Source organism: Artemia franciscana, chromosome 18, assembly GCF_032884065.1.
Source record: "Artemia franciscana chromosome 18, ASM3288406v1, whole genome shotgun sequence".
Lineage (NCBI taxonomy): Eukaryota > Metazoa > Arthropoda > Branchiopoda > Anostraca > Artemiidae > Artemia > Artemia franciscana.
Genome location: NC_088880.1, coordinates 32,195,463 through 32,769,626, shown reverse-complemented (window position 1 = coordinate 32,769,626; position 574,164 = coordinate 32,195,463). Strand labels below are relative to the sequence as shown.

The window sequence follows — 574,164 nt, the reverse complement described above, 5'->3', positions numbered from 1 at the left end:
CTTCACCTAGTCAATTTCAAAGTTGCAAAGTACGGATGAGAGAACGTATTCCTGTCTGACATCGTGGTCTATGAGGAACATCGTGGAGAGCTCTCCATTAGCCTGGGTTTGGACGCTTATATTATCGTAATACGCTTTCATCAGTCTCGCCATCTTATCCAAAACCGGTTTTTTACAGTAATAAGTCTACCGTTCCCATCCTGTTTGATAATGTCTTAAGTTTTCTCTCAGCTCCTTTTTCTTCCTTAAGAAGCTCTAATCTTGGCCCAAGTTCTATATTATGAATAAAAAAAAAGTCTCGTTGATCATACAATGAAATATAATAAAAAAGAAATGACGCTTTAATAAACATTAAGAAATATGGTTAGATTAAGCATATTTTTTGCTTAAACTTATCCAAACAGCTAAAAACATATGAAAAAAGAAATATATATATATATATATATATATATATATATATATATATATATATATATATATATACAAAAAGACAACTAATAAAACCCATCAAAAACATACACATTAGGTAGAGATTTTCAAGGTTATTTGTATCATGCAACAAAAAATTGGACTCACATTTTCTACAATTGAAGGTTATAAATATTTAGCGACAATTAACATATTTTCACTATTGCAACAGGCATTACACTCATGTTTAATGGGTTTCGGGCTACTTGAGTTTCTTTAAGAAATAAATTTGCATGCTAACATTTATTGATTCCATGGTGGGTGGAAGACTATTGAGAATCTTGTAAATTGACGTTTTATGGAACTGGCAGATTAAAGTTTAACTATTTATGAAATTTTGTCCTAGGAAATTTAGTGAGATTTTAGAAAACTGGTGGAGTTTAACAGAATTTTATATGTATAATTAATATAATTTATTGAAGCTTTGGTAATCTTTATTGTAATTACTACCACAATACTGCAAAGTGTTTAACTTCCCACAGGGTCGTATCCAGGAGTAGGGGTGCCCAGTTCCCCCCACTAAATAAAAGTTGTCCGACTCATACAAAAAATAATAAAAATGCATAAATGGGACCAACAGTTCCATTTTTTTGCTATATGGCATTTACAGATGGCACAATTTATTAAAAGCACTTGGATATGAGCAGTAGCTTTTAAGTGAGCCATTAAATATATCTTTACGATATTGTGCTAGTAGGGTCTTATCCAGGATTGTTTGGTGGGGGGGGGGTAACTTTGAAAAAACGTATCAAAAGCATGTTTTGATGCATTTTTATCACGGTTTTAGTATTCAGACAAACATCTCGGATGTTGGGGTACAAACCCTCTAGTCCATCCCCTGAATACAGCCTTGTGTTGTAGCCTGTCTGCTCTGCTAATATCGTAGTAGCCTACTGGCCAGCAGATGATTAAAGAAAATTACTAAGAGGGTTGGGAGGGGGAGTATACGGTAGGGGTAATTATAAACATCCATTTAAGGATTTTAGACAATATGTATTACAATGATACCCCTCTTGTACTTCCAAGCTTTTCCACTTGAAAAATGGCACCAAGTGTCATTTTTAGTGCCATGCTGCACTTGCGGATGGTAGAATTTATAGAAACCCCTTAGATAGGAGTAATAGCTTTTAAACGAGCCATTAAACAGCTATATGATGTTCTGGTAATCTGCAAGTCCTGGTAGATATAAAGATACATCAGCACTATCCATGCAAAAAAGTCTGACTTTTTGTTCTGATTCTTAAGGGACGTTTTGAATTGACGTTTGACGTCATGTGCGTCAAAAGGGATGTTATGACGTTCTGTAAATTTTGTACGAGAAGTATTTAAAGAAAGAAAACTTTGACTATAGCGTAAAAAGTAGGAGGTCAAAAAGAGAAATAAAGAAGGAAATGTTTATTTCAGACCCCTCACATACAGGATAATACTTTTTCGTTTTATTGTTGCTCCTTACTTTCAGTTGAAGAAAACTTGTTTTTTTATTTATTTAATACTTTTAAGATTAACTGAAAATATAGTTACCATTCCTGAATCAGTGTCAGAAGGCAATTTTTTCTCATTAGGCAGTTTTGTTCAAAATGTGTTTTCAACTTTTGGTTACTATCGGCTGTAATTCGCTCTTTACTAGATTGCAGCTACTGATTTTGACACGTCCAAAATTTTCGTTTGACTCGTAAAACATTAAGAAATGCATATAAACAAATTTTTTAAGCATTTTTAAAGTTTTTGTTTTTACATCTCTAACATAATCTCCTTATTATCCTCCATAAAGGGGAAGGGGTGGGTGAAATACTGATAATGGCCATCCATGACTTGCCAATGCCGGAATAGCACATAAATAGCCATACTAAAGAAGTATCATCTGCGTTAAAAAACCTTCTATTTTTTGGACATCTACTGTCCCCTTCCCCCTCCTCTATCTGTAAATGCCTTCTGAGTCAGTCACGTTTTATTGAAATCTATCACATAAAAAAACAAGTTTTTTTCAACTGAGAGCAAGGAGCAACATTAAAACTTAAAACGAACAGAAATTATTACGTATCCTACATGAGGGGGGCGTAAATAAGAAGGTGTTGTGGATGAGTAACCCCTCATATACGTAATAATTTCTGCCGTTTTAAGTTTAAATGTTGCTCTTACTTTCAGTTGAAAAAACTTATTTTTCTATTTAATTTCTGATCGTTTTTTATGGCACTTGGTATCTACCAAGTGACATATAGCCATCGCAAATTCTGTCGGTCGGTCGGTCTGTCTGTCCCGCTTTTGCTAGTTTAGGCAGTTCCAAGTAAGCTAGGACAATGAAATTTGGCAGGCGTATCAGGAACCAGACAAGATTAAATTAGAAATTGTTTCCTCGATTCGATCATCTGGGGGGGGGGAGTGAGGGGGATGGTTAAATCGGAAAAATTAGAAAAACTGAGGTATTTTTAACCTACGAACGGGATCGGATCTTGATGAAATTCGATGTTTGGAAGGATATCGTGTCTCAGAGCTCTTATTTTAAATTCGACCGGATCTGGTGACATTGGGGGGAGTTGGGGGGACCTAAAATCTTGGAAGACGCTTAGAGTGGAGGTATCGGGATGAAACTTGGTGGGAAAAATAAACACAAGTCCTAGATACGTGATTGACATAACCGGAGCGGATCCGCTCTCTTTGGGGGAGGATTAATTCTGAAAAATTAGAAAAAAAACGAGGTATTTTTAACTTAAGAAGGAATGATCAGATCTTAATGAAATTTCATATTTGGAAGGACCTCGTAACTCAGATCTCTTATTTTAAATCCCGACAGGATCCAATGTCATTGGGGGGGGGGGGCAAACGGGAAAACGCTTAAAGTGGAGAGATCAGGATGAAACTTGATGGGAAGAATCAGCACAAGTCCAAGATACGCGAATGAAATAACAGGGCTGCATCCGCTCTCTTTGGAGGAGTTGGTGGGGGGGGGGGGTAATTCGGAAAAAAAACGAAGTATTTGTAACTTACGAACGGGTGATCAGATTTTAATGAAATTTGATATTTAGAAGGATCTTGTGCTTTAGGACTCTCACTTCAAATCCTGACCAGATCCGGTGACACTGGGGGGAGTTGGAGGGGGGAACCGGAATTCTAGGAAAACGTGAAAATCGACGGGATGAAAATCACCAATCTTACGAATGGGTGATCGGATCTTAATGAAACTTGATATATAGACGAATCGTATGTCTTAGATGCTCCATTTTCAATTGGAATCGGCGGGGACATAGAGGGCTGGAGGGGGGGAAACAGAAATCTTGGAAAGCGGAAATGTTCGAAACCGCTTAGAGTGGAGAGATCGGGATGAAACTTGTTAGGAATAATAAGCATAAGTTATAGATACGTGATTGACATAATTAGAACAGATCCGTTCTCTTTGGGGGGCTGGGGGTTGTTAATTTGGAAAAATTGAGGTATTTTTAACTTAAGAACGGGTGACCGGATTTTAATGAAATTTGATATTTAGAAGAAAATCATGTCTCAGAACTCTTATCCCAAATCCCGACCAGATCTGTTGACATTGGGGGGAGTTGTAGGGAGAAACTGGAAATCTTGGAAAACGCTTAGAGTGGAGAGATCGGGATGAAACGTGGTGGGTAGAATAAGCAAATGTCGTAGATACGTGATTGACGTAAACGAACTGTATTCGCTCTCTTTGGGGGAGTTAGATGGTGGGGTTCAGTGCTTTGGCGAGTTTGGTGCTGCTTGACGTGTAAGGACGATGAAAATTGGTAGGCGTGTCAGGGAGCTGCACAAATTGACTTGATAAAGTCGTTTTCCCCGATTCGACCATCTGGGGGGCTGACGAGAGAGGAAAAATTGAGGTATTTTTAACTTACGAGTGGGTGATCGTATCTTAATGAATTTTGATATTCAGAAGGATCTCGTGACTCAGAGCTCTTATTTTAAATCCCGACCGGCACTAAGCCTCTGATTTTCCTCAAAGCAATCTATTGATTCTTATAATTTTGCTAGAGCTTATACTATATGAACTCTTGGCTCTTCCGACCTCGTCACAAGTGCCATTTGAGCTTTTAGCTCTTGTCTAATAACGCCAGGAAATCTGGCCACTCTTCCACGGAAAAATCCCTCCTACCCAAGGATTTATTCTCTAGACAATTCAATCCTGGTGAAAATTTACCCCGGACAACTACCCATAACACTTCCAAGCTTTAAATTGAGACAGAAAAGAGAAATCAAGACATAAGAAGAATTTCATATAATCATTCTGACAAATTCCCCCAGTGTAAAATCTCCTCTAGAAAGTTCGCCCCCTGGAAACTTCTCTCCCTCTGGAAAATTGTCCCGAGGGAACTCCCCTCCCCCCTCTGAATAATGTATGTATACTTCCCAATAACAAATACTATACGTAAACGATAGGCAAATTTTGTAACTTAAAGACCTATCCCCAGGGCTATGGGTGGGTCATGATATCCTCAACGGTATAGTTATTCAGCCTTTCAACTATGCTGAACAAAAAAGATATCTCAAAATTTTGATGCGTTGATTTTAAGTAAAATAAGGGCGGGGGAGGGGGCCTAGTAGCCCTCTAATTTTTTGGTCACTTGAAAGGGGAACTAGAACTTTAATTTCCATTCAAATGATACCTCTCACATATTCTAGAACCATTGGTTCGATACGATCACCCATGAAAAAAAATTAAAAAAAAAAACAAATAAACAAAACACTCATCTTTCTCCTGGTAGAATATTCACAATTTCAAATTTTTTCAGATAGGCGCTTGAAACTTCTACAATGAGGATATCTGATACGCTGGATCTGATGATGTAATTTCCATTAAAATTCTATGACTTTTAAGGGTGTTTCGTTCCTTATTCAAAAATCGGGTAAATTTTCTTAGGCTCGTAACCTCTGATGGATAAGAATAAACTTGGTGAAACTTATATATTTGAAACCAGCATAAGACCACAATTCTTTTAATAAATCAATTGGTACCAGAATTTCGTTTTTTAGAGCTTCGGGTACTGTTTAGCCGGGTCGCTCCTTACTTACGGTTTGTTACCACGAACTGTTTGATGTCTTGAACAATCCTTGGAAAGAACTAATAAACTTAAGTGGGGAAAAAAGCAAAGCTTCCGCATAAACAGAAATCGAGAAACTAATTTTTTGAGTTCGGTATTGGATCCTGCCTTGTTGAATTTTATTTCAAAATCTCCAAACAACCCAGACATTGTCTACTGCAAAATATGCTGCAAAGATTTGTGTGGAAGTGTAACTACTACTAACAACACACTGCAGCACCAAGGCGCCTGAGGCAAACACAGCTACGCACGCTCCTCCTCCATACCAATCTTTTCAAAGCCTCCCTCTTTACACCATCCCAGAAAGCTCTTATTTTCTTTAAATCTTCTTTATGACATCCTCCCACCCCGATAGCGGACGGCCTGCTTTCCGTTTAACCCTAGACGGTTAGCCGAGAAGGACCATCTTCGGCGATCTGTCATACTTCATCCCCAGAACGTGCCTTTGTCATCTCAACCTTTCTATCATTATAGCCTAGAAAACGGGATTGGACCACACTTTACGTAAAGCATACTGTTTGAAATACGGTCAGTTAGCCAGGTCCCCAGAACAATCCTTAGACAATTTTTCTGTAAAACATCTAGCAAATCTTCATCTTCTTTTCGGAGTGCCCATGCTTCAGAGCCATATTTGACCACTGTCATCACTCTAGATTCCAATATTCTATTCTCGGTTTGCAGACTTATTTTCCTATTCATCCCAACCAAGTTCTGAAATGCCGAATCTGTTATTGACGCGAGGATGAAGTTGACAGGATGCATAGTGACTGAAGAAATTGCGAATAAGATTGATAGCGTGATTCCGGTGCTAAAATCAGCATTTCCAGAAAGTGCTGTGTGCGACGACCGTACCGGGTGCTGTGTCCAGTGCTGCGAATCAAGATCACAATAAAACAAATGGGATTATCCGTTAATTTTTTGCACCGACTGAAAGGGATGTACTAGTGAGAGAACTAAAAAAGGCTTATTATTCGTCCATCATGGATGAATCGACTGACAAGTGTTGTCAGAAAGCTTATTACTCGTTGTTAAACATTAGATGTCAGGCCATTTGGTTTGTGGTATATGAGATTGCTTCTAATTCACCTAAGGAATCTAGGTGTGCCACTGAAGAACTTAATCAATATTTGTTTTGATAATGCCAATATTAACACTGGCCAGCAAGAAGGACGTGCTTCTAAGTGAAGTAATCCTGGACTTATTATTACTTGGTTGTATGAGTCACTCTCTTGCAGTGTGCTGTGCAGCCAAGAAAATTCCCTACAATCTGGATTCTCATTATATTACAAATAGCCCGAAAAGCTAAAAGTACACCAGTTTTACCGTATTGAAAGCCAAACATTGCTGCAGGTTACTAAAGAAGGTGGCTGTTGTTAAAAGCAGCTATTCAGAGAATTTTGGAGCAGTGGAATTCCCTTTTGCTATTTTTGACTGGCCATGTGAAGGGGACTCACCTGGCGACAAAACTGCAAGAGATAATGCCTTGAAAATACAAAAATCGATGGATGACCATTGCACAAAGGCATATTTGAATTTTCTACTGTTTACTCTTGAAAAATTGAATACTACAAAAGGGTAGGAGAGACTGATTTCTCAATCACCCATCGAACCCTTTTAAAGAACTCAAGCTTGCCTCTGAAAACCATCAGTCTGACTCAACTTTCCCGTTTGCCCGGCGTAAGTACCCTAAAACTTTGAACCCTGAAAACATAAAAAAAATATTTCAGTCTTTTTGCTGAAAAGTTGACGGTGGGAAGAAGATGATGTTAAAGGGACCACATGTCCTCTTTGTGCCTCCAATCATTAACTGAACCTTTTCCCTGAAAATCTCAGGAACAGAAACCAGTGTTCCATTTTAAAAACAAAAAAACATAAAAAAAGAAAAATAATCGTTCTACGTGTATTTGTTCATTGAAAGATGGCTGGACTAAAAAAGCACTTTTTCCATTTAAAATCATCAGTATCAGAATTGAGATCAATCATTTTTATTCTTCTTCAAGAGCTGAACGAGGCTGTGCTGGAACAGGCATAACACGGACAGTCCTACGTCTTGGTGCACCTGGAGTGGTTTTCGGAGCGCGAATTGTCAACTCGCCGTCTGGCGTGAAGGTTGAAGATATTTCCATAGGATCGATTGTTTTGGGAAGAGAGAGACGCCTTCTGATCCTAATTCAGTGAAAAAAGATGATTAATAATAATTTCGACATGAAAAATAAAAGTCGATTAAGATAATGAAATAGCTCTTTTGTTTCCTTCTACCAAAACTACACTGACCTAAAAAATATTGAGAACACGCCTCATGTTCTTTTTAAGTACCAAGGACATTAAAATAAAAAACATTTTTCTCCCCCCTGGGCCCATCCTTGGTCTTTTCATGCCTAGAAAAATAGAGACTTGAATCAACACAAAGTTGAAAAAAAATTTTGCATGCACCTGTTCAAAATATTTACACAATGTATTTTTTATGTCCCTCGAGAATGTCTTTAATGCAAAAAAAAACAAAAAAAAACAACGAAAACATATATTTTCTTAATACTACTATTACTAAAACTCACTGTAATATCAATCCGCCTGAGACGAGACTCTGTAAGCTTAGCCAGAGTCGACCTAGCTCTAAATGGGTACCTGGAGAAATCTGGGGAAGGTAAACAGGAAGGGTGTGCGAAAGCACAGGATGACTGGCCCCCAACCCCCCATTGCACTTCCTGGCTGAAGGGCCAAGAAACGGAGATCAGCGCCGCCGGTACGGACTGTAAAGTCTAATGCCGTATCCTTTACCTTTTTTTTTTAACCTTTTAATCCGCCTGAGACCAGAGATAAGCACGCTCCTCCTCCATCCCAATCTATTCCAGTTTTTTTTTTCTATCCTCCCAAGAAGTTCCAATTTTCTTTAAATCCTTCCTTATAATCTCTTTCCAACTCATTCAGGGACGTTCTTTTCATTCGGCCACTAATAGATACCGAAAACGAAGAATCCCTGGCAATTTTCCATCCTTTATCAGTAAAATGTGTCCTAGCCTTTTCAACTATTCTACCACAAAAGCCCTAAAAAGCGGGACACATTATCGATTAGGTTTCACCAGACATATCACTCTTGGCAAAATACATATACCGAAGTATTATTCAATTACATTAACTATCTAACAAAACTCGCCCTCTCACGCAGTGTCATTGGATTTTATAACTGCTCTGCTCACGCTTAGATTGGATAACGCTCCACCCGCGCAATTATTATTTCATATCATCAATCCTTGGGAATCTAAATCATTTAATATGATCGCTTTTGAAGTTTGCAAAACCATTAAAGTGAGAAATCTGTAAGGGCTTTAATAATTTATGGTAGAACTACGTTTTTTTTTGTAGAACCTGTTTATCCATAAGCAATTTCTCTCGAAAAGATTTAACAAATCTTTCTCTACCTTCAGAGGTGGCAAAGTTTCAGACCAATACTTGACCAGTGTCATTACCCTAGCTTCCAATATTCTAGCATTGGTGTCCCAGATTTATCGTCCGATTCTTCCAAACTTTTTTCAACTGTAAAAAAAAAGAAAAAAAAAGCTGGGCCTTGACAACATTATTTTTACATCTTCACTTCATCCATCAACTTTACTAATAAGTTGATATTACTAGGTCTACTACCTAGGTGAGTAAAACTATAATCTTGATCGGTTTCTTTACCCAACATCACCTATTCACCCTCTCTTATTCTTGGTCTAAGTCTTCTTAATATCAATTTTTCAAACCTATTTTTGCACACTGAACCCCTAAAACTTCTAAAAATTCACACATTTTGCTAAAAATTTTATCTAGAACATTCAATTGACCTGCAGGGGTTAAAGGCCTTAGTTTTTCGATATAGATCACTACGAAGTCTCGAATTCCGATGAAGAGCATAGCTGGGTTTGTTTGGAAGGTATTCGTTTGCTATACTCTGCTGGACATTAGAGACTTGTGCAAGTGTGAGGGGGTCACTAAGACTCCCCATCTCACCAGCATTTGCATAGATACGTTTTAGAGTTTCATCCATTTTGCAAGTAAATATGTACTACCACCTCATCTACCGCTGCCATTTTATGTACTAACAGAGGTAGTGGTGGTGAAAAGACTTTTTCATACCCTGTAAAGTTGAATTGTTGGCGATACTGTTGTTGTTGTAATTTGATTTAGGCGTACTTGTTTTTAAAATCCCTGCTTTCATTCAAATAATTTAACAATCTTCTGCTCGCGATAGGAAACTGGTAATAAATCTAATATTGTTGATTTTTTTTTACATTCCAGTGGTGATAATAACGACAATGACAACACACAGCACTGATGGGTTTAATTTGATATGGTTTTTGTTTATCAACACGACCAAGCACCATTTGAAAAATTAAATTTCGGATCATCAGGTATGCTACTATAAATAAGGAAATCTATAAGATCACCCTCAAAAGTTTGCAGTGGAGATAGAACCTCATCAATTGCAGTAAATTTACATGGGTTAGCCATATTTTCAATTATTATGATTGAGATGCAGGAAGAAGATTGCTAAAAAGATCAAAATTGTTGGCAACAAAACTGTGAAAAAACCATCCCCAGCCTGAATTGAATGTTTTTTTTTCTGTTTTTGACCGTGTTTCCAGTTGGACAGGGCATGAACAATGGATTGATATCGTTTAGTCTGCTTCTTAATATTATCTGGTAGTTCAACGTTGCCTGCAGTTAAATTGAAACACAACTCAGAAATGACTAATAGATCCCCGATATACATTGTTCAGTATGGCCTTCCTAAGTCGTGGTTTTGAACTACTTAAAACAGAGAACAAGTATCTATTGTTATGTAACTTCTCCAACCTCATAGTTTCAACTAATAACTTTTCCTATCACCCACCGGCAGATATACTGTTATTTCAAGATCAAATATATTACTAACTAAACGTAGTTGTTCTGGTGTATTTTGAATAAGGTCAATATACCCATATGGTTTCCTTGTAGCCTGATTGAAAGCTGAAAGCAGGAATTTACGCTGACCCAAATAAATTTGTTGGTTTAAACTTACGAGGGAACTTGAGTCACGAACAACTTTGTACACAATGTAATGAGTACAGTTCAATGCTAGAGTTTGCATACATTTACTCTGATGAAAGAGGTTGTGTTGGACAACGGTCCAACACATTTTTTTGTAGGTATAACAATCTAGTTATAACCAATACAGTGTTTGGTCATAAAATAGCCCATAAGTTAGCATGGTATTCACGTGAGGTAAGATAGCAAACCTTGTAGATTATTGTATATTAAACCGAAGACTGTCAGGATCAATACAAGATACTAGGGTATATAGGAGTGCTGCTATTGATGTTAAAAGTAAAGATCACCATCTAGTAGCGTATAGGTTCAATTTAAACCTGAAATTTTGGAAGGATAGCTACCTCTCAGGAAGCTATGATGTTGTTAGACTCCAGGATGAGAAGTTGAGAGAAAATTTCCAGGAACAGTTGAATACTAAACTTGAGAGTTTAAAATTTGACAACGCGGAAGATGGTTGGAATAATTTTAGAAAAAACAATTTGTGAAGTTGCTGATGGTATCTTAGGGAACAAACTTAAGACTGAAGCTAGGAATATTAGTGAAAAAGCTTCATGTTTAATAGAGAGGAGAAGACGCGACAAACAAAAGAAATGTAGAGTTCACTGATTAGTTTCCTTGTGAGACAAATACCTTTTTAGAGTTTACTCGAAATTACTTCACGGTCTAGATGTGTATGAATCGGTTATTTCACGACTAGAATTTATCTCAGTTTTCTTTTTAGCACATTAAAAAGAAACTCAAATATTGATCTTTCAAAAAACGCTACACATGAACTTTTTTTTAAACTAATTTCAGCTTTTGTGAAGGTGAAGTATCATAATTATTAACTCCAAATAACTTTCCAGTAACTTTCCAGTATGCTCCATTCGAGCTTTTAAACAAAATCTCCCCAAACACCGCTATAACTGGAGGTCAACTTTGAAGACGATTCGTCATTGCTAAAGCCAATTTCAGCTTTGGTTATCGGTTTTTGACATCTTCTGAGGTTCTAGATACTTCTGAGGTTCTAGATTTGCGATTGAAAAAAAGATGTTAAGCCGCGAAACTTCATAAAAAGGCTATAACATTTGAATCAGTATAATGATTTGCGATTGAACAATAGATGTTAAGCCGCGAAACTTCAAAAAGAGGCTATAACATTTTGAATCAGCATAATTTGAATCAGTTAAGTCAATGAATAGCGAGTATGGATAACAAGCCACGTTATCAAACAGTTCGTGGTAACGAACTGAGCGACCCGGCTCAATAGTAACCAAAACTCTAAAAAAATTGAATTTTGATATCAATAGCTATATCAAAAGGATCGCATTTTAATGCTGATTTTAAATATATGGATTACAAGATCCATCTGTATTCGAAAGCTCATTCATTTCCCCCTTACTATTCCCATCACTGCTTTTATAGACATTTTGTGTCTCTTTTGACTTATAATCCCCCATTCAGTATTTAGGGAACTTGTTTTCAACGATCAAAGGTTAATCCATGAAAGTAGTTTACTTTTAGTTTACTTTTAAGGTTTACTTTTTAAGTTTACGCTTTTTGCAGTTTACTTGTTAAGATTACAGCTTCACTGACTTAGATCAAATCACACTAAGTGTGATTTCAGAAATAGCGCTTAATTTCAATAAAATTTCACATTTGAGGGTCTCGAACCAAGTAGCTAAAGCTCTAAAAATAATATTACAGTAGCCTATAGAAGTAAAATGTGAAAACATATTTAGTATATACTCCAGAAATGGTATTAGGTTCTCACTAAATGTGGCATTTAAGGATTTCTCATATTTTTATTAAGAAATCTAAGATAAATCCAAGGTTTTCAGACTAAACTGTTCTGGAACTAATTTTTATGAAGTATTATATGAAAGAGGAAAATAAAAAGAAACATTTCTTACTCTCGAGAAACATATCCCTCGTCACCTTCGAATTCTGGACGTTCTTTGTGTACAGCATGCACAATAATTTCCTTTTCGGTACTTCTCACTGTTATTTCACTTGCCCGAAAGCCAGGCAAGTCAACTCGGACTATCCAATCCTTATCATCTTCTTTGGTCATAACATCTTTTCCAGCCTTCTGAAAAACCCCTGGAATCGTCCTAATTCTTCTTCTTGCATGATGATGACGGCGTCTTCGAGGTACCCCGTAAGGTCTACAAGAAATCAATGAAAAATCTGACCAGTCTGTTAATTTGAAGACTTCTTAAGCACACACCTTAGGACGGAAAACAGATAAGAAAAAACTTGTTTTTTTAAACCTTGTTAAAAAAATGTATTCAACGCCACTCAACAAAATCATAGTTAATTGGGAAATTTAAGTATCTTTTTCATAATCACTGCATTTACTTTTGCTTCAGAGTAGGCAAAACAGAAAAAAAATTGAAAAGGGCACAATCAAGTATATTAGGGAATAAGCTTGCTCCACTAGCCTATATTAGTTAACTTAGCCTTAATTGTTCGGATGTGATAATTAAAAGGCTGACACATGCTATTTTGGTAGAAGATGAGTTATGTATGTATCGTGGGTAAACGTAGCACAAGGAATCGAATAATGCAGTTATTTCGTGTCGTTACGAAGATAAAAGAAGACATACGCGGCCACTAAGCAGCTTATTTCACTTATTATCAGGTCTTGCTGCAATTCAGAAAGACAGAACAGGATTATCTTATGGAAATATAACATGGGGACCTGGAATTAGTCTTTTTTTTGTCGAGGAAAAAGGAGACATACGCCATTAATTGGAATAGTTTTGAATTTGCTCAGAATACACGAATTTAATTTGTCCCATTGAGAAGAGCATTAAACGTTGGTTTAGAATACGTTCCCTTTATCTCCATTTGCTTCATCCTTATCGCTTGACTTATGGGAGTGTTTTCCTCCTTTTTCAAAAATTAGGCAAATTCTCCCCGACTCGTAGCTTTTAATGGGTAACAATAAACTTAATGAATTTTATAAATCCGGGATCAGCAAAAAAGTCAATTTGTTTGACACATTAATTTGGATGTAATAAATAAAAGGACAACATATGCTATTTTGATCATAAATTAATTATGTATATGTCTTGGGTAAAATAAGCAAGAACAATAAAATGGTGCAGTCAGAATTGTCCTATCTTGTACCGTTGCGAAGATAAAGAGACATATGGCTATAAGTGGCATATATACCTTTTTTTGTTATCAAGTCTTGTTGCAATTCAGAATGACAGAATAAGGTAAAATTCTAGTTAATTGACTTCTTGCTATCTCAGAAATGGTTTAGGTTAGGAAAATGAAACTTTCGGTAAAGCATAGCATATATTAAATACAGCAATGGTTAGTTTATGTATTTAATATATGCTCTGCTTTACCCCCACCCCCCTGATGTGCAAATATATAGTCCCAATTTGTTTCTAAACTATTACAGATTCGCGATTTCAAATATCCGATCAACGAAAACGGAAATGATTGCAATTCTATATGTGTAAATGTAAATACAGGATATTTGGGCCGGAATAACTCCATAACGGTGAGTTTGCGGTAGTTTTGCAAGAGAAAAAAAATGTTCCAAAAGTCAAAATGCATCTATTAACAATAGTTTCATGACCTTAAACAATTGTTTAGGCAATAGGAACATTGACCAAACTTTTTTCCATTTGTTGGCTCTCCTGAAAAGTTAAAATGATTTGTCGCCCTTTTAATTATCACAGCCGCATTGCACGGTATACCCAGTCATATAATATATCGTACAGTCATATAATATCGTCACAGTCATATAATATCGAAATGTTGACTAAGTCACGTGAGACAAAAGGGATAGGTGAAATAACATCTTCTATGGTCCGTCAAAAAGGTACGAACACATGGCTGGAAATCGAAGGACCTGCTTCATATTCATGGTCTTGCGTCTAGTTACCTTTGATTTGTATTAATGAATATGTTGCGACTGTGATTTGAATATGTTATCGTACAGTCATATAATATCGTAAAATCGAAAAAGTCCAGAAACTTTCATAAAGTGGACTCCAACAAATCAAGTTCAAGCGTAAAAGAATGCTATGAAACACTTCGTGGTAACGAACTGTCAGACAGTTCGTGGCAACGAACTGTAATAAGGAGCGACCCGGCTCAATAGTAACCAAAACTCTAAAAAACGGAATTTTGATACCAATAGCTACATCAAAAGAATTGCATTTTAAGGTTGATTTTAAATATATAAGTTTTGTCAAGTTTAGTCTACTAATCAAAAGTCACGAGCCTGAGAAAATTTGCCTTATTTTAGAAAATAGGGGAAAACACCAGAGCTAAGAGCTCATATGGCACTTGTGACGAGACCAGAAGAGCTAAGAGCCAAGAGCTCATATGGTATGAGCTCCAAAAATTCTAAGAATCAATAAATTGATTGAAAAGGAAGATCAGAGCTTAATACCGGTCAGGATTTAAAATAAGAGTTCTGAGTCACGATGTCCTTCTAAATATCAAAAATCATTAAGATCCGATCACCCACTCGTAAGTTATAAATACCTCATTTTTTCTAATTTTTCCTCTCCCTTTAGCCCCCCAGAAGGTCGAATTTGGGAAAATGACTTTATCAAGTCAATTTGTGTAGCTCCCTGACACGCCTACCAATTTTCATCGTCCTAGCACGTCCAGAAGCACCAAACTCGCCAATCACTGAACCCCTCTCCCCAACTCCCTCAAAGAGAGCGAATCCAGTACGGTTATGACAATCACGTATCAAGGACATTGGCTCATTCTATCCACCAAGCTTCAGCCCAATTCCTCCACTCCAAGCATTTTCCAAGGTTTCTCCCTCCAACTCCCCCCAATGTCAACAGATCTGGTCGGGATTTGAAATAAGATCTCTGAGTCATGAATTCCTTCTAAATATAAAATTTCATTAAGATCCGGTCACCCGTTCTTAAGTTACAAATACCTCAATTTTTCTAATTTTTCCAAATTAACACCCCCCAGCTCCTCCAAAGAGAATGAATCCATTTCAATTATGTCAATCACGTATCTAGAAATTGTGCTTATTCTTCCCATCAAGTTTCATCCCGATCTCTCCACTCTATGCGTTTTCCAAGATTTCTGTTTCCCTCCTCCAACCCCTTATGTCCCCGAATCCAATTCGAGTCGAAAATGGAGCATCTGAGACATAAGATCCTTCTATATATATCAAGTTTCATTAAGATCCGATCACCTATTCGTAAGATAAAAATACCCCAATTTTCACAGTTTTCCACGAATTCCGGTATCCCCCTCCTACTCCCCCCAATGTCACAAGATCTGGTCGGAATTTAAAGTTACAGCTTTAAAGCACAAGATCCTTCTAAATATCAAATTTCATTAAGATCTGGTGACCCGTTCGTAAGTTACAAATACCTCATTTTTCCGGATTACCCCCCCCCCCCAACTCGACCAAAGAGAGCAGGTTCGGTCCGGTTATGTCAGCCACGTATCTTAGACCATTTTTTATTCTACCCATCCAGTTTCATCCTGATCTCTCCTCTTTCAATATTTTCTAAGATTTCAGGTCCCCCCAACTGCCCCCCCCCCAATGACGCTGGATCCAGTTGAGATTTAAAATAAGAGATCTGAGTTACGAGGTGCTTCTAAATATGAAGTTTCATGAAGATCCGATCACTCCTTCGTAAGTTAAAAATACGTCATTTTGTCTAATTTTTCAGAATTAACCCCCCCCCCCAATAGAGCGGATCCGTTCCAATTATGTCAATCATGTATCTAAGACTTCTGCTTGAATTAACACCCCCCCAAACTACCACAAAGAGAGCGGATCCGTTCCGGTTAGGTCAATCCTGTATATAGGACTTGTGCTTATTTTTCCCACAAAGTTTCATCCCGATCCCTTCACTCTAAGTGTTTTCCAAGATTTTAGGCTTCCCCCTCCCAACTCCCCCCAATGTCACCAGATCCGGTCCGGATTTAAAATAATAGCTCTGAGACATGATATCCTTCCAAACATCAAATTTCATTAAGATCTGATCAACCGTTCGTAAGTTAAAAATACTTCATTTTTTCCATTTTTTTCGAATTAACCGGCCCCCCACTCCCCCACAGATGGTCAAATCGGGTAAACAACTATTTCTAATTTAATCTGGTCCGGTCCCTGATACGCCTGCCAAATTTCATCGTCCTAGCTTTCCTGGAAGGGCCTAAAGTAGCAAAATCGGGACCGACAGACCGACAGACAGACCAACAGAATTAGCGATTGCTATATGGCACTTGGTTAATACCAAGTGCCATAAAAAGCCATCAGCTGGTTTCTTGTAGTATTAAGTATAGATTCATAGATTGGATTCCCAAGATTCATAATGCATGGTCCAATAGCTTAGGAGTGCATTGAACATATATGCCCACATATGACCTTATATTGGACGGGTGGCACTTTCCTTTTTTGGATAGCCAAACCAAAATTACTAAAATAATGAATCTATTATTTAATCTTGAATTGAGCATATGAGAAAATACAGTAAAATAGATGATAGATTTTTGCTATCTTGGAAGATATTTGAGTAGGTCTATGAATCTTTTAGGAATGGATGTGAAGCCTAAATGACGCCCCAAGAAGATCAAGCTTTTATCTCCGTTACTTATATACATCTAAGACATAAAAGATAACACATCACAATTTTACTATTTGTCTTTTGGCAGGGTTTGTCCTTTGGTGTAACGCTTTTTTTGTATAAAATATCACAGTAGCAACGTTTAGTTGTTCGTGATAGAAAGGCAGTGTGGTCTTGGAAAAAAAATACTTAATTTAAGGTATTACGTCAAAAATACGTCGTATATATGGGTAAATGTGACCAATCAAGTATATAAATATAAATTCAACATCATTTCTTTGCAATTAGAAGAAGAGGAAGATTTTGCCAGCTTCATTAGAAATTCAACTTACATTTAGGCAATATTAAAAAAGAAAATTAACAACTCAAGACTTTGGATAAAGTTATTCTTTTGTTCTGTATAAAAATGTTAGTTTTATTTTTAAAGCTTTAGTATTTCTGTGTGATGACGATGGTTTTATATGTGATCAAAGTATCCAAACTTTTGTATCTGTTTTCACTGTCTAATAAATAGACTTGTCCCCGTTTGAACGTTAATTTATTCGTAATTAGAAAGTAATCGTCACAAAAGACAAAAGTCCAAGATGGAGAAACCCCGTTTGCAGCCTTTAAAATAAAAGGGCACCCCAGGAAATTTTTTCACGTGGACAAAAACTGAAACAATTCTCCTTCTCTTGAGCAAGTATCCACCGAGCATATGAATTCAATATGTAGATAATATTTGAAATGCTTCCACGGTAAATGCGGAGCTTCCACCCCATTCCACTTGATTAGCTTTGTGACATTATTTTCTATAACCTTATCAGTGAGGTTACGTAAAATTCGATCGTTTATCAGTAAAGCATAAATCATTCTCTGGTCTGTAGAATGTTTAGGGAGGGGGTTAGTAACTCTGATCTTATTTGTGTAGTTTTTTGTTGGTATTAAGTTTGGTATGATTATCAATTTTAGTTTTTGTTCGTTTGAGGATTCGTGTATTCATTTATAGCAGCAATATCTTTGATGTAATAATTCATTTCAATTTGTGTTCATGTTGGGTATATGTATTTATTCAATATATTTTCTGTTCGTTTTCAGTTTGAACTATTATATGACTGTATTTCTACTCGGTTTTAAGCTTTTAAATATGGCTGTTTACTTTTATTTCAAAAACAACTTTTTGGAATTGTTTTTTTTTTTTTTTTTAATTGATGCAAAAAAAAAAATCCACAAGCATAGAGACAAAACAAATGCGTGAATAATCTTTATAAATTACCATTACCATTACCATTACCATTACGCAATTTTAAGAAATCTTAATATATCATTTTAAAGGATCTTCACGCATCTTTTTTTCATAGATAGGTTGCAGAACTACATCTACTGCAGATTTAAATAAAATGCCATTCAGCCTTAACGACATGTCCTAAGCTTTGTAATTGGTATACCCACAAGAAATCTGACTTGTCTCGTAATTCCTAGTGAATTTCTCTATGATTTAACGGATGGACGTAATGTAATATATTACATTGTGGTCACTATAATATATTGTAGTGACTTGGGTCCTTTAATATTGTGTCTAATATCGAAAGCTGGCATTCCTTAGAATTTTCCCCGTGGACTTTGGGATCTTTGGAAAAACATGTAGCAGGAAAATTCCCCGCAATAGCATATTAAATATAAATATTATTGTTTTAAAATATTTTGGGATTTTTTCAAAATTTGAGTTTTCATATATAAATCACTAGCAGATTATTGAAGGCTCAGCGCCGGGTTTACCATTTTTTTTATATTTCTATTACGGGTAGACTACATTTCCCCACTATTAAGACTCCAAAACTGAAAAATAAAGACTAATACTTGTTTTGCCTTAGCGTCCCACTGTACAATACTCATCTCGTTTATATAGTTTGAAGTAAAAGTCAGTAGACAAACTTACTTATAATACAGGTCCTCTGAATAAGGATCAGTCCATGGATCTACCCAGCGATCAGTCCAGGGATCAGCAAGTGAGTAATCCCATGGCTCAGTCCAGCGGTTACCCCAAGGTTCAACTGTCATATTGGGAATCTATACAAGAGAAATAATTATGAAATAGAACAGAAAGTGCATTCACTACAATAGTTTTAAGTTAACAAGAGTATGTTAACATTAAAAGGGGAAACTACAGAAAATAGTAGCCATAAAAAACCCCAGCAAAGAGGAAAATTCATAGTAACAAGGGCCGGTAATTGTTTAGTTTCGTCACAAGCTGTCTAAAGTGGAAACAATGCTGCGAAGCAGAATAGTTTCCATACTATAGCACTTAGAAATGCTAGTTCTAGAGCGCATCCATTTCTGGTTGACCCTCCTCCTCCATGGGGCAAACTAAAAATGCGTAAAGTGAGCAGGGTTTTGAAGCCGAGGGAAAAGTTGGGTTGTATAATATGAATGAACCCATATTTTAAAAACTGATTCCTAATGTCCAAGATGGTTCACTTTCACTTTTCAGTTTAAACTAGCCAGTTGTTCCTGAAATAAACAAACGTCCGATTTTGTCTACAAGTAACATTATCTACAGAGCGAAGTGTACTAGTCTGTGAGCCCCGCTGCCTGCGGGGCTCATGGACTAATACGCATCGCTCTATAGGTAATGTTATCTGTATGCAAGCCCACTTTACGCAATTTTAGTTTGCCCCATGGAGGGGGAGGGTCAACCAGAAATGGGTGCGCTTCTAGAATTAGCAATTCTAAGTTCTGTAGTATGGAAACTATGCTGCTTCGTAGAGTAGTTTCTAGTTTAGACAGCATGTGACAAAACTAAACAATTACCCAAGGATCTTTTCAAGGTCAAAACGAATTTCCACCAGAGCAAATTATACGAAAATAAAGTTATTATTTGAAAAACGCTCGTGCTCAGTCCTAGCGATTCTAAAATGATTTTGCTATATTGTTAAGTGAGAAATTGTTAAGTTAATTTTAAGTTATTGTTAAGTTAATTGTTAATTGTTATTGTTAAGTTAAGTGAGAAATATTCAGATGTCTGCGAGCCGATAGTATACAGTGTCTTAGGATAGTCGTTAAGGAGTGTTTCCACTGTTTAGCACTAAATTTAGCTGTTTCCACTGTTTAGCACAAACAGTGTTTCCACTGTTTAGCTCAAATTCTTTTTACAAGAAGCAACAACCTTCCCTTTTTTTCTGTTTTTTTATTCTGCTGAGTAATAGCTTATGGAAAAGAACAGTATTTTTAACAAGAGCTAAGAGCTGATGTGGCACTTGTGACGAGGTTGGAACAGCCAAGAGCTCATATGCTAGGAGCTCTAGCGAAATTCTAAGAATCAATAGATTGCTTTAAAAGGAAAGTCAGAGGCTTAATGCCGGTCGGGATTTAAAATAAGAGCTCTGATTCACGAGGTCCTTCTAAATATCAAAACTCATTAAGATCCGATCACCCAACCGTAAGTTAAAAATACCTCAATTTTTATAATTTTTCCTCTCCCTTCAGCCCCCCAGATAGTCAAATCAGGGAAAACGACTTTATCAAGTTAATTTGTACAGCTCCCTGACACGCCTACCAATTTTCATCGTCCTAGTACGTCCAGAAGCACCAAACTTGCCAAAGCACTCAGCCCCACCACCTAAGTCCCCCAAAGAGAGCGGATCCAGTCCGGTTACGTCAATCACGTATCTACAACATTTAGAACCGTTTTCCAAGATTTCCGGTTTCCCCTTCCAACTCCTCCCAATGTCAACAGATCTGGTCAGGATTTGAAATAAAAGCTCTGAGACATGAGTTCCTTCTAAACATCAAATTTCATTAAGATCCGGTCACCCGCTCTTAAGTTGAAAATAGCCAAATTTTTCAAATTTTACCAAATTTAACAGCCCCCAGCTCCCTCAAAGAGAACGGATCCGTACCAATCATGTCAATCTCGTATCCATAACTTGTGCTTATTCTTCCCATCAAGTTTCATCCCAATCTCTCCACTCTAAGCGTTTTCAAGATTTCCGGTTTCCAAGATTTCTCTTTCCCCCCTCCAACTCTTTTTGTCCCCAGATCCGATTCGAATTGAAAATGGAGCATCTGAGACATAAGATTCTTCTATATATCAAGTTTCATTAAGATCCGATAACTCATTCGTAAGATACCTCGATTTTCACGTTTTCTAAGAATTCCGATTTCCGCCTCCAACTCCCTTCAATGTCACCAGATCTGGTCGGGATTTAAAATAAGTGTTCTAAAGCACAAGATCTTTCTAGATATCAAATTTCATTAAGATCTGATGACCTGTTCTTAAGTTACAAATATCTCATTTTTTCTAATTTTGCCAAATTACTCCCCCCCCCCCAACGCCACCAAAGAGAGTGGATCTGGTCCGGTTATGTCAGTCACGTATCTTGGACTTATGCTTATTCTTTCTGCCAAGTTTGATCCTGATCTCTCCGCTCTAAGCATTTTCTAAGATCCCCCCCCCAATGACACTGGATCTGGTCAGGATTTAAAGTAAGAGATCTGAGTTTCGAGGTCCTTCTAAATATAAAATTTCATTAAGATACGATCACTCTTTCGTAAGTTAAAAATACCTCATCTTTTCTATTTTTTTAGAATTAGACCCCCCTCCCCAACTGCCCCAAAGAGAGCCAATCCGTTCCAGTTATGTCAATCCCATATCTAGGACTTGTGCTTATTTTTACCACCAAGTTTCATCCCGATCCCTCCACTCTAAGCATTTTCCAATATTTTAGGTTCCCCCCAACTTCTCCTTCACCGGATCCGGTCAGGATTTAAAATAAGAGCTTTGAGACATGATATCCTTCCAAACATCTAATTTCCAAACATCTAATTTCCAAACATCAAAACATAAAATTTCATTAAGATGAAGGAATCCGATCATTCCTTCGTAAGTTAAAAATACCTCATTTTTCTAATTTTTCAAAACTAACCATCCCCCCAACTCCCCTAAAGAGAGCGGATCCGTTCCGGTTATGTCAATCACGTATCTAGGACTTCTGCTTACTCTACTCTAAGCTTTTTCCAAGATTTTAAGTTCCCCCCTCAATTCCCCCCAATGTCAACGGATCCAGAGGGGATTTGAAATAAGACCTCTGAGACACGATATCCTTCCAAACTTCAAATTTCATTAAGACCCGATCACTCTTTCGTAAGTTAAAAATACCTCATTTTTGCTAATTTTTCAGAATTAACCCTCCCCCCAACTCCCCCAAACAGAGCACCATCCGTTCCGGTTATGTCAATTAACATATCTAGGAGTTCTGCTTATTTTTCCCACCAAGTTTCATCCCGATCCCTCCACTCTAAGCGTTTTCCAAGATTTTAGGTCCCCCGTCCAACTCCCCCCCCCCAATGTCACCGGATCTGATCGGGATTTAAAATAAGAGCTCTGAGACACGATATCCTCCCAAACATCAAATCTCATTAAGGTCCCATCACCCGTTCGTAAGTTAAAAATACTTCATTTTTCTATTTTTCCGAATTAACCGCCCCCCCCCCCAGATTGTCAAATCCGGAAAACAACTATTTCTTATTTAATCTGGTTCGATCTCTGATACGCCTGCCAAATTTCATCGTCGTAGCTTACCTGGAAGTGCCTAAAGTAGCAAAACCAGGACAGACTGACAGACAGACAGACAGACCGGCAGAATTTGTGGTCGCTATATGTCACTTGGTTAATACCAACTGCCATAAAAAACTTTCAAACAATAGCTGAGACCCAATTATTATCAGTTTGAGGTTAGTTGAGTAGGCCAATAGAATTGCTAGTCCAAACTATCAAACAATAGTAACAATAATCTTTCATTTTTGGACCAGTGGGACTGGGATGAAATAGCGTGGACAACGCTGGAGTACAAACTCGTCCGTTTTTTATTTATTTATTTCAATACAAGGCTCGAGACTGCTATAGGCTCGTAGAGGGAAGCTCTGATTTCTCCTAATCGTTTCATATCTACAGATGATAATATTAAAGGAGAGGGAGAATGGGTCTCATTTTGTCCTACAAACCTATATGAATAGAGACAAGATGAAATTATCTCTACATTTAAAGTTTTGAACCCTATATTCTTTAATGACCTTCAAAACACCAATTACAACTTACAAGCTGTCTAATCAGTTACTAATGTATCAAAATAACTAGTATAATAATGTACTTCTATTACTATGAAGTTGCTGCACTGTCAAGCTGCCTAAAACCAGCCACCTACTCGCCCTCTCCCACTAATTCAAGGTTTTCGCTCCACAGATAAACAAAGAAAATATTCTAAAGTTATCATAAGAAGGTCCAAAACAGGTACCCAAAAACTTGTAATGGGTGGGAGGGAGCTCAAAGAAGTCTTTCAAGCGTTGCTTTGAATGTTTGAGAATCAAAAATGCTAATATTTTAGCATCGGCTGATCTTTATGCTTAAATTTAATTTTTTCTGGACATGCAACGCAAGACTTTGAGGATATTTGAAGTTCTGAAAGCATTGTTCACAGCAGATTGAAGAAAAATTAAAAAAAAAGGCATGAGAAGTAACATCAGAAATCATCAATCATTTTTTATCATTCATAATCATCATCATTATCATTATCCTTATAAATCATTTCCTGTCAAAAGAAAATAATAGATATATACGTGGTTAAACCTATACCTTGCTTCTAAAACTTCTGCTATTCCTATTTTTATCCTATTTTCTAAACGAATACATTACGCTATCCTGCGTGAATGCTTACATTTTGCAGCCAAAACCAACGTTAGAGCCGGGTTGATTTCTTGGAACCAAATATGTATTTTGTGTGAAAGTAAGACAGGAACAAAAGAAATATTTTCGGTGGGGTGCTTTGTATAAGTACGTGACATAATGCAGACCACTTTATATAATTTAGGAAGCAAAATTTCAGCTTACTGACTTGTAATGAGTCGAGAAAATTGGACTCTCTTAGTTTTGAGAAAAAATTAGTTGTTTCCAATCTTCGGAACTATAAAAAATGCATGTTTTTCCATGTGAAGGAAAATAGTGACGTTACAATAAAAATGTTTTGCGCATGAGGGGGAAGAGAGGACAATACCCTAAACCAACATACTTTATATTAAAGGTTAATCAGGGCTTCCCTGAAACTTGTAGAATTTCACACCAATAGCTACTTGGTACTTGCAATTTATTTACAAGACTGACTTTAAAACAAAGGAACTGTAAAATATGTTCTTTAAGAAAAATACAAGTACATTAGCCTATACTCAAGGTTAATGACACTCTAGACCTCAGGGGGTATGAAGGAACATTCCACCCGCTCATATCTTTTTTGCTTGTCTGTTTCTTTTATGTTTGCTTTTTTCATTTAAATGTCGAGCTCCTAGGACAATTTGAACTTTATTGGGGAATAAGTTCCACAGTAACATGCATCGGTCTGCAGTGAGTCGGTCTGCGAGTAGCCTTTCAGTGAGTCGGAAAAATATTATATAGCCCATGCCCATTGACTCTCCAGATGTGGATCCCTATTGCCCCCCCACCCCCAATGACAATGCTGGAGCTACGCCCCTGTCGGTCTCTCATGGGAGTTTTGATCATGCATGCGTTTTCCGCCGGGGTGATCAAGCCAAAATAAGGCAGAGGTATTTTTAGCCCAGAAAAGGATTGACTTTACATTCTTACCAACAAAGTTAGAAGGGGCTGGAGGGCACCCCAAGAAGCAAAATGTGTTTGTTGAGCCTTGAATAATTAGATCATGAATTAAAAAATGATTCGATGTACTTAAGGTCCCTAGCTTCGGGAACAAAACAAAGCTTCCGGAACAAAAGCTAGCTTCCGGAACAAAACTGCCATTTTCAGGGAATGATTTCTTTGTCAAAGCATTATTATGTAAAAGCTAGGTTTTACCGCAAAGAGGAAGGAGCTAATACAATCAAAGCCCCTCTACTATTTAGGATAACCTTGGATGGGATAAAACAAACAGAAATAAAATAAAAGCAAACAATTGTCTTAAACTGAAAGTAAACATTGATTTCTAATATGAATATAAATTATCTTAAATATAAGGGAGCTACTATCCCATAAAACCTCCCACTCTATACTAAGGTGTAGCTTATGCCTTGTTTAGTGTAGTTAATCTTTGTAACATGTTAAAAATTGTAGCTTAAAAAGGGGGAGACTCAAGGTGTTGTGACCTCTCTCAAAATTTACGTTTGGCTCGAATTTTACTGTCATTTCTTTAATTCATTTGAAAACAAGCATTTTTAATATTTACAATTTGGAAAAAATTTAATGTGAGTTGACATTAGTGTCTAGCTGCTGCTGTTTGCAGCAGCAAACAGCTGTTGCAAATGTTGGGATATGTATGTATTGGAACCTATTTTTGTCGTTTCACCGACAACATGAATAATTATGCAATAACAGATGTGATGCAACGGTGGGAAACGTATGTATTGGGACCCGTTGTGCTATTTCATCGACAATATGAATGATTACATCATACCAGATGCTCGACAAAACCAAATGAAAATGGATACCAGATGGAATTTGTGTAAGGGATACTACTAATACCATTGTTATTAGCACCAAGTGGAGTAAGGCTAACGCCCCCTGTGCTTTCTAAAGACCACAATATAATTTTACTTACTGACTGAGTCAAAAATAACGAAGTTACAATAAATAACCGAGTCAAAGTCAAAACGAGCAGAAATTAAGATGAGTAAGGCTGACACCCCCCATGCTTTCCGAAGATCAGACTATAACTTGTACTTTACTGAAAACAAAGTACAGGAAAAAACTGAAAAATTGCTTCTGACTCTTAAAAGGGCCGTACAAATTTTAATTTCCAATCGAATGAAGGGTCATCAGTAGGGCTCAGTTGAATGGGATTGAGTTAAACGGAGGTTCAGTTCCATGATGGTTCAGTTAATCGACGGTTCAGTTGCACGGGGTTTGAGTTACATAGGTGTTCAGTTAAACGGGGGTTCAATTGTACCTGGGGTCAGAATTGCTAGGGTTCAGTTACATGGATTTAGCTGCACGGGGTTTATTTACACGATTGGTTCAATGCACGGGGTTTGAGTTACATGGGCATGCAGTTTAACGGTGGTTCAGTTGTATCTGGGGTCTGACGCACTAGGGTTTAGTTACATGGATTCAGCTCTGTGGGGTTTAGTTACACGTGAGTTCAGTTGCACCCAAACCCATCTTATTTGATTTACGGGGCTTAGCGAAACCTAAGAATGACGCACGGTAACAGCTACGGTTTTTTCGACGAGAAAGAACAATTTTTATGCATAGCCAAAAAGGGATCGTTTACGGAGGAATCGGGTAAACAGACGAAATCAAGGGAAATTTTACACACGTAGTGATAAATGCTAAAGAGGAAGGAGACATAATAAAGCAAAGTAGCCTCGTTGGAAGTGTGTAATTGATGTAAACAAGTGAAAAAAGCCGACTTTTTAGTTTAATCTTCATATTTTGATTATTTGTTTAGAATTCGCCGTGCATTGTCGAGGAAGGAAGGTGTAAAGCGTGTCCTTCGCTTGATTGTTGAGAGGGGTATGAAGCTTGCTATTCTGTTGTAATTTGCTTGCTTTGTGACTTCGCTATCCGTTTCCAGTGAGGTGTGAAGCCTGTCCCTTAGAGGTAAATTGCTAGTTCAGGAGTTACAAATCCGGCAGTCTTAGTAAAAATCTGCTGGTTCAGGCTGAAAAATTGAGATGTTTAGCCCAGATAGTGAATTGGCAAACAGGGAAATTTTACCTTGGGTACTTCATAGTTGTGCTTATTCATTAAACAGATTTTCATTACATCCTAATAAATGTATGCCTGCTTTTCTTCTGTAATCTAATATCCGCTGAGATTTGATGAGATTTATTTCACATTTCAAAAGATTTATTGAGGTGATATAAATTGAGATTAGCTACGTTCATATTTCTGATAACTCGCAATAGTATACTACTTGTTATTTTCGTTATGTGATAATCATTGAGTATACTGAGATTTACATGATTTCAATATTTTCAGATTTGGGTGAGATTTTTATTGTATTGAGTGACGGAGATATTGCTAGTTGAGTAGGAAAATATGTAATTTACGAAATCATAGCCACCACGTAGCTCTAGGAGTGGTAGCTCACACTGAAACACGTTGTCTTTCGGAAATCTAGCTTGGAATAGTTTTTGCTGGAATTGGAAAAAGTGATCCCATTCGCAGGGAGGTAGATTACAGGGCATATATGAAAGACATCATGGCCAATAGGGAAACATACAAGAGGGTAAGAGAACCCATTAGGGAGGCTGATGAAAAAAATTGCTATGATTTAACGAAAACCGTGGAAGGACTAGTAAAAGCTCATTGGGGAATTTTGGTGACTGATATTTTATCAATGCAACTTGCAGGCCGCTCGCCAGATCACCAGGATAATTTCTTGAGGATAACCTATCTCTAAAGAATAAGATGCATCAAACCTTAAGCTCTAAGGCCAAAAAAGATGTGACTTTATGACAAGGGGAGTGGGAATAGAACTATTTAGGAGAGTATGGGATTTGAAAATGGCCTGGCAGCCCGTTTAAGGACAGAAACACATGCGACTTTGGTGACAAGGTGTTTAGTTGTACTAACCCGTAGATGAAATGGGGAGGTAAGCCACCTTATCTAGAAATCTAGACACGGTACATTCTGGTTTTTCTTTAAAATGTTTCTGAATTATATGATTTTCCATGTCACCTCCCAGTAAATAATAAATTTCAGACCTTATATTCCTAAGATGAGGTACTTAGTTTGCTAGGCAATGGCAACGAATCTGGAGTACGTGGGGTCTCTCTAAAAGTTCTAGATATTAGAGTATAATATGGAAAATTAAATCCGGGAATCCAATTTAGATTACATGAATTCTCTCTAAAAGTTCAATAAATTTAGAGTGTAGTATGAAAAGCCAAATCCGGGAATCGAATTCCCAGTAAGTAACGATTTATTCATATTATGGTAAAAGTAAAGAAAACTAAGAGAGAGAAAAGATCCGAAACAAAACCACAATGTAAAAGATCAGTCTGAGATGGCTGACACAAGAGTCCAATTCACATTTAATGGCGATTATTTATTTTTTCAGCAGAAGTAAAGAGAACTGATTTAGAGAGTGATTGATTGAGTAGTGACATTAGCAGATACAAATAGTCACGGTCACAGTCACAAGTAGTCGCAGCTCGCAAAATTGTACATTTCAGTATTGTTTGCAAGTAATTTTTATTGCTAATAACCATTATTATTAATAGTAATAATGGCAGATTCTGAAATATCCAGTAAGCAAAAATATGGGAGCATTTACGCTAACGTGCACATAGGGCTAAAGCTAAATAGTAATAGCGTAGATAAGAATAAAGTTTCGAAAGGGATCAAAGGACAGCACTGTTTGGGAATTTCCATTTTTGAAAAGAAACTGTTTTGGGAACAATCTTTATTTTGAGGAATGCGTTTTTAATTCTCATAACTAAAAAAAAAATCACCACCATAACCAAGATTGCTGAAAAAACGAATGTAAATTAAGAGTTTAATACATACCGACATTCACTTCTGAAGGTTTTACTTAACGTTATAAACGAGAAATCGTTCAAAACGCATTTTTTTGGGGAGTAAAGTGCAAATTATGTTCTGGTCCTTAGAAATACAGGAGACATTAGTCCTACTTCTCTTTATTGTAATCTTGGCTGTTTTTGAATTTGACTTCGTTTTGGGTTTCATTTCTTTATTGATAGTAATTTATGGTATTTTTACACTTTGAAATTGTTTAACTCTATTTTTTTATCATCTTTGGTTGAATATAGCTCTTTACTTTGAAAAACATCGTCCGTGGAAAGTTAACGGAAATTAATTTCCGTTTGTTTTTAATTGGCACAATATTTTCCGTTGATTAACTAAGGAATATTTTAAATCTGTTCAATTTTTCTGTAAGAATCCAGATTTTAGCTTGCTATTTATATATGGCGAACATTTTGTAGCGATTTTTATAAATAGTTATACTATAATGCTTTGGATTGACGAGCACAGGGGAAAATATTCAAACATATGGATTGAAAATCGGCATAATCCTTATGGTTCTTTAGGCACGACGGAATTCTAACTGCCATCATGTTACAATCTTGAGTATAGTCAAATATTAATTAAGTATCCTGCTCCTGCTCGATTTGCCACGACAGTTTGAACTTAATTTCCCTACCCTTAATTGCAAATAGTGATAGTGTGACAAGTATTTAAAGTCACTGTGTCAAGTATTTGCCATCACAGCTGCAAGGAGTTGCATTTGCAATCGTAAGTGCTTGCAGACGCATATAGTTGTTGTAGTCAAAGTGGTACGTACTTCAAATCAAGTATTTGCCATCACAGCTGCAAGGAGTTGCATTTGCAATCGTAAGTGCTTGCAGACGCATATAGTTGTTGTAGTCAAAGTGGTACGTACTTCAAATCAAGTATTTGCCATCACAGCTGCAAGGAGTTGCATTTGCAATCGTAAGTGCTTGCAGACGCATATGGTTGTTGTAGTCAAAGTGGTACGTACTTCAAATCAAGTATTTGCCATCACAGCTGCAAGGAGTTGCATTTGCAATCGTAAGTGCTTGCAGACGCATATGGTTGTTGTAGTCAAAGTGGTACGTACTTCAAATCAAGTATTTACCATCACAGCTGCAAGGAGTTGCATTTGCAATCGTAAGTGCTTGCAGACGCATATGGTTGTTGTAGTCAAAGTGGTACGTACTTCAAATCAAGTATTTGCCATCACAGCTGCAAGGAGTTGCATTTGCAATCGTAAGTGCTTGCAGACGCATATGGTTGTTGTAGTCAAAGTGGTACGTACTTCAAATCAAGTATTTGCCATCACAGCTGCAAGGAGTTGCATTTGCAATCGTAAGTGCTTGCAGACGCATACAGTTGTTGTAGTCAAAGTGGTACGTACTTCAAATCAAGTATTTGCCATCACAGCTGCAAGGAGTTGCATTTGCAATCGTAAGTGCTTGCAGACGCATACAGTTGTTGTAGTCAAAGTGGTACGTACTTCAAATCAAGTATTTGCCATCACAGCTGCAAGGAGTTGCATTTGCAATCGTAAGTGCTTGCAGACGCATACAGTTGTTGTAGTCAAAGTGGTACGTACTTCAAATCAAGTATTTGCCATCACAGCTGCAAGGAGTTGCATTTGCAATCGTAAGTGCTTGCAGACGCCTATGGTTGTTGTAGTCAAAGTGGTACGTACTTCAAATCAAGTATTTGCCATCACAGCTGCAAGGAGTTGTATTTGCAATCGTAAGTGCTTGCAGACGCATATGGTTGTTGTAGTCAAAGTGGTACGTACTTCAAATCAAGTATTTGCCATCACAGCTGCAAGGAGTTGCATTTGCAATCGTAAGTGCTTGCAGACGCATATGGTTGTTGTAGTCAAAGTGGTACGTACTTCAAATCAAGTATTTGCCATCACAGCTGCAAGGAGTTGCATTTGCAATCGTAAGTGCTTGCAGACGGATATGGTTGTTGTAGTCAAAGTGGTACGTACTTCAAATCAAGTATTTGCCATCACAGCTGCAAGGAGTTGCATTTGCAATCGTAAGTGCTTGCAGACGCATACAGTTGTTGTAGTCAAAGTGGTACGTACTTCAAATCAAGTATTTGCCATCACAGCTGCAAGGAGTTGCATTTGCAATCGTAAGTGCTTGCAGACGCATATGGTTGTTGTAGTCAAAGTGGTACGTACTTCAAATCAAGTATTTGCCATCACAGCTGCAAGGAGTTGCATTTGCAATCGTATGTGCTTGCAGACGCATATGGTTGTTGTAGTCAAAGTGGTACGTACTTCAAATCAAGTATTTGCCATCACAGCTGCAAGGAGTTGCATTTGCAATCGTAAGTGCTTGCAGACGCATATGGTTGTTGTAGTCAAAGTGGTACGTACTTCAAATCAAGTATTTGCCATCACAGCTGCAAGGAGTTGCATTTGCAATCGTAAGTGCTTGCAGACGCATACAGTTGTTGTAGTCAAAGTGGTACGTACTTCAAATCAAGTATTTGCCATCACAGCTGCAAGAAGTTGCATTTGCAATCGTAAGTGCTTGCAGACGCATATGGTTGTTGTAGGCAAAGTGGTACGTACTTCAAATCAAGTATTTGCCATCACAGCTGCAAGGAGTTGCATTTGCAATCGTAAGTGCTTGCAGACGCATATGGTTGTTGTAGTCAAAGTGGTACGTACTTCAAATCAAGTATTTGCCATCACAGCTGCAAGGAGTTGCATTTGCAATCGTAAGTGCTTGCAGACGCATATGGTTGTTGTAGTCAAAGTGGTACGTACTTCAAATCAAGTATTTGCCATCACAGCTGCAAGGAGTTGCATTTGCAATCGTAAGTGCTTGCAGACGCATATGGTTGTTGTAGTCAAAGTGGTACGTACTTCAAATTAAGTATTTGCCATCACAGCTGCAAGGAGTTGCATTTGCAATCGTAAGTGCTTGCAGACGCATATGGTTGTTGTAGTCAAAGTGGTACGTACTTCAAATCAAGTATTTGCCATCACAGCTGCAAGGAGTTGCATTTGCAATTGTAAGTGCTTGCAGACGCATACAGTTGTTGTAGTCAAAGTGGTACGTACTTCAAATCAAGTATTTGCCATCACAGCTGCAAGGAGTTGCATTTGCAATCGTAAGTGCTTGCAGACGCATATGGTTGTTGTAGTCAAAGTGGTACGTACTTCAAATCAAGTATTTGCCATCACAGCTACAAGGAGTTGCATTTGCAATCGTAAGTGCTTGCAGACGCATATGGTTGTTGTAGTCAAAGTGGTACGTACTTCAAATCAAGTATTTGCCATCACAGCTGCAAGGAGTTGCATTTGCAATCGTAAGTGCTTGCAGACGCATATGGTTGTTGTAGTCAAAGTGGTACGTACTTCAAATCAAGTATTTGCCATCACAGCTGCAAGGAGTTGCATTTGCAATCGTAAGTGCTTGCAGACGCATACAGTTGTTGTAGTCAAAGTGGTACGTACTTCAAATCAAGTATTTGCCATCACAGCTGCAAGGAGTTGCATTTGCAATCGTAAGTGCTTGCAGACGCATATGGTTGTTGTAGTCAAAGTGGTACGTACTTCAAATCAAGTATTTGCCATCACAGCTGCAAGGAGTTGCATTTGCAATCGTAAGTGCTTGCAGACGCATATAGTTGTTGTAGTCAAAGTGGTACGTACTTCAAATCAAGTATTTGCCATCACAGCTGCAAGGAGTTGCATTTGCAATCGTAAGTGCTTGCAGACGCATATAGTTGTTGTAGTCAAAGTGGTACGTACTTCAAATCAAGTATTTGCCATCACAGCTGCAAGGAGTTGCATTTGCAATCGTAAGTGCTTGCAGACGCATACAGTTGTTGTAGTCAAAGTGGTACGTACTTCAAATCAAGTATTTGCCATCACAGCTGCAAGGAGTTGCATTTGCAATCGTAAGTGCTTGCAGACGCATATGGTTGTTGTAGTCAAAGTGGTACGTACTTCAAATCAAGTATTTGCCATCACAGCTGCAAGGAGTTGCATTTGCAATCGTAAGTGCTTGCAGACGCATATAGTTGTTGTAGTCAAAGTGGTACGTACTTCAAATCAAGTATTTGCCATCACAGCTGCAAGGAGTTGCATTTGCAATCGTAAGTGCTTGCAGACGCATACAGTTGTTGTAGTCAAAGTGGTACGTACTTCAAATCAAGTATTTGCCATCAGAGCTGCAAGGAGTTGCATTTGCAATCGTAAGTGCTTGCAGACGCATATGGTTGTTGTAGTCAAAGTGGTACGTACTTCAAATCAAGTATTTGCCATCACAGCTGCAAGGAGTTGCATTTGCAATCGTAAGTGCTTGCAGACGCATATGGTTGTTGTAGTCAAAGTGGTACGTACTTCAAATCAAGTATTTGCCATCACAGCTGCAAGGAGTTGCATTTGCAATCGTAAGTGCTTGCAGACGCATATAGTTGTTGTAGTCAAAGTGGTACGTACTTCAAATCAAGTATTTGCCATCACAGCTGCAAGGAGTTGCATTTGCAATCGTAAGTGCTTGCAGACGCATACAGTTGTTGTAGTCAAAGTGGTACGTACTTCAAATCAAGTATTTGCCATCACAGCTGCAAGGAGTTGCATTTGCAATCGTAAGTGCTTGCAGACGCATATGGTTGTTGTAGTCAAAGTGGTACGTACTTCAAATCAAGTATTTGCCATCACAGCTGCAAGGAGTTGCATTTGCAATCGTAAGTGCTTGCAGACGCATACAGTTGTTGTAGTCAAAGTGGTACGTACTTCAAATCAAGTATTTGCCATCACAGCTGCAAGGAGTTGCATTTGCAATCGTAAGTGCTTGCAGACGCATATGGTTGTTGCAGTCAAAGTGGTACGTACTTCAAATCAAGTATTTGCCATCACAGCTGCAAGGAGTTGCATTTGCAATCGTAAGTGCTTGCAGACGCATACAGTTGTTGTAGTCAAAGTGGTACGTACTTCAAATCAAGTATTTGCCATCACAGCTGCAAGGAGTTGCATTTGCAATCGTAAGTGCTTGCAGACGCATATGGTTGTTGTAGTCAAAGTGGTACGTACTTCAAATCAAGTATTTGCCATCACAGCTGCAAGGAGTTGCATTTGCAATCGTAAGTGCTTGCAGACGCATATAGTTGTTGTAGTCAAAGTGGTACGTACTTCAAATCGGAGTTCTGAGTAGTCACAGTCGCACACACAGGTAGTTGGAGTCGCGGTTGCCAGTGTTTGTAGTCACAAACACAAGCAGTCATAGTCGCAAATAGCAGTAGTAGTAGTAGCAGCAGCATAAGTAGTAGTTGCAGTAGTAGTAGCAGTTGTAGCTGCCTTGAAAGGTTGAATTAAATGTCCTCAGCTGTTCCAGATATATTGCGGATACGTCCTTTTGACAACCTGCACGCATGTAGTGCGTTTTCATTTAGTTTCTAAACGTTTTCTGTTAGTTGTAGCTGAATACCCTTGTCCTCAGTGGCAGTAGTAGTCTCAATAGTAGTAGCGGTAGCATTCGCATGGTGCCTTATCGTCAGTTCAACTTCATCCTCAACGGGCCCTGAAAGTCTTTACTGAATACTCTAAGTCTTTTGGTTAATTAAACTTACCCCATAGCGTTCCCTGGAAATGTCGTCTTGATACCCTTAACCTTGATAGAAGTAATGGACTATCAATAAAAGTAGTAGTAGCAGTAGCAATCACATAATGTCATTTTGTTTGTTAAACATCTCTCTCAACATATCCTGAAAGTTTCAACTTAAATTCTAAGGCACCCTCCAAGTACTGCTCATTAGTTTAAACTTCACCTAAGAAATCCCTGAAGTTTTCACCTTAATACTGTTATGGATGCAGTGATCATAGTATGCACATAGTGCCTTTTGGTTTGTTCAACATCCCCCTCAACACTCCCTGAAAGTTTGAACTTTATGCTCAAAACTGTTCTTGAGACAATGCTAATGCGTCTTTTTTACAATCTACGTTCACACAGGGTGTTTTAACTATTTCAACATCCCCCTTAGCATCTCCCAAAAGCTTCACCTGATTGCTCTTAGCCTCAAAAGCAATAATAGTCGCGGTAGTAATAGCACTAGTGGCAGTATTAATAGCAGTGTGCACATTGTGCTTTTCGGTTTTCTCTTTTCAATATCCTGCTCAGCATACCCTGGAAGTTTCAACTGAACGCCCTAAGACAATACTAGGACATTGCTGAGTTTTCTTTCGGCAACCTGCTTGTGCATAGTGAGCTTTGATTTAGTTCAACGTCCCCTCAATATTTCCTAAAATTTCACCTTAACACCATTAGCTGTCGGGTTAATAGTAATAGTAGTAGAAGTAGTCTTAAAGTAGTAGTAGTAGTAGCATGCCAATATTGCCTTTTGCTTAGTTAAAAAGCCTTCAAAATATACTCTGTAATTTTCAGCTAAATATTCCGCGTTCCAAAGATATTAAGGATACACCTTTTTGACAGCCTGCATACCCATAGAGGGTATTGATTTAGGTCAACTTCTCCTTCATTATTTCCTGAAATTATCACCCTAATACCTTTAGCGTTAGAAATAGTAGTCGTCGCAACAGTTGTAATAATAATAATAGTAGTAGTCACTACTTATTGGTCAGTTGAACATTCCTTTCATCTTACCCCGAAAATTTCTACTTAATTACTCTAAGCCGTTCCTAAGACGATACTGACATAGCCTTTTGACAGCCTGTATGCTCGTAGTGAGCTTTGATATATTTCAAACCCCCCTGAATATTCCCTGAAATTCTAACCTTATTACTTTTAGCCTTAGTAGCAGTAGAAGTAGGAATAATAATAGTATATCACTAATTTTTAACAAGTTGAACACCTCCCACCTTATCATGTCCTCAAAGTTTCATTTAATAATCAAAGCTGTTCTTAAGATGTTGCTGACATGCCCTTCAATAGCCTGTATGCACATAGTGTTTTGATATGGTTCGAAAACCCCTGTATATTCCCTGAAATTTTCACCTTAGTGTCCTTTGCCTTAATAGTAGCAGTCGCAGTATACTATTGGTCAGTTGAACAACCCCCTCATCATGCCCTGAAAGTTTCAGTTTAACAACCTAAGCCGTTCCTGAGACACACCCTTCCAGCAAGATGCAAGCATGTAGTGTGTTTTTATTTAGTTCAACAGTCCCCTCAGCATCCCTGAAAGCTTTACCTTAATACCCTTAGCCTTTTTAGAAACCAAGCGCCAAACATAACCACCTTTCCAATAACAAAAAAAGAAATATTCATATAGAATCAGGTTTTTGACCAAAAAATATGCACAAACAACAAAAATAAAGCATGAGATTGGGTAGAAATAAAAAAAATAAAAAAAGAAAAGAAAAAAGAAGTAAACACACTACATCTCAGATCATTCGAGTTTTTTTTTGTGCCGTTTGCGTTAATTTTGGCCAAAAACTGGATTATATTTCGCATATTTTACAATAAAAATTTGACAGTATCATATAAAAAGCCATGAGACATTCATTTCTTCAAGGTCATAGGTTCGCAAGATTCCAAAATTACGGCCATTCTTCTTCATTCTCACCCTCAAATCTAGATCCAATTGGAGCCGGCATGATCTGAATCCTTCTTTGCCTTGGCTCCCCAGGGATTGCTTTTGGAGCATGAATTCGAAGTTCTCCATCCGACGAAAATGTGGAGCTTAACTCGCCAGGATTGATCGTTTTTGGGGGGACAAAACGTCGTCTTATCCTAATTGAATTGAAAAATATTAATAAAACAAATGAGCCAATTTAAAGTATGCAGGAGTCAAGACGAAACACTGACGCTTACCAATCCAGACACGAACGCAGAAATATCGACAGGAATAATGGTTTGGAGGGTTGAGCACAATTTACAATATTAATCAAAGCAAGTCAATCGTATGGAAGTATAATAACAAGGTTAACAAATTATTGATTCCTTTCAGTTTCAAGGAAGGAAAAGGGTGCCCCCCTTACTACGCACATGATTTGTAGGCGTGAGTAGAATTTACAGTATTAAGAATACACAATATAGTCGAAGTAGATATAGAGTAGAGAAGAGTAGAATACGATATGGAGTACAATACACAATATAGTCATATGGAAATATAATCACAAGGTTAACAAGTTATTAATTCCTTCCAGTTTCAGGGAAGGAAAAGGGTGCCCCTCCCCCCAATGCGCACATGATTTGTAGGCGTGGGTAAAATTTACAATATTAATCGAAGCAAGTCAGTCGTATGAAAATGTAATAACAAGGCTAGCAAGTTATTAATTCCTTCCAGTTTCAGGGAAGGAAAAGGGTGCCCCTCCCAAATACGCACATGGTTTGGAGGTATGGGTGCAATTTATGATATTAATCAAAGCAAGTCAATCGTATGGAAATATAATAAAATTAACGAAGCATTAATTCTTTCCAGCTTCAAGGAAGGAAAAGGGTGCCCCCCCCTAGCCATATAATTCGTTGGTGCGAGACAATTTAAAATATTAATCGTAACAAGCCAGTCGCATCGAAATATAATAATAGACTAACAAATTATTAATTCATTCCAGTTTCAGGGAACCAACAGGGTCCCCCCCCCCTCTACACACACGCCTGTCCTGAATAATAAAGTTTCATCGAGCTATGACTTATTTTTTAGACAAAATGCTGTCTGAATGGTATTTAGTTGGGTGCTATTTTGTTCGTTTTTTTCAATAACTGCCAATTTGAGCCACTAAGTCATCACAGATGAAATCTATAATAAAACACGGACAAAGGGCCAAGGAAAAAGGACAAAGAAAATAATATACTGGTTTAATTATGGTGCTAAAGCCATCTAGTTAAAAGATTACCATCCCCCCTTCATCCAGACAAAGTTTGAGCACGTTATTGACTGCGTAGTTTTATTTTCTTTAAATTTTATTCTGGGTTTATTCAAATTGGCTTTATGCAGCAATTCTTTATACTTACTGGCTGAATTGTCTTTTTTACGGTTTATGACATTAATTCTTCAATCTTCATATTTTTTTCGTCAGTCTCGTGCATTGCAAGTAAATTGGATAGGACAACCCCTTTTAATTGCTTAGTCAGGCATCTGGGCTGGGGATAATCTATCCCGGGGAAGATCTCTGGACCTATCCCCTAAAACCATGTTTTAATTTCTTATATTCATCTTACTTTTTAGGTAATTGTAATTCGTTATGTTTTTTAGATGATTTGTTCTTTGTTTGCGGTTGTTAAGTTGGGCCCATCCCTGACATGCCTCCAAAAGAAATTCTTGCATATTCACCCATCCTTAGCATTCACACTAATCATTTATTTTAAGCTATTATCAGTATCAATTATTTTCTACTAAGTATTTGTTAAAATCAAGAAATTTATCGAAGGTGTTTCTTTTTTATTATTTTCAAGTTTTTTACAAATTCACTCCCAAGAAGTGTGCGAAAAAAAGGGACCATACAATTAAAAACAAAGTGCATTTTACTCAACACTGAAAGGTGTGTTTTACTCAACACTAAAATACTGAAGACTAGGGACCAAACAATCAAAAACAAAGTGCATTTTACTCAACACTGAAAGGTGTGTTTTACTCAACACTAAAATACTGACGACTAGGGACCAAACAATCAAAAACAAAGTGCATTTTACTCAACACTGAAAGGTGTGTTTTACTCAACACTAAAATACTGACGACTAGGGACCAAACAATCAAAAACAAAGTGCATTTTACTCAACACTGAAAGGTGTGTTTTACTCAACACTAAAATACTGACGACTAGGGACCAAACAATCAAAAACAAAGTGCATTTTACTCAACACTGAAAGGTGTGTTTTACTCAACACTAAAATACTGAAGACTAGGGACCAAACAATCAAAAACAAAGTGCATTTTACTCAACACTGAAAGGTGTGTTTTACTCAACACTAAAATACTGAAGACTAGGGACCAAACAATCAAAAACAAAGTGCATTTTACTCAACACTGAAAGGTGTGTTTTACTCAACACTAAAATACTGAAGACTAGGGACCAAACAATCAAAAACAAAGTGCATTTTACAAAACACTTAAAGGTGTGTTTTACTCAACACTAAAATACTGACGACTAGGGACCAAACAATCAAAAACAAAGTGCATTTTACTCAACACTGAAAGGTGTGTTTTACTCAACACTAAAATACTGACGACTAGGGACCAAACAATCAAAAACAAAGTGCATTTTACTCAACACTGAGAGGTGTGTTTTACTCAACACTAAAATACTGACGACTAGGGACCAAACAATCAAAAACAAAGTGCATTTTACTCAACACTGAAAGGTGTGTTTTACTCAACACTAAAATACTGACGACTAGGGACCAAACAATCAAAAACAAAGTGCATTTTACTCAACACTGAAAGGTGTGTTTTACTCAACACTAAAATACTGAAGACTAGGGACCAAACAATCAAAAACAAAGTGCATTTTACTCAACACTGAAAGGTGTGTTTTACTCAACGCTAAAATACTGACGACTAGGGACCAAACAATCAAAAACAAAGTGCATTTTACTCAACACTGAAAGGTGTGTTTTACTCAACACTAAAATACTGACGACTAGGGACCAAACAATCAAAAACAAAGTGCATTTTACTCAACACTGAAAGGTGTGTTTTACTCAACACTAAAATACTGAAGACTAGGGACCAAACAATCAAAAACAAAGTGCATTTTACTCAACACTGAAAGGTGTGTTTTACTCAACACTAAAATACTGAAGACTAGGGACCAAACAATCAAAAACAAAGTGCATTTTACTCAACACTGAAAGGTGTGTTTTACTCAACACTAAAATACTGAAGACTAGGGACCAAACAATCAAAAACAAAGTGCATTTTACTCAACACTGAAAGGTGTTTTCTACTCAACACTAAAATACTGACGACTAGGGACCATACAATTAAAAACAAAGTGCATTTTACTCAACACTGAAAGGTGTGTTTTACTCAACACTAAAATACTGACGACTAGGGACCAAACAATCAAAAACAAAGTGCATTTTACTCAACACTGAAAGGTGTGTTCTACTCAACACTAAAATACTGACGACTAGGGACCAAACAATCAAAAACAAAGTGCATTTTACTCAACACTGAAAGGTGTGTTTTACTCAACACTAAAATACTGAAGACTAGGGACCAAACAATCAAAAACAAAGTGCATTTTACTCAACACTGAAAGGTGTGTTTTACTCAACACTAAAATACTGAAGACTAGGGACCAAATAATCAAAAACAAAGTGCATTTTACTCAACACTGAAAGGTGTTTTCTACTCAACACTAAAATACTGAAGACTAGGGACCAAACAATCAAAAACAAAGTGCATTTTACTCAACACTGAAAGGTGTGTTTTACTCAACACTAAAATACTGAAGACTAGGGACCAAACAATCAAAAACGAAGTGTTTTACTCAACACTGAATCTTAATGTAAATGATACCATCAGATTCAGTGTATCATAAAGCTCTACTGCAGAGGTTTTCAGCTTCTATCTCCAAAAATGTGGAATTTTGTATGAATTTTGCGGGATTTTAAACTAAACAAAAGACAATATGTGTATAGTACTAATCAGTGGTACTACTTGCAACTTCTATTGCTGCTTGTGATTCCTATTCGCGACAACCACCACTATTTGGGACTGCTTCTACCTCTTACGACTGCTTTTACTACTTGTAACTACTACTGCTTCTTGCTACTACTATTGCAACTTGTGACTACTACAACTCACGACTACTAATATTACTACTTGCGACCACAACTACTTTTCATTACTGCTAATACTTGCGACTTCTATGAATACCTTTGAGTGTTACTACCACTTGTGAGGGCAAGTGGCGTTCTGTTTTTTAGAAGGCTGAAGAATCCATAGCCCTACTCGTGTTTCTGGTAATTTTTGTTCGTTTTAAGTCTGGGTTGATTATTAACATTTCTGTTCGTCTGGGTTTTATTTACTTATTAATAGTCATTATATGTTCGTTATGCGCTTGGATTATTATTTGACTTTATTTCTGCTTGTCTTTGGCTTAAGGTAGCTCTTTTTCAAAAACTTCTTTTGAGAATTTTTTTTTAATTAATTTTAAAAAATGACATGTGACTTTGACAGCTCAACAACTTTGGGTCCAATGAATAGCTCCTCCACCTTACCCAATATAAACCTTTTTGCAGATGTCCTGATGTCAAAATTGCTGACTACTTATTCAGTATTGTCTGTATAAACCGTCATAGGAGACAGATACTGATGTCTTATACATTTACTAACGGCTTACTTTCTAGCATGAATTTCCTGTAAACTAAACAGTTAATGCCCCAATACAGAAAAAGAGTGGCGACAAAGTTGAGCTTATCAGAATCAACGCTTTAGCATTGACTTAGTGAAGAGCAAATTATGCTCCATGTATTTTTCTCCGGCTCCTTCACATTGAAGGGGTTTTCATATAAACTTAGGAGGGGGCTCATTAGAAGGACGTCTCACCGACGGTGCCACCCAAAGGGGATATTGCCTTTGAGGTTGCAGGAGGCTTCTAGGAGGCAAGCTCCGTTGGACGGTTTTTAGGGGCAGGTATTCAAGGTCAAGCTTTTCTTTGGAGCAACTTTATCTGGAGCAAGCTGAGTGTGAGTTTCTCAGGGCAAGTAAACTCGTTGTAATGTGTAAATATTAAGGGCAAGAATCGAAGCAGTAAGTTTTCTGGACAGTTTTCAAGTGGTTAGAGTTACTTGCGGTTGGTTTTCCAAAAAAGTTCTTTGGAGGTGAGTTCTCTAGGGCTAAGTTTCTGCGGACAATATTTCTTGGGGACAGGTTTTCCAGAGAGATCTTACCGGGGTAAATTTTTCGGATGAGTTTTCTTGTTACGAATACAGATAGGTTCTAATAACATCTTCGTTTGGTGCAAATAACTTGTTAACGTATGTCTACTATTGTCCATTCTAAAGTCAGATGCGTATAATATGACATCATTTATATTACAAAGACAAAACCATAGGACTGGAGACTATAGTAGGAAAATATGGACTGGGAAAGATACTTACTCTCTAGAAACATAACCTTCTTCACCTTCATAATCTGGACGCTCTTTATGCACGCCATGGACAATTATCTCCTTGTCTGTGCTGTTCACTGTAATGTCGCTTGGGAGAAAGCCTGGTAGCTGCATGGTGATTTCCCATTCCTTATCATCCTCCCTTGTCCGAACATCTGTGCCTCTCCTTGAAAAACCCTTTGAACGGTTCTAACCCTCCTTCTCCTCCTTCTTCTATGAAGATGGGTACGCGACAATCCATATGGTCTAAAAAAACAACAATAGTATCATAATCAATACAACAGCTTTATATTTATTAAAAATTAACTCTTTTACCGTGTGTTACTTTTCTCCAAGATTCATCATGGTTGCACCAGTAGATACAACCAATAAAGGTACGACCCAGAATTCCTAGTAACCGAACTTTAAAAAATAAATTTTAAATGAGTGTCTGATGGCATAATTTCCCATAAAATATTATTTTGAAAATAGTAATTTTATTTAGATATCACTGAACAACAATCTTTAATATTTGAGAAGTTCATATATCAGAGGTAACGCTCTAGCGTTACCTCTGATTAGATTTTAACGATTCTGATCAGAGTCAATCAGACTTCAACGTATCATTTTTTACCTATGGCGACTTCATATAGAATGGGTGACCGGGTGAACTTCAGAGGGGGCTCACACGACTGGAAGTGGAAGTTCTAGTGCCCTTTTAAGAGCCGAATATAATCAGAGGGCCGCCAGACCTTTCCCATGATCTTTTTCCCCCAAATACATCTGAAAAAATTTCAACTGGCTATTTTGTTCAAAATAGTCCAAAGGTCAAATAGCTATGCCTCTGGAGTGTACTAAAAATCCCATGTCAGAGGGGCAAGGGTTGTACGTTCTGCAAGTTGCCCATTGCTAACATATAAGGGTTTTTATTAGAAAAAGGGGGAAGTTTGAGCCTGGGTTTCCAAAAAGGCTTAGGGTATTAAGATGAAACTTTGAAAAAATGTTGAAAGCGACGTTGAACAAAATCAAAATTCGCTATGTGCATGACGACTTTCGAAAGTGTATCAGCAACACCTAAGAAACAGCTGACAGCACTGAATTTAAACTTTCAGGGCGTGTTAAAGATAAATTGGAGGGCAGCCATCCCCCTTGATCTTTTTTTGACACCCCCTCCTCTTAACACTGAACAAAACTCTGAAAAGAGACAATCGTTGAAAATAGTCGAAAGGTTAAGCAACTATGCCTCCGGGGACGCCATACCCCCCCACAGTCCCGGTCGTGGATTATAAATTATGCAATTTGTCTATTTTTTACATGCAGGATTTATCATTACAAAAAGGGAGAATGTTTGATTCTGTGTATGTGTTTGGAATGGCTAAGGGTATTAAGGTGAAACTTCGGAGGATGCATCCAATTTATCAAAAAGGCGTACCTCCAATATTTTGAGAACAGCTTAGGGTATTAAGTTTAAACTTTCAAGGGTTTAAACTTTCAGTTTAAACCCTTCCATGCTCTTTTTAACTGCCCACCCCAAAGATATCTGATCAAAACTAAAAACAAGAGCCAAGAGCTCATATGGTACTTGTGACGAGGTTGGAAGAGCCAAGAGCTTCTTCTCACTAAGTTTCATTACGTTCTCTCCACTCTACGCGTTTTCCAAGATTTATGGTTTCCCCCTCCAACTCCTCCCAATGTCCCCAGATCTGGTCGCTATTTAAAATAAGAGCTCTGAGACACGAGGTCCTTGTAAATATGTAATTTCATTAAGATCCAATAACCCGTTCATAAGTTAAAAATACCTCATTTTTTTCTAATTTTTCCAAATTAACCGTCCTTCCACTCCCCCCAGATGGTCAAATCGGGGAAGCGACTATTTCTAATTTAATCTGGTTGGATGCCTGATATGCCTGCCAACTTTCAGCGATTCCTATATTAATCACGTATCTAGTTTCAGATCTTCTTCATGTAAATCCCAAAGAGAGCGGATCCGGTCAGTTTATGTCAATAACGTATCTAAGATATGTGCTCATTCTTCCCACCAAGTTTCATCCCGATCTCTACACTCTAAACGTTTTCCAAGATTTCCGGTTTCCCCCTCCAACTCCCCCCAATGACACCGTATCCGGTCAGGATTTAAAAGAAGAGCTCTGAGACACGAGGTTCTTCTAAATAACAAATTTCATGAAGATCCGATCACCCGTTCATAAGTTAAAAACACCTAATTTTTTCTATTTTTTTCCGAATTAACCGTCCCCTGCTCCCCCCAGATGGTCAAATCAGGGAAATGACAATTTCTAATTTAATCTTAATTTGGTCCCTGATACGGGTGCCAAATTTCATCGACCTAGCTTATCTGGAAGTGCCTAAACTAGCAAAACCGGCACAGACAGACCGACAGAATTTGCGATCACTATATGTCACTTGGTAAATACCAAGTACCATAAAGACTATCTTGTTCAAAATAGTCAAAAGGTTAAATAACTATGCCTTCGGGGATGATCTAGCCCACTGTACTCCATGGGGTAAGTTTGTAAGCTATATAAAGTCCCATTGTTTATATGTAAAGCTTGATCCTGAATCTTCAGAAAGGATAAGTGCATTAAGGTGAAACTAGTAGAAAATGTTGCGGGGATGTCAAACAATATCAAAACAGACTACATGCAGGATGGTTGTCAAAAGGGTGCAACAACAATATCTAAGTAAGGGTTAAGGGTAGTAAGCTGAAATTTTCAAGGCATGTTGAGGGCCACCAGCTTCTTACCCCTCTGGCTCTTTTAGATACCCCCCATTATGCTGATATAAATTTTGGAAACAAATTTTATTCGAAAAAGTCAAAAAGTCAAACTGTTATGCCACCCGGGTTGCCATGCCCCCATAGTCAATTTTCCAGTCTGTTCAAGACACAAAGTTTCATTACAAACAAGGGTTTGGCTACTGCCCCCTTCCCTAACTGTAAAATTAACGCCTACTGCGTACTTGACGCTTTTGTAGTTATCACAACATTAAAAATAAAAATAAATATCACACTGAAATGAAATTATGAACTGTTCGCCTTTTACTAGGCTGCAGCTATCGCTACAACCATGATCAACATATAAGGGTTAGATATTCCCAAACGGTGCCTGAATCACTGAGAATGACTTTTGGCCGATTGAAATATATTTCAGTAGCCTACGATAAGTAAATATACTTACTTGTAGACATCAGTTGAAAAAGGATCACGCCAACGCCCTGTAAATGTCTCTACCGGTAGGTCAGCAAAGGGGTCCTCCCATGGATCTGTCCATTGATCAGTCCAAGGTGCTAGGGTAGTCATTTTTTTTAGCTTGATCTAGAAAAAAAAACTAAAAATATTAGAGTAAGATAATAGTAATTGTCAGGGAAAAATTTCTCTCTTAGTATAGGTGGTAAAATGACGCTTTAGAATCTAGTTACCCTTAAATTAAGCAGAGTCTCCCACTCCACCAACTGATGCTCATATCGGAGCGCTACTTGTCTCTGCGCACGACATGCTTCCACAATACGTGGAAACAACAAAGCTACACGCCGAATTTTAAAAAATACATTTTAAAATATGTTTGTTGCTTATTTTCTTCTTTTTCTTTTCATTCTAAGCTAAAAAGGTGTCCTGATGGATCAGCAGGAAAGGATAATGTAAATCTAAGGGAAAGAAAGTAACTTTGACCGAGGTTTCGGTTACTTTCAACTGAAAGTAAGGAGCTCCATTGAAATTTAGAACTAACAGAAAATATTCCGTATATGAAGGGGGCTGCCCCTTCCTCAACCCCCGCTCTTATGTTAGGTCTTGAAATTCTTTAAGCAAAATTCGTTAAGTCTTGAAATTCTTTAAGCACTTCTTCGTGAAGAATTGTGATAAAAGACAAACTTTAGCGTAAACAGCAAGGGCTAAGGAAGGGGAATCCCCCTCATGTGCAGAATATTATCTGTTTGTCTGAGTCTTACTGTTACTTAACATTTTCAGTTGAAAAAAAATCTGTGTTTTTGTCAAATTTCTTACCATTTTTCAAATCATACCAGGAACATCATTCCCTCCCATGTAGTTTCTCCTGGAGATTTCTCCCCGGAAACTTTTCCTTCCCATGGAAACTCTCCTTCCCCCTCCCCCAAAAAATCTGTATTTCCCAACAACAAATACTCTGTGCGAACAATGGGAAAATCTCGTACCTTACGGTCCTTTCCACAGGGACTATATGGGTTATATTGTCCCCAAAAGTATAATTATAGGACCTTCCAATTATGCTGAATCAAATGTATATCCAAAAATTGTGATCCGTGTCCTTGGGGAAAAATGGGGCGTCGGGGGTCTATTTGTCCTCCAGTATTTTTGGTCACTTAGAAAGGGCACCAGAACTTTCGATTTCTGTTCAAGCGATCCTTTTGCCGATTTTTTTTTACGACCATCGGTTTGATACACTTACCCCTGGGAAAAAAAAAAAAAAAAAACACGCACCCGGGATCATTCTTCTGGCGAAAAATACAGAATCCCAAGTCTACGAAATTTTATATATGGAAATTCAGATATGGAAGATTCATTTATGAAAATTCGTACACAAGAAATATAGAAATATCATATACGACACTTCATGCATGGAGAAACATGATACATGAAAAATCATGCCTGGAGTAAAATCCTATATGAACAAGAGCTAAGAGCTCATATGGCACTTGTTACGAGGTCGGAAGAGCCAAGAGCTTATATGGTATGAGCTCTAGCAAAATTCTAAGAATCAATAGATTGCTTTAAAAGGAAAATCAGAGGCTTAATGCCGGTCGGGATTTAAAATGAGAGCTCTGAGTCACGAGGTCCTTCTAAATTTCAAAATTCATTAAGATCCGATCACCCACTCGAAAGAAAAAAAACACCTCAATTTTTCTAATTTTTCCTCTCCCTTCAGCCCCCCAGATGTTTGAATCGGGGAAAACGACTTCATTAAGTAAATTTGTACAACTTCCTAACACACCTACCAATTTTCATCGTCTTAGCATGTCCAGAAGCACCGAACTCGCCAAAGCACTGAACCCCACCACCTAACTCCCCCAAAGAGAGCAGATCCAGTTCGGTTACGCCAGTCACGTATCTACGACATTTATAAGCATTTTCCAAGATTTCTGGTTTCCACCTCCAAATCCCTCCAATGTCAACAGATCTGGCCGAGATTCAAAATAAGAGCTCCGAGACACGAGTTCCTTCTAAATATCAAATTTTATTAAGATCCTGTCACCCGTTCTTAAGTTAAAAATACCCCAATTTTTCTAATTTTTCCAAATTAACAACCCCCAGCTCCCCCAAAGCGAACGGATCCGTACAAATTATGTCAATCTCGTATCTATAATTTGTGCTAATTCTTCCCATCAAGTTTCATCCCGATATCTCTACTGTAAGCGTTTTCCAAGATTTCCGGTTTCCAATATTTCTTTACCCCCCTCCAACCCTCCATGTCCCCGGATCCAATTTGAATTGAAAATGGAGCATCTGAGACATAAGATTCTTCTATATATCAAGATTTTCACGTTTCTCAAGAATTCAGGCTTCCCCCTCCAACTCCCTTCAATGTCACCTGATCTGTCGGGCTTCAAAATGAGTTTTAAAGCACAAGATCCTTCTAGATATCAAATTTCATTAAGATCTGATCACCCGTTCGTAAGTTACAAATACCTCATTTTTTCAAACTTTTCCGAATTACTCCCCCCCCCCCCTAACTCCACCAAAGAGTGGATCCGGTCTGTCATTCACCTATCTTGGACTTGTGCTTATTCTTTCCACCAAGTTTCATCCTGATCTCTCCGCTTTAAGCGTTTTCCAAGATTGTCGATCGCCCCCCCCCCTAATGACACTGGACCAGGTCGAGACAAAAAATAAGAGATCTGACTTTAGAGGTCCTTCTAAATATGAAATTTCATTAAGATACGATCACTCTTTCGCAAGTTAAAAATACCTAATTTTTTCTAATTTTTTAGAATTAACCCTCCCCCACTTCCCAATAGAGAGCGGATACGTCTCGGTTATATCAATCACGTATCTAGGACTTGTGTTTATTTTTCCCACCAAGTTTCATCCCGATTCCTCCACTCTAAGCGTTATCCAATATTTTAGGTTCCACCCTCAATTCCCCCCAATGTCACCGGATCCAGTCGAGATTTAAAATAAGAGCTCTGAGATACGATATCCTTCCAAACTTCAAATTTGATTAAGATCCGATCACTCCTTCGTAAGTTAAAAATACCTCATTTTCCTAATTTGTTCATAATTAATCCCCCCCCCAAACTCCCCCAAAGAGAGAGGATCCGTTCTGGTTATGTCAATCACGTATCTAGGACTTGTGCTTATTTTTCCCACCAAGTTTCATCCCGATCCCTCTACTCTAAGTGTTTTCCAAGATTTTAGGCTCACCCCTCAATCCCCCCCAATGTCACCAGATCCAGTCGGGATTTAAAATAATAGCTCTGAGACATGATATCCTTCCAAGCTTCAAATTTCATTATGATCCGATCAATCCTTCGTAAGTAAAAAATACCACATTTTTTCTAATTTTTTAGAATCAACACCCCCCCCCCCCAAATCCCCCAAACAGAGTAGATCCGTTGCGGTTATGTCAATAACGTATCTAGGACTTCTGCTTATTTTTCCCACAAAGTTTCATCCTAATCCCTCCACTCTAAGCGTTTTCCATGATTTTAGGTTCCCCCCTCCAACTCCCCCAATGTCACCGGACCAGGTCGGGATTTCAAATAAAAGCTCAAAGACATGATATCTTTCCAAACATCAAATTTCATTAAGATCCCATCACCCATTCGTAATTTAAAGATACTTCATTTTTTCAATTTTTCCAAATTAACTGGCCCGCTATGTCACTTGGTTAATACCAAGTGCCATAAAACCATTATCTATTTATCAATGTTAAACTTTTTGAGCCTTAACGATCAAATAGCTTTAAGGCAGCCTACCTGTTTATGTCAAAGGCTAGGAATAATACACAAACATCACTATACAATACACAGCCAGAATGCATGCATATCGGATTAAGACTTCCCAAGACAGATTAAGTTATTTTCCAGACACTGTCATCACCATATTTTTTATTCTTCCATCTGCCAGACAGTATCTAAACATTTTCTAAGCCGATTATCTTCTAAAATTGTTCTATTATTTTTAATTTTTTTTCCACAAATTTTCTATCATGTCACTTAATTTCAAACAACTTGTGATAACGAACTATAAGTAAGGATCGACCTGGCTCAATAGTAACCGAAACTCTAAAAAACGAACCAAAACTTTAAAAAACGGAGCTTTGATGCCAGTAGAAATACCAAAAGAATCGAATTCTTATGTTGATTTTAAGCATGTCAATTTCATTAAGTTTAGTCTTACCCATCAAAGGTTACGAGCCTCAGAAAGTCATAGAATCTTAATGAAAATCACACCACCAGATTCAGTGTATCAGGGAACCCAAATGTAGAGGTTTCAAGCTCCTATCTAAAAAGTGGAATTTTATATTTTTGCCAGAAGAGAGATCACGGATGCATGTTTATTTTTTTTCCTAGGGGTAATCATATTTATCCGGTGGTTCTAGATTATCATGAGAAGGCTCATTTGAACGGAAATTAAAAGGTCTAGTGTCCTTTTTACTGACCAAAAATCGGAGGGCAGCTCGGCCCCCTCTTACGCCCATTCTTTCTCAAATGGTTCGATCAAAATTTTGAGACAGCTATTTTTTCAGCATAGTTGAAAAACCGAATAACTATGTCTTTGGAGATATCATGACCCACCACAGCCCGTGAGAAAGGTATTTTACGTTACAAAATTTGCCCATTGTTGACGAATAGTATTTGTTATTGGGAAGTATGCCTACATTTTTCATGAGGGATTTTCTGCTGGTGGATTTTCCATGGGGATAATTTTCCATGAGAAGGGTAGTTTTCAGGGGGTAATTTTTCAGGGGAAATTTTATAGTAGGGGAATTTGCCAGAAGCCCTATACAAAATTCTTCTTATGTATTGCTTTCTCAGTGCCGACTCAATTTGGACGTAGAGATGTTAAGGGTAATTTTCTTGGGTAAATTTTTACCAGGATTGAATTGTCTAGAGAATAAATCTGTGGGGAGAAGGGATTTATCTGTGGAGGTGTGGCCAGATTTCCTGGTATTACTTAAAAAACGATCAGAAATTAAATAAAAAACAAGTTTTTTCAACCGAAAGTAAGGAGCAACATTAAAATTAAAAACGAACAGAGATTATTTCGTATACTATATGAGGAGGGTTGCTCCTCCTCAACCCCTCGCTCTTTACGCTAAAGTTTGAATTCTGTCCCAATTCCTTAAAAACGACTCCCGAAACAATGTTTGTTTAATTAGAATAAGAAGCTTTTTTTTAAGTACCAAAAAACTGCAGCGTAAAGAGCGAGGTATTGAGGAGTAACTCCCCTCATTTATGTAATAATTTCTGTTCGTTTTAAGTTTTAATGTTGCTCCCTACTTTCAGTTCAAAAAACTTACTTTTTTTATTTAATTGTTAAAAGCAACCAAGTCAAAGGCCATCTTATTCACGATGGATTCAAATATATTTTGTAAAAACATGGAACAATTTTAAATAATTGGTTATGTGTGGAGGCCCAAAAGTTTAAGTGCAAAGGTCAAGGACACATGGATTGGTGCTAGCCGACGTAGACGATGGCGTGACCCTCGATATGAAATAAAATCGTGGAATTGCTTTCATAGAGTCAATCAGGGCATTGCGAGGACAAACAATTACGCTGACGAATGGCATAGTGGGCTTCATTCCAACTTTGGAGCCGAGCATCCATCCATTTGGAAGTTAATTGATAATCTAAAACTGGACCAATCATTTAATGAAGTCTGAATTTCCCAGTATCTGGTGGATCAACAGGATTTACAGACAAAATCTTATCGGGACAATGCTCAGCGTTTAAAGAATGTCGTGGAGGAATGTGGAACTTTACCCACCACGAACTATCTTCGCTCCGTTACCAACATTTGCACATGTAATTAAATTAAGATATCATTTAATTGAAAATTATGTTTTATATTTTTACAAATTGCTTGAATATCCGTGTACAAATTTTCACATATTAAATCGCAATTACGATTTTTCTTATATCAAATTTCTCTGTATGACGTTTTGCGAATATTAAACTTCATGCATGAATATTCTGTGTATGAATTTTCATATACGAAATTTCGCACTTTCCAAAATTCCACGCTTTTAGAGATAGGAACTTGAGACGTCTTCAATAGGGTTGAGATATAATTAATCTGACGGTGTAGTTTTCATTAAGATGGCTTTGATTCGGATAATTTTTCTAAGACGTGAAGTTTTTGATGAGTAACATATTAAATTTAATTGAATTTTATATATTTAGAATCAAGGTGAAAACTCAAATTCTTTTGATGTATCTACTGTTACCATAATTCCATTTTATATCGTTTCGATTGTTATTCGGTTAAGCTGCTGCTTTCTAACAGTTTATTACTATGAACTGTTTGATAAATTAGTAACCTTATAATCAACCAATGAGAAACCATACTTTAAATAACATAATAGGATTTTTGCCGACAATCTTGGTTTGTATTTGTTTTGAGCTGTAAACCTAAGAGTCTTAGGATTATTTACATCTTCTAAACAAAAGTAAAAATGAGTCAAAACTTTGGTGGGGGGGGCATCTAAATTTGAATTTACGGTAAAATTCTGGTTAATTGACTTCTTGTTATCTTGGAAAGGGTTTAAGTTAGGAAAATGAAACTTTCAGGGATGGGTCTACAGCCTAAAGTATGTCCTGGGAAGGTATTTTGAAGTACCTACCTCTACTTCTTCTCTCTCTAGAGGACCCTGACCTTTGATGACCTTTAAAAATATGTATGTTACAAAAATGAAACTTTGCACAATAGATCTTCTGCTTAATTGAAGTAGAAACAAAAATTGTTTTCAGCTTCATAACTTTGCTCAATCTCATTTTATAAAGTTTTAAAGATATGCAAATACATTTCCTAAATTTAGAAAAAAAAAACATTGATTGGGCTCAAAATTATACTCAAATAACAGGAATTTCATAACTAAAGGCAGCAAAAAAGCAACTAGTAACTGAAAATTAAGGTAAAATGGGTAAAACTCTAGTTAATTGACTTCTTGGTATCTCAGAAAGGGTTTAGGTTAAGAAAATGAAACTTTCAGGGATGAATCTATGTCCTGGGAAGGTATTTTGAAGCAACTACCTCCACTCCTTCTCCCTCTAGAGGGCCCTGACCTTTGATGACCTTTAAAAATATGTGTGCTATAAAAGTGAAATCTTGCAAAATAGATCTCCGGCTTAATTGAAGTACAACAAAATTGTTTTCAGCTTCATAACTTTGCTCAATTCCATTTTGTAAGATTTTTAAGATATGCAAATACATTTCCTAAATTTTGAAAAAAAAAACATTCGCAGGGCTCAAAATCTACTCAAATAACAGGAATTGCATTTTTAGAACTAAAGGCAGAGAAAAAGCAACTAGTAACTGAAAATTAAGGTAAAATGTTGTTTTGTCAAAATTTCAATAGGTATAGACCTGTCATGTAGGCAAATTTCAGGGCCCTCTAGAGGGAGAATAAGTGGAGGTGGATACTTTAAAATACCTTTCCGGGACATACTTTAGCCTGTAGACCCATCCCCGAAAGTTTCATTTTCCTAACCTAAACCTTTTCCGAGATAGCAAGAAGTCAATTAACTAGAATTTTACCGTAAAATGTTGTTTTTTTCAAAATTCCAATAGGTATAGACCCGTCATGTATGCAAATTTCAGGGCCCTCTTGAGGGAGAAGGAGTGAAGGAGGGCAGGGTACTTCAAAATACCTTACCGGGACATACTTTAGCCTACCCATCCCTGAAAGTTTCATTTTCCTAACCTAAACCCTTTCCAAGATAGCAAGAAGTCAATTAACTAGAATTTTACCGAATTTACAAAGCCAAACATCTCTTAAAATAATGTAGTCGGAACTAATGGAATGTGTGATCCACAAAAGCTTCAAACCTTTAAAAACTACCTAGCAAGTGCGTAAGCAATTAGTGTGTCAACTATTCTAATTTATTCCGATTTTGACAGTAATCAGGAAAATGACAAAAACTTAAAAATAACCATAAAATACTGTCATAAACTAAAATAATGACTCACAAATCTAGTTGCAAAATATCGCTTTTATTCCTTAATGTGCCTTTCACTTATGAAATTCTGAACGAAAACGAATTCAACGTTTGAACTGTGTCGGGATTCTCAGAACCAGTTATACTGGTTATTAAGCAAATGACCCTCTTGCTCACTATAACCAGTGTCGTTAATTTAGGAAAATTTAAGATGGGGGGGGGGCTAAATATTTTTCAAAAATAAGGGACATGAGTTTTTTTTTACATCTTTTCGATGAAAATTCCGAATAAGGCATTTCCTATGAAAATACTGAGAAAATGTTTTGAATCTAGGAGGGACATAATTTTTTTTTCACAGAGGCACTTTATGTGGAAGGACTTGCCGTATGAACTTCACAGAAGGCTCATTCGATTGGAAATTGAAAGTTCTAGTGCACTTTTTAAGAGTCAAAAGAGATCGGAGGGGAACTTCCTCCCCCTCCCCACACCCTTTTCCCCCCCAAAACCATCTGATAAAAATTTAGAGATAGCCATTTCGTCAAAAATAGTTCAACCATCAAATAATAAAAACCCCTGGGTCGACACAACCCCCAGGGGTCCACAGGCAGGCGTCTTAAGTTATACCTTGGGGGCAGATATAGTTTTTATAGGAAGGATGCTCGTATAAAGGGCTCATTTACTTCAAAAAAATTTACTTCAGCATAATTCAAAAATGGCTCATATGATTGGAAATTGAAAGTTCTAGTTCACTTTAAAAGAGTCAAAAGAGATCAAAGGGCAGCTATCCTCCCACGCCCTTCTTCTCCCAAACCCATCCTATAATAATTTTGACATTGCCATTTCGCTAGAATAGTTTAAAAATCAGATAATAAAAACTCCAGGGTCGATACAAACCCCCCAGAGCCCGGGGCCAAGTGTTTTAAATTATGCCCAGGGGGCATATAAAGTTTTATTGTAGGGGGGGGGGGTCGTATGAGCTTCACGGGTGGCTCATTTGATTAGAAATTGAAAATCCTAGTTACCTTTTTTGAGTCAAAAGAGCATCTAGCACACCCCCCGGCAACCCTCTTTTCCTCAAATGTGTCTGATCGAATTTCTTATGCTGTAGAAGTTCTCTCACCGTAAAAGTCTACAATCTACTGCGTCATTGGTGATTTACTGAAAACAAATTACGACAAAAGTATTTTTTTTGTACTTCTTACAACATTGAAAATAAACATAAAAATTTCAGTAAAATTAAATTTGGAACTGATGAGCTTTCAACAATAAAATATCATCATATATTAAATATTCAGTTTAATTGTATGAGTTCTTTCCAAGACTATCCACGAAAAACATAGCTTCAAACAAACAAGATTTTAGAAACTGTCCCCTTATGGAGCTGTATAAGTCTGAAGGATACTATATCATTAGCACTTCACTGAAAACGAACTATATTACAAATATTTTCTTTTCCAGTTATTGAAGCTTTGAAGATGAAAAAAAAAAAATCCAATGAAATAAAATCTTCAACGGATGATCTTTCAACAATTAATATCATGCTATATACCAAATATTCAGTTTGATTTTATTTGTAATTTCCAATACTGTTCAAGACACATATAGTTTTCAGTAAAGCGCTGATGACGCAGTAGGTTGTAAACTTTTACAGTGAGAGAATGAAGCAATACTGAAACTCTTTTTTGAAGTGATTTTTGTTTGTTTTAAGCCTGATCTGCATATTCAACTTAAGTTTCACTGGTTTTAAGATCTATCTATTCATTTACACTATTACCTATTGTATGTTTGGTTGTTCATTTTTGTTCAAATTAAGCTTTATTTGCATGTTCAATTTAAGGTCTACTCGTTTCAAGATCTATTTTTTTCCTTTATATTACTGTCTCTTGTATGTTTGTTTGCTATGATTGCTTATTTAATTTCTGTTCGTTTTGGATTTCATTTATTTTTTAATACTAATTTCTGGTCTTTTTGAGTTTGAATTTTAATATTTATTTGTATCTACTGATCTTAAGTTTAATATGGCCTTTACTTTTCTTTGAAAAACCTCTTTTTAGAAAGTTTTTTAGTTAGTTAAAAAAAAAAATCAAAATTCCAGCACAGGTATTTTCAAAATGGAGGGGACAATTACTCCTCTAATCTGGTTATGTCAGATTCTGTCATTATTAACTACTGGCATTAATTTTTTTAACTACTGGCATTAATTAGTAACATAACTTATTAACCAGCAATGCTGGAAAAAAAAATTAGTAAGGTACCTCAAGGAACAATTCAATAAACTAATTTGAATGATTTCTTAAACCACACTGCCTTTCCACTTACTAAAAACTAAGAGAAAAAAACGGGTTTGATTTAAATAAAGCAGTGTAACGAAAAAAACAAACAACTAACCATTATATAATAAAACGAATCCGAATATTTCGGCTCTAAGTCCAAGAGCCTTTCTCAATGAAAAAAAAAACTCTAAAAAAAATAGCCTTCTGAAATAAAACCACCTATAAAACGAGAAACTAAACACACAGGAGAAAGAAAGAAAAACGACAACTAAAAAACAAAACAAACAAATTTTCCTGTGTGTTTTCTTTCTTTCGTGTTTAGTTTGTCGCTTTTAAGATGGTTTTATTTAAAAAAAAATGTTTTTTTTTCCGTTGAGAAAGGCTCCAGGATGTGGAATCAAAATATACGGATTTTGCATTATTAATTGATGTTTCTTTGTTTTTTATTATTTTGTTTTCTTTCCACTGCTTTATATAAGTTAAACCCATTTTCTCTCTTAATTTTTCGTAAATGGATTGATGAAATTCACTCAAATGTATCAAATTCACTTAAAGGACCCAAAAGAACAATTTTGGTATTTGAAATTATAGTTTCAGGAAAAGGGGTTAAATACCCTCAAAACAAATTGTGAACATCATAGAAAACATATTCGAATATCATAGAAAACATTAGTGTCATAGATAAACATATCTATGAGTTCAAAGTGTCAACATCTAAATTGGATATTGCATGGACATTATTAATTCAGTAAGTTTTATGTGAAGAAACTCAAAATTTCGCAATAGGGATTATAGTGACGCATAATCCCTACTATACTTATTGACCTACATAAAGGATTCTATTGCATTATAAGCTTAATGGAGCGCTAAAGGCGATTTTATTTTTTTGGCCTTGCTTATTTAACCCCAGACCTAAGGAGTGAGAAATGTCAATATTTATTTGTCCTGGTTGTGGTCGATCTTGTGGCAAGGGGATTACCCTGCAATGCACAAAATGTCTCGAGATGTTTCACCCACAGTGTGCAGGCATTTCCCCAATTGAGCGTAAAGAAAAACCGAATTGGATTTGCTTAATCTGTTCAAATAACGATGAAGTACATGAATCTTGCATCTCTAATAATAATCCCTGTATATCCCCGATAATCAGCAGTCAAAAATCCATTCCCGCTAATACTAATTCTGTAGCTGAAAATTCATGCAGTCGAAGCGTGGACTTGTCAATCCAGTCTATTTCAAGACCAAATAAACATTCCACTGAGATAATTGCAAGTGACAATATATCTGACGTCACAAGCCAGCCAGTCAATGCATGCGATTTTGATAAGACTTTTGTGTCAGACAGGAATTTCGCATGTCGTAGTTAATTCGATATTATTCTTCGCTCTTGATTCGTTGAAAGCAGGAATAAGTGTTGATGAAATATCTAACGCAATGGCAGGATTCTATCGTTTAGAGGAGTTGAATGTAGCAAAAACGCTGCTCGCATGTCTGTGTCGTAAAGCTGGTAGATTGCAAGAAAGGAGAGGAAAAACAGCTGAAAAGACTACTGCCTCAGACATAATGCGTGTTATCATAGAACTTGATTCGAAACAGTTCATATGGCCTGTAATCGTCCCACGGAGCTTTAATGAATGTCCAGTATTAAAGCCTGACATCAGCGTCCGGCTTGATAAACTTGTTTATGACTATTCCCGAAAGCTTGAAAAAACACTTTCTTCTATTGAGCGTATCGAATCTAATTTAGAGAAAAAAATAACGCCTGGCAATGATCTTGATCTCAATCCCCCCACTGTGCCCCACCATGAATGGCCGCCTCTCCCACTAAAGACTGTCCCATTAGAGACCATAGTGATAAAAAACCCACCCACTCTCCTACTGAAGGATCCTGTCTGCCGCAAGAAAGAATTTGATAAGACAGGGTGTGCAAATATTCGTTATGTTAAAGCAACTAAGGATAGTGTTATGGTATCGGTACCATGTCAAGATGCATCGAAGCTCAGTTGTGATCTAAAGGTTAATTTTCCTGAAAGCATAATAACTTCCAAGCCTCGGCGATTTTTTGGAATTATCAGGAGTGTGGACATTGATTTTGATGTTAGTGCCTACGCATTGGACTTTCCGGGTATAATCGAGTTTAACCGGCTAGGAAAATCGCAAACTGTAAGAGTTATTTTTCAAACAGAAGAATACCTGCATTTTTACATCAAACATGGCATCAAATTCGGTTATGAGATTTTCCGAGTGGAACGTGATCGTATTCAGCCTAGGCGTTGTTTTAAATGTCAAAGTTTTAACCATGTTCAAAATCAGTGTAAATCTGAATGTTTCGAATGTGCCCGATGTAGCGGTAATCACATTTCGACTAAAGACTCCCCATGTCAAGCGCCAGTTAAATGCGCCAGTTGTGGCTCGAATGATCATCCAGTTTACAGCTTTAGGTGTCCGATTTTAAAGAAATTTTGTAAATGAATGTATTACTTTGTATTACGTCCTTTAATTCAAATGGTGTGTTAGGGAAATTACCTGTACTTCATAGTTTTTTGAATGAAAAATCATCGTTATTATGTCTTCAGGAACACCACCTCCTTGATCATTCGTTGAATCTGCTTTCTAGTCTGTCCACTGAGCATGACATTTTTGCTGTTCCCGCTACACCGACTGGTGGACGTCCCTCCGGTGGTTTAGCTACTATTTTACCCAAGTCTCTTAATGCAGCTATTCTAGCAATTGATACAAATTTTTTAGCTTGTAGTTTTTCAAACGTAGTTTTAATTAATTGTTATTTTCCGACTGATTACCATGATGATATTTCTTTTGATGCGTTTACTCAATGCTGTTTTAATATTAGTCGTTTTGTCTCTAGTTTACAGTCAAATTTGCGTACTTATATTTTAGGTGATTTTAACTGTGATCCAAATATAGCAAATGAAAGGGGTACAATTTTATCTTCTTGTCTTCCTAATTTTTCTGTTTTACCGAAGTCCCAGGATTTTACTTATATTCATTGGAGTGGTAGTACAACTAATATTGATCATGTTTTTTCTTCTAACCCAAGTGATCCTTTGCCTGTGGTTACTGTAATCGAAGATTTCCCCGTTAGTGACCACATGCCGCTTCAGTTCCTTATACCCCCTTTGGCTTCTCGTCCTTCCCCAGTTCGTTTTTCTGGTAATAAGCTTCCTAAATTTTTTGATCGGGTTGATTGGAATCCAAATTTTAGACCGCTTTACCAAGAAAGAGTTGGGACTTTAATTGATAAAGTCTATATCCCTGATAGTTTGGATTCAATGGATAGTAATCCCTCTTTGACTATTAATTGTCTTTATTTTGAATTAATCCATTGCTTAAAGTATGGTGCTGCGGCAGTTTTTCCTACTAATAGGATAAGATTGGGCGCGCAGAAACCTTTTTGGAGCCTCAATCCTTTTCTGGTAAATTCTAATAAGGCGGCTAAACAAGCGTATTGGGAATGGCGGGCCCTCGGTAAGCCAAGAGACTCGCATCCAGTTTTTTTGCTAATGAAAAAGAGAAAGGATGAATTCCAAGCAGAGCTCCGTCGTCATAATAACCTGATCATAGAAGAAGCTTCTTCAAACATTGATAACGACAAGGACAAAAATCTCCTTTGGAATGTTCTCCGAGGCAATAGGCGGATTAACATGCCTGATACTAATTCCACACCGTCGCTAAAAGAGTGGGAAAATTATTTTTCTAAGTTGTCGACTTCGTACGATTCTAACAGTGTTGTGTTGCAATTAGATGAAAGGTTGAAGAATTTTTCAACTGATTACAGGATTTCTGAGGATATGTTACGTGGAGCAATCAAAACGTTAAAGGCGCAGTCGGCTAAGGATCATGATGGCTTATTTGCTAATCACCTCAAACTTGCTCCTTCTTCTTTTCTTATTACTCTACTGGCATTTTTCAACCTTTTACTTACTACTGGTTTAGTACCATCGTCATTCTATATTGGCATAGTTACGCCTATTCCTAAGAGCGGGAAAAAAGACTTGTCATCTTGTAGCTCCTGGAGGCCAATTACTAGGGGTTCTATGATTGGGAAAGTGTTTGAGTTGTGTTTGAAGGATCTTCTTGAAATTCTTGACACTGGTTCTAATCAAGTTGGTTTCAAGAGAGGTTTGGGATGTGACCATGCCCATGCATCTTTCAGCAAAGTTATTGAAGAAGCGAGAATCTCTGGTCAACCGCTATACGCCCTCTTGATTGATATCAAAGGGGCCTTTGATAACATTTCTCATGCATCCGCTCTGCTCACTTTAATCCATGCTGGATTGCCCCTAGCTGTCATACGAGTCCTTCGCTCTTGGTATTCTGGTTTAAAGATCCGTATCTGTCCGAGTTCGTCTTCATCTCAGTCCAAATTAATTCAAGTGGGTAGAGGAATTAGACAAGGAGGAATTATTTCTCCTTATATATTCAATTCGTGTTTAGCTACTGCCCTTAATTCTCTTTCCTGCTCGTTTGTTTCATTATCTCGAAATCTGTCTTACATTGCATATGCTGATGACATTATCCTTCTAAGCCGGTCCAAGTCTAGTCTTGTTTCTAATTTTAATATTTTAATTAATTGTTTAAAAGGTTTGGGCCTTTCTATCAGTTTTGAAAAATGTCAATTTTTTGTTGTAAATTGTTTAGAGGATAATGTCAGGGCGACTCTCGATTGCGGCAATGGTGTTATTTTTCAGTTGTCGCCAATAGTCACTTATTTGGGAATACCTTATGCTGCTTCGAAAAGAGATTTCAAACCAGTCCTGGTTCAGCATGTTCAGATGAAACTACGCAAGGCATTTGGTCTTTTAATTCGTTTTCGGGGTCTTTACCGTCGGGACGTCCTTGGTCGTATGTATAGCGCTGTTGCTCTGCCTCACGTATTGTTTCCATCCCTCCTCTTCCGAAATTTCAGACCTTCTGATCTTTCGCCCACTAAGTTGCTTATTTTAAATTTTGTAAATTTTTATTTGGTTTCCCCCTTTCTTTTAGTAACACTGAGATTGTTTTAAAGCTTAATGTGAAGGATCCTGTAGTCTGTATAAAGAAAAAATATAAAACATTTGAAGATAGGGTGAAAATTAGCCTTTTAGGCCACAATTTATTTCCGTTTTTTAGTAACAGTTCTGGCTCTTCATGATTTATAGGCTAATCTATTTAGCAAGTTTTTTTTTTTTTTTTTTTTTTTTTTTTTTTTTTTTTTTTTTTTTTTTTTTTTTAAGTGTTCGATCAATATTTGATACGTTTTGATTGTAAGTGTTATCAGTTGTTTTTTCTTTATATTATATTGTAGCGTACTCCTCATTTTTTGAGGGAAATAAAGAAAATAAATAAATAAATAAATAAAAAATATTTGAGGTTTTGAGAGTAGAGAATGGAAGAATGGATTTTGAAATTAATGTTAGAAAGGTTAAGTTGCTTAGAGAAGGTTGTCTAAGAAAGTGGGTAGATTCGCTTACCTAGTTAGTATTATTAGTAAAGATAGTGGATGCCTTGAAGATATTGGTTTACAGAATAGCCAAGGAACAGGGTACTTTTGGTACTTGAAACTTTTTGGAAGAATATTGAAAATTTTCGGAAGAAGTTGAAATTTTTCTTCGTATTGAATTCTTGTAAATTCGGTTAACTATCATCTTTAGTGTATTAAATTCGGTACAGTCATCATCAAATAGGAGGAAGAAAAATACAAATGACCAATCTAATGAGTATTAATACATCAACACTTGTATTTTTCATATTTTACGCATTAAATCTTGCTACATCTGATAAAATTTTTTATTTATGCATGCATACCCAGACATAAATCTTAGTAGTAGTTACATTTTGCTGTCAAATATACTCACATCCTGGTTGTAGCGTTGGCTACACCCTAGTAAGAGATGAACACGTCCCATAGTAAAAACAAGAAGCCCGAAACCCCTAAAAATGGTGCCAGGTGGAAACACAAAGTAACCATTAGAACCGACTTGTCTGAAAACCCCATAAAGGATAAAGGAAAACCCCATAAAGGAAACGTATAGTCCCTTCGCTTGAAAAAAGGAAAAAGGCTGCAGCCACAATATTTTGCATTGAAAGCATATTTTTTTCCTGTTTTTCCTCTACTGTTAGCAGCCCACAGGAACATCATAGAGAGCTGTTTAATAGCCCATTTTGTCGTTGTTTTTTCTATATTTTGTTTTCGTTCCACTGCTCATAATCTATAGAATTAAGGACCTACCCTTTCTAAAACCGTATTGTTCTTCTCTTATTACTTTGTCTACAGCGTCGCTCATTCTAAAAAGCATCATATTACTAAGTAATTTGCTACCTACAGAGGCCATACTAATGCCTCAATAATTGCCACATTCACTCTTATCACCTTTCTTACACAGCGGTTTAATCAAGGTTTTCCTAAAATCGCTAGGTACTTCCTTTTTTTTAAAACCGTGCTTCTAAATCTTCAGTAGCTTATTTCTAAACTCAGAGCCACCATATTTAAGAAACCCGTTTACAACAATATCAACACCTGGAGCCTTATTGTTTTATTAAATAAACAAGAGCTAAGAGCTCATATGGGACTTCTGACAAGGCCGGAAGAGCCAAGAGCTCATACGACATGAGCTCTAGCAAAATTCTAAGAATAAATAGATTAATTTAAAAGGAAAATCAGAGGCTTAATGCCAGTCGGGATTTATAATAAGAGCTCTGAGACACGAGCTCTGATACTTCTAATAATCGAAATTCATTAAGATCCGATCACCCACTCGTAAGTTAAAAATACCTCATTTTTCTAATTTTTCCTCTCATTTCACCCTCCCCCCAGATGGTCTAATCAGGAAAAAGACTTTATCAAGTCAATTTGTGCCGGTCCCTGACACGCCTACCAATTTTCATCGTCCTGGCACGTCTAGAAGCACCAAACTCACCAAAGCACTGGACCCCCTCCTAACTCTTCCAAAGAGAGCGGATCCAGTCCAGTTACGTCAATCATGTATCTACAACATTTGCTCATTCTACCCATCTCTTTCATCCCAATCTCTCCACTCTAAGCGTTTTCCAACATTTCCGGTATACCCCTCCAACTCCACCCAATGTCACCAGATCCAGTCAGAATTTAAAATAAGAGCTCTGAGACATGAGTTCCTTCTAAATATCAAATTTCATTTAGACCCGGTCACCGGATCTAAATCAATAAAATAAGAGCTCTGAAGCACAAGATCCTTCTAAATATCAAATGTACCTCATTTTTTCTAATTTTTTCGAATTATCCCCCCCCCAACTGCCCCAAAGAGAGCGGATCCAGTCCGATTATATCAGCCATGTATCTTGGACTTGTGCTTATTCTTCCCACCAAGTTTCATCCTGATCTCTCCACTCTAAGTCTTTTCCGAGATTTTCGGTTCCCCCGCCCCAACTCCCCACAATAACACTGGATCCGGTCAGGATTTAAAATAAGAGATCTGAGTTACGAGGTCTTTCTAAATATGGAATTTCATTAAGATCTGGTCACTCCTTCGTAAGTTAAAAATACCTAATTTTTCTAATTTTTAGAATTAACCCTCCCCCCCAAAGAGAGCGGATCCGTTCCGATTATGTCAATCTCTTATCTAGGACTTATGCTTATTTTTCCCACCAAGTTTCTTCCCGATCCCTCCATTCCAAGCGTTTTCCAAGATTTTAGGTTTCCCCATCCAACTCCTCCCAATGTCACCGGATCCGGTCGGACCTGTAAAATAAAAGCTCTGAGATACAATATCCTTCTATATATCAAATTTCATTTGGATCCGATCACTTGTTCGTAAGTTAAAAATACCTCATTTTTCTAATTTTTCCAAATTAACCGTCCCCCCCCCCGATGGTCGAATCGGGGAAACGATTCGACCATCTATTTCTAATTTAATACTGTCTGATCTCTGATACGCCTGAAAAATTTCATCGTCCTAGCTTATCTGGAAGTGCCTAAAGTAGCAAAACCGGGATAGATAGACAGACCGACCGACAGACCAACAGAATTTGCGATCACTATATGTCAAATGGTTAATACAAAGTGCAATAAAAAAACCAGTTATTTTTACTGAAAGTAAGGAGCGACATTAAAACTTAAAACGAACAGAAATTATTTCCCTATATGAAAGGGTCTGTCCCCTCCTCAACACCTCGCTCTTTACGCTAAAGTTTGTTATTGTTTTAAAAATTAGAGCTGTGAGAAAGAGTCAAACTTTAGCGTAAAGAGCGAGGCGCTGAGGAGGGGACAGTCCCTTTCATATCTGGAATAACTTCTGGTCGTTATAAGTTTTAATGTCACTCCTTACTTTCAGTATAAAAAACTGTTTTTTTCTAATTTAATTTCTGATCGTCTTTTAAATAATACCAGGAACCTGAACCCACCTTCACGGAGAAACCCCCTCACCATGGAAAAATCCTCTAAACACCTCAATCCCGGTGAAAATTTACCCAGGACAATTACTCTTGACCTCTCTGCGCGTTAAATTGAGACGGAAAACAGAAAGCAAGACATATAAAAGAATTTTGTATAAGAATTCTAGCAAATCCCCGCAATTTATAATTTCCCCTGACAAGTTCCCTCCTTGGAAACTTCCCTTCCCAATGGAAAATTCTCCCTTGGAAAACCCCCAGCAGAAAATTTGCCCCGCCCCCGCCCAAAAATGTATGCATGCATCCCAATGTTATGCGTAAACAATGAGCAAATTGTATAACTTAAAGACCTTTGCCCCTGGGATGGGGAGGGGAGGGTCATGTAATACCCAAAGGCATAGTTATTGGGCCTCTTAACTATGATGAAGATTGTGGCTATCTCAAAATTTTGATCGGACGATTTTGAGAAAAAAAGAGGCGGAGGAGATGGCCTAGTTGCCCTCCGATTTTAATGGTCACTTAAAAAGAACACTAGAACTTTTAATTTTGATTCGAATGAACCTTCTTCTGATATTCTAGTACCGCTTGGTTGATACGATCACCCCAGGGAAAAAAACAACAAATAAACACGCATCCGTGATCTTTCTTCTGGCAAAAATACAAAATTCCACATTTTTGCAGATAGGAGCTTAAAACCTGTTCCTTGGGGTTCTCTGAGACGCTGAACCTGATGGTGTGATTTTCATTAAGATCACATGACTTTTAGGGGATGCTTCTCCCTTCTTTGAAAATCATGAAAATTTTCTCAGGTCCGTAGCCTTTGATGGGTAAGACTAAACTTAATGAAATTTATATACCTGAAAAAAAAGTTAAAAAAAAACTTTTTCTGAGTTTCGGTTACTATTGAGCCGTGTCGCTCCTTACTTACAGTTCGTTACCACCAACTATTTGAACCGCAGTTTTCTCAGATTTTTTTTGGTTGTTATTACGTATATGTGGGACTTGTCCCCTCCTCAGTACCTCGCTCTTTACGCTAAATGTTAGTGAATTTGAAAAAAGCTTATTATTCTAATTAGACGGTCCTTGTGTGTCAGGAGTAATTCTTAATTAATTAGAACAAAAAGTCAAACATTAGCGTAAAGAGTGAGGTATCGAGAAGGAGGCAACCCCCTCATACACGTAATAGTTTCTGTTTGTTTTAAGTTTTAATGTTGTTCCTTACTTTCGGTTGAAAAAATGTGTTTTTTTTATTTAATAACAACCACATCCCGAAAAGATACGATATCTTTGGTTTATTATCACATAAAAACATAGTTAAGAAGCTGCTTAAGATAATATTAAATGCTAAGGATTGGCCAAAAAATAACACAAATAAATTATTGTTTATATAGGCCATTATTTAACAAAATTCTAACTTTAGCGTAAAGAGCGAGGTACTGACGAGGGGAAGAAACTCCCTTATATTCGTAATAAGAAGAGGATTGCCCCCTCATCAATACCTCGCTCTTTACGCTAAAGTTCGATTTTGTTCCAATTCTTTACGAATGCCTGTATCCCAAAAGCCGTTTAATTACTGTAAATAGCTCTTTGACATTACTAAAAATGCTTTAGCGTAAATACGCCGAGAAATTGACGAGGGGGAGAACCCCTCATATACGTAATAATTTCTGTTCATTTTAAGTTTTAATATTGTTGCTTACTTTCAGTTGTAAAAACTTTTTTTTTAAATTTAATTTCTGATTGTTTTTTTAAATAATGCTGAGAAATCCAGCACACCCTTCATGAAAATTCTCTTCCCCATGAAAAATTTCTCCGTGGAAAGATTCTCCCACGTAACCCTCGAAGCCCCTCGAACCCCCACCAGAAAAAAACCCCCCTCCCGAAAATGTCTGTATACTTCCAATAACCAATACTATATGCAAACAATGACCAAAGTTAATAGCTTGCAGCCCTTCCCCTGGGGAGGACTTTGGACGATCAAGTCGTCCTCAAAGACATAGCTATTAGAATTTTTGACTATGTTCATCCGGTGACTTTGGGAAAAAATGGAGCGTGGAAGGGGGCTTAATTGCCCTCCAATTTTTAGTCACTTAAAAAGGACATTAGAACTTATAATTTCCATTCAAACGAGCCCTCTCACAACATTTTTGCACCACTGGGTCGATATAATCACCCTTGGGAAAAAACAAAAAACAAAAAAAAACAAAAAAAAGACCAATTAAACACGCATCTTTCTTCTGGCAAAAAAATACAAAATTCCACATTTTGCCGATACGAGCTTGAAGCCTCTACAGTACGGTTCTCTAATACGTTGAATCTGATTTTCATTAAATCAGAAATGAAATCTTAATGAAAATCTTAATTTTCATTAAGTTCCTATGACTTTTAAGGGGTTTCCCCCCTTTTTTGCGAAAATAAAGCAAATTTTCTCTTGTAACTTTTGATGGGTAGGTAACTTTAGTAACTAAACTTGATGAAACTTATATATTTAAAATCAGCATAAATATCCGACTCTCTTACTGCATCTATTTGTATCAAAATTGTGCTTCTTAGAGTTTCGGCTACTATTGAGCCGAGTCGCTCCTTGCTTACAGTTCGTCCCCACGAACTGTTTGATAATACCATCATAACTGCCCGGGAGGTAGTTACCCTTCCAAAATTTCAGCTTTAAATAAGCCCTAGACACAACTATATAGATCTTTATTTACAACATCAATAACAACACTCGTATGTACCCTAATATCTTGTACTGGTCCTGCCAGTTTTCGGTTTGCAAATGACATAATAAGGTTTGCTGTCTTACCATCATGTAAATACCATGTTAACTTATGGGCCATTTTATGACCAGACACCGTATTGTTTACAACTATATTGTTATACCTACAAAATTGCAGTACTTGGTAGCCATTACTATTTTATTTTCTTATACCAAATACACCTAGGCTAGGATACCATCTATCTCTTTCTCCCGAACTGGGTGTTAAAATCTCCCTAGTAAAAGACCGTATATCTACCTGGGATCCTGTCTGCTCCTGTAACTATAATTGAAATTCATCTTAGTCACTAGTATCTCCGTCAGTCGGTTCAACAGGGGCATATACTACTATAGCCAGTACCCTGTACTTTTAGTCTTAAAATGAGTGATTTAGTATTTTATTATTAATATCTTTCCAGCCTAAACGAGACTTAGTAACCTCCTTAGTCATCAAGAGTTCTACTCCTTGTCTATTTACCCCATCATTCATGCCCGAGTAAATAAATTTTATACCACCTAATTTCATGCTTCCAACCCCTGGGATGAGTTTTTGAATTCCTAATAAGTCCAGTTCAAACCGTCAGAATCCGTGAGTCAAAATATCATATTGTTTAACAATGGGTTTTTTTTTTAACGTCGTAACATTCTAAGTTACAATTTTCAAATTCTTTAAATCATTGAAATTATTTTGGCCTCAGGAATAACAATGGCTCGGATACCAGTGCAGGACGGGACCGATACATCTTCTGAAGTCTACACCGAAGTACTTAAGCCGGCTTAGAACCGGACAGCAAGAAGTCCGTGGGATCTACAGTATAAATGGAGGTTTATTTACCTAAAAACTTTGGTTCCAATCATGAGATTTGGTAGTTTCTAAAATCTTCAGTGCAACTACAAGGGTCAAGAATAGTGGAATCACGTGGTTTTTCATCCTAGCTAATCAGACAACCAAACCCCAAAATGGCTGACCTTTCTATTAAAAAACTATCTGAGCAATAGGTCGTTTACACAATAAAGCACCACTGCCTTTGGAGCTTTGGGGGTGATGTCAGAAGTGGATACAGAATCAATGTTTGGGAGGGGGCACCGATAGAAAATCTGCTGCCCCATTGGTCAAAGGAGCCCACTCCGAAGCCAATTCGATTGAAACAATCGAAATTTTTAGATCACCCCTTCCATACGAAGGGGCAGGGAGAAACAATATACTGACTTGATTTTTCGTTCTGAGCATGTATTTGTTCTGTTCAAAATTCGGAAGTCACTAAATCGTCAAATTTGGTTCAAATAGATTTAGGCTATGCGGCTTAAAAAAAGGAAAAGGTTTCAAATTGTTTTTTTTAGCCCAGTGAAGTGAATTTATTTAGTAGCTTCTAGGCAAATCGGTGGATTATTTCTTGTTGCTGAACACACCAGTTGACGATGTGCTTCCGAAGTGAGACACCAGCTTAAGTAAGGTGCGTGCATAAAGAGAATATTGTTTGGTAAGCGAAGGGAACAATCTTCAATTGCCTCGTATACAGATTTATTGACAAAAAAATAAAGGTACAAAGAAAAAAGACCGGAAGATTCATTGAATATATATTGAATGCAGATTAAGCTGCACCTCCTGATCTTGTTGTTCTTGCTGGAGTTGAACTAGCTGTACTGCCTGTAGTAGTACCTGTAGTTCCCCCTTCAATCCTTCCAACAGCTGGCGCTGGTGTGATGGGTACGATACGTTCTGTTGGTGAGCTTAAAGCAGTTTTCGGAGCATGGATAGTTAAGACACCATCTGATGACAAAGTAGATGACACAGATTCTGGTTTGACATGTTCTGGGAGTCTGTATCGTCGTCGAAATCTGCAAAATAATGTATAATAAATGTAAAAAAGTAGGGCTTGGACCAACAGTCATGAATTTTTTAGCATAAGTCATCACCATGATCCATTCGCGTTGGCTACAAGCCAAATAATCCACAAGCCAAACATATGTTGCACCTATTTTAATTCTTATTACTTATTTTTCTTTAAATGGTGTGAGGGGGTAAATTTAACAAGTTTAAGCTTAATCTTCCTAAGTGTTTCATAGAGGTTCTCTGCTTTGCTTAACAAGATGTTGGAAATTCGATATTTTTATATCCAAATCAGTTTTCCTATCTTAAGAATGATATATTTCAGTGTCGGAGGACGCAGATCATTCCGTGAATGACCGGAAGCCTCACAATATGGGCCAAATTAGTCAGCCTGTCCTACATATCAATATGGACATAGTCAGCCGGTCCCACATAGCAAGACAGATTTACCCCTAACCTCCCGTTATTTGGAGGAGTTGTTTTCAAGAAGAGCGCAATATGGATGTTGATATTCTATGATATAAAAGGTTGCATTCGGATCCTTACTTTGTTAAATTAAAGTTTTTTAACTGACCTTAAGTTTTTTCAACCAAAAGTAAGGAGCGACATTAAAGCTTAAAACGAACAGAAATTACTCCGTATACGAAAGGGGTTGTTCCCTCCTCAACACCCCGCTCTTTACGCTAAATTTTTTACTATTTTAAAAAGTGGAGTCAAGAGTCAAAATCAGAATTAAAATGTTTATCTTTTGATGTAACTATGGGTATCAAAATTTTGTTTTTTAGTGTCGGTTACTTTTGGGCCTGGCCGCTCCTTACTAGTTCCTTACCACGAACTATTTGATAAAAGTGGAAGGAGCAGGGAATCCCATAACGTGTCAGATGAGTTGAAATTAATGTCTTATTTTAGCTTCATTTGCACTAAGCCTAATATGGGTGTTGCTGGGAGACAAGTTCTTTAACTTTTTTTAGCATTAAAAGATTACATTCATGTGCTTACCGTCCCAAAAATGGAGAACTGCAAAAGTAGTCATAATTTGCACCGGAGAATATCCCAGGAGTAAGGAGACAGAAAATTCGCTGTCATGGACATTTTAATGGACATAATGAATATTTATATATTCCATCCACCAAGCTTCATCCCGATTCCTCCACTCCGCTTCATCCCGATTCCTCCACTCCGCTTCATCCCGATTCCTCCACTCCGCTTCATCCCGATTCCTCCACTCCGCTTCATCCCGATTCCCCCTCTAGATCCCCCCAATGTCAAAAGATCTGGTCGGAATTAGAAATAAAGAGCTCTGAGACATGAATTCCTTCTAAATATCAAATTTCGTTAAGATCCGATCACCTATTCGTAAAATAAAAATGCCCAAATTTTCACGTTTTTCAAGAATTCCGGTTTCCCCCTCCAACTCCCCCCAATGTCACAGGATCTGGTTGGAATGTAAAATTAGAGCTTGAAAGCTCAAGATCCTACTAAATATCAAATTTCATTAAGATCTGGTCACCCTTTCGTAAGTTACATACCTCAATTTTCAAAATTACTCCCCCCCCAAACTCCACGAAAGAGCAGATCCGATCCGGTTATGTCAGTCGCGTATCTTAGACAGGTTTCTATTCTTCCCATCCAGTTTCATCCTGATATCACCGCTTTAAGTATTTTCTAAGATTTCGGGTTCCCCTCAACTGCCCCCCTCTTCATTACGCTGGATCCGTTTGAGATTTAAAATGAGAAATCTGAGTCACGAGGTCCTTCTAAATATGAAATTTCATTATGTATTTCATTATGAAATTTCATAAGATCCGATCACTCCTTCGTAAGTTAAAAATACGTCATTTTTTCTAATTTTTCTGAATTAACCCCCCCCCCCCAATAGAGCGGATCCGTTCCAATTATGTAAATCACGTATCTAATGCTTCTGCTTATTTTTCTCACCAATTTTTATCCCGATCCCTCCAATCTAAGCGTTTTCCATGATTTTAGGTTCCCCCACCCCAAACTCCCCCCAATGTCACCAGATCCGGTTGGGATTTAAAATAAGAGCTCTGAGACACGATATCCTTCTAAATATCAAATTTCATTGAGATCCGATCACCCGTTCGTAATTTAAAAATACATCATTTTTTCTAATATTTCACAAATAACCCCCCTCCCAACTACCCCAAAGAGAGCAGACCCGTTCCGTTTATGTCAATCATGTATCTAGGACTTGTGTTTATTTTTCCCACCAAGTTTCATCCCGATCCCTCCACTCTGTTTTCCAAGTTTTAGGTTTCCCCCTCCCAACCCCCCCCCCCCAATGTCACCAGATCCAGTCGGGATTTAAAATGAGAGCTCTAAGACACGATATCCTTCTACATATCAAATTTCATTTGGATCCGATCACTTGTTCGTAAGTTAAAAATACCTCATTTTTCTAATTTTTCCAAATTAACCGCCCCCCCCCCGATGGTCGAATCGGGGAAAGGATTCGACCATCTATTTCTAATTTAATACTGTCTGATCTCTGATACGCCTGAAAAATTTCATCGTCCTAGCTTATCTGGAAGTGCCTAAAGTAGCAAAACCGGGATAGATAGACAGACCGACCGAAAGACCAACAGAATTTGCAATCACTATATGTCATTCAATATATACCTCTATACAATAATAGAATTTGCGATCACTATATACCTCATTTTTTCTAATTTTTCAGAATTACTCCCCCCTCCCAACTACCCCAAAGAGAGCGAATCCGTCCCGATTATGTCAATCATGTATCTGGGACTTGTGCTTATTTTTCCCACCAAGTTTCATCCCAATCCCTTCACTCTGTGTTTTCTAAGATTTTTTTTTAATTTGACCTTGTCTGGTCCCTGATACGCTTGCCAAATTTCATCGTCCTAGCTTACCTGGTCCTAAAGTCCCTAAAGTAGCAAAACCGGGACCGACAGACAGACAGACCAACAGACAGACCGACAGAATTTGCGATTGCTATTGTCACTTGGTTAATACCAAGTGCCATAAAAAAGATCAGACCGTTTCAAGTAGTATTTCTACCAGCCTCTGGCGTCATTTACGTCTTTTGAAGCGATTCGGATAAATAATCAGGCTTCTCAGATAAGTAATCTTAGAGTACTCGAGCACACGATCTACAGCTAAGTATTAAGAGAAAAAAAAGAAAGGAGAAAAAAGATAAGACTCACTCTCTTTGGACGTGTCCATATTCATCAGACCGCTCGTCATGTTTGCCATGGACAAGAATATCATCGTCGGTTGTCTTGACTGTAATTTCGTTTGGTAAAAAGTGGCCAACATCTAGCTGAACTTGAAATTCATCAGCTGTGTCCCTCAAAGACCCAGGAGTAGCTAACTCCTTTAAAGCCCTGCTGGTATCTGGACCTCTTCTCATCATTCTTCTCCGGAAGGGCCTGCAAATATAACCATTTCTAATATTCTGTTTTGGCGGTTAAACAACAAGCCTTTTCATACATTGGAAGAACCAACGAACATAAAACTGTAGTCGAAATGTGTTCCCCCTTGTTCTTAGCATTTTTCAAACAGTTCGTGGTAACGAACTGTAGTAAGGAGCGACCCGGCTCAATAGAAACCAAAACTCTAAAAAATGGAATTTAATGCTGATTTTAAATATATAAGTTTCATCAAGTTTAGGTCTTACCCATCAAAAGTTACCGAGTCTGAGAAAATTTGCGTTTTTTAGAAAATAAGGGGAAACACCCCCTAAAAGTAATAGAATGTTTTAAAAAGAAGAATTTTAAAAAGAAGAAGTTTTAAAAAGAAGAGAGAGTCAAACTTTAGCGTAAAGAGCGGGGCGTTGATGAGGAAGCAGCCCCTTCCATACACGAAGTAATTTCTGTTCGTTTTAATGTCGCTCCTTACTTTCAGTTAAAAAAACTTTTTTTTATTTAATTTCCATCTGAAGCACCCCAATTAAGCAATTCTTTCTGAGAAATTATTGAGTTATCCTTTCTCAAATAACGGGGTTGCACAGCACATGGCATGATCACACGGTGGAGGCCTATCTTCACGATGTAGCCTATTTGTTTTTAAATTACTAGTTTTTCTACGTTAATTTCAAAATTACCTGTCCTAGAAATGACAGTGCCCTCTGAAAAAAATGACTATGCTAAAAAAATTGCTCATGTCAAATTTCGATTCAACATGTTGAGGAAATAATGGGTGGGGGAGGGGCTGATAACCCTCTAATCATTTTTACTTTTAAAAAAGGCAAGTTTATTTTCAATTAAATTAGCCACTTCTTAAGCTTCTGCGATAACTCCTTCTATAAACAGGGCCTGGGTGAAAAAATATGATGTAATGGTTCTATGGGTCTATAACTTTACTGGAAAACATGCTCGTATGGGGACCAGTTCAAAATTCCAAACAGAAAACCTTCACAAAATATTTTTGAAAAAATAATGTTAAACAGAAAATGTCTCGAAAGACTATAGATAATATAATCGTGTTTAAAAATCGCTAAAACCTTAGTCTCCCACATCAACGCCTCAAGGGGAGTTTCCCTTGAAAAAATTTATTCGAACTTAAGAAATCAGCTCAATTCCAAATCTAATACAACACGGACGAAATGTTTACAACTAGTGCTGTTTTCCACTAATTTGACGGTAAATTCTGAAGGAGTACCCACTTTCTGCCACATTATGTACGTTACAGACACCAAGTGCATCGCAGTTCAACAACGCTTGGCGTAGCTTCCAGCAAGATCGTCATAGATTGTGATGTGTCAGTTCCTGTTATTGGCACAATTCCCACCGCCTGGTAAACGTGACTTGACAGTAGGGACCCCCTCAAAACACTTCAAACAGATCTTTAAAAACCAAGATCTGTTTACACCCCTAAATTTTTTAATCCATTTTAAACATGTTATAAATGTGCCATGCATGGTGATGAGACCGTGCAGTGGAAGTTGCCTATGCATGTCACACGGTAAAGTGGGCGATCTCTGGCTACAGACTAAATAAGAAATAGCCCCCCTGCATTTAAGACAAGCATTTCCGTGCCAACTCACATACCTTATTGGATTAGAACTTAGAAATGATACTTGCCTGTCAATATCAAGGTCCATGCCACCTCCGAAGCCACCAAATCCAAATGGATCAGACCATGGGTCAGTCATACCACCAAATCCTCCGTACCATGGGTTAAGTGCCATTTTGATCTAAAAGAAATATCAATACATTGGATAGCCCTGTTCTCAATAATTGAAAAAATCCGAAAAATTAAAACGATAAATAATTATCCCTTATGAGGGGGATCCCCCTTCCTTAACCTTCACTCTTGCTAGTCTTAAGTTCATTAAAAATATTTCCCATTTAAATTTAATGACCCTCGTGTTTCAAGAGTTCTTTAAAAAAAAAAAAAAAATGGAAAAAAGTCAAACTTAGTGTAGAGTGAGGGATGAGAAAAGGGCAGCCCCTCTTATATACTGAATAATTTCTAGTCGTTAGTTTTTATTTTGCGTCTGGTAAAATTCTAGTTGACTTCTTGCTATTTCAAAAAGGGTTTAGGTTAGGAAAATGAGTTTCAGGGATGGGTCTACAGGCTGAAGTTTGTCCTGGGAAAGTATTTTGAAGTACCCACCTCCACTCCTTCTCCCTCTAGAGGGCCCTGAGCTTTGATGACCTTTAAAAATGTGTTATAAAAGTGAAACCTTGCAAAATACATCTTCTGCTTAATTAAAGTACAACAAAATTGTTTTCATCTTCAACATTGCTCAATTCCATTTTGTAAGGTTTTAAAGATATGCAAACACATTTCCTAAATTTTGAAAAACATTGATTGGGCTCAAAATTATACTCAAATAACAGGAATTGCATTTTCAGAACTAAAGGCAGAGAAAAAGCAAGTAGTAACTAAAAATTAAGGTAAAATGTTTTGTCAAAATTTCAGTAGGTAGACCTGTCATGTAGGCAAATTTCAGGGCCCTCTAGAGGGAGAAAGAGTGGAGGTGGGTACTTTAAATACCTTCCCGGGACATAGTTTAGCCTGTAAACCCATCCCTGAGTTTCATTTTCCTAACCTAAACCCTTTCCGAGGTAGCAAGAAGTCAATTAACTAGAATCTTACCCATTTTTGTAGCTGGGTAGAAAATTCAGAGTATTTTAGATCTACGAGCAGGCAAAGAAAAGTGCGATCTCACAAACAACCCTGGCCCTAACTTACTCATTTCTAGAAGCTTCATTATCTTTGTTTTAAAAAATTTTCGAGGTAGTGAAAAGCTGCATAGCTGAAGTTTTCAACAATACTTCACAAGGGTTCAGAAGGGTATTTCCCAAATCTGACTTTCCAAATATTACAGAATTTCCATTTCATTTATTTTTGGTTCTCCAGGACGACAAAATTTACTTCGTATGACTCAACTCCTACTGGTAAACATAGGTCATAATTTGGAATTACTGACTTACATTATAAAACAAATGAATCCCAAACAGAAAAAAACAAGAACTTACAATGTTAATATGAGTCTGTCCCTGTCAATCGAGTTCAAACTTATGGTTGATCAACGTTTTTACTTGGTTATATATTTGCAGAGACCGTGCAGTGGCGAGACCATATCTTCAGTTTAAACCAGGCTAAAACAGGCCTTAACAAAAGCTACGGTTTCTGTGAAATAGGGCTAGATCAAAATGTTGTTATAGAATTGGAATCCCGGATGTCTGAAAATTCAGCTGCTTATTTTTCTATTTGTGTTACAAACCAAAAACAAGGTTTGATATGCCCTGCATTCAATAAGCTTATCACAAATAATTTTTGTTATTTGTGGCGTTATATAGTCAGTTTTAATAGTTCAATTGGGTTCAAAAGCACTTATTAAGAACTATCATAAAGATACAAATTCTTTGAATATTTATTTATTAGTATAAGCCATTTGGTTACTCTCAAAGATTCCATAGGTTTACAAGACATTTTGTTAAGAAATTCATTTTGATGCCCAATTCACATTTAATAAACTGAAGCTTTTAGGTTTATTCAATAATTTATTACTGATTCGATGAGTTCTGTTAAAAGCGGGGATGAATTCAAATTTTGATTTATAACACAAGATATTTACGTAAACATCACGAAACCTTAAATATGCACATGAATCTGTAATGGGGGAGATGATATAATTGTCATATAAGTAAATAAAATGCTGATCGTGGTTGCAGTGGTAGATGCAACCTAGTAAAGAGCAAACCACAGCCCATAGTAACCAAAAGTTAAAAAACGCATTTTGAAAAAAATGCCTAGTGAAAAAAATTGCCATCTGACACTAACTCAGGAATGGTAACTATTATTTCAGTTCGTCTTAAAAGTTTATTGCGAAAGAAATTTATCTGAAAAAAAAGCCTGAAACCCTTCGAAAATGGCGTCAGATCAAAATGAAGTCTACCATTGGAATCAGTGCGGTCGAAAACCTCTTACAAGGAAATTATGGTTCCCCTCCTTGAACAAAAAGGAAAATCCCTTTTGCATCGCTAGCACGGATACATCTCCCGTTTTTTTTTTTAGTAGGCCTAGACGGCTACCGGAACATCATAGAGAGATGCTTAATGGCTCATCCAAAAGCTATTTCTCATATCTACGTTTTTTTGTATAAATTCTGCCACCTGCAAGTGCTATATGGCATTAAAATGGTACTTTTTGTGCCATTTCCTAAGGGATGGCACTAGCAGGCTACCAGAACACCGTATACAAATCTTTTATTGCTCATATAAAAGATATTACTAATATCTACGTTATTCCTACAAATTTTACCATCTGCAAATTCCAAATGACACTAAAAACGGCACTTTTGGTACAATGTTTCGAGTGGAAAAGCTGGGGTTATTGGGCTAGCAGAACTTATAAGAGTGATGTTTAATGGTCTATTTGAAAGCTATTGCTCGTGTCTATATGCTTCTTTTTTTTATATCAATTCTACCATTCGTAAGCTATAGAACTGAATACAACAGTATTCAGTTATATACAACAATATAGAACTGAATACAACAATATAGAACTGATTCAGTTGAATACAACAATATAGAACTGAAACAACAGTTTTTATGCCACTTCTTAAGTGAAAAAGCTCTGAAGTACAAAACAGGTACTATTGTAATAGTTATGTTCCAGAGCCCTTATCTGGAGGGTTACAAAAACCCCTCCCGTAAACTCCACGTCCCTGCCTCCTTAGCAAGTTCCACAAGTCGTCTGCTCATCAGTAAGCTACTGAAACATTAGGAGGCTACCTCACTACCGTAGACAGGTGTTTAATGGCTCAATTAAAAGCTATTGCTTATATTTACTTGGTTTTTACAAATTCTTCCATCTATTAGATTTCGCAGATTTCAATGTTAGCCAGTTTCTCGGGATAATTTGTAATGAACTCTTTATAATGGTTGAAGCAGTCCGTTTTCCTTCTTTTTAGAGGCATGACGTGCTACTAGAACATCAAAGAGGTGCTTAAAAGCTAATTCAATAGCTATTTCTCGTATGTATGTGGTTTGTATGAATTCCGCCATCTTCAAGTGCCATATGGCACGAAAAGCGGCAATTTTTTTGCCGTTTCTCAAGGGGTAGGGGTAGTGGGCTAACAGAACATCTTATATAGATTTTTGATAGCTCATATAACAAATATTCTTGATATATACGTTCTTCCTATGAATTCCACCATTTGCAAGTTTCAAAAGACACTACAAACGGCACTTTAGGTGCCATGTCTCAAGTGGAAAAGCTGGGGCTGGTGGGCTACCAGAGCTTTTTGGAGTGATGTTTAATGGATCATTTGAAAACTTTTGCTCATATATGCTTGCTTTTTATCAATTTTACTATTCGTAAGTGAAATATAGTACTGAAAATAACACTTTTGGTGCCACTTTTCAAGTTGAAAATTTTGGAAGTATAAAACGGTATCATTGTAATAATTATGGTCCAAAACCTTGAATTGGGGGTTTGCAAGAACATCTCCCACATGTTACTCCTCCAGGCCCCCTTAATAGGCTTCGCAATCAAAGTCCTACAAACACCAGTATGTTAAATTACATTATTGGAGGCGTGGTTCTGTTAGTGCAGCGGTGGACTTCAAATTATATTATCATGCGTTCAGTTCCTGCTTGGACTTTTTTTCATTCTTGGTTTGCAAGAATGCACACATTTTTTAAAACATATCCTGGGAAGGTTCATTTTAAACATATTGCTCATATCTACGTGCTTTCAATCAATTTTCCATCTATAAGGGTCATATAGCACTAAAAACGACTTTTTTGGTGCCACTTCTTAAGTGGAAGAGTTTGGAAGCATAAAACGGTAACTGCGATAATTGTGGTCCAAAGCCCTTAATTGGAAATTTACAAGAACCCCTCATATATTTTTACATAAATTGTTTACTCATCTTAAAGTAAAAGATTATTGCGAAAACAAATTAGCTACAACTAAAAAAATTTTCAACTAAAAATATACGAAAAACAAAGCTTGAACGATCAATAGTCTTGAATTGAACGTTCAAACTTCACTCTGCGACGAAGCCTGTGTGCTAGTTCTAATGGCGGTAACTGAGGAGAAGGGGCGTCCTTGCCCCCTTGTTTCGTTGCCCCAGACTAGTTTATTGTTGTATGGCTACATACTCACTTTTGACTCTCAAATTAATATTCCCATTTCTTATGCTTGATTTTCGTGTTTTCACTAAAGTGCTAGTTTTCTATAATCCTAGAAGTATGGGGAAACATAACTAGTTGGTTTATTTGCACTAGTTTTATTGATATATATTAGATTAAATAAAAAACAAGTTTTTTCAACTGAAAGTAAGGAGCGACATTAAAACTTAAAACGAACAGAAATTACTTCGTATATGAAAGCCGCTGCTTCCTCATCAACACCCCGCTCTTTACGCTAAAGTTTGACTCTTTCTCTCAACTCTTCTTTTTAAAACAGTAAAAAACTTTAGCGTAAAGAGCGGGGCCTTGTTTAGGAAGCAGCCCCTTTTAATTTCCTTAGAATGAACCCTCTCGCGACATTCTAAGACCACTCATTCGATACGATCACTCCTGGGAAAAAAACAAAAAAACAAAGAAACAAATAAAAAAAACAACAAAACAAACTAACAGACACGCATCCGTGATCTGCCTTCTGGCAAAAATACAAATTCCGCATTTTTGTAGATAGGAGTTTGAAACTTTTACAGTAGGGTTCTCTGATACGCTGATTCTGATGGTGTAATTTTCGTTAAGATTCTATGACTTTTAGGGGGCGTTTCCCCCTATTTTCTAAAATAACGCAAATTTTCTCAGGCTCGTAACTTTTGATTGGCACGACTAAACTTGATGGAACTTAAATATTTAAAATCAGCATTAAAATGCGATTCTTTTGATGTAGCTATTGGTATCAAAATTCCATTTATTAGAATTTTGGTTACTATTGAGCCGGGTCGCTCCTTACTACAATTCGTTACCACGAACTGTTTGATAGGCTGTGAAGTAATAATTTTTGTCCGTTTTAAGTTTCAACCTCGCTCTTTCCTTCGCTTGGAAATACTTTGTTTTTTTTTTCTAAGTTAATTTATGAAAATCACGATAACTATTGTTATTTGTTCCAGCAGGGGAAAGATCCAGATGCTCTGTATCTATTTGCAGGGGCTTAGTTCCAGCATTTTTATTAGGTAGCGAGAGGGGTCGCCGTCTGGAGATTAAAGGGGCATGGGCAATATAATTTTTCTCTAGATTATTGGGGGCAACTGTCCCCTTGCCCCCCTCTCCCCCAAATGATGTTCCTGTCTTTTTGTCTGCATTCAATCGTGTTTGTTATTTTTGGGGTTTGGTGAGCATAGGAGCAGGCAATTAGCTAAAAAGCTGGGGAATATACTGAGACGAATTTGAAATCGTGGTATTTTGATACCCAGGAAATCTGTCTGATCCTCGACATTTTTGAACATTATCAAAGACGGACGTAGTTTTTTTCTCTCATTTATAATTCCAAAACTAATACAATATCTGTTTGAGTAAAGATAGGCTTGATAATTAGATAGATAATATATATTACGAATGTTGAAGGGAAGGGTCTGAAGAGCCTATTTTTTGTATATGAAAATCATGCAAGTTTTACCTACACCTTTTTTTAGTTACGTAAATTTCGGGAGGGGCAGGGGTGTGTAGGCGCCCCCTGTAAATGTTGCCCCCTCCTAAGTTCTAGGCAATACATTTTAAGGATATTTTGGAATTTTCATTGAAGAAGCAACAAATATACCCCCTGGACATTGGGAAAAACATTCGTCGTTATATATTTGTTGAATTGTCACCACTACCAATGCTATTCTGTTTTAACACATTTACTCCCTGAAAATCAAAGTTTGAGGGCGTGCCTATACCCAAGCACCACGCAAAGAGTACTGATGAAATACAGGAACGAGTCCTCGACAGGAGAATTCAAAAAGTTGAGTTTAGACAGAAGAACCTTTTGGGGAGAGGGAGGATATAACGCGCAATTAGTCAGAAAATTCACAATTTATCAGTTAGTCAGTATACAGTTATTCTGTTAGTCAGTACACAATTAGTCAGTAGAATAAGAAATTTTGAATAATGGAAAAGTAGTCTTGCCCTCTTCACACTAGTTACGAGAAATCTAGAAAACCACAGCAACAACAACAAAAAAGGCAAAATAGATGCGGTATTTTCTCTGGTCGAAATTAGAAGCATCGACAAATATGAATTTTTTTTTTTACTATAACGAACATTATTTTATCTAATGCTACAATATTCGTCTGGTTCTATTCAAGCAGCTGATCCTATCTAGAATTTTAAAGTTGCTACATGCGATAAAAGGGGGTTTCCCGCTTTAATACAATAACTGGTTTCTGCCGAACGGCAAAACTAGGTCCTTAACCAATTTTAAAACAGCTGGTGGCCACGATCATTGGCTTGCTTTATTCAGGTAGTTGATCCAGACGTTTTAGATTACTAAATGCGGCAGAAAAGGGGGTTTCCCGCTTCAATGCTAAAACTGGTTTGGTAACTTTACGCCGAGCAGCAAAGCCAGGTTGTTCACTCTGACATTCTGACAAGAAATTCCAGGTCATTCTGACAAGAAATTCTAATAAAATTAGAAAATCAGAAGAAATTCAAACACCATGGCCTGTCAGTACACAAATACAAGGTATCCACACCTAGTGATTTATCACTATTTCTAGCAATTTTTATACTGCCTAAGCAAAAAAAAATCCCTAAATCGGCACATAAATCACTAGTTTATTGAAGAAAATCACTAAAACAACCCAAAAACCACTAAATCTAGTGATTTTTCCATCAGATGGTAATCCTGTGCACATTGACATCATTGAGGGGGAGGTAGTTGCCCCCCCCAATAGTTTGAAAGAAATCTATAATTTTTTAAGTACCTTTTAAACTCTTACTCGTTTTAGGTGTCAAATTTGCTCTTTACTTTGAGCAGATAATTTTTTCTTAATTAATCCGTGCTCGTTTTTAGCATAAGGAAAACGACAAAAATAGGGGGTCCATTACACTTCCTAATATGTTCGATATTGATATTTTTTCCAAATATACTGCCTTTGAAACCTTATCATCAAGTAAAATGTGAGCCTAGTTAATGGCAAAATTGAAAAAAATGCTCTATGCTTAATGTTTATCCACATTTGCTCAGGTCAATTTTCCCCCTGATATTTAAGGTGCTTTTACTTTCTAAAATATATCGATTCAAGATTAGATTGACTTGTTTTAAACTCTTCAAAAGTGGAAATGAACATACCCTCTACATCTGCTAACAGGACAAAAAATAGAATCATTGAAGAACAAGAATGTAGATCTACAGTGAATAGTTTCCTGAATGAAAACAAAATCGTTGAAAAAGAAAATAAGACTTGGTGCTTTTTACAAAGAAAAAAATAAAATATGAGAAGTTGTTTCTACTGAAAGTGAGGAGCAGCATTCAAACTTAAAACGAGGAGAAATTATTGCGCATATGAGGGGTTTACCTCCTCGTAATACCTCGCTCTTTACGCGAAAGTATTTTTAGTAATTTCAGCTATTTATTCTACGGCCTTTGTGATTCAAGGGTCATTCTTAAGGAATTGGGACAGAATTTAAGCTTTAGTGTAAGGAGCGAGGTATCGACGAAGGCTGAACTCCCTCATATACGCAATAAAAATATACGAACATAGAAGTTGGTTACGTAAGTTAATTCGTAAATTACGAATATTTTTTACTAATGAAAATGTTCGTAAAACAATTAAAAGTTCTAGTTGCCTTTTTAAGTAATCAAAAAATTAGAGGGCAGCTAGGCCTCCTCCCTCTCTCCTTTTTTCTCAAAATCATCCGATTAAAACTATGAGAAAGCCATTTAGCCAAAAAGAAAATTAATATGCAAATTTCATTTTAATTATTTATGTGCGGAAAGCCAAGATCAAAACATGCATGAATTAAAAAACGTCCAGAAATTAAATAAAAAAAACAAGTTTTTTTAAATGAAAGTAAGGAGCGGCATTAAAACTTACAACGAACAGAAATTACTCCGTATATGAAAGGGGCTTTTCTTCCTCAACGCCTCCCTCTGTACGCTAAAGTTTGACTCTTTCTCTTAGCTCTATTTTTTAAAAAAGGAAAAAACTTTAGCGTAAAGAGCGGGGCGTTGAGGAAGAAAAGCCCCTTTCATATACGGAGTAATTTCTGTTCGTTTTAAGTTTTAATGTCGCTCCTTACTTTCATTTAAAAAAACTTGTTTTTTTATTTAATTTCTGGACGTTTTTTAATTCATGCATGTTTTGATCTTGGCTCTCCGCACATAAATAATTAAAATGAAATTTCCATATTAATTTTCTTTTTGGCTAAATGGCTTTCTCATAGTTTTAATCGGATGATTTTGAGAAAAAAGGAGAGAGGGAGGAAGCCTAGCTGCCCTCTACTTTTTTGATTACTTAAAAAGGCAACTAGAACTTTTAATTGTTTTACGAACATTTTCATTAGTAAAAAATATTCGTAATTTACGAATTAACTTACGTAACCAACTTCTATGTTCGTATATTTTTATTGCGTATATGAGGGAGTTCAGCCTTCGTCGATACCTCGCTCCTTACACTAAAGCTTAAATTCTGTCCCAATTCCTTAAGAATGACCCTTGAATCACCAAGGCCGTAGAATAAATAGCTGAAATTACTAAAAATACTTTCGCGTAAAGAGTGAGATATTACGAGGAGGTAAACCCCTCATATGCGCAATAATTTTTCCTCGTTTTAAGTTTGAATGCTGCTCCTCACTTTCAGTAGAAAAAACTTCTCATATTTTATTTTTTATTTTACTTTTTCCTTGTTTTTTAAATAATGCAAAAAAATCCTGCGCCCCCTTCATTGAAAGTCTCTTCCCCCATGAGAAGTTTTTCTATGGAAAGATCCTCCCGCGTAACCCCCCCTCCCCCACATCAACTCTCCCTCCAAACCAAAAAAATCCCCCTGAAAACGTCCGTACATTTCCCAGTAACCATTAATATATGTAAACACAGGTCAAAGTCTGTAACTTGCAACCCCTCCCAGGGAGACTGCGGGGTAGTAAGTCGTCCCTAAAGACATAGTTATTAGGTTTTTTGACTATGGTGAAAAAAATGGCTATCTTTGAATTTTGATCCGGTGACTTTTGGAAAAAAATGAGCGTGGGAGGGGGCCTAGGTGCCCTCCAATTATTTTGGTCACTTAAAAAGGGCACTAGAAATTTTAATTTCCGTTAGAATGAGCCCTCTCGCGACATTCTAGGACGACTGGGTTGATACGATCACCCCTGGGAAAAAAAAACAAAAAAAAAAAAAAAAAAAAAAAAATAAACACGCATCCGTGATTTGTCTTCTGGCAAAAAATAGGAAATTCCACATTTTTGTAGATAGGCGCTTGAAAGTTCTACAACAAGGTTCTCTGATACGCTCAATCTGATGGTGTGATTTTCGTTAAGATTGTATGACTTTTAGGGGGTGTTTTCCCCTATTTTCTAAAATGAGGCAAATTTTCTCAGGCTCGTAACTTTTGATAGGTCAGACTAATCTCGATGAAAGTTATATATTTGAAATCAGCATTAAAATGCGATTTTTTTGCTGTAGCTATTGGTATCAAAATTCCCTTTTTTAGGGTTTTGGTTACTATTGAGCCGGGTCGCTCCTTACTACAGTTCGTTACCACGAACTGTTTGATTTTCGTACTATAACTAGGTGAGTCGAATCGGTTGTCGTTTGGTTATGAAATAGGAATCATTTAATTTAATTTTCATTTCCAGTATTTAATTGTAACTCTAGTTCTCTTATTTGTCATTGAAATGCCCAATAAGAGCTGATAACATCATAAACCCATAAATGTAGAACTGCATCTATGTAATACCATGCTGACTTCTTGCTATTTTCACTTTACTAAATATTTCTTTTAACAAGCTCCAAAAAAATGATTAACATAATTGGAGTGAAATCAGTTGCATTTTTACACAATGTCAGCGCTACTTGTGTGACATTTATCTCTCCGTTTGTATGCTGTACAAAATATCTGCTTGAGAAGAGAATACAGTGAATTTAAACATAACATGTATATTTTTTCTAACGATTTGTAAATTTTGCTTGCATTTATAAGTGGTACCAACCCATTCTATTTTTCTATTGTTATCAGTTTGATCGTGCAGCACTAGATTACCGAGCTTTGCCTATAAAAGGAATTATAGACACAAAAATGGTATTCTGTGTTACCCCTCCACCCCAAAAAAAACTTGTGAGTAATTTTATTAAAATTCATTTTTTCAAACAAAAATACAAAGGGGAAGGTGATTTTCAAACTCTAGGAGTCAATTTTCCTTTCCAATTGGTATCCCTGGCAATTTTTAATTAATTTAAAGTTTTTGTCGCAATGATGCCAAGAATTGTTAAGATTTTCTGGGTGAATTCACCTTATTTTCGAAGAAAGCGTCAACAACACTCTTTAAAAGTCATAGGATCTGAATGAAAATCACTCCATCAGATTCAGGGTATCAGAGAACCCTTCTTTAGAATTTTCAAGCTCCTATCTACAAAAATGTCGAATTTTGTATTTTTTTTTTGCCAGAAGAAAGATCACAGATGCGTGTTATTTTGTTTGTTTTTCTTCAGAGGTGATTGTATCGACCCAGTGGTCCTGAAATGTCGTGAGAGGGCTCATTCGAATGAAAGGTAGAAGTTTTAGTGCCCTTTTTAAATGACAAAAAAATTGAACGGCAACTAGGCTCCCTCCCACACTCATTTTTCCCAAAGTCACCAGATCAAAGTTTTGAGATAGCCATTTTGTTCAGCATGGTCGAAAGATCTAATAACTGTCTTTGAGGACGACTTAATCTCCCACAGTCCCGGAGGAAGGGCTGCTAGTTATGAACTTTGTCCATTGTTTACATATAGTATTGGTTATTGGAAGCATACAAACGCTTTCAGGGGGTTACTTCTTCTTATGGGGAGGCTGGGAGTAAGATATAACGTGGGAGAACCTTTCCATGGAGGAATTTTTCAAGGGGGAAGAGAATTTCCATGAAGGGGGCGCTGGATTTTCCAGCATTAATTAAAAACAATGAGAAACTAAATAAAAAACAAGTTTTTTCAAGTAAAAGTAAGAAGTAACATCAAAAATTAAAACGAACAGAAATTATTACGCATATGAGGGGGTTCTTCCCCTCCTTAATGCCTTGCTTTTTACGCAAAAGTATTTTTAATTATTTCAAAAGAGCTATTATTCTAATGAAACGACCTTTGTGATTCAGGGCTCATTCTTAAAGAATTGGAACAAAATTAAAGATTTAGCGTAAAGAGGGAGGTATTGATGAGGGGGTGAACTCTCTCATATACGTAATAAAAAAATACGAAAATAGAAGATCGTTACGTAAGTTAATTCGTAAGTTACGCATATCAATTACTAATAACAAGGCTAAGAGCTCATTTGGCACTTGTGACGAGGTCGGAAAAGCCAAGAGCCAAGAGCTCATATGGCATCAGCTCTAGCAAAATTCTAAGAATCAATAGATTGATTTAAAAGGAAAACCAGGGGCTTAATACGGGTCGAGATTTAAAATAAGAGCTCTGAAACACGAGGTTCTTCTGAATATCAAAATTTATCGAGATCCGATTACCCACTCGTAAGTTAAAACTAACTCATTTTTTCTAATTTTTCCTCTCCCTTCAGCCCCCAGGTGGTCGAATAAGGGAAAACAAGTTTATCAAGTCAATTTGTGCAGGTCCCTACCACGCCTACCAATTTTCACCGTCCTAGCACGTCCAGAAGCACCGAACTCGCCAAAGCACTTGACCCCCCTAAATCGCCCAAAGAGAGCAGAGCTAATCCGGTTACTTCAGTCAAGTATCTACGACATTTGCTTATTCTATCCACCAAGTTTCATCCCGATCTCTTCACTCTAGTCGTTTTCCAAGATTTACGGTTTCTCCCCCCAACTTCTTCCAATGTCACCAGATTTAGTCAGGATTTATAATAAGAGCCCCAAGACATGAGTTCTTTCTAAATATCAAATTTCATTAAGATCTGTCGGGATCCAGTCGGGATTTAAAATAAGAGCTATGAGACACGATATCCTTCTAAATATCAAATTTCATGAAGATACGATCACCTGTTCGTAAGTTAAAAATACCTAATTTTTTCTAATTTTTACGAATTAACAGTCCCCCCCCCAGATGGTCAAATAGGGGAAACGACTATTTCAAATTTAATCTGGTCTGGTATCTAATACGCCTTCCCAATTTCATCATCCCAGTTTATCTGGAAAAGCCTAAACTAGCAAAACCAGGACAGACCGACAGACCGACAGAATTTGTGATCGCTATATGTCACTTGGTAAATACAAAGTGCCATAAAAACGTTCATAAATAAAATTAATGGTTCTAGTGGCCTTTCCAAGGACCCAAAACATTAGAGGGCAACTAGGCCTCCAATTTTGTCCAAAATCAAAATTTTGAGAAAACCATTTAGCCCAAAAAAATTATAAATTAGTGTGTAAATTTTGTTTTGATTATTCATGTACGACGAGCCAAAATCAAAACCTACATTAACTGAAAAGTGTTCAGAAATTAAATAGAAAAACAACTTCTTTTTAATTAAAAAAATATATGAAAGGGGCTGTCCCCTCCTCAACGCTCTGCTCTTTACTCTAAAGTTTGACTCTTTCTCACAACTCTACTTTGTAAAGTAATAAAAAAACTTTATCGTAAAGAGCGGGGCGTTGAGGAGGGGACAGCGCCTTTCGTATAGGGAATAATTTTTGTTCGGTTTTCGTTCCTTACTTTTAGTTAGAAAAACTTGCTTTTTATGGCACTTGGTATTAACCAAGTGACATATAGCAATCGCAAATTCTGTCGGTCTGTCGGTCTGTAGGTCCCGGTTCTGCTACTTTAGGCACTTCCAGGTAAGCTAGGAGGATGAAATTTGGCAGGTGTATCAGGGACCGGACCAAATTAAATTAGAAATAGTCGTTCCCTCAATTCGACCACCTTGGGGGGAGTGGAGGGGCCCGTTAATTCGGAAAAAATAGAAAAATTGAAGTATTTTTAACTTGAACGGTTGATCAGCTCTTAATGAAATTTGATGTTTGGAAGGATATCGTGTCTCAGAGCTGTTATTTTAAATCCCGACCGGATCTGGTGATATTGGGGGGGGAGTTGGGAGGGGGAAACCTAAAACTTGGAAAACACTTAGAGTGGAGGGATCGGGATGAAACTTGGTGGGAAAAATAATCACAAGTCCTAGATACATGATTGACATAACCGGAACGGATCCGCTCTCTTTGGGGTAGTTGGGGGGGGGGGGTAATTCCGAAAAATTAGAAAAAATGAGGTATTTTTAACTTACGAACGGGTGATCGGATCTCAATGAAATTTGATATTTAGTAGGATATCGTGTCTCAAACCTCTTATTTTAAATCCCGACCGGATCTGGTGACATTTGGGGGGAGGGAGTCGGGAGGGGGAAACCTAAAACTTGGAAAACACTTAGAGTGGAGGGATCGGGATGAAACTTGGTGGGAAAAATAAGCACAAGTCCTAGATACATGATTGACATAACCGGAAAGGATCCGCTCTCTTTGGGGTAGTTGGGGGGGGATTAATTCTGAAAAATTAGAAAAATGAGGTATTTTTAACTTACGAACGGGTGATCGGATCTCAATGAAATTTGATATTTAGAAGGATATCGTGTCTCAAAGCTCTTATTTTAAGTTCCGACCGGATCTGGTGACATTGGGGGAAGTTTGGGGTGGGGGAACCTAAAATGAAGGAAAACGCTTAGATTGGAGGAATCGGGATGAAACTTGGCGGGAAAAATAAGCAGAAGTCTTGGATACGTGATATACATAATTCGAACGGATCCGATCTATTGGGGGGGGGGTTTAATTCTGAAAAATTAGAAAAAATGACGTATTTTTAACTTACGAAGGAGTGATCGGATCTTCATGAAACTTCATATTTAGAAGGACCTCGTAACTCAGATCTATTATTTTAAATCTCAACCGGATTCAGCGTAATTGGGGGGGGGCAGTTGGGGGGAACCAGAAATCTTAGAAAATACTTAAAGCGGTGAGATCAGGATGAAACTGGATGGGAAGAATAAAAACCTGTCTAAGATACCTGACAGGTATCACCAGATCCGGTCGGGATTTAAAATAACAGCTCTGAGACACGATATCCTTCCAAACATCAAATTTCATTAAGAGCTGATCAACCGTTCAAGTTAAAAATACTTCAATTTTTCTATTTTTTCCGAATTAACGGGCCCCTCCACTCCCCCCAAGGTGGTCGAATTGAGGGAACGACTATTTCTAATTTAATCTGGTCCGGTCCCTGATACGCCTGCCAAATTTCATCCTCCTAGCTTACCTGGAAGTGCCTAAAGTAGCAGAACCGGGACCGACAGACCGACAGACCGACAGAATTTGCGATTGCTATATGTCACTTGGTTAATACCAAGTGCCATAAAAAGCAAGTTTTTCTAACTAAAAGTAAGGAACGAAAACCGAACAGAAATTATTCCCTATACGAAAGGTGCTGTCCCCTCCTCAACGCCCCGCTCTTTACGATAAAGTTTTTTTTATTACTTTACAAAGTAGAGTTGTGAGAAAGAGTCAAACTTTAGAGTAAAGAGCAGAGCGTTGAGGAGGGGACAGCCCCTTTCATATATTTTTTTAATTAAAAAGAAGTTGTTTTTCTATTTAATTTCTGAACGCTTTTCAGTTAATGTAGGTTTTGATTTTGGCTCGTCGTACATGAATAATCAAAACAAAATTTACACACTAATTTATAATTTTTTTGGGCTAAATGGTTTTCTCAAAATTTTGATTTTGGACAAAATTGGAGGCCTAGTTGCCCTCTAATGTTTTGGGTCCTTGGAAAGGCCACTAGAACCATTAATTTTATTTATGAACGTTTTTATGGCACTTTGTATTTACCAAGTGACATATAGCGATCACAAATTCTGTCGGTCTGTCCTGGTTTTGCTAGTTTAGGCTTTTCCAGATAAACTGGGACGATGAGATTGGGAAGGCGTATTAGATACCAGACCAGATTAAATTTGAAATAGTCGTTTCCCCTATTTGACCATCTGGGGGGGGGACTGTTAATTCGTAAAAATTAGAAAAAATTAGGTATTTTTAACTTACGAACAGGTGATCGTATCTTAATGAAATTTGATATTTAGAAGGATATCGTGTCTCATAGCTCTTATTTTAAATCCCGACTGGATCCCGACAGATCTTAATGAAATTTGATATTTAGAAAGAAGTCATGTCTTGGGGCTCTTATTATAAATCCTGACTAAATCTGGTGGCATTGGGAGAAGTTAGGGGGAGAAACCGTAAATCTTGGAAAACGACTAGAGTGAAGAGATCGGGATGAAACTTGGTGGATAGAATAAGCAAATGTCGTAGAGACTTGACTGAAGTAACCGGATTAGCTCTGCTCTCTTTGGGCGATTTAGGGGGGTCAAGTGCTTTGGCGAGTTCGGTGCTTCTGGACGTGCTAGGACGATGAAAATTGGTAGGCGTGGTAGGGACCTGCACAAATTGACTTGATAAACTTGTTTTCCCTTATTCGACCACCTGGGGGCTGAAGGGTGAGGAAAAATTAGAAAAAATGAGTTAGTTTTAACTTACGAGTGGGTAATCGGATCTCGATGAATTTTGATATTTAGAAGAACCTCGTGTTTCGGAGCTCTTATTTTAAATCTCGACCCGTATTAAGCCCCTGGTTTTCCTTTTAAATCAATCTATTGATTCTTAGAATTTTGCTAGAGCTGATGCCATATGAGCTCTTGGCTCTTGGCTTTTCCGACCTCGTCACAAGTGCCAAATGAGCTCTTAGCCTTGTTATTAGTAATAGATATGCGTAACTTACGAATTAACTTACGTAACGAACTTCTATTTTCGTATTTTTTTATTACGTATATGAGAGAGTTCACCCCCTCATCAATACCTCCCTCTTTACGCTAAATCTTTAATTTTGTTCCAATTCTTTAAGAATGAGCCCTGAATCACAAAGGTCGTTTCATTAGAATAATAGCTCTTTTGAAATAATTAAAAATACTTTTGCGTAAAAAGCAAGGCATTGAGGAGGGGAAGAACCCCCTCATATGCGTAATAATTTCTGTTCGTTTTAATTTTTGATGTTACTTCTTACTTTTACTTGAAAAAACTTGTTTTTTATTTAGTTTCTCATTGTTTTTAATTAATGCTGGAAAATCCAGCGCCCCCTTCAAGGAAATTCTCTTCCCCCTCGAAAAATTCCTCCATGGAAAGGTCCTCCCACGTTATATCTTACTCCCAGCCTCCCCATAAGAAGAAATAATCCCCTGAAAGCGTTTGTATGCTTCCAATAACCAATACTATATGTAAACAATGGACAAAGTTCATAACTAGCAGCCCTTCCTCCGGGACTGTGGGAGATTAAGTCGTCCTCAAAGACAGTTATTAGATCTTTCGACCATGCTGAACAAAATGGCTATCTCAAAACTTTGATCTGGTGACTTTGGGAAAAATGAGTGTGGGAGGGAGCCTAGTTGCCGTTCAATTTTTTCGTCATTTAAAAAGGGCACTAAAACTTATAACCTCTGAAGAAAAACAAACAAAATAACACGCATCCGTGATCTTTCTTCTGGCAAAAAAAAAAATACAAAATTCGACATTTTTGTAGATAGGAGCTTGAAAATTCTAAAGAAGGGTTCTCTGATACCCTGAATCTGATGGAGTGATTTTCATTCAGATCCTATGACTTTTAAGGAGTGTTGCCGACGCTTTCTTCGAAAATAAGGTGAATTCACCCAGAAAATCTTAACAATTCTTGGCATCATTGCGACAAAAACTTTAAATTAATTAAAAATTGCCAGGGATACCAATTGGAAAGGAAAATTGACTCCTAGAGTTTGAAAATCACCTTCCCCTTTGTATTTTTGTTTGAAAAAATGAATTTTATTAAAATTACTCACAAGTTTTTTTTGGGGTGGAGGGGTAACACAGAATACCATTTTTGTGTCTATAATTCCCTTTATAGGCAAAGCTCGGTAATCTAGTGCTGCACGATCAAACTGATAACAATAGAAAAATAGAATGGGTTGGTACCACTTATAAATGCAAGCAAAATTTACAAATCGTTAGAAAAAATATACATGTTATGTTTAAATTCACTGTATTCTCTTCTCAAGCAGATATTTTGTGCAGCATACAAACGGAGAGATAAATGTCACACAAGTAGCGCTGACATTGTGTAAAAATGCAACTGATTTCACTCCAATTATGTTAATCATTTTTTTGGAGCTTGTTAAAAGAAATATTTAGTAAAGTGAAAATAGCAAGTCAGCATGGTATTACATAGATGCAGTTCTACATTTATGGGTTTATGATGTTATCAGCTCTTATTGGGCGTTTCAATGACAAATAAGAGAATTAGAGTTACAATTAAATACTGGAAATGAAAATTAAATTAAATGATTCCTATTTCATAACCAAACGACAACCGATTCGACTCACCTAGTTATAGTACGAAAATCAAACAGTTCGTGGTAACGAACTGTAGTATGGAGCGACCCGGCTCAATAGTAACCAAAACCCTAAAAAAGGGAATTTTGATACCAATAGCTACAGCAAAAAAATTGCATTTTAATGCTGATTTCAAATATATAACTTTCATCGAGATTAGTCTGACCTATCAAAAGTTACGAGCCTGAGAAAATTTGCCTCATTTTAGAAAATAGGGGAAAACACCCCCTAAAAGTCGTACAATCTTAACGAAAATCACACCATCAGATTCAGCGTATCAGAGAACCTTATTGTAGAAGTTTCAAGCTCCTATCTACAAAAATGTGGAATTTCCTATTTTTTGCCAGAAGACAAATCACGGATGCGTGTTTATTATTTTTTTTGTTTTTTTTTGTTTTTTTTTTCCCAGGGGTGATTGTATCAACCCAGTCGTCCTAGAATGTCGCGAGAGGGCTCATTCTAACGGAAATTAAAAGTTCTAGTGCCCTTTTTAAGTGACCAAAATAATTGGAGGGCACCTAGGCCCCCTCCCACGCTCATTTTTTTCCAAACGTCACCGGATCAAAATTCAAAGATAGCCATTTTATTCACCATAGTAAAAAAACCTAATAACTATGTCTTTAGGGACGACTTACTACCCCGCAGTCTCCCTGGGAGGGGTTGAAAGTTACAGACTTTGACCTGTGTTTACATATATTAATGGTTACTGGGAAATGTAAAGTGTCCATGTATCATAAATAGTGCCGAGTGGGAATGCTGAAATCGGAGGGGATGAAGAACAACTTGAAGGGTTCACCGGTGATGGTAAGTCTGGGCTCACTGGTGATGGTAAGTCTGGAGTTGTAAATAAGTATGGTAATTTTTCTCTAATATTGGTTTGAAATTGTAAAATAGTGTAAAAACTAGATGTCAACATGTTCAAGAACGCATTATATGTTATAATACAGGTGATATTTTTGAACTAGCCTTTGATCCGTTTACCAGTGATGAACAGCTTAAATTAATAAAATTTCTGAATCAAATTCTGCGGGAGCTGATGGCTCATATCTTCGAACGTTGAAGGCAATAATGCATTATATTTTACCGTGTCTGCTTTTTATTATAAACCTGTCACTTGAAAAGGGCATTTTCCTTATCATCTAAAAGTTACGAAATTGTTACCACTTCATAAAGATGGCCCTAAAAGGGAAATTGAGAATTGGAGGCCGATTTCGATTCTTCCATTGTTTTTGAAATTATGAGAAAAGTTGTTCATAAACGGCAATACCTACAGTCTAATGGTTTGCTGAGTGAGAACCAGTTTGGATTTCACAAAGGGCACTCGATGGCGAATGCTTTACAACAGCTTATGGAATCAATTGATAGTGGTATGGACAGAAGTGAAACATCTTTGTATATATTTATAGATATTCGCAAAGCATTTGATACAGTTGATTTTCTAACGCTGCTAAGTCGGATGAAGTCGTTAGGTATCTGCTGAAAGTGGTTAAAGTGGTTTGAAATTTGAGTCACAGGGAGATCCCTCAAAGTAGTGTTGAATGATGTGAGCTCATCAGCATTTCCAATGACGTGCGGAGTACCACAAGGGTCAGCGTAGGGTCCGCTGCGTTACCTCATCTATGTTGACCTTTTGCGTCTTTATTTGAAAGACATGTGTCTTATCCCGTTTTCTGATTATAGTATTTAAACTGTGTTTGCCTCATCTGTGAAGGACCTGGTGAGAAAAGTGAATCTTGCATTGAAAACCTGGAGATTTTCACAGTTATTTTTCTATTCAAAATAAACCAGTTAAGCACATTTAGATCAGTTAAACACGTTTGGGCTTGTATATTTTCTCTCGTAGGGTCGTCTGAAATTTGCTTTCGAAATTGTTTCTATTATAGGATCGTCTAAAGTCTCGCATCAAATCGGTTCTAGCATAGGACCGTCTCAAATAAACAATCAAGTCGTTTCTCCCATAGGGCTGTCCAAAATATTCCCTCCAATTAGTTTCTACCATAGCGCCGTGTGAAATCACCTCCCCTCCTCAAATATATTCCAGCATATCACCTTCTGAAATAACCATCGCTCCGGTTTCAGCTTTTAACTTTTAGTCAGGAATGCCTATTCTTTATTCAAGAAATTGGTCATCTCCATTAAAAGCTCCTTAAATACTACTTGGGATGATATTTCATTGACTTCTGCAACGAAATTATTAAAAATATGAAGAAAATAATTCTCCATGATTATACATGATGAAAGGTGTATCTTTCAATGAGGAAACTAGTATTAGAATTCAAAATATACCAGTTAAGAACATTTGAACCACTTAAACACGTGTTGGCTTGTATTATTTCTCCCACAGGGGAGATATGAAATAAGGAGAATTGTTTTAGCAAAGGACCAACTAAAATAACGTATCAAATCGCTTCTAGCTTAGGACCGTCTGAAATAACCCTCCAAATCGGTTCTATCATAGAGCAAGCTGAAATACCCCCTCCTTAAATAAGTTCTAGCATAGGAACGTCTGAAAAAACTTTCGCTCCGCTTTCGGTTTCCATCTTTCAATCAAGAATGCCTAGTCTTTTTCTTCAACAACACGCACATAGTTTTTATTTTGTAACGACAATTCACTTAAGATGACTTATTAGTTATTATGTTTTTTTTTAGTGCAATGTAAAAGTTTTTTTTTTCTTTGACAACGCTCACCTAATGTCTTTCTTTATAACGACAATTCAGCTAACATGAAACATTAGTCTTTTTCGTTTTCAGTGCAACGGAATATGTACTTTTTTTTAACAACACTCACGTAATTTATTTTTTATAATAACAACTCACATAAGATGAAACAGGTCAAAAGTTAAAGGTCGACGCAAAACTAGTTTTTTTTTCCTTTTCCTGTCAATTTTTTCTGTTAAAAAAAGGAACTATCGGTAAATGTTTATGTTTTTGTATATAATAAGTATATGATTGTTTTTCTGTATGTCCTAAGTGCTTTATTTTGTAAAATTTTTATCAGTTCACAATTATATGCAAAAGTAGTCTTTTTTTTCAGCGCAATGGAAAAGTTTTTTTTTCTTTGACATCACTCACCTATTGTTTTTCTTTGTAACGACAATTCACCCAAGACAAAACATTAGTCTTTATTTCTTTTCAGTGCCATGGTAAAAGTGCTTTTTCTCTACCAATACTGATGTAATTTATTTTTTGTAATGACAATTCACATAAGATGAAACATTAGTCATTTTTCTGTGAAACATTAGTCTTTTTCTGTGAAAAGGGAAAGGTATTTTTTGTTTAATCATACTAACGTATTGTTTTTCTTTAATGACAATTCACTTAAGATGAAATATTATTCATTTTTTTTTAGTGCAATGGAAAATCGTTTCTTTATCAACAATCGTCTAACGACAATTCACGTAAGATGAAACATTAGTAATTTTGATTTTTTTTTCAGTGCAAGGGAAGAAGTTTTTTTCATTTAACACCACTCGTCTATTGTTTTTTTATTATTCTCTTTTTCATTACAATGGAAAAGGGTTTTTTCTTTAACAATTTTCACATATTTTTTTGTAATGATAATTCACGCGAGAAGAAAACTAATTCATCTTAAGTGAATTGTTATTACAAAAAATTACGTGACTTTTGCTAAAGAAAAAATAATTAATGTCTTTTCTTCCGTCAATTGTCATTACAAAGCAATACGTGAATATTGTTAAAGAAAAAACCTTTTCCATTGCACTAAAAAAAAAAAAAAAAAACTAATAATAAAAACAGTACGTGAGTGTTGTTAAAGAAAAAAACCTCCTCCCTTGCACTGGAAAAGAAAATCCAAATGACTAATGTTTCATCTTACGTGAATTGTCGTTAGAAAAAAATATTACGCGATTGTTGTTGAAGGAAAAAATTTCCTTTGCACTGGAACAAATGAAAGAAAAAAAATACGTGAATTGTAATTAAAAAAAACAAACAATTTCCAAGTCTCGTTAAAGAAAAATTCTTTACCTTTGTACAGAAAAAGAAAAAACAAAGTAAATGATGTTTCATCTAACGTGAATTGCCATTTTAAAAAAATGAAAAAAATAAGTGACCGTTGTTAAAGCCAAAAATGACTAAAGTTTCATCATATGTGAATTATCATTACAAAAAAAAAATTACGTGAGTATTGGTAGAGAAAAAGTACTTTTACCATGGCACAGAAAAGAAATAAAGACTAATGTTCCGTCTTGGATGAATTGTCATTACAAAAGAAAAATATTAGGTGAGTTATATGAAAGAAAAAAAAAACTTTTCCATTGCACTGAAAAAAAGACTACTTTTGCATATATTTGTAAACCGATAAAAATGAAACAAAATAAAGCACTTAGGATTTTTTTTTTATTATTATAGATCTTTCAGCTTTAGTAAGACACCTATAAAGGTTTTCCAATATATATTCTACAAATCAGGGTCATCTGATTTTTTTTTTCGTCGTATTTGCCATGCATTTGCTTTTAATCAGCTTCCATTGAGATATTTAGAATTTTATGTTCAAATTCGCAACACCATAATTACCCCGCATCTCATATATCATATATTTATGTATTTCTATATATTTTGCATATTCTATATTATATTATTATTTTTATTATTATTATTTATATATTATTATTTCTATATTATTTATATATTTATATAAATATCATATATCATATTTATATATTTTATCGTAATTGCGACCCACATCTATGGCCAGTTTCAGCATTTTCCACATGGGACCAAAAATATGGAACTCTTTACTATTACCAATTCTTTGAGTGCCCTGGTAAGGCTCAGTTTTTTTAATTTATTAAAAAAACACGTTCTGACTTCGTAGTGTTGGGTTGTTTGGTTTTTCTTGTTTTGTTTTGGGAAGAAGTAGAAGTTAAAATTAATAAATAATGTAGTCTGTAGGATGATTTTTCAATGTCCTTGTAATAGTTAATGCGCTTAACTATGCCATGAGGTATTTGCGTTTTCGTTAATTAACCTGACATTCACACAGGTGCGTTGTGGAAAACGCAATGCGGTGCGCATTTTGCATCGCATCGCCACAACGGCGAAACCGTACACTCTGCTCACATTAAAAGTTGCATTACTTAGCTATCACATTGGGGTCTTATATTCCAAATTCACAAGAATATTTGCAGTTGGTCACTTTTTCTGCATCTGAATCACTAAATTCACTTCTTTTTTTTTAACAATTTTCCCTTGCATAAGCCCTAACATAGGAGATCGTATCTTCCCCATGACTGTGGCCCAGCTACAATTCATATTTTAAATCTAAATAGCCTAGGCTGGGCATATTATAGCAAAATTACCAAATCAACAGTTGTATTTGTCAAAAAAAATGTGGGAACACAGATATCTCCCCCATTCCTTTTAGTGGATTTGATAATACTGTGGTAATACCTTAGTGGATAGCTCGCTGTTAAAACAGTCCAGTGCTCTGTTCATCACATCGTGGCTGGCAAATTCGTCTCTTTCGATATCTCCTCCTAAGCCTTCTGAGCTAAATTGGATCTTTAATGCTCAGGATTCCTTTGCACTAAATGATTACTTAAAAAAATTAACAGCATAATTCCTTTGCACTTGGATGTTTACCTAAAAAGAGAACATGCTTTTAGATGCTATTGTACTTCTGATATCTAGTACATTGATAATAGCCACAACCTATTGCTATAGTAGTTGTTGGAGTATGGAAAGTTCCTCGTAATTGCCTATGTGAGATGACTGCAATTGGTATTAGTGTTGAAGATGTACCATAATTGTGTGGAACGTAGCATAATTAGGAAACAAAAACGTCCAAGCATAGTCTTTCTTACTACTACTACTACTACTACTACTACTACTACTACTACTACTACTACTGCTACTACTACTACTACTACTATTACTACTACTACTACTACTACTACTAACAACAACTCGCCGCAGCACCAAGGCACCTGAGGCCAACACAGATAAATACGCTCCTCCTCTATCCTAATCCATTCAAAGCCTCCCTCTTTACACCCCCCAGGTAGTTCTCATTTCCTTTAAATCTTTCTTTATGGCATCCTACCACCCCAGACGTAGACATCCTGCTTTCTGTTTATCCCTAAGTGGTTGGCCGAAAAAGATAGTCTTGGGCAATCTGTCATCCTTAATCCGCAGAACGTGCCCTAACCATTCAACCTTTCTTTCATTATAGCTCTAGAAAGCGGGATTGAACCACATTTTTCGTAGAGCCTACTGTTTGAAATAAGGTCAGTCAGTCAGATACCCAGAACAATCCGTAAGCAATTTCTCCGGAAAACATCTGGTAAATCTTCATCCTCTTTTCGGAGCGCCATATTCAGAGCCTTATTTGGCCACCGTTATCACTTACCTTCCAATATTCTAATCTTGGTTTGCACACTTATCTTCCTATTCATTCAAACTGTTTTTTTAACTGCGAAAAAATACCCTGAGCCTTGACTATATTACTTTTAACACCTTCACTGCTCACCTGTTTTTACTAATACTACCAAGGTAAGTGAAGCTGCCCACCTGATCAATCTTTTTGGTGCCCAACGTCACCTTTTCATCTTCACTTATCCTAGCCTCAGTGACATATTCTTCTTAACATTAATTCTCAAACCTATTCTAACACTCTAAACTCGCAAAACCTCTAAAAACTTATTTATTTTGCTCACACTTTTATCTAGGATGCTTAAACCATCAGCATAATCTAAGAGCAGAAAAGTTTTTCCTCTTCGTTTGATTCCATGGTCTCCCATTGCCTTCCCTGTGCTCCTTAAGACAAAGTCTATCAAAATGATCCATATAAAGTGGTAGAACACAACCCTGCTTAGCTCCTGATTAAACACAAAACCTAACCGCCTACCCTTAATCGCAGCAGTTTTATTTTCGTTCATACCACTAATCACTTTAATGTATTTGTCGGGTATATTATACAAGGACAAGACCTATGCTAAAGTTATTCTATCAACAGAATTGAGCGTTTGCTCATAATCTATTAAACTGAGAGCCAAAGGTGTTTAACAACTAAGGCACCTCAATTATTAGCCTAAGTGTGAAAATTTAGTCGACACATCCTCTACCTTTTCTAAAACCGCACTGTTCTTCTGTTCAATTTTGTCTATAGTATCTCTCAGTCTAAAAAGTATTCCCTTAAATTACCTTAAATCACAGCTTGGAGTGAAATAAGGACTTTGATCCTGTTGAATCACTCCTTATGATGACAGTTGCATACATGGTTGATTAGATTCTGGTGGAAGATTCTGGTGCATCCCAGTCAAATCTCCACGGTTTGTCACTCCACTCAGCATCCAGACGGTGTTTGAATACATCTGTTGATTCAGCAGAAACAATGTTCTCCTTGAGGTTGTTCCTGAGGTTCACAATCCGGTTCGAGAAGAAGCTGCATCTTGCTCCAGTCTTTGCATGAAGTTTACGGATTTGTTTTGGGTGTCCTCGTGTTATGTGGGAGGGGTCAATCTCCAGGAGCTCAATTTCTTGATTGGTAGAGAGGATTTTGTGTGCCAGGATCATATCCCCACGTTTCTGCCTGTAGACTAAAGAGGGGAGGTCGAGTTCCCTCAGCTGTTCACTGTAGGGCTTGTTTTCCATACCGGCAATCAGCTTAGTGGCCCTTCGTTGGATTTGCTCAAGCACTACCTTGTCCTTTTTGAATCGAGGGGTGGCCAGGATGGTCCCCACCTCCAAACACGGTCTCACCAGTCCTTTGTAGAGCTTAGTGATTACATGTCTACTTCTGCTGGTAATGCTGCATTTAATGATGCCTAGGGCTCTGCTAGCATTGGCTGAGATCTTCTGTGAGTGGGAGCTGAATTTCAACTGGGAGTCTACAATAACACCAAGGTCTCTCTCCTCCTGAACTTGCTCCAGTATGTGGTGACTCCCAGGGTTTTGGGTCATTAGGTATTGTTGCGAGGGGTTATTGTGTCCAAAGTGTATGACCTTGCATTTTTCAGCGTTGAATTCCAGCAAACATCTTTTTACCTAGGAGCACATGTGGTTGAGATCAGTTTGGAGGGATTGGTGGGCAGAAGGGGTATTGGCAGGACCTATGAGTTTTGGATCATCCACATATAGAGTGGTTTTATTACTGGTGATAAGGGCTAGCTCATTTACGTATATATTGAACAGGGTAGGGCCCAGGACACTGCCCTGGGGGACCCCGCTGATGACTTTGACTTCATCAGAGAGTGCGTGACTGTTTGGTCCAGTGGTAACTTTCACTTGCTGCGTTCTGTCCCTCAGAAAATCCTCGATCCAACTGATCACTTTTGGACTAAGAGACAGGGTGCATGGCCTGTGAATGAGGTAGCGGTGACAAACTTTGTCAAAAGCTTTGGCTAGATCCCGCAGAATTATATCCACTGGTACTCCTTTTTCTAGTAGGTCAGTTACAAGACTATAAGACTCAAGATGGATTGTATCCATTGATTTCTTAGAACGAAAACCATTCTGTGAATGTTAGTCATCAATACTTGTTAGTTTATCAAGGTTCACTTTGTCACTATTTACATTACGTACAGGGCTAGCAAACGGAGCAACTAACATTCCATGGTCTGGTGAAAGTATCCCCCACATGGGCGCACATAGTTTTTTGAGACGATCTTTCCACGGTTGATAGCTAAGTTCGGCTCTCCTAGTTCAGTTCGGCGTCTGAGTTCAGCGGCTAAGACTTTTCTTTTCTCCCGGTCTTCCCACGAGGCATCTGCCCTAAACTGAATTTCTTGACCAAGCTCGTAAGATCTTTGTAGAATGCATTTTTTCATTTTTAGATTTTGGACAGAGAAAAGAATGGGAGGGGGTGGGTCGATTCTTGATAGCTTGCTCCTGCTTATCTGATGGGTTGCTGAGTGGCCCCAACCTTGTTGACAGGCGGCGATTGGCTTATAATGCGTCTTACATTAGTAATGTTTGCGTTCGGAATTTTTTATTGCTCTGTAAGATATTTCTCAATGAACGCCTTGTCGCTGTTTATTCCTAGCTGCAGGGGTACGCCATAGGCAACTAGGTTAAGTTTCCTGCTATCTCTGAATTTTTCCTGTCTAAACAGTCTGCGGATTTCGTCTTCGAGGTGGGAATCGATGGCCTGTTTGATCTTGGATGTTTCCTGCAGCATTGCTGCTTTGACATGCTGTTTAACTTCTAGGATAGCACATTTTTCCGTCATGTTTTCTCAAGGTCATCAACACGCTCTTTGACTTCATCTATGCTTTCGTTGATATCACGTTTAAGCTCCTCTACCACTCCTTTAACTATGTCAGCGATAGCCAAAGCACTTGGGACCTTGGACGTTATAAGGCTCGATATTTCAGCTAATGAAGGAGGGTTTGTTGATGTACCGGAGTGCTTTCAAACCGGACAGAACCACTGCATATCTCTAATGGTTGACATCTTTGTAAAGAGTTCATACTCTGGGATGGACATGCTTATGCATTCTATACACAGCCATTTTTCACATCTATCGCATAATACGGCTTTAGATTCTGGCTCAAGACCTTGTTTGCAGCCTGCACAGAAATCTAGAGACTTTTTTGGACTGGATAATTTCCGCTTGTGATCTCGTTTAGGAGCCATGTCTGTCACGCAACTTTTTGGATTCAAGCTCTTGTCCGTACTTTTTTTTTATTTCTTTCTTATTCTTTGGCTGGCGTAAAAAAAAAATCGCAGCACGAATGAAGATGCAGCGCATATGAAAAATGCAGTGCGAATTAAAAAAGATAAATAATCGCCGTCTTTAAATAATTACTGGATTGGACCAGTGGGAAGTGCATATACCCGAATTGCCTATCCCCAGCAGTTTAAGGACAAATATGCAGCCGGTACCAATACGGCCCTTGGTGTTCGTTATCGCTCTCTTCTGCACAGGTTTATCCAAATGAAGAAAATCAGCGGCTCAATTTACGTAATCAATAGTTTTTTGAAAGAAACAAATACTTCGCAACCGCAGATCGGCAACACTGTATCGTTTAAGCGGTGAAGAAGAAAAAGAGGCACAAAAATGGATCAATTGACAATTGAACTAGAAGTCTAAGTATATAAAGTCCAACACTGTGGTAGGTCCCTTAAATTAACACCTAGGGTACCACAAGAATAGGAATAATGATAATAATAAGAAAAAAAATATCACCTTTCATATACATATCTCACCTTTCTTATACATTGGCTGGTAAAATTCTAGTCCATTGACTTCTTGCTATCTTGGAAAGTTGTTGGGCTAGAGAATTGAAACTTTCAGGGATGTGTCTACAGGCTAAAGTATATCCTGGGAAGTTATTTTGAGATCCCTAACTATACCCCTTCCCCCTCCTCTATATAACACAGTTTTTTGTGCATTACAGCTTATATTTTGGTCAAATTTGATCCTTTATTACTATTAAAAGTGTAAATCCTTGCTTACCTTAGAAAGATTCAACTTTTCACTGTTTTTTAAGCTACTATATTCCATAATTAGTTCACTGGCACTGAAAAACAATTATTACCTTTTATGTATAGGCATAAATTAAATAAAAAAAAACAAGTGTTTTTAACTGAAAGTAAGGAGCAACATTAAAACTTAAAATGAACAGAAATCACTCTGCATATGAAAGGGCCTTTTCCTCCTCAGCACCCCGCTCTTTATGCTAAAGTTTTTACTGTTTTAAAAAGTAAAGTTAACAGAAAGTGTCAAACTTTAATGTAAAAAGCAGGGCATTGAGGAGGAAAAACCCCTTTCATATACAGAGTAATTTCTGTATAAGCATCTAGGCCTATATTAAGCATCTCAGACATATGATCTTTCTATATAACAAGTTTCATTAAGATCTGACCACCCATTTTGAAGATAAAGATACCTCAATTTTCCTGTCTTCCAAGATTTCTGGTTTCCCCATCCAACTCCCCTCAATGTCACTGGATCTGGTTGGGATTTAAAAAAAGAGCTCTGAAGCACAAGATCCTTCTAAATATCAAACTTCATTAAGATCTGATCACCCATTTGTAAGTTACAAATACATCTTTCTAATTTTTTTCAAATTAACCCCCCCCCAAAAAAAAACTCACCCAAAGAGAATGTATCCATTTCAGTTATGTCAATCATATATTTAGGACTTGTGCTTATTTTTCCCACTAAATTTCTGTTTTGCCTCTCTTCAGGTTTCTAAGAATCATTATTGGGCCTTCTTGAAGAAATTGACTTTCTCTATGCTGTTATGATTTACAAAATAAATTTTATTGACACACATATAACATAAACCTTACCCAATTGTAGCAACGAATCATAATTTTGAGTGAGAAGCCCCTTAAAAGTTCAAAGTCTTATCTGTATTACCCTGTCAAAAGCCCTTTAAAGATAAGTGTTTCAAACAGGGGATGCATTTAAATGCCTGCATTCCATTTTGAACTATACCATAAAAGGTAATAATTGTTTTTCAATGCAGGTGAACTAATTATGGAATATAGTAGCTTAAAAAACAGTGAAAAGTTAAATTTTTCTAAGGTAAGCAAGGATTTACACTTTGAATAGTAATATAGGATCAAATTTGACCAAAATATAAGCTGTAATGCACAAAAAACTGCGTTATATAGAGGAGGGGGGAAGGGGTATAATTAGGGATCTCAAAATAACTTCCTGGGATATACTTAGCCTGTAGACACATCCCTGAAAGTTTCAATTCTCTAGCCCAATTTCCAAGATAGCAAGAAGTCAATGGACTAGAATTAAACCCCCTTTCCTTCTCACTAATTGTGGCCTTGTTCTTACCTTTAACTAGGACAGGTCTGGATTGACAACTCCCTCTCAACTTATTAACGTGCCAGTACAATATTTTATTATTATGCCATCTAGCTGCATCTTCCTAACCCTTGACAGTTTTATCCATGGCCTCAATTTTGTTCACATTGCAACTCCTTTGTTCATATTTTAATGCTTTATCCACTTTCTTTACGTTCCTTTTGTTTTCACACTATCTATCACTCAGATAATTCTTGTACAAGCCCCTTCTTCTCTCTATTAAACCTAAGCTTTTTCACTAATATTCCTAGCTGCAGTCTTGACTTTCTTTGCTAAGAAACCACCAGCAACTTCACAAATTGTTTTTGTAAAATTTTTTCAACAATCTTCCAAATTGTCAAAATTTAAACTTTCAAGTTTAGTGTTCAATTATTCCTGGAAAGTTTCTCTCAAATTCTACTAGGTGGTGATCTTTACTTTTATCATCAATAACAGCACTCCTATCTACCCTAATATCTTGTATTGATCCTACCAGTCTTCAGCTTACTATAATATAATCAATAAGGCCTGCTGTCTTACTATTACATGAAAAACAAATCAATTTATGGGCCAATTTATGACCACCATATTGGTTTTACAGCTAGATTGTAATACCTACAAAATTGCAGAAGTCTGTAGCTGTTGCTGTTTTCTTTGCTATACCAAATTTACCTAGGATAGGATACCATGTATCCCTATTTCTACTGGCCTGGGCATTAAATCTCCCAGTAAAAACACCAAATTTCTAGCTGGGACCCTGTCCATTTGCTCCTGTTACTGTAAGTAAAATTCATTTGAGTCACTAGTATCTCTGTCAGTTGGTTCAACAGGGACTTATACTACTATAACTGATACCCTGAACTTTTTAGTTGTAAAATGAGCAAATAATATTCTGTTACTAATATCTTCTCAACCAAAACGAGACTTAGCAGCTTCCTTATTCATCATTAGCCCTACTCCCTGTCTATTGACCCAATTATTCCTGCCTGAGTAAACAAATTCTCTATCAGGAGTTTCAGTTTCTGAAACTCCTGTTTGAACTGCAAGTCCAGTTTGAACTGTTTGAATTCTTCAGTCAAAATGTTGATATGATAATTGTTTTTTAATGTTGTAATATTCTAAGTCCAAATTTTCATGTTCTTTAAATCATTGAAATTATGTTGGCCTCAGGGAAAGCAATGATCCCAGATACCAGTGCAGGACAGGGATCAGCATATCTTCTCAAGTCTACACCAAAGCACTAAAGCCAGCTTAGAACCAGACAGCAAGAAGTCCCTGGGACTTCCAGTATGAATGGAGACTTTGTACAATCCTGGATCCATCTTGGTCACAACATGGTTTTCAGCAATTGGTGATGCTCTTCTATCAACAAGAGTCAAAATCCTACACAGACAGTCCCAAGCCTATTACCTCTGACTCATTATATTTCTATGCCCACAGATATGATGCTACTATGGTGAGGCAACCCATAGTAAATAAATTAACTAGGAAGAGATCTTTGAGCCCAAAAACACCAGTCAAAACTGACTAAGCCCAGAAGAATTATTCATTAATCAGAACCCCATGTGAAAGCTGCATAGTTTACTAGGCTATAATTTCCCCAATGGACACAAACTCCTCAAGTGGGAATAGAGTGAACCACAAGGTCCCCATTCTTCCAGGTACCCTAAAGGCTCAAGGCAGCCTTTTGCAGAGGCAGTTGCCCATGGATCTGGATTTTATGCCCTGCTGCAGTTGTCCTCCTATAAAGGATCCTGTCACAATGCAATTTAAACCATTACTGGGAAAAGGCTCACACACCTCATGAGATGCATGGACACATCCTTGGGCCCTATTGAGTGTCTATTTGAGGGGCCTTTTTCTTCCTTGACCCGTATTTATGGGTCTGGGCAAGAATACCCCAGTTTCAATTATTGACCCCCAGGGATAAGATCCCTCCTTGGTCCATGCTTATTATGAACTTACTCTACATATCTGTAGGACGTTTCTTTATATACACCTGGGAACACGCTGACTGGCTGGGGAGGCCCACAGAGAGCAATAGACTCAAAACAGCATAAGTAGGTAGAACTCAGTACTAGAAAATACCTTTCTGGGTCCTACTTTGGAGTATGGGATGTTCCCAACAAGCACACATGCACAGTTCAGGTTCCTATTGCCTGAACTTTGACTGGTAATTCTAATCCATGTTGATCTTGCTTGAGTTGGGCAAAATGCAAGGCTAATTTGCAATGTGAATAGCATAATTGTATCACATGATATCCTTAGATTGTTGAAGAATTTGTGAGGATGGTGATCATTTTTGAAGTCCCTTCAGTTTTTAAATGTCAAGATAGCTCCAGGAACCAAAAGAAAAAGTATTCCATCTCTTTGTGTAACAGAGAACGGATTTCCAAGTCTCATGGAAAAACTAGTAGATACTGAATCCCAGAGGCACAAGCTGTCATATGTTTTTAGTGCCTCCAAAAAGGAAAATTTGGTCAAAACGACTACACATTGGAAACAAGAAACTTCACTGACGAAAGAGTTATTTTTCAGATATGCAAAACGTTTTTATCATGTATTTAGTTATTACGTGTGTAGTTTTCATTTCATTTGTTTATTCTGTGCTTTTGCTTCCTTAATGAGTTAGAAATAGATTAATATTATTATCAGATTAAATTCTATTTAAACCCTTTATGAAGATAAGACAGAGTCAGATTTGTCTTTCATCAAAGTAAATGCCAACATATAAATGATCAACTTTTTCATGAATTTGGGGAAAATAACAAAAAGGATAGAAAAATTCTGTCTAAAAAGCATAATTTTGAACTCAAGAAAACACAGTCCTCTCTCCAGTCTGGCAACACTGAGTGGTATTCCCTACATTTCCCTGGCTTGTTTAGCAGGACTCCCAAACTCAACTCTTTTAATTTAGGGGCAATTTTTCAAGATTTGGGGAATTTTTGGGAATAAGTCTTCAAAATTTTGAGAATTTTCGGGAAAAAACCGAAATGGATTTTTTTGTGAAAATCTGGGGACCCAAATTGGTTTTAGCTTCGTTTTCAGGCTAAAGCAGGGCTTGGATCTGCGTATTGAATCAAGCCTTTTATAGAGTAGATTTTAGAGCCAAAGCACGGGATTTGAACTCATAGCTGAAAACACTTACTGCTGATATTACAGTAAAACTTTAAAATTATCTTGAAAGTTGAAAAAAGAAAGTAGCTGAAATATACCCTGGCCCTCTGTTGCCTTAGCTTTTTACTTTATCTTTTTTTCTATATTCTTTTAGCCCAAAAACGAGGCTTTTATGTCACTTATTTTCATATTGTTGGTAAAAAAAAGTTTTCTTCACCTAAATTAAACCTAATTGCACGCTGCATTAAAACCTAAAACGAACAGAAATTATAACATATATGAGGGGTTAGCAACTTTTTCAACACCCGGCTCTTCATGCTAAAGCTTTTTAGTGCTTTCAAAAAGGCTTCTTGTTGTTCTAATTAAACAACCCTTGTGTTTTGGGTGGTTCCATTCCAACTGAATCACCATGTAACTGAACCCCAAGGAACTCAACCACTGTAATTGATCCAACATGCAACTGAACCTCTATGCAACTGAATCCCTGTGCAACTGACCTCTATTAAATTGAGCCCTTGTGCAACTCAACCCCATTTAATTAAAACCTTGTGTAGGTGAGTCCCCGTGCAACTGGATCACGGTGCAAGTAAACCACCATGGAACTGAACAACAGTGAAACTGAGCCACCATGCACCTGAACCCTTGTATAAGTGAACTCATGTGCAACTCAAACACTGTGCTAACATTGGGTAAAATACAAGTTAGAATCTTTACACGTTCAACCTTGTTGGAATTGTTTGCTTTTTAAAGTCATATTATAAATGACTATGATAATTAACAAAATGCTTTGTTTTGTTGTCACAAAAACAAAGAAAATTGGATATCACAAACTCTTAAAGCCAGATTTATTTCTCCTGTTTTATATCTGTTAATTGGGTTTCTTTTTGCCATGTCACTGTCTACAGCCCTAGGCGTTTATCCTTCCCCCTCTCCCAAGGAAATCCCTCCCCTGGAAAATGTCCCCCTTGCAGAAAATATGGTTTTCCAAATTAGAACATTTTACTTGGGTTGGGTTTTTGTTAGTGTAGCTGAGAAGTGATAGGGAAAGTGGAAAAGAGGAATGTAAGTCTTGCCTGCCATCTCCGTGCAAAAATTTTCTTCTCATGGAAAATCCTCCAAAAAATCTCCCCCCTTCAGAAAACTCTCATGTGAAAAATTAAAAAAAAAACTTAAAAAAGGTACTTAAACTTCTGCAATGGGGTTCTCTGATTGGTTTTATAGCTATATAGAGAGAGAGAGGGAGATACCTCAAAGGGCGCATTTTAATGCCAAAACATCTCAATTCTCATAGAGCCTTCGGACAAACAGAATTAGCACTAGGGGAGATACTAGAGGAGGAAGAAATTAGTTATAATCCACAGGCAGCTCTAGTCTTTTTATTTTATAAGTTGTGACTAGATACCAGCCAACCGCAAGGGGTATTTTTAGGTGGGAAATTTTTCACGGGGAGGCATCTTCCAGGGGAGGGGGGTATTTTCTACGAGGTGGTATTGTCCGGTGGTATTTTTCACAGGAGTTTTTTTCTTAGAGTTGGGGGGGCTGGTTGTCCTCCAATCACTTTTTACTTTTAAAAAGGGCAAAAAACGTTCAATTTCCAATGGAACAATAAAACATGGTTAATAAACTTGATTAATAAAAACCCCACAGTCCTCGCGGCAAGGGATGTAGGCTATTGCAAGTTACCCATTGTTAAAACTTAAGGATTTTATAGAAGGGATGGTAGTACAAACTTTGGAGAAGGCTCAACCAATTCAAATTGAAAATTTTCGTGATCAATCTTGAAAAACCAGAGGTAACCAGAAGACTATCAGCCTCTCCCTCTTAACCACCATTCCCTCCCCCCCCAAATGAATCCGAAAAAAAAAGTTTCTTCAAAACGGTCTTAAGGTCAATTAACCCTGTCTCTGGGGTTAACAACCCCACCAGCAGCTCCTGGAGCAAGGGCTCTAAGTTAAGCTAGTTACTTGAGTTTAGCAAACAAGGTTTTCATAGAAAACTTTTTTGTATGGGCTTGGGGGGGTACTCATTCGATTAGAAATCAACAGTTCCAGTAAACTTTTTAAGAGTTAAAAGTGATTGAGGGCTTTTTTCCCCAAATAAATCTGATAGATAACTTTAAGATGACCATTTTATTTAAAACAGATGAAAATTTAAATGACTATGCCTTCAGGGTTCAAAACCCCTAGCCATGGGTGCAAGGGCTGTAAGTTGTGTAAGTTTCCTATTGTTAACATACAAGGTGTTTTTTTTTTTAATAAAAAAAAGAGGACATGTATGATCCTGTAAACAAAAAAAAGGGATGGAGCATTAAGGTCAAACCTTAGGGAAATGCCATCACAATCAAAATTCGTTTTTTCCTTTATTAGATGTGAAAAGGAAATACCAGTAATATCTACAATGGCTAATGATATCAGTCATCGCATCGTTCGGAAAATGCTTAGGAGCATCTTCAACTAAATCAAGAGGTACTTGTGTATCCAGTTTTACAAGGCGACGTATCTGCAATGTGTCAAGAACGGCTGAGGGTATAAACCTGAGGGTATCAAGTTTAAACTTTCTAGGCATGTTGAAAGAACGTTGAAAAAAAGGCTGGCGTGCAATCAATCCCCCTCCCATATCCTTTTTAGCTTCTATCTCCTCAAAGACATCTCATCAAAATTTATTATCTAGATTGAGGTCAAATATTTTAAGCACATATGTTTATTACTTAACGTCAAGAAAGGTCTGATTCATCTGAAAAAAAGAAATAAAATCAGCTTTATTGGTTTGTGATATTGGATCTTCTTTTTTTGCACAAACAAAACAAAGCTTTTTATGAATGATCTTGACAAGTGGTTATACTATGACTTTAAGAAACAAAGAATTCCGACAAGGTTGAACATGTAAACATTCTAACTTATGTTTTACCGAATTATATTGCTTTAAAGCCGTCCTGGCCGAGTGGGTTGGTGCGCTGGATTCGGGATCCCTTGTCTGAGAGGACGCGGGTTCGAATCCCAGTGTACCCAATTCTTCAGTTTGGGACGGGGGTCAGTGGCGTGACTCTGTAAGCTTAGCCAGAGTCGACCCAGCTCTAAATGGGTACCTGGAGAACTCTGGGGAAGGTAAACAGGAAGGGTGTGTGAAAGCACAGGATGGCTGGCCCCCAACCCCCCATTGTACTTCCTGGCTAAAGGGCCAATAAATGGAGATCTGCACCGCCGGTACGGACTGTAAAGTCTAATGCCGTATCCTTTACCTTTTTTTTATATTGCCTCAGACTTTTAGAATACTGAACTCAGTGGTTCAGTGGCAAGATTGTTCAGTTACGCAAGGATTTAGTTGCAAAGTGGTTCAGTTGCACAGTGGATCAGTTGAACGGGGGTTCATTTACGGGGGGTCAGTTAAATTGGGTTAGGTTGGACCATGGTTTCATCACATGAGGGTTTAGTTAAATGGGGTTTAGTTGTCTGGTGGCTCAGTTACATGAGGTTCTGTTGCACAGGGGTTCGGTTATACAGCGGTTCAGTTGCACGGTGGTCAAGTTACACGGTGGTTAAATTACACGGTTGTTAAGTTAAACGGTGGTTCAGTTACACGCTGGTTCAGTTGCTTGTGGTTAAGCAACTGAACCCCTGTTCAGTTACAGACCACTGTGGGGTTCTGAACCCCTGTGGTCGTTCTGTGGTGGTTCTGAACTGGTTCCCAGTGGTCCTGAACCCCTGTTCAGAACCACTGTGGTTCAGTTACACGGTGGTTCAGTTACACGCACACCGTTTCGGCTGTTGTTCTTACAAATATTTTTACCTGGTTGTTGTTTTCTGTAGAATGTTTCTGGAGGAGGGATATTTTCACCGCATAAACTCTACATGAGGGAGTTTTCCACGAGATATAATTTCCCAGGGAGAATTTTCTGCATGAGCAACTTTCCACTAGGAGCGGGGTATTTACGGGAAACATTTGGCATCGAGGAGAGGATTCCTGGCATGATTTTAAAAATAATCAAAAATTAAAGTCTTTTTCAAAAAAAAGTGTGCCAAGAAAAATTGTTCACCCAGAATCATCTGCAAAAAAATTTCGCTGAAGGAGGGGGGGGGGCTCATCAATAATTGAATTACCTGAAAGAGATTTTCTTGGTGTGGGGGGCTACTTTACGGGAGAGTAAAATTCCATAGAGCGGTTTTCCTTGAGCGGAAGGAACTTTATAGAGAGGGAAAGCCAGATTTCCAGCATTATTTGAAAACGGTCAAAAATTAGATGAAAAAGACGAGGTTTTTCAACTGAAAGTAAGGACCAGCATCAAAAATTAAAAAAAAAAGTATTACATATATGGGGGAGGGGGCTCACCCTCCTCAATACCTTTTTCTTCAAGAACGACCAAAGAATCACTAGGGCCATTTCTTTTGAATAATAAGCTTTTTTAATGTTCTAAAAACAATTTAGCATAAAGAGGGAGGTATTGGAGCTATATCGCTCATAAAAGTTATAATATCTTTTCGCTTTAAATTTTGATGTTGCTCCTTCTTTTCAGCTGAAAAATCTCTTTTTTTCCATTTCATTGTCGACAAAAATCGCTATTCACCTATCATTCATTACTATGAAGAACTCAATATTTTGTTTTCAGAAACCAAATCATACACGAACAAATATAATTATGGAAAACTGGAAAAGGGCCATTCAGTCACAAATTAGAATCCGTAGAGCCTCTATTAAGAGTCAAAACCTATTGGCAGACAGCCAATCTAGGGCCGGCATAGCCTGCATTTGTTGCATGGTTTGTTCCTACTATGCTTTCTTTTCTTTTGGCTACCTCATAATTACTATATAATGCCAAATCAACCCACTACTCCTCATCATTCCTGTGGCCAGCCAAGTTCCAAATATAGTAATTATTGCAGCCAATTTTATACCAGCCCATCTAATGCCTAATGACATGGCTATAGGCTACGAATCGTACAAAAGTCGCTTATTCTTTTTCTTTAAAATAACATTATTTGACATTATTAGCCAAAGGCTCTTTAGAAATAAGTCCGAATAAATACTCACAAGAAAACAATATGAGCCTAACAGCCAAATTTCCACTTTAAGCTATCATATGCAATTTTTCTATGAGTCATATTTTTGGGACCACTTCCATTTTAATCATATATTCCTCAGACTTGTACAAACTTAGTAGCTAAATTTTGCCTCAATAGGAGGGTTAGGAGGGGGGGGGTTTAATTCTTAGGTAAATATTTTGCAGTTCATATAATTGACTTACCAATAAAGTAAACATACCACTCGATGCCTTTTTTATGTTCTTTACGAATATAATAATTGCTACTATTGCAAATTCCAATTTAAGCACTTTTGAGCTCTTAAAAATGACGAATCTTTAATTAAAGTACGAGTTATCCGTCGTTTTCGACAAAATAATACTACGTTTTCTCAGTGCCAAAATTATTTATAGTTAAGTTAGGTTAGTTAGGTCAAAAAGTGCTTAAATTTGAATTTGCGATAGAAGTGAGCTGGTTAGAATTTAGCAGCAGAACACTGTGATGTATTTTCATGCGAAAAACATTTTAGATGAATCTCATGTGAAATTAATGAGGATTTGTATTTTTAGATTTCTTTATTGATTTTTCTGAAGTTTAGTTGCCTTGGTGTTATCATCATCATTACCTAATTTGAAAAAGACTTGAGAGAAATATAGTAAGGGTGCTGGGTTAGAAAACAAATTTCTCTGAAGTTGTGACCTATCTAGATCATTTTTTTCACACCTGAAAATGTTAGTATGCTAATTTTGACAAAAAATAGTTTGTTTAAAGATATACAATTCAACTATGTGACTAATTTTGTTCTCACATTCAGCTTCATTGTTTTTTGAATTAAAGTTTATTTATTGCTCAACATGGTGATGGTGAAAATCGCTTATTTAAAAGACGAAGTAGCACAAATACTTCACTTAGGGACTGGATCAGTAGCTAGTTACTAAAGTGAAATATTTCTATAGTCTCGCCATTTCCTTGGGGAAGAGGTTGCCTCCTCCCCCATAAGCGTCTAATTACAAATGTCAAGTGTGAATATCCTGGACTAGGGGCTTAGGCTGATTTTCATTTAAGGGGCAACATTTTGCCAAAATATTCTAAATACAGGAACTAGAATTAAAAAAAAAAAAAAAAAACTGATCCAATCTGTTCACAATTTGTACTTTACCTTTTAAGATTTTCATTTGATAGCTGTAAGCTTTTTCAGGAACTGAAAATATGCAATGGATTGTTCCAGGAAATACCAACAAAATTATATTTACCATACAACTATTTTTTTTGCAATTGGTCAACACAAATTTAGAAATGACAACAAATTAGTCTTTAATGTTGGTGTGTGTCTGATTTATATTCTTTTTTCTTGTATCTTCTATCTATTTTCTAGATTTTGCACCCCATCCTCTCTTTTGAAGACATGTAAGTCAGATATCTGAAGGGGAGCTAACTGTGTTACTCAACTGATGAAACATGGAAACTTCTGTTTTCTTTGGTGTCACTGCTGTTAAGCAAGGTAATTGTTATTACCTTGGTAATTATGGTAATGTATGGTAATTATTGGTAATTGTTATTACCTTGGTATTACCTTGGTAATTGGGAGATTCCACCAATTTGATGCTTATTTGTGCTTTTTTGATGTTCTTCATTTTATTTTCTATTTTCTTTTTCTATTTTTTTCCATTTCTATTTTGTCTTCAACTCTATTTTGCTCAAAATTAGAATGATCACTAAACTAATTATTTTTGCTACTTTTACTTTTCAAATTGAACAAACTATAAAACCTGTCTATGATTAATTAAAAATAAAATTTCCAACAAACTTTTACAAATCAATGTCTTACTACTCCTTCCTTTTTATTGCCTTTGTGTAATTTTTTAAGCTATTGGCCTCAATTTAATGAATAAATCATTTATTTGAATAAGATAATCTTCTCTTCAAAAAGTTGTAACAAATCTTAAATGGTTTTTTATGTCCTCAGATAACCAAAAATATGTAAAAGTAAGGCATCCATCTATGTAAAAAATCCATCTAAGTAAGGCATCTCTATCTAGATCAGAGGATAAATACCTCTGTACTAGAGGTTTTGTAAAAACTATTTTTCTGTCTTTATGATAAATCTGAATTACTTATGCTTCGTGTTAATATCATGTATCACCAAACTGATAAACTCACTTTTTCCAGAATATCTCTTATTGGAAAATTACATATATAACTGGCTGGTTGTGAACAAAGCTCCAAAGCTGCCAATAGTAGAATTCGACAGAATTCCAAAAGCTACTGACACTTTAGCAGGACAACTTGTGTTTTGACAGCTTTTCTTTGAGCAAAAAGTATTTTTATAAGTAAAAATGGTATTTTCTGAAAAAATCTGCCAACAAATTTGAAATTTGCCAAGTAGCATTGCTACTTTGCTACCCCACTTTTTCCATGAGGGCTAACTGGCAGTGTAAAATAGCATGGTTTGTTTTCTTGCCTCTATCATCATGTCAAATTATCTTGCATCAGTGAACATTAAAGAAATAGTAAAATCTACTATTACTAAAATCTATATCACGTAAAATCTACTGGCATCTGTTGGGGCATAATATTGTTTTTGTATATTTTTAATTTGAATTAATAAATATTGATTGACTGAAAAAAAATCAGTGAAAACAAAGAAATATCTTGTTTTGGTTTTCTTGCTTGAAAAAATAAATGTTTTTAAAATTTTTTAATACAATTTTGTGAGAAATACATAAAGCGAAATATATAAAATTACAAGTGTGGTTAGTTTGTTGCATTCTAAAATATTAGAATTATATTTGAAGAGCAGCAGGTACTGAGTAGATGCTGAAATTGCAGAAATGATTTTAAAGAAAGCACAAACTTTAAAGAGCATGCCCAGTACCTCTGCTTGGAGTCTCTTATCATATTCCATATCTAATAAGGAAATTTCTCTGTGGAAAGGAGGGTGGGGGGTCAGATCCATCTTATGTAACATTCATTTTTTTACTATATTTGGATTTAAAATTTGGTCATTCTTAATACGAAAGGTTTTTTTCAAATAAAATTTATAAAAGTGACAGATTTATTCTCCTGCTTTCAACCCTATCCCATAATAATTTAACCTTTGTTTTACAGTTTTCCTAAATTTGGAATCATTTTTTTCAGTTTGTTACAAAGGGGAGTGGGGCTCCAAATGCAAAAATTATTTTTCTTGCTGTGATGTTGAAATAGCTAAATTAAAGGGCCAGACACCCAAATAGATTTCAGAGCTGTTTGAAAAATGTTTCTCTTTGGTCTTGCTCTAAATCTTTGGATCTATGAAGGTTAAACATATGGGTTCTGATTCGTAATTGTTGCCAAACTTTTGTCTTTGTTTGTCTTGTTTACCCTCGGGAAGAGTTGGTTTCTGCTTTAACAGAAGTTATTTACCATAAACTGTTGAGTTGTCAGCCAATCTTGTCAATGAACGCAAAAATAGTCAGCAAATCTTGCAATGAAATTATGTTTCTTTTTTTTAATCATTTCACTTGTGACTAAGTAAAAGATCTGAGATTTTTTAAAAACTTTTTTTTAGAGAGTTTTCTTTTAGAAGGGAAAAATTTTCTTTTCAAACATTTTTACCCATTACTAAATCATTATTCCAAAATCTCTTAATAAATTAGCTTTGCATTTTTTTAGAACTTGAAGACACACTACCAAATAATGGTGAAAGTTGTTTTGGAAGTACTGATCCTTTTTTGTTACCTAAAGAAGTTTTCCAAGAGAAGACTTTTCCTAAAGACACATCTGCAAAGCTTGAACCTGATAGCCACCCTCTGAAATTCGAGCCAAATATTATTGTCGACAATGGTAGGTTTTTTCTTGTATATTTGGGTTCCAAGATAGAATATTGAATTTTCAACTCCTTGAGAAAATATGGCAGAAACTGAAATATTTTATTAATGGATAGTCTACAAGCAAAAGACTGAAAAACGTAAATTTCTCTCTAAACTCTCATCCAAAATTCTGAAAAAGTGTTATAATCTATTGTTGTCTTATTTACAGATTCAACAATATAAATGGCACCAGCAATATTGATGGTATAGGTTTTAAACTTCTGCCAGACTTGCTCTTATGATTGACAGTTGAGGGAAGCCTAATATTGATGTTATATATAACAGTTATTGATTTCGTCATGTTTAATACTATATTTAAAATGAATTTAGTTTGGTGTGTTGATTGATGCTAGATAAGTACGTGAGCTATAGGTTAACAACAAAGAAAAGATGCAGAAACAAGCTTAGCTTTTTTCAATGAAGGCATGGCGAGTGTCAGACCTTTTGTTTTTAGTTTCTCCTTGTTTTGAGTTTGATTCGGTTAGTTATTTGTTTGATTCGATTGTTTTGTTTGTATACTGATGGTGGATTTGTTGTAGTTTCACACTTGGAGTATTCCTCAACTTCATTTCTGTTAATTTCTGGCTTGATGTATGTTTCTAGTTAAAAAAAAAAACTAATTTAGTGGAAAAGGGTTATTGAATAACTTCAAAACAAGAGCTCATATGGGACTTGTGACGAAGTCGGAAGAGCCAAGAGCTTCTTCCCACCAAGTTCCATTATGATCTCTCCACTCAAAGCGTTTTCCAAGATTTCCGGTTTTCCCCTCTAACTCCCCCCAATGTCACCGGATACAGTCAGGATTCAAAGAGCTCTGAGACATGATATCCTTCTAAATATCAAATTTCATTAAAATCCGATCGCCCGTTCGTAAGTTAAAAATGCCTCATTTTTTCTAATTTTTCCAAATCAACCGCCCCGCCACTCCCCATCCCAGATGGTCAAATCGGGGAAACGACTATTTCTAATTTGATCTGGTCTGGCCCCTGATATGCCTGCCAAATTTCATCGTCCTAGCTTATCTGGAAGTGCCCAAACTAGCAAAACCAGGACTGACCAACATAAATTGTGATAGCTTGGTAAATATCAAGTACCATAAAAATGATTGACGTCAAACTTAAAAGAATTAATAAAACAACTAATAATTCTTATAGGACTAGTGAATCTTTTTGTCCTTTTATTTGTTCTACCCACCTAACCATTGCTGGTCACCTCATCAGTGTATTAAAATATCGAACTCTGACTCATTGTTACCCTTGGCCTTACCATCCTTCACCTGTGTCTTTAGATAAAAAAACAAAATAGAAATTGTGGCTTTCGTCTTGTTTACTATGCATTGTCAAGACCTGTCTAGGGAGTTGGGTATTTCAAACCTACATTTAGCAATGTCTCTTTTTAGATAAGAGGATGAATGCCTCTGGGCTAGAGGGATTCCAAAATGTATTCTCCTTTTTATTTATGATAATTTTGTATTACTTTTCCTTGATAACAGTAATCTATATTCGTTCCCATTATGACGCTGCGATAACATAGGTATCGTCAAACAAAAGCACAAAAAGAGACAACACCAAAAAAAAAACATTTGATGAGCCATCACCCCGACTTCAGGACTCTCTTGTTGTAACACCTGACGTAGTAGGGTACGAAGGAGTTTAAAAATCTTGTCTCGAGTGTGTAGCCGGGCATTCTAACAGTTTTTTTTCCCTCTTTCAGAGTTGCCAATCTTGGTTTGTGTATGTGGGTCTCTGAAGTAAATAGAGGCAGGATATCTCGGTGTGTTGAGGATTTCAGGATGTCAGCTCCAAACCTCATCAGCATTTCATGTCTTCTTTCATCCAGGGTTGAGAGCTTGAGTTCACTCAAGCTTTGTTAATAGTTTTTGTAATTTGGGCTATTTGCGATGGATTGTGAAAAACAGCTGCTTTTGCTGTGATTTGGCTGATGTGATCTTCTAACGAGAGATCGTCTTTTTCGAAGCTTAGCTGGAGCTTCACTTGATCAGTTTGATGTTGAAGCTCTACAACCAGGGGTATGAGCTGACTGGGTGTTTGTGACAGGAAGTGCAACTGGCTAAGCGAAAGATCGTCTGCAAATTTATACCTCTGTTTGTGTTGCCTCATCAGTCAGTTGATGACTAACGCGAATAAGATGGGAAATAACTTGCTTCCTTGGTTGCTCCACGCGTGATGTCTTTGAAGTTGGATGTTACCCTGTTTTTGTGTTGTATGCACTGTTGACGACCAGAAAAGACACTTGCAATGGTAGATAAGAGAAACTGCGAGACTTCCAGGGCAAGGGCTTCGTTGATTACAGTCTCATGATCAAGCAGATCAAAAACTTTTCCAAAATCAGAAATGATTATTTCAGCAAGGACCTCAGGATTTTCTTGGTGTTCTAGTTGATCGTGAAGTAATCTGACCAGATAATGTGTTGCGCTGTGTCCTCAACGAAAACTGAACTGCATAAGATCGATTTTATGTTCTACTTCGGCGAGTAGCTACTGTAAAATAACATCTTCGAAGACTTTTGAAATGATTGGTGTCTTTGAAATTGACCTGAAATCGGATGGTGAGATTGATGACGCTTTCTTTGGAATTAGTGTGATAAATGCCTTTTTAAACTTATCTGGGAAAATGCCTTTCAGTAGGCACTAGAAATACACCGTAGCCAATGCGTGTAGCCAGTAAGACAGAGCATGCACGTATCAGCCTTATAGGAATTTCACCATGGTACGAAGCTTTCCTAATGTCTCTGTTTTCAATTTTTTCTTAAACCTGAGAACTGTAATGATAGGGATGATTTCGATTGGAACATTCTGTGGCAAAGTCTCGAGGGATGCTGTTGATGGCAAACATTTGAAAAGTGTGTATTAATTTTTTCTGCGGTTTTATTCTCTCCTTGCTGGTCCCTCAAGGTGGATTTAGACTTCTGCTGTCCCATTAGTCTCCGTACACTTGTACTCCGTGCAACTGGCTAAGCGAAAGATCGTCTGTAAATTTTAGCCAGTAAGACAGAGCATGCACGTATCAGCCTTATAGGAATTTCACCATGGTACGAAGCTTTCCTAATGTCTCTGTTTTCAATTTTTTCTTAAACCTGAGAACTGTAATGATATTGATGGTTTCGATTGGAACATTCCGTGGCAAAGTCTCGAGGGATGCTGTTGATGGCAAAAATTTGAAAAGTGTGTATTAATTTTTTCTGCGGTTTTGTTCTCTCCTTGCTGATCCCTCAAGGTGGATTTAGACTTCTGCTGTCCCATTAGTCTCCGTACACTTGTACTCCGTGCAACTGGCTAAGCGAAAGATCGTCTGCAAATTTTAGCCAGTAAGACAGAGCATGCACGTATCAGCCTTATAGGAATTTCACCATGGTACGAAGCTTTCCTAATGTCTCTGTTTTCAATTTTTTCTTAAACCTGAGAACTGTAATGATAGGGATGGTTTCGATTGGAACATTCCGTGGCAAAGTCTCGAGGGATACTGTTGATGGCAAACATTTGAAAAGTGTGTATTAATTTTTTCTGCGGTTTTATTCTCTCGTTGCTGGTCCCTCAAGGTGGATTTAGACTTCTGCTGTCCCATTAGTCTCCGTACACTTGTACTCCGTTCAACTGGCTAAGCGAAAGATCGTCTGCAAATTTTAGCCAGTAAGACAGAGCATGCACGTATCAGCCTTATAGGAATTTCACCATGGTACGAAGCTTTCCTAATGTCTCTGTTTTCAATTTTTTCTTAAACCTGAGAACTGTAATGATAGGGATGGTTTCGATTGGAACATTCCGTGGCAAAGTCTCGAGGGATACTGTTGATGGCAAACATTTGAAAAGTGTGTATTAATTTTTTCTGCGGTTTTATTCTCTCCTTGCTGGTCCCTCAAGGTGGATTTAGACTTCTGCTGTCCCATTAGTCTCCGTACAGTTGTGTCAAACTTCCTTGGGTCACTGGCTGACAACTTAGCGAAAATTTGGGGTCCATACAGAAACCTAGTTTTCTTTAGAAGTCTGACTACTATGTTTCTCTTCCGCCAGATCGTGGATATTCGCCAGAATATTCGCCAGAGTGTGGCGGTTCAAAGTGTTCTCTGTCAGGAAGAGGTAGGGGGATCATATGTAATATTAGTTTATTTGCTGTACTTTAGTTATGTTTTGTACTTAAAAAAATTAATAACTAGTTTCTCCAAATAATTAATAAAAGTGGCGGATTCATTTCCCAGTCTTAGCCCTTGACTTATCATTTAACCTTTGTTTTACAAATTTTCTAAATTCGTAATACTTTTTTTTATTTTCTTTAAGAGGCGACGGGTGCTTGATATGCAAAAAGAATTTTTTCCCCCATGATTTCGGAATAGCTAGATTGAGCGGCAGCCACTCCAATAGCACCCCACGGCTATTTCGGCGAATACCTTATCCCTAATCCGCATGCCAAAATTTCTTATCCTCGCAAATCTATTATCCCTTGCAAATTCCTAGTAGCCTTGCTAATTTTTAATTCCTTCATTTTTAAAATCACATCTTTTCAAACCCTACTCTCATCCATGAATTTGCCATATAAAAATTGTGTGACATTCTAAATATTTTATAAGAATCAACCTTATTTTTCTTCTATAGTTTTTTATGTGATTTTTACTGTATTTTAGCAACAGAACATATATACGAATACATGTCAAAATATATATCATTTGCTGTTTTTTTTTTCTAAAATGCCAAATAAAAATAAAAGCCCTAAGCTTAGCTTGGTAGTATAAATAGCCCTTTTAATGTGTTATAGTTTGAAAAGCTTTAAGATTGCTTACTTAACCGGTCAGTTTGAAATTAAAATAACACAAATATTTGTAAACTTTTTGCCAAGTATTTTTCCTAATTCATCCTTTTTAATTGTGTTAGATTCTTTGTGGTCTCCAAGTCAGAGATGATATTTCACAAAAATATTATGAAAACAAGTATTTTTAGCAGGGTAGATGAGGTTTCTGAAGCTACAAAACGTCTCAAAAAAAAATTCTGTCACATAGATTCATAAACACTAATCACTAATCTCCTCAGATGATAATATACTATCAATATATTATCATATTATTGCCAAACCTATATTATCAATGAAACATAAAGCCAATCTTTTTGTTATTTCTTTTTCTATGCTTGTAGATTGTAAACCTAATTCTCATCATCGTGAAGCTTAGTTGCACCATGGTGGGGACATAGGTATGCTTCACATATATTTACCTTTTCAAAATGAAAAGATGTAACTTAGACTTTCGTTGAACTTTCGGCGGGGTCTGATGGATATGTTTTTATTGTATCTGAGTAAAATGACTAACTAATAAGAGTGATACTTAGTTGTTAAGAGTCCCGGATGATTTCAGTGATTAGGACTTTTGATTCTGTACTCTAATGAAATCCATGAACAAAAGGACAAACTTTATTTGACTTGGAACTCTTATTTTTCTTAGAATTGGTTTCGTTTTTGATTTTACTGCAATTTTTGAGTAAGCAGAACATACATCCTCAAATGATGATGTAGTATCAAAATGTTATTATATTACTACTGCTGCTAATCCTCCTCTATCCCAATCTATTCAAAGCCTCCCTCTTTACTCACTCCCAAGAAGTTTCCATTTCCCATAAATACTACCTCACTACATCCTCTCAGCCCATTCTAGTGCGATCTGCTTTTCACTTAGCCCTAAACGGCTGCCCGACAAGTGCGATCTTGGGCTGTCTATCATCCGCTAAACGTATCCTAGCCATCTCAACTTTTCTCTCATTATAGCCATAGGACTTAAGACTGACCCACAATATTCGTGCAGCTTACTGTTTGAGTAATTACCACAATCCCTCTTATCACCTCTGTTATATAGGGATCTAATTAGGGTTTTCCTGAAATCGCTAGGTATTTCCCCTTTTTCAAAAATTGTATTCGTAATCTTCAGTAGCTTATTTCTAACCTCATAGCCACCACATTTAGGAAAGTCATTGACCACATTATCTGCACCTGGTGCCTCATTTTTGCCCCCGTTCTTATCTTTAACTGGGACAAGTCCAGATTGACTACTCTCTCTCAATTTATTAACATGCCAGGACAATATTCGACTGTTATGCCGTCTAGCTGCATCTTCCAGATAATCGGCGATTTTGTCTACGGTCTCCGTTTCACGCCTCCTTAGCTCATATTTTAAATGCTTTCTCCACTTCTTTTTACATTCCTCTTATTTTCATATAATTTGTCACTCAGATAATGCTTGTACAAGCCCCCTTTCCTCTTTATTAAACATAAAGCATTTTCACTAGTATTCCTAGCTATGTTCCTACATTTCTTCCCTACGACACCGTCACCAACTGCACAAATTATTTCCTAAAATTATTCCATCCATCTTCTACACAGTAAAATTTTAAACTCTCCACTTTAGTATGCAACTGTTCCTGGAAGATTTCTCTCAATTTCTCATCATGGAGTTTACCAACGTCATAGCTTCCGAAATTACAGATTTGAATTAACACTAGTACCTAATAGATGGTGATCCTTGCTTTTAACATGAATAACAACACTCCTGTATAGTCGGTTCTACTATCTCCGTCAGTCGGGTGTACGAGGGCATATACTACTATGACTGATACCCTGCACTTTTTGGTCATAAATTGAGCAGTTGGTACTCTATTATTAATACCTTCCCAACATAAACAGGACTTCGCAGCTTCCTTATTCATCATGAGCCCGGCTCCCTGTCTATATACCCCATCCTCCCTGCCTGAATAAACCAATTCTACATCATCTTATTTCATGTTTCCTATACTTGGAATATGAGTTTCTAAAAATCGTAATAAGTTCAGTTAGAAGCATTGGAATCTGTAAGTCAAAATGTCGATGCGATAGTTATTTTTTAACGTCGTAACATTCCAAGTTGCAATTTTCATGATCTCTAAATCATTGGAATCGTTTTGGCCTCAGGAAAAGCAGTGGTCCCAGAACCAGTGAAGGACGGGGACAACACATCTTCTCACGTCTACACTGAATTGCTTAAGCCAGCTTAGACCCAAAGAGCAACAAGTCCCTTGGACTTCTAGTTTAATGGAGGCTTTGAGCAATCTTGAGTTTATTTTGGTCACAGCATGGTTTTCAACACTTGTTCAAACTCTCCTATTAACAAGAATCGAAATCCTGAACAGACAATCTCAAGCCTATTATCTCCGACTCATTATATATTCATGTCTACAAGTATTATGCTACTAGCAGAAGACAACCTATAGTACATACATAAGCTAGAAAGGGGATTCCTAGCCCGAAAACGCCCGCTTAAACAGACCAAGTCGAGGATGGATTATCCATTAATTAGAATCCCGTGGAAATGCTGTGTTGTTTACTAGGCTTTAATTTTGTCGAGGGGTGCTACTGTTCAAACGAGAATAGAGTTGACCGCAAGTTCCCAGTCTTGCGGGTACCCCATCAGAGTCGAGGCAGCCCCTTGCAGAGGCCTTGCACATAGATCTCGATCTTACGCCCTTCCGCATTTGTCCTCCTATAAAGGACCTTCCCACGATGGCGTTCTGCGTCACCAGGCAATTTAACCCATTGCTGGAAAAAGGTTTGTTACTCACGTGACGTCCACGTGCCGGTGGACCCTGTTGAGTGTACATTCGAGGGCCCTTCTTCCTCTTCCGCCTGCATTTGCATTCCCGGGGCGAGGTTACCCGTTTTCTATAATGCACCCCGAGGGACCAAATCCTCCCCCTGGTCCATGCCTCCTATGGAGGTACTCTATAAATCTGTAGGGTGTTCCCCTTTCCGCAAACTGTGGACGCACTAAGTGGCCTGGGGGAGACCCTTACTGAGAAGTAGATCCAGACATTATAACAAATTGATGTAATTATTCTAGGTGAATAAACTGTGTTAATTAGTACAAGTACAAGAATATCCAGTTAAAATTTTTTATATCTGTTCACTGTCAATTAAAAGGTTTCATCCCTATTTTGAACTGTTATACTTTAGAAATATCTTATAGATGAACCCACGGTTGAGCAGATTAATGTTTAACGTCAAGGGCAAGAGTTAAAAAAAAACAAAACCGAAGTACTCTAAAAATGCTTTTCATTGAAATTCAGCAGGTCTTGTGTTTTACAAGTCATTTTTTAGAAAGTAAGAACTAAAAGTCAAATTAAGCGTAAAGAGCAATTATAAAAAAATACCTCGGCCCTTTATTCAGTATCGGTGAAATAAAGAATACGTAGGGAAATTAGAATAAGGTTTCAAATTTTCTATTGAAACTAATTACCTACAGAAGTGTCATTAAGAATAAGTGCATGTAGGTGTGTAAGGTAAAACTGTTTAGAGCAGGGTGATTTAATTAGAGAAAATTTTATATTATTTTAGTTTTCCCTTTTGCAACGTTCTATGATATCGATAGCACCAAACAAGAATGTGGAACATCCAGCATGCCTTGCCTGACAACAATAAGTCTAAGAATAGACGAATTTGAATTGTCGTCATGAGATACCAAGTACAGTGTATTTGTTGAAAAGGATGTAGCAAAAGAATAGACGAATTTGAATTGTCGTCATGAGATACCAAGTACAGTGTATTTGTTGAAAAGGATGTAGCAAAAGAATAGACGAATTTGAATTGTCGTCATGAGATACCAAGTACGGTGTATTTGTTGAAAAGGATGTAGCAAAAGAATAGACGAATTTGAATTGTCGTCATGAGATACCAAGTACGGTGTATTTGTTGAAAAGGATGTAGCAAAAGAATAGACGAATTTGAATTGTCGTCATGAGATACCAAGTACGGTGTATTTGTTGAAAAGGATGTAGCAAAAGAATAGACGAATTTGAATTGTCGTCATGAGATACCAAGTACGGTGTATTTGTTGAAAAGGATGGAGCAAAAGAATAGACGAATTTGAATTGTCGTCATGAGATACCAAGTACGGTGTATTTGTTGAAAAGGATGTAGCAAAAGAATAGACGAATTTGAATTGTCGTCATGAGATACCAAGTACGGTGTATTTGTTGAAAAGGATGTAGCAAAAGAATAGACGAATTTGAATTGTCGTCATGAGATACCAAGTACGGTGTATTTGTTGAAAAGGATGTAGCAAAAGAATAGACGAATTTGAATTGTCGTCATGAGATACCAAGTACGGTGTATTTGTTGAAAAGGATGTAGCAAAAGAATAGACGAATTTGAATTGTCGTCATGAGATACCAAGTACGGTGTATTTGTTGAAAAGGATGTAGCAAAAGAATAGACGAATTTGAATTGTCGTCATGAGATACCAAGTACGGTGTATTTGTTGAAAAGGATGTAGCAAAAGAATAGACGAATTTGAATTGTCGTCATGAGATACCAAGTACAGTGTATTTGTTGAAAAGGATGTAGCAAAAGAATAGACGAATTTGAATTGTCGTCATGAGATACCAAGTACAGTGTATTTGTTGAAAAGGATGTAGCAAAAGAATAGACGAATTTGAATTGTCGTCATGAGATACCAAGTACAGTGTATTTGTTGAAAAGGATGTAGCAAAAGAATAGACGAATTTGAATTGTCGTCATGAGATACCAAGTACAGTGTATTTGTTGAAAAGGATGTAGCAAAAGAATAGACGAATTTGAATTGTCGTCATGAGATACCAAGTACGGTGTATTTGTTGAAAAGGATGTAGCAAAAGAATAGACGAATTTGAATTGTCGTCATGAGATACCAAGTACGGTGTATTTGTTGAAAAGGATGTAGCAAAAGAATAGACGAATTTGAATTGTCGTCATGAGATACCAAGTACAGTGTATTTGTTGAAAAGGATGTAGCAAAAGAATAGACGAATTTGAATTGTCGTCATGAGATACCAAGTACGGTGTATTTGTTGAAAAGGATGTAGCAAAAGAATCGACGAATTTGAATTGTCGTCATGAGATACCAAGTACAGTGTATTTGTTGAAAAGGATGTAGCAAAAGAATAGACGAATTTGAATTGTCGTCATGAGATACCAAGTACGGTGTATTTGTTGAAAAGGATGTAGCAAAAGAATAGACGAATTTGAATTGTCGTCATGAGATACCAAGTACGGTGTATTTGTTGAAAAGGATGTAGCAAAAGAATAGACGAATTTGAATTGTCGTCATGAGATACCAAGTACGGTGTATTTGTTGAAAAGGATGTAGCAAAAGAATAGACGAATTTGAATTGTCGTCATGAGATACCAAGTACAGTGTATTTGTTGAAAAGGATGTAGCAAAAGAATAGACGAATTTGAATTGTCGTCATGAGATACCAAGTACGGTGTATTTGTTGAAAAGGATGTAGCAAAAGAATAGACGAATTTGAATTGTCGTCATGAGATACCAAGTACAGTGTATTTGTTGAAAAGGATGTAGCAAAAGAATAGACGAATTTGAATTCTCGTCATGAGATACCAAGTACAGTGTATTTGTTGAAAAGGATGTAGCAAAAGAATAGACGAATTTGAATTGTCGTCATGAGATACCAAGTACGGTGTATTTGTTGAAAAGGATGTAGCAAAAGAATAGACGAATTTGAATTGTCGTCATGAGATACCAAGTACGGTGTATTTGTTGAAAAGGATGTAGCAAAAGAATAGACGAATTTGAATTGTCGTCATGAGATACCAAGTACGGTGTATTTGTTGAAAAGGATGTAGCAAAAGAATAGACGAATTTGAATTGTCGTCATGAGATACCAAGTACAGTGTATTTGTTGAAAAGGATGTAGCAAAAGAATAGACGAATTTGAATTGTCGTCATGAGATACCAAGTACGGTGTATTTGTTGAAAAGGATGTAGCAAAAGAATAGACGAATTTGAATTGTCGTCATGAGATACCAAGTACGGTGTATTTGTTGAAAAGGATGTAGCAAAAGAATAGACGAATTTGAATTGTCGTCATGAGATACCAAGTACAGTGTATTTGTTGAAAAGGATGTAGCAAAAGAATAGACGAATTTGAATTGTCGTCATGAGATACCAAGTACGGTGTATTTGTTGAAAAGGATGTAGCAAAAGAATAGACGAATTTGAATTGTCGTCATGAGATACCAAGTACAGTGTATTTGTTGAAAAGGATGTAGCAAAAGAATAGACGAATTTGAATTGTCGTCATGAGATACCAAGTACAGTGTATTTGTTGAAAAGGATGTAGCAAAAGAATAGACGAATTTGAATTGTCGTCATGAGATACCAAGTACAGTGTATTTGTTGAAAAGGATGTAGCAAAAGAATAGACGAATTTGAATTGTCGTCATGAGATACCAAGTACAGTGTATTTGTTGAAAAGGATGTAGCAAAAGAATAGACGAATTTGAATTGTCGTCATGAGATACCAAGTACAGTGTATTTGTTGAAAAGGATGTAGCAAAAGAATAGACGAATTTGAATTGTCGTCATGAGATACCAAGTACGGTGTATTTGTTGAAAAGGATGTAGCAAAAGAATAGACGAATTTGAATTGTCGTCATGAGATACCAAGTACGGTGTATTTGTTGAAAAGGATGTAGCAAAAGAATAGACGAATTTGAATTGTCGTCATGAGATACCAAGTACAGTGTATTTGTTGAAAAGGATGTAGCAAAAGAATAGACGAATTTGAATTGTCGTCATGAGATACCAAGTACGGTGTATTTGTTGAAAAGGATGTAGCAAAAGAATAGACGAATTTGAATTGTCGTCATGAGATACCAAGTACGGTGTATTTGTTGAAAAGGATGTAGCAAAAGAATAGACGAATTTGAATTGTCGTCATGAGATACCAAGTACGGTGTATTTGTTGAAAAGGATGTAGCAAAAGAATAGACGAATTTGAATTGTCGTCATGAGATACCAAGTACAGTGTATTTGTTGAAAAGGATGTAGCAAAAGAATAGACGAATTTGAATTGTCGTCATGAGATACCAAGTACGGTGTATTTGTTGAAAAGGATGTAGCAAAAGAATAGACGAATTTGAATTGTCGTCATGAGATACCAAGTACGGTGTATTTGTTGAAAAGGATGTAGCAAAAGAATAGACGAATTTGAATTGTCGTCATGAGATACCAAGTACGGTGTATTTGTTGAAAAGGATGTAGCAAAAGAATAGACGAATTTGAATTGTCGTCATGAGATACCAAGTACGGTGTATTTGTTGAAAAGGATGTAGCAAAAGAATAGACGAATTTGAATTGTCGTCATGAGATACCAAGTACAGTGTATTTGTTGAAAAGGATGTAGCAAAAGAATAGACGAATTTGAATTGTCGTCATGAGATACCAAGTACGGTGTATTTGTTGAAAAGGATGTAGCAAAAGAATAGACGAATTTGAATTGTCGTCATGAGATACCAAGTACGGTGTATTTGTTGAAAAGGATGTAGCAAAAGAATAGACGAATTTGAATTGTCGTCATGAGATACCAAGTACGGTGTATTTGTTGAAAAGGATGTAGCAAAAGAATAGACGAATTTGAATTGTCGTCATGAGATACCAAGTACGGTGTATTTGTTGAAAAGGATGGAGCAAAAGAATAGACGAATTTGAATTGTCGTCATGAGATACCAAGTACGGTGTATTTGTTGAAAAGGATGTAGCAAAAGAATAGACGAATTTGAATTGTCGTCATGAGATACCAAGTACGGTGTATTTGTTGAAAAGGATGTAGCAAAAGAATAGACGAATTTGAATTGTCGTCATGAGATACCAAGTACGGTGTATTTGTTGAAAAGGATGTAGCAAAAGAATAGACGAATTTGAATTGTCGTCATGAGATACCAAGTACGGTGTATTTGTTGAAAAGGATGTAGCAAAAGAATAGACGAATTTGAATTGTCGTCATGAGATACCAAGTACGGTGTATTTGTTGAAAAGGATGTAGCAAAAGAATAGACGAATTTGAATTGTCGTCATGAGATACCAAGTACAGTGTATTTGTTGAAAAGGATGTAGCAAAAGAATAGACGAATTTGAATTGTCGTCATGAGATACCAAGTACAGTGTATTTGTTGAAAAGGATGTAGCAAAAGAATAGACGAATTTGAATTGTCGTCATGAGATACCAAGTACAGTGTATTTGTTGAAAAGGATGTAGCAAAAGAATAGACGAATTTGAATTGTCGTCATGAGATACCAAGTACAGTGTATTTGTTGAAAAGGATGTAGCAAAAGAATAGACGAATTTGAATTGTCGTCATGAGATACCAAGTACAGTGTATTTGTTGAAAAGGATGTAGCAAAAGAATAGACGAATTTGAATTGTCGTCATGAGATACCAAGTACGGTGTATTTGTTGAAAAGGATGTAGCAAAAGAATAGACGAATTTGAATTGTCGTCATGAGATACCAAGTACGGTGTATTTGTTGAAAAGGATGTAGCAAAAGAATAGACGAATTTGAATTGTCGTCATGAGATACCAAGTACAGTGTATTTGTTGAAAAGGATGTAGCAAAAGAATAGACGAATTTGAATTGTCGTCATGAGATACCAAGTACGGTGTATTTGTTGAAAAGGATGTAGCAAAAGAATCGACGAATTTGAATTGTCGTCATGAGATACCAAGTACAGTGTATTTGTTGAAAAGGATGTAGCAAAAGAATAGACGAATTTGAATTGTCGTCATGAGATACCAAGTACGGTGTATTTGTTGAAAAGGATGTAGCAAAAGAATAGACGAATTTGAATTGTCGTCATGAGATACCAAGTACGGTGTATTTGTTGAAAAGGATGTAGCAAAAGAATAGACGAATTTGAATTGTCGTCATGAGATACCAAGTACGGTGTATTTGTTGAAAAGGATGTAGCAAAAGAATAGACGAATTTGAATTGTCGTCATGAGATACCAAGTACAGTGTATTTGTTGAAAAGGATGTAGCAAAAGAATAGACGAATTTGAATTGTCGTCATGAGATACCAAGTACGGTGTATTTGTTGAAAAGGATGTAGCAAAAGAATAGACGAATTTGAATTGTCGTCATGAGATACCAAGTACAGTGTATTTATTGAAAAGGATGTAGCAAAAGAATAGACGAATTTGAATTCTCGTCATGAGATACCAAGTACAGTGTATTTGTTGAAAAAGATGTAGCAAAAGAATAGACGAATTTGAATTGTCGTCATGAGATACCAAGTACGGTGTATTTGTTGAAAAGGATGTAGCAAAAGAATAGACGAATTTGAATTGTCGTCATGAGATACCAAGTACGGTGTATTTGTTGAAAAGGATGTAGCAAAAGAATAGACGAATTTGAATTGTCGTCATGAGATACCAAGTACGGTGTATTTGTTGAAAAGGATGTAGCAAAAGAATAGACGAATTTGAATTGTCGTCATGAGATACCAAGTACAGTGTATTTGTTGAAAAGGATGTAGCAAAAGAATAGACGAATTTGAATTGTCGTCATGAGATACCAAGTACGGTGTATTTGTTGAAAAGGATGTAGCAAAAGAATAGACGAATTTGAATTGTCGTCATGAGATACCAAGTACGGTGTATTTGTTGAAAAGGATGTAGCAAAAGAATAGACGAATTTGAATTGTCGTCATGAGATACCAAGTACAGTGTATTTGTTGAAAAGGATGTAGCAAAAGAATAGACGAATTTGAATTGTCGTCATGAGATACCAAGTACAGTGTATTTGTTGAAAAGGATGTAGCAAAAGAATAGACGAATTTGAATTGTCGTCATGAGATACCAAGTACAGTGTATTTGTTGAAAAGGATGTAGCAAAAGAATAGACGAATTTGAATTGTCGTCATGAGATACCAAGTACAGTGTATTTGTTGAAAAGGATGTAGCAAAAGAATAGACGAATTTGAATTGTCGTCATGAGATACCAAGTACAGTGTATTTGTTGAAAAGGATGTAGCAAAAGAATAGACGAATTTGAATTGTCGTCATGAGATACCAAGTACAGTGTATTTGTTGAAAAGGATGTAGCAAAAGAATAGACGAATTTGAATTGTCGTCATGAGATACCAAGTACAGTGTATTTGTTGAAAAGGATGTAGCAAAAGAATAGACGAATTTGAATTGTCGTCATGAGATACCAAGTACGGTGTATTTGTTGAAAAGGATGTAGCAAAAGAATAGACGAATTTGAATTGTCGTCATGAGATACCAAGTACGGTGTATTTGTTGAAAAGGATGTAGCAAAAGAATAGACGAATTTGAATTGTCGTCATGAGATACCAAGTACAGTGTATTTGTTGAAAAGGATGTAGCAAAAGAATAGACGAATTTGAATTGTCGTCATGAGATACCAAGTACGGTGTATTTGTTGAAAAGGATGTAGCAAAAGAATAGACGAATTTGAATTGTCGTCATGAGATACCAAGTACGGTGTATTTGTTGAAAAGGATGTAGCAAAAGAATAGACGAATTTGAATTGTCGTCATGAGATACCAAGTACGGTGTATTTGTTGAAAAGGATGTAGCAAAAGAATAGACGAATTTGAATTGTCGTCATGAGATACCAAGTACAGTGTATTTGTTGAAAAGGATGTAGCAAAAGAATAGACGAATTTGAATTGTCGTCATGAGATACCAAGTACGGTGTATTTGTTGAAAAGGATGTAGCAAAAGAATAGACGAATTTGAATTGTCGTCATGAGATACCAAGTACGGTGTATTTGTTGAAAAGGATGTAGCAAAAGAATAGACGAATTTGAATTGTCGTCATGAGATACCAAGTACGGTGTATTTGTTGAAAAGGATGTAGCAAAAGAATAGACGAATTTGAATTGTCGTCATGAGATACCAAGTACGGTGTATTTGTTGAAAAGGATGTAGCAAAAGAATAGACGAATTTGAATTGTCGTCATGAGATACCAAGTACAGTGTATTTGTTGAAAAGGATGTAGCAAAAGAATAGACGAATTTGAATTGTCGTCATGAGATACCAAGTACGGTGTATTTGTTGAAAAGGATGTAGCAAAAGAATAGACGAATTTGAATTGTCGTCATGAGATACCAAGTACGGTGTATTTGTTGAAAAGGATGTAGCAAAAGAATAGACGAATTTGAATTGTCGTCATGAGATACCAAGTACGGTGTATTTGTTGAAAAGGATGTAGCAAAAGAATAGACGAATTTGAATTGTCGTCATGAGATACCAAGTACAGTGTATTTGTTGAAAAGGATGTAGCAAAAGAATAGACGAATTTGAATTGTCGTCATGAGATACCAAGTACAGTGTATTTGTTGAAAAGGATGTAGCAAAGGATGTAGTAAAGGATGTAGTAAAAGATGTAGCAGTAAAGGATGTAGTAAAAGATGTAGCAGGATGTAGCAAAGGATGAAAAGGATGTAGCAGGACGTTTGTTGAAAAGGATGTAGCAAAGCATAAGGATTTTCATACTGAAGAAAAATCTTTCAAGTGTGAAAACATTCCGCCAAAATGCAACCTTTCAGCTCATCGAAGAACTCATACTGGAGAAAAACCTTTCGAATATCTATTAAATTCAAATTTGTCTGCCCACCAAAAACCTCATAGTGGAGAAAAGCCTTTTGAATGCGATATATATAAGAAAACAATCAGCCAAAATACAACCCTACAGCTCATCAGAGAACTCATACTGGAGAAAAATCTCTCGAATGTGATCAAACAGTTCGTGGTAACGAACTGTAGTAAGGAGCGACCCGGCTCAATAGTAACCAAAACTCTAAAAAATGGAATTTTGATACCAATAGCTACATCAAAAGAATCGCATTTTAATGCTGGTTTTAAATATATAAGTTTCATCAAGTTTAGTCTTACCCATCAAAAGTTACGAGCCTGAGAAAATTTGCGTTATTTTAGAAAATAGGGGGAAACGCCCCCTAAAAGTCATAGAATCTTAACGAAAATCACACCATCAGATTCAGCGTATCAGAGAACCCTACTGTAGAAGTTTCGAGCTCCTATCTACAAAAATGTGGAATTTTGCATTTTTTGCCAGAAGGCAGATCACGGATGCGTGTTTATTTGTTTTTTTGTTTTTTTGTTTTTTTGTTTTTTTTTTCTTTTCCCCAGGGGTGATCGTATCGACCCAGTTGTCCTAGAATGTTGCAAGAGGGCTCATTCTAACGGAAATGAAAAGTTCTAGTGCCCTTTTTAAGTGACCAAAAAAATTGGAGGGCACCTAGGCCCCCTCCCACGCTAATTATTTTCCCAAAGTCAACGGATCAAAATTCTGAGATAGCCATTTTATTCAGCGTAGTCAAAAAACCTTATAACTATGTCTTTGGGGACGACTTACTCCCCCACAGTCCCCGTGGGAGGGGCAACAAGTTACAAACTTTGACCTGTGCTTACATATTGTAATGGTTATTGGGAAGTATACAGGCGTTTTCAGGAGGATTTTTTTGGTTTGGGCGAGGGGTTGAGAAGAGGGGGATATGCTGGGGGAACTTTCCTTCGAGAATTTGTAATGGGAGAAGAAAATTTCCATGAAGGGAGAGCAGGATTTACTAGCATTATTAAAAAAAAAACAATTAAAAAATAAAACTGAAAAAGCTTTTTCAGCTGGAAGTAAGGAACAGCAATAAAACTTAAAACAAACAGAAATTATTACCCATATGAGGGGCTCACCTCCTTCTAATACCTCGCTCTTTACGCTAAAGTATTTTCGGTAATTTCAACTACTTATTCTACGGCTTTTGTGATTCAGGGGGTCATTCTTAATGAATTGGGATAAAATTTAAGCTTTCGTGTAAAGAGCGAGGTACTGACGATGGGGCGAATCCCCTCATATATGTAATAAAAACATGAGAATACAAAAGTTCTTTACGTAAGCTAATTTATAAGTTACGTAAATCTTTTACCAATAAAAAGATTCGTAAAAAATTAAAAGTTCTAGTTGCCTTTTTAATTAACCAAAAAATCGGGGGGCAACTAGGCTTCGTCCCCCGCTCTTTTTTTCTCAAAATCATTCGATCAAAATTATGAGAAAGCCATTGAGCCAAAAAAAAAATATGCAAATTTCGTTTTGATCATTCCTCTGCGGAGAGCCAAAATCAAAACATGCATTGATTCAAAAACGTTCAGAAATTAAATAAAAAAAACAAGTTTTTTCAACTGAAAGTAAGGAGTGACATCAAAACTTAAAACGCACAGAAATTACTTTGTATATGAAAGAGGCTGCTTCCTCATCAACGCCCCGCTCTTTACGCTAAAGTTTTTTTACTGTTTTAGAAAGAAGAATTGAGAGAAAGAGTCAAACTTTAGCGTAAAGAGCGGGGCGTTGATGAGGAAGCAGCCTCTTTCATATACAAAGTAATTTCTGTGCGTTTTAAGTTTTGATGTCACTCCTTACTTTCAGTTGAAAAAACTTGTTTTTTTTATTTAATATCTGTAAAAAACGTTTTATATTAAATTCAACTTAGCCTGACCACCAAAGAACTCATAGGGGAGAAAAGCCTTTCGAACGCGATACAAGTGAAAAAACGTTCAGCCAAAAATACAACTCTTCAGCTCATCGAAGAACTCATACTGGAGAAAAATCTCTCGAACGTGATATTAGTAAGAAACGTTTTATATTAAATTCAACTTTGTCTGCCCACCAAAGAACTCATAGTCGAGAAAAGCCTTTCGAATGCGATGTATGTCGGAAAACATTCAGCCAAAAATTCTACTTATCTTTTCTTAGAAGAAGTCATACTGGAGAAGAAGCTTTCGAATGTGATAAATGTAAAAAAAAATTATTCCAAGTTCCGATTTGTCTACACATCGAAGAACTCATAGTGGTGAAAAACCTTGCAAATGTGATATGTATGGGAAAACATTCAGCGCAAAATCTACCCTATCTGACCATGAAACAACTCACACTGGAGAAACTCTTTCTATTATTAAGTGTGTTAGAAAGCAACGAAGAACTCATTCTGGAGAAAAATCTTTCTATTGTTAAATTTGTTAGAAAACAAAGAAGAACTCATTCTGAAGAAAATTCTTTCTATTGTTAAATGTGTTAGAAAACAACGAAGAACTCAATCTGGCGAAAAAACCTTTCGAATGTGGTAAATGTAAGGAACGTTTACTTAAAGCCTCACTTTGTCTAATCATCGACGAGCTCTTAATTTTATTCAAAAACGTGCTGAATAAACTGCGAAGCAGTAGTTTTGCCCGTTATAAATTTCAGCTTTTCTCTTTATTTTCGTCAGTTATTTATAAAAAAAAGTTAATTGTTCAACAGATTTGGAATGGCTAAGGATTCTGGGATAAAATTTTGAGGACATTGGACTTTAACCCATGCCAAAACGCACTATTTGCGCACAGGTTGTCAAAAAGATGTATCAGAGTTTCTCAGGAACGTCTGTCAGTAATAAGTTTACAATTTTCGAGGTTAGTAGACTAATACTACTACTGCTTTGTTTGGTGGTGGTGCTACTATAACCTGCCGCTGCAACTTTAACTACTTAAGTTTGTCGCTGCAGCCATTTTTTATTGTGAGTAATTACGAATTTCACTAATTCTAACTGCAACTTTACCACTTGCGACTGTTCCCAAGTACGACTCTGTCTATCTGCAAGTACAAGCACTAGTAACGGTTATTGCGACTGCTAGATCTGCTACTACTCTGACTGTGACTACTACTACTACTACTACTGTGACTACTATAACCTGCCACTGCAACTTTAACTACTTGAGTTTGTGGCTATTTTTTATTGTGAGTAATTAAGAATTTGACTAATTCTAACCGCAAAAAGAAATTGAAAGAAATAGTTCTTTCTGCCTATAGTAGTGGGGACTGAATATAATGTGATTTATTTATAAATTAGTTTATAAGTCCCATCCGTGTCTATGAGTCGATTTTTTTTCCGCTTCTTCTCTCTCTCTCTCTCTCTCTCTTTTTTTTTATGTACTCCGTGTGAGGTGTCCGCTATTGAGGTGTAATTCCTTCTTCTTTTTTCTCTCTCTATTGTTAAAGGAGACAAAACGAGTTGCCTCCCTGTCTCCTTTAGTATAAGATTTATGTATGTCGTTTCTTGTTTAATGAAGTCAAAGTCAAAAAACTTTACCACTTGCGACCGTTCCCAATTACGACTCTGTCTATCTGCAAGTACAAGCACTAGTAACGGTTATTGCGACTGCTAGATCTGCTACTACTCTGATTGTGACTACTACTACTACCATTAAATTAATTTAGAAAAGGTGAAGTGCATCTAGTTTGTCACAATGGCATGGACGCATTATATAAGGAGCGGGAATAGGTATTAACTTGAACATATTTAGGCGTGTTGCAGTTATGTTGAAACAAATCCAAGGAACTTACTGCATCTACGGAATGGCTAAGCGTATTACAGGAAATATTCGGAGGAATACTGGACTATTCAAATTACACTGTGAGCGTGCAAGTTGTCAATTAAGGAGTCTATTAAGAAGAAAAACAAAAATACAACAATTTAATACATTTCTTTCTTGACCAACACCAAACCACAGAATTGAAATTGAACTGAAAATATTATAAAAATTTTTTTTCTGCGTAAGAAGTTAAAAAAAAGTAAACAGCTATATTAAAATACATTCTAGAAAAAAAACTGAAGTGAAATTATGATTGAAGTGTAATGCGAACATTAATTCCTGTCAATAGATGAAAGAGACCTAAAGCGAACAAATTTTGCAATCGGAAGCAATGCTATAGCGTTGCCTATAGTAAAAGCCATATGGCTCCAATGTTTTATTATTGTTATTTTTTCGCAGAGGCACTTCATGTGGAAGGGGTCGTCATATAAGCTTCAGAGGGGGTTCATTTGATTACAAATAGGAGTTCTAGTGTCCTTTTTAAGAGTCAAAAGTGATCGAAGGGCAACTAGCCCCACGTCCTTATTCCCTAAATATTTTCGATAAAAATTTTGAGATAGCCATTTTGTTAAAAATAGTTCAAACACCAGATGAAAAACTTCAAGGTTGACACAACTCCCAGAGCCCAGGGACAGGCAGTGTAAGTTATGTCCTGGGGCATGTATCGTTTCTATAGAAGGTATGCTCGTATAAACTAAAGGGAGGGCTCATGTGATTGGGAATTAAAAGTTGTAGTTCACTTTTAAAGAGTCAAAAGAGATCGAATGGTAACTAAACCACTTATGCCCTTTTCCCGCAAAAACTTATCCTATAAAAATTTTGACATGGCAATTTTATTAAAAATAGTTCAAACATCAGACAATAAAAACTCTGGCGTTGACACAAACCCCCAGAGTCCAGGGGCATGTGTTTTAAGTTATGCCCCAAGGTTATGTAAGGTTCTTATGTAATGGGAGGTCGTATAAACTTCAGAGTTGGCTCATTTGATGGGAAATTGAAAGTTCTAGTTACCTTTTTATGAGTCAAAAGGATCATAGGGATCTACACTCCCTCCAGACACAAGCACATCCTATTTTCCTCAAATTCATCCAATCAAAATTTTGAGATTGCCAGTGTGTTTGAAATAGACCAACGATCAGATAACAAAAGCATACCCATACCCCCCAGATCTCGGGGGAAGGGTTGTAACTTATGCCCCGGGGGTAAATAAAGTTTTTATGGAAGAAGTGGTCGTATAAACCTCGGAGGGGACTCAAATGATTAGAAATTGAAAGTTCTAATTCCTTTTTTAAGAGTCAAAAATGATTTGATGGCAAATAGCCCCCCTCTCGCCAACCCTGTTTTCCCCAAATGCGTCCAATCGAAGTTTTATATATCAATTTTGTTCAAACTAGACCAAAGATAATATAAAAAAGACTCCAGGGATAACACAGCCCACCAGAACCTGGGGGCAAGTGTTGTAAATTATGTCCCGGGGGCAAATGTGGTTCTTATGGAAATGATGGTAGTACACACTTTGGAGGGGGCTCATTCGATTTTAAATCGAAATTTCTTTTGCCCTTTTTAAGAGTCAAAAGTGATCGGAGGGCAACTAGCCCCACCCCCCACAAGGCCCATTTTTACCCAAATTTATCTGGTCAAAACTTTGTGATAGCTATTTTGTTCAGAATAGGTTAAAGATCAAATAACAAAAACTCAGGGGTCAACAAAACCTCCCAGAGGAGTTCAACAAAACCGCCCGGGGAAAGTATTTTAAGTTTTGCAAAGGGGCAGACAAGGTGTTATGTAAGGGGTGTTCGTGTAAACATCAATGGTAGCTTCATCAAAAGTGATCGGTCGGAATATACCCCCTCACCCACCCTCATTCCCTCAAATGCATCCCATCAAAATTTTGAGATAGTCGTTTTATTTGAAATAGTCCAACGACCAGATGACAAAACTTCGGGGTCATTATACCCCCCCCCCCGAAACCCGGGTAAAAGGTTGTAACTAATGCCCCGGATGCATATAAGGCTTTTACGGACAAGGTGGGCGATAAACTTCAGAGGGAACTAAAATGATTAGAAACTGAAATTTCTAGTTTCTTTAGTGTCAAAAATGATCTAATGGTAATAGGCTGCCCCCACCAACACCAAGACCACAAGGCTCCATTTTTTTCAGAGGCACTTCATATGGAAGGTATGGTCGTAAAAACTTCGGAGGGTGCTCATTCGATTAGAAATCAGAAGTTATAATGCTTTTAGGAGTCAAAATTGAAATTCGTTTTTTCTCCAAGTGCATCCGATAAAAATTTTAATCTTAGTTATAGCGTTGCCTATAGTAAAGAAGGCTTCAACGTTTTATTATTATATTTTTTCAAGGGGCAATTCATATATAAGGGTTAATCGTATAGACCTCGAAGGGGCCTCATTCCATTGAAAATTAGGAGTTCTAGTGCTCATTTTCAGAGTCAAAAGCGAAGAGAGGGGAGCTAGTCCCCCAACGCCCTTTTCCCCCAAACCCATCTGATAAAATTTTTGAGATAACCATTTTGTCAAAAATAGTTCTAAGACCAAATAACAAAAATTATGAGGTGGACACAACTCCCCAGAGCCTGGTGCAGGCGTTGTAAGTTATGCCCTGGGGAAATATTTGGTTGTCATGAAAGGGGTCTTGTATAAACTTCAGAGGGAGCTCATTTCGTAGGAAATAGAAAGTTCTATTCACTATTTAAGAGTAAAAGATGCCAGAGAGCAACTAGTCTCCCCCTACGCCTTTTTTTTCAAACCCATCCAAAAAAAGTTTTGACATAGCCTTTCTGTTATAATTAGTTCAAATCACATAACAAAAAATCCGGGGTAGGCACAACTCCCCAGAGCCTGGGGACAAGTGTTGTAAGTTGTGTCCTGGGGGCATTCTTATAGAAGGGGTGCTTGGATAAACTTTTGAGAAGGCTCATTTTCTAGGAAATTAAAAGTTCTGGTTCATTTTTAAGAGTCGAAACAGATCATAGGGCAACTACCCTAGGCCTCCCACGTCCTTTCTTCCCCAAATGCAGCTGGCAAAATTTTGAGATAGGCATTTTGTTGGAAAAAGTTCAAGAATCTCATACCAAAAGCTACGAGGTCGGCTATACCCCAAATAGCCCTGAGGCAGCCGTTGAAAGTTGTTCCCAGGGGATGTATATGGTTCTTATGGAAGAGGTGCTCGTATAAACTTTAGAGGAGACTCATTTCATAATAAACTGTAAGTTTTACTTCACTTTTTAAGAGTCAAAAATATCAAAGGGTAAGTAGCCCCTCCCCTATGCCTTTCTCCCCCAAACTCATCCGATAAAAGTTTTAAGATGGCCATTCTGTTAAAATTATTTCAAACAACGAACAACAAAATTCTGGGATTTACACAATCCCCAGAGCCTGGGGGTTGGCGTTTTAAGTTGTCCCCTTAGGGCATATATAATTCTTAAGGGAGGCGTACTTGTATAAACTGGAGAGGGGGCTCATTTGATTGTAAACTGAAATATACAATCAATCATCTAAAGAATTTGGAGGGCAATTAGCTGCCAACGTCCTTTTTTACCAAACTAACCCAATAAAAATTTTAAGATAGCCATTTTGTCAAAAATAGTTCAAAGATCAGATAACAAAAACTCTGAGGTCAACACAACCCCCAGAGCTAGGTGTAGGCGTTTTAAGTTATACCCTAGGGGCGTATTTGGTTATTATGGAAGGAGTGCTCGTATAAACTTCAGAGGGGGTCAGTTAATAGGAAATTGAGTCATAGTTCACTTTTTGAGAGTCGAAAGATATCGGAAGGCAACTAGCCCCCCCCCAAGCCCTTTTTTCCCCAAAATCATCCTATAAAGGTTTTGAGGTTTCCATTCTGTTAAAACTAGTTCAAACCCTAGCTAACAAAAACTCAGGGGTATATACAACCCTCAAGGCCTGGGGACAGGCGTTGCAATTTATACCCTTGCAGTATATATGGTTCTTATAGAAGGGGTGCTCTGATAAACTTCTGAGAAGACTTAATTCATAGGAAATTAAAAGGTCTAGTTCATTTTTAAGAGTCGAAATAGATCTTAGGACAACTAGCCCCCCCCTCCCCCTTTCCCCCAAGCACATTCAATTAAACTTTTGAGATAGCAATTTTGTTAGCAATAGTTCCAAGATCAGATAAGAGAAACTCCAAGGGCGGCACCACCCCCAGAGCCTGGGTGCAGGCGATATAACTTATGCCCTGGAGGGATGTATGGTTATTATGGAAGGGGTGCCCGTATAACCTTCAGAGAAGGCTCATTTCCTAGTAAGTTGACATTTCTACTTCAGTTTTTAAGAGTCAAAAGATATCGGAGGGCAACTAACCCCCTACGCCCTTTTTCTCAAAATCTTCTGATAAAAGTTTTGAGATAACCATTCTGTTAAAATTAGTTCAAAACATCAGATAACCAAAAATCCGGGGTTGGTACAACCCCTCCCAAACCCGGGGGGCAGGCGTTGTAATTTATGCCCTAGGGCATAAATTTCTAGTTCAATTTTTAAAAGTCAAAAGAAATCGGAAGGCAACTAGCCCCCCTTACTTTCTTTTTCCTCAAGGTCACCTGATAAACATTCTGAGACATCCATTTTGTCAAAAATAGTTCAAAGATCAGATGACAAAAACTCTTGAATTCGACACAACCCCCAGAGCCTGGAGCAGGTGTTGTAAGTTATGTCCTGGGGGATATATGGTTACCATGGAAGGGATGCTCGTGTAAACTTCGAAGGGGGCTCATTTCATAGTAAATTGAAAGTCATAGTTCACTTTTTAATAGTCAAAAGATATAGGAGGGCAAGCCGCCCCCAGCCCTCTTTTTCCCGTAAGTCCAACCGATAAAAATTTCAAGATATCCATTTTGTTAAAATTAGTTCGGACATCAGATAACAAAACCATGTGATTGACGCAACCATCCAGAGACTGGGGACTGGCGTTGCAAATTATGCCCTGGGGCCATATATGGTTCTTATGAAAGGGGTACTCGAAAAAACTTCAGAGGGGGTTCATTTGTTCGGAAAATGAAAGTTCTAGTTCCGTTTTTAAGAGTAAAAAGTAAAAACAAACAAACCCAGAAGAAAAGGACGTCATCACACTTCTCACTCTATCTCACACCAAAAATGCCAAAATGCCAAATGCCAAAAAACATTTATTAAAATTATTCTAAATATTTATCCGATTGAAGGGCCGGGAGCTACTCACAAATTAATACTTACTAATTAGCAGAGCTTTGACTTTAGTTTTTAATGTTGATAGCGATAGACTCTGATCAAAAAAAGATTCATATGTGTTCCAATAATTTGTAATAACATTTTTAGGCGAAAATCTAGACCGTTCGGAGACAATGAAAGGCACAGGAAGCTTACTTAAAGGACAACGAGTATTACATGGTCGGACTGAGGGAGGGTCTGGAAAAAATGATTTAAAACAATCTGGTTGCAGATCCTTTAGATAACGGACACAGAAAAGTATACATTGAAAAGCTAAAATTTGTCTAACCGGAATGATATTAAAATAACTGTAAAGACTCTTAGTTGGAGATTCACCAGGAAGAAAAACTGGGGAATAAAATAACATCTTAAGGATTCTCATTGCTTTATTTTGTAACTTCACAATAGGAGAAATATGTGACTGAAACGTACTCAAATAAATAATGGAACAATAATTAATATACGAGTGAACAAGAGAAAAATAGATTGATTTTAAAGCACAAAAAGGAAGGAAAAATTTAAAACGATGCATTACACCTACGTTTCTTCCTAACTTAAGCCTTAGGCTAGTAATATGAGCTTTCCAGCTTAAATTCTGATCAACAATGACTCCAAGATACCGAGTTGTTTGCACTCGATTTATTTTTATTTCTCGACCTCCAAATGTGACTTCAACCTCTTGTAACGCTGGTACTGCAGTAGAAGTTCTTGAAAAAAAAAAAAAAACATAAAAAGGGTCTTTGAAGTGTTGACAACTAATTTGTTACAATTGAACCAGTGAAGTATCTTTCTCAGTGATAATTCGAGATTTGATTGTAGAGATTGATGATCTATGTCGCAGGTAGAGTTGGCTGTATCATCAGCAAACAGTAAACTGAGATCCATATCAGTCCTATGGCAGGTTAGGCTTAGAGGAAGATCGTTTACATAGATAAGAAATAATAGTGGTCCAAGTATGGACCCCTGAGGAACCCCCACAGCATTAGATAGATTTTCCTTATCTGAAATGTAGCCATTGGCATCCAATATTGTTTTCTGTCCTTGAGGTAAGATTCAATTAGGAGACTCGCTTGTCCTCTAACACCGCAATTATGTAGCTTTGATAGTAGAACTTTATGATAAATAGTGTCGAAAGCTTTTTTTATGTCAACAAATATTGTTGCAGGTAGCAGACCATTATCCATGGCATCATTCAAAAAGCGGGTTAGCTTTAATATATTGCATGTTCTGTAGAGTATGAAGACCTGAATCCAAATTGAAATGGGCTGAAAAAATTTGTTTTCTTCAAAAAACTGCTCAACCTGTTATATATACACTTTTCAATAACTTTGCTAAAAGCGGATAAAATGGAAATAGGTCGATAATTTGATGGATGTTGCTTGTTTCCTCCTTTATGTAGGGGAATACCTCGAGCAGTTTTCATCACTTCAGGGAAAGATCCGTGTTTGAAGCATAGATGAACCAGCACTTGAGCATAGCATTCAATGGTTTGTTTCAGTAGATAAGTAGATGAGCAATCGGTTCCTTCAGAATGTCCGTTCTTCATGATTTTTACCAAATTCTTGAGTTTCACTTCAGTCACGAGAGAGAGAAATATGGAAGAATTGACGGGATGTGGTAGAAAGTCGCGAAATCCAGATTCCACATCCAAGCAGTCATTCGAATTATTGTTTACGGTGGCCTCTCCAATCCTAGCAAAGTACTGGTTCATTTCCTCGGCTACCTGTTGCTTACCATTCACTGTTGATCCATCCGATACATTCATTGATTCGGGAAGCCCTTGACTTTTGCTTTTGTTAAGACACTCGTTAATTATTGTCCTTCAGCTTCGAGAAATAGCTTCTCAAAATGAATCTTCTTCGCCCATCTTATCAGTCTTGTAAGATGTTTTTATAAGATTTGAATGTAGTTTCATTATTTGATGTGGGAGAATTTATGTATTCAGCGTAAAGTCGATTTTTTCCTCAATACTCTTAAGCAAGCCTCTTGTTATCAATCGCTTTACAGGTACCTGGTACTTTTTACACCTTTTCTTCACAAGAGGGCAAGTTTCATTTAAAGCATTCTGAAATGTTTCAGTTAACGACCTGGATACAAATTCAACATCATCTGACTCTAAGCATTGCGACCAATCAGTACAAAGTAACTTGGCATTTAATAGCTTAACCGAACCTTGACCCATCCTTCTAGATATTTTTATTTGACCCTTTTCACCGGAATACCGGAGAAACTCGCTCATAAGAATAAAACGATCAGACACATCCGTAAGTATTACGTTGCATGACCCAACAGGGAAACTTACAAGTTGATTATCAATAATAGATGTATTTTGATTTGTAACCCGAGTTGGAATTCAGAAGGATGGAACAAAGCCAGCAACCAATGATGTAGTAAGGAAGTCTGTAGCCAGAGTACTCGAAAGTGCAGAAGTACTTGACTCATGACTTACTGGAGAAGTGTCAATGTTAAAGTCTCCCATGAGAATGATTTTTCTTTTCTTGGAACTGACCATCTTAGCAAATTTATCTAATATATCCAAATATTTCTTGGTGCTAGAACTAGGAGGGCAGTAGAACATGCATAAAAGAACCTTTTCAGATGCTATAGTGAGTTCGATAACCAGAAATTCGAACAGCATTTCCTCATATAGAGAGTCGAAATCTTTATTTTCTTCAACATACAAAGAAGTATGGATGTAGAATGTAAGTCCTCCTTTCTGATTATTCAATCTGTTTTTCTGAAGTATTTGGTATCCTTGAATATTTGCCGCATTCAGGGTATTTGCATTCAAAAAGTCTCACAAAGCCCCATAACTCCTATCCCATTACCAGGAAGGAACGTAGATAAAAAATCTAGGCTAGAAAGCACCCCACAACAATTCCAACTCGCAAGTCTAAAAAGGCCATTGTTAACAGGAATAATTTCTTCAGGTAAAAGATATCAGTTATGGGGTAAATTATCAACAAGAGGGTCTTGGGCTAGATCTTCACCTATATTTATTGAATTTAATATTTTACTCAACTCAGTAGAGTATCTCTCAAACCGTTTCAGTCTATCCGACATATCAATAAAATTACTTAACAAAATAATTTGCTTTTAAACGACTTGCCAAATAGTATCCAAAAGCATGAGACATAGTGAAAAGCGCGCAACATACCGGATCCTCTGGTGATGGACATAAATTCGAAAAGATCAAACGCTCAATACCAAACAATGGTGCTGTAAAAGGAGAAGCAGCAGAACAAGAACTTTGCATTTTTAAAGATAGATAAAAAAGAAAACAGGAAAAGAAAGTACACTGAAACAAAACGAGAAACAGCGGAATAGGGCACATGGAAAACAATGCGCGGAGGCAAACAATAAACTTTACTCGTCCAATGCAATTAACTGAAGATACTAAAACAAAGGGACACTAATTAAACACGAGACCAAGGAGACGCGGTAGGGACTTTTGTTTCAAGCTAAACATCAGTCCCTTTGTGGCGCACTCTGGAAGATACGATTTCACCTTTTGATTTCATTTCTTTCGCCACCCCAAGCAATTCACTTCTTCGAGAATTCAATACGGGTGGCAGATCCGTACATATAACAATACCACTAGATTTGAGTTTGCCGACTTTTGACATAATCAACTGCAGTTCTCTCTCACAGCCGACTGAGATCAAAACAGGCTTCGTTTGCTGTTTAGACTTGTTACCGCGTTGACGCGAATCAGTAACATTTGACGACCGAGGAGTGATGCGATTGCATTTCATCAGATTGATAGGTTCAGTGACTTTAAGTTTGTTTCTAATAAAGTTTGAGACTGAAACTTCCATCTTTTTGGACACTTTTTCTTGGGGAAGCCCGTGAATGAGTAGATTAAGCTTTCTTTCTTTTACTTCAAAGGCTAGCAGCCGCTTTTCCAACGAATCTGATTGGGTCTTTTGGTCATCTAAGGCTAACTCAAGCTCAAAAATTTTATGGTCTCGCAACACAGCCTCATCCTTTAAAATTTTAATTTCTGCCGAAATTGAGTCTAGCTTTCTAAAAACTTGAGCTTGTGCCGTTAGGATTTTGTCCAACTTCTCATTGATCAGCTTCTTGAATTGCTCAAAGGACGACTAGGTGACTACTGACATTATAAAATTTCAGCTATAATCCGCGAAGAATGAACAGTATTAGTCTTCCATTACTCTCTTCCGTACACAAAATAACAAGCACTTTTCTTCAATATGGGCAGGCCCACGATAGAAGTGATAATCACCGTTGGAAAGGTGGCCCAGTGGAACGGGAATTGCGGCGCACGGTACACCTTTATAATTATATTCCAATGCCACTGAATTAAACCCAAGGTTTATTCAAATAACTCGTAAAAAATTGACGATTTTCACAAATGGAAATAAATATTGTGCGGTCACCAGTGTTGACGCTTGCGGCGGGGGAACTGTCCCTCTCCTGCTTGCAAATTAGGGTTACATTAATGTCTTGTTATACCGCTTTACGTCTACACTCTTTGAATGCTCAAAGATAATAATATTTCTTAATCTCTTACTGTACTCATGTCACAAGTTGCGCAATCCAATGAGATTCAGAGTTAAATCCAGTTTATGTCCTCGCTGTTCAAAGACCAAATCAATACTGGCCTTTGCTGAACATGCATAGGCTCCGTGATACGCTTAAAAAAAGTAGAATTCTCACTATTAGTCAAACAGTTCGTGGCAACGGACTGTAAGTAAGGGGTGACACGGTTCAATAGTAACCGAAACTCTAAAAATGGGAATTTTGATACAAACAGATACATCAAAAGAATCGGATTTTATGTTGATTTTAAATATAAAAGTTTCATCAAGTTTAGTCCTGCTCATCAAAAGTTATGAGCCTGAGAAAATTTGCCTTATTTTTGAAAAAAGTGGGAAAGATCCCTTAAGTCATAGAGGGAAAATCACACCGTCAGATTCATCTTATCAGAGGACCCTACTGTAGATTCTCAAGTTTATATCTGCAAAAATGTGGAATTTTATATTTTTTTGCCAGAAGAAAGATCACGGATGCGTGTTTATTTGTTTTTTTTTCCCAGGGGCGATCGTAATGACCCAGTGGTCCTATAATGTCGCGAAAGGGCTCATTCGAACGATCATTAAAAGCTCTAGTGCCCTTTTTAAGCGACCAAAAAACGGAGGGAAACTAGGCCCCCTCCTAAGCTAATTTTTTCCCAATGTCACCGGATCAAAATTTTGAGGTAGCTATTTTGTTCACCATAGTCGAAAAAAATCTAATAACTATGTCTTTGAGGACGACTTAATCCCCCCAGTCCCCGTGGTAAATTATGAGCTTTACCCTTTGTTTACATATAGCATTGGTTATTGGGAAGGCATAGAGATATTTCTAGGGGGAATTTCTTCTTGTGCTGGATTTCCCAGTATTATTAAAAAATACAATCATAAGTTAAATTAAAAAAACGAGTTAGCATTAATTGTCCACTGTAAATTTTCACCGGCACTGAATTGTCTAGAGGATATTTCCATGGTGAGGGGGTTTCTCCGTGGAGGTGGGGTCAGATTTCAGGCATCATTTAAAAAATATAATAAATTAAATGAAAAAATAAGTTTTATCAACTGAAAGTAAGGAGTAACATTAAAACTAAAAACGAACAGAAATTATTACGTATATGAAGTTCCCCCTCCTCAACACCTCACTCTTTACGCTAGAGTATGAATTTTGTCCCAATTCTTTAAGAATGGCTCCTGAAACACAAGAGCCGTTTAATTAGAACAATAAGACGTTTTTTTTTTAAATACTAAAAAACTTCAGCTTAAAGAGCGAGGTATTGAGGAGGGGGCAACCCCCCTCATATACGTAATAATTTATGTTCGTTTTAATGTTGCTCCTTACTTTCAGTTTACAAAAGTTGTTTTTTAAATTAATCAGTGAAAATAGTGTTAGGACTAGACCTGGGTTTTAGTCGTCACTTCGCTTTGACTTGGATGAACTAAAAGGTGATGAACTAAAGGTGATATTTTCAGTCAAATTTAATGAGTCTTAATTTCCACGAGTCATTTTGAAAAAATTAGAACTAAAGCCCAGTAGCGTAAAGAACAATTACAAAAAATACTATGGTTCTTAATCCTGTATCAGAGGAATGAAGAATTCGCCCAGGAATTAGGATGAGGTTTCGAATTTGCTATTAAAACTAATATCCTACAGAAGTCATAAAATTAAGTGTATTTAGTTGTGTAAAGTAAAATTGTTAAGAGCAGTTTGATTTATTGTGAGTAAATTTTATATTATTTTAGTTATCCCTTTTGCAACGTTATATGATATTGATAGCACCAAACAAGAATGTAGAACATCCAACACACCTTGTCTAACAAGAATAAAAGAAGAAATTAATTTAAATTATCAACACGAGATACCAAGTAACATTATTATATTTGCTGACAAGCATGTAGCAAAACATAAGGATTTTCATACTGAAGAAAAAATTTTCAAGTGTGATGTATGTGAGAAAACATTCCGCAAAAAATACAACCTTTCAGCTCATCAAAGAACTCATACTGGAGAAAAACCTTTCGAATGTGATATTTGTAAGAAAAGTTTTACATTAAATTCAACTTTATCTGCCCATCAAAGGACTCATAGTGGAGAAAAGCCTTTCGAATGCAATATATGTGATAAAAGGTTCAGTCAAAGATTCTACTTATCTGTTCATCGAAGAAGTCATACTGGAGAAAAACCTTTCGAATGTGATTTATGTAAGAAACGTTTTACTTCCATTTCTAATTTGTCTACACATCGAAGAACTCATACTGGAGAGAAACCTTTTGAATGTGACATATGTGACAAAACATTCAATCAAAAATTCCACCTATCTGTTCATCGACGAAGTCATACTGGAGAAAAGCCTTTCGCATGTGATAAATGTAACAAACATTTTACTTCAAGTTCCAATTTGTCTACACATCAGAGAACTCACACTGGTGAAAAACCATACAAATGTGTTATATGTGGGAAAGCATTCAGTGCAAAATCCACCCTATCTGACCATGTAAGAACTCACACTGAGGAAAAACATTTCTATTGTTAAATGTGTTCGTAAATATCAAAGAACCCATTGTGGAGAAAAACCTTTCGAATTTGATAAATGTAAGGAACGTTTACTACAAGCTTCACTTTGTCTAATCATCAAAGAACTCATACCGGAGAGAAATCTTTAAAGGGTGGGATTTGTAAGAGACAATTCACTTTTGTTTACGATTTTCACCGTGACAGAGAATTCATACATGCTAAAAACCGATCTCAACTCAACTCAACTTTTTCTTTATTCAACTCAAAAAATACACAAACAATATTATGCCCCAACAGAGAGCAGAGCTCGTAAGGCTGGGACAGTGCAAAAACATAAGAAAAAACATCAACATCTCATCGTAATAATGATTTCAAAATATAATACGGTAGAAGACACACAAAATAGAAAAAAAAACTCATAAAAGATAAGTAAATATATAAATATCGGGCAGGAGGGGCGTGGGAGGCCGTCCCAGACACAGGGACACAAAAACAAACACACAAATAAGAAGATCAAATAATTTAAATTTAAATTTTAAATTTCCATCATCAATGGTGAATAATCAAAATTTTTAGCAAACAATCTTTAATATTTGCTTTTTTAAATTTAGCTGAGATTTTTGCTGAGACTTTTGGGATGGATCAAACAGAATTTTATCATTCAGCTTATGATTGTTAGCAATGAAGGGTATTTGGTATCTAATCGAAAATTATCCGATCGAATATAATATTTACATATGAGAAAAGTTTCACTTCAAACTGCAATTTATCTTATAGTGAAAAGCTCTTTGTTGGACAAGTCTATTGTGTATATTCTCAGTGTGGATTTCGTGTTTTGTTTTATTTGACAACTTGCTCTTTACTGTAAAATTAACCAAGAGTATAAGTTTCAATCCCATATAAAATAAAAAAACGATGTTCTATGTCTGTTAATGCAGGCGAGCCCAATTAGAACATATTATTTAATATACACGAATTAGTATGTTTAATAGGTTTTGCTGTTTCATTGAGTTCAACCAAAATTATAAGTGTGTTGTGTATATTTTCAATTTTAATTTCGTGTTTTGTTTTATTTGACAACTTGCTGTTTACTGTAAAATTAACCAAGAGTATAAGTTTCAATCCCATATAAAATAAAAAAAAACGATGTTCTATGTCTGTTAATGCAGGCGAGCCCAATTAGAACATATTATTTAATATACTCGAATTAGTATGTTTAATAGGTTTTGCTGTTTCATTGAGTTCAACCAAAATTATAAGTGTGTTGTGTATATTTTCAATTTTGATTACGTGTTTTGTTTTATTTGACAACTTGCTGTTTACTGTAAAATTAACCAAGAGTATAAGTTTCAATCTCATAAAAAAAAAAACAACAAAAAACGATGCTCTATGTCTGTTAATGCAGGCAAGCCTAATTAGAACATATTATTTAATATACTCGAATTAGTATGTTTAATAGGTTTTGCTGTTTCATTGAGTTCAACCAAAATTATAAGTGTGTTGCGTATATTTTCAATTTTGATTTCGTGTTTTGTTTTATTCGACTGCTTGCTGATTACTGTGAAATCCTATTTATTACTGTTTAATCCTATATATACAATATAAAAAAAGATATTCTGTATCTATTAATGCAGGCGAACCCACTTAGAACATGTTTTTTTTTTAATTTACTCAAATTAGTATGTTTAATATGTTCTGTTGTTTCATTGAGTTCAGCCAAAATTATAAGTGTGTTATGTATATTTTCAATGTTGATTTCGTGTCTTGTTTCATTCGACTACTTGCTGTTTACTGTGAAATTGAACAAAAGTGTAAGTTTCAATCCTACATATACAATAAAAAAAAGATATTCTATGTCTATTAATGCAGGCGAACCCACTTAGAACATGTTTTCTTGATATGCTCAAATTAGTGTATTTAATGTGTTTTTCGTTTCATTGAGTTCAACCAAAATTATAAATGTTTTCTGCATCAGTATCGATTTCGTGTTTTGTTTTATTCGACTACTTGCTATTTACTGTGAAATTAACCAAAAGTAAAGTTTCAATCCTATGTAGAAGAAAGAAAGATATTCCATATCTATAAATGCAGGTGAACCCGCTTAGAACATGTATTATTAAAATACTTGAATATAATATGTTTTGTTGTTTCAATTTGCTGAACACAAATTTACAGTTTTCGTTATTTTATTGAAAAGGTTGAGTTTTACCTATAGTTGCTTGAAATGCTTACCATAAAATATTTGATCCAAAAGATATGAGTTATCGTTAATAATCATGTTTATTTTTCCTGAAATATGAACGAGAGAAAATTTTGGTAACAGGTTTGGGTGTCAGGGTGTTCAAAAATAGGAAATAAAACTTTTATTCCCCAAAAATAGTTTAAAACTTGCAACCTCGAGTCTTAGGGCGAAGAAGAAGGTATTGCTAAAAAAGGCTTGGGTTTTCACGCTGCCCCTCCCAAACAAAGTTGACACGAAAAAAGAACCAATAATGTATTTCCAACTGGTTAAAAACATATTCCAATGTCTTCGGGCTTAGGAGACCTCTAAAAATAGGAGAAGAAAAATATTTCGCCTCGTAAAACAATGTCCCAATAAAGATTTTTTTTTCTTTACTGTCAAACACTTGAAACTTAAAACTACGAGTACACCATGGATATCTATATATATAAAAATCTTATATATAAATGAAATTTAGTTTTGCAGTACAGGATCCAAGAATTGATCAAAACAGTTTTACTTAGTAAATTTTTTCATCACATATATGTATTGTCCTATATTGAAGATTATTTCTCTACATTTTAATGATTCTTAAAAACTTCTGTTCTACTGCAACCTGAGCTTTCTTGAGTTTTAAGAGAGTTAAAATAATGTCGTGTAACTTATTGATTTCACGACTGGTAAAAAAAAACTATTCATTTATCTTGTGGAGGCCATTGAGGGTTTTCCGGATTCACTTCCTATTTTTTTTTGGTTAGCTCTGTGTTTTTAGTAAACTGTTAGTTTGTCAGAATTCTTTAAAAATATAGGAAATGTCACGAGCCAATTTGTTTGAAGATTTTTTTCTAAAACATGATGGATAAACTGCGAAGGAGTAATTTTGCCCGTTTTAAGTTTCAACTTGGCTCTATGCTTTCGTCAAATTTTATTTTTAAATTAATTATCCAACTGAAACTATACGCATACAGGATTGCAAAATGACTTATCTGCTACATCTTTGGACTGGCTAAGGATACTGGGGTAAAATTTTCAGTGAATGGTGAGTGGGATGTTGACCCATGCCAAAATGAACTATTTGCAAACAATTTGTCAAAACGGTTTATCAGAAGCATCTCAGGAACGTTTGACAGTTATAAATTTCAATTTTCAAAATTAGTAATAGTACTACTGCTGCTACTTCTCCTGCTACGTCTGGTGCTATTGCTACTATAACCTACGGCTGCATTTTAACTACTTAAGTTTGTGGCTGCGACCATTTGTGACTGTGACTAATAACGAATGTGACTAACTGTGATCGAAACTTTAATCACTTGCGGCTATTACCACGTACGACTCTGCTTGTAACTGCCAGCACTAGTAACGGTTATTGCCACTGCTAATTCTGCTACTGCTCTGACTGTAACTGCAACTACCACCATTAAATTAGAAGAGGTAAAATACATCTAGGTTGTCACAATGGCATGGACGCATTATATAAAGAGTGGCAAAAGGTATTAACTTGAATATATTAGGGCATGTTGCAGTGATGTTGAAACAAATCGAAAAAATTATGTGCATATACGGAATGGCTAAGGTTATTAAGGTAAAACTTTTAGGAAATATTCAGAGGAATGCCGAACTATTCAAAACACTCCGGGAGTGTGCAAGTTGCCAAGTGTATCTTTTTTATTGAGGAGAAAACAAAAAAGCATAACAATACATTTCTTTCTTGAACAAAATCAAGTCACAGAATTGAAACTGAACAAAAAGTATTTATAAAACGTTGTTAAAAAAAAGTACATGGCTATATTATAATACATTCTAGAAAAAACTAAAGTGAAATTATCATACAAGCGTGTATTGGAAAATTAATTTCTGCCAATAGATGAAAGGGACCTAAAACGAAAAAATATTACAATAAATAAACTTGACAAGTCTAGCTTAAACGCATTGAAACTATTGTAAAAAGCACCAAAGTTAACGCACCGTGTGCCTTCTAAAGACCAGGACGTCATTTGGGCTAACTGAAACCAATATTTTTTTTTTTAATGTTTTCACTTTAATAACCTTAACGAAGCAAAAATCATTCAGACTTTTTGAATTTAATATCAACTTATTTATTACTTTCATTTTTTCGGTAATCTCAGTTGATATGGAAACTTTTGTTTGACGTTATGGTGCTTAAAACCTATGGCTGAAAATATTTGTTTTTGTTCAGAAGGCTAAAGAGGCTCTGGTTTTATTAGGAGAAAATGTGCTTTGAGAATGAAGATTATAAAGCACGGGTATAAAGATATCCCTGCAGTAATAATCTATAATCTACAGTCATCTACACATCTTTGAGGTCATCTGTTGCTAATTTCGCTAACCATTACTAGATACGAGTGGTCTAATAAGGTTCGTTGACGATTTACACCCTAAGTAAGGAGGAGTTCAGAGGAAATATTTTTGTATTTTGCAACTTGGGTTCTATTTGAAAGAAAACATACAAAATTTAATAAGAGAGGGTCTACTTCAAAGCTATTCAATAGTAAATGAATTAGGATGTTGCGATCATTCAATTAAAATTCTTAAAAATATGAATATGGTATGAGACCAAGCGGCAGTTCCTCTTATGATCGAAAAATCTGGAAACTGACAGTAAAACTACGATTCAAAAAAAATTGTTTTTAAAGTGTTTTTTTCATCTGAATTACTATTAGACAATAATAATCATTAAAATCTTTCGTTGTCGAGAAAATACTCATAAATTCGACAACTATGTCTTCGTCAGAGGACCCTTGAATATCGAATGGTTTCTCATCTGTTTTACATGTTCAGTGAAGTTTCGACAGAGTCACCTATATTTCGACAGGGCCTGTTGCTGTCTGTCAAAAATTTCGACCAGGTTACTACAAGATATTCTGAAAAGAAATGAATTCCTTGGTAGAATCCAATTTTGTACGTTCAAATTCGGCTCAAGGGACCTTTTTTGTCGGCCTGGTATTCCACTACATCAGTCAAGAATAATCGACACTTGTAACATAGTTTCGCCATTGTAATATTCACTGCAACTTTAATTTAATTTTATCGAGAAGAAGCCAATGTTGCTACATTTTAGAGAAGATCAAATGCATCTTGACGCATTAGTACTGATCCCAATTTTTTTTTTCAAAAAATAACCAAGTAAGGGCAGTTTGAACAATACATACGTAAAAAATTGTTAGGAGCTCATTTTGTGTCTAAAACAGGAAATAGATTGAATTGAATATTCGTTTCTTACCTGGATGTATAGGATATGGTGTCTACGTGGCCGTTCCAGGTTCGACAAAAAGTTACTAAAAAGTAATTTTTTCCGTTTCAGCTAACGTTATTTTATAGAAGAAACGACAAAAAATTACTTCAAAGCTACTTTTTCAGTAAATTTTACTAATTGTTCCTTTACGCATTGCGGAAATGCATGCCGAAATCCGGCCGTATCTCGAATGATGGCCCAGAAAACGCTACGTATTAAGTTAAAGTTTTCAAATAAATGCATCAGCAAAAACATGGACAAGTTCTAAAAGGAGAATATTGGCTAATTTGACTCTCGCTTTAGTCCTTATGCTGTGAAGGGGCCACAGAAGACAAAAAGAGAAAGAAATTCAGTCTGATACAACAAAGATTTGATGTCCCATAGTCAGGGTTCTATTCATTTAAAACCTTGCCAAGTTTCCGAATCCATTCTGATTTGACCAAATCGTTGCGGAAATTTAGACAATCTTTTAAGCACGAAAACGGACGGAATCTACTCACGAATTACTCAATTTTGGACGGATTTCCGTAATGTGTAAATAAACCTTAATGATTTCTTTACAGATTACGGAAATGCAAGCCGAAATCCGGCCGTATCTTCTAGAATGATGGCCCCAAAATTTTCAAATAAATGTATCAGCATGGATAAGCACAAGTTCTAGAAGAAGAATATTGGTGAATTTGGCTATCGCTTTTGTCCTTATATTGTTAAGGAGGCACAGAAGACAAAAAGAGAAAGAAATTCAGTCTGATAATGATTTGTGGATTTGATGCTTGGAATATTATTCGACTTTTTATTCATGGCTTAATTAAGCTCTTTACTTTTCTTTGAAAATTTGTTTTGTGGAAAAAGAATTTTTAATTAATTAATAGTAATATCAATGCTACAATTGTGACTCCTTTTACAAGTATGCCGAAGGGCATGAAGGAAGAATTTTCAAGAAATTTTTAGGGGGAAACATGAACTGAATCAGAACCCGCCCTCTGTATATAGATTGTTTCATAGCGTTTCTTATATCCCAAATTTTTCGCCTTAATATCCTTTATTTTAATAGCAGTAGCAGTAATAGCTGAAGAATTAATTGTAGTAGCCCAAGCTTTAGTGGCAGTAGAAGTAACAGAAATAGTAATAATAGCAACAGCAGTAGTATGAGTACAAGCAGTAGCATTAGGATGCAAATGCTTTTCTTTTGGTTAGTTCAACATCCCTCACAACAAGCCCTGTTAGTTTCAACTTCACACACAAAGGGTTCCTAAGATATTGCTACTACACCCTTTTGACAACAGGAGTCACAGCAAGGAGGAGGAAAAGAAATAAAAACGGATAGTTTAAGAAAAACAAAGAAAAGGAGAAAGAATCTGGAACGTTCAAACGCATTGAAAGTATGGAAGATATGCTGAATCTTAAGAAACTAATCTTAAGAGAGTTAAAAAGAAAAATGGCGAAATAACTGAGAAAATGGAAGATATCGTGGAAGAAGTGAAATCCTTCTACAAGAATGTATTTACAAGAGGGACAGAAGAATAAAAAGAGAGAGTGGACCAATTCTTTCAGAAGATTGAATATACTCAAGTGACGGAGGAAGAAAATGATAAACTAACGTCTAAATTAACAAAATAAGAAATAAAGTAAGTTATACTGGAGACAGATAACAATAAAACATCAGGACATGACAGAATACCTTACGAGTTTTGCAAAACACATATCAAAGAAATTGCAGAACATATGGCAGATATTTTAATGAATTACAATATAACGATGATATCAAGATACAGAATTTAGGAATGATAAAAGTAATCCCTTTAAAAGTTATCCCTGAAGACCTCAGCAACTGAAGCCAGTTAATATCATAGATTGCAACTACAAAATGATGTCTAAAGTATTAGGTAACCGTCTTAAAAAGGTGCTACCATCCAAACTAAGCGTAAACCGAAGAACAGGACTAGATTACCAGAAGACAGCAGATGTATTGGCTAATATAATACATATAATAATACACAGGAAGTCGAAAGGAAAAAAAGAAAATAAAGTAGAAGAGAACGAGTTTATGATATTAAACAGACCTTTGATAAAATAAGAAAAAAATTCTAGAATGGATCATGTATTACTACGGTTTTCACAAAACATTTATAAAATGGATAAATAGGATAATTGAAAAAATAGTAAAAAGAAACTTGTGTAAATAAAAATGCTACCAGAGGAGTTGAAGCAGAAACTGGAGTGCGACAAGGATATCCGCTGAGTATTTTACTGTTTGAACTGTATTTTGACCTGTTACTAAAATATATAGAAAAGGAAATAACTGGCATTATATAAGAAGATGTGGCGATGAAGTTCAACGGTTTTTGAATAATCTGACAACTTAAACGAAACGTGATTTCAAAGTGTTCGTTTAGTCTATAGATGAATACTGTGACATCTTCAAGCTATAGCTCAATAGAAGTAAGTGTGAAATGCTATAATTGGGAGACGAAGTAGAATAGGTGCGTGAGGGAATCCCAAGAAAGGAAAGAATAAAAATGTTCAGTATGTTCTTCAAAGAAGATAGAACCAAAAGGAAAGTTAAAACTGGATACATTCGATATCGAAATTCAAAAATATCTTTTAGACATGGATATGGAAGAACTCTGACTATCCATTAGAAGGCCCAGTATGTGAATTCTTATGCTTGCCCAGTTTTATGGTATATGTCCTTTGTTTCGCAACCCAAAAAGACACATCTAAAGCAAATTGTGAGTGCAATTTACCAGTATATTTGGAATGAGAAATTTCCACCTAAAGTGAAAACAGAAAAAATGTTCATACATAGAAATCATGGAGGTCATCAGGTCATACATGTGAAATATAAGATGAAAGAACTTTTCATTTGGACAATGTTGGAACAACTTGTAAGAAACAAAGAATCCCCAACAAGAGCTTGGTATGAAAAATCGGAAAGAAAAGAAAAGAAATCTCCCCCTAAATATCATAAAACATTCGAAGAAATTTATGAAACAGAAAAATCAGGAATGCCACTTGAGATAAATGGAAAAATTATCAAAGAGAGACTAAAGGAAAGTTATGAAAAAAGAAACAGTTTCATCCCCTAAAGATAATTAAAAATGGTAGTTATAGCGAAGGAGAAGTGGAAAAAAGTTTCATGCCACTAGAAAGTTGCCTGCTGCCACCTAAAGTTAAAGAACACATTTTTTTCTTTATGGATGATTTGGTAACCACAGAAGAGTTGAAGGTAAAGATGAATATGAGTGGTAGTAATGGACTATGTAAACTATGTGAGAAAAGCTAGAAACGCAATGTCACGTAATGTTTGAATGTGAAAAGAAAGAAACAGATATAGTAGGACTGAGGTAGTTATTGTTACCGGTAAAAAAGATGAAGTTAACTTAGAGAGAGCTATGTACCTAAAAGTAGATGATAAGGCTTATATGAGCGCAATAGTGGACATAATATCGCATTTTTGCCACTAAGCATGGAAACGAAAAGAAAAGTAGAAAAAGATTATGATGTGATAAATCGTGTAGAAACAAAATGGAAAAGGGTAAGGATTGTAAAGTGTAAGAAAATTGAGGAAGTATCTAGTCTAAAGTAGAAGGGAATAGTTTTTGTGCCTTGGAGGGTAAGAATGTGTTGTTGAAAATAAAAAAATAAAAATAAAAAGAGAGGTGATAAAAATTATAGAGTTTATAGGATTAAGGCTTTAGATTTGTATGATCTTCATTTTTAATTTTGTGGTAAGGGTTTTGGTAGAAGATGAGAAAAGGGATTTAATTTTGGTATGAAAAAGAGGGAATATATATTTATAGACTAAAAGTAAAATTTCGGTTAAATTTTTCGAGCTTTTACTGAAGTATTTGAATTTAAATGTTCGATATTTGATTAGAATTTTTATATGGGGCTTAAGATTGAATCTACTTGTTAGGATATTTAGAAATAGTATAGGATTTTGTATGCATTTTTAGATTATTAATTTTAGATTTTAAGTCATTTTTTAATGATTGTTTGATATCTATTTTAAATTAGTGGAATTTATTTTATATTTTGAGGGGGATACCACTAGCCTGGATTGTGAAATATTTGATTTTATGGAAATTTTTCCAGGATTGTTGTAGCTACTCAATAACGCAAGGCCCAGCGAGAGTAGAATGTGTTGAAATATGATGCATTAAAAAAAGAGATGGTCTTATGTTTTTAAATCTTTTTTATTTATGTAAATGTAGTGGAGTGTTTTAAAGTGTTGCAAGGAAAGTGAAAGTGTTTCAAAGTAAGAAAATATGTATTTCCATTGTAGATTTGTATTTTGATGTTATACGTTATAGGCCTAATTTGTGGGAGCAGCTCTTTGCCGCCGTAGGTAGCTAGAATGAGAATATTAAATTGTTGCAAGGTAAATTAATGGATGGAGAATCGTATGAATGCGGAAATTGCTAAAAAAAAATGTTTATAGGAAAAAATAGATAAAATGTACTAGGAGAGAAAAAGTTATGAATGTGAGGAATTAGAATTTGGAAAACTATGGAATGTCGAATAAGAGGTAGGATAGATAGGTAGCAAAGTGAAGGAAATAATAGTAAAATAGGAATGAATTAGATTACAAATAAGCAGGAAGTCTTAGATAAAAAAGAAGAAACACCGGTTTGATTCTATCCATCAAACAGTTCGTGGTAACGAACTGGAAGTAAGGAGCGACCCTGCTCAATAGTAACTAAAACTCTAAAAAACAGGATGATACTAATAGATAAATCAAAAGAATCGGTCTTTTATGCTAATTTCAAATATGCAAGTTTCATCGAATTTAGTCTTACCCGCCAAAAGTTACGAGCCTGGGAAAATTTGCCTTATTTTTGAAAATAGGGGGAAAAACCACTTAAACGTCATAGTATCTCAACGAAAAGCACACCAACACATTCAGCGTATCAGAGAACGTGATGTATAAGTTTCAAATACTTATCTATAAAAATGTGGAATTTTGTGTTTTTGTCCAGAAGACCGATCACGGGTGCGTGTTTATTTGTTGTTTTTTTTCTAGGAGTGATCGTATCGACCTAGTGGTCCTAGAATGTCCCAAAAATGCTCGTCCTAATGGAAATTGAAGGTTCTAGTGCCTTTTTTAAGTGACCAAAAAAAGTCGGATGGCATCTAGGCCTCCTAGGTGCCGATCCTAGGATGGCACCTACGATCCCACGCTCATTTTCCCCCAAAGTCACCGGATCAAAATCTTGAGATAGCCATTTTGTTCAGCGTTGTTGAAAAACCTAATAACTTAGTCTTTGGAGATAACTTACTCCCCCACAGTCCCCGGGAGAGGGGCTGCAAGTCACAAACTTTGACCATTGTTTACATATAGAAATGGTTATTGGGAAGAGTACAGACGTTTTCAGTGAGATTTTTTCTGGCCGGGGGTTGAGGGTAGGGGGTAACGTAGGATGATCTTTCCATGGAGAATTTATCATGGGGGAAGAGAAATTTCATGAAGGGGGCGCAGGATATTCTCGCATTTTTAAAATAAATAATAAAAAAATTAATATGAAAAAGTTTTTTCAACTGGATGTAAGGAACAGCATTAAAACTTTAAACGAACAGAAATTTTTACGCATATGAGGAGGTTCATCTCCTCCTAAATACCTGGCTCTTTACGCTAAAGTATTCTAGGCAATTTTAACCATTTATTCTACGACCTTATGTATTCAGGGGTCATTCTTACAGAATTGGGATAAAATTTAAGCTTTAGTGTAAAGAGCGAGGTATTGACGAGGGAACGAACCCCTTCATATACGTAATAAAAACGTACGAATATAGAACCTTGTTACGTAAGTTAATTCGTAAGTCACGTATATTTATTACTAATAAAAACGTTCGTAAAAAAAAAATAAAAGTTCTAGTTGCCTTTTCAAGTAACCGAAAAATTGGAGGGCAAATCTTCTAACCCACCCCTTTTTTCTCGAAATCGTCCGATCAAAACCATGAGAAAGCCATTTAGCCACAAAAAAAAAATTAATATGCAAATTTCGTTCTAATTATTCATGTGCAGAGAGCCAAGATCAAAGCATTTATTAATCCAAAAACGTTCACAAATTAAATAAAAAAAACAAGTTTTTTAAATTGAAAGTAAGGAGCAACATTTAAACTTAAATCGAACAGAAATTACTCCGTAAATGAAAGGGGTTGTTCCCTCCTAAACGCCCCGCTCTTTACGCTAAAGTTTTCTTGTTGTTTTCAAAAGTAGAGTTGTGAGAAAGGGTCAAACTTTAGCGTAAATAGCAGGGCATTTAGGAGGGAACAGCTCCTTTTATATACAGAGTAATTTCTGCTTGTTTTAAGTTTAAATGTTGCTCCTTACTTTCAGTAATTTTTTTTTTTTTATTATTTAATTACATAATTTATTATGTAAATAAATTACATAAATTTTTTTATTATTTAATTACATTTTTAATTAAATAATTAAAAATTAATTTTTAATTAATTTAATTACATTTAATTACATAAATTTTTTTTATTATTTAATTACATACATTAATTACATTATAATCCATAATCAAGAAAATGAAAATGAGGAAGAAACGAGGAAAGGAGGACCAAATACTGCTGATAAAAGAAATACAAGAAGAAGAATTTGAAAAATGAATTAGAAAAGGATTTTGTATATTTTCAATATTATAGTCTATTTTTGAATAAAAGAAAAACCGAAAATGAACTCTACTAGTGTCAACGATCTTTGACGAGTTAAAAAATTCTCAAGTGCATATTTATTGGAAGGTTAAAGGTGGGAACAGCAACAAGCAAAAGTTTCTTAAGAGCAAATTATTTGGACGGTTAAACGCACCAAAAGCCATAAACACAAATTCTTTAAGAGAGGGACTAGCTTTCAGATTGGTTCTGTAAGCTTTGTGCAAGTAATGTTGAGTTGTATAGTTTTTAGATGGTTTAGAGGTTGTATCATCATGCATGCGACGATTAAGTTTTTGTCGAAAATTGTATTTTAATAATTCAATTATTTATTATTTTAGTTTGAATTAAAAACTACTGCAATACCCGTTCGACAGCCTGATTGCGTAAGCTGTTTTTTTGATTTGGTTGAATATTGTCTATGTACAAACATTGATGTTATTAATTCGATTATTAAACAGACATAAATTACTTCAGTAAATAAGTGAATCTGGAAATGTGTTGATGTTAAACTATATAATCAAGTTAAACTTGAAACGAATGAACATTAGGAACAATCCATGCTGTATACTATTTATTATGATGATTTTTGGTTTGAGCAGCAATACTAAGAAACAAAAATTAAATATCACCGTGTTAAGCAACATACTTTGTCAAACAGTTCGTGGTAACGAACTGTAGTAAGGAGCGACCCGGCTCAATAGTAAACGAAACTCTAAAAACGGAATTTTGATGCTAAAATATTCATCAAAAGAATCAGATTTTTATGCTGATTTTAAATATATAAGTTTCATCAAATTTAGTCTTTGTCATCAAAAGTTACGAGCCTGAAAAAATTTACCTTATTTTAGAAAATAGGGAAAAACACCACCCAAAAGTCACAGAATCTTAACAAAAATCACACCATCGCATTCGGCGTATCTGAGAACCCTATAGAAAAATTTTGAAGCTCTTATCTACAAAAATGTGGAATTTCGGATTTTTTGCTAGAAGACAAATCACGGGTGCGTGTTTATTTGTTTTTTTTTTTCTTTTCCCCAGGGGTCATCGTATCGACCAAGTGGTCCCAGAATGTCGCAAGAGGGCTCATTCTAACGGAAATGAAAAATTCTAGTGCCCTTTTTAAGTGACCGAAAAAATTGGAGGGCACCTAGGCCCCCTCCCACGCTCATTATTTCTCCAAAGTCGACAGATCAAAATTTTGAGATAGCCATTTTGTTCCACATAGTCAAAAACTATAATAACTATGTCTTTGGGAATGACTTAATCCCCCAAAGTCCCTGGGGGAGGGTCTGCAAGTTACAAACTTCGACCAGTGTTTACATATAATAATGGTTATTGGGAAGTGTACAGTCGTTTTCAGAGGATTTTTTTTTGGTTTCGGGGGTGGGGTTGAGGAGAGGGGGCTATGTGGGAGGATCTTTCCCTGGAGAAATATGTCATGGGGGAACAGAAATTCAATGAAAAAGGCGCAAGATTTTCTAAAATTACTATAAATAAAACAATGAAAAAATAAACATGAAAAATGAATAAAAATGAAAAAAAGGAGTAGCATTGAAACTTAAACCGAACAGAGATTATTATGCATATGAGGGGCTCTAAAAATACTTTAGCATAAAGAGCGAGGTATTTAGGAGGAGATAAATACCTCGCTCTTTATACTATAATATTTTTAGTAATTTCAACTATTTATTCTACGGCCTTTCTGATTCAGGGGTCATTCTTAAAGAATTGGGACAAAACTTACGATTTAGTGTAAAGAACGAGGTATTAACGAGGGTACAAACCCCCTCATATACATAATAAAAATTAAAGAATATAAAAGTTTGTTACGTAAGTTAATTCTAAAGTTACGTATATTTTTTTGCTAATAAAAAATTCGTAAAAAATTAAAATTAATAGTCGCCTTTTTATGTAACCGAAAAATTGCATGGCAACTAGGCCTCCTTCCCCATGCCTTATTTCTCAAAATCGTATGATCAAAACTAAGAGAAAGCCATTTAGCCAAAAAAGGAATTAATATGCAAATTTCATTTGAATAATTTACGTGTGGAGAGTCAAAATCAAACGTGCATTAATTCAAAAATGTTCAGAAATTACATAAAAAAAACTAGTTTTTTTTAACTGAAAGTAAGGAGCGACATTAAAACTTAAAACGAACAGAAATTACTCCGTATATGAAATGGATTGTCCCCTCCGCAATCCCTCGCTCTTTACGCTAAAGTTTGACTCTTTGCCACAATTCTATTTTTTAAAACAATTAAAAGCTTTAGCGTAAAGAGCGAGGGATTGCGGAGGGGACAATCCATTTTATATACGGAGTAATTTCTGTTCGTCTTAAGTTTTAATGTCGCTCTTTACTTACAGTTAAAAAAAACTATTTTTTTTTTATGTAATTAAGTAACAAGAATTAAGCAACACCAAGAACACTTTATCAAACAGTTCGTGGTAACGAACTGTAGTAAGGAGCAACCCGGCTCAATAGTAACCGAAACTCTAAAAATAGAATTTTGATACCAATAGTTACATCAAAAGAATTGCATATTAATGCTGATTTTAAATATATAAGTTTTCATCAAGATCAGTTATACCCATCAAAAGTTACAGCTTGAGAAAATTTGCCTCATTTTAGAAAATAGGGGGAAGCACCCCCTAAAAGTCCTTCAATCTTAACGAAAATCGCACCATCAGATTTAGCGTATCAGAGAACCTTATTGTAGAAGTTTCAAGCTCCTATCTACAAAAATGTGGAATTTCGCATTTTTTGCCAGAAGACAGATCACGGATGCGTGTTTATTTGTTTTTTTCGTTTGTTTTTTTTGTTGTTTTTTCCCAGGGTTGATCGTATCGACTGAGTAGTCCTAGAATGTCACGAGAGGGCTCATTCTAACGGAAATTAAAAGTTCTAGTGCCCTTTTTAAGTGACAAAAAAATTGGAGGGCACCTAGGCCCCCTCCCACGCTCATTTTTTCCCAAAAGTCAGTGGATCAAAATTCTGAGATAAACATTTTATTCATCATAGTCAAAAAACCTAATAACTATGTCTTTGGGGACGATTTACTCCCCCGCAGTCCCCATGGGAGGGGCTGCAAGCTGCATACTTTGACCTGTGTTTACATATAGTAATGGTTACTAGGAAGTGTACAGACTTTTTCAGTGGGATTTTTTTTGTTTAGGGGGGGAGTTGAGGGGGGTTACGTGGGAGGATAATTCCATGGAGAAACTTCTCATGGGGGAAGAAAATTTCAATGAAGGGGCGCAGGATTTTCTAGCATTAGATGAAAAAACGATGAAAAAATAAATATGAAAGTTTTTTGTACTGAAAGTAAGGAGCAGCATTAAAACTTAAAACGAACAAAAATTATTATGCATATGAGGGGTTTACCTCCTCGTTATAGCTCGCTCTTTACGCTAAAGTATTTTTAGTAATTTCGACTATTTATTCGACGGCCTTTGTGAATCAGAGGTCATTCTTAAGAAATTGGGACCAAATATAAGGTTTAGTGTTAAAGAGCGACGAAGGTTGAACCCCCTCATATATGAAAGGGGCTTTTCCTCCTCAACGCCCCGCTCTTTACGCTAAAGTTTCTTACTGTTTTAAAAATAGAGTTAAGAGAAAGAGTCAAACTTTAGCGTAAAGAGCGAGGCGTTGAGGAGGAAAAGCCCCTTTCATATACGGAGTAATTTCTGTTTGTTTTAAGTTTTAATGTTGCTCCTTACTTTCATTTAAAAAAACTTGTTTTTTTATTTATCTGATTAAGTAATGGTTTGGCTCTAAAGTATCAAGGAAAGTGAAAATTAAATCTGATTATTTCAACTCGGGTTAAGGGAAAGATTGCACAACAATCTCTATAATAAAAAACTTTTAAAAAACTGGAGTTGATTCTTAAACATGAGCAGCCAAATTTATTTGTATCTTTACGTGCTAAAATTTATATTCCAGTTTTTTACTCTATTATTTTAAACTTTCGCTAAAAAAGCACTTTATTTACAGTCAAGTATTTTACAACAAATTATAAAGATAGTAATATGTGCCGGGACCTTCTGCGGGATCTCTTCCCTCTCAATCGTCTATGGTGTCTGCGACTGCGTAATGACGGAATAGCCTGTGTACCTAAAATAAGAAAATATAGTATTAGGGTATGAAAGCATCAATTTTTGTTTCTTTCGAGTAAATAAAGTCAATGCACTGAGAAAGAATAAGGAGGCCACGCCCTCACCCCCCATTTATGACCGGAATAGTAGTAGAATATCTTTTTTGGGAGTTTATGCTGTTGTGAAAACTAGATCGTGGAGTAAAGAAGTTCAAATTTTTCAAAAGTTGAAGCTAAGTTTTGTTGTTTTGACTATGCGTAAGATGATCAGTTATTTATGATTTGAGGCCAGTTATTTATGCACTATCATCATAATTTAGATACTATTTGAATTACCATTATTTCATGACTATCTACCTTAGCCTGCCCTAGGATAGATGGACGATGTACAATCTATCAACAAGTGAAATGATATAATTACTAAAATTTTGAAAAAAGCTTATACCAGCTTTGCCTCTCACTCAGACAAACCGTTTTTGCTTTTTTCACCAATTAGCAAGGGCTCTTAACCTTTTCATCATAGTTCACCAGCTTGATTTTAATCCAAATGATAAACCTAGAAAGGATATGAAGTTTCGAATAGTTTAAATAAATCATTATTGCTGAAATGGAATTGATTCGTTTCTAATTACGCTGCATGTACTTCAAGTATAGTAACATGTAATTATTGCCAAAAACACATTGTCAAATTTTTTTTACAATTTTATCATATTTCTCTGTAAAGCGACGATTATCAAGTTGAAGTTGTACATGTTCCTATTTTATACCATTTAGAAAATTTTTACCGAGATTTTATTGTTCATAGTAGCCTATATACCCATAAGCTGGTCGTAAATGAGGAGTTAATGTAGTTAATATTGCCTTGCGTTCGAAAAAAACGAAAAAATGTGCCAGTGTATAACGAAGTGTAAGATGTGCTTAAACGAAGAAATGTGCCAGTGTTATTTAAAATCTTTGAACTTCTGAATATCGCACTCAGAATTCATCACACTTTTTTCTGGCAGTTTTTTGAAATGGCGGAGTATAATTTCTTTAACAATAATGTTGCGGCTCAGAACTTATTTTTTTACTGGCTTAAATTCTTATGAAAAATACAAAACCTTAAAGGTTAAGAAAATGTATTTTGCTTGCTTACTTGAAATAAGGAGCTCCTACCATTTTTAATTTATTCAATTGTGAAATGGAGTTTCACTCTATTTTAGTTAAATTAAATAAATAAAAAGTAAAATAAATAAATAATAATAAAAAAATAAAATAAAAATAATAAAATAGATTTATTTGAATAAATAAATAAATAAAATATAAATTAAATAAATAAAAAAATATTAAATAAATAAAAATAAATAATTAAAATAAATAAATAAAAAATATAAATAAATAAAATTAAATAAATAAAAAAAATAAAAATTAAATAATTAAAAAAATATTAAATAAATAAGTAAATTAAATAAATAAAAATTAAAAATAAATAAATAAATAAAAAAGCCCGTTAACAGCGCTTAAAAGGGGAAAACCATCTAGTGTGCATCTAGTGGACACGATGTCGATTGAAAGGGGGCGAACAGGTTCATATATTATAGATTTCATTGCTAGACCAAATCCGCAGGAAGCAGCTGCTCCTACTTCTTGGCTCTAGCCTGTATCTCTCCATCTCTTGCACCTCATTTCATGTTTTCGAAATATTTCCTTTAGTGCCAGCTATGACAGTTCAACCCCTAAAAATTCTCAACAAAAGAATTAAAGGAAATAAAAATGTAAAAATTAACATTATAGGACATTTTACAATAAGTAGTCTATCTATGCTTTGGAATGTACGGAAGATGTTCCAAAATCTCTTCTTTTCTTCATTATTTTTATTTTTCGTACTTTTTTGTGGCTGGTCAATTTTACATGTGGAATGGCTTTTCCAGGTGTGCATATCTGTGGGGCAAATTTTTCCGGGGATTTGTCAGTGGAGATAAATTTTCTGGGAAGGGGAAGTTTTTGCAGAGAAGAATTTCCCAAGGAAATTTTCTACAGAGGGTCACTTTCCAGGGGAATCAAACAAGAGCCTTTCTAAAACCGCTTACGGAATAAAGTGACTGACTCGTGAAAAAGCGTCATAAAAATGAACCAACTGGATTAATGTATACTTTTTAGTACAAAGGTATAAGACGCTAGTCGTTGTTTTTCTCTTTGGTAACATAGTATTATCAGTATAGTAACTTAGTAAGATAGTAAATTCATTTTTGTAGTCCCTTAGTTCCCAGAAACACAATTGCTAGTTAAACTGTTACAAATCATTTTTTCAGTGTTGTCGGTGGGAAGAAATCTGCACAAAATTGACGAGAAACAGCACATACACTACAAGTTTTTCCTTTTCGTCGTGGGAAGACGTCTGTACAAAATTGCGATAAACATACCCTATGATATAATGCATTTTTTGAGCAGATGCCGAGAGAACTGGTGAAGTGAGTACACTCTTTCACGTAGGACAATCCCTATTTTACGTGTGAAAGTCAATGTAGAAAAATATTATCAGGAACCTAAAGAAATTCATCAGAAATTAACAGGTCTAAACAAGTCCTTATGTGAGCTTGATTTTCTTGTAAGGCTGAAACTACTGCAATTGTTATTGCTAACAACTTGATTTTGAACTGAACGCACTTTTGCCACATTTTTCGAAAGCTTCATTATTTTTTCGCTGCCTTGAAGTTCTATGTCCTTATTTTGACTTTTTCAAGCCCATTAAAAGATAGCATGCTTCCCGTTTGGCGATTATGTTCAAAATAATCCAAATAACATGTAAAAATGCCCCCAGGGTTGACACAGTTCTCAAGAGCCCTTGACATTCGGTTCTATATCTATGCCATGAAGTTCTATGTCTGATAAACCCCTTATTTTGACTTTTTCAAGCCCATTAAAGAAAGGTATGCTTTTCGTTTGGCTATTCTGTTCAACATTCTCCAAATAACATATAAAAATGCCCCAGGGTTGACACAGACCCCAAGAGCCCTTGAAATTTTATTATTTATCTTTGCCATGAAGTTCTATGTCCGATAAATCCCTCAATTTGACTTTTTCTAGCCCACTAAAGGATGGCATGCTTTTCGTTTGGTTATTTTGTTCAAAATTCTTTAAATAACATATAAAAATCCCACAGTGCTGACAAAACCCCCCAAAAGCCCTTGACTTTCGATTCTATATCTATGCCATGAAGTTCTATGTCTGATAAATCCTTATTTTGACTATTTTAAGCCCATCAAAGGATGGTAAGCTTTTCGTTTGGATATTATGTTCAAAATTCTCCAAATGATATATAGAAATACCCCAAATTTGACAAAACCCCCAAGAGCCCTCGACATTCAATTCCATATCTATGCTATGAAGTTCTATGTCCAATACATCCCTTATTTTGATCTTTTCAAGTCTATTAAAGAATGGAATGCTTCCCGTTTGGCGATTATGTTCAAAATTCTCCAAATAACATGTAAAAATACCACAGGGTTGACAAAACCCCCTAGAGCCCTTGACATTCGATTCTATATCTATGCCATGAATTTCTATGTCCGATAAATCCCTTATTTTGACTTTTTCAAGCAGGATGGCATGCTTTGTGTTTGGCTATTTTGTTCAAAATTTTCCAAATAACATATAAAAATGCCCCAGGGTTGACACAGACCCCAAGAGCCCTTCACATTCAATTCCATATCTATGCCATGAAGTTCTATATCCGATAAATCCCTTATTTGGACTTTTTCAGTCCCCTAAAGGATGGCATGCTTTTCGTTTTATTATTTTGTTCAAAGTTCTGCAAATAACATGTAAAAATACCACAGGGTTGACAAAACCCCCTAGAGCCCTTGACATTCGGCTCTAGGTCTAAGCCATGAAGCGCTATGTCCAATAAATCCTTTTTTTGGCTTTTTCAAGCCCGTTCAAGAACAAATTACTTTTTTTGGGCCCAGAGGGGTGGAGAAAAGAATAATGACAATGCGTGATTCTCCATCAATTAAACATGGTCTAGCCATTTTAACCTTTTTTTTCAATAGCCGTAGAAAGTGGGACAGACCCCTTCTTTCTTATGCAGCCTCATCCTATAATAGAATTATCCTTGAAAAGTAGGACCGAAGAAAGTGGGACCACCCCATTTCTTATGCAGCCTTATCCTATAGTAGCCTTATCCTTAGAAAGTGCGACCAACAAAAGTGGGACTGCCTCATTTCTTATGCAGCCTTATCCTATAGTAGTTACTTGAATATAAAAAAATCAACTTACTTTTTTTTGGCTTCTTTTTTTCTTAGCAAAAGAAACGATTAAATATTTTTCTAAAAATAAATAGAAAATTCCTAAAATTAAAAACATACCAAAAACGAGAGACCCAATAAAAACACAAAAAACCAGAAATTTAATCAAAGTAATTTGTGAATAATTGAAACAAGTTTTGTTTATTTTAAATAAAAAAATAAGTTTTTTCAACTGAAAGTAAGAAGCAACATTAAGAATCAAAACAAACAGAAATTGTTATGTATATGAGAGGGTTCACCCCCTCGTCAATACCTCGCCTTTTACGCTATAGTTCGAATTTTATTCCGATTTTATAAGAACAACCCCTAAATCACATAGGCCTTTTAATTAGAATGAATGGTACTTTTAGAACTATTAGAGGTATTGACGAGGGAGCAAACCCCTCACATACACAATGATTTCTATTCGTTTTAAGTTTTAATGTTGCTCCTTGCTTACAGTTGAAAAAAAATGTTTTTTTTTTTTTATTAAATCTCTGCTCTTTTTTTAGTATGTTGGGAAATCCTTCATGGAATATTCTCTTCCTGCATGAAAAATTCCTCCAAGAAAAGATCCTCGCACTTAACCCCCTTCCCTGACACCCCACCAAAAAATCCCCCCCCTGAAAACATCTGCATACTTCCCAATGACCAATACTATATGTAAAAAATGGGCTAAGTTCATTACTTGCAGCCCTTCCCCCGAAGACTGTGGGGATTAAGTTGTCCTCAAAGACATAGTTTAATTAATTTTTCGACAATGCTGAACAAAATAGCTATCACAAATTTTGATCCGGTGAAAAATGAGCGTGGAGGGGGGCTTAGTTGCCCTACATTTTTTTGGTAATTTAAAAAGGGAACTGGACCTTTGAATTTACGGTGGAGTGAACCCTCTAGCGAAATTCTAGGACCACTTGGTCGATAAGATCACCGAAGCGGAAAAAAACAAACAAAACTTTTTCCAGGCTTATCTAATTTTTGGAAAATGCGGATTATTTCTTAAAGAATATGGTTTTATTGTTTCCATATCAAAAATAGAATATGTGTAATGGAAAAATTAACCAAAGCTCCTAATAAAAGACAATGGAGATGAAATATTGCAAGGATTGCTCTCGCGATAACAAACAGTTTTCGGTAACCAAATATAAGTAAGGAGCGACGCGACTCAATGATAACCAAAACTCTATAAAACGGAGAGGGTCTTTTGCTTGGAAAAGTCGTTTGCAGTTTTGATAATGGCATTAGTTCGGCATTCAAATTGTTCCTTAAATGTTTTTCGTCGGGGAGGGGCTTGAGAAAGAAGTATCGGAGATATGGCTCATATGAAAATAAGAGGAAGATGAGGAAAGCAGAAAAGGCCTTAACATACAAATTAAGCAGTTACGAAGTGGAGGCCACGGGCAAACTTTACGAAGATTATGAAGATACAGCTAGCCGGTATAATTGCAAAATATAGTACTGGCATGTTAAAAAACTGAAAGGGAACAGTCAGAGTTGTTCCTAAGAGGGAGTGGCAACCGGAACACTTGCCCTCGGGACCATGGCTTGGAGGCACCATGGATGGGTAATTGCCCACTTTGATCCAATGTTTCACTTTGATTTGGCTGTTTTTGTTTATATTTGAGTAGGGAGGAAGGAGGGCATTTGAGGAGTTTGAGGAGGGAGGCCACTGTAATTAATTTTTCCCAGGGCACGACTAATCCTAGAAACGGCTTTGGGATTTGTCAATCTGTACTTGTCCAGGTTAAATATAACAATGGGCGATTGTTATAAATAAGCAAAGAGTTAAAGAGAGATGGACAGAAAATTTTGAGAATGTGTTAAATCGTGAAATAGTTACAGGAAATGATACGAAAACGAATGAAAAAGTTCATGACACTTTGGAAGTAAGTAAGTAAGCAAGTAAAATATTTACTACCCGTATTTTTCACATGGAACAAAACGGAGTACAATGAAAAAAAAAATAAAAGAAAAGAAAAAAAAGAGAAGAAAAACGGAGAGAAATTTAAAACACAACATGGAAAAATACATAATCAAGAACTGTAAAAATGTTTAAGCCAGGGGTGGTTCCATTTTGCCTGGAAATTAGAAATCAACCGGTTTACCGCGATACTGGGGTCTGCAATCCTGTGTTTATCAATCATATAAGTATTTTTCGTCCACAAGGGGCATCGCAGCAGGAACTTCGCGAACCTAAAATAAAGGGACCGGAGCTTGCGTTTTTGGGTGTCAGTTAATAAATTCCAAAATGGCGCGATATATAGTATATGCGAAAGTGAAGAAAGATATATTTTGCTAGGAAGAATTAGAGATAGTACTAAAACAGTTAAAAAATAATAAGGCCTCATGTGCTGCTGATAATGCGGTAAATGATCCTCTTAAATATGGTGGTTGTGAATTTAAAGATAAATTAATGAAGATTACGAATATGATTTTTTAAAAAAGAAAGCCCCTAGCAAATTCAAGGAAACCCTAATTAAACCCTTGTACAAGAAAGATGATAGGGGTGAGTGTAGTAATTAAAGAGGCATTAGTATGGTTTTTTTAGGAAGAAAATCACTTAATATGATGAATTATTTAGATGTAGTGATGTTGTAGATAAAGTTTTAAGAAAAGAACACTGTGATTTTTGGAAGAGGAGAGGATACGGTCAACCAAACTTTCACTCTTAGATTTAAAATTGAGAGTTTCCTGAATCATCAGACATTTTCAGTCTGCAGCTTTAAAGATTATGTGCAAGTATTTGATTCATCAATAGAAAAGCTCTAGCGAAGGTCCTATCTTTATATGGTATACTAGATAAATACATTAAAGCATTTAGTCTTATGCACGAGAATAACATTGCTGCGGTTAAGGTAAGAAATGAGTATAGTGAGTGGTTATTCATTGGATCAGGATCTAAGCAGGATATGGATAATTCTAATGGACTTTGTCCTGAGCAGCACGGTAGAGAATATGGAAGAGCATGGAAGCAAGCAAGAAAGTAAAATTCTCCAAAACTTTGATTATGCTGGAGAATTGAGCGTCCAAGATGAAATTGTTAGCAAAATAAAGGCCTTTCTGGAGGTTTTGAGAGCTCGTGGCGCAAGAATGGGTTCAAAAATAAATATTAAGACCGGGAATAAACGAAGCTGAAGAAGTGATGCTGTTTAATGAGAAGATCAATCCAGTAGATAGCTTAACTTATTCAGGTAGTATTATTAGGAACGATGTTGGACGCAATGAAGCTTTTAAAAGTAGAATAGCTAAGAAACAGAATGTTTTTTCACAGTTGAAATTTTTTTAGAAGAATAGAAAGATAAGCCTGCAAACCTGGATTATAGTATCGGAAGCTACAGGGATGGCAGTGGTCGAGTACGGTTCTGACACGTTGCCGTTCCGAAAGACAGAGGGGTCTGACCGACCATATTCCAAACAGAAAGCTGTACAAAAAATCTGGTTCCATACCGTTTTCTTGGGTTGTAATGAGAAAAAGGCTGGAAAGGTTAGTGCGCGTTCTGCAGATGAGAAATGACAGATTGCCAGAGATAGTCCTTTTTGGCCAGCCATATAAAGACAGACGAAATGCAGATCATCCCCAAATAAGATGGTAGGAGGTCATAAGTAAGGATTTAAGAGAAATGGTAACTTCTTGGGGGGATATATAGAGAGAGGTTTGGGATAGGTTGGGAATAGATTGGGATTTTGGAAGAGTGTTTGTAGCTATTTTGGTCTCAGGTGGCTTGAGAGCAGTTGAAGTGAGTGCTGCGCTACAGTGACTAGCTAATACTAATCGTAGCAATGTGTTCGTCGTATTGGTCTGTAAACTCAACATTTAAATTTCTGGACCTCTGACAGAATGTTGAACCCTGTCATGTTCAAACCTGCTTTTCACATAGCATTCTCCCCAGAGGATTCCAATCCTTGAGAAAAATACAGCCAAGATGCAGACACAACTTTTAAGCATTTTAGCCTTAAGTCACTTTATCCTTGGTGTGTTGTTAGTAGCAATAGCTGGCGTGTTCAGTAGAATCAGTTTGAACGTAACACCAAACTTTGTAAAATTTAGAGTATCGGTAATATGCAGCCAGCCAACAGTCTGAAGACGATGACGCTAAGCTATAGGTGATGTAGAACGGGTAGCAGAACTGTTTTCTCACTTAGCATAAATCAACCAGTTGACATTAGTGTGCTATTAAATAAAAAAAACAAACAAGTTTTTTCAACTATAATTAGGATGCGATATTAAACCTTAAAACGAACAGAAATTATTAGGCATACGAGGGGGCTTGCCCCCTCTTCAACACCTTGCTCTTTACGTTAAAACTTATGACATTTAAAAAAAAGTTACTTATTGTTCTAATTCAACGACCATTGTGTTTCGGGTGTCATTTTTAAAGATATGGGACACAATCTAAACTTTAGCGTAAAGATATGTTGAGGAGGGGGCAAGCCCCCTCGGAATGTAATAATTTCTGTTTGTTTAAAGGTTTAATATTGTTCCTTACTTTCTGTTGAAAAAATTTATTATTTTTAATTTAATTTTTGATTGCTTTTGAAATAACGCCAGGAAATCTGGCTCAAACTCCACGGGAAACCCCCCTTTCCTCGGAAATATCCTCTGGACAATTCCTTGTGAAAATTTATCCCGGACAATTACCCTTATCAACTCCACCCATAAAATTGAGTCAGTAAAGGAAAAGCAAGACACATAAAGAAATTTCGTATAGGAATTTTGGCAAACTTCCCCAGTATACAATTTCCCCTCAAAAGCTCACCCACTGAAAATTTCCTGTCCATGGAAAAGCCCCCTCCCATGCAAAGTCCCTCCAGCAGAAATTCGTCCTCCCTCGCCACCCGAAAAACATATGCATGCTTCCCAAAATACTAACACTGTACGAATACTAGGCCATGGCAAACAATGGACAAATTTATAACTTAAAGAGCTTTCCCCCGGAGCTTTGGGGGGCCATGTTTTGCTCAAAGACATAGTTATTAGACCTTTTCACTGTGCTTAACAAAATAGCAATGTAAGAATTTTGATCAGACGAATTTGGGAAAAAACTGGCATGGGAGGCGGCTTAGTTGCCTTGCAGTTTTTGGTCACTTAAAAAGGGCGCTAAAACTTTTAATTTCCATTAGATAAACTATCTCTCAATGTTCTTGGCCCATTGGGTCGATACGATGAACCCTGGGGAAAACAAACAAAAAACAAACGAAAAAACACGCATCCGTGATCTTTCTTCTGGCTAAAACAAAAAATTCCACACTTTTGCAGATAGGAGCTTGAAACCTCTAGAGTAGGGTTCGTTAATACGCTCAATCTGATGGTGTGATTTTCATTGAGATTCTATGACTTTTAGGGGTCTTTCTTCCTTTTTAAAAAAATCAGGCAAATTTTCTCAGGATCGTAACTTTTAATCGGCATAACTAATTTTAATAAAACTTATATAATTAAAATGAGCATAAGAATCCAATTCCTTTGATATATCTATTGATGTCAAAATTCCGTGTTTTACAGTTTCGGTTACTATTGAGTCGGGTCACCCCTTACTTACAGTTCGTTGCCACGAACTGTTTTAAGGCGACTGCATGTAGTGCATAGGTTTAAAAGTTAATTAAAAGTGACAATTTTTATACGCGACAACACAACAGCTTTCTAATAGAAATTTGACAACAATATTGTTTGACAGCATCATTGTCGGTTTTACATTCTAACACAAAAGGTGACAACTTTTGGCAAACATATCCTTTTTTGGCTCACGACTTGGGGATTGAGTAGGGGATTGAGCCAGGAAAACCTTATTTTTTAGACGGATGGAGGTAGAGAACTAGGAATTCTAGAGATAAATACATTCTAAGACTACACTCGCTATACAAGAGGCATGACAAACAAGCAAAAAATGAATAATAGAATTAAATAGCCGAGGAAAACGAGGGTAATGTCAGCCAGTGGACAGAAAAGGAGCGAAAATAACAAAAGCAGATAATTCCACAAGGACCTCCACTAAGACATTTTCAGTGCTCAAAAAATATGAAAAAACAAACCTTTCGAAGTAAACTGGAACAGAGCAGAAGAAACACTGGATCAAATAAGCCAGAAAACTCAAGCAAGAATAAGACCATTTATCAATTAAATCGGGCAAAAATTCTCTGCTTACAGATTGACATAGCTTTGCCTACTGACCTGATTATTATTAAAAGTTCGATCAGATGATCTTAATTTAATTTGAGGGAAAATTGTAATTGAATCTTCTAACTTTTAGTTATTGTAAATTGGGTTTACAGGAATATCTCCAGTATCTCCATTTAAAGTAATATCCAAATATTTTTAAGGAAAAATATCATTTTTTTGTGTTTTTTTTTATTATTTAATTCAGTGTTTCTTGTGCTCTATTCGGGTTTATTTCAAAAGGACAGTTTTTCTTCTTCTTTTTTTTGAGCACTGAAGACGGCTTGAAGGAGGTCCTTTGCCAAAATATCTTGTTATGTCGATTTCGCTTCTTTTCTGCCCCTGGCTGACATTACCCCCGTTTTTCTCTGCTATTTAATTTTATTATTCATTTATTATCTTTTCTTGTTCGTCATAAATTCTGGAGAAGGGGGCAAACTTTTTTCTGTGGTCTTAACAAAAGAGTATAACCTACTTTTTATATTGTCCTACAGCCTCTTTGGCTAGTTTTTCTATAGACTCACCATTCAAATTTCCAGAGCACGGGCAAAATGTTTCGAGCTTGCTTTTCATTTCGAAAATGTCATCAAGAGGAAGTGGAATTTCTCTTCCATCTACCTTCAAATTTCTGATACATCCAACAAAGCCAAAATCTTGTCCAATTTCTGACCTGAAAATACGCTGGAATAAATTCTCATCTTCTGAGTAATAATCAGGCTAGTCGGAACTAAAGTAAAACCTTTGTCAGTTCCTAGAAAAGCCCCCTCATGATCTAAACAAAATTTCAAAGAGTCTAAATAAGAAATCCTATATTAGATTTCCATAGAAATATTTTATCTTTTCGTTGGAAGACCACCATTATGAAAATATGCCTTTTAAAGACATAAGAGAATGCTTTTGCATTTAGAGATCACCGTATAACAGGAAGCTGTACTCTGTTATAACAGGAAAAAGAAACAAAGAGAAAACAACCGTGTAAAAACTACTCCTACAGGGAGTAGGCGAAGCCTGATAAAATTGAAACTATGTTGGTAAATGATGCATGCATTTTCTTCATATTATTCATAGATAACCAAGGGGTTGCTTACTTTTAAGAATCGCGCACACCAAGCGGCAAGTGCTACGCGTATTGGAAGCATGCCAAGCAGGATGCAACCTTTTAATACGAGGTATAAATTCAAAATCGATAAAAAGTTAATAATCCATCATGATCCTTACTTTGAGAAGAGCATAGACATCAGATTTTTGGAACTATCCCAGAGGTATAAAAATATTAGGTAGGATCATTAGGCATAACAGTTACGTCATAATCATCACTTCAATAATTCATAAGAGCGGAGGAACTATTTTTGCTGAATCTTTCAAGAAAACTTGTCCCCGTTATGTCCTTTACAGTTTTTTGTCCTTTATTGACAAGATGATTAATTTTTGTCAATTTGATCTTGATAGAAGATCCTGAAAGGGACAAGTAGCAATTTCAAATGTCATAAGCAATCAATAGCAAGCCCCCTTCTATTTAAAAGGTTGTCACTTGGAACTAAAATGTTCCAGATGAAACGACAGCTCTCCATAAGTAGCAAAAATGTCAATTTAGTTATTCGTTCAGAAGCAAAGGAATTCCCCCCCAAAAAAATCTCAAGGGAAAATCAAAAGATTTGACAGAGACGAGAAAGCACGGAGAGAAAATGGAAACCTTTTGAGTTGGAAAACGTTCAGATTGGACAGACTTTTAAGCTAAAGACGGTCATATCTATTTATTATCCGTATACGAAAGGGGTTGTCCCCTCCTCAACGCCTCACTCTTTACGCTAAAGTTTGACTCTTTCTCACAACTCTACTTTTTAAAACAATAAAAAACTTTAGCGTAAAGAGCGAGGCGTTGAAGAGGGGACAACCCCTTTCATATACGGAATTAACTTCTGTTCATTTTAAGTTTTATTGTCGCTCCTTACTTGCAGTTAAAAAACTTGTTTTTTTTTATTTAATTTTTGAACGTTTTTTAATTAATACATGTTTTGATTTTGGCTTACCGCACACGAATAATTAAAACGAAATTTGCATATAAATTTTTATTTGGCTAAATGGCTTTCTCATAGTTTTGATCGGACGATTTTGATAAAATAAGGGGTGGGGGAGGAGGTCTTGTTACACTCCTATTTTTGGCTAATTAAAAAGGCAACCAGAACTTTTTTTACGAACGTTTTTATTATTAATAAATATACGTAACTTACGCCTGATGACGCCTGAATCACAAAGGCCGTAGAATAAATAGTTGAAATTAATAAAAAATACTTTAGAGTAAAGAGTGAGGTATTGTTGAGGAAAAGAACCCCCTCATATACGTAATAATTTCTGTTTGTTTTATGCTCTAATACTGCTCTTTACTTCAACCTGAAAAAACTTTTTTATTTATTTATTTTCTCATTGTTCTTTTTCTTTAATAATGCTAGAAAATCCTGCGGCCCCTTCATGGAAATTTTCTTCCCTCATGATAAATTCCCCCATGGAAAGATCCTCCCACGCAACCCCCTCCCCCGACCCCCCTTTATCAGGAAAAAGTCCCCCTGAAAATGTCTGTACACGTCCCAATAATCAGTACTATATGTAAACAATGGTCAAAGTTTGTAACTTGCAGCCCATCCCCCGGGGACTGTGGGGGATTAAGTCGTCCCGAAAGACATAATTATTAGGTTTTTCGACTATGCTGAACAAAATGGCTATCTCAAAATGTTTTATCCAATGACTTTGGGGAAACAATGAGCGTGGGAGGGGGCCTAAGTGCACTCCAATTTTTTTGGTCACTGAAAAAGGGTACTAGAATTTTTAATTTCCGTTAGAATGAGCCCTCTCGCAAAATTCTAGGACCACTGGGTCGGTACGATCACCCCTGGAAAAAAACAAACATTTTTCCCTGTCCTCTGGGAAAAATACAAAATTCCACATTTTTGAAGATAGGAGCTTGAAACTTCTACAGCCGGGTTCTCTGATACTCTGAATCTGACAGTGTGATTTTCGTTAAGATACTTGGACTTTTAGGGGGTGTTTACCCCTATTCTTTTTAAATAAGGCACATTTTCTCAGGCTCGTAACTTTTGATCGGTAGAACTAAACTTGATGAAACTTATATATTTTGAATCAGCATTAAAATGCAATTCTTTCAATGTAACTATTTTTTTTTATCAAACTTCCATTTTTTATAGTTTCGGTTACTATTGAGCCGGTCGCTTCTTACTACAGTTCGTTACCACGAACTGTTTGATTATTATTATATACATATATATATATATATATATATATATATATATATATATATATATATATATATATATATATATATATATATATATATATATATATATATATATATATATATGCATATATACTTTCTTTATAAGCGACAAATAATGTATTTATTATTTATTATGTATTTATTATGTGTATCTATGTATTTTTTAATTTCTTTCTCTAAAATATATACATATTTTTACGGGAAAATTGATATCCTGGGATTTTCTGGTCTAAAAAAAACGATCTATATAGGTTAGAACTTTGAGAAAATTCGTTAAAAGTCTTCATTTTGGAAAAGAAATATTCATGAGAGGGACGTCATTTTTATCAATACTTTCAAAAGCATATACACGTAATATATACCCCAGTAGTGGTTGTGTTGTTTTCAGTGTCTGAAATCGTTGATGTTGGCAAAATTACATAAGAAACATATGATTGACAAGAAAAATCATATGATTTACGTCATATTTATGAATGCATTTCAAGAGAATAAATTAAATCATTTCCACCCCCCACCCCCTTCTTCGGAATGAAAGTATCGTTTTTATATCTATGACGTATGCAACATTACAAAAGGAACATAGCTCAGTATAAAATACCAAGGGTAATTAGTCTATTTACAAAAAGCGTTAGTACCATAATATTTGCAGTTTTGTAGACTAGCATTTATTGACATAATGTTTTTGGGCTCGAGACTGTCGGTGCAGGATTTCAACACCTGTTGATAGAAGAGCATCGCCAAGTGCTGAAAACCATGTTGTGACCAAGCAGGGCCCAGAATTTCACAAAGGGTCCATTCATTCTGGAGGTCCCAGGGACTTCTTGCTGTTCGGATCTAAGACGGCTTAAGTGCTTTGGTGTAGACTTGAGAAGATGTGTTGGTTCCCGTCCTGTACTGCTGTCCGGGACACTTGCTCTTCCTGAGACCAAAATAATTCCAATGATTTAAAGAAGATGAAAATTGTAAATTCGAATCTTACGACGTTAAAAAAAAAACTATCGCATCGTCATTTTGGCTAACGAATTCAGACGATTTTCCTTTTTTCCTTTAATTGTTTTCCTTGTATGCTTTGCTTGACTATATTTTCTAATCACTAATTATTGATAATTGATCCAGGACTGTCACTACAGTTATAAGAACTAGGTAATTTCTACGGAAATTTCTACGTTAAAATCAGGATATTTCGTTTAGAAATAAATATTTTACTTAATAAGTACTAATATTAACCGAAAAGAAGTCCATAATAGAAACTGGGGCAACCTCGCCCGGGGCCATAAATACATGTGGAAGAGGAATAAGGCCCCTCAAATGTACACTCAACAGGGCCCACCGATGTGTCCAGACGTCCCATGATTACCAAGCTTCTCCTAACAGTGGGTTAAATGATATGGTGACGCAGAACACCATCGTGGGAGGATCCTCTATAGGAGGACAACTGCGGCAGGGCTTAAATTCCAGATCTATGGACAAGGGTCTCTGCAAAGGGCTACCTTGACCGTTTCCGGATACCTGGAAGACTGGGGACCTTGCGGTACTACTCGCACTTGAGGAGTGGCGCCCCTCGAGGAAATTATAGCCTAGTAGACGACACAGCATTCGCATGGGATTCTGATTAACGGATAATTCTTCTGGACTTGGTCTGTTTTGACGAGAGCTTTCGGATGAAAAACCTCTTCCTAGCTAATTTATCTACTATGGGTTACCTCCTCGTAGTAACAAGCTATTTGTAGGCATGAATATATAATGAGTCGGAGGTAAAAGGCTTGGGACTGTCTGTGCAGGATTTCGACTCTTGTTGATAGAAGAGTATCGCCAAGTGCTGAAAATAATGCTGTGACTAAGATGGACCCGGCATTGCAAAAAGCCTCCATTCATATTGGAGGTTCCAGGTACTTCTTGCTGTCCGGTTCTAAGCCGGCTTAAGCACTTTGATGTAGGCTTTAGAAGATATGTTAATTCCCGTCATGCACCAGCATCTGGGATCATTGCTTTTCTTGAGGCCAAAATAATTTCAATGATTTAAAGAACATGAAAATTGGAACTTGGAATGGTAAAAAATGACAATCGTATGGACATTCTGACTGACGAATGGAGACAATTCGAACTGGACTAATTAGGAGTTTCAAAAACTCATTTCCCAGGGGCAGGAAGCATGATATTAGGTGATATAGAATTTGTTTACTCAGGCAGAAAGGATTGGGTCAATAGACAGGGAGTAGGGCTCAAGATGAATAAGGAAGCTGCTAAGTCTTGTTTAGGCTAGAAAGGTATTAATAATAGAATGCTATTTTCTCACTTTATGACTAAAAAGTTCAAGGTATCAGCTATAGCAGTATATGCCCCTGTTGAACCGACTGACGGAGATACTAGTGACTCAGATGAATTTTACTTAGTTACAGGAGCAAATAGACAGAGTCCCAGGTAGAAATAAAACACTAGGAGATTTTAACAACCAGGTCGGTAGAAATAGGGATAGATGGTATCATAGCCTAGGTAAATTTGGTGTAGGAAAAGAAAACAGTAAAGACTACAGACTTTTTCAATTTTTTAAATATAACATTCTAGTTATAATCAACACGCTGTTTGGTCATAAAATGGCCCATAAGTTGACATGGTATTCATGTGATGGCAAGACAGCAAACCTCATTGATTAAGTTATGGTAAATCGAAGACTGGCCGAATCAGTACACGATGCTAGGGTATATACGAGTGCTGTTATTGATATTAACAGCATAGTTCACCATCTAGTAGTGTCTAGGGTTAATTTAAAGCTCAAATTTTGGAAAAGTAACTACCTTCTGGGAAATTATGATGTGGGTAGACTTCAGGATGAGAATTTGAGAGAAACTTTCCAGTAGCACTTGGATACTAAACTTGAGAGTTTGAAATTTGACAATGTGGAAGAAGGTTGGAATAATTTTAGAAAAACGCTTTGTGAAGTTGCTGACGGTGTCTTATGGAAGGAAGTTAAGACTACAGCTAGGAATATTAGTGAAAAAGCTTTATGTTTAATAGAGAGGAGAAGGGGCTTGTATAAAAGTTATCTGGGTGATTGATGATATGAAAACAAAAGGGATGTAAAGAAAGTGGGGAAACGATTAAAATATGAACTAAGTAGGTGTGAAGAGGCCATAAATAAAATTCCCGAGGATTTGGAAGATACAGGTACATGGCATAATAGTAAAATATTGTACTGGCAAGTTAATAAATTCAGAGTAAGTAGTCAATCCACACTGTCTCAGTTAAAGATAGGAATGGGGCCCCAATTAGTGATAAGGAAAGAGTTAAAGAGAGATTGGCAGACTATTTGGAAAAGTACTAAGCCAAGATACAGTTATAAGAAAAGATGTAGAGGAAAATGAAAAAGTTTGTAATAACTTGCATGTGAACATATATGTGTTTTGTAAGGAAGAATTAGCGACAGTACTAAAAGGATTAAAAAATAATAACGCCCCGGGTGCTGATAGTGCAGTAAATGAGTTTCATAAGTTTGATGGGTTTGAGTTTAGAAATAAGTAGCTGAAGATTATGAATATAATTTTTGAAAAAGGGGAAGTACCTAAGAGTTTTAAGAAAACCTTAATTGAACCACTGTCTAAGAAAGGTGATAAGAGTGAGTGTCGTAGTTATTGAGGCATTAGTCTGGTCTCTGGGTAGCAAATTACTTGGTAATATGAAACTTTTTAGACTGAGAGATGCTGTAGACAAAATTTTAAGAGAAGAAAAGAGAAGAAAATTTGTCGACCAAACTTTCACTCTTAGATTAATAACTGAGAAGCGCCTTAGTTGTCAAACACCTTTGGTCTTCGGTTTTATAGATTATAAGCAAGCGTTCGAGTCTGTTGATAGAAGAGCTTTAGCAAAGGTCGTATCCTTATTTGGTATACAAAAAAAATACATTAAAGTGACCAGTACTATGTACGATAATAATATTGCTGCGGCTAAGGTAGGAAATGATGTTAGCAGCTGGTTTTGTATTAAATCAGGAGTTAAGCAAGGTTGTGTTCTATTCCCCTTTGAAAGGATGAATTTGATGAACTTTGTCTTAAGGAGTACAGGAAAGGCAATGGGAAACCACGGAATCAGATGGGGAGGATAAAATCTCATGGACTTCGATTATGCTGATGATTTAGGCTTATTAGATGAAAGTGTGAGCAAACTGAATGAACTTTTACAGGTTTTGAGAGTTCAGGGTGCTAGAATAGGTTTGAAAATTAATGTTAAGAAGACTAAGTCACTAAGGCTAGGAATAACTGAAGATGAAAAGGAGAGGTTGGGTAACAATAAGATTGATCAAGTGGGCAGCTTCACTTACCTTGGTAGTATTATTAGTAAAGACGGTGGGAGCAGTGAAGACGTTAAAAGTACAATAGCCAAGGCTCAAGGTGTTTTTTCATAATTAGAAAAAAGTTTTTAAGAATAGGAAGATAAGTCTGTAAATGAAGATTAGAATATGGGAAGGTACAGTGAGGACAGTTGTCAAATGTGGCTCTGAAGCATGAGCGCTCCGAGAAGAGGATGAAGATTTACTAGATGTTTGCCAGAGAAATTGCCTACGATTTATTCTTTGCATCCAGCTGACAGACCGTATTTTATACAGTAGGCTTTACGAAAAATGTGGTTCAATCCAGCTTTCTAGGGTTAGAATGAAAAAAAGGTTGAGATGGCTAGTGCACATTCTGCAGATGAAGGTTGAGAGATTACCGAAGATTGTCCTTTTCGGTCCACCGTCTAGTGCTAAACGAAAAGCATGTCATCCTCGTCTTGGTTGGGAGGATTCATAAAGAAAGAATGAAAGGAAATGGGAACTTCCTGGGAGGGTGTAAAGAGAGAGGCTGTAATTAGATCGGGACAGAGGAGGAGCGTGCGTAGCTGTTTTGGCCTCGGGCGGCTTGGAGCAGTGGTGAGTTAATAGTAGTAGTTGTAGTAGTATTAATTCAGACGATTTGAACTGGACTTATTAGTAGTTTCAGAGACTCATATCCCAGGGGTAGGAAGCATGAAATTAGGGGATATAGAATTTGTTACTCAGGCAGGAAGGATTGGGTACAAAGACGAGGAGCAAGGCTCAAGAAGAATAAGGATGCAGATAACTTTTGTTTAGGCTGGAAAGGTATTAATAATAGAATACTAATCGCTCATAAGGCTGAGAGTGTTTTTTCGCAGTAGAAAAAAGTGTTGAAGAATAGGGAGATAAGTCTGCAAACCAAGATTAGAATATTGGGAGCTACAGTGATGACAGTGGTCAAATATGGTTCTGAAGCATGGGCGCTCCAAAAAGTGGATGGAGATTTGCTATATGTTTTCCAGACAAATTGCCCGCGGGTTGTTCTGGGTACCCGGCTGACTAACCGTATTTCATACTGTAGGCCGTACGAAAAGTTTGGTGGAATCCCACTTTCTAGGGCTATAGTGAGAGAACGATTTTTATGGTTGGGGAACGTTCTGCGGATGAAGGGCGACAGAAATCTAGACGAATGCCAAAAACTGTCTTTTATTGTTCATTTTCAAATACTATTTTAAATAGTGTTATTTTTCTCGAATCAAGACATAAATTAATGGAATGTAACAGGCAGGTGCATCCAATAGAGCAATAGAAACAAGAAATTTTCATTAAAAGCCCACGAAAATATTTTAACATGGCTAAAATTTGCCTCTAATATTAACCCTGCCCCTGGAATTAGTTGCCAGGGGTTTCCACCTATCTTGAATTCATGGTTCTTTTTGCTTATATTTTATCCTTTATAATCTTTTTTCAGGTTTTATTTTTGAGTTTTAATCGCTTTTTTCCGTTATTAATGATACTTGTAAATTCGTTTTTATTAATTAAAGTTGTATGCATAAAAGTCTGTGTCCTTTAGATTTCTTTTTCTAGGATACAAGTTCAATACGTAATCATTTACGCAATGAAATGTCTTAAAAGCCGTAAAAATATCTTAGTTTTGCTTTAATTTACCTCTAATATTAACCCTCCTCCCTGGAACTGGTTGCCAGGGGTTCCCACTTTTCTTTGATTCATGGTTCTTTTTGCTTATATTTTATCCTTTATAAGCTTTTTTCAGGTTTTGTTTTTAGTTTGTTGATTTTTCATTGTTTTTGTCTGTGTTTTAATATTGGTTTTAAATTGTTTTATCAATAAAAGTTGTATATACAAAAGTCTGTGTCCTTTAGATTTCTTGTTCCATGATAAAACTTCAGTACGTAATCATTTACACAATGAAATAGATAAAGTCCATACTATGTAACATCTCACTGATTCAATAGCCAACTTAAAATTTCTAGATCACCCTAGAAAATTAATAATGCTTTAACAGACATGTGCAGCTAATAGAGCAAACATCAATATTATTGGGATGCTTGTGCGTTCTCACGTGGAAAGGATTGGAAACATGCAGCCCATTTTATCGTTCTAGAAAGCGTACAGGGAATTTCCTCGTGCGTGTAATAGGTTATGACGTAGAAAGTATTCCTTGAGTAATAATATTGGAAAGGCTTTCATAGTCCACCTGTCTAGCCCTCCACTCCGTTGAGAGAAATCTCTTTCAAATTCTAATGCGAACAAAACTCTTTGGATTATAAAGTTTCCCTGAGGAAAAAAGCAGAAAACGAAATCTCGAAAAATAAACACCTCGAAAGAAAAAAAACGACTTGAAAGATAAATTAAATCCCGAAAAAAATCTCTTTAAGTATTACGTAACACCCACATGTACATTGTCATTATGAAACACCCCACGTGTGTTCCCTCCTCAGGTACAAGAGGGGATCTCCCAAGGGCCCAGGATAGAATGCGTCATCCTTAAAATAAGCAAAAATTCCCCTATTACATAACAACCAATGAAACCTTGAAAAGTCTTGAAAACTGTCTTGTCAGTGAAATTGATTGCTAGGTGGCCCCCATAGAATTGGATGCGAGGGGTTCCCCGTTGGAATTGATTGCTAGGGTCCCTCTTGTAGAAATTGGTTGCAAGGCCCCCTTTGGAATTGACTCTCAGGGGCCCAGTTGGAACTGGGTTCTAGAGGGTCCCAATGGAATTTATTGCTAGGGGCTAGGGGCTCCCCGTCGGAATCGGTTGCTATCCCCCTCCATCGGAATTAAATTCTAGGGCACCGTTGGATTTGAATGCTAGGGCCCCTAGTCGTTAGGTTATGTTCTGGGTCCCGGTGAAATTGGATACTAGGGCTCCAACGGAATCGGATGCTAGGACCGGCCCTTTGAATTTGGATACTAGGGCCCTTCCGTTGGAATTAGATGCTATGGCCCCAATGAAATTGGTTGCTAGAGCCCTGGTGAAATTGGTTGCTAGGAGCTTGGTGGAAATGCTCGCCAGGGTCCAGCGTCTTGAAGGTTCCCCACTAGCTGGCTCTGAAGATTTTTCTCTGGCCCTCGTGGGTTGTTTTAAACACTCTCTATTAGGTAACACCCAAAGCCCATTGCATTGCAGCTAAGGTAATCCTGATTTGGTGGGTCCCCCTGAAGGTTTTTTTAAGAATCAGAGAAACTATTAAGTAACATCCCAAACCCCATGCGTAACGTACAGGTGTGCTACACCGTTACAGCCGTGCTATAGTATTTCTTAAGACCAAGATGCACGTAAGAACGTCTTGAGGGGTTAGTAACTCCATTTGTACACCCCCTATCTGCCCCGGTCAAAACCATGAAGGGGATAAGACTGAGGTTTTGAATAGATTGGGATTGAGGAGAAGCGTGCATAGCTGTGTTCACCTCAGGCGGCTTAAAGCTGTGGTGAGTTTTTAGTAGTAGAAGTAGTAGTAGTAGTAATAGTTTTAAGTAGTTTCATAATACCTACATGAAAATTGAACAGCCTAGACCGTCAAACGTGGTAGACCAATCTGAGCAGCTAAGGTAAAGAGTATAAAAAAATATCTAAAGTAATGATGAACGAAAATGAAGGAAAAATATATACAGTCAGAATACTTTCGTCAACAACAATTACAACGAGTCAAAAACAAAAGTGAAGAACGAAGAAATATACCATTCAAAGATAAGCGGCAGCAAGAAAAGACAAGCGAGAGCAAAAATCTGAACGGGTCAAATATTAAACTGAAGAAGAAAGAAACATTACATTAGAACAACGAAGCCATCATATTCTTTCACGCAAAAAAAATATCCCCTGGAAAGTAGTAATATCCCATTTTCTTAAATCCCATTTTATAATGGTAAATATCCCATTTTCTTGAGAGAAGAGCAGTAAACAAAGTTGATTCATTCGGAGGTTCCTACTTACAATGAGAATCAATATATACAAGCCTACCACACGCCGAACACCGGGGCCCGGCTTCGGCTTCATAATTTTTTTTCTTAACTGGCACACTTAACTTTCTTAACTGGTATATATATATATATATATATATATATATATATATATATATATATATATATATATATATATATATATATATATATATATATATATATATATATATATATATATATATATATATATATATATATATATATATATATATATATATATATATATATATATATATATATATATATATATATATATAACACACATATATATATATATATATATATATATATATATATATATATATATAGCAAAGAGCAACTATTTATAGTCACAATACTTCCTTCAGCAATAGTTGCAACGAGTCAAAAACAAAAGTGAAGAACAAAGAAACATACTGTCCGAAGATAAGCAGCAGCAAGAATTAAAACTACTCAAAACAAGAGTGAATAAAAAAGAAATATAAAGAAATATTCGGCTAAAACATAGACAACAGTGAGAATTACGAGTAATCACGAAAAATCAGATCACGTCAAAAATGGAGTGAAAAACAGAATTATGCTGTTAGAAGACAAGTAACACCGAACCAAAATTAAAGCGAAAAACAAAAAAATACTACTTGAAAAGAACATCGCCATCACAATCTTTGACACCAATAAAAGCTGGCGCAAAACCCAGTACAAATTCACAAGTATGCCACAAACTATACAACTATTGATTAGAAGTCTTTCGGACCCTTTAACGTTCTATATGTCCCTTAGAGAGCCCTCCATTTTCCCAAGGAAAGAGTATCAAACAAAGCTCACTCATTTGGAGGTTGTTACTTATAACGATAATCAATATATACAAGCCAACCGCATGCCGAGTGCCGGCTCCTGGCTTCAAATCGGCTACATATTTTTTCCTTCACTGGTATAAAGACCACTGAAACGATTTAAAAAGGTCAAAAGGTTAAGGAAGAATTTATATTTTCCCCGTGGTGGTTGTAACGAACCTATGGTGACATCATAACGTCAAGAAAGGGCTCACATTGTCTGCGGTTGAAAGATAAAAGTGACAATGAGAATTGGTATACACAAGTCTGTCGCTTAGCCACGCCGGGCCCCGGCCTCAAAATTGGCTACGTAGTATTTTTTCTTCTTAAAACTGACTAATTGACATTTCTGACCAGAAAAATGATCTAAATAGGTCACAACTATAAGAAAGAATTCGCATTTCTCCCAGGGTGACTGTATTGAACCTGTGGTGACGTAATGAAATAAAGAAAAGACCCAGATTGTCTGCGGTTAGAAGACAAGTGACAATATGAATCCATATACAGAGAAGGAGTCTTAAAATATGGCCTGCAAAAATTTCTTTGACAGTTTCCATAGTTTTATTCTTCTTACAAATAATTCACCTGCTTTAAGCTTATTCTTTTGGTTGGACCCATCAGAATAAGATTTCCGATACGTGCCTTGACACATATTAAAAGTTGGCTCTAAAAAGGAGGCAACTTTTAATGAATAAGTCAAAATGACTTCCTAATGAGGATAATATGCTAACTATTCCTGTTAGAAAGAGGAACTTTCTAAAATACGAAAGAATGAGAACCGTGACAGTGAAAAGAATGACCTGAAAAGTTTGTAACAATCTTAAAAATGCAAGGGGTCTACTTTGTTAAAAACTTGGCATCTCAGAAGTATTGAAATAGGGGATTTTTTTAGTGTTTTTTTAGTGGTGTAAGGAGAATTTTTAGTGGTTAAAGTGGTGTTAATTTTTGTTATTAACTTGGTAATTTGCTGGAAAGTTTGTTTTTATTGAAGCTTGGATGCCTGGGCGATTAGTTAGTATTTCTTGAGCATATCAAGATTACTGAAAGGTTTCGTATCTATCTAAGCTTTGGAGTCTGAGTGGGTTGAGACTGATTAGGGAACACCTTCCCTCTCGTTAAAAGACGAGTGATTCCAAATTGTTGACTATCTGGAAGAAATATGTCACTCCATTGTAAAAAAAAAAAAAAAATTTAAACCTTTACCATCCATTGGCTAGCATATACATACACTTTTGCTAGCCTGCCTCCTTTTCACAAGCTTTTATTGCTCAAAAGCGGATGCCAGTGGGTATAAGTACATCAATCCATTTTAATTTCTTTTGAAGGTGGTATTTTCCAGGAGTAAAATCTATTGTATTTCTGTGACTTATTAAAAACCTGGCTTTTAAATTTATTTTTAATTTTGGTTTCTTCTTCTTGTTTTGATTTTATTCCTTTAAGTCCATAATGGTTAATTTCCCGCTCTCTTGATTTCTGGTTTTCTTCTTCATTTGCACTAAGGATACCTTTTTGATTATAGAGGCGAAATATTTTTCTTCTCTGAATTCCACTTGCCATAGACCCATTTTCTATTAATTTCCAGTGGAATGCTTCACTCTTTGGTTTCTATTTTGTGAAGTTACTAGTCCTTAGGGATACGGTTCCCTTGGCCTTTCCCAAACAGATCTTCTTTTGAAACTTGGCCTGAAGCCTTTCCTTGATTTTAGACCAACGATTGATGTTAGTTCATGAGAGCAATGCCATATTGGACCTCATGCCTCCCGAAATAAAATAAAAAGAGTTGGTCAAACTTAATAGCGAAGAGACGCTGAAAAAAATTTTCTAGATACGTTAGATACAAATGAGAAAATGCAGGATATTGTACTGTATTTCAAAATGTTAAAATGAAAATATTAAATGTTACGAATAATAAAATTTATCAGTTGTTTTGATTGCTGATTTATTGAATTAAATCTGCGTGCAAAAAGTTTTTTTGTTTTACTGAACTTATATTTTCTTTTACATTTTCTTGTAGTTTTTCACATTTCACATAAATCAGACAGCATATTCACAACAATTCATAGATGAATAGCATTATTTCAGTTGTCACCTTTCAAGTGTTAGATGTTAAATGTTAAAGGACCCCATGGCCTTCAACCTATGCTGAATATTTGTTTACTAAGTTATATCTATCGTAGCTATTAGTGATATAATTTATTTTTCATCATTATTTTTCTTGTCAATTTCCATTTATCTCTCTTTTTCTATCTTTTAAATTGCTGAACGGTGCAATAGTACCCTCACTGACTTCTGAACGATGCTCTGAATGGATTCCGAATTTGCTGGACGGTACAATAAGTATTTCATTTTTCCGGTGCAATTGGTATTTCCATTTGTCTCTCTATTTCAATTTTTTTAAATTACTGAACGGTGCAATAGTACCCTCATGGTTTCTGAACTGTGCTCTGAATGGATTCTAAGTTTGCTGGACGGTGCAATAGGTATTTCACTTGTTTCTTTTTCATACCTACAGTCTCTGGTGTAGCATGTTTGCAGAGACACCGAACAAAGATCTCTAAAAATATTATACGACAGTGTGAAAATGTTAGATTCCACAAGTATACTTTAAAAATACTTCAATAAACATCTTAAATATCCCAAATAACCGACTTTATCCGTTATATTTTTTTTTTCAAATCCATTAAATCAAATCTGCGTCGAACAGTTTTCTTTCTTTTTGACTTCATAAATTTTAAAAATTTTCCTTTTTTTTTGTTTTCATTTGCAGTGTTTTACCATTCAGATAAATCAGACGGAATTAGTAAATCTCACAGTGGATATGCCTTTAAGTCCCATTCACAGTATGCGTCACATAATTAGCTTGAGTTTCTCAACGAAATTATCTCAATAACGGAGTCAAGTAGTGTTAAGTTGTTGGTCAGTTCTTGCATAGAGAACTGAAATGTTTTTTGTGTATAATCTAAATATTTCTTCAGAAATGGTGTATTTGGTTTTTAATGTTTATGTAATTTACGCAATTTAAGACCGTTTCTCTGCCCTAATTTTATGATAAATTTTCCGACTGTCATTTTTACTCATTTCATTCCCAATCATTTTCAACGAAAATTTAATTTACTGAATAAATCTGGGGTGATGCTCCTGTGCAACTTTGACGTTAGGCTTTTCGATTTATGCTTTTAAGGCTTTTTGTTTAGGCTTTTTGCTTTTAAGCAAAGGCTTTTTAGGCTTTTAGGCTTTTTGCTTTTAAGGCTTTCCTGGTTTATGGTACACTAACTGTACATATATAATCGAAGTCATCTTTAAATCACTCATTATTTCAATATAATATATAATGGATTTAGTTCTAAAATAACAACCAGAAGGCAAATCAATGTATTCGTGCATTAATAATATCGGATCATAGACAAATAGTAAGAGTGGGAAATTGAGGAAGCTCTATCATAGGCAGTGCAATGGCGCTGCCAAGGTAAAGAGTGATATGGGCAAAATGTATTATTTATTTATTTATTTTATATTTTTTTTTGGTTTCAGACCAGGGCACTTCGTATCGAAGGAGTTGTCGAAGAAACTTCAAGAAGAGCTCATTCGATTGAAAATTGAAAGGGCTAGTGCCCTTTTTAAAAGTCAAAAGTGATAGAAGGGATATACTATTTCCCCAAACACATCCAATCATAGCTTTTAGTTAGCTACTTTGTTCAACGCAGTTAAAGGGTCCGGATAATACATATTTGAGGATGAAAACCCCTCTAAAGCACTCAGGGCAAGGGTTGTAAGCTATACCCTGGGGGCATATAAGGTTTATATAGAAAGAGTGATCGCATAAGCTTCGGAGAGGACTCATTGGAATGCTAATCAGAAGTTGTAGCGCTCTTTTTGAGATTCAGAATGTAGAAGCGTGGATAACCTCCTCACGCTTCGTAGTTTCCCGAAATACATGTGATAGAAATTTTGAGATGGTCATTTGTTGTCTTAAAAACTTCGGAGAAGGCTCATTCGATGAGAAATTGAAAGGACTAGTGCCATTCTTATAGTGAAAAGTCATTGGAGGGTAACTAAGCCCCCTAGCACACCCATTATTTCCCAAACACTTCCAATCAAAATTTTGAGATAGCCATTTTGTTCAACCTAGTTGAAAGGTCCAGAAATTTTATCTTTGAGGATGACAACTCCCCATAGACCTTAGGGCAGGGTTGTAAGTTATGTCCTTGGGAATTATAAGGTATATATAGAAAAGGTGATCGTATAAACTTTTGAGGTTGGTAATCAAAAGTTCTAGTGCTCTTTTTAAGATTCAAAATTTTCAGATAGCCATTTTGTTCAACGTGAATGTTCGAAGTGATCGGAGGGCGGATACCCTCCCCCCTACAATTCATATTTTTCCGAAATACATCTGACAGAAATTTGGAAATGGCCCTTTGTTGTCGTAGAAACTTCTAAGAAGATTCATTCGATTGGAAATGGTAAGGACCTTTTTCAATAGTCAAAAGTTACTGGAGAATAACAAGCTTCCCCCATGCCCATCAATTCCAAAATACATCTGATCAAAATTTTGAGATAGCCATTTTATTCAGCATAGTTGAAAGGTCTGGGAATTATGTCTTTGAGGATGCCAACCTCCCCCCAGTCCTCAGGACAAAGGCAGTAAGTTAGGCAATTCGTTCAATTCGTAGTATATGTTGTTGAGAAAGGTATGCATGTTTGAAATTTTCTTTCCATGAAGACGAAGTGTATTCAGGTGAGCCTTTCATGTTAAGGGGAGTGTTGGACTAAATCAAAATAGTTTATTCGTATGCAGATTGTGAAAAGGATACGACACAGGAATAGCTGAGTATATTACAGGAAAATGATCAAAAAGGACATATTTGCATGAGTTGACTTCAGCTGACTAAAAGGCAATAGGTTAATACTATTGGTACTAGTAGTACTACCGGAATTCAATACTTTTACTAGTAATATCAATAATACTACTGTGACTTCTTTTACAACTGTGGCCTTCAGGTGAAATTTTCAAGGAATTTTGAGGGGGAAGATGAACTGAGTCAGAACAAGCCCTGTGTATGCAGGTTGTCAAAATGGTGTAACAACATAATCTAAGGAACAGTTTTGCGTGTGAAGTTGAAACTAACAGGGCTTATTGTGAGGGATGTAGAATTAACCATAAGAAAATAGTTGAGTCCTAATGCTACTGCTTCTGCTCATACTACAGTAACTGTAACTATTATTACTACTTCTATTACTACTACTGCCACTAAAGCTTAGGCTACTATAATTAAATCTATAAATTATTCTACTGCTACTACTACTACTACTACTACTACTACTGCTATTAAAACTAAGGATATTAAGGCGAAAATTATTAAGGTGAGAATATTAAGGCGAGAAACTGTATGTAGCTCAATCGAAACACACTATGCCCACACAGGTAGTCAAGCGGACGCACCAGAAATGCAGCAGGAATTGTTGATGGTATGTATCAAGCTGAACTTTTCAGCGTTGTTGAAGTGGATATTGAATAAACCGAAGATGCTATGCGGACACTCCTTCGCAAACTAAGGGTATTAAGGTGAATCTTTAAGGAATGTTTAGGTGGATGTTGAACTAAATAAAAAAAAAAACTATGAACATACGGACTTTCAAAAAGGTGACAAAGCAATATCTGAAGAACAAATTATTTTATTAATTTAGACTTAACTTTAAGTAAATTAAGTTAATTAGATTAAGTTAAATTTTCAAGATATGTTGAGTGGGATTTTGAAGCGTGGTTGGAGGGTCGTAATCCATCTATGCCTTTTTTTAGTTCCCACCCCTCCAAAATAATTAGACCAAAACTTTGTAATAGGCATCTTGTTCAAAATAGCCCAGAACTCAAGCAACAATCTATATAGAATGACATACCCCCCCACTCATCCTTGGAGAGGGATTCTGAACGCAATAAAACGAACTGGGTGCGTGCTCGTTGTCAGTTTGATATATAATCAATATCTGAGGAACGGCTGAGGGCTAATCAATCAGTAATAAAAAGGGTCCTTGCCCTTTGTCGAAGCTCCACCTCATTGATCAAAATTTTGATAAAGCGATTTTGTTCAAAACAGTCAAATGATCTGGTAATTATACTTCCGGGGATGTTCTCTGCATGGTCCCCAGGGCAAGGATCGTAAATTATTCAATTTGCCCTTTATTACATGCAGAATTTATCATTAGAAAAAAAGGAGAATGTTTGATTCTAGGTGTGTTCGAAAAGACTAAGTGTATTAAGGTGAGATTTTGGGGGCATACTAAAATAAATCTAAATATACTACATACATCCCCAACAACTGAGGGTATTATGTTGGAGGTTTTAAAAAATGTTGAGGAGGATGTTAAAAAGTAGTCAGTGGGGTACCTATGCCCCTACCATTCCCCTTGTAGCTACCTTTCCTGAAATACATCTGATCAAAATTTTGGAATATTCGTCTTGTTCAAAATATTCGAAATATCAAATATATATACCTCCAGGAATGATAAAACCTCCCACAGACCTTGGGACAAGTGTTGTTAAGATATGTAGGTTTCCCATAGTTTATATACAAGGCTGATTAAATTGAAACGGGGCATGTTTTATCCCAAGTCTCCAAAAAGACTAAGAATATTAAGACAAAATTTAGAGAAAATGTTGCGGGGGATGTAAAAAAAAAAAAAAAAAAAATCAAAGAACACTATATTCAAGAGGATTGTCAAAGAGACACAACAAATATATCTAAGGACAGTTAAGGGTATGTTGAGAGGGATTTTGAAAAAGTGACATAGGTCCACCAACCCCATCTTGCCATTTTAGATGCTCCCCTTAATACTGAAAGAGATCCTAAAAGCCACTCTATTCAAAATAATCAAAAAATATAGTAGCTATGCCTCTGGGGACACCGTTCTCCTACAACCTTTGGGGTAAGGAATGTGAATTATACCTCTTTTACATTTTTTAAATACAGGATTTTTCATTAGAAAAGGAGGAATTAATCATGGATGTGTCAGAAAATGCAAAGGGTTTTTAGGTAAACTTCCAGGAAATATTGAGGGTTATGTTGAGCGAAATCAGAAGAAACAATATATATCAATAAGCTATACAAAAGGGCTACCTGCAATATTTTAGGACAGGTAATGGGTATTAGATTTAAACTTTCGGGGCCACTCCTATTACTACTGCTTCTATTGCGACTGCAAATGAGACTACTTGCGACTGCAAATGTGAATACTTTCAACTGTAACTTCGACTGCTTGCAACTGCTACCATATCTACTTTTGACTACTTTCAGGGAATGTTTTCAGGGAACTACTTTCAGGGAACTTAGGAAATTTAATGTTGAAAAAAAAAAACACTTTGATACTTTTATGAAACTTTGATGTTGGATTGAAGAAATTTTAAAAACTTGAAACTTTGGTAATCAAAAACGTAAAAAAAACTAATTAAAAAGAAACTTTTTGTATAAAAAGTTTTTCAGAGATGATTAAAGAGCCAATTTAATTTTAAGACCAACAAAAATAAATTCCTATAATAATTCAACCTCAAAACGACCAGAAATTACTTCAAGAATAAAAGAAAGCCTAAGCAAACAGAACCCTAAATAAAAATCATAGGACCAACATACAACAGGTACTAATATAATTGAATAAATAAATCATAAAACGAGTAAAACTTAACTTGAATATTAACATGAAATTCAAGACAAACAAATGTGACTACGAATAAGAATTCGGAAGCTATCCCCTTCCTTACCTGTAGCTGTAAAAGTCTGAAGTCTACTGTGTCATTTGTGCTTTAGGCTACAAAAACAGATTATACTACAAACATCTTCTTTTTTACTTACATCATTGAAAATAAAATAAAAACTACAGTGAAATAAAATCTGGAATTACTGAGCTTTCAGCATTAAATTGATTATATATTAAATATTTATGTTAATTTAAATAGTTCTTTCCAAGGCCTTGAACTTTTACAGTTAGTGGAGGGGGAAGGGTATTTGACAAACTCTTATTTACCTATTGTATGTTTGTATCCTATGATTGTTTATTTAATTTCTGTTCGTTTTGGGTTCCATTTGCTCTTTGATAGTACTTTCTGGCCGTTTTGAGTTTGACCTACGATAGAAATTTATCTATGCTGGCCTTAAAATTAATAAAGATCTTTACTTTTCTTTGAAAAACTTCTTTTTCGGATTTCCTTTTATTTAATCTATAAAACGGATAATGCAATGCTAGATAACATGTTTTTCAGATTGAAAAGCCACCAAAATTGATGAAAGCCTTAAGAGCTGTTACAAAAAGGCTTTTCCCAAGTCCTTCATTTTAAGAAGTAAAACCAATAATGAAATCCAACTTTTCAATATTGATCTTCTTTGAAGACAAAAGATATTGCAAGCCGCTTGATAAACGTTTTTTGTTTTAAGGCCTTTGAAACCATTTTCTGTCCAGAAGTTTAAACTGAAGACACTTATTTGTATTTTCAGAGAATGTAAATATAGTAAAACTCAGTAGTAAATATAGTAAAACTAAAATATAGTAATACTCTTTGCACTGGATGAATGATATCATAATGAGATGTACCCATTTTGGGTTCAATTATCCTTGAGGGTATCAATATCCAAAGCCTTATTCAGGATTTTTATTCGGTAAGGTAGTTTTTTTGGGGCGGAAGTAGTATCCTCTTTATAGATTTAAACGGAGCCCTCTCCCTGCTTTTAAACGGAGCCCTATCCCTGATTTTGAACGGAACTCTATCCCTAGTTTTAAATGTATCCCTATCCCGTTATTCCGACTACAGCCAGAAGCTGGCTGTTACGTCATAGGGAATACTATCTAAACGATGTAGGTGTTAATTACATAATTGGAGTTGAGGTTGACGCTATCTTGTGGGACTTTCTGGATTTGCTTTAGTATTATTTCTGCATTGGAAGGATAAACGTCGATACCTTATTTAAAAAGTGAAGATGAAATATTCCAAGAAGCCACGTGTAGCCTACATGATAAAGTTGTGGTAGCAATGCATGCTGACAAAGAGAAATATTTGAATTATGAAAAAGTGCTAATGGTGATCTTATTGTAAATGTATACGTGTGTTGTCATGGCAGTAAGGAGATAAATTTCTTTGGAGTACCGAGGAAATTCAAGTGTTTTAGAGACGGGTATGCGAGAGTAACATCCCTAGAGACGTTAGTGTTGAAAGAGAATGTGACCATACAACTTTTAGTTGATGGGATTCTTAAAAAACTCTTAAGAGACTATTCTATGAAACTCATGCATCACGAGCCAGATGCAAATGCTTATTTTATTGACATACTAATCGAAACAAAAAATAAATAAATATTATATTGTGAATTGGCTTTGAACACTACCTAGAAATCGTTTGAGACGGATGTTTTTTCTCAAGGCTACAATAAATGAGTCAAATAAGCTTTGTGACGTCACATGCCTACTCCTTCTAAAAGACATTCATATCCCCCAGTCAGTTTCTTTTCGGAAGTCAAACACTCAACATTGGAAAAATATTTTAGACATGTCCAATATGCTTGTATACATTGGGCAGCTGGTTGTCCTGTGAGAATTGGACTTTTGTTGATGACTATAATGAAACGTGTAGATCATGCAAACCCTTTAAAATGTACAGAGGATACGCAGTGCAAATTAAATACTGTAATTCCTGTTTTGAAGAGATTTTTGAATCTCATACTAGAAGTTTCCTATCCTCTAATTGTCATTATGATAAATAGGATCAATGGGAAAATACTTACCCTGGCATGATTACAATGATTAAGTTTGTTTTTGGGAGACTGGTTTCGTTGTGGTTTTAATTTTTTTTGGAGGTAGAACCTGGTCTAAACTTCAGTTGCTGGAATAATAAGAGAATCTGATTTTTTCGACATCGTTGTGAAGATACAGGCTACTACGATTACAAATCTACTGACTTTTATTTGGCTGTTTCAGAAAGTGATTCTTCATATGAGAATTTTGTGTGCAACATTGCTTGAAACAGTCAAATTAAAACACGTGAAATTTATAATATGAATCAAAATAGTACTATTGACTTTACGAAGAGATATAATAAAGATGAAGCTACATTATAATGTAGAAAATGTGACCCTGACTTTGCATGCCAAGATGAATAAAAGTTGAATCCGGACACACTCCGTCACTTATCATTACTGACAGTTTTCTAAGCGTGGAAGAAGAAATCTGAAGGACACAGAGTTTGGTGCATAAAAGCTTTATTAATAAACAAATTTACAAACATTTTTCAAGCATTTCACTCTTAGAACACTGAAATTTGTGCTATAAATGTAGGAAAGAGTATTTTCAGCTAGAAACTTGTTCAATCAAGGATTGTCACCATTAATGCTAAGAAATCCACGTTAAGTGTATTTGCGACAAAAATCAAATATAATAATCAAAAATTAAATATAATAGTGCATGAAGGCCACAACATTTATTTGATTAATCTTGTACTTGCTTCCGATTTCGAATAACAGATTTTCCACTTACCTCAAAAAAGTTTTTAATGTAAGGCACGTAGAAAGCACACGGTAGGCAAACAAGATCCAAAAATTCAATATTCTTGTTGTTTGAAAAATGCATAGCCAATGTGTCGTTTTTACACTTGATGAGCTTCTATTAACAATGATAAGGGTATTGTTAATGCTTTGAATATGGTCGAGGAAATCCAAAAGTATGGAATAGGATTTGTATTTGGACATGTAAAGATCCAAAATGAACACATTTATTCTTTTATTTCTGTTCATGGGGCCAAGTCTAATGGAACACTGCCATCAGGGGTGATTTCCCAATAGGTTTCAAATTGATTTAGTGAGATTGATGCTACACTCTCCTCCAACGCTTTGGTAAAGGTAAACTCTAAACGTACTATTCCCGTTCAGATAATAGTCATATCTTGAATACCGGACAAATCCAATACAATGATACCATGAGTTTTTGCAAACATTTCTTCGGTTACACCATTTTCAAATAATTGTGAATCTTGAAGTAGGGATTGCATTGTCATTAATACAAGGTCCAGTAGGATTTATTAAAGGATAAATTGTAGAGTGGAATTTTATTTAATTTACATACAAGAGATGAAAGTCCAAAGACTTCAAAATTATGTGGAGAATTTGTCCATAATCCAACGGCATTGGCACTTTTTACAAAACCCAAAGCAAGTTTTGAAGGAATGTCACCATTGATAAATGACGTATCAGATGTAGGTACGTGTAATTGTAGCAATATATCCTTGATTCGTGAATTTCTTAGGAACGTTCAGTTTGATAAAACTTCCACTAGCTCTTGATTTCTCAGTTGCAAAAGCAACAGAACTCATAACCTGTTGTTTTCGTACATGAAGTATTGCTGAGGTGAGAGAGACTGTTACATCAGGTGCAGTATCAACTACTTTTCGCAAAATTAATTTGAACGGTGTAAGTTGTAGCTTTATATCAATCTTTATATGGGGGGGGGGCAACCATAAAGGAATATAAAATATCTCGTGATTTATTTTCCCAGCCAAATATAAATCTTTAGTTGTTGCATCTCTAAGCATATTGCCAGTGTCAGTGTCCGTTTTATATTTATATCCAATAGTTATATTTCTCAAAAGCTTATAGGACATTGGAGTTATCAACATGAATTACAACTTGCATAATTTGAAAGATTGTTGATTGCGCTCTCCAATGTTCCATTTATGTAGACACTGGTTTTGTCTAGCAAAATTGTGTAGCACGCAATTCTCACATCAACATTTTCTGCATTGAAAAGATTTAGAGATGATTTGACTGAAGGATGTGATTCTTTACACGTTAAATATGCCGAGAAAAGAAATTCTTATTCGATCTAAATTTATTTTGGTTTCTTTTTCTTCTTTGACAAGAGCGATGTTTTACCTTTACTGCTTTGTCATGACTTTAATCCCTCACTGAGGGATCGCACGCCTGACCTGAGATTTTATTAAATATTTTTTTTAAATACTTCCCAGCGCCCCAATTATTTATTGTAGAGAACACAAAATCCGAAGCAATCGGTGCAATATATATTTTTAGGCAGGGGTAATGCTGAGCGAAACAGCTTAGCAAACCAATTGCCGAGACCATAACTGGGCATTGACGAACGACCCCTGTAATAGTCCAATCCGTGAATAATTGTCATGGTCCAAGAGTAGCGACATAGTAATCAATATCAGGACAAACTTAGGTATTTTTTCTATTATCTATTTAACCGAAAGGGTTGAAAATTACATGTAATTACAGCCAAAACTTTTGTTATTGCTAGAGGATCGCCCAATTCACTTCTAGATGTTCACTGACAGAGCTCTAAATACGAAGTGCGGACTGGAATATATAGAAGGTGCTTTATATTGTAGTGGTGAATATGTTCGTGACTGGTTTTTTGTTCAGGAATGCGTAGGAGGGGAATATTGGCATTACTGATTCTCGATGTCTCGACAAAGGATGCGTGAAGAAATATAAAATTGTCTGATGAGAAGCTGAGATGCATAGATTGCACAATCACAATTTTACGAGTCCGTTTTTGTTGATAACTCGACACAGCTCATACCTATTGCTGACCCTTACCATTGAAATTTTCTGCTTTAATAATATGATCTTCCAATTATTTCATTCTAAAATGGATTTGTAATGTTAATTCTCCTCTGTTCTGTTGAATAGTTGAATATGAAGCGTTTCTTTTTTCGAATCCCAGTTTTTTGTTAATAACTCGACACAGCTCATGCCTATTATTGTACTCCTCATTGGGAGTAGTAGCAAAGGGGTAATCATCAGATTTAAAACTTGCCACAAAACACTCATCAGAGAAGTCAAAGGGTCTTAATTTAATCTCATGTTTACGATCGTTTCTCAGGATATCATACGTGTTTTTAAAAATACAATAAAAAAGAGCAACTTCCTACTTGCTCTCAAATTCTCTTGTTTTTTTTTCAATCATAAAATATCTTGTTTTTTCAATCAGAATAGAGTGGGTCAGAGACATTGGACATGTTTGTCACATAAAAATCATTAGAAATTGTGAGCGTCTTCAGTGGCAATCCAAGAATCTAATCAGAGTTGTATCCTAGCCAACAAACAAACAGCTGTCTCTTACCTTTGCGAGTTGGAGTCCTTAATATCTTTTCAGTTTGACACATTCCAGTAAATTTAACTTATGCTATCAATAATCATAAAAACCACCAAGAATCTTGTAATTTTTCATATCACGTAGATGAAATGTTACAGGTTTAGTGTGTAAGACTTTTGGCACTTTAACAAGTTAAGTGGACAATAAGTAATTCTCCTTTTCAAAATTATTACTTGTTCGACTGATTCGAACAGTATCACCAATTTTAAGTTTCTTCTTCACAGCTTTTTCATTGGATTATTGTTTAATAAGAAAACCAAGTGTATTGTTACTGTGATATCCTTAAAAAGAACTAATATTGGATAGCGATAGACGAGGACGTTGATTATAAATAAACATGATTTTATCTAATTATTGAATAAAAGCAGCAGTATTTTTCAATGTACAGTCACTTGAGATTAAAAATCGATTTTTTTATTATCAGACGTTCAACCAATGCCGACGTTATCGGACTATGACTATGATAGAGCATTGAATTATGTTTGAATAAAACCTTTTTTACATATGGATTAACAAATTCAATATCCCCATCTGTTGGTTTTTTTTTATATAAGAATTGTTCAAAGATACATTTAGGGGCTCTAGCAACTTCATCGCCTCTCTCTTCCACAAGGAAATGGCATACGCATAGCGACTAAAAACACTGATTGCAAGTAAAATATACTTGTATGGGTTATTTTGACGTCTTTGAATCTCGACTAAAGTCGAAAGATCTGCTTGTAATATATGCAAGGGCAAAAAGCATTAGATTTTTGATAATGATTGCTGCGAACTCCATGATTTCAATGAACAGTGTAGCTGGGTTAAATCTGTAAATGCTCTGTCACCATCATCTTTCAGCTCTAGCGACTCGTGCAGGTATGATAGGGGAGCCTAAACTTCCTGATTCACCAATATTTTCATAAACATGTTTCAAAACTTAAGCCATTTTGAACGTAAGCGTGGTGTGAAGTGTCCGTTACCCTTTTGTATACTAAGAGTGGCTGAAAGACTCTGTCGTTTGATACCCTTTAAATTAAACCTCCACTTGGCGTTCTATCCGAAAACGACATATCTTTTGATATTTATCCGTATTCTTTTAACCGATTTTAAAATAAATTTATTTCCAATAAGATTCTTTGACAATTTTGATGACTTTAAAAGTTTATACAAATGACTATCAAATAATTCCAGTCTTTACGAATTACAATCAAATCTGATATAAAATCAATCAAATTGTAACTCTCTCCATAGATTATAACTTAATTCTTACTAGCATTAATTTGTTCATGTTAATTTACAGCGAGACAAGTCAAGAGTCTTTTCCTTTGCTTACGATCCGAATGAGGCATGAAGTTTACAACACTTAATGAACACTTAATAGATCAATCTTATCCTTGTTGTGACGCTATCAATTTTTCAGAACTTTCTGAGTTTTGAGTTTGATTGATGACATTTACTTTGAGTAGTCTTTCACGGTAGGGTTTGCGCCTATCGATACTTAGAAGGAAATTTAGAACCAAAATTAGTTTTTTCATCGTCGGCAATTGTTTTATTGTTAATAAACTTATCAAGATTATCTCCAAAGTGCTATTTTGGTGAAAGAGTGATTTCAAATGGCGTCAATTTGTATGATTTAGCCATTTCTAGAGAATGGTGTTTAGAAGTCCCGCGATTATCGGTAGTAACAATGAAAAGAAACTACCGCCCGCTTGTACAAGCTGTTTCCTTTTGATTCCCTTTTCTTTCTTTTTGCAGGCTAGGGCAATTACAAGCGAACGATGTTTCTTTGTCTGTTGCCTAAAACCTTCTGGCAGTTGAATATTGCCTTCAGTTAAGTTTAAATAAAGCTTAGATAGGGTGCCCTGTTTGTCATCAATGATATCTGATGTTTTGATGATTGATGATGATTGATGTCATTGTTGATGCCCTGTTTGAGTATAGCTTTCCTTTGAATTCCCTAGGATGGAAAATAAATGAATGTTTTCGCTTCTTCATTTTCACGATGGCGACTAATGACCTTTGTTACCGTTCACGGGTAGATATAGTGATTTTATTATCAAAAATATCCATAACTACACATAAATCCTCGGGGTTCTTCTTATTAAAATCCAATCAAATGTATCCATAAGGCTTATTCGTATCTTGATTGTATGCCGAAAGTAAACATTTCAGTTTACCGGGATATATCTATGTGTTCAAACATATGACTTGAACCGAAAACATCCTTATAGGTGATATAGTAAGTAAAAATCAAAGCCACTCTTCTCACACACTTGCTCTGATGAAAGAGATTATAAAAGAACAACAGTTACAGAAATATTTCATGATGAGCCTGGAGTGTAAATAATTGTAACATCTCCTGAGACCATTCTTCAATGGATTCAGCTAAGTCATCAATGATCAACCACGAGTTTGGTTCAATAATATTAAACACGTTAATTCCCGCCCGAATCTTATGTCTGGTGCAATAGTCTTTATTTTATCATAGGGCTTTTGCCACACAATATAGCAATAATAGATATTTTTCGTTTTTTTAAACATTTCATTACGGTTTTGAGTTATTTTCGTTAAAAGTGTTGTTTTGCCAGAGATTGAAGGTCCGCAAAGGATTGATCTGAATAGGGTTTTAAGTTTATACATATTACTCCTCTCGCTGTAAAAGTACAACTAACTGAAACTAACATCAATCTGTTGGATAAATACTCAAAAGATAGAGCACCTGGTTTATTTTTCTTTAATACATGAATAAATGCTTTACAAATTTACAAAAATATATTTATATAGACATATTTACATAGGCACTGGACATTACAAATTCACTGAAACAATTAAAATGCACTTCCCCTCGGAGTATGCAGCGGCCAATATGCTGGCTGGAAGTTGAAGTGCCCTCTGCGGCGGGGTGACGATGGTAAATCCATAGCCTAATATCAAGCCTTTTTTAAACATCGGTCCCGCTTTGCGAAAAAATAAATAAATAAAAATAAAGTATATAAAAATAAAAAATAAAAATATATAAACACTAAACATAAAAACACTACTTATAAAACTATTAGAAAATGACTAGAAAAACTGACTAGAAAACTGACTAGAAAATGACTAGAATGACTCGGTCACAAGACCGAGACACCGTCTTTAATCCACATATACGTCTAGTAACACATATATAATGGACGTGTGGTAGCCCTATCACACCGCCCGTGCGCAAGAAGACTTTATCCGATATGCCAAACATCGGATTTTTCTCAACCCGAACTGTATAGCACTTAAATTTTATTGAGAAAATATCCATGAGCTTCACTCTTGGAACTTAATTATTTTCTAGACAGTTCCTATAAACACTCATTTCAAAATTCTCCTTTCTACAGTATGAAGGGCACCCTTTTGCAGATTTGTTTGATATCCTCATTTTGTGCTTGTAACACCTTCGGACCTGCAAGCATACCTTTAGATAACAAGTCACTCCCCGCTCGGATTACAAAAATAATGACTTAATTGGGGCCTGACAATTCAATAGCACCGAGTAAATGAACTCGTCCCAGTTGGTGCAGTCCATTCAAAAGCTAATGTGTTCACTATTTTCCAAATCATCTGATAAATTATCTATTTACCTCTTAAAAAAATGAATCTGTACTCCCCATAGAAAACTTGAACTTGTCCCTCCCCAGGCCACTGGAGCTTACACCCATTGTAATAAAATTCCAACATTTGTTTTTGGAAATTTCTAATATGGCGTCCGAATTTCTTATTGCAGGTAATGCGAGTACGCGTCACACGTCTTTTCAATTAAAAAATGTTTTTGTGCGGTAGATACTTTCACTCTGTCCTCACCGCCCGTCAACCGAATGCGTTTTTCGAGAAGTACCCCAGTCTTGCTGACATAGGAGTGTGCAATGTCTACTGGATACCACATGCAATACTACCACTTGTAAGAGTATTTAAGAACTCTCGAAACTTAGCTTTAAAAACATAAATATTGCGCAAAGCAGTATTGGAAAGGTAAAAATCAAGCAATAAGAGCGGTGAGTTTGCATCACTTTGGTCTGGTTCCTCCATATGAGTGTGAGAGTTTGGTGCCTGTTAAGCTATCACCCACTCGACCTCACTAGGTGGAACTTGCACTAATCGATTCTCTAAAAATTCCATATCAAGGCCGAGATCCCTCACGAAAATATCCACATCAAAAGTGATGGAAAATAAACTAAAAGGACTCACCCCCGTAATATAATCCCCCTGACGTTCACTTTACATTTGGACCCTACATAAAGTTTCTTGGAAATCCAATGGTAATACCGGTATGTGAACCTAGGAAATCAAAAGAGCTTATTAGCTCATTGAAACACTCTCGATTTCATCCTGTGAAAGAATTCGTATTAGGTCGAAAGATCATATTAGTCCGAACAGTTTTTCAGGGGATAGATGACTTATACTTAAGAGAAGCCAACGGATGTATTGAGACCACACTACCAATCAATTGTTTAATCTCCATAGATGGATCTCTAAAGTGACCCTTCGGATGTATTGAGACCTCACTACCATTTCAGAATTTAAAGATCATACATAGACTCCCAAAGTGAACTTTCAGTTCCCTAGGTCCTGTACTACTACTTAAAAGTTTAATGACCTTAAATTACCCCATAAATGCGGGTAAGTTGTCCCCCTTTACGTTTCAGCTGTCACAACGTTCTAAAGAGTCTTAAAAACTATTGAAGGGATATTGACATCCATTGGTTCTACTAAGGAGGTTCTTGAACAAATCTTCAATTATATGATCGAGATCCTTTTCGGGTACGGACCGGAAAAAGAATAAAAAGTGTTAGTCTCTTGATGCATTTATGATTTTTAAGCTGTGAAGAAATATTAATCAAGGGGCCTTGGGCAGGTTATAAACCTGAAAATAATGCTGAATTTTCATTATGATGAAAAACCTATTGGGTAATATCCTCAACTCCTGCTTCTTAGAACGCTTCTCCTCAGTCGGATGCAGGATCTTAAATAAAAACTTATTGTTAAAACACTACTAGTAGCTAAATCATGGCGAAAAGTCCATTTCCATTAGGACTGAGAGGGTCCTCAAATCGATCGAGTTTTACCCCCTTTATTAACCCCAAAAGAATGTATTACTTTTTAAGGATGGATAATATCATCAATATTTTTAATAATTTCTAGAAGAATTTAGTTTTTTAGCAAAATACCTTTCGAGGCGTTAAAAGAATGAATTATTGTTAGGATAGGACAATATCATTAGACTCCCCTCTCAGATGCAGCGAAAAAGGTTGCAATTATCCTAGTTATTTCTCCCTTTGTTAGACCAAACATGAATATGAACTAGATAGAAAAAGCTTTAAGCTTTTTAATAAATATCAAAGAATTTATAATTACATTAAGATCAGCTACTTGCATACAGGTTCGAAGGGGTCCTATCATGGCCTTGCTTGGAGAGCATAGAAGGTCTGAAATTTTCACTGGCATGGGGATTGGGAACTGAAGGACTAGATTCATGGCCTTTTAGGGGGCCGTTGGTCTTGATGGGCAGGCTTAGACAATGACTGAAGGTCTTGAAGGGAGCGCATCATCACCTTGCATTGGGAGCATAGATGGGCCAGCATTCTTGTGATGGGGTTGAGAGCTGAATATCCTACATCGTACGTCCTTGCTATCTTAGGGGAGCGGGGGGGGGGTGTTGGTCAGGATTTTCCTTAAAAAGAAATAAAATTTCAGTTTTTCATGTAAAGAAAAACATCTTATTTTCAAGACATCCCGAAATTAAATTTAACTCGGCCCTTTTACACCCCACCCGTTATCAATCTATGATAGAAAACCATAGTTTTCGCACTACCACGACGGAAAAAGAAAAAAACTCAGTTTCCAAAAATATGTGTTATTGAGAGGATAAAGAATTCAACTAGCCAAAAGAGAATTAAATATTCTACTTTTTTTTTATTCTTCAAATAAATTTTTGCTTTTATTATTGCATAATATAGTTACAAAAGCATATGCAAGTGCGTTTAAATATTATAGAAGAACATTCTTAAAAACGCCCTGGTACCTATTTACTTTCCTCCCTTCTTTATAATTGTCAGAAGCCCTCCTTCTCCAACTTAAATTGTCAACTTTGTATTCAAGTAATTAAGTTTAGAAGTAGTTTTCACGAGAAGCTTTTTCAAAGTAAAGCTTTACGAAAATTGCCATTATTCACCCGTCTGAGAATTTTAGTGCTTCAATTCCAGGTTAAGAATCCAAATTCCAGACCACAATGCAATAATCAATTGAGAATATAGTGTTCTACGCTTATATATTTAAAGGGAGATAAAATAAGCCTGGTATTTGCCTCGAAATACCTTCCAATGACAAGGTTGTAGCCCCCCTTTCATCTTCCTAACCTAATACTCCTTTTCAAGACACCAAAAAGTATCTAGACCAGAATTTTATGAGGAATATGTATTATAGAATGCGGTAGAGGTAAAAAGCTAGACAATCAGTTAATTTCAAGGTTAGCATGGCCCTATTCCGGGAGTAAGGGCTTTCAAATAATTTAATATTATTATCAAAAAAGGACCTTGTTTGCTTTTTCTAGGATAATGAAAATATATTTAATGGTTTCATTTAATGCTTAAATAAGTTATATTTTTCCGAGTGTTTCATGCTAGAGTCAAGGATTATGTTTGACTGTAATACCACAATTTGTGACTTAGGCCAAATAGAATAGTGGTTGAAATTGCCAGCTGGTAAGAATTCCCTTCATGCAATTATCAAAAGAGCAGCTTTCCAGCAGAAAATAAGCCTTTACATCATTAAGGATTTAACACGTGCTGGTGTTTATGTCTTTTTTTAGCAACCGGCTAGAATATGCTTTGATTAGGGGAAAAGTGCATTGAAATTGCAAACGGGTTGTAAAAGCATATATTTTTCGAGAAAATTAGGTTACTCTATCATTGTGAGAATCTTGCAATAGCAGAAGGGAGGTTTTTTAGATATTTCTCTAATAAAGGTAGTTATATCAAATCAAATTTGAGTATGTGCACCGTATTTTTTGTTAGGGGGAGGGTATAGAAAGAGAGGCTTACCTGTTGATATGTTTGAGATGTATCCGTTTTTAAAATGATGTGACACATTCAAGATCTTATGTAAGACTGATGGAATTTCCGTCCTAACACCCGTTTTTATATCCCCAAAGGGAAAAATGGGATTGATCAGCTTCCCGTTAGAAGAATAGCGGATGACGCTTCCGTTTTTCTGGGAAATAGCAGGATACCAACAAGCCTTTGTTCATAGGAAAATCAATAGTCTATGTAACGGTTCTAATCGTAGAAAATGGCGGATAATTTGCTGACACGAAATCACGGTAAGATTATGAATACATTGGGATCATATGACAACAACGCCCATACTTGAGGGAGGACCCTTAAGGTTTTTAAAGGAAAATCTTTAGTGGAGGGGGTCCTACAGTTTTTTCTTTAGGAATCGAAGAAACTATTAGGCAAAACCCTAAGAAATCCTGGAGTAAAGAAGCCCTGAGGTTTTTTTTAAAGAATCAAGGAAAATATCTGGTAATTTTTGCTTCTTGACTAGTATATCCGGAAGGTTTTTCACTGGCCTTCGAAGGTTTTTTAAACAATCTATTGTGTAACAAGCAAGCATAACATCCAAAAGTAAACATTCCCTATGACTTAACAGGCACCCGATGGCTGTCTTCAGAATGATGGGATAGGGATGTGTTAAAAAAATAGGGATGCATTTCAGTTTAAAACAGGGATGGGACTCTGTTAAAATCCAAAACGGGGATACTACTGGTGGAAGGGAAGTTTATAAAAAAAAACTTTAAAAACACCTTTCAAATGTGTTTTTTTGGATTTTTATTACGTATTTACGAGTCGAAATAACATTCTGAGGAGAAGGGTACAAACTCCCTAATCCTCCCCCTGGATACGGTTTTGTCTACACTTCAATCTCTATCTAGAATTAATTAAAGTAATTTTTCAACTTGTGATTGTGAGAAAGACTTTGTATTCCTTCTTTTTGAGCGTAAATTCTATGAAAGCAAAAAAATTAAAGTGCAAATCAAATTCGAAGAGTTTCCCGATTCTCACATGCTCAATGTTAACGTTAGTTTTATATTAAAAAGCCTAAACAAGCCTTTTTAGCATGCTCAGTTGGACTCTCAAGTTTTCCTTCGGTATTTCTCTATTCGGAAGTAGAGTTAACTTGAGCATTGTTAGTTGAATTACAAGCGATTTGGCATTTGTAGATTTGGTACTTTTCCTTTTGAAATTTGCCTGGTGACAGGAAATAGGCGTAAGAATTAGAAGATGATTTTTCCTGGTATTTTGTGCTCTACTTTGTAGAGTAGAAAGTAAAATACTTTTTAGTATTAAAACAGCAAGTCGTAGAAAAAAACAACAACAGAGGATTGCGGGATTTGACCCCTTTCTCAAATTCAAAATTTTATATTAAGAAAGGTAGGCTTCTTTTTTACATTAAGAAAAAGTACAAAATAGAAAAAATGAGGCCTGAATGGAGAACATTTGAATAAAAAGAGAGACTGGGCATTGTATAGTTTTTTCCTCTTTTCGTAAAAAAATTCCCAAGTTTTCGCTTATTTTGGTGGCTGCAGGTGGCTTTCGGGTGCATAAGTGGGAAATACTTTTATAAAACAAAGAGAATGGACATTGTATTATTTTTTTTCTTTTCCTTCAGGCATTCATATTCTTTTCCCGGTTGTTTACCCCCTCTCTTTTGGGGATCTATATTTATGTATTTCCAAGATCTTCTTCCCTTTTCCTATATGGTTCCTTTAGTTTTCAGGTATTTTGTGGTAACATCAAAAACAAGAAGAACAGTATAGAATTCTTTTCGTAAGACAGTGGAAATCTAATTTGAATGAATACTTCTGCCCTATATCCAAGGGCTGTCCTCATCAAAATATAAATATATAGAAGAAGAAAAACTTACACAACAACAAGTTTACACAAAAACTAACAACATACGACCAATAAAACTAAAATGAATATTTTTCAAAAAGTCCCAGCATCCTTACTTCAGCGATGCTCAATCAGGACTGATAAATAAAGTGAAATGAAACAAGACAATTCATTGAAATGAAAGAAGAATAATTAAAACATGTTTTTAGTGCTAATTTCGCTTTTTTGGCAGCTAACCTAAAAAGATATGTTTGTGAATGGTTCTGTGTTAATATGTACAGGTTTTTAAAAATATTTTGGAAGATCATTGTTTATTAAATTTGTTTATAGAGTATTTAGTGAGTATTTACCCAAGTCCCTGTTTAAGGAAATACCTGCCCTATGCCTAGGCCATTGCTAATAAGGGCGGATTCCTCAAAAAGTATTTTGTGGCTAGGGTTTTAAAATACATGGCTGCTTAAAGCAGAATCAATAGATAGGGTAGCAATATTAGAACTTAGAGCTTTGGTTATATCATGTTTGGGCTGTTGTAGGAATTGTTCTAATCCTGGTGAAATCTACCTATATAATATTAGCCACAGTCAAACTGTATTTGATAGACCCCTCATTGGCGAGTAACTGGTGTCTTATTTTTAGCAGAATTTAGGAAATTTGTGATTTTGAAACTAATGGTAAATACAACATACATATTATTTTGTGTGCAGACTTTTTTCAGATTCTTAGTGATTTTTGGGATTTATAAGAGATAAATTATCTTTTAGGGCTTATCGGGATTTGGACATGGTAAACTACTTTTACGGAAGTGTCTTTTAAGTAGATAATTGTATTATTAATAAATGAAATAGTATACCCATTTCCAAAAAGTATGTCCCTGATAAAGTTTAGTTTTTCTGTAATGTAGGCATCAGAACAAATGTTTAGGGCCCGATCGACGAGATATATTACGACAGCTTATTCATCTTGTGGGGGGGGTGTTTGATTTAAAGTATAAATGTCAATTGTTTTGTGTTGATTTTCTGTAAATAGTAAAATTGAGTTTATCTAATTTATGAATAACTAGCCCATCTAGGAACGAGGTATTATTTACAATTTCAATTTCCAAGGTAAAGTATAAATTTCTATTATATGTATTAAGGTGGTCTGAAAAACCCTTCAGTTCATTTTCCCCATAGTTCCAAAGCGAAAATGCGTCATCCATGTAAAGTCCTAAAAAGATATGTTTCAAGAAATATGGATTTAACGCCCAATTTTCAGTTTGTTCAATTTTCAACATAAATATTCGCTAGTAACCAAGAGATGGGTGTGCCTATCGGTAAACCATTAATTTACTGGTGAAAAGAATTACAAAATTGGAAATACATTGAATGCTTGTTACAGAGTTTAACGAAGGTCATTAAGACCTCGCAATCTATTCTTCTGCTGAAACTTCTATTAAACGATCATTTTCGTTTATTTTATGTTCTAATAATGGCTCAGATACTGCTAAATCAATATTTGTATGCATAAAAGCAATGTCAAAACTACTACTTGTGTTTTTTGAGAAACTGACGTTTTTGAGTTTTCTACCGAATTACGTAATCTACGTACTACGTAATTCGTAATCTACCGAATTACGTATGTATGATTTTTGAGAAAAAAAGTAAATGTTTGAAGGCTGTACATAACCATTTTCCAATACTGGAGGTGGTGGCTTTCGTAAAAGCTACTATAGGCCTTAAGAGAATGCCTTGCTTATTTAATTTAGGCGGACCATAAAATTTTTGACAAAAGCTATTCCGGGAAAAAATTTTATTATATAATTGTGGAGTGATTTCACCATTTTGTTTTAGATTATTGACTTCATTTATAATGTTGTTAGCAAACTGATCAGTATGATCGTGGTTTATAGTTGTTTTAATTTTGTCATTTAGATGTGAATAAATTTTTGTGTTGTAATCTGTCATATCCATGACAACCAGAGAATGGCTTTTATCTGCTTTAGTTATAATAATGGACGGATCTTTGCGGAGATTAGATAGAACATTTAGGTCATACAAATTATCTGGTTTTATATAGGCAGGAGAATTAACCTTTTCTTGATTGTTGTAAAGGGCATCAATAAGACTAGCCCCAACTTAGTCTGGGATGGAAATAGATTTATGTATAAAATTTGTGCAAAGAAGACTCTAGAGAGAAATCAAATCCGCCACAGGAACTTGATTTTGAAGAAAAGAGAATTTCGGATCTTTTTCGAGAGTTTGAATTTCCAATGGTTCAAGCGTTCTAGAGGACAAATTAACCACATCCGGTCCAGGAGTGAATTTTGGAACATAAATAGGGTTATTCATTGATGATTCATTTCTTAGGTTTACCAATTTTTTAATAAGTCCTTCCCTTGATAAGCGGAAATCATGACTAAATAAATTTCTTTCCAATCCAGCAACTTGGTTAAAATCAGCCGAAGACAAATTTTCAAATAAAAATTTTTCTAGAGATTTCCTTTCAGAGGAAACAATGTATCTTTTTTGTTTTTTGTCTTTAATAATGTGTATTAATGTTTTTTATTGTAATGTATGAGCAATTCGCTCTTCTTTCCGGGTATTCAAGTGTAATCTGAATCGGAAAGACTTGGGAATAAGTTTCTCAAGTCTGGTTTTGATGTTTGTGACGAAAAGGCAGTGTGGTCTTCGTCGCTTTTTGTATTTTGTGCTCGAATTTTTACAAAAGATGATGAAACACTCTTTTGTATAGAGTATTTCACTATATGGGAAATACACGTCTGTACGGGTTTTGTTACTAAATTAATTAAAAAACTTTTTCCACAAAACAGGTTTTTCAAAGATAAGTAGTGCTCCACTAAGCCAAAAATGGGCAGAAATAAGGTCAAATAACCTTCAAACCGTACAACTACCGTATATCACCATCAATAAATAAATGAAATTCAAAATGAACAGAAATTACAGTAAATAACCGAATTTATTGGTACTTCACAAAAAAACAAAACAAAAACAAAAGGAAATGACCATGGATTGTCAGTTTCAATTCACATCTACTGATATTTGTTCTTTGAAGTTTTAATAATTTTTTTATTAAAGTGAAAAAGAAAAAAAAATTAAAGTTTATTGTGTTTTCAGTAAAGTACAAGTTATGTACTGGTTTTGAGAAGGCATGGGGGTTGTCAGTCCTACTTTTGTTAATTTTTACTCGTTTTGAGTTTGACTCTGTTATTAATTGTAATTCGTGTTCGCTTTGAGTTTCGTTTATTTATTGATGTTGATGTGCGTTACTTATACGCTTGGAAGGTTATTTCACTTTTATTTTTGCCAATTTTTTATTTAGTGGAGCTCTTTACTTTTCTTTAAAGAACTCTTTTTTGTGGAATTTTTGGAATTAATTTCTGCTTGTTTTTACTGACATAGTCTTTTTCATAAAAAAGATTCACATCTCTTTGTTTATTTTTCTATAAGAATCTATAGTTTGACTTTCTATTTGTGCGTCGGAAAAACTTTTTCATTAATTTTTAATCAAGACAAAATTAGTAGGCATATTGTTTGATTTGAGTTCATACTTCCTCTAGTTGACCTGAAAAATAAAAACTAATACCATTCCCAAAAATTCTATAAGCTCTTTGCCATCTAGATTCCCGTGCATTCTTTTGATTTGCTTAAATTGTAAGAGAAGAAGCAATAATAGTTGTAGCCCCAAAAGTTTCAAGTTAACACCCCCAGTCGTTCTCGATATATTTCTTTCTTTCTTTTTTTTTTAAATGTGTTTGTGCTGTTGCATTGGTGATTTCTATTTTCATTATATATATATATATATATATATATATATATATTTATATATTTATATATATATATATATATATATATATATATATATATATATATATATATATATATATATATATATATATATATATATATATATATATATATATATATATATATATATATATATATATATATATATATATATATATTTATCACTTAATGTAGTGTTTGATAATTTAAAAACTGTTATCAAGAAATCTTTCCTCTTATCTAGTAAAAGGTTCTTAAAAATAGACATTTATAATAAAAAAGCTATATGGACAAATTGCTTTAATACTACAGTTAACTTGAGATGTTACAGCTTGGATATGATTTTTGAGTTATTAGAATGTGTTTTATACAATACTTATATAAGATTTGGGGATGATTTGTACAAGCAAATTGTGGGAATTCCCATGGGGGGGGGAATGCCAGCCCATTTATATCTGACTTGTTTTTAAGTCAACTAGAATATAAATATATGATGGATAAGAATAATCCAATTAATTTAAAACATGCTTTGTCAAATAATAAAAGATATTTAGACGATATTTTGTTCTTAAATTGTAAGGATTTCATTGATATTTCTAAAAATATATATCCATCAGAGCTTATTCTTGAGCCTAGTCATGGCGCTGGTCATGAAGATCATTTCTTAGATTTAAATATTAATATTTGTGATAATAATAAATTAAGTTTTAAAATGTATAATAAAACGGATGATTTTGATTTTGAAGTGATTAATTTCCCATTCCCTGAAAGTAATATACACTCAAATATCACATATTCAGCGTTTTTCTCACAGTTCCTTCGTTATGCAAGGATTTGTAGTAATTATATTGATTTTAAAAATAGATGTAAAATCTTAAGCCAAAAATTGATATCAAGAGGTTTTTCTGCAAATAAATTAACTTGGCAATTTAAAAAATTTAGTTTTCATTATAACGAACTTTTAAATAAATATCAAAAGAATTATCTAGAAATACTTAAAGAAATTTTCAACTAATTTTGGAGGTTCGAGAAATGTTGTCGCAGCGCCATTTATTTTGAATTGTGTTTCTAATTGAGCGAATTTTCTTAAAAATTAGCCACATGGTAAAGATGAATTCTATAATTGTTTAGTTCATTCAGGTTTTTTGCAATGTGTTAATATTTGTGATTTGGTAAAATTTATAATATTTAGTTTACCTATTGTTGCTAAAAAAGAGGGATATATTAACAGGATAAGCTTGTTTTGGTTTTATTTGGTTGTTTTACATTTGCTGTTTTTTTTTCTTTCATAGGCATGTATTTTGGGGGTGATACCTGACACGGGGATGTCATGGATATTCTGTGGTAGCCACAACACTGTGCTGGGTAGAGAATTTAAAGTGGCGAAACCCTAAATAGGCCAGTGTATTCTCCTGATGAGCCCTTCATGAATCTGAGTGTGTTTCCATCTCGCGAGGACTTTTATTTTAATAAAATCATTCCCTGAGTCGCCATCGTCATTTATATATCCCCCTGTGCACCCCGGCGTCCCCTTTGTAGTTATGTCCCTGTGTCCCGGTCGTCATTTATATTCCCTGTGTCCCGGTCGTCATTCGTGTCCCGGTGTCCCAGTCTCTGATTTCTCTTTGAGTGTCCCGGGCGTCATTTATATTCCTTGTGTCCCGGTGTCCCGCTCGTCATTTATATCCCCCTGTGCCCCCGGCGTCCCCGTTGTAGTTGTGTCATTTATATTCCCTGTGTCCCGGTCGTCATCCCGGTATACATTCGTTTTTGAATTGGTATATGATGAAATAAATTTTTAATTTTTTCCCTTTTTTTCCTTTTAGTTTTTTTTTATTGGTTTTGACCTTTTTTTAGGTTTTTTAGTTTTTTTCTTTTTTCTTTTTAGTTTTTTTTGAAGTTTTTATCTTTTTAGTTTTTTATTTTTATTTATATTTTTTTAGTTTTCTTTTTCTCCTTTATTTTTCAGTTTTTTTCCTTTTTTTAGTTTTTTTTTCTTTTTAGTTCTTTTAGTTTTTACCTTTTTTAGTTTCTTTTAGTTTTTTAGATGACAATTTTTTTAGTTTTATTCCTTTTTTCTTTTCAGTTTTTTATTGGTTTTTACCTTTTTTTAGCTTTTTTATTTTTTTTCGTTTTTTCTTTTTACTTTTTTTTTAGTTTTTATCTTTTTTATTTTTTTTTTATTTTTATTCTTAATTTTTTTTATTAGTTTTTAGTTTTTTTGTAGTTTTTGCCTTTTTTAGTTTTTTCAGTTTTTTTTTTAGTTTTTAGATTTTTACCTTTTTTAGCCTAACCAGGATTTGAACCTGGGACCTTCATTCTCCGTTCTGACACCCTCTCTCACCGAGTTACTACTCCAGCATGTTCATTTTGGTGTTTTAAATGGTATATTATTAACCAAATTAATGTGTTTTACAATATACTAAGCATCGTCATAACAAAAATGACGACAACTAATTTCATGACGTCAGTCAATACAGAAATTAAGTTCTGAAATTAAGTCATGAAATTAGTTGCCGTCATTTTTGCTTTGACGGTGACGTCATTCAAGTTATATAAGACATATGTTCACGTAGAAATCTATTAACGTTTAAGTTTACAATGACTGATGAAGATGCTCAAAGAGTCTATGCCAAAAAACTTGCTGCTGATAGAGAAAGTCAGAAAAGAAAGCGTGCCGAGGAACTATCAGCAGCAAGTTTTTTGGCATAGACTCTTTGAGCATCTTCATCAGTCATTGTAAACTTAAACATTAATAGATTTCTACGTGAACATATGTCTTATATAACTTGAATGACGTCACCGTCGAAGCAAAAATGACGACAACTAATTTCATGACGTCAGCCGACACATAAACATGACGTCACCTGACAACTAATTTCATGACGTCAGCCGACACAGAAACATGACGTCACCTGATCCACAGATCCACAGACAGACAACTTATTTTTATATATATAGACTAGCTGTTGGGGTGGCGCTTCGCGCCACCCCAACACCTAGTTAGTGGGGCGCTTCGCGCCCCCCAAGCCCCCCCGCGCGCGTAAGTCGTTACGCGCCATATTAGTTACGCGCCATATTCGTTACGCGCCATTGTAGTTGTGTCCCTGTGTCCCACCTGTGAATATAGATAGATTTATATATGTGTTTCAAACTACGTAAAAATTGCGAATATACAACATTCTTGGCTTTCCCATTGTCTGTCCATATACAAAGCCGTATGTACTAATAATGACGTCATATGCAAACGCTCTTTTTACAAACAAACAAACATGCATACACACAACTCGTTTTTATATAGATAGATAGATAGATAGATACAATACAAATTAACTACGTAAAACTTGTGAATATACAACAGTCTTCGCTGTCCCATTGTCTGTGCGTATAAATAGATTGTCAGGTTTACCGACCCTCAAAGATGCAACATACAATTGTACATTGGTAAAGCAATCGGTATTAAGATCTATACCGCATTTTTCTAGTGATTGCCCTTGAGCTTTGTTGATGGTGGTTGCAAATGCTAATCGAATTGGGAATTGCAATCTTTTAAATTGAAAAAGCAGATCCGTTGGAATCATGGGAATGCGAGGAATAAGAACAGCCTCACCCTCATAAGGCCTTGTCAAGATTGTGGCATCTATTAGGTTTTCCATTGTTTTTTTTTTTACGGCAAGTCGCGTGCCATTGCAAAGCTTTGGTGGGTTGATATTTCTTAAAAGTATTATTGGTACGCCTATTTTTAGTTGTAGCAGGTGTGGTGGACACCCTGAAGGATCTATGGAATTTAAAAATTCAGATGGATAATTAACCGCTTCATTTGGTTCCGAAATACAAATTAACTGCGTAAAACTTGCGAATATACAACATTCTTCGCTGTCCAATTCTCGCTGCATATAAATAGATTGTCAGGTTTACCGACCCTCGAACATGCAACGTACAATTGTCCATGGGAAAAACAATCAGTATTAAGATCAATACCACATTTTTCTAATGATCAATTTAATATTAAAGTGATAGCCGTCGGCTCCATCCCAAAAAATGATAGGATATTGTAGGGCATCGTAGCATCGATGAGTTTCAGCAATTCTTAACAACTGAGCGTTTCGCTTATGTAGAATAATATCTCGAGGTAAAATCTGATCACCGACCATAACGATTGCCACTTCGTCGATAGTCGGAGCATTGTATCTACGCACATGTTGGCCAGGAGGCGTTTTGTCAGCGGAAATAACAATTTTATGAGTATCAGTAGGCATCAAATCGATGGCTGTTTTGAACAGACGCACTAAATTATTATTTTCGTGGAAAAGATGTTGCAATTGGGAAACGATTGTCCTTTCAACGTTGGGAGAAATTTCGCAACGTGCATTCAATTCAGAATTTCTATCACTGATGAAGTACAATTGTAAAAATTTATGATTCTCGCCTGAGAATGGTAGAAGGGACCCTGCTTTATGATAAATTTGCCCTTTTACTTTGAAAGTAGACATAAATTGATCTGGATTTTCGATTTGGGCTCCAAACGACGTCATTTGGAAACATGAGTTGTATTGTCTGATTTTTGACAAAAAACGCTTAGATTCTGACGTAGTTCCAGTAAGGAAAGTCTTCAATGGCTCTGGTGGTGCAGCCAATAGAGGAAGTTTAACTTTTCCTGAGGCGCAACACATTCCCATTGTTTCACCATTGAATTTCAAGGCCTTGCAATAGGGACAAATTTTAGACATTGTCCCGATTTGAACACATCTACTCAAGCTATAATCATCGACTGGGTTGTACCTGAATGCCAGGCGATAACTTTCAGATTGCTCTGATTCCTCGGCACGCTTTCTTTTCTTACTTTCTCTATCAGCAGCAAGCCTGTTTCCCTGCTGGTCTTTTGATTCCTCGGCACGCCTTCTTTTTTCACTTTCTCTTTTAGCAGCAAGTCTGCTTCTGCGTTGCTCTGGTAGTTCCTCGGCATGCTTTCTGTTCTTTCTTTCTCTATCAGCAGCAAGCCTGTTTCCCTGCTGGTCTTTTGATTCCTCGGCACGCCTTCTTTTTTCACTTTCTCTTTTAGCAGCAAGTGTGCTTCTGCGTTGCTCTGGTAGTTCCTCGGCATGCTTTCTGTTCTTTCTTTCTCTATCAGCCTCAAGCCTGTTTCCCTGCTGGTCTTTTGATTCCTCGGCACGCCTTCTTTTTTCACTTTCTCTTTTAGCAGCAAGTCTGCTTCTGCGTTGCTCTGGTAGTTCCTCGGCATGCTTTCTGTTCTTTCTTTCTCTATCAGCCTCAAGCCTGTTTCCCTGCTGGTCTTTTGATTCCTCGGCACGCCTTCTTTTTTCACTTTCTCTTTTAGCAGCAAGTCTGCTTTCGCGTTGCTCTGGTAGTTCCTCGGCACGCTTTCTTTTCTGACTTTCTCTATCAGCAGCAAGTTTTTTGGCATAGACTCTTTGAGCATCTTCATCAGTCATTGTAAACTTAAAAATTAATAGAATTCTACGCGAACATATGTCTTATATAACTTGAATGACGTCACCTTCAAAGCAAAAATGATGGCAACTAATTTCATGACGTCAGCCGAAACATGACGTCACCTGATCCACAGATCCACAGATCCACAGACAACTTATTTTTATATATATAGATTAAAAATTGTATTTTAATTTTTTAAATATTGTGAAGCTTTTAGGGCAGTTGGCTTTCACAATTTTGTCAGTGTTGCCACTTCATGGTGTAAAACTAAATAGGCAAGATTAATTAGTCAAATTTGACTTCATCTGTGAAAGTCAAACCTCAGCAATCTGTTGATTCTCAAAGACAATTACACCTTCAAAGGAACACCTTCTCAGGCTGTTTGTTTTTAGCTGTTTTTTAGCCACATGTTTTTAACTTAATTTCTGCTGATCAGTCAGCCATGTTTCTTTTTTTTCGGAATCGGTGCCCACTAACAGCAAGAACTGTATATCTGCTCATGAAAATCTTTTTCATCAAAAACTAAAATCCTAATTTCGCAACTTTTTTAGTAGTTCCTACATAACCAATTATAACAATCAGATGCCATTTATATTGTTCTAGGTATTTTAAATAAAAAAGAAAGGAAGTGGAGTAGCCTCCATATTTAGCGGCTTTTGTAGCAACTGAAATTTATCAAGAATTATCCAAATTAGAGCTTAGCTAATGAATACAGCTTCAGCTATGTTGGGTTGTCACTTCTTGGAAAATGTCAAATCCTTCAGTTGGTTCACTTTGATACTGAATTCTACAATTATCAGGTTAAGTACTATTTTGTTTTCGGTCTGCCTGTTTTTGTAGTTATATTTAGCTACTTCCCAGTAGCCTTCTAAGAAATTGTGTTGTAATATAGCTTACGAATATTTATGAGGATATAAAGAAAAAATAAAAATAACTTTTCATAGAACTTAAAAAATTAACGGTCATTTTAATGGCTTTCATCGCGTTGTACTGATACCTTGCTAAGCATCTATAGAGTAGAGAATCTATGTCATTCAAAGTGCAAGAAAGTCGGAAGATAAACTATGACTTTAAAATACATTCTAGTTTTGTTTCTTATAGCACTGGAGATAAAATTAGGCCTACTGCAACAAATATAATATAGCACAAATTGTAGATATGGAAGTTTGGCTGAGACTACCACCAATTTCTTCCTTTTTTAGGGGGGGGGGGAGAAGTTTGAATTTGGCCCCAATAAATTAGTCTAAATAAAGGCAAGTATGACAAAAATTATGACGGTGTTTTATTAATCGTAAAGTAAGCAGACACTTTCTCTTCCAAAACCTAAAACTCTCCACATATTTAAAGTATCCTTTTTTAAATTAATTTGCCAAACTCCGAACCAAATTAGAATGGTATCAGAAAACGTCTCCTGACCGTAGACAAATTTTTGAATCAGTATATTGACAACCGATGAGATTCTGTTCTCGTGACAAATTGCACAGCACAGTTTATGACAATCTGGCCATACTTCAGAATACCATCAAATCTACCCGTGAAAGCTGTGCTGGTTTTTGATTTACTATTAATCAGTAAGAAGCAACCCTACACAAATTCAAAGTAACGTTTGTGTAACAACCTTTCCAAAAACAGGCAAATTTTGGTAGCAATGAATTAGTACTAAAAATATACATAAGAATTGAAAGAAATTGGCATCGCTCCCTCCCTTTATTAATGGTTGATATGGAACTTTAGTCAAAGGCATCTTGTAGTGTTTTGTTTACACCAAGTTTTACACCAGTTTACATCGTACAAATGTTTACACCAGGCTAAAACGTTTTTTTTTTTACAAATCCCAGGGCAAATAGCAAATTCAAAAGGAGATATACGTCCTTACTCGCAAAGAAGTAAAAAATATCAAACGGTTATTTTATATGGTGACATGAAAACAGAAAAAAAAATCAAGCAAAGAAATTAAGATAAATAAACAAACGAAAAACTTAGAAAAATCACAAATCTTTGTCAAAAAACAAAAATTGGGCTATCAACCTAATTAAAAGTTATCCAGAGGGCTAGCATTCTTAAAACAGTGGAAACAGTGTCTGGGGAATTTCACTCCCCTTTTTATTATAACGACAATGCAACATTTCTGAGATCTCTTCTCCAGCTATATCCTTGTCGTTTTAGTTAGGTTATAGGGAGAAATTATTTCTTTGGAGAAATTGTTCTTATTGGAGAGAAAACTAAAATATTAATTTATCATCAATAATATTGTTTAAAAATTTATGATGATATTATAGGGTATAATTACATCTAAAACGAATAGTTAAATCAGAGGCTTACTACCACCAATACTACTGCTACAATCAATAACACGGCACAGCATTAATCTACCCAAGCCCGAAACACCGGTGAGCATTCACCCTTTATCCTACCCGGCACAATGCTTCCGTTTTAGCCACTTCCAAAGAGATCCCCAAAGATCGTAAGTATTTTTCTTGTGGTCTCATGCAAGCCAAACACTTGGCTCGGAGTCTCTCTTTACCATTTTGTAAAGTCTATAGTATAACTATTCTAAATATACAGAATTTTTTCAATTTTTATACCAAACTTACCGATGCAACACCCTTCCTTAGATTTTAGAGAAACCAGTATAATATTTCAAATAATACATTTGTCATAAGACAATGTCTTATACCCGTTTACTAAATTATTATTTAGTTGTTTTTATCTTTTTCCACCAAGAGGCCATGTCCAAACGGTTCTTTATAATCAATGCTATGAATAGCGTGGAACCAAATTGTTCGTAAAGAGTCACATTAGACAGTATATGACCGAACATTATTTCAAAGAATATCCTGAAATAAAGGCCCTTAAGGAATTTCTAGCATATTCCTTTTTCTTTTTTAAATTTACATCCTTCTGGGCTGTATTTGACTAGACTCACCCTTATGGCCTCAAAAACCATAAATTGCATACTTACATAGATAGTTTTTTGTTCTCTCAAACGATCCTTAATTTAAGTTGAACATAGGCCAGTGAGAACGCCTGTGCTGCTTTTAGAATAAATGCTGCTAAAACTAATAACTGCTAAATATGAGATTGTAGTAACATGGGTTTTAGCACATATTGGAATTAGGGGAATGAGCGGGCAGATAAGCTGTGCAAAATGAGGTGGTGGGTATGGGGAGAATTTAGTATGCCAATATTAGGTGAAAGATTTTTTATGTTATTATGAAAATTCATTAAAAGAGAAAGAAAAAGAAGATTTCTCCGAAGGTATCAGAATCAGGTCCTTGAATTGTTTGATTGTGGTATCCCATCTCTTGATATATACCACCCAGTCAGCCATGTGATTACATAAGAAAAAAACTAGTTTTTTTAACTGAAAGTAAAGAGCGACATTAAAACTTAAAACGAACAGAAATTACTCCGTATATGAAATAGATTGTTCCCTCCGCAATCCCTCGCTCTTTACGCTAAAGCTTTTAATTGTTTTAAAAAGCAGAATTGTGGCAAAGAGTCAAACTTTAGCGTAAAGAGCGAGGGATTGCGGAGGGAACAATCTATTTCATATACGGAGTAATTTCTGTTCGTTTTAAGTTTTAATGTCGCTCCTTACTTTCAGTTAAAAAAACTAGTTTTTTTTATGTAATTTCTGAACGTTTTTGAATTAATGCATGTTTGATTTTGACTCTCCACACGTAAACTATTCAAATGAAATTTGCATATTAATTCCTTTTTTTGGCTAAAAGGCTTTCTCTTAGTTTTGATCTTACGATTTTGAGAAATATGGGATGGGGAAGGAGGCCTAGTTGCCATGCAATTTTTCGGTTACAGAAAAAGGCAACTATTAATTTTAATTTTAACGATTTTTTTTTATTAGCAAAAAATATACGTAACTTTAGAATTAACTTACGTAACAAACTTTTATATTCTTTAATTATTATTATGTATATGAGGGGGTTTGTACCCTCGTTAATACCTCGTTCTTTACACTAAATCGTAAGTTTTGTCCCAATTCTTTAAGAATTACCCCTGAATCAGAAAGGCCGTAGAATAAATAGATGAAATTACTAAAAATACTTAAACATAAAGAGCGAGGTATTTATCTCCTCCTAAATACCTCGCTCTTTACGCTAAAGTATTTTTAGAACCCCTCATATGCGTAATAATCTCTGTTCGTTTTAAGTTTCAATGCTGCTTCTTCCTTTCATTTGAAAAAACGTTTTCATGTTTATTTTTCATTGTTTTCTTATAGTAATGCTAGAGAATCCTGCGCCCTTTTCATTGAATTTCTGTTCCCCAATGACAGATCCCTCCAAGGAAAGATCCTCCAAAATAGACTCCTCTCCTCAGCCCCACCCCCAAACAAAATAAAATCCCCCTGAAAACGTCTGTACACTTCCCAATAACCATTACTATATGTAAACACTGGTCAAAGTTTGTAACTTGCAGCCCCTCCCCCAGGGATTGTGGGGGAGTAAGTCATCCCCAAAGACATAGTTATTATGATTTTCGACTATGTTGAACAAAATGGCTATCTCAAAATTTTGATCCGTTGACTTTGGGAAAAAATGAGCGTGGGAGGGGGCCTAGATGCCCTCCAATTTTTTTGGTCACTTAAAAAGGGCACTAGAACTTTTCATTTCCGTTAGAATGAGCCTTCTTGCGACATTCTAGGACCACTTGGTCGATACGATGACCCCTGGGGAAAAGAAAAAAAAAACAAAAAAAAAACAAATAAACACGCACCCGTGATTTGTCTTCTGGCAAAAAATACAAAATTCCACATTTTTGCAGATAGGAGCTTGAAACTTCTACAGTAGGTTTCTCTGATACGCTGAATCTTATGGTGTCATTTTCGCTAAGATCCTACGACTTTTAGGGGGTGTTTCCCCCTATTTTCCTAAATAGGGCAAATTTTCTCAGGCTCGTAACTTTTGATGGGTAAGACTAAACTTGATGAAACTTATATATTTAAAATCAGCATTAAAATGCGATTCTTTTGATGTAGCTATTGATATCAAAATTCAATTTTTTGGAGTTTTGGTTACTATTGAGCCGGGTCGCTCCTTACTACAGTTCGTTACCACGAACTGTTTGATTATCAGTATATTCAGGCTTAGAACAGACTATGCTCGAATTAAAAGTGTTTTATTTAGAGTCTTCAAAGTCTTCAAGACCTATTGACCCATTTGTTTTCAAGACCCATTTTAACCATAGTGACTAAGGCCAGACGGCAATTTTAATTGTTTGACTCTTGCTCATCAAAGAGCGATAGCCAGACGGCTTAACACGGAAGAGGAACAGCTTCCATCTTTAAAGGCTCTGATAGAATCGCGGAGACGTACACGGTGAGGAGTCCACGCAGGAGTGTAACAGATACCAAAACCTCTAGTTAAAAATCCTCCCTTGTCAAAACTTAGCTGAACAGAGTTTAGAATTTTTGTTGTGTTTTTAACAATGCAATATCTTCTTAAAGTGTACTTATTACTTGAGATTTTTTCTCTAAGTCTAGATAAAAGCGATGGAATAAATTTTTTGTGATATTTCCACGTAAGATAAATACTGTTCGTTCTGACATGTATTTTATTCTTCTCTTTTTACCTTATCTACGCCATTATAAACTGAAACTCAAATTAACATACAAAGTAGGTTGATACCGTCAGAGACTAAACTTATTCTTTTGTTATTCTAACTTTGGGATACTCCCCCTTCATATACACAATCAATCCTTTTTGGAAATTTTCCATATTTACACCAGTAGCAATGGGGAAAGCGTTGTGCCTTGTATGAATAAAATTCGGTGATCGATCTCTGTCAATAAAAATAAATGTCTAATGCTTCTTCTAAATAAACATAAGATTCAGTCAATGGTAAACTCCGTCGGTTAAATACTGATCTCCTACCGTGTATCAACAGACCCCCCCCTGAAAAGAAATGTAATTTCTTGACGAAATTGACGTCCAGCTTTAACAATATTTGGCTGGTCAAAAAAAATTGAAGGGTTGGAGCGAATATTGTAACAGCTAAAACAAGATGAAATAATTCTTAAAATTGAAGACTGTTCCCCTGCCAGGAAACTAACAAATAATTCATACATACTGGCTGCTGTCCAAGGACACTGGCAATGCCTATAAAAGGATGAAGTTCGACCTTAAATTTCTGTATAAGATAAAAGGGTCTCTATCTATTTGCTGATTTTACATTAAATAAGTTCTAGACAATTACCACAGGATAGTTCATGAATGCACTGAAAAATATTTGTTTTCATCTATGTTGGTATATTTGTGCTTTAAACAAACGACATGGTTCGCTGGCACCAATCGGTTCAGTAGGACTGATACCCAAACTTTGGGTGTTTAAATCGAACTACCTAACATTTTTGGACGTGTTCTGGGTTCGCACATTCAAACAACTCAAAATCTTAAAAATATTGAAAAGTGTGCTTGATCTTGAAGAATCGTACCGTTTTTATACCTCAGTCTGTTAGCTTTATCAGATCTAGACTAAATTTCATTTAAAAAAGGAACATTTTTCTTACCTTAGATGACCTGGTAATCCTCCAATGTAAACATCTAGCCCTAAGTCAAGGGATCTTAGTTTCCCAGAAGTTCTGCCAGCAGCCTCGTCGTTGTTATCAGTTCGAATGATTGCATCTTGGCGATACCTCCGAGCTGATATACTGTGCCATTGGTCAGAATTTAACGAGCCAAGAGACGTTAGTGTCACGGGACCGTTTCCGAGGTCAAATAAAAACTCGGCGTGCCTGGAAAAAGATGTTATTAGCTGTCACTTGAAATTAAAGAAAAAACAAGATTGTCTGGAAGATACCATCTTTTCGTTTCAATTACAGTGCTTGACAGCTGTGGATACAGGGTTTTTGTACAATAGCGTAGTATTTGATAACAACTATGAAGAACGATCAGCTTGAAACATTTCAATGTAACATAATGTAAAATCAAAAATCAACTTCTATAGTATTTTCGTTAGGGGTATTAAATTCACTTCTTTTTCTGTTTGGTGAGCCTTTGCCAGCCCCTCCCCCCTTTTTCTCCACCCCTCACTTATTAAGTAAAAAACTTATAATGCTTAACTGAAGACATTTATGAAGGTTTTAAAGGAGTTTAAGGGTAATTAATTCACCGATTAACTGTAAAGCAGTGAACCAAAAACGCTATTGTTTACTGTTAATTAACAAATTACGGTTATTAACTTACTGTTATTAACACTTACTGTTATTAACAACTTATTGTTATTAACAATTACTGTTAATTAACAAATAAATAGATAGTATTTTCGGTAGGGGTGTTAAAATCTCTTCTTTTTCTGTTTGGCGAGCCTTTGCCAGCCTCTCCCCCCTTTTTCTCAACCCCTCACTTATTAAGTAAAAAACTTGTAATGCTTAACTGAAATCATTTATGAAGGTTTTAAAGGGAGTTCAAGCGTAATTAATTCGCCGATTAATTGTAAAGAAGTAAACCAAAAACGCTATTGTTTACAGTTATTGTTTTTGTTTACAATATTATTGTTTACAGAAATTGTGTATCAATATGAAATTCCATTCTCAATGCATTCTAAGAAATACTTTTTTCCTATTTCATTTATCTTTGTGTTTGAGCCTCGAGCCTATTAATCTTGAGCCTCTGAGCCTCTCTTTGAGCCTATTTCTTTTGACCTTTTTTTGGCTCTTGAATTCATTGTGACAAAAATTATGGTTAATTCTTTTGTCAAAGGAAGCAAACTTCCCGTGTTTTTTTTGTGTGTGTATGGAGTCTTTTTTGTTCTATTATTTTCATTCACTTTTCTGTATTTATTAATTAGTTTTGCACGTTATTTTTTTTGCCTTTGTTAAGCATGTTGGTGTAAACTGTTTTAACTATATAAGATTAAATAAAAAGACAAGTTTTTTTAACTGAAAGTTAGGAGAGGCACTAAAATTTAAAACGAACAGAAATTATTCCGTATATGAAAGGGCAGTCCCCTCCTCAACGTCCTGATCCTTACGCTAAAGTTTTTTTTATTGTTTTAAAAAGTAGAGTTGTAAGAAAGAGTCAAACTTTTGCGTAAAGAGCGGAGGGTTGATTAGGGGATAAGCCCTTTCATATACGGAATAGTTTCTGTTTTTAAATTTTAATGTCGCTCCTTACTTTCAGTTAAACAAAAATTACTTTTTTTTATTTAACTCCTGAACGTTTTCGAATTAATTCAGTTTTGATTTTGCCTCACCGTACATGAATAATTAAAACAAAACTTTCATACAAATTTTACTTTTTTGGCTAAATGGATTACTCAGAGTTTTGATCAGATTATTTTGAGAAGAAGGGTGGGGGAGGGGCCTAGTTGCCCTCTAATATTTTGGTTAATTAAAAGTACCCTAGAACTTTCAATTTTACTTAAAAACGTTTTATTAGTAAAAAATACACGTAACTTCCGAATTAACTTAAGCAGTGAACTTCTATGTTCGTATATTTTTATTATGTATATGAGGGTTTTCGCCCCCTCATCAATACCTTGCTCTTTACACTGAAGTTCAAATTTTGTTCCAATTCTTTAAGAATCACTCCTAAATAACAAATGTTGTTTAATAAGAATCAATGGTTCTTTTGAAATCATTAAAAATACTTTAGCGGAAAGAGTGAGATATTGATGAGGGAACGAACCCCCTCACATACATAATAATTTCTCTTAGTTTCAAGTTTTAACACTGCTCCTACTTTCAGTTGAAGGAACTATTTTTTAACTTAAATTCTCATTGTTTTTTTTAAATAATGCTGGAAAATCAAGTAACCCCTTTATGGATATTCTCTTCCCCCGTAATAACTTCCTCCAGGAAAATATCCTTCCATATAACCCCTCTCATCCTCCCCCCAGAAAAAATCCTCCTGAAAATGTCTGTATACTTCCCAATAACTATTACTATATGTAAATAATGGCAAAGTTCATAACTTGCAGCCCTTCCCCCGGAGACTCTGGAAGATTAAGTCATCCTCAAAAGCATAGTTATTATATTTTTCGATTATGCTGAACAAAATAGCTATTTCAAAAAAAAGGGTTCGGTGACTTTGGGAAAAGGTCAAAGCCCTCTCATGACATTCTGGGACCACTGGGTCAATATGATCATCCCAGGAGAAAAGAAAAAACACATCCGTGATGTTTCTTCTGGCCAAAATTAAAAAATTCCATATTTTTTTCTTCAGATTTTTTTTTTTAGCTTGAAACCTCTACAGTAGGGTATACTGATACGCTGAATCTGACAGTGTGGTTTTCATTAAGATTCCATAACTTTTAGGGGATGTTTCCCCATTTTTTTCAAAATCAGACAAATATTCTCAGGCTCTTAACTTCTTATGGGTAAGACTAAACTTGATGAGACTTTTATATTTAAAATCTGCATAAAAATCTATTTTTTAAAAATATACCTATTAATGTCAAAATTCTGTTTTTTTAAAGTTTCGGTTACTGTTGAGGCGGGTCGCTCCTTACAGCAGTTTACTAAGAACTGTTTGATAAGAATAAAATTATATAAGAAATCAACATCACGAGCCCAGATGGTTAGAATTTGCATTTCAGAGTCAAAAGCAAGAATAAAACACAACAGGAAAGGCAAAGAACAGCGACAACAGCAAAACAAAGCAGCTCAAGAAATTAAAGAGAACGTTAAAAAACTTACAACAAAAACGTAAAATGATTCAAAACAGAAATTCTTTAGAAACTGGCCAAAGAATACATTAACATGTAAATGCACCGAATGAACAGCCGTTCGTTGAATAGATTAGGTCAAGGTATCATCTAATAAAACTAATAAAAAAAATAGACAGCCTAAAAGAGATTCAGAAAAGAGAGAGAAAGAGAGATAAAACTTAAGAACCAATAGATCTAGTAATAGTTTCAAAATAGTTTCAAACATATATAAAAGTAAATAAATCACATAAAAGGGGGAAAACAAAGGAACTCGTAGACATAACAAAAAAGAGGGCAAGGAACTGGCAAGTAATGTGTAAAAATGCCAAAGGGTTACTTGTTTACATGTTAACCAACAGACCTTGTGATAACAGAGGTCTCAACGCACAACTATCTGCCACAACCACACGCAGTCATATTTTAGTCAGTTTAGTTACTTAGCTGTACATTTGTGCAAACTTTCAGTTCAGTCAGTGAGTCAGTTGCAGTCCAGTTGAGTCACTTTTATGCTTGCTTTGAACAACTCACTAGTTCACTAATGCACTAAGTTAGTGTTAATTTATTAAATTGATTTATAAGATTCACTAATTAAAACCAAATGTACTATGTCTTCCTGTTTTAAAGTGTTTAATTCACTGATTGACCTCTTACAATAAGGAGTTATATTTAATTTCGACAGAATTATTTGCTGTTTATGTCTTGTGGAACTTGTCTACTGCTTCCGATTCCATTAGGCACAACAAAACAAAGAACCGAAACAAAAAAATAATTTATCCTTTGGGACTATCTTAGGTCTATTCATTTTCCAACTATTCTCCAGGATTTTTCTGTTAGTTTTTTCATACTTATTAAGTTTCTAGGGCAGTATAAAATTTTTATCTGCGCTGTCTTGTCTATTGATTGACATATTAAAAGTCAGTTAATCCTGTTGATTCCGATTGAGTATTCAGTCAACTGACTGTTAGTCAATGACTCTGAATCAACTTAGTCAGTTCACCTTCAACAGAAAGCTACATTTTATTGAGCTATTTGGTGCCATGTATTTTTAGCTGATTTTGTTTTTACCAAATTCCCACCCTCTTTCTTTAACTTTACACCTACTATTACAAAAAATTTAAATTTAAATTAAAATTTAAATATTAAAAATTTAAATAAAAAATACTATTACAAATGAATATCTTTTTCCTGAAAATTGAATTCCCAATATTCCCTAAGTTTCTAAAGATTTATCTACCTGCGAATGTTTCTACTTAACCAGTTCAAACAATCAGACTGGAATTTCATTGTCCTTGGTACTTTTTGAACTTTCTTCTATATCAATGATTTTAATCAAACCACGTTAATTTTATTTATGCGGGTTCGATGGCTACCAATGGTTATCATGAAATTGCGTGATGAATATTCTAAGAAGCAGATAAAACCTAATATTTCAAATATGGAGAAAATTTAAAGTAAGACAATGTCTGTTTCTAAATTATTTGAGACATTAGGCTTTTGTGAAACTTGGGCAAAACGACCGCAAAAACGAAAGCTCCAATTTTAATAAAAATTGTACATTGAAAATAAGAAAAGAATTTATTCCTTATATCATTGCTGTTTTTTCTAGAAAAAAGTATTCTTGATTAATGTCCTAGATAACTCGTGAATGTTTAAAGCTATGAATATTTAGCATGCACAGTAGGCTACATACAAAAAAGATGATAAGGTTTTCAATAATAGACGTTGATTACGCAAAACAAACTCATTTGGCTAAAGTTCCCTGCTTAACATCATTAAAAAAAAAAAAAAAAAATCAAATTTTGAAAATTTCGGAATAGTTTCTGTCTTGAAATAAGGAATAATGTAACTGAGATGAAAAAAAATATCACAAAAATAAACCAAATAATTTATAGCACAGAAAAATAGTATCGGACAGTAGCCTCTCTTTTTCTGTTTGTCTTGACTAGAATTGACTTTTCTTGACCTTGTCCAGACAGAAATTATCTTTGTTTGATGCTGGAGAATAATGAGCCTAGAATTAGTTATACAAAAGGGTGCTTAATCCAGTTTTAAAGGGGGGATCTATATTCCCTCCATAAATATGGAATAAAATGGTTGCTTTACGAGATTACACATAAAAACGATGAAATAAAAGTAAAGGTCCGTTTTCCACCCAGAAAAATAAAGAGAATAATCTCTCTTTTGCCCTTTTCCATTGATCATAGAAAAATTAATCAGCGGCACTTGTTCATGATTTTTCTAGGAGGGGCGCGGGGGGGGGGTATTTCAAAACCTAGGATGAGACAAATTCGTCTTTTTCTAAGAATTACAATACCAAAAGTGTAATATTCAATGAAAGTATCCCCAGAAAAGGTGTTTTTTAAGATCTGTGTAAGAGAGAATATCCCTCACCCCAATTAAAACCACGTATATCAACGAATTACCTAAATAGCTTTTCAATTATTGTCATTAACAAGAAAGTCTGTCGCATTAGTAAACCTGAATCTTTAGTCAACTCGGTTTCAAAAAGGTAGGCTATAACCTATTTTTTCGCTTTGATTGCAGACTAAATAAAAAAAAAAGTTTTCTTTTAACGGAAAGTAAGGAGCGACATTAAAACTTAAAACGAACAGAAATTACTTCGTATAAGAAAGGGGGTGCTTCTTAATCAACGCCCCGCTCTTTACGCTAAAGTTTTACTCTTTCTCTTAACTCTACTTTTTAAAACAGTAAAAAACTTTAGCGTAAAGAGGAAGCATTTGGAAGGAGGAGCCAAGGTTTTCTCCCTTTTTATGCATCCACTGGTTATAACATTTTGTTTATTTTATTCCCTTTTTTTCTCATACTGGGTAAAACAACGAATTCGAGAAAGAATGTCCGACTGTTTCCAGTCCACTAAAAGCACACAATAAATTATGTTTAAGCCAGTCCTCAAAGATCTTCCAAATTGCCAAACAATCCAAAAGAATGGGTCCTAATTTTAAAAGGCTTTATCTTTGCATACCTGTTTCTGATTTTTAGAAGAATGAAGTCGCCTTGTAAATCTTCCCTTTGAGTTCCAAATAGGATATAAGCTTCCTTTTCAGGGCTTGGGGTGCAAACTTCCACGTCAATACTGCTCCTCTCATGGAATGTAAAGGGATTTATAACTGTCAGCTGATATTTTCCATTGAACTGATATCTCGCCTCAATATTTGACATCTTCTCAGTCTGGAATAAGTTCAAAGTTGGAAATAAATCTTTTTTCTCCAGAGGGAAAAGCTTCATTACAGACGGGATTAAGCGAGGCTAAATTGTTTTCATTTTTAAGGGAGTATTTCTAAACACAAGGGATTGGAGTTCAACTTTTTGTTGCTTTAGAAGCTAGTCTTTTGATTGACATATGAATCTCGAATTAAATCCTCGAATTTTGAAAACTCGAGCCAAAAGTTTGACATTTGGATTAAGGGTTGGTTACTTAAAGAATTGGCTATAAGCCAAGTACTAGATTGATATTATTGTTCTAGCACTTAAAACAATGGTTAGAAAAAAAAATAAAGCTCCCAAAAGTTCATTTCCTATAGACAAATTTGGGCTATTCAATTTTGTTATTGTACGTGTCGATTTTTGGGTGAAGGACTAAAAGGGCTGCAAAATATAAAATTACCCATTTGTCAAAATAACCAAAGTGGTGAATGCTTGATCCTAGATGTCAGATTAGCTGGAAAATTCAGAAATAATTTCCTGGGACAAGAACAACATGCCCTTTGTTGGGAGATAAGTGGTTGGATATAAGGGCTCGGAAATGGATTGGAAATTTGGTGTTCCTGATTAATTGTATTACAAGCAAGCTCTTGGGATCTTTTACAATGCCAAGATTCCTAATGTTTTTAATAGTATACTCCGAAAACACCACGTATAGCGTACCTCAATAAATCCGAGAAGCATTGGCATCTGATTCTTCAAATTATTTACAGGAGTGGCTTAAGGTGTCGAATGAAAACTTTATGGCAGTATTTGAAATTGGATAGTGGCTCGTAGGGATTTTGAATTTTTACTTTGGGAGTACTTGCTTACTTTTACTTCTTTAACGTTGCAAGCCCTTGGGTTATCGTAGCATTTGAGATTTGGTGACATGTTTAACTTCAAAAGCGCTTCTCCACCTGATGGCTCAACATTAGACAACCATTCTCTGTCCCTGTGTCTACTATATTTCCTGAACCCTCCAAGTGGCTCCAGATCAGACTTGATGGAACTAAACATGTTGAATAGCCGAATTTTATTTTGACCAAAGACTTGCTTCCATTGTGAAAGCAACAGGTAATATTTCAGGCATTGCTTTGATATTGTGTTGTCAGGTTGTCGCAGTACGTAGCCAAACCGCGTGAGGCGTCTGTATCTTATGACGTTTGGTATGGGAACCCAGTTTTTAGCTTTACTGTGAATGGTATTGCTGCTGACTCGCACAGACCACATTAACTTTAGTATATACCGAAGGTATTTATGACAGAAGTCATCCAGATTCTCGGCATTTGGATCATTTCTGACAGCTGTACAGTAGTACCGACACAATTTCATCAAAAACAAAGAGAGGGAAAAAATTTCAAGATGGAGGAAATAAACGAGACTAAGGCAAGTAGAAGGAAAAGACAAACTAAAACGACGCGGATACTTTGCCTATAAGACAAGGTGTCTTTAAAATTAAAAACAAAGATAAAATTTAAAATAATCTAAAGCCTAAAATTAAATAAAATTAATACCAACAAATACACAGTATATGCTACCGTGATTGAGTGCCACAGAGGCTAAATAGAGTTAATTCAATGAGAACACTGAAATTTAGTCACTTCACTGTTCTCATTGAAATAACTTCACTTTGCTTCTGTGGTGATCCATCAAAGTAGCATCAGTTGTATATTATTTGTTTTTTTTTCATGGTTTTAGATTTATCTAATTTTAGGTTAATGAATATTTTATATTTTATCTTCGTTTTGTTGTTGAAGACGCCTTATTTTATACAGGGAAAATATGCGCGTCGTTTTACTTTGTCTTTTCCTTCTACTGGCCATGGTCCCGTTTGTTTCCTTCATCGTAATTTTTTCCCCTTTATATTGTCGTTGCAGGCCAGTTTGACCTTAGATATTTACATTTCACTCAGTATTCGTAATTTTTTCTTCAATGCAACTAGTTGCTTATTCCATGAGGGTTTTCTAAGACGAAGAAAAACAGCCTAGACAAAAGTGATTTGGGCTAGGATTTGCTCCTTGGCGCAGCCATTGGGGTCCTTCATAGAACCTGGGTATTTAAAAGAGTTTACATTTTTGATAGGGTTTTCATCAGAGACAGACGGTTTATTAATATAAAGAAACAAAACAAAAACAAATAAATGGTCCGAAGCAGAGCTTGTTTGGGAGAAGAGCAGAGCATTGAGTAGGAAATATGCGTCTCTAATGCCACTTGTCCTTGTCGTTTTGGTTTCCTGCTGACTTATATGAAGGTTGATAGATTTGCTTTTACTAGATAATTCGTCAATCATGGATTAAGTCTTCTTCTTTGATAGAGCCGCGAGTACACAAATACTTTGGGCATACTCTGGGTATGTTACTGAAAGGGAAAGGCTTATCGTAACTGAATGATACCGTTCAATTGCCTTTGATGTTCAGTTTATTATGAAATTAAACAGGATCAAAATTAATTGATTAAACAACACATTTTTCTTGTCCCCACGCTCAATACCCATGAGTGAGGACAGATTGTTTAGATAAGCCATCTTTAATCTTAGTGGTCCATGTGGTATCGCACATCAGCGTGTCAAAATTGGTAATGAAGACAATGAACACCTGGCTTGTCTCTTGTAGAAGCTTAAATTTGTGTTCTATCATCTGTGCTAAGCAGAGCAGCGGAGCAGCCAATTCCTGTGCTAAGCTAAGCAGAGCTTGTGCTAAGCAAAGCACGGTCGGAGCAGCCAATTCCAGACTCGAAGCCTTCCTAATAGGTCTAGATCTCTAATCACGGATGTTGTGGAGGCTGTTTAGCAATATAGTGGCGAAGATCTCTGCAATTGCATCAGCTAGGCTGATTTCACTGTAACTCCTGCATTCTACCTTGCCTGCTGTTTTAAATACTTTTGTTTATCCAATTAGATAAATATAGCTAGGCCAAGATTTCCTGACTTTCCCAAAGGGGCATTTTGGAAACGACACATGCACCAGAATAAAACAAAATTAACGCTATGTAAACCTTATTTTTCAGTTTATTTACACTATCTTGGGAATGGCTTAAGAAATCGAGTTGAGACTTCAAGAAAACTTTGGAGGCGAGGAGGTCTAAGCGAGTATATTTTTTTGTTTAGAGCGTTTGTAGGTAAATCGGAATACAAAAAAAAAACATTCAAATGTTCAAGAAAGCATTTATAAAATATCTTGGGAACAGCGCTTGGAGGGTGGATTTGAAAATTTCAGGCACTGATTGAGTAGGGTAAGTGGGAAAGTTCGGCAAGCGAAATTTGAATTTAGCTTAGAGGGAGAAGAAAACTTTAACTGATTTTGTCTCCGATTAAAAGGCACTATTTGCTTACAGATTTTCAGAGTGGCACATATTCAGCATCTTGGGAAAAAATAGGGGAGTGAATTGAATCTTATAGGGAATGTTCAGGGGGAGGCAAGTTGATGCTGAATTTTAACCCGAGGAAAGGGTAGAGGTAAATCAAAAAGAAACTACATGTGTCCCTGTGATCGAAATAGAATATTAGTAATCCCTCAGAAATGGAAAGCAACGGCTAAATCGACCTAGTAGAAACTTTGAGGGGGGGTCAAGTAGACTTTAAGTTTTGAGCTTGGGATTAAGGGAAACTTATCAAGGAAAATGAGCTTTTGAAAAAAAAATGAAGGTAAATGTTTACTTTAGTTCCAAGTGCTCTAAAGTGCGTGCTACTGCATATAGCAAGATTCTGATGATCGCATATTGTTTCTTTATCATTATTAGAGAAGCATATCTATTTCTTAGGTTTCTAAAATTCCCTCTATCGAGACTAAAATGCGTAAAGTGGGCTTGCTTACAGATAACATTACTTATAGAGCAAAGCGTATTAGTCCTTGAGCTCCGCGGGCAGCGGGGCGACGTCTGTATTCTATATTTATTCAACACAGAGTGATAAAACTAAAAAAAAATCCTCAAGCAAGGCTTATTAAATAAATGTAGAATACAGACCTCACCCCGCTGCCTACGGGGTTCATGGACTAATACGCTTCGCTCTATAGGTAATGTTACCAGAAAGCAAGCCCACTTTATGCATTTTTATTTTGCCCCTTGGAGGAGGAGGGTCAACCAGAAATGGATGCACTTCTCTAATAATGACAAGGAAACAATATGTGATTGTCAGAATCTTGCTAGCTGCAGTAATACGTACTTTAGAGCACTTAGAATGAAAGTAAACATTTACCTATTCGACAATTTGATTCTTAGTGCAAAACATTTGATTTTTCTTCCGCTAATCTGCATTATAATTTCAGAATTCAAACAAAGCTAAATAAAAGTTTCAATACCAAGAGTACCCCAGGCAGGAAACTAATCAGGTTGCATTGATTTTCCATTTCCTACTTTAATTTTATTTTTAAACAACAAAATACAATTCTTTATAATAAAATTGGTCAAAACATATCCGTTTAAACAAAATGGCAGCTAAAAAACAGAATTAATACAATAAGATCGTCGTAATAAAGTCGTTGACCACTTTATTTAAGGTTGTAACAGGGCGGGGTCAAGGATTCGGCCATGTAGAACGCCAAAGTTTTATGCAGATTTTAATCCATTTGAACAATATTGCCCTTTCCCAGTTATCTGGACTTCTGTAATTTAACTATGTTCCTATATATTATATTACTAATTATATTCCTAATATAAATAATTATATTAGAAAATAATTTTTATTATATACCTGTATCTTATTTTTCAATAAGAAAACAAAGGCGTTTAAAACTGAGAAGAAATTAATCTGAAAAGATTAAATAGAGTAGTTTTTCAAACAAAAAAAGAAATATATTAAATTAAAGAGGAAGCGCAACGCAGTCTTTTGGTAATTAAAAACTAAAATGAACGGAAGTTGCCAAAAATATAGTTTTCAGTAAAGCGCCAATGACGCAGCAGGGCTTAGACTTTTATAGTGAAAGAAGGAGGCTAAACCCAAACTCTTCTTCTTAGAAATTTTTGTTCTTTTCAAGATTGATTTGCATATCCAATTTAAGTTTCATTCTTTTAAGATTTATTTAACCATTTATATTAGTGCCTATGGTATGTTTGTTTACTATGATTATTTATTTAATTTCTGTTCGTTTCGGGTTTTATTCATGCTTCAATACTAAATATTTTGTTCGTTTCAAGATTAATTTGCGTATTCAAATTAAGCTTTAATCGTTATAAGATTCATTTATTCATGCATATTAGTACCTGTTGTACTGTTCGTTTTGTGCTTCATTTATCCTTTATTAGTAATTTTTGGTCATTTCAAGTTTGAGTTATTGTAGGTTTCTATTTCTTCTGATCATAAGTTTAATATGGCTTTTACTTTTCTTTACAAAAACCTTTTCTGGAAAGTTTTGTTTTTAAACAATACTTTGAAGCATTTGCGGTTTGAGGTCTGAGAGGGTAAAAATCCCCTTCATATTGTTTAGTTTATGATTTAGTTCGTATAGTTAAACTTTGTTTTAAAAAAACTGTAAATGAGATTTTACTCTAGAAACATTGCCGTGCGAAAGCTAAATTCGGATTTAAAGTCTCGGGGTTTCAGGGATCGGCAATCACTCATTAAATTTAAAGTACCTTGGATAGGATATTAAAATCAAGCTAAAATTAAATTAAAAAAGATTATTTTCAATGAAAGCGAAGAGTGAAATTCAAAAGATCCGCGAGTGAATTGGGCTGTCCATACCTCAACTCCCGGCCTTTTACATAAAAAGACTGAATTTTAGTCATATTCCTTCACGAACGACTGCCAAAATACAGGGTCTATTGATTCTGAATAATAAATGTATTTAAAGCACTCCGAAAACTTCAGCTTAAAGAGCAGGGAGCCTCTAGCTAAAGACGGGGTGAATTGAGGAGGAAGTAACCACCCTTATTTACGAAATGCTCTCTGTCCGTTTTTGGTTTTAATGTCGCTATTTTATTTGAAAAATACAGAGCTATTTTTTTTTAATTTAATTGAAAATTAGAACGGTAATTTTTTTTAATTTAAATTGTATGTAATGTCTTCAACCGAATAGAGTAAGGAAATCATATTTTGGTACAATATTTGAATAATTGAAAAGATGGAAATGATCACCCATTTTTTATATTGAGAATCTACGAAATTCATGCGAGATAATATTTTTACTTCATAATTTTACTCCATAATCTTTGCCTCGGATCAATTGACACAGCTGCTAAAAGGGTTCACTCTGAAGCGACTGCGGGAAACTTCGTCATTTAAAATGAATAGCTGTTCTAAGAGAGCATACTTTCTAAATTAAAACACGCCTTCCACTTATTTAAAGTCTGGATTATTAATACAAAGAAAATTTGCTCTGATTTACAAATAATTTTTTCTTCCTTTAATTCAGAAAGGATTTCAATTCAACCTAAATACTTTACTGCAGGTTACTTAATCAAATGTTGTCAAATAATATCTGGCTATGACTTTTTGCTGTAAAGAGGAAAGCCTTTTTTTTTTAGAAAATTGCTTAATCTTTGTGTTGATAAGGAGGAAAAAAATATTGAGGATTACCAATTACTTATTGGGAAACACGCAACGTCAACAGACTAAGCTTTAGTTTATTCTGGTGTCAAGGGATATGTGTAATTTAAGGTCCTCTAATTTCGCCACTGCAGTGGGTATTTTACTGAAAACCTTGAAGAGTTTTTACACAAACGCTGCAAAACTTAGTTCTATAAGCTTACGTAACGTAAACACCGAGACTAAAAAAAATACAGGAGTTTTTTTTTATGTCTAGTAATGAGATAAAGGTTATGCTGATGGAAGCAAGTCGAAAAAACAGTACTGAGTTCTTTTATCGAAATTACCCTAGCCCATCCACAAAATACATTCAGAATTGAGTCGTGCTCGTCATCTTTTGTTTCATTATTAGAAAAACCCACTGTACAAAAAAAAAAATTCGGCAATCAAAAGAATCATATTTAAAGAATATATCAATAATCGCTTTGGGAACTAAACAAAATTAGTTCCCAAAATGATCCGTAAGTAACACATCACAAAAATAGTTCATTCAAAGAGAAAAAGGGCCATATATTTCTTATAATTCAATGGTAAAACTGCTACAACCTCTACTACTAACAACTCACGGCAGCACCAAGTCGCCTGAGTCCAACACACCTACGCACGCTACTCTTCCATCCAAATCTATTCAAAGTCTCGTTCTTTACACCCTCCCAGAGAGTTCCAATTTCCTTTAAATCTTTCTTTATGACACCCTCCCACCCAAGACAAGGAAAATATGCTTTCCGTTTAGCCCTAGACAGTTGGCTGAAAAGGAGAGTCTTCGCCAATATGTCACCCTTCATCCGCAGAACGTGCCGTAGCCATCTCAACCTTTTTTCCATTATAACTAAAGAACGTGGGATTGAACCACATTTTTCGTAGAGCCTACTGTTTGAAATACGGTCAGTCAGTCGGGTACCCACAAAAATCCGTAGCCAATTTCTCTAGACAATATCAAGCCAATCTTCATCCACTTTTTTAAGCGCCCATGCTTCAGAGTAAACAGACTAACGATTTGACTAACGGACTAACATTTGACCACTGTCATCCCAATCTTGGTTTGCAAACTTATCTTCTTATTCTTCCAAATTTTTTTTTTTAACTATGACAAAACATCCTGAGCCTCGGCTATTCTACTTTTAGCATCTTTACTGCTCCCACCGTCTTTACTAATAATATTACCAAGGTAAGTAACTACCTACCTGATCAATCATTCCATTACCCAGCGTCACCTTTTCATCTTCATTTTTTCCTAGCCTTAGTGACCTAGTCTTCTTAAAATTAATATTGAAACCTATTCTAGCACCCTGAACTCGCAAAACCTCTAAATGTTCATTCATTTTGTTCACATTTTCATCTAGGATGCTTAAGTCATCAGCATAATCTAAGCCCAGGAGAGTTTTTCCTCCCCATTTGATTTAGTGGTCTCCCATTGCCTTCCCTGTGCTCTTTAAGACAAAATCTTCCAAAGGATTCACATAAAGGGGGATAGAACATAATTCTGCTGAAATCCTGATTTAATCCAGAACCAGCTGCTAACCTCATTTCCTACCTTAGCCACAGCAGTGTTTTTCTCGTACATAGTACTAATCGCTTTAATGTATTAGTTTGGTATATCATACAAGAATAATACCTTTGCTAAAGCTCTTCTGTCACCAAAATCGAACGCTTGCTGATAATGTATAAAACTGAGGACCAAATGTGTTTGACAACTTAGGAATTTCTCAGTTATTAGTCAAAGAGTAAAAATTTGGTGGATACATCCTCTTCCTACTCTAAGACCGCACTGTTCTTCTATTAAAACTTTGTCTACAGAATCTTTCAGTCTAGAAATTATAATATTACTAAGTAATTTGGTACCTACAAAGACCAGACTAATACCTCAATAATAACCACACACACTATTATCAACTTTCGTGTACAGGGGTTTAATTAGTGTTTTTTCTGAAATCACTAAGTGTTTTCTCTTTTTCAAAAATCATATTTATGCTCTTAAGTACCGGATTTCTAACCTCAGAGCCACCTTATTTGATTTTACTTATTTACCACACTACCAACCTCTGGATCCTTATTATTTTTTAATCCTTTTAGTACTATCACTAATTCGTCCTCAAAGAATAAATCTTTCTTCACATCCAAGGTATCACAAACTTTTTTATTTTCCTCTATATCATTTCCTGTAACTCCCTCTTGGGTTAGCACATTTTTAAAATGGTCTGCCCATCTCTATTAACTGTTGCGTTATTATTAATTGTGGCCCCATTCCTACCTTTAACAGGGACAAGTCCGGATTGAGTAGTCCCTCTCAATTTATTATCATGCCAGTACAAAATTTTACTATTATGTCTTCTAGCTACATCTTCCAGATCCTTTGCAATTTTAGCCATGGTCCCACTTCGTACTTCCTTAGTTCATATTTAAATGCTTTTTCCACATTCTATACATCCTTTTTGTTTTCATATGACCTATCACTCACATAATTCTTGTACAAGCCTCTTCTCCTCTCTATTAAACATAAAACCTTGTCACTAATATTCCTAGCTGCAGTTCTAACTTTCTTCACTAAGACACCCTCAGCAACTTCACAAATCGGTTCTCCAAAGTTATTCCAACCATCTTCCACACTGTTGAATTTTAAATTCTCAACTTTTGTATCCAATTGTCCCTGGATATTTTCTCTCAAATTTTCTTCCTGGGGTCTACCAACATCATAACCTCCCGGGAGGTAGTTACCCTTCCAAAATTTCAGCTTTAAATTAATCCTAGACACTACAAGATGGTAATATTAACTTTTAACATCAATAACAACACTTCTATATACCCTAGAATCTTGTACTAATCCTGCCAGTCTTCAGTTTACTATAACATAACCAATATGGTTTGCTACTGTACCATCACGTGAATACCATTTTAACTTAATGGCCATTTTAGGCACAAACAACGTATTGGTTATAACTAGATTGTTACTTAAGCTTTTAGAAAGAACATAATATTAAATTCCGCTCGATTGGTTCTTCTTCGTGGAAATTTATGCTATAAAAAAAGAACAGAAATTTTAAATTCCACCTGATTTGTCCTTCTATGTAAAATTCTAAGGCATTAAAATGAACAGAAAATTAGATTTAACCTGATTGTTTTCCTTTGTGGAAACTTAAGCTATAAAAAATAACAGAAATTTTAAATTCCACCTGATTGGCTCTTCTGTGTGAAATTCTTAGCCATCAGAAAATTAAGTTCCACTTGATTGATCCTTTTATGTGGAAATTTAAGCTATTAGAAAGAACAGAAATCAAATTCCACAGTATTGGCCCCCCTTTGTGAAAATTTGAGCTACAAAAAGAAGAGTAATTTTAAATTCCACCTGATTGGTTCTCCTATGTGAAATTCGACGCCATTAAAATTCACAGGAAATTAAATTCTACTTGATTGATTGTTCTTTCTGCAAATTTAAGTTATTAAAAACACAGAAAATTAAGTTACGCATGATTGGTTCTCCCATGTAAAATTTTAAGCAATTGAAAAGAACAAAAATTTTTAATTCTCTTAATGAAATTTTGAGCTATTAAAAATAACAGAGAATTAAATTCCAACTGATTGGTTTTCCTATGTAAAATTTTACGCTATTAAAAAGAATACAAAATTAAAGTCCACCTGATTAGTTCTCTAGTATGAAAATTTAAGCCAATAAAAAGATTAAATATGTCTTTAGTCATGAGAGTTTTACAAGCAGTCCCTCTGTTTTTCTGTGGTTCACTTGACTGGGACGCACTGAATATGAAAAAGTATTTAATGAATGAGTGGATTTGTTTACTCAACCCAATGCAATACAGCACTGTAAAATAGAAAGTTAGACCTAAAAAAGTCAAACTTAAAAAGTAAAAATTGATGCAACTAAAAAATAAAACAGGGACAAGTCCTTTCAGTAGACAGTAAAAACAGATGCAAAAAGCTCTGGATATTTCAAACACATACAACGGTGATCGTCATGAGCAGATAAATGGCTGATGAGCAAATGTTTATCTGATGATGGCGATCAGTGCTGTATGTGGTCGAAATATCAAGAGCTTTTCGTCTCTGGTTACACTGTCTAATAAAAGGACTTATCCCTATTTTCACTTTTATTTTTTCGTCACAGAAAGGCTGTAGGATTTTCGAGAAAACACCTGTTGTAACTAAAAGAGGACTTCATACTAACAGAACCACCCTCCCCTCTACCACCACGCTTTTTTCGATGATAAAGTTCCATTTGCCCTTTATTCATGCCTCAATTGATTAATAAAAATATTCAATCCTTCCAAAAATGATTAGCCCCAGTCTTTTTAAAGGGTAAAAAAAGTGAAACATTAAAAATGTATCTTGTAATTGTTCCTTGTAAAACAAAATTGTCGAACAGGCTTATAAAAAAAAAGGTAAAGGATACGGCATTAGACTTTACAGTCCCTACCGGCGGTGCTGATTTCCGTTTCTTGGCCCTTCAGCCAGGAAGTGCAATGGGGGGTTGGGGGCCAACCATCCTGTGCTTTCGCACACCCTTCCTGTTTACCTTCCCCAGATTTTTCCAGGTACCTTTTTAAAGCTGGGTCGACTCTGGCTAAGCTTACAGAGTCACGCCACTGACTCCCGTCCCAAACTGAACAATTGGGTACACTAGGATTCGAACCGGATTAATTCACCAAGCTACAATTATAATATTGCTTTGACTGTTTCTTAAAAAATGATTAGAACTTGCAAAAATTTAATGTTTTTTTAAAACAAAACATAATAATAATAACGCGAAGAAAATTTCAAACACTTTCAATCTGTTAGAAAATGAAATTGAAATTTCAATCTGGTAGATTGCAGGAAAATAACGCACCAAAAATTTTCATAGGGAGCATAAATCTTAATCTGTTTCTTATTTAGTTTCTCTAAACTTTCTTGCAAATGACTTTTATCTGGCAAATAATAAGCTATACTTTATTGATCCCGCAGTTTATCTTGTGTAAATATATTATTTCTGGGGACATATATTATTTCTTGAGACACAATTTTACGCCCCTCCGCTGCGAAGCAGTAAATATTTCATTTATGTCACAAATATAATCCATGGAACTACGCCAGGGCCTGTCATAAGCAAATACCATCATTTATATCCAGATGGCTTTCTAAGCCTTTTTAAATCTTTGGTGACCATCTGAACAGCCTTTCATAATGTCATAAGGCAATTTATAGTTCTAATTTTAGGGTGCTAAAGAGTGATTCTCACGACTCTTAATGAAATGCTGCACCAACAGACATATCTGTAATAAGACAGAGGCATAAGAGAAAGTTGGGTAGTTGGGGTGCGTTTTACATATGTAGACTACTGAACAATCTCTTATTCTGTGGATGAAGGATGGCAAATGGACAGAGATTATCCTTTTTGGCAAACAGTATAGGTCCAAACAAATCAGTTCGTTCCCAGTCGGGGTGGGAGGATGTCATAAGGAAAGATTTAGGGGAAATGGGAACTTCTTGGGAGGGTGGAAAGAGGGTGGTACGGACGGAGGAGAACAGCGCATAGTTGCATAGTGTTGGCCTCATTCAGCCTGGTGCTGCTTTCAGTTGTTAGTAGTAGTAGTAATTTTATAACAGGAAATTATATTATGAAACAGCTAAGAGCTCCATTCCTACCTATTCAGAGATTTAATGTTTACTCTTTCTTACGGAGTTCTTATTTCCTCAAAATGTTTTCCTGTATACCCTTCTCAACCCATTCGAGATCATCCTGCTTTCGTTGTGCCTTAAGGGCCGGATACACATAGCTTTTTTGGCACTGACCTTGAAAAATGCTCTAGTTCTCGGTGCTGATTTAAAAAAACGGCACAAAAAGATTTTCAAAAATATGTCCCTGAGGTGTGTCAATCCTCAATGGTTCCCTTCTCTTCGGCAGGAAAATCAAAAGAACTAAGCTGAGATCAATAATGTAGCAATTGATAAACTGCAGTTGGCTTGAAATCTTGCGTTTTGCGCAAATCTGAAATCGGTACTGGAAAAAAAAGTTATGTGTGTACGGCCTTGTAGCTGGATTATCGACGAGCAAGACATTTAACATCATATCATCTGTAAAATGTGACCTAGAAATCTTCACTTTTCTAGAATCTAGGTTAACTGTCATGGACTTTATCTTCATCAAATATTTCGTGGTAACGAACTGTAGTAAGGAGCGACCCGGCTCAACAGTAAGCAAAACTCTAAAAAACAAAAATTTGATACTAATAGATACATCAAAAGAATCGGAGTCTTATGCTGATTTTAAATATATAAGTTTCATCAAATTTAGTCTTACTTATCAAAAGTTTCGAGCGAGAGAAAATTTGTCTTGTTTTGGAAAATAGGGGGAAACACCCTCTAAAAGTCATAGGATCTTAATGATCACACCATCGCATTCAGCGTATCAGAGAGCCCTACTTTAGAAATTTCAAGCTCCTATCTACAAAAATATGGAACTTAGTATTTTTTGCTAGAAGACCGATCACGGGTGCGTGTTTATTTGTTTGTTTGTTTGTTTTTTTTCCCAGGGGTGATCATATCAACCAAGTGGTCCTAGAATGTCACGAGAGGGCTCATTCTAACAAAAAAAAAATGTAACCACGCTCAGTTTTTCCCTAGGTCAACGGATCGCAATTTTGAGAAAGCCATTTTGTTCAACATAGTCGAAAAATATTATAACTATGTCTTTGGGGCTGACTCACTCCCCCACAGTCCCTGGGGGAGGCGCTGCAAGTTAAAAACTTTGACCAGCGTTTACATACTGTAATGGCTGTTTGGAAGTGTACAGACCTTTTCAGGGGGATTTTTTGGTTTGGGGGGTTGAGGGAAGGGGATTACGTAGGAGGATCTTCCCTTGGAGGAATTTGTCATGGGAGAAGAGAAATTCCATGAAGGGGGCGCAGGATTTTCTAGCATTATTTAAAAAAAACAATGAAAAAATAAATATGGAGAAGTTTTTTCCACTGAAAGTAAGGACCAGCATTAAAACTTAAAACGAACTGAGATTATTACGCATATGGGGGGGGGGGTCATCTCTTCCTAAATACCTCGTTCTTTAAGCTAAAGTATTTCTAGGAATTTCAACTATTTATTCTATAGCCTTTGTGATTCAGGGGCCAATCTTAAGGAATTGGGACAAAATTAAAGCTTTAGTGTAAATAACGAGGTATCAATGAGGGGGCAACCCCCCTCATATATATAGTAAAAATGTACGAATATAGAAGTTCGTTACGTAACATAATTTGTATTAAGATATTTTTTTCAAAAATAAGGCAAATTTTCTCAGGCTCGTAACCTTTGATTGGTAAGACTAAACTTAATGAAACCCATGTTTTAAAATTAGCATAAAATCCAATTCATTTGATGTATATATCGGTATTCAAATTCACCTTTTTAGAGTTTTGGTTACTTTTCAGCCGGGTCACTCCTTACTTACAGTTTGTTACCACGAATTGTTTGATACAGTTACTCTAATGAGCACATAAGACATTCATCAGACAATGCCTCTGGAAAAAATTTAGCTTATAGAAGATCAAACATAAAAGATAAAATAATATCCCCTTTGAATTTTTCGAGGCCCAACTTTTAAGACCTTTACTTGACCAATGCCATATTCTATTTTTGCAAACTTTTTCGAGCCACCAAAGGACACTATGTGGTTGAATCATTCTACATTTTATATATTCCTTTTACTCACCTTCCAACTATTAATACTGCCTCAGTTACTAGTGAAGCTATTCATTTGGTCAATTTCCTCAGTGTTTAACTGTAGAAAAGAGATTCTACTTTAAAACCTTGTTTTACTTATAGTGATTCCAAATAGGCTATATAAAATCTTTAACTTAGAATACACTGACCTAAGCTACTAGCCTAAGAACATTTTTACTATTTTATGGGGGGAGTAATTTGATGAAAGTAACAATATCAAATTTAGTAATAAGGGATAATTACAAAAAAGGCTTCAAACTCCTACCTACAAAACACCAAAATTTCGTATTCTTTCCGAAGAAGTTGGTCACGGATACATGTTGTTTACTTTTTTTGGCAGGTCGTTTTTTTTATCATAGATTAAATAATAAAAAACTAATTTTTTTTATCTGAAAGTAAGGAGCGACATTAAAACTTAAAACGAATAGTAATTACTCCGTGTATGAAAGGGGCTGTTCCCTTCTCAGCGCCCCACTCTTTACGCTAAAATTTGACCCTTTCTCTAAATTCTACTTTATTAAACAGTAAAATACTTTATTAAACAGCCCCTTTCATACACGGAGTAATTTTTGTTCGTTTTTATTTTTAATGTCGCTCCTTACTTTCAATTAAAAAAAAACTAGTTTTTTTTGTTTAATTTCTGAACGTTTTTTGTTAATTTATGTTTTATTTTGGCTCTCCGCACATAAATTATTAAAATGAAATTTGCATATTAATTCATTTTTTTTAGCTAGATGGCTTTCTCTTAGTTTTGATCTGACGATTTTAAGAAATAAGAGGTGGCGTAGGAGGTCTTGTTGCCCTCCAATTTTCTGGTTACTTAAAAAGGCAACTAGAACTTTTAGTTTTTAACGAACGTTTTTATTAGTAAAAAATATACATAACTTAAGAATGAAATGACGTAACCAACTTCTATATTCTTATATTTGTATTATGTATATGACGGGGTTTGTCCCCTATTTAATACCTCGCTCTTTACACTAAAGCTTAAGTTTTGTCTCAGTTCTTTAAGACTGATCCCTGAATAAGAAAGGCCGCAGAATAAATAGTTCAAAGTGCCAAAAATACTTTAGCATAAAGAGCGAGGTATTTAGGAAGAGAAGAACCCCTCATATGCGTAATAATCTCTGTTCATTTTTAAGTTTCAATGTTGCTCCTTACTTTCAGTAGAATTTTTTTTTTCATGTTTATTATTTCATTGTTTTTTAATAGTAATGCTAGAAAATCCTACGCCCCCTTCATTGAATTTCTCTTGCCCCATGGCATATTCCTCCAAGGAATGGTCTTGCCACATAATCCCCTTTCCTCAGTCCCTCCTTAAAGCAATAATATCTCCCTGAAAACGTCTGTACACTTCCCAATAACCATTACTGTATGTAAACACTGGTCGAAATTTGTAACTTGCAGCCCCTCTCCCGGGGGCTATGGGGAGTAAGTCATCCCCAAAGATATAGTTATTATGGTTTTTGACTATGCTGAACAAAATGGCTATTTCAAAATTTTGATCCCTTGACTTTGGGAAAAAAATGAGCGTGGGAGGGGGCCTAGGTGCTCTCCAATTGTTTTGTCACTTAAAAAGGGCACGAAAACTTTTCAATTCCTTTAGAACGAGCCCTTTTGCGACATTGTAGGACCAATTAGTCAATACGATGACCCCTGGGAAAAAACAGAAAACAAATAAACACACACCCGTGATCGGTCTTCCGGCAAAAAAAAAACGAAGTTCCACAATTTTGTAGATAGGAGCTTGAAACTTTTGCAACAGGGTTATCTGATACGCTAAATATGATGGTGTGAGTTTCGTTAAGATTCTATGATTTTAGGGGGTGTTTCCCCCTATTTTCCAAAACACAGCAAATATTCTCAGGCTCGTTAGTTTTGATGACAAAGACTAAATATAATGAAATTTATATGTTTAAAATCAGCATGAAAAGCCAATTCCTTTGATGTATCTCTTAGTATCAAAATTCTGTTTTTTAGAGTTTCGTTTACTATTGAGCCCACACGAACTCTTATTACATTGACCACACGAACTCTTTGACTACAAAAGAGATGTCTCTTTTACGGAAATTCAGTTCTATTACCTCTTTAAATTAAAAAAGAGAATACGCCCAATTACCAATTTAATCGAGCAATTTTGCTATTTAATCTAACTTAAGTATTAATTCTGGAAAGGTTTTTCAGGCCACCATGCTTTTCCATTTACAAATAAAACAAACGAAAATACTGAAAATCGGGTATAATATTCCAAATGATAGCATTTTATTATCAGATGGGTTTTTTCGCTTCGATTTTTTGCTATTTTTTACCTTTTCCTTTTATGTTCTGTTGAATTTATTTTTTTCTGCTGATAACGAAATCCGGATGTGAATTCGAAAAATTTGGACTTCTGTTATTTTTGAAATATTTTAGTCTTACTTGAAATATTATACCTGTTTTTCTTAATTTTCATTTGCTTTATTTGTAGATTTAATTTACTTTTGTGTTTTTTTTTTCACATGTTGTTTTCCTTGTGGATGAAACTGATGTTCTTCCTTGACCCTTGCCGTAGCAACTTTTTTTTTAAGATGAAAACTGGATGCAAGTATATTCATAGGATACAAAGTTCTCGGTGACATCAAAGTGTGAAAAAGCCGAAAGCAGAGGTGGTTTCTTCGTCTCTCTTAATTTCATAGAAAATTGTTGCTTATAATAATTATTACTTCCGATAGAGGAATGTATCCAAGGCAAAAAGGAGGAGGGACACAGCGAATATATTCCCTAGAATTCAGCAATGATTCAAAAAAATCTCTTGCTCAGTAAAAAGTGTAGCAGCACGGAACACTAGCATTGGGTACAATTAATTTCCTGTATTTGACAGTTTTCATTAGTTTTGCGTATGCTTTGGCTAAAAGAGGGAAAGTTAGGTAGAGGGAAAAAAACGCCAGAGGAATATAGAGATGGAGAGAGAGAGAGAGAGAGAAAAAGAGGCAGAGGGACAGAGAGAGAGAGAGAGATGGGAAGAGATCGAGAATTCAATTTTCTATAAGTGTCTCGGGCAATAAACGACAACACTACAAAAAAAATGTAAAATATTGTCATAACTTACATTCAAAAAAAAGATAGATTTCTTAATGACACAATCAATCTCACACATTAAACATCTGCCACAAGCTCTTCTTTCAGATAACACCATAAACAAAATTAATTAACCAAAAGCACATACACAAAAGTAATATAAAATATCAGCCTGCGAAATCGAAGATTGGAGCAAAAGTTACGTTATATTTTACCTTGCTTCGCCTAGTTTCTTATCATTTTTTCATTTTTCTTTTGCTTATGCTTATATGTATTATTATTTTATAACTTCCGAAGTATCCTATTTCCCATACTTTTTACTAATACGAGATGGTTGGATTACTTTTCTTATATTTACTTTTGACTGGAACTAAACGCTTCTGCGGCTCGTTCAGCTCCGTATTTCACAAACAGCATTTTTCTATAAGGCACTGTACTATGGAACGGATTCAAGATAGTACATCTCGTCACTATTTCAGAGTCCACCGAAGAGGTAGAATCCTTCAAGTGACGGTACATTGTTTTTTACCATTGACCACCAATTTTCCGTGCTTATTTCGTATGTTTTTTCGTAGTTATGTGCTAGATTTTAAATTTTGCTTTTGAATTTTTTTACTCAGCTATGCACGCTTCTTTTACATACCAATCTATCCGAAGCTTCACTTTTTATTTCTCGGATTAATTCCAACTTTTGTTAAATATTTCTTTATCGCCTCTCCCAATGTAATTTCTGTAGTTTCCAATGCTCTAATCACGGTTCGCAGACTAATTTTTTTTTTTTCTTTTTTTTTCTTTTTTTTTAATTGCTATGGAGGAAAATTGCTAAAGGAAGAAACGCTTGATAGTCTATTTCGAAGGATTGTCTACTTACGAAAGTCGTGAACACCATGTGGCGAATGGTAGCGCATGGTACACGTGGCGTACATGTGGCGCATGGTACACAAGGTAGACATTTTTGAGATGTGACACAAAGTTTGACGATATCTGATGTGAAGAAATATGATGTGGCAGAAGTGTTGAATGTGTGATGGGAAAAGTACACCAGGTCACGATGAGTGATCATCTCCTAGCTTGTATTATTTTGGATATGATGTATGGTTATGGGTATGAATTTGGATATGGCTTTTGTCCCAAAAATTTAAACAATAACAATTTGCTGACTCTCAATGCAGCTGCTCCTATAAGAAGCCGCACTTTTTTGAGCTGTTTGATGTCGTTTGTTTTAATCCTATCTTTGGCTAATTATTCATTTAATGAACATTTTCCAACAAAATCGAAGAAGTATGTTAAAAGTTATACGAAAAACAGAAATTAGTAAGAAAAAAAAATAAAACCTAAAATAAAAAGAAATTATAATTAAAAATGGATTCCAGACAAAATGAGAGGAACCTTAAATTTCTGTATTAATCTTTTTTACTAAATATTTGCATGGTTGTGACACATCTTTTTTTTTCTTTTTTTTACGAAACTAGTATCCATGAAAAGTGGTGATCTTGGATTTTTTTGGTGCAAATTTCATCTTTGCCTCTTTAAAATTTAAGGTGTTGCTTCGGAAGAGGATCAGCTTATTTTGAGAAGGAAGGAAGGGGGGAAATATGCCATATTTTGGCATATTTGTCAAAATATGGCAAATGAATCTTGAAAGCCGTTGCGTAATAAAAAAGCACGGGTTACAGGTGATAAATATTTGTTTATATTTTTTACACTTATAAATCTTGATTATAAAATTGATTATAATCGGTATAAATCTTGATGAAACCTTGCTCTCCAACTTTAATTCTCATACTGGTTAAAAGCTTTTAGCGCAACTCTATCTATTTAATGTCGCAATAAATCTTCTCCATCATGACTTTGTGTAAAAACGGTCGAATAATTCAATTACAGAAAACCTTAGACAACAGAAGCGAAAGAAGGAAAGTAGGCTTAAGTGCTTTCCTTTCAAGTATAGGCTCTTAAGAATAGCAGCTCACTTGGATCACTTGTTATGAAGAAATAGAGAGGAAGTTTCTTTCAAGCTACTAATAAAAGGCTTTGCTTAAGAACTACTCTGCATCCTATAGAATTTTCCGACGAAAATCCTATTGAAATTACTTATTCAGGAATAATTTATTTCCTCTTTCTTAATTAACCAAGAGAAAGAAAAGCATCACTCAAACATTGACAAGAACTAAAATTTGGAAAAAAAAATATGACGAATTTTAGAGTAGGACCAAAACTGTCATATATACATGCATATTTACAAATATAGATTCACAAAATCATATATTTGCAAAGCTCATATTCAAGGGCATGAATCATATCAAACAGTTCGTGGTTATAAACTGTAAGTAAGGAGCGACCCGGGTCAATAGTATCCGAAATCCTTAAAAAACGGAATTTGATACAAATAGATGCGCAAAAGGAATCGGTTTTTCATGTTGATTTCAAATATGTAAGTTTAATCCTACCCAGAAGTAACGACCCTGAAAACATTTGCCTCGTTTATCCATAAAAGGAGAAAAAATCCTGTAAAAATAATTAAATCTTAATGAAAATAGCATCATCAGATTCAGGGTATCAGAAAACCCTACTGCAGTGGTTTTGAGCTCCTATCTGCAAAAATGTGAAATTTTGTACTTTTTGCCAGAAGAAAGATCACGAACGCGTGTTTATTTGATTGTTGTTTTTTTTTCCAAGGGTGGTATCGATCCAGTGATCCTAAAATAGCACGATTGAGCTCATTCAAACAGATGTTAAAAGTCCTAGCGCCCTTTTTAAGGGACCAGAATATTGGAGAGCAACTAGGCACCCTCCCATGCTCACTTTTTCCCAAAGTCACCTGATCAAAATTTTGAGATTGGCATTTTGCTCAGCATAGTCGAAAATACAATAACTATGTCTTTGAGAATGATTTAATCCCTCACAGTCCCAGGGGAAAGGCTACAAGCTATGAATTTTGCCCACTGTTTACACATAGTATTGGTTGTTGGGAAGTATAAAGACGTTTTCAGGAGGAATTTTTCATGGTGAAGGGAGAGATCGAGGGAGGCGGTAACGTGGGAGGATTCATGGAAGATTTTTTCAAGGGGTAAGGGACATTTCTATGAAGGGGTGCCAAATTCTCCAGTATTAGTTACAAAATGGCCAAAAATTAACTAAAAAAACAAGTCTTCAGATGAAAGTAAGGAACAGCGTTGAAACTTAAAACGAACAGAAATTGCTATGTATATGAGGAGGTTCACCCCCTAGCTAATATCTCGCTCTTTACGCTAACCTTTTTTTAGTACTTTCAAAAGAGCTACCTATTCTAATTAAACGACTTTTGTGATTCAGGGGTCATTCTTAAAGAACTGGAAGAAACTTTAGTGTAAAGAGTGAATATGACTAGAGGACAAATACCCTCATATACGTAATAATATCTGTTCGTTTTAAATTTCAATATTTCACCTTACTTTCAGTTCAAAAAAGTTTTTATTTATTTAATATATTCATAAAGTCTAGGTAATATCAAATTTATAAATTATTTACTTTGAAGCATAAAAATTAAGCCATTCGGACAAAGCATTTTTTCACCTCACCTGGCATATGGCATTCCACTCAGACGTAGAAAGAAGATCCATTTCAAACAGTTTGTGGTAACGAACTGTTATTGCTAATAAGATGTATCAATTGAATTGACTTTTTATGCTGATTTCAAATATATAAGTTTAATTAAATTTAATCTTACCCATTATATACGCTACGAGTCAGAGAAAATTTGCCTGATTTTCGAAAAAAGGAGGAAGAGTACCTAAAAGTCATAGAATATTAATGAAAATCAAACCATCAGATTCAACATATCAGAAAACCCTACTGTAAAGGTTTCAAGCTTATATCTGCAAAAAGGACAAATTTTTTTCCCCTGAGTGATCGTATCCACCTAGATGTCCTAAAATATCATGAGAGAACTCATTCGAACAGCAATTAAAAGTTCTAGTGTCCTTTTTAAGTGACCAAAAAGATCGGAAGGCAACTAAGCCCCCTCCCCGCCCTTTTTATCCCAAAATAGTCCGATGAAGATTTTGAGATAACCCTTTTGTTAATCATAATTTAAAGGCCCAAAAACTGTGTATTTGGATTTAACCTGACCCTCACAGCCTCAGGGGAAAAGCCTTTAAGTTATAAAATTTCCCCATTGTTTACGCATAGTATTTGTTATTGGGAAGTATGTATACATTTTCGTATAGGAAGGGGGGCTAATTTCCTGATGGGGTTTTTTCACAGATGTATTTTGCAAGGGGAGTGAAGTGTCCAGGGGTGAACCTATCAGGGAAATTATACACTAGGGGAATTTGCCAGAATTCCTAAGCGAATTTCTTTTTATATGTCTGGATTTCTCTTTTCCGTAGTAATTTTACGCGTGGAGTTGTTGAAAACAACTGTTAGGGGTAAATTTTCACCGAAATTGAATTGTCTAAGGTATATTTCCGTGGGGCAGGGGTTCCTCCGCAGAGGTGGTGCCAGATTTCCTGGCATCATTTTAAAAAGCGACCAGAAATTAAATAAAAAACAAGTTATTTCAACTGAAAGTAAGGAGCAATATTAAAACGTAAAACGAACAGAAATTATTATGCATATGAAGGGTATTCCCCCCTTCTCAACACCTCACTCTTTACGCTTAACTTTGATTCTTTGTCACAACTCTACTTTCTAAAACAATAATAACTTTAGCGTACAGAGCGATGTGTTAAGGAGGAGGCAATCCCCTTCACATACGTAATAATTTGTCTTCGTTTTAAGTTGTAGTGTCGCTCCTTACTTTCAGTGGAAAAAAACTTGTCTCTTTGTTTAAGAACAAATAGTAAAGACACGGAAGATAACCACAGAGGAGGACAAGATTGCCGCAATCCCACTGCTTCTTGACTATTAGGTAAGTTTTTGTAATGCTCGAAAAACTGACGCTATATTGCTACTTATGCTTCTACTACTACTGACTCACTGCAGCACAAATCCACCTGAGGCCAAAACAGCTATGCCCTGACCTTCCTTAACCTAGTCTAATCAAAACCTCACTCTTTAATAATATCCACCAAGTCCCAATTCCCATTTCATCCTTCCTTGTGACTTCTTCTCACCCTATTTGGGAAAGACCTACTTCTTACTTGACCCCAGAAGATAAGCCGAGAAGCCAAATCTCCACAATATTTTGGAAAAAACCTACTTTTTCTTTGACCCCAGGTGAATAGCCAAAAAACCAAATCCCCCCAATATTTAGGAAAGACCTACTTTTTCTTTGACCCCAGGTGAATGGCAAAAAAGCCATTCACCTACTTTTTCTTTGACCCCCAGGTTAATGGCAAAAGAGCCAAATTCCCACAATATTTAGAAAAACATACTTTTCTTGGCCCCATGTGAATGGCAAAAAAACCGAATTCCCACAATATTTGGGAAAGACCTACTTTTTCTGTGACCCCAGGTGAATGACAAAAAGAGCCGAATCGATCTGTTGAATGAAGGGCAATACATTGAATGGGGAGTGTGCGTAAAAAATCAAGATATATGGGGATAGGACATATTCCTGATTAAACCCTGATTCCACACCAAATCAACTTCGGACCTTACTTCCTACCTTAGCCCTAGCAATATTCTTATTTATAAGACCAATCACTTGGTATAGTATACTTATCTCATATCATAGGCAGTGCAATAGTACTGCCTAAGTGAACATTGATATTGCTTCATGTATTTTTTTTTTCACCAGTCCACTTCGCATGGAAAGAGTTGTCATAACAACGTTGGAAGGCCTAATTCGATTGGAAATTTTACGTTCTAGTTCCCATTTTAAAAGACAAAACTGATTTGAGGGTAACCAGCTTCTTTCACCCATTTGAGGTGCCTTCCTGTCTAAGACAATCAAAATTTTGATATAGCTATTTTCTCAGAAGAGTCGAAAGGTCCAATAACTATACTTACAGTTATGATATGACCCGGGACATTATAGTTATGAGTTCCTGGAACAAGGGATGGAAGTTAGGCAAGTTGCCTATTTTTGCACGTAAGGTCTGTTGCTCTGAAGGGGGCATGTTTGATCCTTGGTTTCCAAGAACGCTAAGGGTGTTAGGGCTGAAAATTTTCAGTGTTCAGGGGAATTTCGAACTAAATCCATACGCATTATGTGCATCCAAGTTGTCAAAAGTGCGTGTCAGCATTATCTCGGAACGGTCGAAAGTATTAATTTGAAACTTTTAAATCCACTACTAGTGCTGCTGCCATTATATATTGGATTATTGTAGCTCTATACTTTTCTTTGAAAACTCCTTATTTGGATTTTTTTTAAATAGATAATAAAAAAGAAGCAAAGCCTAAAAAAGCAAATAATCACAGCAGATAATCTACTTCTGTCTTTCCTTCGGTGTTCATAAAATCTGAAAGAGTTCCGATGTTTAATCAGTAATTAGATGATCCCAAGAAGAGTTCTTTTGTGAAACAAACTACTATGTCAGGTTAGATTAGGTTATAAAGTCATGTTGTGTCCATTGACGCACTGTTTTGTTGTGGGCAACAACCCATTTTGCCGGAAAAATATAATTGCCTCTTTTTCAGTCTTTAACAAATAACAAAGAGAGATAAAACTCGACAAAAAAACCTCAAACGAAACTGCGGCCAGTAGAAAGAAAAGATATGAAAGACTAAAATAACTCGGATATTTCGCCTGTATCTAAACTAGGCGTCCTCATCAGAAGATAAAAAGAAAAAAGTTAAATTAAAAACAAATAAAACCACTACCAACAGTAATAAATACAATTGTCGCTACTGATCCACGTAGGGAAAAGAAGCTATTAGAGTTACTTCAATGAGAACATCAAAGCAACTTAAGAACTTCTATTTTCGGTCTTTGGCAAATCCCAAATCTTCATTTCAAATTCCATGTTCAGACACTATCTTCTATCACTATGCGTAGCAAACTAAATTGAGTTTTGTCTTTATGGCTATGAAGCAGGATTCTCTCAGCAAGATTCTTGAGTGTGTTCTGAACTGAATTGAATCAATTGAATAATGAACATATACCAAATATTTAATTAAAATGTACCTGCATCGTAGTTTTTTTCACAAAAGAACCTAACTTCACTTTTTGAGTGTGTTCTGAATAATATACAAGTACCACATTATCGGCAATTTCACAAATAGCAATGAATAAGTACAAGCTGAGACAATATAGTACATACAGCGTTATACTTACATCGAATCATATAAGAACTACTTCTTTCACTTCACATTCATAATGTTTATCAGTAAGTTTACTTACCTCTGGTTCTTCGCCTCCTTTTGATTTCTTTATCCAGTCATCATTTTGTGACAGAGTGACACCTGCCTCGTCTTTTTGTGGACGGCTAACGGAATAAAACTTCTCAATCGATTCTGAAACAAAAGAGGAATATCAAGTCCATTATGGATAATATAGTAATTTTCGATTATGATCAGGCAATAAAAACAATACCCAAATGAAAACATGGATTCAATAAGCGATTAAAACAAAACAGTTTTATTTTGTGGGAGATATGGATGATGTCTGCTCTTTTAGAATGTGCATTCAATGTTAAAAAAAAAAAAAACACTATAAAAATAATCTTGTTTAGACTGCCTCTACAACGTCGTCTAAGAGTACGGGAACGAACTAGTTGAAGAAGCTTTATTGTGATTTTTGTTCGTTTTGGGTTTGATCTATCTATCGATGGCTGCCTTTCCACGCATCACTTAAAACTTAACGCGCACATAAATTATCTTATGCCCCACGTACATATTTATCTATAGGGTGGGGGCGGGGTGTGAAGATCATCCTTCATATGAGCCCAAACTCTTTGCATTAAAAAAGTTGTTTCCCTAAAAGTACTTTAGGATGCACAAATATAGCGACCTGGTAGATCATAGGTGTTTTATTGTATGACTATCTTTGAAAAACATGAAATGAGGAATATTATTAGTTCCTTTTCAGAAGAAGTCTCACGAAAATTTGAAAAACTTAGGCCTAGTAAATTTAATTTTAAGGTCCTGCCCCCTCTCTCCCGCTAAATATCTACTGAACCTCTTAGTCGGGTTAGGGGATACCCCTAACCCGTCCCAATTCCTGTAGAGGCAAGTATATCTTTTGATTTACTCTGCTAATGTTTCTAAAATAAACAAATAGCATAGCTCTTACCCCTAACACCTGTATTTTACGTGTCATATTAATCCATAATTAAATATCACCAAATAAAAGGAAAATTGATTGCTGTCGCTGCCCTTACAACTTAACCCAATTGCACGAAATTTATAGAAAAATTCATGCTAATAGGTTATACCTAGATAATATTGAGAGAAAATATGGACCTGAATGCCCCCATGCAATCATTCTAGTTTCTTGAAACATTTTTTATGCTCATAACTATGTATATTAGTCTTTTTGTATATTTAAGTGTTTACTCGCACCAACAGTTTTTATTTTTTATTTGATTTTTTTAATCCTATATTTTCGCCATTCAAAAGCTGTATCTCTTGTTTTTCAGTATTCAGATTTTTATAAACATTTGTTTTTTGTTTTTATTCCCTCAACTTGATTGAGTAGATTTATCACAACAGGAACGAAAATGATTACCTTGCAATATAGAACTTTCTCGACAAGCTCCGTGATGAGCGAGGACAATTTTCCTAGTCCTTAGACACCCTTCTCGTTTCAAGAAGCAAAGATTGTTATACGTGACCCCATCAGCACCACAAACAGGCTCATAAAAGAGGGGACAGTCTCCACAAACACAAATAGCTTTACCTCCTTGATTTGAGCAAATTCCACCACCGGGACAAGTAAAGGCAGAACAGGGACTGAGACGACCTAAATAGAGAGACATCTTTATATGGAGTGAACAGTCGATTCTCAGAAGAAAGTTTCTTTAGTATTAAAATAGAAGTTAAATGGCAGGCACATGAAAAGGACTGAAAAAATTATTTAAACATCTTTCAGCATTATAGCTTCTAATATCCCCTAAAAACAAAATTTAAAACCCAAATTTGTTATGCAAAGATTGTTAAAAACCGAAGAAATCAGACATGGCACTGGCCAAACTTTACGTCACATTCTGGGACAATTTAATCTTCATATTTCGGGTCTTTTCTCTATTCTTACTGATGTTATTTTTAAAAAAAGGAAATACTTCAGTTCTTTGGATCGGACGTGGATGGACGAAACAGGAACCCCAGCAATGGCCCCATCATGGAAATAGTTGGTTGGAAACTGAATATAATAATACAACATTGCTATTTGAAAGTATTGTTGTTTGAAATAAACCCTATCAAGAAATAAAAAAAACAGGGTTAGGATTTCTAACAGGGTTACAGGTTAACAGGGTTAGGATATGAAGCTTTATTAGGGAGATGAATATATGAGCCAAACTATCCGATGTCAGTAGAGCCACTGTCATAGTGTCACAAGGAGGCAATAATTTTGCAGGTCATTAATGTAAGTTAAGAAAATTAGGACTCTGTTAATAAACCTTGTGGGGTACATATATCATCAGGAGAAATTGGTTTTGGTGTGTGACCGTTTACATTTACTATAGTTTTCCGGCCATGCAAGTAAGGTTATAATAATTCGTTTCAATAATTCGTCAATAATTTCAATAATTCGTCAATAAGGTTTTAATAATTCGTGCCTTTTACCTTTAATTCCTGTTCATTCTTAATTAAATTTAATTTTAATTAAATTCCTGTTTAATTTTAATGTAAAATTTTGTGATTGATGTCTTGTGGCATGAGAGGAGTTGATTTTTATCATTTAAAGAGCTATTGAGATTTAGTAAGGTTTCAGTCTTAGCTTCTTAGATACAACCTTTGACCGGTCTGAATCTAAAGTAACTTATGGAAAATAAATTCCTTTCATAAAAATTTATAATAATTTGTTCCTTAATTAATCTTTTAATGCCTTTGATAATGGGGAAAACAGCTATTAGCCGTTAACTACTTATATCTGTATTATCTTCTTTTTATAATTTGAGATGCGTTGGGTAAATTCTCAAATTTCTGGAAAGATCGTATGAAGCAATGGGACAGAAATAACGCATACAACTATTTTTACATATTTCCAAAAAGTCTGTGTAGATCTAGCCATTTTTTTTATCATCTTTATTACATTCTCAAGCTCATTAGGGGATACGGAGAATATGAACAATGCAATTTTCCGATGGTGGAAGAAATTGGTATATGAATGAGGTGAGCATTTACCAGGATTAAGGGTAATATGTGAACGAATACTCGAAGAAATGGCAAAAATGTTCTACAATACGATCCTTTCTTATGACCTAAGAACTGCTTTCAATTATATTCAATTTTGGGTATGATATTTTATTTTTATTTCTGTTGTTTTTTTAAAGTCCGTAACTTGAGGGGAGTTGGCTTCTGGAACAAATTTTCAAAATTGATGTTCAAGCCCATTTCGTTCTTAGAAATCAGTTTGTGATTATGAAATATAAGGAGATACTCGAGGTAAATATTAACCAAAATTAAAAAAAAAAGTTTTGACAACAATGCATACATCCATATTACCGGTTATTTATTATTGTTTGAATTACTTTAGTTCACAAAGCTTAAAGTTATCCAACCTGAGTTGTAAGCCAGCGGAAGGTGGCACTATTGAGGAGGATCTATGGAGCTTTTTGAGGGAGGGGGTAAATATCCTTTGAGCTTAAAAATGCGAGTTTTATTCCCAAATTCCTTGAATCTCCATAAAAGTTTAAAATAAACATAGGAGGATTTCTTTTTTAGGTTAGGGGACTGGGGATGTGGAACTTAATTTCTATTTCCCTTAGTCCCATAGGAGTGTTTTTGGAATTCACTTGGAATATTGATACTGAAGGGTGATATCATCCCTATGGTTTCAGACTGTCTTTTTCTTTTTAATAATTTAGGCTTAACTCTTTATTCTGATTGGTCATTGATAACATTTTATGTTAGAAAGTTGAAAATTGTACAACTTTTCAAATAATGAACAATATATACTACTGGTTCAGAAGTTGTGCTGTCGTACTTTAGTTTAACCTTCAAGTTTGACTGAAAAACTGGACATAACACACACTGGATATGCAATGTAGGATAAGTTTCACTCTAGAAATCACCAGACATGGCTGTCAGCTCTTTTCTGGTATAGACAGTATACAGTCTTTTAAACTAAAATTAAAGTCACCAAGAATCATGGTTGCAGCGACACCTGGAGCTTTGTAAAGAGTAAGCAACGACCCAAAAATTTTAAAGCATGTTTAGAAAAAGAACTTTCTAGTTAGGAAATATTGCCTTTGGCATCTGATTGAGGAATGGTAACTATCATATCACTTGCTCTTAAAAGTAAAATCTTATTGCGAAAATGAATCTATAGAAGTTTCGAAATAGAACCCGAAAACTCTTAAAAATATTTTTGGGTTGGAACGAAACGTACTATTGTAATAAGCATGGCTGAAAATCAGGAATATTACTGCCCTCAACCTGGAACACCAACAGAATCTTCTTTCCTTCAACAGAAAACACTAATGTGTCTCTTTTCTCCTTTTTGCCGTTTTTCCTCCTTTTTCAACAATCTCCTTTTTTCAACAGGAAACACTGATGTGTCTCCTTTCTCCTTCTTGCCGTTTTTCCTCCTTTTTCAACTATCTCCTTTTTTTCAGAAGGAAACACTGATGTGTCTCTTTTCTCCTTCTTTCCGTATCTCCTACTTTTTCCACAATTTTTTTTTCAACCGTAAACATACATGTGTCTCCTTTCTCCTTCTTGTCGTTTTTCCTCCTTTTTCAACAATCTCCTTTTTCAACAGGAAACACTGATGTGTCTCCTTTCTCCTTCTTGCCGTTTTTCCTCCTTTTTCAACTTTCTCCTTTTTTTCAAAAGTAAACACTGATGCGTCTCTTTTCTCCTTCTTTCCGCATCTCCTACTTTTTCAACAATTTTTTTTTTCAACCGGAAACATACATGTGTCTCCTTTCTCCTTCTTGTCGTTTTTCCTCCTTTTTCAACAATCTCCTTTTTTCAACAGGAAACACTGATGTGTCTCCTTTCTCCTTCTTGCCGTTTTTCCTCCTTTTTCAACTTTCTCCTTTTTTTCAAAAGTAAACACTGATGCGTCTCTTTTCTCCTTCTTTTCGTATCTCCTAATTTTTCAACAATCTTTTTTTTTCAACCGGAAACACACATGTGTCTCCTTTCTCCTTCTTGCCGTTTTTCCTCCTTTTTCAACAATCTCCTTTTTCAACAGGAAACACTGATGTGTCTCCTTTCTCCTTCTTGCCGTTTTTTATTTACGCTACCAAATTTACCTTTTACTGCAACATAGTAAAGAGTTGTTTAATGGCTCAATTCAAGGTTCTTGATCAATTCAAAGCTCTTGGTTAATACATTTTTTTTGTAAAATTACATTCGAAAAGAGCATAAAGCAGGTGAATCAAGTGTTGATAGAACTTCGATTTCTGTATTACTGTCATAAACTTATAGCAGGGGGAACAGCAAACAGTAGAGCCCAAACACTCCTGAATGGGCTATATTAGTGTACTGGCTAGCACACGATGTTGTAGTCGAGGTATTTTTTTTAAAATAGGTTTTCAGTCTCCAGCGCCCTTCTAGCGTCAAAGAAAAAGAAAAAAGAGACACTTAGGGGCTTTTTATGCAAAAAAAGTGATTTTGCTGGTTTTCCAAGGTGAGGTAGTGCTATTATTCTTTACAGTGTTTTTAACAATGGCCGATCGATTGCATGTTTTCGATGCCTAAAATGAACAAAATTAATTCCCATTTAAAACAAAAATTTTTGATGAAAGAAAGGAGCGATATAAAAACTTAAAACGAGCAAACCCTACTGGTCTGCAGTTTATGCAACACGTATCTGAAAAACAAAGTCTCGAATAAAATGGCTCGAGATATTTCTGAAACACTACCGCTTTACTAAAAAAAACAAAACCAACGTAAATAAAAAAATTAGGGGCATAAAAATCCTTAAGGAGTGCACAGAAAGTAATAGACAAATTTATATTGGATGATCTAGTGAGAGACATTGAAAAAATTGCTTTTAAGTTAGGTTTAAATTATTATGTGACTATATTTCTACTCGTCTTTGGGTTTACTACAGCTCTTTATTTTAGTTTTTTTTTTACATTTCGTTTGAACTATTTTTCTTTTGAATGTAATAGCTTTTTTTTTACTGTTTTAGGCAGAGAATTAAGATTTTAGATAACTATCTAAATTTTGAACAAAATTAAAATATTCAGTCAAAGCTTTTGGATAGCAATATTTCTGTGCAACGAACTTAAAAATATTATTACTATACAATTCCTGATTGATAGAGAGGGAATATGCTATTCTAATGGACAGAACATCTGTACAATTTTTGGCTTTCTATAAGGCTGAAGCCATTTTGACTCCCTAAACCTTCGATATAGACAAAGATCAATCCAACATAATTTTATTACAGGAATCTTATTCTATTATATTTTATTATAACTACTCGTATGTTCAAATGAATAAATTTCGGGTTATTTGGCTCTAGACATTTACTCCCCCCCCGGAAATACCATTTACTCCCAACCTAAAACCTATTTACTTAAACCTAATCATAAAAACCTAAATTACTTGTATTTACTAAGATTAAAAGATGTTTCTCATGCCTTAATAGAGAAAAGAGTTGGATTAAAACTACTGGTGATTTCAAAGAAGATTAATCACTGAAGTTAGTGCTTTTCGGAAATTATCACACTTCAATATTAATATTAATTATCACAATTCAATTATCACACTTAAATATTCAAATTAATCAATATTAAATATTCAAATATTCAAGAATTCAAATTCAATATTTAAAATTCAATAATTCAATAATTCAATATTTAAATATTCAAAATTCAAATTAAATATTCAAATTATCACACTTCAATATTAATGGATTTTATACTGAACACTTTGTCTTATCTTTCGGTTGAATTTTTTTTATGGAAGAAAGGAGCGATATAAAAACTTAAAACGTGTAAACCTTACTGGTTGGCAGTTAATGCAACATGTATCTGAAAAACATAGTCTCAAATAAAATGGCTCGAGATATTTCTGAAACAGTACCGCTTTACTGAAAACACAAAACAAGCGCAAATAAAGAAAATTAGGGGCATAAAAATCCTTAAGGAGCGTACAGAAAATATTAGACAAATTTATATTGGATAATCTAATAAGAGACATCAAAAAATATTTTACTTGCCATGAAATCAACAAATTTTACTACACAGTTTTAATTCTCTAAGAGACTCAAGCTAGTTTTCAGTAAAGCGCTAGTTTTTCAGAATTCTACAAACACGGGGAAATATGACAAGCCATTTTATTTGGAACAGCTTTTCCCATATAGGCCTATGTTGCATAAAAAACGAAGCAGTAATTTTTGTTCGCTTTGTGTTTCAAATTCGCTCTTTACGTTCAAAATAAAATCAAACTTTAAAAAAAAATCACAGATATCAATCAAAGGTTCAGCATTTCATTTACGATGCTTGTTTTATTTGGAAAATCTGCGTTACTAGATGACGAAGGACAAAAACACTACAGGGATAACTTACCACAAAAGACCAAGACAAAGTGAAGATTTTCACAAAAACATTTTTCCTTCTGATTTTTCCCTCTTTTGTATTTGAAAAATCTGTGTTACTAGATGATTGAGGTAAAAAAAACTACAGGGATACCTTACAACAAAAGACCAAGACAAAGTAAAGATTTTCACAAAAGAATTTTCCTTTTGATTTTTCCTTCAGTTTCTAATTTTCTTCAAAAATCTGCGTTACTATATGATACAGGACAACAAACTACAGGGATAACTTACCACAATAGACCAAGAAAATGTAAAGATTTTCACAAAAAGATTTTATATTTTAAATTTTCCTTCTGTTTTATTCGAAAAATCTGCGTTACTAGATGATGGAGGACAAAAAAAAAATACAGGGATAACTTACCAAAAAAGACCAGGATAGAGTAAAGATTTTCACAAAAGGATTTTCCCTTTTAATTTTTCCTTCTGTTTTACATGAAAAATCTGCGTTACTAGATGATGGAGGACAAAACAAACTACAGGGATAACTTACCACAAAATACCAAGACAAAGTAAAGATTTTCGCAAAAGGATTTTTTCCTTTTGATTTTTCCTTCCGTTTTATTTGAAAAATCAGCATTACTAGATGCTGGAGAACAAAAAAAACTACAGGGATACCTTACCACGAAAGACCAAGACAAAGTAAAAGTTTTCACGAAAGGATTTTTCCTTTTGATCTGTCCTTCTATTTTACTTGAAAAATCAGCGTTACTAGATGAAGGAGGACAAAAAAACTACAGGGGATAACTTACCACAAAAGACCAAGACAAAGTAAAGATTTTCACAAAAGGATTTTTCTTATTAATCTTGCGAGACATGAATACCAAATAAAGCGTAAATTACGTGTTTGAACAAGTCGCTTCTTCAAATACGACATCTGCGATAAATTTCATTCACCGAGGAAACCTGACCTAAGTGGAACCTATTCAGCGTCGTAATTGAAAGTTATCTTGGAAAAAAAGGCCATGGAAACAACTCTACTCAAAAGTAATAAAGCGAAACTTGGAGGAAAACTTAGTGATGGGCAAATCACGCAAAAAGTAAATGCTCTAACTTTTATACAAGGAAGTTCTCTCGTTGAAGTACCAAAAATTGATAGAAAGAAGATCTTTTTCTTAGACTTTTAGAAATTTGTTTAAAAGGACGAGACAAATTGTTGCTTACATTTTGCTATTATAAGAAGACTTATCTGAAGCTGTCCTGTGGTGTGCCCGAGTTCCATTCTTGGAAATGTACAACTCATTTCCAAAAAATAAACTCAAAAAATTGCGTTTTCTCCATTGTTTCATTGAAACAATTCTTATTCTTTTTTAAGGGAGGATGTTGACGGTATTGTTAACGTAATTTCAGAAAAGATAGAAGTTATGTTTGATGAAGATTGACTGAGTGGTATTTATTGGTCAAAAAGACTGGTGTCCATATTGAATAGCCAAATGAATTAGGTACTTTAAGTTTATAAGCTAATAACTCTGGAACCCGGCTGTTAAAAGTCTAATGGGAAGGGGGCTAAGGGTATATATCAAGGTGTGAGATCATCCCATTGTCACTTTTTTTTCTTTTTTTTTGTAGCAGGGGAGATAGCTTCATTCTTAAACCATTTCGAAGATATCAAAATAGTGCTGGTAAAATTGAAGAAGAGGTCTCACCGAAATAAAAATCATGAAGCTTAGTGCTTGAAGGGCAAATGATCAGAGAGTGACTAGGCCTTCTTATACTCAATTTATCTCTCCCCTTGGTCTATCTGAGCTAAATATGGTGTAAGATTAAAATTTTAAAATAGTTCTTTAATCAGGTGGGCCTAAATGTATACAATTTATCTCCAAAGGTAGCACAACTTCTGGAATACCTGGAAAATTGATTTAAATAAGAATTTCTTGTTTCATATATAAAAGCTCTCTTAAATAAATATTTAAAGAAATTAGATTTTTGTTTGTTGTTTTACATCTTACCATTATCTCGGACAGAAGAAAATTATGGCACTCAAAGAAATAGTGGGGAAACAAACTCAAGTTATGCAAATTATTAATTTACGCAAACAAATTTATCAGTTTTGTGAACTCAGTGAAAAGAAAAGTTTCTTTCATAGGTAGAACCTACGTAAAGATTTACTGAATCGTATTAGAAACGTGAAGATGATGTACTTTATTAGAATTTGGGTTACACATAGGACCTAGACTTTATTTGAAACCATGGACCAATCCTGACCTCGTGCAATTGACAAAATTATGGAAATTCATAATTACAGACAAAGGGCTAATTGGTAAACCTTAAGAAAAAGATGATTTTATTGTAGTATTTTAAATCAAGTTAAATCACTTGTCGTCGACAATAGAAAGAGGCTCGGTATCCCATAGTTGCAAAACATAATGAGAGATTTAAGTTCAAGATGGTAATTCCAATGAGAGAATTGAAACATTAAAATAACCATGTTTCTGAACTTGAATTTCATTGGATAACCTGAGCATAGTATAAAGACCAGAAATTAAGTTTTAAAAAATAAATTTAAAACAAACAAAAAATTGTCTTTAAAATGAGCGTAAAGAGCAATATTAAAAACAAAAATGGACCGAGATTGTTCTAAATACGGGTGGCGGGCCTTAATAAATAATAACTATTAATACCAATTGCTCCCTAACACGCTCTTATAAAAGGACTAGCGAAAATTCAACGTGAAAAGTGAAAGATTGAGGGGAAAGGTAGCCCACTGAAATAAAGTATTTGTTTGAGTTCTTTTCTTCAGTTTTGATATTGCTTGCCACTTTCAGTTGAAAAAAAAATCACTAATAAAGCAAGATTGGATTCGTACAGTATTTTAAAAAAGTCACAAATACTTTCAGTTTCTGGCCCACGTGTAGGAATATTTTTGTTTTAGGGTCCTAAAATGAAGAAAACTAATTTTATTTGATAATTTGAAGAATAAGTTCCAAAAAATAAAAATCGGGAAAAATTAGGATCCTAAGTAAGGGGATCGGTCCCAAGGTTTACCTCCTGCGTATGCCCCTGTTTAGTTTAACCACTTGTCAGTACGATCTTTCATAGAGGTATTTCTGCTGCTTCTTCAAAACTAGGATAGACTCAAATAAACTTTTGCCAGTGAAGGCATACCAAAACCATTATGTGTATGCTTTAAAAAGTACTCTTTACTTAAAATTTAAATAGCCTATTCACTACAAGCTTAATCTGCATGGACCTTACATTGAACATATCCTATGGCTACTCGAAGGATCTTGATTAATCTCATTAAAGTTTATTTTCTTTAAAAGTATATTTTAGTAATTTGATCCAATTTTATTATATTGGATTACAATTTGATTATATTTTAGTAATAGATTCTATTCAACTCCCAGTTTCAGCAAAGTAGAAAGAGGAGGACTGTTTTAGTTGATCATATTCGAGTTCAGCCTTACTTTAAGCACTCATTACTATTAAACCCTTCCCCTTTTCCCCACTGTAACTGTTGCCGAGTATGGTGCTCCGGAAACATTGCTGGAGCAACTCTGAAATATCCAAATTGGAATGATTGGGAAGGTTCAGTCACTCCCTACTACTCTCTCCAGTCTGTTAGTGCGAGATTCGATGTAATGTCGATGGATGTTTTCTACAAGTACTTAGATTCACATCCTTCTCTAGAGCTTTTTTGTATGGTGCCTCAAATTGTCCAACAAACAAAACAGACAGGAAGGCACACAGTTTGGCCCGATTTATCTTATGGCTGGCCAGCCGAGAACAAAGTACTTGAAGAACAGCTTCATTTGACGTTGCCCTACGATCTGGATTGATCTTCCTGAGCAAGTTATCGCTAAAAGTTACTCTGTTGAGAAGAAGATTCAATAGTCATAAAAAAAACTCGATAAATGACTAGCAGAAAATCAAATATTAAATTATACATGGCAAGGTAAATTTAGGAAGACAGAACAGTCTTAGGTGGCTGATTTTATGCCTACATTTTATAGCAATATTAAAAAATTATCAAGAGGCTGCTTCCTCATCAACGCCCCGCTCTTTACGCTAAAGTTTTCTACTGTTTTAAAAAGAAGAATTGAGAGAAAGAGTCAAACTTTAGCGTAAAGAGCGGGGCGTTGATGAGGAAGCAGCCTCTTTCATATACGAAGTAATTTCTGTTCGTTTTAAGTTTTAATGTCGCTCCTTACTTTCAGTTAAAAAAAAAACTTGTTTTTTTTTTTATTTATATCACTTTGGCTTAAGAATAAAAAGGGAATTTTAACATTGCGCAATGTCTCAATAAAATCATTGCACCCGGAAGCTGCTGAAAGAGACTGAATCTCTGTGATAGAGCATTTTCTTTAGTCTACAGGGTACGGGGTAGGAAAGATACTTTTAAAATCTTCATCAGCCTTCTAGTACAAGGAACTCCTTATCAGTATTCAGCACTACTATCATCTGAGTCGTGCATTGAAATATTCGGATTATTTGCAAATAACTGGATTACTTGCCCCACTCAAAGATAAGTTATTATTTATTCTCATTGCATTCATTTAGCCAGTGTGGATCATTTCATAATTGTGCTTATTGAGAACTTCTCTGTGGATATACCTTTTTCACTTAATTGTTTTTGGACTGATGCCGAGCCGTGAGTGAAATTTGCTTATCATGGACAATTGGAATACCAGTACGCTTTATTATTGCCCAGTCTTGAATTTTGCTCAGCACAATCTCGATGAGGGGTTAGACCATCAGTCTATTATAAAATACGCTAGTGATTTTTTCCCGTATGAAGATGTTCTTGGAGCTAAGAAACTTTTATATAGCAATTGCCTCCCAGATGAGTTTATACCTCGTAGTTCGGGACCCAGTGCTAAGAATAGTTCATTGTCGGACATTATCGCTACTCTTTCTCGCTGCTCTGCAGAAAATATTGATATTCCAGAGTTCGTTATCAAATCCCCCTCTGAAGTCCCTAGCATTCCGGCGTCAGCTTATTCTATCCTTACCGCCAAAGTCAACCAGTGCCTTGATCAGTTAAAATCGCTTGCTCACCTCAATAGTCCAACAACGTCTATTAATAGTTCTTTGGTCTCAGATAGTAAGGGTACCAATCACAAACCCTCGTACGCTGTTGTTCTTAAATATCCGCCTCCAGAACTAAGAGACCCCGTTTCTCGCAAGGAAAAGCTTGATTCTTTCGCCGGACATGACGGTATTGTGTCGGTAAAGTCCGATCCGGTAAGGAAAAGATGGGTTGTTGTTACGCGGGATAAAGTTTCCGCCAATTCTCTTGCCGCATCTGCTGTTGCGAGCTATCCAAATATTCTTGCTAAAGTGATTGATCGCAAACCTCTTGGAGTAATTAGGGGACTTCCCGTTAGTGTTTCTAGCAGTATACTCATCTCCGTTATTCCTGGTCTTGTTGAGGCCAGCCAGATCGGCTCTTCTCATACATTCCGTTTAGAGTTCCTTGATTCCGCTGCACTAAAATCTGCCATCGCTACAGGTCTGCGCTTGGGTTATGAGTCTTTTAAAATATCGGAATACAAAGAATTGCCCAGACGGTGTCTTAGATGCCAAAGTATCCATCATTCGTTAGCTCACTGCCCGTGTGCCCCAAATGAGATGAAGTGCTCTAAATGTTCTGGATGCCATTCCAATACTAAAGACAATCCTTGCTTAGAGGCTCCGAAATGTGCCAACTGCGGCGAAGCTCATATTTCCTATAGTATGAATTGCCCAGTGATAAAACGCGCTCTGAACTCTGCTCCAAAATGAACCAAGCCACTATTTTAAGTTTTGCTTCTCTTAATATTAACGGCACAAAAGACAAAGACTTGTTAATTAATGAATAATTAGTCCATGACATAGTGTTCTTGCAAGAACATCTTCTAACCAAATCAAACGTTTCTAGCCTGAAGCGATCTTCTGTCCACCATTTTTTTCGCAAGAGGCCAAGAAATCTAGAGGCCGCCCTTCCGGTGGCCTAGCAATTTTCTTCCGTTCTCCATCGAAGCCCTCTGTGATTCATTGTGATGATAACATCTTAGCGATTAAATGTGACAGTACCGCCTTTATAAACGTTTACTTACCTTCCGATCGACGTTCTATAGCATCGTTCACATCTTTCGCTAAATGTTGCTCCAGTTTAAAGTCTCTACTCGAAAGTCTACGTTTGAAAGACCTAAATTGGGTTTTAGCTGGTGACCTTAACTGTGATATTCTTGGTACCTCCGATAGATCAATCCTCTTGCTAGAATCACTTCCTAGCATATATCACGTCGCAGTTAAGAGCCTCCCATTCGCGTATATTCATAACAGAGGCTGTTCAAAATCGAACCTGGATCACGTGATCTCTTCCAGTTCCAGCTTAATATCATCGATTGTCAGGGTGGACGAAGAGAAGATTGACGACGATCACCTTATTCTTAGCTGTAATTTGTCTTGTGAGCTATCTGGCAAAACACTTTCGGCTCAGCCGAAGTGGCATGCGAAGTTGAATTGGGATCGTGCTAATGTCCCACTATACCTTGCTACGCTAACTGCTTTACTCTCGACCATAAAAGTGCCATATCACCTGCTGCAAACGTCAGTTTCCTCGCCTTCAAGTACAGTTGACCTAAATTTCTATTATTGTCAAATCGTCCATTGCCTTAAATCAGCTTCCAAAGCTGCAGTGCCTGTGGATAAAGTTAGGATTGGTACAAGAAAGCCTAATTGGAACATTGATCCTGAAGTAAAACGTGCTAAGCAAAAAGCCAAATTTTGGCTACGTATGTGGATATCATGTGACCGACCATCTTCCGGAGCTGTTTTCTCTGTGAAACCAAAGTGTAAACTTGAATATAAGGCCAGTTTGAAGAGGGCATGCTTGAATGCATGGCCAGGCCCCACCGATAAGGCCTTCTGGAATAAGGTTATTAATAGTGAGAAATGTTCCCCATCTACCCTTTCTTGTCTCTAGCTAGCTAATTTTGTTGATTAAGCGTGAGTTCAGTGTATTTAATAGTTTTCTTCAGTCTATTTATTATAAGTTGCTTAAACCGCTTTTACCATACCGTCTCCTGCAGGCTGATGTCCAGCCTGTAGCAATATCTGAAATTCGCCGGGCTTTAAGAAAAATTAAGCGTTCAAATAACCTTGATGGTGACGGCCGTTCTTACCGATTTTTTGCTTATGATTGTCCTGCTCTACTTAACCATCTACAAATATTTTTCCAGTCTTGCTTAGCACAGTCGCTTGTTCCTGATAGTTTCCTTTGTGGCCGTGTAACGTCTATTCAAAAGCGAGGCAAGGACCCCACGTCATGTGTGAATTATCGTCCCATTACAGTATCGTGTTTCTTAAGTAAGTTGCTTGAACATATGTTACTACCAGAAATTGAGTCGAATTGTGATTTTACGCCTTTTCAATTTGGTTTTTGGAAAAGTTTCGGTTGCTCCCATGCACATCATGTTTTAAGCCGACTCATGAAAGATGCCGTAAAAGCTAAAATGTCTTTATACTGTCTTACTGTTGATATTTCTGGAGCTTTCGATAATATTGTGCACTCTCAGGCTCTATTTTCCCTTGCGTCTTCAGGTGTTAATCCTTCCGTACTAAGTTTATTGTCTTCTTGGTATTCAAAGTCTAAAATTCAAGTTACCTGGAATGGCCAAATATCTGACCCGGTTAAAATTAATAAGGGAGTTCGGCAAGGTGCCGTATTGTCTCCTAGTATATTTAAATGCGTGCTTGCATCGTGCCTGCGTCCCCTTAGAAGTTCTGTTTTTTACGGTAATACTGGTTTGTCTTCTATTGCATATGCAGATGACGTTCTTCTTGTTGCCCGGACTCGCCGTGGATTGCTTTCTAATTTTACTATATTAACCAATGAATTATCTAAAATTGGACTGTCAGTTAATGCATCTAAATGCGAGTTTATTTGTTTTAATAGCCCTTATGCGGTCGCTCCATTCGTTGCTGGGACTGCAATTCTGCCATGTTCTTCTTTAGTTAGTTGGCTTGGTCTGTGTTTCGGCCCAACACTTTCCACTACCTGTTCATCCCTAGTGAATCAAGCCGTGAAAAACCTACGCGTCGCTTACGGAAAAATATCTCCAAACAAAAGCCGTTACAACCGCAACGGTTTGTGCATGATTTATAATGCTTATTGCGCCCCTGTGCTTTTGTTTTTATCAGGCATGGCTCATCTGTTTCGTAAAAAAGATCGACATACTCTACGTACGGCTTATTTCAGATATTGCAAATTCCTCCTCCGGCTTCCTAGATGGCACCGAAACAAAAAAATAGTTGCTCGATTTGGTATAGTAGATGTGCCTTCTCGGATTCGGTCTTCCGGTGACGATTTATGAAAAAGACTGTCAACTTTATTCACGTTTATGACCCTCTGCAGCCTTTTTTCCATATTGATACTGGTTGATTTGTCCATGTTGTCTTTTGTTAGTTTGAATTTTGTTTTTCCTCGCTGTTTATTGTATTTGTTTTTGTTTATTTATTTACAATACTCCGTACTTTGTGTTTTTTATACTTTACGGGTAATAAAGTTCATTCATTCATTCATTCAAAGTAACATCCACCTCGAAAGGGTTCTTTATTGGAATAATACATGTAAGTCTAAGAACACAGATTTATCTGTAAATTCTACGCAAATATATTAACTTTCCTTCAAAGGCGGGGGACCATCAATATACTTTTGCTAGGTCACCACAAAACAATTTATTGTATACTAGTGAGCAATAAACTTGTTAATTTTAAGGAGTTCAACTCTCCAATCCTTCTAACTGTTGATTCCGATAATGATCTAGTTTATGGATGATTACGTGATGACAAGTTAACAAGTCTTGTGTTTGCCTTCGATTTGCATAGTTACTGGTATTTTCACAGAATCAACCCTAAACTTAATAACCGTTCTCCCTTGCACTGCTTCCCTTTGTGTTCTTGTTGACACTGCTTACCATCCTCAAGAAGCTTTTATTAAGAAAAAAATATCCCACAGCATCGTCTGGCAGTTAATTGTACCTTGGAACAATCTCCCAGTAGTAAAAACTTAAGAAGAGCATCGCTATTTCATACTTCTTAGAAAATATTCTGGCAACCCATGAAAGCCGAAGTCGCTTTTGATGGTATTCATGTAGAGAATTCCTACTCATCAAGGTCAGCGCAATAGCGCTGCCTAAGTAAGGAGCGACATGGGCACAGTGTATTATTTTTTTTATGACAACGACGCTTCATATAGATGGAATTATCGTAGAAACTTTGAAAGGATATCATTTGATTGGAAATTGAAAATTTTAGTGCCCTTTTTAAAATCCAAAAGTGAGCAGAGGGTAATCACCCCACCCCAAATACAATGAGACGGGTCCTGTAACATTATGATAGTAGGAAATTTCTTTGTCGTATTGGTGACAATAGGTTAATTGATAAACTGTCTAATTGATAAATCGTCAAATCTGATTGATGAGTTTTCTCATTGATTTTAGTCTAATTTATTGAATTTTATATTTGACAAATTTTGAATAGTTGAATTTGTCCGGGTAATCTTTTCGATTTGCCTTAGTCTATGGAAGGGGGGGAACACAGAGCATTGTTGCTCTCTAGCATAAGTGTTAGGTTCCCTGTTTGCATAGATACTAGAGACTCAAAATACTTCATTTCTTAAATCTTGCATCTTTTTATCCTGAGTTGCTTTTGGTATTTCTCGCGAGACATATGATGGCAATATTTTATCAATTTAAAAAAAATTCACTCTTTTTTCTAAGGGAAGTCCGTTTTTATTGTTCCACCAATTGGTTCTTTCATTTTAGTAAAAGCAAAACTTTATTAGACGCCATTAAAAGGCAAATTGACTTTTCTTGTTTGCTGTCTATCCTTTGTTAAAAGGGGAAAAAAATAGTTTGATATTAAAATTCTAATACCTATCTTACCCTCTCCGAAACCTATTATTTAAATGGCTTGAATGCGTCTGAGAAATTTAATTAAAGAGGGTGCTAAAGATAGAATCCGTAAAAACGTTAAGGTGATGTGACACATTAAAGAATTATCTCATTAAAATCAATAAAAAAAACAAGTTTTTTCAACTGAAAGTAAGGAGCGACATTAAACCTTAAAACAAACAGAAATTATTCAGTATATGAAAGGGGCTGTCCCCTCCTCAACGAACCGCTCTTTACGCTAAATTTTGACTATTTCTCACAACTCTACTTTTCAAAACAATCAACAACTTTAGCGTAAAGAGCGAGGCATTGAGGAGGGAACAAGTTTTAATTAGTAGTAAATATACGTAACTTATAAATTAACTTATGTAACGAACTTCTATATTCGTATACTTTTAATGATATTTTAAGTTTTATTGATACTCCTTACTTTCATCACATCAGCAAGGTGATCACTATTGATGATCAGAAAAGTGAGAAATGATCACTATTGATGATCAGAAAAGGTTTAAATGATCACTATTGATTATCAGAAAAGGGATAAATGATCACTATTGATGGTCAGCAAAGGGAGAAATGATCACTATTGATGATCAGAAAACGGAGAAATGATCACTATTGATGATCGGAAAAGGGAGAAATGATCACTATTGATGATCGGAAAAGGGAGAAATGATCACTATTGATGATTAGAAAAGGGAAAAATGATCACTACTGATGATCAGAAGGGAGAAATGATCACTGTTGATGATCAGAAAACGCAGAAATGTTCACTATTGATTATCAGAAAAGGGAGAAATGATCACTATTGATGATCGGAAAAGGGAGAAATGATCACTATTGATGATCGAAAAAGGGAGAGATAATCGCTATTGATGGTTAGAAAAGGGAGAAATGATCACTATTGATGATAGGAAAAAGGAAAAATGATCGCTATTGATGATCAGAAAATGGAGAAATGATCACTATTGATGATCAGGAAAGGGATAAATGATCACTATTGATGGTCAGAAAAGGAAGAAATGATCACTATTGATGATCGAAAAAGGGAGAAATGATCACTATTGATGGTCGAAAAAGGGAGAAATGATCACTATTGATTATCAAAAAAGGGAGAAATGATCACGATCACTTTTGTTCAACTGTAGCACCAATTGGTTTTACAACCAGCGGTCAAATCTCACCTCAGTGTCAATGCTAAAATAACTATTTTTGTTCTATCTAAGAGGGTAGGGGCTACTAAAGCATTGCTTTAGCAGCTGTATACAGACCTTCTTGTGTGCAAATTCTTATAATAATAAAATCTTCTTATAATGTCATGTTTCTTGAAGGGATCTTTACATTCTCAACGTTTTTCATCATTTTACTGTTGAGCATTAATACCGCTTTCACACTTTTTTTACAATAAAAACAAAATTAACAGTAGATTGATAATAAACTTTATCTTTCTTCACAATATGGTCTTAAAAGCAGTAGTCTTAAAACCTTTTCTATAAATGATGCTCAGATCTGATGAGAATTAGCCTTTCACTATATTATACCACAGGATACTTTTTCTTCCGTTTTTTCAGAATTATGTAAGGCAGATAACAACCCCTTACAAATACTAATCTTCGCCTTAGTTTTAAAATATTCCATTTTGAAATTGAATATAATCTATATATATATATATATATATATATATATATATATATATATATATATATATACATATATATATATATATATATATATATATATATATATATATATATATATATATATATATATATATATATATATATATATATATATATATATATATATATATATATATATATATATCTATCTATCTATATATATAAAAATAAGTTGTCTGTCTGTCTGTGGATGGATGGATCAGGTGACGTCACCTGAAAAAACTGGATCAGGTGACGTCAAAACTGAAAAAACTAAAAAAAGGCAAAAACTACAAAAAAAACTAAAAACTAATAAAAAAAAATAAAAAAGCTAAAAAACTAAAAAAACTAAAAAAAGGCAAAAACTACAAAAAAAACTAAAAACTAATAAAAAAGCTAAGAAACTAAAAAAACTAAAAAAAGGCAAAAACTACAAAAAAAACTAAAAACTAATAAAAAAAATAAAAAAGCTAAAAAACTAAAAAAACTAAAAAAACTAAAAAAAGGTAAAAAACTAAAAAAACTAAAAACTAAAAAAAACTAAAAAAAAAGGAAAAAACTGAAAAATAAGCTAAAATAAAGGTAAAAACCAATAAAAAACTAAAAAAAAAACTGAAAAAACTAAAAAAAGGCAAAAACTACAAAAAAAAAACTAAAAACTAATAAAAAAAGTAAAAAAGCTAAAAAACTAAAAAAACTAAAAAAACTAAAAAAAGGTAAAAAACTAAAAAAAATAAAAAATTAAAAAAAACTAAAAAAAAGGAAAAAACTGAAAAATAAGCTAAAATAAAGGTAAAAACCAATAAAAAACTAAAAAGAAAAAAAGGAAAAAACTAAAAAAAATTTTCATCTAAAAAACTTAAAAAAAACTAAAAAAGGTAAAAACTAAAAGAACTAAAAAAGAAAAAAATAAATGACGAAACTCAAAGAGAAAGCGACCAGGACAAAAGGAATATTCGATTAGCAATCAACAAAGCACCGGGACACAGGGAGTATAAATGACGACCAGGACATAAGTAAAAAAAAAAAAACTATCTATATATATAAAAATAAGTTGTCTGTGGATCTGTGGATCGTGGATCAGGTGACGTCACCTGAAAAAACTGGATCAGGTGACGTCAAAACTGAAAAAACTAAAAAAAGGCAAAAACTACAAAAAAACTAAAAACTAATAAAAAAAATAAAAAAGCTAAAAAACTAAAAAAACTAAAAAAAGGCAAAAACTACAAAAAAAACTAAAAACTAATAAAAAAGCTAAAAAACATAAAAAAACTAAAAAAAAGGCAAAAACTACAAAAAAAACTAAAAACTAATAAAAAAAATAAAAAAGCTAAAAAACTAAAAAAACTAAAAAAACTAAAAAAAGGTAAAAAACTAAAAAAACTAAAAACTAAAAAAAACTAAAAAAAAGGAAAAAACTGAAAAATAAGCTAAAATAAAGGTAAAAACCAATAAAAAACTAAAAAAAAAACTGAAAAAACTAAAAAAAGGCAAAAACTACAAAAAAACTAAAAACTAATAAAAAAAGTAAAAAAGCTAAAAAACTAAAAAAACTAAAAAAAATAAAAAAACTAAAAAACTAAAAAAAATTTTCATCTAAAAAACTAAAAAAAACTAAAAAAGGTAAAAACTAAAAGAACTAAAAAAGAAAAAAATAAATGACGAAACTCAAAGAGAAAGCGACCAGGACAAAAGGAATATTCGATTAGCAATCAACAAAGCACCGGGACACAGGGAGTATAAATGACGACCAGGACATAAGTAAAAAAAAAAAAACTATCTATATATATAAAAATAAGTTGTCTGTGGATCTGTGGATCGTGGATCAGGTGACGTCACCTGAAAAAACTGGATCAGGTGACGTCAAAACTGAAAAAACTAAAAAAAGGCAAAAACTACAAAAAAAACTAAAAACTAATAAAAAAAATAAAAAAGCTAAAAAACTAAAAAAACTAAAAAAAGGCAAAAACTACAAAAAAAACTAAAACTAATAAAAAAGCTAAAAAACATAAAAAAACTAAAAAAAAGGCAAAAACTACAAAAAAAACTAAAAACTAATAAAAAAAATAAAAAAGCTAAAAAACTAAAAAAACTAAAAAAACTAAAAAAAGGTAAAAAACTAAAAAAACTAAAAACTAAAAAAAAATAAAAAAAAGGAAAAAACTGAAAAATAAGCTAAAATAAAGGTAAAAACCATTAAAAAACTAAAAAAAAAACTGAAAAAACTAAAAAAAGGCAAAAACTACAAAAAAACTAAAAACTAATAAAAAAAGTAAAAAAGCTAAAAAACTAAAAAAACTAAAAAAAATAAAAAAACTAAAAAACTAAAAAAAATTTTCATCTAAAAAACTAAAAAAAACTAAAAAAGGTAAAAACTAAAAGAACTAAAAAAGAAAAAAATAAATGACGACACTCAAAGAGAAAGCGACCAGGACAAAAGGAATGTTCGATTAGCAATCAACAAAGCACCGGGAAACAGGGAGTATAAATGACGACCAGGACATAAGTAAAAAAAAAAAATTAACAAAACTAAAAAGAAGGTAAAAACTACAATAAAACTAAAAAGAAAAAAAAACTAAAAACTAATAAAAAAACTATAAAATCTAAAAATCTAAATAAACTAAAAAAGAAAAAAAAAGGAAAAAAATAAAGGAGAAAAACAAAACTAAAAAACGAATGTATATACAGACCGGTACACCGGGATACAAATGACGACCGGGACACAGGGAATATAAATGACGACCGGGACACAGGGACACAACTACAACGGGGACACCGGGAGAAACAGGGGGATATAAATGACGACCGGGACAAAAAAACTAAAAAGAAAAAAAAACTAAAAACTAATAAAAAAACTAAAAAATCTAAAAATCTAAATAAGCTAAAAAAGAAAAAAAAAGGAAAAAAATAAAGGAGAACAACAAAACTAAAAAACGAATGTATATACAGACCGGGACACCGGGATACAAATGACGACCGGGACACAGGGAATATAAATGACGACCGGGACACAGGGACACAACTACAACAGGGACACCGGGGGAAACAGGGGGATGTAAATGACGACCGGGACACCGGGACAGGGAATGGTCGATTAGCAATCACCATCAACAAAGCTCAAGGGCAATCATTAGAATCATGAGGTATAGATCTGAATACAGATTGTTTTCCCATGGACCATTATATGTTGCATGTTCAAGAGTCGGTAAACCTGACAATCTATTTATATGCAAAGACAATGGGACAGCAAAGAATGTTGTATATTCGCAAGTTTTACGTAGTTAAAACCATATATATATATATATATATATATATATATATATATATATATATATATATATATATATATATATATATATATATATATATATATATATATATATATATATATATATATATATATATATATATATATATATATATATATCTATATTCACAGGTGGGACATAGGGACACAACTACAATGGCGCGTAACTATTATGGCGCGTAACGACTTACGCGCGCGGGGGGGCTTGGGGGGGCGCGAAGCGCCCCCACCAACTAGGTGTTGGGGTGGCGCGAAGCGCCACTCCAACAGCTAGTATATATATATATATATATATATATATATATATATATATATATATATATATATATATAAAGACAAATTTTTAATTGTAAGAAGATCGTTGAAAGAGAAATTTCTAATTGTAAAATAACTGAAGAACCTACAATGGCAACACCCGAGGAAGCTGCTCAAAACGAATGTATTCAAGCCGAAGTAGCTGAGTTGGTAAAGCGTTATGTTTCAGGTTCTAGGTCCGAGAGGCTCCAGGTTTGAACCTTGACTTTAGAAGAAAAAAAAACTAAAAAAGGTAAAACCTACAAAAAAACTAAAAAGGAAATACTAAAAAAACTAAAAAAGCTAAAAAACAAAAACAAAAAAAAAGGTAAAAAACTAAAAAAGAAAAAAAAACTAAAAAAAATTAAAAACTACAAAAAAAACTGAAAAGAAAAAAAACTAATAAAAAATAAAAAAACTAAAAACTGAAAAAGAAAAAGAAAACTAAAAAAAGGAAAAAACTGAAAAATAAAGGAGAAAAAGAAAACTAAAAGCCGGGACACAGGGAATATAAATGACGACCGGGACCCTCAAAGAGAAATTAAAGACTGGGACACTGGGACACAAGTAACGACCGGGAGACATAAATGACGACCGGGACACTCAAAGATAAATTATAAACCGTGACACCGGGAGACAAATGACGACCGGGACACAGGGAATATAAATGACGAACGGGACGCTCAAAGAGAAATTACAGACTGGGACACTGGGACACAAATGACGACCGGGATACTGGGAATAAAAATGACGACCGGGACACAGGGAATGTTCGATTAGCAATCTCCATCAACAAAGCTCAAGGGCAATCATTAGAACAATCAGGTATAGATCTGAATACGGATTGTTTTTCCCATCGACAATTTTATGTTGCATGTTCAAGAGTCGGTAAACCTGACAACCTATTTATATGCACAGACAATGGGACATCGAAGAATGTTGTATATTCGCAAGTTTTACATAGTTAAAAACATATATATATATATATATATATATATATATATATATATATATATATATATATATATATATATATATATATATATATATATATATATATATATATATACATATATATATATATATATATATCTATAACGAAAAGAGAAATCTTTTCTCTTTTATTTATATTCACAGGTGGGACACAGGGACACAACTACAATGGCGCGTAACTAATATGGCACGTAACGACTTACGCACGCGGGGGGGGGCTAAGCGCCCCCACCAACTAGGTGTTGGGATGGTGCTTCGAAGAATGTTGTATATTCGCAAGTTTTACGTAGTTAAAAAGATATATATATATATATATATATATATATATATATATATATATATATATATATATATATATATATATATATATATATATATATATATATATATTTTCTCTATAACGAAAAGAGAAAAAGATTTCTCTTTTCGTTATATATATATATATATATATATATATATATATATATATATATATATATATATATATATATATATATATATATATATATATATATATATATATATATATATATATATATATATATATACGAAAAGAGAAATCTTTTTCTCTTTTCGTTATAGAGAAAAAGATTATAGAGAAAAAAAGACTATTTTGTTATAGAGAAAAAGCGCCCCCACCAACTAGGTGTTGGGGCGGTGCGAAGCGCCACCCCAACAGCTAGTATATTTATACTTTTTAATTTTTGAAAATCATCGGGCTTGGTTTACCTTGGTTTGAACAATCCAAACATTAGTATCTTTGATAGATCCTTTTCTGTTTAATTTAAATGGTAGTGATCTGCTAAAGCCTGACTAAAATTCCATTGAACTTCTGAATATGGCATTTTTTTATTAAGTAATTGATGGTACAGGGGTCCCTTATTCCTTTTATTGTTCATTATCATATTGCCAAAGAACACCTCACCCTATGATGAAGTAATGGCGCTACTTTCACAGCTATTTAGGTTTTGTTTTCCGTGATCAGAAATGAAAAAGAGGATTTGGGTACAAGTAAGAAACGGGAACTCAAAATTTTCTTATTAGGATTGAAAGATTTATATAAAAAAAAGTATGAAGTTTGTCAAATCTCAAGTAGTTGTCCACGAAAAGATGAAAATAAGTACTTTCATTAGCCTAATTTAAAAGATACTATCGGAACTATAAACCTAAAAATTTTTTTATTTAAATTAATTTTTTTTTAACCCACTAAATACCCCAAACAAATATAGCAAAGCTGACTAATTGAGTCAAAATTTGATTTTTGCAAAAATATTACAACGCAAAATGCAAAGTTTTGAAATATCACTCTTATTATTATGAAAGCGCACATCCTTGTCTATATAGGCTTGGAAAGAAAACTGAGAAATAACCGTTTCCTTGCTTATGATCGTATGCAATCTGAAATGACGTGGTTAACCTATGGTATAAAAATTCCTTTTATGGGATCCAGCAACTTTTTCCATTTGAATTACCGGACTGACTTTTGGCCCGTTTATTTAGAAATACCTTCGAATATCGTAAGTGTCTTAATGTTTAATTTTTATAGATGGAATACTGTTTCCAAATATGCTGTGGGGCGTATAGTCCCAGTGGTGAATATATAGCCCTTTCCTTGTACCGTTTGTGTTGAGTTAAGTAAAAGTAACCGTAATATAACAATATAGCTTCATTTAAGCTTCTCATCAATTCCCAGTATGTATATTTCAGATAATTAGTCAGACCGTCCCTGAGGAAATGCTACCCAAGTTTTAATCTCCTTCGGACCGTACCCATACCTCCTTCAAGGGCAAGGTTAAGAACCATTGTAGCACAACAATACAATCTACTTTACCACACAAGGAGAAAATCACAACAGAACTATCTGAGCTCCATAAAGTAAACTTCTTTGAGATAATGTCGCATTGAATTTGCCTAGGACGAAGAATTGTGAATATCATTTAGATTTCCAGAAAATAATTACGGGAAGGTTAACCTCTAATCCCAAATTTTAATTTTTATGTCGAACAATTTTTTTTTTATTTTTCTTTTTCCTCTTTCCATTTTGTTACAAATCCATCTCCTTTTGCCCAAGCTTCATCAGTAATTTTGATTTAGTCGTCACTAACATATTTGATCAACTGATTTTCAATTGAGTTACGTATACAAATCAGCAGATGATTACTACTAGAAGATATTAACTAAACAGCTTTTAACGTTGTTTCGTTAATATTTACTAACTAGAAGAACAGGAGATAATATTTACTATACGGAAAGATATTAACTAAATAATGGAAGATATGAGCAAAAACAACGTTCGCCAGCTAAATTTGCTAAAAATTACTTTTAAGACAAACAAATATTACAGTTTTGAGTTTATAGCTAAAAACTATTTTATACTTAAAATGTTTATTATTTTAGACTGGAATCTGGCGTAAACAAAATTTTGATCCAAGTCTCTTTTAGATGGAAACCATTCAACAAAAGGTGGTCAACTATTTCGACTTACTTTTATTTCCGATACCCTTGCCTGATCGAGCTTTTTTGGTGAGGGTGTAAGAGATATTCTTGGTATTTTTATCCATAAATATGCCCAACATTTGTAAGTATAGGAACACTAAAGACTTGCGTTACAACTTTAAAGGGTTTGAATCTCCATTCGATAGATGGAGATTGTGCCACTCCACAACTATGGTCCTTGGATCGCACCACACCCGTAGCCACACTTCATGAGCTTTGGCATCCAACATTTAGTTTTCTTTCTTCTTATGCGTTTACTTTACTTTTTGACAAGGTATTATTGACGTATTTTCTTATGTTTAAAAAATAATAAATAAGGTATAATTAGAGAAAAGTTGAGGTGGCAAAGACAGGATTTGCGGATGAAGGGAGACATATTTCCAAAGATTATCCTTTTTGACAAACCACTTAGCACTAAACAAATGGGAGATTGTCTTCGATTTGGATGGGAGGATATCGTAAGAAAAGATTTAAGGGAAATGGAAACTTTCCGAGGGTGACTTGGCACTTCGATGATTTGTTAGTAGAAGTTGTATTGTAATTTAAAAAATCTGCTTAACCTTCGTCGGAATGAAAGGAGATGGCTTTGTTGTAACAAAATTTATTTTCTAAGAAAACCTAGTGAATACTCGCCATAACCTTCGGTTTCTGCACATGTTTCTAACGCTTCTCCCTCCCCTAAAAAAGGGTGCTTGTCGTACTAGGACCCACGTATGACTAAACTTTATTCCCAGTGAAGTAGCGGCTTAACAAGAAGAAACCATGCATACCTAGGTTATCCGAATAACGTGTCTGTACCCTCTTCGGAACAGACTGGTAATTTGAATTGAAATATTTCAGCAGGTCTTGGGGGGCCAAGTAGACCTCAAATTTTGGCTTGAAAGTAGGGGCAGAAGTAAATTGAAAGAAACTATATATCCCGGTTTCCCAAACGGTATATCTGCAATGTCTCAGGAATGAGAGTTGGAGATTGCGCTGAAAATTAATGTATATTGGGGGGAAGAAGAGAGGCTTAATATTTCGTATTTAGGAGTAGGGGATGTGAGGGACATCAAATGCGTGTTAACTATCGGCCTAATAGTTCTGACATTATTAGCGTGTACTATATGTATAATACATGTACTGCGAGAGCTGTTCTGATTTGGAAGAGCAAGCAATAAAAAAAAACACTGATTATGCTTGAACTGGATGAATACATTTTACTCCATCGAAATGCATTGTGATTGACAGCTTATTTTGACGTTACATAAGTCACTACAAACGTTGACCTTACTTAATTTACATTACACGTAACCATGCCATGACTAGAAGATTAGAAGACAAGTGACAATGAGAATCAGTATATACAAGCCAGCCGCGTAACTGTGCCGGGGCCTAACCTTGAAATCGGCTACATAGTTGTTGGTTTTTTTTCTTAAAACTGGCTTATTGACATTCCTGGCCACAAACGGTATAAACTGGTCAAAACTTTAAAGAAGAATTAATATTTTTCCCAGGGTGTTTGTATCGAACCTATGGTGACGCCAAGACATGAAAAAGAAGCGACGATGAGAATAAATATATACAAGCCTGCCGCGTAGCCATGCCAGGGCCCGGCGGCGTAACTGCCAGTCTACCGGTACTAAATAACGCAATAAGGCTTCTCTATTTTATTTATTAATTGTTATTATTTTACTCAGATGTACTTACTATGGAAGGGGTTGTCTACAGACTTTGGAGGGGGGAATTGGAATTTCTAGTGCCCTTTTTAAGAATCCAACGTGATCGGACAACAACTCACCGCCCTCTGAGCACACTTTTCCCCAAATATTTTCTATCAAAATTTTAAGATAGCCATTTTATTTTCAGTCCAAAGATTAAATAATAAAAAGAATAGGTCTACAAAATCCTTCGAAGCTTAGGGACAAATGTTGCAAGCTATGTTGGGGGCATAAAAGGTTTTTATGGAAGGGGCGGTCATATAAAATTCGGAGGGAGGCTATTCGATCGGAAGTTTTAGTTCCCTTTGTAAGAGTCAAAAGTGATCTAAGGGTAACTAGCCCCTTCCCCTCTGACGCCCTCTTCCCCCAAGATACATCTGATTGAAATTTTAGGGAGTAATTTTGTTGAAAATAGTCCAAAGATCACATAATGAAAACTAAGGAGTGGACTCAACCTCCCAAAGCCTGGGGGTAAGGATTGTTTGTTATATCCCGGGGTATATAATGTTTTTGTGGAAGGGATGGTCTTATAAACTTTGGAGAAGGCTTATTTGATTGCTTATTGAAAGTTCTAGTTCCCTTTTTAAGAGTCAAATATGGTCAAAGAGATAATATACCCCACACGCCCTCTTTCCCCAAATCAATTCTAATTGAAACTTTGAGACCGCCATCTGGGAAAATTGTTAGAAGCTTTGCCCTAGGGGCATAAAAAGTTTTTATTGGAGGGGTTGTCATATAAACTTTGGAACGGGCTTATTCATTCTAGTTCCCTCTTTAAGATTCAATAGTTATCGAAGGGCAATTAACCCCCTTTTAACGCCTTCTTTCCCCAAATGCATCAGATTAAAATTTGAGACAGCCATTTTGTTCAAAATAATCCAAAGATCGGATAAAAGAAAACTCCGGGGTGGACAGAGCTCACTAAAGCAGTGCTCATTTCCAAGCTTAGGGTTGTTTTAGAGGGGACATATCTCTGGATGGATTCTAACCGACTTGTGATTAGCGTTGATAAATCTTGCGTTTTATTTTGCTGCTGTGCTGGAAGTGTCTAGTCAGAGATATGAGATATCAAAACATCCAGAGGATTGATCAGTCGGCCAGAAAAGTGTTTTGCAAAATATCTGGGAGTCCTGCTTGATGAGAACCTGTCATTCCTACATCAGATTCAAACAGTGGAGCTACAGATATCCCAGAATCTTGGAATAAAAAAGTAACTAAAGAATACTTTGCCACAGGAAACACTGCTCCTGCTATACAACACTCTTATCACACCCCTTAAACAATACTGTCCAATGATCTGGCAATCGACTTTTGAATCTCACCTGCAGAAGCTCAATCCGATTCATCAAGGATCTTTGAAACTAATTGGAACAAATATTCCTTCTAAAAACATTCCATCCATCCCTCTTTAACTCTTTCCTTATCACTAATTGTGGCCTTCTATCTTTAACTGGAAGAAGTCCAGACTGACTACTCCCTCTCAATTTATTAACATGTCAGTATAACATTTTATTGTTATGCTAGCTAACGGCATCATCCAGGTCCTCGGCAATTTTTCCCATGGCCTCCACTTCACACCTCCTTAGCTCGTATTCTAATGCTATCTCCACTGTCTTTACATTACTTCTATTTTCATCTGATCTATCACTCAGATAATTTTTGTACAAACCCCTTCTCCTCTCTTTTAAACATAAAGCTATTTTACTAATATTCCTAGCCGAAGTCTTAACTTTCTTCCCTAAGACACCATCAGCAATTGTGATCTATAATTTCAGCATGTATGATCTATAATGATCTATAAACATCGATAATCACACTCCTATATACCCAAGTATCTTGTACGGATTCTGTCAGTCCTCAGTTTACTATAACATAATCAATAAGGTTTGTAGTTTTACCATTACGTGAATACCATGTCAACTTATGGGCCATTTTTTGATCAAACACCGTATAGGTTATACCTAGATTCTTATACCTATAAAATCGCAAAAGTGTGTTGCCATTACTGTTTTCTTTTCCTACACCAAATTTACCTAGACTAGCATACCATATAACTCTATTTCTATCAACCTGGGTGTTAAAATCTTCAAGTGAAAACACTATATTTCTTCCGTGGACCAGTCTATTTGCTCCTTTAACTGTACGTAAAACTCATCTGAGTCACTAGTATCTCCGTCAGTACCTCCGTCATATCTCTCGTTCTGACGTCTCAGAACGGGACGTCAGTCCGTCTCGTTCAACGTGGCATATACTACTCTAACTGATACCCCGAACTTTTTAGTCATAAAACAAATTACTAGTATTCTATTATTATTGCCGTCACAGCCTTAAGAAAGCTTAGCAGCTTTCTTATTCATCCCGAGCCCTAGTCCCTGTCTATTTACCCCATCCTTCCTGCCCTATTAAGCATATTTTGTATCACATAATTTCATGCTTCCTACCCCTGAAATATGAGTTTCTGAAACTCAAAAATAAGTCCAGCTCGAATCGTCTGAATTCGTCTGTCAAAATTGCGATACGATAGTCATTGTTTAACATCGTAAGATACCATGTTCCAATTTTCATGTTCTTTAAATCATTGAAAAAAGGAACGATTCCGGATACCAGCGCAGGAGGGGGATCAACATATCTTCTCAAGTCTGCACCGAAGTGCTTAAGCAGGCTTGGAACCAGACAGCAAGAAGTCCCTGGGACCTTCAGTATGAATTGAAGCTTTGTTTAATCCTTGGCCCATCTTGGTCAAAACATGGTTTTCAGCAATTGATGACTTGGTTTTCATGCTCTTCCTTCAACAAGAGTTGAAATCCTACACAAACAGTGCCTCGCCTATTATCTCCGACTCATTATATATTCATACCTACAAATATTATGCTACTACGAGGAGGAAACCTATAGTAGATAAATTAGCTAAGAAGAGATTTTTCAGCCCCAAAACACCCTTCAAAACAGGCAAGGCCCAGAAGAATTATTAATTAATCAGAATCAGCCCATCTTGGTCAAAACATGTTTTTCAGCAATTGATGACTTGGTTTTCATGCTCTTCCTTCAACAAGAGTTGAAATCCTACACAAACAGTGCCTCGCCTATTATCTCCGACTCATTATATATTCATACCTACAAATATTATGCTACTACGAGGAGGAAACCTATAGTAGATAAATTAGCTAAGAAGAGATTTTTCAGCCCCAAAACACCCTTCAAAACAGGCAAGGCCCAGAAGAATTATTAATTAATCAGAATCCCGTGCGAATGCTGTGTCATTTACTAGGCTATAATTACTTCGAGGTACACCACTCCTCAAGTGGTCAGCTTAAACTTAACTTAAGATCAGTAGAAATATAAACCGATCATAATCCAAATTCAAATATTTTCCGAACAATAATTCAAGTTACTTATAATAATTCAAAAAACAAACAAATATTAACAAATGATTATTTAAATTAGTATTTATACTTATATATATGTATATATATATATATATATATATATATATATATATATATATATATATATATATATATATATATATATATCAATTTCAGATCAATTTCAGTAAGATCTCAGACATAGTCCGTGAGATTCTTTATATATATATATATATATATATATATATATATATATATATATATATATATATATATATATATATATATATATATATATATATATATATATATATATATATATATATATATATATATATATATATATATATGTATGTATATATCTATATATATAAAAATAAGTTGTCTGTCTGTGTGTCTGTCAGGTGACGTCATGTCTCTGTGTCGACTGACGTCATGAAGTTAGTTGTCGTCATTTTTGCTATGACGGTGACGTCATTAAAGATATTTAAGACATATATGTTCACGTAGAAATCTATTAATGTTTAAGTTTAAAATGACTGATGAACTTACAATGGCAAAAGCCGATGAAGATGCTCAAAGAGTCTATGCCAAAAAACTTGCTGCTGATAGAGAAAGTCAGAAAAGAAAGCGTGCCGAGGATTCAAAAGAACAGCAAGGAAACAGGCTTGCTGCTGATAGAGAAAGTCAGAACAGAAAGCGTGCCGAGGAACTACCAGAGCAACGAGAAACTAGACTTGCTGCTAAAAGAGAAAGTGAAAAAAGAAGGCGTGCCGAGGAATCACAAGAACAGCAAGAAATCAGGCTTGCTGCTGATAGAGAAAGTAAGAAAAGAAAGCGTGCCGAGGAATCACAGCAACCTGAAAGTTATCGCCTGGCATTCAGGTACAGCCCAGTCGATGATTATAGCATGAGTAGATGTATTCAAATCGGGACAATGTCTAAAATTTGTCCCTATTGCAAGGCCTTGAAATTCAATGGTGAAACAATGGGAATGTGTTGCGCCTCAGGAAAAGTTAAACTTCCTCTATTGGCTGCACCACAAGAGCCATTGAAGACTTTCCTTACTGGAACTACGTCAGAATCTAAGCGTTTTTTGTCACAAATCAGAAAATACAACTCATGTTTCCAAATGACGTCGTTTGGAGCCCAAATCGAAAATCCAGACCAATTTATGTCTACTTTCAAAGTAAAAGGGCAAATTTATCATAGAGCAGGGTCCCTTTTACCATTCTCAGGCGAGAATCATAAATTTTTACAATTGTACTTCATCAGTGATAGAAATTCTAAATTGAATGCACGTTGCGAAATTTCTCCCAACGTTGAAAGGACAATCGTTTCCCAATTGCAACATCTTTTCCACGAAAATAATAATTTAGTGCGTCTGTTCAAAACAGCCATCGATTTGATGCCTACTGATACGCATAAAATTGTTATTTCCGCTGACAAAACGCCTCCTGGCCAACATGTGCGTAGATACAATGCTCCAACTATTGACGAAGTGGCAATCGTTATGGTCGGTGATCAGTTTTTACCTCGAGATATTATTCTTCATAAGCGAAACGCTCAGTTGTTAAGAATTGCTGAAACTCATCGATGCTACGATGCCCTACAATATCCTATCATTTTTTGGGATGGAGCCGACGGCTATCACTTTAATTGATGAATCCAGCCACTAACAAAGAAATGAATAAGAAATGCAGTGCAATGCATTATTATTCCTATAGACTAATGATTCGGCAGGATGAAGAAAATTATATTTAAGAATGCCGTGAATTGTTTCACCAATTTGTCGTTGATATGTATGCTAAAATTGAATCAGAACGTTTGCTATATATCCGCCTGAATCAGACCAAGCGCCATTGTAGTTGTGTCCCTATGTCCCACCTGTGAATATAGATATATATATATATATATATATATATATATATATAAATATATATATATATATATATATATATATATATATATATATATATATATATATATATATATATATATATATATATATATATATATATATATATATATGTTTTTAACTACGTAAAGCTTGCGAATATACAACATTCTTTGCTGTCCCATTGTCTGTGCATATAAATAGATTGTCAGGTTTACCGACTCTTGAACATGCAACATATAATGGTCCATGGGAAAACAATCCGTATTCAGATCTATACCTCATGATTCTAATGATTGCCCTTGAGCTTTGTTGATGGTGATTGCTAATCGACCATTCCCTGAGTCGCCATCGTCATTTATATATCCCCCTGTGCACCCCGGCGTCCCCTTTGTAGTTATGTCCCTGTGTCCCGGTCGTCATTTATATTCCCTGTGTCCCGGTCGTCATTTGTGTCCCGGTGTTCCAGTCTGTGATTTCTCTTTGAGTGTCCCGGGCGTCATTTATATTCCCTGTGTCCCGGTCGTCATTTGTATCCCGGTGTCCCGGTCTGTATATACATTCGTTTTTTAGTTTTGTTTTTCTCCTTTATTTTTTTCCTTTTTTCTTTTTTTTCTTTTTAGTTTATTTAGATTTTTAGATTTTTTAGTTTTTTTATTAGTTTTTAGTTTTTTTGTAGTTTTTACCATTTTTTTAGTTTTTTTAGTTTTTTTTTTTTACTTATGTCCTGGTCGTCATTTATACTCCCTGTGTCCCGGTCGTCATTTGTGTCTCGGTGCTTTGTTGATTGCTAATTTATATTATATTTATATTTATATTTTTTATATTTATTAATATTTTTTTAGTTTTCTTTTTCTCTTATTTTTCAGTTTTTTCCTTTTTTTCAGTTTTTTCTTTTTTAGTTTTTAGTTTTTTTTTGTTTTTTACCTTTTTTTAGTTTTTTTAGTTTTTTTAGTTTTTTAGCTTTTTTAGTTTTTTTATTAGTTTTTAGTTTTTTTTTAGTTTTTGCCTTTTTTTAGTTTTTTCAGTTTTTTTTAGTTTTTAGTTTTTTACCTTTTTTTAGTTTTTTTTAGTTTTTTAGCTTTTTTAGTTTTTTTTCTTTTTAGTTTTTTTTGTAGTTTTTACCTTTTTTAGTTTTTTTTCTTCTTTTGTATTAGTGTGAAATAATTCAGACGTCATATGCGGACAAACACGACGTCACTCGACAGACAGACAGACAGACATAACCCACAAACAACTTATTTTTATATATATTTATTCATATTTTTTCAGTTTTCTTTTTCTCTTTTATTTTTCAGTTTTTTCCTTTTTTTTAGTTTTTTTCTTTTTTAGTTTTTAGTTTTTTTTAGTTTTTTACCTTTTTTTAGTTTTTTTAGTTTTTTTAGTTTTTTAGCTTTTTTAGTTTTTTTATTAGTTTTTATTTTTTTTGTAGTTTTTGCCTTTTTTTATTTTTTTCAGTTTTTTTTTAGTTATTAGATTTTTACCTTTTTTTAGTTTTTTTTAGTTTTTTAGCTTTTTTAGTTTTTTTTCTTTTTAGTTTTTTTTGTAGTTTTTACCTTTTTTAGTTTTTTTCTTCTTTTGTATTAGTGTGAAATAATTCAGACGTCATATGCGGACAAACATGACGTCACCTGATCCACAGATCCACACACAGACAACTTATTTTTATATATATAGATATATATATATATATATATATATATATATATATATATATATATATATATATATATATATATATATATATATATATATATATATATATATATATATATATATATATATATATATATATATATATATATATATATATATATATATATATATATATATATATATATATATATATATATATATATATATATATATATATATATATATATATACTAGCTGTTGGGGTGGCGCTTCGCGCCCCCCCCAAGCCCCCCGCGCGCGTAAGTCGTTACGCGCCATAATAGTTACGCGCCATTGTAGTTGTGTCCCTATGTCCCACCTGTGAATATAGATAGATATATATATATATGGTTTTAACTACGTAAAACTTGCGAATATACAACATTCTTTGCTGTCCCATTGTCTTTGCATATAAATAGATTGTCAGGTTTACCGACTCTTGAACATGCAACATATAATGGTCCATGGGAAAACAATCTGTATTCAGATCTATACCTCATGATTCTAATGATTGCCCTTGAGCTTTGTTGATGGTGATTGCTAATCGACCATTCCCTGTCCCGGTGTCCCGGTCGTCATTTACATCCCCCTGTTTCCTCCGGTGTCCCCGTTGTAGTTGTGTCCCTGTGTCCCGGTCGTCATTTATATTCCCTGTGTCCCGGTCGTCATTTGTATCCCGGTGTCCCGGTCTGTATATACATTCGTTTTTTAGTTTTGTTTTTCTCCTTTATTTTTTTCCTTTTTTTTTCTTTTTTAGCTTATTTAGATTTTTAGATTTTTTAGTTTTTTTATTAGTTTTTAGTTTTTTTTTCTTTTTAGTTTTTTTGTCCCGGTCGTCATTTATATCCCCCTGTTTCCCCCGGTGTCCCCGTTGTAGTTGTGTCCCTGTGTCCCGGTCGTCATTTATATTCCCTGTGTCCCGGTCGTCATTTGTATCCCGGTGTACCGGTCTGTATATACATTCGTTTTTTAGTTTTGTTTTTCTCCTTTATTTTTTTCCTTTTTTTTCTTTTTTAGTTTATTTAGATTTTTAGATTTTTTAGTTTTTTTATTAGTTTTTAGTTTTTTTTTCTTTTTAGTTTTTTTGTAGTTTTTACCTTCTTTTTAGTTTTGTTAATTTTTTTTTACTTATGTCCTGGTCGTCATTTATACTCCCTATGTCCCGGTGCTTTGTTGATTGCTAATCGAACATTCCTTTTGTCCTGGTCGCTTTCTCTTTGAGTGTCGTCATTTATTTTTTTCTTTTTTAGTTCTTTTAGTTTTTACCTTTTTTAGTTTTTTTTAGTTTTTTAGATGAAAATTTTTTTTAGTTTTTTCCTTTTTTTCTTTTTAGTTTTTATTGGTTTTTACCTTTATGTTAGCTTATTTTTCAGTTTTTTCCTTTTTTTTTAGTTTTTTTTTATTTTTTATTTTTTTTAGTTTTTTACCTTTTTTTAGTTTTTTTAGTTTTTTTAGTTTTTTTAGTTTTTTAGCTTTTTTACTTTTTTTATTAGTTTTTAGTTTTTTTGTAGTTTTTGCCTTTTTTTAGTTTTTTCAGTTTTTTTTTTAGTTTTTTATTGGTTTTTACCTTTATTTTAGCTTATTTTTCAGTTTTTTCCTTTTTTTTAGTTTTTTTTAGTTTTTAGTTTTTTTAGTTTTTTACCTTTTTTTAGTTTTTTTAGTTTTTTTAGTTTTTTAGCTTTTTTATTTTTTTTATTAGTTTTTTGTTTTTTTTGTAGTTTTTGCCTTTTTTTTAGTTTTTTTAGTTTTTTAGCTTTTTTATTAGTTTTTAGTTTTTTTTGTAGTTTTTGCCTTTTTTTAGTTTGACAACTTATTTTTATATATATAGATAGTTTTTTTTTTTTACTTATGTCCTGGTCGTCATTTATACTCCCTGTGTCCCGGTGCTTTGTTGATTGCTAATCGAACATTCCTTTTGTCCTGGTCGCTTTCTCTTTGAGTGTCGTCATTTATTAGTTTTTTCCTTTTTTTCTTTTTAGTTTTTTATTGGTTTTTACCTTTATTTTAGCTTATTTTTCAGTTTTTTCCTTTTTTTAGTTTTTTTTTATTTTTTATTTTTTTTAGTTTTTTACCTTTTTTTAGTTTTTTTAGTTTTTTTAGTTTTTTAGCTTTTTTACTTTTTTTATTAGTTTTTAGTTTTTTTTTGTAGTTTTTGCCTTTTTTTAGTTTTTTCAGTTTTTTTTTTAGTTTTTTATTGGTTTTTACCTTTATAGTTTTTTTAGTTTTTTAGCTTTTTTATTTTTTTTATTAGTTTTTAGTTTTTTTTGTAGTTTTTGCCTTTTTTTAGTTTTTTCAGTTTTGACGTCACCTGATCCAGTTTTTTCAGGTGACGTCACCTGACACATCCATCCACACATCCACAGACAGACAACTTATTTTTATATATATAGATATATATATATATATATATATATATATCTATATATATATAAAAATAAGTTGTCTGTCTGTGTGTCTGTCTGTGGATCAGGTGACGTCATGTTTCTGTGTTGACTGACGTCATGAAATTAGTTGTCGTCATTTTTGCTTTGACGGTGAGATCATTCAAGATATTTAAGACATATGTTCACGTAGAAATCTATTAATGTTTAAGTTTACAATGACTGATGAACTTACCATGGCAAAAGCCGATGAAGATGCTCAAAGAGTCTATGCCAAAAAACTTGCTGCTGATAGAGAAAATCAGAAAAGAAAGCGTGCCGAGGAATCAAAAGAACAGCAAGGAAACAGGCTTGAGGCTGATAGAGAAAGAAAGAACAGAAAGCGTGCCGAGGAATCAAAAGAACAGCAAGGAAACAGGCTTGAGGCTGATAGAGAAAGAAAGAACAGAAAGCGTGCCGAGGAATCGAAAGAACAGCAAGGAAACAGGCTTGAGGCTGATAAAGAAAAAAAGAACAGAAAGCGTGCCGAGGAACTACCAGAGCAACGCGGAAGCAGACTTGCTGCTAAAAGAGAAAGTGAAAAAAGAAGGCGTGCCGAGGAATTACAAGAACAGCAAGAATTCAGGCTTGCTGCTGATAGAGAAAGTAAGAAAAGAAAGCGTGCCGAGGAATCACAAGAACAGCAAGAAATCAGGCTTGCTGCTGATAGAGAAAGTAAGAAAAGAAAGCGTGCCGAGGAATCAGAGCAACCTGAAAGTTATCGCCTGGCATTCAGGTACAACCCAGTCGATGATTATAGCTTGAGTAGATGTGTTCAAATAGGGACAATGTCTAAAATTTGTCCCTATTGCAAGGCCTTGAAATTCAATGGTGAAACAATGGGAATGTGTTGCGCCTCAGGAAAAGTTAAACTTTCTCTATTGGCTGCACCACCAGAGCCATTGAAGACGAATGAATGCTTGCCTGAAAAATTCTAATTTATGGGCACACGTAAAAATATTAAAATTAACTACAAATATGCGTGTCCGATTGCAAAACGATGACTCTGGTCAAACATTTTCAGATCAATTGCTGACAATTGGAAACGGAAAGCTCCCAGTAGACTCAATTTCAGGACGTATACAACTACCTGCTGATTTCTGTAATTTAGTGACGTCCAAAAATGAATTGATTGAAAAAGTATTTCCGAATATTCTAAAAAATTATAAAAATAATAAATGGCTAAGTGAAAGAGGGATTCTCGCACCCAAAAATATAGACGTCCACGAAATCAACAATATTGTTTTGACCAAGATTCGAGACCAGGCAGTCCTTTACAAGTCAGTCGACACAGTTTTGGAACCAAATGAAGCGGTTAATTATCCATCTGAAATTTTAAATTCCATAGATCTTTCAGGGTTTCCACCACACGTGCTACAACTAAAAATAGGCGTACCAATAATACTTTTAAGAAATATAAACCCACCAAAGCTTTGCAATGGCACTCGACTTGTCGTAAAAAAAACAATGGAAAACCTAATAGAGGCCACAATCTTGACAGGGCCTTTTGAGGGTGAGGCTGTTCTTATTCCTCGCATTCCCATGATTCCAACGGATCTGCCTTTTCAATTTAAAAGATTGCAATTCCCAATTCGATTAGCATTTGCAATCACCATTAACAAAGCTCAAGGTCAATCATTAGAAAAATGTGGTATAGATCTTAATACTGATTGCTTTCCCATGGACAATTGTACGTTGCATGTTCGAGGGTCGGTAAACCTGACAATCTATTTATATGCAGCGACAATTGGACAGCGAAGAATGTTGTATATTCGCAAGTTTTACGCAGTTAATTTGTATTGTATCTATCTATCTATCTATCTATATAAAACGAGTTGTGTGTATGCATGGTCATTTGTTTGTAAAAGGAGCGTTTGCATATGATGTCATTATTAGTACATACGGCTTTGTATATGCAGAGACAATGGGAAAGCCAAGAATGTTGTATATTCGCAATTTTTACGTAGTTTAACTCCTGCAGACGAAATGAATGCTTGCCTAAAAAATTCTAATTTATGGGCACACGTAAAAATATTAAAATTAACTACAAATATGTATGTCCGATTGCAAAACGATGACTCTGGTCAAACAGTAGACTCAATTTCAGGACGTATACAGCTACCTGCTGATTTCTGTAATTTAGTGACGTCCAAAAATGAATTGATTGAAAAAGTATTTCCGAATATTCTAAAAAATTATAAAAATAATAAATGGCTAAGTGAAAGAGCGATTCTCGCACCCAAAAATATAGACGTCCACGAAATCAACAATATTGTTTTGACCAAGATTCGAGACCAGGCAGTCCTTTACAAGCCAGTCGACACAGTTTTGGAACCAATTGAAGCGGTTAATTATCCATCTGAATTTTTAAATTCCATAGATCCTTCAGGGTTTCCACCACACGTGCTACAACTAAAAATAGGCGTACCAATAATACTTTTAAGAAATATCAACCCACTAAAGCTTTGCAATGGCACGCGACTTGCCGTAAAAAAAACAATGGAAAACCTAATAGAGGCCACAATCTTGACAGGGCCTTATGAGGGTGAGGCTGTTCTTATTCCTCGCATTCCCATGATTCCAACGGATCTGCGTTTTCAATTTAAAAGATTGCAATTCCCAATTCGATTAGTATTTGCAATCACCATTAACAAAGCTCAAGGTCAATCATTAGAAAAATGTGGAAAACCTAATAGAGGCCACAATCTTGACAGGGCCTTATGAGGGTGAGGCTGTTCTTATTCCTCGCATTCCCATGATTCCAACGGATCTGCTTTTTCAATTTAATAGATTGCAACTCCCAATTCGATTAGTATTTGCAATCACCATTAACAAAGCTCAAAGTCAATCATTAGAAAAATGTGGTATAGATCTTAATACTGATTGTTTTTCCCATGGACAATTGTACGTTGCATGTTCGAGGGTCGGTAAACCTGACAATGTATTTATATGCAGCGACAATTGGACAGCGAAGAATGTTGTATATTCGCAAGTTTTACGCAGTTAATTTGTATTGTATCTATCTATCTATCTATCTAAATAAAAACGAGTTGTGTGGATGCATGTTTGTTTGTTTGTAAAAAGAGCGTTTGCATATGACGTCATTATTAGTACATACGGCTTTGTATATGCACAGACAATGGGAAAGCCAAGAATGTTGTTTATTCGCAATTTTTACGTAGTTTGAAACACATATATAAATCTATCTATATTCACAGGTGGGACACAGGGACACAACTACAATGGCGCATAACTAATATGGCGCGTAACGACTTACGCGTGCGGGGGGGCTTGGGGGGGCGCGAAGCGCCCCACCAACTATGTGTTGGGGTGGCGCGAAGCGCCACCCCAACAGCTAGTATATATATATATATATATATATATATATATATATATATATATATATATATATATATATATATATATATATATATATATATATATATATATATATATATATATATATATAGAATCTCACGGACTATGTCTGAGATCTTACTGAAATTGATCTACCACGATGAGAATAAACTTTGACAATAATTAGTGGGTTTCTTAAGTTTTGAAGGGAACTTTTTATTAAAAGCGTCTTCCAGCATCGTTTTTTTCCTTTTGGAAGGTTTAGTATCAGCTAAGAGATGTTCTTTTTGGAGAAGACTTAAAAAGATGAAATACTTACTACATCCATCGTAATACGCTACATCGATATTCTTCTTAGACAGACAAGAATTTCTTCTAACCTCACATTCATTTTCATATGTTCGGCCATCACTTCCACAAACTGGCTTGAAAACAGGATCACATGGAGAAGGACATGAGCAGACTGGGATTCCAGCTGGGTTAAGGGAGCAGTCCTCTTGCTGACGACAAGGTGAATTTAAACATGGGTTTATTCCTATAGAATAAAGGAATGAAAACCTTGATTCGCTATTGGCCAATCATGTAACCAATTAAAGTCCAAAGAGCTAAAATAATAACAACAAAAATGACGACACCAAAAGTTATGGGTAATTTATAAGAGCAGGAATCGGCGCTAGTTTTGGTGAAAAAAAAAAAAAAAAACTAAAAATACCTTCTAGCGTTTGGCGACACTAGCATTTTTTTCAAGCTCACTAATAATTTTTCTGTCAGGAGCTTCAATTAGATACTTGTAACTACCCTAAGTTTATCAATTACACTAATTAAATTAATTATTGTTACTATTATACTGAAAAAAATGTCAAATGTTGCCAACTGCTACATGGCGTTGATAGCTTTCGTCAACACTCAAGCCAGTTCCTAATTTTTCCAGATTTTGATGATTTTCCTACTGTTTTTTTTTAAAGCAAAGCCTCTGGGAAGGCTTGCAAAACAAAGAGAAATGTTCAAGTCTGAAGAATGATTTTATTATAAAAAAAATAAAATATTATATTAGCTATGAAGTCCCACCATCATGCAAATTTGAAATCTTCGCCATATATTTAAAAAAAAATCTATCATGGTTGCAGCAGCAGCTGCAATCTAATTCAACTTGCAACAACAGCTACAATTTAGCTCAACCCGCAGGAATTGTCGGAACCTAGTAAAGAGTGAGCCCGAGTCCACAGTAGGCTAACTAAACGTTGATGGCCAGATTTAAAAAAGCTGCCTAATGAGAAAAATTGCCATCTCATACTGATTCAGGAATGGTAACTACTATTTCGGTTAGTTTTAGTTTATTGCGAAAACATATTTATGATGATTTCGAAAAAAACCTGAAACGCATAAGAAATGGCGTCTAATCGAAATGGAAAAGTGCAATGTTGGAATCAGCATGGTCAAAAACTTTTTATAGAAAAATTACGCTGATATCTCTCCTTTTTTCTACCAGGGCTTGGCGGTTACCAGAACATCAGAGGGAGATTTTTAATTGCTCATTGAAAAGCAATTGCTTATACCTACGTGCTTCGTACCATCTTTACGCTTTTTACTGCCAATTATACCATCCGCAACGACCATACAGAACTTGGCATTTTGGCTGCCATTTCTGAAGTGGTGAGACTAGAGGGCTACCAGAAAATTGTACACAGATGTTTAATAGCTCACAAAAAAAAGGAGAAAGGTCATCTGTTGTTTTATTTGCATTGATTTCATCGATATATTACAGACAGACTGTGAAGCAATAATTTGGCTCGTTTTAAGTTTCAATTTCGATCTTTACTTCCCTCAGAACTTTTTTTTAATTAATTGTATAATGAGCCCATCAAAGACATGCTTGACAGAGAATATGTCCCGCATTGCCAATACATTGGGAATACTGTCCCAATCTTACATGATTTTTTTTTAATTTATGTCTACAGGTACAGAGAAATCTTAAGGTGTCTGTAAACTATGCCGTAAAACCTTTCACAATACCATATCTGAGGACTTTATGTTAAGTTATGTAATGTTACGGTTATGTCTATAAGGTAGGCAGCACAAAGCAGACTTCACCTCTACACAGAATGTTACGTTATGCAAATTTTTCTTACGCTATCTAATTAATTATCCCAATTAATGAACTTTTTCCCAATCTCCATTCCACTTTTTAATTTTGAATAGTTCGCTTAAGATGACTGTGATGATATAGATGATCAATGCGACTGTTTTATTGGATTTTTACGTTAGAGTAAAGAAGATCTGTTAAAGTGTACAAGTTTATATTAAACTTAACATGACGTTACGCTTAGCATAAAAGTATGTACGTAGTGGGGAAGCCATTTTATGCAGAGATATTGAAGAAATTAAAAGACCAATAAGTAAACTTTCTCGATAATGTATAGATAAATTGCCTGTTTTCTCTCGCTTAGCAAACCTGGCCCTGAGCAAGCTTAGCCTTTTAAAATATATATTTACATATATAACTGCGTATGACCCATCTATTTATGACAGAATGCTATAACCGGATAAAGGATTAAGATCCTCCAGAGCCATTGCTGGTGCACGAGGCATCGGATCGGCATTTTTATTGCCGGGGCTTTTTATAGGGACAAGTGAATATTCTAACCATCTCTCATTATTATACGGCAAGCTCAGGTCCACTTACGGAACAGTTTCTTGATTTTTAAAGCCGGAATGAAGTGACGGAATATTTGAGCTCTGCTTGAAAATAAAAACATTTTTATTTTGTAATGTGAAAACAGTCTTTTTTATAATCCGGTATAGTTTCAAACTACAACAACTACAACCGCTAACAACTTACGGGCCAACAAGGCTTTGTATGCTCCTCGTTCTTCCTGCTAAACTCAGAGCTGTACTCTTTACTTTCGCCATAAAAGTTCTCAGTTTTTTAAATTCTTCTGACCTCCTCTCACGTCTTCTGAGGACGTCCTTTGTTTTGGCACGAGCTAGATTCCCATCAAGAACAGTTTTTAGCAAATGGGTTTGACTAATAAAATCATTAATGATTTTGACGGGATACGATAAATACATCAATTTTTGCGTCGGATTAATGTGAAAAAACTTGTTTAAGTTTAAATATTAGCGTAACTTAATACTTAGTGCATAAATTGTTATTCAAAATTAGTCAAAATGACTTCATTAGTCAAACCTGACCTAACTTTCCTAACCTTTCTGTTCTCATAGCCCTAGAAAATTGAATGGAGCCCCTTTTTGTGCTAGCCCATTGTAAGCTGGAATAAACAGTTGTTTAGTATACGCTAATTCAACAAATAAGTAGCAAAATTAGTAACAAATAAGTAACAAAAGTAATTCAACAAAAAGTAACAAAAATAACTCTTTAGCAAATTCTCTGAAAATATTTAGAATTTTTATTTTATTTTTATTACCAAAACGCAGAAGGTTTTCGCTTGTCTTGCATAAACACAAATAAGGAAGAATAAACAAAAATATTGGTATCAGATATTGCGCAATGTTACGCAAATAAATGGTTAAAAAAATAGCCGAACAAATCAGATCAATGGTTTCCCCTAAAGTCACTTGAATGAATGAATAAAAGCTTTTTTTTAATGAAAATAGCATTCATTTTACAGACATTGCCTGTCAGAAGCATGATTTATGGAGCTATGGAGTTTTGCAGAAGAATCATATTACATGACTATATAGAAAGATACTATATAGAAGAACTATATAGAAATTTTTGTGTATTGAGTCTTATGCAATAATTCCTATGCAGTTTCATTATCCAAAATGTTATTGTAGTGGTGATAGATTTATAAAAAACCGTTACTTTCACTGATTTTAATTGGTGCATAGGTTCTATTACTAGATCGTGAGATCTCATGGAAAATCAATTTAGTATGAAACCACTGTCAGAGCACTTCCTTTCGTGATCCAGAAAGAACGTTACAGAAAAGTAGACGTCTAGCACAGTTTAACTATGTATTTTCTACAGTAGACCAAACATGGTATAATCACAGTTTGGCTATCACCTTCTAGATCACGTCTATTACAGTTTATCACACGTCCACCACAAATCTATTACACAATTAAATAAAAAAAAAAGTTTTTTTAACTGAAAGTAAGGAGCGACATTAAAACTTAAAACGAACAGAAATTACTTCGTATATAAAAGGGACTGCTCCCTCATCAACGCCCCGCTCTTTACGCTAAAGTTTGACTCTTTCTCTCAACTCTTCTTTTTAAAACAGTAAAATACTTTAGCGTAAATTGCGGGGTGTTGATGAGGAAGCAGCCCCTTTAATATACGAAGTAATTTCTGTTCGTTTTAAGTTTTAATGTCGCTCCTTACTTTCAGTTAAAAAAACTTTTTTTTTATTTAATTTCTGAACGTTTTTGAATCAATGCATGTTTTGATTTTGGCTCTCCGCAGAGGAATAATTAAAACGAAATTTGCATATTTATTTTTTTTGGCTACATGGCTTTCTCATAATTTTGATCGAATGATTTTGAGAAAAAAAAGAGCGGGGGAGGAAGCCTAGTTGCCCTCCGATTTTCGGTTAATTAAAAAGGCAACTAGAACTTTTGATTTTTTACGAATCTTTTTATTAGTAAAAGATATACGTAACTTATAAATTAGCTTACGTAAAGAACTTTTGTATTCTCATGTTTTTATTACATATATGAGGGGGTTCGCCCCCTCGTCATTACCTCGCTCTTTACACTAAAGCTTAAACTTTGTCCCAATTCATTAAGAATGACCCCTGAATCACAAAAGCCGTAGAATAAATAGTTGAAATTACTAAAAATACTTTAGCGTAAAGAGCAAGGTATTAGGAGGAGGTGAGCCCCTGATATGGGTAATAATTTCTGTTCGTTTTAAGTTTCAATGCTACTCCTTACTTCTAGCTGAAAAAAACGTTTTCATATTTATTTTTTCATTGTTTTTTTAAGTAATGCTAGTAAATCCTAGGCTCCCTTCATGGAAATTTTCTTCCTCCATGACGAATTCCTCGATGGAAAGCTCCCCAGCATATCCCCCTCTTCTCAACCCCTGCCCCCAACCAAAAAATCCTCATGAAAACGCCTCTACCCTTCCCAATAACCATTACTATATGTAAGCACTGGTCAAAGTTTGTAACTTGTAGCCCCTCCCACGGGGACTCTGGGGGAGTAGGTCGTCCCCAAAGACATAGTTATAAGATTTTTCGACTACGTTGAATAAAATAGCTATCTCAGAATTTTGATCCCGTTGACTTCGGAAAAATGATTAGCGTGGGAGGGGGCCTTAGGTGCCCTCCAATTTTTTTTGTCACTTAAAAAGGGCACTAGAACGTTTCATTTCCGTTAGAATGAGCCCTCTCGCAACATTCTAGGACAACTGGGTCGATACGATCACCCCTGGGAAAAAAAAACAAACAAACAAACAAACCAACAAATAAACACGCATCCGCGATCTGCTTTCAGGCAAAATATACAAAATTCCACATTTTTGTAGATAGGAGCTTGAAACTTCAACGGTAGGGTTCTCTGATACGCTGAATATCATGGTGTGATTTTCGTTAAGACTCTATGACTTTTAGGGGGTGTTTCCCCCTATTTTCTAAAATAGGGCAAATTTTCTCAGGCTCGTAACTTCTGATGGGTAGGACTAAACTTGATGAAACTTCAAGGGAACCGTGTTTGCCTCTATTTTCTAAATTAATGCAAATTTTCTCAGGCTCATACCTTTGATGGGTGAGACTAAACTTGATGAAACTTATATATTTAAAGTCAGCATTAAAATGCAATTCTTTTGATGTAGCTATTGGTACCAAAATTCCATTTTTTAAAGTTTCGGTTACTACTGAGCCGGGTCGCTCCTTACCACAGTTCGTTACCACGAACTGTTTGACTATCGTCTAGCACCGTTTTACTATGCATTTTCTGCAGCAGACCAGACATGGAGGTACAATTGTAAAAAAACCAGTGTTATTATTATTGTTTACAAAAAATTATTGTATAAGAATATGGAAATATTACATAAGAGTTATTTGTGAAATTCAAAGCGAATTCTTGCATCATGATCTTGGTTTTGAAAGTTATGTCCCTTATCTTCCAAAGTTTTTCAACTGCAAAAAAATGCCACCCCAGGTTGTTTTGTTTTTCATTACGAACCAGTTTTGTTAGCAAAGATACTAGCACAATCAATTTATAAACAGGTTGCAAAAACAATCAGCTAGATCTTTTCCCTACTTGATCAAAGGTAAACAGCAAGGTTTTTCTAGGTCAGTCAATTGTGTTTTGCTTCCGGAGTCTTAATTGGATTTTCTTAGACATGGAAAATCAATTTTTGCTAATACCAAAGAAATAGCTTAAATTGCGATGGGACTCAAAAATTAAAGTCACAAAATAATTTTAATGGCTTTATAAGTCTACGTATTTGTTCTAGCAGGTACAAGCACATGTTTGTGCTTGAAACGTGTCTTACTTAAAACAAAATTCGCATAATCACATACAGCGCAATAGCGTTGCCTTAGTAAACAGCGATGTGGTATCTATGTATTATTGTTGTTCTTTCCCAAATCACTTCGTATTGAAAGAGGAATAGCTGAAAATTTGCAGGTGACTTATTTTACTGGAAGTTCAAAGTACTAGATTCTCTTTTTTAGGAGCCGAAAGTATTGTGGGTCAACAATCTGCCATTCCGTGTTCTTATTAGCAACCTCTTAACTCTTAACCTCCAAAGACTTCTTATCAAAATAGAAGATAGCCCTTGTTCACTATAGTCAAAAGGCTTACTAAATATTCCTAACTGGACAACCTGATGATCAGAGCCCCTGGGCAAGGGTCGTTAAAATATGGAAATTTCCCGTTGCTCGTGTACAGGTTTTTGTACAGGAAAGGGGGCATGCTCGACTTTGAGTATTCACTAAGTATTGAGTGTTAATGGAGCTATTAAATTGATTAATTTCCTTCCAACCTTCGTAAAAGATTCCATGGTCACAAGAAATTAATCAAATCAGAGAATTTTTTCGAAAGTCATGAAGGTTATTGGTGTGCTTGGTGTGATTGGTGATCATTAAAATCAAGACGATAGCCAGTTTTGTTGGTTGTCAAATTAAACATGCGTATCTAGTGACAATGTAAGGTATAATGTAAGCTAGTAAGCACACAACAAACTTTTTTTTTAATCTTTTACGAATATATGAAAAGGTATGTTAAAATTTAGTTAGAAAAAAATAAGTTGTGTTATAACTAAGTGGACAAAAAAAACGACTTTCGTTATGAAAAATAAGAAAACAAGTTATATTGTAATTTATTACTACTATTACTTTTAGCAACTTACTGCACTGTCAAGCCACCTGAAGTAAACACAGCTACGCAAGCTCCTCTATAAAAATCAGTTCAAACCCTCTTTCTTTGCACCCTCCTATGTCAAGGTTAAGAATCCGTGGACAATTTTTCTGGGAAACACCTAAGAAATCCTCCTCTGTCTAGTACCCACGTTTCAGAGTCGTACTTTGCTACTGTCATCCCTGTACCTTCCACTGCTCAGGGGTTTGTTCTTAGACTTAAATTCCCATTCTTCAAAACTTTTTTCAACTATGAGAATAACATATTTACTGATAATACTACCTAGGTCAGTGAACCTATCTATTTGATCTGTTTTCCTGCTCCCCAACAACACTTCTTAACCTTCACTTATTCACAGTCTTAGGAACTTAATAACATTAATTTCCTTACCTGTTCTTGCACCTTGATCTATCAATACCTTAAAACATAATTCATTATGCTGTGAGAAAAATTTTCTTTACTGATAATACTACCTAGGTGTAAAAAAGGCCTTATTTTCATGTAGGTTTCGTAACTCAATTTTTGGTAGAAGTCGAATTTTCCTTTAGTTCAATAAATCAATTGTAAGCCAGCTATCTCATTCGGCCAGTGATTTTCAAGATAAAACCTGAAAGTCCCTTCTCTTTTTATATCAGCTACAATGAATTGTGAAGTTTTAAATGTATAGACACCTCTTTGTTTCATAAAATAGCAACTATTGAAACATTTGGCAGATCATAAATAACTGAAGACCCAATTCAGTCATGTACTGTATAGGACTAAATTGAATGTCGTAAGATGTTGTGACATTATGATTTTTTAGAGCAACACCAGAAAAAAACACTTATTTATCAAAAGACTAGAGATTACCTGAAAGGTAAAGAGGGGTTACCTGAAAGGTTACCTGAAAGGTAAAGGTAAATCACATTTAAACGCAAATCAAATATAACACAGATATCAAGAGACAATTGGGGTTGTCTTGGCTTTTCTTGTCTAGATATCAAGTTAGAGAGGAACAGAACTTTGGTAAATCACCTCTCTTTAACCCATTATCTCATTTGTCTCAACTTCTTTGAATGTAATATTAAAGTAATATTATAAAGCCTTGTCGTCACTTTGTTTAATTAAATAAAAAAATAAGTTTTTCTTAAATGAAAGTAAGGTGCAACATTAAAAGGAGCGAGGGAGGAGGCCTAGTTCCTAGTTAGGAGACCCTCCAATTTTTGATTACTTGAAAAAGCAACTAGAACTTTTAATTTTTTACAAATGTTTTCATTGGTAAAAAATATACGCAACTTATGAATTAACTTACGTAACGAATTTCTATATTCGTATGTTTTTGTTGCGTATATGAGGGGGTTCAACCCTCGTCGATACCACGCTCTTTACACTAAAGCCTTTATTTTGTCCCAATTCCTTAAGAATGACATCTAAATCACAAAGGCTGTAGAATAAATAGTTGAAATTACTAAAAATACTTTAGCGTAAACAATGAGATATAACGAAGAGGTAAATCCCTCATATGCGTAATAATTTTTGTTCGTTTTGAGTTTCAATGCTGCTCCTTACTTTCAGTAGAAAAAACTTTCCATTTCCAAGTTTCTCCATGGATATTTCCTCCCACGTAACCCCCCTCCCCAACTCTCCCCCCTAAACCAAAAAAATCCCCCTGAGAACGTCTGTACACTTCCCAGTAACCATTACTATATGTAAACATAGGTCAAAGTTTGTAACTTGCAGCCCCTCTCACGGGGACTGCGGGGGAGTAAGTCGTCCTAAAGACATAGATATTAGGTTTTTCGACTATGGTGAATAAAATGGCTATCTCAGAATTTTGATCCGGTGACTTTTGGGAAAACATGAGCGTGGGAGGGGGCCTAGGTGCCCTCCAATTTTTTTTGTCACTTAAAAAGGGCACTAGAACTTTCAATTTCCTTTAGCATGAGCCCTCTCGCGACATTCTAGGACCACTCAGTCGATACGATCACCCCTGGGAAAAAAAAAAAAAAAAAACAAATAAACAGGTATCCGTGATCTGTCTTCTTGGAAAAAATGCGAAATTCCACATTTTTATAGATAGGAGCTTGAAACTGCTACAAGAAGGTTCTCTGATACGCTGAATTTGATGGTGTGATTTTCGTTAAGATTATATGACTTTTAGGGGGTGTTTCCTCGTATTTTCTAAAATGAGGCAAATTTTCTCAGGCTTGTAACGTTTGATGGGTATAACCCATCTTGATGAAACTTCTTTTGATGTATTTATTGGTATCAAAATTCTATTTTTTAGAGTTTCGGTTACTATTGAGCCGGGTCGCTCCTTACTACAGTTCGTTACCACGAACTATTTGATCGGTATTATTTTGCACTGAGGGTGGTCAACTGACTGAAATATTTGAAATATTTTTTCGCTGGCTTTTGTTGTTCTCGCTCTCTATTCTTCGCGATTTTTTGTTTGATCCAAGAGAATCCTTATTTTGTTGAATTAAGTTGTCAGGCAAACTATCAATTCCACTTTTGGGCTTTGGCAATAACTTTAGTTAGAACAGTATCTCCTTATTAAATTAAGCCATTGTACTATAGTATATTTGGACCACAGCAAAAAGCTGTGGTTACTTTTTATATAGCCTAATATCCTTTCTAAATATCTCTTTTATTCGGTTACGGGTCTTACGATTTCTTCCTTATCCTTCTTTTTAGTTAAGACCGGGTCTGTTTAAGACCATCATCATTGAAAGATAATTCAATCTAAGATTTATTCATTTTAAGATTCGTCCCTTTCTTAAGAATTCGAGTAGAGAGTCCCTTCCAGGAAGCATAAAGTTATGATCGGTATGCCCTTTATTTGCTGGTAAAAAGAATAACGGAATTGGAAGTACATTAAATACTTGCTAAAGAGTTAAACCAAGTTCATTCAGACCTCGTAATATGTTACTGTTCTTGAAACTCTTACCAAATGATAATTTTACTAATTTTGTTTTCTAATAATTCCTCAGCTACTGCTACATCAATATTTGCATACATAGAAACAATGTCATTACTGCTTATAATTCTAATTTCTGAGATACTTACGTTTTTTAAGTTTTTCGACTAAATTTACCGAATTACATATGATTTTTTAAGAATAAAGCAAAGAATTAAAGGCTCTACAATAGATACAATAGATATTTGCATTTTAAATCAATCCAATCCTCACAAGTTAAAACAACTGTCGTAATCTCTCTCGTCGATTGTGTCCTAAACATTTGTTCTGATTCCGACATCACAGCAGAACTAAACATTATCAGGGATATACTTTTTGAAAATGTGTATCCTCTCTTATTTATTAATAATGCAATTAACCGTATGTTGAAAAGACACTCCCGTAAAATAAATGATAGTTTACCTTGTATGAGTCCCGATAAGCCCTCAAACGCAATTTACCTCCCATATATCTCAAAACTCACTACGGATCTCAAAAAATTCTGCACACAAAATAATCTGTATGTTGTATTTACCGATAATTTCAAAATCACAAATTTCCTAAATTCCGGTAAAGATAAACCCCAGTTACTGGCCAAATAGGGGTCAATCAAATACCATGCGACTATAGCAAATACTATGTGGATAGAACTCACCAGAATTTAGAGAAATGCCTACAATAGGATAAAGATGATATCACCAAAGCTCTAAATTCTAATATTCCTAATGTCTCTTTTGATTCTGCCTTAAGCAGCCATGTTTTTGAAAATCCTAGCCACAAAATACTTTTTGAAGAATCTGCCCGTATTAGCAACGACCTAGGCATAAAACAAGTAGTTCGAGAAGCAATTGAAATCAGACTCAAGATTAGTAATAATATTTCTATTATTATGTGAAATAATAATATTTTTCACAAAATATTTACATAAAACCAGTAGTTATTAATACAGAAACAGTTTCAAAAAGACCTTTAAGGTTAGCTGCCAAAAAGGCAAGATTAGCAATAACAACGTGATTTTAATTATTCTTCTTACATTTCAATAATTTGCGTTATTTCACCTCACCTCAGTCATGGTTGACCTTCACTGATGTAAGGGTAATCGGACTGTTTTAAAAACTTTTCATTTTAGTTTTATTGGTCGTATGTTGTTGTAAGTCTTTTTTCTCTTATGTTTTTATGTTTTGCTGAGGAAAGTCCTTGGACAAAGGGTTGAAATATTCCTTCAATTTAGAATTCCACTGTCTTACGGAAAAAACAAATCCCTTTTGTTGTTCTTATTTTTCATGTTTGTTAGAGCCCTCTTTAATAGTCGAAAATGACTGGAGAGTAACCAACCACCCTCCCAATACCATCGTTTCTTCAAAGAAATCCAATCAAAATTTTCAGATAGCCATTTTGTTCAGCGCTAAAAGTTCCAGAAATTGTGTCTTTGAGGATAAAATCTCCAAAAGCCCTCAGGACAAGGGCTGCAAGTTATACCCTTGGGATATATAAGGTTCTTATAGAAAGGTGGCCGCATAAACTTCATAGGAAGCACTGTGGATTAGTAATCAGACGTTTTGAAGCCCCTTTTAAGATTCAAAGTGGTCAGAGGGTGGATACACCCCCCCATACACCTCACATTTTCCCAAAATGCATCTTATAGAAATTTTGAGATGGCCATTTGTTGTCACGAAAAATTCGATAAAGGCTGATTCGATTCAAATTGAAAGAGCTAGTGCCTTTTCAATAGTCAAAAGTGATTTGAGGGCAACATCCCCCACTCCAACACCCATCAACACCCGAAATACATCTAATCAAATTTTGTGATACCAATTTTATTGAGCATAGTTGAAAGTTCTGAAAATTGTGTCTTTGAGGATTACACCCCCCCCCAGCCCTAAGAGCAGGGGTTTTAAGTTACATCCCGAGGGAATATAAGGTTCTTATGGAAAGGGCGGTCGTATAACTCTGGAGGGGGATCATTGGATTGGAAATCAGATGAATTAGTGCCCTTTTTAAGAATCAAAGTGACTGGGGGTTGCCTCCCCCTCCTCACGTCGTATTTCCCTTAATGCATCAAATAAAATTTTGAGATACCAGTTTTTTTCAAAATTGTCCAAATTTCATATAACAAGGCTTCAGTGGTTAACAAAATTCCCCAGAGTCTAGTGGCAAAGGCTGCAACTTATACCCTAGGGTATATAAGGTTTTATGGAAGGGGTGTTCGTCTGAACTTTAAAAGAAGCCCATTTAATTGAAAACATATAGCTCTAGTTCCCTTTTAAGAATCATACCTGATGGAGAGCAGCTAGATCCCCTCTCCCTGACATCCTCTTTTCCTTAAACAAGTTCAATTGACGTTTTGAGATAGTCATTATGTTACAAATATAACAGTGTTTTTAAGGATGGAGACAATCCCCCAGAGCCCAAGGGAAAGGGTTGTAGGTTATGCCCGGGGCATATAAGGTTCTTACGGAATTAGTGGGTCGTATAAACTTCTGCTCGGATGGTGCTCATTTTATTAGAAGTCAAATGTTTTAGTAACATGTTTTAAGAGTCAAAAGTGAATAGAGGGCAATCAGACCATCCAAGTCTATCTTTCTCCAAAAAGTTTAAGGATAATGAGATGAAACTTTAGGGAATTTGGAGGGGTATTTTAAACTAAAACAAAACAGTCTTTTCCAAAAATACAATAGATCAATATCAACTGAAGTAATTATGTTCTAACTCTTAGGACATGCTGAGGGAAATGTTGAAAAGTGGTTCAAGGGCAACCAGTGCCATTACCATGTCCTTTTGGCTGTAAAACTCTGGAGGGGGATCATTGCGTTGGAAATCATATGAACTAGTGCCCATTTAAGAGTCAAAGTGATTGGGGGAGGCCCTCCCTCTCCTCACGTCGTATTTTCCCTACGTACATCAAATGAAATCTTGAGATAGCAGGTGTTTTTCAAAAATAGTCCAAAGTTCATATAACAAGGCTTCTGTGGTTGACAAAATTCCCCAGAGTCTGGTGGTATAGGTTGCAACTTATACCCTAGGGTATACTAGGTTTTTTGGAAGGGGTGTTCGTATGAACTTTAAAAGAAGCTCATTTAATTAAAAGTGTATAGCTCTAGTTCCCTTTCAAGAGTAGTGTGGGAGAGTAGCTAACCCCCCTTCGTGACATCCTCTTTTCGTAAAATGAATTCAGTTGAAATTTTGAGATAGCCATTTTGTTACCAGTAGTCAAAAAATCATATAACAATGTTTTTAAGGTGGACACAATCCCCCAGAGCCCATGGGAAAGAATTGTAGGTTATGCTCCGGAGTATATAAAATTTTTATGGAGCAAGTGGATTATATAAACTTCTAATTGGATGGAGCTCTTTTTATAAGGAGTCAGATGTTTTAGTAACTCTTTTTAAGAGTCAAATGTGCATAAAAAGAAATCAGACCCCCCAAGCCTATCATTCCCCAAAACGTTTTCGATCGAAATTTTAAGAGAGCTATTTTGTCCAGTACTGTTGAATGAGTCCAGTATTTATCTTTTTGGGAATTTCAACCTCCAGATGGTCCTCAGGACAAGGGCTGTGAGTTCGGCATTTCGTTCATTGTTTCGCATAGTATATCTCATTGAGAATGGTATGCATATTTGAACTTTATTTTCCAAGAAGACGAAGCCAAAAGGCAATATATGCACACTGCTGCTAACAGTATTTACAGCTACATTTAATAATTCTAATATACCAGAATACTAAAAAAAAAAAAAAAACAGAAATGATTTTACACTTTTTTGAAAACAAAATACGTCTTAAATGTTTTTTTTTTTACTTTCATAAATAAAAAGTTACCAAAAATTAAGGGAATAAATATTAGTATATTTCAATCAAATTGATAACCCAAGGTCTTTTTTTTTCTTTTTTTTTAGTAAAGCGCAAATTACCTCTGGTCTCGAGATGACGTGGGGGCTGTCAACCCTACTCCTATTAATTCGTGCTTATTTTGAGTTTGACTCGGCTATTTATTGTAATTTCTCTTCGTTTTTAGTTTTATTAAATAAAAAAAAAAACTAGTTTTTTTTAACTGAAAGTAAGGAGTGACATTAAAATTTAAAACGAACAGAAATTACTCCGTATATGAAATGGGTTTTCCCCTCCGCAATCCCTCGGTCTTTACGCTAAAGTTTTTAATCGTTTTAAAAATTAGAATTGTGGCAAAGAGTCAAACTTTAGCGTATATATATATATATATATATATATATATATATATATATATATATATATATATATATATATATATATATATATATATATATATATATATATATATACATATATATATATATATATATATATATATATATATATATATATATATATATATATATATATATCAGGTTGGTTATTAGGAAAAGGGGCATATTTGATCCTGGGTCTCTAAAGAGGCATAGGGGATTAAGCTTAACTTTCTTAAAAAGTGGAGTAGTATGTAGATCAGAATCATACACACTATTTACAGCATGGCAGTCAAAATGGCATATCAGTAATATTTAAGGATAAGCTACTTGTGACGAATTTTAACTCTGACTACTTGTGACTCGAACTACAACTACCTGCGACTGGGACTTTGACTGCCCTTTGCTCTGACTATATGTGCCAGCTACTGAGACTTCTTGCAACTACGACTACTCGTATCTGTGGCTTTGACTACTTGTATGTGCTACTGAGATTACTTGTGACTTTGACTATTTGCAACTATAGATACTTGTGACTGCAAATACTAGAGATTGTGACATTGTGTGACTATGACTGCGACAAAGCTGACTTGCGAATGTGACTTCGAGTGCTTTTGACAGCGGCTACTTGCATTGGTAACTATTTTTACCATGACTATTTACAACTGCGACTACACAAGACTGCGAATACCTTCAACTGTGAGTACTTGCGACTGCAATTACTTTCGACTGCGAGTGCGATTGCAACTTGGATGCTATTGCAACTATTTGTGACCGTAAATACTTGAGCCTGCGACTGTGACTACTTGCGACTGTAAGTGCTACAACTTGTGACAACGAATGTGGAAACTCGTAACTGCAACTGCTACCACTTTCGACCGTCACTACTACTATTAATACTGCTACTACCACTGCGATTGCTATAGTGTCTGCAAATACTGCTGTAACTTCTACTTTCACAACTAGAACTATTGAACTAAATCAAAAGAACTTAACTGCACGCTACTTGTCAAAATGGCATAGTGCATTAAGGTTGTCAAATTGCTTAATCTTCAATATCTCACGAATGGCTAAAGATATTAAGTTGAAAACTTCAACGAATACTAAATGGGATGTAACAGTAGACCAAAAACATCCGGCGTTTCCAATTTTTAAAAAGCGTATCTTGGTGTATTTATAGTGATGTCAGGAACAGCTACAGGCATTAAGTTGAATCTTTCACGTAATGCTAAACAAAATAAAAAGCTGTTAATAGACCTAGCTGCAACGTCACAGGAACAGCAGATTATCAATCTGCTGAAACAGCAGGAACCAGGATTATCAAGTAGAAACTTTGAGGAAATATCGATTGTGATGTTGAACTAATACAAAAGACACTTTTGGTTGGCAAAATGGCATGTCTGCGATATATCAGAATAGTTAAGGATATTAAGCTCAAACTTTCAGAGAGTGTTGAGGGGGACACTGACTCTGTGTATCCTGGTTGTCAAAAAGGTGTATTTGCAATATCGCAGGAACGGCTACTGAAATGTATTTGAATCTTTCAGTGAATGTTGAAATAAATCAAATGGCACCATTTAGAATTAATAAACTCGAATCGAACATCTTAGTTCTCAAGCCAAAGATATGAAGAAGTTGAGACACGATCATTATATTAACCAAAAATGAAACTTCGGGGATACAAAAAAGACAAAAATTAATCAAAAAAATTTTTCCCAATAAAAAGATTTCAAAGAACAGATGGTTAAAGGATTGTAGGTTAGTTTTTAGTTTTAGAACAAAGGCTCTGAAGCTGCCACACAAACATATAGTTCTTAAAGGGAGAAAATTAGCTTTAAAGCCTTTATAGTGATTCACAAAAGTGATTCACATATAGTGAGCCATATAGTGATTCACATTATAGTGATTAAACAAAAAAAGATTCACAACAGTTTCCATAGTGTATATGTACTTACTTAGTTCCTTTCATAAGGATATAAAGTTATATAGAAAAAGTAGTAACATAACTACCTGATATCATATTTAATAAGTTTAATAGGTCGCCATGTTTATTTTTTTTCTTTTTTTGTATTAATCCCTTTCTACCTAATCCTTTTCTTAATTCATAAAGGTATTAAAATAAACAGTTCAAAATAGGGATGATACCTTTAATACATAAAGGTATTCCAATTCAACATCTTTTGCTCAAACAAAAACACTCTAGTACCTTCTCAATCACAATCACCTTTGGAGCTGTGGCGAGGAGGGGGAGGACAAATGCTCTTCACTGATAGATCACACTTCATCGAAAATCAATTGAAGTATTAGTCACAGTCTGTTAAGATTTGACAGAAATGGCTGATTTAACAATCCTCTTTTGCTGGCTGGTCGGTCGTCCTTCAATCACTCTTCAACATCACACTCAACATAAACTGAAATTTTCACCTAAAAAATCATCAGTAATTCCCTACATAAAGTCCTGTAATAATTCAAGCCCAAAACGAACAGAAATTACGTTTAAACTATAAATAAAACCAAAACGATCAGAAATTCAAATAAATTATTATATGAAACATAAAAATGACGACTACTTACATAAATGAATAAATTTATCTTAAAATGAGTAGAAAATTAAGCTGAATATTCAAGTCAATTTTAAAGTGAGCTAAAGTTGCTCTGAACATAAGTTTGTCTACTCCCCGTAAAAGTTATAAATTAAATTGCTTTATTTGCGCTTTAATAAACGAAACAAAACATATTATAAACATTTTGTATATTTATAAAGTTGAGAAATATTAAATATAATATACGATGTCGTATTTTAAAGGTTCAGTGTTAAAATTTCCAGAAATTTGTAACAGCGAATGTGAAATATTTAATTTATTAGTTATACCCAGGCGCGTTGATTATTATAACGATTTATTTTTTTATTTGTCGTCGAATTTCTAAGAAACTAAAGCCCACTGTCAAGAATACAAATAGTTTTTAATAAAACACTACAAATAGTTTTTAATAGAACACAAATGGCGCAGGAGCTGCTTTAAGTTTGAATTATTATACTTTATTTTTGATGCTTTTATGCTTAATATGGCTCTTTACTTTTGAATTATTATACTTAATTTTTATCACTTAACTTTTGAATTTTGTATTATTATAGGACTTAATTTATTCAGGGAATTACTGATGGTTTTTTAGGTGAAACTTTCAGGTTATTTTAGGTGTGATGTCGAAGAGTGATCGAGGGACAATCGACCAGCCAGCACGAGAGGAATGTTAAATCAGCCTTTTTTTTATCAAAACTTGACAGAATGTGAGGCATACTTCAGAGGAATTTCGATGGTGTGATCTATCAGTAAAGAGCAATTGTCCTCCCCTTCCTCGCCACAGCTCTAAAGGTAATTATGATTGAGAAGGTACTAGAGTGTTTGTTTGAGCAAAAGATGTTGAATTGGAATAACTTAATGAATTAAGAAAAGGATTAGGTAGAAAGGGAATAATACTAAAAAAGAAAAAAATAAACATGACGAACAATTAAACTTTTTAAATATAAGATCAGCTAGTTATGTTACTACTTTTTCTATTTAATTTTATATCCTTATGAAAGGAACTAAGTAAGCATATATACACTATGGGAACTTTTTGTGAAACTTTTGTGAATCACTATAATGGCTGTGAAGCTAATTTTCTCCTTTTAAGAACTAGTTTAAGAACTATATGTTTGTGTGGCAGCTTCAGAGCCTTTGTTCTAAAACTAAAAACTAACATGCAATCCTTTAACCACAATTCAATTATACTAGCCATCTCCATTGCTTCTATGTCGCTAAGCACCCAGATAAAAACTCCAGAGTTTCTTTTATTGCAGTTATATAGATACACAATACACAATTACATATAATATACGAGGTAATGCAGCTGTATTGGAGAGTAGAACTTGGAATTGAGATTTATTTTCTTTGAAAAAGCTTTTCTTTGCTTATTTAAGTGGCTTTAAGAAAAACCATCTATTTGAACTTCTTTTGCTTTCTCACCTTATTTTTATTTAAGTTTCGTAGTTCCTGTTTTATCAAACAACTTGAGGTAACGAGCCGTAAGTGAACAGCAAAATGTGTCCAAGGCAGTAGGTAAAAAAAATTCCTGTAACAAGAAATATATCGAAAGAATCAAAACTTGAGAACCCCTTTGTTAAGAATTGTTGAAAGGTCTAATAACTATGGTCTTGGGGAAGTAACTGAATCCCAACAGCTTGTAGGATTCGTAAATTATGCAGCTTGCGCATTGTTTAAAAATAGTATTTATTATTGAGAAAGGAGATTGTGTTTGATTCTGGGTAGGTCCGAAAAGGCTAAAGGCAAAGTGAAACTTCAGGGAGTGTCGAACGGGATTTTGAATTAAATCAAAATATTCTATGTGCGCCCAGGTTATCAAAAGCGTTATCTGCAATATCTTGGAAACGGCTAAGGGTATTAACTTTAACGTTTCCTTGTTACTGCTAATAATAGATCTACTACAACTGCAATTGCGATTGCGGCTGCTTGTGACTGCAACTACGACTAACTATCAGTACGAACTAAACTGTGACACCTGCAACTGCTACTTAGACTACTTTGACTACTTGCGACCATGACTACTTGTAACAATTGTAACTTGTCTACAATTTGCGACCGGGGTTGTGACTACTTGCATCTGCTATTACGACTTCTAGTCGGATCTGGTCGGAATTTAAAATTAGAGCTTCAAAGTACAAGATCCTTCTAAATATCAAATTTCATTAAGATCTGGTCACCCTTTCGTAAGTTACAAATACCTCAATTTTCAAAATTACCCCCCCCCCCCCCCCCAACTCCACCAAAGAGAGCAGATCCGGTCCATTTATGTCAGTCACGTATCTTAGACAGGTTTTTATTCTTCCCATCCAGTTTCATCATGACCTCACCGCTTTAAGTATTTTCAAAGATTTCCAGTACCCCCCAACTGCCCCACCCCCCAATTACGCTGGATCCGGTTGAGATTTAAAATAAGAGATCTGAGTTACGAGGCCCTTCTAAATATGAAATTTCATTAAGATCCGATCACTCCTTCTTAAGTTGAAAATACGTCATTGTTTCTAATTTTTCAGAATTAACCCCCCTCCCCCCCAATAGAGTGGATCCGGTCCAATTATGTAAATCACGTGTCTAAAACTTCTGCTTATTTTCCCCACCAAGTTTAATCCCGATCCCTCCAATCTAAGCGTTTTCCATCATTTTAGGTTCCCCCACCCCAAACTCCCCCCAACGTCACCAGATCCGGTCGGGACTGAAAATAAGAGCTTTGAGACACGAAATCCTTCTAAATATCAAATTTTATTGAGATCCGATCACCCGTTTGCAAGTTAAAAATAGCTCTTTTTTCTAATTTTTCAGAAGTAACGCCCCCCCCCCCCAAATATCTCACAGAGAGCGGATCCATTCCGGTTATGTCAATCATGTATCTATGACTTGTGTTTTTTTTCCCACCAAGTTTCATCCCGATCCCTCCTCTCCAAGTATTTTCGAAGTTTTAGGTTTCCCCCTCCCCCCCCCCCAATGTCACCAGATAAGGCCAGGATTTGAACTAAGAACTCTGAGGCACGATATCCTTCTAAATATCAAATTTCATTGAGATCCGATCACGCGGTCATAAGCTAAAAATACCTAATTTTTTTCTAATTTTTAAGAATTAACCCCTCCCCCAGCTACCCGAAAGAGAGTGGAACCGTTCCAGTTATGTCAATCATGTATCTAGGACTTGTGCTTATTTTTCCCACTAAGTTTCATCCCGATCCCTCCACTCTAAGTGTTTTCTAAGTTTTAGGTTTCCCCCTCCCAACTCCCCCCCCCCTAATGTCACCGGATCTGATCGGGATTCAAAATAAGAGCTCTGAGACACGATATCCTTCCAAAAATCAAAATTCATTAAGATCTGATCAACAGTCCGTAAGTTGAAAATACTTAAATTTTTCTATTTCTTCCGAATTAGCGGGCCCCCCACTCCCCCTCCCCAGATGGTCCAATCAGGAGAACGACTATTTCTAATTTCATGTGGTCCGGTCTCTGATACGCTTGCAAAATTTCATCGTCCTAGCTTACCTATAAGTGCCAAAAGAAGCGAAACCGGAACCGACCGACTCACAGACCGACAGAATTTGCGATTGCTATATGTCACTTGGTTAATACCAAGTGCCATAAGAACATATCTCCTTGGAAGGGGTGTTCGTATGAACTTTAAAAGAAGCTCATTTAATTAAAAGTGTATAGCTCTAGTTCCCTTTTAAGAGTAGTATGGGAAAGCAGCTAACCCCCCTTCCTGACATCCTCTTTTCGTAAAATGAATTCAGTTGAAATTTTGAGATAGCCATTTTGTTACCAGTAGTCAAAAAATCATATAACAATGTTTTTAGGGTGGACACAATCCCCCAGAGCCCATGGGAAATAATTTAGGTTATGCTCCGGAGTATATAAAATTTTTATGGAGCGAGTGGATCATATAAACTTCAAATTGGATGGAGCTCTTTTTATAAGAAGTCAGATGTTTTAGTAACTCTTTTTAAGAGTCAAATGTGCATAAAAAGAAATCAGACCCCCCAAGCCTATCATTCCCCAAAACGTTTTCGATCGAAATTTTAAGAGAGCTATTTTGTCCAGTACTGTTGAATGAGTCCAGTATTTATCTTTTTGGGAATTTCAACCTCCAGATGGTCCTCAGGACAAGGGCTGTGAGTTCGGCATTTCGTTCATTGTTTCGCATAGTATATCTCATTGAGAATGGTATGCATATTTGAACTTTATTTTCCAAGAAGACGAAGCCAAAAGGCAATATATGCACACTGCTGCTAACAGTATTTACAGCTACATTTAATAATTCTAATATACCAGAATACTAAAAAAAAAAAAAACAGAAATGATTTTACACTTTTTTGAAAACAAAATACGTCTTAAATGTTTTTTTTTTTACTTTCATAAATAAAAAGTTACCAAAAATTAAGGGAATAAATATTAGTATATTTCAATCAAATTGATAACCCAAGGTCTTTTTTTTTCTTTTTTTTTAGTAAAGCGCAAATTACCTCTGGTCTCGAGATGACGTGGGGGTTGTCAACCCTACTCCTGTTAATTTGTGCTTATTTTGAGTTTGACTCGGCTATTTATTGTAATTTCTCTTCGTTTTTAGTTTTATTAAATAAAAAAAAAACTAGTTTTTTTAACTGAAAGTAAGGAGCGACATTAAAATTTAAAACGAACAGAAACTACTCCGTATATGAAATGGGTTTTCCCCTCCGCTATCCCTCGATCTTTACGCTAAAATTTTTAATCGTTTTAAAAATTAGAATTGTGGCAAAGAGTCAAACTTTAGCGTATATATATATATATATATATATATATATATATATATATATATATATATATATATATATATATATATATATATATATATATATATATATATATATATATATATATATATATATATATATATATATATATATATATATATATATATATATATATATATATATCAGGTTGGTTATTAGGAAAAGGGGCATATTTGATCCTGGGTCTCTAAAGAGGCATAGGGGATTAAGCTTAACTTTCTTAAAAAGTGGAGTAGTATGTAGATCAGAATCATACACACTATTTACAGCATGGCAGTCAAAATGGCATATCAGTAATATTTAAGGATAAGCTACTTGTGACGAATTTTAACTCTGACTACTTGTGACTCGAACTACAACTACCTGCGACTGGGACTTTGACTGCCCTTTGCTCTCACTATATGTGCCAGCTACTGAGACTTCTTGCAACTACGACTACTCGTATCTGTGGCTTTGACTACTTGTATGTGCTACTGAGATTACTTGTGACTTTGACTATTTGCAACTATAGATACTTGTGACTGCAAATACTAGAGATTGTGACATTGTGTGACTATGACTGCGACAAAGCTGACTTGCGAATGTGACTTCGAGTGCTTTTGACAGCGGCTACTTGCATTGGTAACTATTTTTACTATGACTATTTGCAACTGCGACTTCACAAGACTGCGAATACCTTCAACTTTGAGTACTTGCGACTGCAATAACTTACGACTGCGAGTGCAATTGCAACTTGGATGCTATTGCAACTATTTGTGACCGTAAATACTTGAGCCTGCGACTGTGACTACTTGCGACTGTAAGTGCTACAACTTGTGACAACGAATGTGGAAACTCGTAACTGCAATTGCTACCACTTTCGACCGTCACTACTACTATTAATATTGCTACTACCACTGCGATTGCTATAGTGTCTGCAAATACTGCTGTAACTTCTACTTTCACAACTAGAACTATTGAACTAAATCAAAAGAACTAAACTGCACGCTACTTGTCAAAATGGCATAGTGCATTAAGGTTGTCAAATTGCTTAATCTCCAATATCTCACGAATGGCTAAAGATATTAAGTTGAAAACTTCAACGAATACTAAATGGGATGTAACAGTAGACCAAAAACATCCGGCGTTTCCAATTTTTAAAAAGCGTATCTTGGCGTATTTATAGTGATGTCAGGAACAGCTACAGGCATTAAGTTGAATCTTTCACGTAATGCTAAACAAAATAAAAAGCTGTTAATAGACCTAGCTGCAACGTCACAGGAACAGCAGATTATCAATCTGCTGAAACAGCAGGAACCAGGATTATCAAGTAGAAACTTTGAGGAAATATCGATTGTGATGTTGAACTATATCAAAAGACACTTTTGGTTGGCAAAATGGCATGTCTGCGATATATCAGAATAGTTAAGGATATTAAGCTCAAACTTTCAGAGAGTGTTGAGGGGGACACTGACTCTGTGTATCCTGGTTGTCAAAAAGGTGTATTTGCAATATCGCAGGAACGGCTACTGAAATGTATTTGAATCTTTCAGTGAATGTTAAGGAGAATGTTGAAATAAATCAAATGGCACATATTAGAATTAATAAACTCGAATCGGACATCTTAGTTCTCAAGCCAAAGATATGAAGAAGTTGAGACACGACCAATATATTAACCAAAAATGAAACTTCGGGGATACAAAACAGACAAAAATTAATAAAAAAAAAATTTTCCCAATAAGAGATTTCAAAGAAAAGATGGTTAAAGGACTGTAGGTTAGTTTTTAGTTTTAGAACAAAGGCTCTGAAGCTGCCACACAAACATATAGTTCTTAAAGGGAGAAAATTAGCTTTACAGCCTTTATAGTGATTCACAAAAGTGATTCACATATAGTGAGCCATATAGTGATTCACATTATAGTGATTAAACAAAAAAAGATTCACAACAGTTTCCATAGTGTATATGTACTTACTTAGTTCCTTTCATAAGGATATAAAGTTATATAGAAAAAGTAGTAACATAACTACCTGATATCATATTTAATAAGTTTAATAGGTCGCCATGTTTATTTTTTTTCTTTTTTTGTATTAATCCCTTTCTACCTAATTCTTTTCTTAATTCATAAAGGTATTAAAATAAAACAGTTCAAAATAGGGATGATACCTTTAATACATAAAGGTATTCCAATTCAACATCTTTTGCTCAAACAAAAACACTCTAGTACCTTCTCAATCACAATCACCTTTGGAGCTCTGGCGAGAAGGGGGAGGACAAATGCTCTTCACTGATAGATCACACTTCATCGAAAATCAATTGAAGTATTAGTCACAGTCTGTCAAGTTTTGACAGAAATGGCTGATTTAACAATCCTCTTTTGCTGGCTGGTCGGTCGTCCTTCAATCACTCTTCAACATCACACTCAACATAAACTGAAATTTTCACCTAAAAAATCATCAGTAATTCCCTACATAAAGTCTTGTAATAATTCAAGCCCAAAACGAACAGAATTACGTTCAAACTATAAATAAAACCAAAATGATCAGAAATTCAAAAAAATTATTATATGAAACATAAAAATGACGACTACTTACATAAATGAATAAATTTATCTTAAAATGAGTAGAAAATTAAGCTGAATATTCAAGTCAATTTTAAAGTGAGCTAAAGTTGCTCTGAACATAAGTTTGTCTACTCCCCGTAAAAGTTATAAATTAAATTGCTTTATTTGCGCTTTAATAAACGAAACAAAACATATTATAAACATTTTGTATATTTATAAAGTTGAGAAATATTAAATATAATATACGATGTCGTATTTTAAAGGTTCAGTGTTAAAATTTCCAGAAATTTGTAACAGCGAATGTGAAATATCTAATTTATTAGTTATACCCAGGCGCGTTGATTATTATAACGATTTATTTTTTTATTTGTCGTCGAATTTCTAAGAAACTAAAGCCCACTGTCAAGAATACAAATAGTTTTTAATAAAACACTACAAATAGTTTTTAATAGAACACAAATGGCGCAGGAGCTGCTTTAAGTTTGAATTATTATACTTTATTTTTGATGCTTTTATGCTTAATATGGCTCTTTACTTTTGAATTATTATACTTAATTTTTATCACTTAACTTTTGAATTTTGTATTATTATAGGACTTAATTTATTCAGGGAATTACTGATGGTTTTTTAGGTGAAACTTTCAGGTTATTTTAGGTGTGATGTCGAAGAGTGATCGAGGGACAATCGACCAGCCAGCACGAGAGGAATGTTAAATCAGCCTTTTTTTTATCAAAACTTGACAGAATGTGAGGCATACTTCAGAGGAATTTCGATGGTGTGATCTATCAGTAAAGAGCAATTGTCCTCCCCTTCCTCGCCACAGCTCTAAAGGTAATTATGATTGAGAAGGTACTAGAGTGTTTGTTTGAGCAAAAGATGTTGAATTGGAATAACTTAATGAATTAAGAAAAGGATTAGGTAGAAAGGGAATAATACTAAAAAAGAAAAAAATAAACATGACGAACAATTAAACTTTTTAAATATAAGATCAGCTAGTTATGTTACTACTTTTTCTATTTAATTTTATATCCTTATGAAAGGAACTAAGTAAGCATATATACACTATGGGAACTTTTTGTGAAACTTTTGTGAATCACTATAATGGCTGTGAAGCTAATTTTCTCCCTTTAAGAACTATATGTTTGTGTGGCAGCTTCAGAGCCTTTGTTCTAAAACTAAAAACTAACATGCAATCCTTTAACCACAATTCAATTATACTAGCCATCTCCATTGCTTCTATGTCGCTAAGCACCCAGATAAAAACTCCAGAGTTTCTTTTATTGCAGTTATATAGATACACAATACACAATTACATATAATATACGAGGTAATGCAGCTGTATTGGAGAGTAGAACTTGGAATTGAGATTTATTTTCTTTGAAAAAGCTTTTCTTTGCTTATTTAAGTGGCTTTAAGAAAAACCATCTATTTGAACTTCTTTTGCTTTCTCACCTTATTTTTATTTAAGTTTCGTAGTTCCTGTTTTATCAAACAACTTGAGGTAACGAGCCGTAAGTGAACAGCAAAATGTGTCCAAGGCAGTAGGTAAAAAAAATTCCTGTAACAAGAAATATATCGAAAGAATCAAAACTTGAGAACCCCTTTGTTAAGAATTGTTGAAAGGTCCAATAACTATGGTCTTGGGGAAGTAACTGAATCCCAACAGCTTGTAGGATTCGTAAATTATGCAGCTTGCGCATTGTTTAAAAATAGTATTTATTATTGAGAAAGGAGATTGTGTTTGATTCTGGGTAGGTCCGAAAAGGCTAAAGGCAAAGTGAAACTTCAGGGAGTGTCGAACGGGATTTTGAATTAAATCAAAATATTCTATGTGCGCCCAGGTTATCAAAAGCGTTATCTGCAATATCTTGGAAACGGCTAAGGAAATTACAGACTGGGACACCGGGAATCAAATGACGACCGGGACACAGGGAATACAAATGACGACCGGGATACAGGGACAAAACTGCAACGGGGATGCCAGGGGGATATATAAATGACGACGGGGACACAGGGAATGTTCGATTAGCAATCACCATCAACAAAGCTCAAGGCAATCATTAGAATTATGAGGTATAGATCTGAATACGGATTGTTTTCCCCATGGACAATTATATGTTGCATGTTCAAAAGTCGGTAAGCCTGACAATCTATTTATATGCACAGACAATGGGACAGCGAAGAATGTTGTATATTCGTAAGTTTTACGTAGTTAAAAACATATATATATATATATATATATATATATATATATATATATATATATATATATATATATATATATATATATATATATATATATATATATATATATATATATCTATGTTCACAGGTGGGACACAGGGACACAACTACAATGGCTCGTAACTAATATGGCGCGTAGCGACTTACGCGCGCTGGGGGGCTTGGGGGGGGGCGCAAAGTGCCCCCACCAACTAGGTGTTGGGGTGGCGCGAAGTGCCACCCCAACAGCTAGTATATATATATATATATATATATATATATATATATATATATATATATATATATATATATATATATATATATATATATATATATATATATGTTGGGGTGCCACCCCAACAGCTAGTATATATATATATATGTATATATATTTATTTATTTCCTTATCTCATTATTATTTATGTGTAATATTTTGAATATTCTTCCTGGAGGATTCTTTCGAGTGTATTATCAATAAACTAATGACACAGTAGGTTTTAGACTTTTACAGTTTGGGGAGGAGGTAGTACCCCAACTCTTGTTTGTAGTGATTTTTGTTTTTTAAGCTAAATTTGCATATTCGATTTAAATTTTACACATTCTAAAATTCATTCATTCATTAATATTAGTACCTGCTGTATGTTTATTTGATATGATTGTTTATTCAATTTATGTTCGTTTTGGGTTTCATTTATACTTCAATAGAAAAAGATTTTTGTTCGTTTTAAGCTTGATTTGCATATTCAAATTAAGCCTTTTCTCGTTTTAAGATTTATTTACTCATTTATATAAGCTGTTGTATGTTATTTTGCTATGATTGTTTTTGAATTTCTGATCGTTCTGGGTTTTATGTATTCTTTAAAAAAAAGTTCTGGTCGTTCTGAGTTTGAGTTATTATAGACTTTATTTCTTCTAATTTTAAGTTTTATTTGACCTTTACTTTTCTTTGAAAAACTTCTGTTTCAAAAAGTTTTTTTTAATTAGTTTCTGTTCGCTATTTGCTGCCAAGTTTCAAGTTTTTCAAAATTCCCTATTCCAAAGTAATCTTTTATTCCAAAATAAAACTGCAGTTGTCTTGAACAATCCTGGCAAGAACTAATAAAGTTAAACTAAGTATTATATATATATATATATATATATATATATATATATATATATATATATATATATATATATATATATATATATATATATATATATATATATATATATATATATATATATATATATATATATATATATATATATATATATATATATATATATATATATATATATATCAATATAGTAAGTTTTAATAAAGTGCCAAATACACAGTAGGCTATATGCTTTTACCGTTAGGGATACGGGCAGTAGCCAAACTCTTGTTTGTAGTGAAAGCTATATGTGTTTTGAACAGTCTTGGAAAGAACTAGCAAAATTAAACTGAATTCCCATCATTTTTGAAATAAAGTATCTTTAATAACTTTTTTTGGGGTCGGATCGGGCCATAGAAGGAGGGCGAGAATGAAATTCCATAGTATTTAGAATGAAATATCGTTAATAATTTTTTTTTAATTTTTAGGGAGGGGGTCGGGTCATGAAGGGAGGGTAAGGGGTCAGCTCTCATGGTTTTTGGAATAAAATATCGTTTGTTTTCTTGCTTTTTGTTTTTTCTTTGGGGGAATCGGGCCAAGAAGGGAGGCCCAGGAGTCAGCTCCCATGATTTTGGAGTAAAATATCGTTGACAAGTCTTTTCTTTTTGCTGGGGGACATGGATAGAGTGCCAGGGAACAGCTTCCATGAGTTTTGGAATAATTATTGTTATTAAGTTTTTTTTGGAGAGGGGGATGCCAGGCCATGGAAAGACTGCCAGAGTGAACTTCCATGATTCTTGGAATGAAATATCGTTAATAAGTTGTTTTTTTTTGGGGGGGGGGAAAGGAGTCGGGCCATGGAGGGAGTTTCAGAGATCAGCTCCCAGGATTCTTCCACCAAAATATCGTTAATAAGTGTTTTTCCTTGGGGAAGGGGGTCGGGTCATGATGGGAGGGCTAAGGGTCAGCACCCACTATTTATCATTGAGATATCTTTCGGAGGGGGAGGAGAATTGGGCCATGGAGGGTCTGGGGCCAGCTTCCATAAATTTTAGAATAAAATATTGTTGGCATCCGATCACTTTTGACTCTTAAAAAGGGAACTAGAACTTTCAATTTCTAGCCATTCGACTTCCCTCCAAAGTTTATACGATCACCACTTCCATAGAAACCCTATATGCCTCCGGGGTATAAGTTAAAACCCTTCCCCCAACCTCTGAGGGGGGTATGATGACCCCCAACATTTTGTTATCTGATCCATGGAATGTTTAGAACATAATGGCTACCCCAAAATTTTTATCGGATGTATTCGGGGAAAAGAGGGCGTGGGGGGTAGATGCCCTCCGATCGCTTTGCGCTCTTAAAATGGGAACTAGAACTTTCAATTTCCAATCAAATGAGTCCCCTTTGACGTTTATACGACCATCTCTGTCATAAGAACCTTTTAAGCCCCCGGGGTATAAATTACAACACTTGCCCCCGAGCTCTGAGGGGTTGTGTTGGCCCTACAGTTTTGTTATTTGATTTTAGAACTACTTTGAACAAAACATGGTATCTCAAAGTTTAGACCAGATGCATTTTGAGAAAAAAGGGGCCTGGAAGCACTAGTTGCCCTCCGATCATTTTAACTCTTAAAAAGGGCACTTGAACCTGTTTCAGAACGTGTTTCACTTGAACGTGTTAAAAAGGGCACTTTCCAATTGAACGAGCCTCCTCTGAAGTTTAAGTGATCATTCCTTCCATGAGAACCATATAGGTTCTCGGGGCACAACTTACAACGCCTAACCCTGGGCCCTGGGGGTTGTGTCGACCCCAGAGATTTTTTTATCTGATCTTTGAACTATTTTTAACAAAATTGCTATCTAAAAATTTTATCAGATACGTTTGGGGAAAAATGCGCATAGGGGGGCTTCTTGCCCTTTGATCACTTTTTACTCTTAAAAGGGCAACACTATAGCGTTGCCTCTGATAGGGGCTTGAAACCTCTATAGTAGGGTTTTCTGATGTGCTGTATCTGATGGTATGATTTTTATACTGATCATTTCCTAGTGATTTCATGTGTGATGTGATAAGATCACATGACTTTTTGGGTCTTTCTCGCCTTTCCGAAAATTGGGCAAAATTTCTTGGGCTCCTAGCTTTTTAAGGGTAACAATAAACTTAATGAACTTTATTTATTTGGAATCAGCATAAAAGCTAATTCTTTTGATGAATCCATTAGTATAAAACTTCAGTTTTTTTAGGATCGCTCCTTAACATATGTTAAGGCACAACATTAAATCTCAAAACGAAAAGATAACTTTCCAAACGGCTTGAAACTAGACAAAATTAACTGGATCAATAGAGCCTTAATATGAAAAGCAATTCGCCCCAAAAAATTTGAGCTAATGCTAAAATTAGCCCAAAATCATATCTTTCAATCAGCTTGACTCATTTAGGGATCAGTCTCTTGGGAAAGGGAACCTCAAAATCTGTTAGGACGATGATAGAGAGTTGAGAAAACGGCTAAAAAAAAGATTTTATGTTCTGATGAGTTTGAATCTTACACCTGAAACTCCCAGAGATAAGGGAAACTAATATGCAAGCGAACTTGGTTACGGTAACAGATCCCCCAGATAGGACCCAAAAAAGGCCGAAAAGTTTTTATTCGATTAACTTTAAACTTTTGTCTAAAGCCTTAGGGCAACATATACTCCTATCCACAAAATGAAAGAAAAAGTAATGATTCGTCCTAAAAAAAACGGCCTGAAACAAAAACAAAAAAGAATCGCTTTGGCATGAGCCCCAAAAAATTGGACTCAAAAACGTTTAGAAAATTTGGTTTTTTGGCGAAAAATGAAACTTTAAGAACTTTGTCCTGCCCATGATGACACCAAATCTTGTGAGAGAGGGTGGGGGTGCTAAATAACTTGAAATTGCACTACCAGTTCTTTGATTCTATCTTTAAGAAACTCAAAACGGCAAGTCTTTGGGACAAGGGATTGGGAGATTGAAAGAAATAATCACTAAACCCTGAATTTAAGACACTTAACACGTTTAAGCTTGAAACATTCTGAATTTAAATCTATGCTTTTTTCCCTAGGTGATAGTACATGAAATCGGCATTTTCTATACTTTATTTCAACTTTCGCTTCCCTTGGCATTCAATTTACGGAAATCCTTTGATTTCCGTAATTGGACTTCCTTTTCCTACCGATTCCCACATGATTAACATGACTTTTGCCAAAAAATATTTCCATTAACTTACATCTAGAATAGAGATTATTTAAAATTATGATAATTGAGCCCCAATGTTTTTTCGTTAAAGTTCGAATTTTGTAAAGTTCGAAACGTTAAAGTTCCAATTTTGTTCCAATTTTTTAAGAATGACCCCTGGATCACAAAGGCCGTTTAATTATTATCAATAGCTCTTTTGAAAGTGCTAAAATATTTTAGCGTAAAGGGCGAGGTATTGACAAGGTGGCTAAGCCCCTCATATAATTAACCATTTCTGTTCGTTTTAAGTATTAATATTGCTCCTTACTTTCAGTTAAAAACCTGTTTTTTATTTAATTTCTTACCGTTTCTAAATAATGCTAGGGATCACGGCACCCTCTTCAGAGAAATTTTCTTCCCCCATCAAAAATGCCTCCATTGAAAGATCCTCCCACGACCCCCCCCCACGCTCATTTTTTCTCAAAGTCTACGCATCAAATTTTGAGATAGCAATTTCGTTCCGCAAGGTCGAAAACCATAATAACTATGTCTTTGAGAATGATTTACTCCCCCACAATCCCTGGGGGAGGGGCTGCAAGTTACAAACTTTGACCAGTGTTTACATACAGTAATGGTTATTGGGAAGTGTACAGGCGTTTTCAGGGGGATTTTTTGGTTTGGTGGGTGGGGTTGAGGGTAGGGGGGCTATGTTGGAGGATTTTTCCTTGGAGGAATATGTCATGGGGGAAGAAAAATTCAATGAAAAGGGTTCAGGATTTTCTAGCATTACTATAAAAAAAACAATGAAAAAATAAACATGAACACGTTTTTTTCAATTGAAAGTAAGGAGTAGTATTGATACTTAAAACGAACAGAGATTATTACGCATATGAGGGGTTCTAAAAATACTTTAGCATAAAGAGTGAGGTATTTAGGAGGAGATAAATACCTCGTTCTTTATGCTAAAGTATTTTTAGTAATTTGAACTATTTATTCTACGGCCTTTCTGATTCAGGGGGTCACTCTTAAAGAATTGGGACAAAACTTACAATTTAGTGTAAAGAGCAAGGTATTAACGAGGGTACAAACCCCCTCGTATACATAATAAAAATATAATAATATAAAGTTTGTTACGTAAGTTAATTCTTAAGTTACGTATATTTTTTTACTAGCAAAAATTTTTGTTCAAAATTAAAAGTTCTAGTTGCCTTTTTAAGTGACGAAAAAATCGGAGGGCAACTAGGCCTCCTTCCCTACCCCTTATTTCTCAAAATCGTCCGATCAAAACTAAGAGAAAGCCATTTAGCCAAAAAAAGAATTAATATTCAAATTTCATTTTAATAATTTATGTGCGGAGAGCCAAAATCAAACATGCATTAACTCAAAAACATTCAGAAATTAAATAAAAAAACTAGTTTTTTTAACTGAAAGTAAAGAGCAGCATTAAAACTTAAAACGAACAGAAATTACTCCGCATATGAAATGGGTTGTTCCCTCTGCAATTCCTCGCTCTTTACGCTTAAGTTTGACTCTTTGCCACAATTCTACTTTTTAAAACAATTAAAAACTTTAGCGTAAAGAGGGTGGGATTGCGGAGGGGACTACCAATTTCATACACGGATTTTAATTTCTATTCGTTTTAAGTTTTAATGTCACTCCTTACTTTCAGTTAAAAAAAACTAGTTTTTTTTATTTAATATGATTAAAAAATAAATGAACGTTAACCTATCAGACTTATAAAAGGTAAAACCCTTAAAGGACCAAGGATATTAAAACAAGAGATAAGAGTCCATATGGCACTTGTGACGAGGCATGAAGAGCTAAGAGCCAAGAGATCATATGGTATGAGCTCTAACAAAATTCTATGAATCAATAGATTGATTTAAAAGGAAAATAAGAGGCTTACTGCCAGACTGGATTTAAAATAAGAGCTCTCAGACATGAATTCCTTCTAAATATCAAATTTCATTAAGATCCGATCACCTATTCGTAAGATAAAAATACCCCAATTTTCACGTTTTCCAAGAATTCCGGTTTCCCCCTCCAATCCTCCCAATGTCACAGGATCTGGTCGGAATTTAAAATTAGAGCTTCAAAGCACAAGATCCTTCTAAATATCAAATTTCATTAAGATCTGGTCACCCTTTCGTAAGTTACAAATACCTCAATTTTCAAAATTACCCCCCCCCCCCAACTCCACCAAAGAGAGCAGATCCGGTCCATTTATGTCAGTCACGTATCTTAGACAGGTTTTTATTCTTCCCATCCAGTTTCATCCTGACCTCACCGCTTTAAGTATTTTCAAAGATTTCCAGTACCCCCCAACTGCCCCACCCCCCAATTACGCTGGATCCGGTTGAGATTTAAAATAAGAGATCTGAGTTACGAGGCCCTTCTAAATATGAAATTTCATTAAGATCCGATCACTCCTTCTTAAGTTGAAAATACGTCATTGTTTCTAATTTTTCAGAATTAACCCCCCTCCCCCCCAATAGAGTGGATCCGGTCCAATTATGTAAATCACGTGTCTAAAACTTCTGCTTATTTTCCCCACCAAGTTTAATCCCGATCCCTCCAATCTAAGCGTTTTCCATCATTTTAGGTTCCCCCACCCCAAACTCCCCCCAACGTCACCAGATCCGGTCGGGACTGAAAATAAGAGCTTTGAGACACGAAATCCTTCTAAATATCAAATTTTATTGAGATCCGATCACCCGTTTGCAAGTTAAAAATAGCTCATTTTTTCTAATTTTTCAGAAATAGCGCCCTCCCCCCAACTATCCCACAGAGAGCGGATCCATTCCGGATATGTCAATCATGTATCTATGACTTGTGTTTTTTCCCACCAAGTTTCATCCCGATCCCTCCTCTCCAAGTATTTTCGAAGTTTTAGGTTTCCCCCTCCCCCCCCCCAATGTCACCAGATAAGGCCAGGATTTGAACTAAGAACTCTGAGGCACGATATCCTTCTAAATATCAAATTTCATTGAGATCCGATCACGCGGTCATAAGCTAAAAATACCTAATTTTTTTCTAATTTTTAAGAATTAACCCCTCCCCCAGCTACCCGAAAGAGAGTGGAACCGTTCCAGTTATGTCAATCATGTATCTAGGACTTGTGCTTATTTTTCCCACTAAGTTTCATCCCAATCCCTCCACTCTAAGTGTTTTCCAAGTTTTAGGTTTCCCCCTCCCAACCCCCCCCCCCCCCTAATGTCACCGGATCTGATCGAGATTCAAAATAAGAGCTCTGAGACACGATATCCTTCCAAAAATCAAAATTCATTAAGATCTGATCAACAGTCCGTAAGTTGAAAATACTTAAATTTTTCTATTTCTTCCGAATTAGCGGGCCCCCCACTCCCCCTCCCCAGATGGTCCAATCAGGAGAACGACTATTTCTAATTTCATGTGGTCCGGTCTCTGATACGCTTGCAAAATTTCATCGTCCTAGCTTACCTATAAGTGCCTAAAGAAGCGAAACCGGAACCGACCGACTCACAGATCGACAGAATTTGCGATTGCTATATGTCACTTGGTTAATACCAAGTGCCATAAGAACATATCTCCCCTGGACCCGTATTAGGTCTATACTTACCTGAAAACCGCAATTTTTATGATATTTCTTTTGGTTATTTCGGAATTTTGACGTTTTTGAGGCAGCACTACAATTCCATCAGTGTTGCCACGTTGAACCACCAAAATAAAAAGTTAAACTAACAGGCTAGGTTGATTTTGATTGAACACTTTCTCCTGAATGTTTTTATTACGGTTTAGCTGTGATTTCAAGAATATGGTTTTAGGAAAAACGCACTTCTGTGTTCAATGGGGTGCCAGAAATTTCAGTTCAATTATTTTGAAAGGCAAAACATTAGCAAACACAACATGTTGGACTAGCAGCCAGCCTTGCATTTTTCAGGTGTACCGATTTTTTTTTTGTATTATGATCGCTTACAGATTTAAGTTTTGATCCTGTCAAGAAAGTTATTTTGTCATGTTTGGTCTCATCTTTTGGGATGGCTTGTGTCTTAACCAATTTTTATGACACTTGGTATTAACCAAGTGACATATAGAAATCGCATTTTCTGTCGGTCTGTCGGTCCCGGTTTTGCTACTTTAGGCACTTCCAGGTAAGCTAGGACGATGGAATTTGGCAGGCGTATCAGGGACCAGACCAGACTAAATTAGAAATAGTCGTTTTCGAGATTTGACCATCTGGGGGGAGGAGTGGGGGGCCCGTTAATTCGGAAACAATAGAAAAATTGAAGTATTTTTAACTTACAAACGGTTGATCAGATCTTAATGAAATTGGATGTTTTGAAGGATATCATGTCTCAAAGCTGTTATTTTAAGTCCCGACCAGATCTGGTGACGTTGGGGGGAGTTGGGAGGGGGAAACCTAAAACCTTGGAAAACACTTAGAGTGGAGGGATCGGGATGAAACTTGATGGGAAAAATAAGCACAAGTCCTAGATACATGATTGAAATAACCAGAACGGATCCGCTCTCTTTGGGGTAGTAGAAGGGGGGGGGGTTAATTCTGAAAAATTAGAAAAAATGAGGTATTTTTAACTTACGAACGGGTGATCGGATCTCAATGAAATTTGATATTTAGAAGGATATCGTGTCTTACAACTCTTATTTTAAATCCCGAACGGATCTGATGACGTTGGGGGGAGTTGGGAGGGGGAAACCTAAAACTTGGGAAACACTTAGAGTGGAGGGATCGGGATGAAACTTGGTGGGAAAAATAAACACAAGTCCTAGATACATGATTGACATAACCGGAACGTATCCGCTCTCTTTGGGGTAGTAGGGGGGGGGGTTAATTCTGAAAAATTAGAAAAAATGAGGTATTTTTAACTTACGAATGGGCGATCGGATCTCAATGAAATTTGATATTTAGAAGGATATCATGTCTCAGAGCTCTTATTTTAAATCCCGACCGGATCTGGTGACATTGGGGGTGGGAGTTGTGAGGGTTAAACCTAAAACTTGGAAAACACTTAGAGTGGAGGGATCGGGATGAAACTTGGTGGGAAAGATAAGCACTAGTCCTAGATACATGATTGACATAACCGGAACGGATCCGCTCTCTTTGGAGTAGTTGGTGGGGGGGGGGGGGGTTAATTCTGAAAATTAGGAAAAATGAGGTATTTTTAACTTCCGAACGGGTGATTGGATCTCAATGAAATTTGATATTTAGAAGGATAGCGTGTCTCGAAGCTCTTATTTTAAATCCCGACCGGATCTGGTGACACTGGGGGGATTTTGGGGTAGGGAATCTAAAATCATGGAAAACGCTTAGATTGGAGGGATCGGGATGAAACTTGGTGGGAAAAATAATCAGAAGTCTTAGATACGTGATTTACATAATTGGAACGGATCCGCTCTATTGAGGGGGGTATTCTGAAAAATAAGAAAAAATGACGTATTTTTAACTTACGAAGGAGTGATCGGATCTTCATGAAACTTCATATTTAGAAGGACCTCGTAACTCAGATCTCTTATTTTAAATTTCAACCGGATCAAGCGTAATTGGAGGGGGCAGTTGGGAGGACTGGAAATCTTAGAAAATACTTAAAGCCGTGAGATCAGGATGAAACCTGATGGGAAGAATAGAAACCTCTCGAAGATACGTGACTGACATAACCGGACCGGATCTGCTCTCTTTGGTGGAATTGGGGGGGGGGTAATTTTGAAAATTGAGGTATTTTTAACTTACGAAAGAGTGACCAGATCATAATAAAATTTGATATTTAGAAAGATCTTGTGCTTTAAAGCTCTAATTTCAAATTCCGACCAGATCCTGTGACATTGGAGGGAGTTGGAGGGGGAAATCGGAATTCTTGGAAAACGTGAAAATTGGGGTATTTGTATCTTACGAATAGGTGATCGGATCTTAATGAAATTTGATATTTAGAAGGAATTCATGTCTCAGAGCTCTTATTTAAAATCCCGACCAGATCTTTTGACATTGGGGGAATTGGATGGGGAAATCTTGGAAAACACTTGGAGCGGAGGAATCGGAATGAAGCTTGGTGGATAGAATAAGCAAATGTCCTTGATACGTGATTGACAGAATCTTACTGGATTCGTTCTCTTTGGGGGAGTTGGGGGAGGTTTCAGTAATTTGGCGAGTTTGGTGCTTCTGGACGTGCTAGGACGATGAAAATTGGTAGGCGTGTCAGGGTGCTGCACAATTTGACTTGATAAAGTCGTTTTCACAGATTCGAACATCTGGGGGGCTAAAGGGAGAAGAAAAATTAGAAAAAATTAGGTATTTATAATTTACGAGTGGGTGACCGGATCTTAATAAATTTCGATATATAGAAGGACATCGTGACTCAGAGCTCTTATTTTAAATCCTGACCGGCATTAAGCCTCTTATTTTCCTTTTTAAATCAATCTATTGATTCATAGAATATTGTTAGAGCTCATACCATATGATCTCTTGGCTCTTAGCTCTTCTTGCCTCGTCACAAGTGCCATATGAGCTCTTAGCTCTTGTTTGTGTATTAAGCTACCCTTCGCCTAGGAATACACGAAAGAAAGCTTCAAACCCTTTGGAGAAAAAGATTTTTGGCCCTTTTTTCGGGGGGGGGGGCAGTTTTAGGTAATCTAGCATTTTGCGTTGTGCCCAAGGGTCCACTTATTCCAGAAAGTTGGGGGTGTTATTTACGAATGTTTCGGAAATAAATGTTTAGCCTTTTTGGCTTTTCTTCGTGACCCAGTTGATTCATTATTTTTTACCTTCTATTTATTCTTGTGCTTAGTTGACCGAATGATTTAAGCATATAATTATGAAGCCCATAAGGATGTTTAAAAAAATAACCCTATCTAAGGCATAACTGTGGTTAGTCTCTGCTCTTAATTTAACATTTTTGTTTCACACTTTACGGTCTCCTGGGCCTTGGTTCTTTGGTTTTAAGTTTCAAGCGGTTCAGAAAAATTTCCGTAGCATTTTCCGGCCCCTTTTTTTGGTGAACCCATATTTGATTGTACTTATTTTTTTTCTTAGGAATTAGGGTCCCATTTGCCAAAAACATACGAGAATAAATTTGAGCTGTATAGAAAAGAAGTTTTCAGCCCTTTTTGTATCTGTAATTTTCGGATAGCCAATATTACTATTTATTTTGCTTTCTCGTGTAGTTCCACCCCTTTGTCTTAAAGAGGATATATATATATATATATATATATATATATATATATATATATATATATATATATATATCAGTTTGATAGAGCATAAAAGTTTCGGACCTTTTTTGGGCCTCAGTTTTTTCAAAACATGCCTCCAAAGAAATCTTTTGGACAATAAGTTTTGTTTGCCCAGGGACCTTTGGCGATAAGTTCCAAACTTATTCGGCACAAAACTTTTTCTGGTCAGTTTTAAGGCCCTCTAGTACACGCCAAATATGTGGCCCTCTTGGTAGTGGGAACGATCTCAGAAAGTTTTAGGACAATTTGAAAGCTGAGATTAAACTTGCCTCTCCCACTCTTTTGTAATGTAAAACTTATTTATAAACAATGTACAAATTATCTATTAAAAATCAATTTACAGAATTCAGGACCATTTCTTCTGGGTCTATATGAGTCATTTCCTCCCAGGAGGTATGTTTATTGGAGATTTCAATTATTTTGAGAACTTTCTGCTTAGAAATTTTAATTAGATGTACTCGAGGGCTGTGGAGTAGTCTGGGGGTAAAATAAGCACGAAAAGGAGCCAGTCACCCTTCAGTGCCTTCATCCTTTAAAGGAGAACCTGGATTTTCAACTTCTGATGGAAAAAGCCCCCTCTTAACTTTCTAGGACCACCAGTCTTTGCATAATGGCTCATAAAAGTGAGTAGGTAATTAAGACGGCAGGCACTAGACCCTTAAGGTCCAAACTGGCGGTGCTGATCTCCGTTTCAAGGCCCTTCAGCCAGGAAGTGCAATTGGGGGCTGGAGGCCAACCATCCTGTGGCTCATACAAAGAGAAAACAATAATGATATATTGAAGTCACCACTCTTTACTAAGTTAATATCGCTGTGAACTATCATGTGTGTTTTTTTGTTTAAAAATTATTACGTAATAACATAATATTATTATTGCATAATAAGCTATTAAATAAAGAAACGATAATCATGAAACCGAAAAGTCAATCTTGGAACAAATAACAGACATTAGTAAGGCAGCTATTCCCTTAGCCCTATACTGAAATAAATAAAAAAATCAAATTTTTTATAAAATATAATTTAAAAAGCATTAAAGGTGACATTAAAGATTCAAGTGAAAGGAAATTATTTTCCCACTCAGTCCCTCGATATTTGCGTTAAAGTTTAATAGTGCTTTGCTGATTGCACTTTGAGTGCAGTATATTTGAGTGAAGTATACTTGAGTGCAGTATATAGATACTTACTTGTACTTGCAGATGGACGAGGTACTTTCTGCCCCTCCAGGCGCCTGAAATTTAGATGTTTCGTGGAAATTTGCTCAATTGTAAACACCCCACACTCAAGGTAAATGTACAGTACAAATGCAAGTGTTTCATTTAACGTCTTCTTTTAAAATATTCAAAAGGAACATTTCAAGTTTTTAGGTAGTTGAGCATCAAGAACCCCTTCGACTCTTGAGGAATCATGAAAAATACCTTTTATTTCATTCCCTTGGCTTGCAGTCGTTTATGAAGCATTGGAAAAGGAAGCAGAACTTTAGCGAAACAAATAAGAGATCGAGGGGTCAGTCCCTCCATGTACAGTATAACTACTTTTTTTTGTGTCACTTTTGACTTTAGTTTAAAAATATTCACTGCCAAAAACATCACTACTAACAACTCTCTAAAGCCTCATACTATCTGTGGTCAATATAGTGGCAAACGCTCCTCCTCCCTCCGAATACATTCAAAGCTTCTCTCTTTGTCCCCTCCCATAGAGTTCAGATTTTCGTAAAGTAATTTCTTATGAAATATCCCCATCCCAGTCGGAGACGACCAGATTTCTGTTTGGCTCAAGGTGGATGGTCAAAAAGCCAAATATCTTGTGATCTGTCATCCTTCATCCACAAATCTGACCTAGCCATCTTAATCTTTCTTATATGGTAACCCTAAGAAGTGGAATTCAACCACGTTTTTATACAGCTTACAGTTTGTTTAACAAATCAATATAGCCTTTCAAAAGGTCCTATTTCAGAGCTGCATATGTCCTCTGTCACTGTAAAAAAAATAAAGAACTGCATCTCGGCTATTATACTCTTTACATCTTCACTTGGCTAGACCTACCATCTTTTCTCTAGGTACGTTCTGTGACGTATGAAAACAAAGAAAGAAATAATAAATGAGAAGAGAAAAAACAAATAGGTGAAAAACAAGGATTTTATCAGCCAGTAGCAACTATGAAAAACAAGCAAATATTTCGACAAGGACCTCCGCCAAGTCGTCCTCAGTGCTAAAAAAAAACAAGAAAAAGGAAAAAGAAAAAAAAGAAAAAAAGAAGAAACAGCAACCAAATCTAGCCTTCTTAAGTGAACTGTACGAGAGGAAAAAAGACACTGAATCAAACAGTTCGTGGTAACGAAGTAAGGTAGTAAGGTAGTACCCGTAAGAAGGAGCGACCGGCTCAATAGTAACCAGTAAGTAAGGAGTAACCTGTAGTAAGGAGCGACCCGGCTCAAGTGTAACCAAAACTCTAAAACACGGAATTTTGATACCAATAGTTACATAAAAAAAAATTGCATTTTAATGCTGATTTCAAATACGTAGGTTCCATCAAGTTTAATCCTACCCATCAGAAGTACACGAGCCTGAGAAAATTTGCCCTATTTTAGAAAATAGGGAGAAACACCCCCTAAAAGTAAAAGAATTACGAAAATTACAATCACATCTTAACAAAAATCACACCATCAAATTCAGCGTATCAGAGAACCCTATTGTAGAAGTTCCAAGCTCCTATCTACAAAAATGTAGAATTTTGTATTTTTTGCCAGAAGACAAATCACGGATGCGTGTTTATTTGTTTGTTTTTTGTTTTTTGTTGTGTTTTTTTTTCTACCAGGGGTGATTTTATCGACCCAGTGGTCCTAGAATTTTGCGAGAGGGCTCATTCGAACGGACATGAAAAGTTCTAGTGCCCATTTTAAGTGACCAAAAAAATTAGAGGGCACCTAGGCCCCCTGCCACGCTAATTTTTTCCCAAAGTTGTCAGATCAAAATTCTGATAGCCATTTTATTCATCATAGTCGAAAAACCTTATAACTATGTCTTTGGGGACGACTTACTCCCCCACAGTCCCCGTGGGAGAGGCTGCAAGTTACAAATTTTGACCAGTGTTTGCATATAGTAATGGTTTTTGGGGAGTGTGCAGACGTTTTCAGGGGAATTTTTTGGTTGGGAGGGAGGTTGAGAAGAGGGAATTATGTGGGGGATACTTTCCATGGAGGAATTCGTCATGGGGGAAGAAGATTTCCTTAAAGGGGGTGCAGCATTTTCTAGCATTATTCAAAGAAATAGTGAAAAAATAAATATGTAATAGTTAATCAACTGAAAGTAAGGAGTAGCATTAAAAATTGAAACGAACAGAAAATATTACGCATGTAAGGGGCTCACCTCCTCCTTATACCTCAGTCTTTATGCTAAAGCATTTTTAGTAATTTCAACTATTTATTCTACGGCCTTTGTGATTCAGGGGACAAAATTTAAGCTTTAGTATAAAGAGCGAGGTATTGACGAGTGGGTGAACCCTCTCATATACATAGTAAATACTTACGAATATAGAAGTTTGTTACGTAAGCTAATTCGTAAGTTACATATATCTTTTACTAGTGAAAACGCTCGTAAAAAACTAAAAGTTCTAGTTGCCTTTTTAAGTACCCAAAAATTGGAGGGCAACTGGGCCTCCTCCCCCTCCGTTTTTCTCAAAATCATTCGATCAAAACTATGAGAAAGTCATTTATCCAAATAAATAAATATGCAAATTTCGCTTTAATTATTCATCTGCAGAGAGCCGGAATCAAAACATGGATTAACTAAAAACCGTTCACAAATTAAATAAAAAAACAAGTTTTTTTAACTGAAAGTAAGGGGCAACATTAAAACTTAAAACGAAGAAAAATTACCCTATACATGAAAGGGGCTGTTCCCTCTTCAACGCCCTGCTCTTTACGCTAAAGTTTTTACTGTTTAAAAATTAGAGTTGAGAGAAAGAGTCAAACTTTAGCGCAAAGAGCAGGGCGTTGAAGAGGGAACAGCCCCTTTTTTTGCCGTAGCAAAATCTAATTCTATATCTAATCATAAAAATCATATCTAATTTTCTGTTTTAAGAGGAAAATTAGTAAAATCATTTAAAGATTCTAAAGGTTTTTACTGTTTTAAGAGGTAGAGTTAAGAGAAAGAGTCAAACTTTAGCGTAAAGAGCGGAAGGTTGAAGAGGAAAAGCCCCTTTCATATACGGAGTAATTTCATATAAGGAAGTATGCGCATATTGCCTTTTCGTCAGTTTTGCATCCCCCTTATCATGCCCTGAAAGTTTCCACTTAATATTCTTAAGCCATTCATAAAATTAAAAATATTTATTTCGATATGAATTTTTCTATTTCTCATAATATCAGAAAAAAACGTTATAACCGAGATTACCGAAAAAAATGAATTTAATTCAAAGAAGATGCCTGCAGTATACTGATATGCTGTAGCACTGAACTAGCTCTCAAAAGGAATTACACCTGTTTGAATTTTCGAATTGTTTGAACTTGATTCCTTAGCCATGAATTAATTCAGTTACTACAGAAATTGTGCAATCTGATACTTGAATTTATCACACAATTAGATTTTTGGCGTTTTCAATTGAGAAATTTAGATACGATAGCCAAGTGTGGTGTGTAGAGAAAATTGGATATAATTTGCCTGCGCGTTAATTACACTTTTTAGTGTAAAGAAGAATTAGCAGTTGGACCGACCTCGCACAGTTTTGACTGATTGTTCACTTGGATACATTAGTGAGGCTCGGCCCTCACGGAAAGATAAGTTTCTTTCACTTTATAATCTTTCATTTACTAGGCATGAATCCTTCGAACATTAAAATCGGTGATTTATTCCTAGCCAAATTTGCGGGCTATCCCCTCTGGGCAATTCGAATCCTAGAGGTAATGACAACGAATACCGGAGACTGCAAATTTGCTGTTTTTTGCTACGGCAAAAAACACATATTTTGCAACGGCAAAAAAAGGCTATGTTCTCTCTTCAACGCCCTGCTCTTTGCGCTAAAGTTTGACTCACTCTCAACTCTAATTTTTAAAACAGTAAAAACGTTAGCGTAAAGAGCAGGGCGTTGAAGGGGGAACAGCCCCTTTCATATACGGGGTAATTTCTGTTCGTTTTAAATTTAAATGTCGCTCCTTACTTTCAGTTAAAAAAAAAATGTGTTTTTTTATTTGATCAAACAACAAAAACGAACTTGAAATCAATGAAAGAGAAGTTACCAATTAGATTGAACAAGTATCCTTTGCCTTGCAACAGATTTCGCCTGTCTACATTTTTGGTTTTCATTAGATATGCGGACAGGTTGTCTTAAATTAGACTGGGCGAAAATATTCATAGAGTCTTTAATATTAAATTGTTATAAATTTGGCTTAAGAAAATATCTCCTGTGTCTCTATTTATAGCCAAATGTCTATTTAAATGTTTTTTTTTATCGCAATTGCCTCTTTAAAATATCAAATAAAAAAAAATAGTCTTTTATAACCGAAAGTAAGGAGCCACACTAAAACTTAAAACGAACAGAAATTACTCCGTGTATGAAAGGGGCTCCCTTCTGAAAGCCCCGCTCTTTACGCTAAAGTTTAACTCTTTCTCTAAATTCTACTTTATTAAACAGTAAGAAACTTTAGCGTAAAGAGCGATGCGTTGAGAAACGCCAGTCCCTTTCATAAACGGAGTAATTTCTGTTCGTTTCAAGTTGTAATGTTGCTCCTTACTTTCAGTTAAAGAAAACTAGTTTTTTTTTTTTAATTTAATTTCTGAACGTTTTTGAATCAATGTATGTTTGATTTTGGCTCTCGGCACATAAATTATTAAAATGAAATTTGCATATTAATTCTTTTTTTGGCTAAATGACTTTCTCTTAGTTTTGATCAGACGATTTTGAGAAAAAGAGGGTGGGGGAGGAGGCCTAGTTATCCTCCAATTTTTAGGTTACTTGAAAAGGCAACTAAAACTTTTAATTTTTAACAAACGTTTTTATTAGTAAAAACTATACGTAACTTAAGAATTAACTTACGTAACGAACTTTCATATTCTTATATTTTTATTAATGGTATGAGGGGGTTTGTCCCCTCGTTAACCCCTTACTCTTTACACTAAAGCTTAAATTTTGTCCCAACTCTTTATGAATGACCCCTGAACCAGAAAGGCCGTAGAATAAACAGTTGAAATTACTAAAAATACTTTTGCGTAAAGAGCGAGGTATTTTGAAGGAGATATACCCCTTATATGCTAAATAATCTCTGTTCGTTTTAAATTTTAATGCTGCTCCTTGCTTTCAGTTGAAAAACTTTTTCTTATTTATTGTTTCATTGTTGTTTTTTTGTAATAATTCTAGAAAATCCTGCGCCCCTTCATTGAATTTCTCTTCCCCCATGACATATTCCTCAAAGGAAAATCCTCCTACATAGCCCCCTCCCCTCAACCCCCCCAACCCAAAATAATCCCCCTGAAAAACGTTTGTACACTTCCCAATAACCATTACTGTATATAAACACTGGTCAAAGTTTTTAACTTGCAACCCCTCCCCTGGGGACTGTGGGGGAGTAAATCATCCCAAAGATATATTTATTAAGGTTGTCGACTATGTTGAACAAAATGGCTATCTCAAAATTTTGATCCGTTGACTTTGGGAAAAAATGAGCGTGGAAGGGGGCCTAGTTGCCCTCCATTTTTTTGGTCACTTAAAAAGGGCGCTAGAACTTTTAATTTCCATTAGAATGACCCCTCTTGCGACATTCTAGGACCACTCGGACGATACGATGACCCCTGGGGAAAAAAATAAATAAACACGCACCCGTGATCGGTCTTCTGGCAAAAAATACGAAGTTCCACATTTTTGTAGATAGGAGCTTGAAACTTTTACACTAGTGTTTTATGATGCGTTGGATACCATGGTGTGATTTTCGTTAAGATTCTATGACTTTAAGGGGTGTTTTCCCCTATTTTCCAAAATAAGGCAAATTTTCTCAGGCTCGTAACTTTTGATGACTAAACTAAAAGACTTAAAAAACTAAATTTGATAAACTTATATATTTAAAATCAGCATAAAAAGCCGATTATTTTGATGTATCTTTTAGTGTCAAAAGGGACCCTATACTAGCTAGTGGTGTCTACAGAGTCCAATGTTTATGTGGAAAATTTTACATTGGCAGGACCCATCAACAACTTGGGGAAAATTGCGGGAACACAAATTTTCAATAGATAAGTCCCTGAGATTGGAAAATAAAAATGACAACTTTGATTCAGCTCTGGCCTAGCATATATACGAAAATCCTGACCATTTAGTTCTTTTTGAAGAGGCAACTTTAATATCTACCGTAAACAACCTACTACAATCTTTTAAAGAGGCAATTGAGATATAAAAAAAAACATATAAATCGAAATTTGGCTATAAATAGAGACACAGGATATATTTCCTTAAGCCCAATTAATAAAAATTTGATATTAAAAGACTCTACGAATATTTTCGCCCAGTCTAATTTAAGATAACCTGTCCGCATATCTAATGAAAATCGAAATTGTAGGCAGGCGAAATCTGTTGCAAGGTAAAGTATACTTATTCAATCTAATTGGTAACTTGTCTTTTATTGATTTCAAGTTGGTTTTTGTTGTTTGATTAAATAAAAAAAAACAAGTTTTTTTAACTGAAAGTAAGGAGCGACATTAAAACTTGAAACGAGCAGAAATTACTTCGTATATGAAAGGGGCTGCTTCCTCATCAACGCCCCGGTCTTTACGCTAAAGTTTGACTCTTTCTCTCAACTCCTATTTAAAACAGTAAAAAACTTTAGCGTAAAGAGCAGGGCGTTGATGAGGAAGCAGTCCCTTTCATATACGAAGTAATTTCTGTTCGTTTTAAGTTTTAATGTTGCTCCTTACTTTCAGTTAAAAAAACTTTTTTTTTTTTAATGTTATTTCTGAACGTTTTTTAGTTAATCCATGTTTTGATTTTGGCTCTCCGCAGAGGAATAATTAAAACGAAATTTGCATATTTATTTGTTTGGCTAAATGGCTTTCTCATAGTTTTGATCGAATTATTTTGAAAAAACAGGAGCGGGGGAGGAAGCCTAGTTGTCCTCCGATTTTTTGGTTACTTAAAAAGGCAACTAGAACTTTTAATTTTTTACGAATGTTTTTATTAGCAAAAGATATACACAACTTATAAATTAGCTTATGTAACGAACTTTTGTATTTTCATGTTTTTATTACATATATGAGGGGTTCACCCCCTCGTCAGTAGCTGACCCCTGAATCACAAAAGCCGTAGAATAAATAGTGGAAATAACTAAAAATATTATAGCGTAAAAAGCGAGGTATTAGGAGGAGGTGAGCCCCTCATATGCGTAATAATTTCTGTTCATTTTAAGTTTTAATGCTGCTCCTTACTTCCAGTTGCGAAAACTTTTTCATATTTATTTTTTCATTGTTTTTTTTTTAATAATGCTAGAAAATCCTGCACTCCCTTCATGGAATTTTTTTCCCCCATGACAAATTCCTCGATGGAAAGTTCGCCCAACATATCCCCCTCTTCTCAACCAAAAAATCCCCCTGAAAACGTCTGTACAATTCCCAATAACCATTACTATATTTAAGCACTGGTCAAAGTTTGTAACTTGTAGCCCCTCCCATGGGTACTGTGGGGGAGTAAGTCGTCCCCAAAGACATAGTTATAAGGTTTTTCGACTACGCTGAATAAAATAGCTATCTCAGAATTTTGATCCGTTGACTTAAGGAAAATAATTAGCGTGTTAGGGGGCCTATGTGCCCTCCAATTTTTTGGGTCACTTAAAGAGGGCACTAGAACTTTTCATTTCCGTTAGAATGATCCCTCTTGAAACATTTTAGGACCACAGGGTCGATACGATCACCCCTGGGAAAAAACAAACAAATGAACACGCATCCGTGATCTGCCTTCTGGCAAAAAATACAAAATTCCACATTTTTGTAGATAGGAGCTTGAAACTTCTACAATAGGGTTCTTTGATACGCTGAATCTGATGGTGTGATTTTCGTGATGGTGTGATGATTCTATGACTTTTAGGGGGTGTTTTCCCCTATTTTCTAAAATAAGGCAAATTTTCTCAGCTCGTAACCTTTGATGGGTAAGACTAAACTTTATGAAACTTATATATTTAAATAAAAGCTTGAAGAAATATATATTTTAATAAAGCTTACGAGTTAGCTTATGTAACGAACTCCTATATTTGCATGTTTTTATTACGTATATCAGGGGATTCGCCCCCTTGTCTATACCTCGCTCTTTACAGTAAAGCATGAATTTGGTCCCTATTCTTAAAGAATGACCCCCGAATCGCAAAGACCGTAGAATAAATAACTGAAATTACTAAAAAATACTTTAGCGTAAAGAGCGAGGTATTGAGGAGGAGAAGAACCCCCTTATATACGTAACAATTTCTGTTCGTCTTAAGTTTTAATGCTGCTCCTTACTTCCAGTTGAAAACCCTTTTTTTATTTTTTCTCATTGTTTTTAAATAATGCTAGCAAATCCTGCGCCCCCTTCATGGAAATTCTCTTCCCTCATGATAAATTCCACCATGGAAAGATCCTCCCACGTAGCTCATGAATCAGAGATTTATCAGTTATTAAGTTAAGATGATCGTCACATCCTCTAACCTTCTAAAAACAGCAGTATTTTTCTCTTAGACCTTATCTACACCATCTTTTAGTCTAACGAGCATCATCATGGCAAGTAATTTATTTTCTAGAGAACCCAAGCTAATACTTCTTTCTTTCTGTCATTATTAATATCACTCTTACCGTTTTTTTTATAGAGGGTTTAATTAGAGTTTTTATGGCACTTGGTATTAACCAAGTGACATATAGCAATCGCCAATTCTGTCGGTCTGTCGGTCGGTCTGTCGGTCCCGGTTTTGCTACTTTAGGCACTTCCAGGTAAGCTAGGACGATGAAATTTGGCAGGCGTATCAGGGACGGGACCAGCTTAAATTAGAAATAGTCGTTTTCGAAATTTGACCATCTGGGGGAGAGTAGGGGGCCGTATAATTCGGAAAAAATAGAAAAATTGAAGTATTTTTAACTTACGAACCGTTGATCAGATCTTAATGAAATTTGATGTTTGGAAGGATATCGTGTCTCAAAGCTGTTATTTTAAATCCCGACCGGATCTGGTGACATTGGGGGGGGAGGGATATGGGAGGGAAAAACCTAAAGCTTTGAAAACACTTAGAGTGGAGGGATCGGGATGAAACTTGGTGGAAAAAATAAGCACAAGTCCTAGATACATGATTGACATAACGGGAACGGATCCGTTCTCTTTGGGGTAGTTGGGGGAGGGGTTAATTGTGAAAATTTAGAAAAAAGAGGTATTTTTAACTTACGAACGTGTGATTGGATCTCAATGAAATTTGATATTTAGAAGGATATCGTGTCTCAAAGCTCTTATTTTAAATCCTGATCGGATCTGGTGACATTGGGGGAATATTGGGGTGGGGAACCTAAAATCATGGAAAACGCTTAGATTGGAGGGATCGGGATGAAACTTGGTAGGAAAAATAAGAGCAGAAGTCTCACATATCGTGATTTACATAATTGGAACGGATCCGCTCTATTGAGGGGGGCTAATTCTGAAAAATAAGAAAAAATGACGTATTTTTAACTTACGAAGGAGTGATCGGATCTTCACGAAACTTCATATTTGGAAGGACCTCTTAACTCAGACCTCTTATTTTAAATCTCAACCGGATCAAGCGTAATTGGGTGGGGGGCAGATGGGGGGGGGACCGGAAATCTTAGAAAATACTTAAAGCGGTGAGATCAGGATAAAACTCGATGGGAAGAATAGAAACCTGTCTAAGATACGTGACTGACATAACCGGAACGGATCTCCTCTCTTTGGTGGAATTGGGGGGGGGGGGGTAATTTTGAAAATTGAGGTATTTGTAACTTACGAAAGTGTGACCAGATCTTAATAAAATTTGATATTTAGAAGGATCTTGTGCTTTAAAGCTCTAATTTTAAATTCCTACCAGATCTTGTGACATTGGGGGGGAGTTGGAGGGGGAAACCGGAATTCTTGGAAAACAGGAAAATCGGGGTATTTTTATCTTACGAATAGATGATCGGATCTTAATGAAATTTGATTTTTAGAAGGAATTCATGTCTCAGAGCTCTTATTTCAAATCCCAACCAGATCTTTTGACATTGGGGGGAGTTGGAGGGGTAAATCTTGGAAAAACACTTGGAGTGGAGGAATCGGGATGAAGCTTTGTGGATAGAATAAACAAATGTCCTTGATTCGTGATTGACAGAATCGTACTGGATTCACTCTCTTTGGGAGAGTTGGGGGGAGGGGTTCTGTGATTTGGCGAGTTTTGTGCTTCTGGACGTGCTCTTACCGTTTTTTTTATAGAGGGTTTAATTAGAGTTTTTATGGCACTTGGTACTAACCAAGTGACATATAGCAATCGCAAATTCTGTCGGTCTGTCGGTCGGTCTGTCGGTCCCGGTTTTGCTACTTTAGGCACTTCCAGGTAAGCTAGGACGATGAAATTTGGCAGGCGTATCAGGGACGGGACCAGCTTAAATTAGAAATAGTCGTTTTCAAAATTTGACCATCTGGGGGAGAGTGGGGGGCCCTATAATTCGGAAAAAATAGAAAAATTGAAGTATTTTTAACTTACGAACCGTTGATCAGATCTTAATGAAATTTGATGTTTGGAAGGATATCGTGTCTCAAAGCTGTTATTTTAAATCCCGACCGGATCTGGTGACATTGGGGGGGGGGGGGATATGGGAGGGAAAAACCTAAAACTTTGAAAACACTTAGAGTGGAGGGATCGGGATGAAACTTAGTGGAAAAAATAAGCACAAGTCCTAGATACATGATTGACATAACCGGAACGGATCCGTTCTCTTTGGGGTAGTTGGGGGAGGGATTATTTGTGAAAAATTAGAAAAAAGAGGTATTTTTAACTTACGAACGTGTGATTGGATCTCAATGAAATTTGATATTTAGAAGGATATCGTGTCTCAAAGCTCTTATTTCAAATCCTGATCGGATCTAGTGACATTGGGGGAATATTGGGGTGGGGAACCTAAAATCATGGAAAACGCTTAGATTGGAGGGATCGGGATGAAACTTGGTGGGAAAAATAAGAGCAGAAGTCTCACATATCGTGATTTACATAATTGGAACGGATCCGCTCTATTGAGGGGGGCTAATTCTGAAAAATAAGAAAAAATGACGTATTTTTAACTTACGAAGGAGTGATCGGATCTTCACGAAACTTCATATTTGGAAGGACCTCTTAACTCAGATCTCTTATTTTAAATCTCAACCGGATCAAGCGTAATTGGGTGGGGGGCAGATGGGGGGGGACCGGAAATCTTAGAAAATACTTAAAGCGGTGAGATCAGGATAAAACTCGATGGGAAGAATAGAAACCTGTCTAAGATACGTGACTGACATAACCGGAACGGATCTGCTCTCTTTGGTGGAATTGGGGGGGGGGGTAATTTTGAAAATTGAGGTATTTGTAACTTACGAAAGTGTGACCAGATCTTAATAAAATTTGATATTTAGAAGGATCTTGTGCTTTAAAGCTCTAATTTTAAATTCCTACCAGATCTTGTGACATTGGGGGGGAGTTGGAGGGGGAAACCGGAATTCTTGGAAAACAGGAAAATCGGGGTATTTTTATCTTACGAATAGATGATCGGATCTTAATGAAATTTGATTTTTAGAAGGAATTCATGTCTCAGAGCTCTTATTTCAAATCCCAACCAGATCTTTTGACATTGGGGGGAGTTGGAGGGGTAAATCTTGGAAAAACACTTGGAGTGGAGGAATCGGGATGAAGCTTTGTGGATAGAATAAACAAATGTCCTTGATTCGTGATTGACAGAATCGTACTGGATTCACTCTCTTTGGGAGAGTTGGGGGGAGGGGTTCTGTGATTTGGCGAGTTTTGTGCTTCTGGACGTGCTCTTACCGTTTTTTTTTTATAGAGGGTTTAATTAGAGTTTTTATGGCACTTGGTATTAACCAAGTGACATATAGCAATCGCCAATTCTGTCGGTCTGTCAGTCGGTCTGTCGGTCCCGGTTTTGCTACTTAAGGCACTTCCAGGTAAGCTAGGACGATGAAATTTGGCAGGCGTATCAGGGACGGGACCAGCTTAAATTAGAAATAGTCGTTTTCGAAATTTGACCATCTGGGGGAGAGTAGGGGGCCGTATAATTCGGAAAAAATAGAAAAATTGAAGTATTTTTAACTTACGAACCGTTGATCAGATCTTAATGAAATTTGATGTTTGGAAGGATATCGTGTCTCAAAGCTGTTATTTTAAATCCCGACCGGATCTGGTGACATTGGGGGGGGGGGGGATATGGGAGGGAAAAACCTAAAACTTTGAAAACACTTAGAGTGGAGGGATCGGGATGAAACTTAGTGGAAAAAATAAGCACAAGTCCTAGATACATGATTGACATAACCGGAACGGATCCGTTCTCTTTGGGGTAGTTGGGGGAGGGATTATTTGTGAAAAATTAGAAAAAAGAGGTATTTTTAACTTACGAACGTGTGATTGGATCTCAATGAAATTTGATATTTAGAAGGATATCGTGTCTCAAAGCTCTTATTTTAAATCCTGATCGGATCTGGTGACATTGGGGGAATATTGGGGTGGGGAACCTAAAATCATGGAAAACGCTTAGATTGGAGGGATCGGGATGAAACTTGGTGGGAAAAATAAGAGCAGAAGTCTCACATACGTGATTTACATAATTGGAACGGATCCGCTCTATTGAGGGGGGCTAATTCTGAAAAATAAGAAAAAATTACGTATTTTTAACTTACGAAGGAGTGATCGGATCTTGACGAAACTTCATATTTGGAAGGACCTCTTAACTCAGATCTCTTATTTTAAATCTCAACCGGATCAAGCGTAATTGGGTTGGGGGCAGATGGGGGGACCGTAAATCTTAGAAAATACTTAAAGCGGTGAGATCAGGATAAAACTCGATGGGAAGAATAGAAACCTGTCTAAGATACGTGACTGACATAACCAGAACAGATCTGCTCTCTTTGGTGGAATTGGGGGGGGGGGGTAATTTTGAAAATTGAGGTATTTGTAACTTACGAAAGTGTGACCAGATCTTAATAAAATTTGATATTTAGAAGGATCTCGTGCTTTAAAGCTCTAATTTTAAATTCCTACCAGATCTTGTGACATTGGGGGGGAGTTGGAGGGGGAAACCGGAATTCTTGGAAAACAGGAAAATCGGGGTATTTTTATCTTACGAATAGATGATCGGATCTTAATGAAATTTGATTTTTAGAAGGAATTCATGTCTCAGAGCTCTTATTTCAAATCCCAACCAGATCTTTTGACATTGGGGGGAGTTGGAGGGGTAAATCTTGGAAAAACACTTGGAGTGGAGGAATCGGGATGAAGCTTTGTGGATAGAATAAACAAATGTCCTTGATACGTGATTGACAGAATCGTACTGGATTCACTCTCTTTGGGAAGTTGGGGGGAGGGGTTCAGTGATTTAGCGAGTTTGGTGCTTCTGGACGTGCTAGGTCGATTAAAATCGGTAAGCGTGTCAGCGAGCTGCACAATTTGACTTGATAAAGTCGTTTTCCCAGATTCGACCATCTGGGGCTAAAGGGAGAGGAAAAATTAGAAAAAATTAGGTATTTATAACTTACGAGTGGGTGATCGGATCTTAATGAATTTTGATATTTAGAAGGACATCGTGACTCAGAGCTCTTATTTTAAATCATGACCGGCATTAAGCCTCTTATTTTCTTTTTTAAATCAATCTATTGATTCATAGAATTTTGTTAGATCTCATAGCATATGATCTCTTGGCTCTTAGCTCTTCTCGCCTCGTCACAAGTGCCATATGCTCTTAGCTCTTGTTCTAAGATAAAACTGTTTTCGAAAAATTGTATTTGTAATCGTGAATAATTTATCAGTAACTTAGCAACCGCCATATTTCAAAAGCTCATTTAGCACACTTTTGGCACTTAAAGCCTTAATATTTCTCCAAAAGTCCCTTACTGCTTCTCGAAAAAATAAATCTTGCTCCACTCCCAATTCGTCGGACAAACACCAACAACAAGATTAACAATAGGGAACATCCAAAGGCTGTCCTCAGTAAAACGCAAGTAAATAAGAAGACAAACTTAGAACGAGATACAACCAATATAACTAAAATAATATTTTTTAAACAGTCCCATTTTCGTTTTATTTAAAATAAAACTTTAATATAACTAAAAATTGTCATTTTAGTTATTATCATTCTAATTAGTTTCCCACTGTCTTGTGAAAAGAATTCCCCATTGTTCTTGTTGTTGTTGGTGCTTGTGATGGAAAGGCAGTACGGTCTTCGTCGCTATTTAATTCTTCGGATAAATTACCTTCTCTTCACATAAACATGTGAATGTTGTTTTTAATGTTTCTCTTAAAATATTTCATCTGGTAGATGGGCAACTATGAACCCATAGGAATTACATTGCAAGCTTAGTCCAAGAACATCCATCAAATTGACGGAAGATCGGAGAAAAAATCCCCCTTCTATATTAATCGGAAGCTTCCACTAAAACAAAATAGTTGGCCTTAAGATTCACTTATTGAAGCTACAACCCCTCCTCCGCCAAAAGAAAAATTCGACTAAGCCTCCACTTAATTGAAAATTCATAACGTTAAATGTCATTGCCTAGTGAAGCCTCAAATGGATCAACTCAGGTACAGTACATGCCGCTTGAAGGATAATTGGTTGTACTAACAGTTTATTCTGTATGGAGAGTATGTGTCCTAGGAAAGAATGTGTCGTCACGTAGCGTTACGGTCTCTGAAATTTTGGAGCTATACAGACAGCTTTACGAGGATCTTAAATTCATTAGATTTATTTATTCAATAGCAATGTGAACCTCCCTGGAACAAATTTGGGGTTTTACGCTAGGATATGGTATAAACCGTCACTTTTATGAGATACGATCTCTTTTCCTAATTGAAATGGGCACCTGATTCTAGGATCATCGGCTCAGTAAGATCCCTCCTGGGAAAAACACACATCCAAGAAGATTCTTCTAAAAAAACGTACACAATTTTGTGTTTGTGCAGGTAGAAGGTTGAATCCTGGCCAATGGAATTTTATGATTTGCTGAATTTTCCTCATGGCCACTCCTGTTTTTTGGATGCTTCCCCCTTTTTGTAAGATTACTCCGATTTTCTCTGGCTTATAACTTTTGATATGTTATTCTGAACTGTTGGATTCCTTTGATATATATGTTGCTATCGAGATGGTGTTTTTTTTTAGTGATTTTGGTTACCATTAGTGCACGTTGCTCTTTACATTACCACGTTTTGACCAAGAACATAAAATATTTTATTTAAAAGAAAAATACAGCAGATTCAAGTAGCAAAAATGAACTCGTACACATTATTAATATTCTGCTAAAGTTAATTGCAGGTCTAATAACACTTTTAGCTGAAATTAAAAAAAGAAAAAACTAGAGGATAATGAAGGACTTCCGGTTTTTCTTCAATTATGTTTGTTTTTTATATTCCTTTTCTCATAGTTCATGGCTGTCTGTTTTGCTGAAAAATATAATTTACATGCTTTACCACTACCTTGGAGAAGTCAAATGTGTCTCCCTTTATTTCGTTTTTGTTTGTCTTTCCCTAGCATTTCCCGACGCTTTTTGTCTTTCAAAGTTGTGTCCAATTATATGGCATTCACGGTTTCTCCGGGAGAAATCTTTTAATTGTTTGTCAAAGGCTCTTGATAAGTCTAATTTGATTGAAAGCTGTTCTTGGAAATATTTACGGACCTGTAAATTTGAACCAATAAACATATTTTAGTTTAAACGTCATTTCGGCGAAAATTGTGTAAAAAAACCAAAGGTTAAAAATCTAGTTAAGTCTGTATCAAAGGGGGTGGAGATTTTGAAAACGACTGAGAAAGAATAAAAATACATAGAAATATGCACTTACCAGTAATTTTTTCTGCCAGTTTATAAGAGCAACTCATGAGCCACCCCCGTATTTTGAAAATACTGAGCGCGCCCTAGAGCTGAGGAGGAGTTTTCGACTAAAATTTTAATCTTTTGAAAATAAATCTAGATTACTACGAATGTCATCTATCTTGTGGGTAGAAACTAAATGAACTAACATATTCGGAATTCAAGGCAACTGCATCCTTTCAATCCACTTTAGCCCTTAAAGGCTATTTTCATCTACCTATGTGTTTTTTTTATTAACAAAATGTCCATTCGAATTCCAAACTATGAATTAAATTTCAGAATCTTTAGGTCTTTGCTAGATATCGTTATTTTTCTATTTGTAAGTAGCAGCAAGTTTTTACTTTAATTAGATCGAGTTTTTTTTTATCTTCTATAATCTTTAAATAATCTAAAATGAATATTTAGATTATTCGTTAACTAAGCTTATTTGTTTACAGTACTGAGGATGCAAAATAAAGAAACCCTAACTGTGAACAAAGAAATTGAACAGCAAGGTTTCAAACAAAGCGAGAAAAATAAACATGACAAACAACAGTTTGATTTACTATTAATGAGGGTCGTATTCAGGATTTTTATTCAGGGGGGGGGGCTACAAAAAACTTCGAAACCACATAAAAAATTTGTTCATATGCATGTTTTACTTTTCTACGAGTCTGACAAAACTCCGAGGCGGGGGGAGGTTCAGACACCTAAGCCCAAAAAAAAGTTCAATATATACATTCATTGATCAAACAGAACATACATTGTATTTATCTAGTATGTATTAACAAAATTATAGTATGCACTAGCCAAAGATTATCTACTTGCCAAATATGTTATACTTTGTAATAGCCAACAATCCTATAGGATGATAGGAAGATAAATAAAAACGTAGTGTTTACTCTCTTATGGGTGCTAAAGAAATAATATTTCCCCCTGCTCCAAACACAAAATTCAAATTTCCACCAGAAAATTTTTCCTAAAAGTTCCAACATGATCTTCTTGCCGTGATGCAAAAGAGTTTACGCGTAGCAAAATGTAAAACTTGTCTCATTTTAATGAAACGTATAGGCTCGCTTGCCTTTAGGCTTCAAGCACCCATTGTATTATTACTTTTTTTTTTTACAGACTAATGAAAGGCTAGAAGTTACAGCAACTTACAAACTAAGTAAACGAAGATAATTAATTTCTTGTATCAACTTTAGGTAGATGGAAAGATCGATAGATAGATTTATTATAAGCTGATCAAGGCCATACTAAATAGAATTCAAAAGTTCAACCCCACAATATAGTAACTCAAATCTACTCTCCCCTCATGGCGCAAGTAACAACAGCAAAAAAGGATGAAATTGTATTACTCTAGATAGATAGATAGATTGATAGACATATTTATTATAAACCGACCAAGGCCATACAACACGGTATTTGAAATCTTAGATCACGATATTGTAAAGCCAGGTTACTCTACACTCCCGGCAGAAACAACAACAACAAAAATGGTGAACTTGTAATACAATCGATAGATGGATTTGTTAAAAGCCGATTAAGGCCATACCACATGTCATTTGAAAACTCAGATCACAATTTAGCAGCGCAAGTATACCCTGCGCTCTCGGCAACACTAATAACAACAAACAAGAGCTAAGAGCTCATATGGCACTTGTGACGAGGCAAGACGAGCTAAGAGCCAAGAGATCATATAGTATGAGCTCTAACAATATTCTATGAATCAATAGATTGATTTAAAAGGAAAATAAGAGGCTTAATGCCGGTCAGGATTTAAAATAAGAGCTCTGAGTCACGATGTCCTTCTAAATATCGAAATTCATTAAGATCCGATCATCTACTCGTAAGTTATCAATACCTGATTTTTTCTAATTTTTCCTCTCTCTTTAGCCCCCCCCCCACATGGTTGAATCTGGGAAAACGACTTTATCAAGTCAATTTGTGCAGCTCCCTGGCACGCCTACCAATTTTCATCGTCCTATCACGTCCAGAAGCACCAAACTCGCCAAATCACTGAACCCCTCCCCCAACTCCCCAAAGAGAGCGAATCCAGTAAGATTCCGTCAATCACGTATCAAGGACATTAGCTTATGCTATCCACCAAGTTTCATCCCAATTCCTCCACTCCAAGTGTTTCCCAAGGTTTCCCCCTCCAACTCCCCCCAATGTCAAAAGATTTGGTCGGGATTTGAAATAAGAGCTCTGAGACATGAGTTCCTTCTAAATATCAAATTTTATTAAGATCAGATCACCTATTCGTAAGATAAAAATAATTCAATTTTTACGTTTTCCAAGAATTCCGGTTTCCCCCTCCAACTCCCCCCAATGTCACAGATTCTGGTCGGAATTTAAAATTAGAACATTAAAGCACAAGATCCTTCTAAATATCAGGTTTCATTAAGCTCTGGTCAACCTTTCATAAGTTACAAATACCTCAATTTTCAATATTACCCCCCCCCAACTCCACCAAAGAGAGAAGAACCGGTCCGGTTATGTCAGTCACGTATCTTAGACAGGTTTTTATTCTTCCTATCCAGTTTCATCCTGATCTCAGCCCTTTAAGTATTTTCTAAGATTTCCAGTTCCCCCAACTGCCCCCCCCCCTCAGTTACGCTTGATCCGGTTGAGATTTAAATCAAGAGATCTGAGTTACGTGGTCCTTCTAAATATGAAATTTCATGAAGATCCGATCACTTCTTCGTAAGTTAAAAACACGTCATTTTTTCTAATTTTTCAGAATTACCCCCCCCCCCCCTAATAGGGTGGATCCATTCCAATTATGTAAATAACGTATCTAAGACTTCTGCTTATTTTTCCCACCAAGTTTCATCCCGATCCCTCCAATCTAAGCGTTTTCCATGATTTTAGGTTCCTCCACCCCAAACTCCCCGCAATGTCACCAGATCCGGTCGGAATTTAAAGTAAGAGCTTTCAGACACGATATCCTTCTAAACATCAAATTTCATTAACATCCGATCACCTATTCGTAAGATATAAATACCCCAATTTTCACGTTTTCCAAGAATTCCGATTTCCCCCTCCAACTCCCCCTAATGTCACAGATCCTGGTCGTAATTTAAAATTAGAACATTAAAGCAAAAGATCCTTCTAAATATCAAGTTTCATTAACCTCTGGTCACCCTTTCGTAAGTTACAAATACCTCAATTTTCAAAATTACCCCCCCTCCCTAACTCCACCAAAGAGAGCAGATCCGGTCTGGTTATGTCAGTCACGTATCTTCGACAGGTTTTTATCCTTCCCATCCAGTTTCATCCTGATCTCACCGCTTTAAGTATTTTCTAAGATTTCAGGTCCCCCCAACTGCCCCCCCCCAATTACGCTGGACCCGGTTGAGATTTAAAACAAGAGATCTGAGTTACAAGGTTTTTCCAAATACGAAGTTTCATGAAAATCCGATCACTCTTTCGTAAGTTAAAAATACGTCATTTTTTCTAATTTTTCAGAATTACCCCCTCCCCCAATAGAGCGGATCCGTTCCAATTATGTAAATCACGTATCTAATACTTCTGCTTATTTTCCCCACCAATTTTCATCCCGATCCCTCCAATCTAAGCGTTTTCCATGATTTTAGGTTCCCCCACCCTAAATTCCCCCCAATGTCACCAGATCCGGTCGGGATTTATAATAAGAGCTTTGAGACACGATATTCTTCTAAATATCAAATTGCATTGAGATCCGATCACCCGTTCGTAAGTTAAAAATACCTCATTTTTTCTAATTTTTCAGAATTACCCCCCCCCCACTCCTCAACTACCCCAAAGAGAGCAGATCCGTTCCGGTTATTTCAATCATGTATCTAGGACTTGTGCTTATTTTTCCCACCAAGTTTCATCCCAATCCCTCCACTCTAAGCGTTATCCAAGTTTTAGGTTTCCCCCTCCCAACTCCCCCAATGTCACCAGATCCGGTTGGGGTATAACATAAGAGCTCTGAGAAACGAGATTATCCTTCTAACTATGAAATTTCATTGATATCCAATCACCCATTTGTAAGTTAAAAATACCTCATTTTTACACAGATAGTGTGAAGCCTATTACCTCCGACACAATATATGTTTATGCCTACAAATATTTTGCTACTGTGGGGAGGCAACCCAAAGTAGATACAATAGCTAGGAAGAAGTTTTTCAGCCCGAAAACGCCCACAAAAACAGACCAAGGCTAGAAGAATCATCCACTAATCAGAATTCTGTAAGAATGTTGTGAAACTGCGAAACTATGTCCCTAATATCTCAGGCGGTAAATCTGACTTAAAATAATATATTAAATAAAAAACAAGTGTTTTAACTGAAAGTAAGGAGCGACATTAAAACTTAAAACGAACAGGAATTACTCTGTATATGAAGGGGGCTGTTCCCTCCTCAGTGCCCCACTCTTTACACTAAAGTTTCACTCTTTCTCTCAACTCTAATTTTTAAAACAGTAAAAACTTCAGCGTAAAGAGTGGGGCGTTGAGGAGGGAACAGCTCCCTTCATATACGGAGTATTTTCTATTCGTTTTTAGTTTTAATGTCACTCCTTACTTTAAGTTAAAAACACTTGTTTTTTTATTTAATTTCTGAACGTTTTTGAATTAATGCATGTTTTCATTTTGGGTCTTCGCAAATAAATAATTAAAATGAAATTTGCATATCAACTTATTTTTTTGGCTAAATAGCTTTCTCATAGTTCTCGGACGATTTTGAGAAAAAAAAGGAACAAAGGAGTAGGCCTAGTTACCCTCCAATTTTTTAGTTGCTTGAAAAGGCAACTAAAACTTTCATTTTTTTTTTACGACCGTTTTTATTAGTAAAAATATACGTAACTTACGAATTAACTTACGTAACTAACTTCTATATTCGTATGTTTTTATTACGTGTATGAGAGGGTTCGCCCCCTCGTCAATACCTCGCTAATTACACTAAAGCTTAAATTTTGTCCCAATTCCTTAAGAATGACACCTGAATCACAAAGGCAGTAGAATAAATAGTTGAAATTAATAAAATTACTTTAGCGTAAAGAGCGAGTTATTAGGAGGAGGTGAACCCCTTAAATGCGTAATAATTTCTGTTCGTTTTAAGTTTGAATGCTGCTCCTTACTTTCAGTTGAAAAACTTTTGCATATTTACTTTCTCATTGTTTAAAAAAAAAAAAAAAACACTATGAAATTCTTCGTCCCCTTAATGGAAATTCTCTTCCTCCATAACAAATCCCACCATGGAAAGTTCCTCCCCACATAAGCCCCTTCCCTCACGCCTTCTTCATCCAACCAAAAAAAAAATCCCCTGACAGCGTGTGTACACTTCCCAATAACCATTACTGTATGTAAACACTGGTCAAAGTTTGTAACTTGCAACCCCTCCCACGGGGACTGTGGGGAAGTAAGTCGTCCCCAAAGACATAGTTATTAGGTTTTTTGACTATGTTGAATAAAATTACTATCTCAAAATTTTTATTTGGTGACTTTTGGGAAAAAATGAGCGTGGGAGGGGGCCTAGGTGCCCTCCATTTTTTTGGTCGCTTGAAAAGGGCACTAAAACTTTTAACAATTGTTAGAATGAGCCCTCTCGCGACATTCTAGGACCACTGGGTCGATACGATCACCCCTGAAAAAAATAAAATAAACACGCATCCGTGATCTGTTTTGCGCCAAAAAATACAAAATTCCACATTTTTGTAGATAGGAGCTTGAAACTTCTACTGTACGGTTCTCTAATACGCCGAATCTGATGGTGTTATTTTCGTTAAGATTCTATGACTTTTAAGGGGTGTTTCTCCCTATTTTCTTAAGTGAGGCAAATTTTCTCAGGCGGGTAACTTTTGATGGGAAACACTAAACTTGATGAAACTTATATATTTAAAATCAGCATTAAAATGTGATTCTTTTGATTTAACTATTGGTATCAAAATTCCGTTTTTTAGAGTTTCGGTTACTATTGAGCCGGGTCGCTCCTTACTACAGTTCGTTACCACGAACTGTTTGATAAGATCAAAATCTCTTTAACCTGGGTATGAAACGTCTCTGATTCCCTTAGTGCCTGTTTTTTTTTCCATTAAAACAAAAATTCAAAAGAAACACAGATAAGGACTCGTTAATCAGGGCAATGAAGACCATACGAATACTCCTGTATTTATTACAACGATACAATATGAATGCACGAATATTTGTATAACGAATAATACGAGTAACTAATTTTCAGCCATTTTTTTTTTTTACATGGAGAAAAATATTCCTGTTAAGAAGAATACACATTTCAACAGCCTAAATAGAACAGACAGTGCCATATACTTCAACAGTGAGAAGGAAACCAACAAAAATACTCCTCCCAGCACAATACAAGGCATAACCAATGTTATAGTCCTGTCCAACGCAATATTTGTAATCACTTCAATGAAAACATTTTGGTCAAATAATAACGTCACACATCTTGTTGGCCTCTATTAAGACACCTAAAAGACGGTTGAATTCTTACCTCTATCCATGTGAAGACAAACACCAGGCAATACAACATGAATATCCTTGTGGTGGCGACAAGCTTCCAGCTGCAAGTGACACTCACTGGGATATGTTTTTCCATCTGAACCACACACGGGTTCAATCGTACTTGTGCAATTGTTCTGGCACAAGCAAATAGGGTCTCTATTTGGGTTCAACACACACAACTGAGGCCATTTACAGTCAATCTGAGCACAGGGATCTACAGTAAATGAAGCAAACATAATAGTTTAAGCAATTTAGTATGTCACTAAAAAAAGGATCAATATGAGAAAAGATAATATCCTACAATTTTGAAAAGCAGCTAAGGAAGCCCACGTAGAAACTTTCAAAAGTTAAATGCAAGCCTTGAATGCAAGAGGCGGAAACCTTCTTCTGGCCTAGTGTATTAAAAACGTCAAGCCCTTGTGATCTATTTTATGCTTTTGTCAATATTTTAAGTTCCTCCCCCTCAAAATAATTTCTTTTGTAAATGCCTGATCAATGCTGTTGGTGGAAAAAAATAACAAACAACGCATTATCTTTGCTTCAGTAAAAAATCATGTGTCTCATACGTATTATTTATTTATTTTTTCTCGATCCTTTAGAATGAAAGGTGTCGCCGAAGAAAGGGCTCAGAGAGTTAAGGCAGGGTGTAGCCCTACTCTCTTCCGGTGTAGTTTCTGTTCGTTTTACGTTTGAATTATTATTATATATTTTTTTTTGTTCTTGATGTAGGCTTTTATATGGAACTTTTCTTTTCTTTTCTTTTGAACATGTTTTTTTCTGGAAAATGTTTTAAAACTAAAGAATATTTCAGTTCTGCATCGCTGTCTTAATATCAATAGTAAAAGGAATAATTAAAATTTGTTTAAAGTGAACTTAAGGTGTTTTCTTGAAATTATGCTAGCCAGCATCGCTGATTAACAAGTTTTTCTTTCAACGTAATTTTGGCTTTGAATCACTGTTTATTTTTGAAATGAGTTTTGCATTTGTTTGTGTCTTTAAAATAAACCCTAATAGTCTTTCTTGGTACCCAAACGTGCCCTTTGGGTGCCTGGGGGCCCGAATTGCAGGTCAAACGATTTGTTCTTGCACAGAATTTGGGCTATGAAGCAGAGAAGGTGTTTGATGGTGATTTTTGGTTAGCTAGTTTTAAAGTTAGTTGTTATAAAATGAACAAGATCTGGACGATGTAATACATTAGTATATACTGTAGTAATATATTCATATATTACTGTGTAATATAGTAATATATTTATATTAGGGGAAAAAAGAGGCTACCTCCATATATTTTTAAGCAAAAAAAGTTCCAATCCAACTTTGGAAGCCTGATTAGTTTAATACTTCCAATGAGGAACTTCGATCCAGCAGAGAAAGTTACAAGTTCTAGAGTCACAAGATTTCTTACAAGTATTATCTCTGGCTCTCTGTGTGAAAAATGAGCGAAAACTATACTAAAACAATGAGATTATTATGTTGTTCGATGTTTTCTTGAATCTTTAAAAACCCAGAAAATACTAAGCATGAGAATGAAATTAAGAAGAAACAAGAGATAAATCTTCCAAAATCAGAAAATTAAATAACAACACAAATTATGACCATGAAAGTAAAAAACTAAATGCTGGTATTCTGTCTGATAAATCTCCTTCAAATGCTCAGCTTTTCTCGACCTGACACGGTGACTTCTGCAGTATGAAAGTAATAATAGATAGATAGATGTATAATGATAGTAACGTATAATGATAAGTAATAGTAATAATGATAGATAAATTTATTCATACTAAAGCCCAATTGGGCTATGGAGCGAAAAGCAAAATATTCAGTATAAATAATGGTACAACACAATTAAAAACAGAACAAAAAATAATCAGAAGCCAAACCAAATTTCATTATTTCTATTTTGTGGACGATAACTAAGTGACTTTGGGATTTTTGCTTTTGGGGTGTTCTGACTGCTGCAATTGTGACTAATAAGTTTTCGTTTGCAAAGCATGGATTTACTTAGACAACCAAAATGCGAAAAAACCGAGTTTTATACAGCAATTGCCATTTTCTAACTATTTCCGTAAGTGAGGGAAAAGGATATAAGGCGTATTGATACAAAGAGGGGCTTGTAAATATTATAGGAAACAAATAATATAGGAGTAAATTGATTAGAAAATTGAGATTGGATTTTTTTTAGCGGATCAGATTCAATCAACCTTCACCAAGATAAATTTAAAAAAACAAAGTTTTATTAATGGAAGAACACAATCGAAGTTGAAATTTAAAGCGAAGGAAAGATATTAATTTTCAGTTTATTCAACATATATCTTCGAAACTTGTTTGAATAAACCTGATTCGTGATACTTTTCTAGCAGATTTTGGAAAAAAGTAGCACATTACTTATAACACAAATACGACGCAATAAATCAGGATTAAGAGCAGTAAAGTCTTTAAGCAGCCAGCAGAAAATAAACATAAATTTGTAACGTTATACAATTATGTAACGTTATAAATTTGTAACGTTATATATATTAATAGTCTTTCCCCGTCCACTAAGTCAATAAAATTTTAATATTCAAAAACTCAAGCACGTAATGTTTCGAGTAAATTGTTAGTTTTTAAGCAATTCTACAAATAAAGGGAAATATCAGAAATCTGTTTATTTGAATCAATTTTATAGATATATGTTGTAAAAACTGCGAAGCAGCTGTTTTTTGTACATTTTAAGTTTCAACATGGCTCTTTACTTCCATCATAAAGAATTTGGATTAGTTGTGTTCGTATCTAGGTTTTCCAAATATACACAATAAAATTTGCAAAAACATATTTCTCAAAATTAGACGAAGAATTGAAGATGTCAACATAAGTCTTAAATCATTAAATATAAATTTTACAACCCACATCTCTCCAACTTTCCCATAAAATAGTGCAATTTCGTTACATACAAGTCAAAGGACCATATTTATACCACCGTTTTTAAGAATTTCAAGATGTAAACAGAAGTCTTAGGATATTAAATATATATTTACTTAGCCACATCTCTTCAGCTTTTCCACCAAACAAGAGCTAAGAGCTCATATGGCACTTGAGACGAGGCAAGAAGAGCTAAGAGCCAAGAGATCATATGGTATGAGCTCTATCAAATTTCTATGAATCAATAGATTGATTTAAAAGGAAAATAAGAGGCTTAGTGCCAGTCAGGATTTAAAATAAGAGCTCTGAGTCACGATGTCCTAAATATCAAAATTCATTAAGATCCGATCACCCACTCGTACGTTATAAATACCTATTTTTTCTGATTTTTCCTCTCCCTTTAGCCCTCCAGATGGTCGAATCAGGGAAACGACTTTATCAAGTAATTTGTGCAGCTCCCTGACACGCCTACCAATTTTCATCGTCCTAGCACGTCCAAAAGCACCAAACTCGCCAAATCACTGAACCCCTCCACCAGCTCCCCAAAGAGAACGAATCCAGGAAGATTTCGTCAATCACGTATCAAGGACATTAGCTTATGCTATCCACCAAGCTTCATCCCTTATTAACTTATCCTTTATTAACTAACTTATTAACTTACTTAACTTATCCATTATTATAACTTATCCACCAAGCTTCATAAGTTATCAATACCTGATTTTTTCTAATTTTTCCTCTCTCTTTAGCCCCCCACATGGTCGAATCTGGGAAAACGACTTTATCAAATCAATTTGTGCAGCTCCCTGCCACGCCTACCAATTTTCATCGTCCTATCACGTCCAGAAGCACCAAGCTCGCCAAATCACTGAACCCCTCCCCCCCCCAACTACCCCAAAGAGAGTGATTCCAGTACGGTTCCGTCAATCACGCATCAAGGACATTTGCTTATTCAATCCACCAAGCTTCATCCTGATTCCTCCACTCCAAGTGTTTTCCAAGATTTCCCCCTCCATCTCCCCCCAATGTCAAAAGATCTGGTCGGAATTTGAAATAAGAGCTCTGAGACGTGAATTCCTTCTAAATATCAAATTTCATTAAGATCCGATCACCTATTCGTAAAATAAAAATGCCCAAATTTTCACGCTTTCCAAGAATTCCGGTTTACCCCTCCAACTCCCCCCAATGTCACAGGATCTGGTTGGAATTTAAAATTAGAGCTTGAAAGCACGAGATCCTTCTAATATCAAATTTCATTAAGATCTGGTCACCCTTTCGTAAGTTACAAATACCTCAATTTTCAAAATTACCCCCCCCCCCCAAACTCCACCAAAGAGAGCAGATCCGATCCGGTTATGTCAGTCACGTGTCTTAGACAGGTTTTTATTCTTCCCATCCAGTTTCATCCTGATCTAACCGCTTTAAGTATTTTCTAAGATTTCGGGCTCCCCTCAACTGCCCCCTTCTTAATTACACTGGATCTGGTTGAGATTTAAAATGAGAGATCTGAGTCACGAGGTCCTTCTAAATATGAAATTTCATTATGTATTTCATTATGAAATTTCATAAGATCCGATCGCTCCTTCGTAAGTTAAAACTACGTCATTTTTTCTAATTTTTCTGAATTAACTCCCCCCCCCCCCCAATAGAGCGGATCCGTTCCAATTATGTAAATCACGTATCTAATACTTCTGTTTATTTCCTGTTCCGTTTATTTCCTATTCTGTTTATTTCCTATTTCCTGTTCCTGTTCTGTTCCGTTTTCCATGATTTTAGATTCCCCCACCCCAAACTCCCCCCATGTCACCAGATCCGGTCGGGACTTAAAATAAGAGCTTTGAGACACGATATCTTTCTAAATATACAATTTCATTGAGATCAGATCACCCGTTCGTAAGTTAAAAATACCTCATTTTTTCTAATTTTTCAGAATTAACCACCCCCCCTCCAACTAAACCAAAGAGAACGGACCGTTCCAGTTATTTCAATCATGTATTTAGGAATTGTGCTTATTTTTCCCACCATTTTTCATCCCGATCCCTCCACTCTAAGTGTTTTCCAAGTTTTAGGTTTCCCCCTCCCAACCCTTCCCCCAATGTTACCATATCCTGTTCAGATTGAAAATAAGGGCTCTGAGACACGATATACCTTCTAAATATCAAATTTCATTGAGATCCAGCCACCCGTTTGCTAGTTAAAAATACCTCATTTTTCTAATTTTTCAGAATTACCCCCCCCCCCCTCCCCAACTAACCAAAAGAGAGCGGATCTTTTCCGGTTATGTCAATCATGTATCTAGGACTTCTGCTTATTTTTCCCGCCAAGTTTCATCCCGATCCCTCAACTCTAAGTGTTTTCCGAGATTTTAGGTTTCCCCCTCCTAACTCCCCCTCAATGTCACCAGATCCGGTCGGGATTTTAAATTACAACTCTGAGACACAATATCCTTCCAAACATCAAATTTCAGTCAGATCTGATCAACCGTTCGTAAGTTAAAATACTTCAATTTTTCTTTTTTTTTCCGAATTAACGGGCCCCCCACTCCCTCCCAGATGGTCAAATAAGGAAAAAGACTATTTCAAATTTAATCTGATTCGGTTCCTGATACACCTGCCAAATTGCATCGTCCTACCTTACCTGGAAGTGCCTCAAGTAGGAAAATTGGACCTACAGACCGACAGAATTTACGATTGCTAATTGTCACTTGGTTAATACCAAGTGCCATAAAAAGTACAATGTCCAAGGGGTATATTTACACCCTCAACAAAGGAGAGAATAATCAAGACTTTTTTTTCCCAAGATAGTGAACCGACAGAACCTATTGGAATATTTCGGCCCTATATCTAAGGACCGTCTTCAGCAATGAAAATGATAAACAATAAAACACTTACAATAAAAGTTCTCGGTTAAAAATCCATTTTTTTTAATAGCCTTGGCATCATTGCTTCTTAAGGAATTAAATATAAAAAAAAACAAGTTTTTTTAACTGAAAGTAAGAAGCGACATTAAAACTTAAAACGAACAGAAATTACTTCATATATGAAAGGGACTGCTTCCTCATCAATGCCCTGCTCTTTACGCTAAAGTTTTTTACTGTTTTAAATAGGAGTTGAGAGAAAGAGTCAAACTTTAGCGTAAAGAGCGGGGCGTTGATGAGGAAGCAGCCCCTTTCATATACGAAGTAATTTCTGTTCGTTTAAAACAGTAAAAAACTTTAGTGTAAAGAGCGGGGCGTTGATGAGGAAGCAGACCCTTTCATATATGAAGTAATTTCTGTGCGCTTTAAGTTTTAATGTCGCTCCTTACTTTCAGTTAAAAAAACTTGTTTTTTTTTCATTTAATTCTGAAAGTTTTTGAATCAATGCATGTTTTGATTTTGGCTCTCCACAGAGTAATATTTAGAGCGAAATTTGCATTTTTTTTTTATTTTTTTTTTTTTTTGATAAATGGCTTTCTTTTGGCTAAATGAGTTTTAATGCTGCTCCTTACTTCCAGCGGAAAAAAACTTTTTCATATTTATTTTTTCATTGTTTTTTTTATAAATAATGCTAGTAAATCCTGGGCTCCCTTCATGGAAATTTTCTTCCCCCATGGCAAATTCCTCGATGGAAAGTTCCCCCAGCATATCCCCCTCTTCTCAACCCCTCTCCCCAACCAAAAAATCCTCCTGAAAACGCCTTTACACTTCCCAATAACTATTACTATATGTAAGCACTGGTCAAAGTTTGTAACTTGTAGCCCCTCCCAAGGGGACTGTAAGGGAGTAAGTCGTCCCCAAGGACAGAGTTAGAAGGTTTTTTGACTACGCTGAATAAAATGGCTATCTCAGAATTTTGATTTGGTGTCTTTGGGAAAATAATTAGCGTGGGAGGGGGCCTAGGTGCCCTCCAATTTTTTTGGTCACTTACAAAGGGCACTAGAACTTTTCATTTCCGTTAGAATGAGCCCTCTCGCAACATTCTAGGACAACTGGGTCGATACGATCAATTTTGCCTTCTGGCAAAAAATACAAAATTCCACATTTTTGTAGATAGGAGCTTGAAACTTCTATAGTAGTGTTCTCTGATACGCTGAATCTGATGGCGGGATTTTCGTTAAGATTCTATGACTTTTAAAGGGTGTTTCCCCCTATTTTCTAACAGAACGTAAATTTTCTCAGGCTCGTAACTTTAGATGGGTAAGACTAAACTTGATGGAACTTATATATTTAAAATCAGCATTAAAACACGATTCTTTTGATGTAGCTATTGGTATCAAAATTTCCTTCTTTAGAGTTTTGATACTATTGAGCCGGGTCGCTCCTTACTACAGTTCGTTACCACGAACTGTTTGAAAGTTCAGCCAAGACTGTGTGATAAAAGCTAACATTTTACAAGCTAAAAAGGTTCATTCATTTCACTAACTGTATTTATTAAAAATTGAAACTATTTCTTATTGTGATGTTTGCCTTCTCTGCAGCTAATATAATAGTTCTTTTGGGATTGGGCTTATTTTTGTTCGTTCCTATTTTTGTTTTATTTTGAATTAGATTATTTTCTATAATTAGTTTTGTGTACATATGGTTGAGTGTGTATTCACCCAAGTCTCTATTTAGGGATGTATTATTATTTAAGTTTCGTTTGATTTCTATTGCTTCGCGGACAGTTTGTTTGATTCCTAGGTTAAATTTATATTTAAGGCGTATGTTGACTCTTCCAAATTCTTATTAATGAGGGTGTAAATAAATAATGACAAAGACCACACTGCTTTTCCATAATACAACAACAAAGGAGAGAATAATGAGGACTTTTTTTCCCAAGACATTGAACCGACAGAACCTATTTGAATATTTCGGCCCTATATCTAAGGGCCGTCTTCAGCAATGAAAATAATAAACAATAAAACACTTACAATAAAAGTTCTCTGATAAAAATCCATTTTTTTAATAGCTTTGGCATCATTGCTTCTTAGGAAAAGTTCAGCCAAGACTGTGTGATAAAAGCTAACATTTTACAAGCTAAAAAGGTTCATTCATTTCAATAACTGTATTTATTGAAAATTGGAATAATTTCTTATTGTAATATTTGCCTTCTCTGCAGCTAATATAATAGTTCTTTTGGGATTGGGCTTGTTTTTGTTCGTTCCTATTTTTGTTTTATTTTGAATTAGATTATTTTCTATAATTAATTTTGTGTACATATGGTTGAGTGTGTATTCCCCCAAGTCTCTATTTAGGGATGTATTATTATTTAAGTTTCGTTTGATTTCAATTGCTTCGCGGACAGTTTGATTTTGTTTTGATTCCTAGGTCATTGAAATCTAAAAAAAAAACCATTAAAATCATTAAAATCTTCAAAAAATTAAAATCTAAAAATAACTCCATTTCTTTTTATTCAGCTTTAAGCAATCATATTTTTTAAAATCCAAACAATTATGTTTTATTTGACGAAGCAATTCTAATTAGAAATGACCTAGGAATCAAACAAACTGTCCATGAAACAATTGAAATGAAACGAAACTTAAATAATAATACATCCCTAAATAGAGACTTGGGTGAATACACATTCAACCCTCCGTACACAAAATTAGTTATAAAAAATAATCTAATTCGAAATAAAACAAAAATAGGAACGAACAAAAATAAGCCCAATCCCAAAAGAACTACCAGATTAGCTGCAGAGAAGGCAAATATCTCAATAAGAAATTATTCCAATTTTCAAGGAGGCACACTCGTGCCTCTTTAAAGAGGCAAACCACGACAATGTTAAGCAATATTCGGTTTCAGTGGTTGCAAAGGGATGGGGAGGGATGCATTTCGTAGCCCGAGCTTCAACTAAGAAATCTGCCAAATTTCATCCCCCTCCGACTTTTCCTTCATGGGGAAAATCTGGCCGAAAGTTTCGACCCCCCAGCCCCCCTTTAACGTTGTCCGATCGGGCGAGAAGTTCACAAGTTAAGTTTTCCTAGGGCCCAGGAGCTTATCCGCGAAATTTCAGCTCGATCCGATAACTCCTTCCCTGTTTTCTAGAAACCACGCATTGCCACTTAATGTTCATGTTCTTTTTTTTTCGCCACGCCTACAGGTCACAGCCGACATCGGATCTGGGTGTACGAAGACTCATTCAACGCGGAATTCTCCGAGTAATTTTGCTTGAAAGTTTCGTCGGAAATCTTAACCCCCCGATTTTCTAGCTTAGAAAAACCCCATTTCCCTATAAGAGCCCATGTTAAGTTTTTTGTTGTTAAAAGTTACGAATTTCAACATCAAGTACATCAAAATGATCAGCTCGACATGGTGAGACTGATTGAAAGCTTCAAAAATTCTGTCATAATCCGTAAAATTTTTATTTGAGAAAAATTACAGAAACCCTTTTTTTTTCTTTCACGCCTACAGGTCGCAGCCGACATCGGATCTGGGTGTACGAAGACTCATTCGACGCGGAATTTTCCGAGTAATTGTCATGGAAAGTTTCGTCGGAAAATCTTAACCCCTCGATTTTCTAGCTTAGAAAAACCCATTTCCCCATTGAAGGTAAAATTTTCTCTTGTAATAACATCACTTGTTTGAAAAATTCTTACACTAACAGCAGCTTGGCGCAGCGGAAGCGTGCTGGGCCCATAACCCAGAGGCTGGTGGATCGAAACCGCTAGCTGCTAACTTTTTAAAATTTGTAAAATTAGGTAATTTTGTCAGTTTGAATTTATTGATACAGAAAGGGAGAAAATAAACATGGAAACATGTGATCAGAATTACATACTGGAATGTTCACAAGAATTTATACTGAAGCGGGGGTAAGGCTTGATGGAAGCAAGTTAAAAGAACCATTTAAATTGATTTCCTAATTGAAGCCGTTGGTAAAATTTTCTATTGTAATAACTTGTTTGATAACAAGCATAACAGCAGCTTGGCGCAGCGGAAGCGCAATGGGCCCGTAAACCGGAGGCGGGTGGGTAAAAACCACTAGCTGCTAAATTTTTAATTAAGCTGCTAAACTATTAAAATTATAAAAATTAGATAATTTTGTCAGTTTGAATTTATTGATACAGAAAGCGAGAAAATAAACATGGAAAATTATTATTAAATTACATCCACCATGGATTGTAGAAAAATGTACAGAAATAATATGAAAAAAACTTCGTTTTCTTAAAGAGTTAAAGAGGCTGTGTCCCAAAGTAGAACCTTAAAACGTAGAGGAATTAGGAGAAGCAGTTGGGGGCTGCCGCCCCCCTAACCCCCCGCTCTTGGCTTCGGAAAGGCCCTCTTTTAATTAACAAAAAAGTGAAATGAATGAATAATGGAATAACTTCGAAAAATGTTAAACACAAGAGGACAGGAGAACCATTGCGCCGAAACTAGTAATTAGTAACAATGAAGTTGACCACTCCATTTACATTTTAACATAATTATTGAAACTGTTTCACAGACACAGAGCCCACAAGCTAAGAGCTGGGGGTTTGTTGGTGTACAACTAAAAACCTGTACAAAAGAGTCTTTAAAGCGGGGGGTTTGGGGGGCGGCAGCCCCCCAACTTCCTCTCCTAATTCCTGTACGTTTTAAGGTTCGACTTTGGGACGCAGCCTCTTTAACTCTTTAAGAAAACGAAGTTTTTTTCATATTATTAAGAAATACAGTTAGTGAAATGAATGAACCTTTTTAGCCTGTAAATGATAGCTTTTATCACACAGTCTTGGATGAACTTTTCGTTAAGAAGTAATGATGCCAAGGCTATTTAAAAAAAAATGGATTTTTAACGGAGAAGTTTTATTGTAAGTGTTTATTTTCATTTATTGTAAGTAATTATTTTCATTGCTGATTATTATTTTATATTCATTGCCTTATTATTAAATATTGTTTAATATTTCAGCCCTTAGATATAGGGCCGAAATATTCAAATAGGTTTTGTTGGCTCACTGTCTTGGGAAAAAAAGTCCTCATTATTCTCTCCTTTGTTGTTCTATTATGGGAAAGCAGTGTGGTCTTCGTCATTATTTATTTACACCCTTATTAATAAGAATTTTGAAGTGTCAACATACGCCTTAGGACATCAAATATAAATTCTACTAGCCCCATCTCTCCATTTATCCCACAAAAAAGGGCAATTTTGTTACATAAAGCTCCAAGGGGCATATTTATATCTTTATTGTTAAGAATTTGAAGTCTCAGTACAGTCTCAACATAAATGTCAACATAAGTCTCAGTACATTAAATATAAATTTTCCTAGACACATATAACCTACTTTCCCACAAAAAAAAAAAAATGCAATTTCGTCACATACAAGTCCAAGGGGCATATATATACCCTCGCTATTAAGAATTTGAAGATGTCAAAATAAGTCTTAGGACATTAAATATAAATTTACTAGCCAAATCTCTCCAACTTTCCCACAAAAGAGTACACAAGTCTTAGGACATTAAATATATATTTACCTAGCCACACCTCTTCAAATTTCCCACAAAAGAAGTGTAGTTTTGTTACATAAAGGTCCAAGAGGCATATTTATACCCTCATTACGAACAATTTGAAGACGGCGTCTTTAGTCTTAGGACATTAAATATAAATTTTACTAGCTATATCTCTGAAACTTTCCAACAAAAGAAGTGCAATTTTGTTAAAGACCCCTAGTTTTATACAGACGAAATCTTCGTCGTTTTGTTACTTTTATTTTCCTTACTCGGAGTCTCATTTAAGACCCTAGGTCCTGAAAGATGACCGTGTAACCATTTTGTATTACTTGTCCTTTTGGTTGATTTGTATTTATTGTATTTATTGACTTATTGATTTATATTCTTACTGCTTGAATTCATAATCTTCATAACTTATTACTGCTTCTATTTGCTAGCAGGCGCAAATTTTCTTTGAAGTTTCAGTTCAGGGCTAGCTAGACTGTATCCAATAGCAAAGTGACCAACTAGGCGATTCTTGTTTAGACAAGAGAGTCTAGCTATAGCCCTGAAGGGTTAATAATTCACTTATTTCATGTCGCTTGTCTCTATGGTTACTTATTTATGTCATTATTTTATTTCAGTATACATTCATCATTTCCTCTATACTTGCATGAATAATCCTCATAATTTACTATATCTTCTGTTTGCTAACAAACACAAGTCTCCTTTGATTTTCTAGTTCAAGGCTAGCTACATTGTGTTCGCTAGCAAAATGGCTGACCAGGCAATTCCTATTTAGTTAAGGGTGTCCATCTAGATAGCATATACGTGGAATGGTTCCGTTTGTTTCATACACACTTTTTTTTGAAACAGTAGATCCAAATATCCAATCTTGAACAAAATAAACCAAATATTCTGCCCATATGCAGACAAGGCTGTATCAAGAAAAAGGGTTAGGGGGTTTGATCCCCCCCCCCAAAAAAAAAAGTTTGTCCGACTCGTAAGAGCCTACCAAAAATTAATACAAACAAATTTTTGTTGCTGTTTTAAATTTATTTTGCACACACACCCCCCCCAAAAAAAAATAATTCCTCTTGCAACCCCACCTCCCTAAAAAAAATCCTAGATACGAAATTGTATGCGGACATTTGTTTTTCATCACGTAATAAAAAAATTTGGGCTTGAAAGCGAAATTCGAATTCAAATATAATTGTTAATTTGTAACCGTTTTTTGTTTGGCTGCGTTTACTGTTCAGGATTATTTCACATTTTTCGGTGGCTGTTGCTTTTGTTTTGTTAGTTCTCTTTTCTGTTCATCGACCAAATTGATTTCAGCTATGCGCCTAATCAGGCAATAAGTACTTAGGCATGGGCTTCCAGCTAGATATTAGCTGATTAGTAAAAGCAACAATAAGCCACTTGATAAAAAAAAAGGGTAGAGTTGATAATTCTGACGAGTTAAGCCTTTTTAACGAGAATTTATTAAGGCCTGAAAGATTGAAAGTTCTTAAGCCGAACTGGCCAGACATGACAATAAACAATCAAGAGAGATAAAACTCTACAAAAAGAAAACTTCAAACGAGACGACGGCCAGTAGAATTAAAAGACTAAAACAACGCGGATATTTCGCCTGTATAAAACAAGGCGTCTTCAGCACAAGATAGAAATTTAAAAGAAAACTAATCTAAAAACCAATAAAAACCACCACCAAATATAATAAATACAATTGTCGCTACTTATCCACGTAGGGAAAACCCTTTATGCGAGTTACTTCAATGAGAATCAAAGAGCAACTGAGGAAAAATTTATGAAAATTGATGAGAATTGAAAATTGAAACTTAGTTAATTATTGAAACTTAATTAGTTTCAATTAGTTAATTGAAACTTAGTTATTTCCCTACGCAGATAAGTAGTTATAATTGTATTTATTATATTTGGTGGTGGTTTTTTATTTGTTTTTAGATTAGTTTTCTTTTAAATTTCTATCTTGTGCTGAAGACGCCTTGTTTGGATACAGGCGAAATATCCGCGTTGTTTTAGTCTTTCAATTCTACAGGCCGTCGTCTCGTTTGAAGTTTTCTTTTTGTAGAGTTTTATCTCTCTTGATTGTTTATTGCCTGAAAGATTATGATAAAGATATAAAAACCTAATGACTAGACATTAACCGATACTCTAACTCTACTTGATCGGTACGTACTCATTGCACCAAGCCAAATATGTGCAGTTGTACACCGGGTAGTTGAAGCCTTTAATTTTCTGAAGTACCTTTATATTTAGAGTTAATTGGTGTTTTATCAACACAAGGTTGTATAAAGTGCTTTGTTCCAGGGCTGGGGTATCGAATTGAAACCTTCAGAAAAAGTTTTGATTTGATGGGAGAGAGGGTAAGGGTAAAAAATTTCGTGTCTTCATGGAAAATTCTTTTATCGTAAACAAGTTCAAGCCATGTTTCCTTTTCTTTTATGCATGTTATTTAACTCTTTGGCTAGTATCCAATATTTCTCATATGAACCGCTTATTGTACCCTTACAGCAATCTACTGGTTGCATTAATTTGGGATAATTGCAACTATGATGTGATTACAGTTACTAGAATACAGACTTACAAAATCTGATTCTCTGACAAAATTGAACTTGTGCTTGAGATGTATAGATGCTACCGTCAGAAATATTTGACAGTAAGAAAAACTATATAATAATAATAATAATAATAATAATAATAATAATAATAATAATAATAATAATAATAATAATAATAATAATAATAATAATAATAATAATAAATAATAATAATAATAATAATAATAATAATAATAATAATAATAATAATAATAATACTAATAATAATAATAATAATAATAATAATAATAATAATAATAATAATAATTTATTCCAGAAAAAGCCCGTGGGCCATAGGAAATTTACATAACAAAAACAAAGAACAAATTGACTGAAATAAATTAATTCTATTTAAAGAAAACGCCGATATGCTGCTGCAATCCTGACAAACCTTGCTATCCTTTTAATACTCAGGAAATTTGTCTCTATCATTCTATTCGCATCCTCTCTATATACATCTCTCGCCTCCATTCATTCAATTCGACACATTCACACAAAAAATGTATTAAACTTTCATCCTGAGATGCACACATAGGACAAGCAATATCCCTCGTAATTTGTATTAAACTTTTATGTATTAATAATTTTATGCATAAATTTATTGTATTAAAAAATGTATTAAACTTTCATCCTGAGATCCACACATAGGACAAGCAATAGATCCCTCGTAAATTTATATATGGAAGAACTAGTCAAAACAGTCTACAGTTTCAGTAGGGAGCAGTCTAAAGAACCGCTCTCAGAAAAATTAGAGGTTACAGTCAGAAGAATTAGATAGTCAGACAAAACAGTCTTTACAGTTTACAGTCATTACAGACTATAGTCGAGAGAAATAGAAGAACGAGATTCACTTACATTCATGTTTACACATTCATGTTTTTAAACTAGGGTTTCGTGGTTTTCACGTAAATTATATTTTCCAACGTTTTATTATTATTATTATCAGTTAAACCATTTCCCATGATATTAGAAAACTGAATGAGGCTGCACACTTTAGTTTTAAACAAAAAACACGTTATTGTTGCATACCATCAATGTCAAATATCCAATAGGCAAAAATTTCTTTTAATTATTTTTTGTCCTTAAATATTTTAGGTGACTTAACAGAAAAAAAAATATTCTCCACACATAGCCTATGGGTAGAAGAAATTATCCCCACCTTTTTCAATTTTTTCCCTGCTCTATTATTTTGACCATCGTTATCTGAAGTTAGCTATTCCCCCCTATCTTGAGGCCAGTGAAATCATTTAGTGAAGAGGGGAAGGCTTCATTAGTGTTTTCACAAAGCTGATAAAAAGATAAACAATGAAATTGTGAGGTAAAGCACCACAAACTTTTTATAACTTTAACCCATCATAGCAAATGTTATACCGTTTTCAACAAAAGATCTATCTACTTTGATAAAATAAGGTAAAAGGTAAAGGATACGGCATTAGACTTTACAGTCCGTACCGGCGGTGCTGATCTCTGTCTCTTGGCCCTTCAGCCAGGAAGTGCAATGGGGGGTTGGGGACCAGCCATCCTGTGCTTTCGCACACCCTTCCTGTTTACCTTCCCCAGATTTCTCCAGGTACCCATTTAGAGCTGGGTCGACTCTGGCTAAGCTTACGGAGTCACGCCACTGACCCCCGTCCCAAACTGAAGAATTGGGTACACCGGGATTCGAACCCACGTCCTCTCAGACAAGGGATAGCTAGGGATAACCCCACTCCCCACCTAAAATGGTTGACAAGTTAAATTTATGCTTAGGTTTCACTTAAGCATCCATAAACTTTAACAGGCATTTTGTGATATACTCATAATTTTCATAGGTCACATCTGACCCTGGGAATACAAACTACTACCCTAGAGTCTCCTCATTAACCGTTTGCATCATTATCTGTAAATTTGCATCAAATTTCCCCTCATGCTTAATGAGAATTTCTCTATTTCTTGTACAAGAAGACTTCTTCAGTTCACACATATTATCTCATAACTGATTTAGTTAAAATAAAAATATAAGTAGTAATATAACTGATTTAGTGTACTAGTCAAATACTTATGGGACACCAGGGTGTTATCAAGGTGCTTTGGAGTTGAAGTCAAGTAGATTTGATTTTCTAAACTAAGGAACTTCAGATATTAGGGAAAATGATACATACCACATTTCCCTTGATATTTAATGAGAATTTCCCTATTTCTTGTACAGGAAGACTTCTTCAATTCACACATGTTATCGTAGCTAACAGCATCAGATCCGCAAACGGGCTTGGAGCCTACGGAATCGCCATGATTTGCACAGGATCCAGGACAACGACATGCTGCTACTTTTCCATCATGAGAAGGTACACACAGACCCCCAGGTGGGCATTTCAGACCAACACAGGGATCTAAACTATCACTTGGAAAGACGTAGCAGGTGTTGACACCAATGAGAAAGAAATTAAATAGAAAGACATTCATTTCCGCATAATTCAACAATTTTTTCCTCCTTAATGTCTTTTTAAATGGACCAAGAGGAGTGCTTCTCCAAAGAACTGGAAAGGAACTAAAGGTTTTTACATGGAAAGCTTCTTAAAATGCTGTAAAGAATCATCGGCAGCTGGTGTCTCATAGCGCAAAGGAAAAGAGACTTTCTATTATGAAGGGAAAGTTGAGTTTAGCTGGTGTTACTATTATGTTTCATTTCTTAGGAAGAAAATCTGAACCATGACGCCGAGAATTCTAACATAAGTTTTTAAAAAGGAAAACAATACACTTAAGGGAATAAAATTTTTCTCTTTAACTGTTAGACTGGTATTGCACGTCATTTAATATTTACGAGCCTTTTTAGCTGTCGTTTAATATTTTTCATATTTTGATTTTTATTTTCACTAAATTATATTTTGTACCGAAAAAAAGCTGACATATTTGACAGCTATAACAAGTGAATGGAAGAACACGAAATTCTTTGCCCAATAGTTTTTACAGTAAGAGTAATTTTTAAGGCTTTTAAACAATTAAAAAGTTTTAAGTTGCTTTGTTTTTTTGTAGGAACTCTATTTTTTTTTTTTTGAACAGTCGGCAAAGTCCGAATCTCTCTTATTCTCTTTTTCATTCTCTTTTTCTCCATCTGATAAAGAGGTGCCAGAATTTGTAAGTATTTGTTGTCTCTTTGTTGTATTATTTCTGATCTAATAATTCTAAGGACCCCCCTTAACATGGCCTCACTTAATTTAGATTGCACCTACACTCCAAAAAGGCATAAATATATTGATCATACTTGCTTTAAACTACTTTTGGTTAACTTTTGAACCTCCAGGAGGAGGTCATAATGATAAAGATGAGTCAGGGGGTTTTAAGGGAAAATAATTAACCCCCTTCAAAAATCGGTTCATGTGTAGACCCAAAAAAGTACGAAGGGAAAATAAATACTATCTTTTTGTCAATTTGTTAAAATCCATAGCTAATTCAGGTACATGTATCTCATTTTGATATGAATTCAAATATCAAGAATTTAGGACGTTTTCCAGGGACGAACAAAGTGGGAGGATCTTTGCACCCAAAGCCTCCTAAACAATCCTAAGTTATCCGGAATTTCAAGGCTCTTCTTGTTCAAATTACTAACAGAAATTATTTTTTTTTTATTATTGCCCTTCTCGCTGAAAAATTCTATTGAATGTTCCACCCAGTGGCGCCATTTGGGGGGCAGGGGGGCCATGCCCCCCCCCCTGATTTCTGGAGGGGCCCAATTTCAACCACGTAATTCTTTGTTTATTCGTCCTTGTTCTACTTTTTTCTCTTTTTTTTACCGTATTTCTACTGTGAATTATTACTAAATAGCAAATTCAAGATACTCGACGATTATTGCATTTCAAGAAAGTATCCTGTTTTTGCCGTTCTCCCTAATTAATTTATGGTCACCCTTTTGGCAGGGGTTTGTAAAGTCCTTTCTGGGCTCGGAGTACTTCTGTGACATTGAAGTCTCTCCAGTGATTAATGAATCCCGTCAGTCGGCACATTTATGTGTAGGCTAACATCTGGAAAAGAGGGTATCCAGACCAGGGTGTCATTCCAGTTTTGTATTTAGTTTCTCGTTACCCTTCATCAAATAAAGAACCGTGAAACAGTGTTGAGTTGTGTTCAAGTTCAAATCGGATTATTGAAACATGAGTTCATCCGGTGCGAGTGGTGCAAAAAAAAGGAAAATAAAAGCCCAAAGGAAAGAAGAAGAAATAAAGATGCAACGACGATTGGCTTCGTTTTTCAAACCGACTGTAAGTAAATCTACCACATTTTAAATTTTGTTTCGTCGACCAATCTCACTGAACGAACCAGAACAAGAGCTACGAGCTCATATGGCACTTGTTACGAGTGTTTTTCTATTTAATTTCTGATCATTTTTTAAATAAAGCCAGGAAATCTGGCTTCACCTCCACGGAGAAATCCCCCTTGGAAACATCCTCTGAACAATACAATCCTGGTTAAAATTTACTGGGACAATTACCCTTAACACTTCCAAGCGTGAAATTGAGCCAGTAAATAGAAAGCAAGATATATAAAGAAATTTTGTATAGGAATTCTGGAAAATTTTTCCAGTACACAATTTCCCCTGAAAAGTTCATCCCCTAGAAAATTCATTTTCCATGGAAAATTCTCCCCGAGCTAAGTCCCCCAGCCAAAAAAATCGTCCTCCCCTTCCCACCCTAGAAATGTATGCATGCTTCCGAATAAGAAATACTATATGTAAACAATGGTCACATTTTTTAACTTGAAGACCTTTTCCCAAGAGCTCTGGGTTTCATGTTATCTCCAAAGACATTATTATTAGGCCTTTCAACGATGTTGAACAAAATAGCTATCTCAGATTTTTGGTCAGGGGAATTTGGGGAAAAATGGCGTGGGAGGGGGCCTAGTTGCCCTCCAATTTTTTTGGTAACTTAAAAAGGGCACTAGAACTTTGAATTTCCGTTAGAATAAGCCCTCTCCCGATGTCTTGGCCCACTGGTTCGATATGATCACCCCTGGGCAAAAAAAAAAAATAAATAAACACGCATCCGTGATCTTTCTTCTAATATGAAGTACAAAATTCCACATTTTTGCAGATAGGAGCTTGGTGCCTCTACAATAGGGTTCTCTTAATACGCTGAATCTGATGGTATGATTTTATTATGATTATATGAGTTCTAAGGGTGTTTCAGCCATTTTTTGAAAATCAGGCACATTTCTCAGGCTTGTAACCTTTGAAGGGTAAGACTAAACTTAACAAAATGTATTTAAAATCAGCATAAAAGTTTAGTTCTTTTGATATATCTATTGGTATCAAATTCCGTTTTTTAGAGTTTCGGTTACTATTGAGCCGGGTCGCTCCTTACTTACAGCTCGTTACCAAGAACTGTTTATAAGATAATGCTCAGACAAATCTTGTTGAGTTTCTTCTTTTGAAGAGGAAAGATAGAACAAAAAGCGACAAAGATAAGAAATTTCAAACCTAATAAGTTTTCGTCCGCATGAATTACTATGGCTAGCTTCAGTTTACCTTGCTTCAAAAAGTGTTTAATCACCCGACAGCAGTACTCGTGCATCATATTTTGTGTTTATTGATTCTAGGTTAAAATATAGAATCAAGGGAATGATAGCTTTGCAAGGTAATCCTACATAAACAAAAAATAAATAAAGAAGTGTATCACAGAAACCTATAAAACCTATAAAAACCTACAAAACATAAAATTGAATAGCACATTGGACTTAATTGAATGAAATAAAAAAGACATGTTTTTTCAACTGAATGTAAGAAGAAACATTAAAGCTCAAAACGGATAGCAATTTTTAAGTATATGAAGGGGTTCACCCCCTTGTCAATACTCGCTCTTTACGCTGTTCAAATTTGGTTCCAATTCTTTAAGAATGACTCCTGAATCTCAAAGGCCGTTTGATTAGAATAAATATATCTTTTGAAAGTACTAAAAAAAAACTTTAGCGTAAAGAGCGAGGTATTGACGAAAGGGTGAACCTTCTCATATGTAATAATTTCTTTTCGTTTTAAGTTTCAATCCTGCTCCTTACTTTGAGTTGAAGAAACTTTTTTTTTCATTTAATTTCTTATTCTTTTTTTAATAATGCTTGGAAATCCAGTGCCCCCTTGATTGAAAATTCAGCTCCCCTATGAAAAGTTTCTCCATGGAAAGATCCTCCTACATAACCTCCTCTGCTCGAGCTGCCCCCCCCCACCAGAAAAAACTGAAAACGTCTGTATACTTCGCAATTACCTATACTATTTATAAAAAAGGGCAAAGTCCACAAATTGAACACCTTCCCCCAGAGACTTTGGACAATTAAGACATCTTTAAAGACATATTTATTAAATTTTTCAAATATATTAAACAAAATGGCTGTTAAACAAAATGTAAATATATTTAAACAAAATGGCAAAATGCGGAGAGAGTTCTACGAGGTTTTGGACAGAGTGTTAAATGAGTTTGAAGAGCGTTTTTCTGTCCAGCTGCCAGTGCTAGAAGCCACACGTTGCCTTAACCCCAAATCCAAAGATTTTATGGACTCAGATTTACTTCTTGTGATCGCGACATACTTCGATCAGGCGGGAATCGATACTATGCAGCTGAAGTGTCAAGCTTTAATAGCTCGTGCATTTGTGTCGCAGCTTCCACAGAAACCGGCAAACGCTTTAGATGTCTTCGAACGCCTCGGAGGATTAAAAGAAGCTTATTCTGAGTTTCTTAAGGTCGTCAGGGTAGTCCTCACACTCCCGCTCACAACGTGCTCAAATGAACGTTTTTTCTCTGTGTTGACGTTTGTGAAGGACTACCTCCGGACAACGATGGAAAACGAGCGACTTTCGCATTTGCTGCTTATATTCTCTGAGAAAGCTGCAGTGAAGGAGCTCAATTTTGAGAAGCTTGTCGACGACTTCGCAAAAATGAAGCAAAGGAGATATCCATTGCTGAAGTAACTGTACGTAAGTTTCTGATTTATACAGTAAATGTTCTATTTTGGTACTGTTTTTGGTCCCTAAATAAGCTGCAAAATGCGAACCCCAAAGGTAGTACGGTACCTAAAGGCATGTTCGAAAATTTTAAAATTTTTAAGGCTGGATGGGGGCCCAAAATCGATTTTTGGCCCCCCCCCTAAGGTTTTCTGAAATGGCGCCACTGGTTCCACCTCGACTAAAAAAAAAAAAGATCTGATCAGGAACTATTCAGCATTCAGTGTTGATGCAAATGAGGTGACATTGCTTATCATATTGCTGAAATATTACAACTGCAAAATAAAAAGCTGCATATATATGCTTATTTGCAAGAAGGTCCAAAGAGTTGAGGACATCTCCTGAGAACAAAACTTGAGCAGTGATATCTCTACACCCTTCAAAATCTAAAAGTCATAAAACGAATACAACAAGAAGTATGATTGATCTTCAGTACAAAGAGTCTGGAAGTGGAGTTGGTTTGAAGGGCTAGGGAGGGAGACAATTACTTTTCTCTCTCTCTCTCTCTCTCTCTCTCTCTATATATATATATATATATATATATATATATATATATATATATATATATATATATATATAAATATATATATATATATATATATATATATATATATATATATATATATATATATATATATATATATATATATACTAGCTGTTGGGGTGGTGCTTCGCGCCACCCCAACACCTAGTTGGTGGGGCGCTTCGCGCCCCCCCAAGCCCCCCCGCGCGCGTAAGTCGTTACGCGCCATATTAGTTACGCGCCATTGTAGCTGTGTCCCTGTGTCCCACCTGTGAATAGAGATAGATATAAATATATATTTTTAACTACGTAAAACATGCGAATATACAACATTATTCGCTGTCCCATTGTCTGTGCATATAAATAGCATTTATATTACCTGTGTCCCGGTCGTCATTTGTGTCCCGGTGTCCCGGTCTGTAATTTCTATTCAAACAATCCCTGTGTCTCAGTCGTCAATTATATATCCCGCCTGTGCCCCGGCGTCTCCGTTGTAGTTGTGTCCCTGCGTCCCGGTCGTCATTTATATTCCTGGTCGTGATTTGTGTCCGGGTGTCCCAGTCTGTAATTTTTCTTTGAGGTTCCCGGTCGTCATTTATATTCCCTCTGTGTCGGTCGTCATTTGTGTCCCGGTCTGTAATTTATCTTTGAGTGTTTTCTCTTTTTAGTTTTTTTTAGTTTTTTACATTTTTTAGTTTTTTCTTCTTCTTTATTTTTCAGCGTCACTATGAAGTACATATCGCCGAACCTTTGTTTTTTAACTTAAATCTGGTAGGCATTGATGACCTTATCCAAGTCAAAATCCCATACCCAATCATCATCGCTATCATTTTCAGTTTTGATATGTTTTGACTCTCGCTTTCCAGGTGGATTTTCATCTAACTGCGCGATTTTGCGTTCTTTAGCCACAAGCCTGTTTTCTTGTTGTTCTTGTGATTCCTCGGCACGCTTTCTTTTCTTACTTTCTCTATCAGCTGCAAGCCTGTTTTCTTGCTGTTCTTGTGATTCCTCGGCACGCTTTCTTTTCTTACTTTCTCTATCAACAGCAAGTTTTTTTGCATAGACTCTTTGAGCAGCTTCCTCGGCTGTTGCCATTGTTGGTTCTTCAGTCATTTTACAATTAAACATTTTTCCGTGAACGCATGTCTTAAATACCATTAATGACGTCACCGTCATAGCAACAATAACGACAACTAACTTCATGACGTCAGTCGACACAGAAACATGACGTCACCTGATCCACAGACAGACAACTTATTTTTATATCTATACTAGCTGTTGGTGGGGCGCTTCGCGCCCCCCCAAGCCCCCCCGCGCGCGTAAGTCGTTACGCGCCATATTAGTTACGTGCCATTGTAGTTGTGTCCCTGTGTCCCACCTGTGAATATAGATAGATTTATATATGTGTTTCAAACTACGTAAAAATTGCGAATATACAACATTCTTGGCTTTCCCACTACTGAGAGCTTTCCGTTTCCAATTGCCAGCAATTGATCTGAAAATGTTTGACCAGAGTCATCGTTTTGCAATCGGACACGCATATTTGTAGTTAATTTTAATATTTTTACGTGTGCCCATAAATTAGAATTTTTCAGGCAAGCATTCATTTCGTCTGCAGGAGTTAAACTACGTAAAAATTGCGAATATACAACATTCTTGACTTTCCCATTGTCTGTGCATATACAAAGCCGTATGTACTAATAATGACGTCATATGCAAACGCTCTTTTTACAAACAAACAAACATGCATACACACAACTCGTTTTTATATAGATAGATAGATAGATAGATACAATACAAATTAACTGCGTAAAACTTGCGAATATACAACATTCTTCGCTGTCCAATTGTCGCTGCATATAAATAGATTGTCAGGTTTACCAACCCTCGAACATGCAACGTACAATTGTCCATGGGAAAAACAATCAGTATTAAGATCTATACCACATTTTTCTAATGATTGACCTTGAGCTTTGTTAATGGTGATTGCAAATGCTAATCGAATTGGGAATTGCAATCTTTTAAATTGAAAAGGCAGATCCGTTGGAATCATGGGAATGCGAGGAATAAGAACAGCCTCACCCTCAAAAGGCCCTGTCAAGATTGTGGCCTCAATTAGGTTTTCCATTGTTTTTTTTACGGCAAGTCGCGTGCCATTGCAAAGCTTTGGTGGGTTGATATTTCTTAAAAGTATTATTGGTACGCATATTTTTAGTTGTAGCACGTGTGGTGGAAACCCTGAAAGATCTATGGAATTTAAAAATTCAGATGGATAATTAACCGCTTCATTTGGTTCCAAAACTGTGTCGACTGACTTGTAAAGGACTGCCTGGTCTAGAATCTTGGTCAAAACAATATTGTTGATTTCGTGGATGTCTATATTTTTTGGCGCGAGAATCGTTCTTTCACTTAGCCATTTATTATTTTTATAATTTTTTAGAATATTCGGAAATACTTTTTCAATCAATTCATTTTTGGACGTCACTAAATTACAGAAATCAGCAGGTAGTTGTATACGTCCTGAAATTGAGTCTACTGGGAGCTCTCCGTTTCCAATTGCCAGCAATTGATCTGAAAATGTTTGACCAGAGTCATCGTTTTGCAATCGGACACGCATATTTGTAGTTAATTTTAATATTTTTACGTGTGCCCATAAATTAGAATTTTTCAGGCAAGCATTCATTTCGTCTGCAGGAGTTGATCTAGGTATTATAGGTAATGTTTGTCTGAAATCTCCCGCAAGCAATATTAATGTGCTGCCAAAAGGTTTCGACTTCCCTCTCAAATCTTTCAAGCATTGATCCAGAGCCTCGAGCGATTTTTTGTGTGCCATTGTGCACTCATCCCAAATAATAAGTTTGCATTGCTGCAATACTTTACCCATCCCAGATGATTTGGAAATATTGCACGTGGGAGTTTCTGTAGAATGCAAATTGAGAGGCAATTTCAAAGCGGAATGAGCAGTTCTTCCAACAGGCAGCAATGTTGCGGCTATTCCGGACGATGCAATTGCCAACGCTATATCATTTTTTGATCAAATTGATGCCAGAATCAGTTTTATCACAAACGTTTTACCAGTACCTCCTGGCGCATCCAAAAAGAAAATTTCTCCAACGTTGTTATCGACACAATGCATTATCGTATCATAAATGTCTTTTTGTTCCGACGATAACTTGGAAATGTTATTTTGTACATACGACAATAGATCACTCGTACTGTAACTTTGTTCACGATCCTATTCTACACATGTCGAAACAGCAGCGATACGGTTAAATGAAGGCATTCCCAAATCCTGAAGAGGTTTGTTTGCCATACGTACGCACAAATCTTCTATAATAACTAAAGTGTAGTTATAAATTTCTGATGTGAAATCAAAAGTCATATCTGAAGTCTCTGACTGTTTTCGATGGAGTATATCTTCGGACATTTTTGACTTATATTTTTCCCATAACTCTGTAGGAGCTGATGGAGAGCAAGTTGTTAAAATGATGCGAAACAATGCACGAATTTGACTTGGGGTTGACGTTTCGCACGCGTCATTGATGCAGTTATCCCAGTGTTGGTCATTCTTCAATAAATTCAGAGCTTGGCATGCACTACGGTAAGTGTCATGTATAGTACCGTTTACAGTTCTCAAATACTCAAAGGATGTCGGACCGGGTACATTCACCAAAAGCAGGCTTAGAAAGAAGCATTCATGTTGATTGGGGTGAACGGTGTAGAGTCTTCCTATCGTGGTATCTTTGAAGATGGTAGGTTGGCCGTCGACTGACTGGCTTCACTATGAAATACATATCGCCGAACTTTTGTTTTTTAACTAAAATCTGGTAGGCATTGATGACCTTATCCAAGTCAAAATCCCAAACCCAATCATCATCGCTATCATTTTCAGTTTTGATATGTTTTGACTCTCGCTGTCCAGGTGGATCTTCATCTAACTGCGCGGTTTTGCGTTCTTTAGCATCAAGCCTGTTTCCTTGCTGTTCTTTTGATTCCTCGGCACGCTTTCTTTTCTGACTTTCTCTATCAGCAGCAAGTTTTTTGGCATAGACTCTTTGAGCATCTTCATCGGCTTTTGCCATTGTAAGTTCATCAGTCATTGTAAACTTAAACATTAATAGATTTCTACGTGAACATATGTCTTAAATATCTTGAATGACGTCACCGTCAAAGCAAAAATGACGACAACTAATTTCATGACGTCAGTCAACACAGAAACATGACGTCACCTGATCCACAGACAGACACACAGACAGACAACTTATTTTTATATATATCTATCTATCTTCTATATATATAAAAATAAGTTGTCTGTCTGTGTGTCTGTCTGTGGATCAGGTGACGTCATGTTTCTGTGTTGACTGACGTCATGAAATTAGTTGTCGTCATTTTTGCTTTGACGGTGACGTCATTAACGGTATTTAAGACATTTGTTCGCGGAAAAATGTTTAATTGTAAAATGACTGAAGAACCTACAATGGCAGCAGCCGAGGAAGCTGCTCAAAGAGTTTTTGCCAAAAAACTTGCTGCTGATAGAGAAAGTAAGAAAAGAAAGCGTTCCGAGGAATCACAAGAACAGCAAGAAAACAGGCTTGCAGCTGATAGAGAAAGTAAGAAAAGAAAGCGTGCCGGGGAATCACAAGAACAGCAAGAAAACAGGCTTGCGGCTAAAGAACGCAAAACCGCGCAGTTAGATGAAAATCCACCTGGACAGCGAGAGTCAAAACATATCAAAACTGAAAATGATAGCGATGATGATTGGGTTTGGGATTTTGACTTGGATAAGGTCATCAATGCCTGCCAGATTTAAGTTAAAAAAACAAAGGTTCGTCGATATGTACTTCATAGTGACGCTGAAAAATAAAGAAGAAAAAGAAAACTGAAAAAAGAAAAAAGGTAAAAAACTAAAAAAAAAACTAAAACGAAAAAACACTCAAAGAGAAATTACAGACCGGGACACAAATGACGACCGAGACAGAGGGAATATAAGTGACGACCGGGAACCTCAAAGAGAAATTACAGACTGGGACGGCCGGACACAAATCACGACCGGGACACAGGGAATATAAATGACGACCGGGACACAGGGATTGTTCGAATAGAAATTACAGACCGGGACACCGGGACACAAATGACGACCGGGACACCGGGCACAGGGAATATAAATGACGACCGGGACACTCAAAGAGAAATTACAAACCCACCGGGACACAAATGACGACCGGGACACAGGGAATATAAATGACGACCGGGACAAAGGGACACAACATTAGAATTAATGAGGTATAGATCTGAATACGGATTATTTTTCCCATGGACAATTATATGTTGCATGTTCAAGAGTCAGTAAACCTGACAATCTATTTATATGCACAGACAATGGGACAGCGAAGAATGTTGTATATTCGCATGTTTTACGTAGTTAAAAACATATATTTATATCTTTCTCTATTCACAGGTGGGACACAGGGACACAACTACAATGGCGTGTAACTAATATGGCGCGTAACGACTTACGCGCGCGGGGGGCTTGGGGGGGCGCGAAGCGCCACCCCAACAGCTAGTCTATATATATAAAAATAAGTTGTCTGTCTGTCTGTCTGTGGATCAGGTGACGTCATGTTTCTGTGTTGACTGACGTCATGAAATTAGTTGTCGTCATTTTTGCTTTGACGGTGACGTCATTCAAGATATTTAATCATGAAGTTAGTTGTCGTCATTTCGAAACCCTTTGGCAGCACATTAATATTGCTTGCGGGAGATATCAGGCAAACATTACCTATAATACCTAGATCAACTCCTGCAGACGAAATGAATGCTTGCCTGAAAAATTCTAATTTATGGGCACACGTAAAAATGTTAAAATTAACTACAAATATGCGTGTCCGATTGCAAAACAATGACTCTGGTCAAACATTTTCAGATCAATTGCTGGCAATTGGAAATGGAAAGCTCCCAGTAGACTCAATTTCAGGACGTATACAACTACCTGCTGATTTCTGTAATTTAGTGACGTCCAAAAATGAATTGATTGAAAAATTATTTCCGAATACTCTAAAAAATTATAAAAATAATAAATAGCTAAGTGAAAGAGCGATTCTCGCACCCAAAAGTATAGACGTCCATGAAATCAACAATATTGTTTTGACCAAGAGTCGAGACCAGGCAGTCCTTTACAAGTCAGTCGACACAGTTTTGGAACCAAATGAAGCGGTTAATTATCCATCTGAATTTTTTAATTCCATAGATCTTTCAGGGTTTCCACCACACGTGCTACAACTAAAAATAGGCGTACCAATAATACTTTTAAGAAATATCAACCCACCAAAGCTTTGCAATGGCACGCGACTTGCCGTAAAAAAAAACAAAACAATGGAAAACCTAATAGAGGCCACAATCTTGACAGGGCGTTTTGAGGGTGAGGCTGTTCTTATTCCTCGCATTCCCATGATTCCAAGGGATCTGCCTTTTCAATTTAAAAGATTGCAATTCTACATTCGATTAGAATTTGCAATCACCATTAACAAAGCTCAAGGTCAATCATTAGAAAAATGTGGTATAGATCTTAATACTGATTGTTTTTCCCATGGACAATTGTACGTTGCATGTTCGAGGGTCCGTAAACCTGACAATCTATTTATATGCAGCGACAATTGGACAGCGAAGAATGTTGTATATTCGCAAGTTTTACGCAGTTAATTTGTATTGTATCTATCTAACTATCTATCTATATAAGAACGAGTTGTGTGTATGCATGTTTGTTTGTTTGTAAAAAGAGCGTTTGCATATAACGTCATTATTAGTACATACGGCTTTGTATATGCACAGACAATGGGAAAGCCAAGAATGTTGTATATCTGCAAAATTTACGTAGTTTAACTCCTGCAGACGAAATGAATGCTTGCCTGAAAAATTCTAAATTATGGGCACACGTAAAAATATTAAAATTAACTACAAATATGCGTGTCTGATTGCAAAACGATGACTCTGGTCAAACATTTTCAGATCAATTGCTGGCAATTGGAAACGGAAAGCTCCCAGTAGACTGTGAGAAGTCCCTTTCTATTATTTATGTATTGCCTTATATTATATTCTATAATATAACATACACTATACGCCATAGCTATACGACATATAATTTTACGACAGGCTGACATCCTCGAATTCTTGTTTACCCATTATTTACCAGTTTATTTTTAGACGGGTAACCTTCACCTACGATCAAGTTCAACAGGCTGACACCTTCAAACCCTTGTTTATCCATTTTTATTTGTCTGCCCGTATTTACCTTGAGCGTTCGATAACCTTCAACCTATAGTCAAACTCAAAGCTTTAATTTATTACAAAACCGGACCAGAGAGGGCCCCTTAAAAGCGAATGTTAGAACAATATTCGGGGAGTTCTGATTCACAATTTCTGGACGACAGATAGATATAACAACCCTGCTACTTATATTTGGCTTATCGTTTTTCCTCTTGGACCAGCATTCTTTCTTGGATAATAGCTTTTCAATTAATACGAGGGACAGCCTGTCGTGTGTATTTACAAGATCTAACGTAAGTTTTTTATTTTCCAGATTTATATTTCTTCGCCCAAGCAAGGACTTTTCATCAACGAGAAAGAACTCTCCAGCTCAACTTCTTTCCACTTTATATTTCTTTACCTGTTTTTTTACATACTCCTTCTAAAATAAAATTCCTTGTCTTGAGAGATTGTGACTTATAATAGGACTTAGGGAACAGATAGACTGTTGCCATAGTAGATAGAAGAGTGAACCTACTCGCACATTGAATACTAGTGACACGCTACCATAATTCAAAGCACTAGTATTCGCTTACTCACCCCAAAGGGTGGAACCTTACAAAGTGGTGGTAGCGGTGTTCTTTTCTGCTCTATGGTGGCATTCTTACTGTTTTCTATCTATTTTTTTCATTTGATTTTTCCCCCTACAATTTTTTCTTCGCCCGAGTCGGCTCATTTTTAGCAAAGGAGATTCCCATATTCCTATCTATAAGCTAGAATTTTCTTGTCTATAGACTAATGTACTAGTTTCACCAAGTACGATAAGTTTTTCCTCATTAATTTATGATTTTAGTCTCTTTGCATTATCCATAGATCATTTTTTTTGCATTTTCTTTACTGTCTGTAACATCAATAGATTTTTATTGAATCATTCTAAAATTAACGCTACATATCTGTCTCCTAATACATTTTATTGCTTCTTGTAAGGATTTATGATGTCCACCGGAAATTCAAGTAACCCGACAAATATCCCAGATAATTCTCAATTAGCCTATCAACAGGTCCCTTCTCAAATAACCCATCAGATGGTAGTTGACCCTTTTTCACACATTCAAACTTTAACAAAACCATCGGAAGTAAAGACTTGGATAAGACAACTTAAAAGCATGAAGGCTACTCTAAAATGGGACGATGATTATACTTTAGTTATGGCGTCAAACACCTGTAGAGGAATTTTTCAGCGGTATGTGGACGAAATAATTGAGTCGGGAAACACTTTTACGCTTGACGACCTATGCGAAAAATTGTTAAGAAATGTAGGTGCTAGAAAAACCCCTCGGCAATGTCTGCAGGCAATAGTAGAAATGAAGCAAAAACCAGAGGAAGCTGTCTTTGAATTTTATATGAGATTAAAGACGGGAAAGATAGATTATTGTAAAGCAGAAGGGTTAGACAACTCAAAAAGTATAGATGCATTTGCCTTAGTCGATTCAATTGTTCTGCAAGCGTTCGAGACGGGGCTGCGGAGTGAGCTCCAAGAAGCGGTTAGGTTAAGACAAGATGATTATGATAATCTAGACGAAGCACTCGAAATCGCCCAAACTATCGAGTCAGTAAAATCTAGCCTCAGATCTAACAGCCAAATGGACCAATTTGAATATCTTACGGCAGGGGTCGCAGAAATAAATATTAGTAGAACCAGAACTCCCCATGGGCAAGCAGGAAGGGCTGCCCGTGGTAACAACTTTTCAAATCAATACAATTCTTACCAGCAGGGTCCACGCCAGATGACCCGGCACTCAAATACGAGGAATACCTTTTTTCAGTCTAGAAATTATCAAGGGCCACGGGGATTGCATTCACAAGGTCCAGGGAGGCACTATGAAAGAGATCCCAGAGATAGCTATAATTATTCTAGGCCTAGAAGCCATTTTGATCAAAGAGGCAGTTCTACTCCACATTTTAGAGGTCGACTTAATTCAGGGCTCAATTATGAAGAAAATAGATATTTTGTTAGGAGCGACCCGAATAGGAATGGTAATTACCACGGTGCTTTTAACTCACACCGAGGATCGCAGTTTAGTGGTGGTCGTTCCGATTTAGCTTTGAATTCCCCTTCGCGAAATAATTATGAGGGCAGGTTTGAAGGTCAGAGAGGTCGAAATTCTAATCGGTCTCAACAACAGATTGGTAGAGGTCGCGGACAGATGAGGGGTCAGAATAGTTATCGTGGGATACCTGCACCAGAGCGTAGAAATGCCCGTTTTCAGGAAAATCACCGAGAAGCTGGTTTTATGGCGGAGAATTATGACGATCCGAGTTTACCTTTCAACCGTTTTGAAGATACAACCAATTACAATGAAGATCAATCTTCCCCCTTAGACGGGTCTTTAAACTTGAACGCCAGGTTCCGGCACTAACGGTGGAACCGGCATTTTCCCCTTCAAAACCGTTAGATGTTTGTTTTGTCAGTTATATAGCTAGAGACCAAAAGCGAAAACTCGAAAGTCAAGGTTTTCCATTTTTACACAAGGTTAAAGTCAATAGCCTAGACATTTTTTGTTTTGTTGACACGGGCTGCAGTCGATTATTAATTGGGTATGATTTATTCCGAAAAATTCTTCCAGCACAAAATTTAATATTCACTGGTTCAAAGGTAAAATCACTTTCTGGAGATTTTCTTGATGTCGCAGGAGAAACGGAAGTACTCATCACTATACCAGGTTTTCGCCCAGTTCACTGGCTAGCTCTTGTAATTCGTGGATTATCGTTCGATGTAATGTTAGGGTACGATCTTTTGCGTCATTTAAATTGCTACCTTGAAATGGCCACTCATACGATTCTTCCTAATGATCCTTCAATTTCGTTCCCAGATGAAATGGACTTTGCATTTTTCAGTTCTGAAAATTTGGCTCGTGGCTGTATTACATTGGCTAAGAAGACATCTATCCCTCCTCGTTCTATGGTCCTCTTAGATTGTCGTGCTAGGCCAATGGGTCAGGAGCTTCCTGCAGGAGCAGCAATTCTTTTCACTCCAGCAAAAGAAGAATCATCATTACATCCTTATGCTCTCGAGTACTCCGGGAATAGGTTTCTTATTCCGTATTTCAACAATAGTGGGGACGTTAGAGAAATTTCTAGGAGAGAGGTTCTTGGTTACTTTCAGGAAATCGACGAAAATAGCCTTAGCCAAGCTTTTCCACTGGAGGAATTTTGGAAAGAAGGAGACGCTATTCTGGCCGCTTACACAAATTCTGAAAACACATCGAAAATAGAAGAACAAATTGACAAGGTAAAGTTGGAACATTTGGATCAAAATCTAAAGGAAAAATTACGGAGGCTATTGGAAATGTACGGGAGAATGTTCGCACAATCAACCTACGACGTTGGTCAAAACAACATTATGGAAGCAGAAATTGACATCAACCCAGACGTACCAATACACAAGGTTAAGCAGTTCAACCTCCCATTGCTACAACAAAAGGCCTTAGAATCCCATGTTCAGGCTATGTTAAAGGCGGGCATTATCAAGCCAGGAAGAAGTCCTTACCAGTCTCCAGTTTTTATCATCGCAAAACCAGTTAATGGCGTCATTCCAGAGCGCAGTCAACTGGACGTAACAAATTCTAGATTCCTGATTGATGTCCGAAACGTGAATCAAGCTATACGTCGATCAGCGTGGCCTCTGACAAGGGCAGATGACATCTTTAGCACCCTAGGTTTGTCCGGAGCTCGTTTCATCTCTATTATCGACGTGTCGCATGGATTCTACAATGTCAATCTTCACGAAAAGAGCAAGAAATATTTTAGCTTCTCTTCCCCAGTTACAGGTCAACAAATGATCTTCCAGCGACTTCCACAAGGAGCGTCTCCATCTCCGCAAATTTTTCAGGAATTTATGTCTATTCTGTTCGAGGGAATGCAATCTTTTGTACGTTTTTACATCGATGATCTGGTAATCTTCAGCCAATCCAAAGACGAGCATCTCACTCACTTGGAAAAGGTATTTCAGAGATTGACAGAGCAGAACATACGAATAAAAAGCACAAAATGTCAATTTTTCACAAAGAAAGTTTCCTTATTGGGTTTCATCATCACACCAGAAGGAGTGAAACCACAGGAGAGCAAAATCAGAGAAATTGTACAGTTGAAACCTCCACGCAACATCAAGGAACTTCGTAGTTTTCTCGGACTCACTGGATTTTACCGAAGATTTTTCTTGAACTATGCTAAATTGACCTCCTGTTTTACACGGCTGCTTCGCAAGGACACAAAATGGGAATGGGAAGAAGAGCAGCAATCCTGTTTCAATCTTTGAAGGAAGAAATCTCTAAATCAGTCTTCTTGAAGTTTCCTTACCATGACGGCAGACCATACTACATCATTACAGACAGCAGCAAGGACGTATCCGCCAGCGCTTTGTTACAAAAGGACGACGACAACAGGTGGCGACTGATTTCCACACACTCAAGAGTACATAGTCTAGCGATGAGTCGATCTTGCAACTTCACTAGAGAACTTTTCGCAATTGTTGATGGATTAAAGAGATTTTCTTACGAGATTTTTGGAAGAGAAACTTATATACTGACAGATTGCAAAGCCATAACTTACATGCAAAAGTCAAGAGATGTCGACTCGAAGCTTTATAGAATCAGTGTCATGTTGTCAGACAAAAACATAAAATGGCTCTATATTAAGGGGAAGCTCAACCCAGTTGATGTATTAAGCCGACCACCAGACGACACGCTTCTTCAAACTCGACCTTTCTCACTCGCGGATGAAGAAGCAGAGTTTTTGGCAGCGACGGTACAGACAGAATCAACGTCGATGAATTCAACTTCGCCGAAAGGAAGTTTAGACTTTCTAGGTTTGGAAGGTCAACAGATTAGGAAGTATCAGATGAATGACGTAGAATTAGCACCAATTATAAGCTTAATGCTTCAGCACGGGACAAATGATTACGCGAAATTTGAATTTAGTAGCACAAATGGGGATGCCCTGCAAAGACAGGAAGACCGGGACGCCGGGTTGAGATTTAATGAAGATAGAAATGGCAAAAAATAGCCATATTACAGTTAGTCCACAGGACCATGACTCCTTAGGAGAGGCTGCTAGTCTCCAAGACCAGCCTGATTATATTGATACTTCGGAAAGAAATGAGAAATTGAATGATATGAAAGGAAATGAATGTATATTTATAGATCTACAAATAAATCCAGGAAAGCTTGAAAAGTTATTGGAAAAGTGGAATATTGTGCCATGGCTGCAGAAGGAAGTTGACAGGCTCACTTTGTGGGAGAGGATCTTTACAACTAATGATTCCTAGGTGCCTGATTTATGGTGTTTTACAACTGTCGCCTTCACATGTCCTCATGGCCGCCCACCATAACGCGGAAAGAAGCCTAGTCAAACTAAGAAATTTCTGCTATTTCGACAAGATGTCGACACATATGAAGAATGAGGCTCAGAATTGCCATATTTGCATGCGTAGAAATATTACCCCCAAAGTTGTGCCCGAGCTACAAAAGAATGTCTCCGCTGAAATAAGCTTTGAAACGTGGTGTTTGGACACTTTAGGTCCTTTGCCTTTGTCTGGAGGCAACAAATATGTCGTTGTCTGCGTAGATGTCCGTACTTCCTTAGTTGTCTTAGAACCCGTACCTGATGTTACTTCAGAGACTATTTGTAAATTTTTACTGCGTCGCGTTATTTCTTATTTTGGAATGTTTCGTTTTCTATTGACAGATTGTCACGCGGCTTTCCGCTCAAGTCTTTTCAAACGACTCATGAGTTTCTTGAAGGTGAAGAAACTCTTCACCAGTCCTCGAGCTCCCTCCACGAATGGAGCAGCAGAGAATAAGGTCAAACTCTGCAAACGTCTAATTTGTAAATATATTGATGTAACTTCAGGATCCTGGAGTGAATTTATTTATCTGTGTCAATTTATTTTAAACAGTTCGATCAGTCAGCCAAGAGGGTTCTCGCCCTATGCCTTAGCATTTGCTCATGAACCTATTAATCTCCTTGATATGCAGATCTCACGACCTCGACTCCAGGTATATCAAGATGACGAGGACTATGCAGTCCAGCTTTTGAAGGAAATTTTCACTACCTACCACATTTCCAGTAAGGTCCTCCTACAAGAGCGAGGAAGACAGGCAGAACAGTTTAATAAGGGTTGCACCAAGGTCCCTTTATTGTCTGTTGGAAGCGTAGTCTACATCAAGGATGACACAATAAAACCTGGTACCCCAAAGGGCGTTAGTTTTCGATATATCGGTCCATACTGTGTTTTGCAAGAAATGCATAAAAATGTATTTCTTTTGCAGTCCTTACAGGAACCTTATAAAAGGAGAATGGCCAACATCCGGTTACTTAAAGTTGTTGATGAGAGTCAAGTATTCCTCTCAAAACATCCAATATTTTCTAAGGGGATGGAGAAAGCTTTCCCAAGTCAGACGGAGCCGAGTAGTTCTTCTAACGGATCTACAACAAATCCAACAATGAGAACATTCGCGCTGCGCTCTGGAAATATATTTTCAAGAAAGCCAGAGGACACTAGACAACAACAAAATAATTTAAATAACACCGATAAAAACATCCAAATGGCACAGGATAGCATCGACACCCGACCCCCAGCCCAGAACCAAAATTGGGAGATTCCATCGCAGTCAGAATGCAGTCCACCATCAAACTCCAGTCTTTTCCACAGTATGCGCGAGGATAAAGGAGAAAAGTCAGACGAGTCTGTGGACGGTCCAGATGAACCCACTATCTGTCAGGAGAAAGGGTTACCCATCGTCGAAATGGACGATACGGGAACAACTTCAACCCCTAATCGACCTAAGCGAGGTACATATAAACCGGCTGGCTTCTACAAGCTTAGTCCTGTCTCAATACGAGGTCGTCGATTCTGAGAAATAGTCTTGGTTGTTGTTTTACTCTCATGTCATTTATTAGTAGGTTAGGGGTAGGTAATTGGTAAAGGAAAAAAATTCTGTTGGTTTTTCGCATTAGTTCACTAGTCAACTGTTCAGAGAATGGCTAGAAAAAAAGTCCGAATACTCACTAGGTCAATTTTTATTGAAGATTGTTCATTCAGAGTTCCATAATACCACATTTCCAAAGTATGGTGACTTGGTTTCAGATTTAAATCCTTGTATTAGTCAACGCTCTTGAAGAAAAGGGTTAAGTCGGTGCCTAGTTTATTGGGGCCCTAAAACGATTTCCTTCATTGCAGGACTCTCGGCAATCGCAAAACTCTTTTCTGTGGAATGTGGTCAAAATGGCTCTTTATCCTTCTCGTCTCAGAGGTATCCGGCTCTGTCAAAGATCGAACTAAAAGTTTTGTGTCACAAGGCATGGCTTTCCGTAAGGTAGGAAAAATGACCCCTACTAGCGGAAATTATAAACTCATTATTCACGTCAATATTTCGCAAATTAACGAAGGGTTAGATGCAATCGGAAATAAAATAAGAAATAGTACAAATGAAATGTTGGAACAATTATCCTTTGGTTTAAACCCAAAAGGATTAAAATCACCTGCACCAACAGCCAAACGCTTGTTCGAGCAATTCCACGAAAGTCAAATTTTAGGATCCCAATTAACTAACTGGCCTAGATTCCGCAATGAATTTGCACAGAGGGTCATCACCAAACGCAACTCTTTGCTGGTCGAGGTCCAAATGGCTGAAAAAGTCTTAAATAGCATTAGATCTCTTATGCAAGTGAAAAGAAATAAAATTCCCAGAAGTTTAATACCTGGTCTTGGCAACATCATAGGTTATGTCGCTGGATTAGCCACTGATAGTCAGGTTCAGGAGGTACAAGAACAACTAAAGGACATAAAGAAAACAAATGACAAAGTTTCACATTTCTTAACCTCAGCAACTAGCATTATCCATTCTTTAGAACAGGATGTCGTAAGGGTTCAGGAGGACACTTTTAACATAGTTAATGAAACTCTCCTAGCTTTTCAAAAATCAATAATGGACAACCAAAAAGAAATAGTTAGCAATCTAGTTTTCGGAGTTGCATCACTCCAAACAAACTTGGAACGTGTCGCATGGCATTTAACTGCAGAAATCCGCAACCTGCAACATCGGTTATACGAAATTTTACATGCAGTTATGACTACATCCCTAAAAGGTTTTCCGGTGCAGCTATTAGACCCATCCGATTTAAGTCAAATTCTGACTAATATTGTCCAATCCCTCCCAAATCCCTATGCGCTAGCCATTTCTTCTAATGAAAATCTTTTGGACCTGGTTAAAATTGTAAAATGTGAACTCATGTCAACTTCAGAACAGTTAATAGTTGTGTGCTATTTACCACTGAATCGAATAGGCAGTGAATTTAACTTGTATGAAACAATATCAGTACCGTACAGAATAAGTGACTCCCAACATTATATTAAAACTCAACCTTCTTCCGACTTTTTTGCTGTAACAAATGATGCTGATTCATACCTGTTATTGAACCGTTATGATTTAGAATTTAATTGTGTATCCTATAAACAGAAAACCATTTGTGATAGCCATATAGTTCTGAGAAAAGCTAGCTTCAAATCATGCTCATATGCTGCTTTTACAGAAGATACAAGTGCAATTAACCAGTTATGCGAAAGGAAGGTAACAGCGTTCTCATCGCCATTTGCAGCTGTTTTAGACCAAGACGCCTATGTCTTTGCAAGCCCTACGTCAGGACCAGTTACCCTAGGTCTTGTCTGTCCTGAATCAAATTTATTTTTAACTAATCAAACTTATAAACATTATTCAATCAACGTTAGTGAAGCCCAAGTTTTTTCTATCAACAGTGAGTGTAAAATTAGTCATTCGTCTTTTATAATTCAAGATTTTTATAGCCCTGTCACTTCGTTTCTTGCCAAATCTTTTTCGCCCGTATCAGAGGTGGAAAAGCTTATTTTACCATTAGATCAAGTTACGTCAAAATTTACCATTAAAGAACTGAATGAGTACTGGCAAGAAAAATTAATATCAAAAACTAATAGAATTGACAAAACTATTGAACTTCCACTCGAACTCTTTTTGACGAGCGAACCAACCAGTACTCATCCACCGTCATTAACACCAATTTTTATACTCTTAACTATATTAACAATTGCAGTTATTTTATGTATGTGCATATCTCTGCATTTATACAGAGAACTTAGTAAATATTCTGATACAATGTTTATGCCTATCCAAAATCTGAGGGAAGAAATTCCTCCAGAAGAAGGAGCCTTGTGAAAAATTTATCTTGCGACTAAATGTTCAAAAGGGGTTGATCGAAACTGAAGAAAAATTTGAATTTTTAGCTGGGAGCCTACTATACATAAATAAACATTAAATAAGGTTTCAGGGAGGAATTTGGAAAAGAGAAAACAATTACTTCGATATTTTCTCCCCCCCCCTTCATATTCATTACTTGCTCTTCATAGCTTAGCCTAAGTTATTAAATTTCCCACGAGGGGTATTTACATTCTTCAAAGTCGAGTGATTGACAATTAAGGGTTATTCAAGAACCTCATTGCAAAAAGGGACGTACTACCGTTACCTGGCAAACGAAAAAAATGCACCCCTTGGCAAAGCAGTCGATATATTACGTGGTTAGTCAACCCTATATTTTGACACCATATACAGATTTACGTAAAACCCTTTCTGTCTGCTCAGGCATGTCGAGCTTATATGACATAACAAAGGGGTCAACACTCTGACGAATGCTACGTAAGTATAAATATACCACAATCGGGAATTTTCATAACTAGACTAAAAGAAGTATATTCGTATGAAAATTTTTTTTACCGAAGTATTTCAAACTCTTACGAAAAGTTCATATCAGTAAAGATATTTGGGGTATTGCACCAGGGAGATTCATTTAAAATTCAGCTTCGAATAACCGCTAACGTTAGTAAAATTTGTGTAGTGTACTGATTTTAAAGAAAAGAAAAAAAGAACCCTTGAAAAAAAGAAGACACTGAAAAAAAAGGAGAACGCTTGAAAAAAAAACAAGACTGGAGAAAAAAAAGGAAAAAAGAATGATAACTCCGGCGATCCAAGGAAAAAAAGAAAAAAAGGAAACAAGGGATAAACAGATTTTTTATCATCTAATTCAATTATTTCTTGATGTTCCTTGTGAAAGAATTTTGTTTTGTCAAAGATTTTGTTCTGTTAAAGATTTTGTTCTGTTAAAGATTTTGTTCTGTCAAAGATTTTGTTCTGTCAAAGATTTTGTTCTGTCAAAGATTTTGTTCTGTCAAAGATTTTGTTCTGTCAAAGATTTTGTTCTGTCAAAGATTTTGTTCTGTCAAAGATTTTGTTCTGTCAAAGATTTTGTTCTGTCAAAGATTTTGTTCTGTCAAAGATTTTGTTCTGTCAAAGATTTTGTTATGTCAAAGATTAAGTTCTGTCAAAGATTCAGTAGTGTTCACTTTATGTATTTGTGCAGTGTTAATCCTTGACGAGTCAATACTAATATTGACAAGAACCAATGTTTTTCGTAGCTTTGCCTTAGTGATGGTATATCATTGTATAACCATATATTATATGCTGTGTAATGAGTTCTTGTTCGGCACAAGTTTAAATTCTAAAGTTGACATAAGTTCACACACAAATCAAAGTGACTAACTTATAGAGCAAATAATATTAAGGGAAGAAATGGATAAACGTGATGACATATTTAATCACTTTACTAATACACCGTACCTCTCTTATAATTATTCCAAAACTATAGTGAATTCCCTCGGACAAAGTGAAAAAAAATAAAAAAAATAAAAATCTTTTTCGTCATGTTTTTATCATTTTTTTTTTCATGAATTCTTTCATTTCATGAAACCTAATGGGTTAGGGTGTTATAGATATTTTTTTTCCAGACACTTCGATCTTTAGTGTTTAATGTTCAATGTTTTATACCTTCTATTTTTCAGATTCTTCTCGTATAGTAGATACCTAGATGATACAAAATTACACACAACAGTTTTAAACAACACAAAGGCGGCTTGTTGGTGTAGCACCGAGCCGTGCTTTTTCGAAGCTGGGGAGTATGTGAGAAGTCCCTTTCTATTATTTATGTATTGCCTTATATTATATTCTATAATATAACATACACTATACGCCATAGCTATACGACATATAATTTTACGACAGGCTGACATCCTCGAATTCTTGTTTACCCATTATTTACCAGTTTATTTTTAGACGGGTAACCTTCACCTACGATCAAGTTCAACAGGCTGACACCTTCAAACCCTTGTTTATCCATTTTTATTTGTCTGCCCGTATTTACCTTGAGCGTTCGATAACCTTCAACCTATAGCCAAACTCAAAGCTTTAATTTATTACAAAACCGGACCAGAGAGGGCCCCTTAAAAGCGAATGTTAGAACAATATTCGGGGAGTTCTGATTCACAATTTCTGGACGACAGATAGATATAACAACCCTGCTACTTATATTTGGCTTATCGTTTTTCCTCTTGGACCAGCATTCTTTCTTGGATAATAGCTTTTCAATTAATACGAGGGACAGCCTGTCGTGTGTATTTACAAGATCTAACGTAAGTTTTTTATTTTCCAGATTTATATTTCTTCGCCCAAGCAAGGACTTTTCATCAACGAGAAAGAACTCTCCAGCTCAACTTCTTTCCACTTTATATTTCTTTACCTGTTTTTTTACATACTCCTTCTAAAATAAAATTCCTTGTCTTGAGAGATTGTGACTTATAATAGGACTTAGGGAACAGATAGACTGTTGCCATAGTAGATAGAAGAGTGAACCTACTCGCACATTGAATACTAGTGACACGCTACCATAATTCAAAGCACTAGTATTCGCTTACTCACCCCAAAGGGTGGGACCTTACAAGACTCAATTTCAGGACGTATACAACTACCTCCTGATCTCTGTAATTTAGTGACGTCCAAAAATGAATTGATTGAAAAAGTATTTCCGAATATTCTAAAAAATTATAAAAATAATAAATGGCTAAGTGAAAGAGCGATTCTCGCGCCAAAAAATATAGACGTCCACGAAATCAACAATATGGTTTTGACCAAGATTCGAGACCAGGCAGTCCTTTACAAGTCAGTCGACACAGTTTTGAACCAAATGAAGCGGTTAATTATCCATCTGAATTTTTAAATTCCATAGATCCTTCAGGGTTTCCACCACACGTGCTACAACTAAAAATAGACGTACAAATAATACTTTTAAGAAATATCAACCCACCAAAGCTTTGCAATGGCACGCGACTTGCCGTTAAAAAAAACAATGGAAAACCTAATAGAGGCCACAATCTTGACAGGGCCTTTTGAGGGTGAGGCTGTTCTTATTCCTCGCATTCCCATGATTCCAACGGATCTGCCTTTTCAATTTAAAAGATTGCAATTCCCAATTCGATTAGCATTTGCTTTGTTGATGGTGATTGCTAATCAAACATTCCCTGTGTCTCCATCGTCATTTATATATCCCCCTGTGCCCCCACCGGCGTCCCCGTTGTAGTTGTGTCCCTGTGTCCCAGTCGTCATTTATAGTCGACAAACATGACGTCAGTCAACACACAAACATCACGTCAGTCGACACACAAACATGACATCAGTCGACACACACGTCCCAGTCGTCATTTGTATCCCGGTGTCCTAGTCTGTAATTTCTCTTTGAGTGTCCCGGTCGTCTTTTTTTTCTTTTTTCTTTTTAGTTTTTTTTTTGTAGTTTTTCCCTTTTTTAGTTTTTTTATTTTTATTTTTTTAGTTTTCTTTTTCTCCTTTAATTGTCAGTTTTTTTCCTTTTTTTAGTTTTTTTTTCTTTTTCAGTTTTTTTGTTTTTTATTAGTTTTTATTTTTTTCTTTTTACCTTTTTTTTTATTTTTTTTTATTTTTTAGTTTTTTTTTCTTCTTTTGTTAATGCTAAAGCCAACATTCGAACCTGGAACCTCTCGGACCTAGAACCTCTGACCTTCTCTGTGTCCCCGTCGTCATTTATATATCCCCCTGTGCCTTTTGTTTTTAGTTTAAAAATGGAGAGGCATTCCCAGAAACAGAAGATATTTTCTGAATAGGTGAAGACCAGTGGCACGTTTGAAGGAGACCCTAGAAAGTAGAAAAACTATTAAAGTGTTCATAAATATTTACTTGTCACATTTTCAAAACAAATTTTCTTCCCTCCCCCCTCTGTATATTTCTATTAATGTTTGCTATGGTAACCCTTGTGGTCCTTTTTATTGGCATGTTGCGGTTGTAATAGAACATCATCCCTGTAAAATAATATAAAAATTTAATAAAACAGGTGGTTTATTTATCCATTAGAAGGAGGGGAATTAAGGTGAAAAAACTTTAATGAACTAAAATTAGGGATGCTCTAAGCCCCAAGATTTATTTCTGTTACAATCTCAAAAAAATAATAAATAATTTTCATGAACCGTCTCAATTATAAAGACCTAAAAATTAAGTATAAGGAGTAGAGGGTTAAAAAGGGCGGCCAAAAAGCATTTGAATTTGTTAACCACAATATTTTAGTTGAGAAACTTGTAACTGATTTCAGTGTTGATTCTTTCCTGGTTAAATTAGTTGTAGGCCCTTTCCTTTTATCTGTTATGATCAATAGCCTCACTAAGAAATACTCGCTACTCCTAAAAAAGGCCAAGCAGGAAACTCTTGAGCATAGGTGAGGAATGTTGTGCCTCCGTTTTGCCAAAAATGCAATAATGAACCTTCGTACGGTACATATTTTCCCCAAAAGACACTTCCCACCCAGACACAGCTTACCACACTGCTTCTGAACCCTTTTCTATCTTGCACCCTCTCTGTTGCTTTGTCTCCACGCATGAAAAAATCTTTGTTCCCTTCATTGCTAATAAAATCAACCACTAGTTTTCCTTTTTTTCGGTACTGGTGATACCCAAGTCCGTTTAATTCATTTGTTCCCTCCCCCCTTTTTATATGTTCTTTTTTGAATTTGTGTCACGCTAATTTTATTTCACTCTTTTTTATTTTTTATAGTTTTGCCTTTTTAACTTTCTGGCGTTTTTCCGCTTAAAATTTTGACTAATAAATAGTTTTGCCATTCTGATATTGCTGTTTCTGGCATTGTTTTGCCATATTTTTAGCTTTTGTACTTCTTTTATGATTTTTATGATTCTGAAATGCAAATTTGGCTCTTCGGGTTTGTGATAGACATTTTTTAATATAATATCTTATCTTACCTTTTTTGTACATTGGAAGATTATATATTCTGTCCTGCCGAAAGATTATTATATTGTGAGAACTAGCTAACCACTGCCTTCCTACCAAAATAAACTTATAATTGAATAGGTCAATCAAGAAAGAGACTACTATCTTTGAATTAATATCAATTGAAAAACTTTATCATGAGATGTTTTCCTTGAATCATGGCTTTTTTTCATATTTCAGTTACTATGGGCTGAGGTTCACTCTTTATTATCTTACAGCTACTTTTGCAACCATGAGGTACTGCTTGCTTTTGTTTTTTGTTGTTTTTTTTTCTCAGCAATGGCCCTTTGTTTGCCTTGGGATATATTTACGCTATTCTCTTATTTTCCATATGAATAAATCATCTTATATTTCCATGCTTTTGAAACTTATCAAAAATTAAAAGCTTTATCCTGCATATGGAAACTTCCCCCGCTATTTGAACTGAACTTTGAGGGAATAGAAATTGCTTCTCTTCGTGGTTTAAAAGTTTTGCCGTTTTAAACTTCTCTAGGTAAAACTACTTCAAGTTTGGAATAAAATCTGTAAGTTGGAATGAAACTCGGAATAGATCTTAACGCTCAACTAAGGTTACAAGTGCCAATGAATAAAGATAAACGAATAACAAGATGATTGGGAAGAATTATCCCCTTTTTTGAATAGATATAACTAGGCAATCCAAATTCTGAAAACTTTCCCAATTATCAGAGGCAGTGCTATACAGTTCCCTATAGAAAAACCATATGGCTCAAATGTTTAATTTTTTTCCAGGGGCACTTCTTGTGGAAGGGGTAGTCATATAAACTTTAGAAGTTGATCATTTGATTAAAAATTGAGAGTTCTAGTTCCCTTTTTAAGAGTCAAAAGCAATCGTAGGGTATCTAGCCTTGCATATTGAGACACCCATTTTTTTAAGAATAGTTCAAAGATCAGGCGTCAAAAACTCCAAAGTCGACACAACCTCCCAGAGCCCAGAGGCAGGTGTTGCAAGTTATGTCCCAGAGACATATAAGGTTCTCATAGAAGAGGTGGTCATATAAACTTCAGAGGGGGTTCATTTGTTGGAAAATTGGAGATGTTGATCCTGTCTTAAGATCAAAAGTGGTCAGATTTCATCTATTTCCCTCTTCCTCCGACTGACTCCCTTTTCCCCAAATCCATCCAATCAAAATTTTCAGGAAGTTTTTTATTCGAAATCGTCCAACAATCAGATAACGAAAACTTTGAGGTCAACACAAGCCCCCCCCATAACTTGGGGGAAGGGTTTTAACTTATGCCATGGGGACATATAAGGTTTATGTGGAAGAGGTGGTTGTATGAGCTTCGGAGTGGACTCAAATAATTATAAAGTAAAAATTTCAGTTACCTTTTGAAAGTCAAAAGCGATCGGATAGCAACTAGCCCCCTTCCCCCCTCCTCACAGCCTATTTTCTAAAATATGTCTAATAAAAATTTTGAGGTTGACAATTCGTTAAAAATAGTTCAAAGGCTAGACAACAAAAGTTCCAAAGTCACCACAACCCTCAAGAGCCCAAGGGCAGGCTTTGTAAGCTATGCCCTGAGTACATATATGGTTCTTATGGAAGTGGTGCTCGTATAGACTTCAGGACAGGCTTTTTCAATTGGTAATTGACATTTCTAGCTCACTTTTAAAGAGTGAAAAAAGATCGAAGGGGAACAAGGCCCCCACGCCATTTTTCCCCAAACACATGCGATAAAAACTTCAAGATAGCCATTTTATTAAAAATCAATTTAAAACAGCTCCGGGGCTGACACAACCCCCAGAACCCGGGACCAGGTGCTGTAGGCTGTGCCCCGGGGCATATAAATTTTTAAGGGAAGAAAGGTCGTATAAATTTCAGATGGGACTCATTTGATTGAAATTTAAAAGTTCTAATTCCAATCTTAGATTTTTACAGTGAGAAAAGGAGGCAATACCCAAGTTCCTGTTTGTTATGACTTTTGTTTGTTCCAAGATCGATTTGCATATTCAATTTAAGTTTTACTAGTTTTAATATTTATTTATTCCTGTATATTAGTACATATTGTATATTTGTTTGCTATAATTGTGTATTTACTTTCTGTTCGTTTTGGATTTTATTTACACTCCAGTAGCAAAATATTTTTATTCGTTTTAAGCTTGATTTGAGTATCCAAATTAAGTTTTACTCATTTTAATATTCATTTCTTCATTTATATTAGCACATGTTGTATGTTTTTTATATGATTGTTTATTTAATTTCTTTTCGTCTTGGGTTTCGTTTATTCTTTATTAGTAATTTCTGGTCGTTTTGAGTTTGGTTTCTTTTTCTTCTGACCTTAAGTTTAATTAAATAAAAAAAAAAAGTTTTTTTTATCGAAAAGTAAGGAGAGACACTAACACTTAAAATGAACAGAAATTACTTCGTATGTGAAAGGGGCTGCTTCCTCATCAACGCCCCGCTCTTTACGTTAAAGTTTGACTCTTTCTCTTAACTCTACTTTTTAAAACAGTAAAAAAACTTAGCGTAAAGAGCGGGGCGTTGATGAGGAAGCAGCCCCTTTCATATACGAAGTAATTTCTGTTCGTTTTAAGTTTTAATGTCGCTCCTTACTTCTCGTTAAAAAACTTGTTTTTTTTATTTAATTTCTGAATGTTTTTGAGTCAATGCATGTTTTGATTTGGGCTCTCCGCAGATGAATAATTAAAACGAAATTTGCATATTTTTTTTTTGGCTAAATGGCTTTCTCGTAATTTTTATCGAATGATTTTGAGAAAAAAAGGAGCAGGGGAGGATGCCTAGTTGCCCTCCCATTTTTTGGCTACTTAAAAAGGCAACTAGAACTTTTAATTTTTACGAATGATTTTATTAGCAAAAGATATACGCAACTTTTAAATTAGTTTACATAACGAACTTCTGTCTTCTTATTTTTTAATTACGTATATGAAGGGGTTCACCCCCTCGCTCTTTACACTAAAGCTTAAATGCTCTCCCAATTTCTGAAGAAGGACCCCCGAATCACAAAAGCCGTAGAATAAATAGTTGAAATTACTAAAAATACTTTAGCGTAAAGAGTGAGGTATTAGGAGGAGGTGAGCCCATCATATGCGCAATAATTTCTGTTCGATTTAAGTTTTAATGCTTCTCCTTACTTTCAATTGAAAAAACTTTTTCATATATATTTTTTCATTGTTTTTTTTAATAATGCTAGAAAATCCTGCGCTCCCTTCATGAAAATTAATTAATATTAAAAGGCTGTCAAAATTTATCAACCCAAACAATAGATGTATAAGATTTACTAAATTATTAATGATTCTGTCTCAAATATTTTCAATGGAATACCTTAAATTAGGTATTTGTTTAATTAATTTGTCTTAAATATTGGCATGTATATGTTTTTGGAGCACCAGTATTTCGTGGATACACCTGCTAATTGCCTATTAATCGTGGATATATGGAGAATATGTAACATCAAGAGATGCGTTGCGCTATCCAACAAAGAACGTCAACTAAAATAATTGGGCCACGTATTATGGAGGCCACCAGAGTACTTGTTTCGCCAAATCCTTCTAGCTAAGCCCCTCAGCTCATGGAAGAGACGCCAAGAAGAACAGCAGAAAAACTGCTGAAACCTGGTTAAATCAGACCTTGAATCTTCCTGGGGAGGGGGGTCGAGAAATTTTGGTGACAGATGACAAACCAACGGCTCCTACTTGTAAAGCAGCTGGCGGAAGACTGCACTACATGGTCCGAACAAGTCTCGAAGATCCTCGATGCCTGGAAAGGTGAAAGTGCATGATTCCTGCCACAAATACAGAGAAGTGGGCCAGAAATATGCCATAGCTATTTTTTAAGCTACATACATGGCTGGAACTTTTAAACAAACTCGTGTTTGGAATGGAAGGGGCTTCAATGCGAAATCTAAATTTGTCAGGACATAAAAACAATGCAAACTGTTTAGACACAATCATAATATGTTAGGGTGTAAAATCGGAGCAACAACATAAAACCACCAATACTTCAGAATATGCAGCTTCTCTTTAAAATATCCGCTATAAATTCACAAATTAAATAATTTGCTAGCTTATACAAGAGACACGCTGAAACAATGTGGCTTAACAGGATAGAAAGCGATGAATTTCAGTACGTATCGATTTTCTTATATAAACTATTTTGTACGCCAATTCGCTTGCGTCAATTACCTCGCACTTATCCTCAACAAAGAAGGTTCTAAAAACTGGAAGGGTCTATAGCCAAGCCCTGCGGAGTAAATATTGACAAACAACCGTATATTGAACTGCCAGCACTGACGTAGCTTGGGTAACCTACACCAACGGATAATTTTCAGTATTTGTGCCCCTTCTCGAGCTGATAAATACTTATAGTTGAAAGAGCCGTATTCCACAAGAAAAAGTTTGGATTTCATGGTTTATATGGTTCATTTTCGAAGCATGTAGCATTTTCATGGAAATAGAACTAGGAGGTGCAATTTGCAATACGATTTTAAACAATTTATTGGAAAACAACTGAAAACATTTTAACAATTATAATAACTGGAGAAGACATTCCTTTCTCTAACAAGTTGATTTTCTTTGATTTCACTTTAGCAAGCTTGTCAATTTGTCAAAAAATTGTCACAAAAAAATTGTCGAAAAATATTGTCAAAACTTGTCAAAAATTGTCAACTTGTCAATTTGGCAAGCAAACTTGCCAAAATGAGCACCCTCAATTTTTCGATACTAAGGAGTGGAAAGACGGTCTTGTTCCATAGAATACGGTCTTGTTTCATTGGAACACGTAAATAAGACAAAACAACTCAGTTTACTGAAGAACAGCATATTCTAACACTCTATGTTTACAATACGCCTTTGAAACAGCAATCCTTAGAAGTGCATGCAGTACAATGTGCAGTTTGGGAAATGTATCGTATCTATAACTTAAATATAGCCAAGAATTTCCAAAGGAGTTCCAGTAGAACTTCAGACTGGATAATGAGCAATATTTTGTAGTCTCTGATTCCTGTGCATAAATTATGAACATTGACGTCAGTTCAGTAGAAATTTCCAGAATTTAAGCAATTTTTATGAAATGTTTGAAACTTTGTCAAAGCCAAAAGAGTTTTGATGTCTGGTCAAAATCTAAACTGTGTGTTTATTTTTATATGTAAGAATCACATTGATTTCCTTTGTTGTAGTTATTTCATTTTCTGCAGACAGCGATGCATGTGCGATGCACAAGTGATGCACATGTGATGCATTAGCAATGCATCAGCGATGCAGACAGCGATCTGGACATGATTAATTTTCTCAATTATGGTGTTCCAAAAATATAACTAAACTAGGAAGTTCAAGTTTTGTGCACAAACTCGCCAGGAACGTTTCTGCACGATTTTTGGTGTCAGGCGTTATGTCTGGGCATCCAAACTATGTTATCTTGCGATAATCTTTTCCAACAGCCCTGTCAGTTCGTGTAGTTTATCAGGAAAAACCTTCAAAGTTTGGGACCGTGCACTACAGAGTATTTCAGACTCTTTCTTTTAATCTGTAAAATTCTTCCGAACGAGTTGTTGAACAAGAAAATAACCAATTTAAGCTCTAAATTGTTCCGAATAACGTTACATCAAGAGTATCCTTTTCAGCTTAGCCAACTCATGCAAAGATTATGTTGTGCTTGTTACAGTTGACAAACAATATTTTGTAAATTCTGCATTATAGGTGCTATTGAAGGCCTTGGTAGATGCCCAGTTATCACTGAAAAACTATCACAGCCGTGAACGACGATGTTAATTGTTCTCCTCTCCCCAGAGAATATTACCCCTTGGAAAATTCTCCCTGGAGAATTCAGCCCCGCAGAAAATTTTCTCCGTATAATTGACCCGCCCCCCTCCATACTCTCAGATAATTTCGGATTTTCATGAGCAAGGATTTTGAAAGTTCTAATCAGATTTACAAGTAACAACGAAAGATTGTTCTTTCGTTGGCGGTATTTTCGTTGGCGAAAATGGCGGTATTTTCCGCCATTTTTTGCCATAAAGCGATAATTTTTGCCCAAAGGATGCTATAATGCCATCGAGTGAAAAATTCAGAGGTAAGCAATTGATTCAAAATGATCAAAAAACGATCCGTTGATTTTCCCAGTTTCAGAGATAGTAATACCTTGCGGTGGAGCACTCGATCATAAAGATAAACTTTGTCCATACAAAATAAACGGTTAAAATATACATGTTTCCTAAGCTTCATTTAACTAAATTTATTTATTTGCAGCTTATTATATAAAATTACGTATAATGGTGTATAATTTTGCATTAATTATTATAGAGGAGGGTTGGTGGACTTTTATGTAGATGAGTGGGGGGAGAGGGTACTTGTATATTCGATAATTGTGCTTTCATACCCAAATTTTCCATCTCTTGTTGAGGGAGAGGGTACTTGTATGTTTAATAATTGTGTTTTCATACCCAAATTTTCTACATCTTGTTGAATTTTTTGATATTCACAGAAGAAGATTTGGGGGAGGCGACGTACAATGGAGAAGAAAGCTAACATTCAGATTGCTATCAGAACAAAAGTGGAGAACTGGAGAAAGCATCGTAAGCAACAGCAGGAAAATCTTCAGCTGTGGAGAGGGGGTGAGTAATTGCTACAAGAAGCTTTGTTTTTACTCAGATCTAAGTGGTATTATATCTGATTTTCCTATTTATATACATCACTTAATGTAATCACGTTTTCCAGGGGGCAGCCCCCTGCGTATATGGAAGAATTTCTGTCTTTTATATTGTTTTTCTGTACTTTAAATTGAAAAAGAAACCAATTTGATGTCTGGTCGTTTATAGAAAAACAATTTAGAAAATTAGGCTATTAAAACTTAAGCCTTCAGGTATCTTACCCCCTTCCCCTCTACGCAATGACCTACCACTCCTTCTTAATAATTCAGTACTGTATTGTGAAGCAAATACCTTCAGTTAAATAAAGCATTAAAATAAAGGTTTTTTGCAAAAACCTTTTTTTGCAAAAAAAAGTTTTTTGGAAGAAAAGGTTTTTTGCAGTAATAAAAGACGTGTCGCCCTGCAGCACCCCTGTTGATATTACCCAAATTTTTCTATTGAAAAATCCTACCTGACACTTTGATCTCTGCTGAAAATATCCCCCATACAATACCCCCGTAAGATTTAAAATTGTAAATCTAAAGAGAAAGAAGACAAAAAGAACTCTGAATATGATTTCAGGAAAATTCCTTCCAGAAAATCCCCCCCCCACTGAAAATTCTCTTCCTTGAAATCCTATCCCCTTGCAAAGAACTCTCCTTCGAAAAATGTTTGTATGCATTTCAATAAATAAGTGCTATCTGTAAACAATGGACAAATTGCAAAATTTACATCCCTTTCCCTAGAGGCGTGGGAGTTATGTCACCCCCAGAGGCATATATATTATAACTTTCAATTATGATGAACAATGGGCTATCATAAAATTTTATTCTGATGTTTTTGTGGAAAAGGGGCATGGTAAGGGGGTTAGTCGCTTTCAATTGTGTTTGGTCACAAGATTGGTTATAAGATAAATTTCGAAAATGATAAAGGAAAAATATGTCTGAGCTTCCTGAAAATACCGAGACTCCTGCATATCTTTATCTCCATCAACTTAACATGAGGTTTGAAAGATAAGTTTTCATCGACAAAATATGCCCAAAAAACGAACATATCGATCTTCAGATCTAGAATTATTCCATTTGGCTGGTGAATTTCTGATAACCGGGGATAAATCCGAGAAACATGCGAAAATATGAAAAAACTGGATTTAGATAAATCTAGGATAGGATAAGTAGCATCGAGCCACAAAATTACTCTCTCGAAAAATTGTTTTTTTGAATTTTATGAAGCTTTGATTCGTAATTTCCCGAATTGCCAAGTGTGGCGTCATCAGCAAAGCAATCAAGGATATCAGAAGATGACAAACTACAGTTGGCACTATGGGCAAGGGAAGGCTTAGGATGACAAAGTCTACAGCAATTAAATTTTTTTTCCTTTTTTACTACATAAAGAAGATCATTTACATAAATCAAAAATAGCACAGGTCTTAAAACTGATCCCCAAGGGACGCCAAAATTCACTTGTCAGGGTGAAAACGGAAAATTGTATCAACAGAAATTAACCTATCATTTAAATAAGTCTGAAACCAAGAAAATACTTTAGTCCTAATACCAAGATGAGACATCTTCGATAGAAGAATTTCATACGTTAAGGAATCAAACTCCTTACGAATATCCAGGAATATATCAACCGGAATTAATCCCGAATCTAATGCAGAGCGTTAAAAATTTTAAAGGGTCATACAGGCATGTTCAGTGGAGTGCTTCATTTGAAAACCACATTGAAAATCATGAATAAGTTTTTTAGATTTTAGAAAAGTAAGGAGACGAGAAAGCATAGCCTTTTCGAAGATTTTACTGAATACTGATAAAATAGAAATTGGTCGACAATTTGCTGGATCATTTCTTGGCTCACCTTTATACAAACCGATCCGAGCACGCTTGAGAGCATCCGGAAAAACACCACATTTAAATGCAAGATTAACAAGTTTTGTCAGAGGCAAAACTATTGAAGAAACAATAGATTTAACTACCTTAGTAGGAATAGAATCTGACCCACATGAGGAAGAGTTTTTCAAGCCATTAACAATTTTAGTAATTTCACTTACTATTATTGACTCTAGAAACATAGACTTAACACAAGACGGCCCAAGGTAATATCTAAAGTCCGTCTTAGGCCAAGACAAAGTAACTTTAGAAACAGTATCCTAATCAATACTAGCGAAGAATGAAGTGAATGCCTCTTGGACATTAAGCTCACCCTCTACAGCTTCATCATCAATGACCAGACTCATAGGTAAAGAGCTAGATAAAGAACAGGGCTTAAGCCCAGAATTTATTTTTTCCAAGTTTTACCAATATCATTGTCACACGCAGCGAAATTATTTAGATAATAGAGTGGTTTTCCTACACAGGAAGTTATGTACATTCCGGTAAATCTTAAATTAACAAAGAGGAATAGCATTCGCTGAAAGTATAGTGCATTTATAAGACCTCCAGAGATTCTTTTTCCTTCTCTGTCAAACAGTTCGTGGTAACGAACTGTAGTAAGGAGCGACCCGGCTCAATAGTAAACAAAACTCTAAAAACGGAATTTTGATGCTAAAATATACATCAAAAGAATTGGATTTTCAGGCTGATTTTGAATATATAAGTTTAATCAACTTTAGTCTTTGTCATCAAAAGTTACGAGCCTGAGAAAATTTGCTTTATTTTGGAAAATAGGGGGAAACACCCCGTAAAAGTCATAGAATCTTAACGAAAATCACACCATCGCATTCGGCGTATCAGAGAACGCTATATGTAAAATTTCAAGCTCCTATCTGCAAAAATCTGGAAATTCGTATTTTTTGCCACAAGACAAATCACGGGTGCGTGTTTATTTATTTGTTTTTTTTCTTTTCCCCAGGGGTCATCGTATCGACCAAGTGATCCTAGAATGTTGCAAAAGGGCTCATTTTAACGGAAATGAAAAGTTCTAGTGCCCTTTTAAGTGACCAAAAATATTGGAGGGCACCTAGGCCCCCTCCCACGCTCATTTTTTCTCCAAATTCAACGGATCAACATTTTGAGATAGCCATTTTAATCCACATAGTCGAAAACCATAATAACTATGTCTTTGGGAATGACTTACTCCCCCACAGTCCCTGGGGGAGGGGCTGCAATATACAAACTTTGACCAGTGTTTACATATAATAATTGCTATTGGGAAGTGTAGAGACGTTTTCAGGGGGATTTTTTTGGTTTCGGGGGTAGGGCTGAGGGGAAGGGGCTATGTGGGTAAATCATTCCTTGGAGAAATATGTCATGGGGGAAGAGACCGAAAAATTGGAGGGCAACTAGGCCTCCTTCCCCACCCCTTATTTCTCAAAATCGTGTGATAAAACTAAGAGAAAGCCATTTAGCCAAAAAAGGAATTAATATGCAAATTTCATTCTAATAATCTGTTAATCTGATTCAATACAAAAAATTCAATAAGATTGGACAAGTCCTATGGTGGAGAGCCAAAATCAAACATGCATTGATTCAAAAACATTCAGAAATTAAAGGAAAAAACTAGTTTTCTTAACTGTAAGTAAGGAGCGACATTAAAACTTAAAACGAACAGAAATTACTCCGTATATGAAATGGGTTGTCCCCTCTTCAGCACCTCGCTCTTTACGCTAAAGCTTTTAATTGTTTTAAAAAGTAGAATTGTGGCAAAGAGTCAAACTTTAGCGTAAAGAGGGAGACGTTGAAGAGGGGACAACCCATTTCATATACGGAGTAATTTCTGTTCGTTTTAAGTTTTAATGTCGCTCCTTACTTACAGTTAAAAAAACTAGTTTTTTTCCTTTAATCTTTTGAGAAGTACGGATGTCATCTATTGGCTTAGAGGAACAATCCTTTTAGACCTTTGGTTAGGAGGTGAAACTTTACAAATGCTAAGAATAGTCTATTTTACGGTTCCATAAAAGGACTTAAATAAACTAGAAAAATCCTTATTATTATTGAACAAGCTCTACGAATTTAGACCCAAGAAGAGACAACTTTTTCTCACAAAACCTAATAGAATAGGTATCCAACACTTGAGCCCAATTATTCTTCCCCTGTTTAAAGCTGAACCGAGAATATATTGGAAAATAATCCCAAACTAAATTTGAATTTTCCTTGAAGCTAAGCGTAGGGAAAATATTGTCAATCAAAAAATTTACTCGTGCGGGGATGGATGTGGTTGGTGGAGTTCCTGCGGCAACCATAATTGAAAGAAAATCAACAGAAGCCGAATATTTTAATTCCGTCAAATGTATACTAAATTAACCTTTTTGATTAACTGACACCGACATTTCAGTAATGCAAATTATAAGATATATACATGGTAAAACCTCCTTTAGTCTTCTTGCAGCGGCTTATATGTTTCATTATTAAACCAAGGATGTCCAATAGCATTTCATTGCCAGAATCCAAAAACGTCTCACATAAACCAACAACATCAGACTCTCCATCCAAAATAATTTGTCTTAAATTATCTATTGACAAGGAGAGACCTTGAATGTGCAGTCAAACAATAATTCTCTTTCGTAATCTCCTGCCTCTCAAATCCGGAACATCTTTACTATTACAAATAGGGTCTATATTAATCGGATTTGGGTTATTCTGATTCACAGAGTTATTAGGATACTAATTATTATATTTCGTTTTATAATTATAATAGTGAAACGTTCTACACGTTTCGGTACTAATACGTATTATATAATACGTTTCTATGGTTTAAATGTATACCGTTGAATTAGGGGAGTCAAGCTGTTGCTAAGAATTCGGGCTTCTCTAAGAAAAAAACTCACAAAAATACAAAAAAAAAAATACAGTTTTAAGATTCAAAAGTGTACCCCTCAATCAGAGAGGTCAAGCATTAGCTAAAAAAATTGACTTCTCCGTGAAAAACTCACAATTATAGCTCTTAATATGACTTTTAAGTTTGTTTTCCGACGAAGAAAATACGTTTCTATGATTTGATTGTGTACCCTAATATCAGGGGGTCAAGTTCTGGGTAAGAAAATTGAACTTCTCCGAGAAACCTCACAATTATAACTCTTAATATGATTTTCCAGTGTGTTTTCTAAAATATATATGCAAAATATGCTGAAAATCCGGTTTTAAAAAACTTGCTTTTTTTTATCTAATCACTTGAGCGACTAAATATTTGATCTAAATATAATAAATAATAAATCATTTATTATATAGTAATACAAATATAAATATTTAAATGTTTGGTAAATGAAAATTGAAGAAGGAAAATGTTATTTACCAAAGAGGACCATCAGGCTTAAATTTTGACTCATGAATGAATATTTTGTTGAGCTATAAATTTCTTTTCAAACTTCTAGAAATAGAAATTTGTTGCTCAACCGAGTAAACTTTTATCACAAATACATTCAGGTCTGTTGAATATCATAGCAACATTGTCTTACATAGATTCATCAGTACATAGATTCATTGTACATAGATTCATCAGGTTATGGAAACTGAAATTGCATGCTTGGATATTAAACTCGATATGACGGTTCTCTTTCGGTAAATGTAAAGAAGAAAGAAAGTCATTTAAGATGAAAGAGAAGAAAGGGAAATTTGCAACAAGGGACCTCTTGAGCCACTTTGGCAATTTTTGAAAATCTCCTCCAGACAATGAAACTGAACTGGGGCTTAAAAACATACAAAAAACAGAACAGTTAGGAATTTAAAATACTAAATGAAATCGGAAGCAAACAGGAGCTTTGAAAAAAATTGAACAAAAACAAAATTTAGGAAAGGATCGAGAACGGAAAGCGCTAAACTAAATCATTCAAGCTGAGCACTTTTCAAGCACTCAACTACTCTTATGGAAATTCAAAATAAACTCAGGAGCGCCGTCAAATATATGACCAAAGGACATGAAACTGTATGTTGAAAAGTCATTTAAAAAATGGGTAAATTAGAATTTATTTTAATAAAGCACAAAATGTCAATTCTATTTAGTTTTTTATCAATTCCCAGAATAGTTTACAAAATTTTCCTAAGACTCCTCCAAAATAAAACTGAGAAAAAAAAAACTCTGACTGCTTAAAGGAAACTTGTTTTTCTTCATGGTCAGTTAGTGCCATTTGATAGTTTCTGACTTGCCTGCGAAGGACCTATTTTATCATTCACGTGTCTCGTGATACCTATTAAAAACACCCACATCTACGGTGGCGGAAGTACGTTTGGGCTAAAATTTCCTTTGCTTATATCACAATATACAGGTATCCTTTTTTTCTTAAACAAGATCGTTACTAGCGTTCCTCTTTACAATAATCTTTCTATTACTGTCAGTAGTAGCGCTGCCTAAGAAAGGGCTAAGTGGAATTTCTGCATTCTTTATTTTTACCTAGATACTTGGTACGAATGAGCTGTAAAAACTTCAGAAAGGTTCATTTGATTGGAAATTAAAGCCTCTAGTACCCTTTGTAAGAATCAAAAGTGATTGTAAGTTTTCCGGCCCAATCCAAAACCTTCTAATTTCCAAATCCATCCGATTAAAATTTCGTGCTAGTCACTAAAAACTTTACTGTAACGAGCGAGGAGTACTATTACTGCATCGTGAAAATATTACTGCTTCTAGTCCTAAAACCACTACTGCAGTATCACTGCTACTACTTCTACTAGTACTAAAGCTAAGACTACTATTAATTCTATTTCTGTTGCTATTACTGCTATTACTATAACTAGTAGTACTATTACTGGTGCTACTAGAGGCGAGGGTATAGAGAGAAAAATTTTAAATAATATTGAAATTACATTAAACAAAATTAAAACACACCCTGTCAACATAGGTTGTCTCGAGTACGTTTCAGGAATACTTCAGGAACGGAAGGTGGTATTAAGTGTGTGGAAGGAGATCCTTAAAAAAAAAACAAAGGTGCTATATACATACTGATACTACAGCTACTGCTACTACACCAGCTAAGGGTGTTAAGATGGAACTTTCAAGGAATGATTACACAGATATTGAACTAAGTCAAAACGAACTATGATCATGTAGACAGTCAAAAGGGTGACAAAGCAATATCAAATATAAGGCAAAAAAAGGTAAAGAATACAGCATTAGACTTTACAGTCCCTACCGGCGGTGCTGATCTCCGTTTCTTGGCCCTTCAGCCAGGAAGTGCAATGGGGGGCTGAGGGCCAACCATCCTGTGATTTCGCACACCCTTCCTGTTTACCTTCCCCAGATTTCTCCAGGTACCCATTTAGAGCTCGGTTTACTCTGGCTGAGCTTACAAAGTCACACCACTGGTCCCCGTCCCAAACTAAGGATTCTTATTAAGGGTTCTAATTAGGATTCGAAATAATCATTGGGAACACTAGGAATCAAAATAATGGCCTATGTTATTAAGTAAGACCTTTTGGGGTAAGCTGTGCTGGACTTTGAATTAGCCAAAAGATACTGTGTGTGTAAATTTAATGCTGCTTCTACCGTTTCTGTAACTACAACACTAACGGCATTAAGTTGAAACTTTTAGAGAATGTCTAGGGGCAATTTCAATTAAAAGAAAGAAACTATATGCATGTGGGTATTAAAAGGGGATGGTATTGCGGGTATTGCGGGTATTTGTATGGCCATTATAGGCCATACAAGGACGTAAGCAGCGCTGCTCTGTCACAGCCATTAATTTCATTCATATATCAAAAGAGTTAATTTGATTGGAAATTAAAAGCTGCAGCGACCTCTTTAAGAGTCAAAAGTGATTGGGGGGCAATCAGTCCTCCTTTTTAGCTCATAATTTTCCAAACACTTCCAATCAAAACTTTAAGACAACCATTTTATTCAGCCCATTTGAACGGTTTAGTAGCTATATATCTAGGTTTTCGGGTAGGCTAAGCCCCCCCCCCCACAGTTATGTTATTTGCCCATTGTGCTTAAAAATTCTTTTTTCTCATTTAGTTTAAAGCAGCATTCACTTTTAAGGGATAATGGGCCAATTTCATAATTTTGGGGGGTTGACATACCAAATATCCCTAAAGACAGAACTGCTGGACATTTCTACTATGCTGAACAAAGTGGTGGTCTCATAATTTTCAATGGATGAGTTCGGGAAATGAATGTACTTTAGAGATGGACTACTTGCCCTACAATATCTTTTAATTCTTAATGATGACGATGAAAGACAATTTTTTCAAAAAATTTACAAACAGAGGAAGGCCTATGGCTTTTTCTCATATAGAATAGCGAGAGACAAAGTTTGGAGAATCAGGCAGCTAACTAAGTTCAATATATACCATGGTTTGCTCTTTACTAATTTCAGCTATTTCTACAGTCATGAAACCGATGAAACTTACATAATTCTAATCTATAATTAACTCCACAGATACTTTTCATAATTGCTTACTTTGGGCTATAGTTCGCTTTTTAACACAATTTTTGTAATGATCTTACTTCAATATGATCTCTTACGAGGTTACTAGCTACTACTGCAACCCAGATCATTTAAGTTAAACAAACTATTTTAAAATTACGTCCTTGAAAGGCTGCGTGGCATTGAGGATAATATATTAGAATTCTACTCCAAAGGTCGCAGGTTCATTTCGTGCTACACTCAATTTTACACATTTGTCAATTTAAAGTTTAAACAAAAGCTTCTATAAATAGCAACTACTTGAGATCCTCTTCACTGATGACGTTAATGATGAACTATCGATCTTTTATGTAAATATCGATTCATTTTGATTTCCTTATATTATCCTGTCGAACGATAAACGTGCATAAATCTTTCATTCATTTTTTATGTCATATATGGTTACAACCTACAACCGTGACGTCGTTCATCAAGCTTTTACATGAAAATGCATTTTTTTTTTTTTTGTAAAAAGTGATTCTGTTGCAAAAAGTATTTGTATTTTAATTGCAAAAGGCACTAGACGTAAGAATTTCCTTAAAAATGAGCTATTAAACAGATTTCTATTATCCAATGCTATGCTAGTTGGGGGGATAAAACGGAAAAAGATAGCGTTGATGCAGAGTATTGTAGTTCAATCCACTTGCCTTGTTTTTCAAGCCAACATCTTTTCTTTGTTGTTCAAGCCAAGAGACTGTTATTTTTCTGTATAGGAGTTTTGGATAAGGCGGTTCTAATAATATACATTGTGTTTCTATATGAAACTAATTTTAGGAGTTAAGGGTTTTTGTATTTCTTTGTATTGGACGTGATTGTCTCTTACTAGGTTGCTAGCTACTGCTGCAAACTAGACAAAAATAAAGAAAGAGAAAAAAGATGCCGTTGATGCAGAATAGTGCGGTTTCAGCCAAATTTCATATTTTCAAACCAATGTATTTTCATCGTTATTCAACCCAAGGGACGGTAAGTTTCCTCTACAAAGTTCTTAGTTTCCTGTCGATCTAGTGTCGAATCCATTGGAAAAATCCAAAGGAATTTTCTTTTGTGCAATATATATTTTTATAAGAGTAAGCGTCAGTTATTTTAATTTTCCTCTGGTCTGTAACTCACAAGCCGATATTGAAAAAGTGCAGAGCTCAACTGGAATTTTTCTGGTGGGTCTTCTCAACATAATAAATATTTAAATAAAATTCACGCATAATAGTTTATATAGTGCATATAGTGCATCTCTCTAATATAGGACTATCCCGATGAAATTCAATAAATTTGACCTAAAGTTTGACAGGTAGGCTGCTATCAGTTTCAATATTATAAAGTGTAAATTATACAATAATAAACACAATAATAAATATCATCCAGCAATGTAAATTTAAAATAAATATATATTTAATTGTTTGAATAACTCATAATCTATCCCTTATCGGGAAAAACAATTTGCTTTAAATTTCAAAATCTTTTCTTGTTCATTTTGATGGTAACACCGGGCCCTTTCAATTCCCGGGCCGGGCTGGTCCAAATTACTCCAATTTGACAGACTGAGCCAATCCGACCCCGACCACTGAGATACTTCTTGTAGAGGCTCTTATCTTCTCTACAAAACTTGAAGCATTAATTTTCACTAATATTCCTTGCTGCGTTTCCAACTTTCCTTTCTAAAAGGAAATCTACTAGTTCACGAACTATTTCCCTGCAATTAAAATTTCCTACAATAAATATTGCTATAACTTTTTCTAAGCCTAATTTGGCTAGGCTAGAGTACTAGCTTCTATTCTTACCAACCTGGACATTACAATCCCCAATGGAAATACCATATTTCTACGTGGGATCCAGTCTATTTAGCTGATTTCGTTTTCACCATCCGCCATTCTTTGTTCTAGAAAGACATCCTAGGTTTTATTCTTATATTGTGTTTTATTTTGCTGTTCTAAAAACGGTGTTTTAATCGAAATAACGCCTTATAAGCCTTAGCGTAAAACCGAAGATTGGATTTTGATAGAACGGCGAAAACGAACGCAGCATTTGTTCCTTTGGGGGTAATTGAAATTCACCTGAGTCACTAGTATCTCAATCAGTCGGTTCTACATGAGCATATACTACTATTACTGATAACTTGCACTTTTTAATCTTAAAATGAGCAACAAGCGTTCTTTTTTATCAGTACTTTCTCAGCCTGAGCAAGACTTAGCAGCTTCCAATTCCCTGTCGATACATCCCATCCTTCCCTCAAAGAGCAACTAAAAAGCAACTTCAGTTGCTCTTTGATTCTCATCCAAGTAACTCAAATAGCTGCTTTTCCCTACGTGGATAAGTAGCGACAATTGTATTTATTATTATTGGTGGTGGTTTTTTATTTGTTTTTAGATTAGTTTTCTTTTAATTTTCTATCTTGTGCTGAAGACACCTTGTTTGGATACAGGCGAAATATCCGCGTTGTTTTAGTCTTTCAATTCTACTGGCCGTCGTCTCGTTTGAAGTTTTCTTTTTGTAGAGTTTTATCTCTCTTGATGTTATTGTCATGTCTGGCCAGTTTGGCTTAAGAACTTACATTTCCTACCCCTAGGATATGGGTTTTTGAGGCTCCTAACAATTCCAGTTAAAAATGTCTGAGTTTGTCTGTCAAAATTGTCTATATGATAGTTGATTTTTGCTGTTGTCACTCATAAAGAATACTCTATCTACAAATGTTCATACAAACGAAAGCTTTTTTAGACACTTAGGACAATGGACTATGGATGTTCACATGCGGGATAATCCTTCTCCGGAAACTACTACTTCTACTACTAAAGAATCACCGCAGCACCTAGCCACCTGAGGCCAACAAAGCTACGCACACTCCTCCTCCATTCCAATCTATCCAAAACCTCTCTCTTTGCACCATCCCAGGAAACTCCATTTATCTTAAATTTTACCTTATCCTCCCAGCCAAACCTAGGGCAACCTTCTGTTCGTCTAGCCCTAGATACTTGGCAAAAAAGGACAATCTTTGGCAATCTGTCATTCTTCATCCCCAGAACGTCGTCAACCTTTCTCTCATCGTAGCACTAGAAAATGGAATTGAACCACACTTTTTGTACAGCCTACCGTGTTAAATACGGTCGGTCAGTCGGGTGCCAAAAACTATCCCTAGGGAAATCCGTAGGGAACTCAAATATTGTTGATAGCTGATTTAGGGATCTCATTCATGTTCAACTTCATTGCAAAATTTTCGTCAATACTGCCCCCCTCCTTTTGGATAAATTCAATCCGTTTTCCCAAAACTATGTATATTTTCATGTGCTAATAACTTTTGCTGATCAACTTAAAAATAAACACATCATTATAAATTTATAAACACCACAAACAATGGATTTATTAATGCAAAAATTTTATAAACCTGAAGAATTTAGACTTCAATTGATAGTCGTCGTTCTTCGCTTACAGTTTTTACCACGAACTATTTGAGCCAAGCCTTTCATAAAACTGAGAAAGACTAATCTTCCTTCCTCCAACCCCTGTTTTTACATTCAAGTTTAATTTTCCTATAATAATGCTACTAGAATTGTCATCATCCATGAAAAGGTGCAACCCTCCATATTATACTTGGAAGTGGAAGGGCCTGAAATAGGGATGCCTGCTATGGATGCTAGCAGAGGGCAGGGGTCAATGCCCCTTGGGCAACATGACGAGATTAAAAAATATGTTTGACTAGGAAAATAAGAAACATTAGTATTTAAATTTCAATCAATATAAGGCTCCTCGTAGAGCTTGCCTCCTTCCCTCTAGTAAAATTCCAGGGTGGCCCTCGTGACTTTTGTCCACCTCTCTACCACTTGTGCTGTTAAGCATAAGAACTTAACATATTATGTAAGATAGAACTTTTCTTTTAACATGAGGGTACATATCATCGTGAAGAACCTATAGTATTCCAAAATATATAAGTGTATTCTAAAGATATTCCTGCGAACAAGATGAGATTAAAGATTAATTTAGCCCCTCCAACAAAAAAAAATAAAAAAAAATCTTTTTATGTATATCTCAACAGCCATGAAGAACTAGGAAATTTAGGCATAAAACACTTCCTGAGACTTCAGGCACCTTACCTAATATTTGGGATATAACAGTGTGTGTCTATATGTATTACTATAAATGTTCTATCTTTTTATCTATCTATATAGGCATAGGCCAACTTACTTTAGGAGATTATTTGACAGAACAATTTTGAGGGAATCCCTCACCACTCAGTGCGTCACGAGGTGTTGGATAGGAGAACGTCCGACAGATACGTTGGTTACTTATATTGAATAAGAGATGCAGACCAGGGAGGGACCTAGTCCCTAGGGGTCCATAATATAAAGTGAGGCAAACTCGCCCTGGGGTGTAAATACTGGTGAAGGAGGAAGAAAAACCTCCCATATAGCAGGGCCTATCAGCGTGTGGACACGTCCCGTGAGTTACAAATCTTCTCCCAGCAATCAGTTAAATTGCTTAGTGAAGCAAAATAACATCTCGGGGGGACCCTTTATGGGTTAAAAATGCGGCAGGGTGTAAGATCTACATTTATAGGCAACGGCCTCTACGTGAGGTGAGTAGAGTTCGCCCAGGATGAGACAGATTTTGTCTGGTGATCAAGTGCCTCTGGTTAAGGGATTCTCCCTGCCCAAACGCTCCTTTACATGGGTTGCCTTGACCTCATGGGGTGGGTGGAGCCCACCCCAAGTGTCTCAGTATCTAGGTTTTACCTAGCTCTAATCAATTCCTAGGCGTAGAGTCAGCTGGTCTTGCAACCCTCCACACAAAACAGATTGTTATGAAAAGCATAGTAAATGTCTCGTATGAACAGCTCTTTTTTACGCCAAGACACTTGCTTGTCCCTGGACCAAAAATTGACCAACGTTTGAATCTTCTTCAGCAAGATGCCTTCTTTTTTGCCACACAGACTTATTTGACTTTGAAATACTCTGGAACAAAGTCATTTTTGGCAGTGGAACTTAAACACTTCCAAATATCTATTGCCGGAATAAGATAAATAAATCCAGCTGTGGACGGAGCTGGATTCATAGGTAAGAGATATCATCTTCTCTGGTCGACCCAGAAAAATACCAAAAGGAAAGGGGTCGGGTTTTTCCTCAATGATAAGTCAAAAAAGTGTCTACTGTTGTTACCTCCTATCTCAGATAGAACCACCAGCGCTTACCTCAGTTCCAATCAAAGCAAACCGACAGTCCTTATTTGCTAGACGCCAACAAATGAAGCTGAAACTGAAACAACAGATAATTTCTTTTTGGCCCTGACAAATGAACTTTCTAAAGGCTCAATCCACTATTTTGTCATCATCCTGTAATTCAACTCCACCGAGTGCCTTAGTCACGATCTTTAGTGGCAAGTTATCGGAGCAGATACTCTAGACCATCTTAATGACAATGGATTAAGACTTCTACATCTCTGCCGAATCCGGAACCTTTTGTGAGAGATGAAAGACTCCTTGTCCTTTCTCACGAGGTTCCATTCTCAATACAAATTTCCCAGTGAACTCTCAGGCGGTTTGGACATCTACATTGGATGCCACTGACAGCTTCTGCTAGAATTATATACGACCTTCACCCCACATCCCATGGCTGGTCGCACCCGTGGGATAGACCTTGGATCAGATGGAAGGACAACCTTCCAAAGTTCCTCAAGATGGCCAACATTTCTGAGGTCAAGGCCCTCCTCATAGCAGCAGATCTGTCCACCTGGAGGGGCAAAGTTGCTATGCTTTTTACGCCACATATGGTGCGGCAGGAGCCTTAAGTCAAGTAAGTCATAGTTAGAATTTACTTTTGAAACTTATTAGAATATTTTCAATACAAAAACAGAATTAATTCTAGAACAAAAACTAAATACAAGAATAAAAAACCTGGAGATTCATATTGAAATTAAAAGAAATAAACGAACGACATAGTAATTTGTAGAAGTACCCCATATAGGGGTACCCTATTCTTGCATATTTCTCTTTTTAATGCAGGTAGATCGCAAATAAAAACGATCTAGGCATACCTCTCCCGCCTCATCTCTAAAAGTAAATTTATTTATGGAATATTTCTTAAAATTTTCAATTTATCCTTTCTATTCTCTTACGCCAAGTTTCATAGTATAAGACAATCTTGATTTTAAATATAAGCAACATGAAAATATTGTCATAAATATAAAAATAAAATATAGATATAATTATGTTTTAAGTATATTATAAAAATAATATACATTTATAAATAAATGTAATATTCAATATATGTCTGCAACAACGAGTAGCTGCAGAGACAAAGAAATGAAAGAAAAAATTCTATAAGATAGACATCTTCCTTACTACTCAATAAAAGAAGAAACACCCTCTTCCACACATCCTCATCTCCATTTCGGTTTCGGTTTTTTAACCATTGCCTTGTTGTTGTGTTTATTATCATCACATTACTGAATACAGAGATGAAAAAATTGAGCCTTCTTCAATCTATTAAAATGAAACTTCCAGACAGTCAAGCATCTAAAACCATATTTTGTTTACACAGAATGTGTTCCAAAACTTAGCTATTGTTAGTTCTGATTAATTATTAGTAATTATCTTAGTTCCATGACAATGGATAACAAAAAATTTTGGCCTATTTGTATTACTTTAATTGCAGAATAGACTGCAATGTTAGCAAATTTATGTATTACAAGCATTTTAGAACTTCGTTTTTATCAGCTGTTTTAGCTAAAGCTACTAAACTAATTAATGACCCTTGAAGATAATTGTATTTCGGATCCAATATGATTGCAACAATGCAACAATTCAAATTAATGAAAATTTCACGGAACTAAAGGTTTCTTATCTTTGATTAATGTGCGGCCATCTATTATCAATATAAAATAGGTAGCAGAGCTGGTATTAGATACTATTTTGAACCATCAGAGATTCTTTCTAATAACATAATGCAAGAATAATGTATACATGCATATGTTTTTAGTTTTTATTTTCTGTTTGGTTTAATTTTCAATTCATTTTCTTATTCCTAGTAAGGGTTTCAATCAATTCATTCCCCACACAAATTAGCTGTATTCTGTTGTTTGGGGGAAATTATTTCATTTTGATGTTTTATTGTGATTTGTCAATAACTGAACTAAACTTTCTTTTAATTCAATAGTTAACAGACTACAGCTGGCCATTCTTAGGGGATTTTTGTTAATGTCAATATGTACAGAGGGCAATAAAGTAAACTGTTTTCCTTAAATTCCAAATTTAATTAAACTTCATTTCATTCATTATTTCAGAACGAAATAATAACTTTCCTGTATTTCATTACCTATGGATCTAATATTACAATTTAATTCATATTCACTTGCAATTTTCCTGCTGTTGAAATTTGAATCAAGTTCAATTTTAAATATGTTGAGTTATAATACCAAGTAATGTGACAATGAAATCTGATTAAAAGGAAACTCAAACAACCACACGTATCTTAAAAAAAAACCGAGCAAGAATTCAGTGTTTAACAAAAAAATTTCCATATTCAGTTATGCAGTTTTTGATAAAATCAGGCACCAAAAAAAATGACAAATGGGTGGAAAATCAGCAAAAATAAGTCAAAATTTTATTGTAATACACTTGGTAATTAAGGGTTTTATTAATGTTTCAATTAATACTGACGAAAACTGTTGTCACTAAACTTAGGTAATTTTATTCATTTCCACGGTCTAACGTGGCAACACTAGTGAATGTGGCACTGATTTCTAAACTTCATAAATATTGAAACAATTAAAAGAAAATCTTTAGAAAATTGCGATTCACGGGTATGAGCAAAACTAAGATGGGTCTAGTGGACAAATAGCGGCTTTAATTTGACGTGGAATTTAATTTGATGCTTTAAATAGTTACGACGCTTCATTAGTAGGCCTGAATAGTGCCAAAATATTATCGTTCGGGAGCTTTAGGGTAGCCAATCATTTAAGAACTTTTAAGTGTTACGTGTAAACCCTCTCAGCTTCTACCACATACCACTTGGTAGTCGTGCATAAGTCCCGAAACTTCCGTAAATTTAGAAACGGGTAGTTAGAGAGAGAAAGAGATAGGTTTATTTAAACAACATCGTAGCTAACAGCTAATTTGTGTTGCTTCACTATGCTAAATAACAAACTAACACAAAAAAAACAGAAGAAAATATTACTTGGCTTGCGTGGCGGTTCGTGTGTAGAAGTAGCTCTACTGTGAACAGTGCTGACATCTAAAAAAAGGGACGGTAGCAGAAACTGGTGGCTTCGTCAGAAGATTAAAAGTCACCAAGTTCGAAAAGCCACCGTATACAGGGGGTGAAGAAAGTCAAATAAAGTATCTTTCCTCTACTTAATTTGCGTATTGATGGCAGAAAAAACTGTCAGGATAGTCACTGCTTTAACTGGTGACACCATTCACGAAGCAGCACACATATATTGGGCACTATTGAGCTAAACTTGGTAGATGGGCTCTGCAGCTGTGCTAGCGCAACAGCGCCATCTAACAAGAAAAAAGTTATTCTATACAACCAATTATAAGCTTCATCTAAGGAGGAAAAATTTGACAGAAGGCTAAAAATAGATATACAAACATAAAGTTAATTGACATATAAACTTTGGTTATTGACACGACTGAACTATGAAGAGGGTTTCTATATAGTTGTAATATAACAAAAAATATCAAAATATATATTGTTTATTTTTTGCATTATTTGGGGGGGGGTCTGGATTAAGGCAATAGCCATAAGCATTTCAGTTTTTTTAACCTGAGTAATTTTTGCATAACCTTCAAAAGTTTTTTCCAAACCCTCAACAGGGGCGGATCCAGGGGGGCTGAGGCACCTTGTGCCCCCAAGATTTTCTGGTGCCCTCATCCGCATTTCGTTCTTTTTTCTTTTTTACTCTTTTTCTGAGTATACTTGTCAATTTGATCAATTACTCGTAGGTGATTTACGGAATTAACAACAGAAAGCAAAGCTTTTCTATAAATGTAAAGGGCAAAGTTGAAACTTAAGACGAACAAAAATTATTTATCTTCTGCCGGTTCAGTTTATTGCAAAATTGGCATAAAAATCTTTGCTTGGTGCAAAGATTTTTCTACGAACATGGAACTTTCCCCTATTTCACGAGAATGGAAACACCCGTTGAAGACAAAAGGGGTATCTTCAACACGCTTCATAAACATGGTAACACAGTTATAGCTATTTGTATATTTGCAATGACATATTGAAAAGTAGCCTTGTAGCTAAAAGTTCAAAATGGATAAAAATAAAGATTTGGACACGAGAATAGAGTAGATAAGAGACGAAGACTGATGGCTGAATGTGCAAGGGGATCGAAGGATATTCCCAGATATTATGGTAAAATATGTGAAAATACCCAGAAATCAAAAGGCAAGTTTTAACTAATAATAAACCCCCTCACCCTCCAAAATCTTTAATTTTAATTTTTAACTAATAAATAGCGAATGGCCCAATAGGGCTTTCGTGTGAATAAATCTGTCTATCTATTTATTTTAATTATATAGCTAATTTGGTTGAAATTAGAAAGAAAAAGCAATTTAGGCCAGAAACAGATACATGAGGTTGGAGAGGGCGGCCCTTCTCCCAAGACACTTCATACGCACTTACTCCGTTTGTTTTTTCTTTCTTTAAATCTTTTTTAAAATAAAATTTTTGATTTAGTCCCAACCTTGAGTCGCATTGGCACCAATGGTTCAGCAGCCCCCTTACCTATGATTTTGCTCTTGATCTGTTAGAGATTCAGACATGAAACTGCTCGTAAGACCAGTTTAATAATCATTCCGTCATAAAATTAAAACGTAAACCTCGCTTTCAAGAAAAATGAATCATATAAATAAACTTGCTTCCTGGATCTTCAACTTCAGAATGTGTTTTCTTTGTTTTGGCAGATTTTTTGATTCTCTTAATTGTGAGCCCGTCCATTTAATGTATGGTGTCTAGGCTTCAATGATGGGGATATAACAAGGCAACTTACAAAATTAATTTATTTACGGTGTAATTTTTTCCAACTGCCCCTGTCCACTCCCCACTCAAAAAATTCTTAATTTTAGTATCGCGACTAATTAAATAGCGAATGGCCCAATAGGGCTTTCGTGTGATAAATCTGTCTATCTATTTATTCTAACTATATAGCGAGTTTGGGTTGAAATTAGATGAACCAAGATGTAAGGGATCGGATCAAAATTAATTATAGAAAGTTTATTTTCAAATCTAAATGGAAGAATAACTTAAAGAGAGATTATTTGTTTATCATAGGAGTTTTCTTATAAATATTACGGAAATGTTAGTTATGTTTCTTAGTTTTCTTATTACTTTTTATGTTTTCTTAGTTATGCTTCCAATAGTGCTTCAGATTTATCTTCTTTTGCTATGTTACCCCTTGCTTATTTAAGTCTTGGATAGTTCTGATTGAAATACTTGAAAAATAACTAAGAATAGCAGAACGAAAGGCAGAGCATAAAATTGCCTATTCATTCTATTTTTAGAGTCACCTGCTGTGCATATCTCAGGTGAATTTATTAATGAAGAAATAATGAAACGAAAAAATGAGTTGTGCAATACATTACGGTTTTTTCCTCGTGAAAAATATATGAAACAAGTGAATTTAAATGGTTATAAATAATGCATAAAGTACATGAAGTTCAAGACTGAAATAAAACCCTTCTTAATTTCCATCCACTTATATTACTTATTTCATTAGTCGCTCTTTTCGTGCTCATTTTCTATCCGCTTATCTCAGCGTTGTTACTAAAGTTATTTAGTCTCTTTTCACAGTTCGAACAAAGATGGCAAATGTAGCTTGCTTTTCTACTCTAACATAATGACACAGGAATTTCTAGTGAATCTCTCTAAGATTCAGTCTGTATTCAATTCCTAGAAACTAAGGACAGGAAAAGAATGTTTAAAATATTTATGTTACTTGCTTATTATTTCATTATTAATTTTTGAGTTAGTTTATTGACAATAACTCAAAATGTCGAAAATGGAAATAGTATAAATAATTTATCTATAATAGAATAAAAATAACATGGATTAATTATTAGTTATTGTAAAAAACATTTCTTTTATAATTAATCTAAATATTTACTCAAGATTTACGTTAAAATTACAAAATTCAAATAATACTTTATAATTATTAGATTCTGTAAATTCCTCACGTTTTTCAGTAGATAAACTAACCTTAATATATACATAAACAGAAAATAAATAAAAATAATTTTTTTTTTACAAAACTCCTCCCCCGGCTGTTATCCATTTTTATTTATTTTTTTTGGTGTTGGTGATCTTACATAAGCCTGGGTTCTGAGGCAAATCCATAGGGTCTTTTGTCTGGAGGGAATCTGGCAGATTCTTAAGCCTTGATCTGAGCTCCCTGGTCCAATTTTATTGACATCATCAACTGCTACACGAGATAATAGTGATAGTTGAAATGTTGGTGAGCAAATGATGATCAGTCAATCGCTTAACCAGCTCAGCCATCCTCAGCCTGTAAAAACATTTTACACAATCTTTTTGTAATGTATTTGATAAGCTTTGATGCGTGTTCGGATTTCTTCCCAAAATCGCGAATGATGGATTCTCTAGGGAAGAAAGCCTGAGCTAACTAAAATAAAAATTATTTTCGATTTGGTAATTTGTTTAATGAAACTGATAACTTATAAATAGAGAAACATTTAATCAAAATTAAATGAAAAATAAGCATAATCGGACTATTAGAAAAGAAGATTTAGACATTGGAATAGAATACACGATTACAGGAGTGGAATATCTTGCAACTGAGTATGGAAAGAAAGTCGTTATCATTTTTTATTTTAAAGGTGAAATGGTTGATCTCTTTGCACCTAAGCGGTTTGATTCGTAAGCATCTGATCTTGAAAAGAAATTAAAAAATTAGATAGAGGTGTGATTTTAAAGGCTATTGAAAGAAAAATAAAGATAAAATAAATCATTTATATGTTGATATCGAACTATCCAATAAACATTAAATTGTTATCTTTTATCTGTACTATATGAAAAATGGAAAATAATTAATTTCTCGTTTCACAAGAACTTTTTATGATGTTAAAGCTCAGGATGTGAAATTGTAATTTAAATCTTAATTTAAACTGCTGTGAACTCAAGTAGAAATGGGGTAAATTCACGGAATGATCTAGGTGGGATCTCGAATCCGTATTCACATTGTGAGAAGTATAAAACGAGATCAAATTTGATATCCAAGGGCCTATTTTCATTTGGATATCGGGATGGAATAGTTCAAAATGTGCAGTATTTGATGTTGGAATTACGTAAAATGGATTGATGTAAAGCGGATCGCAACTGATGATCTGTCGATCGCCTTATCAACTCCTGACCTCATCAACTCCCTTATCAACTGGCCTGTAAAGAGATTTATACGCTTTTTTTGTGTTTCATTTGACAGGCTTCCAAAATAGAACCTGAGACCTTTCTTTTCCGAGTCTAGCACTCCGATTTACGGTATAGGAGACTTATTAAAAGTCAGAAAGGAAATCGTTTTGTTAGATAAATTATTTCCGATTCAGAAATATTTGTATGATAAAATTAGCAACTAATAAATTTCGAAAATCTTAAGTGAAATTAAAATGTAAAAAAAATACAATCGAACTAATAGGTAAGAAGATTTAGACATTGGCATGGAATACATGATTAAGGGAATGAATCGTGTTACAACTAAATATGGAAAGAAAATTGTTTTATTATTGATTTTAAAGGTGAAATGGTCGATCTATTTGTACCAAAGCGTTATGATTCAAAAGCAGCTAATCTTGAAAAGAAATTGAAAAAAAATAGACCAAGGTATGATTCTAAGGGCTATTGAAAGGGAAAATAAACATAATATAAATGTTTAGATATTTATATCGAACTATCCACTAAATATTAAATCATTTAAAATTATTACATTTTATCAGTAGTAAATGAAAAATTTAACATAAAGAAATTTTTATTTCATAAATTCATCAAATGCTTATTTTACCTGATTTGTTTTAATCTTAAAGCTCAGGAAGGGGAAACTGTAAGAATGTCAGAAAGCTTCATTTAAAAAGGTAGGAACTCAATTTAAATGTGGTATATTGATGAGATGATGTAGATGGGGTCTAAAACCTGTGTTCACATTGTGAAAAGTATAAAAATGAGACCGAATGTGATTTCCATGGGCATTTTTTTTCACTTTGAATGTAGAGACGGCAAATCTTCAAATTATGTAACTTGATGTGAAAATTAATTTAAAATGGGTTGAAAATGTTGTAAGTTAATAGGGTGATCTAGGTAAGGCAGAAATTATATATTCTATACTAATGTCAATCCCATCAATTTTTAAAAAAATTAATTGTTAAGCAGCTCTCTACGATGTTCCAGTGCCACGCTATCTGAATTTCAAAAGAAAAAAAAGAAAGAAAAAAGATGCCTTATATGCAGAGTATCGTGGTTGCGCCCACTTTTCTTGATTTTCAAGCCAATATATTCCCTTACTGTCCAAACCAATGGACAGCTAATTTCCTATGCAGGGTTTCAGCCAAGGTGGTTCTGGTAATGTATTCTTTTTATCTGACTCTATTTTCAGGAGGAATGGGTTATTATATATATAGGTATTGGAGTTGATCGTTTCTCACTAGGTTGCGATCTACCCCTGCAACCCATCCCTGCAACCCCTGCAACATCTACCCCAACATCTAATCTTGTCAAAAAATAAGCGTATGTTGTGTCATCATGTACACAATCATTTATTTAATTGTTTATTTACTGTAGGCTATACAGAAGTTCCTTGTTTAATATTACGTTTCCTGTTTTCAAGCTAATGAATATTCCTCGTTATTCAAGCCAAGTAACAGTTAGTTTCCTATATAGGGGCTCTAGACAAGGCGGTTTTAAAAGTGTACTTCTTTTTTGTGATAATACTCCATTTTTAGCAATTACAGGTATTTGCATCTTTAAGTATTGGAGGTTATCGTCTCTTACTAAACAAAATGCAGTTCTTTATAAGACATAGATTTTGTTTAAAACTATTTTTTAATTAGAAAAGTACGTAGTGGCGGCAAATTCCCGATGTTATAATATTTTAAGCTACCGCCGTGCTATACAAAAATGTAGTTTTTTATAAAAATTTTATCAAATTTAAAAATAATTTTTTAATTACAAAAGGGTTTTTAAACCTATCAATCAAGTTTAAAATAGGCCATTTAATAGCTCTCTTCGAGGTTCCATCACGAAGATATTTGAGGTGGCAATGCAAAAACAAAGAAGATGTCGTATATGCAGAATAACGTGGCTGCAGCTCTTTTGTTGATTTTCAAGCCAATATGTTTCCCTTGCTATTTAAGCAAAGGGAGAGTAAGCTTCATATATAGAGGTTTCGGACAAGGCGGATCTAATAGTGTCTCTCTTGTTTTGATCTGCCTATAATTTTAGGAGTTATAGTATTTTCTATTTCTTACTATTGCACGTAATCGTCTCTTACTAGGTTACTAGCTTCCCCGGCAACCTGATTTAGGAGTCATGGGGAATCGAACACCTTAGGCGTTGAAGTGTGTTCTCTTAAGAATCTAGTATTCCCTCTACTCGCATACACAATAAACCACCACCTCTCCTTTCTAGTGACTACAAATAACAAAAGGTAAGGGAACGAGAAATTACTTTAATGTTGGCCGTTGTCTTCTCTGAAAATTTTTTACCGCCCAATCACTGGAAAATAGCCCTTGAAAATTCCCACTGGAAAATTTTCTCTTGAAAATTCCCTCAACCGAAAATTCTCCTTGGAAAATGGTCCTCATTGCAATTTCCAGCGTCGAAACTTCCTGGGAAAAATCTCCCTGGATCATTCTCCCCTAGGGAACTTCACCCTGGAGCACTTGGAGCAATTGACAAGCAACAAAGAAAGTACAAAATATTTTCTTCAAAATGTCGATTAGATGTCATAAGGGGTTAAAAAAAGGGCCAGATATTAAAAACAGTTTTAGGACAGGGGTTGGCTTGTCTCCAATGACTTTCGACTTAAAAAAGAACTAGAGATCTCAATTTTCAATCAAATGAGTGTTCTGCAAAGTTTACACGACCACAAGGAGGAGGTTGGAGGTGAGGGAGGGATAGTCCTCCTCATACAAGGAATAATTTCTCCTCATAATGGGTTTAAATGTTACCCTTTACTTTTATCAGCCAAGACTAGGAATACTCCCGGAAATTAAAGAGGGTTATACATCAATTTACACCTCGACCGCCCCTACCATCTCTTCCTTACAACTAATTTTGTGGTTATCTAAAGTCTCAATGAGAGTTGGGATGTTTTGGTATTAAAATTCACCCTTTGAGGCATCTGCCCCCCTTACCAACGACAGAAAACCCCACTATAGAAGTCCCAAGCTCTCATTTACAAATATTTGTAGTTGTGTATTTTTTTCACAGAGTAATTTTAAGCAAAAGAATCAACAAGTAAAACGATAGGGATTTTACCTAAGACAGTGAAATTTCCTTAGACCTCAAGAATATTTCTTTTATAAATCCAAGAACCTTCCTCAACAAACTGCGTATATGGTAGAGTTGAACCAATGGTTGTAGAAGATCGGGAGAGGTCTCACTTTAATAAAAATTAGAAGTTTAGTGACCTTAAAAGTAACCAAAGACAATGAAGGAAAACTAGCCCCTTCCATGCCTCTTTTCCCCCAAAAACACCCGAATAAAAGTTTTACATATCCACTTGGCTCATCATAATTGAAAAGTCCAATAAATAATAATGATGATAATTTAAAGATTCCCGCTAATACAAAAACGAAGAAAAAAGCAAACTATAAAATATGGGGAAACAAAAAGGAATTTACACATCCTACAGAAAATAACACTAACAAAAGTCTTTGTGTCATTTGAACACATACAATTAATGCACAGGTGAAGAAATGCAAACGTTTGCTGTTGCACTTTTTGTGGCCGTAATTTCGGTGGCTTATTGTGGCTCTTTTCATCTGTGGCTCTTCTGTGGCTCTCTTGTGGCATTTTCATCTGATGATAGCTTTTAAAATTAATTCATTTTGTATATTAGAACCAGAATGAATGACAGATTTTGCCGTTGCATATATTGCTATCAAATCTTTGTTTTAGGAAGTTTTGTTATCTATTGACATGGGTCACTCTTAAGTTCCTGTTTTTTACTGTGGCCTTTTTGACCCATGGCTCCCTTAAATATGCATCAAGGCTGATACATAAATAGCCCCTCCACCTTAACCACCCATTTTTGACATTCAAGTTCAATATTTCTTAAAATAGATACTTTGACAATGATAATCTTTCCTTTAAAATAAGAACCCCCTCAATAACTTATCTTGAGAGAGACTTTAAACATCAAAATCTAATTACGGGATCATTATTTCCTTGAATTTCATGACGAATTCCTCGAACCATTCTTTTTTATAGGGATGTTCCCCGTTGATACTAGTAGGGGAAACAATTTCTCCTGGAGAAAAAGAATACATTAAATTATGTATATAAATAGGAGGGTGAGAGTTATTACCATTTAAATCTTACTGAAAAGAATTTTCCTTTTAGCACTTACCATCCCCTATCAATCGCCGTCACCATTACCCTCCCCTCATACGTTTAGATTTACTAGCCCCTTGTATCCACCTATACTCCGAAGACTTGTCAGGAGTTTTGGTAGATCGGAAAAGCATTCCCCGTCCTAGACTGAAATAACCTTTATACCCTACAAGTAATCTTATTCTACATTCACCTCATTTCTAAATGGTTTCAATATAAAAAGTGTAGACGTCAGTGTAAAACATGGCTACAATGAACAATTCTGCTCGCAACAGCCACTCTCTGAAAACATTCATTTTCAGATTTATCCCAATGATGACTGCTTCATATCTTTATCATCCAAATTGTCAATTTATAAGTTGTGCTGAGGAAAAAGTCTGATAATTTAACTCCCACTGCTACCGATGGATTATCCTATGAAAATAGCGTACTACACAACTTTTTGATACAATCATGTGTCTACACAAATGAAACGCTGGTGAGTACTAGCAGCAATCTATCAAACTATGCAAGCTACGTATAAATTATGTTGATGACTCCAATGTCCTATGAGATATTGAGAAGTCGGGCGATGGGATATGATTATAGATCAAATGTTGATACTGATTATGAACCCACTCAGTCGGCAAGCAAGGTGTATCAATTAGTCGGTAGACTTAATCATGACATGTATAATATACCTTAATGGATGCCTGCCAAATTTAAAACTGACATAAATTTACAACTCACTCTGTCCAAATTGATTTTGAGAAAAACACTTGATGTAGCACCCAAATCAAACGTCAGTATTACCTTGGCAGTACTTCATGTATGAAACCAATAGGTTATGAGTTCTGTTGCTTAGGCAATTGAACAATTAAGAGCCACGGGAAATAATATTCAACTGCTCGGTCCTCACAAAATCACCATTCAACGACATAGCCATTGGTTGAAGTACCTATGCTCACTCTTCATTTATCAATGGTTAAGTTCCTTTAAAATTCGCTTAAGTATTCATGAAAAAATTACCAGTGCTATAGGATCATGCAAAATTCTCCACACAAATCTGAAGTGTTTGAACTTTCATCTCTTGTATGTAAAGTAAATGGCATTCCTCTGTACTATTTATATTTGATAAATTCTATAGAACCTTATTTGAATTGACAAAGCAATGTCTGGATCGAGATTTGAAAGCGGTATAACCGATAAAATTTTTGCAAATATTGTCCGAACGGACACTGTACGTCTAGAGTTAAATTTTTCCGAACCGTTGGTAGAGAGTGCAGCACTAACCTCACTAAATGAATTTGAAACCTGTTGAGAAATCACCCCCGACAGTAGTCGGGGGTGAACAAAAATCAAATAATAGATGTATTTAACTTAGATCCAAATATAAATCTTATTGCAAACCGTCGTATTTCCTTGGACATCTTTGTGGTGCTAGCAATACCATTATCATAGTTAATTGTAGTCCTTTGACTGTGCAGACGGGGTATTGAATATGCATCTTTCAAACAACAGAGAATAATGGATTTTTTTTATCCTCTTGGTCTGTCATGGGCATTCTACATGCTTCACATCCAAAAATTTCTCGAAAAAGGGGGGAAAATAATTTAAAATCGAAAACGAGTACAAGATTTAATAGCCAAAAGCTGGGATTTTCATGCACTACTATATTTTATTTTTCGATGTCATTTAGAATGATTTTCTCAGCAACTATGTAGACAATTTTCGATTGAATGACTTCATAGTAGAAAATACACTGTTCCACCTGTATTAAATTGATTTCACGACCCTAAGAATAGAGTGTTTTATGAATATATGTAAATTTGTTTATTAATTAAACACATATTTACAATAATAAAGTCTTTTGTCCCCATCTCTTAGATTTCTTCTTCTTTGTCATTTAGAAAGTCATCGACAATAATTAGTGGTGGCATTCGACTTGTTCTTACTATTCGACATTCGACATGATGATTAGATTAGGATTTGACTTGAACCGATCTTGGCGTGCAAAATGACGGTAATATTTTCTACAATATAATGTAACTATAACTATGTCTCTATGTAAAGTCAATGATACTATTTTGATTAATATGTAAAATTAACAAGATTCAATTGGCTAATTTGAAGTAATATAACACATGGCATTCTCTAATGAAGAATCAGTTTTTGTAACAGCCAAATAAAATTCAATGGGCGCGAAAACATAGAGACTAAAAAAAATCATTCTGAAAGAGTCTTAAATCAACATGGAACCTTAACTGTTTTAAGGTAGTGCTCCAAAGCAAATCCAATACACCATTTTGTTTTGTTTTGGTTAGTATTGCAAAAAATTGAGTAAATACGTTTGACCCGTGACGTAAAAGCCTTATACAATATTCCAAGATGGAGAATCTTTTTCGTGATATTGTCAAGCATTCTTTGAAAGAATATTTTCTTTTGTACTGGTAACAACTGATATTGATCTTTTTTCCAAAGTCACAAGATTCCGCATGATATTCTGTTTCTCAAGTTCATGAATTTCTGTTCTTGACACTTCACTGCTGATTATAGACTAACTATCAAAGCCAAGAGTGAAGATGCTTTCTACTTTTTGCACACCCTGAAAGCCTATTGGCTTCTAAAGGAGAGGAATAAACGACCATGTATAATATCTGACAAAAAAAATCATTATAAAACATTTTTATTGTCAGAAATGTAATTATTGAATAATATGTGTTTTTGCTCTTTTTTCACGAGGTGAGTCAATCTCAACGTGCCTCATTATTTCATTCAATCTATATTATAATTTGGATATATTCATTATATTCACTTTCGCAGAGAGACATAATTGTTTTAATAATTTAAATATACTCAAAGATGAAACATATCTACCAAACATCTCATCACACTCAAATGTTAGCCGACAATCATTTCCAATTTTAACTGCTACTTTGGGGGCTATTGTATTCATGTCATCACAGTCAACTCTTTCAAGTTGCAATAGCACAGGACCATTCATTTTTAGAAAACTGAACATTTTTCGAACTTGAATAAATATATACTAACCAAATCTTTATTTGGAACTGTGATACTGTGTAACTCTCCATCGAGTTTTTATACCAATGATCACGTGATGCTAACCTCATGGGTATTATGCCCTTCTATGGGGGGAGTACTGTCCGATCGGAGTATAATCCCATCTGTTAACACCGGGCAAGTGATGTTTCCAGGAAATGTTTCTATCACCGAAAGCTGAGAAAACGCTATGTGTGTCTTCAGATCAGTGAGATATACGTGTCATTGGAGAATAGGTGGCTACAAGGGGCTATCAACTCCAATAATACAACGAGATAGGGCTTCATCCAGAATATTGTCCCCCATACTATTCATAATTATTGATGCAAAATTATACACCTTTGTAGGTAATTGTATCAAGCTGCAAAAAATGAAAAAGATTTTGTTTTTCAATAAAATGAAGTGACAAAGTTAAATCAATTTCAGTTAAATGAAGCTTAAAATTAATATCTAATTTTAACCGTGTGCTTTGTATGGACTATGTGCATCTTTAGGATCGAACGCTCCACAACGCAGTATTACTATCCCTGAAACTGGAAAAATTTCCAGTTTCTCAAATTGTTTTGAAATTTTGTTTTGAAATTGTTTTGAAATTTTGAAATTGTTTTGAAATTTTTGTATGGACTATGTGCATCTTTAGGATCGAACGCTCCACAACGCAGTATTACTATCCCTGAAACTGGAAAAATTTCCAGTTTCTCAAATTTTTTTGAAATTTTGTTTTGAAATTGTTTTGAAATTTTGAAATTGTTTTGAAATTTTTGTATGGACTATGTGCATCTTTAGGATCGAACGCTCCACAACGCAGTATTACTATCCCTGAAACTGGAAAAATTTCCAGTTTCTCAAATTTTTTTGAAATTTTGTTTTGAAATTGTTTTGAAATTTTGAAATTGTTTTGAAATTTTTTTATGGACTATGTGCATCTTTAGGATCGAACGCTCCACAACGCAGTATTACTATCCCTGAAACTGGAAAAATTTCCAGTTTCTCAAATTTTTTTGAAATTTTGTTTTGAAATTGTTTTGAAATTTTGAAATTGTTTTGAAATTTTTGTATGGACTATGTGCATCTTTAGGATCGAACGCTCCACAACGCAGTATTACTATCCCTGAAACTGGAAAAATTTCCAGTTTCTCAAATTTTTTTGAAATTTTGTTTTGAAATTGTTTTGAAATTTTGAAATTGTTTTGAAATTTTCTTATGGACTATGTGCATCTTTAGGATCGAACGCTCCACAACGCAGTATTACTATCCCTGAAACTGGAAAAATTTCCAGTTTCTCAAATTTTTTTGAAATTTTGTTTTGAAATTGTTTTGAAATTTTTAAATTGTTTTGAAATTTTTTTATGGACTATGTGCATCTTTAGGATCGAACGCTCCACAACGCAGTATTACTATCCCTGAAACTGGAAAAATTTCCAGTTTCTCAAATTTTTTTGAAATTTTGTTTTGAAATTGTTTTGAAATTTTGAAATTGTTTTGAAATTTTTTTATGGACTATGTGCATCTTTAGGATCGAACGCTCCACAACGCAGTATTACTATCCCTGAAACTGGAAAAATTTCCAGTTTCTCAAATTGTTTTGAAATTTTGTTTTGAAATTGTTTTGAAATTTTGAAATTGTTTTGAAATTTTTGTATGGACTATGTGCATCTTTAGGATCGAACGCTCCACAACGCAGTATTACTATCCCTGAAACTGGAAAAATTTCCAGTTTCTCAAATTTTTTTGAAATTTTGTTTTGAAATTGTTTTGAAATTTTGAAATTGTTTTGAAATTTTTTTATGGACTATGTGCATCTTTAGGATCGAACGCTCCACAACGCAGTATTACTATCCCTGAAACTGGAAAAATTTCCAGTTTCTCAAATTTTTTTGAAATTTTGTTTTGAAATTGTTTTGAAATTTTGAAATTGTTTTGAAATTTTTGTATGGACTATGTGCATCTTTAGGATCGAACGCTCCACAACGCAGTATTACTATCCCTGAAACTGGAAAAATTTCCAGTTTCTCAAATTTTTTTGAAATTTTGTTTTGAAATTGTTTTGAAATTTTGAAATTGTTTTGAAATTTTTTTATGGACTATGTGCATCTTTAGGATCGAACGCTCCACAACGCAGTATTACTATCCCTGAAACTGGAAAAATTTCCAGTTTCTCAAATTTTTTTGAAATTTTGTTTTGAAATTGTTTTGAAATTTTGAAATTGTTTTGAAATTTTTTTATGGACTATGTGCATCTTTAGGATCGAACGCTCCACAACGCAGTATTACTATCCCTGAAACTGGAAAAATTTCCAGTTTCTCAAATTGTTTTGAAATTTTGTTTTGAAATTGTTTTGAAATTTTGAAATTGTTTTGAAATTTTTGTATGGACTATGTGCATCTTTAGGATCGAACGCTCCACAACGCAGTATTACTATCCCTGAAACTGGAAAAATTTCCAGTTTCTCAAATTTTTTTGAAATTTTGTTTTGAAATTGTTTTGAAATTTTGAAATTGTTTTGAAATTTTCTTATGGACTATGTGCATCTTTAGGATCGAACGCTCCACAACGCAGTATTACTATCCCTGAAACTGGAAAAATTTCCAGTTTCTCAAATTTTTTTGAAATTTTGTTTTGAAATTGTTTTGAAATTTTTAAATTGTTTTGAAATTTTTTTATGGACTATGTGCATCTTTAGGATCGAACGCTCCACAACGCAGTATTACTATCCCTGAAACTGGAAAAATTTCCAGTTTCTCAAATTTTTTTGAAATTTTGTTTTGAAATTGTTTTGAAATTTTGAAATTGTTTTGAAATTTTTTTATGGACTATGTGCATCTTTAGGATCGAACGCTCCACAACGCAGTATTACTATCCCTGAAACTGGAAAAATTTCCAGTTTCTCAAATTGTTTTGAAATTTTGTTTTGAAATTGTTTTGAAATTTTGAAATTGTTTTGAAATTTTTGTATGGACTATGTGCATCTTTAGGATCGAACGCTCCACAACGCAGTATTACTATCCCTGAAACTGGAAAAATTTCCAGTTTCTCAAATTTTTTTGAAATTTTGTTTTGAAATTGTTTTGAAATTTTGAAATTGTTTTGAAATTTTTTTATGGACTATGTGCATCTTTAGGATCGAACGCTCCACAACGCAGTATTACTATCCCTGAAACTGGAAAAATTTCCAGTTTCTCAAATTTTTTTGAAATTTTGTTTTGAAATTGTTTTGAAATTTTGAAATTGTTTTGAAATTTTTGTATGGACTATGTGCATCTTTAGGATCGAACGCTCCACAACGCAGTATTACTATCCCTGAAACTGGAAAAATTTCCAGTTTCTCAAATTTTTTTGAAATTTTGTTTTGAAATTGTTTTGAAATTTTGAAATTGTTTTGAAATTTTTTTATGGACTATGTGCATCTTTAGGATCGAACGCTCCACAACGCAGTATTACTATCCCTGAAACTGGAAAAATTTCCAGTTTCTCAAATTTTTTTGAAATTTTGTTTTGAAATTGTTTTGAAATTTTGAAATTGTTTTGAAATTTTTTTATGGACTATGTGCATCTTTAGGATCGAACGCTCCACAACGCAGTATTACTATCCCTGAAACTGGAAAAATTTCCAGTTTCTCAAATTGTTTTGAAATTTTGTTTTGAAATTGTTTTGAAATTTTGAAATTGTTTTGAAATTTTTGTATGGACTATGTGCATCTTTAGGATCGAACGCTCCACAACGCAGTATTACTATCCCTGAAACTGGAAAAATTTCCAGTTTCTCAAATTTTTTTGAAATTTTGTTTTGAAATTGTTTTGAAATTTTGAAATTGTTTTGAAATTTTTTTATGGACTATGTGCATCTTTAGGATCGAACGCTCCACAACGCAGTATTACTATCCCTGAAACTGGAAAAATTTCCAGTTTCTCAAATTTTTTTGAAATTTTGTTTTGAAATTGTTTTGAAATTTTGAAATTGTTTTGAAATTTTTTTATGGACTATGTGCATCTTTAGGATCGAACGCTCCACAACGCAGTATTACTATCCCTGAAACTGGAAATTTTCCAGTTTCTCAAATTTTTTTGAAATTTTGTTTTGAAATTGTTTTGAAATTTTGAAATTGTTTTGAAATTTTTTTATGGACTATGTGCATCTTTAGGATCGAACGCTCCACAACGCAGTATTACTATCCCTGAAACTGGAAAAATTTCCAGTTTCTCAAATTTTTTTGAAATTTTGTTTTGAAATTGTTTTGAAATTTTGAAATTGTTTTGAAATTTTTGTATGGACTATGTGCATCTTTAGGATCGAACGCTCCACAACGCAGTATTACTATCCCTGAAACTGGAAAAATTTCCAGTTTCTCAAATTTTTTTGAAATTTTGTTTTGAAATTGTTTTGAAATTTTGAAATTGTTTTGAAATTTTTTTATGGACTATGTGCATCTTTAGGATCGAACGCTCCACAACGCAGTATTACTATCCCTGAAACTGGAAAAATTTCCAGTTTCTCAAATTTTTTTGAAATTTTGTTTTGAAATTGTTTTGAAATTTTGAAATTGTTTTGAAATTTTTTTTATGGACTATGTGCATCTTTAGGATCGAACGCTCCACAACGCAGTATTACTATCCCTGAAACTGGAAAAATTTCCAGTTTCTCAAATTTTTTTGAAATTTTGTTTTGAAATTGTTTTGAAATTTTGAAATTGTTTTGAAATTTTTTTATGGACTATGTGCATCTTTAGGATCGAACGCTCCACAACGCAGTATTACTATCCCTGAAACTGGAAAAATTTCCAGTTTCTCAAATTTTTTTGAAATTTTTTTTCGAAAAATTTTTTTTTCAAAAATCCTCAAAATTTTTCTGATTATTTGAAATCAATTGCTTATCTAAGAATTTTCCCTCGGTGGCTTTATATCAGCTTTTGGGCCGAAATTGCCGTTTCACGCCAAAAATTACATCGAATACCACTCTACTATGGCACAATATTTTTGTTGTTTCTTTAACAGGTGTGTAGAACTTTCAATTTACTTTCTAATGGACATTACTCACGGGGAATATGGGAGGGGGTATCTGGAGGAAATTTTCCGCGATTGGAGGAAGTTTTCAAGAGAATTTTCTTGTCTTAGGGAATTTCCGGGGGTATCCTCTAAGGGGGGATTTTTCACGGGGGAGAATTTTCCGAGGGATTCTCTAGGGAAGATTTTTCTGTAGGGTTGCGGGGCAATTTTCCAGAGGGGAATATTAAGCACCGTGTCTCTTCTTCTTCGAAAATCAGGCAAATTTCTTAGGCTCTTAGCCTTTGATGGGTAAAATAAAGTTTCAGCTCTGATTCGTTAAACGAACTGTTTGACTGTCAATTAAGCTATAAGGCGGAAAATATTTTCTCCTAGATTACCGAACAAAAACAAATTGTGAATTATTTGGTTCAGCTAATTATTGTTTATTAGCATGCTTGAACTTCGACTACTGGAAACACGCAATGACTTATGTCAAAGCTGGGGAAAATTATATACCTAATTAATTAATGTTTCTAAGATCAATAACGCACCGAAAATGGGACATGTTTAAAAATTTTATTCCAGAGTAGCGTAAAACATATACCCGTGCAGTGTTATCAATTGAGAACATATAGAAGTAGAAGGGGATAAGTTTCCGAATTTAGAGGGGGCGAGGGGGTAATTTTATTTCTTGATTTTTCCAATTAAAATACAACAAAAAGATACTTTTCAGTAAAAATTCTAAAAAAGGTGTTTTCAAAAGTCTTGGGGCGTGGAAGGGGCAAAAAGATTCCAGTGGTGGTAAATAGCCTCCTGAAACTGATGCCCCTGTATCCGATCCCAACCCAAACTAAAGTCATACTTTTATAAGAATTAACTAGCCAAATTAGAAATAGTTATCATGCGAGTATGTTAATCTTGAACTTAAAAAGAAGGCGATAAAATTTTCGTCCTTATGTCAGGACTAGGAAGATTTTAACGGGATCATTTAAAAAAACTTCTTCAGAAAATGAATATGGTAGAATATGGTTTTCCTTATGGTTTTATGGTTTTCCTTATAATCTCCAATTTGACTCAGTAGGTGCAAATAAACTACCAAGGTTACTTGTAGTGGGTAATTTTGAGCACTGGGCTTTGTTCAATATTAGCCGACTATTCCCCCATCCTATCAAAATTATTAGTAAATAATTATCAATATTATTATTAGTAATTCAAAATTATTAGCAAAAAACAACGTCTCCTTGAAGCTAACAAAGAATTATTAGCTAACAATGTAAAAAAAATTCTGTTACTAATCGAATGGTTGTTGACATAATTTTTTTATTTTTTTAACTAAAATTATCTTGGTGGAAGTGAATAAGAACTTGATAGCCATGGCTAAATGGAGTAAAGCCATGACAGATGGTCTCTATGAGAGCCATAGCTGGCATAAATTTTTCAGAATTATATAAAAATGATAACTCACCTGTTGACACACAGTCTATCATCCATCCTTGGGCAGAATAGATGGGTATTTTACTTTTTAAACTTCAGAATTTTAAAATCTAAGTTTTAAGAAGTTTGCTATTCCTTTATAATGTTTCAATATCTGAAATTAGTGAGGTCTGACCTTAACCCCTTTAGGGCTGGTTAAATCATCCGGAACACGCTCCCAGTGTCTGCATGAAGCCGTCACTCGTTTATTATCTTCAGAAAGAATGTTAGGGAATTTCTGGCTAATAATTGAGTTTATTCCTGTTTTCCTTGAATTTAATGTCTACGATTTGGGTTAGGTGCATTTGGTTAGGTATGCATTAGATTTTTTTTTTTTTAGTTGGTGAATTATTGTGACATAATCTTGCCTAGGTCATGTTTTGGGGAATTTTTGAGCTGGGGGAATGGGTTTTAATATTTGGTTTGTATTTTTATGTTTGGTATGTTAGTAGGCTTAGTTTATTGGGTTTGTTATGGTAATATAGTTTTCCCGTGACCTTTCCATGCCATGAAGTGTTTCGGGAGAGGCTATATTGAAGTTTCTTTTTCTTTTTTTCTAAGTTGTGAATTTGCTGTTATTGATATAAGCTATGGCTCAGAAATAAATCTTGTCTTATAGTGAAGTACTTTTGCATGAGAGTTTTTACGAAGTACAAGTTATAACTGCTTTTAAGCGAAGACCCCTCTCCAGATGACTCGTTTTAAACAGTTCGTGGTAACGAACTGTAGTAAGGAGCGACCCGGCTCAATAAAAACCGAAACTCTAAAAAATGGAATTTTGATACAAATAGTTACATCAAAAGAATCACATTTTAATGCTGATCTTAAACATACAAGTTTCATCAAGACCAGTTATACCCATCAAAAGTTACGAGCCTGAGAAAATATGCCTCAGTTTAGAAAATAGGGGAAACACCCCCTAAAAGTCATACAATCTTAACGAAAATCACATCATCAGATTCAGCGCATCAGAGAACCTAATTGTAGAAGTTTCAAGCTCCTATCAACAAAAATGTGGAATTTCGCATTTTTTTTTTGCCAGAAGACAGATCACCACGGATGCGTGTTTATTTGTTTTTTTTTCCAGGAGTGATCGTATCGACTGAGTGGTCCCAGAATCTTGCGAGAGGGCTCATTCTAACTTAAATTAATAGCTCTAATACCCTTTTTAAGTTACCAAAAAATTGGAGGGCACCTAGGCCCCCTCCCACGCTAATTTGTTCTTCAAAGTCACCAGATCAAAATTCTGAGATAGCCATTTTATTCACCATAGTCGAAAAACCTAATAACTATGTCCTTAGGGACGACTTACTCCCCCGCAGTCCCCGTGGGAGGGGCTGCAAGTTGAAAACTTTGACCTGTGTTTACATATAGTAATGGTTACTGGGAAGTGTACAGACGTTTTCAGGGGGATTTTTTGGTTTAGGGGGGAGAGTTGAGGGGGGTGGAGTTACGTGGGAGGATATTTCCATAGAGAGACTTCTCATGGTAGAAGAGAATTTCAATGAAGGGGGGGGGCAGGATTTTCTAGTTTTATTTGAAAAAACAATGAAAAAATGAATATGAAAAGTTTTTTTTTCTACTGAAAGTAAGGAGCAGCATTAAAACTTAAACGGACAAAAATCATTACGCATATGAGGGGTTTGCCTCCTCGTTATACCTCGCTCTTTCCGCTAAAGTGTTTTTAGTAATTTCAACTATTTATTCTACGGCCTTTGTGATTCAGAGGTTATTCTTAAGGTATTGGGACACAATCTAAGCTTTAGTGTAAAGAGCGACGTATCGACGAGGGTTGAACCCTTCATATACGCAATAAAAACATACGAATATAGAAGTTCGTTACTTAAGTTAATTCGCAAGTTACGTATATTTTTTACCAATGAAAACGTTTGTAAAAAATTAAAAGTTCTAGTTGCTTTTTTAAGTAATTAAAAACTTGGAGGGCAACTAGGCCCCCTCCTTCGCGTCTTTTTTCTCAAAATCTTCCGATTAATTGCAATTAATTAATATGCAAATTTTGTTTTAATTATTTATATGCGGAGAGCCAAGATCAAAACATGCATTAATTCTAAAACGTCCAGAAATTAAGTAAAGAAAACACGTTTTTTTTAGCTGAAAGTAAGGAGCAACATTAAAACTTAAAACGAACAGAAATTACATCGTATATGAAAGGGGCTGCTTCCTCATCAACGCCCCACTCTTTACGTTAAAGTTTTTTACTGTTTTAATAAGCAGAGTTAAGAGAAAGAGTCAAACTTTAGCGTAAAGAGTGGGGCGTTGATGAGGAAGCAGCCCCTTTCATATACGAAGTAATTTCTGTTCGTTTTAAGTTCTAATGTCGCTTCTTCCTTTCAGCTAAAAAAAAAAACTTGTATTTGTTTATTTAATTACCAAAAACACCATGAAGTTTTGACCGTAAGTTGTCTATTTTTTTACATTTATATTATCCTCTGTATGAAGGAATGTAGAGAGTAACTGAAAATTTCAAATCAAATATTATTTTGGGCTTACACCCCTCCCCCTCCTATAGAGATATATTTCTGGTGATACGCATTCCTTTAGTAGAGTTTCTACCACCTTATAACTTCAGTAAAATACTAATTGCACAGTAATGTTTACAGGCGAAATTAAAGACAGGGGTCCTTGAAATTCGTAAGTTTTGTTCATTTGAAGCTTCAAACTACCCCTAAAAAATTTACGCTTGTATAAATTTTAACAAATTAGTTAGTTTTGTTCATTTGAAGCTCCAAACTACCCTTAAAAACTTACGCTTGTGTAAATTTCAACACATTAGTAAGTTTTGTTCATTTGAAGCTTCAAACTACCCTTAAGAACTTACGCTTGTGTAAATTTTAACAAATTAGTAAGTTTTGTTCATTTGAAGCTTCAAACTACCCTTAAAAAACTTACGCTTGTGTAAATTTTAACAAATTAGTAAGTTTTGTTCATTTGAAGCTTCAAACTACGCTTAAAAAATAACGCTTGTGTTATTTGAAGATGAAAAATTAATTTTATTATTTTGCATGATCTTTAGAACTTAGAATTTTGCAGTATCAAGTACAACGGAAACAAAAAAAAATTGTTCCCCTTGAATCATATGTCGCTTCATATTTCAAAACCGCAATTTTCAAAATAATTATTTATTTTTTTGTAAAAATCCAACACCAATAACCAATTAATTACCAAAGAAGACTATATCTTCAGATGGAAGTTCTACCATCCTAAGGTGTTTCGGTAAGTTTTGTTTTAGCCTTTTTGCTGATTTTTTTATACACTTTTCATTTTCAAATTCGGCGCCCACTACTTCAAAAACCGCAAAACAGCAAAGGGTGGTCTTTTTCATTGAAATTGGGAAACATGTTCTTTATTCCAAAATTTTTAATTCCTAGTTTTGTAATATAAATCGGGTTGTGAACGTTTCCACTTAAACAGTCAAAACAATCAAATTTCACTGTCCCTGTCCTTAGTACTTTGAAGACTAACATATCACATTACACTTGAAGGGGAACCACATAATCGGTCTGATACGATCATATTAAATATCAAATTTCAGCTCAATTCAATAGTTTCTTCCTCGATTCTTTTAAAACTAGACCAGAATCACAGGGGAACTGTGTGAGGTTTCCTTAACTAATTATCCTCTTGAGAGGGGATATCACGGAATTTCACCTAGCTCCAGGTGTATGCGTCTAAATAGATGATATTCAGTATGTCGTGGAAACAAAATCATAGTTTGTCCTAGAAACTTGAGGAATTAGTAAGGACATGGACTTAGTTCAATGGCTTTTTCTAGTTAACCGTGTCTTAGGTAAATTTTGTGTTTTATTAATATGCTTTTTGGTATACCGATAAAAATTTTCAGTAGGCTGGCCATTGAAGTACAAAGAAAATTGTTCGTTTTAAATATGTCCCCTACAAGTTTGATGTATTTCCCCTTTCAATATTTTATATAAAGTATTCAACGTTCCTCAATCTGTTGAAGATAACTACATGAATATGATTGTTATATATATGTCAAACAGTTCGTGGTAACGAACTGTAGTAAGGAGCGATCCGGCTCAATAGTAACCAAAACTCTAAAAAATTGAATTTTGATATCATTAGCTACATCAAAAGAATCGAATTTTAATGCTGATTTTAAATATATAAGTTTCATCAAGTTTAGTCTTACCCATCAAAAGTTACGAGCCTGAGAAAATTTGCCTTATTTAGGAAAATAGGGGGAAACGCCCCCTAAAGGTCGTATGATCTTAACGAAAATGACACCATCAGATTCAGCGTATCAGAGAACCCTACTGTAGAAGTTTCAAGCTCCTATCTACAAAAATGTGGAATTTTGAATTTTTTGCCAGAAGACAAATCACGGGTGCGTGTTTATTTGTTTGTTTGTTTTTTTGTTTTTTTTTTCCCCAGGGGTCATCGTATCGACCAAGTGGTCCTAGAATGTCACAAGAGGGCTCATTCTAACGGAAATGAAAAGTTCTAGTGCCCTTTTTAAGTGACCAAAAAAATTGGAGGGCACCTAGGCCCCCTCCCACGCTCATTTTTTCTCCAAAGTCAACAGATCAAAATTTTGAGATAGCCATTTTGTTCCACATAGTCAAAAACCATAATAACTATGTCTTTGGGAATGACTTACTCCCCCAAAGTCCCTGGGGGTGGGGCTGCAACTTACAAACTTCGACCAGTGTTTACATATAATAATGGTTATTGGGAAGTGTACAGTCGGTTTCAGGGGATTTTTTTTTGGTTTTGGGGGTGGGGTTGAGGGGAGGGGGCTATGTGGGAGGATCTTTCCATGGAGAAATGTGTCATGGGGGAACAGAAATTCAATGAAAAGGGCGCAGGATTTTCTAAAATTACTATAAAAAAACAATGAAAAAATAAACATGGAAAATTTTTTTTTCAATTGAAAGTAAAGAGTAGCAATGAAACTTAAAACGAACAGAGATTATTACGCATGTGAGGGGTTCTAAAAATACTTTAGCATAAAGAGCGAGGTATTTAGGAGGAGATAAATACCTCGCTCTTTATGCTATAGTATTTTTAGTAATTTCAACTATTCATTCTACGGCCTTTCTGATTCAGGGGTCATTCTTAAAGAATTGGGACAAAACTTGCGATTTAGTGTAAAGAACGAGGTATTAACGAGGGTACAAACCCTCTCATATACGTAATAAAAATTAAAGAATATAAAAGTTTGTTACGTAAGATAATTCTTAAGTTACGTATATTTTTTACTAATAGAAAAATTCGTTAAAAATAAAATTTATAGTTGCCTTTTTATGTAACCGAAAAATTGCATGGCAACTAGGCCTCCTTTCCCATCCCTTATTTCTCAAAATCGTCTGATCAAAACTAAGAGAAAGCCATTTAGCCAAAAAAGGAATTAATATGCAAATTTCATTTTAATAATTTATGTGTGGAGAGCCAAAATCAAACATGCATTAATTCAAAAACGTTCAGAAATTACATAAAAAAAACTAGTTTTTTTAACTGAAAGTAAGGAGCGACATTAAAACTTAAAACGAACAGAAATTACTCCGTATATGAAATGGGTTGTCCCCTCCGCAATCCCTCGCTCTTTACGCTAAAGTTTAACTCTTTGCCACAATTCTGCTTTTTAATACAATTAAAAGCTTTAGCGTAAAGAGCGAGGGATTGCGGAGGGGACAACCCATTTCATATACGGAGTAATTTCTGTTCGTTTTAAGTTTTAATGTCGCTCCTTACTTTCAGTTAAAAAAACTAGTTTTTTTTTATGTAATTCCATACAAATTCGATGTATTTTCCCTTTTAATATGATATGTAAAGTAATAAGAAACTGGCTCAATATGTTAATTACAAAAAAATGATTGCTGAAATTTGCTCCCTATAAATATGCTATAATTTCCTAAAAATATGTCATATACATGATATTAATATCAAATACATGATTATATAGAAATTTAATTAAATATAATGAAAATGCTATGTACACAAGATAATTCAAATTTTGGAATATGTATCTACCGTGTTTGAACCTGCATACCCGTAATAACCGCATACCCAAGAACAAATGCTGTGTGCACAAGATAATTCAAATTTTGGAATATGTATCTACCATTTTTGAACCTGCGTACCCGTAATAGAGTATTAGCCCTATAACTGTAATAAACAACCAAAGGAACTCTTAACTGTGTCTGACACTGGGTGTCAAGCATGAAAATAAAGATTACACATTTTATTTGTACTTATTTGTCTGATATGGGTTAATCTGGCGTATAAGGTCATATGGGATTCCTTGGTAAAGTTTTATTATTTCGTTTATATTTATGTAATCAGTATTATTGGCATTACTATTGATGAATGGACAAGTAAGAGATTCATTGTGTTTGTTTTGTTTTTCAAAACTCTTGCTTTATTACATCTTTTTTGTAGGGTGGAGGAGGTAATTTCTTGTTTCATTTATGGTTAGTCATTTGTTCAACTGTTAAGTCTATGTGGCCATCCCGTTGCAAGGGCTTTTGTGAATGCTTTTTTATTTGTAATACATGAAGTGTAATTAAATCGAATTTGGATCTAGGATGCTCACAAGATGCAGCAATGATTTGTGCATGTGTACAACATGTATATTTCTCTAAAATATCTGTTTATACGAGGCTAATATCGTAAGAGGGGCTGGAGGAGGCAGCATTCAGTAATCTTTGCAATCGAATGACTCATCTTTATAATTGCTAAAATCATGCACTCTATAAAATGAAGCGAGAAGAAAAACATACGTGGAAGACACGTCGCTCTTTACTGAGTGATGACCATTAATATAGTTATGATTGCGGGCGTTATTAATGTAAGCCTCTTAGCTGTCACAAAAATATTTGTGTCTACCTTTATTTTTGTTCCACCAGAAGAATAACACAAAAAGAATTGTAATTAGGTACTAATGTTATGTTTTATATTTAAGGCTAAAACACTGAGTATGTTAATTTTTACAGTCAGTTTATGCTGCCTTATGATACAGGGTAAATACTACTGGGGGGTCATAAATTTGCCCTGGCACATATTTTTATCCTCATTACAGCTATGGTTGTCAATGTAATTTTCACCAGTGTTTTATTTCATTTTTCAGGTGTCCTTTCTATTTTTACTCAGCCAAACAGTGACATAGTTGCTCTTAAAGACTCGGTCGAAGTTGAATTCGACATCAATGTTACTAATATGTCGATTAAACTAACATATTTAAATGGTAATATATCAATACTAGAAGACTCACTGACAAACTTAAATGAAAGTTTCATAATACCATGTGATAAGTTAAAGTATGGTGGTGTGTATATAATTACGGTTAATGATAGTGATGATCTTTTGGAAAGTGATATTATCGTTCTTCATTGGCCAAAGGTTCGATTCGAAGCACCTCATTCGATTGAAATATATAGAAGTGGGTTTGTGTTGACGTTGAGTCTTACCCAAAGTGTTTGTTATGTAGACGATATAGATTTTACACTGGAGCTAGTATTCTGTGGACCAAGAACTGACAACTTATGTGTTCTGCCAGTTTTGCAGAGTTTAAGAACTGTCAATGACTTATACTCTAAGAAGTTGGTTCAACTAAAATATGATTGCCAGACGATTGGAAAGCCTGGTCTGTATTACTTTCAACTTTTGTTTGGACAAGAGGTGGTTGCCAAGAGTGATCCTATATTTGCTAACATCAATGAGGATTACTTTCTTTCATTTGTTGGAAACAGTATATTTCCCTGCGAAGAGGTACGTAATATGTTTACTTTTGATTCTTAATTAAGACTGAATGAAAAAGTAGGTGCTGATAATGTAAAAGCCTTAGAAAATGGCAAAATTTTATATACCGTTTTTAATATTTATGCATGACATGTTTAGCCCACAATTTTTGAAGGAATCCTAATAAGATTGTATAATTTAAATTAAAAATTTCAAGGAGAGAATATTATAAGATATAACGAAAAATTTTATCATTAACTCTTCATTACATTATAATAAAATGATGATTTTCAATGTAATTGGCAATTTGGCATCGATCCTGCCAATTTGGACCTAAACCTGGAATACCTCCTTGCTAGTTCTGTTAAACTCAAATATGACAAAATTGAGAATACAGCTGACAACTTAGGAAAATTGAAGAAATTATTCATGGTACGTTATTATGTACAATTTAAAATGGATCGGAGTTTCAAAATTCAGTTAGGGGAAGGAGCCCTCTGGAAAATTTCATGTCTGATTTCTTCTTGGTCTGAAACAGCCCCAAACATTTTATAGTTCAAAGTTCGTTGGTTTTTATGACTATTCATTTTGTTCTTGGGGAGGGACAGGGATGGTAGTACACGTATCCCCAACAAGATTTTTCCAGGCTTCTACTATTGATTCTATCAACTTCTTTGTTATATATATATATATATATATATATATATATATATATATATATATATATATATATATATATATATATATATATATATATATATATATATATATATAATATATATACAAAAAAAACAAGTTTTTTAAATGAAAGTAAGGAGCGACGTTAAAACTTAAAACGAACAGAAATTACTCCGTATATGAAAGGGGCTTTTCCTCCTCAATGCCCCGCTTTTTACGCTAAAGTTTGACTCTTTCTCTTAACTCTACATTTTAAAACAGTAAAAAACTTTAACGTAAAGAGCGGGGCGTTGAGGAGGAAAAGCCCCTTTCATATACGGAGTAATTTCTGTTTGTTTTAAGTTTTAATGTCGCTCCTTACTTTCATTAAAAAAAAATCGTTTCTTTTTTGTTTAATTTCTGGACGTTTTTGAATTAATGCATTTTATTTATTTTGGCTCTCCGCGCATAAATAATTAAAACGAAATTAGCATATTAATTTTTGGGGGTTAAACGGCTTTTTCATAGTTTTAATCGGAAGATTTGAGAAAAAAGGAGTGAGAGAGGAGGCTTAGTTGCCCTCCAATTTTCTGATTACTTAAAAAGGCAACTATAACTTTAAATTTTTTACGAACGTTTTCATAAGTAAAAAAAAAACAACGTAACTTACGAATTAACTTACGTAGTGAACTTCTATATTCGTATGTTTTTATTGCGTATATGAAGGGGCTCACCCCTCGTCGATACCTCGCTCTTTACACTAAAGCTTAAATTTTGTCCCAATTCCTTAATGACCCCTGAATCACAAAGGCCGTGGAATAAATAGTTGAAATTACTAAAAAAAAACTTTAACGTAAAGAGCGAGGTATAACGAGGAGGTAAACCACTCATATGCGTAATAATTTCTGTTCGTTTTAAGTTTTAATTCTGCTCCTCAATTTCAGTAGAAAAACTTTTAATATTTATTTTTTCATTGTTTTTTTTAAATAATACTAGTAAATCCTGCGCCCCCTCCATTGAAAGTCTCGTCCCCCATGAGAATTTCCTCCAAGGAAAGATCCTCTCACGTAACCCCCCCTCAACTTTCCCCCCAAACCAAAAAAATCCCCCTGAAAACGTATGTACACTTCCCAGTAACCATTACTATATGTAAACACAGGTCAAATTTTGTAGCTTGCAGCCCCCCCCCACGGGGACTTCGGGGGAGTAAGTCGTCCCCAAAGACATAGTTATTAGGTTTTTCGACTATGGTGAATAAAATGGCTATCTCAGAATTTTGATCCGGTGACTTTGGGGAAAAACGAGCGTGGGAGGGGGCCCAGGTGCCCTCCAATTTTTTGGTCACTTAACAATGGCAGTAGAACTTTTAATTTCCGTTAGAATGAGCCCTTTGGCGACATTCTAGGACCACTGAGTCGATACGATCACCCCTGGGGAAAAAAAACACCAAAAAAACAAATAAACACGCATCCATGATTTGTCTTCTGGCAAAAATGCGAAATTCCAAATTTTTGTAGATAGGGGCTTGAAACTTCTACAACAAGGTTATCTGATACGCTGAATCTGATTGTGTGATTTTCGTTAAAATAGTATGACGTTTAAGGGGTATTTCCCCCTATTTTCTAAAATGAGGCAAATATTCTCAGGCTCGTAACTTTTGACAGGTAAGACTAATCTTGATGAAACTTATATATTTAAAATCAGCATTAAAATGTGATTCTTTTGGCGTAACTATTGGTATCAAAATTTTATTTTTTATACTTTTGGTTACTATTGAGCCGGGTCGCTCGTTATTACAGTTTGTTACCACGAACTGTTTGATATAGCCTATATATATATATATATATATATATACATATATATATCTATATATATATATATATATATATATATATATATACATATATATATATAACAAAGAAATTGATAGAATCAATAGTAGAAGCATGGAAAAATCTTGTTGGGGTTACATGTACTACCATCCCTGTCCCTCCCTAAGAACAAAACAAATAGTCATAAAAACCAACGAACTTTGAACTATAAAGTGACTGGGGCTGATTCAGACCAAGAAGAAATCAGGCATGATATTTTCCAGAGGGCCCCTTCCCCTAGCTGAATTTTGGAACCCCGATCCATTTTTAATTTTATATAATAATTTACCATGAATAATACAACTACAGAAGAGAGAACAATGAGGACTTTTTCCCAAGACAGTGAACCAACAAAACCTATTTGAATATTTTGGTCGTATATTTAAGGGCCGTCTTCAGCAAAAAAAAAAAAAAAAAAAAAAAAAAAAAAAAAAAAAAAAAAAAAAAAAAAAAAAAAAAAAAAAAAAAAAAAAAACCCTTACAATAAAAGTTTTCGGTTAAAAATCCATTTTTTAAAAAATAGCCTTGGCATCATTACACCTTAACGAAAAGTTCATCCAAGACTGTGTGATAAAAGCTAACATTTTACAAGCTAAAAAGGTCCATTCATTTCACTAGCTGTATTTATTAAAAATTTGAATAATTTTTTATTGCGATATTTGCCTTCTCTGCAGGTAATCTTGTAGTTCTTTTGGGATTGGGCTTGTTTTTATTTGTTCCTAATTTTGTTTTATTTTGATTTAGGTTATTTTCTATAATTAATTTTGTGTACAGAGGGTTGAGTGTGTATTCACCCAAGTCTCTATTTAGGGATGTATCATTATTTAAGTTTCGTTTGATTTCGATTGCTTCGCGGACAGTTTGTTTGACTCCTAGGTCAATGCTAATTAGAATTGTTTCGTCAAATAGAATATAATGGTTTAGATTTTCAAAAATATGATTGCTTAAAGCTGAATCGAAAGATATGGAGTTATTTTTAGATTTTAATACTTTTTCAAGACTTTCTTTGTGTTGCTGTAATCTTGTTCCTAAATTTTGGTGGGTTCGACCAATATAATAATTTCCACAACTACATGGTATTTGAAGTGGCCCCTGGATTCGTATTTTCTTAATTATGCGTTTTGAGGACGTGAATAAACTTGAATTTACGGTTTACAGAAAACCTACGCATAATAATAAATACCTTCACTTCAAATCTAACCATCCTCCACAGGTTAAAAGAGGTGTGGTAATATCTCTTGTGGATAGAGTACATAATATCTGTTCAGAGCCATATATTAAGAGAGAATTAAATTTTATTACAGACATACTTTTTAGCAACGGGTACCCAATTTCTTTCATATATACTGTTATTGCTCAAAGATTAAAGATGCATTCTTCTAAAACTTTAAATCCCACACCAGTAAACTATTCGAATAAACCCACGAGCCCGATTTACCTACCTTATATTCCAAAAATTACTTCAAAACTGAAAAATGTTTGTTTAAAAAACAATTTACCTGTTGTATTCACAAGTAGTGCACTCAACCATATGTACAGAAAATTAATTATAGAAAATAATCTAATATAAAATAAAACAAAAATAGGAACGAATAAAAACAAGCCCAATCCCAAAGGAACTACAACATTAGCTGCAGAGAAGGCAAATATCGCAATAGGAAATTAGTCCAATGTTTAATAAATACAGCTAGTGAAATGAATGAACCTTTTTCAGCTTGTAAAATGTTTGCTTTTATCACACAGTCTTGGCTGAACTTTTCGTTAAGAAGTATGATGCCAAGGCTAATTTAAAAAAAAATGGATTTTCAACCGAAAACTCTTATTGTAAGTCTTTTATTGTTTTTTTTTTTTTTTGCTGAAGCCGAAATATTCAAATGAGTTTTGTTGGTTCTCTGTCTTGGGAAAAAAATCCTCATTATTCTGTCTTCTGTAGTTGTAGTATGGGTAGGCAGTGTGGTCTTTGTCATTATTTACCATGAATAATTTCTTCAATTTTCCTAAAGTATCAGCTGTATTCTCAATTTTTGTCATTTTTGAGCTTACCAGAACCAGCAAGCAGGTATTACAAGCTTAGGTCCAAACTGGCAGGATCGATGCCAAAGCGCCAATTATTCATTATTAGTGGAATTATTAGTGAAATTCATTATTTATTCAATTATTAGTGAAATTCATTATTTTATTATAATGTAATGTAAATAGTCTAGAATGTCTAGGATGAAACTGCACATAGTCCTGAATATCGCTCTTTATTTTCTTTTGAATTTGCTCTTCGCAATTTCACTCTTTTCATATTGCTATATTATATGAACTAATTTTGGTACAATTTAAAATATTGCTGCCTATAGAGAAAAAATGTTTGTCCCAAAACTGAGCAGCTTTGCTACTACTACAGCCGCCTGAGGCCAACACAGCTACGCACGCTCCTCCTCCAACCTAATCTATTTAAAGCCTCCCTCTTATACCCTCCCAGGAAGTTCCCATTTCCTTTAAATCTTTATTTATGACATCCTCCGAACCCAGACAAGGACGACCTGCTTTCCGTGTAGCCCCAAACGGTTGGCCAAAAAGGTAATCTTTGCTACTGCTGCACTGAATATAATTTTAATTCTGTGATAATAGCCTTACCTAAGAATTGGGTTACTATCCTTTATGATCTAAAACTGGGGAAGTAGCTTGCAAATCTTTTTAACATTGAAATTCCAAAACACTTCCTTTAAGGAAACTATTGGAATTGTACACATTGTATGCGGGGGCGTAATTTGCTATGGTGCAGAGAGGCAACTTCCCCCTCCAGACCCAAGTTTGCCTCACCAGACCTCAGTTTGCTCCCCCCCCCCACCCCGAAGCTGAAATTTAGTTTCTGTAAAAAATCATGTAAAAATTAAGATAATTCTGCATAATTCAAGTATCCAGAGAAGCAGGTCAGTTTTCTTTAGTATATATTTGCCTTTATTGTACACTTGATGATGATGACAAACACTATATTTTTGATGATGACAATTACTGTATATGTGGTCGAAGTATCCACATTTTTTTGTCTTTTTTCACTGTCTAATAAATGAACTTATCCCCACTTGAACGTTTATTTGCTCGTCATAGAAAGGCAGTGTGGTCTTGGAAAAAATACTTAATTTAAGGTATTATGTCGAAAAGAAGCTTTAGCAAATTAAATTTAAACAAAGACTACCTTAGAAATGCGATGGAAGATCAGAACATGAGACACTTGATGATGATGACAATCACTGTATTTCCGATGATGGCAATTACTGTATATGTGGTCGAAATATCCTCACTTTTTTGTCTGTTTCCATTGTCTAATAAATAGATTTATCCCCACTTTAACGTTTATTTGCTCTTCATAGAGGGGCAGTGTGGTCTTGGAAAAAAAATACCTAATTTCAATTATTATGTGGAAAAGAAGCTGTAGCAAATTAAAGTTAAACAAAAACTATCTTAGGAACACGATGGCAAAGCAGGGCATGAGACACTTGAGCATAACTTCTATAAGACGTAAAATGGCTTCAAAACTCTGATCTGAAAACATTTGCTTCATTAAAAGCACATAAAGCTAAGTTTTAGTGTACAGCATAGAAATTATATATAGAAATAATTCAATTTGTACAAAATCTGTGCAACCAATAAAACACTGTTACGTGGAATCTTAGAGTTTATGTTTGAACCTTGCTGTACTTACTAGGATTTACAGAAGAAAAATATTAGAAATAGTAAAACAATTAGTTATAAATATTACCCTAGAAGCCGGCATGTCTAGATCTATCTGTGCTTATTGCGAAATCCCATCCCCCTCCCGCCCCAAACTGACTTCGTTTTATGTTTAGAAACTATTTTTCAACATAAAAAAATAAATATATTCTCATGTTTCTAATGGTGGGGAGACCTTGTGAAACTGACAATTTTCTTTTTAGTTTTGTATTTGTTTTTGTATTTGGTATTTTGCGATCTCTCAGTTATCGTTGACACTATTATTTATTGCAAAACCTATTATACACTAGCTTCTGGGTGTGACAGAAGAGCAAAGAACAAAATAGAAAAAAGAAAAGAAAACAAACTGGACTCGTAACAGAAAATAGAAACCACACTATATCAAATGACAAATAAGAGGAAAGAGTACAGTATATGAGAACTCTCAGTTCGGAGCTATTAAATCAAACACTTCGTGGTAACGAACTGTAGTAAGGAGTGACCAAGCTCAATAGTAAACGGAACTCTAAAAATCGGAAGTTTCATGTTAATAGATCGTCAAAAGAATAAGATTTTTATGCTGATTTTAAATATACAAGTTTTACCATCAAAAGTTACAAGCCCGAGAAAATTTGCCTTATTTTGGAAAATAGGAAGAAACACCCCCTAAAAGTCATAAAATCTTAACAAAAATCACACCAGCGCATTCAGCGTATCAGAAAACCCTACTGTAGAGGTTTCAATCTCCTATCTAGAAAAATATGAAATTTTGTATTTTTTGCCAGAAGACCGATCACTGATGCGTGTTTTTTTGTTTTTTTTCCCATGGGGGATCGTATCGACCCAGTGATCCCAGAATGTCGTGACAGTGCTAATTCTAACGGAAATTAAAAGTTCTAGTGCCCTTTATAAGTAACCTACAAAATTGGAGGGCACCTAGGCCCCTTCCCACACTCATTTGTTTCCCAAAATCAACGGATCAAAATTTTGAGATAGCAATTTTGTTCAGCATAGTCGAAAAATCTAATGACGGGACTGCTTACTCCCTCACAGTCCCCAGGAGAGGGGCTGCAAGTTACAAACTTTGACCATTGTTTACATATAGTAATGGTTATTAGGAATTATATAGATATCTTCAAGGGGATTTATTCTACGGTCTTTGTGATTCAGGGGTCTTACTTAAAGAATTGGGACAAAATTTGAGCTTTAGTGTAAAGAGCGAATCATTAACAGAGGGGGAAATCCCTCATACGTAATAAAAATATGCGAATATAGAAGTTCCTTACGTACGTTAATTCGTAAGTTACGTGTATTATTTACTAATAAAAACGTTTGAAAAAAATTAAAAGTTCTAGTTGCCCTTTTAAGTAACCAAAAGATTGCTGGGCAGCTAGGCCTCCTTCCCCACCTTTTTTTTCTCAGAACCGTCCGATCAAGACCAAGAGAAAACCATTTATCAAAAAAAAATTCATATGTAAATTTCATTTTAATTATTCATGTGTGGAGAGCCAAAATCAAAATACGTATTAATTCAAAAACGTTCAGAAACTAAATGAAAAAAGCAAGGTTTTTTAACTGAAATTAAGGAGTGACATTAAAACTTAAAGCGAACAAAAATCACTCTGTATACGAAAGAGGCTGTTCCCTCCTCAACGTCCCACTCTTTACGCTAAAGTTTTCTACTGTTTTAAGAAGTAGAGTTGAGAGAAAGAGTTAAAGTTTGATAGCGTAAAGAGCGGGGCGATGAGGAGGATACAGCCTTTTTCATATACGGAGTAATTTTTGCTCCTTTAAAGTTTTAATGTCGCTCCTTACTTTGAGTTTAAAAAAAATTGTGTTTTTTTTAATTTAATGCACAATAGCAGAGAGTACCAACGTATCTTTCTATTGTTTTTCAAACAGTTCGTGGTAACAGTTCGTGGAACTGTAGTAAGGAGCGACCTGGCTCAATAGTAAACGAAACTCTAAAAAATGGAACTTCGATACTAAAAGATATATCAAAAGAATCAGATTTTTATGCTGATTTTAAATATATAAGTTTCATCAAATTTAGTCTTTGTCATCATAAGTTGCCTTATTTTGGAAAATAGGGGGTAACACCGCCTAAAAATCATAGGATCTTAATAAAAATCACACCGTCGCATTCAGCATATCCGAGAACCCTATAGAAAAAATTTTAAGGTCAAATCTACAAAAATGTGGAATTTTATATTTTTTCCCAGAAGACAAATCACGGGTGTTTTTGTTTTTGTTTTTTTTTTCCCAGGGGTCATCGTATCGACCAAGTGGTCCTAGAGTGTTGCAAGAGAGCTCATTCTAACGGAAATGAAAAGTTCTAGTGCCCTTTTTAAGTGACCCAAAAAATTGGAGGGCACCTAGGCCACCTCCCACGCTCATTTTTTTCCCAAAGTCAGCGGAACAAAATTTTGAGATAGCCATTTTGTTTCGCATAGTCGAAAACCATAATAACTATGTCTTTGGGGATGACTTACCCCCCGCAGTCCCTGGGGGAGGGGCTGCAAGTTACAAACTTTGACCAATGTTTACATACAGTAATGGTAACTGGGAAGTGTACCGACGTAATCAGGGGGATTTTTTTGGTTCGGGTGTGGGGTTCAGGGGAGGGGGCTATATGGGAGGATCTTTCCTTGGAGGAATATTTCATGGAGGAAGAGAAATTCAATGAAAAGGGCGCAGGATTTTCTAGCATTACTATTTAAAAAAAAATGAAAATATAAACATGAAAAAGTTTTTTCAATTGAAAGTAAGGAGAAACATTAAAACTTAAAACGAATAGAGATTATTACGCATATGGGGGGCTCTAAAAATGCTTTAGCATAAAGAGCTAGGTATTTAGGAGGAGATAAATACTTCGCTCTTTATGCTAAAAAATTTTAAAGTAATTTCAACTATTTATTCTACGGCCTTTCTGATTCAGGGGTCTTTTTTAAAGAATTGGGACAAAACAATATTTCGTGTGAAGAGCGAGGTATTAACGAGGGGACCAACCCCCTCATATATATAATCAAAAATATAAGAATATAAAAGTTTGTTACGTAAGTTAATTCTAAGTTACGTATATTTTTTACTAATAAAAACGTTCGTTAAAAATTAAAAGATCTAGTTGCCTTTTTAGGTAGCCGAAAAATTGGAGGGCAACTAGGCCTCCTTCCCCACCCCTTATTTCTCAAAATCGTCTGATCAAAACTAAGAGAAAGCCATTTAGCCAAAAAAAAGAATTAATATGCAAACTTCATTTTAATAATTTATGTACGGAGAGCCAAAATCAGACATGCATTAATTCAAAAACTTTCAGAAATTAAATAAAAAAAACAAGTTTTTTGAAATGAAAGTAAGGAGCGACATTAAAATTTAAAACGAACAGAAATTACTCCGTATATGAAAGGGGCTTTTCCTCCTCGACACCCCGCTCCTTGCGCTAAAGTTTGATTCTTTCTCGCAACTCTATTTTTAAAACAATAAAAAACTTTAGCGTAAAGAGCGGTGTGTCGAGGAGGAAAAGCCCCTTTCATATACGGAGTAATTGCTGTTCGTTTTAAGTTTTAATGTCGCTCCTTACTTTCATTTCAAAAAACTTGTTTTTTTTTATTTAATCACAAAATGAAATCACAGATTCTTCAGGGTCAGTGCCTCCGAACCTTCAATCTATTCTTGAATGTCGGATGAGAGAATTTAAATATTTAGTAAAGAAGCAGAGTGAGTTTTTTTTATTTGACTTACAAGAAATCTTCCAAATGGGAAATACGATATAAAATGTGGGGAAGCTTCAATAAATTAAGAATAGATGCAAGATGATTTCGGCAGAGCACAATCATACAGCAAGTATGGATCCATATGCAGCAGCATTTATATGAACGATGGCTGATCATGAGTCAGTTGAATCATTAATCTTAATGATTAGCCGATCTGTAAGCCGAATGGATTGCACGTGTATTCGGCAGAACGCAGTCATACAGAAGAACAAGCATACAGCAAGTATGGATCCATACTCAGCTGCAATTGTATGAACGATTTGGCTGATCAGGATTCAGTTGCATCATTAAACTTAATGATTAACCGATGTGTAATCTGAATGGCACATGTAAGGAATAAGGCTTCTTTTATAGGTCTAATTTAGCATAGACATAGACATAGACATAGACATTTTTTATTTTCATCCAAAACATATAATTTTGTCTCTTAAGACAAAAGAGTCCTGATTGTGGCCGCAATTCTAACCACCATAAATCTGCTAAATCATTTCTTCAAATGATTTTGAAGAAAGAAAAAAAAATCCTTGGGGGGAGGGTAAAAAAACAAAATAATTAACATTAAATAATCAATAAATAAATACCCTTTCTTCCTATCACACTTCTCTTCTTTTTAAAAAATGGAGTTTAACCATTCTTTGAATGATGCCAGACTTATTGCCGCTCTGAACAATTCTGGAAGGTCATTCCAGACGCTGACACCTATGTTCCTGAGAACAAATCCTGCTCTCGTTGTATTTCTTCTCTCGTGAGTCAAATCCTTCGAATTCCGGTTAAAATAAGGGTGATAAAACGAGTTAGTTTAAAAAGAAAAATCATAAAAGTACTCAGGGCTTACCTTATTTACACTTTGAAAAACAACGTAGTAATCACGAAGCTCGCATATGTTCAAAATATCATTCTTTCTAAATGATCAGAAGCAGTGCTTTGTTTTGTATTATTTGATTTCTTTTATAATTCATCACGAAATTGCTTGCCCAAACAGAACAACCGTACGTGATGTAAGGGTGCACAATTTGACAACTGCTACCGGCAACACTTTTTTCAGCCTCCTCATCACTCCAATCCTCTAGCTGCTTTTGCCGACACTATTTCACCATGCTTCTTCCAAAACAAATTCCAATCAATATAAAATCCGAGATATTTACAAAAAAAACACATGTGTTATGCTAACACCGTTATAAAGCACATTTTCAAGAAGTTCATGTACACCAGTTCTACTAAACACCATAAAATTCGCTTTTCTTGGATTTACTGCGAGGGAGCTTAGAGCTGTAAAAACATGAAGCCGACTAAGGACGTGGTTCGCTTTTTGCACAACCTCTTTTGAAGTCCGGGCAAACACTGTGATAGCTGTATCATCGGCTGAAGTGGTTAAAACTGAATCATTTAGATAAATTGAAGAGTATTCACATATACCAAGAAGAGTAACGGGCTAAGGACTGATCCTTGGGGAACACCACAATTTATAGGCATAGCTGCACTAGATATATCAATCATCACCACCTTCATTGATCTTCCCCACAGATAAGACCGAAACCAACTTAATGCTGTATCTTTAATTCCAAGGTTCCGCAGTCTTTTCAGTAGAACTTCAAAATCCACAGTGTCAAACGCCTTCTTCAAATCAAAAAAAATAGTTAGAGGGATCAAATTATTTTCTAACGCACTATTTACACAATCTAAAAGGTGATGAACGGCATGCACTGTAGAATGACCTTTTCTAAAACCAAACTGCGAATCTGACAAAAACCCAAGCGAATTCATGTACTCGTATATTTTCTTATACACTACTTTTCCATAAATTTTTGAGAAGAGCGGTAGAATAGATATTGGTCTCCAGTTGGAAATATCTCTTTTATCACCTCCTTCATGAAGGGGTATAACTTTTGTCCGCTTTAGTTCGTCAGGAAACACACCTTTTTGAACAGATAAATTGACTAGATATAATATCACAGGTAAGAGATACGCAGCAACTGCTTTAAATTCTTTAATGTTTAGGCCATCAACACCAGCTGCATTAGATTTGATCGATTTCACTGCTTGGGTAATCTCATCCATAGTACATTCGGTAAAGTAAAATGAGTAATGAATACCGCGGTTATCATCAAACTCCTCAGTATCTAGCTGTCCGCTTTGATCTTTTGCCTCTTGGTTTATTTGCCATCCTATTTTGGTAAAAAACTTACAAAACTCTTCACTAACTTCTTGCCTCCCACTCACAGTTCTTTCACCTATGACTAACTTATCAGTTGATGCTGAGTCCTTACCATGGCCGAGAACGCTTTTAATAGTGAGCCAGGTCCCTCTAATGTCTCCTTTCTGCGATTTTAATTTCTCTCCGAGATACTCCCTCATTGTCGTGCAGAATTCACCCTATTTCTTGCCTTTCTGTACTCTTCCCAACTGTCATCACTCTCACAATTGAGTTAATCTGAGAATAATTGGTCTCTCTTCTTCATCATTTCCAGTATCTCTTCCGTAATCCATGGCTTCCGCAGTTGGTTTTTCTTCTTAGTTGCAGTTTTTAACGGGAAACACTGATCATAGATGGGAGACAAAATACTCATAAATTTATCAAAAGCAGTCAAGGGGTCTTCTTTCTCCGCCATGACTTCTTGCCATGATACTTTGCTGATTTCATCTTTAAATTTCCTGGGATTTTCACCTTTCATCATTCTGAATTGAAGCTTAGTAGTGGTTTTATGTTTAAAGCCAAATCTTTTAATGGTGCAAAATACTGGTAGATGGTCAGACCCAGGGTGTAAGACAACGTCAGCACAGCACTCGACAATTGCATCCGAAGAAAGAAAGATATTGTCAATCAGGGTTGCCGAATGATTTGTTATCCTAGTTGGGATTGAAACTGCGAGATAAAGATTATGTGAAAGCATAAGGTTAAAAAAAATCAAGGATTACTCCTTCTAGATTTTAAACATCAAAGTTAAATTCCCCTAAAAAAAAATACATTGGAGTATAGTACTTGACATTCTTTGAAGAAATCCATCGAATTCTCCAAAAAATTCATCTGGGTTTGCGATGGGCGGCCGGTAAACCAAAGAAATGATGAACTTTCTATTTTACTCTAACTCTATTTATATTGATAAAGTTTCGAGCTTACCTTCATTCCAGAGAGTTAAATCATCTCGAACTACGTAATCCAAAGAATTTGCTAGCAGAAAAGTCAAACCTCTTCCTCTCATTGAACTCCTTGATTTTGATACAAGTTTATAGCCTGGAAAAAAATGTGACGAGAGGAAAGTGTCTTGAGTTACGAACGACTTGCAAATCCCTAATACTTCTACCTTATTTTTATAAAGATCTAGTAGACGGACGACCTCATGGTGGTTAGAATTCAGATGACAATTCCACTGAGCCACAGTCAAAGACACAGATTGCGCAGGCATTTCAATATCACTTTACCGAATATATTTGCTACTCCGCAGCGGCTTAAATTGATGACCCACAAAATCATTCGCTACCGATAACGACAAAACATCTTCAATACAAAATGGCGAATTTTGCAACAAGTCCAAACGGGACTGCTGCATATCATTATTTACTCGAACAGCCATTCATAATATAGTACAGACCGCCATTTGACGGTATAAAATATACAGAAGAGGGATAATGAAAAAACAAAAAATATTGTAAACTCCAACAAGAAAAAGAAAAAAATGATACTGTACTCACTCGAGCTTCCTCGAGACCTGGGCAACGAATGACTGTTGCCTGCTTGTTCTTCGCCGTTCCCCGTACTGTTTCACCGTTTTTATTAGGACTGTGATCTCCACTTTATTCTTGCGAAGTTTATTTGAAAGGAGGATCTTTGAAGTAGGTACATCTAGAATTAAAACATCCCTGGTGACTCTATTGAAGTCCCCCTTGGTCCAGAATATTTAATCTGTCAGTCTTGATGACGTTGGATGACTTTTTTCAGCTTTCCCCTTTTTGGAAGTCAGGGAACTTAGTTTCATCAGCTTTTGTGTAAATTTTATTTTAATGAGTTTGTATATTTGAAATTACCATGTAAAGTTGATTTTTTATTTACGTATTCTTGTCAAAACTTTTGTTTTAGTGTTTCATACAAGAGTCACTCCTTTCCTATAGTTCATTACCACAAACTGCGTGACAAACTCATCGTGGCACATTTCTATTCAAACTGAAAAATTGCTAGTGATACTAAATAAAGCAAATATTGTGATTTCGGGCCTATTGATAAGTTTAGGGACACATTTTCCGCGGTAAAGACAATATTTTGATAAATTATCATTTACTTCCCCATTTTGCATTAATATTTGGAGCGGCAGGGCTATTCCTTTTCCAATATTTTTGTTGTACATTAACAATATTAGAAGACGCTACTTCTGCTTCAGAAAAAAAAATTATGCTTCAGTCAGGAATATTCAAAGATAAAAAAAAATATTGCAGATAATTTTGTTAATACAAACAACAAGACGTCATTAGTGTAGGCCTAAGCAGTAGTGAAGATAAACCAAACAACCGACAAATTATTATTTTTACAGTCCGCAATTTTCTCTTTTCTTTTGTTTATAAATAATTCTGAGATCACGCAGGCTAAATATGACAAAATAAAAAAAAAATCGCGAAGAAGAGAGTGAGAACAACAAAAGCCAGTGAAAAACTTTAAATCTTATGCAAATATTTCAGTCAGTTGACCACCCTCAGTGCAAAATAATACCGATCAAACAGTTCGTGGTAACGAACTGTAGTAAGGAGCGACCCGGCTCAATAGTAACCAAAACTCTAAAAAATAGAATTTTGATATCAATAGCTACGTCAAAAGAATCGCATTTTAATGCTGATTTTAAATATATAATTTTAATCCAGTTTAGTCTTACCCGTCAAAAGTTACGAGCCTGAGAAAATTTGCCTTATTTTAGAAAATAGGGGAAAACAACCCCTAAAAACCACAGAATCTTAATGAAAATCACACCATCAGATTCAGCGTATCAGAGAATCTTATTGTAGAAGTTTCAAGCTCCTATCTACAAAAATATGGCAGATCACGGGTGCGTGTTTATTTGTTGTTGTTTTTTTCCCAGGGGTGATCGTATCGACCCAGTGGTCCTAGAATCTTGCGAGAGGGCTCGTTCTAACGGAAATGAAAAGTTCTAGTGCACTTTTTAAGTGACCGAAAAATTGGAGGGCACCTAGGTCCCCTCCCACGCTAATTATTTTCCCAAAGTCACCAGATCAAAATTCTGAGACAGCCATTTTATTCAGCGTAGTCAAAAAACCTTATAACTATGTCTTTGGGGACGACATACTCCCCCAAGTTCCCGTGGGAGGGGCCTAGTTACAAACTTTGACCAGTGCTTACATATAGTAAGGGTTATTTGGAAGTGTACAGACGTTTTCAGGGGGATTTTTAGGCTGGGGGAGGAGTTGAGAAGAGGGGGATATGTTGTTGGAACTTTCCTTGGAGGAATTTGCCATGGGGGAAGAAAATTGTTCATGAAGGGGGCGCAGGATTATCTAGCATTATTTAAAAAAAAATACAACGAAAAAATAAATATGAAAAAGTTTTTTCAACTGAAAGTAAGGAGAAGCATTTAAATTTAAAACGAACAGAAATTATTACCCATGTGATGGGCTCACCTCGTCCTAATACCTCGCTTTTTTTAAAGCTAAAGTATTTTTATTAACTTCAACTATTTATTCTACGGGCTTTGTGATTCAGGGGTCATTCTTAAGAAATCGGAACAAAATTTAAGCTTTAGTGTAAAGAGCGAGGTTCTGACGAAGGGGTGAACCGCTTTGTATACGTAACAAAAACATGAGAATACAGAAGTTCGCTACGTAAGCTAATTTGTAAGTTACGTATATCTTTTACTAACAAAAACATTCGTAAAAAAATTAAAAGTTCTAGTTGCCTTTTTAAGTAACCAAAAATTGGAGGGCAACTAGGCCTCCTCCCCCGCTCCTTTTTTTCTCAAAATCATTTGATCAAAACTATGAGAAAGCCATTTAGCAAAAAAATATGCAAATTTCGTTTTAATTATTCATCTGCGGAGAGCCAAAATCAAAACATGCATTGATTCAAAAACATTCAGAAATTAAATAAAAAAAACAAGTTTTTTTTAACGGAAAGTAAGGAGCGGCATTAAAACTTAAAACGAACATAAATCACTTCGTATATGAAAGGAGATACTTCCTCATCAACGCCCCGCTCTTTACACTGAAGTTTTTTACTGTTTTAAAAAGTAGAGTTAAGAGAAAGAGTCAAACTTTAGCGTAAAGAGTGGGGCGTTGATGAGCAAGGATCTAGTTTCATATAAGAAGTAATTTCTGTTCGTTTTAAGTTTTAATGTCGCTCCTTACTTTTCGTTAAAAAAAACTTTTTTTATTTAATAAAAATATAAAAACCAAACCTTAAAAGAAACACAAAACTAAAATAAGATAACCTTTTCAAAGTAACGGTGAAAGGGTAACTGAAATCAAAAATAGCAAGACTAAATAGCATTTAATAATTTCATGTTATGTAAAGCACTCTTAAAAGCTAATCGCTTGCCAGGTAGGATATTATCAAAGGTTCTACTTGATTGTGAAACATAATTTTGTGGACGAATGTAAAAACGATCAGAATTAATAATCTAATTTTAAATGGGACTTTCGCATTTATAAATGGGAAAAGTTTCTCCAGTGTCTTTATCGAGGGCGACCTTTAGGTAAATATGCTTCTTTATTTCAACTATCTCCCTAAAAACTGGCGCGAAAGATTTAACAGGGACAGTAATGGGGTATTATCAAACAAAATGAAATGATTCGGGTTGTCATAGACACGTTGAGCCAAAGTGGAATAAAAATCTCAGGCCTTTGTCGTAGCTCCATAGCTATGTCGATTGAGGACCTGTGTTCCGATAACCTCCCCTCTACTGGTGTTGGGTTCTACCAAAATAAAAACAGCCACAAGAATAGCTAATTCGATAAACACCATTACCCAGAATGGGGCTGGTTTTGTCTTTGACGCTGTTGAAAAAGCTCTGTATTTATTTGAATTTTTAAAGACGACATTAAGACTATGTTTTTTAGGATTCTTTGAAGTTTGTCACTCAATTTTGTAATATAACGTAAAACAGTGAGAATTTTCTTATCACCCATCGAAGGGACAATATCAGTTGAGGTTTGTAGAGTTGATGCATTCTTTTCTGCCTTTTTTGTCTTTTGTCTGTGATAGTAATTTCAAGTAATTTTATGGGATATCCGTTGCAAAATAAAATATCCTTAAGATACTTCAATTTTGGGACTATGTGAGGCTCTGAGCATATTCTTACTACGTAGTCAAACAAAGAAGAAGCTGCTCCTCTTTTCACGCAGAGAGAGTTGTTGCCTTGTTGGAGGAAAAACACAAATACCTACCATTATGTGTAGGCTCTCTAAAAGTAGAAATTTCAAGGCTAAGAGACGTATTGAAAATTAAGACGTCTAGAAAAGGCAGTTAGTGGTTATCTTCTAGCTCTAAGGTGAACTGAAGATTAGAGTCCAAAGTGATTAAATGAGTCAAGAAGGAGTCACGTGACTCCTGTCCATGATCCCACACCGAAATAGCATCATCCACAAACCGACCTCACAATCGGTGTTTCAGAGGATAAGCTCTCTGACCTCAAGTTTCACTAAATTCCATATAAAAAGTTGCCAAAAACGGTGAAAGGCTTGTACCCATTGGGAGACCCATAATTTGAGTGAAAAACTGGTTATTGGATCGGAAATATAAGGAAGAACTATCGCAAAGACGGACGAGACTCGTAAAAGTATCTATATCTAGTGTTTTCTAGTCTATTTGTTCAATATTATCTTCGAATTTCCTTTGAAGAGCATGTTCACATTTTTTCAATGTTATAAGATGTATACATAGAAATGAGATCGAAACTGACCAAAATAGTACCTTTTTTATTTCAAGGTTTTTTAATTTTTAAACAATTTGAACTGAATTTTTAACGTATGAGGTTTGCGTTTGCATAATTTGATGAAAAAGTTTTCACAACAATTTTCCCAATCTGGTACCCGGAGAGCTATAAGAAGCCACAATTTGACGTAGAAGATCTCCATTTTTTTGGATTTTTGGGAAACCGTAAAATTTGGGAGCAGAGCAACCTTTAAAATAAAACAAAATTCCTAGCTCCCTTCGTATTACACGGGTGAACTTTTTGAGTGAGTCTGAATCTACAGGCATATAAGTATGAGTGTTGGATAAAATATCAGTAACTTTTGGTTATATGAAGTTTTATCAAGGATAACAATTTAATTCCCTTTGCAGCTCAGGTGATAATATGTGATAATAATATTATCACATATGATTATATATATGACATATATATATATTATCATATATGATAATAATAATGTGGGTCTTTTCTGAAATGTTTAAGAATTAGTGTCTCCTGATATTTTTAGCTTGAGGAATGCGGAGTGAAATCGAGGATATCCAGCTAGTTGGATATTATCATATCCAACTTCCTGCTAGTTGGATATTGTCATCTGATTTTTCATATTGTCAACTTTCTGAAACATCTATTTTACTCTCTGATAGCCTTTTGTATGCCTTTTAGAAGAAGTATTAAAGAAACCATTAAGCTTGTAATTCGAAACCTTGCTATAAAGATTTGAATTGCATATGCTTTGCTTGCATCACAGATTTCGGTCAGTTTCACCTTTCCAAACTTTACAACAGTCTAACTGTGTTCGCACCTATCCTCAAAGTAAATCTAGATTCTCCACATCACCTCGGGAACCAAAGATGCCAGCTTTTTGATTCTTGTTTGATCATATCTCAATTATTGCCTCTGTTAAAGGTATGATACAAATATTCGCTTAAAGGTCGCCCTCAATAGAGACGCTGGTCCCATTTATGATGAAATTGTTAATTCTGATCGTTTTTACATCCGTCCACAAAATTATATTTCGCAATGAAATAGATCTAGTCCAGGACTTTTAGGGTTTGACCCGGACAAAATTGCAATATAAACGAAAATGGTACCAAAATGATCAGAAAAAATTCTGTACAACATACTAAAAGTCCCCATAAATCCGAGTGGGGCGAGTACCCGAAAAACAGGGGGAAAGGGGGAAATGCGGGGGAAAATGGGAAAAATGCCGAACATGCCCAGAAAATAGTTTAAAGTGAGTTTTCTGGGGTTTTCACATACGCTGATTACGAAATTGAAATCTAAAATTCAGTATAGAAAAAGAGTACTACGGAAAACGGGGGAACAGGGGAAAGAGGGGAGAAAAGAGAAGAATACAGGGTAGGGGTAGAAAGCGGTTTGAAAGATATTTTCTGGGGTATTCCTATCTGGTGATTACGAAATTGAGAAATAAAATGATATAGAAAAAATCGATTAACATAAAACGGGGAAATGGGGGGGAGGGGAAAAGGGAAATATACAGGGTAGGGGTAGAAAGCATGTGGAAATGTGTTTTCTGGGGTTTTTCTATCTGCTGATAACGAAACTGACCCCTAAAATGAAGGAAAGAAAACGAGAACCATGAAAACCGAACAAAACTGGAGGAAACAACGGAAAAGGGGAAGGGAGGCCTGACTCCTGAGCCAGCTGCTAATGGCTAATAAGTAGGCCTATGGACAAAATAACTCGCTTAAGTATCAAACTTTTACTTTCTTGAATCACAGACATTTCTTACAACCATTTGAATTACTAAACATAAAGAAAACAACCGCTTGGCAGTTATATATAAAATGGCTATTATATGTAAAATTTGCACTTTCGAAGGCAGTATAGTTGACTTGAAAAACACAGCATTGATATCACTAGTCGAGCTCCTCTTCTTCGACAATCTCGTTGTCCCTGTTCAAACAGTTGATACCCTGACATTCTCCGCACGCGAACGTACACGCTAATTCATTTTTCTTGCAGCTGCATCGCGAGTTCTCGCAGCCGGTCTTACAGTTGCATCTCACGACACTCAAAAGAGTCTGAGGTGCGGGCAACAAATGGGTCATCACAGGTGAGTATTTATGGTCTCTGAGGACCCAACCCCAGTCAGCCGGGTCGAGGTCAGCTGGTTCCCCTTTCCAAAGGGATACCTGGAGGCGCACTCGCTGGGAGTGGAATGAAGCTGCAGCTTCGGTTGGCGGAAGCCTTTCAGGCTTAACAAACGCCGTAGTATTAGACGAAGAAACTTTTTCCAAGAAAATTCGATGTCGCAGCTTAGTGAGATCTTCGTTTGGTCGTGCTTTATACAAGCTGAGGAGAAGATATTCACCCGCTTTCACAATTTCATCTTTGGACGATGATTCATCCAGAAACACTTTGCATTTTTTTCTGAACACTTCGCTCTTCTTCAAAAGAGGTAGCACAGCTTGCTTTCCAAGTCCGAAAACTCGTGAGGTCGTGTCACATCCCAAGAGTGCGTGCCCTACCAGAAGCAGCCTGGGTACTTCTCCCATTTTTTTTGCACTTCGTTGAGGCACCAGAACCGTGTTATCGCTTCTTTTGCGTTCGTTGACGATTCGAAGTAAAGTGTTTTTGCATTAGGCGGGAGGTGATACAAGAGTATAATCAGAAGGTCAGTGTCGTTGCCAAGAACTATTGTTTCAGAGTTTTCTGCTTTCGTTACGGCAGTCTTCACAATTAGATAGTCAGCATCGTCCTTCGCATGGACGACTTCAAATCCTTTGGCTCTGAGTTTTTCCCCGATGTAGCTTATAATTCGCTGTTTGTTCTGAGAGTTGCTCAAAAACTCTTCCTTCTTTTTCTGGAGCTTCATCCCTAAACTGAAATCGATCACTTGATGCTGGCTTCCCTTACACCGTCGGTTGTGCGTAGCATCTTTCGTGGCTGGACCAGCGCTGTATCCATCGAAGACAACAGTAGGGGAGGTACAGTGTCGAGTAACGAAACTAACATAGCTGTCACAGATTGAATCATAAGTATCACCAATCTTCCAAGGTACTTGCTGAAGCAGCCAACCTCCGTCAACTACAGTGACACGATCTGACACTGGCAGGTGGTGAATCGAGTCCGTGTTCGCTTCTTTCCATATTGCTTTCGCTAGTGCAGGTTTGTCTGGCTGACGCATTATGCCAGGATTCTCAAACAAAGCGGGCGGATAACTGCACAGTTCGTAACGTAGAGTTTCTGCCATGTCATTTTCAGGTGTATGGGCAGATGTATGCTTAATCTTGATAAAACGCAACTAATAACCATTAATTCGGGCACCCAGGGAAAATAATGAATTAAACTTGGCTTAGTACTGAAAGAAGAGTTGCCGATACGCAAAATTATGCTTGACTTAAAAAAAAATCTCGTCGTACCTTGATTTACCCTGCTACCATGTCACATGTGTAAGCATCCACGCAGACTGGGGACTATTGGATCCGCTAGATGTCATTCCGTCAGGATAGGTTTTGTCGTCGGCACTGGAACTCCGCGGTGACTAGTCTACCTTGCTTCTCTTACTGGATGTCGAATTAGAACAGGATTATGTTGACGAACCCACGCGCTTGTCGATAACGGCGAGGAATACGGAATAATGTAATTTCAGTATTTTTCCGTATTTCTTTCTCGAATTTTTTTTTGCCTTTTCCGAACCTATGGGGTAGCCGAACCTCTATAGATCTCCTGTATTTGTTCTCGAACTTTGTTTTAGATGTCAATTTTATAATCAGCAGATGGAAAAACCCTAGAAAACACATTTCCACATGCTTTCTACCCCTACCCTGTATATTTTCCTTTTTCCCCTCCCTCCCCCCCATTTCCCCGTTTTATGTTAATCGATTTTTGTATATCATTTTATATCTCAATTTCATAATCACCAGATAGGAATACCCCAGAAAATATCTTCCAAACCGCTTTCTACCCCTACCCTGTATTCTTCTCTTTTCTCCCCTCTTTCCCCTGTTCCCCCGTTTTCCGTAGTAGTCTTTTTCTATACTGAATTTTAGATGTCAATTTCGTAATCAGCGTATGTGAAAACCCCAGAAAACTCACTTTAAACTATTTTCTGGGCATGTTCGGCATTTTTCCCATTTTCCCCCGCATTTCTCCCTTTTCCCCTGTTTTTCGGGTACTCACCCCACTCGGATTTATGGGGACTTTTAGTATGTTGTACAGAATTTTTTTCTGATCATTTTGGTACCATTTTCGTTTATATTGCAATTTTGTCCGGGTTCCACCCTTTTTTGAGCTAAAAGTCCTGGAGTAATCCTTTGCATTGAAATAGATCCTGGCAAGTAATTAGCTTTTAAGAGTGCTTTACGTAAGATTAAATACAAAAAAAAACTATTTTTTTTTAACTGAAAGTAAGGAGCGACATTACAACTTAAAACGAACAGAAATTACTCCGTATATGAAATGGGTTGTCCCCTCCGGAATCCCTCGCTCTTTACGCTAAAGTTTTGAATTGTTTTAAAAAGTACAACTGTGGCAAAGAGTCAAACTTTAGCGTAAAGAGCGAGGGATTGCGGAGGGGACAACCCATTTCATATACGGAGTAATTTCTGTTCGTTTTAAGTTTTAATGTCGCTCCTTACTTTCAGTTAAAAAAATAGTTTTTTTATTTAATTTCTGAACGTTTTTTGAATTAATGCATGTTGGATTTTGGCTCTCCGCACATAAATTATTAGAATGAAATTTGCATATTAATTTTTTTTTTTGGCTAAATGGCTTTCTCTTAGTTCTGATCAGACGATTTTGAGAAATAAGGGGTGGGGAAGGAGCCCTTTTGCCCTCCAACTTTTCGGTTACTTAAAAAGGCAACTAGAACTTTTAATTTTTAACGAACGGTTTTAATAGTAAAAAATATACGTAACTTAAGAATTAACTTACGTAACAAAATTTTATATCTTATAATTTTATTATGTATATGAGGGGATTCGTCCCCTCGTTAATAACTCGCTCTTTACACAAAATCTTAAGTTAGACGAAAATAGCGACGAAGACCACACTGCCTTTCCATAACCAACAAATACAAAGTAGAGACAATAGGGAAAATCTTTTCAAGACAGTGTCAAGAAATCAGTTTTCAAGACATTTACTCGCCAAAGAGGGGTCTATCAAATACCTTGCGATTGTGGAAATTACTATGTCGGCAGGACTCATCAGAATCTAGACAAACGGTTACAACACCATAAAAATGACATAGACAAGGCCTTAATTTCAAATAGTTCCAGCAATTCCTTTGATTCTGCTTTAGGTTGGCATATATTTAATAATCCGTCCCACATCTTACTTTTTGAAAACTCTTCACTCATCAGTAATGATTTGGGGATAAAACAGGTGGTTCGAGAATCAATCGAAATTAATCTCAAAATAAATAATAATATTTCTTTGAACAGGGACTTCTTTATACTTTATACACTAAATTCTTTATACTCAAACTTAATTAGCAATGATCTAACAAAAATTTTACTAAACCGATTTATAATAGTACTGAACCAACTACGAAAAGGCCTTTGAGACCGGCTGCTAAACAAGTACGATTGGCATTAAGAAATTGCATCTAATTATTTTGTTCTCTTTAGCTTGAATGAGTTTATATTCTCATGTCATTCTTTTCGCCAGTCCTGGTTGAACTTAGTTGAAGTAAGGATGCTAGGGCTATTTTTAAAAAAAAGTTTTAAAAAGTGTTTTTAATTGTTTAGTTTTAATTCTCACAATTTGATGTAAGTTCATTTATATATATATATATATATATATATATATATATATATATATATATATATATATATATATATATATATATATATATATATATATATATATATATATATATATATAGTTTCTCTCTTATTCTTGTATTGTGCTGTAGACGGCCCTTGGACATAGGGCCGAAATATTCACGGAACTGATTTCCAATGTCTTAAAAAGATTTTCCCTATTGTCTCTACTTTGTATTTGTTAATCTTAAGTTTTGTCCCAATTCTTTAAGAATAACCCCTTAATCAGAAAGGCCGTAGAATAAATAGTTTAAATTACTAAAAATACTTTAGCATAAAGAACGAGGTATTTATCTTATCCTAAATACCTCGCTCTTTATGCTAAAGTATTTTTAGAACCCCTCATATGCGTAATAATCTCTGTTCGTTTTAAGTTTTAATACTAGTCCTTACTTTCAATTGAAAAAACTTTTTATGTTTATTTTTTCATTGTTTTTTTTTCAAGTAATGCTAGAAAATCCCGCGCCCTTTTCATTGAATGTCTCTTCCCCCATGACATATTCCTCCAAGGAAAGATCCTCCCACATAGCCCCCTCCCCTCAGCCCCATCCCCAAACCAAAAAAATCCCACTGAAAACGTCCGTACGCTTCCCAATAACCATTACTGTATGTAAACACTGGTCAAAGTTTGTAACTTGCAGCCCCTCCCCCAGGGACTGTGGGGGAGTAGGCCATCCCCAAAGACATAGTTATTATGGTTTTCGACTATGCGGAACAAAATGGCTATCTCAAAATTTTTGATCCGTTGACTTTGGGAAAAAATGAGCGTGGGAGGGGGCCTAGGTGCCCTCCAATTTTTTTGGTCCCTTAAAAATGGCACTAGAACTTTTCATTTCATTAGAATGAGCCCTCTTGCGATATTCTAGGACCACTTGGTCAATACGATGACCCCTGGGAAAAAAAAAAAAAAAAAAAAAAAAACATATGAACACGCACCCGTGATCTGTCTTCTGGCAAAAACTACGAAATCCCACATTTTTGTAGATAGGAGCTTGAAATTTTGGCTAAAGGGTTCTCTGATACGCTGGATGCGATGGTGTGATTTTCGTTAAGATTCTATGACTTTTATGGGGTGTTTCCCCCTATTTTCCAAAATGAGGCAAATTTTCTCAGGCTCGTAAGGTTTGATGACAAAGACCAAATTTGATAAACTTACATATTTAAAATCAGCATGAAAATCCAATTCTTTTGATGTATTTCGTTTACTATTGAGCCAGGTCGCTCCTTACTACAGTTTGTTACCACGAACTGTTTGATAAAACTGTAAAATGTTATTTAATCTTGTTTTTTTGTTGTTGTTTTTCAGTTACCCTACCCTTTCCGTTACTCTGAAAGAGCCATTTTATTTTATTTTTGTATTTGGTTTTTATATTTTCATAGGCATTATTTTGCACAGAGGACGGTAAAGCGGGTGTCTTGACCAAAATATTTTCAAAGTTTTTTAACTTTTGCACTAGCAGTTGTTGTCGTTATTCTCTCTTTTTTGCGATTTTTTTTTCTTTTTTGCACCCAGTGTGTCGTGTTTTTTTTTATTCGTGAAATATCGATTATCCTTCCTTGAATTCTATTAGCCTGAAGGGATTTTTTTTTATTTTTTATTTTTTCTATTTTTCCCAAGACCACACTGCCTTTTCTGTGAAGAATCAAATAAGAGCTCCAAATAGGAACAGGTCCGTCATTAGACAGTGAAACAAATATATTTCTTAGTTTCTATACTGATGATGATGACTGACTATGTCATCTAAATATCTAGAGCTTTTGTATGTATTTGTTTCACTGTCTAATAAAAGGACCTATCCATGTTTGGAATTCTTATTTATTTTGTCATTTTTCTAAAAATTTAATTAACTAAAATAAGACCAAAAAATATACACCTAAGAATTAATTTGTATTAGCCCCTGTTTCTTAACGTTGTTCCCTCGCACTAAATAGACTAATAATGTATGTAACAACCATTAATACCGATTTGTTGTAGCATCGATCCACCTGGGGCTAACATAGCACAAAGCCCGGTCAGATTCATGGCTATATTTATCTAAAGGGTGGCCGCTACAGAAAAAGTCACAATATAAATTTATACAGTAATACAAGCTCGTCTTCTCCTCCATTGAAAGACTTTGGGGCATACTGAGGCCAATTTTGCCTCCACAGATTCTTAGAACCTGTGGAAAAAGATTCGAAAAGCCTGTGAAATTTGTCATAAATCTGTGACCATTATTAAAGCGTGTTGAGGCCATTTTACTACTGTTTACTTTTAGTCCAGTTTTCATTGACAAATTTTGGGGTCTTGACCAGACAAGACAATCTATATTTCGACAAATCTGTCAACAAACTACCTGTTTTCATTGGTCAAATTTTCAGAACCTTGTGCCAGAATCTGTCACTGAAGACTGAACTTTTGGTACTCCGAAGACACAGTGCTAAAACATTACTAGTTGCTAGAGTAGGTGCAACAAGGTCCGACTGGTTGCAGTGACGGAATATATAATTTGCTTGATTTCTTGAAAGAAGTGATGAAAGCAAACCAAAGTAATAATCCTCTCTGCTTACCTACCAGAGTAAGAGAAAATCAGTAAGAATATTTTCTAACGTCGTTCAGACCTTATGAATAACGGTTACTCCGTAGTAAAAGAACAAGGTGCGAACTGTCATAGCTACTTTTCAGTTATTTATAAGATACTATAGTAGGAAGGTCTGAACACTTTTTAAGACTATGCCAGTGATCAAAAAACTGGAAGTGCGTTCAAACCCTAAACTACATTGACTCAACTACAATGAAGCCAACTGTAGCTCTGACCGTAGTTTTGCCGTAGTCCTATCCCTATTTCATTGCAGTCACAGTTGCAAGCAATAGAATTAGTCGTCGCAAGAAGTCGCAGTCACAATTAGTCACAGTCGAAGCCGCAAGTAGTTGTAATTGAAGTTTCAAGTAGCCCTATCCCTATCAAACTTGGTCGTAAAGACAAAAGTTTGCTTCATTAACAGAGCAGGAAAATGTTAGAATATTAAACTCTCGACCCCTTTTTAAAATGTCAATCAGTTTTTTTCTACTGCAAGATCCCCTCCAAAAAACTATGTAAAATATTTGTGCTAAAAACACACACACACACCCACACAAGAAAGGAATAATACAGAAATAAGACCACTAGATTTTGCCTTGGCCCGGAAATGTAACAAAAATTTAATATAATGAAAGTTTTCTGTCCCTAAGCAATCTCGTAAGGATTCCCTACTCTTCTCGTTTGAAGTACAGACCCATATTCTACTCACGTCGGATCGTAAATGAAAATGACGCACAACAAAACTAAAAATTAGAAGGCGTGTTACATCGAGCATCACAGCGAATTACAAATGCAAATAATGCACAACAAAATCTGTCGTAAGAAGAAAAGAAAGAATGACAATCTCAACGCTTCACAAACTAAAATGATGCACAACAAAATGTGTGGTTAAAAGTGGAAGTGGAGTTTGAGGTGCTAATTGACTGGTGAGTAGTAGGTTTCTTACCTGTACATTATTTTAATTGCCTTAATGCATTTGGAACAAACTCTCGAAGCTTTTCTCTTGAAAAAAAGGTGTGGCCAAGAAGCATCCATTTGAAGGTTATTTACTTCCTCTGTCCCCATCAAATACTTTCTCTTTAAAATCCCTTGAGTTGGACGCACTCTATCTTTGCTTAATTGTCATAACAAAATCGAAAAAAATGTCATAACAAAAGAAATCAGAAACTTTCGCGCAAAGAAGACAAATTAGTAAAAAGTTTCTTACCTATTGACAAATTTTACCATGACATGACAATTGAATATAATCATAACATTAAATCTACATGACATGACATGAAATTTGCCATGACAATTTTTGCAATAAAAAAGAAAACGAAAGTAGAGGCAAAAAGAAGATGCGTGGTTAATATGTTTCTTACTATTGTATATTATTCTTACCTGCACTTTATGTTGATTGTCTTAATTTGGAATTTGGAGGTAGCTCTCTCAGTCCCTACTCAAAACTAGTGAAACTAGTTTTCACAAGTGAGACTAGTGAAAAACTAGTGTGTCAAAGCTTTACATTTTTTTTTTTTTTTTTTTTTTTTTTACTTCCAAATATACCCTCAGCCAAATATAAGAAGTGGGTTTTGCAGCACCCATTTTTACCCAAAGTTATACGAGGATTTATATTAAGCATTATTATGAGACACAAAGTGCGTTGATAGCCCCTCGTATACCCTCTCTTAGCCATTTCCTTGTAAAAAAAAAAAAACAGTCATGTTTTATCTTGTTTTACTCGTTATGAGCCCCTTCCCCTCTCCTTCTCTTCTCGCCAACCTTTTCGCTAAAAGTTAAACATAGTATGCCTAGTTTGACGTGGAATCACACAAGTGTTTTTGCTCTGAATTGATAGAGGCACACGCTGGTCCCTTAGTCCCTTAAGCATACGGTTCTCACCTCTTGCAATTTCAACCCATTTAGTAGAATGGTTGTCTAATTAGATCTTTCCAGACAAAGAATAGCTTAGGCCTGCTGACTTTTAATTCGTATTATTTCGAGACCTAAATAGGGGATAGTTTGCACTTTAATATACCATGGCCACCCCGTCCTTAACTTTGAAGTGGGAAAGGAGGTAAATCAACTCGTTTGAAACAAAACAGCACAAGTTTTTAAATGTGTATAATTTCAGGCTGATAATAAGCCTGTGGCCCCACGAAGTAACATCCGCCTTCATCACAAAGATTGGTTATCTGTTTCACTTGAGGCACTAATTGGGCCCTCAGTCCCTCCCAGACCAATTCCTTTTCCAACTTTTTGGTCAAGAGGCAGGGTTGCATTTTTGCTACTGCTGTTCGACTAAAGATTCTTAAGGCATTTACTTTGGGCCCTTGTATGAGAATTATGATATTCTAAAACCCATTTTCAGTCTATTCTAAAACGCCTCACATCTGATTGACCCTTATGGGGTAAACAATTTTAGCCCAAGATAATAGAGGAAATCGATTTTCAGATATATATGCCACTTCCGAGTCCCACCTATTTTCTGCACAAACTTTCACTTTATTGCAAAATCAAACAAAGTGGTCTTCATTGATTTATTCTGGCCTTAGATTCTGAAATAATAGAGATCTGTAGTATGGTAACAGACATGTAAAAGATGACAGGTCTTCATTGGGCCAGATTCAGGAATCTGTCGATGAAGACTAAAGCATAAAGTAAACTGCAGGAAGAAGGTCAAACAGGCTCTAAAAATAGCCACAGGCAAGGCCGTATTCAGGGCAAGGGGTTTGATCTCCCCCCACAAAATTTTTAGTGAATTTACATTTGATACAATTTGAATTTTTCCTTTTTTTGTTGAAAAGGAAACGATTAAGGAAACGGTACCAAAATAATTTACTGTTTGTCAATTTCTGCTTAAATTTTCCTGTTTTTTCAAAATATTTTCTGCAGTTTTATTCATATAAGTTTACATAAGCGTCTTTTTGTGCTAATAAGTCCACTAAAAACCTCGTGCTTATTTGTTATTTTGTTGTTGTTTTTTTTCAGGAAGTTGTTGTCGAATATAATCATCCTACTTGCATCTTAGATAAGGACCGCATCCGGATATACTCAAGAAACTTTTCCTCTGTTCCTGGATTTGAATACCTTGTTGAAACGCCTCTTCCAGAGCGCCAGCGCTATATCACATATCCATGCAGCACATTTGACGAAAACTTTGACGAATATTGTTTCACCTACGTTAGTGCTTCAGCTGATGGTTCTTCAACTGATTTGATAGAGAAGTGTGTTCCAACTTGGGCAGACTCAGGTAAAACTAGAAGCATTTTAAATATTGCTGTTCAAAATCGGAACAAAGATCTATGACAACTAGCAGACCAACAGCTCGTGGACCTTAGGTATAGACATCCATCATCTATGGGCTTTAAGTGAAAATCACTTCATTCATTGATTCACCAGTAGGCCCATGAGTTTGTATATTACTGAAAAGTTCCGACTTTCAATATAAGAATACGCAAGGGATAAAGAAATAAATGTTACCCAAGCCCTAAGTATTGGCTGTTCTAAGCTCAGTAGCTTTCTTTACCTATTGATATTTAAACCTGAAATCCATAGTTCCTTTCAGTGGTCCTCCACTCATAAGAGAAGCATAGGAGGACCACTGCTCCACTTACCATCCATAATAGCCAGAAATTATTGATAACCACCATACAGACCTTTAGCGGTCAGTAGATCCATGAGTTTACAACACCACAGAGAAGTTTGAATATATATTATATGAATATACTAGGAATGATTGATTTTGAGTTATTGAAGCCTGCGGTAGTTACTGCCTAAGGCTCAATAGTTAGCTGTACCTATTGATAACCATTCCAGCCTCATTCTGTTGTTCCTTAGTAGTGCGGCTCTATAAAAAATTTAAATACATTCCCTGTAAAAAATAGTATCAGGTTAAGAGTTAACTCTAATATTTGCTAGTCTCGAGAGTTAGTCTCAAGTTAAGAGTTATCTATAATATTAACTATAATTGAAATAATAATAACAATAATAATTTACTTATTACCCACAAAACCCTTATACAAGCATTAGAATGTGGAGTAAAGAAATATTAAATACATACAATAAATACATAGCATAAAAAAAAAAAATGAACCATAGAAAATATTTAACATTAAATACACACAAGAAATCAAATACACAAAAAAAAAATACAAAACAGAGAAAATATTAATTATGGAAAAATTTGATATTAAATACAAAGAAATTAAATTTATTCAAAAGAAGAAATACAAAACAGACAACCAACAAAAAATATTAGCTATGGAAATTATTTAACAAGATGACAATGAGGAGAACGTCGATCAAGAGCAGTACCCAAAAGCTGTATGTGTAGCTTTTCCACTGCTTTCCTATTGCATTATCGTTAGTTCTACTACACTGATGAGTAGTTTTTCAAACTTGCAATATCCTTCCTTTTTCATATGTCCCAAAAATGAGTTCCCAAAGGAAGAAATGGAACCTAATGTATCTCCAACTGAAGATCTTTGACGCTTTCAAATGAAAACCTTAAGCTTAGGTAAAATTAAAAAGGTTAAAAACATAATTTCTAAGCGTAAGCTTTATACAGTCGGGAAAACTGGCCACCCATACAGAGGAATAGTTTGACTTACTTGACTTACTTACTTGACTTAAGTCTCCTGCCGGGCACTGCTCGGCGTAGACACTGACGTCTGCATCCTCCGCCCACTTCAGTCCATGGTGAGTATTTGCTCTTTGCCCTGTCTGATGTTTGCCATCACCAAGAACTCGGACAGGCTGTCGGACCAACGTTTCTTCGGTCGGCCGCGATGTCTTTTCCAACCAGCTTTAATAGGGTTGAAGTCATAGATCATCTTTGCGGGTAGATGTGGTGGCATTCAAAGCAGATACCCGAACCATCGTAAGGTTAACTTGGCTGCTTGAGTCGAAAACCAAGATTGCTTTGTGAGCTGCAGAAGCTTTTCATTGCTGACGAAGTCGGACCATCGTAGGCCCTCAATCCTCCTCAGGCTCTTTGCATGAAATACGTCTATTTTCTTGAGGGTTGCAGCTGATTCTTGCCATGTCTTAGCTCCGTAAAGCATCACAGCGCCAACTAAAGCGTTGAAGATCCGCAGTTTCGTTGGGCGACTGATGTTTGGTTTTTGTCAGAGGTGACAATTCAGTCTACCCATGACAGAAGACGCTTTAGAGGAATAGTTTGGTTTACAATTTTTCTTTCCCAAGATTTTTCCAAAGACCCTACTTAAACAATTTGAATTTAAAAAGCATATTTTGATATCTTATGTTTCAATCTTCCCCTCTGCTCCATTTAAAACTATCAAATATATGGATCCTAAGTAGAAGTGACTTGCCAAAACAGCTATGACCAACATTTCACGATCTTGTCAAAAATTTTAAGGTTTTTACCGAGTTCGAGGTCATATGTACTTTACTATAGTTGTTTCAGACACCCTATCAGAATAATTCAAAATTTAAAAAGCTCCTTTTTACATTCTTTTTTCATGTTCCTCCCCTTCATAGCTGTATAATAGGTAAAATGCAGAAAAATTAAAAAAGATTCTTTTCATGATGTACGAGCATTCTGGCATTTTTCAAGCGTATTATTTAGTGCTCTGCATATTGACAGGGCTACCTTAGAGGTACCAACTCTGGGTATACCTAATAGTGCCCCATGTAGGTGAACAACTGATGCTCCCTTCTGATTCAAGCCACCACCCCCTATCTCTTCAAAATTTATAATAAAGATTTCTACATGTTGGAAGAAGTAAAAAAAAATATGTGTAAAAGACTTCACAACTAGGGATATTTCCTTTTCCTTATATACAAGCATTCCGGATGTCTCAAGTCAAATTTTATAATTTTTAGTTGCTTGCCCAATATCATGTGTAATAAAATAAATAAAAGATGAAAATTTTCTATCTGGTGTTTATTTTTTTGGGGACAATTAAAACAAATAAAAGTGTGGTTTATTTTAACAAAAGGCATTAGAATACGATCCCAAACAAAGTTTTTGGATCTGCCAGATGACCCCTTCGAAGGTCATATTTGTCGATGACCGCTGCACGTATTTGTTTGCAGTTGGTTTTACCATCATTATTCAAATCTGCTGCTGAACAGCAAACGATAACAATGCCATGAATGAATATTATTCAACAGTATTGTGTTTTAGGGAAGAAAGACTGTTAAAAGTAAAAGCAGAATCTACAAAACTGTCTTTAGTCGTGCAACGTCAGAGTTGACAACAATGTCGAGTTGACAACAAAAATGCCTTTCTAAAAAATGAATAAAATCATCAAGGAGCTTGACTCCTTTACTTATTCGATATCTTAGGAATCATATACCGTGTCTTTCAATTGATTTTTAATTAATGCAATAAATTAGTTAAAGTATTTCCATCAAAAGTAAAGAGTGAACAAAAAATTTAAACGGTCAAAAATGTGCCAAATGAAGAAAAGTAGCAGCATTAAAATTTAAGACAGAGGGGAATTAATCTGTATATTAGGAGGGGGCTGCCCTTTTTCAACCCTTACTCTTTGTGCCAATGTTTTAAAAATCTTTAAAAACGCTCTTCATTCAAATTCAACGGTCCTTGTGTTCGAAAAGTCTTTCTTAAAGAATTATGACAAAAATTAAAACTTTAGTATGGATAGAGAGCAAGGATTGAGGAAGGGGCAGCCCCTTCATATACAAGAAATAATTTTTGTTAGTTTTAAGTTTTGAAGTTGCTCATTAGTTTCACTTGAAATAAAAATTTGTTCTCTTCTTTAATTTCTGTCCATTTTTCAAATCACGCCAGGAAATTCCCTCTCCCCCTCCTTCCGTGCATTTTCCCCTGGAAGATTTCCCCCCAAATCTTTCCTTCCCGAGAAAAATCCTCCCTATAGATAATCCCCACAAGAAATTTTCGTATATTTCCAAAAACAAATGTTATATATAAAACAACAGGCAAATTGTTTATCTTACAGCCCCCTTGAGAGCCTATGGTGGTTCTTGTCATCTTCAAAGACATAGTTGTTGGACCTTTTAACTATGTTGAATAAGTTGAATATCCTTAAATTTCGATCAGATGTCTTCAGGGAAAAAACAAGCGTGGGAGAGAGAGGTAGTTGCCCTCCAGTGTTTTTGTCACTTAAAAAGGGGATTAATACTTTTTTTTATCCGGGAAAGATCCCGGGATCGGGATCTTTCCGTTGGAATGATCCCGATCCCAATCTCCTAGGAGCATGTATTCAATACGATCACCCTGAGGGAAGGCAAAAAATAATAATAAACACGCATCCATGATGTTACTTCTGGCAAAAAATACAAAATTCCACGTTTTTATAGTTAGGAGCTACAGACCTCTACAGTAGAAAACCTCTTGTATGCTGAATCTGGTGGTGGGTTATTTATTAGATCATTTGATTTCTTGGGGAGAGGAGTTCCTCCCTTTTTCAAAAATCAGGCAAATTTTCTCATGGTCATTGCTTTTAACGGTTAAGATTAAACTTAATGAATTCTACAAATTTGGAATCATCCTAGAAGCCAATTCTTTTGAAGTATCAATTGTTTTTGAAATCCTGATTTTTAGAGTTTCGGTTACTACTGGGCTGAATCATTCCTTATTTATAGTTCTTTAGCATAAACTGTTTGACAATCTTTCAGGAAAACTTTCAGTTTGTCTTTCAGTCTTTCAGTTGTCTTCCAGATGCATAGACAAAATACTGACGTCAAAGTTATCTGTTTAATGATTACAGATCAGAAGGTATATTATGTCTGCAAAGAATACTATATCATATTTGTCAGGTATATATCATATTTTAATTTTATATTTAGATTTCAATATAAACAACAATAAAGACTAGATTTTTATTTTACTATGTTTAAATTTGTTTGCTCACTCTTGATGAACCTTAGAGAGCGGATTATATGATTGATATAATTGAACCCCTCCTCCAAAGGAGTGTTTTGGCTTTTGATTCCCCAATCCCCATGCCACTCCCCTCCGTTCGAAGAGAAATGAAAAACGATAAACAGAAGAATATTTTTAGCAATTATATTTTGATATGATCAAAAGTGCTCCGTAAGATTACATTACATAACGTAAATTCTTAAGTTATGTTAGTATGAAAGGTTCTACGACGTAGTGCGGAAACACCATAAAAACTTTCAAAAGAGCTAATTCATAGGTTTAACTTTAATCAAAGGATGATTTTGATCAGATTGTAACCAAAGACTTATAACAAAAAGTTCGTTTGGATTATTGTCTATCTGACACGTTTTGTTTGTGAAAAAGTATTTAATTTCATGGTTCGAACGAAATTATTGATTTGCCTTCTATAACTGAGATCAATTCTAACATAAATAAATGTATTATTTTTCTTCTAAACAGTTCGAGGTAACAAACTGTAATGAAGGAGGGACAAGGCTCAATAATAACCAAAACTATGAAAATCTATGCATCAAATAATTGTCTTACAATGCTGATTTCAAATATAGAAGACTCATTAAGTTTGGTGCTGTCCATCAAAAGTTACGAGCCTCAGAAAATTTGCCTGATTTTAGAAAAAGGGGAGAGACACCCCCGAAAATCCAGGTACCTTAATGATAATCAGACCGTCAGATTAAGCGAATCAAAGAACACAACAGCAGAGGTTTTGAGCTCCCATCTACAAAATGGAAATTTTGTATTTTTTGCCAGAATAAAGCTAACTCAGACTTTTTTATTTTTGTTTTCTTTCCATGGGGTGATCGTGTCGAACCAATGGTAGGTGATCACATCAAACCAATTTGATCGGAAACCAAAATTTATAGTGCCTTTTTGAGTGACCGAAAAACGGAGGGTAACTAGCCCCTCCTACGCCTTTTTTTTCCAAAGTCGTCGAATCCAAATTCCGAGATAGTCATTTCAGTAGTCTATGCATAAAATATGTACATTCAAATTTTGATAGAAAGGGGTATCGGAAATAGGAGAAGATAATCTCCCAAAAACATTGCAAAATTTCATATATCTATCCGCTGCTATATATATCTACTTTATATATCTATTACATACATATATGCTATATATATATACTGCTAGCACTTCTATCACGTTTTCATGTAAAACAATTCACCTGAGCTCTCTCAGTTCTTTAAGGTCTCTCTTTTTCTGTTTGATAGGCTCTCTTTTTTCTCTGAATGAATCCCTTTTTCTTTAAGCTTTTGTCTATTTTGTCATCTGTATCAATTTCAAACTAGAAAATAGAGCCTTTTCTATTTGTACTCTAAAAATAATACCATTGTTTACAAGGGCTTACGGAAGTCCTTAAAAAAAATTCTAGGGCTTAAATGATAACGATGAAAAGTGTTCTCTGGCTGTCTCTCCTTAATTCCCATTGGTCCCTTAAATTCCTTTTGCGTGACTTAGTAATGATCCTGTGGAGATAGAGGCCACGTATAGGAAAGTTTCTTATTATCGAAAGTGCTCACTCGGGGCTCAATGAAAGCGTAGTAATAAAGCTGTTTCCTTAGCCTTAGGAACAAAATTAGGCCTGTATAACACTCGGGCAGTTTTATTATAATACTGCCCTACGACAAGAATTTTAATGAGCCTTTGCATGATATTAATTGGGAGTAAAAGTCAGTTCACATTTAGTGCATTCTAACCATCAAAGGTAGGGACACAGACAGGAATTGACTGCCCTTACGGAAAATCTTTCCATGGAAAGTCCCTCCCATGTAAATTCCCCATCCTGCCGGAAAAATTCCCTCGAAAAATTGCATTCTTGCTGAAAATTCTCCCCGGGAAATTTCTTACCGACGATCCCACCTGAAAAGTTCTTCTTGTCACGCTTTCATTTGAAAAACACTTAAATATCCGATCTTTTTCAAATTTCGCCAGAATCCCCCCTCTCCGCATATAATTTTTCCTGAAACTTCCCCCCCCCCCCGGTGGAAAGTTGTTCCGCAGAATAATAGTTACTCTATGGAAAATTGCTCTCCCAAAGAAAATTCCTCATGAAGAATTGTTCCTGTGGAAACCCCCCCCCCCTTATGAAAAGATACTCTAGACCAGTGGTTACCAACCGATTTCGGGCCATGCTCCACAAAGATATTTCTATAATCCTGATGCTCCCTCGTTGTATTAAAAAAATTTATTCATCTAAAGAACGCTTATAAGGTCATTAACTTGGTATCTATTACTGGTCGTCCTCAATGCTTTTCTTATGTTAATGAAAAATTTTGTTAGAACACAACGTTTTTTGTAGCTTGTTCTGTAACTGAAATCTCGTGTAATTAAATCCCTTGCTACTGAACCCTCGCGTATCTGACTCCACGTGCAACTGAACCCCCTTGTTACTGAACCTCTGCGTGACTGAACCCTCATGCAACTTAACCCATTTGTAACTGAACCCTCATGAAACTCAATCCCCGTGGAACCGAATTCCTGTTCAACTCGACCCTCGTCAAGGTCAACCCCAGTTTAACTGAGCCTTCGCGCAACTAAACCCTCATGCAGCTTAATCCCCGTTTAATTGAACCCTCCTGCATCTGAACCCCGTAAAAGTTAACACTCGTGCAACTCAACCCCAATTAAACTTAACCCTCACTCAACTCAAAATAGGTGCGATTCAGCCATAGTCAGTTCAACAATAATTTAACTCAACTTCCTTGTAATTTCAATCCTTGTGCAACTCAGCCCCCATTTGTTTCAACCCCCCCCCCTTTTTACTCACTGTCTTTGCAATCCAACTCTCATTAATCTCAATCCTCATTCAAATCAGTCGCTGTTTAACCCAAACCAGTCTCACTCAACTCCCAATAAAAAAAAGCCACAGTCAGCTCAACCCACTTCAAATCAATAAATAATATAAATACAAAATGTAACTCAACCCGTTTTGTTGGAGGTAGCAAAAGCTGATTTGAATGAAATGGCCTTTATTTGTTGGTACATCCTTTTACACCGCTTAATTCTATACCATTATAACAATTTTATATTATTTATTAATTTTATAAATCACTTAATAATTCTATAATAATTTGATACCGGTTAAATCTTTTAGGGGAGGGGGCTAGTTTTATGATGTAAAATTACCCCCCTCCTTATATAAAAACAAAAGTTTATCCTTCTGTCACCGTTAAAGCTGATTCAGAAATAATAGCAATTCTTTAAATTAATAGTAAAAGTTTATTTCTGCAAAAATTTCTGGGAACTTGTAAAAAGAACCAGAAACACTGGTAAGTCACACTTTTTCTGTTTTATTTCTCCAGTACTAATTGGACACTATAATATCATAGAGAGCTGTTCCATGTTATTTAAAATCTAATATTTTTATTTGCACGCCTTTTGCAATTCCCTCATGTCAACACCATCATAAGATGCCTTATGGCACAAAAATCCAATTTTAGCGTCATTTTTTGAGTGTAAAGGCTTGAAAGCATAAAAAGTCTACCACCGGAGCATCCATGATCGAATAGATGAAGAATTTTTCTTAGGAGGGGGGGGGGGGTAATAGTTTGATCCGATAAACTTGCGAACAAACAAATATCGGCAACTTAAAGGGAACCTCAACTATTATTCGTTTTTGGTAGTTAGTGAAAATGGTTCTAAATTTAATCTAAAATCAGGTGAGGATTAAAGTTCTAAGAAATCAATTGAAGTTAAAACGATGTAGAAATATTGATACAATAAATAGTAGTCTATAAAACCACCTCACCATAAAAAAATAAAACGCAGTTCACCATCTCCAAAAAAATTTTGATCGATCGAGAATGCGTGTTTATTTGTTTTTTTTTTTGTTGTTGTTGTTTTTTTCCAGGGTGATCGTATTGATCCAGTGGTACTAGAATATCTCGAAGGGCTCATTAAAGTGCAAATTAAAAATACTAATACCCTTTTTAAGTGACCAAAATTTTGGAGGGCAACTAGACTCTACCAAGTTCACTTTTTCCCAAAGTCACCGGATTAAAACTTTGAGATAGTCATTTTGTTCAGCATAGTCGAAAAATATAATAACTATGTCTTTTTGAATGACTTAATCCCCACAGACTCCAGGGGAACTGCTGCAAGTAATGAACTTTGCCCTTTTTTACATATAATATTGGTTATTAGGAAGTTACAGAAGTTTTCATGGGGATTTTTTCTGGTCGGGTGAGAGGGGAGGGGGTCGGGATTAGGGATTTACGTTGGAGGATCTTTTCATGGACGAATTTTTAATGGGTGAAGAGAATTTTTCCATGAAGTGAGCATCGGATATCCCAGCACTATTTAAAAAACCATTAGAAATTAATACAACGAAAGTTTTTTCAACTGAGCGTAAGGAGCAACATTAAAACTTAAAATGAACCGAAATTATTACGTATACGAGGGGTTTCTCCCCCTCGTCAATACCTCTCTCTTTATGGTAAAGTAATTTTAGTAGTTTCAAAAGAGCTATTTATTATAATTAACTGGTCTTTGTGATTCAGGGACATTCTGAAAAAATTGGAACTAAATTCAAGCTTCAGTATAAAAAGTGAGGTATTGATGAGGGGAAAACCCCTCATATACGCAACAATTTCTGTTCGTTTTAAGTTTCAATGCAACTCCTTACTTTCAATTGAAAAAAACTTGTTTTTTTTTATTTAATATGAGTAAAAGATTAAATATTAAATAGTAGTTCGTTTTTTAGGTGTGACAGGTTTTCAAGCATAGGCAATAAAACATTAACTATCACTATTTCTTTTTAGACTTAATAAAAACTTAAATAAAATCTGAAAAATTTACTAATCAAAATTTCGCTTTTCATAAGAATATAGCGCATCTTTCCACTTTTAAAAATTCAATATATTTTGCTTAAATTATAGAATTCACAATTTCATAAATATAAAGTCTATTTTTCCCTTTCTTCTCCCGCCATATCTTTATATTACACTACCATATTTTCATATTACATGACCTCAATATTTTGGTGAATGTTGCTAATGGCTAATCCTGTCGATATAAAATCCTGTTGGTTTAGGGCTCTTCCTTAGTATTTCCTCTTCTATTCATCCTCTTCTTTCATATATATATATATATATATATAAATATATATATATATATATATATATATATATATATATATATATATATATATATATATATATATATATATATATATATATATATATATATATATATATATATATATATAAATATATTAGCTGGGCCTCGGCGGCTTCGCGTCGGGCCCCAGCATGGCAAGCGACAGGCTTCTCTATATATGGATTCTCTTTATCCCTTGTGTTCTAACCGCAGACAGTGTACACAGCTGGGTCCCGGCGGTCCGCGGTTTCGCCGCCGGGCCCCAGCACGGCACGGGGTAGGCTTCTGTATATGGATTCTCATTATCCATTGTGTTCTATTGCAGTTTTTTCAAGGATATTTGATTATTAAAGTAAGTCCAATTTCTAACAATGATATCTACTAAGCTTCAAAGTTTTGGTTTTCTTGTTTAAGGTTTTTGAATTTTTGTAATCCCTTGTTTTTAATTCTGATTTTAATTTTTTTTTCTTTTTTTTCTTTTTTAGTTCTTTAGTTGTTTTTTTTTTTTTTTTTTTTAGTTTTTTTAGTTGTTTACCTTTTTTAGTTTTTGAATAGTTTGTTTCTTCTTTCTTATTTTAATTTTCTTTTTTCTTTTTAGTTTTTTTTTCTGGAACGTGGCCCAGCAACATGTGTGCAAGGTGCTAATTCTTAACTGCGTAAAACTTGCGAATATACACCTGGTAATTCCTCTGATATACTCTGGTAATTCCTCGACACGTATTCTTTTTTTACATACTCTTTCAGCTGCAAGCCAGGTTTCGTGTTTCTCTTGTAATGCATCGACACGCTTTCTTTGGTAATTTCTATCTGAGCCGCAAGCCTAAGCCCCCTTCCCCCCAAAGCAACCCGTATGCAAGGTGCTAATTTTTAACTGCATAAAACTTGACGATATACAACATTCTTCGCAGTCCCATTGTCTGTGCATATATTTGATCGTCCAGTTTACTAGCTCTTGAACATGCAACATATAATTGTCCATGGGAAAAACAATCCGTATTAAGATCTATACCGCATTTTTCTAATGATTGCCCTTGAGCTTAGTTGATTGTGATTGCAAATGCTAATCAAATTCGGAATTACAATCTTTTAAATTAGAAAGGCAGATCCGTTGGAATCATGGGAATGCGAGGAATAAGAACAGCTTTACCCTCGGGAGGCCCTATCAAGATTGTTGTCTCTATTACGTTTTCCATTTTTATTTTCTACGGCAAGCCGCGTGCCATTGAAAAGCTTTGGTGGGTTAATATTTCGCAACAGTATTATTGGTACGCCTAGAGATCCCGTGGAGATCCAGGGAATTTAAAAATTCTGATTTTTCAAGGTTATTCCAGCGAAGACTATTTCATAGATTTGACTTCCACTTTTATAGTTTTGCATGCGATGGTAAAAAAATTTAACAATAAAAAACCAAGAGCAGCTGAGGGGTTATCCTATGAAAATTATGCACTACACAATTTGTTTATAAAAATAAGCGTCTGTATAAATGGAACATTGGTGAGCACAAGCAAAAATCAGTCACAGCACAAGCTTAAACAATGAAAATTACGTACAATTCATGTTAATGACTCTAATTTCCTATAAGAAATCGAGAGGTTGTGACAATTAAATATTTACATTTGGTTGGGAAAAAATCATGAAATAATTAATATACCTGAATGAAGGCCCCCAATGTTATTATTGATAAAAATCCACGTCTTGATTTAATTTTAATTAAATTGATTAAATGAATTAATTTTATTAATTCTATTTTGCAAGAGTTAGTTGCCGTAGCTCCTGCTGTAACAGTCTCTCTCACCTCTACAATACTTCATGTACGAAAAAACACATCATGAGTTCTGTTGCTTTGACAATTGAGAAATTAAGAGCTAGTGAAAATAATATCAAACTTCTCGTTTCGCATACAATCAGAAATTGACGACATATTGCTATGAGTTCACGCACCTACACCGATTCGTCATTTATCAATGGCAATATTCCTTCAAAACTTGGTTTGGCGCTCGTAAATAGGGCAAGTGCCATTAGATCATGTACCAATTCTCCACACAAATTTTAAATGTTTGGACTTTTACCCCTTGTACGTAAAGCAAATGGAATTCTATTCTACAATCTATCCTTTGATAAATCCTATTGGATCATACATGAATTGACAAGGGAATCCCTTAATCAATAATCACAACTATTTGAAAATGGTATAGCTGATGAAATGTATGCAAAAACTTATGGTATCATTGTATTGGATTTGTCTGGTATTCAAGATATGAGTATTATCTGAACGGGCACAATAAGTTTAGGAAGTTCCTTGGCTGAACCGTTGGAGGAGAAAATAGTATTAATCTCACTAAATCAACTTGAAACCTGTTGGATATTGCCCCTGATGGCAGTATTCTATTACACTTGGCAGAATGAACACAAAAAAATAATCAATGTATTCAATTTGAATCCCTACATGCCCAAATACAAATCCTGATGTACACCCTCGGATTTCCTCGACCATATCCAAAGGGTTGATGATAACCTTTTCATTGTTAATATTGGTCCATCAAATCTAAAGACGGGATATAGGCTGTGCATCATTCAAACAGCGAGTAATACTGAATTTTTCGATCCTCTTAGCCTACCGTATCCATTCTTCACGCCTCACATCAAAAATTTTCTTGGGCAAAGTAGAAAATCTACGATTCCAAATTGGAAGCGATTACAAGATTATCAACCAAAAGCTGTGGTTTTCATGCACTATTTTATTTTGTTTTTCGCGTAACTCTTACAGTGAATCTCTCGGGTTTTATGTAGACAATCCTCGATTGAACAACTTTCTAGTCTAAAATACTCTTTCCTACCTCTCTAATATAAATGTCAGTGCCCTAGGAGAGAAATGCTTTAAAAATGTTTGTGAATTTGTTTATGGATAAAACTTGTATGTATAATAAAAAGTCTGTCCTTCAGATTTCTTCTTCTGCGTATAGATAACAATCAGTAATGATAAGTGGCAGCACTTCATCAGGATTCAACTTGTATTCATCTTGGCATGCAAAGGTAGGGTCACAATTTGTACGATATAATGTAACTTCATTTTTATTTTATCTCCTTGTAAAGTCAACAGCACTATTTTGATTCATATTATAAGACTGACATGTTTTAGGTTCCACATTTGAAGCAATGTCACTTGCAATATTCTCATATTAAGACACTTTCTGTAAAAGCCATAGTAGCCAGTATCTTCGCAGCGATATCATGAAAATCAGACTATCTTATTATTCTAGTAATTGAAGTGTAGACCAGATTGATTCCTCCTAAAACAATTTAAAATCACAACGATACCAGTCCTTTAAAATAAACTGAAATCACATTTAGGGTATTTTGCAATTATGCCAGGGTAAGTATTTTATTATTGATCCCATTTATCACAGTGACAAGTAAAACAGAGGAAGCCTCTAGTGTGAGAGCAATAAATAAATTTCAAAACAGGAATTACAGTCTTTAATTTGCACTGCGTATCCTCTATTCAATTTACATGGATTGCATAATCTACACTTTTCATCATAATCATCCACAATAGTAAAATTCAGATAAGTTGACCAGCCGCCAAATTTAAACAAACATAATGGACCCGTTTAATACATTTTTCAATGTTGAATGGGTCACTGACAATAAAAAACTGAGTCGCGATCAATAAAATGAATATCTTCTAGGAGGAGGAGTGATCGAGTGAAGTCAGAGAACTTATTCGACTTATTGTTGTTGGTATGCAAAATGGCGGTCTTAAACGAATTTCTAGGTAGTGCTCTAAAGCAAATCCACAATATAATTTTGTTATGTTGCAATTAATATGTCAATACAGTGAGTAAATGCATCTGGCCCACGAGGTAAAAGTTGTATACAAAAGTCCAGAGATAGACTCATTTCCCACTGTATGGTTTAGCATTCTTTGAGAAAATATTTTCTTTTGAAGAAATAAATCATCATTTAAAATCAAATATTTTTCCGAAGTCAATAGATTCTGTACGATTTTTGTTTTTCAAATCCAACCATTTTTAATTCCGACACTCTCACTGCCGATTATAGACTAACAAAGAATGACGATTCTTTCTACCTTCACACCGCTAGTAAAATATCCAACAAGAAAAATATTTAAATGTAATAGTAATAAACTCGCTCCTTTTCTATAGACTGATTCAGATCGTTGTCTCCAATATATTTCACTAACGCATTTAAGCCGTCTTTTAATCTTTCTGTATGCATTACATTCACTTTTGTTGCAAAGCATAACTTTTCTTCCGACTTGAATTTTCTTAGTAATATTACATATCGTGCAATCATATCGCCCCGTTCTAAGGCTAGCCAACAACCCTTGTAATTTCTACTGCTACTTTAGGCACCCTAGGTTTCGTTCCACAATTGCTAAAGCCTTCAATATCCAATAGAGTTAAGTATCCGTTACTAAAGAAGATGCGAAGAATAATATCCTCGACGTTGACAAACTGAACTCTTTTCCGATACTGGGGTGAGTGAAACCTAAAATCTAACATGTTACGTGTCATTGACCATCAAAACCAGTTTTTTTCTGGATTATAAACGTCCACCGAAAACAAAACAAGTCCCGTAGGACTGCGTCATCTTCACATGTAAATATTGGACCACGATCAATTTGTTTTTCTAACCTCGCTTGACTAGTAGACTCTTAACAAGCCCTATTACGTAACAATTAGGTGTATTATACCATTACATAGCAAGAAACTTACTGGCAATCGTCGGAATAGTAGGATATATGTGTTGTCGGAGTGGTGAGATATATTTGTCGTCGAAACGGTGGGTAAGACTAGGTAAAAAAAAAACAATCCCCTATTATACAACAAGCACTTGCATCTTGGATAATGTTTTTTTTAAGTGTCTAGATTTGGATTTTTGGTCAAAAGGATAGGACTCCGGTTGAAGTGCCTATAGGGATGCTGTTTGAATGGATGTTTTACTACCGCATCCCATAAAGGTGTGGTTTAACTGGTGATTGGTTTGATGTCACATAACATGCTTAACCCGAGCTTTCCATATAAAAAGACAATTGATTCACTATTCAAACCTGCTTACAAGTATAGTAATTGCTACTGTCAAAATTGTCGTTTCGAACATTTTTTTTTCAGGAGAAATTTTGAGCCTTTGAAAGTTTAGTTTCTTCCCAATGCCTCCCAATATTTCTTCAAATTCTTTTTGAATTTTATGTTTTCCTAAACTAGAGACTACAGCCCATTAGAATCCAAGCCCAACAAGTAAAAAGCTAACTCTTATCTTAGAGCTAAGGCCCAAATGCAACAACCGTCCCTCTTCTCCAGTCACACAATTTGAAACAAATTAATTATAGTATTTGATCAGTCATGGGAAAAACTCCAAATCTTTCAATTCATGTGCACACTGGATAAAGTCCAACTTGAATGCAACAATTATCAACTTTGCCATGCTTGGAAAGATACACACAAACGGCATCTCGAAAGAAGCATTTTCATTGGCTGCTAATGACACAAATATTTGCAATCGCGGCTCTGCAGGTTCTTTGTCTTTGGTCGAAACTAGTTAAGTTTGCCCAAACGACTAATAAAGCTTAGAAACTTCAAACGAAGCGAGAAGGATATTTTGAGCTTCTTATGAGTACTAGTTCAAGCATATTCTTAGGCCTTGTACTGAGTTCAGCGAAACAAGGCTTAATTTGAATATGGGTGAGTTACATAGGGGGTTATGTAAAAAGAGAGTTGATTTAAAGGGGGATACAGTAATGATAGTTTAATTAAATGGGGGTTGAATTGTACATGGACTCAATCAAACGAGGGTTCAGTTTAATGGGACTGAGTTGCACAGCGCCCAGTTAAAGGGGGCGTCAATTGCACTAGGGTTTAATCAGATAGGGTGAGCTGCACAGAGGTCTCGTTGCGCGAGGGTTCAGTTAAATAAGGCTGAGTGGCACTTGGGCCCAGTTACACGGGGGTTCAGTTTCACAAGGATTCAGGTAAATGGGGCAAAGTTGCACGGAAGCTCAGTTACACCCATACTCCTTTTATATATAGTGTCCTACAACATTATGCAATATATAATGTCCTTGCAACATTATCATGCTTTTTTGTACTCTTTAAATCCTTTTGAACGGGACACCAGTCACTTGAAAATATTGTTGTTTTTTATAAATAAAGGCTCCAAAGTAAGAAGGTCAGCCGATGGGTGCACGTCCTGCCTATAAATCACCAAAATATTGTCATGCCCACCGGTGGCGCAGGTGCCCCACGTTTGGAATCACGGCTCCATACAATTCTAACCCGGTGAAAATTTCCCCTGGATAATTCCCCTTCACGTTTCCACATTTAAAATTGGGTAGTCTTCCCTCCCTAAGACTTCCCTCCCCATGAAACATTCTCCCCATGGAAATCCTCTCATCATGAAAATCCTCCCTTCCCTGAAAAATATGTGTATACTTTCCAATAACAAATGCTAAACGTAAACAATGGACAATTTTTTGTAACTTTAATACCTCTCCCAGGGGTTGTGGGGGCCATGTTCCCTTTAAAGGCATAGTTTCTTGATCTCGCAACGGTGTTGAACAAGGTGGCTATCTCAGATTGTTGATTGGATAACCTCGGGGAAAAACACGACCGTGGGAGGGGGCCTCTCCTGATCTTTCAGGATTTTGGTTCAATACGATCACCCCTTTGAAAGGAAAAAAAAAATATCAGTGATTTTTTTTTTTGCCAAAAAATACAAAAATCTATGTTTCAGCAGATGGCAGCTTGGAACCTCTACAGCAAGGTTCCTTGACTTTTCAGGGGTATTTCTCTCCTTTTTTGACGATCAGGCAAATTTTCTGAGGCTCGTAGCATTTGATAGGCAACACTAACTTAACAAATTCTATTGAACAGTTTGTGGTAACGAACTGTAGTAAGCAGCGACCCGGCTCAATAGTAACCAAAACTGTAAAAAATGGAACTTTGATTCTAATAGTTAAATCAAAAGAATTACATTTTTACGATGATTCTAAATATATCAGTTTCATCAAGTTTAGTTTTACCCATCAAAAGTTACGAGCCTGAGAATATTTGTCTTATTTTAGAAAATAGGGTTATATACCCCCTAAAAGTCAAAGAATCTTAACGAAAATCACACCACGATATTCAGCGTATCAAAAAAACCTATTGTAGAAGTTTCAAGCTCCAATCTGCAAAAATGTGGAAATTTGTATTTTTTGTCAAAATAGATCACCGATAGGTGTTTATTTGTTTTCTCTTCTTTTCCCCAGGGGTGATCGTATCGAGCCAGTGGTCCTATAATGTCGCGAGAGGGCTCATTATAACGGATATTAAAAGTTCTAGTTCCCTTTTTAAGTGACCAGAAAAATTGGAGGACAGGAAAAATTAAGTGACCCCCTCCCACGCTCATTTTTACCCAAAGTTACTGAATCAAAATTTTGATATAGCCATTTTTTCAGCATGGTGGAAAACCCTAATGATTATGTCTTTGGGGACGACTTACTTCCCCACAGTCCCCGGGGGATGGGCTGCAACTCATAAACTTTGACCATTCTTTACATAAAGTAATGGTTATTGGGACGTTTACAGACGATTTCAGGGAGACTTTTTCACGTTAAAGAGGGGTCTGGCGAGGGGGTTACTTGGGGAGATTGTTCCATGGAGGAATTTATCATGAGAGAAGAAAATTTCCATGAAGGGGCCGCAGGATTTTCTAGCATTATTTAAAAGAACAGGGAGAAAATAAATAAAAAAAAAGGTTTTTTGTAGTGGAGGTAACGAGCAGCATTAGAAACTAAAACGAACAGAAATTATTACGTATATAAGGGGGTTCGTCTCCTCCACAATGCCTCACTCTCTACGCTAAAGTATTTTTAATAACTTCGACTATTTATTATACGGCCTTTGTGATTCAGGGGTCATTCTTAAAGGATTGGGACCAAGTTGAATCTTAAGTGTAAAGAGCGAGGTATTGACGAGGGGGAGAACCCCCTCATATACGTAATAAAAATATACAATTATAGAATTTCGTTACGTAAGTTAATTCGTAAGTTACGTATATTTATTACCAATAAAAACCTTCCTAAAAAAATAAAAAGTTCTAGTTGCCTTTTTAAGTAGCCAATAATTGGAGTGCAACTAGGCCTCCTCTCCCACTTTTTTTTATAAAAATCGTCCGGTAAAAACTATCAGAAAGCCATTTAACCAAAAATAAAATTAATGTGCAAATTTTGTTTTAATTATTGATGAGTTGAGCTAAAATCAAAACATGCATTAATTCAAAAACGTTCAGAAATTAAATGAAAAAAGAACAAGTTTTTTAACTGCAAGTAAGTAGCGACATTAAAAATTAAAACGAACAGAAATTATTCCGTTTATGAAAGGGGTTGTCCCCTCCTCAACACCTTGCTCTTTACACTAAAGTTTTTTTTTAAAGTAGAGTTGTGAGAAAGAGTAAAACTTTAGAGTAAAAAGCAAGAAATTGAGAAGGAGACAATCACTTTCATAAACGGAATAATTTCTGTTCGTTTTAAGTTTTAATGAAAAAAAAATGTTTTTTTCATTTAATATATTTAGAATCAACATAATAAGCACATTTTTTATGTATGCATTAATATCAATTTTTTTCAGAGTTTTGGTTGGTGTTGAACCGAGTCCCTTCTTACTTAAAGCTTATTACCACGATTTGTTTCAAAGCAAAATAATACATTTATCAATCTTGAAGTTGGTCTTAGTCATGGAGGGCAAATCAATAAGTTTCCTTCAAATCATGAAATTAAACGCTTTTTCACATACAAAACATGTCAAATAGTCATCTTCGATGAATTCAAAGGAACTTTCGAAGAAAGTCTTTGGTTACATTCTGATCAAAATTATCCTTTGATACAAATCGTTATATAATATTACGGAGAACTTTTGACAAAAAACGAAAAAACACAAAAATAAAAAATAGCGAGGGTAAGGAAACCAAGAACGAGAATGTTTTTCAGTCAGTTGAAAAGAGGCAAACGAAAAAACAAAATCGATTTTTTGACAAAGGAAAAAAAAACACCGAAAAAAGAGAGGGAATGAAAAAAAGTTAGATGTAAAACAAAAAAAAACTTTTTGAAGTAGACTCTAACAAGCCTTTCCAGGAAAAGTTTAGCGGTTTTTTTTCCTGAAATTTATTAACTGCCCATCCAGAAAATCCATTTTGTTTCAACTATTTTCACTTTTCCATAATGTAACACAAACTTAGGTAACATTAAGTCGTATGCGAAGCTCAAGTCTACTGGGTGCTGCTTACCTTACTGACAAACTTGCTTGTAAACTGTGGGAAGCCTTGGTTTTCGGTGGAGGTCTCCACCAATCTGTCATCAGCACGCAATACAAATAACAAAAAAGAGAGGAAAGGAAAAAATTAAACACAAAACAAAATTTTGAAATAAACTGTAGCAAGACCGAGACTAAATTGTCCCCAAACTTTTACGAAGTAAGTTTGTCGGTAAAATAAGCAGTTTCTGATAGACTTGAGCTTTGTTTGGCATATTTAGGTTACATTAAAGAAAATTGAAAATAGACGAAATAATGGATTTTCTGGACGAGGTATAATTTTGAAAAGACTACTAAACTTTTTCTAGAAAGCCTTTCACACAGTCACTTCATCACACAAGATCACACCAATGCTTTAATGTCCATCTTCATTCCACATTTTGTTTTTTTATTAATTTTTATTATTAATTGCTGATGCACAAATTCCATTTTGTTTCTAAACATAAATCCATATGACATAAATTTTAAATTTTACGCAGGTTTCGAGTCTACTTGGAACTGTGCTACGAAAAATCTGTGCTCCGTGAGATTTCGTAAGACAATGTGAAATTTTAAATTATGTTAGTGTGGAAGAATATATTGTTTAGTTTAGTGTGAAAGTACCATTACATGTTTCAACAGGGATTAAATTTACATTAATTTTAATCAGACAATTTGAATCCAAATGTAACCAAGACCTTGAAGAAAGAATTCCTTCATTTTCATTTAAGATGATTGTCTTCTACATATTATTAATGAAAAAATATTCAATTGCATGATTTAAAAGAAATTTATTGATTTGCCTTCCCTGACTGAGGCCAACTCTAAGACTGATAAATGTCTCATTTTGCTTTCCGATAAACAATGAATGGAGAGAAAATTTTTATAGGGAAACGGAAAGTTTCTGGGCTTCTTACAAATTCTCACTAATCAATTATTAAGTATTTATCGTGTTTGATTTCCGGTTTGTTTGGTCGATACCTGGTAACTGAGGATATTATATTAAGGATTTGTAATTTGCTTTACTTTTGTTTTTAGGACGCATAATTTGATTTGAAAGGTGAGGACATTCTATATTTAATATTCAAACTCTGTTAAAGAAAAAAAAATACAACGAACTCCGTGTTTTAGCTGAAATTCTTTTACCTTCAAACGCATATAGTTTTTTGTCGGGGTATGGGCTTTCTTAAAGTTTTTTTTTTTTTTTAACCATGTTCAAGCTTGTCTAAATGATTTCTATATATATACTAGCTGTTGGGGTGGCGCTTCGCGCCACCCCAACACCTAGTTGGTGGGGGCTCTTCGCGCCCCCCCAAGCCCCCCTGCGCGCGTAAGTCGTTACGTGCCATATTAGTTACACGCCATTGTAGTTGTGTCCCTGTGTCCCACCTGTGAATATAGATAGATATATATACATATATATATATATATATATATATATATATATATATATATACATATATATATGTTTTTAACTATGTAAAACTTGCGAATATACAACATTCTTCGCTGTCCCATTGTCTGTGCATATAAATAGATTGTCAGGTTTACCGACTCGTGAACATGCAACATATAATTGTCCATGGGAAAAACAATCCATATTCAGATCTATACCTCATGATTCTAATGATTGCCCTTGAGCTTTGTTGATGGTGATTGCTAATCGAACATTCCCTGTTTTCCCGTCGTCATTTATATATCCCCTTGTCCCCCCCGGCGTCTCCATTGTAGTTGTGTCCCTGTGTCCCGGTCTTCATTTATATTCCCTGTGTCCCGGTCGTCATTTGTGTCCCGGTGTCCCAGTCTGCAATTTCTCATTGAATGTCCCGGTCGTCAATTTATATTCCCTGTGTCCCGGTCGTCATTTTTGTCCCGGTGTCCCGGTCTGTATATACATTCGTTTTTGAATTGGTATATGATTAAATTAAGAGCTGATTTGTTAATAGCGATCAAACAAATTGTTGTCATTCTGGAATTCGTGCATGTGTACTCTTCATTACCATCCAATGCTATTACATTACCTACACCTCTTGCGCCTCTATCTTTAGCCTTTTCACTTTATATATTGGCTCCTCTGGTTTAAGCTAGACTAGGATTCAAGTTATCAGTAACTTAGGTTGTGAGGCTTAGGGATATTCAATGTTAACCAATGAATTCTCACTTGCAACTATTTTGCTCGATGGATCAAGAGACTTTGCATTCTGTTGTATAAACAGCACAAAGTGCACGATCTTGTGCTTCTTTTGCCTTCAAACCAAAGTCTATATGGATCTGGTGTAACCTCTTCTTCCTCTGCCCCTGCCTTCTGAGTGTTTGACCATGCATTAGCCCTCTTGATTCTTATTCAGTTTTCATCCAAAAGTCTAGTTCCATTTCTGTCCCAACGGGATGGTTACGAGAAGTAATTTTGCGTATATTCCTGGGATAAAAAATTGAACATTTGCATAGGTAAGATAAAAGAGACAGGAATAAATTTTTTTCGGTTGACTATGTATAAATTTTAAATGTGGAACCACTTATGTCTAATATCAATCTGTCATTTGTGTTTATAGTCAGCCCCATGTTTTCTTATTTCTTTTTTTGCATATAAAATAATAAGAAAACTCATTTTTTTCAAATGAGTCTTTTTCCCTTAAAGATTTTTCAAAGAATCTAATTTTTCATTTTAGTTAACCAAGCATGGTCAAATTGGAGTCACTGGTCAGCTTGTAGTGCCTCCTGTGGCCCTGGAGCTGTTAGAAGTAGACACCGAATTTGTATGCCAAGTAGCAGAAAACGGTTTTGCATGGTGAGATAATTCAACCATGTTTGAAGATCCAAAATAAACTTTCAATTTTTCACGTTAAAATAAAACACACCTTTAAACCTTTAAAAACATAAATTTGACTACACATGAGGGGAGTTACTTTCTGTTAGCCTCCCAACTTAACGCTACAACAAATGCAAAAAGACCTTGAATAAATAAAGAGCTATACTAAAAGTCAATAGAGTGGACTCCCCCCCCCCTGTCATCTCATATTCCTGACACTTAAGTGGCTGCTGGAAATTTGATGAAGACAAACATACTTTGAAACCCTAAAAACAATTTAATTTTTTAGAATAGGAATAAAAAAATTTTAGTTACTAATTGTTGAGAACCTGTATGTGAACAATTTTCGTTAAAGTGAACTCAGTCTCTCAAACACAACAATAGGGAGGTGTTGAGGGGGACACCTCTTTTTCAGGTTAATTTTTCTCCTTTTGAGAATTATAGTCTCACTCTTTACGCGTGTCTAGAAATAAACTCCTTTCTTTCCTCTGCGTTTAAAACAGGAGGTAACGGTCAGCGACTTTAGAGCCCTATGCAGGTTGTCAGGTTGTCAAAAGGACGCATCTCAGGAATGACTTAGGGTAATAACTCAGAACTCTAAGGGAATGATGAGAAGGGTGATTACTTGACCACAAGGCAATATGTGTACGGTAACACTATTACTCCTACTACTACTACTACTACAACTACTACTACTACCACTATTACTACCACAACAACATCTACTTCTACTGCGACTACTACTGAGGCGTAAAGTATTAAGGTGAAAATATCAGGAAATGTTGAGGGGGAGGTTTAACTGAACCAAAATTCACTATGTGTATACAGGTTGTTAAAAGGATGCATCAGTAATATCTTAGGAACGACTTAGAGCGTTAATTGAAACTTTCAGGGAATAATGAGGGGATTTCAACTGACCAAAAAGCAATTTGCGTACTACTATTACTCCATTTATTACCGCTACTACTGTTACTACTAATGCTGCGAATATTACTGCTCCTACTATTGCTACTAAGGCCACTCCAATTTTAAGGCTAAGGCTTCTAAGGGGAATATTTCAAGGAATTCTGAAGGAAGCAGAACTAAAATATATCATAATATGTCTGTGCAGGTTGTTAAAAGGATGTAGCAGTGGTATCTTAGGAGTGGCATAGAGTATTAAGGTGAAACCTTTAAATTCTAGTAAATCTTTTGAAACTAGATTAAGTTGAAACTCACAGGGTATGTTTTGGGGGGATGTCAAATTAGCCAAAAGACACTATGTACATGTTACTGCTACTACTTCCACTACCACTGATACTACTACTACTACCACTGCTAGTACTACCACTACTGCTGTTACATCTATTACTATTGATGCTGCTACTGCTAAGGTTAAGGGTACTGAGGTGAAAATTTCAGAGAGTGTTGAGGGTATTTCGATCTAAATCAAAAAGTACTATGTGTATCTTGGCTGTTAAAATAACGTTTCATTCACGTCCCATAAACTGCTTAGAGCATTAAGTTTAAACTTTCAGGGCAGGGTGAAAGAAACTAAAAGGTATTATGTGCATACTTCTACTACTACTACTACTACTACGACTACTACTACTACTACTACTACTACTACTACTACTACTACTACTACTACTAATGCTACTAGTGCTACTACAGTTACTCCTACTTCTACTGAGGTTAAGGATATTGAGCCGAAACTTTTAGGGGATGTTTGGGGGATATTGAACTAAATCAAAACATACTCTGTGTATTTAGGTTATCAAACGGGTATATCATCAATATCTCAGAAACAGCTTAGAGTATTAACTTGAAACTTTCAGGATATGTTGAGGTTGATGTTGAAGTAACAAAAAGACACAACGTGCATCCTACTATTACTGCTAGTATTACCACTAGTACGATTGCAGCTACCAATAAGGCAAATGGTATTGAAGTGGGGAATGTTGAGGAGGATGGCGAATTATATCAAAACACGCTTAGTATATGCAGGTTTTCTAAAGAGAGAATCAGCAATATCTCAGGAACAGGTTAGAGCTTTAAGTTGACACTTTCAGGGCATGTTGAGGTGGATGCTGAACTAAAGTAAAGACACTATGTGCATTCTACTACGACTACTACTAATACGACTACTTCTTTCTACTAGTACTACTACCACCACTACTACTGCTGCTGCTGCTACTAGTGCTACTACTACTTTTACTACTACTATTTCTGCTAAAAGTGCTACTATTACTAAGGCTAAGGGTATTAAGGTGAAATTTGCAGGGAATGTTTAGGGGGACATTAAACAAAATCAAAACACACCGTATGCCTGCAGGGAGTCAAAAAGACGTATCAGTTATATCTTAGGGAACTTAGAATTATAGTATTAAACTGAAATTTTCAGTGCATGTTGAGGGAGGTGCTGAACCAACAGGAAGCTGCTATGTGCGTGGTACCACTCTTTTTGCTACTATTAGTACTACTATGGGTGCTACTATTACAGAGGGTAGGGGTATTAAGTTGAAACTTTCAGGGAAGATTTAGGGGGGAGTGGAACTAAATCAAAACACACTCTATGCATGCAGGTTGTCAAAAATTCGTTTCAGCAATTTCTTAGAGACCGCTTAGGCATTAGAATGAAATTTTTAGGGCGTAATGAGAGTGATGTTGAACTAGCCAAAAGGCACTATGTGCACACTCCCTCTACTTTTACTCCTGATACTACCAGCAATGTGACTACTACTCCAGCTGAAGCTTAGGGTAATAAAAAAAATCTTTCAGGGAATCTGAGGGGGATGTTGAACTATATCAAAACACACTATGTAGAGGCAGATTATCAAAAAAGTGCATCAGGCATACCCGATGAACAGCTTAGAATATTAAGTAGAAACCTTCAGTGCGTGTTGGCGAGGATGTTGAACAAACCAAAAGATACTACATCCATATAACTACTGTAGCTTCTATTACTACTGCTCTTACTACTATCGCTGCTGCAGCTACTACTATTACTACTACGACTATTGCTGATGCTGCTGCTATTACTAATACTACTACTAAAGCTAAGGTTATTAAGCAGATATTTTCAGGAAATGTCGAGGGGCATGTTGGAATAAATCAAAACATGCTAGGTTTATGCATAATAGGTTTTTTTAGGAATATCTCAGGAACGGACAAGAGTATTAAATTGAAGCTTTCAGGGCATTTTGAGGGCGATACTAAAGTAAATTAAAACATAATATGTACATGCGGGTTATCAAAAGGATGTATCAGCAATATCCCAGCTACGCTATAAGGTAATTAAGCTGAATTTTTCAGTGCTGCTAATATTGCTGCCACTTTTGTTACTACTTCCTACTACTTCTACTGCTACTATTAAACTAGATCAAAATAATTAAAGCGCATTCAGAATATCAAAATGGCGTAGACAGGCTATCTTAGGGCTGGAATAGGGCATAAATTAGGAACTTTCAGAGAAATTTCTACGTTGCTATGAAACTAAATCAAAAGGCACTATATGTATACTGGTTTTCAAAAAGACGTATCAGCAATATCTCGAGAACGGCTATGGAAATTATTTGAAACTGTCATGGCTAGTCCTATTACAGCTGCCACTATTACTGCTACTACTATTCAATTAAATCAAAAAGGTTTAAGCGTGTCCAGACTGTCAAAGTGGCGTAGCTACAATGTCTCCGCAACAGAAAAGGATACCAAGTTCTATTTTTCAGGGAAAATTGAGAGGGGTGTAAAACTAAATAAAAAGGTACTATGAGCTTCCAGATTGTCAAAACGGCGTTTGTGTAATACCTCAAGAAGATCTAAGTATGTTATTTTGGAAAATTCAGAGTATGATACTGGAGATGTTGGAATAAATCAAAAGACACCGTGTAAGGGTATCTTAGGGACGACTGAAGGGAATGTTTAACTAATGTGGATCTTAGAAGCGTTTATCTGCAATATCTCAGGAATGGCTAAGGGTACTAATGTGAAAATTTCAGGAGATATTGAAGTGCATGTTGAACAAAATCAAAACTCTAAGTACGCATGAAGATTTGTCAATCAATATCTCAGGAACGGCTGAGGGTATTAACTTGGACCTTTTGGGATTACTGCAGCCACTACTCCTATTAACACTAATAATAATACTACTGCTGCTAGTACTACTACTGCTGTTGCTGCCACTACTATTACTACTTCTTCTACTACTACTAATATTGCTGCTACAGTAAATGCTACTTGTAATACACATTTACCATTATTTTCGAACTAAATCAAAAGAATTTAAGCTCATCCAGGCTGTCAAAATGACACAGATGAAATATTAATGACGGTAGTAGAACTGTTGATTCCCATTTGAATCAGCGTTCTTCTGATTTTTTTAGATTAACCGTTTGATTCGACTATTGATTTACCGTTGATTCGAGGAAAAAAAAAGTAAACACGGCTCTGTGATCATTCTTCTCTATAAAAAAGCAGAATTTTTCATTTTTGTTAAAAGGGCCTTGAAGCCTCTGTGTTAGGATTTCTTGATACGCTTGCTGAATGTGATTTTGAAATGTTGTTTAGATCTCTCGTACTTTTAGGGGGGTGTTGGTTTTTTTTTCAAAAATCATGCGAATTTTTGCTTCATAATTAGTTTTTGCATATTTAGCATAATCATAAAAAGCCCAATAAATCCTAACAAGAAAAATAAAGACAAAAATAATCAAATAACATCGAAAATAAACAAGAAAAAGAATCAACAATTGCAATTTTTTCTAACGTTCAAAAAAGTATGGCATTTTTAAGCAAAAGACATATCAAGTCTTTGCCCCATTCACCACTTTTAAAGAATTTTAGGTTTATTTTCTTCTGAGCTCTCGTTCTTTCCTTTCATTTTTGTAGGGTAGCTCAGTTGAAACTGAACTCTGTGAACTTCCGCCTTGCTACCCTGTTTCCGGATATGAACTCACCAGAATAGAAAATGTTACCTGTGGTTGTGGATGCAGTATAAACATAGCTTTTGACAAAATTGACATAATTCATGGGACGTCTGAAGACTGTCACAGCCAACAATTCTGGCTGTTGAAGGTAAAGTGTGTTCTCTGCATTTTTCACATAATAACTTGTGTCTAATATTATATACGTCTATTTCTCATCTGAGCAATGTGGCGTGAGAAGTGGATCACTTGGTCAGTAGCATAAAGGTGACAAAAAATATCAGCTATTACTTAAGTAGAATACTTAATAAAATATAGGGATTTCTATCTTTTTGGATCCACTCTTAGTAGACTGACACCGCGTTAGTCATTCTCTTCAAACACCACAATAGCGATTGCTGTTCGAACGCTGCATTAGCGATTTCTCTTCGGACGCTGCATTAGCGGTTCTCTTTGGACACCGCGTTACCGATTATCTTCGGACACTGCATTAGCGATTTCTTTCTCTTAGGGGTACAGGTTAAAAGAAAAGACCCTTTATTGAGTCTTTGTCACATAAATTTATGCGCGCTCATATTGATCCGCCCCCCAACTTCAAACAGAGTTAGATTACTAGAAACATCATAGTCACTTAAATGGTAAAATATTTAAAACCGAAGTGGTATAGCAAAAGTAATGATGCATCAATGGTTTTAAAATTGCCCATGGCCGCTACTCCTTTCTTCCGTTAATCAGACAGTAGTTTTAACGGTGATTCCCTCAAGGCATGAAGCAGGTGTTAATTACATCATAGGGAATTCTTTCTAGGAGATGCAGGTGCACGTTACATAATAGGGAATGTTTTCTAAGAGACGCAGAAGCATGTTACGTCATAGGGCAAGTTTAGTTCTGCAAATGTTACGTAATAGGACGTGTTAGAATCCACTTGTCAAGCGGAGGAATTTTATTAAGACAATTTTCTTCAAGACATTTTCTAAAACGTCTTAAGACAACTCGGTGGTTAATAAAAGACGGTTTACGGGGGCCCCTAACCTAACCACTGGGGGCCATAAAATACAATTTCCTTGGCCCCATAACGTACCACCGGGACCATAGCAACCATTTCAACTAGGGCCCTATGAACCAATTCTATCGAGGCCCCTAGCAGCCAAATCCAAAGGGGCCCCCTAGCATCCAATTCCATTTGGAGCCCCTAACCACCAGGAGGCCATAGCATCCAGTTTCACCGGGGGGGGGCAGTATCTAATTCCATCGGGGGCCTGACATCAAATTTAATCAGGGTCACTAACCTACCAACAGGGGCCCTATTATCAAATTTCACTGGTGGGACACTAGCATCCAATTCCATCGAGGGTCTAAGATCCAATTTCATTGAGGCCCCTAACCTAACCACCGGGTCTTTAGAATCCAATTTCATTAGGGAACTGCTAGCATCCAATTCCGTCGGGGGGACCCTTAGTGACCAATTTCACCGACAGGATGTTTTCAAGACGTTTCAAGATTTCTTTAGTTGTTATGTAGTAGGGAAATGTCTATTATGTCAAGGATGATAAAATCTTGCGTCACATGCTAGACTTAAGGGGGACGTGGGGAATCCCCTTGTAACTGAGAATAGTGCACACGTGAGATGTTACGTAATGACGCTGCAAACATGGGATGTTACATCATACTTTGAGAGATTTCATTTTCTTTTAAAACTTTCTTCTCAGTGAGCCTTTATGTTCCAAAGATTGTATGGCCACATAAAGATTAAGATTCGACAAATGTATTCTACGTGATGACCTATTGCACGCAAGGAGATTCCCTGTTCGCTCGCACTAGAGTGATTAAATTGATTGCGTGTTCCCATTTGGTTCCATTAATTGAAACGCAGAGCGGAAATTGATTACTAGAAATTGATAGCACTGGGTATGCACCTGAATGTTAAGTAACGCTTTAGAAACTGTTATCATATAATATTGCTATCAGATATTAAATAAAATTGAGAGCACAATTATGATTAGAATAAGGTAACCTTCGTAGATGATTAGAGGTTTTTTCCTTTTCCTCTTTACTACACAGAACTTTAGACTTATATGACCGACATTCTTGACTGAGGATACCTCTGTGCATAGGCTACAATATGCTTAAGTGGTATTAGTCAAATATATTGAAGTTTTATCCTGGATCCAAATTTCCAGGATACAAATTTTTGTATAGACAAATTTTACTAATAAAAAAATTTAGAAGCATTATTAAAACATAGAAAAGGCAGTTAAAACGAAACGTGAAAGAAACTTGTTAAAGGATAAAATATAAGCAAAAAGAACATTTAATTAAAGAAACATGGGTACCCTAGAAACCCATTCTCTCAAATCCCAGTCTGTGGCACTCAATGGCTAACACACAACACCCTCTAGCAGCCATTATTGAACATTAGGAATTTTTGTGCATTTTTCTGCAAAATATTCATTTACATTAAAATTCCATCAAACTTAATGAAAAAACCTCCATTAGAATTTCTTCTGATGACTCCTAGCAAATGATGGCAAGCAATGGACAGCATAAATGATTGTATTATAATTAGGCTTATTTAGGTTTACTTAGCATAGTGGAGGCACGCTAATTGGACCTAAATGAACCCAACTAGAGTGTAATTATATAAATCTTCATAAATTCCCACTTCATATGTCTCTAGCTCTAAACACTAGAGATATATCAAAACTTGTCGTCATCTTTGAGTGAAAATGATTGGATGGCAGCAGTAGGAAGGTGACATTTTGCAATAACAATCTGTGATTTCTTAGGATGTATTTTAGTTTTCTAAGACTTATTTTTTGCATTATAAGAAGTATTTTTGGTTTTGTAACAAGTATTTTGTATTTTTTTAAGAACAATCTCTGATTTTTATGATGTATTTTGCATTTTGTAAGAACCGTTTGTGATTTCTTTGGATGTATTTTCGTTTTAACGAATTATTTTTTGCTTTTCAAATAAAATTTTTGATTTCTTGGGATGTATTTTTATTTTTTAAGAGTTATTTTTTTGTTTTGTAAGAAGCATTTTGTATTTTGTAAGAAGAATTTGTGATATTTTGGGATGTATTTTTGTTTTGTAGTAATTCTTTTTTGCTTTGTAAACAAAATACAAAAGTATTTTTTGTTTTGTGACAAATATTTTGTATTTTGTAGAAAAAGTTTGTGATTGTTAGGGATATATTTTTATTTTGTTAAGAAGTATTTTTTGTTTTGTAAGAAGCATTTTGTAAGAAAAATCTCTGATTTTTTATGTCTTTTTGTTTTTTAAGAAATATTAAGGATGTATATTTGTCTTAAAATTTTTTTTTGAAAGAAATATATGAACAAAATCAGTTTCACGAGGATAAACATCAATGTAAAAGTTTCGCTAAGAAAAATCAGGTTAATTTAAAAGATTTAAATCTTTGACTTAAGAAAAAACAAAAATCAGAAAACTTGTTGCATGCTGATTTTTCTCTTCGTGAAACTTGTACATTGAATTTTCTCCTCGTGAAACTGATTTTGTTCTAATGTTTCTCAAAAATCAAAAAAAGATTCCTACAAAACAACAATACATCGTTAACAACTCTTAGAAAACAAAATACAAAAGAAAATCAGAGATTGTTTTTACAAAATACAAAATACTTCTTACAAAACAAAAACTACTTCATACAGAGCAAAACTTGGTTCTTCCAAAACAGAAATACATCCTAATCAATCTAAAACTCTTTCTATAAAATAAAAAATTCTTGTTACAAAACAAAAAATACTTCATGCAAAACAAAAAAAAATTTTAAAAACAAAAATATATCCTAAGAGATCACAGATTCATCTTATAAAATACAAAGTACTTCTTTAAAAACAAAAAAAACAACTCTTACAAAAAAAAACATCCTAAGAAATCATAAATTATTCTTTCGGAACAAAAATACTTCTTACAAAACAAAAAATACTTCTTGCAGACCAAAAACTACTTGCTACAAAACAAAACAAAATTCTTACAAAACTGAAAATACAGCAAAATCAGAGATTGTTCCTACAAAGCGAAAATAGTTCTAACAAAACAAAAATACATCCCAAAAGATCATGAATTCCTCTTACAGAATAGAAAACACTTCTTACAAAACAAAAGAATATTCTTACAAATCAAAAATACATCCTAAACATTCAGATTCGGTTCTTACAAAACACATCCTAAATAATCAGAGATTGTTCTTACTAAATAAAAAATAATTGTTGCAAAACAAAGAATACTTCTTACAAAGAAAAAAATATTTCTTATAAAAAATACATCCTGAGAAATCACAAACTCGTTTTACATCATACAAAATACATCATATAAAACAGAAATTCTAAAGAAAACAAGTATACATCTCAAAAGATCACCATTTCCTCTTACAAATTGCTTCTTATAAAAAAAATTATTCTTACAAACATAAATACATCCCAAAAAATCAAAATTACTTCTTACAAAACAAAAATAATTCCTACAAAACGAAAATACATCCTAAAAAATCACAAACGCTTCTTGCAAAATACAAAATACATCCTATGAAATTAGATATTGTTCCACAAAATAAAAAAAAATTGTTACAAAATAAAGAATACTTCTTGCAAAGCAAAAACTAATTCTTACAAAACAAATATACATCCTAAGAGATCACAAATTGTTCTTACAAAATATAAAATACTTCTTAGAAAACAGAAGATGATTCTTACAAAACAAAAATACATCCTAATTAATAAAAGATTGTTCTTACAAAATACAAAGACCTGTTACAAAAAAAAAGTACTTCTTACAAAGCAAAATACAACTCATAAAAAAAATTACATCCTGAGAAACCAAATATTCTTCTTACAACTTACAAAATACACTTTACGAAGCAAAAGATTCTTACAAAACAAAAATGCTTCCCAAAGGATCACCAATTTTTCTTACAAAATACTTCTTAAAAAATCAAACTAATTCTTACAAAACAAAACTACATCCTAAGAAATCGCAAATTTTTGGTACGAAACACAAATAATTCCTACAAAACAAAAATAAATCTTAAACAATCATAACGGCTCTTACAAAACACAAGAAATCAGATATTGTTCTTTCAAAATAAAAAATACTTGTTACAAAACACCCCCGGTGAGATTGTATGCTATGGCCACCCAGTGGTTAGCTTAAGGGGTCTCGATGGAATTGGATGCGAGGGTCCCATTAGAATTGGATGCTAGAGGGCCCCCATTGGTGTTGCTCGCTAGGGCTTCCATTGCAATTGGTTCCTAGGGTCCCCGATGCAATGGGATGCTAGGGATTCGGTTGAAATTGTTGCTAGTACCTCGGTGGTTAGGTTAAGGGGTCGGTAAAATTTGATTTTAGGGATATCGGTTGAATTGGATGCTATGGCCCCCAGTAGTTAGGTTAGAGGCCCCACGAAGAAGGTCTTGGAATATCTTGATACGTCTTGAAAAAATGTCTTGAAGAAAAATGCCTTAACAAAATTTCCTCGCTTGACTAGTGGACTCAAACACATCCTCTTACATTATATTTGCATAACTAAATTCCCTGTGACACAACATGCATCTGCGTCTCTTAGAAAACATTCCCTATTATGTAACATGCGCCTGCATATCTTAGAAAACATTACCATTGGCGTAACTTGCACCAGAATCTTTTAGAAAACATTCCCCATCATGTAATTAACACAAGATTTTCCCCCTAAGAGAATCGCCGTTGAACCTTCTTCTAGATTAAAGAAAGAAAGGATAGCAGCTATTGGCGATTTTTAAATCAGTGGGGGATAACTACTAGCCAAACAGACAGAATTCTGTCGAAATGTATATGTGATTTTCCTTTTGCTGTTCATTTCATCACTTTCCTAGAACTAAGTCTCTCTCTCTCCATCGACGTCCATCACTTTTGATCCTTCACTCCTCTATTCGGAGGACGTGCCCAAGATAATGATGACTACAAGATAATGATGAGGGGAATTGGTTTTTACAATTGAAAATGAAACAGAGAAAAAATTACCGTTTCTGGATATTTGGATCCATAGAAATAATAATAAACTAGTGTTTTCAATTTACCGTAAACCAACTAATAACAACCGCTATTTGTCTTTCACATCAAATCACCCGATCCAAGTAAAAAGGGGGGTAGTTATTTCTTTAGTGGATAGAGTGTTAAATTTAGCTTCACCAGAATACATTAGTAGTGAATTAATTTTTATTAAGGATATTCTAGTAGGAAATAGATATCCCGAAAATATGATTTCTCAAATAATTGAAAAAAGGAAAAAAAAAGTTACTGGAACCTGTAAAATTAGAAGAAAATGAATCAAATCAAAAACCAAATTACATAACTTTGCCTTATATCCCAAGGTTGTCACAGAAATTAAGGAAAGAATTAAAAAAACATAATATAAAAACAGCTTTTAAATCAGGACAAAATATAAGATCATGGCTAAATAACGGAAAAGATAAAGTTCCAAGAAATATACAACAGGGGGTATACAAAATTCCATGCTCTTGTGGTAAATTTTATGTAGGTAGAACACAGCAGAATTTAAAAAATAGGCTACAGCAACACAAATACGCGATAGATTGCTCGCTAAGACAAAATAAAAAACCTGATACTTTTGAATCCGCTATAGCTGGTCACGTGTATAATTTTCCTCATCATAGTATTTTATTTGATCAGACAAAAATTATTGATAAGTCTGTAGGACTTTTACAAAGTTTCAGAGAAATTATAGAAATAAAAAAGATTATCTATGGGGGTATTAGTATCAATAGAGATGAGGGGGAATTTAAAATAAATTCAATTTATAATAGTTTAATTAAAGACCAGTCAAAAACTTCAATGAGTATTGGTTTGCATAATTGTCCTGAAACAAGTAATAACCTTGCGAACGGAGGTCAAAGCATGGTCAATGCTGTAAGAAGTCAACGGACGGCAGCTAAAATAGCAAATGAAAAAATCCATTCAATTTATAATTCATAATTGTGTTTCATTAACCTGTAAGATTTTGATTGGATTTGGGGGTTGGGTGACCTCTTTTTCGTATTGTTACAAGTATTTATATTTTTCATTTTTGATAGATCCCCATTTATACAGCGATTGTGGCAGAGGAAAGTGCCAATAGAAACAATTATTGCAGTTTTTTTTCTAAAGTTACAGTCAAGTGCGGGAGTGTTTGTTTTAAAAATGTGAGTTCTTGTTTCTTTTATATTTGATTGTTTATATTTTTAGTTTGGTTTAGTTGTCGTGGCATTTTTAAAATGTCTTAAAAGTAGTCTTAAATTGTTGTAATTTTCTCCCTTTTTTTTTTTTTTTTTTTTTTTCCGTTGAGAAAGGCTCCCGGAGGTGGGGCCGAAATATTCGGAGTATTTTTATTTTTTGTTAGTTAAAGTGTAGTTTTTATTTTATTTTGTTGTCACTGCTTTATTTAAAAAAATTAAACCCGTTTTTCTTCAATTATTTGTTTCGTACGTGGCTACCCTGTCTTCTGGTGAATCCCAGCGTCACTGACCTTTTGTAGCTAGCCGACGTCTAATATGTGACTCGAGGTTCCACACTCTTTAGCGTAGAACGAAACTGACCGATGATAACTTTCTGTAAAGATAAAAGTTAAAGGGAAGAGACGCTTCATTGATCCTTTGTTAATTAAGTGCGTCTATGCTCATATTAATATCCCTTCCGCCCCCACATTGGCTTAAATTTCAATGTTTAAGCCTTGTAAATACTTTCGTGATGACGCATCTAAAGCCAAAATTGGCTTTAACAGATTGGGCGTCTAAAATCAAAAGATAAAAACTATAATTTAAAGTCTATTGTGCCATTTCTTCTTTCTAATGGTATGAGTTAAAACGAAGATATGTGTCATTAAGCCCCTATTTTGAAAGTTCTATCTACTTTTATCAGTACGTCCCTCCCCTAAATCGGTTGAAAATTCACCGTTCAAACATTGATAATACTTTCATGACAAAACATTTGAAGCTAGAATTGGATTTGACTGCTGTAATGACAAGCCATATATCAGAATATATGGCTTGTCTAGCCCATTATCCCACTAGACTTGATGGTCTAGCCCACTTGACCATGAGAGGCAGCATTGTAGCGCAGCCAAAGTAAAGAGCTGTATGCTATTCAAGTATATCTTACCCATTATATTTTTTTCCTGGCCGCATTATACGGTAGGAGCGGTCGTAAAAACTTTGAAGAATTTCCACGAGCCTCTAAAGTTTCATTATATTGAAAATTGAAGCTCCCGGTGCCCTTTCTAAGGTTTTGAAATGACTGGTGGGCAAACAAGAACCTTCTCTAGCCTTTTTGACCCTCCAAGGCATCTTCTGAAAGTTTTAAGTCCAACATTTTTTCAACATGACCCTTGCTGCCCCTTTGGCAAGTGTCAGAAATAAAGCAAATTTTCAGTCGTTCGAAAATAGGTTTTATAATAAACAGCAGGGGAGGGGGCTTATTTAGTGTTGCATGTGGGATTGGCTGGAAACCGTCAAGCATTTTTGAAGTTCTTCAATTTTTTTTATAACTAATCATAGGTAACAATAATTGATCCAGTTTTAATAGAATGTATGATAATAGACGAAAACAGTGCAAAAACTATCGAAAGCTATTGTCTTATGATGAATTACTGGAGTTTCTATTATTATTTTTGTAGTCAAAACAGAAAATTGACGATAGTAATGTATTGTGCCTTCCTCGAGTTAAGAGGGCCTAAGCTGATCGAATCTCAGGCAGTGTTTCACTTCGTTTGTATGTTGGTTCAACCGATGTCTGGTCATTGTATAAAACCTTTTTTTTATAGACAGGGGTGATGTCTTACAAGCCCATTTGTGTGTGTAGTAGTATAGCCTAGGTGCATAATTGGCACGTGACCAAAATATCTGGTGGTTTATTTGTTTTTCTCCTTACTAAAGTATGTGAGAGAAAAGATCTAGGTTCAATAATGGACATAACCATGGGTGGGGAAAGAGAATCAAAATGAAACGAAAAGGAAGTGTTTAAAGATAGATGCTTACTAAAGGATTCGTGTGTATATTTCTTGGTTCAGCTTGAGTTGCTGTGATTATATTTTTCCCATAAGAAAATATTTAAAAAGCGAGAATAGTGGGGATTCAGTATTTTAAACAAATTAAGCCCTCCGCTGTATTGGTGTGGAAACCTCCACTCGCATACCTGTCAAAATATACCACAAATGTATAATATAACATAAAGTAAGCGTACAATATAAGTGTATAATATAGTGTATAATAAGTGTATAAGTGTATATAAGTGTAGAAATGTATAATATAATATAATATAAGCGTATAATGCAAGTGTATAATATAGTCTGAATAACAAAGCGTTTTTTCATGGTCAATCAGAACTTTAAATGGTTTCAAGTATTTAATATAGTCTGGAACTTAAACCGCTGTTCAATGGCTTTTTTAACATACTGGGATACCCAGATTCGCCTGAGTTTATAGTCAAACATTTTTAATATTAGCTATGGAATAAAAGGAAACTATTCTAGGCAGATAATGGCAAAGGGATCCAAGTGTATATTTCTTTCTTCAACTCAAGTTGTTGTGATGGTAATCATATTTTGCAAGTAAGGGGAGGACCAAGCCTGACATCAGATCTTCTGTTTGAGTACACCAACTCATCCTTTAACAACTCAATAATTGAGAGCTCTTCATCGGTTGCCCTTATTGCCTTCGTCCATAATCACGTGGACAATTGTTCATCTTCATTTGTTGCTACTGTTCAAGCTATCGGTAATTCCTCTTTTTTCCGCTTTATTTATTTTATTTTTTAGTTGAATTCTATTCAAGTTTGACATGATTCTAATTTTCCTCGCATTACTCCTTTTTTTTATTTCGATACTTTCTATTGCACTTGGAGTGACTTAGTAAATTGCAGTGAAGTAGTTTCTCCAAAATCTTGTAGGAGGATGGGGGGAGTTAGAGCCGATTATTCCAAGTCAAGTTAAAATTACAGAGAAAAATAAAAATGAGCCATATAGTACCTTACATGTTTGAAGACGCTAAGTCTCAAGCCAGGGGGTTAACTTAGTTGGTTTATCTAAATTAAAATACAACCAAAATCTTATTCTTGTGTCAATTATTTATCTTCATTTTTTACTACTGTTCAATATATTAAAAATTTCTTTTTCTTTATCTTTTCTTTCTTTAAGTAATCTCTACGTCCAAAAATCTGTAACCTGTCTTTTCTTCCTTTTAATATTGCCTTAAATCGCACTCGGACCAACATAATTACGATAATTACTGGTGCCACTCTGCAGAAATCAAGACCAAAATTATATAAACTACCACTATAATACGTTGTTTTTGGATAAGAACTTCTCAGGATATAAAAACAAATTCAAATGTGGTTGTAGATGAAGCATAAAGATACTTGAATAAAATTGATATCACTCAAAGGGCATCTCAAGACTATCACAATCAACCATCTGGGCTTTCAAAATTAATGCCAAAGGTTTTTTACTTTCCATAGAAGTTTTCTTGGCCCACATTGGATCATATTTTTTCCTCAAGCACTAGTGTAGTATCATCTAAATTGATAAAACAAAAAGCTTGTTTTAAATGTTAGAGCAATAGTCGATTTCATCCATTTTGGGAAAGATTTTTATTTTCACTTGTTGCTACTGTTCAATCTATTATTTTTTTTTTGTTTTTTGTTCTCTTTTCTTCATCATTTTATATTCAACTGCAACCAAAATTAAACTGTGTTTTTGCTGTTTTTTAGCGCCTTTTATTAGCTTTGAGTACTTTAATAACTGAAATTACGTTCCACAAAAATCAAAATTAGTACTAGTTGATTATCAAACAGTTCATGGTAACGAGGTGTAAGTAAAGAGCGACCGGGCTCAATAGCTACCGAAACTCTGGAAAACGGTATTTTTCTGTGGGGAAACACCCCCTAAAAGTGATAGAAACTTGGATCAAAAATCACATCGTCAGATTCAGCGTATAAATTAAGCTCTTTTAAAGAGGTTTAAAGCTCTTATCTAAAAAAAAGTGGAATTTTGTATTTTTTGTCAGATGCGTGTTCATTTTCACGGATGCGTGTTCATTTGTTTGTTTCTTTTCCCAGAGGTGATTGTATCGATTAATGGTAAAGAATGTGATTAAAGGCTCTTTTCCTATTTCAAAAGTTTTAGTTTTCGAGGGTAATCTACGTATGTTGAAAAAATGAAGATATTAGACTATTTTATGATTGCAAATGGTAAAGAATGTGATTAAAGGCTCTTTTCCTATTTCAAAAGTTTTAGTTTTCGAGGGTAATAGCTACGTATGTTGAAAAAATGAAGATATTAGAAATTGGAGAGCAACAAGTTTCTCCCATACTCATATTTTTCCCGGAGGTACCCGATCAAAATTTTTAGATATCATTTTGGTTCAACATAGTCGGAATAACTATATCTTTCAGGATGGCTTAATCCCCCACAGTCCCGGGGAAGGGCTGCAAGTTATGAATTTCGCCCATTGTTTAAGATAGCATCGGTTGTCGGGAAGTATAGCCTACAAATGTTTTCAGGAGGGATTTTTTATGGTCAGGGGTGGGTCAGGGGGGGGGTCACATGTGAGGACCTTTTCATGGAGAATATTTTCACGGGGAAGGGACATTTTTATGATGGGGGCACCGAGTTTCTCAGCATTATTTAAAAAACGATCAGAAATTAAAACAGCACAATAGGAGAGTTTAGGTTTTATTACAGAATTAACATCGTTAATGCCATAGGCTCTACAAAAAAAAATATTCTAAATTTGGATATAGTATTTAAATTAATATTTTAATATTTTAAATAACTATGTGCAAACAAATATACATGTATACTGAAATTATCAAGAACTATGCATTAAAGTCAAAATATGAAACAATCAGTTTATGAAGTATTACAATATTTATCAATTTTTTGTTCCTTTGTGTGCAGTAAACCTAAATTAGTTTTAGTTTATATAAATTTTCTTCTAATCGCAGCACCTCTAACACTTTCTAGTTTTATCACAGCATCACCTAGGAATCCAGCATTAGTCAACCTCATTCATTTCACGACGCCAACTACGGCTGCCACACCTATGAGAAAAAGAAGCGTGGCAGGCTCAGCGTTCCATAGAATCTTCAAAAAGTATCCACTTCACGTCTCAGTTTCTCAGAATCTGAAAGCCCTGATTCTGGAATATCTGAGAGGTTAAGTCTTAACCTTAATGATGAGTTGTCCTGAATAACTTGTACTAATAGTAATATATTGGAGCAATTCAATAATTATTCAATCAAAAGGATTTAATTATTGAGACTCCTGGGACAACTAAATATGTTTTTTGCAAACAAGTCAACATTTAAAAACTAAAATCACAATTAAGCCTAAAAAAAGTTAAAAACTAAAACTTTTTCTGTGTCTAAGAACCAATTGAAACTTGTTGAGCTTGAATACACGTCAGTGTTGAAAGCACTCCAGGAATCTGAAATGGTGTAGAACTATTCACAGGACATTTCAATAGCTCAGAGGAAGAAACTTGGGTCAAACAAAAATGTTCAGATGGACAGAAAACTAATATTGCAAATATGAAAAAAAAAATTCTTTTTGTATTCAACTAAAATAAGGTTTGGAAAACTGGTGACTGGTGACTTTTTTAATTACGGCTTTTAACAGCAAATTATAAACACGTAGGTGTGGCCTAACTAGGAAACTTTGGCGTGAATAGTTCGACCTCAACAAAAGGGATGGAAAAAAATCTTTTTTTTTTTATTGGTGCGATCATTTGATCAAAGTGGGTCAGCATAGCCCATTCGTGTAGAAAGGGCACTTACTGCTGCACTCTCATCAGTGCCAAAACAGTATTCACTGAACATCTGAGTAAAGTATTCCTCAGACTTCTGTACCGAGACCAAGCAAACATACCTTTACTCGAGCACCAACTACTTTTATCTTCTAGGCAGGTTAGATTGGCCGTATTTCATTCTCTCATTGTGCTTGTATAAAATGAAATTTTGCGATCACAGGCTTTCTGAAATGAGCTAAAATTCAACTTCTTAGGCTCGTTCCATCTTTGACCGAATTCTAAGGTGCGTTCTACCCCACTATGGTTGAACTGCAGTCAACTGCAGATGTTTATCCTCCATAAATCATAGCTACTTCGATTGTTTTACTTTCAAATTCTGGAATTTTTTTGAACTCCAGTTGACCTTTTAAATCTCCTGTTACCGAGTAGATTCAGTGTATTCATGTATTTGACATTTCCCATATGGATGTTGTAAATTTGAATAATTGTAATTGTAAGCTACTTGAAAAGAAATCATTTTAAGTTCCTTTGAAAATTTTTGGAATTTGCACAAAAATTAGAAAGCAATGTTGGCATATAATCAAGGTAAGTGAACATACTCCTGTCAAATTGGAGCTCTGAAAAGTGATAGTGACAAAAGCATCTGACATAGCTGTTTTGGGGACCAGCTTCATTATACAGAAAACCCATAATCCAGAAATTCTGGAGATGAAGCCCAAGGTTCACTAAAAATTTCACCAGCTTTACGAAAAGTTTTTTCTCTTAATTCTAGCATTCATTGACATATCTAGATGTCATGTTCCAGGTTCTGCCAATAAAGACTAAACTTTACTTTTTGACTGAGCTGGAACAAACCCAATAATTTTTTGCTCTTTAGATGGAAGATATCCTTTTCTCCTTTGTAAATCCATGACTAAGGATGAAAAGCCAAGGCATTTTAAAAATCTATAACATAGCTTGAAAAATTTGTGTTTCCATGGATTTATACATGGCAGTGACAGCCCTGGACTGGGTAACTGACTTATCTTAGTCAACGCTGCTGTGTCGACCCTAATATCAAGATCTTGATCTCAAGACGAAAATCAAGGCAGTAAAAAATGAAAAAAAAATCAGCAGGATTTTCAGCTTTTTTATTACAACCTGTTGCTCGTTTTTGTTGTTTGTATGGCTCAAAAATTAAAGTTAAAATAATTTTTTTCAGATATTAATCTCGAAAATTTCTCCAGAAGAATAGATACCTCATTACCAATTGCTATATCTTTACCTGAAATATTTGTGATGGCAACATTTGTCTTCATTTTTACTGGTATTTGCATTTTATTCACTATATACGGCTGTTTTGGGGTAAAAAGATCAGAAAACGATAAAACTAGCGTTTGTGAGAGCTCAACATTGTTTTCAACGGTTTCACATGATATACCTAATTCAAATTCAAACGTTTATGTGCCTGTGCCATTAACACCAAAGCAAAACTCGTTGCCAAATTTGCCATCTTTTGGGCAGGCTTTTCTTGGGTCGTTGAAAAAATCTTGCACTTACTCGCCGAAAACTTTTAGAAGAACTGATTATCTCCCATTGAATAAGCCAGATTCAAGCCAAAGTTCATGTACGTTTCACGAAAATCCGCTTTACGAAACGCCACAGGAAAATAAAGATGAAAATAAAACACTTGCTGAGGACAATAAAACTGTTTCTCAAGCTGAAATTTCAAGGTGTGGAACAGATAATGATTTTGAGTTGGATTATTATGATTTTGACGTACATAATGCAACCCAAGTTCCTGGATCTAACTTTGGAACAGAACCTGCTCTCATAGCCTGGGCTTTAGATTATATGAATCCAGGGATTTCATATGAACGTATTCCTATGGAGGTAAGATGAATACAATTAAGTTTATGTGTTTGATATTTGTGTTCGAGTCTGTGATTGTGCTTGTGGCAGTTTGAATACAATTCATCAGCTGGTCATTACTTTAGGGTAACTTTTTACCTAAGTCTTCACTAATTCTCATTTTTCTTGCATTATCCCAGCGTTAAAGTAGCGCTGGGATAAAAAAAAAACACCTCTTTAATTGCGCTTTATAATAATAACTTAGCCTTTTGATAATAAACCTATTTTAAGATTAGAAAAATCCTCGGCTTTCAATTATTGGATCTAGTAAAGAATTAAATATAAAAAAAAGTTTTCTAAACTTAAAGAAAGGAGCTAAATTAAACTTTAAACGAACATAATTATTCTGTAAAGGAAGGAACTTCCCCTTCCCCAACCCTAGCCCAATACGCTAAAGTTCCCCTCCCATGCCTTTTCTCCCCAAAGTCATCCAATCAATATTTTGTGATATCTATTTTGTTCAGCATATTTGAAAAATCAAATAGCTATGCCTTTGGGAAAACATGAACCCCAGAACCTCGAGGGAAAGGGATGTAGGCCATGAAATTCGCCCATTATTTTTACATAGTACTTGTTGGAGGAGATTTTCCATGGAGAATATTTCCATTTGGGGGGGGGCGATGGGTATTTCCGGGGAAAATTTCCCATTGAAGGGGAGATTCTAGCATGATTTGTAAAACGATGAGAAATTAAATAAAAAAAAAAAGTCTTTTTTTTAATGAAAGCAGGCTAAGAAGAATTTTTCAGGTGGAACCGTCCGCAAGAAATTTTCCAGGAGAATTCTCCGCGAGGACGTAATTTTCCAGAGGAATTTTCCGGGTATATTTCAGGAGGAACTTTCCATGGAGGAATTCTTCGTGGGAGGGAAATTTTCTAAGGACTGGGTGGTGGATTTCCTGGTATTGTTTGAGAAACGATCATAAATTGAACAAGAACAGCAAGTTTTCTCAACAGAAAGTAAGGAGCGACCATAAAACTTAAAACTAAAAGGAATGCTTCCATGTACAAAGGGTTGCCCCCCTCCTCAGTACCTCACATTTTACGCTAAAGCATTACTTTTTGTCCAATTCCTTAAGAACGACTCCTGAAACACAAGGGCCGTTTAATTATAATTCGAAGCTTTTTAAGGTGCAAAAAAACCTTTTTCGCAAAGAATGAGGAATTGAGAAGGGGATAGCTCCACTTTATATATGGAATACTTTCTATTCGTTTTAAGTTTTGATGTTGCTCTTTAATTTCAGTTGAAAAAACTTGTCTTTATTATTTTATGCCACAGAGAAGCAACTTTAAAAAAATACGTGTGTAATTTCTTGTCAAAAGATTCGTGTGTTATGTCACCTTGTATATGAAGATAAGGTGTTTGCCAAATGGTGTAAATTTCCTTTTAAATTTACCCTTAAAAATTGCTCAATGATGTTTCAGCACCCCACTAGAGGCGACAGAAGAAAAATAAAAAGAAAAAATGGAGACACGTCCCGGTATGCCACCTGAAATAGTGGTTTTCATGGTTGCCCAAGATGGCGGACTGTGATTCTTCTAAATGCAGTTTTCGGTTATGACTCCAACGATACAGGTTTAATTTTAATGCGACACCATTCTGTGGGATTTCATGCTATGTATAGAAATTCTGAAAAATTTGTTTTCGAAGCAAACTTTTTATCATTATAATTAATCAAAATAACAGTTATCATTGCTGCTGAGTCAGCTTCAAATGGTGATTTTCCATCACTTGACAGGCTTTGTAAACCTTCTTTGTAGCTTTTCCGTTATAAGGACTAGGTTTCGTTCTTTACTAGGTTGCACGTGAGGCAACCATGGTTCAACCATGGTTAGGTATTCTTCAAAAATTTGCTTCTTGTATGCATAGGTTGACGACCATCTGCTGAACAAATCAGTCTCCTAATAGATTATTTAGCTGAGAGTAACTGCCGCACCTTCACCGCCACATCCAATGGTCATATCAGACACTTTCAGACTCCTGAGATAATGCCGCACGCTGTTTGCACGGTCATCCCAAGAGGGAAAATTAGGAGAAAAACAAATTCTTGATCACACTTTGGCGCTCCTGATTTATATTGTTCTGCTGGTCTTAACTCCGAGACAAGCTTAGCAAGGGGCTTTTTTTAATTATCTCAGAAGTTTAATAAAAGCAACAGCGACGATACTACAAAGTACGGCAGGTCAAAACAAAAGTGACCACAAAACCGCTAATCAGTTAGAACAGGAAGTGTAGAGATGTTTTACATTTGTATGTATTTCTTTGTTAGAAATTATATTTCATAAATAAATGCATGAATTATAACAAGTCATAATTTTGGCTATATGTATGTCTATATATATTTTTTTACAGGCAATGACAGACAGTGTAACTTCAAATGTTACAAATTGTACGACAATCACGACTGCTACATTTTCAAACGCCACTGACGTGGATTATATGGATGAAGAAGAAGATCTTCTTTAGTTGTGTAGTAGTTACTTTTGTACTTAATTCATAAATTATAATTTATTACTAGCAAGCTTGATTTAGATACTTTTATGAAGCTATAACTTCTGTTTATGATGTAATGCCAATACATGTTTTGTTTTTTAAAATCTCGGTATGCTACTAAAATTACTACATCTTTATGGGTTAAATAAATTGTTCGTTTCTGACAAAAGATCACATTTTTAATAAAAAACGAGAATATCCCTATGGCATTGGCAGAAATTCCCGCAGCTTGGAAAGTTAAGTCCATCCTTCAAATGCTTTTACTTTACATTACCATTATTTACTATAATCTGTCCAATCTTCGAAATTTTCAAGTACTTGGCTCGACCAACATTACTATTTCGTTTCAAACTAAAATTCATATTTGACTGCAGCGCACTATGCTCATGGAATACTGCAAATCATAGAAAATACCGTTTCATATAAAATTCAAAAATAAATTACAAGCTAGTAGCTTAACTGATTTATGCTTGTTTTTGTTTCTTGTCTGAAGAGCTGAATTAATTTTTAAACCTATTCTAGCACCTTGAGCTTGCGAAACCTCTAGAAGCTCATTTATTTTGCTCACACTTTCATCTAGGATGCTTAAATCATCAGCATAATCTAAGTTCAGGAAAGTTTTTCCTCCCCATTTGATTCCGTGGTCTCCCATTGCCTTTCCTGTGCTCCTTATGACAAAGTCCATCAAAATGATCCATATATAAGGGCAGACTCATATAACTGACAAAATTTTACAAGCGTTTGTTTGAATGTTGAAAGCCTGTTGATATATTTTGAGCAAAAATTAAAAAAGTATGAAGAAGAACTTGTAAAGTACTTCATTTAAGAGATTAGTACAGATAAGTTTTGTTTTCATTTTTATGCCTGTTTGGCACTTTAAATACTGTTTATACTACTTGTTCCTATGTAACTTGTTCCAGCATGGTGGTAAATAAAGATAAATGCCCGGTAATGACTTCGTTATTCCTTCGAAAAGCCACCCTGAATTGGAACCACCTATAGACTCAAATCTCCTCAGAAACATCATTACCCTAGTAGGGGTAATGATCTCTTCTGACCTTATTAGCAATAAAATGCTAGATTGATTGTAAAAGAGGCAAACGGGGCGATCCAAATTTTGAAAACCCCAAAGAAATTCAGCGTGTCAAAGGATACACTAAAACTAATTTTCTGCGTATTATCCACCCAGTTTTATAACATGCATTTCCTGTTTGTCATTTTTGCCTAGAATTAAATAAAAAAAACTAATTTTTTTAGCTGAAAGTAAGGAGCGACATTAAACCTTAAAACGAACAGAAATTACTCCGTATACGAAATGGGTTGTCCGCTCCGCAATCCCTCGCTCTTTACGCTAAAGCTTTTAATTGTTTTAAAAAGTAGAATTGTGGCGAAGAGTCAAACTTTAGCGTAAAGAGCGAGGGATTGCGGAGGGTAACAGTTGGTAACAGTTCGTTACCACGAAGTGTTTGAAAAGACTAAAGGGAAGAAATTGAACGGTTTGGCATCTAGACTCGATCTCTTTATACCCGTTTTGAGAAACTACACACAAAATTTGGCTCAGCGCTTTTCGTCTGGCCCATTTACGAGAACTTCCCCGTGCCTTCTTTTGTCCCTTCTGGGTACTGACTCCTCAGAGAAGGGACTGTAAAAGTTCAAAATCGACGCTGGTTTATCCCAGGTACTATTTGCGAACCTTTGTGATGAGTTTTTTCACGTTTTTAATAATTCGTAGATTTTGATTATTTCTCATATGTTAACCAATTTTAAACATTATAGTATCATTTAAAGTTTTGACCCAAAATTTTAGTATTGACTTATTTTTCTTTCCTTAAACATACTATTTTTTGGCCATGCCTATTAAAGCCTGTATTTTGTTTTTCAATAAATGATTTGAATTGATTTAAGAATTGTAAAGTGGTAGAAATTTGATGGCCGGTTTTCAAACACTGATGTTGAAAAAGCAAAAATAGGTAGTAGTCCTGTGGTGGCGCAGTGGGTTTGACCTTTGCTTGGTAATACGGGACCCAGAGATCGAATCATGCTGCAGGAATGCACTGCAGGGCCAACGCAGGGACCTTAGTAGTCAAGAAGCGTCGTTAATCTGATACAATACAAAATAGGTAGTAGATATCTTTCTCAGAAAATTGTGGAATAAATTGGAGAGGAGTTAGATTGCATACAGCCATTTTGGCTAGTTCGATGCAGCAAACAGTAGCCGGTAGTGAAAGCAGGTAGCTATAGATGAGCAAGAGTTCCAGTCAATCAAGAATTCAGCTAATTCCAGGTAAGGGAAACCCTTTCCTCCACCATTTGTGCACAGGCAAATTAATATTCCATGAACAAGATGCACTTGGTCTTAAACTCAATATACTAATGGATGATGAGTAAAACTGACTTCATGTTGCCACTAACGTTACTTATTTAATTTATGGAATATGTAAAATCGCATAAGATTGTTAAATTAAAAATAATTCATCAATTAAAAACGCGCATCAAAAGGTATAAAGATATTAGAATGAGTCAAAGTTACAGATCATAAGAATAGGTAAGTAAGTAACTAAGTAATTCTATTGACCAAAAATTGATGTGAAATTAGAACAGAGTATAACAAATGAAGAAAAAAGAAAAGTTACACTATGGATCATCACTAGAAGTATTCACACATTATATACATTAGTAGAATTATTGGCAGAAAAGAGCTAGCCAAGGGTTTGCTTTTCCATTAGCGTTTTTCAGAAAATTGCTGGTGACAAAGTTAGCACAGGCTTTTGTTTGAATACACGACAATTACGCGTGATAAAAAAATTCCTTTTCCATTGTGGATGTTTTCCTTTTGAGCATCGAGTGGAAGACTGGTGTTTCCCAAAAGGTACAATATACGGTAAATGTGGAAGGGCAATGGAATATATAGCGACGCAAGGAATTTGCGGCCTTTGTTTGCTACCAATAATTGAAAGGTAAACAATGAGGATTTTCTAGTAATAAGTAATACTCTCATATGGTCTTACAACTGAATCATCCAAAAGGATCTCTTCTTCGCAGTGCCCCGCCTTGAAAAACGGGACGGCATATTTTCACACGTTAAATAACAAACCTTCTTTAATATATTGCTTATACAGCATCTCAGAGTCACTCGAGAGTTGATTGACAAACCTATTCAAATTTAGCAGGTCATCAGTAAAGAATTATTTTATACTAATTTAGAAAGATAACACTCAATAGAATAAATATGTAGATTTCATCTTCTTTCTTTTAGTTTTAGGTCAATTTGTCGTACAAAAGCAATTTCGAATTTGGCTCATTTCGAGTCTCAAATTTGTAATTTTCTTTCTATGATTAGTGAAGCATAAACTATGCGCAGCACTACCCGAAGAGTATGGGTAAGTTATAAAAGAAGGAACTGGGGCTAGTGTTACCAAAAAAACATAATTGACTTCTAACACTTGCTGTTTCTTGATATTTTTCAGTTTATTGATAAAATAAAATTAGTGTAATTAAGTGTAACTGGCAAAATTACTGTTGTAAAAGTGTCTGACATATGCAAAATAAGTGAGCTTTAAAATTACAAGAATTGACAAGTGCTAGAGAACGCTGGTGATTTTTATAGTTGACACTTGCGTTACTTACCACTTTTATAAGTTAGCGCTACCTAAAAAAAATAATTTTTTAAGAAGAAGCAGAATAGCGGCTGTTTAGCTTTGGTTCATCCCATAGTATAGACGGTGCAAGATTTATTTTAGTTAAATAGATAGCAAAGTCATCAATATCAGCAATGGAAGATGAAAGAGAACTAGAAGATCCATGTTTCTATGCTTACCTTGATATTTCTCTGGAAAATCAGGTAGGTTATGTTTGTCTGTTGGCTAGGAAAATATGTGTTAGGCTAGCCTACTATTGTGTCCTACATATGATATAGGACCTAATCCTCTTTCCGGTAAAATTCTTGTTAATTGACTTCTTGCTATCTCAGAAACGGTTTAGGTTAGGAAAATGAAACTTTCAGGGATGTGTCTACATGCTAAAGTATGTCCCAGGAAGGTATTTTAAAGTACCCACCTCCACTCCTTCTCCCTTTAGAGGGCCCTGAAAGTTGCCTACATGACAGGTCTATACCTATTGAAATTTTGACAAAACAACATTTTACCTTAACTTTCAGTTTGTTTGGGTTTAGAAAATGAAACTTTCAGGGATGGGTCTACAGGCTAAAGTATGTCCAGGAAGGTATTTTAAAGTACCTGCCTCCACTCTTTCTCCCTCTCAAGGGCCCTGAAATTTGCCTACATGACAGACCTATTGAAATTTTGACAAAACAAAATTTTACCTTAACTTTTTACCTTTACCTTAACTTTTAATTTGTTTGGGTTTGGAAAATGAAACTTTCAGGGATGGGTCTACAGGCTAAAGTGTGTCCTGGAAGGTATTTTGTTGTACTTCAATTAAGCAGAAGATCTATTTCCCTTTTATAAGACACATATTTCTAAAGGTCATCAAAGGTCAGGGCCCTCTAGAGGAAGAAGGGTTGTAGGTTGTTGCTTCAAAACACCTTCCTGGGACATACTTTAGTTGGTAGATTCATCCCTGAAAGCTTCATTTTCCTAACCTTAACCCTTTCTGAGATAGTAAGAAGTCAATTAACTAGAATTTTACTGTCATTTTTCCAATTCAACCATCTGGGGGGAGTAGAAGGATGGTTAATTCAGAAAAATTAGAAAAAATGAGATGTTTTTAACTTATAAATAGACAATTAGATCCTAATTAAATTAGATATTTAGAAGGATATCATGTCTCAGAGTTCTTATTATAAATCCCAACCAGATCTGGTGACATTAGGGGGAGTTGGAGAAAGAAACCAAAAATCTTGGAAAATGCTTAGAGTAGAGGGATCAGGATGAAACTTGGTGGGAAAAATAAGCACAAGACCTAGATACATGATTGACATAACTAGAATGGATCTGCTCCCTTGGGGGGGAATAATCCTAAAAAATGAGTCATTTTTAACTTACAAAGGAGTGATTAGATCTTAATGAAATTTCATATTTAGAAAGACCTTGTAACTCAGATCTCTTTTTTCAAATCCTGACTGGATCCAATTCTGTTGAGGGGGGGGGGCTGGAAATCTTGTAAAAGACTTAGAGTAGAGAGATCAGGATGAAACATGGTAAGAAGGATAAGCACAAGTTCATGATACATGACTGACATAGCTGGGCTGGATCTGCTCTCTTTGGGGGAGCAAAGGGGGGGGGGGGTAAAATTTAAAAAAATAAGGTGTTTGTAACTTATGAATAGGTGATCAGATCTTAATGAAATTTGGTATTTAGAAGGATCTTGTGCTTCAATGCTCTTATTTTAAATCCCAACCAGATCTGGAGACAATGGGGGGAGTTAGAGTGGAAAACTGGAAATTTTAGAAAATGTGAAAATTGAGGTATCTTTATCTTATGAATGGATGATCAGCTGTTGATGAAAATTGATAAATAGAAATATTTTATGTCTCAGATGCTCCATTTTCAATTCAAATTGGATCCAGGGACATGGGGGGTTGGAGGGGGGGCAGAAATCTTGGAAAATGCTTAGAGTAGAGAGATCAGGATGAAACATGATGGGTAGAATAAGCACAAGTTCTAGATAAATGATTGACATAATTGGAACAGATCTGCTCTCTTTGGGGGAGTTGTGTTAATTCAGAAAAATAGAAAATTGAGGTATTTTTAACTTAAGAACAGGTGACCAGGTCTTAATAAAATTTGATATTAGAAAAAACTAATGTCTCAGAGCTCTTGTTTTAAATCCTGACCAGATCATTGGGGACAGTTAGAGCAGTGAAACTGGAAATCTTGGAAAACACTTAGAGTGGAGAGATTGGTATGAAACATGGTGGGTAGAATAAGCAAATGTCACAGATACATGATTGACATAACCAGACTGGATCCACTCTCTTTGCAGGAGTTAGGGGTGTCTAGTGCTTTGGCAAGTTTGGTGCTTCTGGACATGCTAGGACAATGAAAATTGGTAGGCATGTCAGGGACCTGCACAAATTGACTTGATAAAGTGTATTTTTCCCAATTCGACTATCTGGGGGGCTGAAGGGAGAGGAAAAATCAGAAAAAATGAGGTATTTTTAACTTATGAGTGGTTGATCAGATCTTAATTAATTTTGGTATTTAGAAGGACCTTGTGTCTCAGAGCTCTTGTTTTAAATCCCAACTAGCAATAAGCCTTTGATTTTCCTTTTAAATCAATCTATTGATTCATAGAATTTTGCTAGAGCTTATGCCATATGAGCTTCTGGCTCTTCCTATCTTATCACAAGTGCCATATGAGCTCTTAGCTTTTTTTTTTGAAAAATTGGACTTCTGTGATTTATTATCAAAGTGCCAGGTGTGTTTTGCTGCCATGCTCTCCATTTATTCACAGAAAAGTGTTTTTACATCAACACAGGAATGCTGTAGTAACTTCTAAACTGTTATATGTCTCCCAAGAATGGGATCTCTCTTTCATTACTTTTGGCTCATCAGCTGCTTTCTGTTCAGTTCTTCCACTATCCCTGAACTTTGAGGGATTTTCTGCAAAATATCTCATAATACAAGTAGCAAAAAAAAATGGGCATAGAAGCATCAAAGCTTTAAATCTAGCCCTAGTATCAAAATGTGTTAGCTGCAATCACTCTGCATATTTTTAAGAACTTTTTTTTGGGGGGGGGGGGTAATAAGTAACATCTTTCTTTCTCAATAGTCCCATATAATCTTTAATAATAGCCTTTCCTAATTGTTCAACCATTAGATTTGTTTAAATTTGTTAATAAGTATATGAATGGCTTGAATATTTTAACCATAGGGTAAGAACCCAAGTACCCAGCCAGTGCCTAGTCTTGGGCAGATATCCTGATTAAAAGTATCTCTCCTATACATCTCCACACCTTAATCCACCTGAAAGCTACCAGGCCTGTAGTGCTCTTGAGTTGATGATTGCCAGTCAAATCTCTACTGCTTCTTCTCCCACTCCTTGTCAAGTTGGTTGTTGAAGGACTAGATGGAGGGAGCACTGACAGTTGAATCCAGTGGTCTATGACTTCTCAAAAAGGATTGGGGACTTTTTGATTGGAGCTTGACTTTGGTTGAGTTTGACTTGACTTTGACTACATAGAGTTCAATTGAAATGTTTCTCTAGAAGGACGTTTAGGATTAAGAAGCTTGAGGAGGCTTGGGCTTGCATAGCTTCTTGTCTAGGTTGGGGGGGGGGCAGTAAATTTTGTGGTGAAGGGCTGAAGTCATATTGGCAGTTCACAAAACCTTACATTGCCCTCATTTTCTATCATACCTATGAAAACTTTATTGATAAGTAATCACCAAAAATCATCAATAAACTTCAGCATTAATCTTCTTGGATTAGAACCAAATCTTTCCAAGACATTATGGACAATTGCTTCTTGTTTGACTTTTGTTCTGCCATTTCAGCTATATCTAGTGTAAATTTTAAGTTTTAGGAGGGACAGCTGCCCCCCTCCATATGCCCATGTGCTGAGAAGTATTTTTAAATAATATGCACATATGGGAAGGCAATTCTGTTGCACACTTCCATTTGATAGAAAGATGAATATTGAAAACTTATCCAGAATGAGGGCAGTCAAATTGGAACCATATATGGTGTAGAAATTTGGGTAGAGAAAGACAACAAGGCTCTAGGCCTCTGCTTCATAAAACCCTTGAGGGAGTCTAGGCTCCTTGAGGGCTTGCTTCAACAAGGCTCAGGGTACTAGGCAAATGTTTTGTGATACAACAATGAGAGGTAACAAAGCCCTTTCTACTTTTTGTTAGGGATAAAAAATCTGGATTTTTTGTAAAACCAAGTCCATAATGGTTGTGAAGAGATTGTGTTGGATATTTTTTTGTTGCTGTACAAAATTCACCTGGGGTTAATAGGACTGTAAAAAGGGAGTAAATTGAGCAGAGGGATAAGAAAAAGATGTAGATTGTGGAAGGTGGTCTCATAATTGAAGGTCAGTGATAATATAGATAGGGGACCATTTGTCAATGTTTTTTTTTTACCATGCCATCAACAATCCCCTATCCCCAGGCGTATGATAACTTCTTGTTTTCTGTGAAAATGTTGTTGCAAAGTGTAGCAATGTACTTGTTGTTAGAAATCTTTTTTTTAGAATTTTCAATTTTAAATATGAGTTGACCTACCTTTTTTAACAGCAAATATCTTTTTTTTAAATAGTTTCAGTTTTTCAGCCAGGAAGTCTTTTTCTACTAAAACTTATTTTTCAGCAGGCTATTTACCTAAAAATTGACTTACAAAAAAAAATCTGATGAAGTGTGTTTCTACAAAAACTTAAATTAATCCAAAAACAACATGTTCTGAATCTCTGCTGCATTTTTTAATACATAGTTTTCACCTTTGATTTTGTGTATTTGTGTACTTGCCTTTTACATAGGTAGTTCATAATCCTTTGAACCCTCCTTTTCTCAGCTGTTTGACAAAATAAAAATGCAACAAAAAAAACTCTAAAATTGGGAACAGACACATAAACTTTTTAGACCATTACTCTTTAGGTATCCCAATACATCTTTGTTTTCTATTTCAAAATGTTGTTCAATCCTTAATCATCTTTTAGTGTATTTACATGCCCATGTACAGGAGGGAGGGGCAACATCTAGGCTAATATAGGCTGCCAAGCTTGAGCATAATAATTGGCCTTAACTAATTTCTTTACTATTTATTTTGACTAAGATTTAAACCTCTTTGTTACAAGGTTCTCAAGATGCCAACCCTTGGGGTAAATATAACAAAGAAACTGATGCAGCTCTGTGCTACAATGTTGTTATTTCTTTTTTTTTCTTTTAGTGTAAAGAACTGTGTGACTACATGCAGTCTCTTGGAGCAGACATTCCTGATTCTTCTGGAGTTCTAGATGATGACCTGACACATATCATAGAATCTTGCCATTTCTGCTTTCAAGAAAATAAAGAATTGGAAATGGAAGCTGCATTAAATAGTATCACATCTCTGCTTGTTTGTGTAAGGTTTCTTTTAGTTTTTTAGATTTTAGGTTCAATTGGGTAAGTTTTCCTATGTTTTTCAGCCAATACTGGTAAGTTTTCTTCTTAGTGGTCTAATATCCAATTACTATAAAAATTTAAAGCATGGGTGTCAATATTGGGAGGAGAAGCTTTGGGTCATGTAGCCAGTGTAGTTCAATCATACATATAATAATAATAATAATAATTTATTTTTGACCTGCTACAAAAATCAAATCGGAGTATCAATAAAAGAAACAAAACAAATACTACACAAAACAGAAAAAACAAGAAACTAAAGCAAACGAGTAAGGCCTCCGTGGGCGGGCAGATACTTATAAGTAGACTGGGGTATTTTGCCAGCAAGCTCTGTGAGCTTCGACCCAATATCCAGGAAACTATAAATAGAATATGAGGCTCCTATTCCTATACCATGGAGGCAGATACAATAGAAAACGGGAAAACCGGAAATAATAAGAACGAATTGAACTGATATCTTTTTTATGAAAAATAGGGTAAATACCAGAAGAAACAAAACCAAATGATCTGTAAAAACCGAATATAATTTAGCAAGAGACTTTCTATTGTATCTTCCTCGGTTAGCACCAATTTTAGAGTAACTTAATTGGATTTTCTTCTTGCAATCAGCAACAGTGAGAGTCCGTAAGGATTTTAGAGTTTTACTAACGTTAATTCCCAGCCACCAAAATGAAGAAACCGACGGGATAGAAAAAGATCCACAGATTAGAGGAGTAGTGATATTGCTATTAAATGAAAGATATTCACACTTTGAAAGATTAAGAGAAAGTCTAATCGCATGAAGTTTAGATGCTACTGTTGAAACAGACAAAGAGAGCCCTTTTTTAGTCCTACTGATCAAAAGAATATCATCTGCATAGGCGAGATAAGAAATATTTACAGAATTAAGGATGCAAGTAGGTGGGATAGAGGAAAGGACAGATGATATACAAAGTTTGAAAATAGAGGGGGAGAGGACAGCATCTTGCCGGACCCCACGTCGTATTGGAATTTTACTATCTGAAACCCTCATATCCATTTTAATCCTCAAAAATGGATTTGAATACCAATATCTAAGAAGAAAAATTACCGATATGTTGATACCATGGCCAAAAAGGGAAAAGATAGCCTGGGAAGGCGTAACAGTGTCAAAGTCTTTGGAGAGATCCAAAGCACATAAATGTAACTCGAATCCCTTTTTAGTAGCCTCAGTAAGAACAGTAGCCAAAACTCGATGAGCCTGCTGGCAACCTACCCCAGCTGAAAACCCAATCTGATTTTCACCAAAATATGCCGAAGAATTAACTGATGAGAGGAGAAGATACTCAAAAATTTTGCTTATATTGCAGGAAACCGTTGTTGGCCTGTAAGATGCACACTCAGTCGGAATCTTTCCTCTTTTCAGGATCGGAGTAACTGTTCCACACAAAAAACTTTCAGGCACAGCTGAGGTGCATAAGCACATTTGAAACAGAAGTTGTAAATGTTGGACTAGAGCTGGACAATCAACATTTATGTGTTTGACACTTATACCATCACAATCAATAGAGCTAGACTTAAGCTTTTTTATAGCTTGTGCCACCGAAACTAAATTAACTGGGAGGATCTGGTTCTGGCGGAGTGATATGGGAAGCGCAGAAATAAGAAACCTCATAAAAGTAGCATGAACAAAATGGTTTATAGTGTTGAAAATCTGGTCGTAATATTTGCACCAAGCAGCAGGACTAATTGGGCTACTTGTTGATGAAGAGTCATCGATTTTATTTGAATTTACCACATTTTTCCAATCGAAATTACTTGATGGGAATATGCAAATTTTAGATTTTGCAAACCGTAAATACTTTTTATACTCTAATTTAGTTTTCTGTTCAAGCTGAAATACTACACCGCTACGTGGTCGTTCGCAAGAAACCCAAATACGTAGCCAAAATTTGGCTTTATTTTTCACTGATTTTAGACCCGGATCCCAAGACCATTCAGGCTTCCGCGTATTAAATTTAACACGTTCTTCGGGAACAGCCACCCTCTCAGCTTCCTTCATGCATGATATAACATCAAAATAATATTTATTCAGAAAATTCTTATCATTTACAAATTTAGATCCAACCTGAAGTAGCTGAAAAGGAACTTTTATCCTAGACAGAAAAGCTGTAAGGGTAGAAATATAAAGAGCCCAATTAGCCTTATTCCAATTTCGTCTGGTAACCCATCTACGATTCCTACGTCTATTAGAATAATCTTGCGACAGAGAAATACCAAGCATGAAGGAAATTGGTAGGTGGTCTATATCGCTTTCTATTTCATGTACAGAAACAGAGGAAACTATTTCATGTATATGAATCAAAGGATTGTTTATTCTGTATAATTTCTCTTAAATATAGTTGTAATGCCTTATACTGTGACTGGGGATCCTACCCTTCTTTCCTAAATTCCATTTAGACTAGTTTCATCTCTTCAGAATTCTGCTCAGTAAAAGCTTGTTTGTATAAGCTCCTTTCCGACTCTTACATTATCCAGTTATAATTTAAATTTAAAGTTGGGGTATCAGCTTTGAGGGGGGGGGGGTATGTTGGCTGATCATATCCTGATCTTTGAGTCAAATTATCATAGGATTGTATCATTTTTTTTAAGGGGACCTCCCTCCTTCACCTCAACTTCATATACAGACATGCATTTCTTCAGACTTTTGATCCATTAAACCATATCAAATCTGCATGCTACTCTAATTTTTTTCTTTGCATGTCAGTTGTAAACTGTCCAGTTTTCTTAAACTGTTCAATTCAGTAAACCTGTCATCCATTAAACCTTGTCAAATCTACATGCTATTCTAGTATGTTCAGTTGCAAACTTTTAAGTTTGCTTGAACTGTTCAGTTCAATAAACTTGTTTTCCATTTAAGAATGTCAAATCTACATCCTATTCTAGTATGTTCAGTTACAAACTATTCAGTTTGTTTGAACTTTTCAGTTCAGTAGACATGTGCTCCATTAAACCTTATGGATCACTGTTCTGTTCATGATTAGTTTTGCATGGACTGCTGCAGAATAAAAAGAAATAAAAGCTTGGACTAGCAATGGGGGTGGGATGAATATCTATAAAAGCCTCAAAAGACCCAGCTAAATCGCAGCTCCTTCCGGAAGAAGAAAATGGTGATGGCGTAAAAACAGAAGTGATTCCTGGTTAGAGGGACAGGCGGCAAGTTTTTATACAGAGGTTACTTTAAAATTAGTTGAGAGGTATGGTAAGCATTACAAAAAACTTGGCAACTATGCTCTTAAATAGAGTGAAATATGTACTTTTAGAAAATAAAGTTACTTTTTTTAAATAATCATTTGTTGTGTACTTATGATCATATGGACCTTAATTGAAAACACGCCTTGTATGAAGCTTTCCCAACTTTCCTGGGTTGTCTCAAAGGTTTTATTTCCGCTGTTCAATTCTGCACTATCAGAAATTTTTAGTCCACATAACTAAATGGAGTATAAATCCTCCCCTCTCAAATAAATGGGAAATAAAACATTGTTTGTAATTTCATTTTTTTTAATATTATTATTACTAAAAACAAATGAGAGAGAGAGAGAGAGACTTTTATTTTAAAAACGACTTTCACAGCGCGTGGTGCCGAATCAGCGCTTTGCGTCAGGTATTACAGTCAGATAAAAATTGTCAAATAAAAAATAGAGAAAAACACAGAGACACAGTGTCAGATAGACACTTGTCAGATTAAAAAACCAATCACTAACTAAAAAAATGATTCAATACAACAAATTCACTGATTAATAATGTTTAAAAATGCAAGAATGAAACTCTTCCTGTGTCTCTTGTGGATTGGTGGGAGAGGTTGAAGGATGGGGACTTTCTAGGAGTTGGGTCTTTGAGGTTGGGATCTTAAAGGTTGAAAGGGTGGGGGGGGGAATAGATCTTGGAAACGGGGGTTTGTCATTGCTTTTTTGCCAAACCGTGCACAGGAGGTTTCTTCTCTCTGATTGGGCAGTGAGCTGGAAAAGCTTAAGAAGGAAGCGATATGGGAGTTTGCCTTGACCACAGATAATTCTTAATGCTTGCTTCTGAACTGACTCTATTGAATAAGATTGGGAAGTAGTTAAGCAAAAATACCAAACCGGACAAGAATATTCAAGAACAGGGCAAATAAAACTTGTATAAATCCTTAAAAGGTGGAATGCAGGGCAAGAAAACTTGAAGAAAAATTTAAGCATAGAAAGTGCCAAATTAGCTTGCTTCGTGATGTTAGTAATGTAGACCTCCCACTTCAGATCGCTTGAGATAGTGATACTGAGGAGTTTGCACTGCTGGACAGACATCTCCAGAGGGATTGGTTGCTTGAACGAAGGTGTACTCTTCAAGAAACTGATTGTCATGATTTTTGACTTTTTGGCATTCACAGTCATGTCAACCTGTGCAGCATCACTGGAAATATCCTCCATGATTTCCATGGCTGAGCTCTTCAAATTTTCTGGCACTTCCAGTAAGGACATGTCCTCAACAAATTTCCAGCAGTCAGGGTGTTCAGTAGCAAGTCCATTTATCATAATCAGGAGCAGGCCAAGGAGGGTACCCTGGGGCGCACCACAGTAAACTGGAAGGAGATCTGAGTAGACATTTTTATACTTTACACATTGAGTTCTAATGAAAAGGAAAGACGCTATTATTCTAACAAGTTGTGGGTTAACATGAAACTCTTTTAGGAGTTTTTCAATGTAAACATTGTGGTTAATCAGATCGAAAGCTTCTTGGGGGTCTATTAGAAGTAGATTTAGCCAAACATCGGGGTTTTCCAAATTTTTATGGCACTTTGTATTAACCAAATGACATATAGCAATCGCGAATTCTGTTGTTTGGTCTGTCTGTCTGTCCTTGTTTTGCTAGTTTAGGCACTTCTAGATAAGCTAGGACAATGAAATTTGGCAGGCGCATCAGGTACCAGACCAGATTAAATGAGAAATAGTCGTTTTCCTGATTCGACCATATGGGGGAGGGGGGGGGGAGGACGGTTGATTTGGAAAATTAGAAAAAATGAGGTATTTGTAACTTAGGAACGGGTAATCAGACCTTAATGAAATTTGATATTTAGAAGGACCTTGTGTCTCAGAACTCTTATTTTAAATTCTGACCGGGATTAAGCCTCTGATTTTCCTTTTAAATCAATCTATTAATTCTTAGAATTTTGCTAGAGCTCATGCTATATGAGCTCTTGGCTCTTATGACCTAGTCACACGTGCCATATGAGCTCTTAGCTCTTGTTATAAATTGTATCCAGTAAGCTTACAAGATAATGGGTAGTAGAAAGGCCATATTGATTACCAAATTGCTTTTGGTCAATAAATTCTTCAATTTTTGATTTGAGCCAATCAGTCAGAAAGCTTTCATATAATTTCGAAAATACTGAGATGAGCATAATTGGTCGAACCCCATTGAAACCCTCCTCAGCGCCCTCCTTCTGAATCGGCGTCACGAATCAATGCTTCCAGGTGTCAGTGTAGCATCCACCACTTTACCAGTGGTAAGGGCAGCTTGTCAGCGAAGGCTTTGACAAGTACGATCGGAATATCTGATGGGCATGTATTTGTCGTTTTTAGGTTATTTATTTTCTTTTCGATATCCTTTAGTGATATATGGGGAAGGTCTCCATCCTGACTATGGGGAATAGACTCATGAGTCTCATCATGAGTGGAGGTAATGCCTGGACAATCTTGGTGAGGTATTTGTTGAGATCATTAACAGTTTTAATACTAGGCTCATCAAGCTGGAAATCAATATTACTAATTTGCTTGCCAGGAAGTTTTTTAACTAGATCATACCACTTCTTGGAGTTATAATTAAAAATATCCTTCATAGTATTTTTTATAGTATGTGGCAGCTGCTTTTCGACTTTTTTTTTAATCATTTTATGGTTGGCTTCATCTTTTTTACCATTACGAAGTAAACGAATTTTTTCTTTGGTCTTGGCTTTTACAGGTTCATTAATGTAGGGTTTATCATTTGAACACTTTTTAGTGTTCTTTTTGGGAAAAGATTTTCCATAATTATCAGATAGCTTCCTTTGAAAGATTCAAACTTTAGAATTGATATCAGGAGTAGCTAGGACCTCAGACCAGTGCTCTTCAGAAATTCAGGAACCAAAACTGAGAATACCTTTGTCGGTTAGTGGGCGATGTAGTGTTTCAGTGACTTTGTATTCAACCTTGATTTGATCCAGTGGTTGCATTCTGAGAATATAATGGTAGCTCCCTGCTAACGGTGGTAAGGTTTCTGGTTGACTGTAGAACTTGTGCAAGTTAGTACAGATGACATTTAAAGAGGAGCCTCCCTTGGTTGTGGGTATATTTACCACTTGCTTTAGGTGTAGACCCTTGCATAGGTATTCGAGTTTAAGTTCATTGGCTTCACCAAGGAGTAAAATCCCAGCGTTTGGGAATTTTGAGAGAGCAAAATCGACCCTGGCTTGAAGTTTTTCAACGTACTTTCGTCAAATCTCCGCATGCTGACCTGGAGACATACTAGGATATTAGACAGTGGACGAGGGAGTACTTTTGGTTTATTACTTATCCACATGATTTCATCATAATCATCAATGCCGGGGATTGTGATCAGTTTTGGACTAAGTTCCTCACGGCACAGCAAGAGAAGTCCTCCACCACGCTTACCAAGCAGGTGATTGGTTAGCCTCAGTTTCAAAAAGATTGTGTAGCCTGAAGCTTTCAGGGAGTCAGGGTGTTGCGCCTGGACTTCAGTTGGGGCAACAAGGTGGGAATTTGTAATATTCGCGGTAATAGCCAGTTCTGTTATTTTCTTGAAGTCGAGACTCTCTGTATTACAAGAGCAAGAAATTTGGAAAATGGTATCATGAACCAAAAGAAGAAGAAACTGTTTTATTTTTTGTTTTCGGGGCTCTAGGGGAATAATTGGGGGATGTCTGAAGAGTGAACGGGCGAGACTGTGGTGTCACAAATGAGGGTAAGACTAGAGGAAGTTTTAGGGCGGGGGAGGGGTTCGAATGGCTGTCTGGATCATTATTCGGGGATCTAGCCAGGGAAAGGTTCCTGCCAAAATCAGATAACCTTTCCTGCGCATTCGAGGGGAAAGTCAGTGAGAATTGCGAAAGGTATGTATATCTATAATATGAAATATCCATACAATGCAGTGTGAAGCATGCATGGCTGAATGCAGGATACCCCCTCCCCCGTTCCTCTAATAAAAGAAAAAAAATTGTAAAGTGTTGGGTTCGAAAAATCCACATTATTAAATATCCACACAATCCAGTGTGATGTATGAATTGCTGAGTGCAAGACACCCCCTCCCCTTAAATAAAAGGGGAAAAAACTTTTTTATGTGGCATCTCTCTTACTTTTTATCCTTCTATAAATCTAGACTTTGATTTCGTTATTATTATTATTACAAAGTATTTGTATTATTATATTACAGATTAATCAAACAATAATAATATTAGTATTAAAGAGGTGGTTTTAAAACATTTACATTATCATATATAAACACATTGTAGTGTGATATATGTTTAAGTAAATGAAGGCATTAAATTGATTGAATTGAAAGAAAATCATAGGGTTTTGTTACTTCGTCTCTTTAAATTATTTTATTTTACAGATGGATATGAATAGAGGTGAAAGTTTAGTCAAAAAATTTTGCAAAAAGCTGACTCGAGAACAGTCTAAGAAATTGGAAATTTCATGCCTTAAAGTGTAAGTAGTGCTTATAAATATTGATACAAAATATGAACGTTTAAACTATTTAGATCGTCTGAAATTTATAACTATTTAATTTTTTCTCTGGTTGTCGTAAGAATACTGTTGATTTCCATAACAAATCGAGGTTTTTGCATAAAATTCTTATTTAGCACAATTTCCACCTTTTCCTGAAATTAAAAAAAAATCAGTTTTTATCTTAAATTTAATTTTTAACATGTGGATAGATAGATTGAGAAAAATGCTGAATTCGTAATTTGTTCAATTATGTTATATGGCAATACTACTGAATTGTGGGATACGTTGCTTCCGATTTTGACTAATATCCTATCCTCATTTTAGCCAGAATTTCGAGAAGAAGTTAATATTGTTGCAATTTAAAACAACTATATATTGTAAAATTTAAAAGGATTTTGTAGTGCAAAGTAATACTAGGTGTATTTTCAATCTCTGATAAAATTTACAATGTAATTTGAAATTTCGAGAATTTAAGGTAAAAAGCAAATTCTGTTTTAAGCATAATTTAGAACATGGGGATTGCTGAATTTATAATTTGACCAATTACGTTATATTGCAATGCTGGAGCCTCTCTAGCCGAGTGGATGACACACTGGACTCACGATCCTATGTTCTTTGTGATGCAAATTCAAATTCTGGTTTTGCTAAGACCAAGTCGTGATTTCGGGTTCCAATCAGGGTGGTCTTGAGCTTAACCACCTGGGTTATGGGGGCAATGGGCCTTTAAGGCCTGTGACTCGTTCCAGTTGGGTACGCCTCGCCACACATTACAAATTACAAAATGGCCTTGCTGAACTATGGAATAGATTATTTGTGGTTTCCGCTGTTAAACTATTTCATTTAGCTGAATTTTCGAGAAGAAGGCAATATTATTACAATTTCGAATTTAATTTAATTGAAACTATGAAACTTAAAAATATTTTGTAATTTAAAAGAGTACTATATGTGTTTTCAACTTATTGTAAAAGCCTTGACTCGAGGCCTGATGCCTAATTCACATGAATGGTAAAAATCAATGGTTTTTGCCAAAAACCATTGGTTTTCCGTTGGGTTTTTATGGCACTTGGTATTAACCAAGTGACATATAGCAATCGCAAATTCGTGATTTCGTCTGTTAAACTATTTCTTTTAGCTGAATTTTCGCAAGATACGATGGGACTTTTGGCTTGACTTTGGAAAAACCGGAAGTTTTTGGTTTTCCTCAGGTCTGCATAGGAATTACCTGCATTCTTTTAAGGAAGAATGCACATAATTATACTGTTTTTGAACTAAGATAAATATATAGAACCAAGGAAAATATAGTTTTTGAACTAATAACAGATTTATACCAATGATATTTAACACGGGTAAATGCAAAAATTACCGTGTGAACAAGTCTTGGGCTTTCTCTTTTAGTTTTCTATTGGGAAATACCATGTGTGTGAATCGGGCATGAGACATGAAATCAGGTTGATTTTGAAATGCCTTGAAAAACTCAGTTATTTTAACTTGTAAGAATCAGTTGTTGCATTCTCTGTCTCAAGTAGTCGCTGTCATAATCGCAATAGCGAATTGTCCCAATTTTAGTACGGTCAAGATTAGTAGCAACTAATCCCAGGAACAGGGCTAAGTAATAGCAACGGCATCTTTAATTAACTTATAAATGGGGTATAGAAAAGTTTCTCTGGTATCTGCATTAAGTGCGACTTTTATATGCATATGATTTTTGACTTAAACTACTTTCATGTACACCACTATAACACCTATAATGGATTAATAATTGATGTATTATCATATATGGTGAGCATTCTTATAGAGTTGTTGACCAAAGGTGGAATCAAAAATATCTCTGGTCTTTGGCGTAGCTTCATGGCTTTGTCGATTGATGATTTTTGTTTCGATAACCTCGCTCCTAATTTTTGGTTTGTCCCTCCTTCCCAATGTAGGAACAACCAACCGCAACAATATTGGATATTATGCATACAACTACCTAGAATGGGGCAAGTTTCATCCTTTCTGCAGTCGAAAAAATGTATAATGTTTCAACCCGTGATTCCCAATGTGGGGCGCAGGGACCGTCGATGGGGCATGGCAATATTTTTGTGGGTCATGGGTAGCACGTGCACTCTTCGGATGACTATAATTTAGTCTTAATTTAAAAAAAAGACATTTGAACGACCTTACATTCAAATGCATTTAAAGAGCAAAAAAAGATATATAGTTTAAAACATGCCTAGAGGACGACCCCAAAAAAGTTAATAAGTTGATGACCTCATAAGCTTCCTTCAGGCGAAAAACGTAAAATTTTGAATGGCAAAATATTAATATCACGAGACATCAGGATTTTAGAAATGCCTAGGTGGGGAATGGCCTAAGATCAGTTGGAAACCATTGATTTAAACAGAAGATAAGATTCATTTATACATGTATTATTCACTCATGAAAGCTTGATCACTTCTACTGAAATTTACTTAAGTACATCGTAGGTTTTGACTACAAGGTTGAATTTATTCGAAAAATTAGGTTCTTGGATTAAATTTATTTTATTTTAGACCAGATTTTTGGTTAGATTTTTTAATATTGACTTGTTCATATTTGCTTAAAGCTATAATATTAATAAACGCTTTTTTATGTATTTTGTAAAGTTTTTTGTATTATTGTTTCATCATTTAATCTTTAAAATCATTTACACACTATCTTTTCAATCAATAAAATCACCCAATCTTCAGTTATTTATTCTTTAAAGGATTAAGTGATTTAACCTTTTTAAAAGATTAAAAAAGAGTTTAAATAGGGAAACGATTGTTTTATTCTCTAAATCTTGTTATAAAAAAAGGTTTCTAATAGTGCTTGCCCCCTCCCTACCCCGGAAACTCCTGGTTGCGCCCATGGCTATGGTCAGCGCTGTGAGTCATGGACGTAGGGTATGAAAATATTGCTGTAAGGTATGTAGAAGGTTGTCTGCTATAAACGTATAATAATTGAAAAACCTTGGGAACAAATACCTTAAAATCCTTAGCAGACTCACCAACTATATATATATATAAACTAAATAAAAATAATAAAGACTGACAATGTTCATTTTTTGAACATTGAGGGTAGTTCCAAATTGTCACTCGTGTTTTGATTAAAATCGGCTGTCATAGTGATGGCTAAACGACTTGCCAGATGCCAGTTCATATCTCTATTTTCACCTCTACACAGTATTTCTGTTGAGAGGTTTTTTTTTTTGTTTTTTTTTTTTTAATACCCAATTTCTGACACAACTTGGCAAATTTTGCTAAGTGAAAATTTCTTAACGACGTTGCAATGGAATTTGGGTTCGTATTTCATCTTGAAATGTAAATTTTTTTTGGAGCTCTCAGAATGAGCTGGCATTATTATTTTATTATTATTATTATTATTATTATTATTATTATTATTATTATTATTATTATTATTATTATTATTTTATTATTATTATTTTTATTATTATTACTATTTATTTTATTATTATTATTATTTTTATTATTATTATTAATATTATTTTTATTAATTTATTATTATTTCTATTAAAGTTATTAATTTTAATATTTAATTTTAAGTGTTTTAATATTAATTAAAACAATATAATTTGGTTCTTATTATTGAGTGCTTATTAAAATACTCATTTTGTGACCGCCTATCTACAAGAGGAAGCAAATATCGGATTATTTCTACTGATTAAATGAAAAGTTAGACTTACTTAAAATATAATTTCACGGCTCGAGAAAGGAATTTTTCAACTTTGGCCTGAAATCGAAGGTAACTGAATTCTCCCCCACAAACAGACTTTTTTTCATCAGGGACGTGCAATCCAGGCTAGAGTAGCGAAATACTACTCCAGTTAGAACCTAGCTCCAGTCATTTAACCTTTTCTTACAAATAGATTAAACAAAAACTTATTTATTAAAATAAATTTTTAATCTTTAATCCTTTATCGAAGCCTTTCGAATTTTCGCCCGCATGAAGACATATTTTTGGTCAGGTGAACTGAAATTCAGATTGCAGCAGCAAAAGATTTATGTTTCATTTTAAACATAATTTTCTCGGAAAAAAACGAAATTCTTAGCTTCAAACCGAAACTGAAACCGAACGAATATTCACACAAGCAAAGACATTTTTCCTCCGTCGAGTTAGGTGAAATTCAGGTTGTAGCAATAAATACTACTCCAATCAGAGCTTAACTATTCATGTGTTGTCTTATAGACATCGTTTACTTGAGAAATTCTTCCAAGAGAACTAACAAAAGGTTTCACTTGTTAAAACACAATCTTTTTGGCTGAAGAAAATATTTTCTTAGGTTTCCTCTGAAATACAAGTGAATGAAATATTCACCCACTTCAAGAAATACTTTAGTCGAGTGCCGTATGTTGCATCTTCAAGCAGCAAAATACTACTCAAATAAAAATCTAGCTCTAATCATGTAACCTGGGTTACACACTCCTCATGTTATAAGTCTTTTGTTTTAGATTATACCTATTGTACCAGGGACTGCAGACTCAGAGTACACCACGCTACGAAGTATATTGTGAATTAATCCCTTTGGCTGGTAGAACAGGGCAGATCATGTCAGTGTTTACAGACACCCCTACGCTCAAGAAATCTTTCCCACGGGTAACTATTGACAAGTTGCAACATCTTTATAGGCTTATTCATGAAGCGTTGCTGAAATGTAAAGAAAGGTAAGCTGTCTTGGAGTCTTGTGGCCAAAAAAAGTAGAGCTAGTCTAAAATCTGATTTAGTTATGGCCCTTGCCCCTCCTCGTAACTTTTCTTGAATAATACCATCTAATGGTTGCCCGATTATCCAATATAAGGAAAGGGTCGTTTAAGCTCACCTTAGCTATGGTAATTCAGTTAACTTATGGCTGAATAATACATGCCCTGCCTCCAATGAATTACGTATGCTACGTCATCCTCTGAGTTTTTTTTCACTCATGGCTCAAAAATCACCAGTCCTGCCTCCAATGAATGACGTATGCTACGTCATCCTCTGAGTTTTTTTTTACTCGTGGCTCAAAAATCACCAGTCCTGCCTCCAATGAATGACGTATGCTACGTCATCCTCTTAGTTTTTTTTCACTCGTGGCTCAAAAATCACCAGTCCTGCCTCCAATGAATGACGTATGCTACGTCATCCTCTGAGTTTTTTTTTTTCATTCGTGGCTCAAAAATCCCCAGTCCTGCCTCCAATGAATGACGTATGCCACGCCTTCCGTAGAGCAGTTTTGTTCTCAACTCATGGTTGGCCTGCCTTCAATTGGACCTTTTTGCAATGTTTACTAGAACTATTAACCTTATGTCTTATACATAGTTTAATTACCATGGTCCTTGCTTTTTATTTTATAGACAAAAAAGTGCAAAAAAGGTGGTTAATGTATCTTGCTTTCTTCTTGGTTCGTAAATAAGAAAAAAAAGTTTTTTCAATGAATATAAAGTTAACACTTAAAAAATGAACAGAAATTATTCCGCATATGAGTGTGGCTGCCCCATCCCCATCTGCTGCTCCGCTCTTTTCGCTAAAGTTTGATAGCGCTATACCAAAGTATTTACAAGTGCAGTGAATGATCAATCAATCTGAAAATTATATATATAATTTTTAGTCTGGCATACGAATCCCTTCTAACGAAATAGTGCGTGACCTTGGGGTTTACTTTGATACCCAATCGAAATTTGATAAGCATGTTTCGGAAATTGTAAAGAATGCAAATTATCGTTTATCGTCTATAAGGAGAAGCTTTAGTAGGTTTAACCTTCGTAATTTCTTACTACTATACAAATCAATGGTCCGCCCTCTTCTTGAGTATAATACTTCTGTTTGGTTTCCATTAAGTCTAACGGATGAGCATAGGATAGAAAAGGTTCAGAGAAGGGCCACTAGATTGTTCCCATATCTTCAGCGCCTTTCCTATCCGCAGAGATTTTCTAGGCTTCAACTCCCGTCGTTGAAGTTTCGTAGACGTCGCAATGACCTTGTAAATGTGTCTCGTATAATTAAAGGAGTGGATGATGTTGATCCAAATTTATTTTTTAAATTTAGCCATTATCACTCTACTCGTCAGCATGATTATAAATTATATCCCCCAAAACCACTGAAAAAAATTGGTCAATTATCTTTCGTTAGTAGAGTTACCAGACCATGGAATGGTTTGCCTTTGGAGGTTGTCGAGGCAGAGAGTGTTCGAATTTTTAAGAGTGCATTAGTAAATACGCCTTTTTATTTAGACGCTTTTGTTGTGTAGTGTCGTGTTATTTAGAAGTTTTTGCTGTTTAGTTTGTCGTTGCCAATTTACTTTAGATTAGTATTATGATTTTGTGTTTTTGCGACAAGCATTGATGCTTACCGCTATTCGTAATAATAAATAAATAAAAATAAATATAAATTTTAGTTTAAGAAAAATCAAATCAATAGGCTATTTCGTTCTTTATTTTCTATTCCCTTTCAATCATAAGCATTGACACATGTCTCATTTGTTTGGGCACGTACCCTCAATAGATATCAGTTAATTACTGTCTTAGCTTACCTGATTACCTAAAGAAACTCCATGTTCATCGTGTATTCTTGGATCTATTTCTGAAGGAGGGTTGGAATTTTTTGGAAAAAAGCAACAGTAGATGATAAAAGTCTAGAGTTGATACTTAGAAGGTTTAAAGATGGAAGGGTTACCATGCATATATGTATCTACGGGATTTCAGTGTGCAAATTTGTCGAACAAACAAAATGGATTCTATTGAGCAATGCCGAAGCGTTGGACGGACAATATTGATATTTTGTAACTTGGCTATCAAAAACCAATAATAATAATAATAATAATTTATTTGTTACCCGCTTGTTTTGACAATTTAAGCGGAGTAAAAACGTTAAGGAAAGAAAAACAAAATAACACGAACAATACAACCAATACAGTCTAATCAAAGGGTGGTAAGGACCCAAGCGTTGACAGGCCTCAGCACCTAATCTAGCATAGAGTTTTTTCATGAACAAAAATAATATCAGTGGCACAGAACTTTCTAATAATCTTCTGATTTCTATAAGAACGCGGCAGACACAATAGATATTTGCAATAACGAAAATACAGAACTCTTATACCTTGCAAATCTTGATTATTAAAAAACAGGCGCAAATCGGAAAGAAACTATATAGAATTTTCGTAATATGTAGAATAAGTATATTTATATTTATTCAATATACTTAATGTTCTCAGAATCCGTGATTACAAAAATTAAAGTTTTTCTAGAATAAATTTGTCAATTTGGTCAGTTATTGGCACCTTTGTCACACTGGCCACCCCCAAGGTTCTGCTTATTGGTTCCCTTGTCACTTTGAGTCTCCCCCAAGATCTTGCTGTAGATCTGCCCCTAAGGGGGCATGTCTATTAAGAGAATTGATGAACCGCGTATTGTTGGAATTTGTAGAGAATTGTAAAATGAAATTACGATATTTTAGGGGCCCGTAGGCAAAGATGCTGCTCTCTGTGTCTGTTACTGATGGTCTATAGACAGGGAGAGAAACTATGGTTTTTGGTTTTGCTGGTCAATTCAATTACACCTTTTCATGTGCCTTAAAAAGTAGTCTTTTAGCATATAAATTTGTGTAATTTTTTATCTTTTTGCAAAGGTAGTGAAGCTTGTATTCTAGATTAAACCTGTAATCAGATACCGCTTAAATAAAAATAAAGGAAAAATAGTATCTCTTGAAAGGATCTTTTACGTAATTAATTTAATAAACTTTTTCCACAAAACAAATTTTTCAAAGAAAAGTAAATAGCTCAATAAACCAAAAATGAGCAGAAATAGTCAAATTGTCTACAGTCCTACAGTTTTTTCATATAAATTAAAATAAAATAATTATAATACATCAAATTAAATAAAAGAAAATAGATACATAAAATAAAAATAAATTGAGATAATCAGTTATATTTAATTCAGTAATTTATCGCTAATTTCCAAATGCAATAGTGAGTTTTTTTTTTACGAAGCTTGATTTTGTGACTTCAGCGGCATCTGCAAAACTAGTAAAAGACTAACATCGGCTCATAGTAACAAAAATTACAAAAAAAAGCGTTTAAAAATAAACGAAATACAATTGGCAAGTGAGAAAAGATTGCCATTCCAAGCTGATTCAGGAATGGTAACCTAAATTATAAAATGTAATTTTGAAAACAAATTTATGTCGATTTCAAAAATTGTCCAAAATATCTACAGAAAACGGCGTCAGATTAAAGTAAAAGTACCCCAATGAAATTAAAACTGTAGATTAAGCCTTACTTACTAACTTAGATCCTCCTACGCCTGGGGGCGCATAGGGCAGTGACGGTTAACCTCCAGCTTGGCCGATCTTGTGCCAAAGACCAAAGTTCGTTCAGAGTGGTTCGGAGACTCCTAGTCTGTTTCTCCAGGATCGACCATGGGTGCTGTGTTGTCTTCCACTCCTTCGAATGCCGGGTGGCGTCCAACACCATACATCGTGTGGGAGGCGTCCTTCGCTCATGCGGATTATATAGCCCCCAGTACTTGCATCTTCTCATTCTGATCTCGTTGGTCACCAGCGGTTGTTCGGTCCATCAGCCCTTATCCGGGCATTCGTTACTCTATCAGTCCAATATACTGCAAAGTTTTACGGAGGCAATTAATCTTGAAGCCAAGTAATTTTTTCTCAGCATTCTTTGAAATGCTCCAAAACGCCAATCTCAAGCGTAAAACCAGAATATCCCTATTTACGAAGTATTTTTAGACTTTTTTTTTCAATGTTGCAATCGTTGTTTTTTGTTTGTTATTTTTTGCTTTTTTTGAATATGTTGTTTCTTTACCACAGTTTGTACTTCTCAGAACTTTCGTAGAACGATAGTGAGGCTGTTGCAAATTAACTAGGGGTAATCCAGGCTATTAAATAAGCATAAGTTAAAACAAGATAATTCTGATAACCCTCCTTCCATGAGCAGAACTGACTGGAATCCTTGAATTGTAGTGTTATGGATAGTAACTAGAGACACATGAGAAATAACAGTGTGTAAATCAGTCTGATTGCTTGATTAGTTAAGTAATAATTTACGCAGCCGTATATGTTTTAAAAACTAGTAAACATCAGGAATTCAATTTTAGGGTAAAGGACAATTCTCAGTATGCATGTAGTATTTGGTACTAGCAGTCGCCAAATTTAAAAAAGAGAAACAGGGTGAAAAATTAGCAAACAGAAGCTCGAACGAAAAAAAAATATTTTTAATATTTTTTTTGACAATGAACTTGGTGTAAAGAGTGAATGTTATTGTGGTTTGGGATTTTGCACCTGATCTGAGTTATGTGGGTGGAGGGAAAGGACGTATCCAGGATTTATGTTCGAGGGGGGGAGACAAACATTTCGGGCACGGTGGTGGCGGGGGCACAAACCCCATAATTCCACCCCACTGGATACGGCCTTGGATGGGTTCCCATGATTTTTGTCATCAGGATATTTACCAGAAGAGGTCCTCGTTTCTTAACGAAACTTAGTAAAAAGTAAGACTTAGTTTGGTAGTTATGGCTTTTGGGGATCAAGATCCAATCTGATCTTTTCGGGGGAAAGAGGTTCTAAATTCTTGTCATCTGGTTATCTAGAAGAATGGTTATCAGATATCAGCCAAACTAAGGAGTTCCTAATTGTTGTTATCATTACATCTACAAGGATATGCTTTTAGATATTAATCAAACTTGGTCAGAAAGTCGAACAAGTGTCCTAGTTCAGCCCTCCCAATGGGCTCATAATTACGAAACAAAGTTCATATTTTTAACCTCGGTTCAGAAATGGTTCATTATTTAGAAAAGAGGTTCATAAAGTTCATATTTTTCTTGCCATCAGCTGGAAAGCACTTGCGGTTGCTGTCTTTTTCCTTATAAAGGACAAGCGAAACAAATATGCAAGAGTTTTATATAAAACGTTTCAAACTGTAACACCGCAGGTTTTGTGAACATGTGGAGCTTCCTCCACATCGTTCTCTGAAACATATGCGAAGTCGATGGCTAACCCTCATTGTTTCAGCTGAAAGACTTGATGAGCAATGGAATGTTCTTGATGAGTATTTCCTGAAATTCATCCTTAAGAAAAGTCCAGCGGATACCGAAAAATCGAGTATACCACAACCAAACCGTTAATCCGGTTTGTCACATCTTTCTTGTTTCAAATATCCCCTTGTTTCAAAGATATTAAAAGCAGCTCTGCATGCTGTATGGGAACTGCTGACATTGAACGTGATTTTTCCTGGTCAGGACGGATCATGACCGAGGAAAAATCATCGATGTAAAGTGAAAATGCTCAATGTTAGACTGATAGTTTCTGACGCTTTAAAGAAGTTTGAGAACAGGCCCGAGTTAGCCCCTATTACCAGAGAGCTGTTGAGTCTCGGGCGAAATACGTGCCAGAGCTATAAACTGTACCTGGAAGCTGAGTGATCTAGATAGGCTGAAGAGGAGTCCAAAGGAAAGACGGAGAAGAAAAGAAGAGGAAAAAAGCGGATGTTATCTGAGAAGAAGACCATTGAACACCCAGGAAAAGATTTCATTGAGAAGAAGTCCGTTGAAAAGGAGAAGAAACAGGTAGCAGAAAGGCTTCTTCAAGAAGCTAATGAGAAGCTGAAAAAAGTCATAGATCCCAAAGGTTTTGTAGAAATAAGCCTCGCACAAAGTATGATTGAGGCTTTGAGCCGGGTGATGCGCGAAGAAGATAAGGCATCCAGAGAGGTTGATCTTATACAGAGCACGAAAGTCACTGTTGAAAGTCACAGAGCACGAAAGTCACTGTAGGCAGACACACGAAAGTCGTTCTTAATTTCGTCATATTTTGCCAAAATGAACAAGTAGATTGGAGTTTTTTTTTTGTGCTGGTGTATTTTGTACTGTTGTGTTATGTACTTTAACACAGATTAAAAGCATTTAACTGAACTCATGAAAAAACAACAAGAAAAAACAAGCAGAATATGTGCACAAGTGATGAAAACGCCAACTGCCGCTTTTTGCGTTCACGGACAGTTTCTGGGGTGCACATATCGTAAATTTAGGGTCATAATTGATTCGTTAAGAGGGCAATGAAAAGTTCATAAAGTTTATTCTTTTGTTTTCAAAAGTTCATATTTTTTCAAAAAATCTAGCGGGAGGTCTGCCTAGTTCTACCGGTTGGGAGTTTTTTATCCCATCTAGCCTGAATTAGATTAGAGGATTTCCTCTTTCTACCCCGATGAACAGATCTGTATTTGCCCTCTTTCTTGTCTTAATGAAAACATTTTTATTTGTTTTTACTGATTATTTACTAATTATGTTTTTACGTTTTTGCTAATTATTATGTTATGTTTTTAAATTATTATTAGTTATGTTATTTGTCGTTTTTGCTAATTAGTCTTCTTTTTAGTGAAAAAGCTGCAAAAGTCATTATGGAACTTTTAGGTACATATACACCAGAAAACGCCTCTCAAGCAAAGGAAGATGCTCAAAGGTGTATTGTATCAGCACTGGCAGACCCAAATACTTTTCTGTTGGACCCCTTGCTGGCTTTACCACCTGTAAAGGTCCTTGAGGGAGCCCCAATCCATGAGCTTCTCACAATCTTTGTTACAGATCCTCTACCAACTTACCTAACTTTTTATAATGAGAACAAGGAATTTGTGGATTCTTTAGGTAAAGATTTGCCTTGGCTTAATAATCCACTAACATTATCAAATTAATATCTTAGTAATTGAATATGAAAAAAGAAAACTTTTACAGGCTATATTCACAATGGACAAAAAAAAATGTTTATTAACACAATCTAGTTCATGCTATATTATCAATTCCCTTCTAAATCTGTGGAGCCCTGGTCTGCTATAACAAAAAATATTTATATTTCTTTGCAAATACTTTGTATAGTCCTGTCTTAATTGTTTGACTAAGGGCCACAAGGATACTGTATCTTATGAAAAATTGCGAAGAAGAGATTCTATTCTGTCTTAATTCATGCATAAGACGATGAGAGGAGACCACGCCTTCCTCACCTTTTTAGTCTTCTTATTAGGCATAGCCTCTTCTATATTTACTAATATAGAAAACTACTTAAACAATTTTCTGAAGATATTCAGAAAAATTGCAAGTTTTGTTTCTTCATAGTTTTTTTTTTGTTCTTTTTGTCGGCTTAAAATTTTACGCAAAAATGCTAATCAGGTAGTTTTGGGTTTTGATTTTTCAATTTCTTGAAATTATTTAAAGACAAATGTAATTAAATTCTGTAGTGTTTGTTCCTGATTTTTATGTCTGTTTCTTTTCTACAATAAATCGATTTAGGGAAAATTATCATATATTCTATACAAATATGAAAAATATTTCTCTTAGAAATTTTTGATATACTGAAAATTCATTCATATGAAATTCTGGAAAGGGCAATATATAATTTATTGATTATACATATCCAATATAAAATCAAATGTTTGATAGATTAGAAATTGTAGATTCTGCTGAGCCGAATGTCACTGACTAAAGTCCATCTACATAAAGTAAAAGCCTGCTTACAAGTTACTAGTATGTTTATCTGAGCTGTTGTAGTGAAGGAGTTGTAGCGAAGTGTAGTTCTGTGTTATAGGTAGGCACTACACAAAAATATGTACTCAGCTAAATGTTGTGTTCATATAAGGAACACATGCATACAAGTTAGTAACATGTCTGTTTGGGTTTAAATTATCAGTGGTGATTAGTTGTAGTTACGTACGGTAACAAGCATGCGGATACATCTAAATATTGTGTTTGTTCATACAGCAAACGTGTGCATGCAAATTATAAGTACAAGAATTTGTCCGGTTGCGATGTAGTTGTTAATGTGGTGCACCATTTGGTGAAGCTATGCACCACAGTAAACACTTGTATATAACTGAATATTGTGTGTTTACAAGTTATAAGTACACGTATCTCGCTATTCACTACAATAAACCCTTCTATGCTACTACAACATTGTGTTCATGCAGCAAACATGTGCATACACGTGTTTGTGTGGTTGTGGTGTAGTTATTAGTGTGGTGGAGTGTGGCGGTGTAGCTATGCAATACAATAAACGCTTATATGCTACTAAAATAGTGTGTGTGTGTAGCAAACTTGTGCATACAAGTTACAAGTACACTGGCTTGTGCGGTTGTGTTGTAGTTATTAGTGTCGTGCAGTGTTGTGGTGTAGCTATGTTCTACATTAAATACTTGCATACAACTAAAAATTTCGTGCATACAATAATCATATGCATGCAAGTTGTAAGTATATGTATTTGAGTTGTTGTGTTGTAGTTGTCGGTGCAGTTCGGGATTGTGTTGTAATTATGTACGACAACAAATATGTACATAAAACAGGATGTTGTGTGGATGCACTGACCGTGTACATGCGATTTATTGGTATGTGAATTTATATTGTTGCTGTTATAGCTATTAGTTTTGTTTTGGAGTAATCGTTGTTGTATTTATTTACAATATACAACCTCAATGCTCTTTGCCACAGGATATGTTATTCACTACAGTATCTTTAAGGTAACGTTAGAGAAAGATGAAATAATGTGAAGAGCTACTGTATACAGAAACAACGAAAACACAATGTTAAAAGTAGCGAAATAACAATTAAAGGTTGTTCGTGTTAGCTATATCTCATTACAATGCGTTGTTTCTTCATAGAACTTCAGAAAAACATTTAATATATTGTATCGTTAAATTCACTAGTGGTGTGCAATTTCACTTGTAATTGTACCTGAATTTGTACCTGAATTGTAACTGAATTTTAACTTGCATCCATTTTTTCAGCTCTCATTTCAGCAGCACTTTGTCTTTTGTCCTGGATCATTTTGACCTTCAGAGAAGGAATTTCTTATTTCTGTTGGTCGTCCGATTCGTTATGTGCCGTAGACGTAGCCACTCTTAAACTGTTCTCATGTAAATGAACGCTTTCGTTAACCTTTGAAGGTCAACACAATCAGATATGTGGAAAATGTCAAACAGTTAAATCAGTGGTAAATGATAAATAAAATACTGCACAGATGGACTACACGTTTTCCATTTGTTAGATTAAGGCTATCTTAAAGAATTCTTCTAAAAAGGCACACCGCGATCCTTATAACTTTTAATTTTTCTCGTTGACACCGAGGTTCTCTGTTGCTCCTAGTGAGTTTAAATACTTTTTCTAAACATACAATTGCTATTAAATGGAACTTGGAAAACCGCTAGTTATACTTCTATGCAACAGCAACCCTTCTTATCGTAATGCAGAACTGCCTAAAATTGAGGCTGCAGCAACCCTTCTCATCGCAACATAAAAGCTGCCTAAAGCTGTTACAACAGCATCTGCTCTCATGGCAACATAGGTGCTTGCCTTAGGCTGATACAACAGAACTCTTCACGTCGCAACACGGAGCTGCCTAAGGTTGATATAACAGCAACTACTCTCATTGCAACATAGAGCTGCCTAAGGATGATGCAACAGCAACTCTTCTTGTCGCAACACAAAAGCTACCTAAGGCTGTTACAACAGCATCTGCTCTCCTAGCAACACAGTTGCTTGCCTTAGGCTGATACAACAGAACTCTTCTCGTCGCAGCACAGAGCTGCCTAAGGCTTATATAACAGCAATTCCTTTCATCGCAACACAGAGCTGCCTAAGGTTGATATAACAGCAACTACTCTCATTGCAACATAGAGCTACCTAAGGATGATACAACAGCAACTCTTCTTGTCGCAACACAAAAGCTACCTAAGGCTGTTACAACAGCATCTGCTCTCCTAGCAACACAGCTGCTTGCATTAGGCTGATACAACAGAACTCTTCTCGTCGCAACACAGAGCTTCCTAAGGCTTATATAACAGCAATTCCTTTCATCGCAACACAGAGCTGCCTAAGGCTGATGTAACATTAACTACTCTCATCGCAACATAGAGCTGCCTAAGGATGATACAAAAGCAACTCTTCTCATTGCAACACAGAGCTGCTTAAGGCTGATAGAGCTGCGCTCATGTTCTGACTCGTCGGGTGTTTATTCTAAATTAAGTACAGAAAAGGTGAGCCACAAGTGGAATGCTCCGGGCTTCTACAACTATTCCAAAAATCATATGATGAACATTTACCTGAAATACTAAGGACAGTGAAAAAATAACTAGTTGTTTGGATTAGTGGGGGGGGGGGTTAAAACCTACAGAACCGTATACAACTGAGAAAATAGTAAAAGTCAGGAATTCAGTTGAAATGACTTCCACATGCCCTTATGTAGCTTTTGTTATAGTCGGTGCCAAATTTAAGTAAAAAGGTCGGTGAAGAAAAAAGTAGAAAAAGAACATGTTTCACCAAATGCTTAAGAAGGTATAGATTTTAGTTGAAGTTAATGTTGTTTCTGGGTACAGTGGCGCACTCAGAAAATGCTTATGGGGTGAGTGGCCGGAGTTCCCTAGGCCAACCAACAGAAAACTCTAAAAATTACTTAGCAAAAACGGTATTTTAGCTGTGCTTGAGCATTGTTTTTTTCTTGGAAAAAGGAGGGCTACAATCTCTTTACCCCCCCCCCCCACCCTCCGTGGGGTGCTTGCCTGCCAGGGTATTATTAAGTTTTCTGTGTGTGAGTTTTACAAACATGAATCGTCAAGTATTAAATTATAATGTCAAGTAATATTGTCATTTAGATTGTCCAGTATTAATTAATTGTTAATCTTAATGCCTTGTTAAGCTTAAACAATGTTTTTTGCTTATCTATTTTTACCACCCAACATGGCACTAGTGACAAAAATCTGGCATTGCCTTAAAAACTCCGTAATTTTAACCTTATAAGGAAGCCATAAATAATATAAGGAATAATAATTGTAAGGAAGGATAAATAGCCTATGGTAAAGAATGAAAAAAAATTGTATTTATATGTCATGCCTATGTACAAAAGAAAACATGGAAATAAGGTGAAAACGAAGGTACTCAAGAAAAAATCGATCTAAAAATGAACAAATGCCGAAAAAGAAAATCAAATCGTGCCAAATGTGCTCATTTGTTGCAAATGTGACCAAAAGTTTATAAATACGCACACGCCCTTGCACACACGCACAACAAAATCAAATCATGACCAACGCGCTCCAACCTTCCCTAGAGGTGTTCATCCCAGGGGACGAAAATAAGTAATAAATAATTGAAATGCTTTTCTATTGTTTTGAAAATTGTATATGGCTAATAGAATTCGTAACATTTGTTAATGTGTATTTTTATAGGTCTGAGCCATGAAGAAAATGTGCGAAAAATGAGATTGTTAACCTTTATGCAAATGGCTGAGGCAAAGGAGGAGTTGACATTTGATGAAGTGCAGGATCAGCTCCAAATCTCTGAGAAGGACGTCCATCAATTTATCATTGATGTGCTTAAAACCAAATTGGTCAAGGCTCGTGTAAATGACAAGCAGAAAAAGGTTTTCATTTTATCTGTATTTGACATTTTATCGACATAGTTTTATTGATACTTAGTGATCTGTAATATTAGCTCTCTGAGAATGATTTCCATCAATTTGTCGTTGATATGCTAAAAACCAAGTTGGTCAAAGCTCGCGTAAATGACAAGCACAAAGGGGTTTTCATTTTATCTGTATTTGGCATTTTATCGATATAGTTTTATTGATACTTAACGAACTGTAAGATCAGCTCTCTGAGAATGATTTCCATCAATTTGTCGTTGATATGCTGAAAAGCTAGTTGGTCAAAGCTCGTACAAGTGACAAGCAGGAAAAGGTTTTTATTTTGTTGGCATTTGACAAAGTGGAAGACCAGCTCCCAATTTCAGACAATGACTTCCATCAGATTATTAGTGATATGCTAAAAATCAAGTCAGTGAAAGCGTAAATGAAGCAGAAAAATATTTATATTGGCTCTTCATATTTTTAGAGCTTTTATAATATTTTCTGTTTACGATTTTTCTAATAATTTGTTGTTGTTTTTTTTTGGCAGTAAAAATGTTCTATTGCCCGCTAAGCCCATTCAAACATCAACGGATTATCCCTAATGTAAAAAAAAAAAACCCTTTAGGGTTTTCTTAAAACGTGATATCCGAGCGAGCAAAGGGGGGCAACAAAGAATCGGCTTTTTACTTTGTCTGCTGTCAGAGCAGTAAACCATATTATAAATCGGCTTGATTCAGGAAAAGGCTTGAGTCACCTACCCTCTGGTCACGCCCCTTGGCATAAACAGGTCTAGACGGAGAGGACGTTGGGGAATCCCCTTCCTCCGCCAAGATCAGTCCAAAAGACTCAGGGAAATTCGAAATATTTATTTCCTTAAAGTATTTTTTTCAGAACTTTTACCCAGTGGTTAGCTTTTCTCTATATTCTAAAAGAGGGACCTTTAACCTTCTTCATATATACAAAACAACTCTTTTTAGAACCTTTAAGTTCCGTCTTAATGGTGTTCTGGTATGACTTCATCGGGTAATGACGGAAATAAGGACCATATAATAGCGTGGATAAGGCGAATAGCAGTATTGAAGATGTAACTGCCACTAACTACTAATATTGATAATTATGTGTATCACACTACAACATATATCACCATACCTAGCTATTACGGCCTAATGAAGGAATCTCCGCTTAATATGGTAATTAAGAGCTCGCCTAAAAATCTCCCTCTTCTTTTAGGCTAATGTCTTTAGCTTATATTTATCCTGCCATACATCGGTAAAAGAAAACCGCTGCTACGGTGTTCCCCCTCAAACTTGAAAAATATCCCCAACCAAGCTGGTACCCCCAGCTTTGTCCTTTTTCTCCAACCTAGATTGGTTTAAGGACTAATCTCTATAGAATATATTTTAAAAACTCACTTTTAATTATGGGGCCAAAAGATCACGACAAAAATCTGACCAATCAGGGACAAGTAGCTTCTATGAGTTTCTTGGAACTGAATTTGTCGTCATAAGGGGAGTAAGAGCAATGGGATAAAATTAAGACATCTAGCATGGTGACTCATACTTAAGAAATGTTCAAAGAAAATATTAATATATAATATAATGAAGCAATGTGTTTTCAGCAAATTTAAAGTTTTAAAAATCAATTCGTTTAAGAGCAACGGAAAGTGAATTTATATGAAAGGAGAAAGAACGTTTATCTGGTAAAGAAACGGATTACATGCTATGTCATCCCAAAAGTAGGTTCTATTTCTCTTATTCATTTCCTTTTTTCTTATTCATTTTTCTATTCGTTTCATTCTGCTCTATTCATTCTTATTCGCCCTATATTTATTATTCATTTATCTATTGAAGCGATACTTGGTTTGTTCTATTTGTCTTATACCTTCTAACAAGGAGATTAATAAAGAAAAGAAAGGTGGCATCTATTTCAATCGTCGTTTGCATGGATTTAGACAATGCGAGATCTCCCAGTTTTGGTATAAGCTTTAAAATTCTTGATTCATTATGTCTCTTATTGCATCAGTTCGTTGAAAGATGGGGGTATATTGACCAGTTGAACATAGCAGAATTATTAGCCTCTTAATTTGAGGCTGAAATGGATGGTTTGACGAGAGATAGCCTCTCTCTTCTGCGCGCAATTGAAGTTAGTTCTTAAGTGAAAAAGCTTAAATAGCTTTGAGAGCAATAAGACCCAATAGATCTTGACTCTCCAATCCTCTGTCTAGCGATAGGTAATCAAGGAGGCACACTCGTGCCTCTATAAAGAGGCGACACACGACAATGTTAAGCGATCTTAACGGTTCCAGTGGTCGCAGACGGATGGGGAGGGATGCATTTCGTAGCCCGAGCTCCAACTAAGAAACCTGCAAAATTTCATCCCCCTCCAACTTTTTCTTCATGGGGAAAATCTGGCCGAAAGTTTCGACCTGTCAACCCAAGCCCCCCTTTAACGTTGTCCGATCGGGCTGAAATTCACAAGTTAAGGTCCCCTAGGGCCCAGGAGCTTATCCGCGAAATTTCAGCTTGATCCGATAACTCCTTCCCTGTTTTCCAGAAACCACGCATAGCCACTTAAAATTCATTTACTTTTTTTTCCTAGACGCCTACAGGTCACATCCGACATCGGATCTGGGTGTACGAAGACTCATTCGATGCGGAATTCTCCGAGTAAGTGCCCATGAAAGTTTCGTAGGAAAATCTTTACCCCCCGAAAGTTTCGACCCTCCAACCCCCCCACCCCTTTTAACGTTGTCCGATCGGGCTGAAATTCACAAGTTAAGGTCCCCTACGGCCCAGGAGCTTATCCGCGAAATTTCAGCTCGATCCGATAACTCCTTCCCTGTTTTCCAGAAACCACCCATTAGCTATTTAATTACCGGATTTCTCTCCATAAGAGCCCATGTTAATTTGAAATTTTTAAAAGCTATTGAGAAGTTATATTTCCACACATCCAAGTTATTAGCTCAGTTGGTAGAGCGTGAGGCTTTTAATCCTTGGGTTAAGGGTTCAAGTCCCTTACGGGCGGTTTTTTTTTCACAACATCAAAAAAATTTTGATAACACCTGTACAGCTTATCATTTGAGAGATAACAGAATATTAGCTTCTTATGAGCAAAAGAAACATTTCGGTCATTCTATCTATTTTTTTTCTATTTTATACAATGATTTAAAAGCGGGGGGGGGCGGCAGCCACCCAAGTTCCTCTCCTAATTCCTGTACGAGGAGTACAGGAATTATTAAATTACATCCACCATGGATTGTAGAAAAACGTACAGAAATAATATGTAAAAAACTTCGTTTTCTTAAAGAGTTAAAGAGGCTGCGTCCCAAAGTCGAACCTTAAAACGTACAAGAATTAGAAGAGGCAGTTGGGGGGCTGCCGCCCCCCCAAACCCCCAGCTTTTAAAGACTCTTTTGTACAGGTTTTTTTTTTGGGGGGGGGACTTCATTGTTACTAATTACTAGTTTCGGCGCAATGGTTCTCCTGTCCTCTTGTGTTTAACATTTTTCGAAGTTATTCCATTATTCATTCATTTCAATTTTTTGTTAATTAAAAGAGGGCCTTTCCGAAGCCGAGAGCTGGGGGTTAGCAAAAAAACAAAAAACCTGTACAAAAGAGTCTTTAAAAGCTGGGGGTTTGGGGGGCGGCAGCCCCCCAACTGCCTCTTCTAATTCTTGTACGTTTTAAGGTTCGACTTTGGGACGCAGCCTCTTTAACTCTTTAAGAAAACGAAGTTTTTTTCATATTATCAGATAAGGGATGAAACGGTTTCGTTGGAGCAACGGTGAGGGAAGAGCTAACTATTAATATACTTACATTGATAAATGGGTCTTAATTCTCAAATGAGCAGACTACTACTAACAACTCACTGCAGCACCAAGCCGCCTGAGGCCAACACAGCTACGTACGCTCCTCCTCCAACCTAATCTATTTAAAGCCTCCCTCTTTACACCCTCCCAGGAAGTTCCCATTTCCTTTAAATCTTAAACCCAGACAAGGACGACCTGCTTTCCGTGTAGCCCCAGACGGTTGGCCAAAACAGTATGTTACTTTAGGAATAATGGAGTGATCCTTTCTCATAGTGCAAATTGACAGAAAGCATGATAGGATCCACTTTGATATAGCAACTAAATTACGTCTGTTCGACTAATAAACCCTAATTACTAATAACGTGATCTGAGCTTAGTTCGGCGTACACCAGATTAGTTTCTGGAAAGAAATTTAATTTTAGGATTTTGTGCCAACTTGGCAGACGGTACTAGACATACTTTACATGTGCATCAAATTAAATTTCAAAACAGAGGCGTGTTGAATGATGTTATCGAGGCTCGTCAAAATATATTTAATAGTTAAATCAGCTTCAATATTTTTTTTTTAGCTCTAGGCTAAGTTTTAACTTGGAATTTCTAAATATTTTCAATGTGAATTTTTTTCCAATTTTGTAGCGATTTTATATATCACACACCGCCGCGTTTTTGCGAAAATCTAGGCATTTTTATTATTTTCTCTCCGATTCAATGCAAGTCACCATGTCTTTCCGCTGGGCTTTTTATCAGTAAACAAATAAACAATGTTTTAGTTAATAAATAAATAATACTAATATTTTTCAAAAATAAAAATAATGATAAATAAATACAATCAAAAGTTAACAGATATTTTAAATATTTCTCTTACTTTTGTTTCGAAGGAGCCGAGAAACCGACATAACTGCATTTGTTGCTAAAGGGCGTAGCAACTTTTTTGGGTGAATTGGTTAAGTGGAAACTGACACAACCATATATATCTTAATAGATTAGGAATTCAATTTTCAATGAAAAAAATTAATGAAAAAACTGTAGCTACGCAGTTTTTGGTAGTAGTGGTCATTGAATTAAAAAAAATAAATGGGCAGACTGAAAAAAAATGAAATGGGTAGACTAAAAAAAAGACTGAAATTTAAAAAGTGAAATGGATAGACAAACAAATATCAGCAAAAATAGACTAAAAACATGCGGAAATAAACAGATTTTATCTATAGACCATCCATATCTTAAAAGATTAGGAATTCCATTTTTAATGAAAAAAATTAATGAAAAAACTGTAGCTACGCAGTTTTTGGTAGTAGTGGTCATTGAATTAAAAAAAAAAAATGGGCAGACTGAAAAAAAAATGAAATTGTTAGACTAAAAAAAAGACTAAAATTAAAAAATGAAATGGATAGACAAAAAAAACAGCAACGCAGTTATACGCAGGTTTTGGTAGTAGCTACGCAGGTTTTGGTAGTAGTGATCGTTGAATTAAAAAATAAATGGGTAGACTGAAAAAAAATTAAATGGGTAGACTAAACAAAAGACTAAAATTTAAAAAACGAAATGGACAGACAAAGAAATATCAGCAAAAATAGACTAAAACATGCGGAACGAAACAGTTTTTATATATAAATCATATATATCTTAAAAGATTAGGAATTCAATTTTTGATGAAAAAAAAGTAATGAAAAAACTACGTATTTTTTGGTAGTAGTAGTCATTGAATAAAAAAAAATTGGGCAGACTGAAACAAAAGAAATGGGTAGACTAAAAAGACTAAAATTTAATGGATAGACAAAAAAATATCAGCAAAAATAGACTAAAAACATGCGGAAATAAACAGCTTTTATATATAAACCATATATACCATAAAAGATTAGGAATTCAATTTTTGATGAAAAAAAATAATAATAAAATAGTAGCTACTCAGTTTTTGGTAGTAATGGTCATTGAATAAAAGAAAAAATGGGCAGACTGAAAAGAAAATGAAATGGGTGGACTAAAATTTAAAAAATGAAATGGATAGACAAAAATAATCAGCAAAAATAGACTAAAAACATGTGGAACTAAACAGCTTAAGAAGGTGTGGCTTTCCTTTGAAGGTGTAGTTCTTGGAAATCAACACATTACTACTTATCTCACTTATTAACTTATTTCTATTACTATTACTTAATACTTTTTATTATTACTTATTACTATTGCTATAACTATTAATCAACTTATTAACTTTTGAATTTTGACGCACGAAAATTGCTATCAATGCTTAACTAATCAATTTTGCTTATTTATTTGCATGGTTCAATGTGACGACACTGACAAAAATGTGATACTGCTCTTAAAACTTCACAATCTTAGAAAATTTGAGTTTTCAGGTTTGAATCTAAGATTCAGGTTTGAATCAGGTTGAACCATTGGTGTTTCTAAGGAACATACGCTGGTTGATGGTAGTTTACTTGAAAACTTTCCTCTCATTCATGTCACTCCACAATGTTGAACTAGAGTCAACCTGTTAAGGTTTTACCCTGGCGTTCTTCATTTATAAGAGAAATTTTTCACTTATAAGTGAAGATATCCAGATATAAGTGAAAATTTTCTCTTATAAGTGAAATGCATGTGACTCCACAATACCGAACTAGAGTCAACCTGTTGAGGTTCTAACCGGCTAATTCACGCTGGGGGAGCAAATTTGCAATTATATTGGCTAGTTGCAAATATATTTGTAACTAGCCACGGCTTGAAGGCATCCGTGCTTTAAGCGGTGAATTTGGGCATGAGAAAGGACTAAATTGTTGGCAAGGGAGCAAAACTGTTTTATTTTGATGACCTTGGTATTTCAATAGTAAACTTGGATGAGTTTTGACCTATTCCCAAGAAGTTATTTGGGGGTGAGGTACATCCTAAATGTTGAGCTGTTAAATTTGCTTTTAATATGCCATGAGTAATATGAGAACGTAGAGCACTAATTATATAACGTGTAGATTAATTATGAAAAGTAATATTTGTTAATCACCAACAAACAGCAAAAAGACAAATAGCAAAGTAACATTTTAAGAACGGAAGAAAAGAGCATGAACAAGAGAAAAAAAATCAAACACACAAAAAATCAAACTATGATGTGGCGAAAAGCGCCGATATACCGTTTATGACAGCCTATAGTGTTGATCGGTCATCTTCTCAGTAATACTTGACAGAACAGACATTTCAATATCGACTGATTCCTATACCAAAGAGGATGATAAAGCAGAAATTTGCACATTTCCCAATTCACACTATGTTTATTTTAGATTGAAAAATATGTAGTAATAATTCAAGTTTTTAGCTTCTACTTACCTAAAGTGGCTTATACTTGAATATCACGTGTAAATCGCAATGACAATCGAGTGTTTAGTGTTTCTATAGTTATGTGAGTCTTTGGTTTACCCTCCTGTGAGGCTTTGGGTGTAATTTCTCTACTTTGTCGCTTGATAGTTCAGATCCAGCTTTATCTGTCCATTAAGTTATATTTCTGAAATGTACTCCGCTTTTACAATTGGAAAATTAGTTGCAATTGAAAAATCTCGATTTTTACCGTTTTTAATGCAAGTTTAGATCATTTTCTAAGGAATAGTTTCTCTAGTGAATCATTCTCTAAAGAGTTGTAATATCATGATTCTGGCTCGGGAATTGAGTACGTGAAACCAAAGAATCCAATTATACAAGTGTCTTGTCGTTTTGGTGCAAGTTAAAGCTGTTGACTTGTCGTAAAATTTCATTTTTCACTGGTAACATAAACATTAATAGCTTTCTTTTAATTATTCAATAATATGCTCGTTAGAAAAAGACTTTTTTATCTTTTTTTACAAAACAGCTTTGGTTGCGTTTTATTCGGTAAATTTTTTCGAATACCTATAACGACAATTTATTCTTACATTATCGACAATCAAATTATATTCTAATACGCTTTTTAAAATATTTAGCTCACACATCCTCAGCAAAATTTATTATTCCAATTCCCAGTATTCGTGACGTCATTCATATGAAAAGTTTTTTTCCCAAAATAAAGGCCCTAAACGAAATTCCCCCGGTCATTTTCTATCTAAATGTTATTTTTTTCATACCGGATAATAATAAAAGGTCAATTTTCAGGAAAAATTAGAGTGCTGTTTTCGAGAAAAAATTTGCAAACAAAATCTATAATTTATACAATTATTGTCTGCTCATTTTTAATGTTTATGTTGCAGCATGAGTTTTTGTTTATTTTTCTGCGGATCCACAGCTTTAGATTTTCATCGTAAGACGACAATTTTGCTATCATTCGATAGCTGGTATTCAGCCTTATCTATCTACTAAATTGTATTTCTAAAGTCTTTTTTTTCTTCTTCTTTTTTAAATGAAATTTTTTAAGCAAGTCTAGGCTAGATCTTTCACTAAGAGCAATGTTCAGATTTAGAGGTGGTATCACATGGCCAAGGTCCAGGGTGGTTTTTTTACAGTTGAAAAAACTTTAGAAGAATGGGAAGATAAGTCTGTGAACCAATATGAGAATATTCGAAGCTACTGGGATGACAGTGGTCAAATATGGTTCTGAAAGTGGGCGTTTTGGGAGGCATTTGGCTAGATGTCTTCCAGAGGAGTTATCTACGTATTGTTACGGGCATTCGTTTGACTGATAATATTTGTACGATGACAATATTTGACTGATCTGTGTGAAAAATTTGGCTCTATTTGGCTTCCTAGGGCTATAATGAGAGAACGGTCGAGACGTTTGAGAACTTCTACGGTTAAGAACGTCTTACGTTTGAAGGATACGTTTGAAGGATGACAGGTTGCCAAAGACTGTACTTTTCGGCCATCCGTCTAGAGGCAAACAAGAAGAAGATCGTCCGGACGGGGTGAAAAGAGTTAGTAAGGATTTAAAGGAAATCAGAACTTCTTGGGAGGGTGTAAAGAGGGAAGCTGTAAATGAATTAGGATGGAGGAGTAGTGGGCACAGCTGTGTTGGGCTCAGGCGGCTTGGTGCTATAGTGAGCTGTTAGAAGTGGCGATAATGTTACGTTCTAACTTGAAAACCATTTTGCTGCTGGAGGCTGGATTCACGTAGCTCGACTAAAAACATGTCTTCATGTGAGCAAAAATTCGCTTCGCTTTGACTTCCGATCTATGTGAAAAAAAAAATTATATCTTTCTTTTGAAGAAAAAATTTCTGTTTAAATTTATATTTCTTTCAGATTCTCGTGTCTGCGACTATGCATCGAACATTCGGGAAAATGCAGTGGGCTCACCTTAGAGGGACCCTTGGCTCTTGGGAGACACATCTCAAGAACCTTAGTAATGGACTTACCGCTGTTGTGAAGCTGCAGGCTGATATCATGAATAAAGCTGGGCTAGAGGGGTCTCTTGCTCCCCCTATGGTGTTGTAGGTTTTAACCTAATAAAATGAAGGTTTCCTAAGTAATTGATTTTCTTGTTCAAGTTTTCTGGCGAGCAGGGTTACTCACTGGCTGTCATCCATGTTAATATAACACAGATAAAGAGAAAAGTATAAACTTCCTACATTGTAGCCATAGAATAACATGCTGACTTAAGTGCCTTTTATGACTTGCGGGATTGATAAGAGGGGGACGGGGCTATTGGTGGAATCTTCTCAACCGATTATGATCTTTTGCCGAGATAAATAATGCCTTTTAGAAGTTTTGCCTCTCGTTCCAAATACTAATAAAACAGATAGAGCGAGCCACACATTTCAATTTTTAACCAATTTAGATACATTCATAATTATGGAGTCTTAATCAGAGTTAATTTTCTGGGGCTTACAAAAAATGTGTCCGAATTCTTAATGGTTTGAAAAAATGATCTAGATAGGACCCGAGTTTGGGAAAGTTCATTTAGAGCCTTGATTTTGGAAAAACATTTTGCATATGAATGACGTCATAAAGGTGATAGTGTTACGGCAATATGCGAAATTCTACAGGAACCGCAAAACAATTTTTTTTTTTAACGATAAGAAATTTATAGAACGTTGAACAACTAAAACAGAGAGAAATAGAAAGAATTGTAATTTGTTTTTAATTAATGTGTGAAGTAAAGAGGACTATAAGAAATATAAGGACTAGACGCTGTTAAATCAAAAGAAGCAGATGCAATCTGCGGTTAGAAGACATGCGATAACAAGCAAAAAAAAATTCAATCGATTGTTCTGAATTAACCTTATTCAGAACAATAGAAAAAAAAATAGAAAGACAGATTGTTATCTTTGGCATCAATTTTCAATGTGCTTTATGTGAGAAGGAAAGAGCATTATGAGGAAAACAGGGATGGTGCAAATCAAGAGTTTAACTTGCATTTTAAGGTACAAAGAGAAGAAAGAATGCTGTTTTCTATTACTCCTTGTTTGAAAAATCTGTCGTAACTTCCTAATAGTCGTGACATTTTTTCTAAAGTTAATCACAACATTGTTTCTTAAGAATTACTATTTCTGAAGAGACAAGTAATTCTGCCGTCATTAAACATAGTTTGCTCTGGTTTTTTAATCGTAAACCAGTAAAAAAAACGAAAATTAAATTCTAAAGTTTTTCATCTGTTAATGTATATAAAGAGCTTTCATTCGTTTTTTAAAGTTTCTTGTAGTAAAGGAGAATATCTAGTTTTTATTTGATGTAGTTTCTTTCTAATCCATAGACTCTTAGTTTTTACATTGCAAGAACGGAAGGCGTTGTCAGATTTGACTAATCAGGTCTACTGTTTTATTTACATGGTTCATTGTGGCAACACTGACAAAAATGTGGTACTGCCCTGAAAATTAACAATTGCAAAATACTCAACACAATCTTAAGAGATCACGGTTTTCTGCTATGAAGAGACCTTCGGTGAGTCAAGGGGGGAATGTTATGTTTTAGCTACTTATTTAAAAAAAGATCTATATCAATTTTTTTTATTTAAATTTGCAAAATATTTGTTTTTAATTATCGATGGTGACCGTGGAGCTGGAATTTTTTGTTACTGTTTATTTTATCCATTCAATTGTGTTCTTGTTTCCCTGTTTCCTCTAAAAATCTTTCGCGTCTCTTTAAGAATATGGTGTTAAGAATGGTGTTAGTCATAATCACGTTGGTTTATAATGGCGTCATACCATTAAGATAACAAATGAGGGAGCTAAGTAAATGAAAAGAAAAATGAGAAAAGTATCTGAACCGAGAAACTGAAAAATCTGCTTCAAAAAACAACATTACTTTTAATTAGACCTAGATTTCGAAAATGTGTATAAAAAGAAAATAGATTGAAAAGAGACTGAAATATTAATTCTTTGTTACAGAAAAAACTATAACCCATTGTAACTGACATGTTAAAATAAATCATTAAGTACATGATGTTGCAACACCCACTTATCTTTCAACAGCACAATATTGCACAATTGCAAAACACTTAGCAGAATCTTAAGAAACCGAGGTTTGTGGTATAAATAGACCTAAGTTGAGTCAATTGGGGATGTATTATTTTAGCTACTTATTTTAAAAAATAGAATTTTTTTTATTTTAGCTATGCAAAGTTTTTTTTTTTTTTTTTTTTAGTCGTCGATGGTGACCATGGAACTTCAATTTTTTGTTGCTGTTTATTTTATCCATCCAATTTTGCTCTTGTCCCCCTGTGTCTCTTAAAAACCTTTTGTGTCTCTTTTAGAAGAATTTGATGATTACTCCATCTAATAATCCTATTTATGATAAATCTCTCTGTGTCTTGAAAAGTTTCAAATACAATTTCTTCATCGCTAATGCTTCATCTTGGCGCATGAATTACAAACTGTTATGCATAAAGTTTTTCAGGCACGTCTTGAAGAAGAAAAACCATACAATTTGTTTAACAGGACTATATATTCGCAGAAAATACCAGTTAGGAAAACTTGCCATGGTTTGAAACACAAATTTCCCATACTTTATGCTCAAAGACTACACACTCAATTTTATTTGCCATGAGATACATTACCACGTACTGACCGGTAAAAACATGATTAAACTTTAAATAAACCCAGGATGAATCCCAGTACACCCATTTAAAATTTTGGGAAAATACAGCTTCCCTAAAATATTCAAAATTAAGTTTACAGAAGAAGTAGAGATAATCAGAAATCATCCTGCCAGCATAGATACGATGTTTTGATTTTATAATAGCCATGCAAATAGTATCTCTTTCATAATAGGATAATTCTCCCCCTCAAAATAAAATCCCTTATATATTCGGAAACTAGAAAAAAAAAAAGAATTTAAACTCGCTATCCATACTTTAAACTCAAAGAATACAGACTCAGTTTTATTTGCTGTAAGATATTCTACCACGTACTGACCGGTAAAAATATGATTAAACTTTCAATAAACCCAGGAGTTTATAATGTAAATAATCTGGTCGACAACAATTATTCCCTTCAGGAATGTTTTTAATAGTTTTTTCAATGCAGTAAATTTCAACAAAATTTCTTCCAATTACACTAGTGGCAAAAAACTCTGTTCTTACTGTCAAGAATTTTATTTATAAACAATATTGCTGACTGTTTAATGTCTTATTTTAAACGAAATGGCTAAAACTAGGGCTGCTAGTAATTTGAAAAAATAAATCAAAGGAAAATATAAAAAGTTTACGAAGCCAACAATGCACTTTTCCCAATAATAGACGATTTTATAGCTAGCACATTAAGTAATGCTCATATCGTTACCGTGGAATGGTTTGAACTCGTATCCCCATTTATTGAGGGAGAGTGTGATTTCTACTACACCACGGTAAACATTAATTAATTAAACATAATCGACTACAATACTATTGAAGAGGGGGCTACTGTTAATCTGGTGTATCTCTGAAAGTAAGTTTTTCTTCACTAGCAATACATTCAGGTGACATGATTCTTCAATTAAACAACTAAAAAAAATTAAAAGAAATACATATGAATGTGACATTTACAATTTTCATTTGTGATACGTTGTGATGTTCATTCTCGCATGTTTTCTAACCAAGGATTTCGTTGTGCTTCTATTTCTTTTTGTTGTTGTTGATGGACACTATAAATTTCAGTCAAAATGATCAACTGATCATGGTTGAAGCAGCATAAAGAAAACTTGCAGTCTCTTGGCTGAAACAGAAAGGAAAACCCATTGGCTTGGAAAACAAAGAAAGTTGCTGCAACCGCACAATTTTTCATCGAAGGATTGTTTTTCCTCAGTGTCAGTGGGGTACTATATTGTCACAGAGAGTTGCTTAATGGCTTATTATAAGCAAATTGCTATAACTATTGCAGCTAGTAATTGAAAAAAAATTAAATAAAATTTACAAAAAAACTGCATTTTCTTATGCAAGATGATGGATAGCGTCATAAACCTAGGTTATAACGATGAATGACATAAAAGTAAAACCTATATTGTGGTGTTAGTCATAATGACGTGAGTAGTTTATGGCATAATACCCAAAATGACAAATGAGGGAGCTAAATAGAAAAAAAAACACAAGAAAAGTATCTCAGCCGAGCAACCGAAGTATCTACTTCAAAGTAGCAACACTGCCTTTAAAATAGACGAAGATTTCAAGAACATGTGAATAAAAATAGAATGAAAAGAAATGTAGTTTTAAGTTTTTGTTAAAGAACAAACTATAGCCGATTGTAACTGGCATATTAACATAAATCATTATATACATAATGATTCAAAACCCACTTATCTTTCGACCAGACAATATTACACTGTTATCCTTTGAAAAGTTATTCCCTTGTGGTATGCTGCCATATTTGACTGACTTCATTACCTGATTCCTTGTTGTTCGTCTTTTAATTTTCAAACAACAAAAAGCCATAGGCATTTTTGCTGTTTGAAATTATCTTTGAATCTTTAATAAAAGGTAGAATACTAACTTGATGTCGGACAATGCCAGAGCTTTGTAGAGCTTAAGTTTATTATTAAAATTTTGATTTGCAAATGCGGTTGTTATTATTGATAGTGTTACTGTAGAAAGAGATTTTTAAATGTAATAAGCCTCTTAGTTTTCAATAGATTTAAAGCTTCAATTGCCAAAATTCAACAAGAACCAATATCAATAAAGACGGATCGTCGCTTTATTTTCATTTTTCGTTTTCGTATTAGAGCGATGCTTGACAGGTTTGGGCTGTTATATTTTTGATGGGAAGTGAAAGACGTGCTACGTCATATTCGTCTTATACATGCTAAGAAGTAGAATGACAAAAAATAAAATGTAAGTATCATCTGTCCTAATCTTCTTATGCGCATAGTATGCTCTGCACAGACTTTGTACAAGTTGCTAAAGTTCAAATTCCTTAAGGCTCTTATGAAATCAATTTTTTGAAGGACCATGGTATTCTGACTGCAAATAAGCATATTAATTGTCCTCTTGATTTGAGACTGGAATCAATGGATTGACAAGAGATATGCCGTCTCCTTCACGAAATCATAGTTAATTCTTAAGTGAAAAAGCGTAAATAGCATTGAAGGACGATAAGACCCTAAATATCTTTGCACTCCAGTCATCTGTATGGAGATAGGTAACCAGATAAGGGATGAAAGTGTGTCTCGTAAATGCATTGGTAAATGAGCATTAATTCTAAGATGAAAAGATAGCATGTTCCTTTAGGGATAACGACGTGATCCTTTCTCATTGTACAAATCGACAAAAGAATCAATGGGATCCTTTTCGATACATCAACTGAAATAGATAATCTGTCCTATTAATAAACTCCTGCGCGATATGAGTTCAGACCAGTGTCGGCAAGGATAGTTTTTACCCTCAAGAAATCCTCTATGGAAGAAGGAAAGGACAAACAATATTCCAGAGATGTATACGAACTTGGATGACAAAGGTACCAGACATACTTTGCATGTGCTGTTTTCAAAATAATACAAAGAATCTAAAAAAAAAAATTATTTTAAATAATCCTTATATATATATTACGCATATGTGTGTTATCTGTGGTCATTACTTGAATACGTATGTCTGGTCTGGAGCACTCAAGTCAACAAAGCAGAATGTCCTAGTTGTGAAAATGAAACTATGCAGAAGCCTGATGCAGAAATTACTATCGGCGTAAATTAATAGGCTTATAAATCCGCTGTCAAGTCACCACAAATAACCTCTCTCTTTGAGCTGAAATACCAACTTATCCTCAAGATTGGACACTCACTACTAAAGTATAAGAAGTGCTTGTTAGTCTCTACCAGCTCCATGTTTAAAATATTCAATCGTAGTCGTTTTAAAACTCTATCCCATCTTAGCTGCAGAAAAAAAAAAGTTAACTCTCGTCTAAGTTCGTACTCTGTGAACTTTCAGCAAGAACAAACCATTGAAATTATGGACTTCCAACAACTGGTCTTCTATAAGCTGAACTTGCTTCTGAATATTCCAGGTCGCCAACAACTTCTAATAAGCCACTTAATGATGATTTAATTACATCCAGTTGAAGTTTATCAGGAATAGTATCCTTCTTTTTTTCAAATTCTTTTATCTTCTTTATTAAGTTCTTTTCAACAAGTTTCCTTAAACAATCAGTTTTGTTAATGAAATAGTATAAGTTTTCTATAGCTATATCTAGGTTTATATTCCGAAGCTGTGACTCCTGTTTTGACCCTTTTTTCAAATTCAAGCAAAATATTTTCTAGCTCTTCTTCTTCTTCCATGTGATTCAATTTTTCTCTTAAAGTTGTTAAGTCGTTCATCAGCATCTTATGTCTCATATTTTTGACCTGAAAGAGATGTCAACTATAACAAAAATACTGCAGATCAGTAATTTCATAAATTATACTTTCTGTGTACACAATTAGAACCTAGATCTTGGTCAAATTAATGTTTTTTTTCTTTAATTAGTGAGAATTTATACAAAAAAAATATTGTGGAGATAATACCATTTTAAAATGAAACTATAAAATTCATTTTTTGATTTTAAATTATCTAAAAGAATCAAATAAATAATTTATTTTATTTTAATTTTTGAATGTATATTTAAAAAGAAAACCTTTCGGGTTTTTTCTTAAAATACCCAAGGGCATTAAAAATTAAGTTCGACTGTCTGAACTGGTTAAATGGAAATTTACATGACCATTTATATCTTAATAAACTAGAAAAAATGGGAATTTCAAGGCCTTCATATGCAGTCATGCAGTTTAAGGTAGCAGTAGGCATCGAATTTAACACCCAAAAAAATATGAATAAAAAATCAGAAAAAAAGTTAAAAACACATGGCAGGTAATAGATTAAGATAGTTCGCCTTTCCTTTGATGATGTAGTTATTTTCGGGAATCTCCCTATTTTTGTTTTAAATTTTAAGAACAAAAACGTTTTTGGACTTTACTAGTTAGATTTGGTAATTTACTGTCACGTTTTATTGTGGCACCACGGACAAAAAGTGGTAAAAAGTTTGCTATACATCATGCGCAGAGTAAAAACCATGCACTCTGCTTTGATGCAAACCAATCATGTTGAAATTCTAGACTCAAATTTTGATTGGTTTTCTTTGAAAATTCTTAAATACCAATTGAAGTCAACATCAAAGTCCACTTGTGTTTCAGTGTTTTGCTTTATGAACTTCTTTATTCCAATTATGGACTCATGTTTGCCATACATGAGCTCAGAAGCCCTTTGATGCAAACAGTTATAAAATTGAAAACCGTTTGTAAAGATTAAAGACCACATTCCGTGTTTTGTTCTAACAGACCTAAATTACTGTGTTTGTTCTCTTAAATACTTACTTTTCCTGGAAATCCAGTGTTATTTTGTGAAATATTTTCTTACCATATTTTGCTTTTGATATTCCCTTATAACAACTCTTAAGCCTTATAGAATTTAAGTCCATATTGGGGACTGAAAACTAATTCCGTAACATGTAGGCTATGCATTGAACCATGTAAAATTCAAAGGCGGGAAAGATATATTCTCAATACATATTGTAATTTTTTCATTTAATTTAAAAATTAAACAGATTGACTCGAGGTACCTAAATGCTTATAGCCAGTGCTTGGAGGGTTCCAAAGAATTTTCTTAGAGAGGGCCTGAAAAAAGATGATATTGTACGTTGATTTTGCTGCGCTTATATTACGAGATGCCCTTACTGTAATCTGACTGATCATGTTCATTTGGACAAGAGTCGTCAATGAAAGGGGGAGGATAGGTGGGAGAAATCCTGCTCTTGGAGCTTAATAATTTCAAAACAACCAACAGAATCCTAGGGAATGGCTTGCGAATACTTGGTTTTAATTTTGGGCAGTTTTTTTTTTATTTTTAATGTTTAGATTGTTAGTTCTTAAATTTTAAGAACGAAAGACGTTGTCAGATTTGACTAAATATATTTGCTCATTTATTTTCATGGTTCTTGGTGGCAACACTGACAAAAATTTGGTGCTGCCCTGAAAATTAACAATTGCGAAATACGCAACATAATCTTATGAAATCGGGTTTTCAGGTATAAATAGACCTAAGTTGAGTCAAGGGGAATGAGTCATTTTAATTGCTTATTTAAAAAAAATCAAAATCAAAAATATTTTTGATTTATTTTAGCTTAGCAAAATATTTTCTTAAATATCAATGTTTTAGTTTATCCATTCGATTGTGTTCTTGTTCCACTGTGTCCCTTAAGAACCTATGTCCCTAAAAATGTTTATGAACTCAACAATGCTCTTTTCTCTATATTAGATGACTTTATAGCTAGCACCTTTAGCAATGCTCATGTCGTTACCTTGGAATGGTCTGAACTCACATCCCCACTCACGTGAGGACCGTCCAATTACCACTGCACCACGGTAACTATTAATTAATTAAACATTATCGACTACATGACTATTGAAGAGGGGGCTACTGTTAATCTAGTGCATTTCTGATAGTGAATTTCTCTTTACTAGTATTACATGGAGGTCACTTGATTCTTTACTATAGATTTGTTGTTATAATATTACTAATGAACCAAACAGAATTATAAGAAATACATATGAATGGGACATTAGTGCACAATTTTCATTTGTGATACGTTGTGATGCTCATTGCCTCATGTCTTCTAATCAAGGATTTCGTTGTGCTTCATTTTTTTTAACTTTTGATTTGAAAGCGTCTTTTTTTCTCATAGTAATAACAAGGTAAGCGTTTTCTATTTGTTTTTGTTATTGTTGATGTACGCTCTGTAAATATGGGTCAAAATGATCAACTGATTATGGTTGAAGCAGCATAAAGAAAACTTGCAGTCTCTTGGCTTAAACAGAGAGGAAAATCCATTGGCTTTGAAAACAAGGAAAGTTGCTGCAACCACAAAATTCTGCATCGAAGGATTGTTTTTCTCCTCACTGTTAGCGGGGTACGGGATTATCATACAAGGCTTTTTAATGGCTCATTATAAACAAATGTCTAAAACTAGGGCAGCTAGCAATTGAAAAAAAAAATTTCAAAACTGTTATTTCCATGGTTTCTGGCTGCAACACTGACAAAAAAATGGTGCTATCCCGAAAGTTAACAATTGCAAAACACTCAACCAAATCTTAGGAAACCACAGTTTTTTGGTATGAATAGACCTAAGTTGAGTCAATAGGGGATTTTTCATTTTAGCTACTCTTTTAAAAAACTGAATTCAAAAATGTTGTTTTATTTATTATAGCTTTGCAAAATATTTTTTGCAATAAACTTCTTGTTCCCCTGTGTGTTCTTTCTTTTTTAGAATAAGTTGATGGTGTTCTAATTATGATAAATATCTCTGTGTCTTGAAAAATTTGAAATACAATTCCTTCATCGTTGATGCTTAATCTAGGAACATGAATTACAAACTTTTATGCATAAAGTTTTTCAATCACATCTTGAAGAAGACAAACAACAAAATTTGTTTAATAGGTATATAACTTTTATTTGCAGAAAATACCAGCTAGGAAATTTTGATATGATTTTAGCAACAAATTTCCCATACTTTAAGCTCAAAAATTACAGACTCAATTTTAGTTGCCTTGAAATACTGTACCACGTACTGACCGGTAAAACCATAATTAAACTTTAAATAAACCCAGCATGAATCCCAGCATACCTACTTAAAATTTTGGGAACATACAGGTTCCCTAAAATATTCAAAAATTAAATTAAAAACTGAAGATTATCTCTCAGTAAGCAGAAACATGTCAAGTTTGTTAATCCCTAAAAAATCTTGTCGACAACAATTATTCCCTTCAAGAATGTTTTAATAGGTATTTCAATGCAGTAAAGTTCAAAAAGATCTCTTCCAGTTACATGAGCGGCCAAAAAACTGTTTTCTTGTTGCCAGAAATTTATATATGAACAATATCGCTGCCGAATTATTAATTGTTCGAAAGCATATATTATCAACTATGTAT

The 574,164-nt window shown here is 35.3% G+C and overlaps 6 protein-coding genes, 1 long non-coding RNA gene and 1 pseudogene across 12 annotated transcripts; 4 read left to right on the top strand and 4 right to left on the bottom strand.

Annotated features, from left to right (window-relative positions):
- Positions 1 to 7,411: 7,411 nt before the first annotated feature.
- LOC136038888 (alpha-crystallin A chain-like) lies at positions 7,412 to 23,851 on the bottom strand. The gene is made up of 4 exons (XM_065722357.1): positions 23,763 to 23,851; positions 19,071 to 19,201; positions 12,488 to 12,742; positions 7,412 to 7,691 (listed from the first exon to the last, which is right to left on the bottom strand). The coding sequence occupies exons 2-4, from the start codon at positions 19,190 to 19,192 to the stop codon at positions 7,511 to 7,513; spliced, it is 558 nt and encodes a 185-aa protein (XP_065578429.1). The 5' UTR covers positions 19,193 to 19,201; positions 23,763 to 23,851; the 3' UTR covers positions 7,412 to 7,510.
- A 12,028-nt stretch (positions 23,852 to 35,879) lies between these two features.
- LOC136038887 (protein lethal(2)essential for life-like) lies at positions 35,880 to 44,983 on the bottom strand (annotated as a pseudogene).
- Positions 44,984 to 67,707: 22,724 nt separating this feature from the next.
- Positions 67,708 to 74,648, bottom strand: LOC136038886 (alpha-crystallin A chain-like). Of its 2 annotated transcripts, none has more exons than XM_065722354.1 (4): positions 74,504 to 74,648; positions 73,100 to 73,212; positions 71,222 to 71,446; positions 67,708 to 68,041 (listed from the first exon to the last, which is right to left on the bottom strand). In XM_065722354.1, exons 2-4 carry the CDS (start codon positions 73,204 to 73,206, stop codon positions 67,795 to 67,797), a joined length of 579 nt encoding a protein of 192 aa, XP_065578426.1. In that variant the 5' UTR covers positions 73,207 to 73,212; positions 74,504 to 74,648; the 3' UTR covers positions 67,708 to 67,794. The 2 variants fall into 2 exon arrangements, with proteins under 2 accessions (XP_065578426.1, XP_065578427.1); XM_065722355.1 differs by lacking the exon at positions 74,504 to 74,648 and adding an exon at positions 74,459 to 74,481.
- Positions 74,649 to 101,020: 26,372 nt separating this feature from the next.
- LOC136038884 (zinc finger protein 182-like) lies at positions 101,021 to 149,852 on the top strand. Of its 3 annotated transcripts, none has more exons than XM_065722351.1 (4): positions 101,021 to 101,100; positions 112,302 to 112,427; positions 114,578 to 114,748; positions 146,522 to 149,852. In XM_065722351.1, exons 2-4 carry the CDS (start codon positions 112,385 to 112,387, stop codon positions 147,310 to 147,312), a joined length of 1,005 nt encoding a protein of 334 aa, XP_065578423.1. In that variant the 5' UTR covers positions 101,021 to 101,100; positions 112,302 to 112,384; the 3' UTR covers positions 147,313 to 149,852. The 3 variants fall into 3 exon arrangements, with proteins under 3 accessions (XP_065578423.1, XP_065578424.1, XP_065578425.1); XM_065722352.1 differs by having other exon boundaries at positions 101,029 to 101,078; XM_065722353.1 differs by lacking the exon at positions 101,021 to 101,100 and adding an exon at positions 110,521 to 110,664.
- A 13,532-nt stretch (positions 149,853 to 163,384) lies between these two features.
- Positions 163,385 to 373,372, bottom strand: LOC136038883 (agrin-like). The gene is made up of 9 exons (XM_065722350.1): positions 372,980 to 373,372; positions 356,956 to 357,180; positions 295,695 to 295,910; positions 256,343 to 256,576; positions 255,017 to 255,129; positions 230,251 to 230,456; positions 224,128 to 224,352; positions 174,465 to 174,610; positions 163,385 to 163,544 (listed from the first exon to the last, which is right to left on the bottom strand). The coding sequence occupies exons 1-9, from the start codon at positions 373,278 to 373,280 to the stop codon at positions 163,444 to 163,446; spliced, it is 1,767 nt and encodes a 588-aa protein (XP_065578422.1). The 5' UTR covers positions 373,281 to 373,372; the 3' UTR covers positions 163,385 to 163,443.
- On the top strand, positions 367,534 to 521,931 carry LOC136038882 (uncharacterized). 3 transcript variants are annotated; one of them, XM_065722347.1, is made up of 9 exons: positions 367,534 to 367,601; positions 406,245 to 406,374; positions 447,870 to 448,510; positions 477,711 to 477,972; positions 499,691 to 499,809; positions 504,694 to 504,879; positions 514,249 to 514,492; positions 518,724 to 519,394; positions 521,763 to 521,931. In XM_065722347.1, the coding sequence occupies exons 2-9, from the start codon at positions 406,272 to 406,274 to the stop codon at positions 521,874 to 521,876; spliced, it is 2,340 nt and encodes a 779-aa protein (XP_065578419.1). In that variant the 5' UTR covers positions 367,534 to 367,601; positions 406,245 to 406,271; the 3' UTR covers positions 521,877 to 521,931. The 3 variants fall into 3 exon arrangements, with proteins under 3 accessions (XP_065578419.1, XP_065578421.1, XP_065578420.1); XM_065722349.1 differs by lacking the exon at positions 367,534 to 367,601 and adding an exon at positions 431,568 to 431,743 and having other exon boundaries at positions 406,307 to 406,374; XM_065722348.1 differs by lacking the exons at positions 367,534 to 367,601; positions 406,245 to 406,374 and adding an exon at positions 444,483 to 444,569.
- On the top strand, positions 385,376 to 397,271 carry LOC136038881 (uncharacterized). The gene is made up of 2 exons (XR_010620339.1): positions 385,376 to 385,878; positions 396,489 to 397,271. It is a non-coding gene; the product is annotated as an uncharacterized LOC136038881 (long non-coding RNA).
- A 3,623-nt stretch (positions 521,932 to 525,554) lies between the features above and the next one.
- Positions 525,555 to 564,281, top strand: LOC136038880 (eukaryotic translation initiation factor 3 subunit M-like). Its single transcript, XM_065722346.1, has 7 exons — positions 525,555 to 525,744; positions 530,751 to 530,924; positions 538,565 to 538,659; positions 543,150 to 543,362; positions 550,057 to 550,322; positions 554,882 to 555,075; positions 564,055 to 564,281. The coding sequence occupies exons 1-7, from the start codon at positions 525,676 to 525,678 to the stop codon at positions 564,244 to 564,246; spliced, it is 1,203 nt and encodes a 400-aa protein (XP_065578418.1). The 5' UTR covers positions 525,555 to 525,675; the 3' UTR covers positions 564,247 to 564,281.
- Positions 564,282 to 574,164: the final 9,883 nt, after the last annotated feature.

What these genes read in the sequence shown, in the direction of transcription:
- LOC136038883 (XM_065722350.1), bottom strand. Translation starts at nt 373,280, where the DNA reads ATGAATGTCTTTCTATTTAATTTCTTTCTCATTGGTGTCAACACCTGC. An exon ending in AGCGTATTACGATGGATGTA is followed by an intron (nt 256,577 to 295,694) that starts GTAAGTATTTCA and finishes CTCTCTATTTAG; the next exon opens with GTCGTCTCAGTCCCTGTTCT. An exon ending in AGAAAGTTCTATATTGCAAG is followed by an intron (nt 255,130 to 256,342) that starts GTAATCATTTTC and finishes CTTTTGTTTCAG; the next exon opens with AATCGATTGAGAAGTTTTAT.
- LOC136038880 (XM_065722346.1), top strand. Translation starts at nt 525,676, where the DNA reads ATGGAAGATGAAAGAGAACTAGAAGATCCATGTTTCTATGCTTACCTT. An exon ending in TTGCTGAAATGTAAAGAAAG is followed by an intron (nt 543,363 to 550,056) that starts GTAAGCTGTCTT and finishes TCTTCTTTTTAG; the next exon opens with TGAAAAAGCTGCAAAAGTCA. An exon ending in GGAATTTGTGGATTCTTTAG is followed by an intron (nt 550,323 to 554,881) that starts GTAAAGATTTGC and finishes GTATTTTTATAG; the next exon opens with GTCTGAGCCATGAAGAAAAT.
- LOC136038884 (XM_065722351.1), top strand. Translation starts at nt 112,385, where the DNA reads ATGGAAACTTCTGTTTTCTTTGGTGTCACTGCTGTTAAGCAAG. An exon ending in TGTCACTGCTGTTAAGCAAG is followed by an intron (nt 112,428 to 114,577) that starts GTAATTGTTATT and finishes GCATTTTTTTAG; the next exon opens with AACTTGAAGACACACTACCA. An exon ending in AAATATTATTGTCGACAATG is followed by an intron (nt 114,749 to 146,521) that starts GTAGGTTTTTTC and finishes ATATTATTTTAG; the next exon opens with TTATCCCTTTTGCAACGTTA.
- LOC136038888 (XM_065722357.1), bottom strand. Translation starts at nt 19,192, where the DNA reads ATGACAGTTGAACCTTGGGGTAACCGCTGGACTGAGCCATGGGATTAC. An exon ending in TCAGAGGACCTGTATTATAA is followed by an intron (nt 12,743 to 19,070) that starts GTAAGTTTGTCT and finishes GATTTCTTGTAG; the next exon opens with ACCTTACGGGGTACCTCGAA. An exon ending in GAGGGATATGTTTCTCGAGA is followed by an intron (nt 7,692 to 12,487) that starts GTAAGAAATGTT and finishes TCACTGAATTAG; the next exon opens with GATCAGAAGGCGTCTCTCTC.
- LOC136038882 (XM_065722347.1), top strand. Translation starts at nt 406,272, where the DNA reads ATGGAGAAGAAAGCTAACATTCAGATTGCTATCAGAACAAAAGTGGAG. An exon ending in GTATATTTCCCTGCGAAGAG is followed by an intron (nt 448,511 to 477,710) that starts GTACGTAATATG and finishes GTTTTTTTTCAG; the next exon opens with GAAGTTGTTGTCGAATATAA. An exon ending in AACAATTCTGGCTGTTGAAG is followed by an intron (nt 504,880 to 514,248) that starts GTAAAGTGTGTT and finishes AAACTATTCTAG; the next exon opens with GCAGATAATGGCAAAGGGAT.
- LOC136038886 (XM_065722354.1), bottom strand. Translation starts at nt 73,206, where the DNA reads ATGGCACTTAACCCATGGTACGGAGGATTTGGTGGTATGACTGACCCA. An exon ending in ATGGACCTTGATATTGACAG is followed by an intron (nt 71,447 to 73,099) that starts GCAAGTATCATT and finishes TTATATTTGCAG; the next exon opens with GCCCTTCCGGAGAAGAATGA. An exon ending in TATGGACACGTCCAAAGAGA is followed by an intron (nt 68,042 to 71,221) that starts GTGAGTCTTATC and finishes ATTATTTTGCAG; the next exon opens with ATTTCGACGACGATACAGAC.